General features: G+C 46.3%; 5 protein-coding genes across 8 annotated transcripts; 1 reads left to right on the top strand and 4 right to left on the bottom strand.

Annotated features, from left to right (window-relative positions):
* Positions 1–190069: 190069 nt before the first annotated feature.
* SLC30A10 (solute carrier family 30 member 10) lies at positions 190070–250435 on the bottom strand. 2 transcript variants are annotated; one of them, XM_077282251.1, is made up of 4 exons: positions 249928–250435; positions 201935–202018; positions 198998–199237; positions 190070–194355 (listed from the first exon to the last, which is right to left on the bottom strand). In XM_077282251.1, the coding sequence occupies exons 1-4, from the start codon at positions 250376–250378 to the stop codon at positions 193877–193879; spliced, it is 1254 nt and encodes a 417-aa protein (XP_077138366.1). In that variant the 5' UTR covers positions 250379–250435; the 3' UTR covers positions 190070–193876. The 2 variants fall into 2 exon arrangements, with proteins under 2 accessions (XP_077138366.1, XP_077138365.1); XM_077282250.1 differs by lacking the exon at positions 249928–250435 and adding an exon at positions 203964–205099.
* Positions 250436–301280: 50845 nt separating this feature from the next.
* EPRS1 (glutamyl-prolyl-tRNA synthetase 1) lies at positions 301281–386331 on the bottom strand. 2 transcript variants are annotated; one of them, XM_077282246.1, is made up of 34 exons: positions 386174–386331; positions 367621–367705; positions 363128–363227; positions 361249–361405; positions 360640–360755; positions 359961–360055; positions 359352–359478; positions 359037–359229; positions 358203–358374; positions 357774–358007; positions 356877–356961; positions 356725–356784; positions 351240–351350; positions 350523–350659; positions 350051–350258; positions 349015–349127; positions 348711–348828; positions 346958–347317; positions 345557–345811; positions 344407–344643; positions 343383–343607; positions 342357–342601; positions 341838–341889; positions 340544–340753; positions 334102–334174; positions 329331–329410; positions 329150–329251; positions 327730–327885; positions 312586–312783; positions 312139–312312; positions 310671–310831; positions 310490–310568; positions 302345–302409; positions 301281–301601 (listed from the first exon to the last, which is right to left on the bottom strand). In XM_077282246.1, exons 1-34 carry the CDS (start codon positions 386217–386219, stop codon positions 301451–301453), a joined length of 4980 nt encoding a protein of 1659 aa, XP_077138361.1. In that variant the 5' UTR covers positions 386220–386331; the 3' UTR covers positions 301281–301450. The 2 variants fall into 2 exon arrangements, with proteins under 2 accessions (XP_077138361.1, XP_077138362.1); XM_077282247.1 differs by lacking the exon at positions 345557–345811 and having other exon boundaries at positions 386174–386324.
* A 6736-nt stretch (positions 386332–393067) lies between these two features.
* Positions 393068–409399, bottom strand: BPNT1 (3'(2'), 5'-bisphosphate nucleotidase 1). Its single transcript, XM_077282245.1, has 9 exons — positions 409284–409399; positions 403568–403695; positions 402693–402797; positions 402336–402443; positions 401994–402042; positions 400974–401065; positions 400021–400218; positions 398971–399076; positions 393068–393682 (listed from the first exon to the last, which is right to left on the bottom strand). Exons 1-9 carry the CDS (start codon positions 409342–409344, stop codon positions 393528–393530), a joined length of 1002 nt encoding a protein of 333 aa, XP_077138360.1. The 5' UTR covers positions 409345–409399; the 3' UTR covers positions 393068–393527.
* Positions 409400–410353: 954 nt separating this feature from the next.
* Positions 410354–475841, top strand: IARS2 (isoleucyl-tRNA synthetase 2, mitochondrial). The gene is made up of 23 exons (XM_077282244.1): positions 410354–410690; positions 413685–413807; positions 414336–414495; positions 417313–417461; positions 417875–417924; positions 419105–419214; positions 419730–419820; positions 420341–420456; positions 421110–421279; positions 421763–421853; positions 425763–425914; positions 426910–427070; positions 458965–459067; positions 459313–459409; positions 460397–460505; positions 463755–463857; positions 464091–464216; positions 465794–465925; positions 472149–472255; positions 472711–472856; positions 473670–473860; positions 474551–474695; positions 474768–475841. Exons 1-23 carry the CDS (start codon positions 410493–410495, stop codon positions 474917–474919), a joined length of 2982 nt encoding a protein of 993 aa, XP_077138359.1. The 5' UTR covers positions 410354–410492; the 3' UTR covers positions 474920–475841.
* A 19020-nt stretch (positions 475842–494861) lies between these two features.
* Positions 494862–549762, bottom strand: RAB3GAP2 (RAB3 GTPase activating non-catalytic protein subunit 2). 2 transcript variants are annotated; one of them, XM_077282242.1, is made up of 35 exons: positions 549559–549762; positions 541080–541147; positions 537906–538029; positions 530893–530974; positions 530403–530450; positions 526739–526814; positions 524856–524957; positions 524231–524330; positions 521109–521207; positions 520838–520986; positions 520668–520747; positions 520474–520563; positions 519464–519603; positions 519026–519242; positions 517502–517645; positions 516554–516636; positions 511998–512062; positions 511771–511861; positions 511335–511462; positions 509714–509927; positions 509141–509238; positions 508706–508811; positions 508225–508385; positions 507645–507873; positions 507382–507567; positions 506585–506697; positions 506002–506068; positions 505616–505686; positions 505480–505515; positions 505096–505170; positions 504723–504941; positions 504247–504336; positions 503936–504154; positions 497259–497417; positions 494862–495298 (listed from the first exon to the last, which is right to left on the bottom strand). In XM_077282242.1, the coding sequence occupies exons 1-35, from the start codon at positions 549653–549655 to the stop codon at positions 495149–495151; spliced, it is 4176 nt and encodes a 1391-aa protein (XP_077138357.1). In that variant the 5' UTR covers positions 549656–549762; the 3' UTR covers positions 494862–495148. The 2 variants fall into 2 exon arrangements, with proteins under 2 accessions (XP_077138357.1, XP_077138358.1); XM_077282243.1 differs by having other exon boundaries at positions 507645–507855.
* Positions 549763–576716: the final 26954 nt, after the last annotated feature.

Raw genomic sequence — 576716 nt, 5'->3', positions numbered from 1 at the left:
ATGGGCGGGCTTTTCAGGACATAAGCACGCAAATAGCTGCACAAACGACTTTACCCTCTGGGCAACCGCCACCAGCTAGCCCACCTAAGTTGCCCCCATTCAGATTTAATGGTGATAGCGACAAATTTCGTGGCTTTGTGAATCAATGTATGCTATATTTTGATGTGCATGCTGACCGTTTTCCTACTGATAGATCCAAAGTATTGTGTGTAATAATGCTGCTGACCTCACGAGCGCTCGCCTGGGCGAATCCGATGATTGAGTCTCGTGACCCACGGTTAAATAACTTGGATGATTTCTTGGCCACTATGGCATTAATGTTTGATGATCCTAATCACCGTGCAACTGCTGAATCTGCTTTATTGTCTTTACGCCAGGCTAAACGTTCTGTTATTGAGTATGCTACTGAATTCAGGAGATTAGCGGTAGATACCAATTGGGACAGTTATGCACAATTGCCTATTTTTAAAAGGGGTCTGTCTAGTATTGTAAAAGATGAACTAGCTCGGTCTGAGTCACCACAAGAGCTAGAGACATTTATACAGCATTGTGTGCGCATAGACATTCGCCTTACTGAGCGTAGGCAGGAGAAGTTTGCTGCATATAACCGTATTTCTAACTTTTCCCTTCCTTCCAAAGAGCTTGCAGGTAAAACCTCTCGGGAGGTGGAGGAGGTGCCCATGCAAATTGATTCCGTTCAGAGGCGCGAGATTAATGAGCGCCGGGAGCATGGCCTTCGTGAAAGTCTATGTTTCTACTGCGGTCAGTCTGACAACTTTTTAATTAATTGTCCCAAGTGCCCCAAGCGGCCTAACAAGGTACTAGCAGCGGTAGGAGAATATGACAACTATGATGACGAATCTGACATCTCTGAATGTAGCCTGCCTTTAAACGCTGTATTCCATTCACTTTTTATGACTTCACCATCCAAGGAGCTGAAGGAGAAGAACTCTCACTGTTCTCTCCCTATTAAGATTCTGTGTACAGGACAGTGGATTTCCAGTGCAGCTATGATTGACTCTGGTGCAGGTGGCAATTTCATGGATATGGCATTTGCCAAGGAACATGGTATTGAAATTCAGCAAAGAGCCTCTCCAATTAACATGGAAACAGTGAATGGGTCACCTTTAATCTCTGGGCCTGTGGATCAGGAGACCGTACCCCTTGAAATTTTGTTGGAGCCTAATCATCAGGAGCAACTTTCTTTCTTGCTAATTTCTTCTCCTCATTTTCCTGTGATTTTAGGCATTCCTTGGATGCGTTCTCAGAACCCAATTATCAACTGGGAGACCAAGGAGATTATCTTTCCAACAAGGAGCAACTCAACGTTAACAGAAGCTGTCCCTGAGTCCACGGCTACGGAACCACATGTACAGGTATTTACTTTACCTTCAGCATATAAAGAGTTCTCTGACATCTGTGACAAGAAGAATGCAGATCAGCTTCCTCCACACAGGCATTATGACTGTCCCATTGAGCTGCTTCCTGGGGCAGCTATTCCTTTTGGTAACGTATACCCTTTGGCGGCACCTGAGCTTCAAGCCTTAAAGGAGTATATTGATGAAAATCTGGCCAAAGGCTTCATACGTTCTTCTTCCTCACCAGCAGGGGCACCTATATTTTTTGTAAAGAAGAAGGATGGGACCCTGAGACCCTGTGTTGACTATCGGGAACTCAATAAGGTAACCATGCGAAACCGTTACCCTTTGCCTCTGATTCCCGAATTACTGGAAAGAGTCCGCCATGCTAAGGTGTTCTCTAAACTGGATCTTCGTGGGGCTTATAATTTGGTGCATATTCGTCCAGGGGATGAGTGGAAGACAGCATTCAGATGCCGGTATGGGCACTTTTAATATCTTGTGATGCCCTTCGGGCTTTGTAATGCCCCTGCAACGCTTCAACACCTTGCTAATGACATTTTCAGAGATTTGTTGGACCAGTTTGTGGTGATTTATTTGGACGATATACTAATCTTTTCTGACTCTCTACAGGAACATGAAGAACATGTCAAAACTGTTTTAAGACGTCTGAAAGAGAACCATCTGTATATTAAGCCGGAGAAATGCGAGTTCCATCGTTCTGAGATACAGTTCTTAGGATATATCATCTCTCCCCAGGGGCTGAACATGGAATCTGGTAAGATTCAGGCTATCCTTGACTGGCCGGTACCCAAGAACGTTAAGGAGGTCCAACTTTTTATTGGTTTTGCAAATTTCTACAGATGCTTCATTCGAAATTTTTCGGATATTGTTCGTCCCATTACTTCCTTGACAAAGAAGGAAAAGCCCTTTAAGTGGTCATCACAGGCTCAAGAAGCTTTTGATCGGCTTAAGATCTGTTTCACTTCAGCCCCGCTGTTGATACACCCAGATCCAACACTTTCTATCATTGTGGAAGTGGACGCTTCTGATAATGCTTTGGGGGCTATTCTATCCCAAAGAACTGGAGAGAAGGGTCTGCTACATCCTTGTGCTTTCTTTTCCCATAGACTAACCTCAGCAGAGAAGAATTACGACGTGGGAGACAAGGAATTGCTGGCTATTATTGCGGCTTTCAAAGAATGGAGGCATCATCTGCAAGGAGCTGCACAACAGATCATAGTGCTAACTGACCATCGCAATTTACAGTTCCTTAGATCCGCTAGATGTCTTTCTCCTCGTCAGGCTCATTGGAACTTATTTTTAAATGAATTTAACTTTGTTATCTTGTACCGTCCAGGTTCTCGTAATGGGAAGGCTGATGATTTATCCCGAATCCATGCTGTGGATTCCGTACCTGGAGCCCTGTCCAAGACCATTCTATCTGATGCCAATTTCATCGGAGTTATCCACGATCAGGACTTGTGGAAGGAGTGCAGGGAGGCTTATGACGGTGATGTATTTCTGGCCAATCCACCTGTGGATATTAATCTTATCTTTAAGGGTGGCATGTGGTTCAGAGATCGATGTATCTACGTCCCTGAGGTCGTCCGTCTGCAGATCCTCAAGTTGGTACATGACTCCAAGTTGGCTGGTCACAGTGGGGTACAGAAGACACAAGAGTTCCTGAGCCGATTCTTCTGGTGGCCAACTTGCCTGAAGGATACTAAGGACTATGTTCTCTCTTGCGAGGTATGTGCTCGTTACAAGACTCCTCGTGTGGCACCTACGGGTCTCCTGCAACCATTACCTGTTCCGTCCCGCCCTTGGGGGTCTATATCAATGGACTTTATTGTGGAGCTGCCTACATCGGGGGGCATGAATACGATCATGGTGGTAGTTGATCGCCTGACTAAAGCTGCTCATTTTGTTCCATGCACCGGCCTCCCCTCAGCTAAGGATACAGTGAACTTGGTTATTCAGAACGTCTTCCGGCTGCATGGGGTCCCGGATGAGATCATCTCTGACCGTGGAGTACAGTTCACTTCAAGATTCTGGAAGGGGTTTTGCTCTGCACTCAATATTAATGTCTGTCTCTCTTCCGCTTACCATCCCCAGACAAATGGTCAGACTGAGCATACTAACCAGACGTTGGAACATTATCTAAGATGCTATGTTAGCCATCTCCAAGATGATTGGTTGGAATTACTGCCGTTAGCTGAATAGTCATACAACAATTCTCAGAGCGCCTCCACTAAGTTCACTCCTTTCTTTGCCAATCTGGGTTATCATCCGTGTATCTTACCTAGGTCTCCAATTAATTCTCCGGTTCCAGCAGTGGAGGAAAGGCTGACTACGATGAGGCAAAATCTGAAGGTTCTGAAGGAATCCCTGACCACAGCTCAAGAACGTTATAAGAGATCGGCTGATAGATTCCGTAAACCTGCATCCATGTTCAAGGTAGGAGATTCCATGTGGTTAGCAACTAAGAATCTGAAGTTAAACGTTCCTTCACAAAAACTTGGACAGAAATTCATTGGCCCTTTCAAAATCAACGGTATTGTGAGCTCTGTGGCCTGCCGGCTGAAGCTGCCTAGGACTATGAAGGTACACCCAGTTTTTCATGTATCTTTACTAAAGCCTGTATCTCCTAATACCTTCCAGGGACGTGTTGTGCCACCTCCGCAGTATGTGATTTGTATACTTCTGGCCACATTCCGACTAGACTGCATCTGGCCTACACTTGCATTGAGTGAGTACCTGCCCATCTATTTGGCACTGGGAGTGGTGGGCAGGTGACCGCAAGTATGTGATTTGTACACTTTCGGCCACATTCCGACTAGACTGCATCTGGCCTACACTTGCATTGAACGAGTACGCACCCATCTATTTGGCACTGGGAGTGGTGGGCGGGTGACCGCTAGTATGTGACTTAAATACTTCTGGCCACATTCCGACTAGACTGAATCCGGCCTACACTTGCACTGAGTGAGTACGCACCCATCTATTTGGCACTGGGAGTGGTGGGCGGGTGACAGCTAGTATGTGATTTAAATACTTCTGGCCACATTCCGACTAGACTGCATCCGGCCTACACTTGCACTGAGCGAGTACGCGCCCATCTATTTGACACTGGAAGTGGTGGGTGCTTCTCTGCCAGTATGTGATTTGTATACATGCGTTCACGCAGTTACCTCTCCCAACACTGGAGAATTCTCACAGTGCGCAGTGCACGATGTAATTATTCACAAGTCTGCAGTCACATAGGGAGTAACTTTTAAGCAGTAACTTTTCATTTTATGAAACTTTGCACATCACTTTATTATGGAAATTGTCTTCATTCCCATACAATAATGCCTGTAAGTGGCTTATAAACCCCGGCTTTGTTCCTGGTCTATCTGCCAGCCTTCATCGGCATTGATTTGAGGACATACTCATTTGGAGTACAGATGTTGGCAGTGATGGATCAGCCCCGGTCTCCGCCTCTGAGTGTTCTGATAAGAGAAGAGTCAGACGGCCATATAACTGGGATGAGGATCACATAGCAATGCTCAGACAGTCCGTCGGCTCCCCCGACTTGAGTATGACAGACTGTGTTTCTTTGCAGATCTCACTGACCCTTCCTTTAACAATCTCCTGTAGCAGCTTATACCTTGAGATAGTGAAACACAGGTGCTGAGCTGAGCCTGTCACTGCCATCATCTGTACTCCAAATTAGTATGCTCTGATATCAATGCAGCAAATAGATAGGCGAAAAGGTAATTATGCAATTATTATTTTTTTTAGAAATGAAGACAAATCAACTAATAAAGTGATTTGCAAAGTTTCATAATTTTTCATAGACAAAGTTTAATTAAAAAAAAATAGTTAAGTTACATTAATGATGTTCAAGACTCAATCTCAATGTTAATTTTTCTCTTATTTACGCTCATGAATTTCCGAAACATTCTCAAGCGAGCGATTATGTAGAACAGCAACGTCAACTCTTCACAAAGCATATGTAAGTGGATCGCGGCGGGCAGATACATTACATACATTTTTTAAAATGGTATTAATAGTTCAAATTAGGGGGTTCATCCACCAAAAATGTCCTTTACGATGGCTGGGAAAGCTAAGAACATGGCGGGAATGGGGACATTTTTATTTACCGGCAAAGTCCATTGAGTTTGCCCCACTACGGATCCCACATTTTTCTGAATTTCTGGGAAAACCCTTTTAATTCTTTCTGAATTCTGTAAGTTTGTAAGAATTGCCCTTTGCTAAAGTTCTGAAGTCTTTTCTCCCTTTTTTCACATTTGGGAAAGATTTTCAGTCCGAGATTTATGGAAAGGCGCCATGTTGTGAAAAGTAGGCAATAATGAGAAAATACAGAGCCTAAAAATAAACTTAAAAAAGAAAGTTCCTGCAATTTTAGTTTTAAAATGCTGGCTTCAGAAGTCAAGGAAAGTATTTTTACTGCCCCGTCAATATTTTTTCTGGACCCTTGAGTAAATACAGCGTCTTTAGATCTAAAGTGTGCGTGCTTAATGGTGTTAGGTGTCTTTTACCGCAGAAAAAATATGGATCCTTAAGAAGTTCAGTAAACAGGAACTTTGTGGTTGCGTCGTTTCTTAAGGGAAAAAAACACTCACAGTCATGTCATATAAAAATAATTATTCTGATGTAAGAAGATTTTGTATTTTTATTGCTTTTTAACTTTTCTGAAGTTTTTAGAATTGTTTTTTTTCTTTTCCCATTCAGAAATTAACTAAATGGATTTTATCTTCTGTGTCGTAAGAATATGAATAGAAAGAGTTCCCCACAAGTGGAGCTCTGCCCCTGGCTGTTAACCTGTTAAATGATGCTGTCAATCTGTGATAGCGGCTAGGGATGGGCGAACCTGAACTGTAAAGTCACTGCACGAACACTGCCAGAAAAAGTCGAAGACTGCCGAGTGCAGTGAATACCGCCGGAAGGTAATGAGTGGCAGATGCGGTCGGGAGACAGTGGGATGGGAGGCCGCGTCGCTGGACAGGTAAGTATAATTATAATGTTTATTATTAATTTTATTCTTTCTTTTACAGTCCCCCTGCCCCATCCCATATCTGTAAAGTCCAAGTTCGGGGTTCAGATACAAGTTCGCGTCATCTCCAGCCCCGAACTCGAACTTTACAAAAAAACTCGGGCGAACCCTCCAATTCCGAACATCGGGGGGGGTTGCCCATCACTAATAGCGGCATCTACAGCATATGTCCTGGATGAGGGCTATTCTCACAGGTTGCTCTTGTGTTCATAGTAGATAGTGATTTTTGCTATATACTTTCATATTGTTGTATATTGCCAGAGCTGATTATCGCAGGCTCAAGTCCCCTAAGAGAATTAGGTTAAAATGTAAAAACAAATGAAAAAAAAATAATATATATATATATATATATATATATATATATATATATATATATATATATACTGTGTTCCAAATTATTATGCACAAAGAGTTTAGGAGTGATAAGGTTAGAATTTTTTTGTTTGTCATTTAAACTCATTGATGGTGATGTGTGTCAGGGCTCTTTATATCACTGAAAGCAATTGCAGATACCTGTGCACATTAGTTTGGCAGGTGTGTCCAAATAAAGGCAAGACTACTTAAGAAGGCTGTTCCACATTATTAAGCAGCCTACATTTTTTGCCAAAATGGGAAAGAAAAAGGATGTGTCGGCTGCTGAGAAGCAACAAATTGTGGAGCATTTAGGTCAAGGTATGACTACAATCAACATTGCCAAGACACTTCATCGTAATCATCGCGCAATCAGGAAGTATGTAGCTGATTCCCAGCACACACGTGTGCGTGCTGATAAGGAAAAATTGAGGACTCTTTCCAACAGGCAATTGCGTAAGGTTAAAAGAGCAGCTGCAAAAATGCCTTGTCACAGCAGCAGACAAGTTTTTGAAGCTGCTGGTGCCTCCAACGTCCCCAGAACAACAAGATACACGGTCCTTCAGAGGTTTGCAGCTGTGTGTAATCCATCCTGTCGACCACCTCTATCCACTGTACACAAGCAGAAACGGCTCCAGTGGGCCAAACGATACATGAAGACTGACTTCCAAACTGTTTTGTTCACCGATGAGTACTGTGCAACGCTCGATGGTCCAGATGGATAGAGTGGAGGATGGCTGGTTGATGGACACCCCATGAAAACACGGCTAAGGCGCCAACAAGGAGGAGGTGGAGTAATGTTTTGGGCTGGAATCTTGGGGAGAGGGATTGTCGGCCCCTTTATGATCCCTGAAGGGGTAAATATGAACTCCATAATCTATGTGGAGTTTCTACAACAACACTTCCTGCCATGGTTCAAGAGGAAGAACCGTGCTTTCCGCAGCAAGATCATTGTCATGCATGATAATGCACCGTCTCATGCTGCAAAAAACACATCTGCATCTCTGGCTGCTATGGGCAGGGCCGTGTTTAAAGTTTCTGCTGCCCTAGGCACTTTTAGTGCTGCCTCCCCCTTTAGTGAGTATGACACTATCGGCAGTGACTTTGGCAAGAATCGCTGATGTGAAAGTCGCCTTTTGCAGCAGATCCGGCAGTTTTTCTGCATCTGCCGTGTAATGGATCACTTACGGTAACACTGCGTTCGGCCTCATTCATTCCCTATGGGATTTGCAGCACTTGCCATGATCTGGCAAATGCGGTACCATACCTCCCAACTTTTGAAGAAGGGAAGGAGGTATAAAGTTTAAGTATAATGACCACACATGATGCTCCATACTGTATAATGGCCACACATGATGCTCCATACTGTATAACGGCCACACATGATTCTCCATACTGTATATCGGCCACACATGATGCTCAATACTGTATAATGGCCACAAACAGTTCTCCATACTGTATAATGATCCCACATGATGCTCAATACTGTATAATGACCCCCCCTCCTGTATGCATGGCTCATCTCCCTCCCATCCCATATGCATGGCTCATATCCCCCCTCCTGTATGCTTGGCTCATATTCCCCCTCTGTATGCATGGCTCATATTCCCCCCTGAATGCATGGCTCATATCCCCCCCCCTGTATGCATGGCTCATATTCCCCCCTGAATGCATGGCTCATATTCCCCCCCCTGAATGCATGGCTCATATTCCCCCCTGTATGCATGTTTCATATTCCCCCCCCTGAATGCATGGCTTATCTCTCCACCCCCCACACTCCCGCTCCCGCTCCTGCTCCTGCTCCCATCTTGCATGGCATGCTGGCTTATGTCCTCCTTCATCCCCCCGTCCCTCATACTTACCTGTTCCTTGCCGACATCCCTCTCGCTCTGTCCCGACTCCCAGCGCAGCACCTTCTTCCTGCGTGAGCGGTCAGGTGATACCGCTCATTAAGGTCATGAATATGCGCATATTCATGACCTTAATGAGCGGTACCACGTGACCGCTCATTCTGGACGAGCTGTGTACACCGAGACCAGGCATCGCTGGAGCAAGGTGAGTATCGTCTTCAAGGAGGGTGGGTGGGAGGCGAGCGGCCGGGGGGAGGGCGCGAGGGGGCACGGGGGGGTTGGTCGGTCGGGAGGTGACCCAGGAAAATAAAAACCCAACAAACCTTGCTTACTTGCTCAGGTGCCGCCCCCTGCATTGTCCCCGCCCTAGGCACGTGCCCTCAAGTGCCTAGTGGCAAATACGGCCCTGGCTATGGGCATAAAAGAGGACAAACTTATGGTGTGGCCACCACCTTCCCCTGACCTCAACCCCATTGAGAACCTCTGGAGCATCATCAAAAGGAGTGTCTATGATGGCGGGAGGCAGTTCACATCTAAGCAACAGCTCTGGGAGGGGATTCTGTCCACATGCAAAACAATTGAAGCAGAAACCATCCAAAAACGGACAAATTCAATGGACGAGAGAGTTCAGAAGCTTCTTTCGAACAAGGGGTCCTATGTGCAAATGTAACATCACCTAGAATAAAGTTTTCACTTGAAAACTGTTTGATTTCATTTTGTAATAAGCTGATAATGCTTATAACTTCACAATTGACCATTTTTTTGTTCAAAATAAAAAAAAGGCTGAAAACTCTGCTGTGCATAATAATTTGGAACATGCATTTTGAGTGTTTATTTTTTTAAAAAAGATACTGTTTTCATAGGCAGTTTGTTCCAAAACATTGCAATTATACTAGAATAGTAGATGACTGGAAAATAACAATGACTGCAATTCAGATAGGTAATTTAGAGAAAATATGAGGAAATATTATTTGCATAATAATTTGGAACACGGTGTATATATATATATATATATATATATATATATAGTGGAGAAAATAAGTATTTGATTCCCACCGATTTTAAAAGTGTTCCCACCTACAAAGAACGGCGAGCGGAGTTGATGCCAAAAAGTTCTATTTTGATCTCATCTGATCACATGCCCTTCTCCAATGCCTCCTCTGGATCATCCAGATGGTCATTGGCAAACTTAAAAACGGGGACAGCTAAGGGGACCATGGCCCCGGCTGGAAGAATACAGATCTGCTCCACTGACCATCACTGACCCATGGATATGTTTGTGAAATCCAGGAATGGTACCCTCTGGTCACCTGGCTCCATGGAGATGTTTGGAGAACCCAGGTTGTGACCCTCTGTTCAACTGGCCTTGTACTTCTATGGACTGTCATCTTCCTAAGCTTGTCGCTACCTCCTCTCTGTGTTCGTGTCACAGGTTGCTGGCCCTGGAAGCTCTGAAGTCACAGCTGCTTATATCCCGGCGAGTCAGCGGAAGGATGAAAGTCTATTATTTGCAGGGGTATTTTGATTGGACAGTTCTATGTGGTATTTGACTGTTTTGCGGTTCAATAAAGTATTGCCACACTGTTTTACCCTCACCCTGTGTTGTCTGAATAGCGTTATGCCCACGGTAAAAGGAGAACAGGCGTTTGGTGGGATGAACCCTGGTTGATGTGGTTTCGGCTAGCGGACAAGGGCACCCGCTGACAACTGTGTCTCCACAGGGAGGAAGAAACGAAAACCCAAAAATTGAAAAATTGACCGGAAGGGAAATTAAATAGTGACACTTGAACTAAAATCAAGTCATCAATAGATTATTTTATATTAACATATATAAAATGAAGATAATCTTAAAAGATTGTCTAAAAAAAAAATAATAATAATTGTTTTGTAACACAAATTTGTGACAAAAATGGAATAAAACTTTTCTATTAATCAGTTCATTGTGAAGGAAAGCTGATGAGGAATTCCTACTTATTTTACCATCCAAATAAACAAAAGTATCAGACAGATGTAATGTGCATGTAGCAGCATATATTATCTAGAGAATAGATTACACTTCCTGGCTGAGATGCATCACCATTAAGTCGGAATATACTCAGGCATTACCCCGTCAGGTATGATTAATGTAGGCCTGGTGCTCTAGTGGTGGCTATCAGGAGAAGGCTTAATGTATACTTGCCAGGCTCAGCAGAGCTGATCATGTGTTGTCACTCAGGATCCCATATAGGGATCAATATTGAAGATTCGGAAGTCTCTGTAGCCAATTTTTATTTTATCTACATTATACATATTCTCAAGGGATTGTCCAGCCTTGGGGTTTTATTTCTACAGTCAATTTATGTGACTGCAGATTTATGAACCGGCACAGTGCGCGATGTCAGGATTCTCTGGTGCCAGCGCTCATGTGACTGCAAATATGCGATTTACATACATCTAGCCACATTCCAACTAGACTTTTCTGACCTTGCTCAATTCACTGGTATTGAGTGAGGCTAGTTGGCACGTGACTGCATTGTGTGCAAATCACATACTTATGATCTCGAGCTTGCCCGCTCCTAGCGCTGGCAATGGAGAATCCTGACAGTGCCCACACTGCGTGCTGTGAAGATACACAAGTCCGCAGTCACAGAGTACCTCAAACCTGGACAATCTATTTAATATACAGTAAAAGTAACACTAGGGCTCATGCACATGGCTGTATTATGTATGCATGTTTGACAACTCTATGACACCTACTGAAGTCTATGGCGCCCAGAATGTACCTTTGTATACCACTTGCATACAAGAGTATATGGAAGGGGCAGGCTTCATATTATTCCGTATTCTTATAATTGACAACAATGGCGATGAGACATCAAAGGGATTCAGAAAAGTGATGAAGGATTGTATGTAAAATTGCAAGCTTTAACTATATTTATCTCCCAGTTATAAAGGACACAACCCCACCCTATAGTATTTGATTCATAGATAGATGACTTCCCAAAAAGAACAGAGACCCCAGACAAGACGAAAGTAATACAGACCCCAAACCACCCCCTAAAAAATAATATAGTCTCAAATTCTGACTTTCTAAGTACAAATACTAGACTTGGCGACTTAAAGTACCCATTTGCCATAAATATGTTTGTTTGTTTTTTCATCTGGTGTAAATGCCGCTGTTCTTCTGAATCCGACGCTGTTTTTCATTTGTTCCAGCTCCTCTCGATTCCTGAGATATGGCCTCCTCTTCCCTGTATGCAAATCTAATCTTTTTACCCAACTGCGCATGGACTGAAAGAATAATCCCAGAGAGGAAAGAGGAAGACCGCACCCACTAAGACTAGATTTGCATACAGGGAAGAGAGGGCCAAACCTCAGGAACAGAGAGGGGCAGGAACAAAAGAATAACAACGCCGGATTCAGGAGAACAGTGGCATTTACACAAGATAAAGAAAACACTTATTTATGGCAAATGATAAATCCCCTTTAATTACACAGACCAGATTACAATCAGGATAAGCCAACGTCAAGGTTTTGTCTTCCAATATGCTCATTATTGTAATACAAAAACATAGGGATTTCATATGCTGTGGTTAACTGTACTTATTTGTTTCTGTGTGTTTACCTGTTACTGTCCCCGGGTGGTTGGTGTTGTGCCCTTTATCCATTTTTTAGGCTTGATTTGCTTCATCCTGATTTTGGCAAGTAGTCCTGGTGAATGTTATGTGATGCCAGTACTGGAAGAAAAAGACTGTATCCCCTTCATTAAGATTACAGTTTTCTTGGTTGATCTTGGAAATATAGTAGAATTCCCGTATAGTAGTGGTGGTAAGTCGAGGCTGATTACTGATGGCCAAACGATTGGTATGGTGGCAATTATTTCACGTCTGTATCCAAGTCATAACAGGTACTTGGTTTACATATTGGGGTTGTAGATACTATTGTCAATGGTTACAAACTTTTCTAAACTGTTATCTAGGAGAAATTGGTTTGAGACACATTCTAAAACCTACCCCTTTTCTGTAGACCATGCAAACATTTTTAGTTCACGACCCATCCATGCCTCATTCCTGACCTTTGAATTCGCATTTGGACACTGTGGCTAGGCTTCAAGGCGAAGGACAAGTTGACGAAGAGCTGTCTTACGGAACATCTATCCAGCATTTCAGATAACTTCAGTGTCCAGATAACTCTTCCAGGATTTCGGGGGAAAGGTCTACTCTTTTTCTTGAGGGGATCTCGGATATTCCAGGAGAGTTGACAAGCATGACGGTTTTATAATTCTTTACATAGTTTGAAAAAGTTTAGAAAAAAGGCACCGAACTATGAAGTTGAACCAAGGGTAAAATACTGTGGCGAAAATTCCTTCCCTACTAATATCGCAATTAGAATCAATCCCAAATTGTAATATTGAGACTTAAGAAAGGCACCAAGACTGGCCATTCAGAATGACCGTGTAGAAGACTCTCCTCTGTTGGAGTTTTGGTGAACGTAGTATGACTTGTCGTTGACTTCTCATGACAACAACATTTTTTTTCTGCTACGTTTTTGCACTGCAAAACACATCCATATTCATTATACTGGAATTTGGATCATTTTTTTATGCATTTTATGCTATTTTGGGGGATTTTTCTACTTGTATGATGCAAATCACGTATCTAATGACGAGAACGAGCTGCATCATAAATCCCTTAGATATGTTTACTATTAGCACAACCATTTACATACTAAGAACCAATTCAAATACATTTTAAGGAGTTGTAAAAAAAAAAGGTTACAGAAGCAAGGGATGAGTAAAACATTCTAAAATGTTGTATAAAGAGCAACTATATAGTGGAAAGATCCCAAACAATAAAAACCACTAAGCGTCACTGAATGTTTCTCGATACCGTAAGGTATAGAAATAGTTGGTCGCCGCCTCAATCCAATTGACCAGAGAGTATTAAAACAGCACTCAAATTCAGCTCAAAAATGTTAAAATTTGCTTGGGCCACTAGTTTTCAAAGATCCAGACTTTGTGCAAACTTTCTGAGAATTTCCAGTTTCCCACGTTACAAATCTGTCCGTGTCATGCAAGAATGGGAAAAAACACAATAGTGAAGTCCTGCTATTCATTAGAGCTTTGCATCCAAAAAATATTTATTATACTCGTAAAGGAAAGCAGATAAAAACTGTGTCTTGCACTCTTACCCGACTCGTGTTTCACCTGTTAGGCTTCATCTGGGGTATGTGCCAAGCAGGCGAAACTGGAGTCGGGTGGGAGAGCAAGACGCAGTTTTTATCTCCTGTCCTTTACTTGTATTTTGTGGGTGACATATTTGGAAAGTGGGAGACCAGAACATCTCAGAGACTTTGATACTGCTGTCTTTTTCGCAAAGTCTAGGGTGTTTCTAAACCGGTGACTTCCATCAATTTTAACATTTTTCAGCTATGTTCCTGAATATTATACTAAATAGAGATACATAATAACATTGATATCCAGTAACAGCAACTTGTTGATTGTTTCCAGGTGATAATTTTTTACGCCAAAACTGAGCAAATAATATGCTTGTATAATAAAGGTATTTCTTGAGTGTTTTTCAATGAAAATGCGAGATTGGTTTATCATAATGAATGGGCTTACAAAGTACCAAATAATTGAAATAAATCTGGGGGTTCTTAACATACCTTACAGGATAATATATAATCAGGTAAATTTTTCTTCTCCTTAAACCCCTCAGACACCTTAATGGAGTCATGTATGTGAAGACTGAGAGCGGCTCGCTACTGTTATCTGTACAAAGAGCCGCCATACGCTGGCCATATATCACCTAGGCTTTCCCATCACTTACATCCGTCACTTTGTGGTCTCCCTGGAAAACATGGAGTCTGGTTCTTTTTAAGAGACAAAACTATGTAGAAGTAAAAGTAACAATGCGAATTCCAAATATATATATATACCGTAAATGACCGGGAAGGGATGACAGCACACAATGGTAGCAGGCTACATATCTTCTCTGGATGACGGTGAATGATCTAAAGGTCAGGTTTGCTGACTACAAAAAACACAAAAGGAGGGTTACAAAATGTTTAGACACATAATACCCCGTTGTTTGGAGCCCTCTGAAGAGCCATGAGAGATTACATAATATACAAATGAAAGCCACAATATAAATGCTGAAGCAAGCAAGGAGTGATGATGCTTTGTCAAGAAGGTCCAGGGCCGCCCAAGCAGTGTGATGCTACAAGAGTGTCCCATGGCTTAGAGATGAGGAGCTGCTAATGAGCAACAGCTAATATAGAAAAACTCAAAAAAACACAGCATGAAGAGCAGACTCACCAAAACCTTGTCAGATGACAAATGCCCTCGCAGGGTGCAGCAGGCACCGATAATAAATGCTAAAGCAGCACAGGTGCACACTACTGATGAGAGCAACCACCTACTGGGATGGGCTGATTCCAACATTATACTTCTAACACAAACTCTTCTTCAGACTCATCACATCACACCATGGTTGCCCTGTCTCTACCACCAAGCAGCCTCCCTCTTCCAGACCGTCCTTGGGGTCAACTCACATTTGGCTCTCCCTTTAAGACCACATGGGCATGGCACGTCATTCACTAACTCTTCATTGGACTCTTCTGGCTTATATGTCACCTCTGTGAGGTGGCAACATAATCTTGCATTTAGGCTCTCACACAGGGGCTGGCTGGCATTTTTCAGCCTGGGGGGCAATCACAAGGCAGTGGCCCTTCAGTTGCTTTTCCCTAATAATCTCTGGCCACTGCATAAGGGTATGTGCACACGTCCGGATTTCTTGCAGAAATTTCCTGAAGAAAACCGGAAATTTTCTGCAAGAAATTCGCATTTTTTTTTTGCGTTTTTTTTCCGTTTTTTTCGCGTTTTTTTTTAGCATTCTGCAAGCGTAATTAGCTTGCAGAATGCTAAAGTTTTCCAAGCGATGCTACAGATTAATTCTTTTATTTTTGACCAATTATATGGTGCCCAGTGCGTGGAGGAGAGTCTCCTCTCCTCCACCCTGGGTACCAACCGCACATAATCTGCTTTCTTCCCGCCTGGTGTGCACAGCCCCGTGCGGGAAGTAAGCAGATCAATGGCCTCCTAGGTGTGCGGAATCCCCGCAATTCCGCATTTTTAATGAACATGTTGCTTTTTTTTCCGCGATGCGATTTTTTCGCGGAAAAAATCGCAACATTTGCACAAAAAATGCGGAATACACTGTAAATAATAGGAGGCATATGTTAGCGTTTTTTTCGCGTTTTTATCACGTTTTTATAGTGAAAAAACGTGAAAAAAACCGCTAAAAATCCTGAATGTGTGCACATGGCCTAAAAGTAGCAGAGATAACAGGCTTTAAAACAGGCTGGTTCATAGATATGGGAACAGAACGGAGCTTGCTGCATAGATATGGGAGCAGAACTGAGCTCACTACAGAGATATGGGAGCAGAACCGAGCTTACTCCAGAGATATGGGAGCAGAACCGAGCTTACTGCTGAGATATGGGAGCAGAACCGAGCTTACTACAGAGATATGGGAGCAGAACCGAGCTTACTCCTGAGATATGGGAGCAGAACCGAGCTTACTCCTGAGATATGGGAGCAGAACCGAGCTTACTCCTGAGATATGGGAGCAGAACCGAGCTTACTCCTGAGATATGGGAGCAGAACCGAGCTTACTGCTGAGATATGGGAGCAGAACCGAGCTTACTCCTGAGATATGGGAGCAGAACCGAGCTTACTACAGAGATATAGGAGCAGAACCGAGCTTACTACTGAGATATGGGAGCAGAACCGAGCTTACTCCAGAGATATGGGAGCAGAACCGAGCTTACTACAGAGATATAGGAGCAGAACCGAGCTTACTAATGAGATATGGGAGCAAAACCGAGCTTACTACTGAGATATGGGAGCAGAACCGAGCTTACTACTGAGATATGGGAGCAGAACAGAGCTTACTCCTGAGATATGGGAGCAGAACCGAGCTTACTACTGAGATATGGGAGCAGAACCGAGCTTACTACTGAGATATGGGAGCAGAACAGAGCTTACTCCTGAGATATGGGAGCAGAACGGAGCTTACTACAGAGATATGGGAGCATAACAGAGCTTAATGCAGAGATATAGGAGCAGAACAGAGCTTACTACAGAGATATGGGAGCAAAACAGAGCTTACTACAGATATATGGGAGCAGAACCGAGCTTACTACAGAGATATGGGAGCAGAACCGAGCTTACTCCGGAGATATGGGAGCATAACGGAGCTTACTACAGAGATATGGGAGCAGAACGGAGCTTACTACAGAGATATGGGAGCAGAACCGAGCTGACTACTGAGATATGGGAGCAGAACCGAGCTTACTCCGGAGATATGGGAGCATAACGGAGCTTACTACAGAGATATGGGAGCAGAACGGAGCTTACTACAGAGATATGGGAGCAGAACCGAGCTTACTACAGAGATATGGGAGCATAACAGAGCTTACTACAGATATATGGGAGCAGAACCGAGCTTACTACTGAGATATGGGAGCAGAACCGAGCTTACTACAGAGATATGGGAGCAGAACCGAGCTTACTACAGAGATATGGGAGCAGAACAGAGCTTACTCCTGAGATATGGGAACAGAACCGAGCTTACTACAGAGATATGGGAGCAGAACCGAGCTTACTACAGAGATATGGGAGCAGAACAGAGCTTACTCCTGAGATATGGGAGCAGAACGGAGCTTAAGAGATATGGGAGCATAACAGAGCTTAATGCAGAGATATAGGAGCAGAACAGAGCTTACTACAGAGATATGGGAGCAAAACAGAGCTTACTCCTGAGATATGGGAGCAGAACGGAGCTTACTACAGAGATATGGGAGCATAACAGAGCTTAATGCAGAGATATAGGAGCAGAACAGAGCTTACTACAGAGATATGGGAGCAAAACAGAGCTTACTACAGAGATATGGGAGCAGAACCGAGCTTACTACAGAGATATGGGAGCAGAACCGAGCTTACTCCGGAGATATGGGAGCAGAACAGAGCTTACTCCTGAGATATGGGAACAGAACCGAGCTTACTACAGAGATATGGGAGCAGAACCGAGCTTACTACAGAGATATGGGAGCAGAACAGAGCTTAATGCAGAGATATGGGAGCAGAACAGAGCTCACTACAGAGATATGGGAGCAAAATAGAGCTTACTACAGATATATGGGAGCAGAATGGAGCTCACTCCAGAGATATGGGAGCAGAACCGAGCTTACTCCAGAAATATGGGAGCAGAACCGAGCTTACTCCTGAGATATGGGAGCAGAACCGAGCTTACTACAGAAATATGGGAGCAGAACAGAGCTTAATGCAGAGATATGGGAGCAGAACAGAGCTCACTACAGAGATATGGGAGCAAAATAGAGCTTACTACAGATATATGGGAGCAGAATGGAGCTCACTCCAGAGATATGGGAGCAGAACCGAGCTTACTACAGAGATATGGGAGCAAAACGGAGCTTACTACAGAGATAAGGGAGCAGGACCGAGCTTAATAAGTCTACTACATGAAACGAAGCCTGCTATATAGAAACTGGAGCAGAACCGAGATTACGGCATACATACGGTACCATAATCTAGATTACTACATTGATACAGTACTAGAACCAAGTTTATTGCTTAGATATGGTGCCATAACGGAGCTTACTTACATACATACAATACGGCTACGCAGTGCCTACTACTGTTGAAGTGGACGAGGGCAAGGCCGCCCATGCATATCCATGATCTGGCCCAGCAAAACTTCCACACTCAGATTCCATCTTAACAAACGTATCTTTACTGTTAAACATTTTCTTAACACAGCGGAACACAATTGTAGATAATACAAAAAAAAATGCCTATTCACAGAAATAACGTGTAATATAAACTATCCCTGACTTTCCCTATCCACACGTTACCAGTCTCTTTACTCCAGGAGGTTATCTTCCCACGTCGCAGGCCTGTCTGTCTCTGCAGGGATTAAACAAAGCTCCGTCTCTCAGGTCCAGACTGTAGTCCTTGGGGTACGGCAGGTAGGGGTGGAATATTCGGCCTCTCAACAGAGGACCCGCTTACAGTTCCTGGGAGCTGGATCTGAAAGCTTTCAAGAGAGGGGAATCGTCCAGGCAATCTGTTATATCGCATTCACAGGAGGGCACCAGCATACACAGACTTCTCTCTGCACAGACTGATTTCCCGGGCTCTTCTTCCTCTCTCCCTCCTTCCTGGTCACATGACATAACAGGGGGGAGCTTAGCCAATACAGTTTGTTTCTCTGTAATTACATTTGGTATAGGTATAACTTCTGGCCACACGGGGGCAGTGTCTGTCACAGATTCTATGTCAGCAGATCCTATGTCAATGATAACAGAACAGTCAGAGCCGGCCAGCTCATTACACTGTCACCACTACACAGCGAATACATAATATTATAATATCACCATTACCTCTATATGAAACTACATTCTATACAAAGACAAATGATACCACCATACACCCTTTACTATGACTGAATTACATTTAGCTGCTACTAAATTTTAAAAAAAAGTTACCTAAAAAGAGCAATATTGCAACCTAACAGTAACCCTATATTGTTAGATACCAGTTCCGCAGAACAAGTGATTACCGTACAGTTATATATATAGTAACTTACACACGACGTTCTTTCTGATTCAGATCGTTCACATTTCTATCTGGCCCAGACCGACATGACAACTTCTCCAGCCAGGACTCGTCTGCACAGATTACTATAAAGACACATTTGACTTCTCACATTTCTAGCGCCGTCTCCAACTATTCCCAACCTACAAAAACTCCCCACTCTGTGTGCACCTGCAGTGTGGACCACTGACCCCAATATTTAATCAATTGTGTCATTACTAGGATTACTCCCACCCCCCAAAATTAAAGTATCCCACAGAAAGTAGTAATGCCCCTACTGTGCAACGACATGTATGGGCTTTTGAAGGATATAATATCCCAAGTGCCCCCTTCCAGCAACAAATACCCTTGAGTGCTCACTTAAAGTAACACTGTCCCCCCCCAAAAAAAAGAAAGGATCTGGAGTGCCCCTATCAAAACTAATAATGTGCCCATTCATAACAAATAATGTCCTCTGAGCACCCACACAGCTCTGTATATACAGAATGATGGTCCTTCAGCCCCCAATACCCCTTTATTATACATTGAGGGCCCGAAAACTTCTTATATATAGTAAAATGGCTACATAGCCCCTATATACAATATGATGTCCCAACTGCCTCCTATATATAGTATGAGGCTTTACAGTTTCCTATATATGCACTATAGCTCCCCACAAATAGTATGTCACCAAAACCCCCTATATATAGTATGATGGTCCCCTACAGCTCTCTAATTGCGATATTATGTACCTCACAGCTTCCTATATATAGTATGATGATCCTGCATCCCCTCTATACCGTATTTTTCAGACTATAAGACGCACCGGACCATAAGACGCACCCCAAATTTGGGGTGAAAATTGCAGAAAAAAAAGATTTTTTATAAGATGGGGGTCAGTCTTATTGTCCGAATTTACAGTATCTTACCTGAGGGCTGGCGGTGGCAGAGCAGGGTCACAGGAGGCATGGTGTTGGCAGAGGTGGGGTGATGCGGTACTGCGTGCACCTGAGCAGGGTCCCTTCCTGCTTAGGTGGGCGACTGTTATGACCCCAATGGCGAGGGTCTCAGAGAAACAAGTAAGTCTGCGACGTACAAAAATCCAGCTCATAGGGCAGTGGTAACTGGGTTGACCATATATCTACTCCTAACGCCAACACTAGCAGTAGCCGGGGAACATGCCTACGTTGGTCGCTAGATGTCTCGCGCCAGCCGGACGACTAACTACCCCTAGAAGAGGAAAACAAAGACCTCTCTTGCCTCCAGAGAATAGACCCCAAAAGTAGGATAGTAGCCCCCCACAAATAATAACGGTGAGGTAAGAGGAAAAGACAAACACAGAGATGAACTAGATTTTAGCAAAGAGAGGCCCACTTTACTAATAGCAGAATGTAATAAGATAACTTATATGGTCAACAAAAACCCTATCAAAATCCACGCTGGAGATTCAAGAATCCCCGAACCAACTAACGGCCCGGGGGGAGAACACCAGCCACCCTAGAGCTTCCAGCAAGGTCAGGAAACAGATTATATACAAGCTGGACAAAAATGCAAACAAAAACAAATAGCAAAAAGCAAGAAAGCAGACTTAGCTTAATCAAGCAGGAACCAGGAACAGAAGACCAGAGCACTACAGATTAGTTCTGATATCAACGTTGCCAGGCATTGAACTGAAGGTCCAGGGAGCTTATATAGCAACACCCCTGACCTAACGACCCAGGTGAGCATACAAGGGATGAATGACATACCCAGAGTAAAATCAATAGTAGCCACTAGAGGGAGCCAAAAGGTAAATTCACAACAGGCGACGCCACGGCCTGGTGTCCATGGGAGGGTTGCAGCAGTGGTTACCGTCAGAGGTGCGGAGATGAGGAGGCGCAGTGAGCGGGGTCCCTTTCACCGGTGAGGAGATGCAGCAGCCCGGTAAGCAGCAGAGCCGGGTGAATCATGTTGCTATCGGTGGTGGCGGCCTTCTTCCTGAGGCCGCGCGTGCGCAAATGGAGTGCTCTGCTTCCCGGGGCTTCAGGAAAATATCCGCGGGAGGCCGCGCGTGCGCAGATGGAGATCGCGGCGGCCATTTTCCTGAAGCCAAGATCTAAATCTGCGAACTCGGCTTCAGGAAAATGGCCACCGCGATCTCCATCTGCGCACGTGCGGCCTCCGGCGGCCATTTTCCTGAAGCCCCGGGAAACAGAGCACTCCATCTGCGCGCGCGCGGCCTCAGGAAGATGGCCACCACCACCAATAAAAACATGATTCACCCGGCTCTGCTGCATCATCTCACTGGTGAAAGGGACCCCGCTCACTGCGCCTCCTCATCCCCGCACCTCTGCCGCCGCACCTCTGCCACCGCCACCACACCACTGCGGGTAAGTTTGCATTACGACTATTAGACGCACCCCCTATTTCCCCCCCTTTTTTGGGGGGGAAAAAGTGCGTCTTGTAGTCCGAAAAATACGGTATATAGTATCATGTCCCTAGAGCCCCCTATATGGAATATGGTGGCTCCACAGCCCCATATGATGTATGATGATATATATAGTATGAAGGTATCCCACTGCCCCACATATATAGTATGATGGTCCCACCTTATATAGTATATTTAGTGCCCACCACCACCATAAACAGGACGATGGCACATGACACATATATATACACTCACCGGCCACTTTATTAGGCACACCATGCTAGTAACGGGTTGGACCCCTTTTGCCTTCAGAACTGCCTCAATTCTTCGTGGCATAGATTCAACAAGGTGCCGGAAGCATTCCTCAGAGATTTTGGTCCATATTGACATGATGGCATCACACAGTTGCCGCAGATTTGTCGGCTGCACATCCCAAAGATGCTCCATACAAGGCAGGATGGATCCATGCTTTCATGTTGTTTACGCCAAATTCTGACCCTACCATCCGAATGTCGCAGCAGAAATCGAGACTCATCAGACCAAGCAACGTTTTTCCAATCTTCTACTGTCCAATTTCGATGAGCTTGTGCAAATTGTAGCCTCAGTTTCCTGTTCTTAGCTGAAAGGAGTGGTACCCGGTGTGGTCTTCTGCTGCTGTAGCCCATCTGCCTCAAAGTTCGACGCACTGTGCGTTCAGAGATGCTCTTAGGCCTACCTTGGTTGTAACGGGTGGCGATTTGAGTCACTGTTGCCTTTCTATCAGCTCGAACCAGTCTGCCCATTCTCCTCTGACCTCTGGCATCAACAAGGCATTTCCACCCACAGAACTGCCGCTCACTGGATTTTTTTTCTTTTTCGGACCATTCTCTGTAAACCCTAGAGATGGTTGGAAAATCCCAGTAGATCAGCAGTTTCTGAAATACTCAGACCAGCCCTTCTGGCACCAACAACCATGTCACGTTCAAAGGCACTCAAATCACCTTTCTTCCCCATACTGATGCTCGGTTTGAACTGCAGGAGATTGTCTTGACCATGTCTACATGCCTAAATGCACTGAGTTGCTGCCATGTGAATGGCTGATTAGAAATTAAGTGTTAACAAGAAGTTGGACAGGTGTACCTAATAAAGTGGCCAGTGAGTGTATATATATATATATATATATATATATATATATATATATATATATATAATGATGGCCCCAGTTCTCCCCAAATATCTAGAATGATGACCCCAGTTCTCCCCATATATATAGTAGGATGGCCCCAGTTCTCCCCCATATTTTTCTCTTCCGGTCCGCAGAGCGGCATGAGGCAATAATGTCATGGCCCCGCTTGCGTCAGCACACTGAAGTCTCAGGAAGCTGCGGTCTGCAGCTTATGAGACAGACCAGGGTTTCCACTAGGAATTTCGCGGCCCCATACTGGCAACATTTTCGGGTTCCCTTGAGACTCCGCCGAGGCTCCACCCCAGCACCACCTCCACTGTCCCACTGCTCATTCTTGGAAAAACTCAACTTCTCCACCATGTCCTCACAAATCAGATATTAACAGTTCCCATCAAACACCAGATCACATTAATAACCATCAGCTTTTGTTCTGGCCAAAATAATTTTTAAGTTGACACCACGACACGGTAGACTCTTTCGGCCGGGCCCTCCTCTACTCTAAACTATTAAAAATAAATATATTTTTATGGATTTTTCTTTAAGGGAATGAGTGACATACATTTACATTTTGTTTTAAACAACCATAATTACAGTACAAGGGACAAATATCGTCACACCATGACCAGACCACATATTACCACCACAGTGACCAAATAATACCACATACAAGGAACAAATACCGCCACACCATGACCAGACCACATATTAACACCACATAGTGACTGAATACTACAATACTGATCATTAATTAAAAAAAACCCACAATACTAAGTGCTATTGTATACAGGAACTCTGTATTTACTGTCAGTGTACAGGTAATACAGTGATCACAGGTGACATTATACACAGGAGCTCTGTATATAGTGTCAGTGTACAGGTAATACAGGGATCACCAGTGACATTATACACAGGAGCTCTGTAAAAAGTGCCAGTGTACAGGTAATACAGTGATCACCACTGCCAGTGACATTATACCCAGGAGCTCTGTATATAGTATACAGTGTATAGTGTCAGTGTACAGGTAATACACTGACTCACCAGTGACGTCTGTAGCTGAAGTCCTTCATCTTTGCTTTTCTCATTCATGCAGCACAGACCACCATCACTTCTTCTAGCCAGGCCTCGCCTCTGCATAAAATAACACAGTTACCTAGAGCACCGCTTCCAGAGCACATTCCCCACTTACACATCTGAATACAGAGGTCCACCCACAATCAATATATAATTGGTTATTATGCAACCTCATAGATTGCAAGCTTACGAGTCCCCCATCATGTGCAGTCCCCCTTACCTCCCACTTCATGTGCAGTCCCCGTTACCCCCACTTCATCATGTGCAGCCCAACTCCCCGACTTCATTATGTGCAGCCCAACTCCTCCTTCATCATGTGCAGTCCTCCTTAACCCCCAAACTCCATCATGTGCGGCCCCACTCCCCCTTCATCATGTGCAGCCTCCTTTAACCCTCAAACTCCATCATGTGCGGCCCCACTCCCCTTCATCACGTGCAGCCTCCTTAACCCCCAAATTCCATCATGTGCAGCCCCACTCCCCTTCATCACGTGCATTCTCCTTAACCCCCAAATTCCATCATGTGTGGCCCCACTCCCCTTCATCATGTGCAGTTTTCTTAACCCCCAAATTCCATCATGTGCAGCCTCACTCCCCTTCATCATATGCTGTCTCCATAACCCCCAAATTCCATCATGTGCTGCCTCCTTTAACCTTCCAAATTCCATCATGTGCAGCCTCCTTTAGCCCCCTAAATTCCATCATGTGCAGTCCTCCTTTAACCCCCAAAATTCCATCATGAGCAGCCTCCTTTAACCCCCCAAATTCCATCATGTGCGGCCCCACTCCCCTTCATCATATGCTGTCTCCATAACCCCAAAATTCCATCATGTGCTGCCTCCTTTAACCCCCCAAATTCCATCATGAGCAGCCTCCATTAACCCCCCAAATTCCATTATGTGCAGCCTCCTTTAAACCCCCAAATTCCATCATGTGCAGTCCTCCTTTAACCCCCAAAATTCCATCATGTGCAGTCCTCCTTTAACCCCCCAAATTCCATCATGTGCAGCCTCCTTTAACCCCCTAAATTCCATCATGTGCAGCCTCCTTTAACCCCCCAAATTCCATCATGTGCAGCCTCCTTTAACCCCCCAAATTCCATCATGTGCAGCCTCCTTTAACCCCCCAAATTCCATCATGTGCAGTCCTCTTTTAACCCCCCAAATTCCATCATGTGCAGTCCTCCTTTAACCCCCAAAATTCCATCATGTGCAGCCTCCTTTAACCCCCCAAATTCCATCATGTGCAGTCCTCCTTTCACCCCTCCCCACTTCTTAATTTGCAGTTACCCACCATTTAATAATAAAAATTTAAAAAGGGGTTTTTTTATACTTACATCACCACTCGCTCCCCTGCAGCGCCTCTCTGCTTGTAGCGTCCTGGTCGGGACATGTCGGCGCGTGTGCGATGACGTCTTCGCGCACGCCCGACGCCTGACCCGGAAGCATAGAGAGATCATGGGGGGAGCAGGAGCTGTGCAGCTGTCAAGGTGACAGCTGCGCACAGCTCCCGGACCCGGAGTGGGCATGTGCGCTGACTGTGACTGCTGCCGGCCGCTTCACAGTGCAGCGCACACGGCCGTGCACAATTTGATGTGCAGCTGTACAGCCACCACCATGCGGCCGGCCCTGAGAAGCTGCTGGGGGAGCGGCCCGGGGGCATTTGCATCCTTGCCACCCGGCCCAGCCCGCCCCTGCTCTCACACTCCGCATCAGTGCACTATTTATTTCCCTTGACAGGCACTCTTCCTCTCTTTTGCACTAAGGTCTAGGCCCATTATCCACTGAGGTTCCTTTCCCAGGACAGTCACAGAGAAATCTCCACTCTGTAACATAGCCTGGGGTGATACACCGGCCTTACAAATGTGCTTGTCAATCACTTACAAGCCATGGGCTTACACAGGCAGAGTGGCTCCTTACTACATCACATGCCCTCGCCAACTGATCCTGAGAAACGGAGGCATTATATCCTCTCTGGTGCATGCTAACACCTACTACCTCACAGGGGCGTACGTAGAAATCATAGGGCCACATAGCAGAAGTCCTAGAAGGCTAAGGTTAGGTGGATTCATAACTGGCTCAGAGATGGTACTCAAAGAGTGGTCATAAATGGCTGCACATTCAACTGGAAGAGTGTTTCAAGTGGGGTACCACAAGGCTCTGTCCTGGTCCCAGTGTTCAACATTTACATAAATGATCTAGATAAGGGAACTGAAGGTAAACTAATAAAATTTGCAGATGATGCAAATCTAGGAGGGATAGCTAACACTAGAGAAGACAGAGAAAGGAGTCAGAAGGATCTAGATAAGCTTGCACAATGGGCAGCAAGTCAGCGACAAATAGAATGGTATTTAACAGGGAGAAATGCAAGATTCTGCATCTGGGCAAGAAATATAAAAATGACATCTACAGAATGGGAAGAATAGAACTAAGCAACAGCACATGTGAAAAAGACGGGTATACTAATAGATCACAGACTGCACAACAAACAGGCTCTCCATGCATGTGACAGTGACACAGCCACGACACATGCAGCTGCGGCACCGATCAGCTGATCAGCCGGCCTGATCCAGGAAGCCGGGTTCCCTCTGTAGCTTATTTGGCAAGCGCTATAGCTTGACGAATAAGTGGGGACCCGAAGAAATTTGCTCAACTCTACTTACAACCCATAGCACTATAGCTAATCTCCCTGGACAGCAGAGAAAAATTAATGAAAGGTTGCAACGCAGGATGGTGGATAAGCAGCCCCCATCAAGTTCCAAAGAAATTCAATCTGTTCTGCAGGCTCAGGGTGGATCATTGTCAGAGCAAACTATCCGTCGACATTTGAATGAATTGAAACGCTATGGCAGGAGACTCAGGAGGACCCCACTGCTGACACAGAGATATAAAAAGATAGACTTCAGTTCAGCCATGACTGTAAATGGATAGATAGATAGATAATAGATAGATAGATAGATAGATAGATAATAGATAGATAGATAGATAGATAGATAGATAGATAGATAGATAGATAGATAGATAGATAGATAGATAGATAGATAGATAAAAATCCAGAAAGAGACATTTTGGTCCCAACAGGAACCTTTCTGAAGCTTGTTGGGAACGAAACATCACTTTCTGGGCTGACTAAATAGCTCCTTTTCACTACAAAACGGTGTGCTGCCTCCCATTTTTACTCGATTTTTATAATTGAGGTTTGGTATTTGCCTGGGGGGCTCTGCACCCGGACTCTTTCTTTGTGCTGCTCTAATTCTCTTTCTCTAAATAGATAGATAATAGATAGATAGATAGATAGATAGATAGATAGATAGATAGATAGATAGATAGATATGCAGCGCCCCAGAGTCCTGGTCGTTGCAGTAATGTCACTCTTCCACCAGGGGGGGTGATATTATGTCTGATGGTACTAAAGGAGTTCACCTGACCAGGTATCACAGTCACACACTACACTTCACACTCCAGTCCACCAGGGAGAGCCTTGCTTCTATCTATTAGGGCACTCCTCACACACGGGGAAAACTGGTGGGTTGGATAGGAAGTCAGTGAGAAGCTACCTGGGTAAGACCCAGAGAGGACCTGTCAGGCAGACAGGGAGAGAAGGAGGAACATCTGATCTGCAGACAGAGGGTCCCTGTCAGGGGTGGGATCCTGACAGAGGACAAGCACGAGATAGAACGTTACGGAGCTGCGCCTGCACCCATTGCGGCAGCATCCTAAGAAAGGACACGAAGCGAATTGTATTGTAGAGAGTGAGAAACGAGATCACAGCACAAGGAGATAACACCGGGAGGAGTTCTGCCCCAAGATCGGCAACATCCTTCTGAGGCGTGTACCCGGTGGCCGGAACACCGAGGGAGTAATAGGCTCTACGCATTACTTCAGAGACCGGCAGGACAGTCAATTCCAAGTTGGCTGCCCGACCTTAATACCTATGAAGACATAGTGGCAAATTGTGGGAGAGGGGCGTATCTAGGGTCCCTATAAAATAGCTCCAGGCCTACCCCGTCATATGGGTCGTCCTATCCATACCATCTGGGGGACAGAGAGAGAACATCAGAAACATCCACGAAAGTTGTGAGGACTATCCCGTGGTGCTCAGCAGGGAGGTACTACAACACCCAGGCGCTAGTAGGAAGGCTACTGATTTCCACCTGCCCAAGGGAACTCTGGATGTGCCTTCGGACCGGCCGGACTCTGCCTGCCCTGTGATCTGTGCTCTGGACTGTGGACGCTGAAGTCTTCAGCAAAAGGTAAAGAGACTGCAACCTTTGTGTCCTCGTTATTCTCTGCGCCTTACATCGTCCACCATCCCCACCTACACACCTGGGAAGCCCTGGGGACATACTTCACCTGTGGGAAGGTATACCATCTAGCTGCCATTCCATCACCTCAGCGGACCCCTAGCAGCGTCGGTCACCCTGACCGAATACCACAGGTAGCGTCACGAGCACCGTACAAACTTTCTCCTTTAATTGGACGCCCCTCAGCAGGGCCACGGACCGGGTCGGGCCACCGTGACATCCCCAGAACCAAGAGAGAGAAAGACCCGGTACCGAGTACCCCATTGGCCTTGCACGTGGGGGTGCTCCAGATAGATAGATAGATAGATAGATGATAGATAGATAGATAGATGATAGATAGATAGATAGATAGATAGATAGATAGATAGATAGATAGATAGATAGATAGATAGATAGATGAAAAAAAGAAAGACAGCACAAAAAAAAAAAAAAAAAAAAAATTGAAAAAAAAGGGGCTTTAATGCCTGAACGGCGTGGCGACGTTTCGGATATCTTTATCCTTTTTCAAGGCTTGAAAAAGAATAAAGATATCCGAAACGTCGCCACGCCGTTCAGGCATTAAAGCCCCTTTTTTTTCAATTTTTTTTTTTTTTTTTTTTGTGCTGTCTTTCTTTTTTTCATCTATTACCAAAGACCATTTCAACAGTGGTTGGGAAGACGCTGCACTACAGTTTGGTAATATAAGATGCTGTTCCGATTTTGAACCATAGATAGTTAGATAGATAGATAGATAGATAGATAGATAGATAGATAGATAGATAGATAATAGACAGATGATAGATAGATAGATGATAAATAATAGATAGATAGATAGATAGATAGATAGATAGATAGATAGATAGATAGATAGATAGATAATAGACAGATGATAGATAGATAGATGATAAATAATAGATAGATAGATAGATAGATAGATAGATAGATAGATAGATAGATAGATAGATAGATAGATAGCTAATAGATAGACAGATAGATAAATAATAGATAGATAATAGATAATAGATATATGATAGATAGATAGATAGATAATAAATAGATAGATAGATAGATAGATGATAGATAGATAGATAGATAGATAGATAGATAGATAGATAGATAGATAGCTAATAGATAGACAGATAGATAAATAATAGATAGATAATAGATAATAGATATATGATAGATAGATAGATAGATAATAAATAGATAGATAGATAGATAGATGATAGATAGATAGATAGATAGATAGATAGATAGATAGATAGATAGATAGATAGATAGATAATCAAAGCAGCACTAGAATAAAAATGTGACTGGAAGCCCCAAAACAAACACCCAATTGTCCAAAAATGTGTATTCCAAGAAAAAACAGGGCAGTAAAGTTCCCATGCTTCTCTGTATTGGCACACTATGTAGACTCTTGATGTGTGATGAAAAGGCTGCTGAGCCCCTAATGGCGCCAGGGTTCAGGATCCGCTGTAACCTCTGCTCCCCTATTAGTTACTCCCCTGCCTCCTCTCACTTTTCCCTCCAGTCCATGGTCACTGATTTCAAACAATTCTTGGCCCCCTGATACAGACAGCACATACTGTAAGGTGGCACATTAGTTAAATAGACATTTTAATTAGGCTACTTTCACACTAGCGTTTGTAGCAGCTGCGGAGGACTGCGGACTTCCTCCATGAAGCCCCGCCCTCGTCCGCACCTCCGCCGCTAGCTCCGCCTACTTCTGCATGCGGCCCGCATGCGACCTCCGTACCTATCGTTAACATTAGGTACGCAGGTCCTGCTGCTGTATGCGGATGCTACCGCATGCGTCGTTTTGACGATCCGGAAAAAAAAAATTGCTACAAGCTGCGTCCTACGCTGGTCGCCGCATCGTCAAAACGACGCATGCGGAAGCATCTGCATACAGCGGCACGACCTGCGTACCTAATGTTAAAGATAGGTACGGAGGTCGCATGCCGGCCGCATGCAGAAGTAGGCGGAGCTAGCGGCGGAGGGCGGGGCTTCACGGAGGAAGTCCGCAGCCCTCCGTAGCTGCTGCAAACGCTAATGTGAAACCGGCCTTAGAGATGAGCGAATTTGATCGGGTCAGGGCTAATTGGGCGAGCTATAGCAGTTACCGAATAAGCTACAGTGGGAACCCAGATACATGGAGCGGCCCAACAAACAGGCTCCATACATGTGACAGTGACACAGCCGCGACACATGCAGCTGCAGCGCCGATCAGCCGATCAGCCGGCGCGCTCCATGTGTCCGGACGCCACTGTAGCTTATTCGGTAAGCGCTATAGCTCGCCCAATTAGCCCTGACCCAATCAAATTCGCTCATCTCGAATGTTAATACATTTTAATAAAACATTGCCCTATGATCTTTCTATAAAAAAAATAGTGAAAAATGAAAAAGGAATAAAAAGGGATAATTTACTAAATATGTGTACACAGGTGAGTATATGTGTGTTCTGGATATTATAGCTATAACCAAATTCTTACATCTGTTATTAGTTGTTGCAGCGCCATCTAGTGGTGGAACTAGAATATTTACCAATCAGTTATGCATGTTATTAAGTTTGTAGTAGCAGTGTTGTTGTTATTATTCATTAATTTATTATTAATAATAAATACAACGTATGATATGGAATTGGGTGTATACATGGAGAGAAAGATAGATAGATAGCTAGATAGATAGATATGAGTAGATGGACCGATAGCTAGATAACAGACAGATAGATGATATAGATAGATAGATACAATAGATAGATAATAGACAGATAGATAATAGATATATAAATAGATAGATGGACAGATAGATAATAGACAGATGATAGATAATAGATAGAAAGTTTGGACACACCTTCTCATTTAAAGATTTTTCTGTATTTTCATGACTATGAAAATTGTACATTCACACTGAAGGCATCAAAACTATGAATTAACACATGTGGAATTATATACTTAACAAAAAGGTGTGAAACAACTGAAATTATGTCTTATATTCTAGGTTCTTCAAAGTAGCCACCTTTTGCTTTGATGACTGCTTTGCACACTCTTGGCATTCTCTTGATGAACTTCAAGAGGTAGTCACCGGGAATGGTTTTCACTTCACAGGTGTGCCCTGTCAGGTTTAATAAGTGGGATTTCTTGCCTTATAAATGGGGTTGGGACCATCGGTTGTGTTGTGCAGAAGTCTGGTGGATACACAGCTGATAGTCCTACTGAACAGACTGTTAGAATTTGTATTATGGCAAGAAAAAAGCAGCTAAGTAAAGAAAAACGAGTGGCCATCATTACTTTAAGAAATGAAGGTCAGTCAATCTGAAAAATTGGGAAAACTTTGAAAGTGTCCCCAAGTGCAGTGGCAAAAACCATCAAGCGCTACAAAGAAACTGGCTCACATAAGGACCGCCCCAGGAAAGGAAGACCAAGAGTCACCTCTGCTTCTGAGGATAAGTTTATCCGAGTCACCAGCCTCAGAAATCGCAGGTTAACAGCAGCTCAGATTAGAGACCAGGTCAATGCCACACAGAGTTCTATCAGCAGACACATCTCTACAACAACTGTTAAGAGGAGACTTTGTGCAGCAGGCCTTCATGGTAAAATAGCTGCTAGGAAACCACTGCTAAGGACAGGCAACAAGCAGAAGAGACTTGTTTGGGATAAAGAACACAAGGAATGGACATTAGACCAGTGGAAATCTGTGCTTTGGTCTGAGGAGTCCAAATTTGAGATCTTTGGTTCCAACCACCGTGTCTTTGTGCGACGCAGAAAAGGTGAACGGATGGACTCTACATGCCTGGTTCCCACCGTGAAGCATGGAGGAGGAGGTGTGATGGTGTGGGGGGCTTTGCTGGTGACCCTGTTGGGGATTTATTCAAAATTGAAGGCATACTGAACCAGCATGGCTACCACAGCATCTTGCTATTCCATCCGGTTTGCATTTAGTTGGACCATCGTTTATTTTTCAACAGGACAATGACCCCAAACACCTCCAGGCTGTGTAAGGGCTATTTGACCAAGAAGGAGAGTGATGGGGTGCTACGCCAGATGACCTGGCCTCCACAGTCACCAGACCTGAACCCAATCGAGATGGTTTGGGGTGAGCTGGACCGCAGAGTGAAGGCAAAAGGGACAACAAGTGATAACCATCTCTGGGAACTCCTTCAAGATTGTTGGAAGACCATTCCCGGTGACTACCTCTAGAAGCTCATCAAGAGAATGCCAAGAGTGTGCAAAGCAGTCATCAAAGCAAAAGGTGGCTACTTTGAAGAACTTAGTATATAAGACATAATTTCAGTTGTTTCACACTTTTTTGTTAAGTATATAATTCCACGTGTTAATTCATAGTTTTGATGCCTTCAGTGTGAATGTACAATTTTCATAGTCATGAAAATACGGAAAAATCTTTAAATGAGAAGGTGTGTCCAAACTTTTGGTCTGTACTGTAGCTAATAGATAGATAGATAGAAAATACATACAGTAGATAATAGATAGATAGATAGATAGATAGATAATAGATAGATAGATAATAGATAGATAGATAGATAGATAGATAGATAGATAGATAGATAGATAGATAGATAGATAATAGATAGATAGATAATAGATAGATAGATAGATAGATAGATAGATAGATAGATAGATAGATAGATCGATCAGCACCTTTATTCATGAGTCAGCTCAGAAAGTGGTGAAAGAGAATGTGCAATGCTTTTTTTCCCCTGTGGGGGTGCTGTAGTGAAATTGAAAACTTGTCATCACGGCATAATTCTAACATAAAGCGATTGTCCACGTGGGGTTAGTCATTGTCCCCGTCGTGGACGCTATAATTCTGGAGAATGTTATCACATTTTAATCCTATTCTGAACCTGTCTCAGCAGCAGTTTGTGTTTTTCTGAGTTTTCTATCTTAGTAACTGTGTGCATATGTCTCAACCATCTTCACTATAGGTCACAACCAAGAAAAATACATATAAATCTCTATTTAAAAAAAGACCCCGAGGGTCCCGTTCTTGCAGATCATGGATGTGTCTGGAGTTTGATGTAAAGCCAAAGATAATTTCCTGCCCAAAACGGAGAGATCCCAGCGTAGATAGAAGTAACCCAAACTTCCTAATGCTGGGTAAAGACACAGAAGGGATCACTGATTCATTTCCCCGTCAATTAGGATAATAAATATAACTGCCAACATTTCCGCAGCATTTTGTAGGCATCATGATTTACAGCCAGTGCATTGAGGCCTGTGAAGTGCTGGCACCGAGCTGTGGACCAACATGGAACACAATATGTGACATAATATGGAGACAATCAGAATGTACTTCAAGTATAAATTTCTACAAAAACAACATAAAAACTATCTACCGGTGCAGGAGATGCCAAGGTTTCCATAGAACGCATAAAGAACAATTGAGGTGGAATTGCTCATAAAATGTTATGTACTAATGGAAACTTTGGACTTTGAATCGGAACAAATATTTCATGTTAAACCGCAAAATTTAGGAAAAAGCCAAATATATATATTAGAGATGAGCGAATCGATTTGATGCGAGTAGAGTTTGTGCTGAATTTTTAGAGGTTTGCTGAAGCCGAGAAAAGGTTGCTTCAGCCAAAGAAGGCTCATGTATGTAACATCTGTCCCAGTTATGGCTTTGGACGCTAGGCAGCGCTGCTTGACAGCATCTATCCGATAATATTCCTGGGACTTGTGGCTCTGTCCAGTCCAGGAACTGTAGGGTTAGTCTTGTTAATGTAGCATTCTATCTGGTGTCAGCACTTGGGGCTGTTACTACGTAAAGAGCCAGTTCCCACTGCCAGTCAATAGTTCTGCTATCCTGGTTCAGACCTATGTGCTGCACTCCTGTGTTTTGTCCTGATTATTCCCGTCCTTTGACCTCAGCTTGACATATGACTACCCACTAGCTTTATGATTCTCTTCCTGATGTGTTGTCTTGCGCCACCAAACAGCAGCTGACTCTGTGACCATTGCCCAGGGACCAATATCTCCAGGTCACTGTACAGGGGTAAAAGGGTGAAGGCCAGTGCAAACCATGGGCTCTGGGAAACGGAGCAGCTTGTGCCAAGCCTGTTGTTGATAACCGTTTTGTAGCTGCCAAGTGTCTACGAACAGTGCTCGCGTGACAGATTACATGTCCTCAGGAGCGGCCAGATGAGCTTCCCCTATTTGCCAATCAGGAAACGTTTTTGTAGCCTGAATAAAAGCCGAGACAGGGAATGCAGCATAACCGACATTTATTACAAATCAACAGGATAGGTAATACATGTTTCATTTCTAGGGGTTTGATCAAAGAAAAAGGAATCCCAAAATCCCCTGGGTTAATGGAGCAATGGTGCACATGTATAACCGAAGCTCTATCCAGTTATAGGGGAACGGTAGTGCACATGTGTGATCATTGCTCCTATAGACAATGGAAAAAAGCAGCAAAATCAGGATCTTAAGGTGCACACACATTAAATTAATGTTGTCCAAAGCAACCAATTTTGGCAAGATCAGCCACTTATCTAATATTTATAAGGGCAACTATGCTTTCAACAGATGTCAGGGAAAAGAAGGATCAGGAATATTGTATTTCAACATGCCCTATCCTTTGTTCCTACTAAGAATAATGTGCTGTCAATGGTGTTGAGTCGCTGTTATATTCTTGGTTACCATTGAGAACACATGGGTGTTGGACACGATGAAGAACAGACAACATAAACTATAATAAGTAAGAAACTCAGATCTGGAGGTGGAGGGCAGACAAAGAAAAAGTCAAGAATTAACCTTAGGAACATCTTAGGTAGGGCAGAGATTCAGCATTACAGGGAAAATGGAACTAGACACAGAAACCAGTGGGACCCAAGGTTTGGTGTTGGAGCAAGACCAAGTCCTTAAAGATTGGTAAGCACCCCGGCAAGATTGGTGTGACAGTGATACGGAGGAAACTTAAGTTTTACTGGTATTTCCAGCAGGAGGCACAGGCATGAACATTGCGTTAGCTATTTCTAGGAACATAAGGAAAGTTGTAGAAAGTGACATTGAGCGTTGTGCCTCTCGTGCACACAGTGGTCCTTCAACCTCAAGCTACAAACAACCGGGTCTGAAACTCTCAGAGTCTGTGTCTCTCCCAAAGGGCGACCACCCATTCAGGCCTCCTTCTTGTGGGTCTCTAGGATCGGTCTTACTTTTGCCACTACTTATGCCATTTAAAGGGGTTGACGATAGATAATAACTTGCTGATCGGTGGGTGCCCAACCGCCACGCGATTTGGAACGATTGGCAGATCGGAGAACTTTTATCCCCTACGGGGGACTTTAAATCTTGTTATAAGATGGAACAGCAGGTTGGACACCCCACCGACACTCCATTCATTCCCTATGAGGCTGCCGAAAAAAGAAAAACTGCATCCCCATAAGGAATCAATAGAGTGAATGTCGAGAATGTGCCCTACCGCTCAATTCTAACAGGGATAAAAGTTACCTGTTCAGCCGATCGGTGAGGTTCAGTTGGATCGCCCCCACGTATAAGGGCAATGGGGTACTCGGCACCGGGTCCTTCAGCCCTCTGCGGGGAGGTCACGGTGGCCCGACCCGGTCCGTGGCCCTTTGAGGGGCGTCCAATAATGGAAGAAGTTTTTATGGTTTTGGGAAAGGTCTTTAAAGGGGAAGTGTTCGTGACGCCACCTGTGGTTTTCGGTCAGGGTGACCGACGCTGCTTAGGGGTCTGCTGGGGTGATGTTATGGCAGCAAGATGGTATACCTTCCCACAGGTGAAGTGTATCCCCAGGGCTTCCCAGAAGTGTAGATGGTGATGGTGGATGATGAGAGGCGCAGAGAATAACGAGGACACAAGGTTGCAGTCTCTTTACCTTTTACTGGAGGCTTCAGCGTCCACAGTCCAGGGTACAGACCACAGAGTAGGCAGAGTCCGGCCGGTCCGAAGGCAAATCCAGAGTCCCCTTATCCAGGTGGAAATTAGTAGCCTTCCTACTAGCACCTGTGTGCTGTAGTACCTCCCTGCTGAGCTTCTCGGTAAGGTCCTCACAACTCTTGTAGATGTTCTAGATGTTATTTCTTCCTCTCTGTCGCCCAGATGGTATGGATAGGACAAACCCGTATGACTGATGGCCTGAGGCTTGTTTATAGGGACTCTAGAGACGCCCCGACCCCCACAAGTTGCCGCTGTGTCTTCTTAGGTATTAAGGTCGGGCAGCCAACTTGGAATTGACTGTCCTGCCGGTCTCTGAAGTAAAGCGTAGAGTCAATTACTCCCTCGGTGTTCCGGCCACCGGCTACGCGCCTCAGAAGGAGGCAGCCTATTTCAGGGAAGAACTCCTCCCGGTGTTTTCTCCTTGTGCTATGACTTCGTTTCTCACTCTCTACAATACAATTCTCTTCGTGTCCATTCTTAGGATGCTGCCGCACGTGGGGCAGGCGCAGCTCCGTGACTTTCTGTTCTAGCTAGACCTCTGACAGGATCCCACCCCTGCCAGGGGCCCTCTGTCTGCAGCTCCGATGTTCCTCCTTTCCCCCTGTCTGCCTGAGAGGTGTTGCCTGGACAAAGCCCAGTCAGCTTCTCTCTAACTTTCTATCCAGCCCACCAGTTTTACCCTTCTGTGAGGAGTGCCCTACTAGATAGGAGCATGGCTCCCCCTGGTGGACTGGAGTGTGAAGTGTGGTGTATGGTTTGTGATACCTGGTAGGAAGATCTCCTTTATTACCTTCAGACGTAATATCACTCCCCCTGGTGGAGGAACGACATTACTGCAACGACCAGGACTCTGGGGCGCTTCACTAGCATAAAAGGTAGTGTTTTTTTTACCCTCTACAGTACTTCTATGACCTTGGGCCGGTCCCCCTAACCCAAATATATTCCTCCGAGGAGGAGAGTGTTGCATAAGTTGTGCCGCCCATTAACATGTGGGATCAAGGCTGAGCCACCTCACTTAAAGGACCCCATGGACAGCCCCTCCGTGGTGTCTGCGCACCCCCTTGCTGGCACCAAATATTACAGAGTACATTGCGTTGTAAATGTCGTTGGCTGTACATAAAGAAACCAATAAAGGGGCAGATGTTACGACAATTAAGAAAGAGTCATTTGGATCAAAATGTTGTTTTTGGTTCCTAATGGGTTTCTTGCCTTGAGCCCATAATAACAGAGCTGAGTGCGACCATTTCAGGGCTTTTTGTCTCAGTTTATCACATTTAATGGGAGTCTTGAGTTTAAAAAGACACAAAATATACGATTCTAGAAAAATTTTGCATTTTGGCTATTACAGTAAAGGAAAGTTATTCTCTCTGCCAGAACTACGGCCATAATTTATAGGAGAGGTTTATTCGAAGCCTGAGTGAGGCGATTACTGCATTTTAATGAGGAGCATTTTCATCATGTGAATATCTGTACATTTCAAGTTGTATAAAAAAATAGCAAAAACAACTAACAAAAATCAAAGCAAAAAAAAAAAAAAGAGCATCAGCAAAACATTATAAGAGCTGGCTTGTTTTTGGACAGATTCTTTTCATTTGTCATTCTTCAATAGGGCTGGTGTACTAGAACTGTTATTATAAAAGCAGCTGTCACTGTCCTGGCATTAGTATTAGGGTGGTCTTTAGTGGTGGGGGTCGCATTAACAAAGATAAAATAGGGCATCCTGCTAGGTCTGGCTTACACCACCTCAGTATAAAGACCTGGAACAGCAGGCCTTGATCATTTTTAGTCTAACTTCCACCCATACTATTGTTCGGACCCCTATAGTGAGGATAGTTCTCCTTACACTCCATCTTTTCATTGGCTCCATAAAAACTGTCCACTCTAAATTCGGGGTGTCAAGGCTGTAGAACTATTAAAGGGTTATTTCCATCTTCGGAAATGGATATTTTCAGGTAGAACTTGAAAAATACAAGCACTCTTGCAATTCGTTGCTTATTAGTTTTCAGCCGTTCTTGAGATTTTAACACTTTTGTTTACAGCTTGTTGCTTAGGAAACCGACCACCACTGTTGCTGTCACCACTCTGAATCTGGTTGGGATTAGGCAGTGAAAGCGCACTCTTGCGATCCCAGACAGCTTTAAAGCAGCACTTACAAGCTCTATAGAAAATAACTTGTAAGCACTGCACATGTCAAGGGGGGTGTTGAAAAAAAAAAACTTAATCAAAATGGTGCTGGCTGCCGTGCCTGCGTTGTAGCATCTATCTCGGAAAGTGAGATTGCACTATTTTCTAGAGAAGAAAAAATTGGCTCCATCAAAATGGAGTCGGCGGCGGCGCCTGCGTAGTAGAGTCTTTCAGTGATCTGATAGAAGCCACTGCGCAGGCGCCAACAGGGCCATCTTGATGGAGCCACTTTTTTCTTTAGCAAAATGGCGCCGGTGGAAGCGCCTGCGCAGTAGCATCTATCAGAACGAGAAAGATACTACTGTGCAGGTGCGACCGCCGGCACCATTTTGATTAAGATAGCTTTTTTTACAACAAAATTATATGACTAAATCAAATGAATACGTGCATATTAGCCATTGTATCATGCTACAGCGTAGGTGCGGCCGCCGCCGCCTGCCTGATGAATGTTAATTTTTTTTCCCCCCGACACATATTCTATGCAGTATGTAAAATAGGGGGCAGATCACTGAGGGCTCAGTGACCTCTCAAAAGCCAACAAGGATTTTTCTCCATAAACCACAGACAGTGTCAGGTCAGCGCCGTTATACTGATTACAGTGATACCTTGGTTGATTCAATCCGTCTTGTGGTTGTTGTTTAATCTTTGTTTGTAATTTTCAGTTAATGAGATTCTCGTGCTCCGGGGCGGTCTGTGGGCGGAGCTGTGGGTGGGGCTTTATGTGGTGTTCTGATTAGATATTCATCCTTATGGCTTATGATAGGTCACTGATCCCTCCCTGACCCACCCTCTATTTTACATACTGAATATAATATGGTTTGAAAAAAAAATTCACATTCATCATGCAGGCGCAGGTGGCGGCGCTGTATCATGATACGGTGGATAATATGTATATTTTCGTTTTATTTAGACATATACGGTAGTTTTGTATAAAAAAAATCTTAATTTTAAAGCCCTGCTATGTGTAACACAAGTGATCGGAAGATCACCGCTTCAAGTCTTCTAAGGAGATTATTGAAGCAAGTAAAAAGTAGGAAAAAAATGTTTGTAAAAATATTGAACAAAAAATATAAAAGTTCAAATCCGCCCCCCTTTTTCTACATAAAACCATACAAAAATACACATATTTGATATCACCACATTTAGAAACATCCGATCTATCAAAATATAAAGAAAATTAATCAGATCAGTAAACAGCATAAAGAGAAAAAAAAAATACTTTTTTTGGTCGCAGCAACATTACAATAAAATGCCATAACAAGCGTTCAAAATATTGTATCTACCCCAAAATGGTACAAATAAAAACGTCAACTTGGTGCACACAAAATAAGCCTTCACCCAGCCCCAGATCCCAAAAAATGGAGATGCTACGGGTCTTGGAAAATTGCGCCATTTATTTTTTTTTACAAACTTTGAATTTTTTTTACCACTTAAAAAAAATGTTAGGTATCTACGAACTCGTAACGACCTGGAGAATCATAATGGCAGGTCAGTTTTAGCATTTAGTGAACATGGTAAAAAAAAAAAAACTATTGTGGAATTGCACTTTTTTTGTAATTTCACTGCACTTGGAATTTTTGTCCTATTTTCCAGTACACGATATGGTAAAATCAATGGCGTTGTTCAAAAGTACAACTCGTCCCGCAAAAAATAAGACCTCACATGGCCATATTGACGGAAAAATAAAAAAAGAATGGCTTACTGGATTTCTTGGTGCAATTTTTATGGAATTGCGATGCCCACCAGGGCCGTGGGGAACTCGGAACCGGGTTGGGCAGTTCTTTGGGGAAGTCACGGGGCCGTGACCCGACTCCGTGGCCCTGGGTGTGCAATAAAAATGATGCAAGAAATTATATGGGATTGATTTGTGACGCCACCCGTGGTGTTTGGCAAGGGATGGCCGACGCTGTAGTTCAGGTCCACTGGGGCCAATGGTGACGCAGCAAAGATGGTACAAGACAGACGACCTGACAAGGTACACAAGAAGGGGTCCCGGAAAAGTGCACCCAAATTACCTGAGAGCTGGCTGCACCACCGACCCGGAGGACACAGCACGCGGCTGGTGTTTGTACCCGAAACCGTGAGTAAAGCGTGAAGACTGCACCCTGCTGTGTCCTCAGAATTATTTACTGCGTCACCTGCCCTGCACCACAAGAGATACCATCATCAAAATTACCTCGTATCTGCCCTGTGGCCCAGCTCTATCCCTGGGAAAGTTCATGACGCCACCTGTGGTATTCGGTCAGGGTGACCGACGCTGCTTAAAGGGGTCCTCTGGGTTGATGTTATGGCAGCCGGATGGTATACCTTCCCACAGGTGAAGTAAGTCCCCAGGGCTCCCGTGTGTAGATGGAGATGGTGTAATAAGAAACAGAGGACACAAAGTTGCAGTCTCTTTACCTCTTTACTGAAGCAATTCAGGCAGCCACAGTCCAGGGTAAAGGATGACAGGTGCTGGTGTTGGTCCAGCCGGCTTGGTAGTAAGTTGGGATTTCCCGCTTACTAGGTGGGGTTAGAAGCCTTCTCTCTAGCACTGTGGTGTAGTTCCTTGCTGCCTATAGCTGTCCAACAAGGTCCTCTCAAGCTTTCTGTCCTTTTGTGTGTGGGACACTAACCTGTATGACAGGTGGCTCGAGCCTTTTCACAGGGTCTCTATCACGACCCGGGCTCTATACGCCACTGTGTCTTCAGGTGTTAGGGTGGGAAAGTGACCTGTAGTTCATTTGTCCTGCCGGTTTCTGCTGTGAGTCTTAGAGCCCCTCACAACCTCGGTTTTCCGGCCACCGGTATCTGCGCTCTGTCAAGAGGTAGCTAAATTGCAGCTATTCTCCTCTGGTCTTACCTTCAACTTTGCCTCTTTTCCCTTTCAATCTCTTTATCAGTTCCTCTGCTCTGTCTTTCCTTCCCAGGAGCTGCAGAATCACTCGTCTGCCCGGCTCCAGCTTTCCTTCCTCACACACCGCTCTCCTCTCACCAACTAACTAACTCTTCCTAACTGCCTAGCAATGGCCTAGCAACTAACTCCTCCTCCTAACCAGAAAGAGCAGCCCCCCTGAAGTCGGGTATAGAGCTCCCCCTTCTGGCCTGAAGTCAGAATGGTGTTGTATGCGCTGATTACCTGATAAACGGATCCTTCCCTGCTTCCAATTGTGACGTTACTCTCCCTGTGAGAAAAGCAATGCCACTGTAACAACCAGCTACCTGGGGTGTTACAGACCTGAACTGCAGCATCGGCCATCCCTTGCCGAAGACCTCGGGTGGCGTCATGAATCAATCCCATGTAATTTTTCCCCTTGCATCATTTTTATTGCACGCCCAGGGCCACGGAGTCGGGTCACGGCCCCATGACTGTTGTGAATTCTGCTCTTGGGCTCCCTCCGGTGGTTGTTGGTGGTAGTGAAGTTGTCTTGGGGTTGTAATCCGGGCAGGTGTTTCTGCTGATTGCAGCTCTACTAGGTATTTAGGTTTGCAGGATCCATGAGTCCTTGCCAGTTGTCCATTGTTCTTGGAGGGATTGCATCTCTCTCTGGTTCCTCATGCCCTGCTGCCAATTCAGCTAAGATAAGTGTCTGGTTTTTTGTCTCTGTGCACACATGCAGTGTGCTTTGCAATTCAGTACAATTCATTGTGTTTTTGTCCAGCTTAGACTTTGTTTGGATTTTTCAGTCATGCTGGATTCTCAGGAGATGCAGATATACTTTCTATGTCATTAGTTAGATGTGGAATATTTGTATTATCTGCTGTGGATATTTTTAGGATTTTAATACTGACCGCTTAGAATTCTGTCCTATCCTTTTCTATTTAGCTAGAAGTGCCTCTTTTGCTAAATCCTGCTTTTCTGCCTGCGTGTGTCTTTCCTCTTATACTCACAGTCAATATTTGTGGGGGGCTGCCTATCCTTTGGGGTTCTGCTCTGAGGCAAGATAGAATTCCCATTTCCATCTATAGGGGTATTTAGTCCTCCGGCTGTGTCGAGGTGTCTAGGACGTGTTAGGTACATCCCACGGCTACTTCTAGTTGGGGTGTTAGTTTAGGGTTTGCGATCAGTACAGGTACCACCTACTCCTGAGAAAGTATCTCATGCGGCTCCAAGGTCACCGGATCATAACACATGACTTCCCCAAAGAACTGCCCAACCCGGTTCCGAGTACCCCACGGCCCTGGTAAGCGTCGCAGAATCCCTGTTTTCTCTGCTGTAGATGTAGCAGTGGTCAGAATGTTGAGCTGTGTATAATCCCACCCTTAGCACTGATTGGCCGATTTCTGCGTGAATTGTCAGCAAGTTGGTGGGGTGGGGTTATACAGATTAGTTGGACTGGCTTGCACGCGACGCCTAGTCCTGCAGTGATCATCTCCTGCAAATAAACCACTGATTGTTTTGAAACCACAGCACACAGGCTAATAGGTGACACATTGCTGGACTCATGCTCTCTATGCTACTCTCAGATTAAATAGCAAAAACATTGATAGATTCCCTTTAAAGGCAAAATGATTTGAAACTAGATTTATTACTCATTCAATCTCACTTTTTTTTGTCCCAGTTTTTGATTCAGAATTCCCAAGCTAAAGAAAATTTAAAAAAAAACTTAAAGTGCAATCATTTTTTTTACTGTTAGAACTGAGATGTTATAACACATTCTTTGCGGCACCGACTGATATATTTAAAACACATCAATAAGGGACTTTGTTTCCAGAGATCACCACTAACTATAATAGTGCCTTTTAAAACCTGCTAATGTTACAACCACCTAGTAAAGGGAACCTTTCACCAAGATAAAAGTGTCCAGTTTCTGTTCTTGTTCTATTCAAGTTTCTTACCTGAGTATTCTGCTTCTTGGTTTGTTTTTTTTTGAAACTGCCATCCAGTTCCAAAGATGTGGGACTTTTTATTTATTTATTGCTACTTTTTGTAGTTTTGATTATGCTCAAAGGTTAATTATGCACAGCAGCCTAAAGACACGCCCCAGAGGAGCCTGTGAACCACGCCTCCTTGTAAAGACCATAATAATTAGCACCTAATAAAAGGTCCATATCTCTAGTATAGTATATAACTGTATGGGAGATTAAAAAAAAGAAAAAAATAGGATGCTTTGGGGAGTGGTAGCAATAAATTAAGAATGAAAACTGGACACTTTTGACCTGGTGACAGGTCCTTTTTAAGTTTTAAGTTGTAGTGAAAAAAAGCTGAGACTTTATGGACAGGTGTAAACAGACCATTTATCTGGCCTACTAGAACCGTTCAAATAAGAAGTGACAAGTACCGTATCGTATATGAAATATGGGCAGCTAAGACGTATGCTGAAACCCACTGGCTCTGGTCTTATTTGACCTTGATCAACCTATAATTCTTATCATTTTGTCTTGAGAAATTCACTTGGAAGGAAAGGCAGCATGGAAAATGCAAAACAAAAACCTTTCCATTAAAATTAAGCATACAAAGCTTGATTTGGATCAGGACATTCCGAGGACTACAAAGTTTTCAGTTTCATGTTATATCCAAGAACTTAGATACATACTGCAAATTAGACGACATATGTGACTACGACAGGTCCTTGGATATGGCCAGTTGTTTCGTGTCCAATCAAAATTGTACAAAAAGATGAGCCTGGGCTCAGAATGTGAATAGACACACAAGGACTAAATAGTAGACATCAGCAAATCTGCCAAAATGTGAATTGTAAATTATGGATGGCATATTTTAGTTGAATTAATTCATTTCTGGAAAATACGTGTATTATATTCCAAAATCTCTACAAGCCCCAAAGCATAATAAACGGAGGGGTGAAACGGAGCCCCTTCGACATTGACTAGGACTTACAGGCATCCTGATGCGAGTCACCCCCATGACATCATGACATGTGAGACGTCACACATAGTGATGTCAGGTGAGGCACATTCAGAGCTGAAGAGAAGGTGAAGAGTGAAGACTGGAGGGAAGAACACCAGAGATGGAGGGAAGAAGACCAGAGCCAGAGAGAAAAAGTCCAGAGCCAGAGAGAAAAAGACCAGAGCCAGCGAGAAGACCAGACCCAGTGAAAAGAAGACCAGAGCCGGAGAGAAGAAAACCAGACCCTGTGAAAAGAAGACTAGAGCCGAAGAGAAGAAGGCCAGAGCCAGAGAGAATAAGACCAGACCCGTTGAGAAGAAGATCAGAGCCAGTGAGAAGACCAGACCTGGAGAGAAGGCCAGAGCCAGAGAGAAGACGACCAGACCTGGAGAGAAGAAGACCAGAGCCGGAGAGAAGAAGACCAGACTCTGTGAAAAGAAGACTAGAGCCGAAGAGAAGAAGGCCAGAGCCAGAGAGAAGAAGACCAGACCCGTTGAGAAGAAGATCAGAGCCAGTGAGAAGAAGATCAGACCTGGAGAGAAGAAGACCAGAGCCGGAGAGAAGACCAGACCCGGGGAGAAAAAGACCAGACCCGCAGAGAAGAAGACCAAAGTCAGAGATGGTCCGGGCTGGGAGTTGCGATGGTGGAGCAGGTAAGAAAGTGAGCATATTTTTTTTTTCATTTTGCTCATTTTAAACAAACCAATTTGCAAAGTTTTTTGTGAACCCAATTCCACAAGTGATGCTGCTAAACAGGACTGAGTTTCCTCTCTCCAAGGCCCCCATGGTGGCTGCACAGCACCTATGGTGCATATGCCCCTAAGCTAAAAAGATAAGGGGGTGTTAAGGCAATAAAACTTCACAGCAAAAATATCAGGAAACGAGTTAACGCAAATTAGTCCTTAGTATAAAACTTTTTTTTACCTACTTCTTGGCTCGACTTCTTTTTCAGATTAATGACAGGCACTAAATCACCAAAAACTTGCTTTTCGACCATGTGCTGTTAATATAATGCATCCACAGTGAAACAGTTCTGTGCTCCAGAACGCTTTCTATAATATTTCAATTCGCATTTATAACACAATCGACTTTTTTGGCACCTTCCTCCCTTTTTTTGATTCCATGAAGTCTCCTGGGTCCGTTAAGAGTCCTGTGAGGTAGCTTGGCTTGTTTTATACATTTCGGGTAAAAAAATGATTGGCACCATTTATGTGATAAATATCCAAGCCATTACAAAGTGCCGCTCGATCCCAACGAAGCCGACAGAAAACACATGGAACTGTGTGATGCTTTGTGATCTGAAGCCTTAAAAGACCCTAAAAGTCTGGGCCCACTCACATTCTTCACTGGTTCCAAGAATTTAACCAGAGGTTGGGAGGTCTTGTTCTGGTTCAGAATACAATCTTACTAGATTTTCCATTATTTCTGCATTTCATTTTTCTGTCTAGCAAAAAAGAAAATCCAGCTTATTTAAAAATAATTAAGAAATAGGACAAAGACAAGCTTGGTCAGATGCCATTGATGCAGCAAGGTGGACAGGCTGGAGCAATGGAGGCCAGTTGGATAGTAACAGCCTCTCAGAGTAGGGAGACCAATGACGCAGATTTGGGATAACAGCACAGTAGGATAGTCTCGTTGATGCAGCAGACCAGAGTAGATAAGATAGTGATGTATCTGAGTCCAGCTAAACGGCAAAGTTGGGTAAATGAGGAGACTCAATTGTAGTTATAGAAGACCTTACTGGCACACCAAAGGTGAATACATCTGAAGACCCAGTTGTAGTGATGTAGCAAAGCCCAGCGGCACAGCAGAGCAAGATATACCAGGAGACTCATGTTGATGGGGCAGCGGCACAACATTGGTGGGTACATTGGGAGACTTGTATAAAAGATAGTACACTGGCGCTACACTACTTCAAGGGACAGAGAAAGAGTTAATCTAAAACAACGCTGCTGCTGGTGATCTGACAGAGTCTGTGTAAAACCCTGCTGAATAAAATAACAAAGTGAATATAAAAGCTATCATCTGCGCTAGGAAGGTGCGTTGGTAGATGAAATATGTAAATATATGGACACAGGAAAAATAGACAGGATAGGAAAGGGCCAATTATCAGGCACTATATAAGGATGGGTCCCACAGGGTACTGCAGCCCTGACGAAGAAGGTTGTTAGCCTTCGAAACGCGTTGGTTTGTGTCCCTGCACGCTCCCCGTCCTTACACTGGTGTGACGTCACATTCGAGCCACGCCCCTTTCACACTCCGCCACCGCTTCGGCGTCGCTTCCGGCCAGGGCACGCCAGAGGCAGGCGGTTTGGTCTAACCCCCCCCCTGTGATCAGCAAGGAGATACTTAGCGGGCGAAAGCCCCCACTTTATCCTCTCTCCCCTGCTCCACCTAACTACGGGACCGAACATTGGACACCTCCCGGGATAAGCTCCAACTACGCTCCGGCACCATTACAGATTCACACAGTAAGTGCTTTTGTACTAAGTATTTGTTTGGCTGCATTGCTCCCTGATTATTGGAGCTGGGAGTATCTATTTTTCCTGTGTCCATATATTTACATATTTCATCTACCGACGCACCTTCCTAGCGCAGGTGATAGCTTTTATATTCACATTGGGAGACTTACTTGTGGTGGTGTAGTGGCACAGTTGATTCAGGTATGTCAGGAGACTCCTAAATTGCAAAGTAGCAGAGCCCAGTAGGAAAGCAGAACTGGCTGTTATGAGGCACACTTGCAAGCAGGATAAAAATAATGTGGTAAAAGTTTTTGATAGTGGCTAGGAAGCAAAATACACAAAAAAAAATGCACCACTTATGCTGACCTAAAAGGTCTGCAGGCTGAGAGAGCTGGCGGCAGGAGAAGGAAGAAGGACCCTGAGCTGGATCCAGGAAAGGTAAGTCCCAAGATGTCTTTCCTTCACTCCAAAAAAAAATTACTATATAACAGAAACAAATATACAGAGTAGGTTAGGGTCAAATGGTAGATTACCTAACATAAAGGGGACCCTTAACATGTATCCTAGTGGAACATATGGACAACATACACTGGGGGGTCCTCACTCGTCTATGAACCAGACAGACAGACACAAAGAGTGTCTCCTACTCTAGCGTACATGGCCTGTCCAATTAATACGCATTGGGTCATTTATTTCCATGTCTACCATGGAATACTAAATTTCACCTGCAGCAGCCATGTGTGGCTAGCTGTGGCTTCTCCTGGTGATAAGAGCTGATAAATTTGAGTTAAGAGGTGCCACAACCCAAGCGATCTGCGGGAACCAGGTTTTACTTTAAAAAGGTGATGGAGTTTTTTTTCTTCTCGAAGATTAGCTCTGAATACAGAAACTAATCACAAATACTTATCACAAGAAAATTTAATAAAAGTTAATAGAGAATTGAAAAGCAAACCAAAGTATGCACTGGTGTAGCATGAGTTGTCACCACCCAGGACAGAGTGGATCATTGTATTGTGCCCCCCAATCTAATATAAATTACCCTTAAGGGACCTTTGAAAACAATTAGTATCCTCTCGCTGACCTCCTAAAAAATGAGGTCCCCATAGTGTCGTCTGGAAACAATAATGCCCCCTGTGTGCCTCCTTAAAAATAATAATGTCCCCTTAAAAATAATAATGCTTACTGAGTGCCCTCTTAAAAATAATAATGCCCCCTGAGGACCCCCTTAAACCAAAAAATGCCCTCATTTAATTACCTAATCTAAACAACTGAGTGCTCATCTCCCCTGCACACAGAGAGAGCCTTCTTCCAATTCCACCAAAGATTTCTGCGAGACTCAAGTCAGACAAATCTTCTAGGACTTCCTCTGAAGCAAAGCCTTGGTGACCCATGAGATATGCTTGGGATCATTGTCCTATGAGAAGATCAAATAATGTCCAATCTTCAGCTTCTTCACAAAAAGCATGTCGTTTTTTATTAAGATTTCCTGATACTTGGCTATATAGATCTTGCCCTCAACGCACTGCAGGTTTCCAAGAGAAAGTAACGCAGTCCTAGGTCATCACCGAGCCACTGCCATGTTTCACTATAGGCATTATTGAGCCTCTGTCATGCTTCATTGTAGATATTGCCAAGGCCAGCCAAGCTTAACTGTAGGCATCACCAAGCCACAGTCATGTTTCACTGTTGATATCACCGAATCCCCAGAATACTGCCCCAGAGGCACTTACACACTTCTTGTAGGCATCTCTGAGCTTCTGCCATGCTTCAATATAAGCATCACCAAGTCATGGCCATGCTTCACTAAATACATCACCAAACCACTGCTCTGTTTAACTGCATGCATTACAGAGCCACAGCCATGCTTCACTGTAGATATCACTATGCCTCCGCTAAGTTTCACTGAAGACATCACCAATCCACTGCTCTGCTTCCCTATAGGCATCCTTCAGCGTGTGTCATGTCTCATTGTAGGCATCACCAAGCACTTACTCGTACAATGCTTCACTCCAGGAGTCACAAAGCCACGACCGTGCTCCACTGTAGACATCACCGAACCAACAACATGCTTCACTGAAGACATCTTCAGGCTGCAACCAAGTTTCACTTTAGGCATCACCAAGCCATCACCATGCTTCACTGTAGACATCATCAAGCTACTGCCATGCTTCACTGTAAGCAGGGTGTTTGGGCATTGAGACCTACAACATTTTGGAAAATTTAAAAGCTCAATTTACCAATGTCCCCATGTGAGTATAATGAAAAATTAATACACTCATATATTTTCAATGGAGTAATTGTTCAAAGATTTATTCTGCTTCACATTTCTTAGTCTAGTATATATGTGTTCATTAGAGTTTGATTAGTTCAGGGATGGGGTAAGTAGATAGGGTGGTAACCTTAGATTGCGGAAATTCCACCCTCTATATGGTTAGCCCAAGGCTAAGGTCTGACTTCATTACAAGGCTATTATAATGATTTTAAATGTTACACTCTTAAAAAATAAAGTTGGCCATTAACCCAGTCTGTTTTTTTCTTATATTTGACCACTGGGGGATGTAGAATGACTCACAGGGAGGTGATTCCATCCACAATTACTACATATTGCAAAAGTTCCTATATTTAATGAAATCCATCCAGAGTTGTGGAGAGCAGACCGCACTGCCTCTACACCTCTGTGCACAGAAGAAAGCATTGGATAAAAGTTCGTTTTCCATTGTAAATAGGCTGCGAAATATAAAAAATATATAGTTTTAAGAGAAATGAGAAAATGTTGAATAGGAAACATTGCTCATACAACTCTGCCAGGTGGTGGTTAACTCCACTATACGTGCACACCTTGTAAAGTAATAAGCCTCTTCAGACGGATTCTGTGTGTGTTCCAGGTATTTATGACGACCTTTAAATAGTTCGTGTGAATCGATATACAAACTAGAATGTTATGAGAATCCTATTAGGAGGCACTTAACTGCAAATCTAGAAACTATTAAGACAAGTAGACAATAAAATAACATTTATAATGTAAAAGTGAAAAGAAAAGAAATACAAGGTTATAAAAAATCCTAATTAAGATGTCTATCTTTCTCATACCCTTCTGGTATTGAGCTGAAGTCACCTAAGGGCCTGAAATTAAAGCTCAGACTAGGTCTCATTTTAAAATATAGGCAATTTTAGGCAATATTCCCAGTACTGTTCTGAGTTCCTTCTCAAATATTCCATGTTACTATATGGGTCTTCAGATTGTAACTTTAGGTTATTCCTAAGTTCCTAACTCATGCCTGGTTCCCAATACTCCACCAGACCGTTGTTTTAATCTTTGAGCGTGTCTTAACCATACACCTACTGTATATGTTCAGGTTCTCAGTTCAGCTTTTTCCTTTGCTAACCCATGAACTTCTTCTCCTGCTGTTGCTCCTAGGACAAACCTAAGCGTGCTGACCCAGTAGCACAAGAACCAAAACCAGAAGTTCTCAAACTAGTTACCCAATAAACTCCTTCTTTAAGGGACTTATTTGCTTCCATAATTGGTTTAGAGCAGTGCTTGTGAATAAGGAGGATTCGGATTCACTGGTAAGATGTTCCGGTTGGCTGGGGTCACGTTTCACAGAAGTGATCGCATGCTGTATAGGACTGTCTCTATTTGGTCATGGACTTCAATGAAGTTGAAGACTCAATGGAAAAAGGTTAACATGCCCGGTTTAAAAGGTACACAAATTTTGGACCATTGCCTTTGCTACATAGGTTATGCCAGTTGGAACTTGGTTTCCCATTCATTTCAACGTTGGGAGCAATTTATTTGGTGGCTTCTCACTCACCAGGATGAAAGATGTCTCTGATAGGTATAGTGCTGGTTTTTAACTACCCATCAAATTACACTGTTTGTTGATGACAAACTACACACCCGTTTGTTTTTTTAGGAAATGCCAAAATTTGTCAATTATCTTGTCTTGCTCCACCTGCTATGATTTCTGACTTCTTACTTGGTACTCGGACTTGGTGTCACTTAAGCTCAGCTAACACTCAGCCATTGCCAGCACTAACTACATAGGTAATAACTTGGAAGAGGCAAGACCCTACTGCTGAGGTTAAGGGTGAAGAACTACCAATCCCTTTGGTTCCTGGTTTATTTCTAAGCCATCCTGTGGTTCACCAGTACTGGATATCCTTGGCTCTGTGACACTTGCGCAGGTTTCCATTCTATCTGGGGGTTCTGGTGTTTTGAATACTAGTAAAGTCTGCAGAAACAATTTAAAAAAAAAGACAAAAAAAAATTTGCTAAATTCTAGAGATGCGTATATTAGGCAAAATTCAAATTCAGATGTTCGCGTGAATTTTCCCAGAACATTTAACGGTGAATTTAATGTCCCTTATTATGATCTGGGGTCTTTATAGACCCCAGAGCATAATAAACATAATGTTTCAAAAATAAAAAAAATTACTTATACTCACCTCAGCACTCACCTCTTGGGCCCCTCCGCTCCTCACCATCACTAGACATATCATAACAGTTAGTCTCCACCTACTAGCGCAGAGACAACTTATCGTTACAAATAGGGCCTACAAAGGAGAAAACTGGTGGAAATGCAGGATACAAGTTATATAATGACTAGAAATACTATTATTCCCTATGCACATACTCTAGGGACTCTAGTTATTCTTTGAAGTGAACGTCTTGCTCTGGTTACGTGTCAGTTCTGAAACTTTCACCATACGATTTAACATTAAATTCAATGAAACTGTAATGCCACAGGTCCTTGTGTCGACCCAGGAGCTAACTTCTGACTTTTCTCAGTGGGACATCAGAGGAAAGTTCAAACCAGAACTTCATTTTAAGACATACGACAGGATTCTTGGAAGGAAATAGAAAAACAAACTTCTTCTTCCAACAGAGCGTGTTTGGAATTGAATGGTGTGTTTTCCTAGCTAGTAGGAGATCTAACCCCAATTAATGTATGTGTTTAATTTTGCACTTGGATGTTTAAGTGTGAAATCCCTTGTGCGTGTTTTATTATTCTGGAAAGCTGGATCTAGCTGTAACAGAAAATTCATAAATTATAGTAAGACTTCTTTACTGGGGCATTCATCATGTGCTCCTGTTAACCTTTCCGAGAAAGACTTCACGTCCTATGGGATCTTACTTCTTTTATGATTATACAGATGTCTTCTCTCTTTTGGAGACCCAATCTTACAAAGAAACAGATCCCTGTCCAAACAATAGGATGAACATTAGCAAATAATGATTGCACAGAGCCAGCGTTTCGCCTCTACAGTAATAAAGTTACTATAAATCTTTCCTATATCCGCTCAAACCTAGAAAATTCACATACGAGTGCAACCTACCCCCATGTTAGGGGTTGAAGGCGCTATGGTCATCCTTGCCGTTTATGTAGAACTTGTACGCAATCAACGTAGTTGTCTCTGCGCCACAATAGGGGGCATCACTAGGCTTTCCCTTATCCAGGGGATCGCTTGAGTTTTGCTTCACTTCCCGAAACCTACATGAAATGTGATGGCCCCCGACCATGCGCCCGACCGGTTGACTACTGCATCCACTGTTTTCTTAAATGGACAGAGGATGCTGTATCACTTATTAGTCATTTGTATTTGTGCTAGTAGGATGAATTTAAATATGGAGTAATTAAGTGCTATGTATAAGTCCGCATTCCAAAAATATAAGTAAAACAAAGGAAGAATATTTGGGCAAAGAAGGAACATAGATGGCACAAAGAAGGAATATAGGTGGCACAAAGAAGGAATATTGGTGGCACAAAGAAGGAATATAGGTGGCACTAGTAAGGAACATAGGTGGCATACAGTAGGAACATACAGTTAGTGGCACAAATAAGGAACATAGGTGGTGCAAATGTGTGCAGTTCGTGGGATGCAGTAATGGACAGGAGGCAGAACAAGAGTTCACAGATTTATTAACGGGTATACTCCACTCGGGGAGGTAATGGGTTAAGCAGGGGGTATGGGAGGTGATATTAGCACAGTATAAGTGCGGGGTGAGGTAAAAGATAATAAAACTGTTCATGAAAGGGTTAACTGAACAGTCCGCCGGCTTCCTGGCTGCAGGGCTTTTAGTTCTAAAGGTGGCACCCAGGCAACTGGCGCGTGATGACTCCAGTGTCGTCCTGAAGAAGCTGGAGGTCCGGTTCCCGGCGATGACGGTGAATCCTCGTTGTACCAAGCGGGGTCCTGGATCCAAGGTTCGTCATACGGGGTGCAGCAAAGTCTGTAACACTGCCGGAGCATGACTTAGTTCGGCAGTACCGTAGTATGCGGGTGAGGAATGACACAGTTCTGGATCAGTCACCCGGTCTGTCTTTGGTGGCACTCGCGCAGTAACCACCAGCCTGGAGAATCAGTAACTTTCGGTCACGGGAGAAAACGGGCACCAGGCAGATTTCTGTCTACAGTCAATGTACCTGGACACAGGGAATCTACAGCGCAGGCCTGCGCTATCACGATGCTCAGAGCATGGAGCACCCACTTCTCCCTGCTGCGCGCTCTGTCTTCCCGCCAAGTCTGCCCTCTCTTTCCCACACACAGGACCTTTTATCATAGCCATGCCCCCTGCTGACAAGTGCAAAGGTCGGTCCAGGTTGGAAAGCTTTTCCTTAGACAACAATGGTGACAGCCCCGACAGTTTCGGAACCGGCGCGAGAGGTATCCCCAGCCCGGTCCATCTTCTTACACAAAGAAGGAATATAGGTGCACAGAAGGAATATAAGTGGGACAAAGAAGGAATATAGGTGGCAATAGTAAGGAACATAGGTGGAACACAGTAGGAACATACAGTTGGTGGCACAAATAAGGAACATAGGTGGTGCAAAGAAGGAATATAAGTGGGACAAAGAAGGAATATAGGTGGCAATAGTAAGGAACATGGGTGGCACAAAGCAGGAACATACAGTAGGTAGTACAAATAAGGAACATAGGTGGTGCAAAGAAGGAATAAAGGTGGCACAAGGGAAGAACATAGGTGGGACCAAAAAGGAATATAGGTTGCACAAATAAAGAATATAAGTGGCACGAAGAAGGAACATAGCCTACATAGGTGACACAAAGAAGGAATATAGGTGACACAAAAAAGAATATACAAGGAAGTGAGACAAAGAAGGAATATAAGTGGGACAAAGAAGGAACATAAGTGGAAAAGAGAAGGAACAGAGGCAGGCAAAGAGGCAACGGGGAAGGAAAAGTAGCATCATACCCAGGGCAAAATAGATTATTAGAAGAATTGAAAACATGCAGGGAGCATAATATTTCATGACTGAAGAAGGACTGGAGAAACAAGGATGCAGAGACATTTATGATGACAGTTTTCACATTTTTCATTGTCCTGATAATAAAAAAAAACTTGAGCAGGGTATATATTTACATACAGATAAAGTGTAGTGTAATTATGAGGAGAAATGAATTTAAGGTAAGGTGAGAGGTTCCATAACATTGCAATCCCACCACTCCACTAACAACCTGCAGCAGGATGATTTAGGACTTGATTTCTGCAGCCAATTTTGACTACCCCCTTTAGTCAAGGACCTCAGCAGAGGCATGACCACCCTCTATAGTAAGCTCATTGTCATTACTAGTAATAGGATCTCCAGAGCCGTCTAGCATACATCTTCAGGCAATCGTCTGGAGCCTGGCCCTTGCTGCACTGTTATGTGTATAACCTGAATGTTTTTGAAGTCCTTGCCCTTGTAAAAGTCATACTCCATGCTTTACAGACTATAGAAATTGATTTTGCAGTGGAAAGGCTCCAAACGTCTAGGTAACTCAAATAGGATTGCTTCAGACACAATCATGTTTAATGTGGTCTGCGGGAAAAGTCCCAGAATGTTTTTAATGGGTAGCCTCAGGCAAGAAAAAAACTAAATTACTCCAAACTTTTATCTTTTCTCTGACTGTAAAGCAGAGACATCGCTGGTGATTTTACAAACACACACATAATAGCTCCCGTCAATAATAAATCTATCTTCTAATGGAACTAATGAGTCCATGACGCAGCCATCCCTTTAATTGCTTCAATATGACTTAAGGACAGTTTTGGACCCCCATCTTTGCCTAAGTGGGTATAATAACCCCCAATGGCCTGACCTTTAGTATTTTTAGGTCTAGAACTATATACAGGCGGATACATGGTGGATTCCACAATGACCTTCTCTCCGCCACCATGTGCTCCGACGATTCCTACACAAGGTTTCTGTCCACCCAAATGTCAACATTTTACACAGCGAAACACTAGCCCGTTAGAAGGGGAGTCGTATGTTTTTGGTTAACGATAATTACAGATAAGCTGCGTTTGACAGTCATTTTCTGACCGCAAACTCAACTCAATCAATTAACAAAAATGTACAAACCAGCACCACGTCTAATCATTTCCAGGCAGGCTGAAATTACCCATTAAGTTGTAAGAAATAGTAATGCTTTGAATTTCCAGTCATACTAATTAACCTGAAATCTGTGAGCACTTGGATATGTGTGTACATGTATGATGATTAGCCAACAAAGAACTCAGCGTTTTATTTTGATTTAAAAAAAAAAAAAAAAAATAGAAAATGGTTTGGTATTTTTAGGATAAATGGGTAGGAGAAGGAACTAATAAAATAAGACTTAATTTTTTTAGTAGGCTAGCTAAATAAATAGAAGGGGATTGAGATAGATAGATAGATAGATAGATAGATAGATAGATAGATAGATAGATAGATAGATAGATAGATAGATAGATAGATAGATAGATAGCGAGTGAAATAAGTATTGGACATGCAACCAATTTTCTAATTACATTATTTCTAAAGGTAATATTGACATGAAATTCTCACTAGATGTCGGTAACAACCCTTTCAATCCACACAGGCAAAGAAATCATCCATAGATGTCCATAAATTAAGTTATGTGTAATAATAAGAAATGACACAAGAAAAAAGTACTGAACACACTTACTGAAATTAATTTAATACTTCGTATAAAAGCCTTTGTTGGTGATGAAGTTTCAAGACGTCTCATGTGTGGAGAAACTAGTAGCAGGCATTGCTCAGATGTGATTTTGGCCCATTCTTCCACACAAACATTCTTCAAATCCAGAAGGTCCTGGTTTTTTGCAGTGATATGTAGTGCCTTTTGGCCTCCAAACATGGTGTGTATTATGGCATCCAAAGAGCTCAATTTTGGTCTCATCTGACAAGACTATATTCTCCCAGTATTCCATAGGCTTGTCTAAATGTTGTTGAGCAAACCTTAAACACACTTGAACATGGTTTTTGTTCAGCAATGGGGTCTTGCGCGGTGAGCGAGCATACAGGCCATTTAGGTTGAGTGCATTACTTATAGGCTTCTTTGAAACAATTGTAGCTGCTGATTCCAGATAATTCTGTAGCTATCCACAGGTGGTCCTTGACTCTTGGTAAACTCTTCTGAAAATTCCTTTCACTCCTCTGTCTGAAATCTTGTGGAGAGCACCTGGTTGTGGCCGGTTAATGGTGAAATGATGTTCTTTCCACTTCCGGATTATGGCCCCAACAGTGCTCGCTGGAATGTTCAGTAGTTTAGAAATTCTTCTGTAACCAATGCCGTCAGTATGTTTTGCAACAATAAGGTTGTGAAGGCCTTGAGACAACTCACTGGTTTTACCTATTGTGATGAACCCACACCTTGTCACCCTGCCTGACGTCACTATTATGTCAGAGGGATCATGTGGTACAATCTTTTCACTTGCGTGACATTCCGCACCCCCTGAGGACACGTAAGGTCAGCTTAACATAGTTTTACATAGACACCTCCCTATCCACACGGGCCCAGAGAGGCACGGGCAGTGAGAGGATGTGGCCCACGCAGTCACTGACGTGTCACCTCACGCGCTTACAACCATGACAGCTCCTCTCACAAGCACCAGTGAAACAGAACCTGATCAGCCCAGTAGGACTGCCACCAGTTCCTTGTTAGATATAAGCTTGGTCCATTAACGTATTATATCGGGTCAGAAACCCTCCCCGGTAGCATGGAAAATTAAAACAGAGAACATGGACATGTTGATTCGTGGATGGAAATTAAAGGGCAGCCTAAGGTTAAATTATATATTTAATCACCTTAAGGGCACACTAGACAATACACTATATCTATATACAATGATTATACATATAGAATAGTCAGATAGGCAAATACAGGTGATAGTACAAAAGTTATAAGCAGATGTATCATGTAAATTGCTGTTCGGTCATTGGTCGTTGGATGGTGGGCCACATGAGGGCATGGGCTGCCAGCTGATTCAGTTCCTTCCAGCATGTTCCAAGACATGGCTCCCCCTTTAGAAGTGAACAGGAAGCATGAAAAAAAGAGAGTGACCACATTGACAAGCCTTTAGCCCTCTGGTTGGTCACACCCTTTTCACCCCCAGGAGGGGCCTTATACCCCTCCCCTGAGTGTTTGAAGCTAAAACTCCCAATACCTATGAAGGATCATAACTTCCCAAAGGGTGCCGTTTCTTGCGCCATTGGACCTGGATGGGCCCCTGTTACACTTTTAGACCAACTGGGGCTTTGCTACCTGGCTTCTACTAGCTGTTCTGCATATCTCCCCACCCTGAGGTGCTAGAACTGATTGAGACCCTGGAAGGCATTCAGCCCATTCCAGAGATCTCGAAAATGTAACTGGGGTGTGGCTAAGATGTACAATAACTCCATATTCTCCTTAAATCTCATTATAAAATACTGCTCTGACTGGAGGAAGTTTAAATGAAGCAGTCACCCATCCTGGGTTCAGCAGGTGGTCATCCTGTATGACTTGGATACTAGCTGATGTGGCTAGACCCCATGCTGAGCCAGGTGTCCTGTAACAGCTACACATGCTGAAGGAGGATTGTAAACTACCATTAAATCCCCCCATATTCTTCACATCTATCATGAAATGTTTCTTTTGTGGCACATTGGTAATGAGATACCTTTTTATAAACCATCAGTTGAACCAGCTGATATTATTTTTCACTAACTGGCAGCATTACTTTCTAATTACTGATAGATTTCAGCTGGTGTCATGACTTTCCATGGCTTTTTACACCTCTTTTTCTTCATGTGTTCAATACTTTTTCCTTGTATCATTTCTCTTTATTACACACAACTTAATTTATGGACATCTATGGATGATTTCTTTGCCTGTGTGGATTGGATGGGCAACACCACCTTTAGAAATAGATTTACTTAGAAAGCTAGGAGAAATACAGGCAGACATAGGATGAATGAGTGATAGATAAATAGATAGTTAGATAGCTAGATAGATAGATAGATAATAGATAGATGGATAGAAAAATAATAGATATATAGATAATAGATAGATAATTAATAGAAGGGAGATACATATCACTGCGCATACTACAGTCAGTGATGTAGAACCAGATTGTTTTTACCTCCAGCACGCTAAGTGCTGAGAGAGTTAATGTTAAAGTTACAATGTGCTGGTTTTATGTGAGCACCCATAGAGTGGGAGGGAGGGTGCTCACCATATCCCCTCTTGCAGAGCCGACACCCGCATGTGTATGCGGCACCCCAGGGTCCTGGTCGTCGCAGTGGTATTGCTTTCCTCTCGGGGAGAGTGTTGCTATGTTTGGAGGTAAGAAAGGATAACTGCATCCAGGTATCACAAACATGCAACAGATTTCACACTCCAGACCACCAGGGGGAGCTTCTGCTCCTATTTATTAGGTCACTCCCCATATATATATACTAGCTATTGAACCCGTTCTACGCCCGGGTGGCGAGCATTTATATTGGTATATGGTCTCCATCCTGGTATGTGCTGCTTCCATCTTTCTCTCCCATCCTGTCATGTGCTGCTCCATCCTGCGCCCCCATCCTGTCATGTGCTGCTCCACCGTGTCATGTGCTGCTCCATCCTGCATCCCCATCCTATCATGTGCTGCTCCATCCTGCGCCCCCATCCTGTCATGTGCTGCTCCACCCTGTCATGTGCTGCTCCATCCTGCATCCCCATCCTATCATGTGCTGCTCCATCCTGCGCCCCCATCAGTGCGGGCGGCTGTGCTGAGTGCGGGCGGCTGTGCTGAGTGCGGGCGGCTGTATGTGGCTGTGCTGTGTGTGGGCGGCTGTACGTGGCTGTGGGCGGCTGCGCGTGGCTGTGCTGGGTTTGGGCGGCTGGGCGTGGCTGTGCTGGGTTCGGGCGGCTGTGCTGGGTGCGGGTGGCTGCGTGGCTGTGCTAGGTGCAGGCAGCTGTGCGTGGCGGTACTGAGTGCAGGCGGCTGTGCGTGGCTGCGGGCGGCTGTGCGTGGCTGTGCTGGGTGCGGCGGCTCTGCGTGGCTGTGCTAGGTGCGTGGCTGTGCTGGGTGCGGCGGCTGTGCGTGGCTGTGCTGGGTGCGGTGGCTGTGCTGGGTGCGGTGGCTGTGCTGCTCCATCCTGCGCCCCCATCCTGTCATGTGCTGCTCCACCCTATCATGTGCTGCTCCATCCTGCGCCCCCATCAGTGCGGGCGGCTGTGCTAAGTGCGGGCGGCTGTGCTGAGTGCGGGCGGATGTATGTGGCTGTGCTGTGCGTGGGCGCCTGTGCGTGGCGGTGCTGAGTGCGGGCAGCTGTGCGTGGCGGTGCTGAGTGCAGGCGGCTGTGCGTGGCTGTGGGCGGCTGTGCTGGGTGTGGGCGGCTGTGCTGAGTGCAGGCGGCTGTGCTGGGTGCGGGCGGCTGTGCGTGGCTGTGCTGAGTGCGGGCGGCTGTGCATGGCGGTGCTGAGTGCAGGCGGCTGTGCGTGGCTGTGCTGGGTGCGGCGGCTGTGCTGGGTGCGGCAGCTGTGCGTGGCTGCGGGCGGCTGTGCGTGGCTGTGCTGGGTGCGGCGGCTCTGCGTGGCTGTGCTAGGTGCGTGGCTGTGCTGGGTGCGGCGGCTGTGCGTGGCTGTGCTGGGTACGGTGGCTGTGCTGGGTGCGGTGGCTGTGCTGCTCCACCCTGCGCCCCCATCCTGTCATGTGCTGCTCCACCCTATCATGTGCTGCTCCATCCTGCGCCCCCATCAGTGCGGGCGGCTGTGCTAAGTGCGGGTGGCTGTGCTGAGTGCGGGCGGATGTATGTGGCTGTGCTGTGCGTGGGCGGCTGTGCGTGGCGGTGCTGAGTGCGGGCAGCTGTGCGTGGCGGTGCTGAGTGCAGGCGGCTGTGCGTGGCTGTGGGCGGCTGTGCTGGGTGTGGGCGGCTGTGCGTGGCTGTGCTGAGTGCAGGCGGCTGTGCTGGGTGCGGGCGGCTGTGCGTGGCTGTGCTGAGTGCGGGCGGCTGTGCATGGCGGTGCTGAGTGCAGGCGGCTGTGCTGGGTGCGACAGCTGTGCGTGGCGGTGCTGGGTGCGGTGGCTGTGCGTGGCTATGCTGGGTGCGGCGGCTGTATATGGCTGTGCTGTGCGTGGGCGGCTGTGCATGGCGGTGCTGAGTGCGGGCGGCTGTGCATGGCGGTGCTGAGTGCGGGCGGCTGTGCATGGTGGTGCTGAGTGCGGGCGGCTGTGCGTGGCTTTGGGCGGCTGTGCTGGGTGTGGGCGGCTGTGCGTGGCGGTGCTGAGTGCAGGCGGCTGTGCGTGGCTGTGGGTGGGTGTGCGTGGCTGTGCTGGGTGCGGTGGCTGTGCTGGGTGCGGCGGCTGTGCGTGTCTGTGCTGGGTGCGGTGGCTCAGGCTGTGCTGGGTGCGGGCGGCTGTGCTGGGTGCAGTGGCTGTGCTGGGTGCGGTGGCTGTGCTGGGTGCGGTGGTTGTGCTGCTCCATCCTGCGCCCCCATCCTGTCATGTGCTGCTCCATCCTGCGCCCCCATCAGTGCGGGCGGCTGTGCTAAGTGCGGGCGGCTGTGCTGAGTGCGGGCGGATGTATGTGGCTGTCTGTCCTGGGTGCGGTGGCTCAGGCTGTGCTGGGTGCGGTGGCTCAGGCTGTGCTGGGTGCGGTGGCTCAGGCTGTGCTGGGTGCGGTGGCTCAGGCTGTGCTGGCTGCGGTGGCTCAGGCTGTGCTGGCTGCGGTGGCTCAGGCTGTGCTGGCTGCGGTGGCTCAGGCTGTGCTGGGTGCGGTGGCTCAGGCTGTGCTGGGTGCGGTGGCTCAGGCTGTTCTGGGTGCAGTGGCTCAGGCTGTGCTGGCTGCGGTGGCTCAGGCTGTGCTGGCTGCGGTGGCTCAGGCTGTGCTGGCTGCGGTGGCTCAGGCTGTGCTGGCTGCGGTGGCTCAGGCTGTGCTGGGTGCGGTGGCTCAGGCTGTTCTGGGTGCGGTGGCTCAGGCTCTGCTGGGTGCGGTGGCTCAGGCTGTGCTGGCTGCGGTGGCTCAGGCTGTGCTGGCTGCGGTGGCTCAGGCTGTGCTGGCTGCGGTGGCTCAGGCTGTGCTGGGTGCGGTGGCTCAGGCTGTCCTGGCTGCGGTGGCTCAGGCTGTGCTGGCTGCGGTGGCTCAGGCTGTGCTGGGTGCGGTGGCTGTGCGCGGCGGTGCTGGGGGCCTGAGCAGGCGGGGACACCGGCGCGCTGTGGGGGTCAGGTGCCGGTGTCGCCGCTAGCTCAGGCCCCCGGCACTTGCTATAGTTACCTGGGCCTGATCCAGCGCTCCGCGCCAGTCTGTCTTCCGGGTCCTCTGGCTGTGACTGTTCAGTCAGAGGGCGGCGCGCATTAAGCGCGTCATCGCGCCCTCTGAACTGTGAACGTCACAGGCAGAGGATGTGAACCAGAGGACGGAGGAGCAGCGCGCAACGGAGGAACGGGACAGGTAAATATATCATACTTACCCTCCTGGCGGTCCCTGCTTCTCCGTTGGAGATCGCGGTGTGCGTTCAGTGTTTACGCATACCGCGATCTCCTGGGAGCGTCGCTCTGTGGGGTCTAGACTGCGCCGGCACGTGCGCTTGCGCAGTCTATAGAGGCTTCGGACAGAGTGACGCTCCCAGCGTTATATTATAGATATATATAACTGGTAGTCTGTAGGGAAAGTTACAACGTTCCGGACAGTAGTCTGAGGAGGACAGAGGGTCCAAGGAGCTGTGCATGCCCTCAAAGCTGCAGCTCCCAGAAAGAGACATTCAGAAGGCAGAACTGTATTGCAGCGAGCATGAAGGAAGTCAGAGCAAAGGAGAGGAAACCAGAAGGGGACCAGCCCTACATAGGCTGCCTCCTTCTGAGGCGCAGAAGCCCGGTAGCTGGAACACCGAGGGAGTAAGGACCTTTATACTTTGCTCCAGAGACCGGCAGGACAGCTAATTACAGGTTACCTGTCCGCACCTATACCCAGGAGGCACAGTGGCATCCCTTAGAGGCCGGGGCGTGCTAGAGTCCCTATAAACAGCCTCAAGCAACCAGTCATATGGGTTTGTCCTATCCTATATGGGGGACAGAGAGAGCAAAACATCGCATCTGTGAGACCCTTATGTGAAGCCATAGGCAGTAATGGACTACACCACGGCACAAGGGAAGGCTACTGATTTCCACCTGGACAAGGGAACTCTGGATTTGCCTCCAAACCGGCCGGACTCTGCCTGCCCTGTGATCTGGGGCCCTGGACTGTGGATGCTGAAGTCTTCAGTAAAGGTAAAGAGACTGCAACCTTGTGTCCTCGTTCTTCTCTGCGCCTTACATCATCCACCATCTACACACCGGGAAGCCCTGGGGACATACTTCACCTGTGGGAAGGTATACCATCTAGCTGCCATAACATCACCCCCAGCGGACCCCTTAATGCAGCGTCGGTCACCCTGACCGAATACCACAGGTGGCGTCACGAACATTTCACCTTTAAAGACCTTTCCCTTTTACATGGACGTCCCAGGGCCACGGACTGTGACATCCCCTCTGTGAACCGCAGGACCCGGTACCAAGTACCCCACGGCCCCATGGGGAGCGATCCATGTACTAGCAGGCCCTGCGGTGATGTCACAATCATGTGATCATCACATGGTTCTGGTTAAATACCTGGACATGAGAGACAGTCTGTGTGATGTGTTGGGACAGGAAGCAATCCCACATGGCTCCAGGAGAAGCAGAGAACATTGCCAGGTGTCTGAAGGTGGAACCTGCAGAGGAAGGACTCTGATAAACTTTGTTTGTTTTGTTTTCCATTAAGCCAGGAAGGCTCTGCCTTTGTATATCCTGACTTTAATAAACCAGCAGGTGTTTCACTATCAAAGTGTTCCGGTGTCTACCTGGAGGAGCAGCTAAGCGTGTCGACCCCTCACAATACATAGATAGATATGAGACAGATAGATAGATAGATAGATAATAGATAGATAGATAGTTAGATAGATAGATAGATAGATAGATAGATAGATAGATAGATGATAGATAGATAATAATAGCTAGATAGATGATAGATAGGTAGATTAATATATATATAGATGATAGATAGATAGATAGATAGATAGATAGATAGATGAGAGATAATAGATAGATAATAGATAGATAGATGATAGATAGATAGATAGATAGATAGATAGATAGATAGATAGATAGATAGATAGATAATAGATAGATTAATAGATATATAGATGATAGATAGATAGATAGATAGATAGATAGATAGATAGATAGATAGATAGATGATAGATAATAGATAGATTAATAGATATATAGATGATAGATAGATAGATAGATAGATAGATAGATAGATAGATAGATGAAAGATAATAGATAGATGATAGATAATAGATAAATAGATAATAGATAGATAGATAGATAGATAGATAGATAGATAGATAGATAGATAGATAGATAGATAGATAGATAAAATTCACCAATAAAACATTACACTTTTTGAAGTGCAGCGTTTTCCTCTACTGAATAGACCTCATTTTTAGATTCGTTAATTTTTAAAAAATCTGCTTTTTATTGAAATTTACATAAGAAAAAGAGAACGTTTTAGTGCCTCGTCCATTCACTATTTGGTGTTCCTGACATCCAATGTTTAAGGTAACATATGGCAGACTGGGGTTAGATGTAACAGACTTTTCCAGACGCGAATAGAAATATTTACACACCAGCTTTTCAACACTTTAATCTATGTGTAACATCTATGGCTCTGACCAGATTGAATAAAGATTTTGGTCTGTATCTGGGCTAAATATAGCAGAATTATGAGTGATACTGGATTTCCATGTGTCATATAGAAAGTGATCTTTCTCCTCAAAGTTCCTAGTCATTAGGACATTGTTAACCCCCAATTACTTGCGAGAGAAAACTAAAACAAAAATGGTCCAAAATATTCAATTAAAAAAAAATCATATTTTTTGCATTATAAATCTATGGTCGGTGCTGGATAAAGAAATATATATATTTAGATTATTTTCCTCTGGCTAGACATTCTCTCACTCACTTGCTTATTTGACATAGTTTCCGAGGTTTGTGAGAGAAGAGATTTGCAGCTTGTGATAGACGAGCGCTCCTTGTATTAGCTTTACACAGGTCCCCCATCTTGGGTGATATATTGGGGATGCATTACAACCCCTTAAGGACACAGTCATTATTTTTATTACTGAATTCCAAAATATATGTTGTATCATTTTGCTATACATATAATGTGTTGGAAAACGTTTTTTTTTTATTTTTTTCAGGGGAGAGAAAAACAACAGCAATTCTGCAATTTTTCAGTTTTGTTTTTTGCTTCTTTTCTAACAGTGTCTACAATGCAGAATAAATACAATAATGGAAATACCATATTTATTTATTTATTACCCTCTCCTAGTTTTGTCTAATAAAATTAATTTAAGAATTTTTTTTTTTTATTCCCCGTATTCCAGAGCCATGATTTTTTTATTTTTCCATCTTATGGGTCTGTATTAGGTCTTGATTTTTGCAGGATGAGTTGATTCTTTCATTGGTACCACTATATGTGAATTTTTTTAACACATTATTATTCTTTTTTTAGGAGGTGGATGAATCAAAAACAGCAATTATAACTTTTTTATGGTGTTATTTTTTGTGGCGTTCGCTCTATGGCTTAATTAATGTGACATTTTTATATCTGGGGTTGTTATGATTACTAATACCAATTATGTGCAGGTTTTTTTATTATTTGACCGTCATTAAAAGTCTAAGATGGCAGCCAAGTGTTCATTGATAGAATGCCGTGACAAGTCATCAGTACCCATGTGAATGGGTCAGAAGGGTGTCGATGGGCTGACAGATGGAGTTAGGTGATAAAGGCCCTAAAATTCATTACTGATGCGGCCTACTTCAGCCTTCACGTTGAGACAATTGTTTTGATCCCCTTTACTTTTCAAAAAAATGTAGAGTTCAGATCCCTTAAGCAACGGGGCGTCTTTTAGACGTAATTTGGATGATAAAAAGTGGTCTCATTATCGTTGACTAAATGTGGACTAAAATGATTGCAAACAAGAATTCTCAACTCTCACCAGGTGAGCTGGATCCTCAAAGCCCTTGGACCAGAAAAGCAGTTGTTAAGCTGCATGGACAAATCTTGCCGATGCAGCTGAGAGTAGAAGTTGGAACAATGGTGATAGAAGTGTCAGAGTTGGAATTATCAGAAATGGAATCATTGCAACTTGATTATCAACGTTGCAGTCCATGAAGAAACAGAGTAGGCACTGATGGTTCAGTGTCGCAGAGTTAGCACTGGGATGTGTATCCGATGCATCAGAGCAGGGTTAGTAATGGGGTCTCAGTCGGTCTCAGAGTTAAAATAGGAATGTGGAACTGACGCAGCAGAGCTGAGTTTACAATGATAGCTCAGTGTAGTGGTGGTGTCACAGCAATGTGGAACTAATACAACAAACTGAGAGTGTAATGGTGGCCCAGTGTAACAGAAACGACACTGCAATGTGGAATCAAAGCAGCAGAGCTAAGTTTGCAATAATGTCACAAAGCTGCTGTAGAGTGCAAAAAACAATACCCTAAGAGGGTCTCTCTGATAAGCAGAGAGTATTGATTGTAGACAATAGAGAATGCAGCACTTAGCGCTGGAGCCAGGAGAGATGTCCATCATGAATAGTGATGAGCGAGTATACTCGTTGCTTGGGTTTTCCCGAGCACGTTGGGGTGATCTCCGAGCATTTGTTATTTTTCGGAGATATAGTTTTTATGGCCTCAGTTGCATGATATTCGGCTTCCAGATACGCTGAATACATGTGGGAATTCCCTAACAAACAGGCATTCCTCACATGTATTCAGCGTATCTGGAAGCCGTAAATCATGCAACTGAGGCGATGAAAACTATATCTCCGATCATTAACAAATACTCGAAGGTCACCGGAGCGTGCTCGGGATAACCAGACCAACGAGTATACTCGCTCATCACTAGTCATGAATACAATGTACGTATTCATATTTTACAGAACTGTTTATCACCTGCATTATTCTTGCATGACCTGGTCTCAAATTCTGTAAATGACATAACTGACATCATGTTGATTACACAATGTCCGCCTACTGAGACCCCCACCCTCCCCCCGTGAACAGCGCCTATAATGTGAAAACAGAGTAATTGTTCAGCTTTTGTGCAGCAACCCCGCAGGGGAAAGTACAGTCATGGCCAAAAGTATTCACACCCCTGCAATTCTGTCAGATAATACTCAGTTTCTTCCTGAAAATTATTGCAAACACAAATTCTTTGGTATTATTATCTTCATTTAATTTGTCTTAAATGAAAAGACACAAAAAGAATCGTCCTAAAGCCAAAATGGATATAATTCCACACCAAACATAAAAAAGGGGGTGGACAAAAGTATTGGCACTGTTCAGATAATCATGTGATGCTTCTCTAATTAGTGTAATTAACAGCACCTGTAACTTACCTGTGGCACCTAACAGGTGTTGGCAATAACTAAATCACACTTGCAGCCAGTTGACATGGATTAAAGTTGACTCAACCTCTGTCCTGTGTCCTTGTGTGTACCACATTGAGCATGGAGAAAAGAAAGAAGACCAAAGAACTGTCTGAGGACTTGAGAAACCAAATTGTGAGGAAGCATGAGCAATCTCAAGGCTACAAGTCCATCTCCAAAGACCTGAATGTTCCTGTGTCTACCGTGAGCAGTGTCATCAAGAAGTTGGCACTGTGGCTAACCTCCCTAGATGTGGACGGAAAAGAAAAATTGACAAGAGATTTCAACGCAAGATTGTGCGGATGTTGGATAAAGAACCTCGACTAACATCCAAACAAGTTCAAGCTGCCCTGCAGTCCGAGGGTACAACAGTGTCAACCCGTACTATCCGTCGGCGTCTGAATGAAAAGGGACTGTATGGTAGGAGACCCAGGAAGACCCCACTTCTTACCCCGAGACATAAAAAAGCCAGGCTGGAGTTTGCCAAAACTTACCTGAAAAAGCCTAAAACGTTTTGGAAGAATGTTCTCTGGTCAGATGAGACAAAAGTAGAGCTTTTTTGGGCAAAGGCATCAACATAGAGTTTACAGGAGAAAAAAAGAGGCATTCAAAGAAAAGAACACGGTCCCTACAGTCAAACATGGCGGAGGTTCCCTGATGTTTTGGGGTTGCTTTGCTGGCTCTGGCACTGGACTGCTTGACCGTGTGCATGGCATTATGAAGTCTGAAGACTACAAACACATTTTGCAGCATAATGTAGGGCCCAGTGTGAGAAAGCTGGGTCTCCCTCAGAGGTCATGGGTCATGGGTCAGGACAATGACCCAAAACACACTTCAAAAAGCACTAGAAAATGGTTTGAGAGAAAGCACTGGAGACTTCTAAGGTGGCCAGCAATGAGTCCAGACCTGAATCCCATAGAACATCTGTGGAGAGATCTAAAAATGGCAGTTTGGAGAAGGCACCCTTCAAATATCAGGGACCTGGAGCAGTTTGCCAAAGAAGAATGGTCTAAAATTCCAGCAGAGCATTGTAAGAAACTCATTGAAGGTTACCGGAAGCGGTTGTCGCAGTTATTTTGGCTAAAGGTTGTGCAACCAAGTATTAGGCTGAGGGTGCCAATACTTTTGTCTGGCCCATTTTTGAAGTTTTTTTGTGAAATGATCAATGTTTTGCTGTTTGCTTTATTCTCTTTTGTGTTTTTTCATTTAAGACAAATTAAATAAAGATAATAATACCAAGGAATTTGTGATTGCAATCATTTTCAGGAAGAAACTGAGTATTATCTGACAGAATTTCAGGGGTGTGAATACTTTCGGCCATAACTGTAAGTATTACACAGACTCCATTCAAGAAAATTATTTGCCTGGGTAATGCACACCAGGATAGGACCTCCAGTGATAGAGACTCTCTTTTTATCCATTTTCCATTCTGGCCAAGAGATGTGGATACTAAAAAGAGAATCCCACTATCGGAATTCCCAAGTATTGTATAAAAAAAGGGTGTTCTAAACTAAACAACTCTTTAAGGTGGAGATAGACAAAAATATTTCAATATTTCACTCCCATTAATTTTAGCTGTAACAAAAACAACACAGTGTTTACAGTCAATACAGGAAGTAAGAGAGTGCTCCAAAATGGCTGCCCCCATGAAATATTTTAAACACAAAAAAACACAAAAAAATAAAAAGCAAGAACATGAAACAAAATAAAAGGCATAATATTTCTCGTCTACACACTAAGCGCTAATTAATTATGTAAAAATCAAATGCATGAGAAATCCACTTTAATTCTACTCCGGCCCTGCCTTCCAGTCATGTAATGGACTATGAGGACATTTGGATTATCGTGTGATGAAATGAAAATGGCTTTTACTCTGATGAACATTTCTAGTTTTCTCCCTGCATATTTTTTTTCCTTCTCTCCATATCATGAGTATAAATTTTCATGGCACCAAGACAAGAATTTATTAGCTGCCGCCAGAGCGCACCACATCAGGTTTCAAACAAACACTCAAAATAGTTACACATTCTGGTATATAAAAAAAATAGTGAAGATTGGTACAATACTTTACAGCAAGTGCAAGCCAGTGCTTGGCCGTATAATAAACTGTACAGCGTAACCCCCCAACGGAATGAGGTCTGGACTTGGAAGCCTGAGAAACAAGTGGGTGGGTTTTCCACTTGGACTTGGTCCACAGAACGCAGCTGACAATTTCTCAAATACATTTGGAGATGAACAAAAGAAAAAAAAACCTCAATTTTCTAAAATATAAACAAAGGCAAAAACGCAGAAAATTCACGGCTTGCTATAAAACTTGTTGGTTTGTGCAATCAGTAGAATATATTTTAAATTAAAAACATACTTGTAACATATAAGTTACTTTCCAAAAAATAAAAATTAAAAACCTTCCTGGCATAGCAGAACTGATTGAGAAACATTTATCTATTCAAATCAGAAGTGTGATACTGCTTTATGGCCTGTGGGGGCACTGCATTTTTCTTTTGTGGCAATGGTTGAAAGATATAGTGAGTAAAAGTAGATTCGTCACCAAGTTTCACAATAAAAACTGCATACTTTATTAGACTAATTTCTTACACCTGATGTGACTGGTTTAGTTACTTTAAAAATCCATGTCAGAATAGCTGAATTAATCTTCATTTTATAAGTTCAGTTAAAGGGTGAGAAAGTTTATGTGCACAAGGGTATTCAGTCTTTGCCCACCCAGCTTGATTGACTGCTGCAGCTTGGACTTAGCAGGGTGAAATTTCAGTAGCAGCAGGGAGGAGTGATACTGAGGAGCTGTCAATCAGGATAGTTAGGAAGAGATTCCGCAGCAGTAGGGAGGATGAACACTGCAGAGCTTTCAATCAGGATGGTTGGGTGGAGATACAGCAGCAGTATGGAGGAGGAACACTGAGGAGCTGTCAATCAGGATAGTTGGGTAGAGATTCAGCAGCAGTAGGGAGGAGGAACACTGAGGAGCTGTCAATCAGGATAGTTGGGTAAAGATTCCGCAGCAGTAGGGAGGAGGAACACTGAGGAGCTGTCAATCAGGATAGTTGGGTAGAGATTCAGCAGCAGTAGGGAGGAGGAACACTGAGGAGCTGTCAATCAGGATAGTTGGGTAGAGATTCAGCAGCAGTAGGGAGGAGGAACACTGAGGAGCTGTCAATCAGGATAGTTGGGTAGAGATTCAGCAGCAGTAGGGAGGAGGAACACTGAGGAGCTGTCAATCAGGATAGTTGGGTAGAGATTCAGCAGCAGTAGGGAGGAGGAACACTGAGGAGCTGTCAATCAGGAGAGTTAGGTAGAGATTCGGCAGCAGTAGGGAGGAGGAACACTGAGGAGTTGTCAATCAGGCTAGTTAGGTAGAGATTCAGCAGCAGTAGGGAGGAGGAACACTGAGGAGCTGTCAATCAGGAGAGTTAGGTAGAGATTCGGCAGCAGTAGGGAGGAGGAACACTGAGGAACTGTCAATCAGGATAGTTAGGTAGAGATTCAGCAGCAGTAGGGAGGAGGAACACTGCAGAGCTTTCAATCAGGATGGTTGGGTTTAGATACAGCAGCAGTATGTAGGAGGAACACTGAGGAGCTGTCAATCAGGATAGTTGGGTAGAGATTCAGCAGCAGTAGGGAGGAGGAACACTGAGGAGCTGTCAATCAGGATAGTTGGGTAGAGATTCGGCAGCAGTAGGGAGGAGGAACACTGAGGAGCTGTCAGTCAGGGGAGATAGTTTAAAATTCATCAGCAGGGAAGAGGGTTACATAGAGACGATCAATCAGGCTAGGTGAGGAGAGATTCAGCAACAGGAAAGACGGACACTGATGAATTGTCAATCAGAAGAATGGATGGAGATTTAGCAGCAGCTGTAAAGAGGGGCACTGAGTAGCTGTCAATAAGAATAGGTGGGCAGAGACTCAGCAGCAGCAGGTAAGAGGAACATTGAGGAGCTGTCAATCAGAAGAGGTGGAGATTCAACAGAAGGAAGGAAGGACACTGAATAATCGTCAATAAGAACATGTGGCAGAGATGCAGCAGGGAGGAGGGACACCAAGGAGCTGTCAGTCAGACAAGGTGTAAAAGCATAGAAAAAAAATGTTTGTATGAAAAAAGGAGAGCAGATATAGCACCACAATACAGATCGCCAGTGATGGTAGTAATTTCTTTATTATTCACTTGGTTGAGGACTGGAGAAAAATGTTCTTTTTCTCAACTTTTCCTAAAATAGTTTTCAACCTATGGATGTCCGCACTAATGTCCCTAATTACTGACAACAAGCAGAGATTTTGAACACGAACATAAATTGAAATACAGCTGCTTCATTTTTTTACTAGTAACTACATTTACTGTAGATTTTTTTTTATGTAGACCCCGAAAACCTCCACCGTATCTAATCTGCAGACATTGTGCTGCTGTGCCAAGTCTAGGATGCGTTTATACAAGGTAATGGCCAATGAACGAACGCTGATACATACAGTAGAATCAGATTAGCGACACTTAATATTTTATTTAAAAAGGCCGACTGTACTTCGCATGCTCAAAATACCTGCCGACCTTCCACCCCTGTCCTCCTCTTGTCACCACTTTCAGCACTGAGACCCTCACGCTTACATAGTAGGCAACAGATGTCAATGATTGGTATCACCTCCCACCCCACCTCCAGTGATCGCGTGGACCTCTGTGTTTTTTTTTGTTTCTTTTTTTAACACCTGCCCTCCCATTTCATATGATGCTTTGTGGTCTTTGTGGTCTGGACAAGTATAATAAATGGGTTTTTTTTCATACAATCTTGACACTCTCGATTCAGGTTGATATATTTCCTAACCAAATTGGTCAAATAAAGCCAAATCTGCCGGCAATTCATTTTTGAAGATTTGTTTATATCTAACCTTAATCTTCATTTCCTAAATACCTCTCTAAATCTTGATCACACCGGAGAACATGGATCACTGTGGTTGGCCAAACTTTTTGCCAAATTGGCATCAAGTCGTTAATTTGCGCGAACCAGTGCCGCTGTCTCTGCCTTGTTCCCCGCCTGGGGAATTCTTTGTGAGCATTCATTGTGTTTTCTCTCCCGGCAGTGATGCATTGATGACATATTTTGCTTTTCTTCCCTTCGGACAGGCCGTTTTCTGTATTTGTGCAGGGTGTACATGTATTATGTCAGCTATGTATTTAGATACAAGGAGGCATGAACAAGCAGCCTGGGAATTACAAACCAATGTTTAGAAAGCCGCTTCCTGCGTGCTACCTCGTAGCAGCCTTGGAATGTGTGTCATCGATGCAGTGAAACATTTGCTAAGTGGATGCACGAATTTCATGGTGGGGCGGCTCTGTTTATTCCTGTGATGGGACAAAGGCCCAAGTGGCCAGAACATCCATGGGGGGTCTGGATGGTTTCCATTGGTGGAAGTGTCGGCCCTCACATAACATGTCGACATGGAAAATGACCAGAGCTTAGATAAAACAGGCTGATCCGTTTCATATTACCAGAAGATTCGACCTAAGGCCTGACATCAGATTGTTCTGTTTTGTATTAAAGGCATTTGTATATTTAAGAAATGTCATAGTGAGGATTTACGTGAATTCAACAAAACAAGAGTTCGGAAAGGTTAGCTAAACTGGAATGACAGGGTAATCCAAAAATGTTATACATTGTGCTGGTTTACATGGAGCACATCCATGGGCCACGGATACGGTCAAAGGGTTTAAGGACCAGTTCCATGTCCAAGTGCTTCCTACCACCCAAGACTAAAAATGAGTTGAGAAGTTTGAGATTTAAAGGGCTTTTCCAACTCTTTAAAAATGTCCTCCTATCTGGCATACTTATGGCATATCCGTAAACAGTAGATAGGTACAGCACCAATGGGCCTTATCCCACGCTACCGGGAACACTCTACATTATCTGTGAGGTCATTTCCAGAGCACAACTCCTATATACACCCAGGCTTCAAATGGAGGAATAATAAAATGGAACTATTTTACCATGGCTACTGGACTAATTTTCCTTTATGAAAAAACCAAATTGAGAGGTAAAGGAGTATATAATAAGCTCTTGTATTTTTTTGCAAAGCACTGTCATAAAGTCATGAGGGTGGTATTGTACTTCTGACCCATCATGAAGGTGGTAATGAGGGTGGTACTACTCTTCTTTGACAGGTTGCTATAATAAAACGTGATTGACCTTGCACAGACTAGGGAATGTCATTACAGCCTAGCTCTGGCGGATGAGCAGAGCGCAGATAAAGTTGGGGCCGGTGCACTGAGCTTCACTTTGCATGCACCAGTTGCACAATGACCTGATAAATTTACTTTACTTTAATTCTGAGAGGTGTTAGGTGTACTCCATGGGCTTCCACATCGAGTGGTGAGTTGGACAAGCGACATCACTTCCACTGCTACCTAACAAGATATGTCTGCATTTGGCTGGTATGGTGCACTTATCAAGGTAGTGTTGTGCGTCATATATATATTGTGTCATGTGAAATGGAAAAATGTCCCTGTTTAATGTATAGATTGTGATAAGCATTGAGAGTGTAATATGCATAGTGAATAGTAATGTAGGATGTGATAGACTAAGGTATAGTATAAGTATTGTTAATGCATACTGTGTAATGTAAGGGAGATCTGCCCAGCGACAGACAGCCGGGTAAGAAGTAGCTATGTGTTGAGACTAGCCCACAGGGGGAGGGCTTAGTGATAGGGGAAGGATTGTGTTTACTGGTTTGGGTGAGATAGGAATTAGAGTCTGAAGAAGTAACAAGTGTACAGTACTGCCAAGGGGTGATCCACAGCATAAAAAGATGTGCGGACAGGGACAGTGTGATCCTGAAGAGAATTACAGACGAGACAAAGTGGTCTTCCATCTTAAAGAGATCCTTGGATAGAAAGACGTGCCAAGAGAAACTCGAGAGCTTGCTAGGGCTGAAGGTAACGGACCTAAACAGGACTGAGAGTGTTGGACTAGTGGGGGTCCCAAGCGTTAGATTCAGGGCATCAAAAGTAATAGGACGCGGAACAGCTGAGCAAGTAGAGAGAAACTCGCTAATCTGGACTGTGGACTAAAAGCTTGGTTGTGGTGAAGTAGGGTGTAACAGTGTGCTTCACCTGCCCGGGAGTAGACTACAGTGGAAGGAAACGATTTATGTGAAAATGCTTTTCATGTGAAGGAAACTGTAGCCGCTCTCCCTTGTGCATAAACCTTATCAAGTTCAGTAAAGTCCCCGTGTTTGAACAGAAGTCTCCTTCATTAATCACTGGAATTCGAGGTCCTGGCCAGCAAATACTATTGTCTAAAGGTGGTGTGCATGGATGCAAGGCCCTCACATTGCCAACACCCCGCCAACATCTATCTTTTTCTTTAAAGTGCCAGGGCGTTATGTAGCAGCAGCTCGGCCTTTGCTACTGCCCGTGGGCACTTTACACGTTCACAATATCTACTGATAGCTCATGCTTGTGCATCTTTTATTAAAAGTAAAAAAGGTGTACAACAAAAGCTTGGAAAGAATAGTAAAGAGGATGAAAGTATGGCTTTGCAAGTGCTTGTGCCCAAGCACCCAAAGGCACTGTTGGAAAGAGCATTGATAGATATGACCACCCTCCCTGTATACATGGACAGTCATAGTCCCACCAGATATATTGGGAAGCAAGCGTCTTATTGCATGGTCCTCCAATATTTAGAGCATACTTGTCAACTTTTCGAGTTTGTCATCCTGGAAGCCTTTAGCCATGTCTTCTTTTGGGCCACTCATTTTCACACCCTGTTCCTCACCTGCCTGAATGATCAGATCTCTGAGAATCATTGGTTTCCAGGTGCTTTTTAGGTGATTTTCAGCAGGGCCTTGGAGATTTATTGACTCAACCAAATCTCCAACTGGTTTTGGGTAGATACCTATTTCAACTTGGAGAGCTGACGAGCAGGATTTGTAGTAGTGCTCCTTAAACTGTGAATGTGGTTGGTGAGGTGGGTCATGGTGATTACATGCTGCACTGTGCTTTTGATGCCTTCAGCAATTTTTGTACTTATTGTGATGTTGCATTGGAAGTGAAAATAAGGAAAATTTAGATACAATAAAATGTTAGAATTATAGTATGGACTTCCACTGCTAATAGTGATGCCCAGACGTCATCTTGGCCTGTATGGTGAGGCCTGCGTATTTTCTTTCTCCATTTTATGAGTCTCCAGTAAAAAAAATAAAAACTGAAAAGCCAGTCATCTAGAATAAGCCACAAGCTCCACAGATGTCCCTTACATTGCTCGGTTGTTATCCAACATCTGGAAGGTCAAATTGATGGTGCAATGGATTCCCCACAAGAGTGCAACTCAGGGACTCACTTTTCCAGGTAGAATAAGAATTCCAACTCTATGCACGCAAAAAAAATTCTTAAGACATTAATCATCTCAGGACACATGACTTTGAAAGACAACCAGAATATTACTATCAGCCATTGAAATGTGAGCATAACTTCAAGCAAAGTAGAGGAACCATCAGAACTGGAGTCGCAGGTGTTACCTGACCCCTATTCCTCATCATGACTAGATCCAACAAGAAGACAATCAATTACACGGTTGATTTCTTTACATCAAACACATGTTCCACCCTAAACTCAAGGAGGCAACATGTACATGGAAGACCTACATAAGGGGCCATTTTCCACCAGCGTGCTCATAAAGTCTGGTCGTGTGGACATATATCACTCTATATACACTGACGCCGTGCAGGTGTCCCCCAGATGTTGAACGTGGTAAGACTTCTGTTCTGGATTTTACAACTAGACCTGGTGACGTGTTGGGATTTCTCCTTGCCCCACCATGAGATCTTTATACCCGAGGACTCTCCAAAGCGAAATGGCATCCAGCTTGTAAACAATCAGGATTTAATAGACTGTGAAATTCCAAGTTTCCCCACGATAACAGGCAGGCATCATAAACTATTCTCAAGTTAGGTGCACAACATAAAGGCTACATCCTGCGCTTGTTTTTTACTTGAAGAGGTTGACTACTTTATACATCTTATTTTCCATTGCCCTGATAAAAAAATTTTAGAGCATCAGGTATTTTTAATGATTTTTCAGCTTTTGGTAGAGAATTCCAGGACTAGGCCATTTTTTTTGAGCTTTAGGATCATAGAAAACTATTACATCTTTCACGAAAACAAAATTACTTTACGGTAAACTGTATGTGGTTTTATTTATTTATTTTTTCCTCTCTTTATCTCTTTTTTTCCCCTTTTTTAAAAGACCTTGTTTTATCGTTTATTTATATCTCTTTAAGACATTTTTATTTGACATTAACCTCTTAGTGACCTGTGCCATGATGTATATTTTAATCACAGGTTGCTACAGAGTGTATGGTGCGGGTTCAGGAGCTGAGCCTAGTTCACACACATCAGATGCTGGCTGTGTTACGTAGCTGGCATCTACCTGTAAAAGTAGGTAAGCGACTGCTGCTGTTAACCATTTAGATGCCGCTGTTAATCATTGTCAAAGGCATTTAAATGGTATGATTTAAGTTGCTGGATCATTAGGAGCCGATGAGTTGGCTCCATCTTAGTGCTTCTGTGAAGGTCACCCAGAGGCTGGACTTCATAGGAGAACAACAATTACACTATATATTGAAATACTGTGGTATTGCAGTATACAGCATAGTGTTCCCGAGGAAACTAAACAATAAAGTAAAAGTTAAGAAAAATAATGTTTAAAAAATGTAAAAAAAAAACATAAAACTTTTCATTTCAATAACACATTAAAAAAAACAAAAAAAAAACAGATTTAGCATTGTCTTGCCTGAAACCCACTGACTAATCAAAATATAAAATTATTTAAACCATACGTTAAACTCGGGAAAGAAGAAAAATCAAAATGTCAAAATGGCACTTTTTCGAACATTCCACTTCCCTAAAAAAATACAATAAAAAGTGATCAAGAAGTCAAAAAATTGCTATAGAAAAAACTACAGCTCAGCATGTAAAAAACAAACCCCCACTCAGCTCAATAGTCAGAAAAATTAAAAGAAGTTATGGAACTCAGAAAATGGAGACACAATTTTTTTGCAAGGTTCTGATTTTTTTTTAACTATTAAAATATACATAAAAACCTTATAAGTTTGGTATCATCGTAATTGTAGTGACCTGGAGGATTGTGCTGCCAGATCATTATTACCGCAAAATGTACTCCTTAAAATCAAAATGGTAAAATTAATGGCATCATTCAAAACTAGAACTCGTTTTGTAAAAATAAGAAGCCCTCATAAGCAGAGGTGTCAAACTGCATTCCTCGAGGGCCGCCAACAGGTCATGTTTTCAGGATTTCCTTGTATTGCACAGGTGATAATTTAATCACCTGCACAGAATGATTCCAGCACCATGTGGAATGCTAAGGAAATCCTGAAAACATGACCTGTTTGGCGGCCCTCGAGGAATGCAGTTTGACACCTCTGCTCATAAGTCTATTTCGACAAAAAGTTAACAAAAAAATTATGGAGGAAAAAACAAAAGCACAAATAGGAAAAAATGTCTGGGTCCTTTAATGGTTAAAGAGTTTGTCCCCCCCAGAAAATCTTTCAAATGGCAGGAATGGTTTCAAACCATTAAGGCATGCCCACCCCGCTAACCCCATCATGGATCCAACATCTGAAACTCCAACAGTCTACCCCAGAACAGGAAATAATGGTGTCCAATTCTTTGGTCACCTAACCGCAGAAGACTGTGATTGGCTGCAGTCATCAGATGACTGGGATGGAACATCATACATTTTTTTTCTTAAAAATATAGTTCCATTCTAAAAATTGTTCAAGCGCCTCCTTGGAAGCAACACTTGTATACAGCAACACCCTTCTAAAACTGACCGCCCCGGAGACATTTCTCTGGTTTTCAGATGTCTATGTAAATATGACAACCCTGGTTCTCAGGTTTGATAGTGGTACCCAAAGGGTTAACTGAGAAGATACGGATCCTGATATACTTCCACCATCTGTAACCAGGAGAGATGAATTAATCGATTTACAGTACCATGGTCCAATGGCCACATTCATATTCCATTGCCACCGGATGGAAGTCCTTCGAACAATCTCATATCTGCTAGAGCAATTCATGGAGACCTGAATGGGCCAAGCACAATGTGATCATCTCCTTGAATCCTTGAAGATTTCCACAGAAATCTCCGCTCACCGGAGATGATTTTTCCTCCCCAATCCCAGTAATGGACTAGCTTTTGACCCATATGAGCAAGTATCAGGTTGGAAGATGTTCCTCGTACCCAGTATTGAGCGCTAGATGGGCAAGTGAACAACATAAAGACTCCTTGAAGATCTAACTTCAACCACCTACCCTATTTCCCATTTTGGATTTGTATGTAGTGATCATAGTATTACAAGGGAGTTTCAATTTAAAGGTTTTGCCTCCAGACAGAGATAAGCTGATTTGGCCATTGTGTGGCTAGTGATAGCTTTTTCTCGTGACAGCAGCTAATGACCCAAAAGATTATTGATCCGACACCTGATGAATAACGATTTTTAAACTTATGGCACCATAACATTTATTTTTCCTAAACGTTTTCACTGACGCATTTCAAGTCTCCAACTCTTTCTCATATAAATGAAAAACTGTCAATAATTCTTATAAAACCCATGAGTAAGGTTTCCATTTATGAAGACACCATGACCCAAGTAATGTTAAACTCCATCATTCAACCTTCCTAACAAATACAGGTATACATTCATTTTCCTTAATTAGGACTTGTCGGATACCCCGGGCCCCCTCATTAACGCAACTGAAACATGGCTCTATGTGCTTTTATTGGAGAGGAGATATGCAGAAATGTTCTGACCAGACTTGATTAAGATCCCTGGGGAAGTACCGAAAACACAGCAAGAACCTAAACCAATGATACTGGATGTAGGCCCAAAAACAACTTTTTTTTCGCACATTTTATTAATAAGTTGCAGTAAATAAATTATTCCTTTGGGAATATCATGTGCGGAATGCTGATTACACAATACATTATATTAGCATGTCACCAGTGGATTAACCTCACGCACATTGCCTTTACCCCACATGCCCTCTATATGTCTCAATCACAGGAAGCCATAAAGAAATATTATGGAATTTTTTCATTCACACACCAATAAAATGGTAGCACAGATAAGGCTGGAATTAGGTGCCATGTAGTGCACAACGCTGGATAACAGCCTGGGACACCCATGCATCAGCTCAGATGGGCAATACTTTATAACTATGCCGCACCACCACACTACACGCATGCCCAATTTTGGTGTGACAGCAATGAAAACAGTTGAAACAGTCCTGAAGGTCTACCCTTTTTCTAGGAGCCCCCAAAGATTTAGAAAGGTGTTGGAGTGCTCACCTGTAGAGATGGGCGGACACCTGGATGTTACGGTCCTTTTCTGGGTGGCTGTGGGCTGCTATTTTTAGGCTGGGGGAGCCAATACTTATGGCCCCTTACCAGCCTGAGAATACCTGTCCCCAGCTGTCTGCTTTAGCTTGGCTGGTTGTCAAAAATTGGGGGGGCCCCAAGCCGTTTTTTTTTTTATTATTTATTTAAATAATTAAAAAATACGGTATGGGGACCCCTGTATTCTTGATAACCAGCCTTGCTGAACCTGACAGCTGAGGGTTGCAGCCAACAGCTGTGAGATTTGCCTGGCTGGTTATCAAAAATACAGGGGAACCAACAATTTTTTTTTTTTATTATTATTTTACAGCTCCGGCTCTCACTGTTATTAGCAGCAGCAGGCGTCGGCTGATGGGAGTAGTAGTCGCATCAGCTGACTCCAGTGACTGGAGGTAAACTTTATACCTCCGATCATAGATGCGCGTTCACGCTGTCTTTTGACAGCATGGGAACCGCAGCTGTCTGACTGGTGGTGATGATTTTTTGCCGCCAATCTGAAGCGTTGTTTGTTGCGCTGTCATGCACATGACAGCACGACAAACACCCGGTGTTTGAGGGGCCAAACCCAAATAGTAACACAGAATTCCTGGTGAAGTTCATGTTCAGTGTTCATGTCTGAACAGTAGGTGTTCGGTACAGACCCTGAAGTTTACTGTTTGGGATCGCCCATTTCTACTCACCTGATCTAATAGCATCTAAAAGGTTCAGCAGTAGGGGTGGTTATACCATAGGCCCATGGCCTACTTGACACCATTTCTTTTGAAGGACTACCCTCCTCAGAGGAATAGCATAGTTTTCAAACAGAGTGGGTGGAATGGAGATTGAGTCCAATGGTTTTGGAAAAGGCACAGAAGGGGGAACAAACACCAAGCCTTCTGTCGTAGGTTGCAAAACATATTAGCAACATTATAAGGGACAATCTTAAAATTCCTTATAGGACCCCCACTCTTCTATGTGGGCTGCAGGTTTTGCAAGATTTTTAACGCCAGCTTGTCAGAAGTTGAGGGGGATATGAGAGTGAAGTAAGCCTTTGTTCAATAGCATGATGATGTTTAATCTAACTATCAATTTCCAATGTTAATACAACTGTTGTAGCACTAAGTGAACCTTTAAATGAATGAGACTTTGGGGGTACTCCTGGACAGATCATCCAAAGATGAACAATTTTTCATAAATGAAGATTCCAATGTTGGGAGGTCTTCTTATCGATAGACCCCATCACAAATATACCCCTTTCTCTTTGTGCTCTGCCTGTATGTCCATAATAGTAAACTTCTTTGCTACAAGTGCCATGTATCTTCTTACGAACCATAAAGCTCTTGTCCCAACTTGAGAATGGGTCTCTGAAATGCACCGTTTGGCACGGAGTGGTGGCCACACGTGTCTGGTACTCAGCTATCTCCGGCAGGTCCATTGACATTGAATGGAGCAATGGGGTGTATGCGCAACCACTGCTCCATTCTATTGGGACATTTCAGAGCCTTATTTTGGGGATTAGTAAGAATCCCAGGAGATGGGCCCCCAGTGATCAGCAAGTTATCTATTATCCGGTGGAAAAGTAATACATTCCCAAGATGACACAGGCCCGTTAAATTCTTTTGTGCTCCTACATATTTGCTTACGCCAATGTCAGCCTTCCTCGTAATTCTGGCATTCTAGTTATAAAAAAAATCGGCTTACTCCCCAGATGTATATGTCCATATATCCTTTCTTAGACTCTTTTTGTTACTTTTTGTCAGAATCTCGGGTATAACTTCTCCAAAGCCATCTGGCGCCAACCACTTATCGGCTTACGTTAGAACTGCCTTATTGGAATTTGCCAATACAGGTGCTAATGCATATTTTTAACATCCCCCCGATACTCTCCTGAAGAAAAAGAAATACATTGCAATAAATCATAGGATCTGGAGCCTGACAAGGAACAGAAAGCCCCATGAACTGAGCTCACATATAAAACTGATGGTATAAGGCAACATATTGAATCCCTTAACACCAGCGCACCGGCTGTCGGTCAGGACAGATGGGTTGACATTGGGCCGTACATGCGCTCCCTAAATCAAAGTCATCGCGAGCCGAGTATTTTTACTGCTGCAAATGAGACCTGAAGGATTTGCAAGTGACATGTCGGCTAATAAAACACAAGACAAAGAAATGATTTCCTGATTACCCAGTTTCCTTTAGAACATATTTGATCATTCTCTAGAACCGGAAGAACAGAGAGAAGAGATTAGGGACGGGGATGGTCATAACAAGCAGATTTATGCTTGGTTTTCTAAAGTAAGACGTTTAGTATGCTTTCCAGGACTGAAGGCTGTTTTAATATTTATTGGTATTTTACCTTTAAGGAATATCTGTCCTCTTACACAAAGTATAATTTGCAGATTGTCTATATATCACATCATCTATCAAATGAGATCAATTTATAAGTTGTGTGAAACTACAGGGAACGGTGAAAGTATGGATCTTATTTACAAGTGTTTCATTATAACTGATATGAAAACTTCGATCAAGCTATAATACACTGTAAATTATGGGATCAATTCAGTTGACCCAATCCTCCAATGTACCAACATGCAAATAATAGGGCACTCCAGTTTCTCTGGTTAAGGGGTATTTTGAAGTTATTAAATTGATTAAGTCAGTTGCCATGAAAATAAGCAAGTTTGCAATTGTCTTGCTTTTTCTATCTGCTGTTATTCTCATGCAATGAAACCTTTTTATCTTTCATAGTGTTCCATGGAGCTCAGAAACAAGTGCCTGCCTAGACCCTGTATGCTGTAGTCACACTCAAGGAAAGGGGTTAGCTCCTAAAATACCAATCAGCTCTCTCCAGCCCAGTGTTTTTAATACAGCTTTTGTGTGTTCACTTCACTCCCTTCTCTCTCAGCTCCTGACAAGCTGCTGTTATAAATCTTGCAAAATCACCAGCCCGCAGCAATGACTTCTCCCAGAGCAGTTCTCCTAATTATGGCTCTCACTGTCCAGAGCTGTGTGATTCTTCAAATGCTCTGTTATCTGTATGTGTAAGTACAGAGATAACAGTGTAGACCCAGAACAAACCAATGATAGCTGAATGTGTTACAGTAGAACTTGTGCTGAGCTTTATATTTGTAAGGGTACAGTCACACGACATTATAAATTGGTCCAAGGTCGGACCACAAAGCATGGAGCGACTGGTGGGTCTCCTGCGTGACAGCTTCACACAGTCTGTGTACTGCGGTCTGATCTCGGTCTGATTTATATGGCCGGCAGTCTGCGCCCTTATAATACAGGTCTGTTGCTCTCCAGAACTGTCTCTTAAAGAGGAGTTCTGGCCCCACCAGGAAGGGAGAGAAACTGGAAAGCTGTGTGCTGCTCAAGAGACAACTTGAGAATACCCCATCAATGAATACACGATTGATGGCACTGTTAATGTTAATGAGTTCTTTTAAAAATTCTAAGAATGGGGACACCTTGGTGTTCATTATAAGGTATGAATAAGATTTGTAGGCGTGTCTAAGGTCAAATTAATTTGTGTGTTTCCAGCCTTACCTCTGTCATCTCAGATAGTTTTCTATCTATTTTGCCTAACCTTCCAAAAATATATCCAGTGTGAAACAGTAGACAGGGAGAGAAGGTGCAGCTGCAGCTTGTGTCTGTGAGACGCCATGCTGTGAGAGGGGAGAAAGAGCAGCAGTTGATGAGATATCCGATTTGATTAGAATGCTAAGTAGTAGCATCAACCCAGGAGGAGCCCACTCACAGAGTGAATATAAAAACAAGGGCCAGACACACAATTTCGGGCTACGCTGTCTAATATCTACACCTGCTTAAGAAGTGATGTGTAAGGAGTACGTAGAATCATAGAATGATAGAATGTTAGAGTTGGAAGGGACCTCCAGGGTCATCGTGTCCAACCCCCTGCTCAATGCAGGATTCACTAAACCATCTCATGTATTTAGATAAAAACTGGAATGACAAAACGCCCAATAGGGTCTTATCCGGATTAAAAAAGGAAGGATTATATTGGGATTTGTCCTGATGAAGGGGTATGATCACCTCGAAACGTGTTGACAAATAAAACTGCATTCATAACACATCTGTTTCCCTATCGTATATTGGATCCTCAACAGCGCGGGTTTTATATACATTTTCATCTCCAAGTTTGCTTACTAAATCATCTGAGACAGATGTCTGTCCAGCCTCTGTTTGAAGACTTCCATGGTTGGCAACGTTTCTGCGAGCATTTAAAGAAAACCAGTCGCCAGGTCACAAGTGGCCATTTTTCCACTTCTTTTATTCCCAAGTCTTCCTTGACTAATCTGGTTACAATCTTTATAAATCCACCATACGGTTGCAGAGATACGGACCTTTATATTCAATACTATTTTCATGTTCTTTACCAAGAAGGTGGAGCTCAGAGTGTAATTATGCATAACGGCTCAAAGACACGCCCCAGAGGATCATATAAGCCACACCCCCTTAGAAATAAATAAAAAGGTCCATATCTCTAGAACCGTATGGCGGATCTTAAAAAAAATTTAAAAAATGACTCCGGGGAGCAATGGGAATACAAGAGCAAAAAAAATGGCAACTTTTCACCAAGTGGCATATTTAAGTTTAAGTCTGGTTTAAGTCCTACCCCTAATCTCACCCTATTCTCTCCTTCCCGTCCCACAATGCCCCTGAACCCTTTCAGCCCAGGAGTCCTGGGAAATCCAGGACCATTGGCAACGATGAAAAAAGACTTTACTGTATACCTTTTTGTTATTCTGAGTTTTCACTGCAGCATAGGAATATGCCTGTGTAGGAATAGGGTATATAAATTCTACTTTTTTTTCCCTGGGGCAGAATTCTAATGTGTTTTTGTCGCCCCCTGCTGAGTAGTATAATCCTTTAAGTTTATCAGCAGTGACCACTATGATAATACTGCCCCCTGTGGACAAGAATATGGATCAGAATAACTGAAAGGATCGTCTGTGACACCAACGTGTATTATGTTTTTTTGCGCAAATTTAGAAACCGTGTAAATATTTTGAGTTCATTATTCTAAATATTTGACGTTCAGCAGAACATTTCCCGAAGAATATTCCAAATGAACTTTTTGCAGCTTATTTCAGATGTCGCCTTCTTCAGTGTATCCTTTAATTATATTTTTCTGCTGTTATGAAATAATTTTAGATAATTACAGCCCTTTTTTTTGTAGGTTTTGGAGCTGACTAATGTAACATCAGCCAAAGTTGGCGGCCTGTTTTCTGAAAAACCAAGATCACTGACGCGGGGTCAAAGTAAAAGCATTTAGAGGAACACTCTCCTATGGTAAAATATAGTGTACCCCATATAAAGCTGTGACTGGGGATCCAGCTACCATGTGCAATGCATAGCGCTGGTGTCTTCTCTCGTACGTGGGTCTGACTTCTACTGGCAGGAAACAAGAAACTCTAAAGGTACCTTCACACTAAACGATATCGCTAGCGATCCGTGACGTTGCAGCGTCCTGGCTAGCGATATCGTTGAGTGTGACACGCAGCAGCGATCAGGATCCTGCTGTGATGTCGCTGGTCGTTGAACAAAGTTCAGAACTTTATTTGGTCGTCCGATCGCCGTGTATCGTCGTGTTTGACACCAAAAGCAACGATGCCAGCGATGTTTTACACTGGTAACCAGGGTAAACATCGGGTTACTAAGCGCAGGGCCGTGCTTAGTAACCCGATGTTTACCTTGGTTACCAGCGTAAAAGTTAAAAAAAAACAAACAGTACATACTCACCTTCGCATCCCCCGGCGTCCGCTTCCCACACTGACTGAGCGCCGTAAAGTGAAAGTGAAAGTACAGCACAGCGGTGACGTCACTGCTCTGCTGTTAGGGCCGGCGCACAGTCAGTGCAGGAAGCGGACGCCGGGGGACGCGAATGTAAGTATGTACTGTTTGTTTTTTTTACATTTTACGCTGGTAACCAGGGTAAACATCGGGTTACTAAGCGCGGCCCTGCGCTTAGCAACCCGATGTTTACCCTGGTTACCCGGGGACCTCGGCATCGTTGGTCGCTGGAGAGCGGTCTGTGTGACAGCTCTCCAGCGACCAAACAGCGACGCTGCAGCGATCGGCATTGTTGTCGCTATCGCTGCAGCGTCACTTAATGTGACGGTACATTTATGTTCTCTGCTCCGTGGACACAGACTAATGGTGAATCATGGCTCAGCGGTGTCACCTGCAAGTCAATTAACTCTTGTGTCTTCAGAAAATTACCAAACTAAAATCTTGCAACATTTACACTGGCCACTGAGCCTAATACTGTCCTACTCTTTCTGGAGAGCAACGTAGACAATAGCAGCAATAGTATGAGCTCCCACATAGCCTGATTATGGAAAAAGTCATTGTGAAGGAAGGGGGAGAAGGTGAGCTGTGACATCATCTATTGTGAATGGTGGATCCTGTGTTATCTACTGTATATAGAGGTGTTATCAGACATTGTACAGGAGGAGGAGGTGAGCTGTGACATCACCTATTGTGAATGGTGGATCCTGTGTTATCTACTGTACGTAGGTGTTATCAGTCATTGTACAGGAGGAGGAGGAGGTAAGCTGTGACATCACCTATTGTGAATGGTGGATCCTGTGTTATCTACTGTATATAGAGGTGTTATCAGACATTGTACAGGAGGAGGAGGTGAGCTGTGACATCACCTATAGTGAATGGTGGATCCTGTGTTATCTACTGTATATAGAGGTGTTATCAGTCATTGTACAGGAGGAGGAGGTGAGCTGTGACATCACCTATTGTGAATGGTGGATCCTGTGTTATCTATTGTATATAGAGGTGTTATCAGTCATTGTACAGGAGGAGGAGGTGAGCTGTGACATCACCTATTGTGAATGGTGGATCCTGTGTTATCTACTGTATATAGAGGTGTTATCAGTCATTGTACAGGAGGAGGTGAGCTGTGACATCACCTATTGTGAATTTTGGAATCTGAGGCGTATATAGTATATAATCCTTTCTGTGGTGAGACTATATGAAGAGGAAGAAGTGATTGAAACATTTGGTTATTTTCTGTGTACACATTACCTTTAAGGACTAAGTACATGGCAACTCAGACCTCATGGTGTATTTTCAGGAGAATCTTGCCTGGTTGTTATCAGTCCTGGGGCCTTTCTCCCATATTATGAATTGATTCTGCAATCTCCAATACAGAATAGATTTAGATCTGTCGCACTTTTGTGGCAACGCTCACATTGCACGGCGGCGGCGCGCGCTGCAGAGACATAAGGACTGCATACAGAATTTCCTGCACACATCTCTTGCCATTCATCTATGGGGCCGTATGCTTAGTAATAACCTTCGGGCGGCTTCTAGATCAGGGTTATCATTAACATAGTGGAATTCTGTATAGAAGCGACAGGTAACGGGACAAATTAGGCGGCCGTCCTTCCCCTACTGATTGCCGAGATAATTGCAGTGCTCAGAATGCACATGGCTCCATTTTCAGTAACCCCTTTCAACTGCCAGGGTTGCGTGACTACACATGATGTTGTGCAACTTTCTCACAATGAAAGGAAAAATTACCATGCTCAGCTTTTTCTTTTTTTCCTGTAAAATCCATACAATTCGGCTTTTTCCTTCATGATTGCTGTGTGCCTACTTAGTCTGTGTGCAATTACTGAGACCACAAACGTGGATGAGGCTATACTAAAATACAGGCTACTGCATATATAAAAAAACACATAAATACCAGGTTGGGCATTGACCTTGACTGATTTGACACTTATGTGACCACACAGAAGCCTATATAGAGCAGCGGCTCAGGCTCTGATATGTGTATGGAAGTCTCTTTGAGGTCATTTCGTTCTCTTAATGGAATTTTTTGGAGAACGTTCAAGGTTCGAGCATTGATTGTAAAAATATAAACAAGAATTTCTCAAAAAGAGACTTAGTAAAGTACATATTTTGTGTTGTGGGCCACCAGGGTAGAGTAAGGTTTCTATGGTGCACGCTTCTTAATTGCTATGTATTCCTGTACTCATGCGCCAAGTATACAAACATGGAGATAACTTTATTTTGTAGAAGTAAAAGCACGGTAAAAATAAAAATATCTACCATGGGATGAGAAGAAAAAATGTAAACTTTTCTTTAGGAAAGTTGAAGATTCTTTTTGTGATATCTAAAAGGCCTAAAGTTAAAGATGACACCTTTCCTTTGTATTTTAGGCAACAAAATATATATATACTGTATATATACCGTATTTTCCGGCATATAAGACGACTGGGCGTATAAGACGACCCCCCAAGTTTGCCAGTTAAAATATAAAATCTTCTTAAAAGTCGGGGGTCTTCTTATACGCCGTATGTCGTCTTATAGGGCCGGTGACTATTGTGCCTTTTGGGGGGGAGTGGTCCTGATGACGAAGAGGGGGCATCTCACAGGAAAGTGTGAGTGGAGTATCCCCCATTACCTCATTGTAGTTGCAGTGTGGGGTGCTGGGGAGCGGCGGCGGCCACCGCCCCACAGCACAGCACCTATGCGGCACAAAGAGGAGCAGCAGCTGCCGCCTCTCCCCAGCACAGAGACCCCATGCTGCAGCTACAATGAGGTAATGGGGGATACTCCACTCACACTTTCCTGTGAGACAAATATACACATTGGTGTCTGCACTCGGCATACAAGACGGCACCCGGCGTATAAGACGACCCCCGACTTTTAAGCAGATGTTCAGGGGTTAAAAAGTAGTCTTATACGGCAGAAAATACAGTATATATTTTTATCTTTTACATTTCAAAAATTACAAAAAGGAAAATTGGCCAATGCAAAATTTTGGGCACCCTGCATGGTTAGTACCTAGCAACACCCCCTTTTGCAAGTATCACAGCTTGTAAATGCTTTTTGTAGCCAGGCAAGAGTCTTTCAATTCTTCTTTGAGGGATTTTCATCCATTCTTCCTTGCAGAATTCTTCCAGTTCTGTGAGATTCCTGGGTCGTCTTGCAAGCAATTCTGTTTTGAGGTCTAGACACAGACTTTCAATGATGTTCAGATCAGGGGACTGTGAGGGCCATTGTAAAACCTTCAGCTTGTGCCGTTTGAGGTCGTCTATTGTAGATTTTGACCTGTGTTTAAGATCATTATCCATTTGTAGAAGCAGTCCTCTTTTCAAATTCATTTGTTGACTTTTCATTGAATCCATTCTTCCCTCTACCTGTGAAATGTTCCCCTTGTCATTGGCTGTAACACAACCCCAAAGCATGATTAATCTACTCCCATGTGTAAAGGTACCTTCACACATAACGATTTCGTTAACGATATCGTTGCAACGTCATGCTGTTTTGTGACGTAGCAACGATCCCGCTAACGATCTCGTTATGTGTGACAGCGACCAACGATCAGGGAAGCTGACGGCGGGGGACGTGACAGACATCGGAATGTGAGTATGTAGTGTTTTTTTTTTTTTTAACTTTTACAATGGTAACCAGGGTAAATATCGGGTTACTAAGCGCAGCCCTGCACTTAGTAACCCGATGTTTACCCTGGTTACCCGGGTGCTGCAGGCGGACTTCGGCATCGTTGAAGACAGTTTCAACTATGTCGAAGTCGTTCCCCTGATCGTTGGTAGCTGGAGAGAGCTGTCAGTGTGACAGCTCCCCAGCGACCACACAACGACTTACCAACGATCACGGCCAGGTCGTATCGCTGGTCGTGATCGTTGGTAAGTCGTTTAGTGTAACGGTACCTTAATGATTGGTGAGATATTCTTTTCCTAATATTCTCTGCCCTTTTTTCTCCTCACATACCTTTGATCATTGTGGCCCAAGAGTTTTGTTTTAATCTCTTCTGTCCTCAGGACTTGTTTTCAAAATGCATCAGGCTTGTTTAGTTGTTCTTCTGCATACTTCTAAGGATGCAGGAGAGGTTTTCTTCTGATTACTTTTCTATGAAAGCCATATTTGCGCAGGTGTCTCTGAACAGTAGAACAATGTACCACAACTCCAGAGTCTGCTAAATCTTTCTGAAGGTCTTTTGCAGTCAAGCGGTGGTTCTGATTTGCCTCTCTAGCAATCCTACGAGCAGCTCTCACTGAAATTTTGCTTGGTCGTCCAGATCTTATATTGACCTCCACTGTTCCTCTTAGCTGCTATTTCTTAATTACATTTCTAACTGATGAAAAGGCAACTTGAAAACGCTTTGCTATCTTCTAGTAGATTTCTCTTGCTTTATGGGCCTGCACCATTTCCATTTCAGAGTGCTAGGCAGCTGCTTAGAAAAACCCATGGCTGGTGTTTCTTAATACAAGATTAGAGGAGGCTGGGTTTTTACAAAGCTGGGAAATTTGCATCACTTGGCCTTTCCTAATGATGACAGTGAACAAGCCATAACCCTAACAGGCTAATTAAGGTCTGAAACCATGATCAAAGTTATCTGAGCACAGAAATCTCCAAGGGTGCCCAAACATGTGCATCGGGCCATTTTCCTTTCTGCAATTTTTAAACTGTAAAAAATGATTTATTTTTTTTTATTTGCCTAAAATAGAAAGGAAATGTGTCATCTTTAACTTTAGGTCTTTTAGAGATCATTTCATCTTCAACTTCCTTAACTGTTCACAAATAAAAATTTTGATTTGGGGTGCCCGAACTTTTACATGCCACTGTAGTACTGCTTCTCAGTCTCTCCCTGCAAATGATTTCCGTACAAATAGTACTAACTCTTGGTCTTTCATTGTAAATGCGCGATTAGTTTATATTAGCCTCCCTCTCTCTGTAAATGATATTGGTACAGATAGTACTGCTTCCCCATCTCTATCTGTACATAATGCAAGTACAGATAGTACTGACTGGAAGTCTCTTAATGTAAATTAGTCAGGAACAGATAATTCTGTCTTTGTTAGGGATGAGGGAACGTGCTCGGTGATACTCATCCATACAGTATTACTTGCTTTTGGTCACATTTTGGTGATATATAACAGTAGAAAAAAAGCATTTTTTTTAAATTTTGCTTGTTTCTTCACATTTCTTACCAATATACTTTTCCGTGTTCGAGGGTACATTTTTTATGATATACTGTATAACACTAAAAAAAAAGTTAAACATTTTTGGTGGGTTACATTTCTCAGCCATACAGTATTATTCTTGGGTACATTCAGTTGGTATAGAACCCTAAGAAAACTTTAAAATTTTACTGTTATTATATTGATCACCCATGGACTATTCTGTGGCCTAAATCACATTTCCTTTGTATATAACCCTCAAAAAACTTCTTCATTATGTATTGGTACTATATTGCTCATCCATAGGGTATTACATCTTGTTGGGTAAATTCAATTGCTATATAAGCGTCAAAAAATTGTTAACATTTTTATCGGAATTAGATTGCTCATCCATAGACTATTCCGTGGTCTGGAGCACATTTTGTTGGTATGTAAACCTCCCAAAACTTGTTTACAAAATGTATCGATATTATATTGCTCATCCATAGACTTTTACATATTCTTGGGTATATTTTCATGATATATAATCCTCAAAAAACTTGTTCAAAATGTATCAGTATCCTATTGCTCACCCATAATGTATTACATCTTCTTGGGTACATTTTGTTGCTCTAAAAGCCTCAATAACTGCGTTCAAAATGTATCAGTATTATATTGCTCACTCATAGGGTATTCCAGCTCCTTCTCTGTGCGTTTTTGCCCAGCGTTTTTCACCATTCACTGCACTCACATCAATCAAAAAGGCAAGCAAAAACGCACCAGAAACGCGTGTTTTTGCAGCTGTGTTTTTCCTGCCAAGAGATGCAGAAATTTTACTCAACATATGCACATTCCCTATTCCGTGGTCTGGAGTACATTTCCTTGATATTTAACCCTCAAAAGTGCATAACCTTTATTATTCTAGGAGTACAAGTACATGACAATTTGAACAGAATGTGTATGAGGCCCCTCCTTTATGTTTAATACAGGGTGTATCTGAGGCCCTTATTTTTGGCAGTTCTTAATTCCTTCAAAAATTACACTAAAATTTCCTTTTTTTTAAAAAAAAAAAAAAAAAACTATTTTGGTTTACTTAAATTATATATATTTTTAAATCCTTTTAATCCTCTAGAGCATTAGAACTCTACTGCCACCTATAAGATGTAGCAATCCTAAAAGTCAATATCGATTTTCCAACGAGCCTTGTCACATGACTTAGGTTAAAAGCCAAAACCAGAATCTCAGTTTGCAGACACTGTGTTTCTGGGTACTGCCCCTCATCAGTGCAATGTGTGAGATCTAGTTTGGCTGGGTGAGAGACGTCTGACCTGGATCATAGAGGTAACAGTTCTCCTTCCGGAGATTGACATGTCAAGCCTGACATGCCGAGGTGAGAATTTTAAGCCACAATGATATTCTAGGAAATATGAAAATTGTCTCCTCAGAGAGGAAGTGGACTAGAACTCTAGCGCCACCTATAAGAAGTAGCAATAATAAAAGTCAATATCAACTATCTAACGAGCCTTGTCACGTGACTTAGGATAAAAGACAAAACCTGAATCTCAATTTGCAGACACTGTGTTTCGGGGTACTGCTCCTCAATTCCTCATTAGTAGTGTTGAGCATTCCGATACTGCAAGTATCGGGTATCGGCCGATACTTGCTGTATCGGAATTCCGATACCGAGATCCGATATTTTTGTGATATCGGGTATCGGTATCGAAACAACATTAATGTAAAAATGTGTAAAAGAGAGAATTAAAATAAAAAATATTGCTATACTCACCTCTCCGACGCAGCCTGCACCTTACCGAGGGAAGCGGCAGCGTTCTTTGTTTAAAATTCGCGCTTTTCTTTCCTTTACGTGAGTCCCGGCTTGTGATTGGTTGCGTGCCGCCCATGTGACCGGGACGCAACCAATCACAGCAAGCCGTGACGTAATTTCAGGTCCTTCAGGATTTTAAAATTACGTTCCGGCGTTGTGATTGGTTGCGTCGCAGTCACATGGGAGACGCAACCAATCACAAGCCGTGACGTCACGGGAGGCTGGACACGCGCGCATTTTAAAATGGGCGCGTGTCCAGCCTCCCGTGACGTCCCGGCTTGTGATTGGTTGCGCCGCGATCAACCAATCACAAGCCGGGAGGCTGGACACGCGCGCATTTTAAAATTTTAAAATGCGCGCGTGTCCAGCCCCCCGGCTTGTGATTGGTTGACCGCGGCGCAACCAATCACAAGCCGGGACGTCACGGGAGGCTGGACACGCGCCCATTTTAAAATTTTAAAATGCGCGCGTGTCCAGCCTCCCGGCTTGTGATTGGTTGATCGCGGCGCAACCAATCACAAGCCGAGACGTCACGGGAGGCTGGACACGCGCCCATTTTAAAAAGCGCGCGTGTCCAGCCTCCCGTGACGTCACGGCTTGTGATTGGTTAATGGCGGCCATGTTGCCGGGACGCGGACCAATCACAGCAAGCCGTGACGTAATTTCGTCACGGCTTGCTGTGATTGGTCCGCGTCCCGGCAACATGGCCGCCCTGACCAATCACAAGCCGGGACTTCACGTAACCAAGTAAAAGCGCGAATTTTAAACAAACAACGCTGCCGGTTCCCTCGCTGAGGTCCAGGCTGCGTCGGAGAGGTGAGTATAGCGATATTTTTTATTTTAATTCTTTCTTTTACACATTTATATGGATCCCAGGGCCTGAAGGAGAGTTTCCTCTCCTTCAGACCCTGGGAACCATCAGGAATACCGTCCGATACTTGAGTCCCATTGACTTGTATTGGTATCGGGTATCGGTATCGGATTGGATCCGATACTTTGCCGGTATCGGCCGATACTTTCCGATACCGATACTTTCAAGTATCGGACGGTATCGCTCAACACTACTCATTAGTGCAAAGTGTGAGATCTGGTTTGGCTGGGTGAGAGGGGTCTTACCTGCATCCAAGTGATAATGGTTCTCCTCACGGAGAGTGATGTGTCAAGCCTGACATGCCAAGGTGAGGAGACTTTTAAGCTGCAATACTCCTCTGGGAAATATGCAAATTGTCTCTTCAGAGAGGAAGAGGACTAGAACTCTAGTGCCACCTATTGGAAGTAGCAATCCTAAAAGTCAATATTGGCTCTCCAACGAGCCTTGATTTTATACAATACATAGTAGACCTTGAGACTGATGTATATGCAGCGCCCCAGAGACCTGGTCGTTGCAGTAATGTCGCTCTGCCACTAAGGGGAGTGATGTTATGTCTGATTGCACAAAAGGAGTTCACCTGACCAGGTATCACAGTCACACATTACATTTCACACTCCGGCCGCCAGGGGGAGCAAAGGGTTCTATGTATTAGGCCACTCCTCACACTCTGGTAAAACTGGGGGTTGGATAGAAAGTTAGACAGAAGCTGACTGGGTTCGATCCAGGCAACATCCTGTGGCAGAGGGTGTTGCGGGAGAAGATTCAGGGGGGGTCTCTGTCAGGGGTGGGATCCTGACAGTGGCCTAGCGAACAGGACAGATCGTTAAGGAACCGCGCCTGCACTTGAATGCGGCGGCATCTTAAGAAAGGATACGAAGTGAGATATATTGTGGAGAAGTGAGAAACGAGATCGCAGCAAAAAGGAGATAAAGCCATTAGGAGTCGTGCCCCAAGATCGGCAACATCCTACTGAGGCGCGTAGCCGGTGGCCGGAACGCCGAGGAAGTATTGGGCACCAAGCATTACTTCAAACAGCGGCAGGACAGTTGATTATAGGTTGGCTGTCTCACCTAAAACACCTAAGCAGACATAGGGGGCAATTGTGGGAGAGGGGCGACGCTAGGGTCCCGGAAGAACTCCAGGCCTACCCGTCATACGGGTGCGTCCTATCCATATCATCTGGGGGACGGAGAAGAACATCAGAACAGATAAGAAAGTTGTGAGAAAGAACATCAGACACAGACACAACAGTTGTGAGGACTATCCCGTGGTGCTCAGCAGGGAAGGACTACAACACACAGGCGCTAGTTGGTAGGCACTGATTTCCACCTGCAAGGGGAACTCTGGATGTGCCTTCGGACCGGCCGGTCTCAGCCAGCCCTGTTAGCAGTGCTCTGGATTGCGGATCCCGAAGCCTTCAGTAAAGAGGTAAAGAGACTGCAACCCTGTGTCCTCGTTTTTCATCGCGTCTTGCACCGCACCCCATCACCTTTCATTGGACGCCCCTTAGCAGGGTCACGGACCGGGTCTAGCCACCGTGACAACCCCAGGACCAAGACAGAGAGGCCCGGTACCCAGTACCCCGCGGCCCTGCGTCTGGGAGCGCTCCATATATACATCACATAGGATACACTGAGACTGCAGTATACATCACATAGGAGACACCGAAAGTGTTGTGTATTCATCACACAGGATGCACCGAGACTGCTGTATACACATCATGTAAGAGAGACTAAGACAGCTGTATACATCACATAGGAAACACTGAGACTGCTGTATATAAATCACAGAGGAGACATTGAGACTCTACTGTATGCATCATATCAGAGACACTGAGACTCTGCTGCATACATCACTGAGACTGCTGTATATACATCACATAGAATACATGAGGACGTTGTATACAGTAAGTTCCATTTTATTAACTCATCGAGACCCTGAAGATGGGGAAAATTTGTAGGCTGCAGTCCGCCCACTGATATCAGCCAATTGATTAATGATGTTCTATCACACAGTGGACATCATGTAACTAATGTACATGACATCACAATCACGGCAAAAAAAAAGTGGAAGCATGATCACTGCGGGAAGAAATGTAAGTAGAATAAAAAAAGTCTTGGACTGACCCTTTAATTTACAAGAACTACAAACTTGATTTAAAAATGTATTTCTCCCACGCCACTTTCATTTCTGTTTTATTTTAATAAATCAGTATCTAAATACTAATAAACACAAAATCTTATAATATTTTTTAAAACATAAGGTCAGCTCCATCCCTGAGGTCCCGCACTTGAAACCATTGTCAGATTCTTATTACAAAGATAGATGTGAACCTTCAAGATGCTCAAAAGAAACTCCAAGCAGTGAGAGCATGGAGAAACGGACACATATGTGTAAACATAGATTCTTCAACTACGCGGAGGAGATGAAGCTATGTATGGAAATCATCGGGCCCCTTATGAGAATACTTTAGGCTTGGATGTCATAATATCTCGGCACAGGTGGAGAGGTCACAAGAACTAAAACATATTTTTCCTGTGTTTATCTCACGGTTTCGTCCTTCAGAGAATCGTGTGTACCACCAGTGAAGGAAAGTTTCCGATATTCGATGTCCATGAATATATGGTCCCATTGAGCTCATTGGTCAAATTACATCTGACCTAGGGGATTTCTTTTTCTTTTTAATTTTTTTTTCGGAAAAGTTGAACTCGTGAACTCCATCCACACAATCCAAGTTGTGTCGTAAAGTCATTGAAAAAAAGAAAAAACATTGGCCTTGTTGTTGAGTTAGAAGGATCCATGTAATCCAACCTCATATTTACTGTAGGCCTAATTGTACACAGATGTGACCTCAATTACTTTTCTCATCTTCTTCTGAACTCAAGGCAAGAAAGCCTTCTGGGTAATAGACCTAAATTACTTATTTTTACAGACTCTGATAGGAGTTACATGAAATTCTGCTTATTCCAATTAGCGTATTTGTCTAAGTCCTCTTAGATCTTCACTCCCCGGTGCCCGACAGTTGCGTGTAGATGGAGGTATCGGAGCACGGCCTTGTTGATTTGTTAATCTCACTTCTGGATCGGGATGGAAATATTGCCATTGTGTATTATTGTAAATCACATTTTTCTTGATTTTGTATAGTGTTGTGATTGTAACCGATAACCAGTTTTGACAAGTAGACTGTTATCCAGTTTTTCTCTATTGTGTGCTGTGGGGCAGAAGCCTTTATGGGCAAACAGGATGTCAAACTTCTAAAAAGCAATGTTGAATACCTATAGGGTATTCATAGTTAAAGGGACTGGACATTTTCTTGCCAAAATGTCTCCAATGCCCTAACTTTCCGTAACATAGACATAAGACATCATGAATACCACCATTACTTACTCCAGGGGATGATTTCTATAGGGGCTAATTCCCCTATATGACTGTATAGGTGGGTTAATTTGAGTTTTGGGGGTGAAAGAATCCCTTTAAACCAATATAAGGTCCTATTGATATCTAACTGTTCGCCCCAGAATTTTAGCGTCTTTAGTCGAACAGTCTAATAAAACTTGTGTCTACAATAATATTAGGGTTGAGGATTCACCAAATCTCAATCCAAGCAATGTATTTTCTAGGACAGAGCGGGTAATGCCGGAGATATCCCGTAAACATTTACATTCCATTATTCATTGTTCTGAATCTAATATACTATCTGTGATTCACGACTTCAAGGCTCCGTCCATTTTGTATTTTTTTTCTATCAATTTATACTTTTGCACTTAATTTCCAGACCAATAAATGGTTTTAATTTATTTGACATATTATAGACCTTTCGTTTTAGATCATTGAACGCTTTTTCATTCTCTTTGTAGAATTAGTAGATGGATTGGCTCCAATGAATATTTTGCAATGTGTTATTCAATTTTTTTCATCTAGAGGTTTGTGAAGATTATACATGTCATGTGGATGGAATTTATTATTCTATTATTTTATTATATTAAGCACATGCAGATAGCCTTTTGTTGCTTGCAGGTTTATTACATTTACAGTGGGGCAAAAAAGTATTTAGTCAGTCAGCAATAGTGCAAGTTCCACCACTTAAAAAGATGAGAGGCGTCTGTAATTTACATCATAGGTAGACCTCAACTATGGGAGACAAACTGAGCAAAAAAAATCCAGAAAATCACATTGTCTGTTTTTTGATCATTTTATTTGCATTTTATGGTGGAAAATAAGTATTTGGTCAGAAACAAAATTTCATCTCAATACTTTGTAATATAGCCTTTGTTGGCAATGACAGAGGTCAAACGTTTTCTGTAAGTCTTCACAAGGTTGCCACACACTGTTGTTGGTATGTTGGCCCATTCCTCCATGCAGATCTCCTCTAGAGCAGTGATGTTTTTGGCTTTTCGCTTGGCAACACAGAGTTTCAACTCCCTCCAAAGGTTTTCTATACGGTTGAGATCTGGAGACTGGCTAGGCCACTCCAGGACCTTGAAATGCTTCTTACGAAGCCACTCCTTCGTTGCCCTGGCGGTGTGCTTTGGATCATTGTCATGTTGAAAGACCCAGCCACGTTTCATCTTCAATGCCCTTGCTGATGGAAGGAGGTTTGCACTCAAAATCTCACGATACATGGCCCCATTCATTCTTTCATGTACCCGGATCAGTCGTCCTGGCCCCTTTGCAGAGAAACAGCCCCAAAGCATGATGTTTCCACCACCATGCTTTACAGTAGGTATGGTGTTTGATGGATGCAACTCAGTATTCTTTTTCCTCCAAACACGACAAGTTGTGTTTCTACCAAACAGTTAAAGTTTGGTTTCATCAGACCATAGGACATTCTCCCAAAACTCCTCTGGATCATCCAAATGCTCTCTAGCAAACTTCAGACGGGCCCGGACATGTACTGGCTTAAGCAGTGGGACACGTCTGGCACTGCAGGATCTGAGTCCATGGTGGCGTAGTGTGTTACTTATGGTAGGCCTTGTTACATTGGTCCCAGCTTCCTGCAGTTCATTCACTAGGTCCCCCCGCGTGGTTCTGGGATTTTTGCTCACCGTTCTTGTGATCATTCTGACCCCACGGGGTGGGATTTTGCGTGGAGCCCCAGATCGAGGGAGATTATCAGTGGTCTTGTATGTCTTCCATTTTCTAATTTTTGCTCCCACTGTTGATTTCTTCACTCCAAGCTGATTGGCTATTGCAGATTCAGTCTTCCCAGCCTGGTGCAGGGCTACAATTTTGTTTCTGGTGTCCTTTGACAGCTCTTTGGTCTTCACCATAGTGGAGTTTGGAGTCAGACTGTTTGAGGGTGTGCACAGGTGTCTTTTTATACTGATAACAAGTTTAAACAGGTGCCATTACTACAGGTAATGAGTGGAGGAAAGAGGAGACTCTTAAAGAAGAAGTTACAGGTCTGTGAGAGCCAGAAATCTTGATTGTTTGTTTCTGACCAAATACTTATTTTCCACCATAATATGCAAATAAAATGATAAAAAAACAGACAATGTGATTTTCTGGATTTTTTTTTCTCAGTTTGTCTCCCATAGTTGAGGTCTACCTATGATGTAAATTACAGACGCCTCTCATCTTTTTAAGTGGTGGAACTTTCACTATTGCTGACTGACTAAATACTTTTTTGCCCCACTGTATCATGTAGTGTCAATCAGTTCCAGATTACGAGGGGGTGGACACTTAGCGGGGATGTAGTAGACAATGTTGGCATGATCGAACAATCATGGACTGAGACTGGTCTAGGCCTTTGGAAATTGATGGAGATTTACACAAATAAATACATTTATCACCTTTCCACAATATAAGGTACAAAGGTATCATCACAGGGGACTGATCATTGAGACACCCACAGATCGAGAAAACAAGCAAGTACACCACTGCTCTAGTTTCAGGAATGGTGGGGACCCAATGGTCAGCCCTTAGGGATCATACATTTATTACCTATCCTGTCGTTACGTGGTTGACATATTCAGCAGGAAGACACCTTTAAAGTTATGGTCTCTTTACCCCCTCAACTCTAACCTTACTGACTAAACTTGAACCTCCCAGGCCCAAAAGCCAAATCTGTATCAAGACCCACAGCTATGAAATAAACTAAGGATGGACCTTCAACCAGGACTTCATCTGGTGCCATGTGAGATCGGGAGCCCAAGTTATAGATCCCTAGACCCTCAGGCAGAGGCGTAGCTAGGGTTTCAGCTTGGGGGGGCGAAACATCTGAGTGGGCCCCTAACCAGCTAACCTTGATTACAGCTACGGTTGCGCACTCTAATTGTGAATATAGTGGAACCTCAGAATGTGACTACTGTTATTGAAAATAAATCTATATACAAAAATGAACATTGACTTTACCGCCATATTGGACCATATGCACAATAATAATGTCCCCTAAGTTCCCCCATGTACTGCTCCATTATACACAGTATGATGGGCCCACAGCTCCCTTATACACAGTATGATTGGCCCACAGCTTCCATATACACAGTATGATTGGCCCGCAGCTCCCGTATACACAGTATGATGGACCCACAGCTCCCTTATACATAGTATGATGGGCGCGCAGCTCCCGTATACACAGTATGATGGGTCCGCAGCTCCCTTATACACAGTATGATGTGTGCACAGCTTCCTTATACATAGTATGATTGGCCCGCAGCTCCCGTATACACAGTATGATTGGCCTGCAGCTCCCTTATACATAGTATGATGGACTCACAGCTCCCTCATACATAGTAAGATTGGCCTGCAGCTCCCTTATACATAGTATGATGGACCCGCAGCTCCCTTATACATAGTATGATTGGCCCGCAGCTCCCTTATACACAGTGTGATGGGCCCGCAGCTCCCTTATACATAGTATGATTGGCCCGCAGCTCCCTTATACACAGTATGATGGGCCCGCAGCTCCCGTATACACAGTATGATGGGCCCGCAGCTCCCTTATACACAGTATGATGGGCCCGCAGCTCCCTTATACATAGTATGATAGACCCGCAGCTCCCTTATACATAGTATGATTGGCCCGCAGCTCCCTTATACACAGTGTGATGGGCCCGCAGCTCCCTTATACATAGTATGATGGGCCCACAGCGCCCTTATACACAGTATGATTGGCCCACAGCTCCCGTATACACAGTATGATGGGCCCGCAGCTCCCTTATACACAGTATGATTGGCCCACAGCTCCCTTATACACAGTATGATTGGCCCGCAGCTCCCTTATACACAGTATGATGGGTCCACAGCTCCCGTATACACAGTATGATGGACCCGCAGCTCCCGTATACACAGTATGATGGGCCCACAGCTCCCGTATACACAGTATGATGGACCCGCAGCTCCCTTATACACAGTATGATGGGCCCGCAGCTCCCTTATACACAGTATGATTGGCCCGCAGCTCCCTTATACACAGTATGATTGGCCCGCAGCTCCCTTATACATAGTATGATGGGCCCACAGCTCCCCTATACACAGTATGATTGGCCCGCAGCTCCCTTATACACAGTATGATTGGCCCGCAGCTCCCTTATACACAGTATGATTGGCCCGCAGCTCCCTTATACATAGTATGATGGGCCCACAGCTCCCGTATACACAGTATGATTGGCCCGCAGCTCCCTTATACACAGTATGATTGGCCCACAGCTGCCTTATACACAGTATGATTGGCCCGCAGCTCCCTTATACATAGTATGATCGACCCACAGTTCCCCTATACACAGTATGATTGGCCCACAGCTCCCTTATACACAGTATGATGAGCCCGCAGCTCCCTTATACATAGTATGATGGGCCCACAGCTCCCTTATACACAGTATGATTGGCCCACAGCTCCCGTATACACAGTATGATGTGCCCGCAGCTCCCTTATACATAGTATGATCGACTCACAGTTTCCTTATACACAGTATGATGGACTTACAGCTCCCTGTCATGATTTGGATGCCCCGGTCATTTACTCATCCTCTGGTGTATTCACTATTTTGTGGCACTGCTGCAGTGCCGCTGCTCAAACTTGTGAGCGCAGCTTCTGACAGGCCAGAAGTTAGAAGCTATGTCCCAAGCGCTCAATGTAAGACTATGAGGCTATGTGCACTTGTTGAGGATTCTTCTGCGGATTTACCGCGGATTTCCTGTGTTTCACCACCTGCGGAATCCTATACAGGAGCAGATGTAAAATGCTGCGGAATCCGCAAAAGAATTGACATGCTGCAGAAAATACATCGCAGCGTTTCCGCGCAGTATTTTCCGCACCATGGGCACTGCGGATTTGGTTTACATGGTACTGTACACCGCATGGAAAACTGCTGCGAATCCGCACCGTGTGCACATAGCCTGAGAGTGAGAAAGAGGCCAGAACGAGGCTCCCACAGACTTACCTCGGACAGGTCACAAACTGCAGGAGACGGAGCCGAGCGGAGACTAAAACAGATGAAGACGCCAGAAGGTGATTATCAGCCAGAGGGCAGGGGACGGGGATTTTCAGCACCGCTCCAGCAATTAAATAAAAAAAATAATGCTGGAGTGGTGCTGTAAATGTGATGCAGCTCTTGGTTACTATATGGGGGCTTCGTATACTAATACTCATAAAAGCCCCAGGTGGTACGTATCAAAAGCTCCCGACCCCCCCCCCCCCCATCTCCAGCCTCCCCAGACAGCAAATATTACATGATGGAGCACATATAATATCAGAACAAAACATTATAATATTCAGCCCCCAGTGACCTGTCCCCCTCCCCCATTTCAGCCCCAATACCTCCATCATCTCACATCCACCCCTCAGTGCCCTGTCCTACCTCACCCACCTTCTGCCCTCACAGCCCCCAAATGGTCTCACATTCACCCCCCAGTGTCCTGTCTCCCCTCCCCCACAATACCCCCATAGTCTCACATTCACCCCCCAGTGCCCTGTCCCCCCTCACTCACTTTCAGCCCCCACAATACCCCAGCGGTCTCACGGTGACATACCTGAATTTAATAAACCTAATAAGTCCCATCCCCAGCACTTACTGATGAAGTTTGCACTGCAGGCAGGACCAGGAAGTGTTAAAATGCCAGGTGGGCACTAGGACCTAGCTGCCTGAGCCAATCCCAGCGTGCACAGAGTGAAGAAAACTGCAGCCAGGAAAAGCTTCATGATCGGGTCAGACGGGCGAAACCATTCACTGCAGGGGGGAGACTGCAGCCGGCCACTGTGCTAGCAGCGTGCAGAGTCTCTGTCAGACGGGAGCAGACATTATACTGCTCTGCTCCTATGCGGTGTTCTGCCTCATCACAGAAGTTGCAGTGCTGGCTCCCGGTGGGCCCCTTCATGTGACAGGGCCCGGGGCAACGGCCCCCTCTGCCCCCCCAGTAGCTACGCTACTGCCCTCAGGGTCACTTCAGGCACCAGGGTGTAAGTGCAACTGTATCCTTTTCACTATAGATTATTTATGTCCAATAGGTGGCTCTATAGAAACAGGTAGCCTACTTCTAGAGGGAGCTAATAAGCATACCTTTCTTCCGAGGGAGCACTACCTGGTCTATAAGACTCCTTATGCCAGTTGGCAGCTTCCATAAGGTGAGACAAAATCAATCCATGTACTCAGACCAACATCAAAGACCTAGCTTTGGAGTGAAGACCCCCTAAAGGCCCCGTCTCACATAGCGAGATCGCTAGCGAGATCGCTGCTGAGTCACAAGTTTTGTGACGCAACAGCGACCTCAGTAGCGATCTCGCTATGTGTGACACGTACCAGCGACCCGGCCCCTGCTGTGAGATCGCTGGTCGTGTCGGAATGGCCTGGACCTTTTTTTGGTCGTTGAGGCCCCGCTGACATCGCTGAATCGGTGTGTGTGACACCGATCCAGCGATGTCTTCACTGGTAACCAGGGTAAACATCGGGTTACTAAGCGCAGGGCCGTGCTTAGTAACCCGATGTTTACCCTGGTTACCCGGGTGCTGCAGGGGGACTTCGGCATCGTTGAAGACAGTTTCAACGATGCCGAAGTCATTCCCCTGATCGTTGGTCGCTGGAGAGAGCGGTCTGTGTGACAGCTCCCCAGCGACCACACAACGACTTACCAACGATCACGGCCAGGTCGTATCGCTGGTCGTGATCGTTGGTAAATCGCTATGTGTGCCGGGGCCTTAAGACAGAGTTAATTTGCATTCCTTTAAAACTTCTACTAATATTTTTGTTTATAAGACTTCATAATTGACCATTGTGATCTCAAAGATCATACCTTATAATAGTTCCTTCCAGCCTGAGAAAATGCAATACCCATCATGATGAGAGAAGGCATTTTGCGAAGGCTGGAAAGTCTTTGGTTATCACATATAACAGTTCTTCGGTTATCACATATTTCCATGAAAACTTTTTGCAATTCAAGTTGCTTTCCCCTAGAGAGAGCTAATTTCCATAGCTTTTTCTTATACAGTATTGCTGATAAAACTCTTTATATTCTCATTAAAGAGAGATAGAAAACAGAATGAGTTTTCAGCACACTCATTGGATGTGCTAATATGATCTTGTCACCTAGGCTCTTCCAGTAATCACCATTTTAATAATCAGAACAGACACCACACCAGTTTACATTGAAGAATGCTTAAAGAGAACCTTCACCACATTTTTCATGTACTACACTCAGGATGTAATAATGTCTGCAGAGCAGAATAAAACATTTTTTTTTTATTTTGCTTCCCCGTAGCGGAGATTTATGCAATCAAAATATTGTGCAGCTAATGAGTTAAATTTAGTTAAGGTTAAGTAGATGTCAACAGATATTTTTCATTATGGGCGTGTACTTCTTCTCCCTTTATAATGCTGACCAATGATAAGATGGCAGTCAAACAGAAGAAAAAGAACATCCCCCACAATATCTTAGGCTTCTCAGTGTGTGATATGTAATGATACAGCTTTGATCTCGTCTTCTAACACCTGCATGATTGGAAAACTCTGGGAGATTAGAGTACAGATGACTCACATCTTCAGATAAGATTCAGTGGGGGCGGGGGCAGCACACCTGAGTTTAGCTGTGTCACATTACAAACCCTTCTATTAACTCTCCCCCTCCAACACTGCCTGTTCAAAGCTGTGTCAATAATCACACTTTTGTCTGTTGTGCTCAAAAGTTGATTTGAAAACAAGAGAGGTAAGGGTGGCTCATCTCTACCACAGGGACGTTATTTGAAGGATGTGAGTCAGATGTGCTCTAATCTCCCATGTGCTCTTTCTAATAATGCAGGAGGTTAGACCAGGAGATCAGAGCTGTATCATTACATCTCCCACACTAAGAAGCCTGAGCTATTATGGGGGCATTTTATGTTCTTTTTCTGCTGTATTGCCGTTTGCTTATGATTGGGCAGCTCATACAGGAAGTACAAGCTCCCAGTGAAAAATATCTGATAACATTCAATTGGACTTAAGAAAAGTTAACCCATTGGGTGCCACAAAAACTCAAAACTCATGTCCGTCAACATCCATTGGTATACAGCCTCATAATACATTACTCCACGTAGTTTCTTATGTTTTTCCATTGTAGCTTCATATTATCTATTGTTACATTAGCAACCAAACGTTTCTAAAAAGACGATGAAACTCTGATCTGGAATTGACCTTTTCTTGCTCATCTCTCAGTTCTTCCACCACAGAAGACCACAACTCACTGATAACAGGTCTTTGAAGTGGCTGGAGTTAGAGCCAGAGGTTTTTTTTTCTTTGTGCGTATCTGTTTCAGATTACAGTAAATTTCAATAAGCCACACATGTTAACTTCAGCATTTCTTAAAAGAAGTTCAGAATTTTTGTCTTGTTGATGATTGATCCTAAGCCCTTTCCTTTGGCGGAGTACAATCATATTTAAAAGAAAAGAAAAAGAGTTGAAAAAAACATTTCCAACTCTTCCAAAATTGCTCTCCTCCTGCGGAACTAACTTTAAACTTCATCTTCTGACCTCACAGGGAGTTCTGTGGATTCTTTTATGATTATTAGCGCAGGACCCCCCACTGTAAAAAGTTTCAGTGTTTTTATCCAGTAGAGATTACGTTATACATTTCTGCAATGCGTTATGTCAACTTGGACAAATTCTTGTCATTCTTTCTCATCAGCACTACAAGAACTCTTGATAGAACTGACCAACTAAATCCAAATCTACCAGTGCCTACAACTATATAAAGTATACAGTAGTATTACATTTGGGATTTAAAAGATGGGTTGTCATCCCAATCACCCAAAGTGTCCTTTCCCGTACTCAGCAGATCTCCAGTGGTCTCTGGTTTTTTATCCTCTCCTCGAAACACGCTGGAAATATGCCGAAATGTCCGTTTAAACAATCACTAACTTATGTAGATCACCTGAGCAAACATTTTCTGGCCAATTTTGGTGGGTGTCAAGAACAAGACCAGGAAGCAGAGACCAGAGTTGACAGAAGGATAGAGAGATCTTAACCTCCACTGTTCTTGTTAGCTGCCATTTCTTAATTACATTTCAAACTGACGAAAAGGAAACTTGAAAACATCTTGCTATCTTCTTATAGCCTTCTCCTGCTTTTTGGCCCTCCACCATTTTCAGCGTACTAGGAAGCTTCTTAGAAGAACCCATGGCTGCTGTTTTTTGGCACAAGGTTAGAGGAGGTTGGGTTTTTGTAATGTTAAATTTTCATCACCTGGCCTTTCCCAGCGATGATAGTGAACCGTAACCCTAACAGGATAATTAAGGTCTGAATCCTTGGTCAAAGTTATCTGAGCACAAAAATCTCCAAGAGTGCCCGAACTTTTGCATTGGCCCATTCTCCTTTTTGTAATTTTTAAAATGTAAAAACTGACAATATTTTTTTGGGGAACTCAAATACAAAGGAAATGTGTCATCTTTAACTTTAGGCCATTTCAAGATCATTTCATCTGCAACTTTCCGAACTGTTCACAATAACAGAAATTTTGACTAGGAGTAGATAGATACAGTGGGGGGAATAAGTAATTGCTCCTTTGCTGATTTTGTAAGTTTGCCCACTGACAAAGACATGAACAGTCTATAATTTTAAGGGTAGGTTAATTTTAACATTGAGAGATGGAATATCAAAAATAAAATCCAGAAAATCACAATGTATAAATTTTATAAATTTATTTGCATTTTGCAGTGAGAAATAAGTATTTGATTCCTCTGGCAAACAAGACTTAATGCTTGGTGGCAAAACCCTTGTTGGCAAGCACAGCAGTCAGACGTTTTTTGTAGTTGATGATGAGGTTTGCGCACATGTCAGATCATCTCTAAATTATTAAGATATTGAGGCTGTCGCTTGGCATCACGGAGCATAAAACTCCCTCCATAAATTTTCTATGGGATTAAGGTCTCGAGACTGGCTAGGCCACTCCAAGACCTTAATGTGCTTCTTTTTGAGCCACTCCTTTGTTGTTCATAAACTGTTCATGTCTTTGTCAGTGGGCAAACTTGCAAAATCAGCAAGGGATCAAATACTTATTTACCCTACTGTAGATAGATGAATAGATAGATAGATAGATAGATAGATAGATAGATAGATAGATGCTGACAACCCATCATCATTCATGGATACTCATCTTCTCTGGAGTCCATATGGGAGCCAAAAGCATTTTATTTGCTTGACGCTCATGAGACACGTCCATTATTCTGCACATTTGATATTAATGTCCATTTTATGTCAGATTTATTGTGTGTGATCTCTCCGCATCAAACAGCTGGCAGCAATAGGAAGATGCTCTCTGCTTAGAATTATCTGACAAATCCCAGCCATCTACCGGTATTCTTAGATGGACAGCAGACAGAGCGGTCCTCATGTCCAGCAGGACATTCATACAAGTTACATCCACAATCCATTATCCTTTGGCCATCGTCTTCTATATTCGATCCAGCAGGCACTGAGACACATTTATTTCTTATTATTATGATTTCCGTTCCCACGTGTAATCGGATTACATAAGTATTGGGAGGTTTGTTTTTTTTTTGTTTGATTGAACTTCAAAAAGTTGACTTTGGAAAGCCGACAAGGAGTCTGTTTGGTGTTATCAGCTTGTTGTTTATGGGAAGAACCGTGTTTACAGCCAGTGCTTCATATCAAAGGAAACTGCTGATATGTGAAAGGATAAACGTTCCATTTACAGCAAATTTCCGTCTTCTCGAAATCCCACTCTGTGCCTCTTAATGGTGTATTGTGGGATTAGAAGAACTTCCAAAAATAACACCACACCTGTCCACAGGCTGCAGCTCAAACCCATTTTGTCACTATTTTGTCTGTTTCCGGAAGAAAATACAGCCATGTTTTTAGAATAGTGAACAACATCCTTAAAAGGGTTGTCCAGCCTTGAGGTACAAGTCTGCAGTCATTCTACATAGTGAGGATTTTCCAGTGTCGGGTACGGGTGGTCATTTGACCGCAAGTATGCGATTTGCACACTTCCAGACACATTCCGACTAGACGTGTCCAGCCTCTCTTAATACACTTGCATACTTGCGGTCATGCTCCCACTGCTCCTGGCGCCGTAGAATCCTCACAGCACACAATGTGCGCACAGTGAGAATTCACAAGTCAAGTCTGCAGTCAAATAGAGGGACTGCAGACTTGTAGCCTAGGGCCTTCTATGACAACCTTAGCCAAAAAGTGAGACCATAAACAGTACTAGTGGGTCCACATTATAAACAATGCCACTCCAGATCCCCCATAAACAGTGTCTCCTTTTTTCCCATTAACAGCACTGGATGAAATAATGGAAGCAAAGTGCCCACATACAGTGCGCTAGCCCAGCGTTTCATTATTAACAGTGCTAGTGTAAGGGTATGATAGAGACTGCTGTATACTTTCCCCTGAAGACAACAATTTCAGTGTGAATATTGACCTGCGTTTTAGTGCCTTTTAATGTATAATGTGAACGGTGCAAAATGTAATATAAAATGCATAGAGTGTTATAGGTTCTCCTGCTGCTGTGTGGGTACAGTATAGGTAATGCCTAAAGTAACCTGTTACTCTCAGCTCAAAAGTAGGGAAAGTATAGAACAAGGTATAATGCTTAGTTACTGATAGATAGGAACATTGGGGCAGATAGGCAGCGGTGGGTCTTATTAGTGTACAATATAGGATACAGTTAAATGTGTGGGACCAGCCCAGCATGGGAAGGGACACAGTCAAGGAAAAAGGGAAAGCATTTCCTGGCTTAGTCGGTCTGAGTTATAGAGAGTGTGAGGTTCGTGTGAAGTTCAGGTTCAGGTTGCAGTGGGCTGGAAGCACGAGAAGTACATATCATTCTGGCAGCATGAGGTTGTGCCAGATTTCCTGCGGACCTTCCTGTAAGTCCAGGGCCTATGGTCCGAACTAAGTACTGAGAAGTGTGCCTTAATCTCTTCCATACAGAGGAAGCTGGGCGGAGAAACGCGTTAGGGAAATGTAACAGGTCTTGGGAGTGCTGTGGTGCCAGACAGGAAATCCCAGGGGCTAACAGGAGGAGGAAGCATAGGGATAGTCCGAGCTGAACATAAGGAAGAGCTTGAAATATACCAGGTGTCCCTGATGTGTGTGCGCTGATAGTGGACCTAAAGACGTGGATGAAGCGGAAGCCTCCGACCTGCAAGTGAGTGCAATGCAATGTACACAGCACAACATTAATGGACTGGGACACTGTTTATTTGTGGGGTGCTAGGGTGTGGAGAAGCAGCAGCTCGCTCATGGCTACCGCCCTGCGTACATTACACCAGTAGTGTGCTATGCATTTTCTATAAAGATTGGTCACAGGTATCAGACTGATTCCAGATCAATGCCAGAAAAAGATTTCCATAAACAGTGTCAGCAGAGTGCAAGTTAAAGGGATTATGGCACCCAGATTCCAGCAATATGTCACTTACTGGGCTGCCTGCTGTAGTTTTGATAAAATCACTGTTTACTCAGCTGCAGATCTAGCTGTTCTAGCAGAGCCAACCTACTATACCACTGGTTGGCAGTTTTCTGCCCATGAACAGTGTACACAGAAAGCTGCGTGGGGAAGGGGTTATGGGTTATACAGAACTCATGAATATGGAGGGCTACCTGGCCCCAGGCTGACTAGTTCTCTAGTGATAATCTCCAGCTGATAAAACTGTGATTTTATCAAAGCTATAGCAGGTCAGCCCAGTAAGTGACACATCCCTGAACTCCAGGTCTCTGCCCCTACATTATGCGGCTCTCAGATTAGTTGGTAAAACCTGTTGATCGATTCAATTTAAGTGTCCCGCATACAGTATGCTTGCTCAGTGATTCCTGCTCAACAGTCACAGAAATATTGTTGCAGATTTATGCTCTCAAGAACCATGATGAACGCTACGTCCTCGAGTCTTTGAGGATAAAGAAGTGTCTTATAAGTGTGCAGTATACATAAATTAATTCTTTATTAGTTATTCAAAATAATACAATACATATGAATAAAATAATTGTAAATAGGTGCCTCAAGCCAAGAGGGAAGAAGCAAGGCAAAACGCGCGTCGGGGTGAAGGAATGCAGCTCTAAGCTGTCCTGTGGATTTGGTTAGGACAACTACTATTTAGGTAATTAATACAACTAATACACCTATACCTTTTGTCACTTTATGTCACCTACTTCAGGCACACTTAATAGTAACATTACAAAGAAGATTTAGATGCGCAAGCTATGGATATATTGACTTACTCTGGGCTCTTTGAATGATAGTTATATAGGTTCATGCCAGAAATCATATTTAACATCATTTATAATTGTCAATAGCTTTATGTTGACATATAAAAAACAAACAAACTGACTCTCTGTGTGAAGTCTATATATCAGACTGATGGATGTTTTTTTATAAGGGCACATTGTAGAACCATAGTTCCCCAGGATTCATTTGGTTGTTATAATGATTCTGGAGCTGCAATCGCCCATGGCTTGAGACACCTTATTAATTATTTTATTTACAGTATATGTATTGCATTATTTTGGTTAACTAATAAAGAATTATTGTTTGTATACTGCATACTTGTAAGACACTTCTTGATTCTCAGAGGCTCACGGTCATGGGGGTCATCATGGTTCTAGTTATTGTGGAGCATTGCCCCTTCTTTTAGTAGGGGATTGTTTTGGGGACTGCTATATTTATCAGATTTATGCTTTCAGCAGAATCATCCAGCACTCAGTTATTGTGGGAGAATGAATGATTTCACTTAGGACATACAGCAAACGTTACCAGCACCATCACAACATGGAGGATTACAGAAGAAACTGAGCTCCAAATAGTTCAGCAGCCCCCATTTGATAAATGATGTCAGTCGAGCTCCCCATTTTTATATTCTTTACAAGACCATATACAAATTCTTATTTTAACAACAAAAAAGTGTCATATTAGCCAGATTATCATCAGATTTTTTGCAATACTGCAACACTATATTTTGAGGGTTAAGAGGTATTCTCAGGCTGTACAGACCCAGATTATCAGCATAGGCAGGGGAAAAAAAACCCCTCACTTTTATAATGTTAAAATGGTCTTCAAATTGACCGATCGTACCAAAACCTCCAGACTATGGCCGATGATAGGAGAACCTTTAAAATTGCAGATAAAACTATCTCTTGTAGAGATGGTCAAACCTGAACAGTAAAGTTCAACGTCCGTACCAAACACCTACTGTTCAGTTACAGACTTCACCTGGAAGTCCGTGTTACTGTTCGGGTCCGGCTGCCCTGCACCGTCGGACAGCGTGGCAAACACCGCTTCTGATCGTCGGTGAAATCATCCCCGCCGTCCAGAGAGCCGCAGTTCCCACGGTGTCAAAAGACGGCGTGAGCGCTCACCTGTGATCGGAGGTATAACGTTTACCTCCGGTCACTGGTGTCAGCTGGTGGAACTACTGATCCCATCATACAACACTTGCTGCCACTAATAACAGTGAGAGCAGGAGTGGCGGATGGGAGCATTCATCAGCCCCTCCTGCACTGTAAACAAATAACTAAAAAAAAAAAAAAATCAAGGGTTCCCCTGTATTTTTGCTAACCACAGCTGGGGTTTTAGTAACCAGCCAGGCTGCAACCCTCAGCTGTCAGCTTCAGCAAGGCTGGTTATCAAGAATAGAGGGGTCCCCACCCCATATTTTTTAATTATTTAAATAAATAATTTAAAAAAACGGCGTGAGGTTCCCCCCAATTTTTGACAACCATTCTTGCTAAAGCTCACAGCTGGGGGCTGGTATTCTCAGGCTGGTAAGGGGCCATGGATAATGGCCCCCAGCCTAAAAATAGCAGCTCGCAGCTGCCCAGAAAAGGCGCATCTATTAGATGCGCCAATTCTGGCGCTTTGCTTGGCTCTTCTCAATTGCCCTGTAGCGGTGGCAAGTGGGGTTCACATTTGTCAGGTTAATGATGTCACCTTTGCATTGTCAGGTGGCATCAAGCCCATGGCTTAGTAATGGAGAGGCGTCTATAAGACACACCCATTACTAATCCTATAGTTATATGGTAAATAAAGTCACAGCCTGAATAAAGTCCTTTAATTGAAAGAAAGACACAGACTCCTTTAATAATCTTAATTAAACCATACTTGCCACCTGCAGTCTCCAGTACTTCTGTTACCTGCTTCCTGGTCTCCTGTCTGCCTGCAGCCTCCAGTACCTCTGTTACCTGCTTCTCGGTCTCCTGTCTGCCTGCAGCTTCCAGTACCTCTGTTACCTGCTTCCCGGTCTCCTGTGTGCCTGCAGCCTCCAGTACCTCTGTTACCTGCTTCCCGATCTCCCGTCTGCCTGCAGCTTCCAGTACCTCTGTTAACTGCTTCCTGGTCTCCTGTCTGCCTGCAGCCTCCAGTACCTCTGTTACCTGCTTCCCGATCTCCTGTCTGCCTGCAGCCTCCAGTACCTCTGTTACCTGCTTCCTGGTCTCCTGTCTGCCTGCAGTCTCCAGTACCTCTCCTACCTGCTTCCCAGTCTCTTCTCTGTCTGCTCTCTCCATTGCTTCTACTACCTATTTCCCGCATGCCTCACACAATAGAAAATAACTGGCTGATCACTGGTGGTCAGGTTCGGCCTTTGCTCCATTTGTTGTCATTGAGACTACTGGAAAGAGCTGAGTTCGGCAGCCCCTTAGACAATGAATGGGACCAAGCATTCACACAACCACTCTTTTAAGGAGGAGACTGCAGAGCCCCATTCTAAGAGCCCCAGTTTAAGGGGATTCTCATCTTTTATCCCAAAGATAAGCTCTTTGAAAACAAAAAGACCCCTTAAACTTGTCCCTCTGTGAACACTATATCATTCAGTTCTGTTTCCACAGACTTTAGTAGCAAAGGTAAAAATAGACATCCGAAATAGGCAAGGCCCCACAAACTCAATCATTTCAGCAGAAGGAAGTAATACTGTTAGCGCCCATCTTGACAGTGGCACAATGCCACTACAAAATTGGTAGAACGCCCAGGTGTACCTGAATATTAGGGCATAGCGCCGATACATCAAAGGCGCCGTCGTCTCCTCATTCAGATCTCTCAGAAACTTTTTAAACAGCTGAAAATTAAAATAAGCTGTCATTTCTACTGAAAAAAAAAATTCAGATCAAAATAAATCAAACTAACTATCTACAGATGTTTGGAAAGAAAATATTTGACTTACTTGTTTTCAAAGACAGATCTACCTTTGGTGTTTAATAGCTACTATGGCGAGGAGCCACAAAACGCTGCCTGGTAATAGATGCTCCGACGCACATTGCCAATACTTGTATCCTAGTAGCGAGGCTCCTACTTGCCAAATCAGTCACTGGTGTTGTGCTTAATGATTAATTGCAGGGGTGTCTGCGATCCAAGGGTTAATTTATCTTCCGACAGATTCTATGGACTATAATTACAGCCAGGGTGTTACAAAGTTCAGCTCGGAAAGTTTTCTCGCAATTTCGAAAATCTATGAAAGTAGCAACATACGATACAAAAACATGAAAAATCACAAAAACATGAAAAATTACAAAAACATCTTGTTGGTATGATGGATCCAGGACTGATGGCATAAAGGGTCTTTAGATAAATGGTTATTAAAAGGGGACCAATCGGTATGGATATATAAGTAGAAATGACAAAAATATAGCAAATATAGACAAGGCAGGCGTGTAGCAAGAAACAGAAGAAGAAAGAAAAAAGTATTAAAAGTATTTAGGGGGAATAAAATCAAGAAACTCAGTTTAGATGTTACATAAAGAAGGTAAAGGGGCAACAGGCAGGCCAGAGAGGAGGCAGGGACAGAGCATGAACCGGACGGAAAGGGAGCAGAATAAAGATGGAGGAAAGACAGGTCCTAAGGGAAGGACATAGTGATTGAGAAGTCAACATGAGGAGTAAGCAGATAATAGTAAGGAAAGGAGAACAGCAAGGCAGAAGAAGAACAGAGACAGCAGATTACAAGAAAAGAGCAAAGACAGGATAGGGTTACAAGAGAAGAGACAGGACAGAAGCAGGCAGGTTAGAAGAGCAGGGACAGAACAGAGGTAGGCAGGTTAGAAGAGCAGGGACAGAAGAAAGGCAGGCAGGTTACAAGAGCAGGGGCAGAACAGAGGCAGGCAGGTTAGAAGAGTAGGGACCGAACAGGCAGGCAGGTTACAAGAGCAGGGACAGAACAGGCAGGCAGGTTACAAGAGCAGGGACAGAACAGGGGCAGGCAGGGTAGAAGAGCAGGGACAGAACAGAGGTAGGCAGGTTAGAAGAGCAGAGACAGAACAGAGGCAGGCAGGTTACAAGAGCAGGGACAGAACAGGGGCAGGCAGGGTAGAAGAGCAGGGACAGAACAGAGGTAGGCAGGTTAGAAGAGCAGAGACAGAACAGAGGCAGGCAGGTTACAAGAGCAGGGACAGAACAGGCAGGCAGGTTACAAGAGCAGTTCAATCAGAAGAGAAACCAATCGTATGTACAATTAAATTATGTCTTGCACTCATTTAAAAAAAATCCTCCCAAAAATTTGTGCAACAAAAGACAATATTCTCATAAAAATTAAATATTTTATTGAAAAAATAATAGTAAAATATATTTTAAATAATTAGCAGCTGATAATAGAAGCACATATGATCATGTATGATACAGGTATAGGAAAATGCAATAATTCATAATATAATGTAACTTGCTAAGTAATGCAAAAAATAAATGAATATAAATAAGAAGAACCGTGAAAAACTCCCTAATAAAAATCATACACTGAATTGCATTTTATTGTGACAATATTAAATTACTACCAAACACATGTGCAACGGCACAAATTTTAATATTTTTGCCACAATACCACGTAGTGTGAACGAAAACCACAAAAAGTGCAATAGTGCTAGAAAATATATATCGATGTAAATGAAGTGTATCCTATTAGGAGTCAGGTACTGCCAGAAGCCTAATAAAGTGCCATGAAAAAATTCCTAAAAAAAGTCACACACTAAGGCCGGTTTCACACGTCAGTGATTCCGGTATGTGAGGTGTCAGCTTCTCACGTACCGGAGACACTGACACACGTAGACACATTAAAATCAATGTGTCTCTGCACATGTCAGCGTGTTTTCACGGACCGTGTGTCCGTTTGAAAAACACGGAGACATGTCAGTGTTCGTGGGAGCGCACGGATCACACGGACCCATTAAATTCAATGGGTCCGTGTAAAACACGTACCGTACACGGATGCTGTCCGTGTGCCGTCCGTGTGCCGTGCAGGAGACAGCGCTACAGTAAGCGCTGTCCCCCCAGTGTGGTGCTGAAGCCGCCATTCATTTCTTCTCTCCAGCAGCGTTCGCTGGAGAGAAGAAATGAAAAATCATTGTATTTTGGGTTTTTTTGCGGTAGAAATACATATCTTTGTTTCCACCCCCCTCCCACCCCCTGTGCGCCCGACCGCTGGAAAGAAAATACTCACCCGGCTCCCTCGAAGCGTCCTCTCCGCGCCGCAGCTTCTCCTGTATGAGCGGTCACGTGGTGCCGCCCATTACAGTGATGAATATGCGGCTCCACCCCTATGGGAGTATATTGCTGCACTCCCCCCCCCCCCCCCCGTTAAATCCAGTACCCCCAGACTGGGAAAAGAAGAACAACAATACATGTTAGAAATTTTTGGAATGCTGTAAACAATTAAATATAACAATGCTTCCCTTTATGGGAGGTGAGAACACTTGAACGTTGCAAACAACTTTTCCTTTAAGGGCGTGTACCCACTAAAGGCATGCTACAAAACTCTAAAGTATAAATCAACATTTTCTTCATTTCTCTAAGTGCCAGATCTATCAACCATCTATCTATGGCTCTCTGGAGGACTCACTAACCCCTACGGGTTCACTTTACTGAAATTAGGCTTTCAACTTTCTCTTGTCCTCAATTTCTAAAGTACGTCATTAAACATTTCTTATTACTAGCTAGCTAACCACATACTACTACTATGTAAAACATTATCACTATCTAACTATTTAAGGCAACATTATCATGTTTTAGGCTAAGTACAACAAATGAACATTCCCTTTAAGGGGGAACCAAGTCTCTTCTGAGGTAGTGCAAACTCTCAAGTTGCAAGTCAGTTTAAAGCAAGAACTTCTGCGCTGTAATCAGGAACAGTCTCTTCAAAAAGCTCTTCTTTTTGTAAAACCAGTAGGGAGCACCCTTAAGAAAGTGCAAACTATATACAGCGACAGTTTGTGAACCATTCACCGTCCATGATTCGGCAGTCCATAGGTAATAAAAGTAGAAACTTGTGCAAAACTTAGAAACAATAAGGATCCCGGGTCAACAAAGGGATCCCTTTAAGAATTAACCCTAGACGGGTTTTAAAGCAGCAAGAACAGGAAAACAAACAGTTTTAAGGAACTATGTACAGTTTCAGGTTTCCGAGGTTTATTGGAGTTCAGGGGGTAGCAGTGGCCGAGGGAACCCTCCTGGGTACCAGCGGCTACCAGGTGCCACATAGGGAGCCCCTTCGCTCCAGATTGGGGTCTGAGTACCCACTGTCCTTTGCTCTGGGACAGCTGGAACACCGGCCATCAGTGGGGTCAGTCCTTTGGTCACAACGGTGGTAGAAGTGGTGACCGTGCACGTTGTAGTGCGGCTGATAGTGCACGTTGGGGTAACGGTCGTGGTTTTGGTAACAGCTGTAGTCTGAACACAAGGGGGCACCACTGCCACAGGAGACAGTTTGACTGGCCTCTCCATGGGGGGCGTTATGGTGTTTTCCTTCTTTTGCACGTTCAAGGCAAACCAGCCCTTCTCCCCAAAGTGCCTGGTGTAGGTGACTACGTCTCCCGGGTAGAGATCTCGGTCAGGGTGGCCCTCCCACAGATGGGATTCCACGTCCCTCTGATTGACGAAGACTTCAGCGTACAGGCCCTGCTCTTTAATGAAGCCCCATCCTTCCTGGTGCTTGAAGGCTACAATCGTGCCCTGCCCACGCGGGGCCTGGTGGGTGGTGCGGTCCTTACGGGCCTTGGTTTTTACCGCTAAGTCACGTTGCTCCTGGGCCTCACGTTGGGCCTGATACTTCTCCTCTTCCTCCTTCCACTTTCGAGCAAGCTGGGCCTGATAGTCTCCCCAGCTAAGGGCTTCCACCATCTCCCCTTCTTGTGATTTCGCCCTGGGGAATCCCATGAAGTCTGACCCGGGGTTCACCCAGCGGTACACAGTCCGCTCCGCATAAATCTCACCCGGCAAGGTGGTTGGTGCAATCGGGGCCTTTAGGAACCGCTCCATGCCCGTGGCCTGGTCCCAGGGTTCAAGGCGCTGGAGCCTATGGGCCCCAGGAGAAGGTTGTGCCACGACGGGGCCTATCAGCAGGTCCTCTACCGCTGGGGCAGGGTCGGCGTGCTTACCGGCCAGAGCAGTGTCTTGGAGGTCGGCTGGTTCGGCTGGCGGCGACATCCGCGGTGGTGTTGGCAGCAGCTCTGGTGGCGGTGCAGGAAGCGATGCTGATGGTGAAAGGTCTTCCGTAGGCGCCACCTGGTACGGGGCCTTGGTCTTCACCTGCAGCTGCAGGAGCTGATCTATAAGCTCCTGCATCCCAATCTGCAGGGAGTCAGCATTGGCGGTGAAGGCTTGGCTGCGGTGCCCTTCCGGGTAGCTGAGGGAGTCCTCTGCTCCGACCCCACGCTCTGGTCCTGGGCGGCTGGACATGGCATCCTCCACGTGGCTGACTTCTTCCTCCTGGCCCTTTTCCTGCTCTCTCCTTCGTGGGCGGTTCCGTTTTCGTTGCCTCCGCCCGCCATTGAGGATCAGGAGGCGGATCTCGGCTGCTGACGGACACATCCTCAAAGTACAGAAATATTTAGACTGGGCGGCCATTGTTCTTCGCGCTTCTCAGTTTGTTCATGCCCACAACTCCACGCCCTTCTTCTTTTCCTGCGCTCCTCGTTGGCGCTGTAATGGCGGCGATTTTGGCGGGAATTTTTGGCGGCAAATGGCAATACACAGTCTTTAAGCAAATCACAGTTCAAGCACAATTCTGACACAGTTCCAAGGCACACATGACCCGATTTTCAGGCTTAAGTAGATCCTGTTCATGACGCCAAAGTTGGATCGCCCCCAGGCGCAGGGCAGTGGGGTACTCGGTACTGGGTCCCTCTGTCTCGGTTCTGGGGATGTCATGGTGGCCCGACCCGGTCCATGGCCCTGCTAAGGGGCGCCCAATTAAAGGATATAGTTTGTCAAGTGTTCGTGACGCCACCTGTGGTGTTCGGTCAGGGTGACCGATGCTGCTTAGGGGTCCGCTGGGGTGATGGAATGGCAGCTAAATGGTATACCTTCCCACAGGTGAAGTATGTCCACAGGGCTTCCCTTGATGAGTATATGGTAATGGTGGATGTTGTAAGGTGCGATGAATAACGAGGACACAAAGGTTGCAGTCTCTTTACCTTTTACTGAAGACTTCAGCGTCTACAGTCCAGAGTACCGTTCACAGGGCTGGCTGAGTCCGGCCGGTCCGAAGGCACATCCAGAGTTCCCTTTGCAGGTGGAAATCAGTAGCCTTCCTACTAGCGCCTGTGTGTTGTAGTACCTCCCTGCTGAGCACCGCGGGATAGTCCTCACAACTGTCGTGTATATTTCTGATGTTCTTTCTCTCCGTCCCCCAGATGGTATGGATAGGACGACCCGTATGACGGGGTAGGCCTGGAGCTATTTTATAGGGACCCTAGTGACGCCCCTCTCCCACAATTTGCCTCCGTTGTCTTCATTAGGTTAAAGGTTGGGCAGCCAACTTGGAATTAACTGTCCTGCCGTTGTTTGAAGTAATGCGTAGAGCCTATTACTCCCTCGGTGTTCCGGCCACCGGCTACGCGCCTCAGAAGGATGTTGCCGATCTTAAGGCAGGACTCCTCCTGGTGTTATCTCCTTGTGCTGTGATCTCGTTTCTCACTTCTCCACAATATACTTCGCTTCTTGTCCTTCTTTAGGATGCTGCCGCAATGAGGTGCAGGAGCAGCTCCGTAACGTTCTATCTCTTGCTAAGTCTCTGTCAGGATCCCACCCCTGACAGGGACCTCTGTCTGCAGCTTGGATGTTCCTCCTTCTCTCCCTGTCTGCCTGACAGGTCTTCTCTGGGTCTCACCCAGGCAGCTTTCTGACTAACTTCCTATCCAACCCCCAGTTTTACCCGAGTGTGAGGAGTGGTCTAATAGATAGAACCTTTTGCTCCCCCTGGTGGCCGGAGTGTGAAGTGTAGTGTGTGACTGTGATACCTGGTCAGGTGAACTCTTTTAGTACCATCAGACGTACCATCACCCCCCTTAGCGGCAGAGCGACGTTACTGCAACGACCAGGACTCTGGGGCGCTGCATACATTCATTAAGAAATTCAATGGTTGTCCACCCCTAGGACTAGTTGCCCTGACCACTCATTGCAGTGGAGACCCTGCTTCTCAATGTTTCAAAGAAGCCAATATTAAAGGGAACCTGTCACCCCCCAGGGCGTTTTTAAGTTAAAGAGCTCTTATGCTTAGTATCCCTAGGAATGCTGAAATAATCACTTTCATAAATTGCCCGCCATACCTCTATTGTGTCCCGGAGGTATGTCTTCTTCCCTGGTGTCAACCGCCTCTGAGACGTCAATCATCTCCCTCTTGCGTCTTTGCGCCGCCTCCTATGTTTGTGTTACATGCCCGGCACCTGCGCTCTGCCAACATTTCTTGGACATGCGTCGTGCGCGCTGCCTGTGAACTTACATCAGGCGAGAAATATCAGAGCTCACGCGCCAGGCATGTAACAGAAACACAGGAGGTGGCAAACAGACGCAAGAGGGAGATGATTGACGTCTCAGAGGCGGTTGACACCAGGGGAGAAGACATACCTCCAGGACACAATAGAGGTATGGCGGGCAATTTATGAAAGTGATTATTTCAGCATTCCTAGGGATACTAAGCATAAGAGCCACCTTCACAGAATGCAGCCTTAGTGCTGCTGAAGGTGGCTCTTTTACTTAAAAACGCCGTGGGGGGGTGACAGGTTCCCTTTAATGGCTATCCACGATCTCTTTACTTCCCGCAACCTTTCCTTCCTGGCCCTCACTGAGACCTGGCTGACGCCCCCTGACACGGCCTCCCCTGCTGCACTGAGTTATGGTGGCCTCCACTTTACCCACACTCCTTGCTCTGGCAACAGACATGGCGGGGGAGTGGGTTTCCTTCTTTCCAAAAACTGTTACTTCAACCCTATCCAACCCCCACTCTCCCTTATCCTCCCTTCTTTCGAGGTTCACTCTGTCCTTATCTACTCTCCCTCTAATCTCCAAATGGCTGTCATATACCAACCACCTGGCTCAGCCACTGCCTTCATTGACCAATTCTCCACCTGGCTTCTTCACATTCTCTCTGCTGACATCCCCACCATCATAATGGGTGACTTTAATATCCCTACTGACACCCGCCAGCCAGCAGCCTCCAAGCTCCTGTCCCTTACTTCATCCTTTGGACTTACTCAGTGGTCCTCCACAGCCACCCACACAGAAGGACATACGCTAGACCTCATCTTCACCCGCCTCTGTTCCTTATCTAATTTCACAACCTCTCCCTTCCCCCTATCTGACCACCATCTACTCACCTTCTCATCCTTGTCCTCCTCACCTGCCCCTCATGTCCAGCCACTACCACATCCTCGCAGAAACCTTGCACACCTAGACATTCACAGACTCTCAGACTCTCTCCTACCCCTGTCCTCTATATCTTCACTCCACGACACGGACAGCGCCACCGCTTTCTATAACTCCACCCTCACATCAGCCATAGACTCAGTCGCCCCTCTCATGCATGGCAAAGTGCGACAAATCAATAGGCAACCTTGGCATAACAACCTCACCAAAAAACTCCGACAAGCATCCAGGGTCACGGAGTGGCTTTGGAAAAAAACACGTCTGCCAGACGACTTCACTGCTTTCAAACAAGCTACACTTGCCTTCAAACTAGCCCTCACTTCTGCTAAACATACCTATTTCACTAACCTTGTATCTTCACTATCCTACAACCCAAAACAACTGTTCAGCACATTTAACTCTCTTCTCCGCTCACCACTGCCACCTCCAACTCCCCTCATCTCTTCTGAGGACTGCCACCTTCTTCAAAAACAAGAGCGACCAAACAAGGCAAACCTTTACTGTTCCACCACCCCAACCACCCCATATACCAGACCTCTGCCCTTTCCTAATAACCTCCCTCTCCAACATCACTGAAGGAGAACTTACTCACCTCCATTCCAAATCACACCTCACCACCTGTGCACTTGAACCCATCCATTCCTACCTGCTCCCCAACCTTACTAACATGCTCATTCCAGCCCTAACCCATCTCTTCAACCTATCGCTATCTTCTGGTACCTTCACCTCTACCTTCAAACATGCCACCATCACACCCATCCTCAAAAAAGCTAACCTTGACCCCACTGCTATGCCCAGCTATCGCCCCATATCACTGCTCCCGTTTGCTTCCAAACTCCTTGAGCAGCATGTCCATGCTCAACTTTTCTCCCACCTCTCATCTAACATCTCCTTGACAACCTCCAATCGGGCTTCCGCCCCCACCAATCCACCGAAACTGCTCTGACCAAAATTACTAATGACTTACTCACAGCCATAGCTAACAGACAGTTCTCCATCTTCCTCCTTCTCGACCTGTCCTCTGCTTTCAACACAGTCAACCACTGCCTACTGCTACAGATTCTTTCTTCCCTTGGCATCAAAGGCCTTGCCCTGTCCTGGATTGCCTCATACCTTTCCGACCGCACATTTAGTGTTTCCCACTCCCACACTACCTCTTCACCCCGCCCTCTCTCTCTGTTGGAGTCCCTCAAGGCTCTGTCCTAGGGCCCCTACTTTTTTCCATCTATACCCTTGGCCTAGGACAACTCATAAAGTCCCATGGCTTCCAGTACCACCTATATGCAGATGACACTCAGCTCTACCTCTCTGGCTCAGATGTCTCCTCTCTGCTGTCCAGAATCCCGGAGTGTCTGTCAGACATATCCTCCTTCTTCAACTCTTGCTTCCTAAAACTCAATGTAGACAAAACCAAACTCAACATCTATCCCCCCTACCTGATCTATCTATTATGGTAAACGGCATCACGCTCTCTCCCGCACCTGAAATCCGCTGCCTCAGGTTATTCTCGACTCTGCCCTGTCCTTCAAACCACATGTCCAAACTCTTGCCACCTCCTGTCACCTCCAACTCAAAAATATTGCCTGAATCCATCCCCCTTCCTCAGCCGACAATCTACTAAATCTCTTGTGCATGCCCTCATCATCTCCCGCCTCGATTACTGCAACACCCTCCTCTGTAGCCTCCCCGCTAACTCCCTTGCACCACTCCAGTCTGTCCTCAACTCTGCTGCTCGGCTAATCCACCTCTCTCCTCGCTACTCCCCTGCTTCTCCCCTCTGCAAATCCCTCCACTGGCTCCCAATTCCCCAACTAATCCAGTTCAAACTACTAACACTGATCTACAAAGCCATCCACAACCTGTCCCCTGCCTATATCTCTGAACTAATCTCCCACTATCTTCCCTCGCATAATCTTCGATCCTCCCAAGACCTCCTACTCTCCTCAATACTTATTCGTTCCTCACACAACCGCCTCCAAGATTTCTCCCGAATATCCCCCATCCTCTGGAATTCCATGCCTCAACACGTCTGATTATTCACCACCCTCAGATCCTTTAGACAGAAACTGAAAACCTATCTCTTCAGGAAAGCCTACAGCCTGCAATAACCATTCTGCCGCCTTACCAACCACTCAAGCTGCCACCTCACCAACCACCCGAGCTGCCGCCTCACCAACCACCCGAGCTGCCGCCCCACCAACCACCCGAGCTGCCTCCCCACCGACCACCCGAGCTGTCGTCTCACCAACCACCAGTGCTGAAGCACCCTCGACCTCCTGTCTCTTCCCCATTATCCTGTAGAATGTAAGTCCGCAAGGACACGGTCCTCTCCCCTCTGTACCAGCCTGTCATTGCAAATTTATCTTCTGTTAACAATATCTATAACCCTGTATATAACCCCTTTTCTCATGTATAGCACCATGGAATTAATGGTGCTATATAAATTAATAATAATAATACTGCCTACTTCACTTGTGCTAGAGAGCATTACTCTGGTGGGGTCCGGTGCCCTATTGCCTCAGCTGCGTCTGATATTGTATGGCTATTACATAGAGACTGATGTATTTGCTGAGCATTATCCTCTAAATCCCTGATCCATATACAGTAAAGGCTAATGTGAAATAATACGTACACATTGTGCAGAACACGAGCAAAGCGGATGCTGCAGCGCCAAGATTTCGTAAACCTAATTCGCCATCTAGTGGAACTAAAGACAGATACATGGAGGAAATCACACACATATAGGAATATGGAGCACATGCAGGAGATGAGTTTGTCACCTTCGGGCTGAACAAGCCTTGGCAGAGAAGGAGAGACGTTTTTAAGAGGGGGGGGTGCGTATCTTTTGAAAACAATGCTCTGCTAATGTTCAGACACAGTGTCTGACAACGCTGTATGACATCCACATAAATCAGAATATTACAGGGAGTGTATAATCAGAAAATTACCTATTTTTTAAATCAGGTATTTTTTATATTGGCAATGGCATAGTTAATGACACGTGCGCATGTCATTGAGTGTTAAATGCCACAGTCAGAGATTTGACAGTGGCATTTAATAAGTTAACAATCGGGGGCAGAGCACTGCTCCACCTGCGATGATTAGGGACATGTCCTAGCTGTGCCACCACCTCCCGGGTATGGGGCGTGTTCGCTGCGTGAGCCTGCTCCATACACCAGCTTCTGACATGTTCTGTCCCTATACAGCGGATGTCATGAAGGGGTTGTAGGAAGATGGACCAGAATAGTAGTCTCTCCTGCGCGTCCGGGCTGGAACTATCGGGTCTGTCACCTTTGTTGCCGGGGGAAGCACTTACTGACTGGGATAGACCTTTGCACCTGACTTCTGGGGGCGGGTGTGATATAAAGGGGACTACACGTGCGAAAACAGACCCAGAGTGTGCATCAAGAGAAGGTTGACTCCCTCTTCACAGACCGACGACAGCCTACAGGCCCGCTTACAGCGTTATATCCCCTGTGCATACAGACTGTGCAATTCCAGAGACTAATCCCCTGTTAATACCTGACCCTAACGGCACCAACCGGTTGGTGCAACTTACACCCGCTGACTCTTTTCGCAACGCTGATCCAGCGACACTTGCGGTCCGTAGCTTTGGGACTGTGGCCTTCACCCCGAGACTTTGTACTTCTTTGGCTGTGCAGCAATCCTTCACCCCGTGCTGCACCTCGTTCCAGGATCACCAGACCACGTATAAGAAGATCAGAATACTCCGCCGCCGTACAGAGACAGTGCTTCACCCTTCTCCAGGACCAGCTCCGAGACGTCACGCGTCACCTACGGCGCCATCTTGGGATCTTCCAACCACCATCATCCAGGAACCAGAGACTGATAAGTTAACCCGTTGTTTTACACCTGTTGCAATTCCTTTATTGATATAGTTTGTGGGCCCGTATGCTTACACCCCCTTACTCCCTGCGTGGAGTATTTACTGTTGGGACATATTCTGATATCAAATTTGTTAACTCTTGCTCTGCCTCCTGCTTGTCACTGCATCCCACGTTCCTGCTAGTACCTTACAGGGTCAATGGGATTTTCCGGCTTGGGGTACACATCTGCAGTCACTCTGACTAAAAAAAAAAAGAGAAATGCCAGCTTACCACCTCGATGTGTAACAGCACGAACTCCAAGCGGACCATTTGAATGATAAATGAAAAATCAAAATGAGTCCAGCTGATAAAAGCCTTTTCTTTATTCCAAATTCGTAGCTGCGTACTTGGGTGCCATGCAATAATTTTTTCGAATTTGGAATAAAGAAAAGCCTTTTATCAGCTGGACTCATTTTGCTTTTTTCACTCTATGTGACTGCAGACTTGTGAATCTGCACAGCACATGCATTGCGCGCTGTGAGGATTTTTAGGTGCCAGCACCGGGAGCGGTCCATCATGTGACCACAAGTATGCTACATGCATATTTCCGGCCACACTCCCACTAGACTTGTCCGGCCTCGATCAATTCACTTGCATTAAGCGAGGCCGCGCATGTCTAATCGGCATGCGACCACATGTATGCAAATTTCATACTTGCGGTCACTCATCCACTACTGGAGAATCCTAACAGCGGGCACAGTGCGCGCTGTGAGGATTCAAAACTCTGAAGTCCCATAGAGTGACTGCAGACTTGTACCATAAGGTTGGACAACCCCCGTTTAACAATGACTTTTGATGACCCTCATGAGATGCTTCATTGTAAATGGGTCTGACTTGCTGCTAATGTACCTTGGGGAAAAAAGTATTTAGTCAGCCCCCAATTGTGCAAGTTCTCGCACTTAAAAAGATGAGAGAGGCCTGTAATTGATATTATAGGTAGACCACAGCTATGAGAGTCAAAATGAGAAAACAAATCCAGAAAATCACCTTGTCTGATTTGGCAAGATTTATTTTGCAAAATATGGTGGAAAATAAGTATTTGGTCACCTAAAACATGCAGGATTTCTGGTTCTCACAGACCTGTAATTTCTTCTTTAAGAGGCTCCTCTGTCCTCCACTCATTACCTGTAGTAATTGCACGTGTTTGAACTTGTTATCAGTATAAAAGACTCCTGTCCACAACCTCAAACAGTCATACTCCAAACTCCACTATGGTCAAAGAGCTGTCAAAGGACACCAGAAACAAAATTGTAGCCCTGCACCAGGCTGGGAAGACTGAATCTGCAATGTACAGACTGTATAGCATGTTGAAGAGACAGATTGGTGACAATGTGAATGATATCTGTAATTAAAGGGATACACTGATTGCAGAATGTGCGGATGGAGGGATCATGGGGATATATAAAGCCTATCAGCTTTACAGTGATTGAGCTGGTGCAACTTTCACCAGAAAGGTAAATTGGAACATAGTAAAACATACACAGCTGTAGTACCTCAACCAGTGTGTGACTCTGTCCGTTGACAGTTTAATAAAACTTTTTTATTTTTTTCGAGTTTCAAAAAACTTTTTCATATGAAATAAATATTCTACTAAAGTGATACAACTGTGCAAATTCTTTGTCTGGTGTGGACCGCCATAGTCTTATAGTACGCTCAAAAACGTCATCAATGCATCACCCGCAACAGCAGAGTCCCAACATAAACTATCGCGTCCTAAAGTTAACAATATATGGACTCGTACATTTTTCCCGGATCCACGAAACAACAAAGAACCCTGTGTTTACCGGGAACATGACAGAGGTTTGGTGTGTTTTATTCCTTAATTTACATTAAGTTGCCGTGAATTGACAATGTATTTCTTCTCAGTTCAGAATGGTTCTTTCGAGAACTTTGATGTCAGGGCCAAGTACATTGATGAAATAGACAGCACCGAGAATGAACTGGCTGTGAACCATATTTATTATATGACATGGCAAGGGACCAAGCGCACGTTCAATAGCAGTCTAATTTCTTGTGCATATGTACACGTATATATAATTTTAACTAGGCTCCTAAAAAGTTAATAAAGAACATTTAGTTACATCATAAAGCATTGTAACCAATGTAATTTTGGAAAAATTAAGACATCTGGCACGGGTGAAACACACTTCAATGTAAATACATTAGGAACGTCCTTATGACCTATTACATGTACTCAAAACAATCATTCTTTGGGGTATTTCGCTTTGATTGTTTCACACGTGACGATTTTTATAGACCCTTAGGGTTTCACTTTTACATCAATGGCACCGGTCGTAAGTCATCATTGTAGAGGTTAAGTAAGCGCACTTTTCATCTGGAGACACAAAAAATTCAATTTGACAGTGTTTTGAACTAAAAAGCACATTAGTCATTTATACCTTTTTTTTTTTAGGGTTTGGGACGTTTTGGGTTTTGGAAATATAAAAATAATATATGAGATAGTAATGAATAACATATAAGCAGAAGAAAGCAAATAATAACATGAAATGCGTAATTACATTAAAGAAACCCTCTGGTTCTGAATCAAAATGACATATATAATAGATTTAGCATACATAAATTATCTCCAATCCTTTCTTCATTTTGGTTATTTTTTTTTTCAGAAAATCATGGCTCATACTAGAAGTGCACTGTATCCATATGTGTATTCAGTGTAACGCTGAGTCACTACTCACGGACAAGCTGTAAGACAGGGTAGTCAAGAGGTCTGAGGTCAGATACCTGGAGGGCTCGTACTACAGAGGGGCAATACAAAGGTGTGGTCAAGTAACAGTACAGGATCCAATGCCAGGAGGGTACTTCAAGATAAGGGGATAAGAAAAAAGGACAGTCAGAGGCCAAGTCCGGGGTCAGGTACCTGAGGTCAGAGAGCATCAAGAGCAAAAGGGGTAACACATTTATTATTATTATTATTATTATTATTATACATTTTTATAGCGCCATTTATTCCATGGCGCTTTACATGTGAAGTACGGGGCAAATATAGACAAACACATTAAACATGAGCAAAAACAAGGCACACGGGTACATAAGGAGGGAGGACCCTGCCCGCGAGGGCTCACAGTCTGCAGGGGATTGGTGATGATACACTAGGAGAACACATGAATAGTTACGACAAATCCAAGGTCTGGCAACAAGATCAAGGAATCAGACACAGAGCACAGAACACCCATAAAAGAGCAAAGCTACAGCTGACAATGGTCTTTTCATAGCTAGCCAGTTAAATATCTAGTCAACAATCAAGAACTGGAGGAAACCTGGAGAAACACCAGCAGGCTAGGCCAGATTAAGCAGCACGGTTGTCAATGAAAAATATTGACAGCCCAGCACGCCCCAGCAACAGACTGGATGACTGAGCGGTCACTCAAAATACTGAAAGCCCTGCACACTACAGATCATGTTGGGCCGCTTTGCAATGCTAAAGTCCTAGGTTCAAATCCCACCATGGACAACATCTGCAAGGCGTCTGTATGTTCTCACCATGTTTGCATGGGTTTTCTCCGGTTTCCTCCCACACTCCAAAGACATACCGATAGGGAATATAGATTGTGAGCCCCAATGGGGACAGTGATAATAATGTATGTAAAGCGCTGTGGAATTAGTGGCACTACATAAGTGAATAATATAATTAAATAAAATAAATTTGCTGTGCTATAGGGAGGGGTTAACTCTGAAGCATTATGGGGAATCCTGCCAAGCTGCACCCAAGGTTATGTGCTCTTTCTTTTTTTGAAAATATCCTAAAAGTTAACCAAATGCGATGTCTATTTAGCCTTAAACGAAGCCTATCGAAGTTGAACAATTATCCCGTACTATAATGTTCCATAGAAACTCTCCTGAAACAAAAAGTTCAAGATTCTCAGTGTCTGTGACTTCAGTCTGATGTGTGAACTTACCACCCACCATTCCCCCCTTTTCTTTCTCTCTAGTCCTTTGCCCCTTTTTCAGCTGGGGCAAGTGCTCGATTCCTGTTGACTGGGCAATCCTCTCTTGCAACTACGTTCTCGTTCAGACCGAATCCTGTGTCCAATCACATGGCAAGAATTCCGCTTCACCTGGGCTAGGAGTTGGATGACGCAGGATCGGGATGTGCCATTCTTGAACGATAACTTGGGCATGCGTCGGCACAGGCCACAGAGCTTTATTGAGAGGCCACACATTGGTGCCGATACCTTCCAGTGGCTGGTGGGAGTGTAAAGGGGTTTTCCTGCTGACATGATGCCACCCCCTGACAAAGGTTTGGGCCGAAACGTGGCGTCATTCCAGCAGGAGAAAGACTCTTATGAGTTATTTATTCCTACTCTAGGGCAGCTACTTAATTTGTTATAGTGCATTCATATGTTGGGCTACTGTGACCCCTTGTTCTTAAGTCAACTTTGTTTGCACTTATGATAATTTTCCATTTACCTCTTGTTATTTTTCCCTTAATTGCCCTTACTGTTAGCCCTTTGATACACTATTTATGTAAATTCCACTGGGACGATCAAATTTTGGGTCTCCTGCTATGTCTGTTGCTTTTTTCTTCTATGTGATTTATCTACTTTTTTGCCTGTCATTTATACCTTTATATATAAATGTGATATTTGCACTACGTTTAGTTCTTTACTATTCTTTATGAGCTTTTACATTTGCCTTCAGAGATCCTGTAGCGTCCATGCATCAACAAGTCAGAGCTGTTTTGCCTCGAATTACTTCTAGAAGTTTCCAAAAGGATGAAATGTGAGCAGTCTTACCGTAAGTTATCTGCTGAAAGTCCAGACGTGCCCACCAGAGGTCAGTGTGTACTAGTCTGTCATCAGCCAGAGCCATATTGAAAGCGCCTCGCTTGGATATGTTAGCAGTAATTGATTTATGCCAATCCGAATAATGCTTTTTCGTGGTGCTGATCATAAACAGTGCCTGATTACAAATCCCATTAATCATGCAAACATAGGCCATCAATGACAAATTATAGAAAACGCCTTTAAATTAAGGTGAATTGTCTCTAACAGGTGTCGTTGCTCTACATTGTTTCTCGTTATCTCATTCGTTATCATGTTTATCCATCTCGTGATAAGTTTTACAGCTCGGGGATTTGCGGCAATCACCATTTTGGCTCGAAACTCACTATTTTTTCCAGTGTGAATGGGTTCAGCCATATAAAACCGGGAGGTGACCGTTCATTTTACCTGGCAAAGGTGTAAATTATGTGTAACGGCAAAATCCTAGTGAACTGGATAACCTTAGAGGTGGAAGTAGCAGACAGCGCTGTTATATACCTGAGGATGCCCCTAAATTACCCGCTTTGCGATAGTATTTCACTGAAACCTGCCTGGCTGTGGCCCGGTTTACAGAACTGTTCTGGCAAAATGTTGACTGTTAGCAAGGACGTGCATGGGATTATAAGGCATGTTTGCTTTATAAATAATATATAAATAAAGCTACATATACACTGGGGACCCCTCATAGACATTAAACGTCTGGACGGTCTGTGTTCTACTCTGTAGTGACATTCTAAAACATCATTGCATAGTAGAGCAGCGTCGCATGATCATGTAGCTGCGGGAGTGGACATCCGGCTGTCAGACACAGCCAGACTCCTCATAGAGAAGGCAGAGACAGTTTGTTACTAAGTCTGCCTTCCCGAGAACTGTATACACAGCGCTGATCTAGAGCTGTGAGTAGCAATAGGAAGCACTGTGGGCACTTCCTCCTTTAGATTCAGCGGTTATATGATCGCTGAATGTAGGGAGGGAGCAGGAGCTGTGGTATTCTAAAAATCCCAGCTAAATCCCAGTAGGTTCTATTTCCACTGTAACTGGAGTTAATATACCAGCCTCAGTTACAGAGGTAATCAAGCAAAAGAAAAAAATTGAATATTGAAAAAATGCACCCCAAGCATATTTTATGACTTTTATGGGAGGCACAATATGTGAAAAAAATAAAAAATGTAAAAAAAAGTGGGTAAAAAATACATAATAAAAAAAAACAGTGCCTAGAGGCAGTCGGCGTGGCTCCGAGAGAATATGGGACACATTCCTTCCGAATAGGGGCGGCTACCGAAGCAGCTAGAGCGGGGGTATCGGAAGTCGAGGTGCAGAGAATGGGCCGCTGGAAATCCGCATGCTTTGCAAGATACATAAGACCAGACCTGCTTTAACACTTTTGTCTCTTACAGGCTGCTGTAGGCCCACAGTCTGGGTAGTGGGGCATTCTTTTGTCTACTGGGCGTGCAAAAGGGCCAAACTGAGGCCGGGTGGAACCAATTTTGGCTTCCCGAATCTGGAAGTCAACTGGAGAGGCATCAGAGGGCCCCGGTGGCGTCAGATCTTCCCGGAGATTGTCGACATCGCTAAGAGGGCCAAGGGGCCGGTGGTTCTGGTGCTACATGCCGGAGGCAATGATTTGGGCAAGCAAAAAAAAAAAAAAAAAGGCCGCGCTGTACAGAGTAATGTCAACAGATGTCGAACGGTTTGTTTGTTTATTACCGGATATGGTGGTGGTGTGGTCTGAGATAATACCTCGAGCGGTTTGGCACGGAGCCAAGGACGTGAAAGCCATCGAAAACTCAAGAAAAAGGATTAACACGAAGATGTCGAAGTTTGTGAGAGAGAATTACGGCATTGTGGTTCGGCACCAAGAGCTAGAAGGGAACAATTTATCTTTACTAAGACCGGACGGCATCCACCTCACAGACGTCGGGCTCGACATATTCTTGACGGGTTTGCAGGATGGAGTTGAACAGGCTCTAATGTTGTTGTGTGGGGGTCGGAGTCCTGTGTAGGTCATACATATGATCCTCCGTGGCGGTAGGTAGAGGGGGGCAAAGGTTCGTCACCTCTCATCGGCTTGCTGGCCCAGCGGTCGTCGGTGGGGCCTTCAGCAATGAGTGCGTTGCGAAATGTAATTGCCCTTCTCTACGTTGCAAATAATAAACTGTGACCGACCTGTTCAACCCATCCAGGTTTGTTGGTATCTTTTATTACGTAGTGGTGGGACGGGGGAAGGCACTGGTTACGACATAGGGGTCTCTGCAGTCTGGTAGGCACGGTACTGTATAAGGAACGTGCCTCTGACTGCAGAGCCCTTAAGGGATAGCTAAAAAAAACACTATCAATTTAAATTGCTGTTATGAGCCCTGCCTCCAACGGAAAAAATTGTATTCAATATATAAAAATAATTGTTTCAGAAAGAGGAACACATTTTTAAATACGTTTCAGTTGTCATAAAAATAAATTAAAAAATGTGGAAAAACAGACACTTTTTCCTTTACTTTCCCATACATATTGCAAAAACAGACAAAAATATGATGACAGAAAAATGAAGATTAAAAATCCCCAAAAGGGTGCAAAAATAACACGTTCACACTGCAATTTCCAAAGCAAAACCCAAGAAAAAACTACTCCTGTTGTAAATAAATGAGTATATAGTAATAGTACTAGTAAATAACTTAGGGTACTTAGTTAACACTACTTTGATTAAAAAGCATAACAGCCATCCCACCGCGACAATGTGTGCCAAGTCGGAACTGTCCTATCCTGTCTTCAGTATTAAAACCTCACGTTGGGTCAGTCGATGTGAATAAGGGTAGACCAAGATACTGACCCAACTGTTCAGCCACCTGTCCATGGGAAGCCATAAAGATTACATGCCCAGCTCAGAAATGTGGGCCACTGCCTTGTTTGTACAGAGTACAAGAAACTACCGCAAAACCAAAAAAAATGGGCCGGAGCATAAGTTTGTATCCACCTATGCATGAATGCGGCAACAAAGAGCAAAGGAGACTGCATTGTCCAAATAAAAGGGGGCCCGATACTATTGATTCACTCCATCGCACCCATCATTCCAGGGTTGCTCTTGTTCTCTACCCCTTCCTCCGTTTCAGTAAAGGTGGGCATGACCCAAAGCCAGGATCATAAAATCTTTTGTGTTGCAAGGCATGGGCTTCAAAATGTAACTTTCCCCTTCAACAAAAGTGCAGTTTTGGTGCATTTTTTATATTTTTTCAGAGTTTATTTTTGTTCCTTTTTTTTTTGCCGCCAAGTCTCTGAGTTCCGTAAGGAAAAGCTTCAGTGAAAGAATAGACTTGCCGCATAAAAAACATAGAAAAAAAAACGCACTCTGATGTTAGAAATCTCCTTGATTTTGCTGTTACTGTAAAGCGCTACGCTTTTCTGCCTGACAAAAAAAAGGACGTATCAAAAAAATAACAAGCCCTAAAGTTAATGTGGATTTTCTGCAGCATAATAGCAGCATTTCTTCTTTGTTACAGGGGCGTAGTATGGAAATGCTACCAATTTTAAAATTTGGCAATTTATGCTCAGACAATTTACGAAACGTGTAGATGAGATTTTGACAGTATAATCACTAGTCATGACTCATCACAGCTGCTAGATCGGTTATTCCCTACCAAAAAAAACTAGTTGTCCCCTTCTGCTCCACATATTGTCTATAGTACTGCTTAGCACATCGCTCACCTATGTTTGGCAGTTCCATAGACAATGAGTGGAGCTGAAGTGCGCACGCTCGGCTTGCACCGAATGTTTTAAAAGTTTTCAACTTCCTAAAAGCCGACGTATTTGTGTGGCACTGTCCACATTTGCTTACTGTCAGATTTTCGTCGAAGTATTGGCAGTGGTTTCTGAAAGGATGAAATGTGTGCAGTCTTACCGTAAAAGTTATCTGCTGTAAGTCCAGACGTGACCGCCAGAGGTCAGTGTATACTAGTCTGTCATCAGCCATTGATGGTGCGTCGCTTGGATATGTTTAGTAATAATTGTTTCATTAAAATTTGAATCCAGCTTTTTCATGGTCCTGATCATAGGGGGTTCATGATTAGAACCCCCACTATTCATGCAAATATACACCATGAATTTAAAATGATAGAAAACCCCTTTAAATTAAGGTGATCCGTCACTGACAGGTGTCGTCGCTCTACATCGTTTCTCGTTATCTCATTCGTTATCACATTTATCCATCTCATGATAAGTTTACAGCTCGGGGATTTGTGGCATTCACCATTTTGGCTACAAACTCACTAACCAGTGTGAATGGGTTCAGCCATATAAAACCAGGTGGAGAACGTTTGCTTTACTTGGCAAAGATGTTAATTACGTGTAATGGCAAAATCCTAGTGAACTGGATAACCTTAGGGGTGGAGGTAGCAGGCAGCGCTGTCATAAACCCAAGGATGCCCCTAAATCACCCACTTTGGGGGGTCACTAATCTATGCCTGGATGTGGCCTAATTCACAGAATGGTTCTGGCAAAATGTCAACGGTTGGCAAGGAGGTGCATGGGATTATAAGGCATATTTGCTTTATAAATAACATATAAATAAAGCTACATATATACACATTACCTACTTCAGGACCCCCATTGACCTCAACCCCTTTACCCCCAAGGGTGGTTTGCACGTTAATGACTGGGCCAATTTCTACAATTCTGACCACCGTCCCTTTATGAGGTTATAACTCTGGAACGCTTCAACGGATCCCAGTGATTCTGACATTGTTTTCTCGTGACATATTGTACTTCATGATAGTGGTAAAATTTCTTTGATATTACCTGCGTTTATTTGTGAAAAAAAAACGGAAATTTGGCGAAAATTTTGAAAATTTCACAATTTTCCAACTTTGAATTTTTATGCAATAAAATCACAGAGATATGTCACACAAAATACTTAATAAGTAACATTTCCCACATGTCTACTTTACATCAGCACAATTTTGGAACCAACATTTTTTTTTGTTAGGGAGTTATAAGGGTTAAAAGTTGACCAGCAATTTCTCATTTTTACAACACCATTTTTTTTTAGGGACCACATCTCATTTGAAGTCATTTTGAGGGGTCTATATGATAGAAAATACACAAGTGTGACACCATTCTAAAAACTGCACCCCCCAAGGTGCTCAAAACCACATTCAAGAAGTTTATTAACCCTTCAGGTGTTTCACAGGAATTTTTGGAATGTTTAAATAAAAATGAACATTTAACTTTTTTTCACAAAAAATGTACTTCAGCTCCAATTTGTTTTATTTTACCAAGGGTAACAGGAGAAAATGGACCCCAAAAGTTGTTGTACAATTTGTCCTGAGTACGCCGATACCCCATATGTGGGGGTAAACCACTGTTTGGGCGCATGGTAGAGCTCGGAAGCGAAGGAGCGCCATTTGACTTTTCAATGCAAAATTGACTGGAATTGAGATGGGACGCCATGTTGCGTTTGGAGAGCCCCTGATGTGCCTAACCATTGAAACCCCCCACAAGTGACACCATTTTGGAAAGTAGACCCCCTAAGGAACTTATCTAGATGTGTGGTGAGCACTTTGACCCATTAAGTGATTCACAGAAGTTTATAATGCAGAGCCGTAAAAATAAAAAATCATATTTTTTCACAAAATGATCTTTTTGCCCCAAATTTTTTATTTTCCCAAGGGTAAGAAAATAAATTGGACCCCAAAAGTTGTACAATTTGTCCTTAGTACGGTGATACCCCAAATGTGGGGGTAAACCACTGTTTGGGCGCATGGGAGAGCTCGGAAGGGAAGGAGCGCCGTTTGACTTTTCAATGCAAAATTGACAGGAATTGAGATGGGGCGCCATGTTGCGTTTGGAGAGCCACTGATGTGCCTAAACATTGAAACCCCCCACAAGTGACCCCATGTTGGAAACTAGACCCCCAAGGAACTTATCTAGATGTGTTGTGAGAACTTTGAACCCCCAAGTATTTCACTACAGTTTATAACGCAGAGCCGTGAAAATAAAAAATCCTTTTTTTCCACAAAAATTATTTTTTAGCCCCCACAGTTTTGTATTTTTCCAAGGGTAACAGGAGAAATTGGAACCCAAAAGTTGTTGTCCAATGTGTCCTGAGTACGCTGATACCCCATATGTTGGGGTAAACCCCTGTTTGTGCGCACGGGAGAGCTCGAAAGGAAAGGAGCACTGTTTTACTTTTTCAACGCAGAATTGGCTGGAATTGAGATCGGACGCCATGTCGCGTTTGGAGAGCCCCTGATGTGCCTGAACAGTGGAAACTCCCCAATTATAACTGAAACCCTAATCCAAACACATCCCTAACCCTAATCCCAACGGTAACCCTAACCACACCCCTAACCCTGACACACCCCTAACCCTAATCCCAACCCTATTCCCAACCGTAAATGTAATCCAAACTCTAACCCTAACTTTAGCCCCAACCCTAACCCTAACTTTAGCCCCAACCCTAACTGTGGCCTTAACCCTAGCCCCAACCCTAACCCTAGCCCTAACCCTTGCCCTAACCCTAACCCTAACCCTAGCCCTAACCCTATCCCTAGCCCTAGCCCCAGCCCTAACCCTAGCCCTAACCCTAACCCTAGCCCTAACCCTAGGTGATGAAGGGGGCTTTGATTTACTTTTATAGTGGGTTTTGTAGTGGATTTTTATGATTGGCAGCCGTCACACACTGAAAGACGATTTTTATTGCAAAAAATATTTTTTGCGTTACCACATTTTGAGAGCTATAATTTTTCCATATTTTGGTCCACAGAGTCATGTGAGGTCTTGTTTTTTGCAGGACGAGTTGACGTTTTTATTGATAACATTTTCGGGCACATGACATTTTTTGATCGCTTTTTATTCCGATTTTTGTGAGGCAGAATGACCAAAAACCAGCTATTCATGAATTTCTTTTGGGGGAGGCGTTTATACCGTTCCGCGTTTGGTAAAATGGATAAGCAGTTTTATTCTTCGGGTCAGTACGATTACAGTGATACCTCATTTATATAATTTTTTTATGTTTTGGCGCTTTTATACGATAAAAACTATTTTATAGAAAAAATAATTATTTTTGCATCGCTTTATTCTGAGGACTATAACTTTTTTATTTTTTCTTTGATGATGCTGTATGGTGTCTCGTTTTTTGCGGGACAAGATGACGTTTTCAGCGGTACCATGGTTATTTATATCCGCCTTTTTGATCGCGTGTTATTCCACTTTTTATTTGGCGGTATGATAATAAAGCATTGTTTTTTGCCTCGTTTTTTTTTTTTTACGGTGTTCACTGAAGGGGTTAACTAGTGGGACAGTTTTATAGGTTGGGTCGCTACGGACGCGGCAATACTAAATATGTGTACTTTTATTGTTTTTTTTTTATTTAGATAAAGAAATGTATTTATAGGAACAATATATATTTTTTTTTTACACTATAACATTGCCCCAGGGTGGGGCATGATGTTATAGTGTAAGATCGCCAATCTGACACTTTGGTGTGCACTGTGTCAGATCGGCGATCTGACGTGCCCAGCTCCTGGAGGCTTCCCGGCGCCTGCTCTGAGCAGGCGCTGTGAAGCCACCTCCCTGCAGGACCCGGATGCTGCGGCCATCTTGGATCCGGGCCTTCTGCAGGGAGGAGGTAAGAGACTAAAATATCACTGCATTATAGTAGAGTAGCTGCACGCAATCGTATAGCTGCGGGAGCAGAGATAAAGCTGTCAGTCACAGCCAGACTCCTTATAGAAAAGGCAGAGATGGTTTGTTACCATCTCTGCCTTCTCGAGAGCTCTATACACAGCGCTGGACAAACGCTGTGTATGCAGTAATAGGGCACTCCTTCTTCCAGATCCAGCGGCCACCTGTGGTATTCGGTCAGGGTGACCGACGCTGCTTAGGAGTCCGCTGGGGTGATGTTATGGCAGCCAGATGGTATACCTTCCCACAGGTGAAGTGTGTCCCCAGGGCTTCCCAGTAGTGTAGATGGTGATGGTGGATGATGTAAGGCGCAGTGAATAACGAGGACACAAGGTTGCAGTCTATTTACCTTTTACTGAAGGCTTCAGCATCCACAGTCCAGGGTACAGACCACAGGGCAGGCAGAGTCCGGCTGGTCCGAAGGCAAATCCAGAGTCCCCTTATCCATGTGGAAATCAGTAGCCTTCCTCTAGTGCCTGTGTGTTGTAGTACCTCCCTGCTGAGCTTCTCGGTAAGGTCCTCACAACTGTTGTAGATGTTCTAGATGTTGTTTCTTCCTCTCTGTCCCCCAGATGGTATGGATAGGACAAACCCATATGACTGATGGCCTGAGGCTTGTTTATAGGGACCCTAGAGACGCCCCAGCCCCCACAAGTTGCCACCGTGTCTCCTAGGTATTAAGGTCGGGCAGCCAACTTGGAATTGACTGTCCTGCCGGTCTCTGGAGCAAGGCTTGGAAACGGTTGCTCCCTCGGTGTTTCGGCCACCGGCTTTGCGCCTCAGAAGGAGGCAGCCTATTACATGGCAGAACTCCTTCTGGTGTTATCTCCTTGTGCTGTGACTTCGTTTCTCACCCTCTACAACACAGTTCTCTTCGTGTCCTTTCTTAGGATGCTGCCGCACGTGGGGCAGGCGCAGCTCCGTGTCTTTCTGTCTAGCTAGGCCTCTGACAGGATCCCACCCCTGTCAGGGACCCTCTGTCTGCAGCTCCGATGTTACTCTTTTCCCCGTCTGCCTGACAGGTGTTACCTGGGCAAAGCCTAGTCAGCTTCTCTCTAACTTTCTGTCCAGCCCACCAGTTTTACCCTTGTGTGATGAGTGCCCTAGTAGATAGGAGCAAGGTGGACTGGAGTGTGAAGTGTGGTGTATGGTTTGTGATACCTGGTAGGAAGATCTCCTTTATTGCCATCAGACGTAATATCACTCCCCTGGTGGAAGAACGACATTACTGCAACAACCAGGACTCTGGGGCGCTGCATATCAATAGACAACCTTGGCACATTAACACACCACTAAAAAGCTCCGGCAAGTGTCCAGGGTTGCGGAGTGGCGTTGGAAGAAAACACATTCGCAAGATAACTTCACTGCATTCAAACAGGCAATACTCGCTTTTATATCTGCTCTCACCTCTGCTAAACAGGCCTACTTCACAACATTGAATCTTCCCTATCCTACAACCCCAAACAGTTATTCAAAACCTTTAACTCTCTCCTCCGCCCCCCACTGCCTCTCCAACCTCCCTCATCTCTGCAGAGGACTTTGCCACACACTTTAAAAATAAGATCGACCAAACAAGGCAAGTCTTCATTGTTCAACCACCACAACCCCTTTGTATACCAAACCAATGCCCTGACCCCATAAACTCCCTATCCAACATCACTGAAGGGGGGCTCAATTGTCCCCTCTCCAAATCACACCTCACCATCTGTGCGCTCGGCCCCATCCCATCCCACCTCCTCCCCAACCTCACCACCACTCTTATCCCATCCCTAACCCACCTCTTCAACCTATCACTAACTTCTGGCACCTTCCCTTCTGCTTTCAAACATGCCACAATCACGCCTATCCTTAAAAAGCCAACCCTCGATCCAACTGCTATGTCCAGCTATCGCCCAATATCGCTGCTCCCATTTGCTTCCAAACTCCTGGAGCAGCACGTCCACACTAAACTTTCCCACCTCTCATCTAACTTGCTCTTTGACAATCTACAATCTGGTTTCTGCCCCCATCACTCAACTGAAACGTCCCTGACCAAAATTACTAATGATGACCTACTTACAGGCAAAGCTAACGGACAATACTCTGTACTCCTCCTTCTAGACCTGTCCTCTGCTTTCGACACAGTTGACCACTGCCTCCTACTACAGATCATCCTCCTTTGGCATCAAAGACCTCACCCTATCCTGGATCTCCTCGTACCTTTCCAACCACACATTCAGCGTCTCCCACTCCCACACTACCTCCTCATCCCACCCTCTCTCTTGGAGTCCCCCAAGGTTCTGTTCTAGGACTCCTACTCTTCTCAATCTATACACTTGGCCTGGGACAACTCATAAAGTCCCATGGATTCCAGTACCACCTTTATGCTGATGACACTCAGATCTACCTCTCTGGTCCAGATGTCACCACTCTGCTGTCCAGAATCCCGGAGTGTCTATCAGCCATATCCTCCTTCTTCTTTCGCTTCCTCAAACTCAATGTGGACAAATCTGAACTCATCATCTTTTCTCCATCTCATAGATCCTCCACCTCCTGTCGCCTCCAGCTCAAAAATATCTCCAGAATCCGTCCTTTCCTCAACCGTCAATCTACTAAAATGCTTGTGCATGCCCTCATCATCTCCCGCCTTGACTACTCCAACATCCTTTTCTGCGGCCTCCCTGCTAACACCCTTGCACCTCTCCAGCCTATCCTTAACTCTGCTGCCCGACTAGTTCATCTCTCTCCTCGCTACTCCTCCGCTTCCCCCCTCTGCAAATCTCTTCACTGGCTCTCATTCCCTCAGCGTATCCAGTTCAAATGACTAATATTAACCTACAAAGCCATCCATAACCTGTCTCCTCCATGTATCTCTGAACTAATCTCCCGATATCTTCCCTCACGTAATCTCCGGTCTTCCGAAGACCTCCTTCTCTCCTCCACACTTATTTGCTCCTCACACAACCGCCTCCAAGACTTCTCCCGAATATCCCCCATCCTCTGGAATTCTGTGCCCCAACATGTCCGACTATCAACCACATTTGGATCCTTCAGACGGAACCTGAAAACCCACCTCTTCAGGAAAGCTTACAGCCTGCACTGACCCCGCTGCCTCCTCACCACTACCGGAGATACCGCCTCACCAACACCTGAGCTCCTGCAACCCCCAACCTACTGTCTCCTTCCCCACCATCCTGTAGAATGTAGGCCCACAAGGGCAGGGTCCTCACCCCTCTGTATCAGTCTGTCATTGTTAGTTTGTTTACTGTAAGTGATATCTGTAGTTTGTATGTAACCCCTTCTCATGTACAGCACCATGGAATCAATGGTGCTATATAAATAAATACGGTAATAATAATAGGGGAAATCAGGTGAAAAATAAATAAATAAATAAATATTGAAATGACCCCAAAGAATTTGTATAACCTTATGGGCCGCACGATATGTGAAATAAATGAAAAATATTTTAAAAAAAATAAGTAAATAAAAATCAGGCAAAAAATAAATATGGGGAAAAGGAGGCTATAATACAGCACAACCATTTGGCAAAATGAAAATTTAGATGTGTTAAAACAACTGGATCTATGCAAGAAATAATTTAAAAACTGACGTATTTCTGGCGCAACAAACGCCCTTGACCATAGTATACAAAGGAATAAGGAGAGTCTTGTTTTAAACTCACAAGAACCAATTACAAGAATGAATCAATAAATGACCACACAGGAAGCGCTACCTGAGAATATAAGTATGAATACATGTATTATTACAATATTCGACAGCAACATTATTTAATAAATATACAAAGATCATTTATTGTCTATGGTACTGCCATGTACAGCACTCGGCTATATCTAGCTGTTCCATAGACAATGAATAGAGCTGAAAGACGCATTCTCGGCTTCCTATTCATTTTATTGTCTATTGTATTGCTCAGTATGGTGCTCAGCTATTTCCAGCACTACAATAGACAATGACTGGAGCTGAGGTGCACATGCTCAGCTTCCACTTGATTTATTGTCTATGCTACTGCTGAATACAGCACTCTAATATTTTCAGCAGTTCCATGGGCAATGAATAAAACTGAAGTGCGCATGCTCGGCTGCCTCTCCATTTATTGCCTATGGTAAATCTGAGTATAGTGCTCGGCTATTTCCAGCAGTTCCACAGATAATGAATGGGGTGGAGGTGTGCATGCTCGGTTTCAGCTTGATTTAATGTCTATAGCAAGGGAGAACAAAACCTCTATGTTTTGAAACTTTTTAAGTTTTATCATAGCCATGAAACACATTATGGATTGCTACTTGTGTACAAGATCAGAACCTCTGTCAGTACCTGAGTGCAGCACCATAACCACCATCAGTACATAAATGCAGTATCAGAACCATCATCATTACATGAAGGCAGCACCAGAACTACCATCAATACATGAATACATGAATGCAGCACCAGAAACCCTGTCAGTACATGAAGGCAGCACCAGAACTACCATCAATACATGAATACATGAATGCAGCACCAGAAACCCTGTCAGTACATGAATGCCGCACCAGAACCACCATCATTACATGATTGCAGAACCAGAACTACCATCACTACATGAATGCCGCACCAGAACCACCATCATTACATGATTGCAGAACCAGAACTACCATCACTACATGAATGCAACACCAGAACCACCATCAGAACATGAATGCAGCATCAGAGCCACCATTAGTACATGAATGCAGCTCCAGAAACACCGTCAGTATGTGAATACAGTGCCAGAAACACCATCAGTACAGGAGCTTCTCACAAAATTTAAATATCAAAAAGTTAATTTATTTCAGTTCTTCAATGTAAAAGTGAAACTCATAATATTATATAGAGTCATTACAGACAGAGTGACCTATTTCAAGTGTTTATTTCTGTTAATGTTGATGATTATGGCTTACAGCCAATGAAAACCCAAAAGTCATTATCTCAGTAAATTAGAATACTTTATAACATCAGCTTGAAAAAATGATTTTAAAATCCGAAATGTTGGCCTACTGAAATGTATGTTCAGTAATTGCACTCAATACTTGGTCGGGCTCCTTTTGCTCCAATTACTGCATCAATGCGGCGTGGCATGGAGGCGATCAGCCTGTGGCACTGCTGAGGGGTTATCTCCTTCATGACCTGGGGTATTTTCGTTTTTGTTTTTCGCTCCCCTCCTTCCCAGAGCCATAACTTTTTTATTTTTCCGTCAATATGGCCATGTAGGGGCTTATTTTTTGTGGGATGAGTTGTACTTTTGAACGACACCATTGGTTTTAACATGTCATGTAACAGAAAACGGAAAACAAAATTCGAAGTATGATGAAATTGCAAAAAAAGTGCAGTCCCACACTTGGCTTTTTTGCTAGGTTCACTAAATGCTAAAACTGACCTGCCATTGTGATTATCCAGGTCATTACGAGTTCATAGACACCTAACATGTCTAGGATCTCTTTTATCTAAGTGGTTAAAAAAAAATTCTAAACTTTGCTAAAAAAAAAAAAAAAAACATTGTGCAATTTTCCGATACCCGTAGCGTCTCCAATTTTCGTGATCTGGGGTCGGGTGAAGGCTTATTTTTTGCGTGCCGAGCTGGCGTTTTTAATGATACCATTATGGTGCAGATATGATTTTTTGATCGCCCGTTTATTGCATTTTAATGCAATGTCACGGCGACCCAAAAAATGTAATTTTGGCGTTTTGATTTTTTTTCTCGCTACACCATTTAGCAATCAGGTTAATACTTTTTTTTATTGATAGATCAGGCGATTCTGAACGCGGCGATACCAAATACGTTTAGGCTTTGATTTTTTTTATTGTTTTATTTTGATTGGGGTGAAAGGGGGGTGATTTGAACTTTTATATATTTTTTTATATATATTTTTAAACACTTTTTTTTTTACATTTTGGCATGCACAGATCACCTCTATGCAGCAGAATTACAGGCTTGCTATGAGCGCCATCCACAGGGTGGCGCTCATAGCAATCTGCCATCAACAACCATAGAGGTCTCAAGGACCTCTATGGACCTCTGGTTGTGATGGCAACGCACCGATGACCCCCGATCATGTGACGGGGGTCAGCGGTGCGAGCACCTCCGGCCATGCAGCTGAGAGCGCTAGGTAAATGCCGATGTCAGAGTTTGACAGCGGCATTTAACTAGTTAATGGGCGCGAGCTAATCGCGATTCCGCTCGTGCCCATTGCACGCACATGTCAGCTGTTGAAAACAGCTGACATGTCACGGCTTTGAGGTGGGCTCACCGCCGGAGCCCACCTCAAAGCAGGAGGTCCTGCCAGATGACGTACTATTCCGTCAGCTGGCAAAAAGAGGTTAACAGAAATAAACACTTGAAATAGATCACTCTGTTTGTAATGACTCTATATAATATATGAGTTTCACTTTTTTTATTAAAAAACTGAAGTAAATTTAATTTTGATGATATTTACATTTTTTGAGAAGCGCCTGTACATGAATTCGGCTCCAGAACCACCGTCAATACATGCCCTCCCACACACAAACTGCCCTTCTCCAAAATATCACCCCACTCTACCAATCTTTATAGTATCCCCCCACACTGCCCCTTTATATAATATCTCCCCCACATAACATCCTACACACAACCCCCTTCATGATGTCCCCCCACATACTTTCACTTTCCAAATTTCCTCAAAACTGCCTTTTTCCAAGTCCCCCACTCCACTGACCTTCGCTAAACTGTGCCCCCTTTCACAACCCCCCTAATTGCCCTATAATGTGCCCCATAGTGTCCCAAATTGCCCATGATATGCCAAATTGTCTATAATGTCCTAAATTGTCCCAAACTACCCATAATTTCCCACATTGCCCCATAATGTCACATTATGTGCCCTCATAGTAACACGACCCTTCCCTCCCCCGACCCCTCATCTAAAATAACATGACATTTAATCATCGGCTCCTCCATGGAGTGCTTACTGGGGCCCAACATCTTCCCTGCCTGTGTGTGGCCCTGTGTGGCCCTGGAGCCAGCAGCAGCGTGATGACATCAGTAGCGTCTATTGCTGAGTACAGCGCTGGGCTATTTCCAGCAGTCCAAAGACAATTAATAGAGCTTAGGTGCGAATGCTCGGCTTCTGCTTCATTTATTGTCTATAGTACTGCCGAGTACAGCATACGGCTATTTCTGCCCTTCCATAGACAATGAATTCTCGGCTTCCTCTCCATTCATTCCCTATGGTATTGCGGAGCATAGCGCTCTGCTACTTCCAGCAGACAATGAATGGAGCGGAGATGCGCATGTTTGGCTTCCTCTCCATTTATTGTCTATAGTACTGCCAAATACAGCGCTCGGCAAGTCCAATAGATGTGGATCACTTGTTTTTTTGGGGGGAAAAACCCTTTACCGCCCTCCTTTCAGAATCCTCCCGCCTCACCAGTCACTAGCATTGGTGCGCTAGTCTGTTTCTTCCTAACCTGTCGATTAGTTATGTCCAGTTCTGCCGATTAGCCCCGCTCAAATAATCGTACTGAGCTTCAATTCCACAAACAGCCTGTGGATAGGGGTGGCGTGATTTTTAATTTTTTTATTTTTTAAAAAAGCCACTTTTCTAACCCTGAGTGACCCTTACACCACAGATATTGACTTATCTATTGATAAGTTTTACAGCACCAGAACTTGCGACAATCACCTACAGTCAGAGCCAACATTTATTCATCATCAAAGCTAATGGGTTCATCCATAAAAACCAGGGCGAGATTTAATGTGGAAACTTTCATTTTACTTGGCGTCCTACCAATATGGTATAATTACACGTACTCCTAGAATCCCAATGAACCCGACAACCTCGAAAATGGGTCAATTAATGATGTATACGAACTTGAAACTTAATGGCACTAATGCAAAATCTGTTATACTGGGGTCTTCCAATATGGCAGAGGGGCATTTAGGCCAAAAGAGGCAGCAGAACATGGTGTTAACCCCTTCCCGGGCCAGGATGTATTTTTAAGCGAAGATGTGTTGAGCTTCATAGGGTACTAAGATTCTCACTGTATACTGTATACATAGCACAATACTTAAGTATTGCACTATATAGTAAAAGCACAGGTTAAATTCCCCAATGGTGACTAAAACAATTAAAATGATAAAAATTATATTTAAAAATATATAAAAAATAAATTAAAAAAAAAACATTACAATTACCTCCTTTTCTCATCCAAAAATAAATATATATATATATTTTTTAAAGTTAATTCTGCATCACCTAATTTGTAAAAGTCCAATCTATCAAAATATAAAATTATTTAACCCACCATAAAGAAATAAAAATGAAGACATCAAAATTGCAGTTTTTTAGCCAATGCAGTACCCTCAAAAACTGTTCAAAATTTTAAAAAACACTATAAAAGTTTGGTACCCAAAAATGGAATAAAAAAAGCGATATCGCATTGCAAAAGAAAACAAGCCCTCACACAGAACCATTGCCAGAAAAATAAACACAATTTCATTTTTACTTTGGTAAAATATACATTTTTAAAAAAGCTCTAATCAACCCCTATTTCCCCAGAAAAAAAAAAATAGCAAAACTGCAGTTTTATAGTCACAGTTCCCCCTAAAAAAATGCAATAAAAGTGATTGAAACATTGTACTTATGCCAAAATGTTATAGAGGAAAACATTTTTTCAACAGAAAAATTAATAGACTAAAAAGGTCTTAGAAAATAGTAACACAACTAGTTTTTGTATTCGAAAGTCCAGAATCGAGAATTTTTTTAAATAAAATAAAAAATAAAAAAAAAATTGGGTATCGCAGTAATCGTACTAAACTGAAAGGGAATCTGTCACCACTCTTTTGGGCTACCAGGTAAAAATACCATTCAATTTAGTGTCACCTATGCATTACACAAGTACTTTTGATACCCCCCGACTCCCCACGTATGATCCATAAATACCTTTTTTATTCCTCCCACGCTGTATGTTAATATGGTCGGTCCGATGGGCGTGGCTTAGTGTCCGTCTTTCTCCCCCTCCTCACTTGGTTCTACGCATTCCTTGCGGTGAATTTTGGTGATCGCGTAGAGTTTTCGCACGTGCGCATTCGAAAGGCATCTCGCGCGTGCGCAGTATGCTTTGCCCAACATTGACCAAAGCAGAAAAGCTGTATTGCGCTTTCGCCGGCATACGCGATTGCTTTCTATGTAACGGAAGTATTTCGCTGCCATTTGTGTTTTGGGCCATAAAAAGCAATCGCGTATGACGGCGCATGCGCAATACAGCTTTTCTGCTTTGGTCAATGTTGGGCAAAGCATACTGCGCACGCGTGAGATGCCTTTCGAATGCGCACGCTCGAAAACTCTACGCTATCGCTGAAATTCAGCGAGCGAGGAGGGGGGAGAGACGGACACAGAGCCACGTCCATCGGACCGACCATATTAACATTCAGCGCAGGAGGAATAAAAAAGGTATTTATGGATCATACGTGGGGAGTCAGGGGGTATCAAAAGTACTTGTGTAATGCATAGGTGACACTAAATTGAATGGTATTTTTACCTGGCAGCCCAAAAAAGTGGTGACAGATTCCCTTGAAGAATCATATTGTCAGGTTATTATTACTGTACAATGAATGCTGTAAAAACAAAGCAACGCCAGAATTGCTGGTGAATGGGGAGGGAGAAACCATTTCACCGCACTTAGAATTTTCTTACCATTTTTCATTACACTCTATGGCTTTATTTGGTGCTCTAATCACATATGCATCCCCTATGAGGAATAGGGGAGACACCAAAGGTGGATGGTAACAATTGCTTTCTTTATACGGTCCGGCCATCAATGTAATAAATCGAGTCTTCATGTAAAGCTGCATGAACCGGTAATTAACAGTATGTGTAAAAGTACAGACACAGAGGGCTATTAAATACGTAAAGCGTGTGAGCACAGATGATACGAGGGTCCAGGTTTTGAAGAAAATTTTCTATAGGCAAAATAGGGATAGTTAGATAAATGTGTTGAGGTGGTAGGCCAGTCTGAAGAAATGCGTTTTTAGGGCATGCTTAAAACTGTGGGTATTGGGGATTAATTGAAATAACCTGGGTAGTGCATTCCAGAAAATTGGCGCAGCGCGCAAGAAGTCTTGGAGGCAGGAGTGGGTGATTCGGATTCTTGAGGATGTTAATCTTAGGTCATTTTCAGAATGGAAGGGACGGGCAGGGTGGTAAACTGAGACCAGGGAGGAGATGTAGGGTGGTGCTGAACCGTGGAGTGCTTCGTGGGTGATACATTTGTAGCAGATGGGTAACCAGTGCAATGACTGGCACAGGGTGGAGGTATCGGTGTAACAGTTGGGGAGGAATATGATCCTGGCTGCAGCATTCAGGACAGATAGGAGGGGAGAGTTTAGTAAGAGGGAGGCCGATTAGTAGAGCGTTACTATAGTCCAGACGAGAATGAATAAGAGCAACGGGTAAGAGTTTTTGCAGAGTCGAAACTAAGAAAAGGGCGAATTCTAGAAATGTTTTTGAGATGCAAATGACAAGAGCGAGCCAGTGATCGGATGTGGTGGGTGAATGAAATATCTGAGTCAAGTATGACCCCCAGGCAGTGGGCATGTCACTAGGGAGTAATAGTAGAACCACACACGAAAATGGCAATGTCGGGCATAGGAGGGAGGAAACTGATACAAATACAGATTAAACAAAACCCACAATACGGATTTCATCAACCCAGGGTATCATTTTAATCAGTGTAACGGCGCCATCCTTACTGTTTCTGTAGGTTACTTAGCAGAACCCTGCTGACAGGTTCACTTTAAACATAATCACATTTCTGGCCTCACGCATTTCGCTTACTTCTCCATTTTCTTGTCTCATACACAGCTCATTTCTTTATAAACGCTCATTATAGAGGTTTACAGTCGATTTTATAAAGGAGAAGCCGCTGACACAGCTCTGCTCATTCAGAAATATCAAGTCACCAAGTAAGACTAAGGTCGCAAACTCTGATCTAGACAATAAATGCTGCAACTTATTAACCAGATCAATAAAAGAGGCAAAGTGTTAGCTACTCTCTGGTAGGCAGTGCTGTAAAAATGGGGTGTCTGATTTATAAAAACATCTCTTCAAAATCTATTGGAGTATTCTGACTTATTTGGGACCTCTAACAATGAACCAACTCAAGAGACGAGCCAATCAGAACAACTCTCTCACCGGAGGACCTGGCACGTCAATGCTTTATACAGACAAACTACTGGGTTCACTGAGCACCATGCAATGAGTGCAAGGTCAAGAGTCCCTTCCAGTAATAATGTACGTGTTCTGTGGCTCTTCTCCAACAAATATTACAAAAAATAAAAGATTCTACTCACCTTCTTCCGCTCCCTCGACTTCAGCGTGCAAGCGGTGGGCAGTGCATGACGTCATTGCCATGCGCCGACACGCCAGCGTCAGCTGCTGGCCTCTGATTGCCCGGCAGCATTTATTGCAGGGCAGAGAGCCGGCGGGTCTCTGCGCTGCAATACATATCAGGTGAATGTGCGTCCACGCACAGACATCTAGCTGAAATACCAGCTGCCCCCTTCCCACACAGGCCCGCTCGTAGTCACGCACTCTACGACCGCGATCGTTACGCCCCTGTTTCTGACTAAAGGTTCTACATGGTTAAAAGAGAATACCAACAACAGAAACCACATGGTGTACAAGGTCTGATTCATTTATTAGAAAAATAAAGAAAATATTAAAAAGCAGAGTCATCCAATGGAGGACTACATGTGAATATATAGTACATCAATTATTTGAAAAATGTACACAACAGACTGAATAACAAATATCCAATAAATGTGTATAGAGAGAACGCCTGTCAGTGCCTAAAATATTGCCTAGGAACAAGTGTTCATAGGAAAGAACATTGACCTAAGTAAGATGCTTACATATTTATATGAAGAAAAGATTCTCTAAAATGTGATCCAAGTACCCCAACGCGCGTTTCACCATTGCTTCATCAGGGCATGTTACGGTTAAAAGAGAAACAAAAAAAAACTTGTCGATATATTTTTTATTTATTACACTGGGTTTCCACTTATCAGGGATGAATAATGAATCACTGATTTGCAGTTCATGAGTTTTATCAGTTGTCCATATGTCTGAGTAACGATAAAGTAACCACTCAGTCGTTTCCAGACTTCAAAAATATCTACAACACAAACCAATTATATGGGGGAACTTATCATCTTTTCCCAAACCCATAACTATACTGTGTGTTATACATTCACCTGCACAGGATACATTATTTTCCAGATAAAAGTGCAAAGTAATAAAGTGTTGAGATGAAACTCATAACAGTATATAAGTGAATTATAGATTATAAAGGTCATGTCACACATTTGTTATTCTGAGTATCTAGGACACATTTTGCAAACATGAATTCATGATTTTATCTGGGGTCTAATTTGTAATGTTTCTCCTTGTGGATATTGACAAGCCAAGCCTGGCATGTCAGAGTGAGGAGACTTATAAGCCTCCTCACTTTGACATGCCAGGCTTGGCTTGTCATTGTCCAGAAGGAGAAACGTTATACCTTAGAACCCAGTCCAGAGCCTCACCTAGGAAAATCAGAACTCATACTTTGCACTGATGAGGGGCAACGCCCTGAAACACCATGTCTGCAAATTGACATTCTGGTTTTGATTTTATCATAAGTCAGTATTGACATTTAGGATCGCTGCTTCCAATTTGTGTCGCTAGCGTTCAAGTCCTCTTCCTCTCTGAAGAGTCAATTTTCATGACTTTATATAAAACATTTATTTTAATATCCTCCAGGAGGCTGAAACATGGAGGTCTTTTGGAGAGGTACCAAGGGTTTGAAGTGGTCCCAGATTCTATCGGAGGTGGTCAGTATAAGTGGAATTACGGCTGTCCCCATAATCTTAGTAATCAGCGCTGGCGGTAATGACATTTGCAATTTAAAACTTGATGAACTCTTCACGATGATGTGACCTGACTTAGATAATTTCCCGGGGTTTTTGAATTGCAGAAATAATATCAAAGGTGGTTTGGCAAGGTTCCAGAGAGAACGCAGAGAACAGTCAACACTCGAATGGCGCACTATATCATTACCATTCTGGTGCCGTAGTCAGACAGGCAATTGGAGGGTGACAACAGGCGGCTAATGTTACATGATGGTGTTCGACTTGCGGGAATCGGTCTAGATATTTTTCTGTCTGGAGCAGCCGCTTATTCTATTTGGTGGTGTTGGGAGCCCAATTTAATACTGGCCTCCTCCTTGGCATTTTATTATGGAGAAATTTGGTGAGAGCGCGAGAACCCGTACTGTTTGTTGTTTTTATATTCCTTCTTACCATCTCAAGTTTGGTTTATGACAACTATTTGTTTAACAACATGACCAGGTAAAGCTGTAACCGATATCCACCCAAAAAATGGTGCCTGTGTGTTTTCTTGCAGAATGGGATGGAGCGGTCAAATGTTGTGTTTTTTTGTCTCCATAGTCTGAAAATAAATCTCTGTACAAAGACCAAGACCGATATTACCGCCCCAAGGTGACCATATAGTTGCAGATTCCAGTCCCACAGCACATATTAAGAGATTACAGTACAGGTACAGATGGTGACTTACAGCTGACATTCTCTGATGGAATCGTTCACTTTTCCTGTCTTTTCCATTATGCCCAGACTGAGATGACAACTTCTTCCAACTACTACTTGTCTGCAAAGATTATAAGAAAGTCACATTTGGCTTCTCACATTTCCTGCACAAACCTATTCTCAGTGCTAGAAATGTGCTCGTCTTAGTGCCCAACCTAATAATACCCACCACGTTGCCCCTTAAAAAGTAAAATGCCCTCTGTGTGTCCTCTAGATGGTAAAATTGCCCCCCGAAACCCACCCACATAGTATGATGTCCCTACTGCTCCTCAATATACAGTATGAAGGCCCAACAGCTCCCTATATGCAGCATGATGGCCCCATCATCTTTTTATATACAATATTATGGCCCTTAGAGCTGGCCCTTAGAGCTCCCTTATACACAGTATGAAGCTCCCACATGTACTCTATACACAGTATGATGTCGCTATAGCTCCATTATATAGTATACAGTATGATGTCTCCGCAGCTCACTATGCACAGTATAATGTCTCCAAAGTCCCCCTATAAACAGTATAATTCCCTTACACTCCCCAAATAGTAATCCCAGTAGCGTAGCTACTGGGGGGCAGAGGGTGCGGGCGCCCCGGGCCCGGTGCTCTGAGGGGGCCCACCCGGAGCTACGCTACTGCAACTGATACAGTTACCTCCTGCAGCAGAGCAGGGAGAATCGATCTCCCTGCTCTGCCGCCGGCCGCTATGGGGCCCCTGAGCAGGCGGGGGGGCCCGGTGCCAGCAGTGGGCCCCCCGCCTGTCATCGCAGGGTCAGCTGTACCGGTATTTAGCCGATACAGCTGACCGCAATGATGAGGGAAGGAGCGCTGCGGTGCGCTCCTTCCCCCATCATCCCCCTGTCAGCGTCTGATGTCGGCGACGCTGACAGGGGGCGCAATGAGTCACTGCCTGGTGCTGAGACGAGCGGGAGCTCAGAGCAGCGCAGGCACCAGGGAGAAGAGAGGTGAGTATTTATTTATTTAAGAGGTGCTGTCTTATATTACAGAATCTGCCTATGGGGGGGTCTGCCTAATACTACATGGTCTGCCTATAGGGGGGTCTGCCTAATACTACAGGGTCTGCCTATGGGGGGGTCTGCCTAGTACTACATGGTCTTCCAATGGGGGGTCTGCCTACTACTACAGGGTCTGCCTATGGGGGGGTCTGCCTAATACTACAGGGTCTGCCTATAGGGGGGTCTGCTAATACTACAGGGTCTGCCTATGAGGGGGTCTGCCTAATACTACATGGTCTTCCAATGGGGGGTCTGCCTATTACTACAGGGTTTGCCTATGAGGGGGTCTGGCTAATACTACAGGGTGTGCCTATGGGGGGTCTGCCTAATACTACAGGGTCTGCCTATGGGGGGTTGCCTAATACTACAGGGTCTGCCTATAGGGGGGTCTGCCTAATGCTACAGGGTCTGCCTATGGGGGGTCTGCCTTAAACCACAGGGTCTGCCTATGGGGGGTCTGCCTAATACTACAGGGTCTGCCTATGGGGGTCTGCCTAATGCTACAGGGTCTGCCTATGGGGGGTCTGCCTTAAACTACAGGGTCTGCCTATGGGGGGTCTGACTTATACTACAGGGTCTGCCTTTGGGGGGTCTGCATTATACTACAGGGTCTGCCTATGGGGGTGCTGCCTTATACTACAGGGTCTGCCTAAGGAGGTGCTGCCTTATACTACAGGGTCTGCCTATAGGGGTGCTGCCTTATAGTACAGGGTCTGCCTATGGGGGTGCTGTATTTTACTACAGGGTCTGCCTATAGGGGTGCTGCCTTATAGTACAGGGTCTGCCTTTAGGGGTGCTGTCTTATACTACAGGGTCTGCCTATAGGGGTGCTTCTTTATACTACAGGGCCTGCCTGTGGGTGCTACCTTATACTACAGGGTCTGCCTATGGGGTGCTGCCTTATACTACAGAGTCTGCCTATGGGTGCTGACATGTGCAATAGAGTCTGCCTATGGGGGGTGCATTACACAATATAGAGTAGGCCTATGGTGAGTGCATTCTACTATATTGAGGACTATCTGGTACATTATACTATATTGAGGACTATCTGGTGCATTATACTATATTGAGGATGATCTGGTGCATTATACTATATTGAGGACGATCTGCTGCATTATACTATATGGAGGCTATCTAGAGGGGCATCATACCATGTGGGGATTACAGTGTTGGAGCCATCAGTTTGGAGGCTACTAAGGGGTCAGTATACTGTGTATAAGAGAGCATCATGCTGTGTATAGGGGAGCTGTACAGGGGCAGACTTGGGACATTATTAAATGTAAAGTGGGCACTTATTGTTATAGGGGAACTCAGGTTAATGTGGCTATCAAAGGGGCACACAGGACATTATTCCTTTCTAGGGGGCAAAATATGGGCACTGTTTTCTAGGGCACTTGCACCTGGCATTGCTATATTATAGAGGGGTGCCTTAGAATTTAGAGGGCACACAGAACCACACAGCAGGTGCAGTAATAGGGACACATATGGCAGCAGCGGCTCAGTATTGAGGTATCAGGTGCAGTAATAGGGACACATACGGCAGCAGCGGCTCAGTATTGGGGTATCAGGTGCAGTAATAGGGACACATACGGCAGCAGCGGCTCAGTATTGGGGTATCGGGGCAGTAATAGGGTCACATATGGCAGCAGCGGCTCAGTATTGGGGTATCAGGTGCAGTAATAGGGACACATACGGCAGCAGCGGCTCAGTATTGGGGTATCAGGTGCAGTAATAGGGACACATACGGCAGCATTGGCTCAGTATTGGAGTATCAGGTGTAGTAATAGGGACACATACGGCAGCAGAGGCTCAGTATTGGGGAATCAGGGGCAGTAATAGGGACACATATGACAGCAGGGGCTCAGTATTGGGGTATCAGGGGCAGTAATATGGACACATACGGCAGCACAGGCTCAGTATTGGGGTATCAGGTGCAGTAATAGGGACACATACGGCAGCATTGGCTCAGTATTGGAGTATCAGGTGTAGTAATAGGGACACATACGGCAGCAGCGGCTCAGTATCGGAGTATCAGGGGCAGTAATAGGGACACATATGACAGCAGGGGCTCAGTATTGGGGTATCAGGGGCAGTAATATGGACACATACGGCAGCAGAGGCTCAGTATTGGGGTATCAGGTGCAGTAATAGGGACACATACGGCAGCATTGGCTCAGTATTGGAGTATCAGGTGTAGTAATAGGGACACATACGGCAGCATTGGCTCAGTATTGGGGTATCAGGGGCAGTAATAGGGACACATACGGCAGCAGTGGCTCAGTATTGGGGAATCAGGGGCAGTAATAGGGACACATATGGCAGCAGCGGCTCAGTATTGGGGTATCAGGTGTAGTAATAGGGACACATACGGCAGCAGCGGCTCAGTATTGGGGTATCAGGTGCAGTAATAGGGACACATACGGCAGCATTGGCTCAGTATTGGGGTATCAGGTGCAGTTATAGGGACACATACGGCAGCAGCGGCTCAGTATTGGAGTATCAGGGGAAGTAATAGGGACACATACGGCAGCAGCGGCTCAGTATTGCGGTATCAGGTGCAGTAATAGGGACACATACGGCAGCAGCGGCTCAGTATTGCGGTATCAGGTGCAGTAATAGGGACACATACGGCAGCAGCGGCTCAGTATTGGGGTATCAGGTGCAGTTATAGGGACACATACGGCAGCAGAGGCTCAGTATTGGGGTATCAGGGGCAGTAATGGGGACACATACGGCAGCAGTGGCTCAGTATTGGGGTATCAGGTGCAGTAATAGGGACACATACGGCAGCAGCGGCTCAGTATTGGGGTATCGGGCAGTAATAGGGACACATACGGCAGCAGCGGCTCAGTATTGGGGTATCAGGAGCAGTAATAGGGACACATACGGCAGCAGCGGCTCAGTATTGGGGTATCAGGGGCAGTAATAGGGACACATACGGCAGCAGCGGCTCAGTATTGGGGTATCAGGTGCAGTAATAGGGACACATACGGCAGCAGCGGCTCAGTATTGGGGTATCAGGGGCAGTAATAGGGACACATACGGCAGCAGCGGCTCAGTATTGGGGTATCAGGGGCAGTAATAGGGACACATACGGCAGCAGCGGCTCAGTATTGGGGTATCAGCAGGATGAGGAGTTTGTGCAGGTTGGAATAGATGGTGATGGCTGGAATGTGAGAAGTGAAATGTGTCTTTGTTGTTTTCTCTGCAGCCGAGTCATTGCTGGAAGAGGTTGTCATGTCGGTCTGGGCCAGATGGAAAAGACGGGAAAAGTGACGACTCCATCATAAAGAATGTCAGCAGTAAGTCATTATCTGTAACTGTGCTGTGATCTGTTTCATGTTCTGTAGGGCTGGTATCTACCACTGACCATATGGCGGTAATATCCATGTTGGTCTTTATATAGAGATTATCTTCAGTAACAGCGCGGTCATCTGCTGAGGTTCTCTTCCACTATTAGGGGGCGTCACCGAGTTGTAATCAAGGTTACCTGGTTAGGGGCCCAATGAGAAGCTTCGCCCCCCCGAGCCAAAACCCTAACTACGCCTCTGAGTAGTCCTCATAGAATATAATGCCCCCAAAGTCACCTATCTATATATATAATCGTCTAAGGGGCACTTCCGTCTGTTTGTCTGTCTGTCACGGAAATCCCAAGTCGCTGATTGGTCGCGGCCAGCCAGCCGCGACCAATCAGCGACGGGCACAGTCCGGCTGCGAAATGGTCGCTGCCTACTCACCTGCAGTCAGTGTCCCCTCCATACTCCCCTCCCGGTCAGCGCCCGCCACCCACATAGCGTTTTAGCAGTCCGTTAAACTGACTGCGTTACACCACGGCATAACGCGGTGTAACGCAGTCTGTTAATGCTGCTATTAACACTGTGTGTCGAACTTTTTACTATTGATGCTGCCTATTCAGTATCAATATAAAAAGATATAATGTTAAAAATAATAATAAAAAAAATATGGTGCTATTCTCACCTTCCGCCGTCCACAGATGCGCGCGAGCGGCAAGGCTGCCGCCAGCTTCCATTCCCAGAGATGCATTGCGAAATTGCCCAGATGACTTAGGGGTCTCGCGAGACCGTTAAGTCATCTGGGTAATTTCGCAATGCATCACTGGGAATGGAAGCTGGCGGCAGCCTCGCACGTATCGGGACAACTTCGGTGGACGCCGGAGGGTGAGTATATAACTATTTTTTATTTTAATTCTTTTTTTTAACAGATATGGTGCCCACACTGCTGTCTACTACGTGGGCTGTGTTATATACTGCATGACTGATATATACTACGTGGGCAGTGTTATATACTGCGTGGGCTGTGTTATTTACTGCGTGGGCTGTGTTATATACTACGTGGCTGCTATATACTACGTGGCTGCTATATACCACGTGGCTGTTATATACTATGTGGCTGCTACATACTATGTTGCTGCTATATACATGGCTGTGCTATATACTATGTGGCTCTGCTATATACTACGTGGATGTGCTATATACTACGTGGCTGTGCTATATACTACATACTACGTGGCTGTGCTATATACTACGTGGCTGTGTTATATACTACGTGGCTGTACTATATCCTGCACCCCAAGCCCCCGACATCCAGCGCCCCGAACCCCCGAACATCCTGCGACCAATCAGCGACAGACGCAGTCCAGCCGTGAATTGACGCGAGATTTAAACCACGCTTCGCTGATTGGTCGTGCCAGGCCAGCCGCGACCAATCAGCGATATTGGCACAGGATTTAAACACCGCTTCAGTGATCGGCCGGCCGTGCGCGACCAATCAGCGATATTGGCGCGGTATTTAAACACTGCTTCGGTCATTGGTCGTGCCCGGCCGGCCGCGACCAATCAGCAACAGGCGCAATCCGGCCGTGAATTGGTGCCAGATTTGAACCACGCTTCGCTGATCGGCCAGCCGGGCGCGACTGCAGCGCCCCAGAGTCCTGGTCATTGCAGTAATGTCGCTCTGCCGCTAAGGGGAGTGATGTTACGTCTGATGGCACTGAAGGAGTTCATCTGACCAGGTATCACAGACACCAATACATTTCACAGTCTGGCCTCCAGGGGGAGCTAAGGGTACTATTCATTAGGCCACTCCTAACAGTCTGGTAAAACTGGGGGTTAGGCAGGAAGTTAAGAGAGAAAGCTGACTGGGTTGGAACCAGGCAACACCTTGTGGCAGAGGGTGTTGCAGGGGAAGATTCAGAGGGGTCCCTGTCAGGGGTGGGATCCTGACAGAGGCCTAGCGAACAGAGAGAACGTTACGGGACCGTGCCTGCACGACATTGCGGCGGTGCCCCAAGAAAGGATAAGAAGTGAGATTTATTGTGCTGAGTGAGAAACGAGATCAACGCAACAAGGAGAATACCAGTAGGAGTCGTGCTGTTAGACGAGGCAACATCCTACTGAGGCACATAACCGGTGGCCGGAACGCCGAGGAAGTACTAGGTTCCAAGCCAGACTTCAAACTTACGGAAGGACAGTCAGTTAGAGGTGGGCTGTCTCACGAAGATCACCTAGGAAGACACAGGGGGGTAACAACAGGAGTAAGGCGACGCTAGGGTCCCGGAAGAACCTCCGAGCCTCCCCGTCATACGGGTGCGTCCTTACCATAAGATCTGGGGGGACGTGGAAGAACATCAGAATCGAGTTGTGAGGGAACACGAGAAACAGACACAACAGTTGTGGGGACTATCCCGTAAGCACAGCAGGGGAGGACCACTGTTATGATCCTTAGTGGTTGAGGATCACAAATTACTCCAGCAAGGTGACTAAACATAGGACAAGCTCTAGGGAGGTGCTAAACTGGACTGACCGCAAAACTGAACCTATCCAAACACACTAGAGGTAGCCGGTGAACGTGCCTAAAATTCCTAGATGTCTCGAGCCAGCCTGAGGAACTAACTACCCCTAGAGAGAAAGAAAGACCTCTCTTGCCTCCAGAGAAATAATCCCCAAAGATATAGAAGCCCCGGCCAACAGATAATGACGGTGAGGTAAGAGGAAGGCACATACATAGGGGTGAAAGCAGATTCAGCAAATGAGGCCCACTAATTCTAGATAGCAGAAAATAGAAAAGGGATCTAAGCGGTCAGTAAAAAACCCTTACAAAATATCCACACTGAGATTTCAAGAACCCCCGCACCAACTAACGGTGTGGGGGGAGAAACTCAGTCCCCTAGAGCAACCAGCAAGTAATAATTCACATTTTAGCAAGCTGGACAAAAAACATGATGAACGCTGATAATCAGAAAATAAACAAACAATAACTTAGCTTGTCTTGGAGAGACTGGGAGCATGGTAGTCACAAGGAATCTGAAGAGCACTGAATACATTGATAGCAGGCAAGGAACTGAGTATCCAGGTGAGTTAAATAGGAAACCAACCAAGGATAACGAACCAGCTGATGCAGCCAACCTGCAGAAAGACAACACTACACAGTACCGCTAGTGACCACTAGAGAGAGCCCAAAAATAGAGTTCACAACAGTACCCCCCCTTGAGGAGGGGTCACCGAACCCTCATCAAAACCCCCAGGGCGATCAGTATGAGCTGCGTGGAAGGCACGAACCAAATCGGCCGCATGAACATCAGAGGCGACAACCCAGGAATTATCCTCCTGACCATAGCCCTTCCACTTTACCAAATACTGAAGTCTCCGTCTAGAGATACGAGAATCCAAAATCTTCTCCACCATGTACTCCAATTCGCCCTCGACCAGCACCGGAGCAGGAGGCTCAACAGAAGGAACCACAGGTACCACATACCTCCGCAACAAAGACCTATAGAACACATCATGGATGGCAAACGATGCTGGGAGATCCAAACGAAAAGACACCGGGTTAAGGATTTCCAAGATCTTATAAGGACCGATGAAGCGAGGCTTGAATTTAGGAGAGGAGAACTTCATAGGAACATACCGAGAAGACAGCCACACCAAATCCCCAACACGAAGTCGGGGACCCACACCGCGGCGGCGGTTGGCAAAGCGCTGAGCCTTCTCCTGTGACAACTTCAGATTGTCCACCACATGGTTCCAAATCTGCTGCAACCTATCCACCACAGAATCCACCCCCGGACAGTCAGAAGACTCAACCTGACCTGAGGAAAAACGAGGATGGAAACCAGAATTGCAGAAAAAAGGTGAAACCAAGGTAGCAGAACTAGCCCGATTATTAAGGGCAAACTCGGCCAATGGCAAAAAAGTCACCCAATCATCCTGATCAGCAGAAACAAAACATCTCAAATAAGTTTCCAACGTCTGATTAGTTCGCTCAGTTTGGCCATTAGTCTGAGGATGGAAGGTGTTATGATCCTAATGGCAGAGGATCTCAGGAGTACCAGCTAAGTCTGCAAACACAAAAAGCCAGCTCATAGGGAAGTGGAAACTTGACTGACCGTATACCTGATCCTAACACAAACAACTAGCAGCAGCCGGGGAACGTACCTACGTTGGTTCTAGACGTCTCGCGCCAGCCGGAGAACTAACTAACCCTTTCAGAGAAAATAAGACCTCTCTTGCCTCAAGAGAAAGGACCCCAAAGTTAAAATACAAGCCCCCAACAAATAATAACGGTGAGGTAAGAAGAAATGACAAACGTAAGAATAAACTAGATTTAGCAAAGAGAGGCCCACTGACTAATAGCAGAAAATAGAAAGATAACTTATACGGTCAGCAAAAAACCCTACAAAATATCCACGCTGAGTATCCAAGAACCCCCGCACCGACTAACGGTGTGGGGGGAGGATAACAGCCCCCCTTGAGCTTCCAGCAAAATCAGGAATCACATTTTAAACAAAGCTGGAACAAAATAAGGGAAATTCAAATGCACAAAAATAAGGAAGCAGGACTTAGCTTATCTTGCAAAATCAGGAGACCAGGAGACAGGAGAAAACAGACAAGGTCTGATAACAACGAATGCAGGCACAATACTGAGTATCCAGGAAGTTTATATAGGCACACCCAGACCAAACGAAGCAGGTGAGTGCCAACCTGGGGAAAGACACTCAAAGTGCCATACCGCTAATGACCACAAGAGGGAGCCAAGAACTATAGTTCACAACAGGAAGGCCGACGAAAAAGACAAATCAATGCCCATCTTAGCACAAAAAGTTCGCCAAAACCTGGACACAAACTGGGATCCTCTATCAGACACAATATTCTCAGGAATGCCGTGCAAGCGAACCACATTCTGAAAAAATAGAGGAACCAAATCGGAGGAGGAAGGCAACTTAGGCAAGGGCACCAAATGGACCATCTTGGAAAAACGATCACACACTACCCAGATGACAGACATTTTCTGAGATACTGGAAGAGCCGAAATAAAATCCATGGAAATGTGCGTCCAAGGCCTTTTCGGGACAGGCAAAGGCAAAAGCAAACCGCTGGCACGAGAACAGCAAGGCTTAGCTCGAGCACAAATCCCACAAGACTGCACAAAAGAACGCACATCCCGCGACAAGGAAGGCCACCAAAAGGACCTAGCCACCAAATCTCTGGTACCAAAAATCCCAGGATGACCCGCCAACACCGAAGAATGAACCTCGGAAATAACTCTGCTGGTCCATCTATCCGGGACAAACAGTCTCTCTGGTGGACAACGGTCAGGTCTATCTGCCTGAAATTTCTGCAGCACTCGTCGCAAATCTGGAGAAATGGCAGACAAAATCACTCCCTCTCTGAGAATACCAGCTGGCTCAGAAACTCCCGGAGAGTCAGGCACAAAGCTCCTAGAAAGTGCATCAGCCTTCACGTTCTTCGAACCAGGCAGGTATGAGACCACAAAGTTGAAACGGGAGAAAAACAACGACCAACGAGCCTGTCTAGGATTCAGGCGCTTGGCAGATTCGAGGTAAATCAGATTTTTGTGATCAGTCAGGACCACCACACGATGTTTAGCTCCTTCGAGCCAATGTTGCCACTCCTCAAATGCCCACTTCATAGCCAACAACTCCCGATTACCAACATCATAATTTCGCTCGGCAGGCGAAAATTTTCTAGAAAAGAAAGCACATGGCTTCATCACAGAGCCATCAGAGCTTCTCTGCGACAAAACAGCCCCTGCTCCCTCCAGAGAAATAATCCCCAAAGATATAGAAGCCCCCAACAGATAATGACGGTGAGGTAAGAGGAAGGCACATACATAGGGGTGAAAGCAGATTCAGCAAATGAGGCCCACTAATTCTAGATAGCAGAAAATAGAAAAGGGATCTAAGCGGTCAGTAAAAAACCCTTACAAAATATCCACACTGAGATTTCAAGAACCCCCGCACCAACTAACGGTGTGGGGGGAGAAACTCAGTCCCCTAGAGCAACCAGCAAGTAATAATTCACATTTTAGCAAGCTGGACAAAAAACATGATGAACACTGATAATCAGAAAATAAACAAACAATAACTTAGCTTGTCTTGGAGAGACTGGGAGCAAGGTAGTCACAAGGAATCTGAAGAGCACTGAATACATTGATAGCAGGCAAGGAACTGAGTATCCAGGTGAGTTAAATAGGAAACCAACCAAGGATAACGAACCAGCTGATGCAGCCAACCTGCAGAAAGACAACACTACACAGTACCGCTAGTGACCACTAGAGGGAGCCCAAAAATAGAGTTCACAACAGACCACAACACACAAGTGTTAGAAGGTAGGCACGGATTTCCACCTGCAAAGGGAACTCTGGAGGTGCCATTGGACCGGCCGGACTTGCGCAGCCTGGTTAACCGTATTCCGGACTGCGGACCCAGAAGACTTCAGTAAAGAGGTAAAGAGACTGCAACCTGGTGTCCTCATTATTCACCGCGACCTGCACCACACCACAGCATCATCACCATCTAGCACCACCTTTCACTGGACGCCCCTCAGCAGGGTCACTGACCGGGTCTAGCCACCGTGACAATCCCAGAACAGAGACCCAGAGGCCCGGTACCTGGTACCCCTCGGCCCTGCGGCAGTGGGGGCGCTCCATTTTGGCGTCACGAACAGGATCTACTTAAGCCTGAAGAATCAGGTCATGTGTGCCTTGGAACTGTGATTTATTGTGCTTGGACTGTGCTTTATTGCGAGGACTGTGTATTGCCAAAAGTTCGCGCCAAAAACCGCCACCATTACAGCACCACAGGGAGCGCAGAGGAAGAAGGAGGGCGTGCTATGGGAGGAGACTACCAAAGCGGCGCCAAGAGTAGCGACCGCCCCCTCCGACTCCTGCTGCGAGATGACGACCTGCCCAGCAGTGGAGGAGAACTGCCCCCTGACTTGCAACGACGGGAACGAGGTGAAGAGGGAGCTCGACCTCAGAGAAATGGCGGAGCCAGGTGCATGCGTTGCCACCGAATGCCGGGCAGCGATGATGATCAGCAAGTGCCCGAGTGACGACGAAGTGATGCCGGCTTGCCCTCCCCCCATCAGAGGCGGACCCGTGTCCACCGCAGCGGAAGGATCTGAACTCCTTGGAACCGCCAGCGGAGGAGCTGAGCCTACATATCCCGACCACGGAGCCAGCAGAAGCGGAGCCATGGAGGGCAGAGCCATATCGGGAGGTCGCCTTGGAGGAGTCGCGGTCCGGGCTGTGGCCGATTCCAGCGTCCTCGTCAACGGAACGGATCGACATCGGTGGAACCACATCAGGCGCAGATATGGAAGACGCCTCTGCTCTCCTGACCGCTCCCACGACCGCTCCTCATCCCAACAGTAACCGTCTCTTCTCGGTTGAGCAGGTGATCCTCACCCCCGACATGATGGGGAAGCTGGTACCTCCACTACCGACCAAGATGGGAGAACCCATAGACGTGGGCCCAGACGGGGAGATCCTCCGGTGGGACACCCCCTGGGTCGAGTCGGATGGAGCTCGGGGGGAAGGCCTCACCCTTGCCGTACTCACTTGGGAGCAGTATAAACAATGTTTAATCCAACATTGGAAAAACCGAAACGAGCTAGAAACACCTGATATGCCAAAAATGCAGCGCAGAAAGCCTGCGCACGGCAAGAGAGATGAGGTAAAGCGGGGAACTGTGCTGGCCTTCCACCCGAAGAGGGGCTGGGGCTCCATACAGGAACCGGGACTACCGACTGACGTCTTCGTTACTAGTTACAACGTGAAAACTCCCTGCTGCAACCGAGATGGTGACCCATTGCAAAGGGGGGATCAGGTGACCTACACCCGCCACCGGAATGCACAAGGATGGTGCGCTCGGAACGTCCGACGATGTGAGACTGAGGGAGCGTCACCTGTTGTCCCGATCATGACTGACCCGGATTTGACAGATCTTGTTACTATCACCACCGTACGCCTTGTAGCGGCTACCGAACTTGCAAGCAGGGTTAGCCTTCAAATCCAGACACCAGGTGATCTGACGGCACCAGAGGGACCGATCACCGGTACTAACACTGCATCAGCCGGTGACCAAGGGCCGAAGCCGCCAGATTCAGAGTAAGATTCTACTGCTTCATTACTTGTAAATAGTTCATTTAACTGTTTGTTTCCCGCTTGCTGCTACAACCCGATCAGGATTAACTCTTAAAGGGATCCCTTTGTTGACCCGGGATCCCTATTGCTTTTTGTTTGTTTTCCACTTTTTGCACAAGTTTTCAAAAAAACTGCTGAATCATGAACAATGCATGATTACAAACTCATTGTAAATAGTTTGCACCTTCTTAAAGGTGCTCTCTACTGGTTTTACATCAAGAAAGGACTCTTTGCGAAGAAACTGTTCCTGGAAACAGCACCGGAGTCCTTACTGCGAACGGACTTGCAGCTTGAGAAGTTGCACTACCTCATAGAGACTTGGTCCCCTCTTAAAGGGGATGTTCACATGTTGCGCTTAAGAATGGTATTGCCTTAAGACAGTTAGATGGCAATAATGTCTTAACAGAAAAAGTAATAATGCTGAAATGTAAAAGTTAAATGTAGCCAACTAGTTAATTGTAAGAAATGTTTAATAATGTTGATAGAAGAATGAGGACAGAAAGGGAACCCGTACGGGGTTAGTCAGTGAGTCCTCCTAGGAGCCATACCAAGATGGCTCAGTGATCCTGAAATGAAAGTTGGATGATAAGTTCTATACTGTGTATAGTAGTGGAAAAGGCAGAAGGCCCGGGCGGAAAGGGGCGGTCCTGTACAGAAAGGAGAGGCAGCAGGCCTGGAGCAGTTAGGACAGGCGGTCCTGCAGACTTGAAGTAGGAGAATGCAGAAAAGTTGATTAGTATTATAATGTTTTATAAGAAAGTCTTTAGTGGATTGAGCGTGTACGTCCTTAAAGGCAATGATAAATTCAAAGTTTGCACTAAGTAGAATACCCGGTTGGGTAAGAAGTTATTTATAGCATGTTGCTTATAATATTTAACCAAGTTTGTAACGTTCAAGTGTCCTCACCTCCCATAAAGGGAAGCTCTGTTCAAATTTGCTTATTGTTACTGCATTTCTAAAATTGTATGTCTTTTTGCTGACATGTATTGTTGTTTTCTTCTCAGTCCAGGAGTACTGGATTTAACCGGGGGGGAGTGCAGCGCCCCAGAGTCCTGGTCGTTGCAGTAATGTCGCTCTGCCGCTAAGGGGAGTGATGTTACGTCTGATGGCACTGAAGGAGTTCATCTGACCAGGTATCACAGACACCAATACATTTCACAGTCTGGCCTCCAGGGGGAGCTAAGGGTACTATTCATTAGGCCACTCCTCACAGTCTGGTAAAACTGGGGGTTAGGCAGGAAGTTAAGAGAGAAAGCTGACTGGGTTGGAACCAGGCAACACCTTGTGGCAGAGGGTGTTGCAGGGGAAGATTCAGAGGGGTCCCTGTCAGGGGTGGGATCCTGACAGAGGCCTAGCGAACAGAGAGAACGTTACGGGACCGTGCCTGCACGACATTGCGGCGGTGCCCCAAGAAAGGATAAGAAGCGAGATTTATTGTGCTGAGTGAGAAACGAGATCAACGCAACAAGGAGAATACCAGTAGGAGTCGTGCTGTTAGACGAGGCAACATCCTACTGAGGCACATAACCGGTGGCCGGAACGCCGAGGAAGTATTAGGTTCCAAGCCAGACTTCAAACCTACGGCAGGACAGTCAGTTAGAGGCGGGCTGTCTCACGAAGATCACCTAGGAAGACACAGGGGGGTAACAACAGGAGTAAGGCGACGCTAGGGTCCCGGAAGAACCTCCGAGCCTCCCCTTCATACGGGTGCGTCCTTACCATAAGATCTGGGGGGACATGGAAGAACATCAGAATCGAGTTGTGAGGGAACACGAGAAACAGACACAACAGTTGTGGGGACTATCCCATAATCACAGCAGGGGAGGACCACAACACACAAGTGTTAGAAGGTAGGCACGGATTTCCACCTGCAAAGGGAACTCTGGAGGTGCTATTGGACCAGCCGGACTTGCGCAGCCTGGTTAACCGTATTCCGGACTGCGGACCCAGAAGCCTTCAGTAAAGAGGTAAAGAGACTGCAACCTGGTGTCCTCATTATTCACCGCGACCTGCACCACACCACAGCATCATCACCATCTAGCACCACCTTTCACTGGACGCCCCTCAGCAGGGTCACGGACCGGGTCTAGCCACCGTGACAATCCCAGAACAGAGACCCAGAGGCCCGGTACCGGGTACCCTTCGGCCCTGTGGCAGTGGGGGCGCTCCACGACCAATCAGCGATATTGGATAGCGGAATTTAACCCCCACTCACAGCGCGACGTACATACATACATACATACATATTCTAGAATACCCGATGCGTTAGAATCGGGCCACCATCTAGTATAAAGTATAATACCCCTTAAAAAAAAACTATACAGAGTACAACATGATGGTCCCCACAGTAGTTCTCACACTTTGTAATGTTCTAAAAGCCCCCTCATACACAGTATAATGCTCCCCACACTGCATGATAGTCACTCACACTAGTTCTCACATAACGCCCCCAAAGCCCTCCTATACACTGTATAATGTTATACAGAGTATGATGCCCCCATTGCTCCCATATACATAGTATAGTGCCCCAAACACAGAGTATCATACCCCATACCTCCACTAAACACCGCATACTGTCCCCAACAGTATATGATGCCCCCATACCCCCCCTACAAATACTATAAATAAAAAATAAACACCAGATACTCAGCTAATCTCTAATCCTGGCTAGTCTGCCGTCTAACAGTGGCCAGTGTGAACGCACGCTTACACGCTGCATGCACACCAGTTAAAATCCTAGTTCATACCTGTGAGTAAAGCAGGGAGACAATGTCTTCTCACTCTACAGTAGAGTTATACTGTATCAGCATGCTGTATACACATGGTGTACAACTAAGAGTGGTGGTCACTCCAGATAGGCCTCTCTAAGTGAGTGGCACAGGGCAACAGCCTTTTCTGGCCTCTCCACCCTCCCGAGTAGCTACACTCCTGGTTTGCACTCTGGTACCAGCTTGGGTTATTTTACCCTTTTTTACTTTGCTTTAATACTCTGTCAGACAGAGGTGGACTTTGATCTGGCTATTCCTCAACTTTCTGTTCTGGTTTTGGTCTTGCTTTTTGTTTAATTTCTTCTGATACCTAGGTTATTTAGTTTATTTGCTTTTGCAGTCAGCAACTACTCCAGGGACGCAACCTTGGAGCCCCTGCCGCAAAATCCAAATTCCTATAGAGGGGTTAAAGGGTGAAAACCAGGGAGCACCTTAGACTCTGCAAAAGGGAGTGACCACCACAAATCCTCACTGTAGAAGTCCATCTTCAACTTATGAGACCTTAGTGGGATGACTCCACATGGCATCCTTATCAATGTGACCGGAAAGGACAGTTTTTTGTTTGTTTTTTTTTAACCATTAATTTTATTAAACATGGTATAACAAAACAGGGTCGTACAAGTATTTAGTTTCTGTATAGTGTGCATGAATAATAAACGATATAAACGATGTAAGGCTATAAATGACCTTAATTTTACAAAGACGCAAATGACAAAGACAAGACAAGACAGTAAGGAGTAGAAGGAGGGGAGGGGAAGAAAAAAAAAAAAAAAAAAGGGAAAAAACCTCAGTTAAATCGACTAATCAAATCCGAACTCAGCAGCACTACAGGTCGGATCCCGATGCATAATAATCCCACTGGGACCATATTGCCTGGAAGCGCACCACCGAGTCATTTAGTAAGGCTGTAAGTAGTGTTGAGCGATACCGTCCGATACTTGAAAGTATCGGTATCGGAAAGTATCCGCCGATACCGGCAAAGTATCGGATCTAATCCGATACCGATACCCGATACCAATACAAGTCAATGGGACTCAAGTATCGGACGGTATCCCTGATGGTTCCCAGGGTCTGAAGGAGAGGAAACTCTCCTTCAGGCCCTGGGATCCATATCAATGTGTAAAATAAAGAATTAAAATAAAAAATATTGCTATACTCACCTCTCCGACGCAGCCTGGACCTCACCGAGGGAACCGGCAGCGTTCTTTGCTTAAAATGCACGCGTTTACTTCCTTCCGTGACGTCACGGCTTGTGATTGGTCGCGTGCGGCCCATGTGGCCGCGACGCGACCAATCACAGCAAGCCGTGACGTAATTTTCAGGTCCTCAATGCCTAATTCTAGGCATTCAGGATTTTAAAATTACGTTCCGGCTTGTGATTGGTCGCGTCGCGGTCACATGGGCGACGCGACCAATCACAAGCCGTGACGTCACGGGAGGCAGGAAACGCGCGCATTTTAAAATTACGTCACGGCAAGGTGACATGAGGGCGAATCTCCGTGTGCAGGTATTCCAAATGTCACGGGTGAACTGCATGGGGCCTAAAAGGGGCGGAAAGGACATACATTGTGCTGGCGACCATAAAAGAGAGTTAGGGTGTATTGGGGCAAGCCATAATTTCTCTATTTCATTCCACTTGCTGTAGGCCCATAGGGATGTCCAGCAGGGGATTCTCCTCAGGTGAGTAGCCCAGTAGTAATTAAGAATATTTGGCACAGAAAGCCCTCCCCTGGTCTTATGAGCTGTGAGAACCTCCTTAGCCACTCTATGGCGCTTTTGTTGCCATATGAACCTAATAATAGCCGCCTGAAGGGACTTCAATTCCGAGACCGGAACTCCAACTGGGAGGGTCTCAAAGGCGTACATCAATCTGGGTAAAAGGCTCATTTTTACCGCCGCTATCCGACCCATCCACGAGAGAGGGAGTGATTGCCATTTAGTCAGGCGGGCTTTTGATTCTTTAAAGAGGGAGGGGAAATTTAGTTTGTAGAGGGTCTCATATGAGGACGTAATATTCACCCCCAGATATTTCACAGCATCCTGTTTCCACCTGAATTTAAAATTCAGGCGTAGGTGGTCCCATACCTCAGGGGGGATCGGAAAGGACAGTTTAACTTCATAAGGAGTAACGATAGTAGTTGCTGCCCCAAAACTATTCAACAAAGCTTTACGGTCATACACCAATTGTGCCCCCTACCTCCTACTATCTTGACACCTGCATATTGGCACCTAATCGGATGAGAAAGTGAAGCAGTCGTGAAAAACTTGGGTTGGATAGAGACCAGGCCACCTTCCCTGGAGGATTCTGGAGGCTCCCTACTTATACTGGCAGTTAGGTGAAAGTCACCAAAAATAACCAATAATTTCGAAGACTCGTTTGATGAGGACAGGAAGCGAAATATGGCGGATGGACCCTCAGAATCATCTCTTCTGGCACACCATTCCGACTCTGATGTCATGCCTATGTTCTGTGCCTTGTAAAGCATTTTACGGTGCTTACTTCGCTCATTTACAAAATTCAGAGCATTTACAGAATTGTAAATGCCTCCGAGTTACAGGACACTTGTAGAACATGTTGCTGACACAGGGGATCTAAACATACTAGACTTCATGTCACTGAGCACATACGGTCATACTTTTTTATGGACATCTCGAATGCTTGATGTGACTTTTTTTTTTTTTTTTTTTTTTTAACGGTATGATAAATATTTTAAGAGGTCTGTAAAACAATAAAAAAAACTGAAAACTTCCAGGTAAATTTTCTAATGTAACCAGTATATAGCAGGTTCTGCTGTTCCAGCACAGGCAGCGCGATTAGTGTTGTCTTATATTTTCTTGGATCACAACTTCCTGGAAAAAAAGAGGCCATTGCCTCATGTAATCTGCTTTTTTAGATAGCTTTATCAAATACCTCCGACATATGGGGAAGGAGTGGTGCGTCTAGTTGCTACTGCCCTGTGTCCAGTCCATTTTGGAGAAAATACACCAATGAATTGTCAATGTTGTAGAGGAATCACTGTGAAGACGCCTTTGTGATTCCAAGAAAAAAATGTATTTACATTTTCAGTAAGACCTTTTTGTCACTTTAGTTTAACAAAGGGGAACATAAAATACCCAAAACATACAAATAAAACATGACTGCGGGATCAGACTACAAGCAGCGTTTAATATTGGAGTTTTGTCCCTGTAACCTATGTCCATATTTAGGGTATATCCCTGTGTGAGGTTCTATTCTGATATGCATCAGTGGTATCTGTACAAGCAGCGTTTGTAGTCTGTTACCATGGAGACACATAGTTTTGCAGTGTGGCTGCTTACACAACACAGTAGGACATTTTTAATGAAGACTGTTTTCAAAGTGGATTTGAAAAAAAGATTGCACAAAAAATACCTTTAAGTATTCGATGTGCAAATAAGATTTTACAAAACAAGTAGAACTTGCTCTGTGCAAAGCGGAAAGTTGGATTGCTCAAGTCTTATGAAAGCAAGAGACAAGTCCTTCTCAGTGTTATTACCAGTATTTTCTAGCCATCCTTCCACCCTGCTGGAGCCGCTCCAGGGCATTATGTGTGCGCAGAACATCCTATTATATGGGTAATTTACAAAAGTTATGGAGTTCATTTCAATTGAACGCAAAAACAATTCACACCCTGAAAAGAAGCTGCCACCTTAGCATCATGGAAATTTCCATGCAAAACAGCGCGGTAAAACATTTCTTCATCAAAGGCTACGTGCACATGGAGTTTTCAGAGCAGAAACTGAGCAGGAACTCTCCAAACTGTACTCGTCCAAATCTCTTCAAAAATGTTGATGTCTTGTGCATAGTGTTGAGCATTCCGATACCGCAAGTATCAGGTATCGGCCGATACTTAGCGGTATCGGAATTCCGATACCGAGATCCGATACTTGCCGCGTATCGGATACCGGAATCGGAAGTTCCCAGGATTCAAACTGCACAAATTTGTACGAAATCAGCCAATGAGAATGATTCCAAGTGTGGGCACATCCTGTTTAGCATGGAGGGCATGAAACTACTGGCAAGGCTGTGATTGGCTGCTGAAATGATGTCATGATGCAGTTTAAAAGTCGTTGGCGCCATTTTGCGCTCACTCTGCTGTGAATTCAGTTAGTGACAGGACGCTGTTTGCTGACTGAGGGCCAGTTTAGAGATAGCGATTTGCTTAATTGTTCTTTTCCAAGGCTAATTTAGCAACCGCTGTGTTCACCTGCTAATCACCTTGCTTTTGCCTTGCAGCGCTGTTTTCACAGCGATCTGCAAGGTCTGTGTGTGTGTGTGTGTGTGTGTGTGTGAGTGCAGCCCACTCTCTAGTCTGAGTGCAGCCATAGGCCATCCATAGCTGGTTGTATTCAGTTCAGGGAGGGTGGTTCATTGCCTCATACTGTTCTTTGTTTTTTTTTTGTTTTTTTTTGAAGTAGTGCAGGCTGCTGCACATTTTTTCTAATAATTCCTATTAGTGACTTTCCACCCGTCTCCAGCTAACTTGTGGAAAAACACTACATAGGATAACGTAGAGGAGGGTTTTTGGGCTTTGCAGCGCCGTTTACGGCTGTCTGCACGGTCTCCGTGTGACTGCAGCTCACTCTGTAGTCTGTGAGCAGCCATATCCTGGTTGTCTCCAGCTCAGGGTTCTTCACTGCGTCATACCGTAAAATCAATTTTCCTTTTGTTTTAAGTAGTGCAGGCTGCTGCACATTTTTTCAAATAATTCCTATTAGTGACTTTCCACCCGTCTCCAGCTAACTTGTGGAAAAACACTACATAGGATAACGTAGAGGAGGGTTTTTGGGCTTTGCAGCGCCGTTTACGGCTGTCTGCACGGTCTCCGTGTGACTGCAGCTCGCCCTGTAGTCTGTGAGCAGCCATAGCCTGGTTGTCTCCAGCTCAGGGTTCTTCACTGTGTCATACCGTAAAATCAATTTTCCTTTTGTTTTAAGTAGTGCAGGCTGCTGCACATTTTTTCAAAAAATTCCTATTAGTGTCTTTCCACCCGTCTCCAGCTAACTTGTGGAAAAACACTACATAGGATAACGTAGAGGAGGGTTTTTGGGCCTTGCAGCGCCGTTTACGGCTGTCTGCACGGTCTCCGCGTGACTGCAGCTCTCTCTGTTGTCAGTTCAGCCCCCAAAAAATAAATAAATAATAAAGTTCACCAAACACACCAGTGACACCACTTTACATTTGTGTAGGCCACATTAGCTCATATTAAAGTCTAGTCCACACTTTAGAAAATTAGTGTTTCTTATACCTGTTAGGAGCTCTTCAGGAATAAGCACACAAAGCCGTTAGTACTTTTCTGCTTATCTTTATCAGTCAACCAAGATGAAGAAGGCAGTGAGTAAGGCACGTGGGCATGGGCGCGGAGCAGGTAGAGGACGTGGGGATTCTGTGCCTGCTGCGGGCACCGGTGACTCATCAGCACCCACTTTCACCAGGGAACAGTCGTTCATGCGCAGCTTTGTTGTGACAAAGCACCGTACACCGCTGCTGCGTGAAGAACAAATTGAAGCCGTTGTCGGATGGATGGCAGCTAATGCATCGACTTCAATTAGTGCCACATCCTCTCAGACACAGAGCACTGGAGAGCAGCCATCTGTCTCTTCACCACCTGCCAAATTGCCCAGGCAGACAGAGATCCCAGGACAGGAGCCGTCTCTACTTCTGTTCTCTGAATCATCTCTTGGCTTGGAAACAGGGGGCCAGCCAAGCAGCATTGGAGAAATGGAAGAAGAGGCAGGGTGCAGTGATGCCCAACCGCTTTTTCTCTCTTCCTCTGAAGAGGCGGGTGGGCCAGTGCCTCCGGTCACCACATCGCAGGCCGCATTCGCTGATGACACTCAGGTGCCACTTTCTGGTGCGTGCTCTGCTGCTGAGACTACCCAGGAGGAGCAGTTGGGGGCAGAGGGTAGTGTAGATGATGAGGTCCTTGACCCATCTTGGCGTGAGGGACAGGAAGGTGGTGGGAGCAGCTCTGAGGAAGAGATTCCCCGTACGGCCCAAAGAGGGAGAGGGAGGGGGAAGACTGCGGATCCTGCAGCCTCCGCTTTGGCACCCGTTAGGAGCATGTCTCTTCCAAAAGCCAAAAAGGGCGCTCCCAAGACTTGCAGTGCCTGGTCCTTTTTTGACACAGTTGCAGATGACATTTGCTATGTCAAATGCAAGGTGTGTCATCACAAAGTCAAAAGAGGTCGAAATGTCAGCAACCTCAATACCTCCAACATGTGGAAACATGTGCGCACCAGGCACGCGGCGGAGTTAGAAAAACACACTGAAGAGCTAGGCCAACCAACAGCGGCAGCTACCACCTCTTCAGCTCGTGTTGCCTCTTCCTCCAGCTCACACGCATCTGGTTCGGCTTCCTCCCAGGATCGCCATGGAAGAACCTCTGGCCCTGTTGTTCAGAGACCCGCTGTAATTCCACCCGCAGCACCACTTTCCCAGTCATCCACACACTCCCAGCCCAGTCTACAGCCATCGGTAGTACAGGCATGGGAGAAAAGGCGGCCTTTCTCGTCAAACCACCCACGAGCACAGGCTCTGACTGCAGGCATTGCCAAACTTCTGTCACTGGAAATGCTGTCATTCAGGCTGGTGGAGACTGACAGCTTCCGTGACTTGATGTCATTGGCAGTCCCACAGTACAATGTGCCCAGCCGCTTTTACTTCAGCAGGCAAGCCGTCCCTGCCCTGCACAAGCATGTGGAGGGACACATAAAACACGCGCTACTGAATGCCGTCAGTAGCAAGGTCCACCTCACCACCGATGCGTGGACCAGTCAACATGGACAGGGGCGATACCTTTCCCTCACTGCCCATTGGGTTAATGTCGTTGAGCCGGGTACAGATCGTGCGAGTGGCGCAGGACGTGTCCTGCCCAGTCCAAGGATTGCAGGAATCCATTCTGTACGCATTGACTCCTCCTCTTACACCAGTTCCTCAGAATCATCGCTGCAGGAGCCGTCACAGTCCACCTCCACATGGACCCGTGATGAACGTTTACCTGTTACGACCGACATGAGCACAGCCGTGGCCAAACGTCAACAGGCCGTCTTGAAATTAATTTCTTTGGGGAATCGAAGCCACACAGCGCAGGAGCTCTGGAATGCCATCAAGCAGGAGAGCGATGTGTGGTTTGTGCCAGCGAATCTCCAGCCAGGCATGGTAGTGTGTGATAATGGCCGAAATCTGGTGGCAGCTCTGGGCCTCGGCAACCTCACTCACATCCCATGTCTGGCACATGTGCTCAATTTGGTCGTGCAGAGTTTTTTGAGGGACTATCCGGATCTTGATGCGCTGCTGCACAAGGTCCGCCTAGAGTGTGCTCACTTGCGGCGTTCCAGCACGGCAAAAGCGCGCATTGCGGCTCTGCAGCGCCGACACCACCTGCCGGAACATCGCATCATATGTGACCTACCTACCAGGTGGAATTCCACGTTACATATGTTGGAGCGGTTGTGTGAGCAGCAGCAAGCTGTAATGGAGTACCAGCTGCATCAGGCGCAAAGAAGTCGCACTCCGCGCCGTACAGACTTCACAACCACAGAGTGGGCCACTATGAATGACGTCTGCCAGGTTTTGCGTCCCTTTGATTATTCCACGCGGATGGCGAGTGCAGATGATGCACTAGTCAGCATGACTGTCCCCCTTATCTGCCTGCTTGAAAAATCACTGCAAGCGCTAAGGGATGATGTTGTGGAAGAGGTGGAGGATGAGGATTCACCATTTCCATCATCTTCTGGACAGTCAGCGCCACGTGGTTCCTCACAAACGCGTAGGCAGGGGACAGTTTGTGAGGAGGATGAGGAGGAGTCAATGGAGGAGGAAGACATCCATCCAGAGGAGGGAGTTACACAATTGTCCAGTACTCAGTGTGTACAGTGAGGGTGGGGTGATGACGAGCGGGCAGAGATCACGCCTCCAGCAGGGGACAGCGTTTCTTGGGCAGTTGGCAGTCTGCAGCACATGGTGGATTACATGCTGCAGTGCCTGAGAAACGACCGCCGCATCGCCCACATTCTCAACATGTCTGATTATTGGGTGTTCACCCTCCTCGATCCTCGCTACCGGGATAACGTAGAAAGCCTCATCACACCGTTGAACCAGGAGCGAAAAATGCGGGAGTACCAAGACACACTGGTGAATTCCATCATCTTCTCCATTCCAAGTGAGAGAAGTGATGCTAGTGCATTACAAAGTAGCTCAGTGCGTCCAGGCAGTGGTGGAGGCTCTGCACAAAGAGGGAGCAGAAGCAGTGCCTCTGCCCAAGGCAAGACCAGTATGGCCCAACTGTGGCACAGTTTTCTGTGCCCGCCACAAAAGTCTACACCATCACAGACGGCTCCAGTCAGCAGGAGGCAACGGTTCCGTCAGATGGTGACAGACTACATGTCTTGCCCTCTTGCTGTACTCCCAGACGGCTCTTCCCGTTTCAAGTATTGGGTCTCAAAGCTGGATACATGGCCAGAGCTAAGCCAGTATGCATTGGAGGTGCTGCCTTGCCCTGCGGCTAGTGTATTATCGGAACGCGTCTTTAGTGCTGCAGGTGGTGTACTAACTGACCGTCGCATGCGACTATCCTCCGATAACGTTGACCGGCTTACTTTCCTGAAAATGAACAAGGCCTGGATCTCGCAGGAATTTGCCACTCCTCTTCCTGATTAAATAATTAGGTGACTGTCTACGTTATCCAGGTCTCCTGTTTTGTTCATCTTTCTACCACCTGAACTTAAATTCCTGGGCTCCAACACCGCCAGTTGAGGCTCAGAAGTGCCGTCTGCACAGTCAAAACATACGACCCAGTGTTATTGGGTTTCAGTAACGTCAGCTGATCCCCAGCTGTGTAGCCGGCAATGTGTCCTGCGACCGCCACGCTGACACAACAACTGAAATGTAAGGGAACCTGTCCCCCCCCCAAGGCGTTTGTTACTGAAAGAGCCACCTTGTGCAGCAGTAATGCTGCACAAGGAAAAGGTAGCTATTTTTGTTTAGCTCCTTGCACACGCAGAACTTAACACTTATAAAATGTGTCCACTGATATCGTAAAACCGTCCCGGAGGTGGGACTTTCCTTCGTAATATGACGCAGCACAGCTGTCATTCCTACCCCCTTGGCGCCGTGCCCCGGCTCCTCAGCGTTGTTTAAATCTGTCCCGGAGCCTGCGCTGTTATGTTATCCCTTGGCCAGGCACACTTAGCGCTGCCCATCTTCTGACATCATTTGGTGTCAGGCTGGCTGCGCCTGTGCGGCCGCTCTGGCCGAGAGCCCGCCTCGCATTGTCTTCTGATTTAATCCCACTGGGGGCCTGAGATCCATGGACATGCGCAGTGCATATCTGAACCTCCGCCTCTCACTCATCTCCCTACGCCTTCTTCAGACTGTGCGCCGTCAGCTGATCCCTAATAGCATGCCACGGCCGTGACGCCGCACAGTCTGAAGAAGCCGTAGGGAGGGGAGTGAGAGGCGAGGATATGCACTGCGCATGGCCACGGATCCCAGGCCCGCGGTGGGATTACATTAGACGACACTGCGAGGTGGGCACTCGGCCAGCGCGGCCGCACAGGCGCAGCCAGCCTGACACCAAATGATGTCAGAAGATGGGCAGCGCTAAGTGTGCCTGGCCAAGGGATAACATAACAGCGCAGGCTCCGGGACGGAATCAAACAACGCTGAGGAGCCGGGGCACGGCGCCAAGGGGGTAGGAATGACAGCTGTGCTGCGTCATATTACGAAGGAAAGTCCCACCTCCGGGACGGTTTTACGGTATCAGTGGACACATTTTATAAGTGTTAAGTTCTGCGTGTGCAAGGAGAATAATGAAAAGAGCCACCTTTTCCTTTTGCATCTTTTGTGCTGCACAAGCTGGCGCTTTCAGCTACAAACGCCTTGGGGGGGGGGGTTAAAGGTTCCCTTTCGACTTTCTCCAATCAGGCTTCGGCCTACATTGTGTTCCTCTGCTTCTCCTGCTGTCCCTGGGCTCCAACACCGCTAGTTGTTGCCTGGTAGTGCTGTACGCACAGTCAACAGTCGTTCCTCTGTTATTGGGGTTCAGTAACGTCAGCTGTTCCCCAGCTGTGTGTGTGGCAATCCCTCCTATCTCCTCCACCTCCTCCTCCTCCTGTCCCTGGGCTCCAACACCGCTAGTTGCTGTCAAGAAGTGCTGTACGCACAGTCCCAACACTCGCTCCTCTGTTATTGGGGTTCAGTAACGTCAGCTGTTCCCCAGCTGTGTGTGTGGCAATCCCTCCTATCTCCTCCACCTCCTCCTCCTCCTGTCCCTGGGCTCCAACACCGCTAGTTGCTGTCCAGAAGTGCTGTACGCACAGTCCCAACACTCGCTCCTCTGTTATTGGGGTTCAGTAATGTCAGCTGTTCCCCAGCTGTGTGTGTGGCAATCCCTCCTATCTCCTCCACCTCCTCCTCCTCCTGTCCCTGGGCTCCAACACCGCTAGTTGCTGTCCAGAAGTGCTGTACGCACAGAGCCAAACACCTCGCCAATGTGTTAGTGGGGTTCAGTAACGCCTGCTGCTCCCCTGCTGTGTGTGTGGCAATCCCTCCTATCTCCTCCACCTCCTCCTCCTCCTGTCCCTGGGCTCTAACACCGCTAGTTGCTGTCCAGAAGTGCTGTACGCACAGTCCCAACACTCGCTCCTCTGTTATTGGGGTTCAGTAATGTCAGCTGTTCCCCAGCTGTGTGTGTGGCAATCCCTCCTATCTCCTCCACCTCCTCCTCCTCCTGTCCCTGGGCTCCAACACCGCTAGTTGCTGTCCAGAAGTGCTGTACGCACAGAGCCTAACACCTCGCCAATGTGTTAGTGGGGTTCAGTAACGCCTGCTGCTCCCCTGCTGTGTGTGTGGCAATCCCTCCTATCTCCTCCACCTCCTCCTGTCCCTGGGCTCCAATACCGCTAGTTGCTGTCCAGAAGTGCTGTACGCACAGTCCCAACACTCGCTCCTCTGTTATTGGGGTTCAGTAACGTCAGCTGTTCCCCAGCTGTGTGTGTGGCAATCCCTCCTATCTCCTCCACCTCCTCCTCCTCCTGTCCCTGGGCTCCAACACCACTAGTTGCTGTCCAGAAGTGCTGTACGCACAGTCCCAACACTCGCTCCTCTGTTATTGGGGTTCAGTAACGTCAGCTGTTCCCCAGCTGTGTGTGTGGCAATCCCTCCTATCTCCTCCACCTCCTCCTCCTCCTGTCCCTGGGCTCCAACACCGCTAGTTGCTGTCCAGAAGTGCTGTACGCACAGTACCAACACTCGCTCCTCTGTTATTGGGGTTCAGTAATGTCAGCTGTTCCCCAGCTGTGTGTGTGGCAATCCCTCCTATCTCCTCCACCTCCTCCTCCTCCTGTCCCTGGCTCCAACACCGCTAGTTGCTGTCCAGAAGTGCTGTACGCACAGAGCCAAACACCTCGCCAATGTGTTAGTGGGGTTCAGTAACGCCTGCTGCTCCCCTGCTGTGTGTGTGGCAATCCCTCCTATCTCCTCCACCTCCTCCTCCTCCTGTCCCTGGGCTCCAACACCGCTAGTTGCTGTCCAGAAGTGCTGTACGCACAGTCCCAACACTCGCTCCTCTGTTATTGGGGTTCAGTAACGTCAGCTGTTCCCCAGCTGTGTGTGTGGCAATCCCTCCTATCTCCTCCACCTCCTCCTCCTCCTGTCCCTGGGCTCCAACACCGCTAGTTGCTGTCCAGAAGTGCTGTACGCACAGTCCCAACACTCGCTCCTCTGTTATTGGGGTTCAGTAACGTCAGCTGTTCCCCAGCTGTGTGTGTGGCAATCCCTCCTATCTCCTCCACCTCCTCCTCCTCCTGTCCCTGGGCTCCAACACCGCTAGTTGCTGTCCAGAATTGCTGTACGCACAGTCCCAACACTCGCTCCTCTGTTATTGGGGTTCAGTAACGTCAGCTGTTCCCCAGCTGTGTGTGTGGCAATCCCTCCTATCTCCTCCACCTCCTCCTCCTCCTGTCCCTGGGCTCCAACACCGCTAGTTGCTGTCCAGAAGTGCTGTACGCACAGAGCCAAACACCTCGCCAATGTGTTAGTGGGGTTCAGTAACGCCTGCTGCTCCCCTGCTGTGTGTGTGACAATCCCTCCTATCTCCTCCACCTCCTCCTCCTCCTGTCCCTGGGCTCCAACACCGCTAGTTGCTGTCCAGAAGTGCTGTACGCACAGTCCCAACACTCGCTCCTCTGTTATTGGGGTTCAGTAACGTCAGCTGTTCCCCAGCTGTGTGTGTGGCAATCCCTCCTATCTCCTCCACCTCCTCATCCTCCTGTCCCTGGGCTACAACACCGCTAGTTGCTGTCCAGAAGTGCTGTACGCACAGAGCCAAACACCTCGCCAATGTGTTAGTGGGGTTCAGTAACGCCTGCTGCTCCCCTGCTGTGTGTGTGGCAATCCCTCCTATCTCCTCCACCTCCTCCTCCTCCTGTCCCTGGGCTCCAACACCGCTAGTTGCTGTCCAGAAGTGCTGTACGCACAGAGCCAAACACCTCGCCAATGTGTTAGTGGGGTTCAGTAATGCCTGCTGTTCCCCTGCTGTGTATACGGCAACGTGTACTGCGACCGCCACGCAGGCACAACAAGTTAAATTTAAGGGAACCTGTCCCCCCCCCAGGCGTTTGTTACTGAAGGAGCCACCTTGTGCAGCAGTAATGATGCAAAGGGAAAAAGTGCCTCTTTTCGTGGTGCTCCTTGCACATGCTGAACCTAACACTTATGAAATGTGTCCCCTCACACCGTTAAACCGTCCGGTAGGTGGAACTTTCCTTTGTCATGTGACGCAGCACAGCCGTCATTCTTACCCCCTTGGCGCCGTGCGCCGCCTCCTCAGCGCTGTTTGAATCTGTCCCGGAGCCTGCGCTGTTAGGTTAGCCCTTGGCCATGCACACATTTTGCGCTGCCCGTCTTCTGACATAATTTGGTGTCAGGCTGGCTGCGCCTGTGCGGCCGTGCTGGCCGAGAGCCCGCCTCGCAGTGTCTTCTGATTTAATCCCACTGGGGGCCTGAGATCCATGGACATGCGCAGTGCATATCTGAACCTCCACCTCTCACTCATCTCCCTACGGCTTCTTCAGACTGTGCGGTGTCAGCTGATCCCTAATAGCATGCCACGGCCGTGACACCGCACAGTCTGAAGAAGCCGTAGGGAGGGGAGTGAGAGGCGAGGATATGCACTGCGCATGGCCACGGATCCCAGGCCCGCGGTGGGATTACATTAGACGACACTGCGAGGCGGGCTCTCGGCCAGCGCGGCCGTACAGGCGCAGCCAGCCTGACACCAAATGATGTCAGAAGACGGGCAGCTCAAAATGTGTGCATGGCCAAGGGCTAACCTAACAGCGCAGGCTCCGGGACAGATTCAAACAACGCTGAGGAGGCGGCGCACGGCGCCAAGGGGGTAAGAATGACGGCTGTGCTGCGTCACATGACAAAGGAAAGTTCCACCTACCGGACGGTTTAACGGTGTGAGGGGACACATTTCATAAGTGTTAGGTTCAGCATGTGCAAGGACCATAATTAAAAGAGCTAAGTTTACCTTTTCCAGCATTAGTGCTGTACACGATGGCTCTTTCAGATACAAATGCCTGGGGGGGGGGTTAAAGGTTCCCTTTCAACTTGCTCCAGTGCAGGCTTCGGCCTACACTCCGCTCCCCCTGCTCCTCCTGCTGACCCTGGGCTCTAACACCGCCAGTTGGGGCCCAGATGTGCTAGCTGCACAGAGAAAAACACCTCGCCAATGTGTCAGTGGGGTTCAGCACCGCCAGCTGTTCCCCTGCTGTGTAGCCGGCAACGTGTCCTGCGACAGCCACGCAGACATAACAGACCCAAAGCTGCCGCCAGTGCAGGCTTCGGCCTACACTCCGCTCCCTCTCCTCCTCCTGCTGACCCTGGGCTCTAACACCGCCAGTTGGGGCCCAGATGTGCTAGCTGCACAGAGAAAAACACCTCGCCAATGTGTCAGTGGGGTTCAGCACCGCCAGCTGTTCCCCTGCTGTGTAGCCGGCAACGTGTCCTGCGACAGCCACGCAGACACAAGAACTGAAATTGAAGGGAACCTGTCCCCCCTCCCCCAGGCGTTTGTTTGTTTTCCAGCCACCTTGTACAGCAGTAATGCTGCATGTGTGCAAGGTGGCTCATAAACTTATTCTCCTCGCACATGTGGAACTGAACAACACGTCTAAAATGTGTCCTCTGTGACCATTTAACCGTCCCAGAGGTGTGACTTTCCTTTGTAATGACACGCTGCAACCCCCTTGGTAGCGCTGCCCGTCTTCTGGCATCATTGTTTGGCTGCCTGCGCCTCTGCGGCCGCCCTGACCCACACAACGCCCCTCGGTGTCTTATTTATTTTGACTGCGAGGGTGTGATTGATGGGCATGAGCAGTGCCTATGTTCGCCTGTCCCTCATCTCCTTCCGCCTTCTTCAGACTGTGCGGCTTCATGGCCGTGGCATGCGATAAGGGATCAGCTGACGCCGCACAGTCTGAAGCGGGTGTAAGGACCCGAGTGTGAGAGGCGAACATATGTACTGCGCCAGGCCATGAATCCCAGCCCCGCAGTGTTTTAACTATGTAAAGACACTGCGGGGCTGGGATTCATGGTCATCGCAAAGCGCAACGGCCGACATTAAATGAGGTCAGAAGATGGGCAGAGCTAACAGCGCAAGGCCAAGGGATAAAACGACAGCGCAGACTCCTGTACAGCAAATAACAACGCTCAGGAGGCTGCGCCCAGCACCAAGGTGGGATTCTTGACATCTGTGCTGCGTCTCATTACGAAGGGAACTCTCGCCTCCAACACAGTTTGACTGTATAAAGGGCTACATGTTCTACGTGTTTCATTCAGCGTGTGCAAGGAGAAAAATTAAAAGAGCAACCTTTGACTTGTGCAGCACTACTGCTGCATAAGCTGTGGCTCTTCTAGTTTGTAACACCTGAGGGGGGGTTAAAGGCTACCTTTGAAATTGGTTCAATTAGGCTTCGGCCTACACTCCGCTCCCTCTCCTCCTCCTGCTGACCCTGGGCTCTAACACTGCCAGTTGGGGCTCTAGGAAGACAAGCTTGAATAGGTCCCCATCCTGGTTCCAGTACCGTCAGCTGGTTCCGGGCAGAGCCTTTGGCTTAGGTGCCTCCCTCTGGGTATCCGAGTTCCACCAACGTCAGGTGGTCCTTGGTAGTGCTTTCAGGCACGGGTACCTCCTGCTTAGTAACCGGGTTCCAGTAACGTCAGCTGGTCCTCGGTAGTTCCATTGGCTCTTGGACCTTCGGCTACCCATCCGGGTTCCAGTACCGTCAGCTGGTTCTCGGCAGTGTCTTTTGCTCTTGTACCTTCTGCTCCTCATCCTGGTTCCAGTACCGTCAGCTGGTTCCGGGCAGAGCCTTTGGCTTAGGTGTCTCCCTCTGGGTATCCGAGTTCCACCAACGTCAGGTGGTCCTTGGTAGTGCTTTCAGGCACGGGTACTTCCTGCTTAGTAACCGGGTTCCAGTAACGTCAGCTGGTCCACGGTAGTTCCATTGGCTCTTGGACCTTCGGGTAGCCATCCGAGTTCCAGTTCCATCAGCTGTTTCTCGGCATTTTCTCAGCCTTCTTGTACCTTCTGCTACATTTCCAAGTTCAAGACCCTAAAGACGATGACCCGGAAGACCACCCCTAAGATGATGACGACACCAGAGACGACAACCACCGAGATGACGACGACCCTGGAGACGATGACCCTGAAGACGACCCCGATGACGACGACCCCGATGACGACGAACCCGGAGACGACGACCCTGGAGACAACGACGACAACCTGGAAGACCGAGAAGCAGAAGAACAAGAGGCTGCAGAACAAAGAGCAGAAGAACATTAAGCATAAGACTAAATATCAGAGCAAAAGATATTATCTAAATTATAAGCAGAAGAAGACTAAGCAGTGTATGGGGGTGAGTCCGTTCCTCCTCGTGGTGCCCCTGGATAAAGCCTGATGCTGCAGGCCAAACTGAACGCGGACAAATGTAACTCTTTTGTGACAGGCAGAACGGAAGGTGTAATCTTCAAACTTTTATAGATAACAACTACGGGAATGCCTGTCACAAATAAGAATATGATGAAGAAGTTGAATATGAAGAAGATAATAGTTAAATAAAAAGAATATGAACAATGTAACAAAAAAAAAAAAATAGGTAGAAGATGAAGAAGAAGATGAATAAGGTGAAGAAGTTGATGTCAAATAAGCTGATGATGAGGATAATGAAGAAGAAAGTGTTGGAGAAGTAAAAAAGAAGGTGAAGGGCGTGGAAGTAGTGAAACATCAATATCTGACAAAATAAGTAAAAAATTAACATAGTCAAAATCTTTCTAATGCCGAACGTCATAAAAAAAAATAAAAATCCTGCTATTCTATTTGATTGGGCTAAACCTCTGTGCCTTTAATGTCTCCGCCATGTCCCCCAATACATCCTACATTATTCTTAGTTGTTTTCCTTCATGTAGAATTAACCTACAAGGAAAGAAAGGGTTTATTTTAATTCCGATATTTTCGTCCCATTGACTTGCATTGGGATCGGGTATCGGTATCGGATTAGATCCGATACTTTGACGGTATCGGCCGATACTTTCCGATACCGATACTTTCCGATATCGGAAGGTATCGCTCAACACTACTTGTGCATATTCTGTCAAATGGATGAAATAATTTCATAAACCAAATAAGACATTCATTTGGTCCCTCGTTAATATAAATAATTCTGCGATCTTGAGAGCTACACCTCAAGACCAGGAAAAGTAGCACTAAATAAAAAGGCTTATATCTCTGGAACCATATGGCGAATTTATATATATAAAAACAAAAAATAATAAAAATAATAATCAGGAGAGCAGCTAGAATAAGGTAAGAGCAAAAAGTGACAACTTCTGACCTGGTAACAGGATCTCTTTAATACTGCACCCACACACACAAATGATCCACCATTTGAAAGGTAAACTTGCCCCTTTCAGCAAGAAAATAGCCAAACAAACCACACATCCACGGTGTGATCACAAAATACAGTTTAAACATTAATTTTCATAAACCTGCAGTAAGGAAAAATTACCTGCAGGTGGCACCACACTACCCCAAAGCACAATACCACAAAGCTGCTTACAGACATCACAAACAAATCCTAACATTTGCCTTGGGGGTTTTCCAGCTTGCCGAACTCCTTGCCCAGCCGATTTCAGTCACATTGGAGGATTGCACACTTCACTACAGGTGAGTCACATATGCAAACACATTTGTAAACATGCACTGCCTATTCAATTGTACACTTGCTTGGTTTATACTCCACCGACACACACAAGTGATACACCATTTCAAAGGTCAAATTACTTGCAGTTGTCATTGGCCTTGGGGTCTTTCCAGCTTGCCAAAGTGCTTACCCAGCCGATTTCAGGCAAATTCGAGGATTGCACACATCACTGCAGGTGAGTCACATAAGCAAGCACATTTGTAAACATGCACTGCTTTTTCGGTGATTACTTCGTCCCACACACACACAAATAATACACCATTTGAAAGGTAAACTTGCCCCTTCAGCAAGAAAAGACACAAACCACATATTCACGATTTGATCAATGAATACAGTTTAAACATTCTTTTTCAGAAACCTACAGAAAAAAAAACAATAACCTGAAGGTGGCACCACAACCTCTAGACATTTTTTTAGCCTCTACTCATCAAATCGATTTATTATATTGCCAATCTACATATATAAATACCTCTCTGTGTTCATCATCACATTAAATACATTAACATTTGACCAGCTTGATTTTCCTGAAATTGCCTGCGCCCCCGACAACTAATGTGCGAACATTTCGCACGGGCCAACTAGGATATATATAAAAAATAATAAAAATACCGTATACACTCGAGTATAAGCCGAGATTTTCAGACCACTTTTTTGGGCTGAAAGTAACCCTCTCGGCTAATACTCGAGTCATACCCAGGGGTCAGCAGGGGAGCGGGAGCGGAGCTGTGTAATAATACTCACCTGCTCCTGGCTTGGTCCCTGCATGTCTGTTCCCCAGCGCCGGCAGCTTGTTCACGGGTTCGTGGTTCACATGGTACTGCTCATTACAGTAATGAATATGGACCCGACTCTCAAAGGGGTGGAGCCGCATATTCATTACTGTAATGAGCAGTACCATGTGACCGCTCACTACAGGAAGAAGCTGCCGGTGCCGGGGAGCAGATGTGCAGGGACCGCGCCAGGAGCAGGTGAGTATAACGAAGTGCTCGATATTCACCTCTGCATTCCACCGTCGGCGCCGCTGCGTCTTCCGCGTACTGCAGTGACGCTCAGGTCAGAGGGCGCGATGATGCAATTAGTGTGCGCGCTGCCCTCTGCCTGAGTGTCAGTGCACAGGACGATAAAGACACAGCGGCGGTAGAAAAAGCGGAGAATAGCGCAGATCGCACTCTTTTTCTTCAGCTGCGCAGTGCATTCCCCTGTTGGGCATGCGCAAACCACTACGCCACAAACAGAAAGATGAGCAAGATCTGGGGGAGAAGAAGCGATTTCACCACGCCCATTTGACCTGACCACCTTGATTGACAGGCGAAAACGGCGACTTTGGTAAGGTATTTCGGCAGCATAGGTGGGGAATCAGGGTACATAAAATACACTATTGTCCAGCACAGCTCAGACCCTATTTAATGGTATTTTTATCTCATACTGAAAAAACGGAGTGACAGGTTCCCTTTAAGTTTTTCCAGTTTTTTGTGGCAAAATTAGGGGTCTCGGCTTATAGTCGAGTATATACGGTAATAATCAGGAGAGCAGCTAGAATAAGGTAAGAGCGAAAAGTGACAACTTCTGACCTGGTGACAGGACCTCTTTGAATATAATAAACTTTTTTTTTTTTTTTTTTTAACAGGGGATGTGTCAATGTGTATATTATGCAGGCACTGAGCTTGAAGGGGTTGGCCAAGATTGGCCTTAGGCAGTTTTTTAATTTGGACATAGGCGGCCTTACATATGTCTGGCAGCCACTTGTCTTCCCTTTCAGTATACTCATGCTCAACTAGACCACAGGGAGCAGCATAAATCTACCGAAGCCGCTCTAGACCACCAGGGAAATAACTATCTTACTCCCATAGATCTTCAGGGATTTTGACATTCCGGGAAAAAATGGCCCTAGCTTACATTTTGCCCCGGGCCGATTTGATATGAAGCCCACCCTGTAATCTTCTTCTGTACATGTTAGGTGGGTCCATGATGTAGTCAGAGCCGGACAAATTTAGCATCTTAGACTATCATACTTGCACGATATTTCCTCGCCCAGCGACGATGATGGTTGATAGGAAGCTGTTGCCTGTGAATGTCTATCCCAGGAGATGATCAACCATCTAAGCTCATCCTAACAGACATATGCAGAGCAACGTCTACAGGACCCGTGGGAATAAATGCAGCCTACGTGAGGCACAGGGAAAGGTACACATGAGAAGACAGTGATAGAAAAGCAATCATTAATGCTCTCAAGGTCTCAGCGGAATAATACTTGGAAAGTGACGATGAGAAATATGCTGGAAAAAAACACGTGTGTCAAGTCTCAGACACACGTTTTTTCCCAAAATAGTAAGCTATCCCCTAATCATAGGGGAAAAAACCTCACTATGATCTGTGAGCAGAGCAACAACCCTGGAAGGTTTAACGAGGATCTGTCACCAGAGCATAAGTGGACAGTTTTTGCTCTTATTTATTGATTTTACTCCCGGGGGCATTGTTTTGCTTTTTTTTTTTTTTAAACCGCCATACGATTATAGAGATATGGGCCTTTTTATTTAGCACCAGTACTCATAGGGTAATTATGGAGAGCAGCCTAAAGACACGCCCCTGAGGAGCCTGTGAGCTACACCTCTTTGTGAAGGCCATGAAAGGTAGCACCAAATAAAAAAGGCTTATCTCTGGAACCATATGGCAAATCTATATATATAAAAAATAATAAAAATAATAATAATAATCAGGAGAGCTGTGGGAATAAAGCAAGAGCAAAACGTGACAATTTCTCACCTGGTGACAGGACCTCTTTAAATATAATACACTTTTTTTTTTTTTCTTTTTTTTTTTACAGGGGATGTGTAAATATATTAAGCAGGCACTGAGCTTGAAGGGGTTGGCTAGGATTGACCTTAGGCAGTGTTTGAATTTGGAGACAAGCGGCCTTACATATGTCTGGCAGCCATTTGCCTTCCCTTTCACTATACTAAAGCTCAACTAGACAAAGATGGATATTAATATTGGACGTTCTGGTGTAAAATACTGAAATACTATAGATATGTAACTGACAGAAGCAGAGACGAGCCACATGCCCAGTGTATTGCAGGAGGGACCCATTGTGCCCGGAGATAAGAGCTGCTGTCTATGGATAAGGTGGAGTATGCGGATCTTGCACATCTGAAGCCACCAGCGTCGTGACAAGGACACCAGCAGATATTTCTCCTTTGTATGCTCATTATATTGGAACTCATATAGTACAGAAATGTCACCAACGCTCCCCTGACCCCATAACTGCAGAGTCCAGACCTCCTCTGGTAGAACATCAGCACAAACAATGACATTTGGGGGTTCACAGAGCAGTGATATACCCTCGTTGTAGTTTTTGTGGTCTAGGGACTCGATACACTGACACTTTTTTTCTGTAACAATCGCACTGGTGCTTTGGGTCCAGAAACTGATACATTGACATTTTGGGGGCCTGGACAGGGAACTATCTACATAAGGTGCAGCAGCAGATGTTACATTCACGTTCTGTTGCCCAATTGCCAAGTGACCAGTATTAGATACAGGTGGGGGCCCTGAGACATATTTTGTATTGGGGCCCTGGATCTTCAAGTTTTTTGTCTTCTTGTGAGCAGACAAACCTTCCATCTCTTGGTCCGTCCACCCATATATGTAATAACCTGTTTGCGCCTGTTAATAAACGAAGGAGCACTCGATTAGAGATGAACGGTGTTCGAGTCAAACTGTTCGCCAATTTCAAATTCGAGCTGTTTTGGGTGGTGTTCGAGTCGTTCGACGAACCCGAACAATTTGCTTAAAATTCGGCTGTTCGAGTTTCTGTTCGATAACTGTTCGTTCACCAAAAGCCCAGCTTGATATGCGCATTAAAACTGTTTATTATTGTTAATGGACTGTTTCAGTGTATAGTGGGCAGGGGGGGGTCGGGGGATAGATCTGTGCTGAAATAACGCCGATCTCCATTTTTTTTTTCCCAGCATTTACAGAGGGGCGGTGCAGTCTCTCAGCCTATCAGGAGTGCACACACACACACAGCAATGTGCATGTGATGCACACAAGCAAGGGCATGTGTCATTGGCTGTGTATGTCACATGTCCTTGCCCTATAAGAACCAGCCATTTGCCCCATCGCCATCATTTCCTCACTGCTGTAGCTTAGTGTTAGACGGCACCGCTGCTGCTGTGGGCGCTATACAGCCTAAGAGTGTTTTTTGGAGCGAGTTGTCAGAGAGATAGGTTTAGGGAGTCAGGAGGAGTCGGGACTAGTTGTAATATCAGCCCTTTTCAGGGTAGGTTACAGCAGTTCATAGCACTGTTTGCCAGGCAGGTCTGAGCCAGTGCTGTGCAAGTGTTAGTCACAGCATTTGGTGTAATCTGGCTCAGCCAATCCTTTTGGGCTAGTAGCATTGTCTGATAGTCATCTGAGTAGCCCGCCTGTGAAACAAACTATGCCGCCTGTGTATCTCAATTTTTACTGCATCTAACCCAGTAAATTGTTTTGGGGTTTTGGGCTTAGTAGCATTGTCTGCACATCAGCAGAGTAGCCCGCCTGTAACACTAATTATACCGCCTGTGTATCTCAATTTTTACTGCATCTAATCCAGTTAATAGTTTTGGGCCTAGTACCACAGTTTGGCCACTCAATTCTGCTTGGTTTTCATCCATCGGTTGTTGTGCCAACGACTACAGATACAGAGTTGCCAATTAGTTAAGCACTAAAATGAGTGGCAAAAGGTCTGCTGCTGGTGGAAAGGGGAATAGGCGTGTCCGTGGGGTAGGTGGTAAAGCAACAGTAACATCTGCAGAAGAAAGACCATCTTCCAGCCAAAGTAAGATGTCTACTTCTTTTCGTGGACAATCTGATATGATCCCTTTCTTACGACCATCGCTACAAGCATCGCCAAAAATTCCAGATGAGGCACAAAATCAGCAGGTGCTTGAACGGATATCAAGTGCTCGTTCAAGTGGGCTCTCCTCCATGTCAACTTCAACATCACGACTACTCCAGTCCTCAGAGGTGTCACCCCAATCACACTTGCTTCCTCACAGCTCCCATGTCTCCAGCTACCCGTCTGAGCATGGGGTAACACACATGGTTGAGTCTGTAGAGCTGTTTACGCATACTATAGCCTGGGAATCAGAGGTCTGCTCCAGAGCTCCTGTGAATCCAGATGAGGAAATGATCAGCACTGATGCCCAGAATCTTTGTGAGTCGGATCCAGGCCCAGATGAAGAAGGTTCTGAGCATAATGTAGACCCTCGTTCCCAAACTGTAACTCCTGTTGGTGGAGACAATGAGGAAGATGATGATGAGACTGAGATACCTGATTGGAATGAAAACTTGACTTTTCGGTTGGGGCAGGAAGAGGTTGGCTCTGAGGACGACGGGTGTGAGAACACACAGGATGATGATGACGAGGTTGTAGACCCCACTTACTGTCAACCCCCAGTCCGCCAGTCCATGAGGTCAGCAGAGGAGGTGGAGGAGGATGCTAGTGACGAGTCTGACGATGAGGTAACGGTTCGCCTTCCTGGACAGAGACTGAGTACTGGAAGCACGTCAACAACTGCATCCTCAACCTCAACTGTGCCTCAGACCAGAAGTCGTGGTGGCTCTTCAGGTCGCACGGGCTCTAAGCCTTGCATAGCCTGGGCTTTTTTGACATCGCAAAGGATGACCCAACTCATGTTGTCTGTAAGATTTGTCAACAAAATCTCAGTAGAGGCCAAAAAATCACTAGCTTGAGTACTTCATGCATGAACCGTCACATGGATATGAGGCATAAGTTGCAGTGGGAAGCTCACTGTGCTACAATGCGGCCTAGTGGGCCGGGTCAACCACCATCTGTTTACCTAAGTACTATTTTTAACGGCATCTAGCCCAGGAAATCCTTTTGGGCCTAGTAGAATTTAGTGCTACTCAGCAGCGTACCCCACCCATGAAGCAAGCTACACCGCCTGTTTACCTAACTACTATTTTGTAACGGCATCTAGCCCACGAAATCCTTTTGGGCCTAGTAGAATTTAGTGCTACTCAGCAGCGTACCCCACCCATGAAGCAAGCTACACCGCCTGTTTACCTAACTACTATTTTGTAACGGCATCTGGCCCAGGAAATCCTTTTGGGCCTACTAGCAATTTCTGCTACTCAGCAGAGCACCCCACCCATGAAGCAAGCTACACCGCCTTCTTTCTTTCTCAATCTAACCCCTCGGCTCTGGGGTGTCCACTCTCCCTCCAGCTCTCTCCTTCTCACAGGTGGACTACGCGTGTTTTCACACTGTGGCGAATCTTTTGGGCCCAGGCATAAGAAGTCGTCGAGGTAATGGATAATATGTGCTGCCTTATAAACGTCCATGACGACACATGACATGCCTATATCTGGGTCTCCCCCTCCTTTTACTCCTCCACCTCTTTTCTTTTCGCATGACTATATGTAGTTGTGACTTTTCCATGTGTTTGTTGTGTCTTCTGAGCAGTCTGTCAGCTTTTGGACACCTTTTAAGGTGTTTTCTATGTGTTTTCCATGTGTTTGTATGTGTTTGTGTTTGCCTGCCATTAGTTTCAATGGGGTTCGACGGTGTTCATCGAACAGTTCGTCGAACATGTCCCTGTTCGACGAACCGAAGAAAACCCGAACACTAGGGAGGTGGCTCATCTCTACACTCGATGATTAGAACTTTCCATTCTTCCATTGACATTGATCGTGGGGTTGTCTTGATGGATTATTGCCCTCTACCCTCATTATAACAAGTTAATGACTTCATGACTTGGCTATTGCTTCTCTTTGCACTCGTATAAGATCTCATTAGAGAGATAGGGTCAGTGAGGAAAATCGATTTTTAATGGAAACTTACAATGTGATTTTATAGAACGTAAGATTCAAATCTGTGCAGATCTGGTCGGGTATTTATGGCCGCTTATCAGTTTCTTCTCTCTACATTGCCACCAGCGCTTTGGGTGTACAGCAGAGAGACGACTACTAATTACTTTTCCTATTGCTTACGGTCACACTTTCTCGATCTGAATGTAATGGGGCAGATTTAAAGGTACAGTGTAAGGTCTAATACACAAAGCAAATAAGGACTCCTTATATCATGCACTGCCCCCGCAGGCCAGACTAGGCATAGCACAATATATCAGAGAAGCCCACAACTCTACAGGATAGGTGACTAGAGTGGTAGCGGGCGTCCACAGACATTGCACCCCTGAAATAAAGCACAATTCTCAGAATTGATGGGGGATAGCTGATGAATAAATGATAACTTGCTAAAATGGGGCAATGCCTTTTCGCAAAAACTTAACCTATCACATAAGACATCATGACATGGGAGGACATTAAAGTGAGCCTGCACCCTGGATCTGAGAAGTGACTGTACATCTGCCATGTGTAGTCACCCTCCTTGGTGCTGGTTTCCGCCTGCTGAGCTTTACACTGACACTGGAGCTCCATTCGTCCTGCATCCATGATGGTTGCTGCAGTGGGATAGGAGGCAGTGGTCATTTTGAACTTCGATTCCCCTCCCTTTACTGTGCTGTTGAAGAAGGGGTCAAAAAATCATCCGCCTTTGGGGACACAATTTTTTTTTTTTTTTTTACTTAAATGCATGTATTTGGGGCTAAATCTCATTTTTGCAATTTGGTTTCATTAACAATTGTGCACAGTTTGGCTTTTATGGGTTCTTTGTTTCCTGGCTTATATAATTTTGATGTGGTCTGTGGCCATGAGTGAGCTGAGAGGAGCTCAGAAAAAAAAACAGATAAGAGTTAGAAAGTTTTTCACGTCAAAATGAGCGTACTGACTGATTCTCAGTTAACTCGTTCTGCAGCCAGCAATAGACTGAGGTTATAGAGGTTAAACAGTGAAACACTTAATAAAATGCAAATACAAAAAAAGATTTTTAGCTAAAATACATGCATATAAATAAAAAAAAATGTTCTCGATGGTGTATAAATCTCTTAATACTACAGTCCCCTATGCTTCTGTGGTGGCCATCGTGGTCAAAAGAACATAATGTCGGTCTCAGCAGGTGGGTGAATATAGTCACTGCGCAAAACACTGGCTAAAACTTTTGTCCAAAGTGCCCCCTTTAGAAGAGAAAATCGTCTAACATCCAACATCAACCTTTCCATCAAAGATACAGAAACACAAAGTTATAAAAATAAACACTTTATTTTATTTGTTCACTTTTTTCATATAAATGTCCAAAAAGTACAGTCAGAACCAGAACACACAAAATAAAGAACACAGTGTCGCACATGTACAACAGAAATTACATTATAACAGGTATAGTATTTTTTTATTATTATTATTTCTTGGGGGGGGGGGGGTCTTTTGCCTTTATAAAATATTTTTTTTTTCGTGTCATATAGTCAGTATTTTTTTTTTTGTTTTACTGGATTCGCTTAACTTTTTTTTTTTTTTTTTTAAATATTATAAACATTTTGCTAGTTGGAAACCATCAACAAGTACCGTAGGTTGTATTCTCAGATCGTATTACGGTCTTATTTTATTCCAGTTTTGTCGTTTGCTCTTGTTTTAATAATGTGGGGACATTGTAATTAAAAAAAAAAATCAAGATCCAAAATGTCTCAGGGTAGGTGACATGAAGTGCTTATCCTTAGGTTTGGCCACCGATATCAGATCGGTGGGCATGTGACTTCCGATACCGCGCCTCCTGTTTGTTTATTAGGCAGAGCTCCATATATTTCGTAGCTACCATCCCCGGCACTACAGCTTCTCTTTAGCACCGACTTCAAGTGAATGGGATTGAGCTGCAATACCAAGTATAGCCACTAGAAAATGCATAACACTACGCTGAACGGTGGGGATGATGGGGGTTAGATACCTACTGATTTGATATCAAAGCCTTGAAAGCTCCTTTAAGAAGACATCGGGGGACAGAAGTTATTCACTACACGACACTTTTGATTAAGTGTTATAAAGAGATATAGCATTTAATAAGAACCAGAGTCAGCATCTGGTTGACGGTTTCCAACAATCCGGTCAAATTGGTTACTTTTTGTCTATTTCATTTTTATTATCGCAGGCTAGTATATCAGTGTAGACCTTAAAGGGGTTGTCCATGTCTCTGGATTCTCCAGTAACTGCGGCAAGATGGGGCGATATGCATACTTCCGGTCACATTCCGACTAGACGCATGCGGCCTCTTTCAATACACTTGAAATGAGCACGTCTAGTCGGAATGTATCCAGGTGTATGCATATCACATACTTGCAGTCACATAAACCTCCGGAGAATCCTGACAGCACGCATTATGAAGATTCGCAAGTCTGCAGTCACAAGAAGTGACTGCAGACTTTTGTGCTAAACGTGGACAACCCCTTTAACATCTCAATATAAAAGTCTGCCTGCTCATGACGTGGACTCTCTACCATCCAAGATATGGTGTGGTTCCATGCATAAGGGGGTCTTCTAATAAAGGAGCAGTCACTGCGTTATGCTTATTGCTGGACTTAAAGGGGTGATCCATGATTTACAAAAGGCAGAGCTGAAATATCAGACACAAGTCTTGGACAGGAATGGCACCATTTCTAATTTTCCAAGATCACACATCCCCTTTAACTATAGTAGACACCCCCCCCCCCAAAAAAAAAAAAAAAAAATATGTGGCTCACTTCACTGTTTGTTGCCCATAGCAACCAATTAGAACTCAGAATTCAAATTTCTAACACAGTTTACATTTTGAATTCTGAGCTTTGATTTGGTTGCTATGGGCAACAAAAACAGTTTTATCATCAGAGAGATGAGGTCTGTAATCTATAGCTTAGTACTTATTTCAGATATTTATGGAATTTAGGGCACACCTTCCTGGTATGGTGGAGAAACCCTTTAAATAATAATAAAATGAATCTGGGTTTTAATATTATGTTTTATACATTTTAGGTTTACTGGGGGGAAAAACGGTTAATTTATTACATTTTACATAAATCTGATGGAAATATTAATAACTTTCTATCTGTAGACAAATACAGTGATAATATAAAACACAAGTAAATACAGATTGTAGACCATTTATGATAGTGGTGTAAATATATACAATATAATCCAGTGTATATTTCAGAAAATTTAAAAGGGTTAGACATTTTGGACAATCCCTTTTATTGGATAGGTCACATGATAGGTACAGTAGATCACCAGATACCTATTGGTGGTAACCTCAGTGATCAGAAATAATTGGTAGAGAAACCTTACAGCAAGAGTTTAATTTCTCTGCAGCGCCACCACAGGAGAAATGAAGCATTACACAGCTACTATTTAAAGTGTAAATTGCTGCAGGAGAACTTGCAGCAGGAGAACTTGCAGCAGAATGTCTGTATCTGCCCCTCCCCTCTCCATAGAAAGTTATGAATAGCAACTGTAATCTTCTAGTAAAAGTGAAAAATAAAACCAAAAGAAGATTTTCCCAGATAAAATATATTACAAAATTGCCTATTTTCATGTGTTCTATTGATTTACAAAAAATATTTAAAGTGACGGTTACACTTTAAATCGATAAGCTGTCCACGTAATTCACGATGGTCCTCCAAACCAAGAGATGCAGTTTGTAGCAGTAGACAGGGGATCGTCTCAATGGACTAACAATTCAATATTAAGATATTTATAAACCTTTTTTAAAAGCGTAATCTATAATTTTCAATGTTCATTATCATTATTTATTCGAAACAATAATAAATGAGAAATATATAGTGTAGATACATAATATAGGAACGTCAATCACTAATATACACAGCAACAGAGTTTACACCCCAAAAGTGATTGTAAAAGTAAAAAATTGTGCTTTATAGCAGCCCTGACAAATTTAAGTGAAAATGAATTAAAAAAAATCAGATAAAACCTTCACTTCATCTTTCAGGTCCATTTAGAAAGTCAATTTCAATAAAATGTGAACATTTTCCTACAGCCAAACCCATATTTTCATTTATAGGGGGCAGTATTAGATTATATATAATTATTTTCTTATATTTATATTTTTGTTCAAAGGAAATAGTATTGTAATACCTATATTCTTGTCCATAGGGGGCAGTACTATAGTGGTTATATTCTTGTCCATAGGGGGCAGTATTATAGTAGTTATATTCTTGTCCATAGGGGGCAGTACTATAGTGGTTATATTCTTGTCCATAGGGGGCAGCACTCATAAAGACCGTTGTGTTCCTTTACTTTCTGGTGCTTATTATCTGTTCTCTGCCATGAGGCATGATGGGAGTATTATTTAGAATTAAAATAAACATCTTTAAAGTAGCATATTTCATAAAACCGCTTTACCATCCACTTTAGGAAAGCTTTCTATTCTACAGATACTATTATCGATGGTAATTGGACGTGCTCTTTAAAGATGTTATCAGCTATGGACAAACCTTTCTTTCGTGAGAATAGTCCCTCAATTATAAGCTTAGATAGCAAGTGATCAATTTCCTGCAGCTCCTCCACAGGTCAAAAGAAGAACTGACATGCTAGGACCTCCAGCACAAGAATCGGTCTGTACAGATGCTCCTAATGTGGCTTATAAATTAGGGTCTTGAAAAGCAGAACCCCACTATAGTAAGTTATAGGGTATATGAATATGGGTTTCTTAACCCCCTTATGGGAAATTTATAAAATCTGCCCCTAAAATTAGAGTTGATTAGATTAGAGTTGATGACAATATGGCTCTTACGATTTGCCCACTTTAGGGCTTATCCTCCATCATTTACCCAAAGAGCCATTGTGTTGCTGTACTAAAACATATATTTGTGTGTTACCAATATTAGTACGGTACATTCAGTGGACTCTACAATCCAAAGACATTCATGCTGTCGGCCCTGATGTCTATCTGTTAAAACGGAAAAGTAGACCGAGATACCCAGCACAGCCCACGTCAAAACATGGACTATAGATCTGAAAAGTCACTTTGGTCCTCAGGGGTTCATATTGGCCTCCAAGTCCATGCCAATAGTCTAAAAACGGGTGGCCTTGTTGTTCAGAGCCTCATTTTCTGAACTTATGCCATTAGCAATCACCTTGACTTCTGGAGTCTCTTCAAATGAGGGATCAATTGGATTCTCAACATCAGTAATTATGTCATTGCTCTTGTACCACACTTGAGATGTCTTGCCCTTCTTCAGGGCTTTGCCAGTCGTTTCACCAAATGGTGCCAGCTCCTGGCTGCAGCAGAGGCTCGCATCGCATTTCTTGGATATGCATGGAGCATTGCATGCCAAGGAGAAGTCTTTGGCTTCCGTGAACTCCGCCTGAAGCGTGACGGCATGGACGCCTTCTGTGTGGAAGATTTTACGAATGATGTGATTGGCCAAGGTGTAGCTTTCAAGGCTCTGAAACTTCACGTGAAGCGTTGCGATGTTCTTCCCGCTGGCTAACTCCCAAACGTGAATTTCATGGATACTTTTTACCCCTGGTACCACGGAAATTTTTTCACCTGCATAATGTGAAATGAAATTTTTTTTTTAATAAATTAAAATTTGTAAAAAATGTATAGGCAAGATAAGAATTAGCTGCTATAATAATAAAAATAAGATATAAATACACATTATTTTAGGACAATTAAATTAATCAAAGCTATTTTATACCTAAATGTGTACTGGGTCAACACACTCACCACACTAAACAAGAGTTTCATGATGAGTTGTCAATTGAAACATTTATTAATTTCAGATTTTGGAGGTGTTCCCCCTTAAATTATGCTCAGGATCACTGAACTACCTAAAAGTTTATTTTTTACTTCCAATTGTGATGAGAAACTTCTGTATGAACCTTTTGTTATACTTTTAATGGAAATTTTAAAAAAATAGGAAATAAAATCCCAGCTTCCTTTCCTATAAATTATTTTAGGACAATAAAATGAATCCTAAGGCTTTGTTACACATCTATCTATATAATCGTCTAAGGGTCACTTCCGTCTGTTTGTCTGTCACGGAAATCCCGCGTCGCTGATTGGTTGCGGCCGGCCGGCCGCGACCAGTCAGAGACAGGCACAGTCCGGCCGCAAATTTGCCCTTCCCTACTCCCCTCCAGTCAGTGCCCCCTCCCGACTGCCCTCCAGTCAGTGCCCCCATAGCGGTTTAGCAGTCCGTTAAACGGACTGCGTTACACCGCGGCATAACGCGGTGTAACGAAGTCCGTTAACGCTGCAATTAACCCTGTGTGACCAACTTTTTACTATTGATGCTGCCTATGCAGCATCAATAGTAAAAAGATCTAATGTTAAAAATAATGATAAAAAAAATCATTATATTCTCACCTTCCGGCGCCTTTCCCGCTCCGGTCCCAAGAATCCATTGCGGCAATGACCGGACATGATGTAGCGGTCTCGCGAGACCGCTATATCATCACGTGTTATTGCCGCAATGCATTCTTGGGACCGGAGCGTCGCGAGGAGCATCGCTAAATGCCTCGGCTGGATCCGGGGGCCGCCGGAAGGTGAGTATATAACTATTTTTTATTTTAATTATTTTTTTTTAACAGGGATATAGTGCCCACATTGCTATATACTACGTGGGCTGTGTTATATACTGCATGGCCAGTGTTATATACTACGTCTCTGTGCTATATACTATGTGGCTGGGCAATATACTACGTGGCTGTGCTATATACTACGTGGCTGGGCAATATACTACGGGGCTGTGCTATATACTACGTGGCTGGGCAATATACTACGTGGCTGTGCTATATACTACGTGGCTGGGCAATATGCTACCTGGGCTGTGTTATATACTGCGTGGGCTGTGCTATATACTACTATGCATATTCTAGAATACCCGATGCGTTAGAATCGGGCCACCATCTACTAATGAATAAATGTGTATCTTGGTCATCCCATGAAACAAGAGTTCCCAGATACACAATCATCATTGAAAGCGAGGTCAAAAGCAGATTTTGAAAGTATTCCCCTTTAAATTGTGCTCAGGATCATTGAACTAACCGAAGCTGAGTATTGTGATGTTTTGTTTATTCTTTTTAATTCCTTTTACTGTGATGGGAAACTCACCCATATTAGATCATGATATCCTGATGAATTATTAATTGTTGTTACTTATTTCTATGCAATCAGTAAAGTCGTCTTGTTGGACCCTTGTGTCTCTTGAGTTGATTATGTGCTTGGAGATTATATCTATTTTCCGGAATGATATTCTTCTTTCGCTCTCTGTTTGTTCGTGCCTAACCTATGTTTACCCGCAGCTGGCAGCGCTCTATGGGCCTTTGTGTTCTTACACGGAAAAGCTTGTATAACTGACATTAGATGTCTTATATTTTTGATCTGACGCCAAAAGATCCAGTTTTAATCTCATTTCATATGTATCAACTTGTCTATGTTTTTTGTGTGTTAAGGCCCCGTCTCACTTAGCGATTTACCAACGATCACGACCAGCGATATGACCTGGCCGTGATCGTTGGTAAGTCGTTGTGTGGTCGCTGGGGAGCTGTCACACAGACCGCTCTCTCCAGCGACCAACGATCAGGGGAACGACTTCGGCATCGTTGAAACTGTCTTCAACGATGCCGAAGTCCCCCTGCAGCACCCGGGTAACCAGGGTAAACATCGGGTTACTAAGCACAGGGCCGCGCTTAGTAACCCGATGTTTACCCTGGTTACCAAAAAAAACAAACAGTACATACTCGCCTTTCGGTGTCCAGGTCCCTTGCCGTCTGCTTCCTGCTCTGACTGACTGAGCCGCCGTACACTGAGAGCAGAGCGCAGCGGTGACGTCACTGCTGTGCTCTCACTTCTCACTGTACGGCCGGGAGTCAGTGAGAGCAGGAAGCAGACGGCGAGGGACCTGACGGACATCAGAAGGCGAGTATGTATTGTTTGTTTTTTTTTACATTTACGCTGGTAACCAGGGTAAACATCGGGTTACTAAGCGCGGCCCTGCGCTTAGTAACCCGATGTTTACCCTGGTTACCAGTGAAGACATCGCTGGATCGGTGTCACACACACCGATTCAGCAATGTCAGCGGGGCCTCAACGACCAAAAAAAGGTCCAGGCCATTCCGACACGACCAGCGATCTCGCAGCAGGGGCCTGATCGCTGGTACGTGTCACACATAGCGAGATCGCTATGGAGGTCGCTGTTGCGTCACAAAACTTGTGACTCAGCAGCGATCTCGCTAGCGATCTCGCTATGTGAGACGGGGCCTTAACTGTCTATTATCTGTTTGTAAATAATAAATGCAATGTTGATTGAGTGATAAGTAGAATATATAGAGACAACCAGGATGGGGTCATGTTCTGGGGTGGTCCGGTGGGGTTGGATGCAGGCAGCTATGACCATAGGGTAATTTCTCAATGTCTCTACAGACATGAACGCCATGTCCACATTTTAGTAAGCAGCGATGACAAAGGACGTTCTCCAGTCCCAGGGATCACCAGGTCCTAACAGATCAGCTCTGCAGGATATCTCAGGAGGTTGCACTTCCCAGAAAAAAAGCAATAAAATAATAAAAAATGCAATGCCCTTCTCGAAGATCTTGTATGAACTGATGATCCTAGATAAAACTCATAGACAAAACACACTCTTCCCATCAAAGTTTTTATCTTCTTAATATATGGCTATCATCATATTAAACAGTGTTGTGTATTTATAATTGCTCATTTTGCCTTTCAACTTAGTTAATTTTTCTGCTTTTTTTCCATTTAAGTCCATGACATCTCGTGATTAAAACAGACTAGGTGAATGCTTCTAAGCTCTATGTAGAAGCAGGAGGTCAATTTTCCATGCATGAGTCATCATCAGAACTATAATTCCCCTAGTAGGGGGGAGGAGGGAGCAGCTGGGTCAGGAATTGAATAGGAGGTAGAGCTGGGCTGGCAGGGACATAGCAGCGATGTAGAATTGTTGTTCTAATGATGACTCATGCAGGGAAAAGAGACTTCCTGTATCTTTATAGAGCTTAGAAGGATCAGCTAGTCTGTTAATAATCATGTGATATCATATATCTAATGGAAAAGAGAATTAACTGGATAGAAGGGCAAAATGAGCAATTGTAGGTACACGGTACTATATAATATGATGATTGCAATATAAAAAGAGGATAAAAACTTTCATAGGAGTGTTTCTTTAAAGAAAAAAGAGAAAAATTAATGTCAGTTGATAAATGAAAGAGCATTCATGGCCCAATCCACAACTGTTAGTTCCACTCCTCATGATCGTAAACTGTGTGTCCTCCATATAAATACCAACAGCAAAAATAAAGAAAACTATTCAAAATGTATTTAAGTGGTACACTGCGTTGAAAAAATTGTGAAAAACACAACAAAAATATACATATACTGTATGTATATATATATATATATATATATATATATATATATATATATATATATATTTACTAGCTATTGAACCCATTCTACCCCCAGGTGGCGAGCATTTATATCGGTACATGGTCTCCATCCTGGTATGTGCTGCTTCCATCCTGGACCCCCATTCTGTCATGTGCTGCTGCCATCCTGTGCCCCCATTCTGTCATGTGCTGCTCCCATCCTGCGCCCCCATTCTGTCATGTGCAGTAAAAAGTCACTGGCTTGCTGCTGTGACGTATTATCTATATATATTCAGTAGAAAGTGACTGGATTGCTCCGCTGACGTATTTTATATATAGATTCAGTATAAAAATGGCGCGGGAAAGCGCGGACTGCGCAGGCGCCAATTCCAGCGCCACAACCCACCTGAGCCACAATCCTCATCCCTAGATGCTTAACTCTGTGGGTTCCAGACTGCGCAGGAGTGTCACACTTGCGCAGTCTATAAAGGCTTCGGACAGAGTGACGCTCCTAATGTTATATTATAGATATTAGCAAAAAGTAATAAATGTATCACAGAAAGTAGACCCAAAATTATTTGAATAAACTTTATAGCCTTTTTTGTTAAGGATTGGTCCCCACGTGCCCAGTCAACCATTCATCAGGCAATTAATACAATGATCTGGCTAGCGACATACCAGACTCAATTAGTAGATCATGGATGTGCTTGAACAAAGTAGCAATCCTTGGCTGGTTTGTAAAATCCTAAATTCTTTCAATAGTACAGCGTGAAGGGAATGAAGGAATGTATTATTCTTACCAATTTCTCCAACGTTGATGCCTTTGGGGACCATCTGAAGCAGGATGGTGGCTGTCTCTTTAATGAGTGGGAAGGCAGAAAATAAAATGATGGCCACCATCACTACTGTCAGGCTGGGATCGATGTAGCACTGCCAGTTGCATGTCGCTTCAGCCGACAGTGGTCGTACATAAAATATGACGGCTGCCACCACAACAACCACAGACCCCAGTGCGTCACCCATTACATGAAGCAGAACGCCTGTAGAGACAGGAAAATCCGTGTAAATTAAAATTATATATATACTAGCTGAAGAGCCCGGCATTGCCCAGGCATAGTAACTAGCTGTGGTTAGTTATAACACATTATAATGATTATATTGCACATAAAAACATTTCACATCATATATTCAACACTACGGATTTGCAACACAAACTTCTTTCATTTTCCCCACACATCTGTCATTTTCCCCTCACATGTCATTTTCCACTCCTCTTCATTTTCCCCTCACTCCTCTCGTTTTCCCCCACTCCTCTCATTTTCTTTTCACGCTTCACATTTTCCTCTCACGCCTCACATTTTCCTCTCACGCCTCACATTTTCCTCTCACGCCTCACATTTTCCTCTCACGCCTCACATTTTCCTCTCACGCCTCACATTTTCCTCTCACTCCTCACATTTTCCTCTCACTCCTCACATTTTCCCCTCACTCCTCCTTTTCCCCTCACTCCTCTCCTTTTCCCCTCACTCCTCTCCTTTTCCCCTCACTCCTCTCCTTTTCCCCTCACTCCTCTCCTTTTCCCCTCACTCCTCTCCTTTTCCCCTCACTCCTCATTTTCACGTCACGCCTCTCATTTTCCTCTCACTCTCATTTTCACGTCACTCCTCACATTTTCCTCTCACTCCTCTCATTTTCCCCTCACACGTACACAGCAACTTCCTTTAATGAGCACAGCGGTGTAAATCATGAGGCTCCTCCTTTTCCCTTGAAATCATGTCTCACAGAAACAACTCCATTTTAGTCATGACGGAGCTTCATGTGGCCTGTGCCTGCCGCACACTGATACTCTGAAGGCGGAGGCCCTGATTGTAGCTCGCAGTGGCTGGGACGTTGCAGCCAGTGAGTTTTGCAGGGTGGCTTTCGAGGTGAATGTGTCTCCGCCCGTGTGCGCTAACAACATGGACCATGTGGGCAGGGCTTTGCATGTGGAGGGAGTGTGGCTATGTGGAGTTGGCGAGGCTACATGGAGTGGGCGTGGCTTGATACATACAAACATACACTCAGCTTTATATATATAGATTGTCATGGTGCCATTGCTGGGTTAAGATTAACATTAAATGACTTGCTGGAGGTGGCCAACGATTCAATCCCCACCACAAAAACCAAATAGGGTGTATGCACACAGAGTTTTTGAGGAGGTTTTGGAACAGAATCTGGCTATATACACACATCATCATCTTCAGGCCTGGAATCCGCCAGAAAAATGCCGTAAAAATGCAGCAAAAAATGAACAAAATGCACAGCATTACCAAAACGACATGGCTGTACACATTTAGTATTTAGTTACTTCTTTCAACCACTTCAAGATTCGGGAACCCTGGAGTAGTTAAAAGAAGTAACAAGTTCATTCTTTGGGCACCACCCGCTCTCTAAAGACACCAACGGCGAAGCCAATGCGAAAATGACAGTAAATCCCTCAGTGGAACAGATTCAGGAAAAAAAGATACCGGCTTCACTTGGGAAAACTTAGCATCTTTGCACCATCTAAAAGATGTCATGACTCATGAGCACTGAGCGGTTTCTGCTCCAAAAGCTCAGCAAAAAGACTCAGTGTGCACCTACCCTTACACATGAAAACTGTGTTTGGTCCCTGCTACCAGTTCTCCATCCGTTGGTACAATGACCAGGCCGCAGTGACATGTGGTCAACAGTAATGTCCCATGGAAACTGCATCTACAGAGGTCCTGGGAACACATTCTTCCAGTATGTGACACCTCACCGGTGACATTTCAGCTGGAAACCTGCTCGACCACATTGCATTTATTAAGTGCCTGTAATTATGTAAGCTTGATAGAAGAACGGAGTCAGGGCTGCTGCGGAGAAATCCAAGGCCCCGAGCAGGATATTGTATTATACAGAGGGTGCAGGTAGAGCCATAAGTCCTAGCAACTGATATATTAGATTGATGATTACCTTCTTTTATGCTATAGGACTTTCCAACTCTTACAAAACTTCCAGGAGGCTCCAGATAAAAAATGGTGCCTCTCAGACTCCTCGAAGAGTTGGCCAATCTCCATGGAAGCCTACCGGAATTTCTGGAATGCAACGCTCCACCGGTGTTTTCTTAGCCATGATACTTATCTCCAGCATTCTTAGGCACATTGGGGATGGATGAAGAGTAGCCTGTTCTAGGGTGTATGGTTATGCAAATGAAAACTCCACAATTATTGTGGTTGGCTAGTATGGCTAATGGGACAATAGGGTCAAACAGTACATCTTGAAGACACTGAAGACACCATTCAGAGGTACACGTAGAAGATACTAGTGCTTAATGAAATATCAAAAATTGTATTTTTACTCTGGCTAGCTGTAAATCTAGAAAGGATATTGAAAGTATGATTTGGGCTCTGATGAATCTTATTTTTAGAAAAATCTGATTATAAAAGCAAGATGAGGTGGAGAGTAGCTGAAAAAAAACTAGGTAGAGCTAAGGTCATTCTTTGGACATTCGTTGGGCATATGGGAGCCAATGGACATATATAGGTGAAATAAATTGAGGTAGACTCCAGATGTGCAGTATACCTCCAATGTAGCCAAAAATATAAATATAAACAGAGCTTGTGCCTATGTTACCCATCATTTTTGGACAATACCATCATGGTGTAGGAGCATTTGACCTTATTGTCCTAGTGAAGATGTAAACGGGACTGCTGTCTACAAAGCCACATTTGTATTACCTCTAATGTTGAGGGCGGCCGCGTCCTTTTCATTCTTGCCCTTTACTTCTCCTAGGTCAGATTCTTGGTCATCTATATTGTCACCTATGGCCAAAGAAGAAACGCTGTGTTGTGTATAAATTCTACAAACAGAAGAAACACCAGTTTTTTCAAAAAATCAGTTTCACGATTGACAACATAATAATACATTCCCCAGAATTATCGGACGGAGGTCGTGTGAGACGAATCAGAGGAACCTTCAGGATATTCTTCATTTACGACCTAACCGGTGAACTCTACCAAAACGAAAAGATGATGTAACGCCTAATGACCATGAGGGCTTCAGAGAAGAACCGAGCATTACGCTTGGACCAGATGGTGACTTTTCATGGAACTGGATTTTCACATTTTTGACCTAATGCCACTAAACTCTATTGTAAATTTTTGGCAATGATTACTTGACCTGAATTTCTGTTTTATGGAAATGACAAAGTAATTTTGTCTACACAGAAGACCCTCCATGCCATCAAACATAAATTCACAATTTGACCCAGTTCTTAAAGGAAACCTACATTGTACATGGTGTCTTATCTATGTTTAGCAAGTTCTAGATCAGGAGGAACAGAGCAGATGTGTATGTTGGTTTATGAGAAATTATTCTTTATAGCTTGCAGTTTATTTATTTAAATCCTTACCCATTATGACCTTTGGAGTCCAGTGGGCGGTACTATCCAGTGATCTATGTGAAAAAGTAAGACACGCCCACTGGACTCCTAAGGATAAAATAAGATAGGAGCCATATTAATAAAACATAGGTTATGCCAAACTTTTCTCAACTAAACTACATACAAATCTGCTCAGCTCCTCCTACTTGTTGTCCATATTAATGTCTACAGATAAAGAACATCCTCTAAAATATTATCTACCCTGACCTCCTCTGAACTGTTGATTATTTTTAAGGTCACAGGTGACATTTCAGCTGGTAACCTGCTGGACTGCATTGCATTTATTAACTGTCTGTAATTATGTGAGAACAGTACTAAATATGTTCATTATTAGCATTTAAAGGGAAAGTTGCCTTTAACCAAGACCTGCAAGATTGAGATCCTGAACTGTTAATAAAAAAGGTCCTTAGTAATTATAACAATTTGGTCTCCAAAAGTGATTTTGGAACGGCAAGTATGTACACAGTTGTGTTTTGATCTGAAGGCAGATGCCCAGCATTTCATCTCATAATTGTTGGTGAACTTCTCCTTTAAGTAATAAACTTCTCCTTTAAATTCATAGACATTTACAAACTTAGGTCTTTTTTCAAAACTAAATAAAATACATGGGCTAACCATATATGAAACTTCCTATAATATATTTTTTGCTTACAAGGACTGGAAAATATCTTAAGGCGCAGGTTAGACAGTGATGCATTGTGGCAACCACAAAAAATGGATTGCTGACTGTCAGCATTACCGCCACTGTCAGAGTGAACAGTAGTGGTGCCTGTTGTGTAATATTTGCCCTTTACTCCTGGAAGAAGCAAGAATCGAGTCATTAATTTGCTTCGAGTCATCTGTAACTGTTGTTGCCTATTCAAAAAAAAAATTGTCAAAATTTTCCAAAGTGTCTACATTTTTTTGCATTTTACAAATGGGTGTCCTTATCTGCAGACAGCGCTATCAGGGAGCCCATGACTGCACTTTGTAAGTTTATGTGAGATAAGGACAACTAGGAATTTATGAAGCCATTAACCCTTGGTGACCCAGGGTGCTAACATGTAAAAGTACAAAGATTCAATGCACTGTAAGATTTTTAATTATTGCACTAATTACAAAATGGCCGTCCAAAAAAGAGGACTTCAGAAGGTTCTACAACAGCCAAAAGTGAGCTTACCTAATACCTTAAGAGATGGACCCTCTTGTATAAATTTTAAGATAATGGAAAAGCAATATCTACTTAACATTTTTTAGGAAATTTCAGGAAAAAGATTGAAATATCATAATGTACCCAACGCTTATAGTTCTATCCCAAATTCCCTTGTAAAATAATCGAAAGGCACCTGCTAAATTGTTGTCCGGGCTCTCAGATCCTTGGCTCCTTCCGCTTTGGTAAGGGGTGACGTTGATGCGATCATTGGAGGTTTCTGTGGGCACCTCTGATCCCTGTTGGTCTTTAGGCCCAAATAAGCAGCGCATGCACGATCTATAGTCTTGGAAAACCAATAGACCCACGATGTTTACTCCCAACCCAAGTGTGCCAACGATCAACACCAACTCAGGATCATCAATTTTTTCAGGTTTGGCCAGTCTTAGTATAGAGTCCACCAAGATGGTAAAGCAGAGAGCGGTGAGGAAGACGGCATTGCACAGTGCCCCCACCACTTCCGCTCGAGTGTACCCGTAGGTAGCTTGGGGTCCCCTGCTCTGTCGCCTAGATATACGGGAGGCTGTGATGCCAACACACAGAGAGATCAAATCTGACAGCATGTTAAAGGAGTCAGAGATTAGGGCGATGGAGTTGCCCAAGTAGCCCGAAACTAACTCTGCCACAAAAAAGATGACTGTGATGACCAACATGAAGATGAGTCTGCAGGTCTTCCCGGTGTAGCGACCCATTGTGGGCACTGGTGGTCCTTACAGTGGGTTCTTGGAATTCAGAGGTCTTGCAGTGGGGTCAGGTGTAGAGCCACTGTCAGCTAATAATGTGGCTCAGATACCTACTCTTTTTGCTCTCCCTTTGGGCAGAGAGCATATGGTAGCAGGCAACTGGCGGTGTATTAGCCAGGGTGAGTAGTCTTAGGCAGAGGGATCCGTACAAATTTAATGCAGCAGAGTCTAGAAGGAAGGTGGGACTGAAACGCTGTAGAGCCAGAGGTTGGCGTTCAAGAAAGCACCTGTGCAGGATGGTGGAGCACTTGGAAAGTTGTTTTGCTTCTTGCGCAGTGGGGGGCGCTAAAGTTGTGTACTTGGTGTAGAAGAGCACAAAAAAGTATTGATGTCCTCTGTGGTGCAGGTGGTACAGAAGGGATAGTGCTGCTGTTCCCCAGTGCAGAGGGGCTGGTGGTCCTCTTCTGGTTGGTGCAAAAGGGCTACAAGTGTTCTGTGGCAGGTGGTCCTATCCTGGGTCCTGTTGCTCTCAGGGAAATGGATCAGGGCTTTTGGAGCTCCAGTTTATATATGAGGCTGAGATAAGAACAGTTGCTGTGTCAGGATTAGCTCACTAACCAGCCCTGGCCGCTCCTATTTTCCAGCACGTACACAGGGTAATGTGACAGCCTGGACCTCCTCCTGTTACCTCTTATTATTTCTTCTGCATAATTAGCACTTGGCACGTATGGCAGCGATTCCCTATAGTACTGTATGAGCTGGTGTCCTCAGAGCCTCCGCTGGCTGAGTGATCCTACATATCAAATCTGATTCTGGAAAAGCTGGGACTCATCCTGCTTTCCCAATAGCAAGAAAGGCAGATAATACCATTCAGCAAGACCTGGGTTACTACCCCTCTAGGAACAATACTGAGGTGCAATAAATGGAATCAATCATGATATGTATATAACATTTTATGCAGGGGCGTACATAGAAATCATGGGGCCCCATAGCAGAAGTCCTAATTGGCCCCCCTACCCTAAAACAAAATAATATCCGATGGGGTCACAGAAGAGCATATGTCACAACTTTTAAGACCTTACAAAGTAATTTTGCCATTATTGAAGCCCCTTAGTGATCCCATGCATTAAGATACCCCTCTCATGGCCCCCATAAAGTATGATGCAAACTAAAGTGCTCCCTAAACACAATAAGATACCACCAGAGTGAATTCCTCCGCAGTACCCTCCACACGCAAAGTATGATGTCACTACAGTAGTCCGCCAAGCAAAGTATAATACCCCCCATTGTGACCCCAGCACAGTATGATGGTCCGACACAGCCCTCCACACAGTATGATGGCCCCCATAGAGCCCTCCACACAATATGATGGCCCCCACACAGCCCTCCACACAGTATGATGGCCCCCACACAGCCCTCCACACAATATGATGGCCCCCACACAGCCCTCCACACAGTATGATGGCCCCCACACAGCCCTCCACACAATATGATGGCCCCCACACAGCCCTCCACACAGTATGATGGCCCCCACACAGCCCTCCACACAATATGATGGACCCCACACAGCCCTCCACACAATATGATGGTCCCCACACAGCCCTCCACAGAATATGATGGCCCCCACACAGCCCTCCACACAATATGATACCCCCCACACAGCCCTCCACAGAATATGATGGCCCCCACACAGCCCTCCACACAATATGATGCCCCCACACAGCCCTCCACACAATATGATGGCTTCTACACAGCCCTCCACACAGTATGATAGCCCCCATAGAGCCCTCCACACAATATGATGGCCCCCACACAGCCCTCCACACAGTATGATGGCCCCCACACAGCCCTCCACACAATATGATGGCCCCCACACAGCCCTCCACACAGTATGATGGCCCCCACACAGCCCTCCACACAATATGATGGACCCCACACAGCCCTCCACACAATATGATGGTCCCCACACAGCCCTCCACACAATATGATAGCCCCCATAGAGCCCTCCACACAATATGATGGCCCCCACACAGCCCTCCACAGAATATGATGGCCCCCACACAGCCCTCCACACAATATGATGCCCCCCACACAGCCCTCCACACAATATGATGGCTTCTACACAGCCCTCCACACAGTATGATGGCCCCCACACAGTCCTCCACACAATATGATGGCCCCCACACAGCCCTCCACACAGTATGATGGCCCCCACACAGCCCTCCACACAATATGATGGCCCCCACTCAGTCCTCCACACAATATGATGGCTTCTACACAGCCCTCCAAACAATATGATGGCCCCCACACAGCCCTCCACAGAATATGATGGCCCCCACAAAGCCCTCCACACAATATGATGGCCCCCACACAGCCCTCCACACAATATGATGGCCCCACGCAGCCCTTCACACAATATGATGGCCCCACACAGCCCTCCACACAATATGATGGCTTCTACACAGCCCTCCACACAGTATGATGGCCCTTCATACAGTATAGCGGCCCCCATAACCATCCACACAGTATGATGGTCTCCACACAACCCTCCACACAATATCATATGCCCAACACAATCCTCCTCACAGTATACTGCCCCCCACATAGCCCTGCATGTAGACAGCGCTGCAGCCAATCAATGAGCTCAGCAGCTCTAAGCTGTTTGTGCCGTCAACATGGCAAAAGTAGCTGAGCTCACTGATTAGCTGCAGTGCTGCCAAAATAACGTCAGGGCTGCATCCAATATCAAACAACGGGAGCAGCAGCAGATGACCAGCGCTGGTTTCGACAAGGGTAGTAAAATACTGATTGTTTGTTTTTTAAGCAAACTGCAGTCTGTGGACAGGGAATTTCCTAAACCGAAAAAAAACCCATTAAGAATATGCCATCAAATGGGTCTCACTTCAGGCACGCTCACTCAGCAATTTTCAGAACTCTGAAGTGAATGGCGAGCCGTGCATATAAATAAGAACTGTACAAAACAGGTACCCGTCCTCAAGAGCTGCATGTAGCAGGCATATATGGCATATCCTCGAGATATGCATAAATGGCTGATATGATAATACCCCTTTAAAGAGAATCTGTCAGCAGGTGTCATATTAGGTATAATATTAATCAGCATCACAGCACCTTTATGGCCATACCTTTAGTTTGTAGGGCTAAATCCTGCTGACAGGTTCTCTTTAAGGAGGTGTTTGGGCAAAGGTTTCTTGGTGGTTGATGGAGTTTTTGATTTTTCTAAAAAAAAAAAAAAAAAAAAGTGCTGTATACGGGTGTTGCAGTCCTGAAACTTAGGCTTCATCGGAAGTCCATTTTTCACCGATAGAACACGTTCCCATTACAGTCTATGGGGCTATTTACATGTCCGTGGTTTTTTTGTGGACCGAGGCATGTTCATTTTTATGAGTCACAGACTCGAACCCATTCAAATCAATGGATCTGTGAGAAAATTAACAGCAGACGCCGTATGTGTGATATCTGAATGCTGCCTGTGTTTTACTGTCAAATGGATAGGAAATGCTTGGAAATTTTACAAGCCTGAATGTGTGGCACCCCAGGAGTCCGGTTGCCACAGTGGCATTGCCTCCCTCACAGGGGGTGATGTCATGCCTGGAAGCAAGGAGGGGTCCCCTTACCAGGTAACATTAGCATCCCACACTTTTCCTCACTCCAAACCAGTAGGGGGAGCTCTAACACCCGGTTTCAGAGAAGCTTCCCTATAAGTTCTAGCCTGGAGGCGGAGTTAGTTAGTCTGAGTCAGAGAGAGAGTGAGAGGAGAGGGGAAAAGTCGAGGAGACCCTGGGGGAGTGGAGCTGAACCAAGTTCACCCCAGAGCGGAGCGCTAGAAACTGGACACCGGAGTCCGTGGTTGCTGGGTACTGAAGTCCCGGCAGCTAAATCCGGAGGACAGGAGACTGCAGGTCTCCTGGCCCACCTAACAGCCAGCAGTACAGCAGCATACCAGAGCCGCCACAAAGGACCAACACGTGTAATATGCTCAAGTGGCCTGCCATGCGGGTAATGTTTGATTCTAACTGTCAGACAGTGAGAGGAACTTGAGCAGAGCTTAAAGCAGCAAGGACCTAACAGAACAGTGCAGTAGGAAGACCTCCGAACCCTCCTGGTTAGGTGGATCCTAAATTGCTTCCAGGCTGCCCGGATCTCCATTACCAACTGTTACCCGTGCCCGGACTGCACCTTCAGCCATCTAGTAAAGGTAAAGAAAACTACAGCCCTTGTGTCTTTCAGTTATTTCTCGCACCCTCAGTCCTGCACCTCAACGTCCACGATCCCTTATAACAGTACTAACAGTACCGGTAGCCCTGGGGCCCCACTCCACCTGTGGGGAGCAGAACCATCCCAGTTGCGTCACCATCGGCCCCAGCGGTCCCCTTAAGCAGCGTCGGCCATCCATTGCTAAACACCACAGGTGGCGCCATGAACTAATCCCCCTATAAACTTTCCCTCATCATTTTATTGCGCGCCCAGGGCCATGGACCGGGTCACTGCTGTCGTGACAACCCCCTGAAGAACTGCCCAACCCAGACTTTGTACCCCGTGGCCCTTGCGGGAGTCGCAAACAGACACACAGATGAAAAATGGATGATAATTGGATCCAGCACACTAATAAAAAACCTACAAGAGCAAAACCGATGTCTGACTGAGGCCTTAAACTGAATAATGCTGATATGCAATACCAGACACAGCCAGAGAGAAGAGTGGTGCTGTTCTGTAAAAATTAGAGCTTGAATGAATGAATATTACATGCACCAGAAGGGTACGCCGTTCTGTTTCCATAGCTCCACACGTCCGAGCCGCTGAGCTCAATAACTGGCTGCAGTGATGTTAACGTTATGTCACCGCTGCAACCAATCAACAAAAAACCAGGGCAGTGGCGGAGACTCAGGAGGTTGAGTAAAGCGCAGTTTTATGTTTTTACATGCGACTGCATACGAGCCAAAAATTGTTGAAAGGGGACAGCCCCTTTAAGTGAAGAAAGCTTCCCCTTTAAGGGAACGTAGACAGGGCAAGCAGCATAGAATAAAAGAAATGCGGTCAATTTTTATTTAATAGTTGCAAGATGGTTGTAACTGTTTTTTATATATGTTTTTATTCATATATTTCTGTCACTTTACAAGAAAATGGACTGTTTGGGGTTTATTTTAATTCGTGTAATGCATCGTTTTTTCATCTGTTTGCGTCACCTGTGTCCGTGTTTACCCCCCATATGTCATGGGATGGAGCTTCTTAGCATAATAAAAAGGACAACGTTCTACTTTGTTTTCTGACCCATCTACTTATATGTCCACAAAACCGATGAGAATAGGACACGTCTCCATGTTTTTTTTAATGAAAAAGCTGTCTGTTGTCCATAGCAACCAATCACAGAGCAGCATTCATTTGGCCAGTGTGGTTTCAAAAATGAAAGCTGCACTGTAATTGGTTGCTATTAGGCAACAAAGACTAGTTGGTTTTCATAAACGTGGCCCCAGGGTGTCCGTGGAAAATCTGTCAGAATACGGTCAGAAAAACATTGATGGTGGCTCTCTGTGGAACTTTGGCCTAATACGCAAATTTTTGCACTGTCGTAGGTGGTGGCGCGCTCTCCCCTTCCCTCTTTTCCTTCGCCCGGTTAAAAGCTAAATATTTCTAATATTGTTGATGTCATTTACCTTTTGTTAAGTTTAATAAAAACGATTATAAAATGAGATAAAGAAAAGAAACATCACTCAAAGAAGCAATTCCTCATATCGCTCCGTCAATGTAAAAGCTAAAACGTAACGGGCCTCATAAAAAATGGAGACAAATTTTTCCTTTTTTCATTACGAATTTCCCAAAAAATTTTTCAACACTAAATTAAAACAAAACCTCTACAAGTTTGGTATTGTCGTAATTGTATTAACCCCTGCACAACCTTGGGGTTTTTCGGGGTTTTTTGCATTTCCGTTTGTTGCTCCATATTCCCAGAGATAATTTTTTTTTATTTTTGGTCAATGTGGCCGTGTGAGGGCTTGTTTTTTTTGCAGCACGAGTTGTACTTTTGAACTGCACCTTTGGTTTTACCATGTCGTGTACTGGAAAACGAGGAAAAAAATTCAAAGTGCAGTAAAATTGCAAAAAAAAAAGTGTAATTCCACAATTTTGTTTTTTTTACCATGTTCACCAAATACTAAAACTGACCTGCCATTATGATTCTCCAGGTCATTACGAGTTCATAGATACCAAACATGTATAGGTTCTGTTTTATTTAAGCAGTGAAAAAAATCCAAAGTTTGCAAAAAAAAAATAAAAAAAATATGGCAACATTTTTTGAGACCCGAAGCGTCTTCATTTTTCGGGATCTCGGGCTTTGTGAGGGATTATTTTTGGTGCGCCGACCTGACTTTTTATTGATACCATTTTGGTGTAGATTCAATGTTTTAGGCTATGTTCACACAGTGCAGATTATTTGCGGTTTTTTAGCGTTTTTGCGCTATAAAAACGCTATAAAACCGCAAATAATCTGCATACATTAAGCATCCTATCATTTTTAATGAAATCCGCAATTTCTGTGCACATGATGTGCGTTTTTCCGCATGAAAAACGCATTGCGGTAAAAATCCGGACATGCTCATTAATTTTGCGTTTTTTTCGCGGTTTTCCCACTGTCTAATGCATTGGGAAATGTTTGGGAAAAACCGCGTCAAAAACGCGTCAAGAACGCGCTAAAAAACGCATGCGGTTTTCATGCGGAAATCCGGCAGAAATGTCAGGATTTTCACAGGAATTTTCTGCATCAATTCCTGAACGTGTGTATGGGGCCTAAATCTCCTGTTATTGCATTTTATTACAGCCAAAAAAAAAACAATTCTGGTGGTATCATTTTTTTCCTCATTACTCCGTTTAACCAATGGGATTAATTCTTTTTATACTTTGATAGAGAGGGCATTACTGAACACGGCAATTCCAAATATGTTTTTTTTTATTGTTTTATTTTGAATGGGGTGAATGGGGGTGATTTGAACTTTTATGTTTTTTTAATTTTTTAATATTTTAAGAACATTTTTATTTTACTTTTCACTTGCTTCAATAGTCTCCATGGGAGACTAGAAGCTGCGATCATCTGATTGCCTGTGCTACACAGAGCAGGGCGGCGCTCATAGCAATTCAGCAATGACAACCACAGGGGTCTGCTGCAGACCCCAGGTTCTCAGGTCAACCCATTGGTGACCTGTGGTCGTGTGACACGGGCGCTGATTTGTGGGGTTGGTGTCAGAGATTGACAGATGCATTTAACATGTTAACAGCCACGGGTGGAACGCAATTCCACCCGCGGCTGTTAGGCCGGCGTCACACTAGGCGTATTAAAATACGGTCTGTTTTTTATGGCCGTAATACGCAGTAATTGTCCCAAAACACTGTTCCGTATTCAATGCGAGGATGCGATTTTTACGCACAAATTTATCCGTGTGTCATCCGTATGGCTTCCGTACGGCGTATTTTTTGCGCAGGCTTGCAAAATGGACATATGATGGATCCATCAACTCAAATATTCTTAAAAACATATACACTCACTGGCCACTTTATTAGGTACACCTGTCCAACTTCTTGTTAACACTTAATTTCTAATCAGCCAATCACATGGCGGCAACTCAGTGCATTTAGGCATGTAGACATGGTCAAGACAATCTCCTGCAGTTCAAACCGAGCATCAGTATGGGGAAGAAAGGTGATTTGAGTGCCTTTGAACGTGGCATGGTTGTTGGTGCCAGAAGGGCTGGTCTGAGTATTTCAGAAACTGCTGATCTACTGGGATTTTCACGCACAACCATCTCTAGGGTTTACTGAGAATGGTCCGAAAAAGAAAAAAAATCCAGTGAGCGGCAGTTCTGTGGGCGGAAATGCCTTGTTGATGCCAGAGGTCAGAGGAGAATGGGCAGACTGGTTCGAGCTGATAGAAAGGCAACAGTGACTCAAATCGCCACCCGTTACAACCAAGGTAGGCCTAAGAGCATCTCTGAACGCACAGTGCGTCGAACTTTGAGGCAGATGGGCTACAGCAGCAGAAGACCACACCGGGTACCACTCCTTTCAGCTAAGAACAGGAAACTGAGGCTACAATTTGTACAAGCTCATCGAAATTGGACAGTAGAAGATTGGAAAAACGTTGCTTGGTCTGATGAGTCTCGATTTCTGCTGCGACATTCGGATGGTAGGGTCAGAATTTGGCGTAAACAACATGAAAGCATGGATCCATCCTGCGTTGTATGGAGCATCTTTGGGATGTGCAGCCGACAAATCTGCGGCAACTGTGTGATGCCATCATGTCAATATGGACCAAAATCTCTGAGGAATGCTTCCAGCACCTTGTTGAATCTATGCCACGAAGAATTGAGGCAGTTCTGAAGGCAAAAGGGGGTCCAACCCGTTACTAGCATGGTGTACCTAATAAAGTGGCCAGTGAGTGTATATATATATATATATATATATATATATATATATATATATACATATATACTGTATATATGTCAGTGAGACACACATATATATATATATTTATGTTTAACATAAAATATTCTGAAAAGTTCCCAGGCTCAAATTCATATGAGTTCATCCAGCAGGGGGCGCATCGCCGCGACTCGAGGTAACTACAGTACATTCCCCTGCATTCCATTCATTCACCAAGTTTTACAGGCAGGAGCACAGCTGCATTAGCAGAGCTCCTGGGTGTAAAATCATTTAACCCCTTCAGATGGATTTACAGCGTGGGACAAGACTGAACGACGGAAGGTATGGAATATTGTTGTTTGTTTTTTTTAACTTTATTTCAGGTGACAAGGGTCTTCAGGTAGATTGAGAGTATAATAAAATATTAAAACACCATGTGTCTTTATTTCATTAAAATACTTTCCAGTTCACCACCTGACAGCACCATTGGAGGACGTCCTTCTTACCCTCAGTGGGACAGGAACAACAAGCGGTTAAAAGGACCCTCCCCACTCCACCCACCAGTGTTTTTCCTGTCCCACTGCGGATAGGAACGACAAGCGTATCCTCCGACGGTGCTGTGCAGATGGGGGGATCCAGCCTTTCCCTTCCCTACCGCAAGAAATCTGCGGCTGATACCTGCGATGGGGGGTCCCTCAGCCTCCCCAGTGTAGCGCTGCTCCTGGGGTCGGGTCCGCTTCCTCCGTATAGGGGGCTCTCGGTCCGGGCGCCTGTCTGCCGGGGAGTCAGGGCGATGGCTGCTCAGCGCGCGACCAGCTCCAGCGTGTGGCCACAGCTTCTCCAGAGACCGCTTCCAAGCGGCCACTTCCAGGTCCAGCCGCCGCGTCACTTACGGCCGCGTCACTTCCGGTCGCGGCCAGCGTGGGAGAATGGCGCCGGCAGCAGTGCCGGCCTCGGTGAGGGGTACAGCGCGGTCACCGCAGCGGCGGTAAGGAGGGCAGGATCAACCAGGTAAATCCTATATAAACTCACTAAGGGGGTCTGTATGCCGCCGGCCATCCTGACAAAGGAGCACTCGGCTATACGGCTAAGATTGTCCTCACTATGGAGGAGACTGCCAGACCTGAGGGGACTGACCAGCTTCAAGGGCACGTGAGTGGGCTATGTTAAGCCATGCCACAAAGCTCACCCCTCCCCCTGCTTCCCTACCTATGTATTCCATATGTATCTCTATCTATCCTAGGCAGAGCCTCCCATTCCCACATCCGAAAGGAAAAAATTGGGGAAAAATAAATGCCCAATATGTGCTACTAAGTTTCTGGAAAATTGGCGGAAACCATTGTGCAAATCTTGTACGTCCAAGATTGTGGGTGATGAACAGACTGCGTTACTATCCAGTATGAGGACAATGATTCGGCAGGAGGTTCAGGCATCCATCTCAAGCTTGAATCTTCCCCAAGCAACTCAGCCAGAACCGCAAGCCTCACGGAAGAGACCGAGGGAGTCTAGCCCCTCTTCCGAGGGAGAGGTTTCAGAAGATTCTGACCAGGAAGAAAGAGACGGATCATTGGGCAGGGGGAAAAGATATCTCTTCTCTGCGGCAGACACAGATGAGCTTCTTTATGCTGTACGTAACACTATGCAGTTACAGGACACGCCAGAGGAGACCTCGATCCAGGACAAGATGTTTGGCGGATTACATGCCCAAGTCACAAAGGTTTTTCCCGTCAACAACCACATCCGTTCTATGATCCTGGAAGAATGCCAAGAAGCGGAGAAGAGGCTAGTGGTACCCAGGGATTTTAGACTCCGTTTGCCCTATAATCCAGAGGACATTAAAGCTTGGGATGAAGTCCCCAAGATTGATGTTCCGCTAGCAAAAGTGGCGAAGAAGACCTCAATCCCATTTGAGGACTCCTCCGCATTGAAGGATCCAATGGATCGCAGAGCAGATGGTCTGCCCAGGAAAACTTGGGAGTCCTCCGCAGCAATATTACGGGCCAATATAGCTGCAACATCAGTAGCCCGGTCAATGCATCTATGGATTGACGATTTGGAGGAACATCTCAAAGCTAAGACTTCCAGAGATGTTATTCTCAAATCCCTGCCGTAGCTTAAACTTGCAACAGGCTTTATGGCAGACGCTTCTGCTGAATCTGTACTACGCTTCGCTGCCAGAAGCGAATCTTTGTCCAACGCGGCCAGAAGAGCCATCTGGCTAAAGACCTGGTCTGGGAATATCCAGTCAAAAAATAAATTGTGCGGAATCCCATTCTCAGGGAATAAAGTATTTGGGCCTATTCCAGATGACATCTTAGAAAAAGCCTCAGATAAAAAGAAGGGGTTCCCTGAGGAAAATACAAAAAAGTACCAGCCCTTTCGTAGATCCCAACCTAGTCAGAGGACAGACTACAGGGGGAAAGGGAAGACTGGGAGGTGGTCTTATCCCAAGGGTGGAAAGGGTAGAGACTCCATCTTCCCAAGTGCAGGTACAGCAAAGCCAAGTAAATGACATCAGGGTGGGTGGTCGGTTACAAAAATTTCTAGGGGGTTGGCAGAAAGTATCCCAAAATCCATGGATTCTGCAGGTGATTGCTCAGGGATACAAACTAGAGTTCTCCAGCAGTCCCCCAGAAAGATTTGTGGTAACCCGACCCTGTCCGCTCTCAGACTCCTCTATGTGGACAAACATCCAGGAGTTGATAGAGTTAGGGTACTGTCACACAGTGACACTTTGGACGCTACGACGGCACGATCCGTGACGTCGCAGCGTCATATGATTATCGCTCCAGCGTCGTAGACTGCGGTCACACTTTGCAATCACGGCGCTGGAGCGATGCCGAAGTCCCCAGGTAACCAGGGTAAACATCGGGTTACTAAGCGCAGGGCCGCGCTTAGTAACCCGATGTTTACCCTGGTTACCAGCGTAAACGTAAAAAAAAAAAAAACAGTACATACTCACCTTCCGGTGTCTGTCCCCCGGCGTCTCAGCTTCTCTGCACTGTGTAAGCACCAGAGCCGGAAAGCAGAGCGGTGACGTCACCGCTGCGCCTGCTTTCCGGCCGGCAGGCGCTCACAGTGCAGAGAAGCTGAGACGCCGGGGACAGACACCGGAATGTAAGTATGTACTGTTTGTTTTTTTTACGTTTACGCTGGTAACCAGGGTAAACATCGGGTTACTAAGCGCGGCCCTGCGCTTAGTTACCCGATGTTTACCCTGGTTACAAGCGAACACATCGCTGGATCGGTGTCACACACAACGATCCAGCAATGTCAGCGAGTGATCAAGCGACGAAAGAAAGTTCCAAACGATCTGCTACGACATACGATTCTCAGCGTGATGTCTGATCGCAGTAGCGTGTCAGACACAGCGATATCGTATGGATATCGCTGCAACGTCACGGATCGTACCGTCGTAGCGATCAAAGTGCCACTGTGTGACAGTACCCTTAGATGCGATAATTCCAGTTCCCATCTCAGAAAGAGGCGAAGGCCATTACTCCCATTTGTTTTCAATAAAAAAACCGTCAGGGGACTCCCGGACGATCATAAATTTAAAACCACTAAACAAATGGGTCCGCTACAAAAGATTCAGGATGGAATCTATAAAGTCCACAACGCCTCTTATAGACAAGGACAAGGTGATGTGCACCTTAGACCTAAGCAATGCATACTATCATGTCCCGATACACGCTTCCTCGAAAAAATTCCTGAGATTTGCCCTAATGAACAAGGGGATATTACATCACTTCCAGTTCAAATGTCTCCCCTTCGGGCTTGCTTCGGCGCCCAGGATATTTACCAAACTGATGTCAGAAGTTGTGGCCTATCTAAGAAACCAAAATGTGACTGCTGCGCCCCAGAGTCCTGGTCGTTGCAGTACTGTGGCTCCGCCACTATGGGGAGCTATGGTACGTCTGATTGCACTAAGGAGTTTCTCTGACCAGGTAACACTCACACTACACTTCACACTCCGGCCACCAGGGGGGGTGGTTCTATCTAGTAGGCCACTCCTCACACTCTGGTAAAACTGGGGGTTGGACAGGAAGACAGGGAGAGAAGTAGCTGGGAAGAGCTAGTGAGAGGACCTGTCAGGGATGGGATCCTGGCAGACTCCTCAGAGCAGAACAAACCAGTGAACAACGGGAATACAATAAAGAGGAATTAGGACCAGAAGGAGTCGTGCTGTTAGATCGAGGCAACATCCTTCTGAGGCACAAACAGTCGGTGGCCGGAACGCCGAGCAAGTAAGAGACTTTAAGTACTACTGCAAACCACGGCCGGACAGCCAATTATAGGTTGGCTGTCCCACTTAACACCTAAGCAGACAACGGAGGCAGCTGTGGGAGAGGGGCGACTCTAGGGTCCCGGAAGAACTCCAGGCCTACCCCGTCATACGGGTGCGTCCTACCATATCACCTGGGGGACGGAGAGAACGAACATCAGAGACAGACAGAATCAGTTGTGAGGACTATCCCGGGAGCTCAGCAGGGAAGGACTACAACACACAGCGCTAGAAGGTAGACACTGATTCCCACCTGTAAAGAGAACTCCTGATGTGCCTTTGGACCGGCCGGTCTCTGACAGCCCTGTTGACAGCGCTCTGGACTGAGGACTCTAAAACCTTCAGTAAAGAGGTAAAGAGACTACAACCTGGTGTCCTCATTATTTACTACGACCTACACTGCACCGCAACATCATCCCATACCTCCAGCTTTATTGTACGCCCCACAGCAGGGTCACGGACCGGGTCTAGCCACCGTGACAACCCCAGAGCAGAGACTCAGAGGCCCGGTACCGGCTACCCCTCGGCCCTGCGGCAGTGGGGGCGCTACAACTTGGCGTCACGAACAGGATCTACTTAAGCCTGAAGAATCGGGTCATGTGTGCCTTGGAACTGTGATTTATTGTGCTTGGACTGTAACTTTTTGCAAAGACTGTGCGTTGCCAATTGCCGCCAAGAGTTCCCGCCACGATTCGCCATTGACGTGCGCGGAGGGAGGAGCCTCAGTTTCATGGGCGGAACCAGCCAAAAGGAGCGCGGAACGAGAAAGCGCGGTACAGTGCCAATCCCGGAAGAGGAACTCCGACCTCCAGCAGGTTAGTGGGAGGAAGGGACAGCCATGTCCGAGTCGGGAGGAGAGGAGGTGGCGGCCGCAGCCGCGGACGCAGGGGCAGCTGTTGTGAATTAGACTTTTTTGGCTCCCTCTAGTGGTTACTAGTGATATGACTCTGGGATTTCCTTCCCTCTGTCTGCACCCAGCTGGGTCGTTACTTCAGGGGTGTTGCTATATAAACCTCCTGGAACCTTAGTCCAGTGCCTGGCATCGGTGTTATCAGACACATTCTGTTTGCTCCTGTTTGCTGGTCCTGGTTCGTGCTAAATTAAGCTAAGTCTTGCTTCTTTGTTTTTTGGGTTATTTGTTTGCTATCATTTTTGTCCAGCTTGTACTAAATGTGATTCCTGACCTTGCTGGAAGCTCTAGGGGGCTGGTGTTCTCCCCCCGGGCCGTTAGACGGTTCGGGGGTTCTTGAATTTCCAGTGTGGATATTTTTGATAGGATTTTTTTGCTGACCATATAAGTTATCTTTCTATATTCTGCTATTAGCTAGTGGGCCTCTCTTTGCTAAATTCCTAGCTCATTCTTATGTTTGTCTTTTCCTCTTACCTCACCGTTATTATTTGTGGGGGGCTTCTATCCAACTTTTTGGGGTATTTCCTCTGGAGGCAAGAAAGGTCTTTCTTTTCCCTTCTAGGGGTAGTTAGCTCTCCGGCTGGCGCGAGACGTCTAGGATCAACGTAGGAACGTTCCCCGGCTGCTGGTATTTGTGGTGCTAGGATTAGTTATATGGTCAGCCCAGTTACCACTGCCCTATGAGCTGGTTTTCTGTATTTACTGACTTAGCATTATTCCTGAGACCCTCTGCCATTGGGGTCATAACAGTATGCCAGGCCAATATTGAATGTTTAAAGCATTGCAGAAGTGGGATAATAAGAAAGGAAATTCTGAGTTTTGTTTTTTTTGCTGCAGACATGAATGTGCAGACCTTGATTACAAGTGTTGACCAGCTGGCAGCTCGTGTGCAGGGTATACAAGATTTTGTTACCAGTAGTCCTATGTCTGAACCTAAAATACCTATTCCGGAATTGTTTTCTGGAGATCGATTTAGGTTTAGGAATTTCAAGAATAATTGTAAATTGTTTCTTTCTCTGAGACCCCGTTCATCTGGAGATTCTGCTCAGCAAGTTAAAATTGTTATTTCTTTTTTACGGGGCGACCCTCAGGATTAGGCTTTCTCGCTAGCGCCAGGAGATCCGGCATTGGCGAATATTGATGCGTTTTTTCTGGCGCTCGGATTGCTTTACGAGGAACCCAATCTTGAAATTCAGGCAGAAAAAGCCTTGCTGGCTATTTCTCAGGGTCAGGATGAAGCTGAAGTGTATTGCCAAAAATTTTGGAAATGGTCCGTGCTTACTCAGTGGAATGAGTGTGCTCTGGCCGCAAATTTCAGAAATGGCCTTTCTGAAGCCATTAAGAATGTGATGGTGGGTTTCCCCATTCCTACAAGTCTGAATGATTCTATGGCGCTTGCTATTCAAATTGACCGGCGTTTGCGGGAGCGCAAAACCGCTAATCCTCTGGTGGTGTTGTCTGAACAAACACCTGATTTAATGCAATGTGATAGAATTCAGACTAGAAATGAACGGAAAAATCATAGACGTCAGAATGGGTTGTGTTTTTACTGTGGTGATTCTACACATGTTATATCAGCATGCTCTAAACGCCTAACAAGGGTTGTTAGTCCTGTCGCCATTGGTAATTTGCAACCTAAATTTATTTTGTCTGTGACTTTAATTTGCTCTTTGTCTTCTTACCCTGTTATGGCGTTTGAGTCTTATGGATCTGTCATTTGCCAAGCGCTGTGGTTTTGTTCTTGAACCGTTAGTAAATCCTATTCCTCTTAGAGGTATTGATGCTACGCCATTGGCGGAAAATAAACCGCAGTTTTGGACGCAGGTGACCATGTGCATGACTCCTGAACATCGGGAGGTGATTCGTTTTCTTGTTCTGCATAAAATGCATGATTTGGTCGTTTTGGGTCTGCCATGGTTACAGACCCACAATCCAGTCCTGGATTGGAAGGCAATGTCTGTGTCAAGTTGGGGCTGTCAGGGAATTCATGCTGATTCCCCGCCGGTGTCTATTGCTTCCTCTTCCTTCCTTCGGAAGTTCCTGAGTATTTGTCTGATTATCAGGATGTATTCAGTGAGTCCAGATCCAGTGCTCTGCCTCCTCATAGGGACTGTGACTGCGCCATAGATTTGATTCCAGGTAGTAAATCTCCTAAGGGAAGATTATTTAATCTGTCAGTACCTGAGCATGCCGCAATGCGTTCATATATCAAGGAGTCTCTGGAGAAGGGGCATATCCGTCCATCCTCTTCCCCTCTTGGTGCGGGATTCTTTTTTGTGGCTAAGAAGGACGGATCTTTGAGACCTTGTATTGACTATCGGCTACTGAATAAAATCACTGTAAAATTTCAGTATCCTTTGCCTCTCTTGTCGGACTTGTTTGCCCGGATTAAGGGTGCCAAGTGGTTCACCAAGATAGATCTTCGTGGTGCATACAACCTTGTGCGCATTAAGCAAGGTGATGAATGGAAGACTGCATTTAATACGCCCCAAGGTCATTTTGAGTACTTGGTGATGCCTTTTGGGCTTTCTAATGCTCCCTCAGTATTTCAGTCATTTATGCATGATATTTTCCGGAAGTATCTGGATAAATTTATGATTGTTTATCTGGACGATATTCTGGTTTTCTCTGAAGATTGGGACTCACATGTGGAGCAGGTCAGGATGGTGTTTCAGGTTTTGCGTGAGAATGCCTTGTTTGTTAAAGGCTCAAAGTGTCTCTTTGGAGTACAGAAAGTTCCCTTTTTGGGGTTTATTTTTTCCCCTTCTGCTGTGGAGATGGACCCAGTCAAGGTCCGAGCTATTCATGAGTGGACTCAACCCACGTCAGTTAAGAGTCTTCAGAAGTTCTTGGGTTTTGCTAACTTCTACCGTCGTTTTATCGCTAATTTTTCTAGCGTTGTTAAACCTTTGACGGATATGACCAAGAAAGGTTCTGATGTTGCTAACTGGGCTCCTGCAGCCGTGGAGTCGTTCCAGGAGTTGAAGCGCCGGTTTACTTCGGCGCCTGTTTTGTGCCAGCCTGATGTCTCACTTCCCTTTCAGGTCGAGGTGGATGCTTCTGAGATTGGGGCAGGGGCCGTTTTGTCACAGAGAGGCCCTGGTTGCTCGGTAATGAGACCATGTGCTTTCTTCTCTAGGAAGTTTTCGCCTGCTGAGCGGAATTATGATGTGGGCAATCGGGAATTACTGGCCATGAAGTGGGCATTTGAGGAGTGGCGTCATTGGCTCGAGGGTGCTAAGCATCGTGTGGTGGTCTTGACTGATCACAAAAATTTGATGTATCTCGAGTCTGCTAAACGCTTGAATCCTAGACAGGCCCGCTGGTCATTGTTTTTCTCCCGTTTTGACTTTGTGGTCTCGTATTTACCAGGTTCAAAGAATGTGAAAGCTGATGCTCTTTCAAGGAGCTTTGTGCCTGACTCTCCTGGAGTCACAGAACCTGTTGGTATTCTTAAAGAAGGAGTTATTTTGTCAGCCATTTCTCCTGATTTGCGACGTGTGTTGCAGAGATTTCAAGCTGGTAGACCTGACTCTTGTCCACCTGACAGACTGTTTGTTCCTGATAAGTGGACCAGCAGAGTCATTTCCGAGGTTCATTCCTTGGTGTTGGCAGGTCATCCGGGAATTTTTGGCACCAGAGATCTGGTGGCTAGGTCATTTTGGTGGCCTTCCTTGTCACGGGATGTACGGTCATTTGTGCAGTCCTGTGGGACTTGTGCTCGAGCTAAGCCTTGCTGTTCCCGTGCCAGCGGGTTGCTCTTGCCCTTGCCTGTCCCGAAGAGGCCTTGGACACATATTTCCATGGATTTCATTTCTGATCTCCCGGTGTCTCGGGGTATGTCTGTCATCTGGGTGGTATGTGATCGCTTTTCAAAAATGGTCCATTTGGTGCCTTTGCCTAAGCTGCCTTCCTCTTCCGATCTGGTTCCTGTGTTCCTTCAGAATGTGGTTCGTTTACACGGCATTCCTGAGAATATTGTGTCTGACAGAGGATCCCAGTTTGTTTCCAGGTTCTGGCGATCCTTTTGTGCTAGGATGGGCATTGATTTATCGTTCTCGTCTGCCTTTCATCCTCAGACTAATGGACAAACTGAGCGAACTAATCAGACTCTGGAAGCTTACTTGAGGTGTTTTGTTTCGGCAGATCAGGATGATTGGGTGACCTTCTTGCCATTGGCTGAGTTTGCCCTAAATAATCGGGCTAGTTCCGCTACTTTGGTTTCGCCATTTTTCTGCAACTCTGGTTTCCATCCTCGTTTTTCCTCGGGACATGTGGAGCCTTCTGACTGTCCTGGAGTAGATTCTGTGGTGGATACGTTGCAGCAGATCTGGAATCATGTGGTGGACAACTTAAAATTGTCACAGGAGAAGGCTCAGCGTTTTGCCAACCGCCGCCGCGGTGTGGGTCCCCGACTTCGTGTTGGGGATTTGGTGTGGCTGTCTTCTCGATTTGTTCCTATGAAGGTCTCCTCTCCTAAATTTAAGCCTCGCTTCATCGGTCCTTACAAGATATTGGAAATCCTTAATCCTGTGTCCTTTCGCTTGGATCTTCCGGTTTCGTTTGCCATTCACAACGTGTTCCATAGGTCTTTGTTACGACGCTACGTTGTGCCTGTGGTTCCTTCTGCTGAGCCTCCTGCTCCGGTGTTGGTTGAGGGCGAGTTGGAGTACGTGGTGGAGAAGATCTTGGATTCTCGTCTCTCCAGGCGGAGGCTTCAGTATTTGGTCAAGTGGAAGGGTTATGGTCAGGAGGATAATTCCTGGGTGGTTGCCTCTGATGTGCATGCGGCCGATTTGGTTCGTGCCTTTCACGCTGCTCATCCTGATCGCCCTGGTGGTCTTGGTGAGGGTTCGGTGACCCCTCCTTAAGGGGGGGGTACTGTTGTGAATTAGACTTTTTTGGCTCCCTCTAGTGGTTACTAGTGATATGACTCTGGGATTTCCTTCCCTCTGTCTGCACCCAGCTGGGTCGTTACTTCAGGGGTGTTGCTATATAAACCTCCTGGAACCTTAGTCCAGTGCCTGGCATCGGTGTTATCAGACACATTCTGTTTGCTCCTGTTTGCTGGTCCTGGTTCGTGCTAAATTAAGCTAAGTCTTGCTTCTTTGTTTTTTGGGTTATTTGTTTGCTATCATTTTTGTCCAGCTTGTACTAAATGTGATTCCTGACCTTGCTGGAAGCTCTAGGGGGCTGGTGTTCTCCCCCCGGGCCGTTAGACGGTTCGGGGGTTCTTGAATTTCCAGTGTGGATATTTTTGATAGGATTTTTTGCTGACCATATAAGTTATCTTTCTATATTCTGCTATTAGCTAGTGGGCCTCTCTTTGCTAAATTCCTAGCTCATTCTTATGTTTGTCTTTTCCTCTTACCTCACCGTTATTATTTGTGGGGGGCTTCTATCCAACTTTTTGGGGTATTTCCTCTGGAGGCAAGAAAGGTCTTTCTTTTCCCTTCTAGGGGTAGTTAGCTCTCCGGCTGGCGCGAGACGTCTAGGATCAACGTAGGAACGTTCCCCGGCTGCTGGTATTTGTGGTGCTAGGATTAGTTATATGGTCAGCCCAGTTACCACTGCCCTATGAGCTGGTTTTCTGTATTTACTGACTTAGCATTATTCCTGAGACCCTCTGCCATTGGGGTCATAACAGGCAGCTCCGGTCCCCGCAGCGAGCGAAGCCGCGGCCCTAATACCACCACCGGTTGCCGCAGAACCCGCTGTTCCCCTCAGCCAGTCGGACACTGCCACTAACACAAAAGCCATAATGCCCTTCTCTATGCCGTACCTGCCCGGAGCGGCCTGGCTCCCACGATACTCTGGGGAGTCGCATACATTCACTGACTTTAAGGAAGGGCTCTGCAGCCTGCTCGAGTTCTATCCCCTGACAGAGCCTCAGAAGGTTCATATGATAACCGGCCAACTCCTTGGGGCGGCTCTGAGAGAATTGAAGTCCTGGCCCGCCGAGGATAAGGGAACTGCACAACAGATTTTTGCAAAGCTTAAAGCCACCTTCGATACTCGCACTGCTACAGAAATTAAACTGACTTTCTATGGATGCAAACAGAGACCGCAGGATAGCTTACGGGACTATGCCCTTAATCTCCAGGAGGCGATGTGGGCCATTAAGCAGAGTGACCCCGGCAGCATGCAGGATGAGGATAAACTTCTGAAGGAGCGGTTCATTGAGGGGCTCCTGTGCAGTCACCAGCGGGGCCAATTGCACTTCCTGGCCATGCAAAATCCAGACTTGACTTTTGCGCAATTCAAAGATAAAGCTATCCAGGCATTGCAGGAGCGACAGCCCAGCCGCGCAATACCACCCAGGCGCCCCGCTCTCACATACCACCAGGAGGTGGCATCGGATACCCCAGTTGCCGCGGGGGCCGACGCCCAGAGCTTCGAGGACGACTCCCCTTCAGGACTCCGTCTTCAGATGCAGGAGCTGACCAAGAGCGTAGCTGCCCTAGCCCGGACGGTGCAGTCCCTACAGGAGGCCCCCAAAGAAAAGATCCAGCTAGCCTCCAGACCAGAAGATGTCCCCTGGACGCGACAGAAGAGGACCCCACCGACCAGAGGCCGGGACAGCGATCGCTTCCATCAGGACGGACGACCCATCTGCCGCCGCTGTCACCAGGTGGGCCACATTGCAAGGTACTGTCCTTTAAACGAGCAACCCCTGGGGCAAAGGGCCAACCCCCAGGAGTAGGACGGTCAGGCCCGCAGCATTGGAGAACCAAGTATATTGGAGGACGACCAGTTCTCCCTGTAGTGGTTGATGGAATCCCCTTGAACGCTTTGCTGGACACCGGTTCTCAGGTGACGACTATACCTTACGTGCTTTATAAACGGTATTGGGAGGACACTGATATTACTCGTGGCCCTGACGATGATTTCACCATAATAGCCAGTAATGGTCAGCCGTTGCCACAAGTGGGGTATAAGGAGGTCACCATCAAGGTGGGGCGGGTGGAATTGAAAGCCCAAGGGATTGTGATTGTTGATATTGATCGTCGAGAATGTAATCCCATGATGACTCTTGGTACTAATGTTATAGAAAATTGTCTTGCAGAAGTTATTGTTTTGTTGCAACAGGTGGCAGAAACCGCTGGCCACAGTGAGCAACGTGCCCTGCAGAAGGAAATCAGAGCTCTGATGCAGAGACAGCAGGTAGAGCTGACTGGTGGTGAGATTGGTCGTGTCACTGAGTGATTCAAACCCCATCGCGATACCCCCCAGGAGTGAGATGTTAATATGGTGTCGGGCAGCCATAAGCCTCAGGGGTAAGGACTACCAGGCCTTGGTAGAACCCGTATATTCAGACAATAGGCCCACTGTTCTGACAGCCCGGGGGGTGGTCGACGTCCGCCAGGGGAGAGTGCCCGTACGTGTCCTCAATTGTGGGGAGGAAGAGGTTCACCTCACCAAGTATACCACGCTCGCCAAACTGTTCACTGTCAATAATAGTGTGATACAGACACCTGAACCCTTGGTCCCGTCAAACGTGGCGGAGAACAAAGGTTCTGCAGAGCACTCAAAAGACTGGTGTCGGGAATTGCATGTGGGCACTGACTCTACCCCATCCCATCAAAAGCAGGGGGCCTAAAGGGTGGTACACGAGTACGAGCAGGTATTCAGCAAACACCCCTTAGATTTTGGGCAGGTGAAAGGGATCCAACATCATATCCCCACGGGAGATCACCGACCCATAAAAGAGAGATATCGCCCTGTACCCCAGCTCATTACCAGTGTGCCAAGGACATGTTGCGGGAAATGAAGGAGGATAGGTGGTGAGAGACAGCTGTAGCCCCTGGGCAGCTCCGTTAGTCCTTGTTAAAAAGAAAGATGGTACAATGAGGATGTGTGTTGATTATAGGCAGTTGAATCGCATTACACATAAAGACGCATACCCACTGCCCAGGATAGAGGAGTCTCTGGCTGCCTTAAAATCTGCTAACTACTTCTCTACCTTAGATCTCACCAGTGGGTACTGGCAGGTTCCTGTGGCAGAGGCGGACAAAGAGAAGACAGCCTTCACGACCCCAATGGGTATCTGCGAATTCAACTACATGCCCTTCGGATTGTGCAATGCTCCCGGGACGTTCCAGAGGATGATGGAGTGCTGCCTGGGACACATGAACTTTGAAACCGTGCTGCTGTATTTGGATGATGTCATTGTCTTCTCTAAGACCTACAAAGACAATTTGAAGCACCTGGCCGAGGTGTTTGAAGCCCTGTCCAACTTTGGCTTAAAGGTGAAACCGTCCAAGTGTCATCTGCTGAAACCTAAAGTGCAGTACCTGGGCCATGTAGTGAGCGCTGAAGGAGTGGCCCCAGACCCCGACAAGGTCACGGTGATCAAGGACTGGCCAAAGCCCAGTGACCTCCACGAAGTCCGGCAGTTCCTCGGGCTGGTAGGCTATTACCGGAGGTTCATTAAAGACTTCACCAAGAAGGCCGCACCCTTGCAAAACCTGTTGGTGGGCCAACCAAAGAAGACCAAGGGGAGGAACACCCCCTTTGATTGGAACGAGGAGCTGGAGGAATCCTTCACTTGTTTGAAGTCGGCACTGACGGGAGAAGAGGTACTGGCTTACCCTGAATACGACCAACCGTTTGTGCTGTACACAGATGCCAGAAATGTGGGATTAGGAGCCGTGCTGTCCCAGGTCCAGAAAGGCAAAGAAAGGGTGATCGCTTACGCCAGCAGGAAACTCCGCCCCACGGAAAGGAACCCTGACAACTACAGTTCCTTTAAGCTGGAATTCCTTGCCATCATCTGGGCAGTGACAGAGAGGTTCAAACACTACCTGGCCTCCGCGAAATTCACCGTCTTCACGGATAACAATCCGCTAACGCATCTGGATACTGCCAAACTCGGGGCCTTGGAACAGCGGTGGATGGCCCGGCTGTCCAACTACGATTTCACCATCAAGTACCGGGCAGGACACAAGAATGCCAATGCCGATGCCTTGTCCCGAATGCCCAATTTGCCAGAGACGGGAGAAGACCCGGATGCACTTGAAGAGGTGGAGCTGCCTGCATTCCATCGCCCCAAAGCCACTCAGAACTCTCATCATGTGAAGAACAGGCACGGGAACCAACCGGATGCCACACTGAATCCCCTGCCCCATCACGGGTGGGCGGAAACCCAGGATGGTGACCCCGCTGTCCGTCGGGTGAAAGAGCTCTTGACGCAGGCAGGGTTGCATCCCGGCCCAGATGATCCACAGGAAACCCAACAGCTGTGGAAGGGGAGAAGCAAACGGTTTATCCACGATGGCAAGCTGTGCAGGAGGAGCATCGACCCACGTACTCATGAATTGGTGTGGCAGATAGTGGTGCCAAGGCGAGATGCGCCCATGGTTCTGGGAGCCTACCACGATGGAGCCGGACACTTCGGATGGAGGAAGCTAGAGAGGCTACTCCGAGGGAGGTTCTATTGGATTGGCATGAAGGGAGCCATTGAGAAGTGGTGTCGGGAGTGCGGTCCATGTAGCCTACGCAGGAAGGACCGTGGCAGCCAATGGGGTCCCCTGCAGCCTATCATCACCAAACGACCTCTCGAACTGGTCGCGCTGGATCATGTGAAGTTGACACCTAGCCGGTCAGGCTATATCTACGCTCTTACCATCGTAGATCACTACTCCAGATTTTTGGTGGTCGTACCTGTCAAGGATCTAACGGCCAGGACTGCCGCCAAGGCCTTCCAGCAGTACTTTTGTAGGCCCCATGGCTACCCGGAGAAGGTACTGACCGATCAGGGACCAGCATTCGAAGCAGAAGTGTTCCAAGAGTTCTGCCAACTGTACGGGTGTAAGAAGATCAGAACCACACCGTACCATCCTCAAACCAATGGGATGTGCGAAAAGATGAACCAAGTGGTGATCGACTTATTGAAGTCCTTGCCCGTGGAGGAACGGAACCTGTGGCCGACAAAGTTGCCTGACTTGGTGGATATATACAATCACATTCCAGTAAATTCCACCAACTGCACTCCAGCGTACCTGATGCGAGGAAGGTCTAGCCAGTTACCCGTTGATCTGGACATGGGGGTCCTCATCCCTGAAGATACCTCGCCGGATGCAGATTGGGATGCAGAAAGGCAGCGAAGGTACCGAAAAGTACAGGAGTGCATAGAAAGAAGTCTCGCCCAGGCTAGGCAAAAACAAGAAAGGGACTACAACCAGCACGCTCCTGCGATTCCCCTGTCACCTGGTGAGCAAGTACTTAAGCGAAAGAGGAGACTACACAAGCTCGATGACCAATGGGAAGCGGAGCCGTACACCATCCTGCCATCCGATTTCGACAACATGAAGGTCTGTCTCATCAGCAAAGACAGAGGGGAGACCTCGACAGCGGTATCCAGGGATCACCTTAAGGTCTGCCCCGATAAGTTGAGAGAGAGGGACACGGCCCCAGGAGTCTCCCCGCCGGTGGAAAAGGAGAAGATGATCCATACCGTTCTTGGTGACTTTCCCCAGTCCTGGACTCAGATAAATCAGGCCATCGTGGTACCTGTTCTAACATTTCCACAGCCGGACCCACCAGAAGCAATGGTGGTACCAGATCATCCGGTCCCGCAACCTCAACAAGCCCTACCTGAAGATGTCATGCCAACCGTTGAACCGGCAAATCCTCCCTCTGCTATCGGTGAATCTGCTGTACCCACTGTTGGTAGCAGCAGCTCTGAGAGCCCCAACCTGCCAGTGCTACCCAGACTCACTAGAAGTGTAGCTAGAAGACCGTGCACTACACCAGCGGTAGCAAGAATAGCGGGCCCTGTTAGGCCAATAGCAACCCCTGCGCTGCGACGGTCCACACGCAGCACTCAGAACCAAACTCCCCTCCGCTACAAAACTTGGAGGTATTAATGAGGGCTGCTATTTAGTTGAAAATGTTTGTATGCATATCTTTTGTTACAGGTTTTAAAATGGACAATAGGGTAATGGACGGTGAATTGCTCAAAAACTTTCAAAAGGGGGACCCCTTTGTTTACCCGGGGTCCCCGCTGTTTCAACCACTGAACTGAGAGTCATAAACTGTGCATGACCTAACTTTCGCAACGTTCAAGAGTCCTCACCTCCCATAAAGGGAAGCACTGTTATGTTTAATTGTTATGCTATTTCAAAATTTTGTGTGTTTTCTGTTAACATGTGTTGTTGTTCTTGTTTTCCCAGTCCAGGAGTACTGGATTTAACCGGGGGGGAGTGCAGCGCCCCAGAGTCCTGGTCGTTGCAGTACTGTGGCTCCGCCACTATGGGGAGCTATGGTACGTCTGATTGCACTAAGGAGTTTCTCTGACCAGGTAACACTCACACTACACTTCACACTCCGGCCACCAGGGGGGGTGGTTCTATCTAGTAGGCCACTCCTCACACTCTGGTAAAACTGGGGGTTGGACAGGAAGACAGGGAGAGAAGTAGCTGGGAAGAGCTAGTGAGAGGACCTGTCAGGGATGGGATCCTGGCAGACTCCTCAGAGCAGAACAAACCAGTGAACAACGGGAATACAGTAAAGAGGAATTAGGACCAGAAGGAGTCGTGCTGTTAGACCGAGGCAACATCCTTCTGAGGCACAAACAGTCGGTGGCCGGAACGCCGAGCAAGTAAGAGACTTTAAGTACTACTGCAAACCACGGCCGGACAGCCAATTATAGGTTGGCTGTCCCACTTAACACCTAAGCAGACAACGGAGGCAGCTGTGGGAGAGGGGCGACTCTAGGGTCCCGGAAGAACTCCAGGCCTACCCCGTCATACGGGTGCGTCCTACCATATCATCTGGGGGACGGAGAGAACGAATATCAGAGACAGACAGAAACAGTTGTGAGGACTATCCCGGGAGCTCAGCAGGGAAGGACTACAACACACAGCGCTAGAAGGTAGACACTGATTCCCACCTGTAAAGAGATGTGATGTGCCTTTGGACCGGCCGGTCTCTGACAGCCCTGTTGACAGCGCTCTGGACTGAGGACTCTAAAACCTTCAGTAAAGAGGTAAAGAGACTACAACCTGGTGTCCTCATTATTTACTACGACCTACACTGCACCGCAACATCATCCCATACCTCCACCTTTATTGTACGCCCCACAGCAGGGTCACGGACCGGGTCTAGCCACCGTGACAACCCCAGAGCAGAGACTCAGAGGCCCGGTACCGGGTACCCCTCGGCCCTGCGGCAGTGGGGGCGCTACATGACCATAGTACCGTATCTGGACGACTTTCTGATAATGGCGAGATCGGAGAAGCTCCTCAAAATAGACTGCAGCCTCACTCTTTCCATCCTGCAGGATCTGGGGTGGATTGTGAATTGGAAAAAATCCTGCCTGGTCCCAGATTCCAGGATAAAATTTTTGGGGGTAATATTAGACTCCAAACTAAGAACATCTTTCTTTAAAATGCGCGCGTGTCCTGCCTCCCATGACGTCACGGCTTGTGATTGGTCGCGTCGCCCATGTAGCCGCGACGCGACCAATCACAAGCCAGAACGTAATTTTAAAATCCTGAAGGACCTGAAATTACGTCACGGCTTGCTGTGATTGGTCGCGTCGCGGCCACATGGGCGGCACGCGACCAATCACAAGCCGGGACATCACGGAAGGAAGTAAACGCGCGAATTTTAAGCAAAGAACGCTGCCGGTTCCCTCCATGAGGTCCAGGCTGCGTCGGAGAGGTGAGTATAGCAATATTTTTTATTTTAATTCTTTCTTTTACACATTAATATGGATCCCAGGGCCTGAAGGAGAGTTTCCTCTCCTTCAGACCCTGGGAACCATCAGGGATACCGTCCGATACTTGAGTCCCATTGACTTGTATTGGTATCGGGATCGGATTGGATCCGATACTTTGCCGGTATCGGCCGATACTTTCCGATACCGATACTTTCAAGTATCGGACGGTATCGTTCAACACTAGCCAAGAATCAAGTAGCAGATTTCTTGAGCACAACGTGTGTACACCCCGGAGAATGGGAACTGAACCCAGAAGTATTCAGCGGTCTGTGCCAGAAATGGGGAACACCTCAGGTGGACCTTTTTGCCACCAGGTCAAACACAAAGACCAGAGCATTTTTCTCGCTCAATCCTTTAGACGGAGCCACTGCAGTAGACGCCTTGTCTCAGTATTGGGGGGAAGGTCTCCTGTACGCATTCCCGCCTCTTCCTCTGATACCGAAGACACTCAGGAAGATACGAGACGAGGGAGCAACTGTAATCCTGGTGGTTCCCTTTTGGCCAAAAAGGAGCTGGTTTTGTCTGCTATCCAGAATGTCAACAGAGAGACCAGTATTATTACCGAACAGGGAGGACCTTCTTCTACAAGGGCCGGTGTTCCACAAGAACCCAGACTCTCTTCACCTATCTGCTTGGATCCTGAATGGCAAACCTTAAGATCCAGAGGCCTGTCAGAAGATGTCATTACCACACTCCAGGCAAGCAGAAAGCCGGTGACTTCAGCGATTTACAACAAAATCTGGAAGCGGTATTGTTCCTTTCTGGGAGGAGTTTCTGTGGATACTTCGAAACCAGACATTACCAGAATCCTCGACTTCCTGCAACTCGGATTTAACAAGGGCCTTCGGCCTAGTACTCTAAAAGTACAGATTGCAGCGCTTAGTGTCTTTTTTGATACATCACTAGCCTCCCATCCCTGGATAGCAAGATTTTCCAGGGCCACACAGAAAATGAGGCCACTTGTGAGGAAATCAATTCCTCCTTGGGACCTAGGGTACTGTCACACAGTGCAATTTTGATCGCTACGACGGCACGATTCGTGACGTTGCAGCGTTGTATGATTATCGCTCCAGCGTCGTAGACTGCGGTCACACTTTGCAATCACGGCGCTGGAGCGATGCCGAAGTCCCCGGGTAACCAGGGTAAACATCGGGTTACTAAGCGCAGGGCCGCGCTTAGTAACCCGATGTTTACCGTGGTTACCAGCGTAAAAGTAAAAAAAAAAAAACGTACATACTCACCATCTGATGTCCGTCAGGTCCCTTGCCGTCTGCTTCCTGCTCTGACTGAGTGCCGCCGTACAGTGAGAGCACAGCACAGCAGTGACGTCACCGCTGTGCTCTGCTCTCACTTTCCGGCCGGCAGACAGTCAGAGTGGGAAGCGGACGGCAAGGGACCTGACGGACATCAGATGGTGAGTATGTACGGTTTGTTTTTTTTTACATTTACAATGGTAACCAGGGTAAATATCGGGTTACTAAGCGCGGCCCTGCGCTTAGTAACCCGATGTTTACCCTGGTTACCAGCGAACGCATCGCTGGATCGCTGTCACACACAACGATCCAGCGATGACAGCGGGAGATCCAGCGACGAAAGAAAGTTTCAAACGATCTGCTACGACGTACGATTCTCAGCAGGGTCCCTGATCGCAGTAGCGTGTCAGACACTGCGAGATCGTAACGATATCGCTAGAACGTCACGAATCGTACCGTCGTAGCGATCAAAATTGCACTGTGTGACGGTACCCTTAAACCTGGTCCTTAACACGTTGTGTAAAACCCCGTACTTGTTATCAGAAGATATGGACATAGCCAATCTCTCCTTTAAAACTGGCTTCCTGATTGCCATCACGTCAGCTAAAAGGCTGGGGGAGATGCAGGCTCTTTCCACCCAGAACCCATATCTTCAGATCTTTGATGACAGGAAAGTCTTAAAATTTAACCCAGCCTTCCTTCCCAAAGTAGTGTCCTCAACCAATATAAATCAGGAGATAATCCTTCCCTCATTCTGCCAACACCCTAGAAACACTAAGGAAGGGGTCTACCATAACCCTTGACGTTAGGGAGACTGTTCTAAAATATCTGGGGGCGACGGAAAGTTGGAGACAGGACACTAACTTGTTCGTACAGTAAGGTGGTCCAAATAGGGGTTGTAAAGCAGCAAAATCAACCATTGCTAGATGGATTAAAACCATGATAAGCCTAGCATATACAGACCAAGGGAAAGATCCCCCCGATACTCTTAGGGCCCATTCAACACGAGCTATCTCTACATCATGGGCAGAAAAGGGGGGGGCCTCAGCTGAGCAAATCTGTAGGGCGGCGACTTGGACCAGTCTTTCTACCTTTGCTAGACACTATAAATTAGATGTCGTATCAGATCAGCTAGCTTTTGGTAGAAAAGTATTACATGCAGTAGTCCCACCCTAGTTAAACATCCTTTGGTATTTCTCCAATGGTGCTGTCAGGTGGTGAACTGGAAAACGGTAATTAGTTCTTACCGGTAATTGTATTTCCAGGAATCCACCTGACAGCACTACTAGTTCCCTCCCACCAGGGGTGGATTATCAGAGGGTCAATATGGGTGGTAGCCCAGGGCCCAGTGGTGTGGGGGGCCCTGAGCTACCGCACAGGTTGACCCTCTGATAATCCGCCCGAGTGTGACTGTGAATGCCCGCCGGCATTTATGTGCCCCCGGACCCGGTGGGCAGAGAGAGGGGGCCCGCATCGGGCCCCTTCTCATCTGCTCACTGGGCCCCTTCCGGCGCTGCGGCGGTTTCCTATTGACGTGCGGGCGTGCGCCCGCACATCAATAGTTAACAACAGCCGCCAGCCAATTGAAGGCTGGCAGCTGAAGTCGGCCGCAGCGCACACGTCGCCGGCATCTGACGTCATTGTCAGTCGCCGGCGAGTGTGCGCTGCTGGAGGGAGGGAGCTGCCTGGAGCGCTGGTAAGGTGAGGAGATGTTTGGTTTTTTTTCTTTTGTTTTGTTTTTTTGATAAGCTAACGGTGGACACACTGGGGCAATGCTGGAAACACTGGGGCAATGCTGGAGACACTGGGGCAGATTGCCGGACACACTGGGGGCAATGCTGGAGACACTGGGGCAATGCTGGAGACACTGGGGTAGATTGCTGGAGACACTGGGGCAATGCTGGAGGACACACTGGGGCAGATTGCTGGACACACTGGGGCAATGCTGGAGACACTGGGGCAATGCTGGAGACACTGGGGCAGATTGCTGGACACACTGGGGCAATGCTGGAGGACACACTGGGGCAGATTGCTGGAGACACTGGGGCAGATTGCTGGACACACTGGGGGCAATGCTGGAGGACACACTGGGGCAATGCTGGACACACTGGGGGCAATGCTGGAGACACTGGGGCAGATTGCTGGAGACACTGGGGCAATGCTGGAGACACTGGGGCAATGCTGGAGACACTGGGGCAGATTGTTGGAGACACTGGGGCAATGCTGGAGACACTGGGGCAGATTGCTGGACACACTGGGGCAATGCTGGAGGACACACTGGGGCAGATTGATGGAGACACTGGGGCAATGCTGGAGACACTGGGGCAGATTGCTGGACACACTGGGGGCAATGCTGGAGGACACACTGGGGCAATGCTGGAGGACACACTGGGGCAATGCTGGAGGAGACACTGGGGCAGATTGCTGGAGACACTGGGGCAGATCGCTGGAGACACTGGGGGCAATGCTGGAGGACACACTGGGGCAATGCTGGACACACTGGGGGCAATGCTGGAGACACTGGGGCAGATTGCTGGAGACACTGGGGCAATGCTGGAGACACTGGGGCAATGCTGGAGACACTGGGGCAGATTGTTGGAGACACTGGGGCAATGCTGGAGACACTGGGGCAGATTGCTGGACACACTGGGGCAATGCTGGAGGACACACTGGGGCAGATTGATGGAGACACTGGGGCAATGCTGGAGACACTGGGGCAGATTGCTGGACACACTGGGGGCAATGCTGGAGGACACACTGGGGCAATGCTGGAGGACACACTGGGGCAATGCTGGAGGAGACACTGGGGCAGATTGCTGGAGACACTGGGGCAGATCGCTGGAGACACTGGGGCAATGCTGGAGACACTGGGGCAGACTGCTGGACACACTGGGGCAATGCTGGAGGACACACTGGGGCAGACTGCTGGACACACTGGGGCAGATGATTGCTGGAGACACTGGGGCAATGCTGGAGACACTGGGGCAGATTGCTGGACACACTGACGGCAATGCTGGACATACTGGGGCAGATTGCTGGACACACTGGGGGTAATATGCTGGAGACACTGGGGCAGATTGCTGGACACACTGGGGGCAATGCTGGATACTCTGGGGCAATATGCTGGACATACTGGGACAGATTGTTGAACACACTTTCTGGGGGCAATGCTGGAGACACTGGGGCAATGCTGGATACAATGTGGGCAATGCTTGACAATTGGACATACTGGGGCAGATTGCTGGACACACTGGTGGTAATATGCTGGACACACTGGGGCAGATTGCTGGACACACTGTCTGGGGGCAATGCTGGACACACTGGGGGCAATATGCTGGAGTCAGACACTGGGGCAGATTGCTGGAGACACTGTCTGGGGGCAATGCTGGAGACACTGGGGCAGATTGCTGGACACTGGGGCAATATGCTGGACATACTGGGGCAGATTGCTGGACACACTGGGGGTAATATACTGGACACACTGGGGCAGATTGCTGGACACACTGGGGGCAGGACTGGAGGCATGGGCAGAATGTAGACACGGGGCATGATTGGAGACACGGGGCAGAATGAAAGACATGGGGCAGGATTGAATCATGGGGCAGGATGGATACGATGGAGACAGATGGGGCAGGATGGGGAGATCATATGGGGTAGAATGGATACTCATGAGGGCAGGATGGGAGAACATATGGCTGGAGCCAGGAATGAGACACACGGGGCCAGGGTGGGGAATATTATTACCATAGGGGCTAATTAAGGGATATTATTACTGCAGTGATGTATTTATTTTATTTTTTGAGTATACTGTTTTAATTGGGGGGGGGGGGGCGGTCCTGTTACTGTGCAGAGTGACACTATATCGCCTTTTTGTCTCCATGTGGTGTAATGTAGAAGTTGTAAAAAATTAAGTAATGTGTTCTGCAAGCAGAGCTCGAGATAACTGTGTTATTTCCTGCAGAAACGAGTCCTGGCTGGAAGAAATGATGGCAGTCTGTGCTGGATGAAAGATGAAGGACTTCACCTAGAGACGTCACTGGTGAGTCAGTGTTACCTATACACTGACACTATACACTGTATACAATATACAGAGGTCCTGTGTACAATGTCACGAGTGATCACTGTATTACCTATACATTATATACAGAGCTCCTGTGTATAATACCACCAGTGATCTCTGTATTACCTCTACACAGACACTGCACACACAGTACAGATCTCCTGTGAATACTGGCACTTATGGTGATAGTATTGTGTTTGTTTGTTTTTTAATTACTGATCAGTATTGTAGTATTTAGTAACTATGTGGTGGTAATATGTGGTCTGGAAATGGTGTTGTGGTATTTGTCCCTTGCATGTGCTATTTGGTCACCAAGTGGTGGTAATATGTGGTCTTGACATGGTGAAGTGGTATTTGTTCCTTGTATGTGATATTATTCGATCACTGTGGTTGTAATTTGTGGTCTGGTCATGGCGCGGTGGTATTTGTTCCTTGTATGTGATATTATTGGTCAAAATATACCTAAATTGTATTGCAGATTTGAACAAATATTTAATAGGTTACAGTAGAGTAGGGCCCGGCCATTTTTCTGGTTAATCTGGTTCGGGTGTCACATGACCCCCATCACATGACCCCCATCACATGACCCCCGTCAAATGACCGGGGGGGGGGGGGGGGGCACAGTGTCTGAACAGCCCAGGGCCCTGGCTACCCTTAATCCACCCCTGCCTCCCACTGCAAGTTTATACTATTAACTAATGTGATGTAACATTGGTGTATAACTGTTAATAAACTCTCTTTTTGCATCCATCCAGATGTGGTACTTAGAAAATCACTGGTGGGTGGAGTGGGGAGGGTCCTTTTAACCGCTTGTTGTTCCTGTCCCACTGAGGGCAAGAAGGACGTCCTCCAATGGTGCCGTCAGGTGGATTCCTGGAAAATACAATTACCGGCAAGAACTAATTACCGTTTTTTAATAATGTGTGTGTGTTTTATTAACTATTTCGTACTATTGGATTAATAATGGATAGGTGTCATAATTGACGCCTCTCCATTATTAACCTGGCTTAATGTCACCTTACAATAGCAAGGTGACATTAACCCTTCATTACCCCATATCCCACTGCTACACGGGATGGGGAAGAGAGAGGCCAAGTGCCAGAATAGGCGCATCTTCCAGATGTGCCTTTTCTGGGGTGGCTGGGGGCAGATGTTTTTAGCCGGGGGGGGCCAATAACCATGGACCCTCTCTAGGCTATTAATATCTGCCCTCAAGAAGGGATATGAGATGGTTTACTGTATGTAAACCATGTGTCATATCCTGACGGGTTTGTGAAGGAGAGAGGAAAAGCCGGCAATTGAATTACCGGCTTTTATGCTATCTAGCGCTGAATTACATATAAATATATACTGTATATATATATATGTGTCTCACGGACATATATGTATGTACATATATATATATATATATATATATATATATATATATATATATATATATATATATATATATATATATATATATACACACAGTATATATATATTTATACACATTCTATGTGCACATATTTATTCTACCTATTCTATTCTAACCTGTCAGTGTGATTTTACTGTACACTGCACTGAATTGCCGGCTTTTCTATAGAACACCACTACGTATTTCTCGCAAGTCACACGCATGGTCCGTGTGTAATCCGTAATTTTCTCACCCCCATAGACTTTCATTAGCGGATTTTTTACTGATGCGTAATATACGGCAGATAGTAGCCGCCCCATAGAGAATCATTGGACCGTGTGTTATGCGTATTTTCTGGACGTATTTTCTGCGCTCATACGTCCGTAAAACTCGCTAGTGTGACGCCGGCCTTAAGGGCACATGAAAGCAGCTGAGATTTGCAGGAAAACGCACAGTCTCAGCACCGGAGCCTGCATGGAGTGCGGGGATACCACCTATAACTTACCTATACATCATAGGTCACGAAGGGGTTACTCAGGAAAAATCAGATTTCCAGGTCATTTTCACAACACAATCAATGCCATAAAAACAAAATCCAAAAATACAACTTGAATTTTTTTTTCCTATTTTCTAACCATTCTTTTTATCATTCAATGTATTGGGAGCCTCTAACTCTTTGGCATAAAAGAATAACCCATAATGCAGCATTATTCTTCCCCTCAGATATGATGTGTAGTGATTGGGACATTTAAAACATTTACAACAACAAGTACATATGTTTGCTCAATTGTTCAAAATAGTGGAAATTGTGAAATTATTTTCGCATTTCCTCCCATCTTGAATAATTCTGGAATTAGTCGTGATTGAACTTGGTTGTTTTAAGTTTATCAATTTTTTCCAATACAATACAATTGTGTAACCCACAATGCATATTTAAATCCTTTACTGCCTCCTAGAGGTAAGAGCTCGTATTGCAGTCTGCTAAAGGTCACAAGCACTTTTCATGCTGTTGCAAAACTACAATTTCCAGCATGTCTGGATTTGACATTTTCTGCTTTTTACTTTAAAAAAAAAAAAAAATTAAAAACTTTCAAAAATAAATTTGGTTATCTAATATATAAAGCTGAATGTGTGTATGTATGTGTGTATGTTTGTCCGGGATTGGCATCTGAACCGTCGCAGCTACAGGCACAAAATTTTGCACAGTCACACGTCTGGACCCCGAGAGCGTCAAAGCTATGTTGTGAGGTGAAATTTTAACCCCGCGCTTTCCAATTCACCAAACAATTTTGCCCCTATCTACATAATGGGGAAAAAATGAAAGGAAAAGTGTTGGAGGCAAATTAACATCTGCCAGATGTGAACAAGGGGGACTTAAAGAATGAGAGCGATGGCGCCAAAGAGTATATACTGTACAGTTGCTAAGGTGGGGCCCCGACATGGGATAATCACCACACCACCACGGGGATATGAACACACACACAAAATGCGCCACACACTACCACGTACTCGAACACATATACCACCCTCAGCGCACATTTCACCACACATACACCAACCTCGCCACATAAAAGTTGAAACACAAAAGTCGCCGCTCAAAACTCGCCATGCGCAAAACTATCCACATGCAAAACTCGCCACACGTGCAAACCTCACCTCATGGAAAACTCGCCACACGCAAAACTTGCACACGCGGAAAAATTGCCACATGCACAAAAGTTGCAACACATGCAAAAGTTGCCTCACACAAAACTTGCACATACTCAAAAGGCACCACACATAAAACTCGCCACGCGCAAAACTCGCCATGCGCAAAACTTGCTGCACACAACTTGCTACACTAACCTGTCACATGCAACTCGACACACAAAAAGTTGCTACACGCATGTCGCCACACAAAACTCATCTCACAAAAGTCGCTACATGCATGTCGCCACACGCAACTCAACACACACAACTTGACACACGAAACTCGCCCTAAAACAAACACAAGTCTGGTATTATCCTTCAAAAATAAAAATCTGATTAATAAGCTGACAAACTACAAGAGCAACAAATGTACCATATAGGAATCCGTCAGCTGTCAGTCACATGACCAGTCTATTATGTGTATGTGTGAGCTAATATATACTGCCAGGGGGTGGGCTTACTGTTGGCTGGGGATTTATCAGGCTGCCAATTTAGCTTACAAATACTGAGGTAAAAATACTGACCAAATAACGTGTGAACGAGGTCTAATACAGGAGGAGATGACATACAGATATATACTATATACAGGAGGAGATGACACACAGGTATATACTATTTACAGGGGAGATGACACGCAGCAGGTATATACAGGGGAGATGACATACAGGTATATACTATATACAGGAGATGACATACAGGTGTATACTATATATAAGGGAGATGACAAACATGTATATACTGAGGTGAAAATGAGAGGTGTGAGGTGAAAATGAAAAGGTGTGAGTGCAAAATGAGAGGAGTGAGGGAAAATAGTGTAGTGATCGGAAAATGACAGATGTGAGGTCGAAATGACAAGTGTTAGGGGGGAATGAGAGGAGTGAGGGGGAAAATAAGAGGAGTGAGGGGGAAAATAAGAGGAGTGAGGGGGAAAATGAGAGGTGTGAGGGGGAAAATAAGAGGTGTGAGGGGGAAAATAAGAGGTGTGAGGGAGAAAATGAGAGATGTGAGGGGGAAAATGAAAGATGTGATGGGGAAAATGAGAGGCGTGATGGGAAAATAAGAGAAGTGAGTTGCTATAACTAACCACAGATATTTACTATGCCCAGGCAACGCCGGGCTCTTCAGCTAGTTATATATAAATAACAAATGCACTTATTTTCTGAGAAAAGGGTGGTGGTGTCTACCTCCGAGTGTTCCCGTGTCTACTCGGAGGTAGACACGGTAACACTGCGGCTTAAAAGATGCACTTGGCTTATTTAGTACAGCATAAACCAAGGGTTAAGCACAAAATAAACACGGCCCTCTGGGCAAAAACAGCAAAGTAAAACAAAACGGTAGCACAAGGTACAGTCCTTCCTCCTCAGGACACAAACCATGGGAAAATCCTCTCTCCAGACACACAACACCTCTGCTTCCCTTGAAAGCCAGCAACTAGACTATGTAACTCCTCCATCATGTGACTGATCACATGATTGTGACATCACACAGGTCCTGTCAGGCTCTGCAGGTTGAGATAAGATGAACATTCTCCTACCCACTCTATGGATGTCAATGCAGCGCCCCAGAGTCCTGGTCGTTGCAGTACTGATGCTCCGCCGCTAAGGGGAGTGATGGTACGTCTGATGGCACTTAAGGAGTTCACCTGACCAGGTATCACAGTCACACATTACACTTCACAGTCTGGCCTCCAGGGGGAGCAAAGGGTGCTATGTATTAGGCCACTCCTCACACTCTGGTAAAACTGGGGGTTGGATAGGAAGTTAGTCAGAAGCTGACTGGGTTGGAACCAGGCAACATCCTGTGGCAGAGGGTGTTGCAGGGGAAGATTCAGGGGGGTCCCTGTCAGGGGTGGGATCCTGACAGAGGCCTAGCGAACAGGAAAGAACGTTAAAGGGAACCTGTCACCCCGTTTTTTCCGTATGAGATAAAAATACTGTTAAATAGGGCCTGAGCTGTGCATTACAATAGTGTAGTTTGTGTACCCCGATTCCCCACCTATGCTGCCGAAATACGTTACCAAAGTAGTCGTTTTCGCCTGTCAATCAGGCTGGTCTGGTCAGATGGGCGTGGTGTCTTCCCCCAGATCTTGCTTAGTTTTCCGTTGGTGGCGAACTCTGCTTCAAGAAAATGGCCGCCGTGATCTCCATCTGCGCACGCGCGGCATCCCGCTGCCATTTTCCTGAAGCCGCGGCCAGCAGAGCGCCGCTTCTGCGCACGCGCGGCCAAAGGAAGATGGCCGCCCCCACCGATCACCAATGAAATAGCGCAAATCGCGCTCTTTTCACTCCCCTGTGCAGTGGATTCGGGACCTTGGATATGCGCACACCACTACGCCACCAACGGAAAACTAAGCAAGATCTGGGGGAAGACACCATGCCCATCTGACCAGACCAGCCTGATTGACAGGCGAAAACGACTACTTTGGTAACGTATTTCGGCAGCATAGGTGGGGAATCGGGGTCCACAAAATACACTATTGTAATGCACAGCTCAGGCCCTATTTAACAGTATTTTTATCTCATACGGAAAAAACGGGGTGACAGGTTCCCTTTAAGGAACCGCACCTGCACTACATTGCGGCGGTATCTCAAGATAGGACAAGAAGCGAGGTTTATTGTGGAGAAGTGAGAAACGAGATCAAAGCAAAAAGGAGAAAACACCAGTAGGAGTCGTGCTGTAAGATCGAGGCAACATCATATTGAGGCGCGTAGCCAGTGGCCGGAACGCCGAGGAAGTATTAGGCTCCAAGCAATACTTCAAACCAACGGCAGGACAGTTAGTTATAGGTTGGCTGTCTCACCTAAATCACCTAAGCAGACATAGGGGGCAACTGTGGGAGAGGGGCGACTCTAGTGTCCCGGAAGAACTCCAGGCCTACCCGTCATACGGGTGCGTCCTATCCATATCGTCTGGGGGACGGAGAAGAACATCAGAACAGACATAAGTTGTGAGAAAGAACATCAGAAACAGACACAACAGTTGTGAGGACTATCCCATGGTGCTCAGCAGGGAAGGACTACAACACACAGGCGCTAGAAGGTAGGCACTGATTTCCACCTGCAAAGGGAACTCTGGATGTGCCTTCGGACCGGCCGGTCTCAGACAGCCCTGTTAGCAGTGCTCTGGATTGAGGATCCTGAAGCCTTCAGTAAAGAGATAAAGAGACTGCAACCCCGTGTCCTCGTTATTCTTCGCGCCTCACACCACGCACCACCATCACATCTTTCATTGGACGCCCCTTAGCAGGGTCACGGACCGGGTCTAGCCACTGTGACAACCCCAGGACTGAGACAGAGAGGCCCGGTACCAAGTACCCCGCGGCCCTGCATCTGGGGGCGCTCCATCAACATAAAACCAGCCCATTTATGCAACTTTTAGTTTAAGCCTCACAACACTTTAGGGTGCTGCAGGAAAATACTCTGCTTTATATCACTGACTCCATTAAGCGTAGTGACTGATATCATCACCCTTTTCTCAGAAAATAAGTAAATATATTAAATATATTTATAAATAATTATTGCTAAACAAATAAAAAAAATTTAAAAAATCTAATAGAAAAATACAGTCAGTATTACTGCCTACATTAATTAGCCTACTTTCACACATCTGGTTTTTGTCGTCAGGCTCAATCCGGCTAATTTTTTTAAAAAAAGGATCCGGCGAATATTTTTTTTTTCCCATAGACTTTTATTAGTGCCGGATTGCAAATGACCTTGCATTTCATCTGGTTTTTGCCGGATAGGGCAAATCTGCCGTTTCCAGTTTCTGGAAAAAACGTCCATAGCAACGTTTTTTTTGTCTCCAGCGAAAAAGCCAGAAGCACCGGATCCGGCGCTTCCAGCTGTTTGCTAGAATGGACGCTTATGGGAGCCGGAAGGTACCGGATCTGGAAAATGACGGATTCCAGCGCCGGATTCCTTTTTTAAAACTGAGCATGCTCCAAATTTTTTTTTTATCCAATTATCTGGATATGCTAGTCAGATCTGTAAAAAAAAAACAGGTCCGTCGCATCAGTTTTTCACAATCTGCGCCGGATCAGTTTTTTCCAACATTCGCTGGATTGTGCCTGATGCAAAAAACCTGATGTGTGAAAGTAGCCTTATCCGAACTACTAAAATATCAGAATATTTATCCCACATAGTGAACGCCGTAAGGGAAGAAAAAATGTAAATGGCCGCGTCGCCTTCCCACAAAATCAACCAAAAGAGGTCAGAAATTTCTATGGACCCCAAAATTGGTAATATAAAAGTACAGCTTTTACTGTAAATTAAAAAAAAAGTGATAGCTCTTTGTAGACGAAGAGGAAAACTCAAAACCATAGAGGGGCCTGCTGGGACTCTGTCTCCCAAGGGCCCACATAAACCGGGAATCGTTACCACTCTCTGCAGTGTCATTTCAATCATTGATTGGTCACGTCCGCCCGCTCGTCCTACCATCCAGACCTCACACCTAGCGTCTTAATCACAGGTCCTGATCTGATTACTCACCGTGTTCTGATCAATAATTTATTTCCCTTGTATATCAGTAACACAGAGCGGAGGATTTCATTAAAGTAACAGGTCGTCACGTTTATAATGGATGTGAAATAGAACAGTCCATATACAGTGCTAATTACTGCCGTATATTATTGCATCACTATAATGAGCTCTTTATATTGGGTTATATTATATTTTTAAAGGCGGTATTATCAAACAATGTCTAAAAGAATGAACCATCCACATCACACGTGGCTACAACATTTGTGCAGTTTGTAAAATCACGTAGCAAATTTAGAAACGGTCTTGATTAAAAATCGTTTCGTGTACACAGCTCCTATGCATACTATGTGTCTCTATAGAAACAGACTACAAACAAACCCTGCATAGCCCGATCCTGAGATCATACTGCCTTCATCTCTCCCCCACGTCTTACTGATATATATATGGTAAGTGTTAGCAAGAAATAGGGTATAGATGACGAGATTAAACGGGTCTGTATCTATGTAGCGTCTGTATCTATGTAGCGTCTGTATCTATGTAGCGTCTGTATCTATGTAGCGTCTATCTATGTAGCGTCTGTATCTATGTAGCGTCTGTATCTATGTAGTCTGTATCTTTGTAGTGTCTGTATCTATGTAGTGTCTGTATCTATGTAGTGTCTGTATCTATGTAGTCTTTATCTATGTAGTGTCTGTATCTATGTAGTGTCTGTATCTATGTAGTGTCTGTATCTATGTAGTGTCTGTATCTATGTAGTGTCTGTATCTATGTAGTGTCTGTATCTATGTAGTGTCTGTATCTATGTAGTGTCTGTATCTATGTAGTGTCTGTATCTATGTAGTGTCTGTATCTATGTAGTCTTTATCTATGTAGTGTCTGTATCTATGTAGTGTCTGTATCTATGTAGTCTTTATCTATGTAGTGTCTGTATCTATGTAGTGTCTGTATCTATGTAGTGTCTGTATCTATGTAGTGTCTGTATCTATGTAGTGTCTGTATCTATGTAGTGTCTGTATCTATGTAGTGTCTGTATCTATGTAGTGTCTGTATCTATGTAGTGTCTGTATCTATGTAGTGTCTGTATCTATGTAGTGTCTGTATCTATGTAGTGTCTTTATCTATGAAAACAAGAACATAGGAGATGTATGCACAAAACGGTAGGAAAAATGTATTCACTCATTTCAAAGGAGATATTTTTTTTATATATAGTAGAAGCACTGGAGCAATAAGGAGATTAATTGCAAAGGTGGATATAACCTTTAAAGGGATCCAACAACGGATTGCATTAGTGCTCCCACCTGCGAAATATTACTGCATTAATCTGCAACTTTTAAATTTTTTAAGAAACTGTTCAAGCTTCTTCTGTGGAAAACTAACTTTAAGTAACTTTCAAGAAAAATTTGCAGGTGCCAAATTGTTGTAGAAAAAAATATGTAGAACCAATTGTGACCACCAGGTGGGGATAGTGACATTATGGACAAATGGTGCGTATTTTATTGCAGATTTCTTTATGGAAAACCTGTCGATTTCACGTGTGCAAATTCAGTCTATTTCCACTTCGAATTTTGGAAAATCTCCAAAATTCGGCATAATTAAAAAGCAGCTTTGATTCAACGTCGAAAAAAAACTAATGCTGGATATCCACACAGTGTATGCACACCATTAAAGGGGTTATCTAAACCCTTAATATTAATATTGATGACCTATCCCCATCAGTGGGGGAACGACACTGAGCACCCCCACCAATCAAGTTCAAGAGAATCAGCCACTACAAAGTGAACGGAGTCGCTATGGTCCGGCTGAGTTTGCTATTTACATCTGACCACCGCAGCGATTAACAGCTGATCAGTGAGGGCGCCGGGTATCGGATCCCATCTATTTCCAATGAACATTAGCCCAAACTGCCTCTTTAAAGTCCTTGCACCCTGAAAATGATGTCATAGCCCCGCACTCCCACTACAATTAGCTCTTTTTAAATGTTGGCGTCAACTTATATGGCACACAGGCTTTTGGGTCCCCTTTAGGCAGCCCTACGGTTACACCCAGGGGCCATTTCTACCTCCAAGACAGGTGGAATTGGGCATTATATTGAGATCTTGGTCTGCAAAGGGCCCATATATTCTTCACAGGTACCCTTTTCTGTCGGTGTGCTCCGGTTTCCTACCTCCTGCACTTTATAGAAAGACCTAAGTGCTCTCTGCTTCCCTATTTTTGCATAGACTGCAGTACATATAGTAAGGCCATGTCTCTTTTTTCGGAGGAAAATTTCCTTTTTTTTCAAACAGAAAACTCAACTCTCCTTTGTGATTGGATTTTGTAAACCTGAAGCGTCTTTAGATTAGAAGGTAATGTCCTACCCGTGATAGCTCACAATCTATAAGGTCATTACACAACTGATAGGAATACCTGGAAACATCGTAAAAACCGTCCACATCGGGTAATATCAGAGCAAAAGTGTATAGTAATGTAAAACACAATAGACGTAGTATAGAGTGACGGAATATTACTGCAGAACCTCAGCTCTAGGTCACAGCATCTTCAAAGGCGCTGTCCAGTCAGACGACATCGGTGTCCAGAGAGACACGAGATCGGTGTCCAGAGACACGACATCAGTGTCCAGAGAGACACGACATCGGTGTCCAGAGAGACACGACATCGATGTCCAGAGAGACACGACATCGGTGTCCAGAGAGACACGACATCGGTGTCCAGAGAGACACGACATCGGTGTCCAGAGAGACACGACATCGGTGTCCAGAGACACGACATCGGTGTCCAGAGAGACATGACATCGGTGTCCAGAGAGACATGACATCGTGTCCAGAGAGACACGACATCGGTGTCCAGAGAGACACGACATCGGTGTCCAGAGACACAACATCGGTGTCCAGAGACATGACATCGGTGTCCAGAGAGACACGACATCGGTGTCCAGAGAGAGACGACATCGGTGTCCAGAGAGAGACGACATCGGTGTCCAGAGAGATGACATCGGTGTCCAGAGAGACACGACATCGGTGTCCAGAGACACGACATCGGTGTCCAGAGAGACACGACATCGGTGTCCAGAGAGACACGACATCGGTGTCCAGAGAGACACGACATCGGTGTCCAGAGACACAACATCGGTGTCCAGAGAGACATGACATCGGTGTCCAGAGAGACACGACATCGGTGTCCAGAGAGAGACGACATTGGTGTCCAGAGAGAGACGACATCGGTGTCCAGAGAGATGACATCGGTGTCCAGAGAGACACGACATCGGTGTCCAGAGACACGATCGATGTCTGGTCAGACAACATTGTAACTGGTGAGATAACACATCGGTCTCCAGAGAGACAACGTCGGTGACCAGAGAGACAACATCGGTGACCAGAGAGACAACATCGGTGACCAGAGAGACAACATCGGTGTCCAGAGACACGACATCGGTGTCTGGTCAGACGACGTTGTGACCGGTCAGATAACATCGATGTTGGGTCAGATTACATTGATGTCCGGTCAGATGACATCGGTGTCCGGTCAGATGACATCGGTGTCCAGAGACACGACATCGGTGTCCGGTCAGATGACATCGGTGTCCAGAGAGACAACATCGGTGTCCAGAGAGACAACATCGGTGTCCAGAGACACAACATCAGTGTCCAGAGACACGAAATCAGTGTCCAGAGACACGATCCATGTCTGGTCAGATGACATTGTGACCGGTCAGATAACATCGATGTTGGGTCAGATTACATTGATGTCTGGTCAGATGACATCGATGTCCGATCGGTGTCCAGAGAGAACATTGGTGTCCAGAGAGACAACATCGGTGTCCAGAGACACGACATCGGTGTCCAGAGACACGATCGAAGTCTGGTCAGACGAGGTTGTGACCGGTCAGATAACATCGATGTTGGGTCAGATTGCATTGATGTCCGGTCAGATGACATCGATGTCCGGTCAGATGACATCGATGTCCGGTCAGACGACATCGGTGTCCAGAGACACGACATCGATGTCCGATCAGACAATACCGATGTCTGGTCAGGTGATATCTTTAGGATAGGTCATGGATATCAGATCGTGTCCGAACGGGGTGCAAAACTCATTGAATTTTTGTTACATTTCTGAAGCTGCGGATTTTCGCGCAATAAAAAAGCATTTCCACCAAAGTAGATGGGATTTATAGAAAGCTGATGTCCATTGGGCTTCTTTTTGACTTAGCCTAAACTGACTCGTGGTACGCGATTCAAATCCGCAACATGTCAATTTTTCTTGCGGGTCCCCTACGTTTTATGGGCGGATTTTGCTAATAGACTTGCATTAGATGTGAAAACTCTGCAGATAAAAAAATGCATATGCGTTTCCACTGCGGAAACATATCCAAAATATATGTACTCAGTACACGACTGCATCAATAAAGCAGCATCAAAAACCCGATAAAAAGGCATGCAAAAAAAAAAAAAGCACTCAAAAACGTAAGTTTACATAATAGGTGCAGAAATGGTACAAAAATCTGCAACATGAAAAACTCACCAAAAGCTCATCGTGGGAACGCAGCCTTACCATGATGTCTTCATACTCACTTTATTTCTTTGGGTATTACTTTAATTATTCCACATGTATTTGCCCCAATCGATCACTGGCGTGCTTTATTTAACCCTTTCCTGACCTCACACCCTTTGGGATCTATTTCCCATCACACAGTCGGCGTTTAGGTAACAAATATAGGACATAGATATCAGCGATTAACCGGTCATTTTCTCCTAATTGCCGAGCCACTTGTTTTATTATAATTTATCCCTGCCTTATGCTTTAGACAATTGAGCCTTAATATGTTATAGCAATTTTCCATGCTAGTTTGATATCTTGTACACAACAAACATTTATACATTAAATAATATTTTGTTAAAGGAATTTGCTATTGTCTGCCGTCCAACTTAACTTTTTTTTTTTTCTATCTTATCTATCTACAAACCAAATTATGATGCAGTAACACACTGTGCTAAAATATTGATTATGTGAAATGTAAATCACATTATATCCATAGAGAATATGATCTAATAAAATGTAGATTATTAGCTCCCAAATTGGCCAATGCCTGTTCATGCTTCATTTTATAAGAATATTCCATATGGAAGTAATGCAGTTTACATTTCACATATTCAATGTTTGCTTATATCTTGGCATATATGGGCTGCTATACACCTTTTTTTTAATATCTATTATATCTATCTTATGTCTGTCTATTTTATGTCCTCAGTGGTTAGCGAATCTAGACTGTGAGCCCCAATGGGGACAATGCCGATAATGTCTGTGGAATTAATGGCGCTGTAAAAGTGAGTAAAATAAATACGGTAAATCTACCTAATCATATCTAGTAGGGTGTAAAAATAATCTAAGGCTCCTTTATTGACCCCCACAAGCTACATTTTGGCTTTCTATGGAGAATTTTCTAAACCCAATTTTGATAAATGAAGGCACCTTATACTTTATTTTCTTGATGGATTGTGCTGCCTGGGATAAGTTTTTCATCCAATTAGGTTGCACAATGTTTATAGATAGATAGATAGATAGATAGATAGATAGATAGATAGATAGATAGATAGATAGATAGATAGATAGATAGAAAGAAAGAAAAAAGGAACAGCAGAGTATAATACTTATCTTCGGGTGCAAGGCCCCTAGACAATCTGTCCAATGATTATCCAAACTTTATAGAATTCCAAGAAAGAGGCAGCACTCCATTGTTTCAGTGGGAAGAAGTGCAAGATTTTAATTCAAATCTTGCACATTTAATCCTGCACATTTTCCCACTGAAACAATGGAGTACTGCCGCTTTCTTGGAATTCTAGATCGATAGATGAATAGATCGATCGACAGACAGACAGACAGACAGACAGACAGACAGATCTCCAGCAATGAAGCGCCTGTCATAGCTGACATAGGGAAAGTGAAGGGGGCTGGCTTAGCTTCTGAAATGAGTGAGACAGGCAGCCTTCTGCAACACGAACAGGGACTAGAAAATGCTTTCCTGCAGCAAAGATAAACCAAATGTGGAGATTTTGGGACACATGATCATATCCTCGGGCGTGCCATCAATAGATCATCATATATGATCAATTCAATTGATAGAGCGATATAAGATCTGCTATTTAGAAGTCTATGAAAATTGGTGATATATCATTCATTCAACAATTGTACATTTACCTTTTTCATGATCAAGATTATCTCCCGACTTTTTCAGAAAGCAGCAGTCCATAAAGAGGACGTAGTTCAATGCATTAATGGCCAGGCCGACCACCCCGGCGATCAGCACCAGCACAGCGTTTTCTGTCTTCTCCGGCTCGATAAACCTCTTGATGGCTTCCACAAGGATGCTGAACATAAGAGCGGTGGCAAAGATAGCGTTACCAAAAGCGCCAACTGCGTCCGCTCTTAGGAAGCCGTAGGTGTTCCTCTTGTGCCATTGAACACGACTATACCGGACGCCCAATAGACCAATTATCATAGAGATGAAGTGGGAAAGAACGGCAAAGCCATCGGAGGAGAGGGACAGGGAGTTCCCTATGTATCCTATCGCCAACTCTGCTATGAACAAGAAGAAATGGATCACGCACATGAGGATCAGGCGCCCGGTTCTGCCCGTGTAACGACCCATTACTGGACTCTTTCTGGTGCGCTGACTGAGCTGGGAAGGAGTATCTCTCAGTATGGATAACAGCTATCTTATATCTTACGCCAATCACAGTTTACAATGTGGTTTTATGACACTGTAAAATAATAACTTTGTTTTTTAACAAGCCATTAAAGTAAGGAGTATTATTACCTGAGGAAATGGGCAATGTGAGGGCTACTAGACTCAGGAACCAGGTCCATGTTATAACCCAGCAACAAATCCATTGATGTCACAACATTGTGTTCATAAAAATGTGAAGTTACATAAAACGTTAAAATAGTAGCAATATACAGTAATTGCCAGAATAAAGTGCTCGCCTTTCTCCGGAGGTCTCATCTCTGCTTCATTCAAATGTGGCTCTATGGGACCAAATCTAAGAAAATCGCAGAGATTCAGTGGTAGGAACCCCAGCAATCGCTAAATTATACTTCATCCTATTAATAGGGAATCACTTACACATTCGTACAATCCCTTTAACTTTTTATTTCCTGTTTTTCTGTGTGGAGAAGTTCTGAATATAGAGAATGTGTCCCGCGTGGTGTAGTATATAGAGGATGTGTCCCGTGTGGTGTAGTATATAGAGGATGTGTCCCTTGTGGTGTAGTATATAGAGGATGTGTCCCGTGTGGTGTAGTATATAGAGGATGTGTCCCGTGTGGTGTAGTATATAGAGGATGTGTCCCGTGTGGTGTAGTATATAGAGGATGTGTGGTGCAGTATATAGAGGATGTGTCCCGTGTGGTGCAGTATATAGAGGATGTGTCCCGTGTGGTGCAGTATATAGAGGATGTGTCCCGTGTGGTGTAGTATATAGAGGATGTGTCCCGTGTGGTGTAGTATATAGAGGATGTGTCCCGTGTGGTGCAGTATATAGAGGATGTGTCCCGTGTGGTGTAGTATATAGAGGATGTGTCCCGTGTGGTGTAGTATATAGAGGATGTGTCCCGTGTGGTGTAGTATATAGAGGATGTGTCCAGTGTGGTGTAGTATATAGAGGATGTGTCCCGTGTGGTGTAGTATATAGAGGATGTGTCCCGTGTGGTATATAGAGGATGTGTCCCGTGTGGTGTAGTATATAGAGGATGTGTCCCGTGTGGTGTAGTATATAGAGGATGTGTCCCGTGTGGTGTAGTATATAGAGGATGTGTCCCGTGTGGTGCAGTATATAGAGGATGTGTCCCGTGTGGTGTAGTATATAGAGGATGTGTCCCGTGTGGTGTAGTATATAGAGGATGTGTCCCGTGTGGTGCAGTATATAGAGGATGTGTCCCGTGTGGTGCAGTATATAGAGGATGTGTCCCGTGTGGTGCAGTATATAGAGGATGTGTCCCGTGTGGTGTAGTATATAGAGGATGTGTCCCGTGTGGTGTAGTATATAGAGGATGTGTCCCGTGTGGTGTAGTATATAGAGGATGTGTCCCGTGTGGTGTAGTATATAGAGGATGTGTCCCGTGTGGTGTAGTATATAGAGGATGTGTCCCGTGTGGTGCAGTATATAGAGGATGTGTCCCGTGTGGTGCAGTATATAGAGGATGTGTCCCGTGTGGTGTAGTATATAGAGGATGTGTCCCGTGTGGTGTAGTATATAGAGGATGTGTCCCGTGTGGTGTAGTATATAGAGGATGTGTCCCGTGTGGTGTAGTATATAGAGGATGTGTCCTGTGTGGTGCAGTATATAGAGGATGTGTCCCGTGTGGTGCAGTATATAGAGGATGTGTCCCGTGTGGTGTAGTATATAGAGGATGTGTCCCGTGTAGTGTAGTATATAGAGGATGTGTCCTGTGTGGTGTAGTATATAGAGGATGTGTCCCGTGTGGTGTAGTATATAGAGGATGTGTCCCGTGTGGTGTAGTATATAGAGGATGTGTCCCGTGTGGTGTAGTATATAGAGGATGTGTCCCGTGTGGTGTAGTATATAGAGGATGTGTCCTGTGTGGTGTAGTATATAGAGGATGTGTCCCGTGTGGTGTAGTATATAGAGGATGTGTGGTGTAGTATATAGAGGATGTGTCCCGTGTGGTGTAGTATATAGAGGATGTGTCCCGTGTGGTGTAGTATATAGAGGATGTGTCCCGTGTGGTGTAGTATATAGAGGATGTGTCTCGTGGGGTGTAGTATATAGAGAATGTGTCCTGTGTGGTGTAGTATATAGAGGATGTGTCCCGTGTGGTGTAGTATATAGAGGATGTGTGGTGTAGTATATAGAGGATGTGTCCCGTGTGGTGCAGTATATAGAGGATGTGTCCCGTGTGGTGTAGTATATAGAGGATGTGTCCCGTGTGGTGTAGTATATAGAGGATGTGTGCCGTGTGGTGTAGTATATAGAGGATGTGTCCCGTGTGGTGTAGTATATAGAGGATGTGTCCCGTGTGGTGTAGTATATAAAGGATGTGTCCCGTGTGGTGTAGTATATAGAGGATGTGTCCCGTGTGGTGTAGTATATAGAGGATGTGTCCCGTGTGGTGTAGTATATAGAGGATGTGTCCTGTGCAGTATATAGAGGATGTGTCCCGTGTGGTGTAGTATATAGAGGATGTGTCCCGTGTGGTGTAGTATATAGAGGATGTGTCCCGTGTGGTGCAGTATATAGAGGATGTGTCCTGTGTGGTGTAGTATATAGAGGATGTGCCCCGTGTGGTGTAGTATATAAAGGATGTGTCCCGTGTGGTGTAGTATATAGAGGATGTGTCCTGTGTGGTGTAGTATATAGAGGATGTGTCCTCTGTGGTGTAGTATATAGAGGATGTGTCCCGTGTGGTGCAGTATATAGAGGATGTGTCCCGTGTGGTGTAGTATATAGAGGATGTGTCCCGTGTGGTGTAGTATATAGAGGATGTGTCCCGTGTGATGTAGTATATAGAGGATGTGTCCCGTGTGGTGTAGTATATAGAGGATGTGTCCCGTGTGATGTAGTATATAGAGGATGTGTCCCGTGTGGTGTAGTATATAGAGGATGTGTCCCGTGTGGTGTAGTATATAGAGGATGTGTCCCGTGTGGTGTAGTATATAGAGGATGTGTCCCGTGTGGTGTAGTATATAGAGGATGTGTCCCGTGTGGTGTAGTATATAGAGGATGTGTCCCGTGTGGTGCAGTATATAGAGGATGTGTCCCGTGTGGTGTAGTATATAGAGGATGTGTCCCGTGTGGTGTAGTATATAGAGGATGTGTCCCGTGTGGTGTAGTATATAGAGGATGTGTCCCGTGTGGTGTAGTATATAGAGGATGTGTCTCGTGTGGTGCAGTATATAGAGGATGTGTCCCGTGTGGTGTAGTATATAGAGGATGTGTCCCGTGTGGTGTAGTATATAGAGGATGTGTCCCGTGTGGTGTAGTATATAGAGGATGTGTCCCGTGTGGTGTAGTATATAGAGGATGTGTCTCGTGTGGTGCAGTATATAGAGGATGTGTCTCGTGTGGTGCAGTATATAGAGGATGTGTCCCGTGTGGTGTAGTATATAGAGGATGTGTCCCGTGTGGTGTAGTATATAGAGGATGTGTCCCGTGTGGTGTAGTATATAGAGGATGTGTCCCATGTGGTGCAGTATATAGAGGATGTGTCCCGTGTGGTGTAGTATATAGAGGATGTGTCCCGTGTGGTGTAGTATATAGAGGATGTGTCCCGTGTGGTGTAGTATATAGAGGATGTGTCCCGTGTGGTGTAGTATATAGAGGATGTGTCCCGTGTGGTGTAGTATATAGAGGACGTGTCCTGTGTGGTGTAGTATATAGAGGATGTGCCCCGTGTGGTGCAGTATATAGAGGATGTGTCCCGTGTGGTGTAGTATATAGAGGATGTGTCTCGTGTGGTGTAGTATATAGAGAATGTGTCCTGTGTGGTGCAGTATATAGAGGATGTGTCCCGTGTGGTGTAGTATATAGAGGATGTGTGGTGTAGTATATAGAGGATGTGTCCCGTGTGGTGTAGTATATAGAGGATGTGTCCCGTGTGGTGTAGTATATAGAGGATGTGTCCCGTGTGGTGTAGTATATAGAGGATGTGTCCCGTGTGGTGTAGTATATAGAGGATGTGTCCCGTGTGGTGTAGTATATAGAGGATGTGTCCCGTGTGGTGTAGTATATAGAGGATGTGTCCCGTGTGGTGTAGTATATAGAGGATGTGTGCCGTGTGGTGTAGTATATAGAGGATGTGTCCCGTGTGGTGCAGTATATAGAGGATGTGTCCCGTGTGGTGTAGTATATAGAGGATGTGTCCCGTGTGGTGCAGTATATAGAGGACGTGTCCCGTGTGGTGTAGTATATAGAGGATGTGTCCTGTGTGGTGCAGTATATAGAGAATGTGTCCCGTGTGGTGTAGTATATAGAGGATGTGTGGTGTAGTATATAGAGGATGTGTCCCGTGTGGTGTAGTATATAGAGGATGTGTCCCGTGTGGTGTAGTATATAGAGGATGTGTCTCGTGGGGTGTAGTATATAGAGAATGTGTCCTGTGTGGTGCAGTATATAGAGGATGTGTCCCGTGTGGTGTAGTATATAGAGGATGTGTCCCCTGTGGTGTAGTATATAGAGGATGTGTCCCGTGTGGTACAGTATATAGAGGATGTGTCCCGTGTGGTGTAGTATATAGAGGATGTGTCCCGCGTGGTGCAGTATATAGAGGATGTGTCCCATGTGGTGTAGTATATAGAGGATGTGTCCCGTGTGGTGTAGTATATAGAGGATGTGTCCCGTGTGGTGTAGTATATAGAGGATGTGTCCCGTGTGGTGTAGTATATAGAGGATGTGCCCCGTGTGGTGTAGTATATAAAGGATGTGTCCCGTGTGGTGTAGTATATAGAGGATGTGTCCTGTGTGATGTAGTATATAGAGGATGTGTCCTCTGTGGTGTAGTATATAGAGGATGTGTCCCGTGTGGTGCAGTATATAGAGGATGTGTCCCGTGTGGTGTAGTATATAGAGGATGTGTCCCGTGTGGTGTAGTATATAGAGGATGTGTCCCGTGTGATGTAGTATATAGAGGATGTGTCCCGTGTGGTGTAGTATATAGAGGATGTGTCCCGTGTGATGTAGTATATAGAGGATGTGTCCCGTGTGGTGTAGTATATAGAGGATGTGTCCCGTGTGGTGTAGTATATAGAGGATGTGTCCCGTGTGGTGTAGTATATAGAGGATGTGTCCCGTGTGGTGTAGTATATAGAGGATGTGTCCCGTGTGGTGTAGTATATAGAGGATGTGTCCCGTGTGGTGCAGTATATAGAGGATGTGTCCCGTGTGGTGTAGTATATAGAGGATGTGTCCCGTGTGGTGTAGTATATAGAGGATGTGTCCCGTGTGGTGTAGTATATAGAGGATGTGTCCCGTGTGGTGTAGTATATAGAGGATGTGTCTCGTGTGGTGCAGTATATAGAGGATGTGTCCCGTGTGGTGTAGTATATAGAGGATGTGTCCCGTGTGGTGTAGTATATAGAGGATGTGTCCCGTGTGGTGTAGTATATAGAGGATGTGTCCCGTGTGGTGTAGTATATAGAGGATGTGTCTCGTGTGGTGCAGTATATAGAGGATGTGTCTCGTGTGGTGCAGTATATAGAGGATGTGTCCCGTGTGGTGTAGTATATAGAGGATGTGTCCCGTGTGGTGTAGTATATAGAGGATGTGTCCCATGTGGTGCAGTATATAGAGGATGTGTCCCGTGTGGTGTAGTATATAGAGGATGTGTCCCGTGTGGTGTAGTATATAGAGGATGTGTCCCGTGTGGTGTATATAGAGGATGTGTCCTGTGTGGTGCAGTATATAGAGGATGTGTCCCGTGTGGTGTAGTATATAGAGGATGTGTGGTGTAGTATATAGAGGATGTGTCCCGTGTGGTGTAGTATATAGAGGATGTGTCCCGTGTGGTGTAGTATATAGAGGATGTGTGGTGTAGTATATAGAGGATGTGTCCCGTGTGGTGTAGTATATAGAGGATGTGTCCCGTGTGGTGTAGTATATAGAGGATGTGTGGTGTAGTATATAGAGGATGTGTCCCGTGTGGTGTAGTATATAGAGGATGTGTCCCGTGTGGTGTAGTATATAGAGGATGTGTCCCGTGTGGTGTAGTATATAGAGGATGTGTGGTGTAGTATATAGAGGATGTGTGGTGTAGTATATAGAGGAGGTGTCCCGTGTGGTGTAGTATATAGAGGATGTGTCCCGTGTGGTGTAGTATGTAGAGGATGTGTCCTGTGTGGTGCAGTATATAGAGGATGTGTACCGTGTGGTGTAGTATAAAGAGGATGTGTCCCGTGTGGTGTAGTATATAGAGGATGTGTCCCGTGTGGTGCAGTATATAGAGGATGTGTCAGGTGTGGTGCAGTATATAGAGGATGTGTCCTGTGTGGTGTAGTATATAGAGGATGTGTCCCGTGTGGTGTAGTATATAGAGGATGTGGCCCGTGTGGTGTAGTATATAGAGGATGTGTCCCGTGTAGTGTAGTATATAGAGGATGTGTCCCGTGTGGTACAGTATATAGAGGATGTGTCCCGTGTGGTGTAGTATATAGAGGATGTGTCCCGTGTGGTGTAGTATATAGAGGATGTGTCCCGTGTGGTGTAGTATATAGAGGACGTGTCCCAAGTGGTGTAGTATATGGAGGATGTGTGCCGTGTGGTGCAGTTGCAGCGCCCCAGGGTCCTGGTCATTGCAGTAATATCATTCTCCTCTAGGGGGAGTGATGTTACAGTACGTTTGGGGGCAAAAGAAGGACAACTGAATCCAGGTATCACAAACATGCAACACATTTTATACGCCAGTCCACCAGGGGGAGCTATGCTCTTATTTATTAGGGCACTCTTCACACTTAGGTTAAAACTGGTGGCCTGGATAGGAAGATAGGCAGTTGCTGGCTGAGCTTCGGCTTAGTTAGTTGGTCCCTGACAGGGGTGGGATCCTATCAGAGGCTGAGACCGCAGGACACGGAGCTGCACCTGCCCGACGTGCGGCAGCTTCCAGAAAGAGACACGGAAAGCAAACTGTATTGTAGAGAGGGTGAGAAGAAGTCATAGCAAAGGAGTGGAAACCAGAAGGGGACCAGCCCTGCTCAGACTGCCTCCTTCTGAGGCGCAGGATCCGATAACCGGAACACCGAGGGAGCAACGGTCCTTTATGCCTTGCTCCAAAGACGGGCAGGACAGCTAATTTCACGTTACTGATCCGCCCTATACCCAGGAGGCAAGGTGGCACCCACGAGAGGTCGGGGCATGGTAGGGTTTTGTCGTAACCTATATGGGGGACAGAGAGATAGACACTCACAGCATCTGTGAGTATCTTATGAGACGCTTAGCAATAAGATACTACAGCACCAAGGCGCTAGAGGAATGCTACTGATTTCCACCTGGATAAGGGGACTCTGGATTTGCCTCCAAACTGGCCGGACTCTGCCTGTCCTGTGATCTGGTGCCCTGGACTGTGGATGCTGAAGCCTTCAGTAAAAAGGTAAAGAGACTGCAACCTGGTGTCCTTGTTCTTCACTGCGCCTTTCACCATCCACCATCTACACACTGGGAAGCCCTGGGGACATACTTCACCTGTGGGAAGGTATACCATCTAGCTGCATTAACACCACCCCAGCGGACCCCTTAAAGCAGCGTCGGTCACCCTGACCAAATACCACAGGTGGCATCACGAACACTTTCCCTTTAAAGACCTTTCCCTTTTACACGGACGTCCCTAGGGCCACGGACCGGGTCAGCCACCGTGACATCCCCCTTGAGAACCAAAGGGCCCGGTACCGAGTAACTCCTAGCCCTTGGGGGTGCTCCAATCTTTTGGTGTCACGAACAGGATCTACTTAAGCCTGAAAATCGGGTAATGTGCGCCTAAGAACTGTGCCAGAATTGTGCTTGAACTGTTTTGTGCTGAAAGACTGTGTATTGCCATTTGCCGCCAAAACTGCCGCCATTACAGCGCCACGAGGAGCGCAGGAGAAGAAGAAGGGATGTGCCATCATGGGAGGAGACTACTAAAGCAGCGCCAAAAGTGACAACCGCCCCCTCCGACTGCTGCTACGTGATGAGGATGTGCCCATCAACCAAAGGGGTCTACCCCCTGATTTGCAATGGCGGGAACCAGAAGGAGAAGAAGCCCCGCCTCCAGAAAATGGAGGAGCAGCGTGCATGTGCGGCCACAGATCCAGGAGCAGGGATTGGACCCAGCGGGTACCTGATTGACAAGGAAGTGACCCAGGACCATCCCAGGCAACCGAAGGCGAACCCGAACTCGCCGCTGCAGGAGGATCTGGATGTCTTAGTGTCTCCAGCGGAGGAGTCGAGCCACCAACTCCCGGACGCAGAGCTGACAGCAGTGAAGAAATGGAAGTTGGCCCTGTGCAGGAAGATCGCACTGGAAGAGTCGCGGTCCAGACAGCAGCAGACTCCAGCGTCCTTATTAGCGGAGCCGACCGGCATTGATGGAACTACATCAGACGCAGGTACCGAAAGCGACTCTGTCCCACCGACCGAACCTGCTCTAGCGCTCGATCGCTCTTCCGGGGCCGGGGCGTGCTAGAGTCCCTGTAAAAAAGCCTCAAGTCACCGGTCATAAGGGTTTGTCCTTTCCTATATGGGGGACTGTTATGATCCGGTGACTTTGGAGCCGCATGGAACTTTCTCTGGAGTAGGTGGAAACTGTACTGACCGCAAACCCTGAACTAACACCGCAACTAGAAGTAGCCGTGGGGTGTACCTAACAAACCCTAGACACCTCGACACAGCCGGAGGACTAAATACCCCTATAGATGGAAATAGGAATACTATCTTGCCTCAGAGCAGAACCCCAAAGGATAGGCAGCCCCCCCACGAATATTGACTGTGAGTAGGAGAAGAAAGACACGCAGGCAGAAAAACAGAATTCAGCAAAAGAGGCCACTCTAGCTAAATAGGGAAAGATAGGACAGAATACTAAGCGGTCAGTATTAAAACCCTTCAAAAATATCCAGAGCAGATAATACAAAAAGTTCCACAATCTAACTAAAGACATGGAATGTATATCTGCAACTCCTGAGAATCCAACAAGACTGAGAAAATACTGACACAATCAAGCTGGACAAAAAAACAATGAATAGCACGGAATTATTAAGCACACAGCATGTATGCCACAAAAACCAAACCAAACACTTATCTTTGCTGATTTGGCAACAAGTCAGAAGGAACCAAACAATGACCAACACCTCCAAAACCATGGACAACTGGCAAGGACTAATGAATCCTGCAAGCCTAAAGGTACCTTCACACTAAACGATATCGCTAGCGATCCGTGACGTTGCAGCGTCCTGGCTAGTGATATCGTTGAGTGTGACAGGCAGCAGCGATCTAGATCCTGCTGTGATATCGCTGGTCGTTGGTTAAAGTTCAGAACTTTATTTGGACGTCCGATCGCCGTGTATCGTTGTGTTTGACAGCAAATGCAACGATACCAGCGATGTTTTACAATGGTAACCAGGGTAAATATCGGGTTACTAAGCGCAGGGCCGCACTTAGTAACCCCATGTTTACCCTGGTTACCAGTGTAAAATGTAAAAAATCAAACAGTACATACTCACCTTCGCGTCCCCCAGCGTCCGCTTCCTGCACTGACTGAGCGCCGGCCGTAAAGTGAAAGCAAAGCACAGCGGTGACGTCACCGCTCTGCTGTTAGGGCCGGCACTCAGTCAGTGCAGGAAGCGGACGCCGGGGGACACGAAGGTGAGTATGTAGTGTTTGTTTTTTTACATTTTACACTGGTAACCAGGGTAAACATCGGGTTACTAAGCGCGGCCCTGCGCTTAGCAACCCGATGTTTACCCTGGTTACCCGGGGACCTCGGCATCGTTGGTCGCTGGAGAGCGGTCTGTGTGACAGCTCTCCAGCGACCAAACAGCGACGCTGCAGTGATCGTCATCGTTGTCTGTATCGCTGCAGCGTCGCTAAGTGTGAAGGTACCTTTAATACCCCAGTCAGAACTGCAATCAGCAGATACACCTGACCAGGACTGCAACTCAGGGACAACTGCATTACCACCTACAACCACCGGAGGGAGCCCAAAAGCAGAATTCACAACAGTAACCCCCCCTTGAGGAGGGGTCACCGAACCCTCACCAGAGCCCCCAGGCCGATCAGGACGAGCCAGATGAAAAGCATGAACCAAATCAGCAGCATGGACATCAGAGGCAAAAACCCAAGAATTATCCTCCTGGCCATAACCCTTCCATTTGACAAGATACTGAAACTTCCGCCTCGAAAAACGAGAATCCAAAATCTTCTCAACCACATACTCCAACTCCCCATCAACCAACACAGGGGCAGGAGGATCAACAGAGGGAACAACGGGTACCACATATTTCCGCAATAAAGATCTATGGAAGACATTATGGATAGCAAAAGAGGCCGGAAGCGCCAATCGAAAAGACACAGGATGAATAATCCCAGAAATCCTATAAGGACCAATAAACCGAGGCTTAAACTTAGGAGAAGAAACCTTCATAGGAACATGACGGGAAGACAACCAGACCAGATCCCCAACCCGAAGCCGGGAACCAACACACCGACGACGGTTAGCAAAACGTTGAGCCTCCTCCTGAGACAACACCAAATTGTCCACCACCTGAGCCCAAATCTGCTGCAACCTGTCAACCACAGAATCCACAACAGGACAGTCAGAAGGCTCAACCTGCCCAGAAGAAAAACGAGGATGAAAACCAAAATTACAAAAAAAAAGGCGAAACCAAAGTAGCCGAACTAGCCCGATTATTAAGGGCAAACTCGGCCAACGGCAAAAAGGCCACCCAATCATCCTGATCAGCAGACACAAAGCATCTCAAATAAGTCTCCAAGGTCTGATTAGTTCGCTCGGTTTGGCCATTTGTCTGAGGATGAAATGCACAGGAAAATGATAAATCAATGCCCAGCCTAGCACAAAAGGCCCGCCGAAACCTAGAAACAAACTGGGAACCTCTGTCAGACACAATATTCTCCGGAATACCATGCAAACGAACCACATGCTGAAAAAACAACGAAACCAAATCTGAAGAGGAAGGCAATTTAGGCAAAGGCACCAAATGAACCATCTTAGAGAACCGGTCACAGACAACCCAGATAACCGACATCCTCTGGGAAACCGGAAGATCAGAAATAAAATCCATAGAAATATGCGTCCAGGGCCTCTCAGGGACCGGCAATGGCAAAAGCAACCCACTAGCACGGGAACAACAAGGCTTAGCCCCCGCACAAGTCCCACAGGACTGTACAAAGGAACGCATATCACGTGATAAAGAAGGCCACCAAAAGGACCTACCAACCAAGTCTCTGGTACCAAAAATACCAGGATGACCAGCCAACACAGAACAGTGAACCTTGGAAATCACTCTACTAGTCCATCTGTCAGGAACAAACAGTTTCCCCACAGGACAGTGGTCAGGTCTGTCAGCCTGAAATTCCTGAAGAACCCGTCGTAAATCAGGGGAAATGGCAGAAAGGACCACCCCTTCTTTCAGAATGCCGACCGGTTCAAGAACCTCAGGAGAATCAGGCGAAAAACTCCTAAAAAGGGCATCAGCCTTAATATTCTTAGATCCCGGGAGATACGAGACCACAAAATCAAAACGGGAAAAAAACAAGGACCATCGAGCTTGTCTAGGGTACCACAATACGGTGCTTAGCTCCCTCAAGCCAATGTTGCCACTCCTCAAACGCCCACTTCATAGCCAGCAACTCCCGATTGCCGACATCATAATTGCGTTCAGCAAGCAATAATTTACGGGAAAAGAAGGCACACGGTTCCATCAAGGAACCAACAGGATCCCTCTGAGACAAAACGGCCCCTGCCCCAATCTCAGAAGCGTCAATCTCAACCTGAAACGGAAGAGAAACATCCGGTTGGCGCAACACCGGAGCAGAAGTAAATCGACGTTTAAGCTCCTGAAAGGCAGAAACAGCCACAGAGGGCCAATTCGCCACATCAGCGCCTTTCTTCGTCAAATCGGTCAAGGGTTTAACCACGCTGGAAAAGTAAGCAATGAAACGGCGATAAAAATTTGGAAAACCCCAAAATTTCTGAAGGCTCTTTACGGACGTGGGTTGAATCCAATCATGAATGGCCTGAACCTTAACCGGATCCATCTCGATAGATGAAGGAGAAAAAATAAAACCCAAAAAAGAAACCTTCTGCACCCCAAAGAGACACTTAGACCCCTTCACAAACAAAGCATTGTCACGAAGAATCTGAAATACCATCCTGACCTGTTCCACATGAGACTCCCAATCATCAGAAAAAATCAAAATATCGTCCAGATATACAGTTCAGAATTTATCAATATAAGTCCGGAAGATATCATGCATGAAAGATTGAAAAACAGATGGAGCATTAGTGAGCCCGAACGGCATCACCAGGTATTCAAAATGGCCTTCGGGCGTATTGAACGCAGTTTTCCATTCATCACCCTGCTTAATACGAACAAGATTATACGCCCCCCGAAGGTCAATCTTCGTAAACCAACTAGCCCCCTTAATCCTAGCAAACAAATCGGAAAGCAAAGGTAAAGGGTATTGAAACTTGACCGTGATGTTATTCAAGAGGCGATAATCAATACAGGGTCTCAAGGAGCCATCCTTCTTAGCCACAAAAAAAAATCCCACTCCCATCGGTGAAGAAGATGGCCGAATATGCCCTTTCTCCAAAGACTCCTTAATATAACTCCGCATAGCGGTATGTTCAGGCACAGACAGGTTGAAGAGTCGGCCCTTAGGAAACTTACAGCCTGGAATCAAATCAATCGCACAATCACAGTCCCTGTGCGGTGGAAGAGAACTGGACTTGGGCTCATCGAATACATCCTGAAAATCAGACAAAAACTCTGGAATTTCGGAAGAGGAAGAAGAGGAGATGGACATTAAAGGAACATCATTATGAACCCCCTGACAACCCCAACTAGTCACAGACTGTTGTGAACTGTGTTTCTGGGCTCCCTCTTGTGGTCACTAATGGTATTGTATGAGTCATGTCTTTCTGCAGGCCTGGGCTTCAGCTGTTTCATTAAGCTGTGGGTGTTCCCTATTTAGTCCTCCTTAGGACTCAGTCTCTTGCCTGGTATCGATGTATTCAGTCCAATTTGGTCTCCTCCTGATTCCTTGCCATCTGTCTCATGCAAGAAAAGCTAAGTTCTGTTTGCATACTTTGGATCATTTGCATTATCAGTGCTTTTTGTCCAGCTTGCTCAAAATGTGATTTTCCAGCTCGCTGGAAGCTCTAGGGTGCTGATATTCTCCCCTCACACCGTCAGTCGGTGCGGGGGTTCTTGAATATTCAGCGTGGATGTTTTTGCAGGGTTTTCTGCTGACCCCATAGTTCACTTTCTATTTTCTGCCTATCTAGATTAGTGGGCCTCACTTTGCTGAATCTAGTTCTTCTCTATGTTTGTGTTTTCCTCTTGCCTCACCGTTATTATTTGTTGGGGGCTTTTCTATATCTTTGGGGTTAATTTCTCTGGAGGCAAGTGAGGTCTTATTTTCCCTCTAGGGGTAGTCAGTTCTCCGGCTGGCTCGAGACGTCTAGAAACAACGTAGGCACGTTCACCGGCTACTTCTAGTTGTGTGTTAGGATCAGGTATGCGGTTAGCCCAGTTTCCACCTCCCTAGAGCAGTTCCTATGTTTTCGCAGACTTAGCCGGAATACCAGAGATCCTCTACCACTAGGATCATAACAGTATACCAGGCCAAAAGAAAATGTTTAATGCATCGCAGAAGCGGGAGTAAAAAGAAGTTCTGAGTATTTTTTTTTTTTTGTGTTGTTTTTCCTTGCTGCAGTCTGTCTAGCTTCTTTCATCCCCTTATACTCTGAGTGGCTTTGAGCTCTGCTGCAGACATGAATTTTCAGACTCTGACTTCTAGTGTGGATCAGCTTGCTGCAAGGGTGCAAAGCATTCAGGATTTTGTCACCCATAGTCCTATGTCTGAACCAAAAATACCTATCCCTGAGCTGTTTTTTGGAGATAGATCTAAGTTCCTGAATTTTAGGAATAATTGTAAATTGTTTCTGTCTCTGAGACCTCGTTCCTCTGGTGATTCCGCTCAGCAAGTTAAAATTGTTATCTCCTTCTTGCGTGGCGACCCTCAAGATTGGGCTTTCTCTCTGGCGCCAGGAGATCCTGCATTGGTGAATGTTGATGCGTTTTATCTTGCGCTTGGTTTGCTTTATGAGGAGCCTAATCTTGAAAATCAGGCTGAAAAGGCGTTGCTAGCTATCTCTCAAGGTCAGGACGAAGCTGAGGTGTATTGTCAAAAATTTCGGAAATGGTCCGTGCTTACTCAATGGAATGAGTGTGCCCTGGCCGCAAATTTCAGAAATGGTCTTTCTGAAGCCATTAAGAATGTGATGGTGGGGTTTCCTATCCCTACAAGTCTGAATGATTCAATGGCTCTGGCCATTCAAATTGATTGGCGCTTGCGGGAGCGCAAATCTGCTAATCCTTTGGCAGTGCTGTCTGAACGGACACCTGACCCTATGCAATGTGACAGAATTCTGACGAGAGCCGAACGGCAAAATCATAGACGTCAAAATGGGTTGTGTTTTTACTGTGGTGATTCAACGCATGTTATCTCAGCATGCTCTAAGCGCTTAAAAAGAGTTGTTAATCCTGTCGCCATTAGTACTTTACAGCCTAAATTTATTTTGTCTGTGACCTTAATTTGTTCATTATCTTCTTACTCAGTCATGGCTTTTGTGGATTCTGGTGCTGCTCTGAGTCTGATGGATTTGTCGTTTGCCAGGCGCTGTGGTTTTGTCCTGGAGCCTTTGGAATTTCCTATTCCTCTTAGAGGAATTGATGCTACGCCATTGGCGGAGAATAAACCTCAGTATTGGACGCAGGTGTCCATGTGCATGACTCCTGTACATCAGGAGGTGATACGCTTCCTTGTTCTGCATAACTTGCATGATGTTGTCGTTTTGGGTCTGCCATGGCTACAGACCCATAATCCAGTTTTGGATTGGAAAGCTATGACTGTGTCAAGTTGGGGTTGTCGGGGGATTCATGGCGATACTCCGTTGGTGTCTATTGCTTCTTCTACTCCTTCTGAGACCCCTGAGTTTTTGTCAGATTACCAGGATGTATTTAGTGAGCCCAGGTCCAGTGCCCTTCCTCCTCATAGGGACTGTGATTGTGCTATAAATTTGATTCCTGGTAGTAAATTTCCTAAGGGTCGACTCTTTAATTTATCTGTACCAGAGCATGCCGCGATGCGGAGTTATATAAAGGAGTCTTTGGAGAAGGGACATATTCGCCCATCCTCTTCCCCTCTTGGTGCAGGATTCTTTTTTGTGGCCAAGAAGGACGGGTCTTTGAGACCTTGTATAGATTATCGTCTTCTGAATAAGATCACGGTCAAATTTCAGTATCCTTTGCCATTGTTGTCTGATTTGTCTGCTCGGATTAAGGGTGCCAGTTGGTTCACCAAGATAGATCTTCGTGGTGCGTATAACCTTGTGCGCATTAACCCCTTCCTGACATCTGACGTACTATCCCGTCGAGGTGGGGTGGGCCCGTATGACCACCGACGGGATAGTACGTCATACGCGATCGGCCGCGCTCACGGGGGGAGCGCGGCCGATCGCGGCCGGATGTCAGCTGCATATCGCAGCTGACATCCGGCACTATGTGCCAGGAGCGGTCACGGACCGCCCCCGGCACATTAACCCCCGGCACACCGCGATCAAACATGATTGCGATGTGCCGGCGGTGCAGGGAAGGATCGCGCAGGGAGGGGGCTCCCTGCGGGCTTCCCTGAGCCCCCCACAGCAACGCGATGTGATCGCGTTGCTGCGAGGGTCTTACCTCCCTCCCTGCCTGCTCCAGACCCGGATACAAGATGGCCGCGGATCCGGGTCCTGCAGGGAGGGAGGTGGCTTCACAGAAGCCTGCTCAGAGCAGGCACTGTGAAGCAGCGTGCACTTCTCTCAGATCGGTGATCTGTCAGAGTGCTATGCAAACTGGCAGATCACCGATCTGTATTGTCCCCCCCTGGGGCAAAGTAAAAAAGTAAAAAAAAAAATTTCCAAATGTGTAAAAAAAAAAAAAAATATTCCAAAATAATGAAAAAAAAATAAAAATATTATTCCCATAAATACATTTCTTTATCTAAATAATAAAAAAAAAACCAATAAAAGTACACATATTTAGTATCGCCGCGTCCGTAACGACCCGACCTATAAAACTGGCCCACTAGTTAACCCCTTCAGTAAACACCGTAAGAAAAAAAAAAAAAAAAAACGAGGCAAAAAACAACGCTTTATTATCATACTGCCGAACAAAAAGTGGAATAACACGCGATCAAAAAGACTGATATAAATAACCATGGTACCGCTGAAAACGTCATCTTGTCCCGCAAAAAACGAGCCGCCATACAGTATCATCAGCAAAAAAATAAAAAAGTTATAGTCCTGAGAATAAAGCGATACCAAAATAATTTTTTTTTCTATAAAATAGTTTTTATCGTATAAAAGCGCCAAAACATAAAAAAAATGATATAAATGAAGTATCACTGTAATCGTACTGACCCGACGAATAAAACTGCTTTATCAATTTTACCAAACGCGGAACGGTATAAACGCCTCCCCAAAAAGAAATTCATGAATAGCTGGTTTTTGATCACTCTGCCTCACAAAAATCGGAATAAAAAGCGATCAAAAAATGTCACGTGTCCGAAAATGTTACCAATAAAAACGTCAACGCGTCCCGCAAAAAACAAGATCTCACATGACTCTGTGGACTCAAATATGGAAAAATTACAGCTCTCAAAACGTGGTAACGCAAAAAATATTTTTTGCAATGAAAAGTGTCTTTCAGTGTGTGACGGCTGCCAATCATAAAAATCTGCTAAAAATCCCGCTATAAAAGTAAATCAAACCCCCCTTCATCACCCCCTTAGTTAGGGAAAAATAAAAAAATAAAAAAATGTATTTATTTCCATTTTCCCATTAGGGTTAGGGTTAGGGCTAGAGTTAGGACTAGAGTTAGGGCTAGGGTTAGGGTTAGGGCAAGGGTTAGGGTTGGGGCTAGGGTTGGGGCTAGGTTTGGGGCTAGGGTTACGGCTAGTGTTACGGCTAGTGTTACGGCTAGTGTTACGGCTAGTGTTACGGCTAGTGATAGGGCTAGTGATAGGGCTAGGGCTAGGGTTGGGGCTACAGTTAGGGTTGGGGCTAAAGATAGGGTTAGGGTTTGGATTACATTTACGGTTGGGAATAGGGTTGGGTGTGTCTGGGTTAGAGGAGTGGTTAGGGTTACTGTTGGGATTAGGGTAAGGGGTGTGTTTGGATTAGGGTTTCAGTTATAATTGGGGGGTTTCCACTGTTCAGGCACATCAGGGGCTTTCCAAACGGGATATGGCATCCGATCTGAATTCCAGCCAATTCTGCGTTGAAAAACGAAAACAGTGCTCCTTCCCTTCCGAGCTCTCCCGTGTGCCCAAACAGGGGTTTACCCCAACATATGGGGTATCAGCGTACTCAGGACAAATTGGACATCATCTTTTGGGGTCCAATTTCTCCTGCTACCCTTGGGAAAATATAAAACTGGGGGCCAAAAAATAAGTTTTGTGGGAAAAAAAAGATTTTTTATTTTCACGGCTCTGCGTTGTAAACTGTAGTGAAACACTTGGGGGTTCAAAGTTCTCACAACACATCTAGATAAGTTCCTTGGGGGGTCTAGTTTCCAATATGGGGTCACTTGTGGGGGGTTTGTACTGTTTGGGTACATCAGGGGCTCTGCAAATGCAACGTGACGCCTGCAGACCAATCCATTTAAGTCTGCATTCCAAATGGCGCTCCTTCCCTTCCGAGCTCTGTCATGCGCCCAAACAGTGGTTCCCCCCCACATATGGGGTATCAGCATACTCAGGACAAATTGGACAACAACTTTTGGGGTCCAATTTATCCTGATACCCTTGTGAAAATACAAAACTGGGGGCTAAAAAATCATTTTTGTGAAAAAAAAAAAGAATTTTTATTTTCACGGCTCTGCGTTATAAACTGTAGTGAAACACTTGGGGGTTCAAAGTTCTCACAACACATCTAGATAAGTTCCTTAGGGGGTCTACTTTCCAAAATGGTGTCACTTGTGGGGGTTTTTAATGTTTAGGCACATCAGGGGCTCTGCAAACGCAACATGGCATCCCATCTCAATTCCAGTCAATTTTGCATTGAAAAGTCAAATGGCGCTCCTTCCCTTCCGAGCTCTGCCCTGTGCCAAAACAATGATTTACACCCACATATGGGGTATCAGCGTACTCAGGACAAATTGCACAACAATTTTTGGGGTCCAATTTCTTCTCTTACCCTTGGGAAAATAAAAAATTGGGGGCGAAAAGATCATTTTTGTGAAAAAATATGATTTTTTATTTTTACAGCTCTGCATTATAAACTTCTGTGAAGCACTTGTTGGGTCAAAGTGCTCACCACACATCTAGATAAGTTCCTTAGTGGGTCTACTTTCCAAAATGGTGTCACTTGTGGGGGGTTTCAATGTTTAGGCACATCAGGGGCTCTCCAAATGCAACATGGCGTCCCATCTCAATTCCAGTCAATTTTGCATTGAAAAGTCAAATGGCGCTCCTTTCCTTCCGAGCTCTGCCATGCGCCCAAACAGTGGACTACCCCCACATATGGGGTATCAGCGTACTCAGGACAAATTGTACAACAAATTTTGGGGTCTATTTTCTCCTGTTACCCTTGGTAAAATAAAACAAATTGGATCTGAAATAAATTTTGTGTGAAAAAAAGTTAAATGTTCATTTTTATTTAAACATTCCAAAAATTCCTGTGAAACACCTGAAGGGTTAATAAACTTCTTGAAAGTGGTTTTGAGTACCTTGAGGGGTGCAGTTTTTAGAATGGTGTCACACTTGGGTATTTTCTATCATATAGACCCCTCAAAATGACTTCAAATGAGATGTGGTCCCTAAAAAAAAATGGTGTTGTAAAAATGAGAAATTGCTGGTCAACTTTTAACCCTTATAACTCCGTCACAAAAAAAAATTTTGGTTCCAAAATTGTGCTGATGTAAAGTAGACATGTGGGAAATGTTACTTATTAAGTATTTTGCGTGACATATGTCTGTGATTTAAGGGCATAAAAATTAAAAGTTGGAAAATTGCGAAATTTTCAAAATTTTCGCCAAATATTCTTTTTTTCACAAATAAACGCAAGTTATATCGAAGAAATTTTACCACTATCATGAAGTACAATATGTCATGAGAAAACAGTGTCAGAATCGCCAAGATCCGTTGAAGCGTTCCAGAGTTATAACCTCATAAAGGGACAGTGGTCAGAATTGTAAAAATTGGCCCGGTCATTAACGTGCAAACCACCCTTGGGGGTGAAGGGGTTAAGCAGGGAGATGAATGGAAAACAGCATTTAATATGCCCGAGGGTCATTTTGAGTACTTGGTGATGCCTTTTGGACTCTCTAATGCTCCTTATGTGTTTCAGTCCTTCATGCATGATATCTTCCGGAAATATCTGGATAAATTTATGATTATTTATCTGGATGATATTTTGTTTTTTTCTGATGATTGGGAGTCCCATGTGAACCAGGTCAGGATGGTGTTTCAGGTTCTGCGTGATAATGCTTTGTTTGTGAAGGGCTCAAAATGTCTCTTTGGAGTACAGAAGGTTTCTTTTTTGGGTTTTATTTTTTCCCCTTCTACGGTGGAGATGGACCCAGTCAAGGTCTGAGCAAATCATGACTGGACTCAGCCCACGTCTGTTAAGAGCCTTCAGAAGTTCTTGGGCTTTGCTAATTTTTACCGTCGTTTTATCGCTAATTTTTCTAGCGTAGTTAAACCTTTGACGGATATGACCAAGAAAGGTTCTGATGTTGCTAATTGGTCTCCTGCGGCCGTGGAGGCCTTTCGGGAGCTGAAGCGCCGGTTTACTTCAGCGCCAGTCTTGTGCCAGCTGGATGTCTCTCTTCCCTTCCAGGTTGAAGTTGATGCTTCTGAGATTGGTGCGGGGGCCGTTTTGTCGCAGAGAAGCTCTGATGGCTCTGTGATGAAGCCATGTGCTTTCTTTTCCAGAAAATTTTCGCCTGCTGAGCGGAACTATGATGTTGGTAATCGGGAGTTGTTGGCTATGAAGTGGGCATTTGAGGAGTGGCGACATTGGCTCGAGGGAGCTAAGCATCGTGTGGTGGTCTTGACTGATCATAAAAATCTGATTTATCTCGAGTCTGCCAAGCGTCTGAATCCTAGACAGGCTCGTTGGTCGTTGTTTTTCTCCCGTTTTGACTTTGTGGTCTCATACCTGCCTGGTTTGAAGAACGTGAAGGCTGATGCGCTTTCTAGGAGTTTTGTGCCTGACTCTCCGGGAGTCTCAGAACCGGCTGGTATTCTCAGAGAGGGAGTGATTTTGTCTGCCATTTCCCCAGATTTGCGACGAGTGCTGCAGAAATTTCAGGCTGATAGACCTGATCGTTGTCCCTGATAGATGGACCAGCAGTTATTTCCGAGGTTCATTCTTCGGTGTTGGCGGGGCATCCTGGGATTTTTGGTACCAGAGATTTGGTGGCTAGGTCCTTTTGGTGGCCTTCCTTGTCACGGGATGTGCGTTCCTTTGTGCAGTCCTGTGGGATTTGTGCTCGGGCTAAGCCTTGCTGTTCTCGTGCTAGCGGGTTGCTTTTGCCCTTGCCTATCCCGAAGAGGCCTTGGACACACATTTCCATGGATTTCATTTCGGATCTTCCAGTATCTCAGAAGATGTCTGTCATCTGGGTGGTGTGTGATCGTTTTTCTAAAATGGTCCATTTGGTGCCCTTACCTAAGTTGCCTTCCTTCTCCGATTTGGTTCCTTTGTTCTTTCAGAATGTGGTTCGTTTGCACGGCATCCCTGAGAATATTGTGTCTGACAGAGGATCCCAGTTTGTGTCCAGATTCTGGCGATCCTTTTGTGCTAAGATGGGTATTGACTTGTCGTTCTCATCGGCTTTTCATCCTCAGATTAATGGCCAAACCGAGCGAACTAATCAGACGTTGGAAACTTATTTAAGATGTTTTGTTTCTGCTGATCAGGATGATTGGGTGACCTTTTTGCCACTGGCCGAGTTTGCCCTTAATAATAGGGCTAGTTCTGCCACTTTGGTTTCGCCCTTTTTCTGCAATTCTGGTTTTCATCCTCGTTTTTCCTCGGGCCAGGTTGAACCTTCTGACTGTCCTGGGGTTGATTCTGTGGTGGATAGGTTGCAGCGGATTTGGAACCATGTGGTGGACAATTTGAAATTGTCACAGGAGAAGGCTCAGCGTTTTGCCAACCGCCGCGGCGGTGTGGGTCCCCGACTTCGTGTTGGGGATTTGGTTTGGTTGTCTTCTCGGCATGTTCCTTTGAAGGTCTCCTCTCCTAAGTTCAAGCCTCGCTTTATCGGTCCTTATAAGATTTTGGAAATCCTTAACCCGGTGTCTTTTCGTTTGGACCTTCCAGCGTCATTTGCCATTCATAATGTGTTCCATAGGTCCTTGTTGCGGCGTTACGTGGTGCCTGTGGTTCCTGCTGTTGAGCCTCCTGCCCCGGTTTTGGTTGAGGGTGAGTTGGAGTACGTAGTAGAGAAGATCTTGGATTCTCGTATCTCTAGACGTAGACTTCAGTATTTGGTTAAGTGGAAGGGCTATGGTCAAGAGTAGGGTTGAGCGAAACGGGTCGATCATTTTCAAAAGTCGCCGACTTTTGGCTAAGTCGGCGTCTCATGAAACCCGATCCGACCCCTGTGCTTGTCGGCCATGCGGTACGCGACTTTCGCGCCAAAGTCGCGTTTCAATGACGCGAAAAGCGCCATTTCTCAGCCAATGAAGGTGAACGCAGAGTGTGGGCAGCGTGATGACATAGATCCTGGTCCCCACCATCTTAGAGAAGGGCATTGCAGTGATTGGCTTGCTGTCTGCGGCGTCACAGGGGCTATAAAGGGGCGTTCCCGCCGACCGCCATCTTACTGCTGCTGATCTGAGCTTAGGGAGAGGTTGCTGCCGCTTCGTCAGAAGCAGGGAGAGCGTTAGGCAGGGTCCACTAACCACCAAACCGCTTGTGCTGTAGCGATTTCCACTGTCCAACACCACCTTCGGTGTGCAGGAACAGTGGAAGCTATTTTTTTTTTTTTTCCTCAGCGCTGTAGCTCATTGGGCTGCCCTAGAAGGCTCCGTGATAGCTGTATTGCTGTGTGTACGCCACTGTGCAAACCAACTGCTTTTTTCAAAGCACATATCCTCTTGTTCCTTTCTGCACAGCTATCTTTTTTGTTTGTCCACACTTTTTATTTAATTTGTGCATCAGTCCACTCCTATTGCTGCCTGCCATACCTGGCTTAGATTACTGCAGGGAGATAGTAATTGTAGGACAGTCCCTGTTTTTTTTTTTTTTTGTTTTTTTTTTGTGGGAGATTAACCCCTTCACCCCCGGAGCTTTTTCCGTTTTTCCGTTTTCGTTTTTCGCTCCCCTCCTTCCCAGAGCCATAACTTTTTTATTTTTCTGTCAATTTGGCCATGTGAGGGCTTATTTTTTGCGGGACGAGTTGTACTTTTGAACGACATCATTGGTTTTACCATGTCGTGTACTAGAAAACGGGAAAAAAATTCCAAGTGCAGTGAAATTGCAAAAAAAGTGCAATCCCACACTTGTTTTTTGCTTGCCTATTTTGCTAGGTTCACTAAATGCTAAAACTGACCTGCCATTATGATTCTCCAGGTCAGTACGAGTTCATAGACACCTAACATGACTAGGTTCTTTTTTACCTAAGTGGTGAAAAAAAATTCCAAACTTTGCAAAAAAATAAATAAATAAAATTGCGCCATTTTCCGATACCCGTAGCGTCTCCATTTTTCGTGATCTGGGGTCGGGTGAGGGCTTATTTTTTGCGTGCCGAGCTGGCATTTTTAATGATAGCATTTTGGTGCAGATACGTTCTTTTGATCGCCCGTTATTGCATTTTAATGCAATGTCGTGGCGACCAAAAAAACGTAAATCTGGCGTTTCGATTTTTTTTTTCATTACGCCGTTTAGCGATCAGGTTAATGCTTTTTTTTTATTGATAGATCGGGCGATTCTGAACGCGGCGATACCAAATATGTGTAGGTTGGGTTTTTTTTTTATTGATTTATTTTGATTGGGGCGAAAGGGGGGTGATTTAAACTTTTATATTTTTTTTATTTTTTTCACATTTTTTTTTACTTTTTTTTTTTACTTTTACCATGCTTCTATAGCCTCCATGGGAGGCTAGAAGCAGGCACAGCCCGATCGGCTCTGCTACATAACAGCGATCATCAGATCGCTGTTATGTAGCTAAAATGCAGGTGTGCTGTGAGCGCCGACCACAGGGGGGCGCTCACAGCCACCGGCGATCAGTAACCATAGAGGTCTCCAGGACCTCTATGGTTACCTTCCTGACTCATCGCCGACCCCCGATCATGTGACGGGGGTCGGCGATGCGCTCATATCCGGCCGCACGGCCGGATGCGGTAGTTAAATGCCGCTGTCTGAGTTTGACAGCGGCATTTAACTAGTTAATAGCGGCGGGTGATCGCGATTTCACCCGCCGCTATTGCGCGCACATGTCAGCTGTAAAAAACAGCTGACATGTCGCGACTTTGATGTGCGCTCACCGCCGGAGCGCACATCAAAGCGGGGGTCCCGACATGTGACGTACTATTCCGTCACATGTCGGGAAGGGGTTAAGATTGGCATTTCTGCTACAGTGCCATCCCTGTGTGTGCCATCTCTCACTGAGTGGGCCATAGAAAGCCTATTTATTTTTTCCGTGATTTGTGTTCTAAATTCTACCTCAACACAAAAACACTACATCAATCAGTGGTAGAAAAATATTGGCCTCAGTCAGGGCTTGTGTGCCACTGCTGTGTGTGCTATCTCTTATTCAGTGGGCTATAGAAAGCCTATTTATTTATTTATTTTTTTTCTTATTATTTGGTTTCTAAAGTCTCCCTGAAAAAAAAAAAAAATAAATAAAAAAACAGTGGGAGAGTAATATTGCCCTTTCAGCTTGTGTGCCAGTCTTGACTCCTGGGTGTGCCACCTCTCTCTCTAATTGTGGGCCATAGAAAGCCTTTTTTTTTTTTTTTTTTTTTTTTAATATTATTGGGTTTCTAAAGTCTCCCTTAAAAAACAAAAAATACATAAAAAAACAGTGGGAGAGTAATATTGCCCTTTCAGCTTGTGTGCCAGTCTTGACTCCTGGGTGTGCCACCTCTCTCTCTCATTCAGTGGGCCATAGAAAGGCTATTTATTTTTTTGGTTTTTTTAATATTATTTGGTTTCTAAAGTCTCCCTTAAAAAACAAAAAATACATAAAAAAACAGTGGGAGAGTAATATTGCCCTTTCAGCTTGTGTGCCAGTCTTGACTCCTGGGTGTGCCACCTCTCTCTCATTCAGTGGGCCATAGAAAGGCTATTTATTTTTTTGGTTTTTTTAATATTATTTGGTTTCTAAAGTCTCCCTGAAAAAAAAAAAAAACATAAAAAAACAGTGGGAGAGTAATATTGCCCTTTCAGCTTGTGTGCCAGTCTTGACTCCTGGGTGTGCCACCTCTCTCTCTCATTCAGTGGGCCATAGAAAGGCTATTTATTTTTTTGTTTTTTTTAATATTATTTGGTTTCTAAAGTCTCCCTTAAAAAACAAAAAATACATAAAAAAACAGTGGGAGAGTAATATTGCCCTTTCAGCTTGTGTGCCAGTCTTGACTCCTGGGTGTGCCACCTCTCTCTCTCATTCAGTGGGCCATAGAAAGGCTATTTATTTTTTTTTTTTTTTTAATATTATTTGGTTTCTAAAGTCTCCCTGAGAAAAAAAAATAAATAAATTAGGTGGGAGATTAATATTGACATTAGTGCTTGAGTGACAGTCCTGCGTGTGTGTCATCTCTGTGATTTTGTGCCACAGAAAACAGAGTGTGTAACATTGTGCCTGATTTTCCTTGTGGTCTCACCAACCTGTTAAGGGATATTGAAATCATACTGAAGTTATAGTTCACCGTGTAAGTTGTTTGACAGCAACAAATAAAGTTACTTTGGTTAAGATTTTAAAACAATGAGGAAGTCTGGTGCAAGAGGTCGTCGTGGGCGTTCATTGTCAGCTGGTAATGATGGTAGTGGTAGTGGAGCATCAGGTGGTCGTGGGGATAAAAATATTCCACCTAAGTCTGGAGCTGTGGAGCCAGTTTCGTCGTCAGGCTACACAAGGCCTCGAACGCTCTCTTTTCTGGGAGTAGGAAAACCGCTTTTAAAGGCGGAGCAGCAACAGCAAGTTTTGGCTTACATTGCAGACTCAGCCTCTAGCTCTTTTGCCTCCTCTTCCGAAACTGGTAAATGTAAAAGCAGCGCGTCGCTTGTGGATGTTCACGGTCAGGGACAAGTCGTTTCCTTGTCCTCCTCAGCAAAAACTACAACAAGAGAGAAGGATGCAGCAGGCGACACAACGGGTCACTCCATGGAGCTTTTTACACATACCGTCCCTGGCTTAGAAAGTGAAACATTTAACAGGCCATGCCCATTACAAGTAGATTCTGACATGGAGTGCACTGATGCACAGCCACAGCCAGAGTACTATGCTGCTCCTTTGACTCAGACCACCACATTGCCCTCTCAGGGTACAGATCCACAATCAGACCCTGATGAGACTATGTTGCCCCGCCACGAACGCTATACCACCGACCAACACAGTGACACAGACGAAGTTGCACACGAGCTCGAAGAGGAGGTAATAGATGACCCAGTTATTGACCCCGATTGGCAGCCATTGGGGGAACAGGGTGCAGGCGGCAGTAGTTCAGAAGCGGAGGTGGAGGAGGGGCCGCAGCAGGCATCAACATCGCAACAGGTTCCATCTGCCGGGCCCGTATCTGGCCCAAAACGCGTGTCAAAGCCAAAACCTGTTGGAGGACAGCGTGGCCATCCGGTTAAAGCTCAGTCTGCAATCCCTGAAAAGGGATCCGAGTCTAGGAAGAGTGCAGTCTGGCATTTTTTTAAACAACATCCAACTGATCAGCGCAAAGTCATCTGTCAAAAATGTTCAACTAGCTTAAGCAGAGGTCAGAATCTGAAAAGTCTAAATACTAGTTGCATGCATAGACACTTAACCACCATGCATTTGCAAACCTGGACTAACTACCAAACGTCCCTTAAGGTTGTAGCACCCTCGGCCAATGAAGCTAGTCAGCAACGCAACATCCCTTCCGTCACTGTAAGGCCACCATTTTCCGCACCACCGGCAGTATCTGTGCAGGTTTCTTTGCCAGCCAAAAGCAGTCAGGGTCAGGGAACCACCAGTTTTGTAGGAGGAAATATTGCATCTAGGGCACCGGCGGAAACAATACCGTCTCCAACCGTCTCTCAGTCTGCCATGTACACCGGCACACCCGAAAGTTCCACGATCTCCAGCTCTCCAGTCCAGCTCACCCTACATGAGACTCTGGTTAGAAAAAGGAAGTACTTATCCTCGCATCCGCGTACACAGGGTTTTAACGCCCACATAGCTAGACTAATCTCTGTTGTGAATTCTGTTTGTGGGCTCCCCCGGTGGTGTTTTATGGTATTGCCACTTATTTGCCTTCTTCTATCCTTGATCACCTGTTGACACCCATTAGGGGAGTTTCCTATTTAAGGCTGCTTGGCTGCTGGTCCGATGCCGGCCAACAATGTATCAGTAGCATTCTGTTGCATTCTCCTGCCTCAAGATCCTGTTCAGCTAAGTTGAATTTTGTTTCTAGTTAATGCTATTTTTGTCCAGCTATTTGCAATGTGACTCTCTGTAGCTGGAAGCTCTCGTGGACTGAAATTGCCACTCCAGTGGCATGAGTTGTCACTGGAGTTTTAAAGTAATTTCAGGATGGTGTTTTTGAGTAGTGTTTTGAAGTTGACCGTGAAGTGACTCTTTCCTGTACTTCTGCTATCTAGTAAGCGGACCTCACTGTGCTAAATCTGCTGTTCATCCTACGTATGTCATTTCCTCTTAGCTCACCGTCAATATCTGTGGGGGGCCTGCTATCTCCTTTTGGGGTTCATCTCTGGAGGTAAGGCAGGCCTGTATATTCCGCTGATAGGGGTAGTTAGATCTCCGGCTGGCGCGTGGTGTCTAGGGCATCGTAGGAAACACTCCCCGGCTACTTCCAGTGTCGTGTCAGGTTCAGGTCACGGTCACTTTAGTTCCCATCACCCAAGAGCTAGTCCGTTGTTATTTTGATTTCCCTGCCATTGGGAAAATCATAACAGTTTGGCCGGCCCACATGTGTTAAAACTATGCACTAAAGCAGGAAAGGATATAAAAGGTTTTTTTTTTCCTTCTGTGTTTGGAAAGTGCACCTTAGTGCTTATTTGTACTCCTTGCTTAAACTGCAGTCTTCAGCCTTTTTTTTTTTTTCCTCTCCTCTTAATCTCTGAATGGCTTTGGTTACACCTGTTTGAATCATGGATCCACAGAGTTTGGTTGCAGGTCTGAATAACCTGGCTTCAAAGGTCCAGAACTTACAAGATTTTGTTATACGTGCTCCAATGTCTGAACCTAAGATCCCTATGCCTGAATTTTTTACCGGAGACAGATCCCGTTTTTTGAATTTCAGAGAGAATTGTAAATTGTTTTTGTCTCTGAAATCTCACTCTGCTGGTGATCCTGCGCAACAGGTTAAAATTGTTATTTCTCTATTGCGGGGTGACCCACAAAGTTGGGCATTTGCATTGTCGCCAGGGGATCCTGCGTTATTAAATGTAGATGCGTTTTTTCTGGCTTTGGGGTTGCTTTATGAAGAACCTAATTTAGAGATTTTGGCTGAGAAAGCCTTGATAGCTCTTTCCCAAGGGCAAAATGAAGCTGAGATATACTGCCAGAAATTTCGTAAATGGTCGGTGCTTACTAAATGGAATGAGTGCACTCTAGCAGCTAATTTCAGAGAAGGTCTCTCTGATGCCGTGAAGGATGTCATGGTGGGGTTCCCTGTGCCTACAGGTCTGAATGATGCCATGAAATTGGCTATCCAGATTGATCGGCGTTTACGGGAGCGCAAATCTGTGCACCATATGGCGGTATCTTCTGAGCAAAAATCTGTGCACCATATGGCGGTATCTTTTGAGCAAAAACCTGTGCACCATATGGCGGTATCTTCTGAGCAAAAACTTGTGCACCATATGGCGGTATCTTCTGAGCAAAAACCTGTGCACCATATGGCGGTATCTTCTGAGCAAAAACCTGTGCATCATTTGGCGGTGACCTCTGAAAAGGCACCAGAGCATATGCAATGCGATAGTGTATTGTCTAGAGGCGAACGACAGAATTACAGGCGCAAAAATGGGTTGTGCTTCTATTGTGGAGATCCAGCTCATGTTATATCAGCATGCTCTAAACGCATAAAGAAGGTTGATAAAAAGGTTGATAAATCTTTTTCTATGGGTACCTTGCAGTCTAAATTTCTTTTGTCCGTGACATTGATTTGTACTTTATCATCTGTTACTGTGGATGCTTATGTGGATTCTGGCGCCGCTCTGAGTCTCATGGATTGGTCCTTTGCCAAGCGTTGTGGGTTTGATTTAGAGCCTCTGGAGGTTTCTATTCCCTTAAAGGGTATTGATTCTACACCTTTGGCTAGCAATAAACCACAATATTGGACACAAGTGACTATGCATCTTTCCCCAGGCCATCAGGAGATTATTCGTTTCCTTGTGTTATATAATCTACATGACGTATTAGTACTTGGATTACCATGGTTACAGATTCATAATCCAGTCTTGGACTGGAGATCAATGTCTGTGCTGAGCTGGGGATGTCGGGGGATTCATGGGGATGCACCTTTGGTTCCCATTTCTTCATCTACTCCCTCTGAGATCCCAGCATTTCTGTCAGATTTTTATGATGTCTTTCAGGAGCCTAAAACTGATTCTCTCCCCCCTCACAGAGAGTGTGACTGCGCTATTGAGTTGATTCCCGGTAGTAAATTTCCTAAGGGTCGCTTGTTTAATTTGTCTGTACCTGAACATACTGCTATGCGGGAGTATATCAGAGAATCTTTGGAAAAGGGTCATATTCGCCCCTCTTTGTCTCCATTGGGGGCAGGGTTTTTCTTTGTGGGTAAAAAGGATGGTTCATTGAGACCTTGTATCGACTATCGACTTCTGAATAAGATTACAGTTAAATACCAGTACCCGTTACCTTTACTGACTGATCTTTTTGCTCGCATAAAGGGGGCAAAGTGGTTCACTAAGATCGATCTACGTGGTGCGTATAATTTGGTGCGGATTAAGCAGGGGGATGAGTGGAAGACCGCATTTAATACGCCTGAAGGCCATTTTGAGTATTTGGTAATGCCTTTCGGTCTCGCGAATGCCCCTTCCGTTTTTCAGTCCTTTATGCACGATATTTTCCGTGAATATCTGGATAAATTTATGATTGTGTATTTGGATGATATTTTGATTTTTTCGGAGGACTGGGAATCTCATGTTCAACAGGTCAGGAGAGTTTTTCAGGTTTTACGAGCTAATTCTCTATTTGTGAAGGGCTCAAAGTGTATTTTTGGGGTTCAGAGAATTTCCTTTCTGGGATATATTTTTTCCCCTTCATCTATGGAGATGGACCCTGTTAAGGTTCAGGCTATTTGTGATTGGATACAACCTACTTCTCTAAAGAGTCTTCAGAAATTCTTGGGATTTGCTAATTTCTATCGCCGATTCATAGCGGGTTTTTCTGCCATTGCTAAACCTTTGACTGATTTGACCAAGAAGGGTGCTGATGTTGCTAATTGGTCCTCTGCGGCTGTGGAGGCCTTTCGGGAGCTTAAGCGCCGCTTTTCTTCCGCTCCTGTGTTGCGCCAGCCTGATGTTTCGCTCCCGTTCCAGGTTGAAGTAGATGCTTCCGAGATCGGAGCAGGTGCAGTTTTGTCGCAGAAAGGTCCTGACTGCTCAGTGATGAGACCATGTGCGTTTTTCTCTCGAAAGTTTTCGCCCGCTGAGCGGAATTATGATGTTGGAAATCGGGAGCTCTTGGCCATGAAGTGGGCATTTGAGGAGTGGCGTCATTGGCTTGAGGGTGCTAGACACCAGGTGGTGGTCTTGACTGACCACAAAAATCTAATTTATCTTGAGTCAGCCAGGCGTCTGAATCCTAGACAGGCGCGCTGGTCGTTGTTTTTCTCTCGATTTAACTTTGTGGTCTCATATCTGCCTGGGTCTAAGAATGTGAGGGCGGATGCCCTCTCTAGGAGTTTTGAGCCTGATTCGCCTGGTGATTCCGAACCTACTGGCATCCTGAAGGATGGGGTGATATTGTCAGCTGTCTCCCCAGACCTGCGGCGCTCATTGCAGGAGTTTCAGGTGGATAGGCCTGATCGCTGTCCGCCTGGTCGACTGTTTGTCCCTGATGACTGGACCAGTAGAGTTATTTCGGAGGTTCACTCTTCCACGTTGGCAGGTCATCCTGGAATTTTTGGCACCAGGGATCTGGTGTCTAGGTCCTTCTGGTGGCCTTCCTTGTCTCGAGATGTACGTATTTTTGTGCAGTCTTGTGATGTTTGTGCTCGGGCTAAGCCCTGCTGTTCCCGGGCCAGCGGGTTGTTGTTGCCCTTGCCTATTCCTAAGAGGCCTTGGACGCACATCTCTATGGACTTTATTTCTGACCTTCCTGTTTCTCGTAGGATGTCCGTCATCTGGGTGGTGTGTGACCGTTTTTCCAAGATGGTTCACTTGGTACCTTTGCCCAAATTGCCCTCCTCCTCTGAGCTGGTCCCTCTTTTTTTTCAGAATGTTGTGCGTTTGCATGGTATTCCTGAGAATATAGTGTCTGACAGGGGTACTCAGTTTGTGTCTAGATTTTGGCGGGCGTTCTGTGCCAGGATGGGCATCGACTTGTCTTTTTCGTCTGCATTCCATCCTCAGACTAATGGCCAGACTGAGCGTACTAATCAGACCTTGGAGACTTACTTGAGGTGTTTTGTGTCCGCTGATCAGGACGATTGGCTTGATTTTTTGCCATTGGCAGAGTTTGCCCTTAACAATCGGGCCAGTTCTGCCACTTTGGTTTCTCCATTTTTTTGTAATTCAGGGTTTCACCCTCGCTTTTCGTCCGGTCAATTGGAGTCTTCGGATTGTCCTGGAGTAGATGCTGTGGTTGATAGAATGCATCAGATTTGGGGACAGGTTGTGGACAATCTGAAGTTGTCCCAGGAGAAGACTCAACAGTTCACTAATCGTCATCGGCGTGTCGGTCCTCGTCTTTGTGTTGGGGACCTGGTTTGGTTGTCTTCTCGATTTGTTCCTATGAAGGTCTCGTCTCCTAAGTTTAAGCCTCGGTTTATCGGCCCTTATAGGATTCTGGAGGTTCTCAATCCTGTGTCCTTTCGTTTGGACCTCCCAGCATCTTTTACTATTCATAATGTTTTTCATCGGTCATTATTGCGGAGGTATGAGGTGCCGGTTGTTCCATCTGCTGATCCTCCTGCTCCTGTGCTGGTTGAGGGTGAGTTGGAGTATGTGGTGGAAAAGATCTTGGACTCCCGTGTTTCCAGACGGAAACTTCAGTATCTGGTTAAGTGGAAAGGCTATGGTCAGGAGGATAATTCTTGGGTGACAGCATCTGATGTTCATGCTCCTGATTTGGTTCGTGCATTCCATAGTGCTCATCCAGATCGCCCTGGTGGTTCTGGTGAGGGTTCGGTGCCCCCTCCTTAAGGGGGGGGTACTGTTGTGAATTCTGTTTGTGGGCTCCCCCGGTGGTGTTTTATGGTATTGCCACTTATTTGCCTTCTTCTATCCTTGATCACCTGTTGACACCCATTAGGGGAGTTTCCTATTTAAGGCTGCTTGGCTGCTGGTCCGATGCCGGCCAACAATGTATCAGTAGCATTCTGTTGCATTCTCCTGCCTCAAGATCCTGTTCAGCTAAGTTGAATTTTGTTTCTAGTTAATGCTATTTTTGTCCAGCTATTTGCAATGTGACTCTCTGTAGCTGGAAGCTCTCGTGGACTGAAATTGCCACTCCAGTGGCATGAGTTGTCACTGGAGTTTTAAAGTAATTTCAGGATGGTGTTTTTGAGTAGTGTTTTGAAGTTGACCGTGAAGTGACTCTTTCCTGTACTTCTGCTATCTAGTAAGCGGACCTCACTGTGCTAAATCTGCTGTTCATCCTACGTATGTCATTTCCTCTTAGCTCACCGTCAATATCTGTGGGGGGCCTGCTATCTCCTTTTGGGGTTCATCTCTGGAGGTAAGGCAGGCCTGTATATTCCGCTGATAGGGGTAGTTAGATCTCCGGCTGGCGCGTGGTGTCTAGGGCATCGTAGGAAACACTCCCCGGCTACTTCCAGTGTCGTGTCAGGTTCAGGTCACGGTCACTTTAGTTCCCATCACCCGAGAGCTAGTCCGTTGTTATTTTGATTTCCCTGCCATTGGGAAAATCATAACAAATCTCGTTAGAGATGATGCCCTACCGGTTAGTTGAAAGCGAAGCTTTCAAAGCCCTGATGGAGTACGCTGAACCACGATACGAGCTACCCAGTCGACACTTTTTTTCCAGAAAAGCCATCCCAGCCCTGCACCAGCATGTTAAACAGCGCATCGTCCATGCACTCAGGCAATCTGTGAGTACAAAGGTGCACCTGACTACAGATGCATGGACCAGTAGGCATGGCCAGGGACGTTATGTGTCCATCACGGCACACTGGGTGAATGTGGTGGATGCAGGGTCCACAGGCGACATCAATTTAGGGACAGTTGTGCCTAGCCCACGGTCTAGGAAACAGTTGGCTGTAGGCGTTCGCACCCCCTCCTCCTCCTCCTCCTCGTCCTCCTGCAGAAGCTACAGCTCTTCCACAGAACGCAGTCTGCCAACCACTCCATCGGCAGATGACACTGTTGCACACCAGTTGTCCCATTATGGGCCAGCTACTGCCAAGCGTCAGCAGGCTGTATTGGCTATGAAGTGTTTGGGCGACAACAGACACACCGCGGAAGTTCTGTCCGAGTTCTTGCAACAAGAAACGCAGTCGTGGCTGGGCACAGTAGATCTTGAGGCAGGCAAGGTAGTGAGTGATAACGGAAGGAATTTCATGGCTGCCATCTCCCTTTCCCAACTGAAACACATTCCTTGCCTGGCTCACACCTTAAACCTGGTGGTGCAGTGCTTATTGAAAACTTATCCTGGGTTCTCCGACCTGCTCCTCAAAGTGCGTGCACTTTGCTCACATATCCGACGTTCGCCTGTACACGCCAGCCGTATGCAGACCTATCAGCGGTCTTTGAACCTTCCCCAGCATCGCCTAATCATAGACGTTGCAACAAGGTGGAACTCAACACTGCACATGCTTCAGAGACTGTGCGAACAGAGGCGTGCTGTTATTTATTTGTGGGAGGATACACGGGCAGGCAGTAGGATGGCAGACATGGAGTTGTCAGGTGTGCAGTGGTCTAAGATACAAGACATGTGTCAAGTCCTTCAGTGTTTTGAGGAATGCACACGGCTGGTTAGTGCAGACAACGCCGTAATAAGCATGAGCATCCCCCTAATGCGTCTGCTGATGCAAAGTTTGACGCACATAAAGGAGCAGGCGTCTGCACCAGAGGAAGAGGAAAGCCTTGATGACAGTCAGCCATTGTCTGGTCAGGGCAGTGTACAGGACGAGGTAGCGGGTGAAGAGGAGGTGGAGGACGAGGAGGATGATGGGGATGAGTATATTTTTAATGCCGAACCTTTCCCGGGGGCACAGGAAATTGGTTGCGTGTCACGGCCGGGTTCTGGTTTTTTGAGGGACACAAGTGACGTAGATTTGCCTGCAACTGCCCCTCAACCAATCACAACCGGAGATTTGACAACTGGAACTTTGGCCCACATGGCGGATTATGCCTTACGTATCCTAAAAAGGGACACACGCATAACGAAAATGATGAACGATGACGATTACTGGTTGGCCTGCCTCCTTGATCCACGCTATAAAGGCAAATTGCAAAATATTATGCCACATGAGAACTTGGAACTAACATTAGCAACCAAACAATCAACTCTTGTTGACCGTTTGCTTCAGGCATTCCCAGCACACAGCGCACGTGATCGTTCTCACACGAGCTCCAGGGGGCAGCAGACTAGGAGTGTTAGGGGTGCACACATCAGAAGTGGCGTTGGACAGAGGGGTTTTCTGACCAGGTTGTGGAGTGATTTTGCTATGACCGCAGACAGGACAGGTACTGCTGCATCAATTGAAAGTGACAGGAGACAACATTTGTCCAGTATGGTTACTAACTATTTTTCATCCCTTATCGATGTTCTCCCTCAACCGTCATTCCCATTTGATTACTGGGCCTCCAAATTAGACACCTGGCCAGAATTGGCAGAATATGCATTGCAGGAGCTTGCTTGCCCGGCAGCAAGTGTCCTATCAGAAAGAGTATTCAGTGCTGCAGGTTCAATATTACATGAAAAAAGGACTCGTCTGGCTACCCAAAATGTTGACGATCTAACATTCATTAAAATGAACCACAACTGGATTTCGAAATCTTTTGCCCCACCTTGCCCGGCCGACACCTAGCTTTCCTATGAAAAGCTCTTGCCTGTGAATTACTTTTCTAATGTCTAATTTGCTGCAGCTGATTGTACAGCATACGACATGTTTACACCTCCCTAAATGGCAAAACTCCCCACACGGGGCCGTGGTATCGCGACTTGGCGCAAGCACCCGTGAGACTGCTGTTTGTCTGAAGAGGTGGGTGTGCTCGCTTTTGGTTGACGGCATTGCTACTGGGTCCCTCATAGTACAATGTAGTGTCTCTGGCGGTGGTGGTGCGCACCCAACGTCAGACACACCGTTGTAACATGAGGGGCCCTGGGGCGGTCCCGCCGGCCTCTAGAGAGTTCCCCCCTACCCCAGCTCAAAATGTGCTCTACCACATGCAAAATTACGTCGCACAGCTCCACCAATCTTTAGTCTATTCGCTGACATCATTCAATGTCTGGCACTGACAATACAAATTTGTAGACATCTATGATGCAACTTAAAGTAGTCTGTGTCTGTGTCCTATATTGGCACCATTAAATAGTTACTGCCAAATTACTATGTCAGAAACTCAGTAGATGAGCCCACCCCTGTACCTAAGTATGCCACCTTTTTTTTTGTTTTGGTTGTTTTGCGAGACATTAACATCTATTTATATTTTGGGAGTACTGGGACAGACACTCCTTGCACTACTCCTCCACTCACCACCAAGCTGCCCGTGTATCCATGTAACCGCTGTAAAACTGCCATGAGCCTATTGTTTGTTATTTTAGGCCTTTGATAGCCTGTCTGCGGTCCCTACTTTAAATACTCCTCCACTCACCACCAAGCTGCCTGCCCGTGTATCCATGTCCCCGCTGTAAAACTGCCATGAGCCTATTGTTTGTTATTTTAGGCCTTTGATAGCCTGTCTGCGGTCCCTACTTTAAATACTCCTCCACTCACCACCAAGCTGCCTGCCCGTGTATCCATGTAACCGCTGTAAAACTGCCATGAGCCTATTGTTTGTTATTTTAGGCCTTTGATAGCCTGTCTGCGGTCCCTACTTTAAATACTCCTCCACTCACCACCAAGCTGCCTGCCCGTGTATCCATGTAACCGCTGTAAAACTGCCATGAGCCTATTGTTTGTTATTTTAGGCCTTCGAAGCCTGTCTGCGGTCCCTCCTTACACTAGGCCTCCACTGACCAGACCACTGCTGCCTGTGTACCCCTGGAACCAATTTTAAAGTGCCTACAGCCAGCCCATTTTATTGTGTTAGGCCTTCGAAGCCTGTCTGCGGTCCCTCCTTCCACTAGGCCTCCACTGACCAGACCACTGCTGCCCGTGTACCCCTGGAACCAATTTTAAAGTGCCTACAGCCAGCCCATTTTATTGTGTTAGGCCTTCGAAGCCTGTCTGCGGTCCCTCCTTCCACTAGGCCTCCACTGACCAGACCACTGCTGCCCGTGTACCCCTGGAACCAATTTTAAAGTGCCTACAGCCAGCCCATTTTATTGTGTTAGGCCTTTGAAGCCTGTCTGCGGTCCCTCCTTCCAATAGGCCTACACTGACAAAGGTACACCTGACAACAGACACATGGACCTGTAGGCATGGCCACGGAAGGTTACGTGTCCTTTGTGGCTCAATGGGTTAATGTATTGGATGCATGGTCCACACAGGGGACAGCCTGCTAAGTCTGTATGCAGTCCCTAATTCAAGTTGTCCTCAACTGAATAAAGCTGAGCTTTACCTTCTGGCTCTCATTAAGTGTTTTTTAAAAAACAAAATGGTGGTTAGGGCCTACTAACGGCTTATGCCCCTCCCTGGTGTTGCCCTCAACTGAATAAAGCTGAGCTTCTACCTTCCGGCTCTGATTAACTGCTGTTTTTAAACACATTGCTGGTTCCGGCCTACTAACGGTGTCTGCCCCTGCCTGGTGTTGCCCTCAACTGAATAAAGCTGAGCTTCAACCTTCTGGCTCTCATTAAGTGTTTTTTAAAAAACAAAATGGTGGTTCCGGCCTACTAACGGTGTCTGCCCCTGCCTGGTGTTGCCCTCAACTGAATAAAGCTGAGCTTCAACCTTCTGGCTCTCATTAAGTGTTTTTTAAAAAACAAAATGGTGGTTAGGGCCTACTAACGGCTTCTGCCCCTCCCTGGTGTTGCCCTCAACTGAATAAAGCTGAGCTTCTACCTTCCGGCTCTGATTAACTGCTGTTTTTAAACACATTGCTGGTTCCGGCCTACTAACGGTGTCTGCCCCTGCCTGGTGTTGCCCTCAACTGAATAAAGCTGAGCTTCAACCTTCTGGCTCTCATTAAGTGTTTTTTTAAAAAACAAAATGGTGGTTCCGGCCTACTAACGGTGTCTGCCCCTGCCTGGTGTTGCCCTCAACTGAATAAAGCTGAGCTTCAACCTTCTGGCTCTCATTAAGTGTTTTTTAAAAAACAAAATGGTGGTTAGGGCCTACTAACGGCTTCTGCCCCTCCCTGGTGTTGCCCTCAACTGAATAAAGCTGAGCTTCTACCTTCCGGCTCTGATTAACTGCTGTTTTTAAACACATTGCTGGTTCCGGCCTACTAACGGTGTCTGCCCCTGCCTGGTGTTGCCCTCAACTGAATAAAGCTGAGCTTCAACCTTCTGGCTCTCATTAAGTGTTTTTTAAAAAACAAAATGGTGGTTAGGGCCTACTAACGGCTTCTGCCCCTCCCTGGTGTTGCCCTCAACTGAATAAAGCTGAGCTTCTACCTTCCGGCTCTGATTAACTGCTGTTTTTAAACACATTGCTGGTTCCGGCCTACTAACGGTGTCTGCCCCTGCCTGGTGTTGCCCTCAACTGAATAAAGCTGAGCTTCAACCTTCTGGCTCTCATTAAGTGTTTTTTAAAAAACAAAATGGTGGTTCCGGCCTACTAACGGTGTCTGCCCCTGCCTGGTGTTGCCCTCAACTGAATAAAGCTGAGCTTCAACCTTCTGGCTCTCATTAAGTGTTTTTTAAAAAACAAAATGGTGGTTAGGGCCTACTAACGGTGTCTGCCCCTCCCTGGTGTTGCCCTCAACTGAATAAAGCTGAGCTTCAACCTTCTGGCTCTCATTAAGTGTTTTTTAAAAAACAAAATGGTGGTTAGGGCCTACTAACGGTGTCTGCCCCTCCCTGGTGTTGTCCTCAACTGAACAAAGCTGAGCTTCCACATTCTGGCTTTCGGCCTATACTATCAGATATTAAACTGCATTTGGCCTACTAGTGTGGTTAGGCCCTTGAAACAGTGTCTGCTGCTCTTGGGTTTGCTACTCCACTGAACAAAGCAATGCCGCCTGTTTAGTCCTGTTAACAATTTTGATCTGCATTTAGCCTACTTTATTCTTTGGCCCTATATCTGTTTCCTCATCATCCTGCCCATTGCCCAGCCACTGCTAGATGAGTCTGCTGGTACATTGACCTAGACCACTACATTCCCCTTGTACTCTACACAGCCAAAATCTGACCCTGCTGAAAGTAAGGTTCCCCTTCCCGCATATTATACCACCTTACACAGGGACAAAGAGGAAGGTGCAGATGAAAGTGCAGGTTCCTTCATCAGGTGGGGGGGCATACTCGTTGGCGACGTCACTGGCACAGGGCCACTCAGAGTACGCAAAAGTGTCGCTGCTGGTGGGAGGCGCCCCCGCCATGCAAACACACCGCCGTACTTTGAGGGGCCCTGTGCCAGTGCCAATGCGAACGAGTGGGCCCCCCCTGCTTGCTCAGGATCACAGCACTTGCAACGTTGAAATACTTACCTCTCCCTGCTCCACCGCCATGACGTAGTCCATGTTTCCTGGGCCCACTAAAACCTTGAACCAGCCCTACCCCCACAACTTTTGCCAAATGACCACCAATTTCCAGTGCCCAACTATTATTATAAAGTTAATTAAGATTGACAAGCTTCAGAAAACAAGAATGGATGTTTTTGGCAGTAAAATGTGCACTGTAGGTGTTTTCCTGGCCTCCACTCACTGCCGGCTATGCTTCCCCATTGACTTGCATTGGGTTTCGTGTTTCGGTCGATCCCCGACTTTTAGCGATAATCGGCCGACTTCACTCGACTCGACTCTGGACTAAATCGGGTTTCACAAAACCAGACTCGATCTTAAAAAAATGAAAGTCGCTCAACCCTAGTCAAGAGGATAATTCCTGGGTTGTCGCCTCTGATGTTCATGCGGCTGATTTGGTTCATGCCTTTCACGCTGCTCATCCTGATCGCCCTGGGGGTCTTGGTGAGGGTTCGGTGACCCCTCCTCAAGGGGGGGTACTGTTGTGAACTGTGTTTCTGGGCTCCCTCTTGTGGTCACTAATGGTATTGTATGAGTCATGTCTTTCTGCAGGCCTGGGCTTCAGCTGTTTCATTAAGCTGTGGGTGTTCCCTATTTAGTCCTCCTTAGGACTCAGTCTCTTGCCTGGTATCGATGTATTCAGTCCAATTTGGTCTCCTCTTGATTCCTTGCCATCTGTCTCATGCAAGAAAAGCTAAGTTCTGTTTGCATACTTTGGATCATTTGCATTATCAGTGTTTTTTGTCCAGCTTGCTCAAAATGTGATTTTCCAGCTCGCTGGAAGCTCTAGGGTGCTGATATTCTCCCCTCACACCGTCAGTCGGTGCGGGGGTTCTTGAATATTCAGCGTGGATGTTTTTGCAGGGTTTTCTGCTGACCGCATAGTTCACTTTCTATTTTCTGCCTATCTAGATTAGTGGGCCTCACTTTGCTGAATCTAGTTCATCTCTATGTTTGTGTTTTCCTCTTGCCTCACAGTTATTATTTGTTGGGGGCTTTTCTATATCTTTGGGGTTAATTTCTCTGGAGGCAAGTGAGGTCTTATTTTCCCTCTAGGGGTAGTCAGTTCTCCGGCTGGCTCGAGACGTCTAGAAACAACGTAGGCACGTTCACCGGCTACTTCTAGTTGTGTGTTAGGATCAGGTATGCGGTTAGCCCAGTTTCCACCTCCCTAGAGCAGTTCCTATGTTTTCGCAGACTTAGCCGGAATACCAAAGATCCTCTACCACTAGGATCATAACAACAGACATAGACTTCCAATCCAACACAGGATTATGTACCTGCAACCACGGAAAACCCAGCACGATAGCATCATGTAAATTATGCAACACCAGAACTCGACAATTTTCCTGATGGGCCGGCGCCATACGCATGGTCACCTGTGTCCAAAACTGGGGTTTATTTTTTGCCAAAGGTGTAGCATCAATGCCCCTTAGAGGAATAAGGTTCTGCAAAGGCTGCAAGAGAAAACCACAACGCCTAGCAAACTCAAAGTCCATTAAGTTCAAAGCGGCGCCTGAATCCACAAACGCCATGACAGAAAATGATGACAATGAGCAGATCAAGGACACAGATAACAGAAATTTAGGTTGTACAGTACTGATGGTAAATGAACTATCGATCCTCTTTGTCCGCTTAGGGCAGGCTGAAATGACATGAGAAGCTTCGCCACAATAATAACACAACCTATTCTGACATCTGAATCCTTGTCGTTCTGTTCTAGACAGAATCCTATCACACTGCATTGGCTCAGGACTCTGCTCTGAGGACAACGCCACAGCGCGCACAGTTCTGCGCTCCCGCAAGCGCCGATCAATCTGAACGGCCAGAGACATAGAATCACTCAGACCGACAGGCGTGGGAAACCCCACCATAACATCTTTAACGGATTCAGAAAGACCCTTTCTGAAAATTGCCGCCAAAGCATCATCATTCCATTTAGTCAACAGACCATTTTCTAAATTTGTGACAATATAATTCTGCCGCCTCTTGACCCTGAGACAGGGCCAACAAGGTCTTCTCCGCTTGATCCACAGAATTAGGTTCATCATATAATAGTCCTAAAGCCTGAAAAAAGGAATCTACATTAAGCAAAGCCAGATTCCCAGATTCCAGGGAAAATGCCCAATCCTGTGGATCGCCACGCAGCAGGGAAATAACGATTTTAACCTGCTGAATGGAATCACCAGAGGATCGAGGTCTCAAATCAAAAAACTGTTTACAGTTGTTTTTAAAACTCAAAAATTTGGACCTGTCACCAAAAAACAAATCAGGAGTAGGAATCTTCGGCTCTAAAACAGGAGTCTGAACAATATAATCAGAAATTCCCTGTACCCTAGCAATAAGCTGGTCTACAAGAGAAGCTAATTCCTGAACATCCATGCTAACACAAGACTCCTCAGCCACCCAGAGAAAAAGAGGGAAGATAAGGCTAAACAAACTGCAGAAAAAAAAAATGACTCGACACCCTTCTTCCCTTCTTCTGAGATGCATTTAACTCATTACTGGCCAGTTGTACTGTTATGATCCGGTGACTTTGGAGCCGCATAGAACTTTCTCTGGAGTAGGTGGAAACTGTACTGACCGCAAACCCTGAACTAACACCGCAACTAGAAGTAGCCGTGGGGTGTGCCTAACACATCCTAGACACCTCGACACAGCCGGAGGACTAAATACCCCTATAGATGGAAATAGGAATACTATCTTGCCTCAGAGCAGAACCCCAAAGGATAGGCAGCCCCCCACGAATATTGACTGTGAGTAGGAGAAGAAAGACACACGCAGGCAGAAATCAGGATTTAGCAAAAGAGGCCACTCTAGCTAAATAGGGAAAGATAGGACAGAATACTAAGCGGTCAGTATTAAAACCCTTCAAAAATATCCACAGCAGATAATACAAAAAGTTCCACAATCTAACTAAAGACATGGAATGTATATCTGCAACTCCTGAGAATCCAACAAGACTGAGAAAATACTGACACAATCAAGCTGGACAAAAAACAATGAATAGCACGGAATTATTAAGCACACAGCATGTGTGCCACAGAAACAAAACCAGACACTTATCTTTGCTGATTTGGTAGCAAGGCAGAAGGAATAAAACAAGGACCAACACCTCCAAAACCATGGACAACTGGCAAGGACTAATGAATCCTGCAAGCCTAAATACCCCAGTCAGAACTGCAATCAGCAGATACACCTGACCAGGACTGCAATTCAGGGACAACTGCATTACCACCTACAACCACCGGAGGGAGTTCAAAAGCAGAATTCACAACAGGGTACAGAGAGATAGACACTGCATTTACAGCATCTGTGAGGATCTTATGAGACGCTTAGCAACAAGATACTACAGCACCCAGGCGCTAAAGGAAGGCTACTGATTTCCACCTGGATAAGGAGACTCTGGATTTGATTCTAAACCAGCCGGACTCTGTCTGCCCTGTGATCTGGTGCTCTGGGCTGTGGATGCTGAAGCCTTCAGTAAAAAGGTAAAGAGACTGCAAACTGGTGTCCTCGTTCTTCACTGCGCCTTTCACCTTACATAATCTACACACTGGGAAGCCCTGGGGATACACTTCACCTGTGGGAAGGTATATCATCTAGCTGCATTAACATCACCCCAACGGACCCCTTAAAGCAGCGTCGGTCACCCTGACAGTATACCACAGGTGGCGTCACAAACACTTTCCCTTTAAAGACCTTTCCCTTTTACACGGAGGTCCCTAGGGCCACGAACCAGCAACACAACATCCCTCTTGAGAACCGAAGGGCCCGAAACAGAGTAACCCCTAGCCCTTGGGGGCGCTCCACAGTATATAGAGGATGTGTACCGTGTGGTGTAGTATATACAGGATGCGTCCCGTGTGGTGTAGTGTATACAGGATGCGTCCCGTGTGGTGTAGTATATAGAGGATGCGTCCCGTGTGGTGCAGTATATAGAGGATGCGTCCCGTGTGGTGTAGTATATAGAGGATGCGTCCCGTGTGGTGTAGTATATAGAGGATGTGTCCCGTGTGGTGCAGTATATAGAGGATGTGTCCCGTGTGGTGCAGTATATAGAGGATGTGTCCCGTGTGGTGCAGTATATAGAGGATGTGTCCCGTGTGGTGTAGTATATAGAGGATGTGTCCCATGTGGTGTAGTATATAGAGGATGTGTCCCGTGTGGTGTATAAAGAGGATGTGTCCCGTGTGGTGCAGTATATAGAGGATGTGTCCCGTGTGGTGTAGTATATAGAGGATGTGTCCCGTGTGGTGTAGTATATAGAGGATGTGTCCCGTGTGGTGTAGTATATAGAGGATGTGTCCCGTGTGGTGTAGTATATAGAGGATGTGTCCCGTGTGGTGTAGTATATAGAGGATGTGTGGTGTAGTATATAGAGGATGTGTCCCGTGTGGTATATAGAGGATGTGTCCCGTGTGGTGTAGTATATAGAGGATGTGTCCTCTGTGGTGTAGTATATAGAGGATGTGTCCCGTGTGGTGTAGTATATAGAGGATGTGTCCCGTGTGGTGTAGTATATAGAGGATGTGTCCCGTGTGGTGTAGTATATAGAGGATGTGTCCCGTGTGGTGTAGTATATAGAGGATGTGTCCCCTGTGTAGTATATAGAGGATGTGTGGTGTAGTATATAGAGGATGTGTCCCGTGTGGTGCAGTATATAGAGGATGTGTCCCCTGTGGTGTAGTATATAGAGGACGTGTGGTGTAGTATATAGAGGATGTGTCCCGTGTGGTGTATAAAGAGGATGTGTCCCGTGTGGTGTAGTATATAGAGGATGTGTCCCGTGTGGTGTAGTATATAGAGGATGTGTCCCGTGTGGTGTAGTATATAAAGGATGTGTCCCGTGTGGTGTAGTATATAGAGGATGTGTCCCGTGTGGTGCAGTATATAGAGGATGTGTCAGGTGTGGTGTAGTATATAGAGGATGTGTCCCGTGTGGTGTAGTATATAGAGGATGTGTCCTGTGTGGTGTAGTATATAGAGGAGGTGTCCCGTGTGGTGTAGTATATAGAGGATGTGCCCCGTGTGGTGTAGTATATAGAGGATGTGCCCCGTGTGGTGTAGTATATAGAGGATGTGTCCCGTGTGGTGTAGTATATAGAGGATGTGCCCCGTGTGGTGTAGTATATAGAGGATATGTATAATTTATGCAATGTGATTTTTTTTATATTCTATTTCTCAATGTTAAAATTAACCTACCCTTAAAATTCTAGACTGTTCATGTCTTTGTCAGTGGTCAAACTTACAAAATTAGCAAGGGATCCAATACTTATTTCCCCTTCTGTATACAGAGGATGTGTCCGATGCGGTGTAGTATATAGAGCAGGGATGATGAACCACAGTACAAAACGGGGCCTCCGACCCTTAGTAACTTCGAGCACAAGTGTCTCCAATGTGATGCATAGACAGAAGTCTGTGTCTCCCATGTGATGTATATATTGCAGACCTCCCACTGCTCGAGTTCTATACCTTAGGCCATGTGCACACGTTCAGTATTTTTTGCGTTTTTTTGCTATAAAAACGTGATAAAAACGCGAAAAAACGCTAACATATGCCTCCCATTATTTTCAGTGTATTCCGCATTTTTTGTGCAAATGTAGCCTTTTTTCCGCGAAAAAATCGCATCGCGGAAAAAAAAGCAACATGTTCATTAAAATGCGGAATTGCAGGGGATTCCGCACACCTAGGAATGCATTGATCTGCTTACTTCCCGCACGGGGCTGTGCCCACCATGCGGGAAGTAAGCAGATTATGTGCGGTTGGTACCCAGGGTGGAGGAGAGGACACGCTCCTCCACGGACTGGGCACCATATAATTGATATATAGAATTAAAATAAAAAAATAGTCCTATACTCACCTTCGATGTCTTCCCGCCTCTCCACTGCATGCTGTCGCTTCGGTTCCTGTAGCTGGTGTGCGGTGAAGGACCTGCGATGACGTCGCCGTCTTGTGATTGGTCGAGACCGGTCATGTGACCGCTCACGTGACCGCGACGTCATGGAAGGTCCTGCGCGCACACACCATCTATACGGAACGGACGCCGGTGAGGAGATCAGCTGTCTGCGGGTGAGTATAAGCATTTTTTTTATTATTTTTAAACATTCTATCTTTTACTATTGATGATGCATAGGCAGCATCTATAGTAAAAAGTTGGTCACACTTGTCAAACGCTATGTTTGACAAGTGTGACCAACCTGTCAGTTAGTTTTAGCATTCTGCAAGCTAATTCTAGCATTCTGCAAGAAATCCGGACGTGTGCACATACCCTAACAGGGTGAGTAGGTGGGAGATAATTGATCAAATTTAGCTGGGTAATTCTCAAGTTGTTAATTTTGTAGAGAATAACGTGTGATTCGTTTAGAAGGACTGATTAAATCACAACTTTTATGGAATGCCTCTCCGTCTATGAATCCATGAGGACTGGATCGTGAAACTGTAATCACTTAAGCTGGTGATAAGAACTTCGGAAGCAGATTCCTCTGATAAGATATATTACAAAGTTGCTTATTTTCACTTGTACTATTGAGCCATGAAGCAACAATTAATAAGACTTGTACTCTTTAAGCCAAGCATCCTAACTATATAAACGATTCCCAAGTTCCCACAAAGGCTATGGACAGTATGTGAATGATGATACACTGCAGTTTACATTAAAAAAATAAATAAAAAAATCATCAGCACAGGTTCACATACAAGGTGGGAACTTAGGGGCTAAAGGACCTGATGTTTGATATAACTTTAGTAGGATGCAATGTGATATATTACAAACAAAATGTAAACATTTTTACTTTCTGTACCAAATTTTCTATTGTGGGTGAGGTTCTTATTTCATTGCAAATAGCAAAACAAGACAAATTTAATTATCACCAGGTTCAGTGAACTTTATTATTATGGGAGAAAGTGACTGTAAAGGTCTATTCTAGTTGTGTTTTAGTGCTGTTATATAGCAATTTAACCAGGAAATATAAATATTCTACAACATATACTATTGTAATACTGCTCCTATGTACAAGAATATAACTACTATAATACTGCTCATATGTACAATAATATAACTACTATAATACTGCCCCTATGTACAAGAATATAACTACTATAATACTGCCCCTATGTACAAGAATATAACTACTATAATACTGCTCCTATGTGCAAGAATATAACTACTATAATACTGCTCCCTATGTACAAGAATATAACTACTATAATACTGCCCCTATGTACAAGAATATAACTACTATAATACTGCTCCCTATGTACAAGAATATAACTACTATAATACTGTCCCTATGTATAAGAATATAACTACTATAATACTGCCCCTATGTACAAGAATATAACTTCTATAATACTGCTCCTATGTACAAGAAACGGAAAAACTATCCTGCCTCAGAGAAAATCCCCAAAGGATAGACAGCCCCCCACAAATATTGACTGTGAGAGGAGAGGGAATTAACATACACAGACTGAAATCAGGATTTAGCAAAGGAGGCCATTCTAGCTAGATAGAAAGGATAGGACAGAGTACTATGCGGTCAGTATTAAAACACTAGAAAATATCCACCACAGAAAATACAAAACCTCCACATCTAACTAAAGGCATGGAGGGTATATCTGCATCTCCAGAGATACCAGCTTGGATGAGGAAGTCCTTATAAAGACCCAGCTGGACAAGACAAAAACATAGAAATGCACTGAACTATAAGGCCCACAGCATGTGGACTGCAAAAACAAAGCCAGAACTTATCTTTGTTGAAATGACCAGCAAAGCAGGGGAGACCAGAAGAGATGTGAATCCTCCAGGAACAATGAACAACTGGCACTGACTAAAGGGTGCAGCAAAACTAAATAGCCCAGAGGATAGCATTAAGTGGACGCACCTGATGAAATGCTGTGATTGAAGACAGCAGCGCTACCACTTATAACCACCGGAGGGAGCCCAAGAGCAGAATTCACAACACAACCCCTTCAGTTTAGATCTTACTCAGTATTTGTTCACACCCACTGGACCCACACATCCCCCATATGAGCCCCCCAACCACTGGGGCTAGTGTCTGTAGTAATAATCCGGGAGATACTATTTACCCAGAGAACCCCTTTACAAAGGTTTGAGTAGTGTAACCACAAATGAAGGGACCGTACAGTAGAAGGGGACAAAGAAAATTTCCTTTCTAGACATCCTCCCAACTGACGATCATTATGTAACACATCCCACTTCAGGGCCTTAGTATGGAATTGGGTCTAGCGAACATCCGGAATGCACGATCTGAGTGAGCCCAGAAGAGACATTGCCCCCCTAAGGGACATAACTGGGTTATTCACAGCCTTAAGAACATGATGTCGAATACCTTCTACCTTAGACCCTGGTAGTCGACATTCCTAATCCCAGAGTCCAGGACAAGACCCAGGCACTCCTGAACTTTCAAGGGCTGCAGACGTGACTTCTTGATATTAATAAGCCACCCCAATTTCTCTAGAACAGATATCACCCCCTACAGATGAATAGAGCAGCACTAGACTGAACGGCCCACAATCAAAAAATCATCTAGATAGGGGACCACTAGGACATTTTGCTCATGAAGATGTGCCATGACCTCTGCGATCACTTTAGCAAATACCCGAGGGGCAATGGCAAGGCCAAACGGAAGGGCTCTAAACTGATAATGCTTTATCACCCCCCCCAGAGATACTGCTACCCTAAAGGTACCTTCACATTAAGCGACGCTGCAGCGATAGCGACAACGATGCTGATCGCTGCAGCGTCGCTGTTTGGTTGCTGGAGAGCTGTCACACAGACCGCTCTCCAGCGACCAACGATGCCGAGGTCCCCGGGTAACCAGGGTAAACATCGGGTTGCTAAGCGCAGGGCCGTGCTTAGTAACCCGATGTTTACCCTGGTTACCAGCGTAAAAGTAAAAAAAACAAACAGTACATACTCACCTGCGAGTCCCCCGCCGTCCGCTTCCCGCACTGACTGAGCGCCGGCCCTAACAGCAGAGCGGTAACGTCACCGCTGTGCTTTCACTTTCACTTTACAGCGCTCAGTCAGAGCAGGAAGCAGACGCCGGGGGACGCGCAGGTGAGTATGTACTGTTTGTTTTTTTTACTTTTACGCTGGTAACCAGGGTAAACATCGGGTTACTAAGCGCGGCCCTGCGCTTAGTAACCCGATGTTTACCCTGGTTACCAGCGTAAAACATAGCTGGTATCGTTGCTTTTGGTGTCAAACCTGACGATAAACGCCGGTCTGACGACCAAATAAAGTTCTGAACTTTCTTCAACGACCAACGATATCACAGCAGGATCCTGATCGCTGCTGCGTGTCAAACTAAACGATATCGCTAGCCAGGACGCTGCAACGTCACGGATCGCTAGCGATATCGTTTAGTGTGACGGTACCTTAAGATACTGCTGGTGATCCGCATGTATTGGGATATGATAGTATGAGTCTTTAAGATCTAATACTACCATGAAGCAATCTTTAAAGAGCAGCTTTATTGGCGACTTCACAGACTGTATTTTAAAGTAACGGACCACCAAGAATCTATTCAGACCCCTCAGATTATTAATAGTCTGAAAGGAACCATCTGGTTTCTTAATCAGGAAGAAGGGGGAACAGAACCCCTTACCTCCCTCTATCAAGACTGCCTTCTGCCGTAGTTCCCGGACCTCCGACTCCAACGCCTGTGGTTCTGCTGGTGAAGAACGAGTGAGGGGTTAACATAAACCTGTTGTGAGGTACTCTCTGGAACTCTAATTTAAGTCCTGTGCTGATGACGTTATGTATCCAAGCACTATCTGAAATTTTTGTCCAGGCTGGGTACAAGGCCAAGAGCCTCCCCCCCACCTGGGCTGGCAGTCACTGGGGCGGTTTCCTGTGATCCTGAGAAGAACCAAACATGTATCCTCTACCTTTCTTTTTGCCGTCATCCCATCTACTCTTATCCCTAGATGACCCTCTATGGTTGGACCATCTCCTGATGAAGTTGTGTCTATATGAAGGACCTGCTAAGCTAGGGAACTTCTTTTTGCTGTCCCCAGCCTTCACCAAGAGCTCGTCCAACACTGGCCCAAACAAATGTACTCCTTCAAAAAGTATATTGCACAACTTGGATCTGGCCTGAATGTCTCCCGGTCAACATTTCAGCCATAAGGCCCTACGGGCCGCATTAGAGAGGGCCACAGCCCTAGCTGCCAGCCTGATTCCGCTGATGTGTCTGACAAAAAAAGCTGCAGCCCCCTGGATCATGGGAAGGAAAGACAAGATACTGCCTCTGGAAGCCTTATCTTTAAGTTGCTCCTCCAGCCGGTCCAACCAGAGCATTAATGATCTGGCGATGCAGGTGGCTGCCACCGCTGGCCTAAGGGACCCTGCTGACATCTCCTAGGCACCCTTTAAGAAGATATCTGCCTTTCTGTCCAATGGGTCCTTTAAATTCCCCATATCCTCAAACAGCAGTGAGGCCTTCCTGGACACCTTAGCAACTGCTGCATCCAGCTTTGGGGCCTTATCCCATGAGGACAACTGCAATCAAACAGAGTGAAAAATTTAAAGGGCTATGAATACTTTCCGTACCCACTGTAACTACTATAATACTGCCATTTATATTTAAGATTATTAAAATACTTCCTCCTAGGTACAATGCATCGGATTTTCTCTGGCTTTCGAGCAGCTTTATCATCAGAAATCTTTAGGTTGTGATAAAGATCAGATTGCACTGTTAAAAGATCTTGTGATACCGCAGCACTGTAATAACACTGCAATAAAGAAAAATGATCATCTCACCTATCGTCGAGTGCACAGGATCCCACAATCCAGGGGGAAGCAGTCCATGTGGAAAAAAAAGAAACGGATCCAGCACCTCTGTTAAAATCCCAGGCTTTACTTCATGCTTTAAAACTTAGTATCAGGGTAAAGTTCACACTTGACATGGATTGTATATCATATCCGAGGACACAGCCCCACGGGAAATTCGGTAACAAGGTTGACGCGTTTCGAAGCGATGCTTCTTAATCATAACCGGATTTCAAAAGTGCAACCCAAACCAACTATAGAAAACTCTCTCCAGGTAACGACAACTCTACACGTTTCATTAATCTAATTATTAAGGTGCAGGACCTGCGATGTAGATAGAGAAAAAAAACCAAATCATGTTGAAATCATATATCTAATAAAAACAGAGAGAAATGACAACGATGATTTTATTATACCCATATTAATAGTGTAGGTAGGATCAAATCTGATCTTTTATTTAAACCTGTGGGGTAAGAAGTGTTCAACATTAGAATCCAAAAAGCTTCAAGGTTCAGTAAAGTTCTCCTGCGATCTCCCCCTCTAGTAGAGAGCTTAATTCTTTTAAAACCAAAGAATTCAAAGTTTTTTGTACTTCCACTATGTTCCTTCAGAAAGTGTTTTGACACATTAGAGGGGTAAATTGCCTCATGGTTCGTGGAGTCACGTATATGTTTCATTAATTCTCTGTCTCAGTTTCCGAGTAGCACAGCCGACATACCCAACATTACAGTCTATGCATTAAATTCAGTATATTATTAGTCTACTACCACAATTCATAAATAGTAGATTTATAGTATACCTCATTCAATGTATTTACTTTACACTTGTCTGTTCATATCACATTAACTACTCCTGGACAGCTCGTAGACTTTACATTTTCAGTCGGTCCACACTTTACTCTGAAGTGACATTTTAAAATGTCGATGCAGAGTAAGCAGCTTGCAAAAGATCGTGCAGCTGTGGTAGGGGGTGGGAGCCCGCTGTCAGATACAGCCTAACTTCCCAGGAAATATGAACATGATATATTAACATCTTTACCTTCTGCAACACGTTATACACAAGCTGAACCAGTACTAGTGTATACAGATTAGAAGGCACTGACAGTGCTTCCTCCTCAGGACCCAGTGATAGTGTGATCACTGGCTGTAGAGAGGGAACAGGATTTGCTGGGTCCTAAGAGACTCATTCAGTTCAGTCATGCCGCCAAGTGGCTGAATTTGCTCAATATCTGAAGCGAATATACCAGCTCCAGTTAAAGGAGAAATCAGCAGGGGAAAGGGGAAAATAACAGAAATGTATAATGTTAAAATGTCACCAAAATGTTTTTTTTTAAAGAACTTACGGGGAAGAGGAGCAATTTGTAAAAAGAAAAAAATAATAAAATAAAAAAAAGCATAAATAAAAAAAAAGCTGTTCAAAGTGTATGTACGATAAAACCCCAAAATGTGCCTAGTCAGGAATGGGGGACAGCTGCCATGGAGGATCAGGTTGGTAAGGGGTAGAGTGAAACGTACACCCACGGTCTCCTGTGTCCCCAAAGCACCCAAAAAACGTAATTACCTCCTCTCTCCCATCAGTTTTTGCCCCTGGATGAATATCCCCAACATACAAATGCCACGGCTGCAGATAGGCAAAAATGTTCCTCCTGCGGACAGTAAACTATAACAGATTGGATTAGTGTCTGCAGGCAGCGCCAAGACTTTTGGCATAATGACTCCTCCAATTTGGCAGTAGTAGGCAATGTCGGATCTCTGTTCACAGCGGTATATCAGCGGTATCGGGGGTCGTGGATATATTTTTACTTGAGGAATGAAGACACAACACAGTTTGTTCAGAGCTTTTATTATTAGGGATGTATTCAGAAAATACATGTGTAGAGCTGGAGAGCGCTGCCCCCTCCTCCCACACAGGATGGGTCCTAAAATCTGTTCTGAGGTTTGCATTAGGTAATAAAAATAAAGAGCTTAATAAAGGGGTCCGGGAGTGAGTCACTGTCTAGTAGCTGCGGCCGAACAGAGTGTAGTACTTGGCAGAGGCCTTGTCACACACGCACTTGGCTCCAGACTGCAGCTCCTTAAGTGGCTTGAAGGGGATACAGAGGCTCTTGGCTCCCATTGATGGTGCTCCGGGCTCCAAATCCTGGTCCCTATACACATAGAAAAGGACGTATGAGTGACAACCTACACCTTCCTAATACACTCATATATATACACTGTATACTCATCTACTACTGAAAGTGCCATTACACTGATGCTGGAGTATGCTGCGTCACAGATTTCGCAGCGGTAACTGAGTCATTAGTGAGCGCCAGCATCACTTGATAAGTCACAGACATTTGTAGGCGTCTTTCTATGTGACAGATCAATTAATATGATAAGGACTCGCAACTTGAAGATGCAACCTAATCTTATTTATAGGAGTTGTGAATGTCACAGTCAAAGCTTGGCCCATCCCCTGATGAAGCTGAGGATGTGGCGAAACGCATTGCTGGAGATGCTTTTATAGTTACAGTTTTACTCAAATGCTGTTGGTTAGACGGTCAATAATAATCACAGGACAGCAAACCAGGATACTGTGCTGTAGCAATTCAAGGGCTGAATATACTATATTGTACCTTAATAGGGAAATCTACCACATCTTTGTTGTAAATTGTCACATGATCCCAAGATTTACACAATTTTCACTAATTATGTATAAATAAAATTTAAAAAACTTAAAGTGATCTATTAGAGAGAGGATGGCCTAACTATGAGATTTTTCCTACATTTATTAATTCAATTACTCTCCCAGATCAGTTTTTTTTCTTTCCCGGTCACTATTTTTTTTCCCATACACATAAAATTATAGGATAGCCCCAATAGAGGCTGTAGTTAAATATCATGCACTTACTTGGCTGTTATCTTCTTAATCCAGTCTTCACAGTCAATTTCACCACAGAACGGGATCTGTACAATCTGGAGACAATGAGAATATTCATGAAAACGGCGCATTCACGTAGCAAACATATCCAAAATAAAAGGCAAAAAGATTTGTCCTCTCTGCCATCTGACTTACTAATCGGGTGACCACTACTTGATCACGTGGTAATACATAAACACACAGCTTCAAATAATTACATCTGCTGTACAATTAACTGACTCCCAATGCTACAAAGACTTGAGACGAGTATTCTGAATGGTCATAGGGGAGTGGTGGCAGCTTGTCTCCCTTGTATGAAAAAAAAAAAAAAAAAAAAAAAAAAAGGATTGCACATGTTGAAATCCAACATGCCCAATCCTTCTTCCACCAACTTGACGGCAGATGTTGGTAACTATCATACAAATTACACAGTCTTGCTAAAATCAACAGCTGTGCTCCTCGTCCGTCCATTTTGTGCATGGCCCTCGTAAAAAGAATATCTTGGTAAGTACAATAGCACTCAATCAGAAGAAAAACACAAAAGTTAGCTCACCCATGAGAAGATCCAAGGCACGGAGATGGAGGAAAAAAATCCACCTTCAGCATCTTTAGTTAAAAAAACATGTATTTGGAAATATAAAAAAAAGTCTCCACACGAGTTTCAGACAACCATCTTACCATACAATGACTAAAGATGGTTGTCTGAAACCCGTTTGCTAAATTTTCTTACATTTTTCAATTTCTGGGGGGGAACTTTTTATATTTCTGAAGATCCTGAGGCTGAACATAGGGAATGAATAATCATCTTCATATAAGCAAGATCCTTACATGGACATTTCTAGTAAGTCCAAGGCTCGTGAGATGTATAGTCGCTATAGAGTACAGTACAGTCTAAGGATGCAGAAAAGTTACCTAGCAATTATATATCATAAAGATTAGGCGCTGTCACATACCGCAGTAATCACGATGGCTTCCTGTTGATGTTTCAGTGTCAATTTTATCTAATCTCTGATCAACCTTGACATCATTTGGTCTTTTTTACATGATAATGATCTCGCATGGACATTTTATTATAGGCTTATCTCTGTACAAATCTCAAAAATTCTGCCATTTTAGGAAGGGCTTATGGTAAGTGAAGGAGAGAAGAGATTAACCTTAAACAAACGTGCGGTAAACAACCCGGTGCCCCTTGGGCTGCCATAAGGAAGAAACGACGCTGCAGGTGACAGAGTCCACAGCGCTATATAGTAAAATATGGGGAGTACAACACTATATAAAATAAAGATGTACCAGACCGGAATATATTCTCAGAAGACCAAGTCAGAAAATGTAATTCAATAGTGTCCTTTTTTTCTGCTGCAGCTTGCATGTATTTTGATACGCTGCATGCTTTTGGTGCGTCTCCCATCCAGACAGCTGGGATCCTTTACTTGAATGCTCACCTACGCGCCAAACTAATTCAAGCAAAGATAATTAGCTAAAATATAATCAAATTTCAGTTAATGTAAATGCTCAAGAGTGGAGAGGAAGGCTGGAAACTGATCCCTGAAAAGAAGACAGCTTTCAGAATCGAGTAGCTTGGATTTGCAAACAGAATATTAGCCGCCTTCATGACATGGCGATTATCCGTTTTTTTTCATCCCTTCCTTCTAAGAGCAATAAGCTTTTTATTTTTCCATCAATATGGCTGTCTGAGTGCTTTTTTTTTTGCGGGACGAGTTTTTTCCTTTCATTTCGGAAATTTGTAAGAAAAAAATAATAATTTGCTTTTGTCGCCATTTTCCAAAACCCGTATCGTTTTCAGTTTTGGGACATGGGGCTGTGTGAGGGCTTAATTTTTGTGTCCTGAGCTGATACAAATTTGGGGTACATACAATGTTTTGATTGCCAATTATTGCGGAGTTGCGGTAACCCGAAAGACGTAATTCTGGACTTTTGATTTTTTTTTCTACGCCATTATAAATTTATTTTATATTTTGAAAGATCGGACTTTTATGAACGCAGCGATAACAAATTTGTATTTTTTTTGCTTTATTTTTTACGGGGCATGAAGGGGGAATCATTTGAACTTTGTTTTTTGTTGTTGTTTTTACTATATTTGTTGATCCTCTTAGGGGACTTGAAGCTGCGATCATCTGATCACTTGTGTGATACATAGAACACTGATGAAAATACCTAAAATCACAATCTCCTAAGAACATTAGCCACGGGTTCTCTTTCCAGGAGTATTGTAATGACAGGCACAGGGGTCATCAGCAGACCCCCAGCTGTCATTACAACCCATCAGTGTCACGCGATCACTTCACGGGTACGCCGATAGGAGCGTGGAGTGACGCGCCCCTGTACCGACTCGTGGTAAATGCCGTCAGATCAACAGCGGGATTTAACAGGTTAATAGCCACTGGCAGAGTGGATTAAATCAGCTGTCATGTGCGGGGAAAGATGCGGGCTCAGCATCAACAGCAGGGACACCACATACGAAGTAAATGTATGTCATATGTCACGATGGGCTAAGTGTCCCTGAACATTGTCTCCATCTATAAAATATATACACTACTCCAAAAAATAAAGGAAAGTAGAATGTGTTGAGAACAATACAACATAAAAATGATTAATGTAAATCAAAATTAATATCCCACAGAGGTCTGGAGTTGGAATGATACTCAACATCAAAGTGGAAAATCAAATTACAGGTTGATCCAACTTCTGTGGAAATGCCTGAAGACAAGGAAATGATGCTCAGTAGTGCATGTGGCCTCCACGTGCCTGTATGATCTCCCTACAACGCCTGGGCATGCTCCTGATGAGGCGGCGGATGGTCTCCTGAGGGATCTCCTCCCAGACCTAGATTAAAGCGTCATCCAACTCCAATGTAATGTGGTGTTGGTGGATGGAATGAGACATGATGTCCCAGATATGCTCGATTAGATTCAGGTCTGGGAAATGGGTGGGCTAGTCCATAGCTTCAATGCCTTCATCATGCAGGGACTGCTGACAAACTTCAGCCACATGAGACTTAACATTGTCCTGCATCAGAAGGAACCCAGGGCACCTGTATATGGTCTCAACAGGTCTGAGGATCTCATGCCGGTACCTAATAGCAGTCAGGTTAACTTTGGTGAGCACATGGAGTGCAGTGTGGCCCTCCAACCCCCACACCATTACTGACCCACTGCCACACCGGTCATGCTGAAGGATGTTGCAGGCAGCAGAACGTTCTCCACGGTGTCTCCAGACTCCGTCACGTCTGTCACATGTGCTCAGTGGGAACCTGCTCTCATCCCTGAAGAGCACAGGGTGCCAGTGGCGAATCTGCCAATCTTGGTATTCTCTGGAAAATGTCAATCACCCTGCATGGTGTTGGGTTGTAAGCACAACACCCACTTGTGGACCTCGGGCCCTCATATCCTCATGGTGTCTGTTTTTGACAGTTTGAGCAGACAAATGAGTGGCCTGCTGGAGGTTATTTTGCAGGGCTCTGGCACTGCTCCTCTTTGCACAAAGGAGGAGGCAGCGGTCCTGCTGCAGGGTTGCTGCCTTCCTATAACCTCCTCCACGTCTCCTGGTATACTGGCCTGTCTCCTGGTATCTGCTCCATCCTCTGAACACTGTTCTGATAGGCACCGCTACCCCCTTCTTGCCACAGCTTGCATTGATGCACCATCCTGGATGAGCTGCATTACCTGAGCAACTTCTGTGGGTTGCATACACCGCCTCATACTACTGTACACTACCTCTAGGGTGAGAGCAATGTCATAATGCAAAAGTGACCAAAACAACAGCTAGAAAGGATGAGAACAGAGAAATGGTCTGTGGTCACCCCCTGCTGAACCACTCCTTTGTCTTATTAATTGCCGATCATTTCTGTTGTCCATTCCATTTGCAAAACAGCAGAAGAAATTCATTCACAATCAGTGTTGTTTCATAAGTGGATAGGCTGATTTCACAGAAGTGTGACTGAGTTGGAGTTACATTGTGTTTAAGTGTTGTTTAAGTGTCCCTTATATACATACAGCTCTGGAAAAAATTAAGAGACCACTGCCAAATGTTCAGTCTGTCTGATTTTTCTCTTTTTTTTTTTTTTCTATAAACTACTGACAACATGTCTCCGAATTTCCAAACAACAAATTTTATATTTTTTTCCGACAAAGAAAAATGGTCAATTTTTTTTTTTTTTTTAAAGTGCTCTCAGACCTCAAATAATGCAAAGAAAAAAAGTTCATAATTATTTAGAAACAACAATACTAATGTTTTACCTCAGGAAGAGTTCAGAAATCAATATTTTGTGGAATAACCATGATTTTTAATCGCAGCATTCCTGCGTCTTGACATGCTTTCCACCAGGCTTTCACACTGCTTCTGGCGCAAAAATGTCAGCAGTTCTTCTTTGTTTGATGGCTTGTGTCTATCCACCATCCTCCTGATTACATTCCAGAGGTTTACAATGGGGTTCAGGTCTGGAGATTGGGCTGCCCATGACAGGGATTTGATGTGGTGGTCTCCTAATTTTTGACAGATCTATATTCAGATGTTGTTCCTGGGAGCTGTTGTAGCCATTTTCCCAACTTAGGGGTCACTGCTCCAAGTACTAGGAATCACTGTTGCCTTCACCACTGTGATAGACAATTATATAGTAGATATATATATCTAAGGGTCACTTCCGTCTTACTGTCTGTCACGGAAATCCCAAGTCGCTGATTGGTCACAGTCAGCGCCCGCCACCCACATAGCAATGTAGCAGTCCGTTAAACCGACTGCGTTACACCGCGGCATAACGCGGTGTAACGCAGTCTGTTAACGCTGCTATTAACCCTTTGTGACAAACTGTTTACTATTGATGCTGCCTATGCAGCATCAATAGTAAAAAGATCTAATGTTAAAAATAATAAAAAAAATAAAAAATCGTGATATACTCAACTTCCGGGGCCTTTTCCGCTCCTCGCGACGCTCTGGGCCATGCATTGCGGTCTCGCGAGATGATGATGTAGCGCTCTCGTGAGATCGCTACGTCATCATCTCGCGAGACTGCAATGCATTCTTGGGACCGGAACGTCGCGAGGAGCATCGCTGAACGCATCGCCTGGATTCGAGGGCCGCCGGAGGGTGAGTATATGGCTATGTGCACACGATGCGGATTTGTTGCAGATCTGCAGCGGATTTTTCCGCGCAGAAACGCTGCAGATCTGCACTGTGATGTACAGTATAATGTTATTCAATGGGGGGGAAAAAAAAAAGATGTGCAGATGGTGCAGAAAAATCAGTGCGGAATTGCTGCGGATTTCATTTAATTTTTTTTTTTTTTTACGGGGATATGGTGCCCACACTGCTACATAGTACGTGGGCAGTGTTCTATACCGCGTGGGCAGATCTATACCGCGTGGGCAGTGTTATATACTAAGTGGCTGCTATATACTAAGTGGCTTTGCTATATACTACGTGGCTGTCTGTTACATGGCCTGTGTTAAATACTGCGTGGGCTGTGTTATATACTACGTGGCTGCTATATATTACGTGGGCTGTGTTATATACTACGTAGCTGTGTTATATACTATGTAGCTGTGTTATATACTACGTGGCTGTGCTATATACTACGTGGCTGTGCTATATACTACGTGGCTGTGCTATATACTACGTGGCTGTGCTATATACTAAGTGGCTGCTATATACTAGGTAGCTATGCTATATACTACGTGGCTGTCTGTGTTACATGGGCTGTGCTATATACTATGTGGCTGCTATATACATACAAACAAACATATTCTAGAATACCCGATGCTTTAGAATCGGGCCACCATCTAGTATATATACATATATATATATATAGATAGATATATATACACACACACACACACAATATGTGTGTATGCATGTGGTGTCCCCTCCAGCAAAGCATCCCTGTAGCTAAGTATCCAGAAGCTGAAGTTAATTCAATTGCAGTAGTCGGGTAACCCATACTTTGTACTCCTTTTTACCATGTGCGTTATCTCTATTTCCTTTTGTCATCCACATTCACCGCCCCATACCCCCAGTTCCATCATTCTCATTTCCTTCTTTTGAGGTCCACACCATGAGGCTCTTCCATCCCCTCTCCCTCAAAGTAGCTGTCATATACCGGCCCCCAGGCTCACCCACCCAGTTCCTGGACCATTTCTCTTCCTGGCTGCTGCACTTCATGTCCTCAGAACTCCCAACCCTTATCCTGGGAGACTTCAATATCCCCCATAAACAGCTCCACTTCCCCATCTGCATCCCAGCTTCTATCACTAACCACTTCTCTCAGCCTCTCACAGCTTTCAACCTCTGAGACACACAAAGACGGTAACACCCCTGATCTGGTCTTTGTCCGGCTCTGTTCAATCTCCTACATAGATAACTCACCGCTTCCCCTCTGACCACAATATCTTCTCCTTCACACTCACAATCCCTCGCCCACCCCAGCACTCTCCTAACTAACGTACAGTCAGAAATCAACAAGCCATTAACCCTCATACACTTTCAGACTCCTTACACTCATCACTGTCCCCAAATCGCCTCTTTTTCCTGTCCTGATCTGACTGTACATCACTACAAGGACACTCACCCTCAGAACCTCAAAACACCAAATAAAACAGCCCTGGCTCACATCGCAAACCCGAATTCTCCAGCGATGATCTAGGAGTGCTGAATGCTTATGAAGGAAAACTCACACACCAGAAGACTTCATACACTTCAAATTTATGCTAATGACCTATAAGTCTGCCCTTCACCTCGCCAAAGAGACCTACTACACCACCCTGGTCTCCTCACTATCCAACAACCCCAACAAACTCTTTGCGACACCTTTCACTCCCTCCTCAATCCGAAAACACTGGCCCTTATCACAGGCATTTGTACTGATCACCTGCCCTCACACTTTACAGAGAAAATAGAGGATATCCGTCAGAAAAACCACTCCCAGTCGCCAGGTGCGGTGACTTTTCCCTTCCCACATCTCCTCTGGCTCACTCTCCACATTTTACCTCATCACAGAAGAAGAAGTCTCCAGACTCCTCCTCTTCTCATCCTACGACATGCACTACTGACCCCATTCCCTCACATCTCCTCTAGTCGTCACTCCCCACCTAACTACAATCTTTAATCTCTCCCTCTCCTCTGGCATTTTCCTCTCCTCCTTCAAACTCTCTATGATTACTTCATTATTAAAGAAACCCTTTCTAGACCCACACTGAACAAATTACAGACCAGTGACTGTCTGTCCGTTGTCTCCAACATCATGTCCGCTCTCTAGCTGAAACTCAACCTTTCCAAAACTGCACTTGTTCTGCTCCCACCGTCTACTGACCTCCCTAAATCTGACATCTCCCTCTCCGTGGGTGGCACCATAATAACGCCCCAGCAGCAGGCGCGCTGTCTGGGTGTTGTGTGGGACACGAATCTTTCCTTCACCTCCCATATACAATCTCTAACATCTCTTCTTCAGAAGAAGCGACAAACGCGAAACGTACGTTGGGGAACGGGACCAACGCCAAGACAGGATGCTAATTATGGGTAAATACCTCTAAAAATTATCGTTCGCTTTATCATAAGGCTCATGCACTTTTTTTTGCTTATCTGTAGAGTTTTCTGATGAACTAGTAGTAACCCTTTGAAATAAATGTAACTACGGTAGTTGTTTCACAGCATTTTATACAAAACACACATTACTCTGCCACGGGGCGGCGCTCGTAGCAATCTGGCAATGACAACCATAGAGGTCTGCTGCAGACCTCAGGTTGTCATGCCGACCCATCGGTGACCCGCGATCATGTGATGGGTCACTGATGGCTGGGATTTACGACGTAATTCCAGTGCGTGTTAAATTCTGCTGTCAGAGATTGACAATGGCATTTAACTAGTTAACAGCCGCGGGTGGATCGCAATTCCACCTGCAGCTGTTGCGGGCACGTCAGCTGTATAGATCAGTTGTCGTGTGCTCGGAGGGGTGCAGGCTCAGCACCGGAGCCTGCACCAAACAGGGGGAGTCCGTCATGGGCGTACCATTAGGCCCAACGTCGGAAAGGAGTTAATCTCTTGTAAGGAGAAAGAATGAAGGGTATTTTTGGTTCTTTCAGGCCTGGTCGTTCAGGGGCTAATCTGTGAATTGTAAAAGCTACTTACTTTCCCCGTATCGAGCTGCTTCTGAAACTCTTCCATTGTGTTGGCGACCACCATGTGACTTGTCAGATCGCTGAGGGCCCTGAGGAAGGAGAAGGTAATGAGTGACCTCATAGTCCAGCTAAAATCTCCAGAATTCAGTCACTATGGCCCCTAGTGCCATTATAATGTGTAGACGCGTTACCTGTTATAGAGGTTCTTGTGAATTTCCTCTAGAAGATCCTGTAGTTTTGTTTCGACCTGGTCCTCAGGTATGGTCAGCTTCTCTCCGGTGTCCCGTCTGACAGCTACAAACTGCTTACTCTTCATGTCTCTGGGCCCCACTTCAAGTCTGATGGGGACCCCCTGTGTAAAGCAAGGCAAGAAATTAAAAAATAAATAAATTTAAGGGCGCTATCCTCTTTTTTTTTTTTTTTTTTAAGTGCCACATCTGTGTACCATTTGTGTCTGGTATTAGAGCTCATGTCACTAAATACTGCTGAAGTTTTATTCCCCTTCTTCCATCAGCCATAACTTTTTTTTGTCTACATGGCCTTACGATGGCTGGTGTTCAATAACAAGTTGTAGTTTTGGATGATACCGTACAATGTACCGAGAAATGAGAAAAAAAAAATTTCAAGTGCGGTGAAATGTTAAATTTTAATTTAGTATTTATTTTTGCTCAGAATAAAGAAAGATTTAAACTTTTATGTTTTACTTTTTATTAATACTTTTTATCCCTTTTTTATAGTCCCAATTACTTGCACTGTATGCTGCAATATATCAATATTGCAGTAATTAGTGATTATTAATCTCCTATTAAGCACGTCTGGGCTTCATAGCAGTACAAAGATAGTGGCAAAATTGATCTATCTGCCATATCAAACAATTGTGGGAGAAGGGTAAGGTCATATGAACATTAGAATGAACCCAAACGCTGTCTGAGATTGATTGCGGCATTTAAACGGTTAATAAAGCAGCAGCAGGCGCTGTCTGTATGAAATAGCTGGCACCAGTCATGAATGAAGCAGGGACCCAAAACCTGCCGTACATGTGCAGCAAATGTCTGGAAGGGGTTAAAAATAGGATGCTTGAGACGTTAATACATTTAGATATTTTGAGCCTTATCAGACATTTTTTCTTGTTTTTTTTCATCACTGCATTTTAATAATCCTAAACTTTTCATTTTTCTATGCATGGATAGCATCATCTATCGGAGTGTTATTAAGTTAGAGTTGATCTGCTGGCTTTACGGTGATGCGAGTGAATGAGTTATGTTATGAATATCACCTAAAACGTAACGTTTACATGTAGGATATTTTGCATTAAATGGTTAAAAAGCCATAATGAAATCCGTACAAGCAGTGAGCGAGAGACAGAGTAATATTTTTCAGTACAGACAGGAAGGTTCATAAAACCTAAGCTCAATGTCTAACCAGCGAGCGTTCACCGTGTAATCAGTCACACATAAAGTGCAAGCAGAGGATATTTTCGATGTTTTATAATTGACCATTTTTACAGCGGATTACAACCGGATGAGGAAACCGCAATAAAGGCCAATAATAAACCTCTGCCTAATAAACCCCCCTCTCCCAAGCTCAAAATTTTGCTTTTGTACCGGGCGATGTGTGATCGTGGCACGAAAGCAAGTGGGTTAAGGTCAGGTAACTAACCTTCAGCTCCCAGTGGTTGAATTTCCACCCAGGGGAGTAGTTGTCACGTAGGTCGGTTCGTGCCCGGACGTTCACGTTGAGAAGGCGCTTGAAATACTGATTGCATTTCTGGAGGAGAGCTTCCCTGTCTTCTTCAGATAACGAGTTTGTGATGCCACACGGAATCACAATAATCTGCAAAAGAAAAAAAAAAAATCATCAGTATTCAGCTTTTTTTTTTCTTTTTTTTAATTTGGTGACAGAAGACTTCTCCATCTGCATAACTACTGAGAAGCTGCAGTCAGCATTGGCCGTGGCAGCTTAAGCGGTTAAACAACAAGGATCACAGTCCGATCAAAATCCAGAGAAGGGTGTCAGGGGTATAATATAGCAGGCACAATGCGGACACCCCAACCTGTGCAATACTTTCCCAGTCATAGTATCATCAATCAGAGATTCAGGACTCACCTGGACACAGGCGACTCGCGGAGGCAGCACCAGCCCCATATTGTCTCCATGCACCATGGTCATTACGCCAATCGTCCTGGTGGTGAGACCCCACGAGTTCTGGAAGGCATACTGCTTCTCACCTGGTTTTTTGGGATCTTCAAATATGATCTCAAACATTTTTGAGAAGTTTTGGCCGAGGTGATGTGATGTGGCACCCTGTAAGCAAGAAAAGAAGTGGGCAGTCGTTTCTCTGCTTGACAATTTGCTGAAAGCACCAAAACTACTAAAAAGTATAAATACAGCCTGGTGAAGAGTGAAGGTCACAAATTATAAAAGGTTAAAAGAATGAACCCTTTTTATACAGCAACTAATAATCAGGGAGCCATTGTGACATCTGTACACCCCTTAAAGTTTTTGGACATGTAACAAATATTTTTACATGTTAGTGGTAACACGTAGTTAATAAAAATTGTCTGCAATCTTCCTTCCTTCAATATTTTTCAGATCCTTTAATAAGCAGTTTGCAGTCTGATCCAAATTTTAGATTTTGCTACTATGAGTGTTTTTCTCAGTAACATAGGCTGGATGTGAGCGCCTGTCCCAGTAATATAGGCTGGATGTGAGGTCTGTGTGTCTATCCCTGTAATATAGGCTGGATATGAGGTTTGAGTGTCTATCCCCATAATATAGGCTGGATGTGAGGTCTGTGTGTCTATACCAGTAATATAGGCTGGATGTGAGCGTCTGTCCCAGTAATATAGGCTTGATGTGAGGTTTGTGTGTCTGTCCCAGTAATATAGGCTGGATGTGAGGTTTGAGTGTCTGTCCCAGTAACATGGGCTGGATGTGAGGTTTGTGTGTCTGTCCCAGTAACATAGGCTGAATGTTAGGTTTGAGTGTCTGTCCCAGTAATATAGGCTGGATGTGAGGTTTGAGTGTCTGTCCCAGTAATATAGGCTGGATGTGAGGTTTGAGTGTCTATCCCAGTAATATAGGCTGGATGTGAGGTTTGAGTGTCTATCCCAGTAATATAGGCTGGATGTGAGGTCTGAGTATCCAAGGTTCTGTAGTCTTCATTAGCTCATGTATCTTCACAGCTTCTATCTTGCATCTATTTCCCCTTCATATGCTTTCCACTTTAAATTCTGTTTTCTCTGCCTTCCCCAAGATACTTTTCTCCCCTCTCTATGTTGTAGAAATCCATATTTGTTTGCAAATCACAAGTTGCAAGGGTCTCACTTGCTACAGACTATAATGCAAGTGGCATGCGACTGCAGCTTGGTCCAGCATCCTGTGATGGCCACTTCAGTGAGCACATAGGAGGAGACAATATTACAGAATTATAAAAGGGACCCTGGTGATATTTTTATTTTGCATTATCCATGTTGTATCAAATCAAACCAACCACATAGTGAGAAAAACTCACCTAAATTAATGGGTACTATACACTATAAATACAATCTGATAACCTACTCAAAAGTGAATATAGAGAATCCGAATGTCAGAAACGTTAAAATATTTTTATTAAATATACTTATATTATATTAAAAACAAGGAGAAGCTGACCGCAAATATCACAGTAAATATCATAGTCCAAAAAATGAATACATCATAAGAGGCACAGATCCCATAGCATATACATATATAACTGACTAACGCCCAAAGATATCCATATAAAGTGCAAATCTTATAAACAGTCTATTAAGACTAAGTAAAAGGAGATTTTTGTGTACTCACCGTAAAATCTTTTTCTCCGAGCCAATCATTGTGGGACACAGGACCATGGGTGTTATGCTGCTGCCACTAGGAGGACACTAAGTTAACAGAAAGATTAACTCCTCCTCTGCAGTATACACCCCTTCACTGGCTACAATTCAACCAGTTCGGTAGTAAAGCAGTAGGAGCATTAAACAAAAGACAAACTATGTCAAAACCGAAGAAGTAACAACAAGCCAAACAGGCTAACAGGGTGGGTGCTGTGTCCCCCAATGATTGGCTCGGAGAAAAAGATTTTACGGTGAGTACACAAAAATCTCCTTTTCTCCTACGCCTCATTGGGGGACACAGGACCATGGGATGTCCCAAAGCAGTCCCTGGGTGGGGAGCAATCATAGCTGCTAATACCCCATGTACCACTGGCTTACGGCTAAGGTACCGCTGATTGCAGAATACGCCTGCCAAGGGCGGCGTCTGCAGAAGAGAGAGAATGAATGTGGTAATGTTTCGTAAAAGTGTGCAAGCTGGACCATGTCGCAGCCTTGCAGACCTGTTGTGCTGACGCCTGGTGCCGAATGGCCCACGAGGCGCCCACCGACCGAGTAGAATGGGCCTTGATCCCAGCTGGGATAGGAACACCTTTGACATGATAGGATTCCTGAATAGCCGACCGAATCCATTTGGCTAGAGTAGCTTTGGAAGCGGGAGAACCCCTCCTTGGTCCCTCTGGAAGTACGAATAGGACATCCGACGTGCGGAAGGGAGCCGTCCGAGAGACGTACCGTCGAAGGGCCCTCACCACATCAAGAGTGTGCAGAGCCTTTTCAATGCGACGGACTGGTACCGGACAGAACGAAGGCAGAATAATCTCCTCGTTGAGGTGGAAAGAAGAAACGACCTTGGGCAGAAAAGCAGGAGAAGTCCTCAAGACTGCCTTGTCCGAGTGAGAAATTAGAAACGAGGTCGGCAGGAGAGTGCCGCCAGCTCCGAAACACGTCTGATGGTTGTAATGACCACTAGGAAAACTACCTTCCAGGAGAGGAAGGTCAGGGAAATGTCCTGTAGCGGTTCGAAGGGGGTCTCCTGAAGAGCTCTGAGGACTAAATTAAGATCCCACGGATCCAAAGGCATTTTGTAGGGAGGCGCCACATGGGAAACTCCCTGAAAAAAAGTCTTCACCGGCAATCTATTGGCAATCTTTCGTTGGAACAGGACTGACAATGCCGAAACCTGACGCTTGAGAGAGCTAAGTGCAAGACCCGACTCTAGTCCAGATTGGAGAAAGTCCAATATGGCAGGAATGGAAAATACCAGAGGAGATCGCCCTTGTGCGTCACACCATGTGATGAAGATTCGCCAGGTACGGTGGTAACTGCGCATGGACACAGGTTTCCTAGCCTTGATCATGGTGGAAGACATCTTGGGAGTGAAACCCACTTGGCCTAGAATCCAGGACTCAACGGCCAGGCCGTCAAAGACAGGGCGCCTGAGTTCTGGTGGTAAATAGGGCCCTGTGAGAGAAGATCCACGCGATCTGGAAGACGCCAGGGGACGTCGGCGACCAGCTGAACCAGTTCCGCGTACCATGCTCGGTGCGGCCAGTCCGGCGCCACGAGAATCACTGGTACCCCCTCTGCCCTGATCTTCTTGATGACCCTTGGTAGCAGGGGAAGAGGGGGGAAAAATGTACGGGAGGCGGTATTGACGCCACGGCAGGACCACGGCGTCTACTCCGATGGCCCGTGCAATGAACTGTGGAACTTTGTTGTTCAACCTGGAGGCCTTGAGGTCCACATCCGGGGTCCCCCAGCGATGACAAATCTGCTGGAAAACCTCCGGGTGAAGGGACCACTCGCCCGAGGCGAGGCCCTGGCGGCTGAGGAAGTCCGCAGCCCAATTCTCCACACCTGGTATGTGGATCGCCGAGATGGGCGAATGGTTGGACTCAGCCCAACGAAGGATGTGGGACACCTCGAGCATAGCCATCTTGCTGCGGGTTCCTCCTTGACGGTTGATGTACGCCACAGCTGTGGCGTTGTCGGACTGGATTCTGACGGGGTGACCCACCAGAAGATGGTGAAACCTGGACAACGCTAGCCTGATAGCTTGTATTTCCAGGAGATTGATGGAAAGGCGAGACTCTGGAGTGGACCACCGCCCTTGTGCTGTGTGATGGTTGAAAACCGCCCCCCAGCCCATGAGGCTGGCATCGGTGGTTACCACCAACCACCGCGAGAAAAGACCTTCCCTGGTTTAGGGAGGACTTCAGCGTCCACCACCTGAGGGTCCTTCTGACCTGTGGGGACAGAGTGAAACGGCGGTCGAGGGAGGACGGGTTCCCGTTCCACGCCGACAGCAGCGCATGTTGAAGGGGACAGAGGTGAAATTGCGCAAATGGAACCGCTTCCATGGCTGCTACCATCTGCCCGAGAATGTGCATGCAGAAACGAATGGAGTGGGAGACTGTACGGGAAAGACTCTGAGCTCCCTGCTGCAAGGCCAAGGCCTTGTCTTGAGGGAGAATGACCAGACCGCGAGAAGTGTCCAGTGTCATTCCAATAAAGGAGATCCGTTGAGCCGGTATCGGAGAGGATTTTTCGAAGTTTATCTTCCAGCCCAGGCGAGAAAGTATCCACCGTGAGAGCGACGGACTCTTCGCAGGCTGGATAAGATGGACCTTTTATCAGTAGGTCGTCCAGGTACGGGAGTACCACCACTCCCCTGGAATGAACAATGACCATGGCAGCCGCCATGACCTTCGTGAACACTCTGGGAGCGGTGGCGAGGCCGAAAGGTAAGGCCACAAACTGGAAGTGTTCCCCGCGAAATGTGAAGCGAAGGAACTGCTGATGAGGAGGAAAGATTGGGATGTGGAGGTAAGCATCCTTGATGTCTATCGATGCCAGGAACTCTCCTTTTTCCATGGATGCGATGACAGAGCGGAGGGATTCCATTCTGAAGTGCCGAATTTTGACAAATTTGTTTAGAAGTTTTAGGTCTAGAATCGGACGCAGCGATCCGTCCTTTTTTGGGACCACGAATAGGTTCGAGTAGAACCCTTTGAATCTTCGGTCTTCGGGAACCGGAATGATGACTCCGTCCCTTTGTAGTGCCCGTATGGCCTGGAGAAAAGCTGTTGTCTTCGATTTGGGAGGACAAGACTGGAAGAAACGTGTAGGGGGGGGGGGGGGAGACACCAGTTCCCTGACCCACTCGTCGGAGACGACCGAGAGCCAGACTTGACGGAACGAAAGTAGACGACCTCCTACTTTGTTGGTGCCCCCCGGATGTTGCAAGGAGTCATTGAGTAGAGGATCTAAGGGATCGGGATCCCTTAGACCCAGATGGTCTTGGTCTGGGCTTCCAGTTACGGTTAGGTCTGTAAGAGACCTGGGAACCTCGGTCACCACGCGAACCTCGCCCTGATGCGGAGGAGAAGGATGTAGATGACCAGTTGGTATTGTTACGAAAAGGCCGGAATCGAGATTGTTGTTGATACCGAAACGGCCGGGTAGGCTTTTGTTGGGGGAGAAATTTACTTTTTCCCCCGGTGGCATCTGAGATTATTTGGTCTAATTTTTCTCCAAATAAACGACCAGCCTGGTAGGGCAGAGATGTCAAACAGCGCTTGGAAGCCGAATCTGCACGCCAATCCCTGAGCCTCAGGGCTCTTCTAATGGAGATTGCATTTGCTGCTGCCTGTGCAGCGCAATTGGCTGCGTCTATTGATGCGTTGACTACGAAGTCCTCAGCCTGGGCTATCTGTTTAGCCAGGTTGATAGCCTCTGGAGGAAGGCTGCTGTCTTGGATGGTCGTGGTAAGCACCTCAGCCCAAGCGACCATAGCCTTAGCCACCCAAGAGGCAGCGAAAGTTGGGAAGAGAGAGGCTCCTGTGGCCTCGAAGACTGAGCGAGCCAGGTAATCAATCTGACGGTCAGAGGGGTTCTTAACTGAGGAACCGACTGACAGGGATAGGATAGTTTTGGAAGCGAGATGTGATACAGCAAGGTCCACTGAGGGGGACTGCAGCCAGTCCTTGATCAGTTCCTGAGCAAAAGGGTATTTGGCCTCGATGGGCTTTTGACCCGTAAAGCGTTTGTCGGGACGGTCCCTGTGTTTTTGTACAATCTCCTTAAACTCAGGATCAGTGACAAAAACATTTTGGACAAGTTTAGTCTTTTTGAACGACACCACGTGTTCAGGCGTAGATACGGATTCCTCGTCCACCTTCAGGGTCTTGTTGACCGCTTCAATGAGAGAATCGAGTGTCTCTTGGGAGGTGGAGGAATCCTGAGCGTAGGAATCGTCGGACTCATATTCAGAGTCGTTTAGGTTCTCTGGAGAAGGGGACCGGGAAACTGAACTCGCCGACGCTGAAAAACCAACTCGTCCGTGGTCAGGGGATGGAACATGGGTACGTTTTCTGGAGCCTCGAGTAGTTAGTGACAGAGTACGCCCCCTGCTGGTGGACGGATCCGTACCGTCACCCGAGTCTTCCGCGGTCTAACTTGAAGGGGGGCCACGGAGGGAGTCAATTGCCCTGACTAGGGAAGCCATAGATCGTGACAGAGAAGCTGCCCACTCAGGGGGGTTAGGCTCTACAGGGTCGGCGGCGGCTGCACAGAGGCCCGGACACAATCCGCACATAACAGGGTACTGTGAGCCGGGGGCAGGGCCGTATTGCAAGTGGCACATGCAGTGAAAAACACTGTGTGCTTCTTGTTACCCTTTAGATCGGGACCAAGGAGGAACCATCGCCCAGGTAAAATATGGCGTGCTCCAGACGTCGCAGGAGAGGGACGGGGAGGTGCTCGCCTGTTGTTGGTTCGGGGGAGAGCGGACCCTATAAAAAAGGAATCCGTCGCCCCCTTCACTCCGTTGGATAAAAAATAAAAATTTACAGAAAATAAAAATTAAAATAAGAAAGTTGGGGTCTGAAACCAGACCCAAGTGCCTCCTACAGACACTAAGCAAGAACTGGTTGAATTGTAGCCAGTGAAGGGGTGTATACTGCAGAGGAGGAGTTAATCTTTCTGTTTACTTAGTGTCCTCCTAGTGGCAGCAGCATAACACCCATAACACCCATGGTCCTGTGTCCTCCAATGAGGCGATAGGAGAAAATGCATAAGTGGTATATAGAGGATATAAGTACCAGTATAATAGTGGTCTGTGACCCCCAAGGACTCCAGCTCCAACGTACGTTTCGCCACTGTGGCTTTTACACTTCCCCTTCACTCCTTTTTTTGTACTATGATATTTACTGTGATATTTGCTGTCAGCTTCTCCTTGTTTAAAGTCGCTTATTGATTCCAGAATAAAATCGAACATTACACACATTTGCATTCGTTATTATCAACTGTAACATGGAATACAAACAATTGCAGTGTATCATCATATCCAAAGTTTTGCAGGAATAGCAAACTGTGCACGTTAAATTACTAGTACCTTATAAATCACCTATTGTATAACATTAACTACTTTAACTACCAATAGTAAGTCGCCAAAAGGAAAATTATACATAAGTCCCACCCTGTAGGTGATGCCCCCAAAACCATAAACCCAGCTTCTTGCATAATTGTCCAGTCAGTGTAGACTATAGAGTATGATAAGAGGAGTTCCATCTACCCCAAATCTTCTCAAATTTACCTGGGCATCCTCTATTTTGGTACAGTGTTCTTTCATACGGGATAATCGAGTTCACCAAATCAATCCAAGCTCTGAGAGACGGGTGAGAACCACCCATCCACCTTAACACTAACCCCTTCAGTGCCATAAAGAGCGCCTGTCGAAGAAAGATCCCAGTGTAATGATCCCTCCCAGGCTTCCGCATCCCACACCCCGAATAAGCAGGTCAATGGCTCAGGTGGGACAGGGATCGACAATAAAGATGTTAGTAATGTCGTCACCTCCTTCCAGTAATGAAGAACTACCGGGCACCTCCAAATGATATGAATAAAATCTGCATCACGTGTATGACACCGCAAGCAATCTGACGAGTGGAGGCGACCCATTTTAAAGAGTCGTGTCGGGGTCAGATAAGACTGATATATAATATATAACTGGGTCATCCTATTGTTAATTGATGGGGAGACTTTAGTTGGAGATTCCAGAATATCTTCCCATTCCTCTCCCAATACATCAGGAAGAAGACCCTCCCACTTCCATTTGATGGAGTTTATGGTAGACCCGACTCCCAAGGACAGCAAATATGTATATAAAGAGGAAATGAGTCCTTGAGGACCCTGTGAGTTAAGGATGCCTATCAAAGGTAAAGATGAGATCGCTCGACCTGTACCCACATTTCAGCTTCTCCTTGTTTTTAATAAGTATATTTAATAAAATTAATTTTAAAGTTTCTGACATTCGGATTCTGTATATTCACTTTTGAGTAGATTATCCATGTTGTAGTAAAGCCAGGTAGGACAGGGTTAAGTCCTAGCTCTGCAGCATTTCATTAGATGCACTAGCCATGGCTTTTACTAGAACCATGGCCTTGGGTCGGTCTGCTGGATGGAGCAGAGTTGCATATGCTGATGGTGAATGACCAGCCAAAATGTGAGCTATAGCTGTGTGATGAGGGAGCAGCCGCCATCTTGGATACGGGCATACTAACAGATTGGCGTGACTCCATTTTGTCTCCTGGTCACAGGTCTGCAGAGATGAGCACTCCTGGCCCCCACCTTTTCTCATGAATAAAGTTCCTTTTAGTATGGTAATGAACTGAGCGCAGTGTAGCAGGCAGATGGCACTTCAGAGCTTGAGTGAGGAAGCCACACCAGCAGGGGGCTTGGAAGTGCTTGGGGGCTCAATTAAAGCATGCATGTCAGGTGGCTCCAGGAGCCCAAGTCTATTATCTGCCCAGCCGGACTGTCTCCGCCATGAAATTATGAATTATAGACGCGTCGTCCGAGGTACAGGCTCATAAAAAATATCCTCATGGCCCTGAAGAAATTGCGCATCTGACAATGCAACTCCTGGGTCCATGGGAGTTCTGGAACCTGAGATATAGAGATCAGCCTCCCACAGCGACCGAATGGGTCCAGGTTTGATCCCTATACAACTGGCAGAACAAACCTCATGCGCTGGTACAGCCCGTGTATTGATCCGATCACCCTGAGAGCAGTTATCCCATTTATTAGATATTGGAATAAATCTTGCAGGGAAGCTGAGGGGTGGAGATGGCTAGCCCACCCAGTTACAGGGGGGAGGGACACGGAAGGTTTAAGAGCTGAAGACACTTGGAGAGTGGCACACACTGAACAGAGGAAGATGACTAACTAAGGAACTAAGGGAGAGGGTATGCCAGCCAGAGGGGAGCAAGCACATGCTTTCTGGGGGCTGCCCGGCAACTAAGTCTTGGACCTGCGGAACACTGAGCCCCCCAGCTTCCACAAGCGACCTTCAACCTGGTAAATTGACCTCCAGCTTTATACCTCTAAGCCTCGCCTTATGATTGTTATATTTTACTCTGACTGTAACTCTTGATATAGTTTTATTGTATATTTCTTGTAATTACCTAGTGCGCCCTTAAGGCAATTAAATCATAAATTAATTTTGGGCTGATCCTTTTACTCTGATTGCGAATCTTAGAATACCCAGCGTGGGTAACAGGGCAGTCTCCCCGGCGGCCATTTGCTCTAGGTGCAGTTCCCTTATTGACCTGAGAGACCAAGGGGTGCCGGAGAGCTGTGCCTGTGTAGTTACATCACGGATTGGTGATGTGGGAGGAACTGGGTTTCCTTCACATTGGTGGCAGCGGTGGGATCAGAGTAATAGTGTGCGTGGGACGCCTACTCCCAGACACTAATGACTACCAGCGGTAACTTTCACTGCTGGGGTCTTAACGTCAGCCCAGCACTAGACGGTCAGAGTGTAGATATAACAAGTTGTGTGCAAGGTCAGGGTTACAGCTGTGTCAGTAACCAGAGGTTCCAAAGATGGCGGATGGCACCAGGAGTGCGGTGAGGACGCAGGCCAGTGCTATGGTCTATGAGGAGGAGGTGGTGGTAGACGGTACCGTTCAAGGCGAGGGGGAGCTCAGCCCGGACTCCCCAAGGAGCCAGCCACCCGTGCTTAGTCCGTAAAGGGACTACCCACCACCTACCCGCCCCAGCCTGTCCACATCAGAGGCCCTTGTTGCAGCGGCAGTGGCACGTCTCGAGGCGGGTAATGAACACACCTATATGAGACTCATGGCAGCTGCAGAGAAAGCAGCGGAGGCCGAGCGTGCAGAACGCCGTGAAGCAGCGGAGGCCGAGCGTGCAGGACGCCGTGAAGCGGCGGAGCGAGAGCGTGCAGAACGCCGTGAAGCAGAGGAGCGGACAGCGGCAGAGAGAGCAGCGGAGCGCCAGCACTGACTGGAGATGGCTCAACACGGGCTCCTGCTGGACGCCCCAGCACCACCAGAGTCAAGGGCTTCCAAAGTCCAGGCTGAGGACTTCCCTCTGCTTGAGAAGGATGGAGACCTGGATTCCTTCTTGCTGGCCTTTGAAAGGACCTGCCTTCAGCACCATCTGGCCCCGGATCAGTGGACAAGATATCTGACCCCCCCATTTGAGGGGTAAGTCCCTGGAAGTTTTGGGGGACTTACCTGCCGGGGCGGAGCAGGACTACAGCAGCATCAAGCGGGCCCTGATCCAGCACTACAACCTCACCCCAGAGTCCTACCGCAAGATGTTCCGGAGCCTGCAGCGGGGCCCAAAGGACACCTGGACCGACCACATGCGGGCGTTGCTGAGAGCTGCAGAGCACTGGACCTCGGGTCTAGCGCTCACCACCCGCCAGGAGGTCCAGGAACTGTTCGTCACGGAGCAGTTCTTGTGGAACTGCCCAGAGGACCTCCAGCAGTTTCACCGTGACCGGAAACCGAAGGGGGCTTCTGCTACAGCCGCCCTGGCAGACGAGTATGCCAATAACAGGGCGCCTGAGCCGAAGAAGCCTGCAGCAGCACTTGGAGAGGGGGTAAGCCCAATCCTGCCCATGTTTTCCCCAGCTCCCAGAGTGCAAGGGGTGTACCCCCCTGCTGCCCTCTTCAGGCCACGCGCAGAACTTAGACGTGGTCATCACTACAACCAGCTGGGACACTTCAAGGCTGTATGTCCCCAGCGTCTTAAGGCCCCATCCCTGTCCCCAAAACAGTCCACTGTTTTATGTGTGGGAGGGGGTGGTGAGAGGTCACTGGACAATTACCAACCCGTCACCATCGGCCGCTCAGCAGTCATGGGACTGTGGGACACAGGCGCTGAACGAACCCTGGTACGTCCTGAGGTGGTGTCCCCTCAAGACTTGGTGCCGGGGAAAACCCTTTCCGTCTCTGGTATTGGAGGCGTGGAACTGGCACTGGCTGTCGCCAAGGTGGGACTGGGGCGCCGGGAGGGGAATGCGGGAGGTGGGAGTAACGTCAAATATTCCTGCCAATGTATTACTTGGGACCGATTTGGGGCGGCTAGTGTCTCAGTATGTGGCCACTGAACCCCCAAGTTTGGCTCTCCAAGAATGTCATGACTCTGCTGTGAATGTTGATGTATTGAATGTGCCTCCAACAGTGGAGGAGGGAGTGAAACCTGATGGTAATCCACGCACTGACACCACACACACAGGGCTCACAGGGAGGACAGGTGAGGAGACTGTAGGGGAGAGCTCAGAGGTGGAGGGAGGGGCTGCTATGGGCAGTGTAGGGCCCCTAAGTGAATCCAGCCTGCTGAGCCTAGGGCCCCTGCAGGAAGAGGAACAGGCCATGGGGGGAGGGGGCGTTCCGGGAGAGGAGCCACCAGGTAAGACCCCAGGGCAGGAGTTCCCCACACCTGGGATGTCAGGAGGGCAGGGAAGTCTGCCTGACCCAGCGACTTGGTCAGGAGCCGGGGGGAAGCAGGCGTACCCGTGGGCACAGCGGTCGTGGCCGCTGTCACCAGGAGTGGGAGCGCCGGAGCCCAAGATGCCTCGCAGAGGTCCGACGGCTTCCCCCTCTCTGACCAAGTGGCTGCCGAGTCAGACAGCGGCCAGGAGACAGATCCCGGGGAGCTGACAGCGCATGTGGCAGTGTCGTCCATTGTCGCCACATCGAGTCAGGGATTTCAGGCAGCGTTGGAAGCTGACGCTAGCCTGAAAGCTCTCAAGGAGCAGGCGGCACAGCCTCCTGGGGAGTCAGACCGTGAGTGGGTGGTCTGGGACCAGGGACGGCTGTACCGGGTAACGGTCCAGCAGGGTTCACCGGAGGCGTGGCCCAGGGACCGACAGTTAGTGGTACCCTATCCGTTCAGGGCGCAATTGTTGCGGATAGCACACGAGATTCCCTTGGCCGGACACCTAGGGATCGCTAAAACCAGGGCCAGGCTAGCGCAGCATTTCTACTGGCCTGGAATGAGGACCGAGGTAATTGCCTACTGCCGTTCGTGTGACACCTGTCAGAGGGTGGGGAAGGCAGGGCGGCGCCCCAAAGCCCCACTGGTAACTCTGCCCATCATTGAAGAGCCTTTCTCGAGGGTGGCTGTGGATCTCATTGGACCTCTGTCCACTCCCAGCCGCTCCGGAAAATGCTTCATATTAACGGTAGTGGACTATGCCACTCGGTACCTGGAGGCGGTAGCTTTGTCATCCATTCGGGCTGACAAAGTGGCCACTGCCTTACTGGAGATCTTCTCCAGAGTGGGTTTTCTCCAGGAAATGCTCACCGACCGAGGGACCCAGTTCATGTCACAGCTGATGGAGTCCCTCTGTAAGCAGATACACGTGCAACATCTGGTAGCCAGCCCGTATCACCCACAGACCAATGGCCTGTGTGAGCGGTTCAATGGCACCTTAAAGCAGATGCTTAAGATGTTGGTTGACTCCCACTGGAGAGACTGGGAGCGGTATCCCCCACACCTTCTATTTGCCTACCGGGAGGTTCCACAGGCCTCAACGGGGTTCTCCCCCTTTGAGCTCCTGTATGGGCGACGGGTTAGGGTGCCCCTTGCCCTTGGGTAGGAAGCGTGGGAAGGAGATTTGACCAACCCTGGAGTGTCGGCCATTGAGTATGTCATGCGCTTCCGGGACAGAATGACGGCCTTGACGCGGCTGATGCATGACAATATGGCCCAGGCTCAAGCTGGCCAGAAGCGGTGGTACGACCAGAATGCTTGTGAGAGGACCTACCAGGTGGGTCAAAAGGTATGGGTACTGGTCCCTGTCCCACAAAACAAGCTTCAGGCGGCATGGGAGGGTCCATACCTCGTGCACCAGCAGCTCAACGCAGTCACCTATCTGGTCACCCTGGACCACGCCCGTGGAAGGAGGAAGGCCTTCCACGTGAACATGATGAAGGCACATCATGAGCGGGAGGCTTGTGCTCACCCAGTGTGCAACCTCCCCGAGGAAGGTGAGGTAGAAACCCTCCTGGATCTGCTCACCCAAGCCAAGGCGGGTGGATCCATCGAGGATGTGGGGGTTGGCCACCAGCTCTCGGAGGACCAACATTCCCAGCTGGGGGTCACCCTACACCCCTTTCGAGGGCTGTTCAGCAGCCTGCCCGGAAAGACTGAGGCAGCCGTCCATGAGGTGGACACCGGCAATCACCCCCCGATCCGGCGTTCAGCATATCGGGTCTCTCTCGAGGTGCAGCAGCATATGCGCCAAGAGATAAAACGAGATGCTGAAACTGGGGGTGATCCAAACATTCAACAGTGCGTGGGCTTCGCCTGTAGTCCTCGTCCCTAAAAAGGACCGAACTACGCGGTTATGCGTGGACTACCAGGGGCTCAACGCTGTGACGGTCACCGATGCGTACACAATGCCGCGCATCGATGACCTGCTCGATCAGTTGGCCGGGGCCAAGTACCTGACCATCATGGATCTGAGCAGGGGATATTGGCAGATTCCCCTGATCCCTAAGGCACGGGAACGCTCTGCCTTTATCACCCCATTTGGACTGTACGAGTCCACGGTGATGCCCTTCGACATGAAGAATGCCCCTGCCACTTTTCAGCGGATGTTCAACGCGCTGCTCAAGGGACTGGAAGGGTATGCGACCGCGTACCTAAATGACATTGCCATCTTCAGTGCCACCTGGGAGGATCACCTACAGCACCTGGCGCAGGTGTTAGGGCGGATCCAGAGAGCAGGGTTGACCATTAAGCCGGAAAAGTGCCAGCTGGGTATGAGTGAGGTCAACTACCTGGGACACCTGGTAGGTGGGGGAGCTCTGAAGCCAGAGCCCGGGAAGGTGGATGCCATCACCTCCTGGCCCTCCCCCAGGACCAAGAAGCAGGTGATGTCCTTCTTGGGGACTGCTGGGTACTATAGGAGGTTTGTTCCACACTATAGCACCCTGGCCAATCCCCTGACGGACCTCACCAAGAAGAAGCTGCCTGATGCAGGCGCCTTCCAGGCGCTCAAAACCGCCCTTTATAGCTCTCCCGTACTACAGGCAGCCGACTTCACGCAGCCGTTCGTAGACTTTGGCCTCGGTGCTGTGCTCAGCCAGGTTGAGACTACGGGACATGAACACCACTGAACAGAGGAAGATGACTAACTAAGGAACTAAGGGAGAGGGTATGCCAGCCAGAGGGGAGCAAGCACACGCTTTCTGGGGGCTGCCCGGCAACTAAGTCTTGGACCTGCGGAACGCTGAGCCCCCCGGCTTCCACAAACGACCTTCAACCTGGTAAATTGACCTCCAGCTTTATAACTCTAAGCCTCGCCTTATGATTGTTAGATTTTACTCTGACTGTAACTCGATATATTTTTATTGTATATTTCTTGTAATTACCTAGTGCGCCCTTAAGGCATTTAAATCATAAATTAATTTTGGGCTGATCCTTTTACTCTGATTGCGAATCTTAGAATACCCAGAGTGGGTAACAGGGCAGTCTCCCCGGCCGCCATTTGCTCTAGGTGCAGTTCCCTTATTGACCTGAGAGACAAAGGGGGCGCTGGAGAGCTGTGCCTGTGTAGTTATTGGATTGGTGACTTGGGAGGAACTGGGTTTCCTTCACAAGCTGGAAGTGGGACAGACCAGGGTTTCTCTCTGACTGGAGACTGCAAGGGTCAGCTAGGAAAGCTGAGCAGTGTGTGTGTAAGCTGCAGCCTTTTCAGTGTGAACTGTGCCCAGAGTTAAACACTTGTTTGGTGCTGGAAGCTTCTACAGCTTGGGCTGAAGGAGATTCCGAGACTGGTGGGATTGTGCCTGTTCTATGTATGACGTTTGCTCTGGGATAACGGACTGTAATCAGTTCGGGTGAGCACGTGGTGACATATGTGCCCTGCTAAATGAACTGTTATTTTCTGTGAAGAGGCTGGTTTTTGGGTTTTGATAACATTTGAGTTTAATGAAAGCAAAAAAACTGCACCTGTCTGGAACAAACCGCATTGCCTGTGTGAACGCTTCCTAATGCCTACCCGAGAGGGTAGATCCCTACAATACTTAGTACCACCATAAGAACTTGTGCGGACCCTCCCCATACTACTAACCTGGATGGCTCGGCCGCTGGCAGAAATGAATGCTTCTACAGTGGTGGTGTAATCGCCTCCTGCAAACTTTTCCTTCTCGGTCTTCCTTCCTTTTACTACAGGAATTGCCAAGAGCTCCTCATAGACCCGGGCATAGAAATCCAGAATCTGCAGGACCTGCAGGCATCATCAGATACAGTTAATACTTCAAAGCTATACTTTCATTGCTCCTGGAAACCGTCAACAAGCTGGTCGACAGATACACCCCCTCATAACGAGTCTCTACATCAGGATAGTCGAAAATGAAACCGCCTGTGACTGAACGTTATCTCATTTACATGTAAGAAATGCCAACCGCAGACCTGAAAATTAAGGCTTTGGGAGGTCCCCCCAGCTCTTACAGTATCGAAAAGTGGCGCTGTCCCTTTAAAAAACGTGCTTGCTGTGCATGGAAAGAGTGTCAGACACTTCTAATCTAAGGAACCTGGGAATATTTTATTAAATTAACGTAATTCATTTCACAAAGTGACTTTAGGTTAAAAAAAAAAAAAAAAAAAAAGGAAAGAAAAGAAAAGAATCTGTATTTATTTAGAGCCCGGCTTAAGTGATGTAACCGAAAAAGAAGAAAAAAAAAATGCCGCAATGTGACATCCGAAGCAAATAACGAGGCCCCTTGTATTACAGAACGTGGGCACGACTCCATTTATATGACCCTATAGGAATAAGCCGAGAAGGGTGAAGTAAGGACACTTGGCGGACGGAGCCGGGATCAAGACGACAGGTAAGCGGCAGCGAGACGGGGCAACGCTGCCATCTGGTGGGCCGCTGGAAACATTACACCCACCTGTGCCAAATGGACACAGACTTTATCCCGTAGGACTATTTTCTGGCCATTTGCTAAAGGTATTTAATTTTGGACTAGTTATATTTTTATTTCTTTTTCCATTATGGCAGTCAGAACTGTTTTTTTAATCTTTTTGTCAGATGTGTCATGGTTTGATTATTGCTGTACTAGTTACACAATATATAGGTGTTATTTTTTGGTAAATATAATGTATTTTTAATTACATTAACTTTTGTTTGTTTTGTGCAAAACTGCAGGAAAAACCATTTTTGATAAAGTGTTGTGACATACTTTTATCATCAAAAAATATTTCATATTGGGACTTACGGATAATAAAGTTTATTGGTTGTGAAATACAAGAAAAAAAAAATAAAAATAATAATTATATATTTATAATTTTTTTATAATATATTTTTTACTTATTATTTGTTTGGTTTTCTCTCACTATAATCCACATCTCTCTATGCTGGTGCATTATCTTAAGTACTAATGGTACATAGCTAGGTGCTAGGGCAGAGCAAAACTATAGTCAGCAGGATATATGGAGAAAAGTTCATTAAGAAAAACCGTCCCAATACATTTACCCAACAGATGTACCTCCTCTGCAGCCTCCTCTTGTGTAGCAAAAGCTGTGTGTCCCTCCTGCCACAGGAACTCGCGGGTGCGGAGGAACGGCTGAGGATGCTTGAACTCCCATCTCTGGGAGAGGTAGGGGAAAAAATCAGTCAATTGTGAGGGCTAAAGAGACCAATAAAGGGCCACAGATGATAGTACATACCACAACGTTGCACCACTGGTTGAGCTTTATAGGGAGGTCACGATGTGACTGCACCCATTTTGCGTACGCAGGATACATAACTGGAAAATATAAAATTAGAAAAATATAGAATCAGAAAAAAAAAAAAATATATATAATATCCATATATCTAAAATAATAATAATAACAATAAGAATAATAATAAAAAAAATGCATGCAGACCAGGATGGGGATGAGGAGCCATGCAGACCAGGATGGGGATGAGGAGGCCATGCATACCAGGATGGGGATGAGGAGCCATACATACCAGGATGGGGATGAGGAGGCCATTCATACCATGATGGGGATGAGGAGCCATGCAGACCAGGATGGGGATGAGGAGGCCATTCATACTAGGTTAAGGATGAGGAGACCATGCATACCATGACGGGGTTGAGGAGGCCATGCATACCAGGATGGGGATGAGGAGGCCATGCCTACGAGGTTGGGGATGAGGAGGCCATGCCTACGAGGTTGGGGATGAGGAGGCCATGCAGACCAGGCTAGGGATGAGGAGCCATGCAGACCAGGATGGGGATGAGGAGGCCATTCATACTAGGTTAAGGATGAGGAGGCCATGCATACCATGATGGGGATGAGGAGCCATGCAGACCAGGATGGGGATGAGGAGCCATGCAGACCAGGATGGGGATGAGGAGCCATACATACCAGGATGGGGATGAGGAGACCATGCATACCCAGGATGGGGATGAGGAGACCATGCATACCAGGATGGGGATGAGGAGGCCATGCAGACCGGGATATAGATGAGGAGCCATGCATACCAGGATGGGGATGAGGAGGCCATGCATACCATGATGGGGATGAGGAGCCATGCAGACCAGGATGGGAATGAGGAGCCATGCAGACCAGGATGGGAATGAGGAGCCATGCAGACCAGGATGGGAATGAGGAGGCCATGCATACCAGGATGGGGATGAGGAGCCATACATACCAGGATGGGGATGAGGAGCCATACATACCAGGATGGGGATGAGGAGGCCATTCATACTAGGTTAAGGATGAGGATGCCATGCATACCATGATGGGGTTGAGGAGGCCATGCCTACGAGGTTGGGGATGAGGAGGCCATGCATACCAGGATGGGGATGAGGAGGCCATGCATACCAGGATGGGGATGAGGAGGCCATGCATACCAGGATGGGGATGAGGAGGCCATGCCTACGAGGTTGGGGATGAGGAGGCCATGCATACCAGGATGGGGATGAGGAGGCCATTCATACTAGGTTAAGGATGAGGAGGCCATGCATACCATGATGGGGTTGAGGAGGCCATGCCTACGAGGTTGGGGATGAGGAGGCCATGCATACCAGGATGGGGATGAGGAGGCCATGCATAACAGGATGGGGATGAGGAGGCCATGCATACCAGGATGGGGATGAGGAGGCCATGCATACCAGGATGGGGATGAGGAGGCCATGCATACCAGGATGAGGATAAGGAGGCCATACCTACGAGGTTGGGGATGAGGAGGCCATGCATACCAGGATGGGGATGAGGAGGCCATGCATACCAGGATGGGGATGAGGAGGCCATGCATACCAGGATGGGGATGAGGAGACCATGCATACCAGGATGGGGATGAGGAGGCCATGCATACCAGGATGGGGATGAGGAGGCCATGCATACCAGGATGGGGATGAGGAGGCCATGCATACCAGGATGGGGATGAGGAGGCCATGCATACCAGGATGGGGATGAGGAGGCCATGCATACCAGGATGGGGATGAGGAGGCCATGCATACCAGGATGGGGATGAGGAGGCCATGCATACCAGGATGAGGATAAGGAGGCCATACCTACGAGGTTGGGGATGAGGAGGCCATGCATACCAGGATGGGGATGAGGAGACCATGCATACCAGGATGGGGATGAGGAGGCCATGCATACCAGGATGGGGATGAGGAGACCATGCATACCAGGATGGGGATGAGGAGGCCATGCATACCAGGATGGGGATGAGGAGGCCATGCATACCAGGATGGGGATGAGGAGACCATGCATACCAGGATGGGGATGAGGAGGCCATGCCTACGAGGTTGGGGATGAGGAGGCCATGCATACCAGGATGGGGATGAGGAGGCCATGCATACCAGGATGGGGATGAGGAGGTCATGCATACCAGGATGGGGATAAGGAGGCCATACCTACGAGGTTGGGGATGAGGAGGCCATGCATACCAGGATGGGGATGAGGAGACCATGCATACCAGGATGGGGATGAGGAGGCCATGCATACCAGGATAGGGATGAGGAGACCATGCATACCAGGATAGGGATGAGGAGGCCATGCATACCAGGATGGGGATGAGGAGGCCATGCATACCAGGATGGGGATGAGGAGGCCATGCATAACAGGATGGGGATGAGGAGGCCATGCATACCAGGATGGGGATGAGGAGGCCATGCATACCAGGATGGGGATGAGGAGGCCATGCATACCAGGATGGGGATGAGGAGGCCATGCATACCAGGATGGGGATGAGGAGGCCATGCATACCAGGATGGGGATGAGGAGCCATGCATACCAGGATGAGGATAAGGAGGCCATACCTACGAGGTTGGGGATGAGGAGGCCATGCATACCAGGATGGGGATGAGGAGGCCATGCATACCAGGATGGGGATGAGGAGACCATGCATACCAGGATGGGGATGAGGAGGCCATGCAGACCGGGATATAGATGAGGAGGCCATGCAGACCGGGATATAGATGAGGAGCCATGCATACCAGGATGGGGATGAGGAGGCCATGCCTACGAGGTTGGGGATGAGGAGGTCATGCATACCAGGATAGGGATGAGGAGGCCATGCCTACGAGGTTGGGGATGAGGAGGCCATGCATACCAGGATGGGGATGAGGAGGCCATGCCTACGAGGTTGGGGATGAGGAGCCATGCAGACCGGGATATAGATGAGGAGCCATGCAGACCATGATGGGGATGAGGAGGCCATGCATACCAGGATGGGGAGGCCATGCATACCAGGATGGGGATAAGGAGGCCATGCATACCAGGATGAGGATGAGGAGGCCATGCATACCAGGATGGGGATAAGGAGGCCATACCTACGAGGTTGGGGATGAGGAGGCCATGTATACCAGGATGGGGATGAGGAGGCCATGCATAACAGTATGGGGATGAGGAGGCCATGCAGACCAGGATGGGGATGAGGAGGCCATGCATACCAGGATGGGGATGAGGAGGCCATGCATACCAGGATGGGGATGAGGAGGCCATGCATACCAGGATGGGGATGAGGAGGCCATGCATACCAGGATGGGGATGAGGAGGCCATGCATACCAGGATGGGGATGAGGAGGCCATGCATACCAGGATGGGGATAAGGAGGCCATACCTACGAGGTTGGGGATGAGGAGGCCATGCATACCAGGATGGGGATGAGGAGGCCATGCATACCAGGATGGGGATGAGGAGGCCATGCATACCAGGATGGGGATGAGGAGGCCATGCATACCAGGATGGGGATGAGGAGGCCATGCATACCAGGATGGGGATGAGGAGGCCATGCATACCAGGATGGGGATGAGGAGGCCATGCATACCAGGATGGGGATGAGGAGGCCATGCATACCAGGATGGGGATGGGGATGAGGAGGCCATGCATACCAGGATGGGGATAAGGAGGCCATGCCTACGAGGTTGGGGATGAGGAGGCCATGCCTACGAGGTTGGGGATGAGGAGGCCATGCATACCAGGATGGGGATGAGGAGACCATGCATACCAGGATGGGGATGAGGAGACCATGCATACCAGGTTGGGTATGAGGAGACCATGCATACCAGGATGGGGATGAGGAGACCATGCATACCAGGTTGGGGATGAGGAGACCATGCATACCAGGATGGGGATGAGGAGGCCATGCATACCAGGATGGGGATGAGGAGACCATGCATACCAGGATGGGGATGAGGAGGCCATGCATACCAGGATGGGGATGAGGAGACCATGCATACCAGGATGGGGATGAGGAGGCCATGCATACCAGGTTGGGTATGAGGAGACCATGCATACCAGGATGGGGATGAGGAGACCATGCATACCAGGTTGGGGATGAGGCGACCATGCATACCAGGATGGGGATGAGGAGGCCATGCATACCAGGATGGGGATGAGGAGCCATGCATACCAGGATGGGGATGAGGAGGCCATGTATACCAGGATGGGGATGAGGAGGCCATGTATACCAGGATGGGGATGAGGAGGCCATGTATACCAGGATGGGGATGAGGAGGCCATGCATACCAGGATGGGGATGAGGAGACCATGCATACCAGGATGGGGATGAGGAGCCATGCATACCAGGATGGGGATGAGGAGGCCATTCATACCAGGATGGGGATGAGGAGCCATGCATTCCAGGATGGAGATGAGGAGCCATGCATACCAGGATGGGGATAATGGAGCCATGCAGACCAGGATGGGGAGGTCATGCAGGCCAGAACGGGGATGAGGAGCCATGAAGACCAGGACGTTTTGGAGCTTGTTTTTTAGGGCGAATATCCATTTGCGAAGCGAGTTTTTCTAACGGGACAGAAAGCGATGCCATTCTTGTCTCTAAAATATGTGACCGCTGTGAGGAGCCATAATGGGGACACATCCCATATCAAGATGGCGGTGTAATGGCAGACTGAATGTCCTCGCTATGAATGTGCAGGTTATGGCGCTGCCGGTCGTTGCTGACCGCAGGAGATTTAATCCTATGGTTATTTACCCGTTTCGCTCGTTGGCCGCACGGCGATTGGCTCAGCCAGTTCGGTCTTCCCTGATCGGGTCACCCAGGCCACCTAAATAAATAAAATCGCAAACATATTTAATACAGATAATAAACCTGGGTCAGATTAAACATAACACTAAAGCTCTAATGTACGCCCTGTAAAATAGTCTCCTGCACCGCACGGCCCCCCTGCATTAACTCCTTAATGACGCAGTCAGTTTTAGCTTACATTTACTCTCCTATCTTCCAAAAGCCATCATTATTTTTTTTATATTTTCACAGCCATGGATGTTCTTTTCACAAGAAACAAAAGAAAATTCCTTCTTGGGCTCACATCAGCCGAGGTCCAGGTATGCACCCTGTAGAATTTGGAGAAAGTATGAAGGGAAGACCAGGTAGCGGCTGTACAGAGCTGGGTCACAGAGGCCTGGTGATGGCAGCCCCCACTGTGCAGGTGGAGAGGGTCCTCACTCCCGGAGGGGGTGGTCTTTCCTTCCCCTGGTATGCCTCCATTATGGCAGAGCGGAACCAGGGGGGATAGTGGACCTTGGAAGGAAAAGTATCCTGCTCAGGAATCACCAATAAGGCGTTGGAGTCTGAATGATGCTGTTCTTGAGAGGTACAGGGGTAGGGCCCTAACGAGTTACGACTTGTGAAGGGATGTTCCAAAGGGTGAGATGGGCAGAAGGATGGATGATGTCCTCGTTGAGGTGGAATGGTGAAACCACCTTGGGAAGGAAGGCACCGGTTGGAGAACCACCTTGTCCTGGTGGAGGACGAGAAAGGGGAAGCAGCACGAGAGAGCTGCTAGTTCTGATACCTGCCTGACTGCAGTGATCAAAGCAATGAACAGAACTTTCTAGGAAAGATGAGAGGGTGATGTCTCGAATGGGTCTCTGGAGGACGCTCAAGACTAGGTGACGGTCCCACGGGATGACGATATGGAGGAACAGAGTGTGAGACTCCCTGCAGGACGGTCTTGACATGGGAGCGGGAAACCAGAGGATAGAGAGTGTGGAGACCCAACACTTGAGGAAACAGAGACAACCCAGACTCTAGGCTAAAATGTAGGAACCCCAGGAGTGAAAGGAAAGAAAAGGACATGTAGTCCATGAGCCAAGAACCAAATTTGACGATATCGGTACCAAGCGGAGTGACTAATTCTCTTTGGTATTTTTAGGTAGATGCATGTCTGTAGTTTATTTTTTGATATGATAGCCCTTACATATACGTAGCTTATTAACCCCTTCAGCCCTAGGCCTATTTGTACCCAAGTGCCTAAGCCAATCTGACCTGTGCCACTTCATGGGCTAATAACTTTGGAACGCTTTCACCTATCCAAGCCATTCTGAGATTGTTTTCTCGTGACATATTGTACTTCACGTCAGTGCTAAATGGGAGTCAATATATTTTACCTTTCTATATAAAAAAATGCTAAATATTCGGAAATTTTGGAAAAATCGGCAATTTTTTAACTTTGAAATTCTCTGCTTTTTACAAAAATACTGATACCCCCCATAATAGTTATTAATTTACACTCCCCACATGTTTACTTCATATTGGCATCATTTTGAAAATGAAACCTTATTGTTTTACGACGTAATAGGGCTTATAGTTTTATGCGCAATTTTTCACATTTACAGCAAAACCCACTTTTCAAAGGACCAAGTCACTTCTGAAGTCACTTTAAGGGGCTTACATAACAGAAACCACCCATAAATTACCCCATTTTGCAAACTACACCCCTCAAGCTGTTCAAAACTCATTTTTAAAAACTGTTAACCCTTTAGGTGTTCCACAGGAATTTTAGCATGAGCCAAGAACCAAATATGACGATATCGGTACCACCCGGAGTGACTAGATGTAGTATTTGTAACAAAATTTAATCCAAGTTATGTAAATACACACTGAACATGTCATGTGCATATATATATATATATATATATATATATATATATATATATATATATATATATATATATATATATATATATATATATATATACATATATATATATATATATGTTACTCCATAATATCTTCAACATCGGACTCTGAATCTGACTGTTGTTCTACTGGCTCGTCTTCAGTACCCTTGTTCTGGCATGTCTGTAATCTGCACATGTCTGTGCACTTCAGGCCATTGCTGAGGCAAGTACACTGAGGAAGTTCACATGACCGCACACACTTGCAGGACAGTAGCTGTATAATAGCTTCTGGTGCTGGTGCCCCTTGCATCCACTTGACAACAAGCTTTCCGTCGTTATCTATCATCCAACCGCAGTCTGTTGGGTTTGCAACCCATGGCTGGCTCTGCAGACTTCTCCTCCAGATCGCAGCCTGGTAGTTTGCACGCAGTGCATGCATGAAAAGGCAGTCCTGGCAAGGAGGGAGTTGACTTGACTCTACCACTCCACGTCTGGCACAGAACAGCTGATAACGGAGCCTGTTTACCTCAGTTGTTTGGGTAGTTGGCAGGTACATGTGGCAGGTGATTTCCTGTAACTTCTCAAAAAGTTCGGTAGACACTTCCCATGAACGACCAACTTCCTGAAAGGCATCCTGGTATGTCTTGTTCATCTTCAACTGCTTGAGTGTCGTCATCTTCCCACGGCCAGCGAATGCACTGACGGTGTCACAGCCTGTAAATGCATGCATACCAATCAATGAATCACATACGCTGCCTCCCAATGTTCGGCTCAGAGTGGTGATATCCAGGAATCTTGTCCGGTTCTGTGTACCGCATTTCTGGAACAGGTGGGATGGGATTTTGTGGCACATGCCCAGACACAGGACCATGACATCAGTATCCTCCGAAGTGATGATGACCGACTTGTAACCAGATTCTGCTGCATGAAGAGCATGGAGAAGGAGGCGTGTGTCTGCTTCTTCTTGATTTGACTTAAGGTCAGCAGCCTCTTCCCACTGTTCTTTGGTGATCTTAAAGCAGAGCTGCTCACATGTGACATACAGCTCCTTCTCCTCAAGCTTCTCCCTGTGGTGTTTCGCCTTCCATTCTTCTACCAGAAACTTTATGAGACTTGCCTTGTTGGAGGAACTACTTAGAAGCTTTTTCCACTGCTGGATGTTGTGCCCATGTTGAATGTTCTTGAAATGGATCCCTGTGCCTTCATATCTGTTGACTCTTTCTGTATCTTTGATGGATGTCTCCTTGTAGACGTCAAAGACAATATCAATGCGCTTGCTCTTAGCACCCTCATGGATAGCGCGACTCATTGCTGTGCCTGCTAGCTGGCCAAATGTTGCATTGTTTCCCTTCAGTTTCTGAACCAGGCTCATCCCATCAATGATGGTTGCAGAGGGCTCGGGGATCACTTCTGCAGGACGAGCATTCCTCTCCAACTCCCTTGCGAGGGCAGCCTTGTTGGTCTTGCGGATAGACCCATCACCATTGGCAAGTGCCCATGGCAATGGACCCAGGGGATGAGTCAAGACATCACTCATTTGTAGCTTTCTGTTCTCAGCTACAAGTATCATCTGGCCAAATAGGTTTCTGTCAGCCTTCAAAATTACCTCCTTGCCAAGACCTTGTCTGCGTGTCTTCATTTGGATGTTAGAGAACGTTTTAAGTTTGTTCTTCGTCATCTTGTCATGAAACAATGTAGTTGGCTTATCGGTACCCAAACGCTCATCCTTGAATGTTTGATATGCATCCTCTCCTATACTGTATGCCCCTTGAAGGTCTTTGGCTACATCTGGTGGTGCTACAGTCGCTGTTGACAAACTGATAAGTTCACCATTATGCTCTTTGTTGAAGGGGTTCACCCAACCTGTCTCCAGCAGTTGAACGAAAGATTGGACATCGGCTTCATCTCTTCTAATCCTAGACACCTGTAGGTCTGAATGGCTGAAGTCAGTATATTGTTGGCCTACCAGGGCCCTCAGCTGCCTCAAGTACATACTGCGGTACTCTGATGTCAGGTAGAACCTGGAAACAGCTCCAACTTTGAGGCTGAAGCCTTTTGTGCCCCCTGGTGTCTGGGTGTCTTTGTTGATTGTCTCTTCAATGGTCTGGTCCACAGGAATTCGTCCAAAAGGATTCTTGCTACCGATCTGGACCGAAAAGCCACCTTGCATGAAGTATTCATGGACCTCTGGGTGTTCTATGGGCAGCCGAGACATTGTGGCATAGTAATAGGTTAGGGTGTTGGGGCACCTCAGGGTGTCTTCAAATGTGACATAGCCCCCTAGATTTCTTCCAGTAAAATTTGCACTCCAAAAGTCATTTGGCGCTCCTTCCCTTCCGAGGCCTGCCGTTCCCCAATACTGCAGTGTACGACAACATATCGGGTGTTGTTGTGTTCGGGAGAGATTGGTGAACAAATAGTGGGGTGCATTTTTTGCTGGTACACCTCTTAAAAATAAAAAAATGAGCCTAAAATGACACCTTCATGTAAAAAATGCACTTTTTCCATTTTCTCAACCAAGTGTTTCCAACTACTGTGAAACACTGGTTGGGTCAAAGTGGTCACTATACCCCCTAAAAGATTCCTTGGGGGTGTAGTTTCCAAAATAGGGTCACTTTTTGGGGTTTCCACTGTGGGGGTACCTCAGGCAGCCTTCAAATGTGACATGGCCCCCTAGATTTCTTCCAGTGAATCCGCCACCCAAAAACCACATAGCGCTCCTTCCGTGTTGAGCTGTGCTGTGTGCCCATACTTTAGTTTACGAGTACATGTGGGGTGTTTCTATAAACTGCAGAATTAGGGTAACCAAGTTTGGGTTTGCCGTTAACCCTTGCTAGGTTGCAGGTAAAATTGGATTACAATGTAATATCTGGAAAAAAAATGAAATTTTGAAATTTCGCCTTCATTCTGCTAAAATTCCTGTGGAACACCTAAAGGGTTAACAGTTTTTAAAAATGAGTTTTGAACAGCTTGAGGGGTGTAGTTTGCAAAATGGGGTAATTTATGGGTGGTTTCTGTTATGTAAGCCCCTTAAAGTGACTTCAGAAGTGACTTGGTCCTTTGAAAAGTGGGTTTTGCTGTAAATGTGAAAAATTGCGCATAAAACTATAAGCCCTATTACGTCGTAAAACAATAAGGTTTCATTTTCAAAATGATGCCAATATGAAGTAAACATGTGGGGAGTGTAAATTAATAACTATTATGGGGGGTATCAGTATTTTTGTAAAAAGCAGAGAATTTCAAAGTTAAAAAATTGCCGATTTTTCCAAAATTTCCGAATATTTAGCATTTTTTTATATAGAAAGGTAAAATATATTGACTCCCATTTAGCACTGACGTGAAGTACAATATGTCACGAGAAAACAATCTCAGAATGGCTTGGATAGGTGAAAGCGTTCCAAAGTTATTAGCCCATGAAGTGGCACAGGTCAGATTGGCTTAGGCACTTGGGTACAAATAGGCCTAGGGCTGAAGGGGTTAATAAGCTACGTATATGTAAGGGCTATCATATCAAAAAATAAACTACAGACATGCATCTACCTAAAAATACCAAAGAAAATTAGTCACTCCGGGTGGTACCGATATCTGGCCCGGCTCATGGACTAATGTGAGTTGTCGGATTGTCCTCGCACCAGCAAAAAAAAAAATGCTTTCCATGTGCCATGATAAATGCGAGAGGACAAGGGCTTTCTCGCCTTGACCATGGTCTGGATGAACTGACATGAGAAACCTGCCTGTCTCAAGACACTGGCTTCAACACCCATGCCATTAGCTTGAGAGACTGAACTCTGGTGGAAAAGGGGACAATGAGCAAGAAGGTTGACCGACTGTGCACCAAGCTCTTCTGGGCCAGTCTGGAGCCACGAGGATTACTGGTACTTCATCTGCATTGATCTTCTTGACGACTCTGGGAATAAGAGGGACCAGGGAAGGACCAAAGAATCGGATCCGATCGCCAGGGGTCGCGGGACCTAGACATGAAATGAGGGACCTTGTCATTCATCCAGGACACCATGAGGTCGATGTCGGGTGTGCTCCACCTTCAACAGATTTGGGTGAACAGATCTACAATATCTGGTTGTGTTGAGAGACCACTCACTTGAGGAGAGGCCTTCGAACCTTAGGAAGTCGGCGTCCCAGTTGTCCACACCAAGGATATGAAGTGATGAGATTGGCAGGACACACTATTTGGCCCACAATAGAATTCGAGAGACTTTTGACATGACGGGCCGGCTCCGTGTTACGCCCTGATGGTTCATGCATGCCACGGCTGATGCATTGTCAGACTGGATGTGTACCGGGTAACCCCCCAGCAGGTCCTGCCAGTGAAGTAGGGAGGTAGATGGCTCTTTGTTCCAGGATGTTGATGGGTAGAGAGGCCTCCCGGGATTTCCAGCAGCCTTGAACTGTGCGTCGGTGGAATACTGCCCACACCCATGTCTGCCTGAACCTATGACCATTTGATCAGACAGTGAGCATTACCTTGTGGCCGACACTTTGCTATAACTCACCTCTGGGGCAAAGTCGGCAATGTGGGTCTTCTCTTTCTCAAGTGCCGCCTGAGACACGAACATGGGGAAGTAGCAGTTCTCCACGCCCAACTTTCTTATTTCGCCATCAAAGAAATTTTGAATGGATTCCCAGATGGCAAAGGCCCATGGCCGCAGCACGTAGCACCCGCTGACGTCGTAATACTCGATCATCTCTGCCTTTGTGATCACCTGGAAGACACAGAAGATATGTAGGATGTGACACTTTCTGACATGGGCCACGTGCACATCTCGTCCCTGATGTGCGCCCGTCGTACATATCCGTACCGCTTCTACGTGAAAAGCAGCCATCAGCAAACCCGTATGTACACAGAGCATACAAGTGATGAGCAAGCGTGCTCAAATTAGGTGTTATCTTAGGATGCTCGTGTCTTAATCGAGTATTTTCAGATTGTTCAAAAAATATGCTCGAGTCCCCGCGGCTGTTCGACAATGGCAACACAGAAGGATTGCCAGTTTGGGTGTCTCTGTACAGCCGAGGGTAAAACCTGGTGGACAGGGCTGAATGTCCGGCAATAGGCCTGGCTGCAGAAGAGGATACTGAAGGTAAAACTCCAGTGCTCGTCTGATAAGGGAGGGGGGAGATCGGTGCCCTTGAAGGGGCCCGTCGCCCCAAGAATCAGCTCAGGCAGTGGCTTCCCACGTCGCAGGAGAGGATACGGAGAGGTAAAACTCCCGTGCTCGCCTGTTGATGGTTCGAGGAGATCGGAACATGAAAGAATCCGTCGCCCCATTCGACCGTAGTAAAAAGTAAAAAACGGAAAAAAAGTTCTTTGGGTCTGAATAGCAGACCAGTCCGTGTGCCTCCTACGGACACTAAGCAAGAACTGGTTAGCTGGGAGCCAGCAGAGGGGTGTATACTGCAGGGGAGGAGCTAACTTTCTTTGTAATACTTAGTGTCAGCCTCCTGGTGGCAGCAGCATACACCCCATGGTCTGTGTCCCCCAATGAGGCGAAGGAGAAATGCTCGATTAGCACCTGAGCATGCTCAGATAACACCTTATCCGAGTACGCTCACTCATCACTTGAGCATACGTCTTTTTTAAAGAAGTATTCCCATCTTATAAAACAATGGCTATCGCTAGGCTATGATATTACTAAACCATCTTTGGGGGGGGGGAGCACCGACATTACAGAGAATAAGGGGGCAGCGATGATTTAGCCTGGCGTCCTCTGTGCAAGGGCACAAGTATTCAGACTAAACACAATGTGCACAGAGGCTTACACACATCGACACTGCCAGCCGGTAACGTACCTGGGAGTACCAGTCTGCAAGATTTTCCTCCTTCTTGGCTTCCAGTCCCAGCCTAAAATAATAAGAGAAAAAAAAAAAAAAATCACACTTGGGGAACAAGCCCTTATTACACGTACATCATTTTACAATGTTCTGCAGCCAAGCATCTATTGTTCACTGTTAGCAACCAAATAGGAATATTGCTCCTTAAAACGTTTTTTCCTTAAGTGCATTTATGTTTAGCACCCTCCAAAAAAAAAAAAAAAAATCATTAGCCTTCTATAACCTCTGTATTACTGGCTGCAGAATGAGTGAACTGAGAATCTGCCAGTGAGATCCTTTTAAATGTCCAATGGCAAACTTTTTAACTCTTGTCTGTCTTTTTCTGAGCTCCTCTCAGCTGATTGATGACCATAGACCAGATCAAAAATTAAATATGCAGGGAAATAAGGAGCCAAGAACTTCTCCACCTGGGTGGAGATCCCTTTTAAGTAAACGAACTGAGATATAAGGCAGGAGATCAGAGGCGTCGAGTCGTACCTGGTCTGTTTCTTAGGGCCTTGCCCCTCAGCGACCTCCTTGCCCGCGTCCTTCTTTTTCTGGCTGTCTCCTTGTTTCGGCTGCTTGTTCTGCTTTTCGGACTTATTTTCTTTCTCCTTCTGGTTCTTGTCTTCTTTAGTTGCAGTTGTGGCCGCCGCTGTCTTCTCTGCTCCTGTCTGAGCCTTGTACTGAGCCAGGGCAAGCACCGAATCAAGAAGCTGCTTCACTGCAGCATCGACCACATCCTAAAAATAATCAGTCGTGTCAAATCGCCATAAAAAGGATTGTAAAAAAAAAAAAGAAAAAAAAAAAGAAATTTTTTTTAATTTTCCCTAGAAAAAGAGGTCTCTATTCCCTGCACGTCTATTCTGGCGGCCACTAGGGGGAGCGTACATCTTAGTGCAATGTATAAATATATACAGTAAGGTCCAAAGCTCCCCCTAGTGGAGGCCAGAATTGGATCACTTAAAGGGGGTTTGTACCATCTTCATAATTTGGTATTGCCAGATAGAGCTTGTAAATAGAAGCAATTTTGCAATTTACTACTTGTTAATATTTTCAACCGTTCTTGAGATATTAACACTTTTCTTTTGTTCACAGCTCATTGTCTTGGAGACCGACCACTGCTGTGAGACAGCAGAACACACGCAGTGCTTACATGCTCTTTATAATGAGCTTGTAAGCACAATTCAGGAGATATCCAGGATCAATGGAGTGTACTGTAAGCTCTAAACCCCGACTAGCTTCAGCGCACTGCTTACAAGCCAAACTGCAGCGGTGGTCGGTCTCCTAAGCAACGAGCTATACGCAAAAACTGAAATGTTAATATCTCAGGAACGGGTGCAAATTTTAAAAAGCAGTAAATTGCAAAATTGCTTGTTTTTACCAGGACTATCCAACAATATCCACCTATGAAGATGAAAATAACCCCTTTTTTGTCTATTATATACCCATATTCGTCAATTCAGAAGCAACGTAGTGCACACCATCCGATAAAGACGTTGATGGATACAGTAGTCTTCTTACCTTGGAAGCGTTCTCGCTCGTCAGTTTTCGGACCTGTTCCCCTTGCTTGGTGAGCATGTTAAGCAGTTGCTCAGACTCACAAGACGGCAGCTTATTTTCCTGAACAGGTTGCGCCGCCGCTGCGCTGCTTAGAGGAGGTTGTCCCGGCTTGTACTCCTGCCCGGTCATTTCTTTATATTCAGCCTTGAGAGACAGCAGGGCTTTTACCGCTTCATCCACTTTGTCCTTAAAAAAATGGAAAAGATGATGACCAACATTTGTCAGTAAAATCAGCTTTGTTGTCAATAACAGCCAATCACAGAAAAGCTTTCATTTCATTAACTGTTTTTGAAAAATTAAAGCTGTACTGTGATTGGCTGTTGTAGGCAACAAGGCCGGTTTTACTCGGGGACAGGTTTGATAAATGTCCCCATGATTCACAGTCCTGGAAGACATCACATCTGTGGTTATTTCCAAAAAAAATCATCTTAAATGAGCTCTCTCATAAAGACAACTGACATCTTTATATCATGAGGTGTCGTAAGGGCGCCACAGAGAGCCGCTAACAAGTACATCTCTCTGTGCATGCCTCACAGTCAATATTTCTTTAAAAGTTTATTTCCATCTTCCTAAACGGGTATTCCAAGATAGTTCTTGTAAATACGAGAAAATTTGCAATTTACTCCTAATTAAAATTTTCAGCCGTTTGTGAGATATTAATACTTTTATTTTGCTTACAGCGCGTTGCCTTGGAGACCGACCACCGCTGATAGTACCGGCTGTAAACAAAAGTGTCTATATCTCAAGAACGGCTGCAAATTTTAATAAGGAGTAAATTGCTTAAGTGTTTGTTTTAACAAGCACTATCCGATAATAGGCATCTATGCGGACGGGAATAGACCCTTTAATGGCCAGTATGACATATTGACATATTACATTACATCAGGTGGCACAGCTAGTGGCATCTCCCCTCAGCAAAATGATATGGGAACACTGCACAGAAAAGATGTAGAATCTTATTGCAAATGGCCCAAAACTGTTTTACCTTTGGCGCCTTTTCGGATTTGAGCTTGCGGACGAGCTCCCCCTGCTGCGACACCTTGTTGTACAGAGCGATGTTGTCGCTGGGGGATGCATGACTGGAGGTTGTTGGGGGGGTGGAAGTACTAGAAGGAGACTGAGAGGAAGAAGGAGGACCCCCGGGCTTGTATTCCTGACCGCTCTGCTGCTTGTATTCAGCTTTAAGGTTCAAGAGGCTTTTCACTGCGGCATCTATCTCCTCCTAAATGTGGAAGCGAGAAAGAGGGGAGAGCGAGAAAGAGGGGAGAGCGAGAAAGAGGGGAGAGCGAGAAAGAGGGGAGAGCGAGAAAGAGGGGAGAGCGAGAAAGAGGGGAGAGCGAGAAAGAGGGGAGAGCGAGAAAGAGGGGAGAGCGAGAAAGAGGGGAGAGCGAGAAAGAGGGGAGAGCGAGAAAGAGGGGAGAGCGAGAAAGAGGGGAGAGCGAGAAAGAGGGGAGAGCGAGAAAGAGGGGAGAGCGAGAAAGAGGGGAGAGCGAGAAAGAGGGGAGAGCGAGAAAGAGGGGAGAGCGAGAAAGAGGGGAGAGCGAGAAAGAGGGGAGAGCGAGAAAGAGGGGAGAGCGAGAAAGAGGGGAGAGCGAGAAAGAGGGAAGCAGCAAACATTAAACCAAGATCATCATGAAAACAAACATTGGCACAAAAATCTCCAGTGTATCCTATAGTGGAATAATATCGCAATACCGGGTCCTGTGCTGACTATTAATGTCCAATAGTTAAAACTACTCAGAAAGATCATAATTATCCATATTGTAGATAATACTACGATATGGAGAAAAGGATTGGAGCACAAGTCTTAATTCAGATTTTACAACCGGCCCAGTCACCCTCACAGTATACAGCATCCCCATCCATCACCGCTTGGAGGGGAAGGGGGGGACGGCATCCTACATAAAGACTTGGTTGGGGGAGTTTGGGGAAGGTACCCAGTGGTCAGATATTTATGTCCGTGCTGTAGGAGATTGATCAGTAACTAGTACATGAATTATCTGAACGTTCCAGTCGGCCTCAGACATGGAGAGTTTGTTGCACGTGGTCATGGCTGCCGTTATGTATAGACCCAGTACACAAAGGCAAAGCATTGCATCTACACACACAACACAAGTGTGGCCGCAGGGTCCTACCTTGGAAGCCTTCTTGCTTTTCAGCTGTCGGACCACCTCTCCTTGCTCAGAGACCCTGCTGTATAACAGGGTGATGTCGGAGCTTGGAGGACTGGAGGAAGCAGTAGGCGGGGGGCCGCTGGCTGGGGCTACAGGAGGCGAGGGGCCGCTGGCTGGGGCTACAGAAGGGGCGCCTGCCTTGTACTCCTGTCCAGTTATTTGCTTATATTGTGTTTTCAGCTCTAATAAACTTTTCACAGCCGCTTCTACCTGAGGCTTTAGAGCGAAAGAGAAGGAGCAGCAGAGCAGACACCAAACAGAAAGAAAAACAGAAAAAGTTTAAGAAAGTTGTGAAAGAAGCTGGAGAAAATCCCTGCAATCAGCACAGCTTAAAGGGGTCCTGGTGCCGCTGCCTTCCACATCAGTAGCCTGGCAGGTATCGTGAACGCATCCTACATGACGTCACCATCACTAACGATGCAAAAAGCGAGCAGCACCAGAGAACCCCTTTAAGACATTAAGTAAAAGGGGCTTTTCTGGAGACTTTTCAAAACTAGTCATAGGATAGAGAATGTTATAAAACAAGGAAATAAGCATTACTGACCCCTTATATCGTCTCGACCATCCTTCACATGACCATTGCAGTGATATATATATCTACAACACAAGGCCAGTGATTGGCTGCAGTGGTCACATGAGTGATAGATGGCCTGTTATTACTTTTGTTATTAGAAGGGCTGGGGGAGAGGAGTAAAGTATTAAGTAATGGTCATTTCTGCATTTTACACCATTCTTTACCCTTAGCCCACCATTGGAAAATCCCTTTTAGAGAACCTTAAAGGCATCCCGATAACTCTAAAGGGTTCGTCCGCTACTGTAAACCACTTTCTAAAGGATCCTTTTTCTCCCATGAAATGGCCGATGTCGACCAGAATAAACAATCGTCAGCGTAAGGATCGATCGTGCGTGTCCACAATCGTCCAATACACAGGGTCAGGCATGTTGGGATTTTCTCGGCTGACGATCAGGTTCCACTTTCACTTTCTGTCTGAGCAAGAAGAGAGATTGTGCCTAGCTCAGACGAAATGTGAAGGTGGCGGACGATGATTGGCTGCAGCGGTCATATGATGCTGCCTGCTAAAAAAAATTTAAAAAAAAGCCAGGAGACTGGCAGTGCATACAGTGCGGAGTGAAAAAGTGACAGTGGTCTGTGAGGCATCAATAATTTTTCTTTTCCCTTACCCCCATGACCCATTTAGAATGTGTTTTAAAGTCATGGACAATCCCTTTAACATCCCCTATAAGCAAGAGTGGGGGTAGAAGGGGCTAAAAAGCACCAAAACAGGGTTTGCCTTTCTGGACGCTAGGAAAGATGGAGGACAAACCTCGACAAGCAGGGTGAACGGCTCATTGTCGCCTTACCTTTGGCGCCTTCTCTGTCTTTAGTCTACGCACCACCTCCCCTTGTTCGGACACCCTGTCATAAGCGGCTGTGGCATCGTCACCATCAGAGGCTGCCGCTGGGGAGGAGGTGACTCCCGGTGCTGGAGCGTTTCCGGGTTTATAGTCCTGACCCGTTGCCTGCTTATATTCAGCTTTCATTGACAGGAGAGCTTTTACAGCTGCGTCGATTTCAGCTTTTTCGGCTTTCTTGGTTTTGAGATCGCGGACGAGGTCTCCCTGAGCTGTAACCTTGTTGTAGAGAACCGAGGGGTCGGCTGCTGAAACGGGGGAAGGAACGGGGGCATCGTTCACCGCGGCTTCGGTGGGTTTTACCTTTGTCTGTGAAGCAAATAAGTGACACATTAAGAGATGTCATATTTATAGGGGGTCCAGGAACTAAATATGTAGGATAGGACATCAGTATCAGACTGATCGGGGGTACAGCCGTAGGACCTCCATCAGACATCGATGGCCCACTAGGTCGTGTCTGTAAATGTCCTGGGACAATCCCGTTTAAAATGTAATGTTCGGGCTCATGATCGCACGTTGCTCTGGGTATGACATTTTGCCGTGTGGTCATTTCTATAGGGCTTAACAGGGCCTGCGCATGTTAAAATAAATATGCTTAGACGTGTTCCTAATAAAAAAATTATATATATATATATATATATATATATATATATATATATATATATATATATATATATATATATATATATATATATATATATATATATATACACACACGCAACGTATTAATGTACTTCTATTATCACTGGACCCCCAATTTTCAGATATCAACCTCCATCCCGGGTACCGGCCAAAAGTGGATCTGCCAAACCCACTACCAGAGGAAGTATCTGATGTTCAGGGCACCTTGGAAACCAGAAGCAAATTAGAAAGTTGTAGAAGTGACTATATTAAAGCAAATTTGCGTCATTTTGTTTAAATTGGACAAATCCTTTAACCACATATTCCAAACTCTGTTTTAAAGAGACATCTAAAAAGTATTTTATTTTCTTCTCACTATAAAATCATCTGATGTCGCAGCCACTAGGGGGAAAAAACAACAACTTTACTACGTACCGACTATCTAAATTCCCCCTTTGCCATTATTGGGGTAGATTGATGAAGTGTAGAGGACATTAAACCATAGGTACGATTGCAGGGTTAAGTCCGCTAAGGGGGCTAATTAAAAATGTAAAAAAATAAATGTTTTTTAAAAAAGGAATATTTAGATCACCCCGTATTTCTCATAATATAAATTCAGAAATCTAAAAAAAAAAACATAGAAAATAACTTATTTGGTATCGTCAAGTGCGTAACTGTCCAAACTAATAAAACATGAAAAATATTTTCAGGAAAAAAAAATAAAAATCTATATAAATTTGGTCATTTTATCGAAAAGTGAACATCGTAAAAATATAGCTCATAAAAATCAATGGTAGAAACATTTTTTTTTTCATTTTTTCTGCCACACTTGAAATTTTATTCCTATTTCCCAGTGCTTAGTATTGTGTTGAGGAAAACTACAATGGGTCCCGCAAATAGAAGAAAAAAAAATGTAAACGTATGCAGATGGAAAAATAAATATGTCTCTTGGGAGAAGGTGAGGGAAAAAAATTAAACCGCAAATACTAAAAAGAAAAAAAAAAAAAAGATGGAGGTTTCTCCAAGAGATTAAAAATGGGTTTCCAAAATGGAGCATTTTCTGTCTAGTCTTAACACTCACTTCTTTCTTGACGCCGGCGGATTTCGTTTTCTCCTTGGAGCCAGAAGTTGGCATCTCCTTGGTGTGCCCATCTGGGATGTAGATCAGGACACACGGAGCCTCCATGCAGCTGTTGGGGCTGAGAAAAGTAAAAGACGAGTCAATAGGAGAAAGTTCTTGGATTTGTTAACAGAAATGTGGAAAATTAATTTAAAGCATGTATTACAATGACCAATTTCTGCACATCCAAGATTAGGATGTCGGTAAAAAAACAAAACAAAAAAAAACAATTATGTCTGCTCCCAATAAATGTATTATTTCATACCTGAAGGGCTCATACGTCTCATCACAAATATAAAAGCCCCTCCGCTGTAGCTGGATGATGTCTCCTTTCTTTAGGGTCTTCAGACAGGGGTCTCCGAGCATCACTTCTTCTTGCTGAAAAGAATCGCAATGTAATCAGTGATAAGTAGACCTTTACCAAAAAGAAAAAAAAAAAAAAAAAAAGGATTTTGGGTACTCGCCATAAAATCTCTCTCGGAGCCTTCACTGGGGGACGTCCCCCAATAAAGCAATACAGAAAAAAGGTTTTGCTTTTAATATGTATTACTGGCACCCAATGTTTACAATGCTAAGCAGCTCAGTGCGGGGGTGTCATGATCCAGACTGGGTTTTGAGTCCTGTCTTCCCTTTTCCTGGTCTGATCATGTCAGGGGTTAACTATTCTCAGTCTCAGTCTGGTCTGGTGTTTGCTATTTATCTCCGCTGCATCCTGCAGGCGGTGTCAGTTATAGCTTCTGCCTATGGCGTGAGCAGCTGACTCCCAATTCCGACTCCGTGTTTTCCCTTCGTGTTTGGACTCTCTGGTACTTGACTCGGCTTTGACTCTGACCTGTCTTTTGCTCCTGGTACTTCTGCTTCTGTCTGGTATTGACCCTCTGGCACATCGACGTGACAATCAGTGAGATCAGCGGTTCACGCCATCTATGTGGGCAAAGATGCTGAGCTCAGAGATTGGGTGCAGCATTGTCAACGTGGCACAAACGCTGCAGCCAAATAATGGAGACGGGAGCAGTTGAAAATTGACGAACGCCGTACCCTGCAGTCTCATGGACAATGGATGGAGCGGAGGGCGAGAATGTGCGCCTCCGCTACGCTCACGCCCAGGCTCAAAGGCGAGTTAGTCAGTAAGTTATTCTTTATCCTATGGATAAGGCATAACTTTAGATTCTGGGGATACCACTTTAATCTCATAGATGTCCAATATGGAGACCCGCCGCTAACATTTACATAAATTTGATTTATTTTTTTTAATGCTCGGAAATAAGTGTTTATCCCCAGGATGGGACGGTCGCTGTCACCTTGCTGCTCCGGTTAATGTACTGTTTGAAGTCTTCTTCTTTCCCCAGGACAGGTTTTGTGATCAGATGGTCGTAGTTGACACAGACTGTTGGGGTTAATGGAGCTTCAGGAGTGTCGGCCAGCCACGTTATCTTGGTGGTTTTCTTGTAGTCTTTGTTTTCCAAGTTGAGTTGGGCATCGAGAGACGTTATCTTCCCACTGGAGTCTCTGCAGATGAGAAACCGGAAGTCTAAATTAACGGTAACCAAAGCAAAAACACATTAGGGTCTCAGACGTATGTATGCATGTTTTGTATTAGCGTAAATCTATGAGGTCAAATCTTCACAATCGGCAGGTACCTACTGTATATAGGGTTGGCGCCTGATACTTTCCGATCATGGAGGTTTGCCCAACCCAATGTCACCTGTGCTGATCACCTCCCATTGTGGAAGTGAGCAGCGCCCCTTTAAATTCTTTTTAACAGTGTCTTACCGGTGGATTTTGGTGATGATGAGATTCCCCCAGTTGATAAAGGTGACCGTCTCTCCCTCAGACAGCGTCTCAGCATCAGCTCCTTCTATAAGGACTCGGGGGCCGTACCATACAGATTTCACACCGACCTCCGCATTCTAGAGACGTGGAAAAAAAAAAGTAAATCATTTTACAATTTTACCTGCGCTGATACATTGTAGCAAACCATCACGGCAGGAGAGAGCGCCCATTGCCAAGGCACAGCTGACACAAACCCACAGCAAATCAGATGTTGCTTTGGAGTAAAATTTGCCCAAAAAGGAGCAAATACACTGATAAATGTGGGGGGAAAGTTTATGAGAAAAGTTGCTGAAACTTTCTGAAAAGGAGGACTAAACTTTCATCCTCCGAAATCTAACAGCAAATGAATATTAGTGAGGAACATAATAGACGGATTTACATTGTTCTTTCCGTGAAATGCGAGCTCTGTCCAGTCCTATCCTACACAGACAACTCACTGATGTGGATGAGCACTGTGTAATACCTAGTCCTCCCTGCGGGAGTGCTGTAGAGAAATTAAACACTTACTGCCAGATTTCCCTATAGATTACACATGATTTCAGGAGGAACCGGAAGAGGGACAATGTTTGATCTTGTGAATTTGTGTACCCTTCCTAACAAATAGGGATTTTCTAAAGCCCAAATCCCGCGTTAAAAAGAATGATAGAGCGTGGAAACCTTTGGGTGCTTGGCCACTTCTGTCACTCCTTCCTGAGCCCCGGGGATGTTGACTGGGACGACTTGGCTCTTCAGTAAAGCGTTGTACCGCGGAGCAATAGGGTCAATCACCTGGCGGAGGCAAACACAGGAGGAGGTGAGATGCCGTCATGTACTTTTCTTACCATATAAAAGGCGGGATATTTACTGGTCTTGAGTGCTCAGGACAGAAGTGTCGGCAGATGATTGCAGACGCTCAATGGGGTCTCCAGAAAAATCACCAAAAGAGATCTCCCTGGACTAGGTCTTCAGGTTTTCTGCACTGTACGCATCAGTAAAGAGAATTATTCCAACCATTCATTAAACTAAGGGAACTTAAAGCGGATCTGTCAACAGTGTACCAGTACAAACTGCATACAGTATACAGATCTACTAGACCTGATGGGGCTGGTACTCTTACTGTGAAAATCCATGACAAAATGGCTGTATAATCAATACTAGAAGTTTAAAGTAAATCACCACCAACCTAGACTGACAGCTCTTCAGTGTCCCTCGTCCGGAATCTACATCCATGTTTTCTGACTGCTCCTCAGTGTCCCTCCTCCCTACTGCGGAATCTACATCCATGTTTTCTGACAGCTCCTCAGTGTCCTTCCTCCCTACTGCGGAATCTACATCCATGTTTTCTGACTGCTCCTCAGTGTCCCTCCTCCCTACTGCGGAATCTACATCCATGTTTTCTGACAGCTCCTCAGTGTCCATCCTCCCTACTGCGGAATCTACATCCATGTTTTCTGACAGCTCCTCAGTGTCCTTCCTCCCTACTGGGGAATCTACATCCATGTTTTCTGACTGCTCCTCAGTGTCCCTCCTCCCTGCTGCAGAATCTACATCCATGTTTTCTGACAGCTCCTCAGTGTCCTTCCTCCCTACTGCGGAATCTACATCCATGTTTTCTGACTGCTCCTCAGTGTCCCTCCTCCCTACTGCGGAATCTACATCCATGTTTTCTGACTGCTCCTCAGTGTCCCTCCTCCCTACTGCGGAATCTACATCCATGTTTTCTGACTGCTCCTCAGTGTCCCTCCTCCCTACTGCGGAATCTACATCCATGTTTTCTGACAGCTCCTCAGTGTCCTTCCTCTCTACTGGGGAATCTACATCCATGTTTTCTGACAGCTCCTCAGTGTCCTTCCTCCCTACTGCGGAATCTACATCCATGTTTTCTGACTGCTCCTCAGTGTCCCTCCTCCCTACTGCGGAATCTACATCCATGTTTTCTGACAGCTCCTCAGTGTCCTTCCTCCCTACTGGGGAATCTACATCCATGTTTTCTGACAGCTCCTTAGTGTCCCTCCTCCCTGCTGCGGAATCTACATCCATGTTTTCTGACAGCTCCTCAGTGTCCCTCCTCCCTGCTGCGGATTCTACATCCATGTTTTCTGACAGCTCCTCAGTGTCCCATCTCCCGAATGCGGAATCTACATCCATGTTTTCTGACAGCTCCTCAGTGTCCCTCCTCCCTACTGCGGAATTTACATCCATGTTTTCCGACTGCTCCTGTGTCCCTTCTCCCTGATGCGGAATCTACATCCATGTTTTCTGACAGCTCCTCAGTGTCCCTCCTCCCTGCTGTGGAATCTACATCCATGTTTTCTGACAGCTCCTCAGTGTCCCTCCTCCCTACTGCGGAATTTACATCCATGTTTTCCGACTGCTCCTGTGTCCCTTCTCCCTGATGCGGAATCTACATCCATGTTTTCTGACAGCTCCTCAGTGTCCCTCCTCCCTACTGCGGATTCTACATCCATGTTTTCTGACAGCTCCTCAGTGTCCCTCCTCCCTGCTGCGGAATCTACATCCATGTTTTCTGACAACTCCTCAGTGTCCCTCCTCCCTGCTGCTGAATCTAAACCCATCTTGTCTTATTTACAGCTCCTCATTGTCTCTCCTCCCTGCTGCTGAATCTCCACCACTTATCTTGAGAGCTCCTCAATGTCCCTACTCCCTGCTGCTGATGAATTAATGTACATGTAGTCTTACAGCTCCTCAGTGCCCCTCTTCATTTCTTATACTGAATCTCCACCACTTAGCTTGACAGCTCCTCAATGTTCCTCCTCACTGCTGCTGCTGAATCTATAATTAATACTATAGTCATGAAGTACCACTATATTTTGTAAGGATGAGCGGTAAAAACCGACTCTCTCTTGGCACCCCACAGGTGCCCTTCTGGGACTACTCCAAACCAATAAATCCACAACAACACGGAGAATAAACGTCCACTTAAACATGATTAGAAAGCAGTATCCAAAAGATTTATTAAATTGTAACAATCACATATATACATAAAAAATACAAAACATGGGTGTATTGTTAATACAGCCATATGGCAGAAGACACAAAAAGGAGAAAAATGTGGCAATAGACCAAGCAAGGGGAGAGTACACAAATATACCTTTGGGGAGGCAGTGTTTAGTTCAAACATAGAACAACATATATGACCATGTGTAGTCCCTAGATCCAACTCATATGACAAGATTACCCTGAATATATAGTCATATATACACTCATCTGTATAGTTGCTGCTTACCCATTGTTGGTCAGGTCTGGTCTCCCCACCTTGCTAGGTTCCCCCGGACGCGCGTTTCGCGTGGCTTTTTCAACAGGGTACATCCATAAAGTGTCTCATTGTGCTTATATATCATAAAACCGGAACTGGAATCGGTGACGCCGGCGCATGCGCAGCGGCGTCCAGAATGCATCGTCCAATAGAGCCATCACAATGGGGAGTGCGTAAAGGCGGAGCTCCACCGTCCCAACACTAGGGGTAACCCTGTTGAAAAAGCCACGCGAAACGCGCGTCCGGGGGGACCTAGCAAGGTGGGGAGACCAGACCTGACCAACAATGGGTAAGCAGCAACTATACAGATGAGTGTATATATGACTATATATTCAGGGTAATCTTGTCATATGAGTTGGATCTAGGGACTACACATGGTCATATATGTTTTTCTATGTTTGAACTAAACACTGCCTCCCCAAAGGTATATTTGTGTACTCTCCCCTTGCTTGGTCTATTGCCACATTTTTCTCCTTTTTGTGTCTTCTGCCATATGGCTGTATTAACAATACACCCATGTTTTGTATTTTTTATGTATATATGTGATTGTTACAATTTAATAAATCTTTTGGATACTGCTTTCTAATCATGTTTAAGTGGACGTTTATTCTCCGTGTTGTTGTGGATTTGCTGCTGAATCTAGCAGGACTGGAGGTGAATTTGGGACATCCGGTATAGCACCAAATCCCTTGTAAAGCCATAGATATAAAATGATAGTATTCTGTCTGTAGTCTCCACTAGAGGGCGCTCAGGAGCACAACGCGTACAATTAACCCAATATGCCTGAAGCTCCCCCTAGTGGTGGCTGCTGGAATTTTATCATTTAAATCAATGGTTTTGTAGGGGACAACAAGCTCTATAACCCCCCCCCCAAAAAAAATAAAAATAATATATATATATATATATATATATATATATATATATATATATATATATATATATATATATATATATATATATATATTATTCTTTTCTTGTTTGCTGCTAACCCCCCTGCCTAGACTCAAGACCAGTTAATGGGATACATAAAAATTAATACTAAGAACGACCACTAGACGGAGAGTGCATGCTGAACAGGCAAAGGCAAGTTGAGATCATTTCAGTATGGAGTCAAGCAGAAATTAAAAATAAGATTGCAAGACCAAGGAGGAGGTGGTGCAGGGCCTGGCTGGACCGGGAGTCTGTTAAGATGGATGAGCTGATAATGATCCAGCCAGCCCCCGAGCAGAACACAATCACAAACCCCTGGACTAAGCAACGCTCACAATATCGGAGGTCATTGGAGAATGTGCTACAATATTAGGGATAATGGGATCGGCACCGGACCAACCAAATTCTCGTAGCTTTAATATTGTGGGAGAGGCGTAGAAACCGCTGCGAGTTTGCTGTAGATGAGGTGCATTCACTGCATGGACGGCTGCCGGCCTCAGGGGGCACTCTTAGGATTGGTGTAGTGGGGTGATAATAGGGGGGTGATGTAGGGGGGCGGCAGAGCCTCATTCAGGGCAGCTCTCAGAACATCGCTGGTTTTATAGCCAAGGTATGTTTTTCCTTTCTGCAGTCCACAAGCTGCTGTTGATGGATCTTATAATGAGCAGCTGCACACGTCTAGTCGGAATGTGACCAGGCGCATGCATGTAGTAAACCTGCGGTCATTTGACCACTTGCTCCAGGGTGCTGGCACCGGGATTCTGGCTGACTGCAGACTTTCTGGCCAAACCTGGACAACCCACTGGAGCCTTCTTTGAATCTAATTTTTAGCGTTTTTCACTTGTTTTTCCATTTTTGTCTTTGAAAGTCTATTTTGTATACTTCTTTAATTAATTTAATTTTGCACGAATGTACTCCAAATATCGTAAAACTGATACTCAGCTATGTCCACATAGATTTTAAAGGGGGTTAATCGCATCTCCGTAGATGAATATTGTCACATAGAGCTTGTAAATACAAGCACTTTCGCAATTTACTGCTCACTAAAATTTTCAGCTGTTCTTGAGTTAGTAACACTTTTCTATTGTTTACTTGTTGCCTAGGAGACCGACCACCGCTGATGTTTAAGCTTGTAAAAATTCTAGCCAGGACTGGGAGTTAACAGTGCTCCTTAGCAATACTGGCCGGCATCAAAACAGTGCTTACAAAAGTTCAAAGGAAAAAAAAAAAGCTTGTAAGTACTGAGCATGTCCTATTGTATAGCAGCAGTGGTCGGTCTCCAAGGCAACGATATGTAAACAAACATGCTAATATCTCAAGAACTGCTTAAAATTTTAACAAGCAGTAAATTGCAGAAGTGCTTGTTTATAAAAGTACTATTCGATGGTAACCAACAGGGTAATGTTAACGGTCACATAATGTCTCCTTCCAGCGATTCTGTCCCTATAGCAATGAAGGCACCTCGTGTTGACCACACTTACTTTAAGCCAGAGCTGCGAGACGCTTCAGCATGACAGCGATGTGATTGTGTTATTCTTTTTTTTCTTTTTGCAAAAAAAGATGGAGTAAGCAATGTACGCTTACACGGCTGTAAGCTATATGCCAAAAGCCAAATAAAATTAAAAATAAAAAAAAATGAAAAAAAAAATACATCTATATATATAAGCGTTCAGTAATACCTTCTTACAGATAGCTCGCAGCTTGGAAGCAGAAAAATGAAATGCAGAATTTACTGATAAAATTCACGCCAAGATCCGTTCCCACAAGTCAATGTTTGGTTGGGGGCAAGTCGATAGAGGCATTAATAGGTGTATGTACTAATATTAATGATTAGGGCTAACGAGCCTGCAGGACATGTTATTAGGATGCACTGCAGACTACCGGGGCGGTAGTCAAGAGGTCAGTAGGGGGCGCTCTGATCGGTCAGGCTACAGTGCAAGGAGCCCCCCCCTTTACCTTCTTGTTAAACGCCCAGATTTTGTCCCATTCCATGTTCACAACGGATCGGGAAGAGCCCTGCAAGAAAAAAAATAATAATTAGAAGTGGGATTTAAAGAAAAGCGAGGCAAAAGTTGTGTTCTGAAGCAGATGTCATCCTCCGTACAGACCTGTGCAGCTATGAATTGCTTGAGCCCCTCCACAGTCATTCCTCTTCTAAGTACACCCCGCACAGTCGGGAACCTGGGGTCATCCCTATGGCAGAGATACAGTTAGTTAAAGAGGTTATCCAGAACTTTGTGACAGGTCATTAACCAGATGGGTGACTGTCGACACCTCGCGCCAGCAGAAATCAGCTTTTTGGAGCCGCCATGGAAGCCTGAAAACAACTGATCGGCGCCGGATGTCACTCGCACCAATCAGACCTTCTCCTCCAAAATCAAAGTAAAGCACAACTCATCATTAACACCCATGGGTATCGATGGGAACAGAGCTTGTAGGTCGGGGGCGGCTCAGCCACTTGCCCGCGGGGGGCGGCTCAGCCACTTGCCCGCGGGGGGCGGCTCAGCCACTTGCCCGCGGGGGGCGGCTCAGCCACTTGCCCGCGGGGGGCGGCTCAGCCACTTGCCCGCGGGGGGCGGCTCAGCCACTTGCCCGCGGGGGGCGGCTCAGCCACTTGCCCGCGGGGGGCGGCTCAGCCACTTGCCCGCGGGGGGCGGCTCAGCCACTTGCCCGCGGGGGGCGGCTCAGCCACTTGCCCGCGGGGGGCGGCTCAGCCACTTGCCCGCGGGGGGCGGCTCAGCCACTTGCCCGCGGGGGGCGGCTCAGCCACTTGCCCGCGGGGGGGCGGCTCAGCCACTTGCCCGCGGGGGGGCGGCTCAGCCACTTGCCCGCGGGGGGGCGGCTCAGCCACTTGCCCGCGGGGGGGCGGCTCAGCCACTTGCCCGCGGGGGGCGGCTCAGCCACTTGCCCGCGGGGGGCGGCTCAGCCACTTGCCCGCGGGGGGCGGCTCAGTTGTCCACATATGTTTGGCCATACATTACATCTATAGACACTATGACACTTACCAACCATCCACGAGGCCCTCGTTCACAAACCAGGTGAGTTTTCTCTTGGACAGCACAGTGTTGTTGAGGTTCAGGCGGCTATACTCCCAAATGTAAGGTTTCCGGATTCCCAAGGCGTCGATGATCCAATAAAACTGCTCATCGCGATCATGATATTCTGTCGTTCTTAGGGCGTGCGTGACTCCTTCCACACTGTCCACGATTGGGCAGGCAAAATCATACGTGGGGTAGATGCTGCAGACAACACAGGGCAGACATGCAAATAATAAGCCATAAAAGAAGACATCCAGCACTCACCGCACCCTGAATGGAAATGACGTCACTAGATGATCCCTTTAAGATACAGCGACACAATCCTCACTTTACTAGAAAATTACTGGAGAGCATTGAAAAAGTATTGCAGCCACCATCTGTGGCATCAGAACCTACTTGTACTTGCTTCCCGTCCGTGGATGTGGCTGGGTCTTGCACCGGAATAAGGTGGGGTCCCGCATACATCCATTGTTGGAGTTCATATCGATCTTCGCTCGGAGGCAGCAGGTCTGGCCGAACTCGGAGCCCTTCTTCATTTCCTCCCACATTTGCTGGTTCTTCTCCACACCTGCAATAGAAAAAAAAAAGTGTTGTACAAAATGTGCAAAGAAACCTCAGATACATGTATAAAACAAAAAGATAAAAATGTCTCCAAAAGTTGGAAAACTCATTTAAGAAGATTTTTCGATTTCAATTTATTGTAATTCTGAAAAATAAAGAAAAATAAAAAAAGCTGTCCTATATTCACCCTCCCTGGGTCCACTGCTTATTCTCCATCGTTGCTCACGGCGACTGCGGCACTGACATCAGCGCTGCAGCCAATCAGTGATTTCAGCAGCTGGTACAGTCTACATAGGCAGAGCTCTGGCAGCAGTGCTGTTGACATGATGCAGACAATAAAAGACACAGCGCAGCAGCAGAGACTCGGCGCTGAACCCGGGGAGGGTAAGTAAAGCACGGTTTGGATTGTCTGCAGCAAGTACAGCAGGGCGGTCACTTTAAGGATACAGATTCTGCCAAACCAGGAAATTTCCCGAGTGTTCCTAATTTTTATGCTTTCATGTTTTCCTCCCCATTTTCCATGACCCATATCTTTTTTTTTTTTTTAGATTTCAATCAGTATAGCCATACGACAGCTTTGTTTTTTGAAGGACGAGTTGTAGTTTTAAGTGACACTTTTCACTTGGAGTTTTGTGGCGATCCTGAATATGCTTATTTTTTATTTCTTACTGTTGCTCCGGTGTTTGGACTCGATCCTCTGTTCCCGCTCCGCCTTCATCTGCTCTGCCGGGGTGTCGTCCACATAAGCCTTTCCCTCTCTAATCAGTTTCTCGGCGTATTCGGTAATCCTCTCGAAGTGATCGGATGTGTATGTGAACTGATTGGGCTTGATCTGAAGCATCGAGACGTCTTCCAGGATAACCTGAGAATCGGAGAATGGGCGACGTCACGCGTCTATATAGTCAGATCCACAATGATCGTTGTGATGTGTAATAAACCCGCACATCTCTACACCCGTCGGGTAATACTGAATCCTGCATTTACCTTTTCGAAATCTTCCTTCTCTTTCTCGGGGTTGGTGTCGTCGAACCTCATGATGAGTTTTCCTTTGAAGTTCACCTGGTAATGCTGATTGAGAAGTGCGGCCTTTGCGTGTCCAATATGCAGGTATCTGAGGACATAATTCTACGTTATCATCGTGTACCGGATTGCATTTTACATAAAGGGTTAAATCATCTATCTATAATGGATCAATTGCAATCTGCTTGGAAAAACACAAACTCTGCAATTTACTTTTTCACAGTTTTCTTCACTCTCACGAAACGGAGGGATATCTTAATTCTATAGTTTACAGCTCTTTGCTAGGCTACCGGCCACTTCTGCAGTCTATCAGTGGTGGCCAGTCTTCTAGGCAAGAAGTGCAGCACTTACAAGCTCTTTGCTAACCCCACTCTGTACACAGTGTACATCCGACCACACCGGAACCTGAAAACAGCTGATCGGCGGGGTCCGGCTGATCTGATCTATATTGATAGTTCATCAATATAAAAGTCCTGGAAACCCCCTTTAATAAACAAACAAGGTTCCCCCCTCCGATGCCAATATGGGGCCGATAATAAGTGAACCCCGATCCTACTATTGAGTATAACTTACCCGCTGGCCTCTGGAGGGAACCTGACAATCACTTTTCCCATCTCGGCCCCTGGAAGCTCAACAAACTTTCCAACATCTTGTTTCTTCTCTGCAGGCTTTAAAAAAAATTAAAAAAAATTTGAATCAAATAATAAAAACTGATAAATGTCAGACCGACCGGGACCCTCAGGGATCAACAGAACGGGGGTCCAGTACCTCTGGTAAGTCGATTAGGTGCCCTGCCGCTCTATGTGTACTTGTCTGTCACTGTGCTGGTGATCGGCGGGGCCGCTAGCAATCCGCAACAAGTCATAACTTATTGATCAAGGATGTCGGTGTTGGGACTCGCACCAATGGGCAGCATGAGGAACTTTTATCCCTGTTGGAATGGAGCAGCAGTGGACATGTCGGACCGCCGTGCCATGGGACTGCCGGAAATATCTATGCTCGACAGCCCTGTAAGGAATGAATACAGCTGCGGTTGAGCATGTGCAATGCCGCTCCATCTACCTGGGATAAAAGTCTCTCGTTTGGCAGATCGGTGCCGGTCCCAGCGGTCAGACCGTCACAGATCAATAACTTATCACCTGTCCAAACTGCTTTTCACCGGACAACCCCTTTAATTGACCTTAAATTTATTATGGAGAGATAACAAGGATGTAATGCGGCAGCTAAGCAGTGACAATCTTCACATACTCACCGCCGCTACGCTAAGCTTTCCCTGGAACGGGACCGTGGGCTCCAGGAAGGCGTACCAGCGTCTGACATTGACGGCAGCTTTATTCTTTCGTATCTGTTCCTGCCATGGAGCACTGACTGCAGGAGGAAAGAAAACATCTGGTCACTTCCAAGCCTGGCAACCAAGGAAAATGTAAGGATAGGTGGGAAAAAAATGACAATTTTGTATTTGTGACTGTGTTGGTCATCTCCCAGCTTATCCACCCCCCCCCCACACGGCGCGCCACAGTCGCCCACTTGCACCGCGCAAATGAAAAGTGTGAGAAAGGGCCGCAGTGCGGAACTAATGCTTCACACTTAGGTGGTGCGTGGGTCTCAGATATTGGACCCCACCCATTATAAATTGAAGGCATATTTGAGGCCAGTCTCAGCAGAGGAATTAACAGAAGGTAAATCCCGATCACCAGGTAAGACGACTGTACATGGCAGATGTATAGTTACTTTTCAGTGTCAGGGTGGAGGGGCTACTCAATAAAAATCCCTTTAAATGGCAAAAGTGGCACTAGCTTAAAAATGGAAAGCAGCAGGGATAGAGGAATTATTTCCCACCATTAGAACAGCCGTAAATTACCTGCCAAAGCAGAGAAGACGCTGATGTCTGCGAGGGTCAAAGCATCGCCCACCAAGTACGTCCGCAGCGACAGGGAATGGTTCAGCTCCTGGAGGGCGGCGGCGAACATGGACTTATCCTGCAGCCGGGTCTGACTGAACTCCACCCAATGGCTGATCTACAGGAGGACAAGAAATCTGGTCATTATCGAAAACAATGGATTAAAAGTCAGCAAAAAGATCAATCCAAGTACTAATGTCAAGGGATGGGGATGCCGAGTGTCACTTCTGCTTTAAAGGCCATTAAAGGGATACTCTACAACTGCTTAGGATCCGCACTGGTAGAAGCCATTACCTACCCAGACTGGAAACCAGCATTGGCTTAGGATTGGCCATCAATATAGGACTGGTAGAGGCCTCGCCATTACGGGTGCCAATGGTCAGAGCCTCACCCGTCTGTTACTGAGTGCCAATACTACGGAGGTACTCCAGCCGTAGCAAGGGGCATCCCGTACACTACTGGGACCCCTACTATGGAAATGAAGGGTCTTAAGCCGCACCTGTCTGGATGGATGGAGGCCAATAAGAAAATAATATATAATTTATCATTTCTGTAGTAGCCATAATTATGCCCCAATTACAATCGCTCCTGGAGAACCCCTTTAGGAAAACCAAAAAGATTTTATTTTTTTTAACTATTTATACAATTCTCATTTGCGTCAATGCTGGCGGAGGATCCAGATTATCTACTGGAGTGATGTACAATTTCCCCTCCTGCCTCCCCCATGCTTTACACTGCAGCTGACTGGCCTGATAATATAGCCAATGTGTAATGTGATAGATCGGGGTCAGCTCAGGAGAACAGCTGGAGGTTGGACTCCTGCATTCGGCTGCAGCCGTATTGTTTTCCTATATACTATATATAAGGTGGCAGCGGATGCCAGATTGCAGGGGATATGTGGGGGGGGCTGCATGGAACAGCTGAGAAGACGTGGCAGAAACCGCCGCTGGTGTAAAAATACCCTCCACATAGCCAGGAAGATCCGGACACAGAGGTGGCTCGCTGAAATCTCCCTCATCTAACAATAAATAATGGTGTAAAGCATTAACGACGTCGTATAATTAAGAACACTTTATTTTCCTCCAATAGATAATTGAAAACACCCTAATATCTGTACTGCATAAACCAGAGGAACATGTGGAATTAATCAACGTGAAACCCGAACCTCCGCTGAAAAAATAAAATAAAATACAAATAAAAATAATAATCCAAATAATGATAAAAATAATAATAAATAATAATAATAAATAATAATGCAAGGAAAAAAAAAAAAAGAAATGCAAGACATTTCATCATGAATATCTGTACTGCCTAAACCAGAGCAACATGTGGATTTAATCAACGTGAAACCCAAACCTTTGCTGAAATGATTTACCCTAGTAATGGAGCAAAAAAAAAAATAAAAATTATAATAAAAAAATATATATACTAGTAGTAATAATGGCTGATTTTCATCAAAAATCGCCTGTGTGGTCTGCAGATTTAAATAAAAAAAAAAAAAGTGTAACTAGGGTCAAACTTGTCCATGGCTCCGCACAAGATCCTGTGACTACTCCCTGAGGAGTATGTGATTATTACTTTTTACAATTTTTTTTAATTTTTTTTTTAAACTTTATGTATTTATCAATAAAAACATTATTAAAAGCAAAAGCACCAATAACTTTCAATTGACAGGTCCATTTCGTAATAAGGATATTGGGTGGAAAAAAAATCCCATTCTGCTGATCAGTGCAGATCCCAGTGATCAAACTCCCTGCTGACCACCAAGATCCCACCTAACGTGAATAGGTGATGACTTGTTATTACCAGACAGCCCCCACCACTGGACGGCCATACCTACCTCTGTCTGCTCCAGCAGGTTGGATCCCAGCAGTCCGGAGCTTGGAGCGAGTCTGGCCAAGTACCGGATAATGGAGTTCACATCATTAAAGGAGACGTCACTGAGAGGAGAGAAGGAAATACATGATATTATCAGACGGAGGCAGGACAGACATGGTGGTGGGAAGGAGGGGATCCTGCACAGATAATGATCATAAAGACAGAAAGCAGTAGTCAGGTCAGCGGGCAGCCATCAATATATAGGGAGACAATCAGCAAGGTGGAAATCTGACCCATTTTTGTATTTCAATGTAAAAATCTGTTAAAATGTTGCTTAGACACATAGAAAGCAATCCGGTGAGTCCTGCTATCCCAAACTAAGTCTGAGTGGAAAAAGTAAGACTCACTGGCTCCCTCTATGAGTGGGAGGGTGGGTGGAGCACGACTCACAGGCTCTCTCTGAGTTGGGGAGCACGACTCACAGGCTCTCTCGGAGTTGGGGAGCACGACTCACAGGCTCTCTCGGAGTTGGGGAGCACGACTCACAGGCTCTCTCGGAGTTGGGGAGCACGACTCACAGGCTCTCTCGGAGTTGGGGAGCACGACTCACAGGCTCTCTCGGAGTTGGGGAGCACGACTCACAGGCTCTCTCGGAGTTGGGGAGCACGACTCACAGGCTCTCTCGGAGTTGGGGAGCACGACTCACAGGCTCTCTCGGAGTTGGGGAGCACGACTCACAGGCTCTCTCGGAGTTGGGGAGCACGACTCACAGGCTCTCTCGGAGTTGGGGAGCACGACTCACAGGCTCTCTCGGAGTTGGGGAGCACGACTCACAGGCTCTCTCGGAGTTGGGGAGCACGACTCACAGGCTCTCTCGGAGTTGGGGAGCACGACTCACAGGCTCTCTCGGAGTTGGGGAGCACGACTCACAGGCTCTCTCGGAGTTGGGGAGCACGACTCACAGGCTCTCTCGGAGTTGGGGAGCACGACTCACAGGCTCTCTCGGAGTTGGGGAGCACGACTCACAGGCTCTCTCGGAGTTGGGGAGCACGACTCACAGGCTCTCTCGGAGTTGGGGAGCACGACTCACAGGCTCTCTCGGAGTTGGGGAGCACGACTCACAGGCTCTCTCGGAGTTGGGGAGCACGACTCACAGGCTCTCTCGGAGTTGGGGAGCACGACTCACAGGCTCTCTCGGAGTTGGGGAGCACGACTCACAGGCTCTCTCGGAGTTGGGGAGCACGACTCACAGGCTCTCTCGGAGTTGGGGAGCACGACTCACAGGCTCTCTCGGAGTTGGGGAGCACGACTCACAGGCTCTCTCGGAGTTGGGGAGCACGACTCACAGGCTCTCTCGGAGTTGGGGAGCACGACTCACAGGCTCTCTCGGAGTTGGGGAGCACGACTCACAGGCTCTCTCGGAGTTGGGGAGCACGACTCACAGGCTCTCTCGGAGTTGGGGAGCACGACTCACAGGCTCTCTCGGAGTTGGGGAGCACGACTCACAGGCTCTCTCGGAGTTGGGGAGCACGACTCACAGGCTCTCTCGGAGTTGGGGAGCACGACTCACAGGCTCTCTCGGAGTTGGGGAGCACGACTCACAGGCTCTCTCGGAGTTGGGGAGCACGACTCACAGGCTCTCTCGGAGTTGGGGAGCACGACTCACAGGCTCTCTCTGAGTTGGGGAGCACGACTCACAGGCTCTCGGAGTTGGGGAGCACGACTCACAGGCTCTCTCGGAGTTGGGGAGCACGACTCACAGGCTCTCTCGGAGTTGGGGAGCACGACTCACAGGCTCTCTCTGAGTTGGGGAGCACGACTCACAGGCTCTCTCTGAGTTGGGGAGCACGACTCACAGGCTCTCTCTGAGTTGGGGAGCACGACTCACAGGCTCTCTCTGAGTTGGGGAGCACGACTCACAGGCTCTCTCTGAGTTGGGGAGCACGACTCACAGGCTCTCTCTGAGTTGGGGAGCACGACTCACAGGCTCTCTCTGAGTTGGGGAGCACGACTCACAGGCTCTCTCTGAGTTGGGGAGCACGACTCACAGGCTCTCTCTGAGTTGGGGAGCACGACTCACAGGCTCTCTCTGAGTTGGGGAGCACGACTCACAGGCTCTCTCTGAGTTGGGGAGCACGACTCACAGGCTCTCTCTGAGTTGGGGAGCACGACTCACAGGCTCTCTCTGAGTTGGGGAGCACGACTCACAGGCTCTCTCTGAGTTGGGGAGCACGACTCACAGGCTCTCTCTGAGTTGGGGAGCACGACTCACAGGCTCTCTCTGAGTTGGGGAGCACGACTCACAGGCTCTCTCTGAGTTGGGGAGCACGACTCACAGGCTCTCTCTGAGTTGGGGAGCACGACTCACAGGCTCTCTCTGAGTTGGGGAGCACGACTCACAGGCTCTCTCTGAGTTGGGGAGCACGACTCACAGGCTCTCTCTGAGTTGGGGAGCACGACTCACAGGCTCTCTCTGAGTTGGGGAGCACGACTCACAGGCTCTCTCTGAGTTGGGGAGCACGACTCACAGGCTCTCTCTGAGTTGGGGAGCACGACTCACAGGCTCTCTCTGAGTTGGGGAGCACGACTCACAGGCTCTCTCTGAGTTGGGGAGCACGACTCACAGGCTCTCTCTGAGTTGGGGAGCACGACTCACAGGCTCTCTCTGAGTTGGGGAGCACGACTCACAGGCTCTCTCTGAGTTGGGGAGCACGACTCACAGGCTCTCTCTGAGTTGGGGAGCACGACTCACAGGCTCTCTCTGAGTTGGGGAGCACGACTCACAGGCTCTCTCTGAGTTGGGGAGCACGACTCACAGGCTCTCTCTGAGTTGGGGAGCACGACTCACAGGCTCTCTCTGAGTTGGGGAGCACGACTCACAGGCTCTCTCTGAGTTGGGGAGCACGACTCACAGGCTCTCTCTGAGTTGGGGAGCACGACTCACAGGCTCTCTCTGAGTTGGGGAGCACGACTCACAGGCTCTCTCTGAGTTGGGGAGCACGACTCACAGGCTCTCTCTGAGTTGGGGAGCACGACTCACAGGCTCTCTCTGAGTTGGGGAGCACGACTCACAGGCTCTCTCTGAGTTGGGGAGCACGACTCACAGGCTCTCTCTGAGTTGGGGAGCACGACTCACAGGCTCTCTCTGAGTTGGGGAGCACGACTCACAGGCTCTCTCTGAGTTGGGGAGCACGACTCACAGGCTCTCTCTGAGTTGGGGAGCACGACTCACAGGCTCTCTCTGAGTTGGGGAGCACGACTCACAGGCTCTCTATGAGTTGGGGAGCACGACTCACAGGCTCTCTATGAGTTGGGGAGCACGACTCACAGGCTCTCTATGAGTTGGGGAGCACGACTCACAGGCTCTCTATGAGTTGGGGAGCACGACTCACAGGCTCTCTATGAGTTGGGGAGCACGACTCACAGGCTCTCTATGAGTTGGGGAGCACGACTCACATGCTCGCTCTATGAGTGGGGGGAGCAGGACTCACAGGCTCTCTATGAGTGGGGGGAGCAGGACTCTCAGGCTCTCTATGAGTTGGGGAGCAGGACTCACAGGCTCTCTATGAGTTGGGGAGCACGACTCACAGGCTCTCTATGAGTTGGGGAGCACGACTCACAGGCTCTCTATGAGTTGGGGAGCACGACTCACAGGCTCTCTATGAGTTGGGGAGCACGACTCACAGGCTCTCTATGAGTTGGGGAGCACGACTCACAGGCTCTCTATGAGTTGGGGAGCACGACTCACAGGCTCTCTATGAGTTGGGGAGCACGACTCACAGGCTCTCTATGAGTTGGGGAGCACGACTCACAGGCTCTCTATGAGTTGGGGAGCACGACTCACAGGCTCTCTATGAGTTGGGGAGCACGACTCACAGGCTCTCTATGAGTTGGGGAGCACGACTCACAGGCTCTCTATGAGTTGGGGAGCACGACTCACAGGCTCTCTATGAGTTGGGGAGCACTACTCACAGGCTCTCTATGAGTTGGGGAGCACGACTCACAGGCTCTCTAAGAGTTGGGGGAGCAGGGCTCACAGGCTCTCTCTGAGTTGGGGAGCAGGACTCACAGGCTCTCTCTATATGAGTTGGGGGAGCAGGACTCACAGACTCGCTCTATGAGTGGGGGGAGCAGGACTCACAGGCTCTCTATGAGTGGGGGGAGCAGGACTCACAGGCTCTCTATGAGTGGGGGGAGCAGGACTCTCAGGCTCGCTCTATGAGTGGGGGGAGCAGGACTCTCAGGCTCGCTCTATGAGTGGGGGGAGCAGGACTCACAGGCTCTCTATGAGTGGGGGGAGCAGAGCTCTCGGCCTCTCTGGGTCCTGTCAGCAGTAAGCTGCTTTTTCCAGGAAAATTTGGAATCAAACCATAGGATACTATTAAATCGCGAACTACGTGTTCCCACCATTACTCCAGACTACCCTTACATAGGAGACACGACAGACAATTCATGTAAAGTATGAGTATAAAACAAAAAAAAAAAATTAACTATAGGAAGAAAAAGTGCGCTCACTTAGACACGCGCAGGGCAGTTTCTTTCCCGTCCTCCACATTGATCTCTACTTTGCCTTTTAGATGTTCCACAGTCCACAATACGGCTGAAATAAAAGAAATAACACAGATAAAAATTAATCAACAAGAACAAAAGCAAGAGAATTCCGGCCATCGCTGATGTGAGTGGTGTAACGAGCAGAGTCAGAAGAACGCTGCGGTATAGACTGTCTCTGAGGAAGATCTTATGTGTATGGGCCCCACCAACTCCAATCCAATCACACTTCAAAGGGTGATAGATTTCGACATGTGCTCGCTAACAATATCCTAACCTTTGGCGTATACAGCCTGTATGCAGACATATCAGTCTCCATGGTTACAGACAGCAAACATAACCAAAGTAGTCTGACCTTAGTCTTGCAAAACTTCTATCGCATCTATCTGCGCACAACAGAGGTTTCAACAAACTTTTCATAAACCAACATTACAAATGATAAGAAACTCTGCAACATATCTTATCAAGGAAATCTGCTTCTTTCTCCATTTAAGAGCCTCTTCTCTGTCACCTAAACTCGTAGCTAAAGTCTATAGGGGACAATGCAAGACAGTATCAGATTACAGCCGCCGATAGAAATTTATGGAGATGAGAAGAGCACAATGTGATAACTGGCCCATGGAGAGACAAACAGATCATGCTGCTATTTTCTAGTAAGTGTTTATCTCACTGTAAGAGACGGATTCACAGATACACTGCTCAGTTGCATGATCTGGTCGTCAGTATTTGTCTAAGTTCAGTTATCGTTAGTAATTGGATGCATGGAGGATGAATAGGCAGGAGCAGATTATGATTAACATTTAGAAGGAAGGAGCAGAGGAGAGTTATGTTAGTGAGTTGCGATAATAGCCTTGTCTAAAGAGACCTGCTTTTAAAGCACTCTTAAACATGGGGGTTAGGAATTAAGTCAGCTCGTTTGGGGTAGTGAATTCCAGAAAAGTGGTGCAGCACGAGAGAAGTCTTGGAGATGGAGGTTAAAGGTTCGGATTATGGAGGATGTTAGTCTTAGATCAGTTGCAGAATGAAGAGCATGGGTAAGGCGACAGACGAGAGATGTAGGGAAGAGCAGAACTGTGGAGAGATTGTTGGCGAGAGAGAATTTGTATTCTATTTTGTAGCGAATGAGTAACCAGTGCAATGGCTGGCACAGGGTGGAGGCGACGGTGTAGCATCTGGACAGAAATACAACCCTGGCTGCCGCATTCAGGATGGATTGGAGAGAAGTTTAGTTAGAGGGAGACCGATCAGAAGAGAGCTGCAGTAGTCCTGACGAGAGAATAATAGTGACAGTAAGGGTTTTTGCAGCTTCAAAGGTGAGAAAAGGTCGGAATCTGTAGATATTTTAAAAAATTCAGGTAACATGAGTGAGTAAATGATCGGATGGGGAATAAAGGAAAGTGAATGGTTGAACCCTCCAAGGTAATTGCAATATCAGGTATAGTTCGATTAGTAGAGGGAGGAGACAAGGAGTTAAGTTTTAGAGAGATTCAGTGACAGAGGAAGGACATGATGTTAGAGACAGCGGACAGACAACCCCTGGTATTTTGCATTAGAGTGGGGGTGATGTCAGGAGGCCATGTCTATAGTTGGGTGTCGTCAGCCTAGAGATTATACTGGAAACCAAATGTATAAGGAGAGGAGAGGGCCTAGCACGGAGCACTGAGTTACCCCGATGGCAGATGTGTGTGCACAATACTCTCTGAAACATCCCCAGAAATGACAGATACGTTTTAACATGCCTAATCCTCATCTTTCAGGGGAGGAAAGGTGGGCTGGTTGTATTACAATGTCGCTCTCTCTCTCTGCCTATGCAGCATCAATAGTAACAAGATATAATGTTAAAAATAATAATAAAAAATGGAAAAAAAAAAAAAAAAAATATCGCAATATTCTCACCTTCCGGCGTCCCGCTCAGCGTTACCGATGCTCGTGATGCTCCCGGCAGCTGCCGTTCCCAGTAATGCATTGCAAAATGACCCGATGACGTCGCGGTCTCGTGAGACGGCTACGTCATCAGAGGTCATTGCACGAAAAGCATTACTGGGAACGGCAGCTGCCAGGAGTATCGGGAGCATCGCTAACGCTGAGCGGGACGCCGGAAGGTGAGAATATTGCGATTTTTTATTTTTTAACCTGGGTTGTGTTGTGTATGCGTTTTCGCAGCAGAAAACCGTTGCGAAGACGCATACACAACAGGTGCACATAGCTTCGACGGGTCCGTCAGAAAAACCGGCCCAGTGCACCCGTTTTTTACAATCTGCACGGGATCCGTCATTTCAACATTTTGACGGACCCTGTGCAGATTGTAAAACCGGAAGTGTGATAGAAGCCTTACTGTCATGAGATCACATTGCTGATTCCTTCACTGGTGACCTGAATTACAACTAATGGGCCCCGTGTAATGCTTCATTTCTCCTGTGATGGCGCTTGCTGCCAGCCCAGCAAGAACAGACTGTAATCATCTTATTAAAAGGAATTGTCCATACCGCCACGTTATCACTGAGAAGTGTCTGTTATGCTTGTTATTTGACTATACGCAGGTAAAATGTGGCAGCCTACAGCTTTATATTATCTGCATTATTTATTCATATCACCTTCTTTAAATAAAAATAAAACGGTCTTAAATCTTACAGTTTTCATATTGGTCACTCAGTCCAATACTAGATTAATAATTGCTGTTCTGTACAGGTGACATTTCAGAAGTCTCATTTCATCACAGAAAGGATTACAATAACAGATAACTCCACTATAACACAGGATCCACCATTCACAATAGGTGATATCACAGCTCACCTCCTCCTCCTGTACAATGACTGATAACATCTCTATATACAGCAGATGACACAGGACCCACCATTCACAATAGGTGATGTCACAGCTCACCTCCTCCTCCTGCACAATGACTGATAACATCTCTATATACAGCAGATGACACAGGACCCACCATTCACAATAGGTGATATCACAGCTCACCTCCTCCTCCTGTACAATGACTGATAACACCTCTATATACAGTAGATAACAGGATCCACCATACACAATAGGTGATGTCACAGCTCACCTCCTCCTCCTGTATAATGACTGATAACACCTCTATATACAGCAGATAACACAGGATCCATCATTCACAATAGGTGATATCACAGCTCACCTCCTCCTCCTGTATAATGACTGATAACACCTCTATATACAGTAGATAACACAGGATCCACCATACACAAATATTATTATTATTTATTTATATAGCACCATTGATTCCATGGTGCTGTACATGAGAAGGGGTTACATACAAATAACAGATATCACTTACAGTAAACTAACAATGACAGACTGATACAGAGGGGCGAGGACCCTGCCCTTGCGGGGTTACATTCTACAGAACGGTGGGGAAGGTGAGGCGGTATCTCCGGTGGTGATGAGGAGGTAGCGGGGTCAGTGCAGGCTGTAGGCTTTCCTGAAGAGGTGGGATTTAAGGTTCCTTCTGAAGGATCCGAATGTGGTTGATAGTCGGACGTGTTGGGGTAAAGAATTCCAGAGGATGGGGGACATTCAGGAGAAGTCTTGGAGGCGGTTGTTTGAGGAGCGAATAAGTGTGGAGGAGAGAAGGAGGCCTTGGGAGGACCGGAGATTGCGTGAGGGAAGATATTGGGAGATTAGATCAGAGATATATGGAGGAGACAGGTTATGGATGGCCTTGTAGGTCAGTATTAGTAATTTGAACTGGATACGCTGAGGGAATGGGAGCCAGTGAAGAGATTTGCAGAGGGGGGAAGCGGAGGAGCGAGGGGAGAGATGGATTAGTCGGGCAGCAGAGTTAAGGATGGACTGGAGAGGTGCAAGGGTGTTAGCAGGGAGGCCACAGAGGAGGGTGTTGCAGTAGTCAAGGCGGGAGATGATGAGGGCATGCACAAGCATTTTAGTAGATTGACGGTTGAGGAAAGGACGGATTCTGGAGATATTTTTGAGCTGGAGGCGACAGGAGGTGGAAAGAGCTCGGATGTGCGGTTTGAAGGACAGGGCAGAGTCAAAGGTTACTCCAAGGCAGCGGACTTTGGGTACAGGGGAAAGCATGATGTCGTTAATTGCAATAGATAGGTCAGGTAAGGAAGATCTATGGGATGGAGGAAAGATGATGAGTTCAGATTTGTCCACATTGGGTTTGAGGAAGCGAGAGGAGAAGGAGGAGGATATGGCTGATAGACACTCTGGGATTCTGGACAGCAGTGCGGTGACGTCAGGGCCAGAAAGGGAGATCTGAGTGTCATCAGCATACAGGTGGATACTGGAATCCATGTGACTTAATGAGTTGTCCCAGGCCAAGTGTATAGACTGAGAAGAGTAGGGGTCCTATAACAGAGCCTTGGGGGACTCCAACAGAGAGAGGGTGGGATGAGGAGGTAGTGTGGGAGTGGGAGACGCTGAATGTGCGGTTGGAAAGGTACGAGGAGATCCAGGATAGGGCGAGGTCTTTGATGCCAAAGGAGGAGAGGATCTGTAGTAGGTGGAAGTGGTCAACTGTGTCGAAAGCAGAGGACAGGTCTAGAAGGAGGAGTACAGAGTATTGTCTGTTAGCTTTGGCTGTAAGTAGGTCGTTAGTGATTTTGGTCAGGGCTGTCTCAGTTGAGTGATGGGGGCGGAAACCAGATTGTAGATTGTCAAAGAGCAAGTTAGATGACACAATAGGTGATGTCACAGCTCACCTCCTCCTCCTGTACAATGACTGATAACACCTCTATATACAGTAGATAACAGGATCCATCATACACAATAGGTGATGTCACAGCTCACCTCCTCCTCCTGTACAATGACTGATAACACCTCTATATACAGTAGATAACACAGGATCCACCATTCACAATAGGTGATGTCACAGCTCACCTCCTCCTCCTCCTGTACAATGGCTGATAACACCTCTATCCAAGTACCTAACAAAAAGTGACTATAAATAAATCTAGTGGCCAGTGTAAAAAAAATTGCAAGATTTTCCTTTTTTTCATACACACAGTAATATAAAAAAATAAAAATAACCCTTAGAAACAACAGCCCTTTTCTGAGAACACATTCTGATGTCAATGAGCTTCTGAGTGATCAGAATATTACATCAGGAGCATTCCAGTCGTGTACATGCAGAACAGGTTTTTCCAGGGCAAACCCTGCATTCTCCTACTTAACAAGCAACACTGAAGGTTTTGTTGTTGTTTTATTTGCCCCACTATAAGGGTATGTTCCCACGGTCAGTAAACGCTGTGGGCTGGACGCTGCATACATCCGCAGCATCCAGAAGTTACGGCATAGTGGATGGTATTTCAAGAAATCCCATGTCCACTATGCGTGCACCGATGGCCGCGGCTTACCAGCGGAGACGGACATGCGGCGCGTCCTTCCAGACCGCAGCATGTCTATTTATCTTGCGGAGACGCTCAGTCTCCATAAGATAAATCTCACCGTACAATGTATTGGATGCGGTGACTCCGCACGGTTAAATGATTACATGTGGAATCACCTGCGTTCAAAAGCCAGCAGAGCTTTGGAAACAGCGGACATGTGCTGTCCAAAGCGCTGCCGATTTCTGACTGTGTGCACCCGGCCTAAGAACAGTCTCGCAAAGGAAACAACCGAGAAAGTCAGCCGACAGTAACAACTTTTCAAAGTTATTCCTGAGTTCCGTACTCCGGAGCTTGGAGCAGCTTTATGAAAAGACGACGAATCCCTCAACCCCACACACACAGGTTTACAAAGTCTCGTCTGAAAACAAGGAGAGTGATAAAGAAAGGACTTTATGGACAAATCCTTTTATTTCTTGTGCCATTGTGGAAAATGAAAAACTGTTCATACAAGTTCTCCATACAAAAAAAAAAACCAAACAGGTTGAACACTGATTTATAAGACTGCCACCTTAACACGGACCCATGGACTGTTTACAACCAGTGATGTCAACTCCTCTGGCTCTTGGCAGATAACTGTGGGCCCGAGTGCTTTGGCGGCTAATCCAATTTTCAAGGTCTCTAGCCCTTTGATTCTTCCTTACTCTACGCTCTATTCATTATTGAACAATGCGGCGCACGCAACGCTGAATTAAATGCAGACGCCAAACACTGCCAGTTTCAGGACATTCTTTGTGCTCTGTGCTCCCACGATGTACATACAACAGTCTCTGCGTCTCCCTCGCGATGTACAACAGCAGTCTCGGCGTCTCCCACGCGATGTACATACAGCAGTCTCGGCATCTCCCACGCGATGTACGTACAACAGTCTCGGCGTCTCCCACGCGATGCACGTACAACAGTCTCGGCATCTCCCACGCGATGTACGTACAACAGTCTCGGCGTGTCCCACGCGATGTACATACAACAGTCTCGGCGTCTCCCACGCGATACACATACAGAAGCCTCGGCGTCTCCCATGCGATGCACGTACAACAGTCTCGGCGTCTCCCACACGATGTACGTACAACAGTCTCGGCGTCTCCCACGCGATGTACGTACAACAGTCTCGGCGTCTCCCACGCGATGTACGTACAACAGTCTCGGCGTCTCCCACGCGATGTACGTACAACAGTCTCGGCGTCTCCCACGCGATACACATACAGCAGCCTCGGCGTCTCCCACGCGATGTACGTACAACAGTCTCGGCGTCTCCCACGCGATGTATATACAGCAATCTCCTCATCTATGTTATGTATACTGCAGACCTTCCACTGCTTGAGTTGTATAAATATTACACGAGCAGTGATTAATTTCCACTTTGAGTAGAAATGCATTGAAATATGTATCAGAGTTCGGAACAACGTATGTCTGCGAGTTGCTTACAAAACTTATCATCGCATAGTGTTGAGTGCGCTCCAGACTGACGCAATCCTGTGAGCGCAACATCCTCCGTACCGCCTAACATCACAGCTGCACCAAAAAGAATGGTCCTTAGCAGAAAAAAAGGTTCCCCACCCCTGTGTTATAAGGACTCTATACACAGATACATTACTGGACAACTTTTAGTTAAAACTTTTTGCAAAGTGGCTTCATTTTATAATTTTAAAGCGCTGGAATAATTGGCCACTTCTTGATTCTGCTGCAGACCCTTCTTGCAGGACTGATTGAGGCAAGTGAATCCCCATCGTACGATAAAGCCGAGTCATTTACCGGAATCCATTAGTGTCCTCCCAAACTGCAGTCTGGCTTTAGAGTAAGATTGCGAGCAGAAATCCATTATGTATAAGCTCCGGCCATTAATCAACTCCTGATCAATGTTTGTAGGAGAAAAAGTCAAGAGGACTCCATGTAAAATTACATTACTGGGCAAAAGGGTCAAAGACGGACACAAGATTTAAAAGGGTAGATCCGTGGTAAGGAAAATTGATGGGCTGGGGAGGGTCAAATGTAAATAGCCCCTAAAACTAAACTTACTTAGGTGGTCTTCCCATATAATACACTAGATGGTGGCCCGATTCTAACGCATCGGGTATTCTAGAATATATATGTATGTATGTATGTATGTATGTATGTATGTATGTATGTATGTATGTATGTATGTATGTATGTATGTATGTATGTATATAGCAGCCACACAGTATATAGCACAGGCCACGTAGTACATAGGAGCCATGTAGTATATAGCAGATAAATACTACGTGGCCTGTACTATATACTATGTGGCCGCTATATACATACATACATATTGCAGAATACCCGATGCGTTAGTACAGCCCACGCAGCATATAACACAGCCCAAACAGTATATAACACAGGGCACGCAGTATATAACACAGGGCACGCAGTATATAACACAGGGCACGCAGTATATAACACAGGGCACGCAGTATATAACACAGGGCACGCAGTATATAACACAGGGCACGCAGTATATAACACAGGGCACGCAGTATATAACACAGGGCACGCAGTATATAACACAGGGCACGCAGTATATAACACAGGGCACGCAGTATATAACACAGGGCACGCAGTATATAACACAGGGCACGCAGTATATAACACAGGGCACGCAGTATATAACACAGGGCACGCAGTATATAACACAGGGCACGCAGTATATAACACAGGGCACGCAGTATATAACACAGGGCACGCAGTATATAACACAGGGCACGCAGTATATAACACAGGGCACGCAGTATATAACACAGGGCACGCAGTATATAACACAGGGCACGCAGTATATAACACAGGGCACGCAGTATATAACACAGGGCACGCAGTATATAACACAGGGCACGCAGTATATAACACAGGGCACGCAGTATATAACACAGGGCACGCAGTATATAACACAGGGCACGCAGTATATAACACAGGGCACGCAGTATATAACACAGGGCACGCAGTATATAACACAGGGCACGCAGTATATAACACAGGGCACGCAGTATATAACACAGGGCACGCAGTATATAACACAGGGCACGCAGTATATAACACAGGGCACGCAGTATATAACACAGGGCACGCAGTATATAACACAGGGCACGCAGTATATAACACAGGGCACGCAGTATATAACACAGGGCACGCAGTATATAACACAGGGCACGCAGTATATAACACAGGGCACGCAGTATATAACACAGGGCACGCAGTATATAACACAGGGCACGCAGTATATAACACAGGGCACGCAGTATATAACACAGGGCACGCAGTATATAACACAGGGCACGCAGTATATAACACAGGGCACGCAGTATATAACACAGGGCACGCAGTATATAACACAGGGCACGCAGTATATAACACAGGGCACGCAGTATATAACACAGGGCACGCAGTATATAACACAGGGCACGCAGTATATAACACAGGGCACGCAGTATATAACACAGGGCACGCAGTATATAACACAGGGCACGCAGTATATAACACAGGGCACGCAGTATATAACACAGGGCACGCAGTATATAACACAGGGCACGCAGTATATAACACAGGGCACGCAGTATATAACACAGGGCACGCAGTATATAACACAGGGCACGCAGTATATAACACAGGGCACGCAGTATATAACACAGGGCACGCAGTATATAACACAGGGCACGCAGTATATAACACAGGGCACGCAGTATATAACAGGGCACGCAGTATATAACAGGGCACGCAGTATATAACAGGGCACGCAGTATATAACAGGGCACGCAGTATATAACAGGGCACGCAGTATATAACAGGGCACGCAGTATATAACAGGGCACGCAGTATATAACAGGGCACGCAGTATATAACAGGGCACGCAGTATATAACAGGGCACGCAGTATATAACAGGGCACGCAGTATATAACAGGGCACGCAGTATATAACAGGGCACGCAGTATATAACACAGGGCACGCAGTATATAACACAGGGCACGCAGTATATAACACAGGGCACGCAGTATATAACACAGGGCACGCAGTATATAACACAGGGCACGCAGTATATAACACAGGGCACGCAGTATATAACACAGGGCACGCAGTATATAACACAGGGCACGCAGTATATAACACAGGGCACGCAGTATATAACAGGGCACGCAGTATATAACAGGGCACGCAGTATATAACAGGGCACGCAGTATATAACAGGGCACGCAGTATATAACAGGGCACGCAGTATATAACAGGGCACGCAGTATATAACAGGGCACGCAGTATATAACAGGGCACGCAGTATATAACAGGGCACGCAGTATATAACAGGGCACGCAGTATATAACACAGGGCACATAGTATATAACACAGGCCACGCAGTATATAACACAGGGCACGTAGTATATTGCACAGCCCACGCTGTATATAACACAGCCCAAGCAGTATATAACATTGCCCACATAGTATATAGCACAGCCCACATAGTATATAGCACAGCACACGCAGTATACGTATAGCAGCCATGTAGTATATAACGCAGCCCACACAGTATATAACACAGCCCTCATAGTATTTAGCAGTGTGGGCACCATATCCCTGTTAAAAAAATAATTAAAATAAAAAAATAGTTATATACTCACCCGCCGGGATCCAGCGAAGCTCTGGCGATGCGCGCGCGCGGCTGCCGCCATCTTCCATTCCCAGGATGCATTGCGAAACTACCCAGAAGACTTAGCGGCAATGCATCTCTGGGAACAAAAGATGGCGGCAGGCGCGAGCGCATTGTCGGACGACGGAAGGTGAGAATAGCAGGTTTTTTGTTTTTTTATTATTTTTAACATTACATCTTTTTACTATTGATGCTGCATAGGCAGCATCAATAGTAAAGAGTTGGGGACACACAGGGTTAATAGCAGCGGTAACGGAGTGCGTTACCCGCGCCATAACGCGGTCCGTTACCGCTGGCATTAACCCTGTGTGAGGTGACCGGAGGGGTGTATGGAGAGGACGCCGGCACTGACTGCAGGGGAGTAGGGAGGGACTAATCGGACTGTGCCCGTCGCTGATTGGTCGCGGCAGCCATGACAGGCAGCTGGCGAGACCAATCAGCGACGCGGGATTTCCGTGACGGAAGTTGCAGACAGAAAGACGGAAATACCCCTTAGACAATTATATATATATATATATATAGACTAGATGGTGGCCCGATTCTAACGCATCGGGTATTCTAGAATATGTATGTCCACGTAGTATATTGCCCAGTCACGTAGTATATTGCCCAGCCACGTAGTATATTGCCCAGTCACGTAGTATATTGCCCAGTCACGTAGTATATTGCCCAGTCACGTAGTATATTGCCCAGCCACGTAGTATATTGCCCAGCCACGTAGTACATTGTCCAGGCACGTAGTATATTGCCCAGCGATGTAGTATATTGCCCATTTACGTAGTATATTGCCCAGCGACGTAGTATACAGCACAGAGCCACGTAGTATATTGCCCAGCGATGTAGTATATTGCCCATTTACGTAGTATATTGCCCAGCCACGTAGTATATTGCCCAGCCACGTAGTACATTGTCCAGGCACGTAGTATATTGCCCAGCGATGTAGTATATTGCCCATTTACGTAGTATATTGCACAGCGACGTAGTATACAGCACAGAGCCACGTAGTATATTGCCCAGCCACGTTTGTCACAGGTTAAAAAATAAACATATACTCACCTTTCCGAGGGCCCCTTGTAGTCCACGGCAGCTTCCGGTCCCAGGGTTGGTATGAGCGCAGGACCTGTGATGACGTCGCGGTCACATGACCGTGATGTCACGTCAGGTCCTTCTGCCATACCATCTTTGCCACCGCAACCTGCAACGGAAGATGGCGGGCGGCGCAGCGGACTACAGAGGGTGAGTATAGCAGGTTTTGTTTTTGTATTTATTATTTTTAACATTACATTTTGTACTATTGATGCCGCATAGGCAGCGTCAATAGTACAAAGTTGGGGACACACAGGGTTAATAGCGGCGGTAACGGAGTGCGTTACCTGCGGCATAACGCGGTCCGTTACCGCTGGCATTAACCCTGTGTGAGCGGTGACCGGAGGGGTGTATGCGGGCGCCGGGCAGTGAGTGCGGGGACTAAGGAGCGGCCATTTTTTTCCAGACTGTGCGCGTCGCTGATTGGTAGCGGCAGCCATGACAGGCAGCTGGCGAGACCAATCAGCGAACGAATAACCGCGACAGACAGACGGAAGTACCCTCAGACAATTATATAGTAGATGGCATAGGATAAAGGGTTTATTCTAGTCACAGAATAGGAGAAAACATGCTAGATGTGAGGTCCTCACAGACCCCTGAACACAGGACTCTGAATGAAGGGGGGGTCTACAATGCGAGTTACAGCTCCCCTCATGGTCCTTTAAGGGACAGTATCATTATCAATTGGATAGGAGATAACTTGCTGATTGTTAGGGGTCCGGGACCCCAACTGAAAGCTGCAGAAGTCGAGCATGCACACCTCCACCTCTGCTCCACACATTCCGGACTGCCAGAATCAGCTCAAGACGCAGATCACTACGATGGGAGAGTCACCGCCGACGCTCGGGACGCAGATCACTACGATGGGAGAGTCACCGTAGATGCTCGGGACGCAGATCACTATGATGGGAGAGTCACCGCTGATGCTCGGGACGCAGATCACTACGATGGGAGAGTCACCGCTGATGCTCGGGACGCAGATCACTACGATGGGAGAGTCACCGCTGATGCTCGGGACGCAGATCACTACGATGGGAGAGTCACCGCTGATGCTTGGGATGCAGATCACTACGATGGGAGAGTCACCGCTGATGCTCAGGATGCAGATCACTACGATGGGAGAGTCACCGCTGACACTCGGGACGCAGATCACTATGAGAGTCACCACCGACACTTGGGACGCAGATCACTACGATGGGAGAGTCACCGCTGACACATAGGATGCAGATCACGACAATGGGAGAGTCACCGCTGACGCTCAGGATGCAGATCACTACGATGGAAGAGCCACCGCTGACACTCGGGACCCAGATCACTACGATGGGAGAGTCACCGCTGACGCTCAAAACGCAGATCACGATGATGGGAGTCCCCACGGACGCTCGGGACAAAGATCATGACGATGGGACAGTCACCGCTGACTCTCGGGATGCAGATCACTACGATGGGAGAGTCACCACTGACGCTCGGGACACAGATCACTAAGATGGGAGAGTCACCGCTGACGCTCAGGATGCAGATCACTACGATGGAAGAGTCACCGCTGACGCTCGGGACCCAGATCACTATGATGGGAGAGTCACCGCTGACGCTCAAGACGCAGATCACTATAATGGGAGTCACCACGGACGCTCGGGACGCAGATCATGACGATGGGACAGTCACCGCTGACTCTCGGGACGCAGATCACTACGATGGGAGAGTCACCGCTGACACTTAGGATGCAGATTACTATGATGGGAGAGTCACCGCTGACGCTCGGGACACAGATCACTACGATGGGGGAGTCACCGCTGACACTCAGGACGCAGATCACTATGATAGGAGAGTCACCGCTGATGCTGCAGCTGCATTTAAGGGGTTAACAGCAGCAATCACAGCCTATCAGGAAGGGTTACAGGGGTTGTGCAGACTGACACTGCGGACCTCCCTGCACAGCCGTGTTCACACTCAGGCGCTGCATCTTCGCCCCTATCGGAGAAAATGTGCTCCTGAATCCGACACGGGTCTTCACAGTGCTCGGAGCGCTGGTGACCCGGCGATGTTCTCCTTTCTGAGGACGACATTTACATTTTGACATTCTGTAATAACATATATGGGTCAGATAAAGGCATAAAGTCACGCTTGTTCACGCTGCAGTGTGTATGTCCGGCGCTGACTTCAGGGCTGACCTCGGGGGGAGGCTGCACCGGACCCTGCACTGGATGGATAATGTAATGTGTGCAGAAATACAGGACACCAGCAGAGCAAGGAGGAGGATAATGGGACGGGAGGATCAGCGAGGACACCGCATGATGCAACCTCATGTAAGGAGACAAAACCGCACGACCGGCTCATCACAACCCTCTGTGTACATCACAGGCAACCTGCTCAGGAAGGGCCGGGAAAGAGCAGCTCTGGCACTGACTGTGTGCAGCCAGACACTACACCGTCATATAATACTACACCGTCATATAATACTACACCGCACGCTGCACCGCCAAATAATACTACACCGCACCACCAGATACTACTACACCGCACGCTACTCCGCCATAACACTACATCACACGCTACTCCGCCATACAATACTACACCACCAGATACTACTACATCGCACGATACACCGCCATATACATCACACGCTACTCCGCCATACAACACTACATCGCACGATACACCGCCATATACTACATCACACGCTACTCCGCCATACAACACTACACCGCAAGCTACTCCGCCATATACTACACCACACGCTACTCCGCCATATACTACACCACACGCTACTCCGCCATATACTACACCACACGCTACTCCGCCATATACTACACCACACGCTACTCCGCCATATACTACACCACACGCTACTCCGCCATATACTACACCACACGCTACTCCGCCATATACTACACCACACGCTACTCCGCCATATACTACACCACACGCTACTCTGCCATATAATACTACATTGCACGCTACTGCGCACCACCAGATACTACTACACCACACGCTACTCAGCTAAATAATACATCGCACGCTACTCCGCCCTATAATACTACAACACACGTTACACCGCCATATAATACTACATCACACACTATACCACCATATAATACATCAAACGTTACACTGCCATGTACCACACCGCACGCTACGCTGCCAAATAATACATCAAACCTACACCGCCATAATACTACATCACCATGTAATACTACATCACAAGTTACACCGCCATATAATACCACACCACCATGTAAGGCTGCCGTCACACTAGCAGTATTTGGTCAGTATTTTACATCAGTATAAGCCAAAACCAGGAGTGGGTGATAAATAACGAAGTGGTGACGTGTTTCTATTATACTTTTCCTCTGATTGTTCCACTCCTGGTTTTGGCTACAAATACTGATGTAAAATACTGACCAAATACTGATAGTGTGATGGCAGCCTAAGACTACATCACACGTTACACCGCCATACTACATTACACACACCACCATGTAATAACACACCACCTGTTACACCGCTATATAATGCATCAAATGTTTCATGGTCATATAATACCAAATCACTTGTTACACCGCCATATAATACTATCTTGAACATTAGATTGTCACACAATAGTACATCACTAGTTACACGGCCAAATACTAAACTGCCATATACTACACCACCCATTACATCGCATTATAGCACATTGCCCGTTTCTCTGCCATATAACAGCACCCACTACACTGCCACATAATACTGCCATATACCACACCACAAATTGAAACACTATATTATCTATCTAGAATTTATGATGTGTGTGGAAAACACAACACCCACAGTGCGAAGACGATAATGGGACGTCAGGAGAAGAGAGGACACCGCATGATGCAACATACTTTGGGCAACCAAATGTTGAACCGCCATATAATATCACCCGTTACCCCGCCATGTAATTTTATAGCACATAAGCAGCATGATTATGGAGAATAGTAACAAATCACAGTTGCTACACCCTATGGATCTGAACAAGACCCCAAGGACGACCACAGACATGAGCGGAAGGGACCGGACCCCGGAGACGACCACAGACATGAGCGGAAGGGACCGGACCCCGGAGACGACCACAGACATGAGCGGAAGGGACGGGACCCCGCGGACGACCACAGACATGAGCGGAAGGGACCGGAGACGACCACAGACATGAGCGGAAGGGACCGGGGAGGACCACAGACATGTGCGGAAGGGACCGGACCCCGGGGACGACCACAGACATGCGTGGAAGGGACCGGACCCCAGGGACGACCACAGACATGAGCGGAAGGGACCGGGGAGGACCACAGACATGTGCGGAAGGGACCGGACCCCGGGGACGACCACAGACATGCGTGGAAGGGACCGGACCCCAGGGACGACCACAGACATGAGCGGAAGGGACCGGGGAGGACCACAGACATGTGCGGAAGGGACCAGACCCCGGGGACGACCACAGACATGAGCGGAAGGGACCGGACCCCGGAGACGACCACAGACATGAGCGGAAGGGACCGGACCCCGGAGACGACCACAGACATGAGCGGAAGGGACCGGACCCCGGAGACGACCACAGACATGAGCGGAAGGGACCGGGGAGGACCACAGACATGTGCGGAAGGGACCGGACCCCGGGGACAACCACAGACATGAGCGGAAGGGACCGGACCCCGGAGACGACCACAGACATGAGCGGAAGGGACGGGACCCCGCGGACGACCACAGACATGAGCGGAAGGGACCGGACCCCAGAGACGACCACAGACATGAGCGGAAGGGACCGGACCCCGGGGACGACCACAGACATGAGCGGAAGGGACGGGACCCCGCGGACGACCACAGACATGAGCGGAAGGGACCGGGGAGGACCACAGACATGTGCGGAAGGGACCGGACCCCGGGGACGACCACAGACATGCGTGGAAGGGACCGGACCCCGGAGACGACCACAGACATGAGCGGAAGGGACGGGACCCCGCGGACGACCACAGACATGAGCGGAAGGGACCGGACCCCGGAGACGACCACAGACATGAGCGGAAGGGACCGGGGAGGACCACAGACATGTGCGGAAGGGACCGGACCCCGGGGACGACCACAGACATGCGCGGAAGGGACCGGACCCAGGGGACGACCACAGACATGCGTGGAAGGGACCGGACCCCGGAGACGACCACAGACATGAGCGGAAGGGACGGGACCCCGCGGACGACCACAGACATGAGCGGAAGGGACCGGACCCTGGAGACGACCACAGACATGAGCGGAAGGGACCGGGGAGGACCACAGACATGTGCGGAAGGGACCGGGGAGGACCACAGACATGTGCGGAAGGGACCGGACCCCGGGGACGACCACAGACATGAGCGGAAGGGACCGGACCCCGGAGACGACCACAGACATGAGCGGAAGGGACGGGACCCCGCGGACGACCACAGACATGAGCGGAAGGGACCGGACCCCGGAGACGACCACAGACATGAGCGGAAGGGACCGGACCCCGGGGACGACCACAGACATGAGCGGAAGGGACGGGACCCCGCGGACGACCACAGACATGAGCGGAAGGGACCGGGGAGGACCACAGACATGTGCGGAAGGGACCGGACCCCGGGGACGACCACAGACATGCGTGGAAGGGACCGGACGCCGGAGACGACCACAGACATGAGCGGAAGGGACGGGACCCCGCGGACGACCACAGACATGAGCGGAAGGGACCGGACCCCGGAGACGACCACAGACATGAGCGGAAGGGACCGGGGAGGACCACAGACATGTGCGGAAGGGACCGGACCCCGGGGACGACCACAGACATGCGTGGAAGGGACCGGACCCCGGAGACGACCACAGACATGAGCGGAAGGGACGGGACCCCGCGGACGACCACAGACATGTGCGGAAGGGACCAGACCCCGGGGACGACCACAGACATGAGCGGAAGGGACCGGACCCCGGGGACGACCACAGACATGAGCGGAAGGGACCGGACCCCGCGGACGACCACAGACATGTGCGGAAGGGACCGGACCCCGGGGACGACCACAGACATGTGCGGAAGGGACCGGACCCCGCGGACGACCACAGACATGAGCGGAAGGGACGGGACCCCGCGGACGACCACAGACATGAGCGGAAGGGACCGGACCCCGGGGACGACCACAGACATGAGCGGAAGGGACCGGACCCCGGGGACGACCACAGACATGAGCGGAAGGGACCGGACCCCGGGGACGACCACAGACATGAGCGGAAGGGACCGGACCCCGGGGACGACCACAGACATGAGCGGAAGGGACCGGACCCCGGGGACGACCACAGACATGAGCGGAAGGGACCGGACCCCGGGGACGACCACAGACATGAGCGGAAGGGACCGGACCCCGGGGACGACCACAGACATGAGCGGAAGGGACCGGACCCCGGGGACGACCACAGACATGAGCGGAAGGGACCGGACCCCGGGAACGATCACAGACATGCGCATAAGGGACCGGACCCCGGGGACGACCACAGACATGAGCGGAAGGGACCGGACCCCGGGGACGACCACAGACATGCGTGGAAGGGACCGGACCCCAGGGACGACCACAGACATGCGTGGAAGGGACCGGACCCCAGGGACGACCACAGACATGTACGGAAGGGACCGGACCCCGCGGACGACCACAGACATGAGCGGAAGGGACCGGACCCCGTGGACGACCACAGACATGAGCGGAAGGGACGGGACCCCGCGGACGACCACAGACATGAGCGGAAGGGACCGGACCCCGGGAACGATCACAGACATGCGCATAAGGGACCGGACCCCAGGGACGACCACAGACATGAGCGGAAGGGACCGGACCCCGTGGACGACCACAGACATGTGCGGAAGGGACCGGACCCCGTGGACGACCACAGACATGAGCGGAAGGGACCGGACCCCGGGGACGATCACAGACATGCGCATAAGGGACCGGACCCCGGGGACGACCACAGACGTGCACTCCGCACCAGGCTTCAGAAGATGCTGGGACTTGTTGTTCCACATCAGCTGTAGAGGTGTATAGTGGCAGACTACATTGTGTCAAAGAATGATGGAAGCATGATGGGATTTGTAGTTCCCCACCAACCATGCATCTCTCCTAGCAAAGGAACTACAAGTCCCATCAATCTCACGAAGTGAGGAGACAGCCTGCTACCAGGGAGCAGGACCACAAGTCCCAGCACTCCATACTATGACAGGTGACGGCTGTGGAGACTGGCTGTCACAATACGCCCCGCCCACTGACGTCGAACTACAAGTCACAGCATGAAATGTCAAAGAGACAATGACAGCGCACGCTGGGACTTGTAGTTCCATACGGCATAGAGTAGAATAATGGTGATACAAGACCGGGAGGTGACTGCTGTCCTCACCCAGCGGAGGGCTCGGGCCGCTGCACACGGTCAGGCTGAGCGCCATGCTTTTCTTCCCCACTCCTGATCTTGAGCCCAGGAGCTGCCACGCAGCTGCCGACTGAATGAGAAAGAGACAAGGCGCTTCCGCCGCTCACATGCTCAGCGCAGCCCCCAGCCGGCCCACAGCAGCGCCACACTTCCGGCGCCGCCATGTTTCCTGTGGGCAACACTATCAGCCGCCATCTTTGATTCGGGATAACGCACATAGCTGGATGATGCGCAGCCTGCAACTAAGCGCAACCAATCAGATTTCAGCTTCTATTTTTCAAAGTCCCTTTTGAAAATGAAAGCTGCATTTTCATTGGTTTTTAAGGTCCTAGACCTCTGTATTTTCTTTCCCACTATTTCACACTATATTTGAACTTTCATGCAGCCGCACTCACAACTTTGTAATGGGAAAAAAATAATGTTAAAACTGTAATTTTTCTATTTTTCCACTGTTGACACTCTGTGGGTCTCTTATTATTTTAGCATAGCGAGCTTTAGCTATTATTGGTCCCATTTTGTGTCACAAATGACATTTTTATCACTTTTTATCGTATTTTGGGTAGGGGTGAGGATGACAAAGACTCCTTAACATTTTTCTTTTTTTAACGTTTATCTTATGAGTTAAAAAAATAATATTTTCATAGATCGAAGTTTTACGGGCACGGCAATACCAAATTTTCTTTTCTTTTTTTAATTTGTTGGATGGGGAAAAATTGGGGGAGGGGAATTTACATTTTTACGTTTTCTCACAAAACGAAAGCTGCTCGCTGATTGGTTGCTACGGGCAACAGTGACAGATTTTTTTTTTAAGATAAAAAAAATGGAAAAACCTTACAAGAAATTATTTTTTTAAACTACTGTCCCCCCACTGTCATCCTAGCATGTTACCGAGACCCCAGTGATGTAGCCTCCATAGCGACAGAAGGCCACATGACAACATAATACGGTCTCTAAGGACGCAATGTCACAGGGGCTGAGGCAACGGGGCGCACCGCTAATAGCACCGCCACCCGGGACCTCAACTGCAATGGTATCTACATCCTCAAGATGCCGTTACCATGGATACAATGGTGGAACAGGGAGCCGGTGCGTCCGATTCTCAGCGCAGCAGGCGCAGTGACATCACCAGATTGCGCCTGCTGCGCGGAGACTCAACACAGGCCGGGGAATGACCGCTGCACAGGCCGGGGAATGACCGCTGCACAGGCCGGGGAATGACTGCTGCACAGGCCGGGGAATGACCGCTGCACAGGCCGGGGAATGACCGCTGCACAGGCCGGGGAATGACCGCTGCACAGGCCGGGGAATGACAGCTGCACAGGCCGGGGAATGACAGCTGCACAGGCCGGGGAATGACAGCTGCACAGGCCGGGGAATGACAGCTGCACAGGCCGGGGAATGACAGCTGCACAGGCCGGGGAATGACAGCTGCACAGGCCGGGGAATGACAGCTGCACAGGCCGGGGAATGACCGCTGCACAGGCCGGGGAATGACCGCTGCACAGGCCGGGGAATGACCGCTGCACAGACCGGGGAATGACCGCTGCACAGGCCGGGGAATGACCGCTGCACAGGCCGGGGAATGACCGCTGCACAGGCCGGGGAATGAGGCTACTTTTTTTTTTTTTTTTTTAAGTTTTATCAGTCACTTCTTAAAGGTGACTGCAAAAACTTGTGTTGTGGGGGTCTGGGTGCCCTCTAAATATAAGGGCAGCGGTGGGGCCTTTTAATGTATTGGGGGGCTATGGGGCCTTATGTGATGTGAGGGCCTCATAATGTGGTTGGGGGCTTGTGTTTGTGCGAGAGGCATTTTGGGGGGCTTCATACTCTATGTGGGACCATGAAAGAGGTATCGTAATGGGCAAGAACAATAAGGGGGGCTTTGAAAAAGAAGCTTACCAGATCCAGTCACATTTTCTGGGGGATTTTTGTACATGCAGTTTACAGAGCTAAACAGTTTTTTCTTGTTCAGATATCCAAATCATTTTTGCTTTTGTTTTTAGTTCGTGATGCGCGGTTTCACGTTTACATCTCTGCCATATTTTTTTTATTATTATTAGTCATATTGGACAATACTGATTGAAAAATAAAATAATTTTAACTACAAAGAATTGCTAAAATACATTTAAAAAGTTGTTCTCCATTCTGTAGCAAATACTTTTATATATCGACAGATTTTTTTATTTTATTTTCCTGGCGTGGGGCCCATGGCAGTGATTTGGGTTGACAGCGGCTTTGTTTTTACTTTATTTTTATCTATTTTACACATTGTGCCTCCCATAAAAGACTTTTGAAACATCATTTCAATAAATATTTTTATTTTAAATATATATAATTATTTTTTTCTGTTCTATTAAACACAAGTTTGGTGCAGCCAAAGTTGCACTGACCTAGAGAGTCATACTACTGTGTAATTTTCACTACACAATAAATGCCATAAAAATGTAAAAAAAAAACAAAAAAAACAAGACAATGGCACAATTGCGTTTTTTCTTCACGAATTGGATGTTTTTTGAATGGTGTCGTTCAAAACTAACTTTTTTTTTTCTTTTTTTTTTTAAGTATGAGATGAGCTAAGGAACTGCGCCTGCTCCACACAAGATGCCTCTATAATCTGGCATTGTTTTTTGGGTGAGGGGATGGAAATGTAATGTTTAGGAGTAGCAGTAATAACACAAGGCAGATTTTGGATAACAAGGAGTCCAAATAACTAGAAGACGTTTTTGAAGTTTGTATAGAGGAGAGAGCGCTGTCCTTGGTAATGTTGTGCATTACTGAACTACTGGAGAAGAAATAAAAATAAAATAAATAAATAAAAAAAGACCTTGCGCCCCCTCGAGAGTCATCAGTGGAAAGGGTTGACTGCTTTTGATATTTTGCCTGATTTCTGCTACTCTTCTGGTTTTAGCTAGACTCCTACTCCTGCATTTTTTACCACCTGTAATGGTAACCCATGATTGGAATACAAGGCTAGAAGGATACAACTTGTTTGCAAGAAAAAGACTTAATAAAACGGGGAGGAGGAGTCGTATTGTATGTTAGAAAAGCGTATATATCCCTAGATTGAAGCTTCAGAGACTCGGAGTTCTGTTTGGGTAAGAATACAAGGAGAGGACACCATTGTAGAGGTTTACTACAGGCCGCCTGTGCAAGCTGAAGATATGGATGAACTCTTCATCAGATGACCAAGTTCTCAAAAATATATGAAGTCGTGATCATAGGAGATTTCATCCATCAAGACATTTGTTGGGAATCTCTCTCAGGCAAAACTAACAGGTCCAGCAAATTCTTATCTTCCTACGATTCTTATTGAAAAAAAATGTCCAAGTATGGAATGGACAAGAATACGGTTAGGTGGATTCATAACTGGCTCAGTGATCGGACCCAAAGAGTGGTCATAAATGGCTGCACATCCAGCTGGAAGAGTGCTTCTAGTGGGGTACCACAAGGCTCTGTCCTGGGCCCTGTATTGTTCAACATTTTTTATTAATGATTTAGATGAAGGAATTGAGGGTAAACTGATTATGTTTGCTGATGACACAAAGCTAGGAGGGATTGCTAATACTAGAGAAGAGAGGATTCAAAAAGATCTAAACAAATGAACTGTGGGCTGCAAGTAATAGAATGTTTTTTAACAGGGAGAAATGCAAAGTTCTACGTCCAGGAAAGAAAAATGAAAAAAGCATACACAGAATGGGAGGAATAGGGCTAAGCAACAGCACATGTGAAAAAGACTTGGGTATACTAATAGATCACAGACCGCACATGAATCAACAGTGATGCAGCAGCAAAAAAAGACAAAAACACAATTCTTGGATGTATTAAGAGAAGCATAGAGTATAGATCACGCGAAGTAATTATCCTCCTATACTCCTCATCTGGAATACTGTGTCCAGTTCTGGGCACCAGATTTTAAAAAAGACATTGAAAAACTGGAGCAAGGTCAGAGAAGAGCTACCAGGATGGTGATCGGACTGCAAACTATGTCGAATGAGGAACGGTTAGATGATTTGTGAATGTTTAGCTTGCAAAAGATAAGACTAAGAGGAGACTTAATAGGATTTTAATATGGAGGCCCAACTTTTAACCAAAAAATTTGTGGAGAAAGGATATGATGAAAAAATGTTGGAATGTTCTAAAATAACTGCTCTCAAAAAGTCTAGAGAAGAACTTATTAACAATAATTTGAAACTTAAAGATACAGAAGATTCCAACCCCATCATTGTACAATACAACGCCAGTACTAACATTCTTCGTAAAATAGTCAACAGACACTGGCACACACTCAAGAATGATAAAATTTGGGGGGATAGAATAGCCAGCCATCCACGATTCGTATATAAAAAATCCTGCAATCTGGGCAATAGTATTGCACCTACTGTCCAGGATAAACCGGCCTATAAACCATCTACCTTTTTCCATAGGATATTGAAAGGGTTTTTTCCATGTAATAGATGCAATATGTGCAAGCAAACTAGAATGCACAAACAAATGGACATTGAAAAGGGTAATCAAAAATTTACAATCAAAGACTTTATTACATGCTCCACTACAGGGGTGATATACACGATCAGATGCCCCTGCGGGAAAAGGTATGTAGGTCGAACAAAACGCTCAATGAAAATTAGGATTAATGAACATATCCGAAATATTAAAAATAAATTTATGGGCCACCCACTTTCGAAACACTTTGTTGACCACCATGGGGGATTAGTTAAAGATATGGAAGTCACAGGTATTGCGGTGGTACAGAAACACTGGAGAGGTGGCAACTTTATTTAAGCGATGTCCAGAGCTGAGACTAAGTGGATATTCCTACTGGACACTATTGCACCGAGAGGTCTTAATGCTGGAGCTGAATTGTTTGGGTTCCAGTAAGGAACCGATCATGGGAGGCGGTATAAATAGACTGTTAGTGGGGTAAAGGACCATCCCTGAAGAAGGAGACAGGCGTCTCCGAAACGCGTAGGATAGTGGTCCTTACCGCACTCTGTACATACGTCACCGGGTAGCAGCGGCGGTCACGTGAGAGCTACGTCACGCAGGTCCTGCAACCTAGCCGTTCGCACCGCTCGACTCACACGCGGCGCCGGCACAGCTGGACCCCGCTTCCTCCTGCCATTAGGTGAACAGTGGCTGCTACCGGCCGGGGTAGCCACTACTTTCTCTGCATCAACGGACTTCGTCCTACCGGATTTACCTCTACGAAAGGATCTTCCGGACGGACATCCATCATCACCTGCTGGGATTACCAGGCGCTCTTTACCATCCACACAAAACGGGTGAGCGTATAGCATTTTTCCTTCACGCTGGAAACAGCTCTGTGTCTGGAATAATTTAACACTTTCTCCTATATTTTAAACTAATATCAGTCCCCACACCTTTTTTCCTCTTTTCTACGGTTACTTTTCCAGCGCGAACATATACACGTTTTCTATGTGTATTTATTATCTGTAATTTTATTTTTTACAATTCAACTTTGTGGGGAATTGTTGGTTTCGCTGCAGGATACTTCCGTATGATACTTGGCGCCACTTTTTACATAAATTTTGAGACTTAATAGATGTCTACCAATATCTGAAGGGCTGTCACAGTGTAGAAGGATCATCCTTAGTCTCATTTGCACATGGAAACACGAGAAGCAATGGAATGAAACTGAAAGTGAGAAGATACAGATTAGATATTAGAAAAGTCTTTTTGACAGTGACTGTGATAAATGAGTGGAACAGGCTACCACGAGAGGTGGTGAGTTCTCTTTCAATGGAAGTCTTCATACAGATGCTAGACGGACATCTGTCCGAGATAGTTTAGTGAATCCTGCATTGAGCAGGGGGTTGGAATGCGACGACCCTGGAGGTCCCTGCCAACTCTAATATTCTAGGATTCATTTTTTTATTTTTTTTTTATCATTATTCCTCTCCTCAGACATGGACATGCTCAAAGTTGCTCTGATTATTTCTGAAAATTCAGAGCTACTGGCAATATTACGGATACATGTGTCGTGATCTCTAGTGGAGTACATGTTGTGCCTTGATAGGAAGTTACTGTGAACTATAGGATGGCATAATTACTTATCAAATCCCTTCTCACGCAGGTCTGTTCTCCTTGTTACTCTTCATGTCTACCATGCAGTTGAGCATATCTTTTCAGCTCGATGAGTTGATAACAATGACTAGCTGTAAGTACAATCCTCCCCTGAATCTTGGTGACTGCAGAATCTACTGTATAATTCTATGAGATGTGGAATCGCACACATGATTGGGAGAAACCCATCACCAGCAGGAGGCAGAGGAGAGACTGAAGCTTCATCACGTAAGGATACACTGAGACTTCACAATATACATCATCGTACAGCAGCTCTATGTCCATGATCTATGAATGGTTGCTAACTGATATGGCTATTGCTTCTAAAATGAGCCTCTGCCCCATGTCCATAGCCGAAGGCATCTTAGGAAATTTAGGAAACCATAACGGGGGTGGGCGGGTTGGTTCAAGATGTCAAACAACCCAATGGGACATCAGCTAGAGTAGATATACACAAGGACTAGCACAGAAGCAGGGAGTGGAGTAGATGTCAACTGTGAAATGTAGCCTTCAAAAGGGGGGGACCCACTTAAAAAGGGGCACTCCTGGTGCCATACAGGATGACAATGACACCCCATGGTTAGCTGTGGCGCTGTTCCTACTGTCAGTCATCATGGCATTTGGGCTCTTAGGCCACCAGGGTTCAGGTGCAATCACAGCCACATGCAAGAAGCAAACGCCCATTATATATCACAGTCAGACCTAACCTGTCTGTGCTGTTACTCTCTGTTATCATCCAGTCTGTTACATTTAATACAAATCTGTAAACCACAGAAGAAGTTAAGTAACAAATTTAATTTTTATTGATTGGTCCCTTGAGGAAAAAACAAAAAGTCCACATAAAAACGGTGTACAAAAGTGTAATCCCGGATCTCTGTGATGGGTTTGGGTAAAAACAATTATTAAGTGATTGGTTCTTGGCATCAGAGTCTTTGACTGTACCTGGGAGCGTTCTTCAGCGACCTGAGGCTTTTTAACAGGTGTGCAACTACAACTCCCAGCATCTGCAGACAGCCGACGTCTCCCATTGCATGTTGGGAGATGTAGTTTATCAATAAAATGAACAGCTGCAACTTGCAGAATACTGTCTACCTAGATCTCTGGTGCCCAAACTGTCAGGGCATGCTGGGAGTTGTAGTTTTACAAGTGGAAAGCCACAGGTGAAGCCTAGTATCCTAGGATATATCCTTTGACCTGATCAGCAGTGATGCCTCTACGTCTAGCGAGGACACAACGCGCTTCACATTTTTGGCACCAGCGCTTGTTTTACAGATTCCGGTACCCGGGAGGAGTAGTAGTTGTAATTGCGCAGAGTTGCCAGAACCCCGGCTGAGTTCATGTGTTTCACGTCCTTGTGGTATTCATAGGCGTTGCCGCTGATATCAGTGAGTTTACCTAGAAAAGACAAGGGTATGATATAGGTGAGTAAGCCCAATCGTCAGAGGACAGAGCCTTTACAGAACCAACCCATCGGTGGCAATAAAGAGGTAATTTCCAAAATAAAAATATATAAAAAAAAAAATGTTCAGCCTCTACATGTAAACATTCACTGACAGCAAACAGAGATCTTGAGCATTAAACAAAAAAAGTGACCATTGATATTTGCTTTAGCACTTTTTTTTGGAGTAAAAATAATTTAATTAATAATGATTTCATTATTTTTTTGCATCTTTTATCAAGCTACTTTTACGTCTTTACTAGGTTTCATTTTTTTTTTTTGCTTTGTTTTGGGATTTGTTTTTAATGCCATTATGTGCATCATTTTATTACCTATTTTTTAGCTCAATTTATTATTTAGGTCTTTTCAAAATAATGCAATTTTTTTTTTTGCTCAATTATATTCCCGTTTACTAGTAACATACAAAATAATTTAAAATATATATTTTTTTTTTTGCTCAGTTGAAGACAGATGTGTGACACTTAAAAGGGTAAACCGTCTCAGGATCCTTTACATAGCTGCACAAAAGGTGAAAGACAAAAAAAATATATTAGAGGTCTTCAGCTGTGTTTTGAAGAATTTGTCACAAATTCAATTCTGCCTGAAGAAATTAGAGAACAAAAACACAAACTAAATATATATACATATACATATACACACACATACACACACAGTATATACTCTAGTATAAGCCGACCCCCCTAATTTTGCCACAAAAAACTGGGAAAACTTATTGACTCGAGTATAAGCCTAGGGTGGAAAATGCAGCAGCTACCGGTGAATTTCAAAATTAAAAATAGATGCTCCATACCGTTCATTATGGCCCCATAGATGATCCACATAAAGCTGTGCCATATATAATGCTCTGCACCGTTCATTATGGCCCCATAGATGCTCCATATAAAGCTGTGCCATATATAATGCTCTGCACCGTTCATTATGGCCCCATAGATGCTCCATATAATGCTGTGCCCCATATATAATGCTCTGCACCGTTCATTATGGCCCCATAGATGCTCCACATAAATCTGTGCTATATACAATGCTGCTGCTGCTGCTGCAATAAAAAAATAAATAAATACATACCTCTCTTGCTGCCCGCAGCTCCTCAGCGTCCCGTCTCGGCGTCTCTCCGCACTGACTGTTCAGGCAGAGGGCGGCGCGCAGATTAGTGCGTCATTGCGCCCTCTGACCTGAACAGTCAGAGCAAGAGGACGGGAAGACGGAGCGGCGCCCGGCGTGTGTAATGCAGACAGGTAACTATGACATACTTACCTGCTCCCGGCGTCCCTGGCTCCTTATCCCGGACAGCTGGTCTCCGGGTGCTGCAGCCTCTTCCTCTGTCAGCGGTCACCGTTACCGCTGATTAGAGGAATGAATATGCGGCTCCACCCCTATGGGAGTGGAGTCCATACTCATAACTTTAATGAGCGGTCCTACGTGACCGCTGAACAGGGGACGAGCTGCGGCACCGAAGACCGTGGGACGGGCAGGGGGAGCGCCAGGACTAGGTGAGTATGCGACAGTCCTCTCTCCCCCTCACCCGCCGACCCCACCGCCGATCATGACTCGAGTATAAGCCGAGAGGGGCACTTTCAGCCCAAAAATTTGGGCTGAAAATCTCGGCTTAGGCTAGGTTCAGATTGCGTTAGTGCAATCCGTTTAGCGCGAGCGCTAGTGGATTGCGCTAACACAATGTCTTTTTCGGGGCCGCGTTCAGGGGTCGCGTTAACGTCCCCGCTCTCGCAGATCCCCGATCTGCGAGAGCGGGGAACGGACCTCTGGCGCGCCACGGACGCTGCAAAAGACCGGCACATCGCTAGCGCGTGCCGAAAATGACACGCGCTAGCAATGCGCTCTAACATTGCCGGCAATGGGAGCGCTAACGGACGCGGTGCACGGCGTTAATTTCGCCGTGCAACGCTGTCCGTTAGCGCTATCCCATTAACGCAATGGGAACCTAGCCTTATACTCGAGTATATACGATAGAGATTATATAAATATATATATATATATATATATATATATATATATATATATATATATATATATATAATCAAAAAATTAAGAGACCACTGCAAGATGTTCAGTTTGTCTGATTTTTCTCTTTATAGGTATATTTGAGTAAAATGTTAATTATTCTTTTATTCTATAAACTACTGACAATATGTCTATGAAGTTCCAAGCAATAAATTTTGTATTTATTTTCTGAAAATGAGAAATGGTCAAAATAACAAAAAAATGCATTGCTTGGAGACCTCAAAAAATGCAAAAAAAACAAACAAGTTCATAATCATTTAGAAACAACAATACTAATGTTTTAAGTCAGGAAGAGTTCAGAAATCAATATTTTGTGGAATAACCATGATTTTTAATCACAGCTTTCATGCGTCTTGGCATGCTTCCCACCAGTCTTTCACGCTGCTTCAGGGTGACCTTATGCCACTCCTGGTACAATAATGTAAGCAGTTCTTCTTTGTTTGATGGCTTGTGACTATCCATCATCCTCTTGATTACATTCCATAGGTTTTCAATGGGGTTCAAGTCTGGAGATTGGGCTGCCCATGACAGGGATATGATGTGGTGGTCCTTCATCCACACCTTGATTGACCTAGCTGTGTGGCATGGGGCATCGTCCTGCTGGAGAAACCAGTCCTCAGAGTCGGGGAACATTGTCTGAGCAGAAGGAATCAACTGTTTTTCCAGGATAACCTTGTATGCGGCTTGATTCATACCTCCATCGCAAAGAACAACCTGCCCAATTCCAACGTTGAAGCATCCCCACATCACCGATCCTCCACCAAATTTCACAGTGGGTGCAAGACACTGGCTTGTACACCTCTCCAGGTCTCCATCTAACCATTAGATGACCAGGTGTTGATCTGGGGATGCTTCAGGAAGGCTGGAATTGGGCAGGTTAATCTTTGCGACGGACGTATGAATCAAGCTTGTACATGCACGCTGTTAGCCAGAGAAGAAGGGCAACTTGGGCACCAACATCTCAAATGTACACCAGGCCAAGCAGGAACTCCTGGTAGTAGAAATGAGAGGGGGAAATGCTGAAAGTGCGGCCAAGAAAGACATCTTGTCAGGAACTAACTGACACTTTGGTCCTTAATACTTCTCCCCAACTATGGACCAGCCCTACAGTTAAAACTGTCACCCCTGCAGCCTCCAGGGGGATACAAATATTTAATACGATAAAGTTTGCACACATTAAAACAGGGGTCTACAGAGGGCTGTCATACCATCTTCTCCACCTTTACAATTCCAGGTCTTCCTGTAGCTCTCTGTTATGATCCGGTGACCTTGAAGCCACATGAGAGACTTTCTCAGGAGTAAGTGGTACCTGTACAGACCGCAAACCTAAACTAACACCGCAACTAGAAGTAGCCGTGGGATGTACCTAACACGTCCTAGACACCTCGACACAGCCGGAGGACTAAATACCCCTAGAGATGGAAATGGGAATTCTATCTTGCCTCAGAGCAGAACCCCAAAGGATAGGCAGCCCCCCACAAATATTGACTGTGAATATAAGAGGAAAGACAAACACAGGCAGATAATACAGGATTTAGCAGAAGAGGCACTTCTAGCTAAATAGAAAAGGATAGGACAGAATTCTAAGTGGTCAGTATTAAAATCCTAAAAATATTCACAGCAGATTATACAAATATTCTACATCTAACTAAAGACATAGAAAGTATATCTGCATCTCCTGAGAATCCAGCATGACTGAAAAATCCAAACAAAGTCTAAGCTGGACAAAAACACAATGAATTGCACTGAATTGCAAAGCACACTGCATGTGTGCACAGAGACAAAAAACCAGACACTTATCTTAGCTGAATTGGCAGCAGGGCATGAAGATCCAGAGAGAGATGCAATCCCTCCAAGAACAATGGACAACTGGCCAGGAGTAATGGATCCTGCACACCTAAATACCTAATAGAACTGCAATAAGCAGAAACACCTGCCTGGATTACAACCCCAAGACAACTGCACTACCACCAACAACCACCGGAGGGAGCCCAAGAGCAGAATTCACAACAGCTCTCCACAGGTGATCCTCGGTTCTTAGACAACTCTACTAATTCTTTCCACTCCTCTGCCTGCAATCTACCTGGTCGTGGCAAGCTTATGGTGAAATGACATTCTTTCCACTTCTGGAATCCGGATTATGGCCCCAACAGTGCTCACTGGAACCTTCAGTAGTTTAGAAATTCTTCTGTAGCCAATGTCATCAGTATGTTTTGCAACAATAAGGTTGTGAAGGTCTTGAGACAGCTCCCTGGTTTTACCCATCATGAGAGGTTTGTGTGACACCTTGGTAATGAGACATCTTTTTATAGACCATCAGCTGAAGCAGCTAATATTTTTCACCAAGTGGCAGGATTGCCTTCTAATTACTGATAGATTTCAGCTCGCGTCATAACTTCATGGCTTTTTACACCTCCATTTCTTCATGCGTTCAAAACTTTTTACTCTGAGTCATTTATCATTACACATAATTTATGGACATCTATGGGAGGACTTCTTTGCCTGTGTGGATTGGGTTGTTAACAACATCTGGAGATTATTTCATGCCAATAGCACCATTAGAAATAGATTTACTTACAAAATTGGTGAAGTATTAAATATTTTTTTCACTGGCTTTAAACACACACACTTAAATTTCTTTATTTGTAAAAAAAAACAAACTATTTTTTTCTTCAACATGTTTGATATTAGTTTTAAGTCTCTGAACACCCTCAAGAAAAAAGGTATTAAAAAAAAAAATCTAAAAACCAAAAAGTATAAAAAAATGTAAATCTAAAATTTGATTTTAACAACCGGTCATTTTCTGATAAGAAAAAATTCCTTTAAGTCTACGTTCACATTAGCGTTCGGCGCCGCAGCGTCGCCGCATGCGTCATGCGCCCCTATATTTAACATGGGGGCGCATGGACATGCGTTGTGCTGCGTTTTGCGACGCATGGCCGCAAGCGTTGGGCGCAGAGAACGCAACAAGTTGCATTTTTTTTGCGTCCAACTTTCGGCCAAAAAGGACGCATGCGTCGCAAAACGCAGCGTTTTAGCGTGCGTTTTGTTGCGGTTTTGTTTGCGTTGTGCGTTGCGTCGCCGACGCTGCGGCGCACAACGCAAATGTGAACGTAGCCTAAAAGAAGTAAATATACAGTGCATGGGAAGAGGTAAAGAAGATGATAAAAAGGTCCTACACCAGGTGAGGGTCACTGCTTCTTACCTCCCACTGCATGCAGAATCGCCTCGGGGGCGCACGTGTCCCACTTTTTGCACCCAGGACTGGCGAACACATAGGCGGAAGCCTGACCTTCAATCAGCTGAATGATCTGAAAGAGAAATGACGCGCCCTGTAAGCGGATACAGCCTCCTGTCCTTGTCAGGGAAAGCTGGGTGACACCATTGACTTCTATTACAACTCTGGCAGGATTTGATATTTTCCTTGAAAAGTATACTTCGTGAGATATCTAATGTCAGCAACAGCTTTACTGGACACAGACATAATAAATTGGCTGTAGAGATGAAAGTGAGATAAATTCACGTAAAAGGATTGTGACATGAAGATAATAAGAATTTAATAATTAATTATAATTTCTGTAAATAAGCTTATCGGCCAGTGATACGTGTAGTATTACAAGACAGCCAAGGCTGGCATTTTGCAGACATTGCTTAAAAAAAAAAAAAAAAAGGGATGGACAGCCCCTTTAAAAGTAACAGTCATTTTTTTTCATAGATTAATAGTACACATGAAAATAAAATAAATATTTCTTATCAGACAAGTGCGCTTTTCTCTCCCCCGGACTGAACTTTCATTCTCAATTATCAGGTAGAATGGGTCTTCAGTGAGTTCAGATTTTCACATTACTGATATAGGAGATGACAGTTGGTGCTCATAAAGTTCTATGTAGGTATTCTGATCATACAGACATGTGACCGCTGCAGTCAGTCATTGGCTGCAGCAGTCACATGCAGTTCTCTGTCTTAGCTGGACTCTTAAGAAACTGGACGGGACATTGCTAGAAGACAGACGGAGGACCGAAAGGTGAAAATGGAGCATTTATGAATCTGTACTCCATGATTGTCCCAAAAAAAAAAAAAAAGGATGAAAAACCCCCTTTAAAAAGGCAATTTCCCATTTGGACAATTCCTACTTCTTAGAATTAAGCTCTCAGGTTAGGTCACAAACTGAGGATGCGAAACAGAAGAATAGCCTAGTGGCTTATAGAGAGGGGTCCCCAACACATAGAAAAGGAATGAAACCTGCGCGTGTCACCTTGTTCCCGGCACCTCCCACGCGCACCACTTTATCGGGGTTGATGGCGGTGATGCAGTCGTTCACCAGCTTGCTGCTGTGCGATCTGGTGGTGGTGACGATGTGTTGACCTTCGGGCACCTCCTTCAGCTCAAAACCAAACGCTCCGACGCCCAGGACGCCCCAAAGAGTCCTCCCCAGGACAGCGCCGTCACCCGCCTGCAATTATACAGCAAGACGGAAACTAAATCCATTAGTATACGATCCTCTGATATAAAGGGTTAAAGACGCAGAGATGGCAGCGCTCATCGTAGACAGGTGAGGACGAATGGTGATATTGTACTATTGTGGCCTTGGAAAAGGTGGCTATGAGGCTCGGAGGGGGAGCATGTGCGAGCAGCGGCATAGTGATCCTCCCATCACGGCTGAGCAGCCAATAGAAATAGCTCTCCGCCTGCCTGCTGTCTCCATTGGCTGCTCGACAGTGAACTGAGCATGTGCGACCACCACACTCTGCTTATTAGGTGGACGTGCTATACGCTTTGAACACCAGGTGGCGCAATGCTATGTTAGAAAATGTCATAAATCTCCACTTTATATCGATTTTCTATTTATCAGCATATCAATGGAAAATATTGATCTTTTTTTATTTATGATCTATTAAGTGGCCAAACCTTTTTTTTATGGTCACGATTAATCCCTTCATGACATCCACTGTGCACGTATACGGGGACAAGGTCAGACACACCATTGGTGCAACCTGTTCTGCTGCACAGGGGGCCTGAGAGGTAACGGGGCCACTGCCTCCAAAGCATGGGATGATGAAGGATCGGACCTGCTCTCCGCTGACAAGTCCTTACATCTGAGAACCCAACACCACCAAACCAGCTGGTTACACTCGTAAGTAGGGGTCCCTGTAATCCTATGGCCTGGATATCGGACCACCCAAGCAGAAAAATAAACAGCCACGTTACCTGGTAGTTATAATACGGCTGGTTTATCACTCCCGCTATGGCTTTTCCTTCGTAGGCAATGCCAATCAGAACAGTTACATGATCCAGGAGCCCTGCAGACAGAACAGTCATCAGTTCATTGTCCATATATGAATGTATTTGTGGTTAAAAATAATCATTTTTTGCTAGAGGGTTTAGATCAAAATCTTACACCATTCGGCTTTTCCTGGGCTGTTTTATTTCTCAGCACAGCAAGTTATAAATCAGCCAAGAGGAGCTTAGAGAAAGACAGATAAAAGTGTGACAAACTCTCCATCACGCCGAGCTCACTGACGGATTCTCAGTTAGCTCATTCCGCAACTAACAAGGCTCTGGCCCTGATTTATCTAGAGGCAATATTCTCAGCGATGTCGATGAGGGGCGTATTGGAATCGGACGCTCATGATTCATTAAGAGGTGCACTCCTCTTAGTGTATCTGGAGGGTCTGGATGAGTGGCGTGGGTCTCCACACGCCTCGCAGCAAAATCCTACTCCAGTCATGGACCATAATAAGATATCTGGTTTAAGAAATGCCCCAGCTAGTCATGAACTGGAAGGGGAGGGAACACCGCAGTCCCATCCATTTTGGCGGAGGACGGGCGAAACTGACACAAAAATGGCAAAAGGCACAAAACGTTGGTGAAACATTGTTGCACCTTATCAGAAGTGATTTACAGTAGAATTTTGGAGTAATCGCTTCCATGAATCGAGACCAAAGCCGTTCTCATCTTTTCAAACACAGGCATGAAGAAGTGACGTCATCACACCCGATGCGCTGAGAATGATGACGGAGGGGGAATGGACGGCGGAGGGGGAATGACGGCGGAGGGAGTGGATGGCTTCGCACCTCCATCACTGCCTTCAACTGTATCAACATCCATACATTTCTGTACTATTAACAGTAAATGGATCAAAATTGCCGCACAATGTTTTATTTACCATCGTTATACATCTTGAAGAAATCTAAAGTTATTATAGAGAGCAGTGAGGAGGACACCAACCTTCCGTATATTCCTTAGTACCATCCAGAGGGTCCACCCAGACCACCAACTGGGGGGAAAAAAACAAAAAATGGATATTAGCAAAAAAATTCATAAGATACATTCACGTAGTGTAAGGAAGTTTCATGATACGGCATGAACAGAATTGCAACAGCCGGGAGGTACAAAAATTGGAGAATCCACTGGTGGAAACGTCACTGCCTTACAATTAATATAGATTAGCCAAATGACTAGGAAAGCTAGGAACATGTGGGAGATGTAGCGGATGACATATTGTCTGGCTCCAAGCTTCCCCACAAATAACTAGCACATATAGAACTATAGGCAATCATTAGAGCTCACCTCTTCTTCTTTGATGCTGCAGTACTGTGATGGAAAAGTCACTTTGAGTATTTCTTCTGATTGTCCGGTTTCGATCAGTTCCTCGGATATTTCTTCAGAGGGCAGATCCTGGGCAGCGAGATGAAAGCAATGAGAACACAGCTACAGTATAAAGATACATAGAGGATATCTGTTCAGTCTCCCTGTTGATCTCGACATTCTACACAAGTCTGACATCAGGATTTATCGTTTCATCTATCAATGTTACCAACTTCATAGTGAAGCGTTGGCTTTTCTGAATGGAGTATTGAAATCTAGAGGGAATCAGCCTGATGTGTGTGTGATCGCAGAGTAATAACAATCAGCGGGGGTCCTCACCTCCTCTCCAATGATGGTGAGCAGGGGAAACTTTCTTGCCAAAGAGGCGCAGATACTTTGCTGTACCAACCGATCAGCCGCTGTCTGCAGGTCATTAGCACCAGTCTGTAACACAGAGAATAGAGTACATTTAAGTACATACATTACTGATCCTGAGTTACATCCTGTATTATACTCCAGAGCTGCACTCACTATTCTGCTGGTGCGGTCACTGTATACATACATTACTGATCCCGAGTTACATCCTGTATTATACTGCAGAGCTGCACTCACTATTCTGCTGGTGCAGTCACTGTGTACATACATTACATTACTGATCCTGAGTTACATCCTGTATTATACTCCAGAGCTGCACTCACTATTCTGCTGGTGCGGTCACTGTATACATACATTACATTACTGATCCTGAGTTACATCCTGTATTATACTGCAGAGCTGCACTCACTATTCTGCTGGTGCAGTCACTGTGCACATACATTACATTACTGAAGAAATAAAAAAAAAATGTGACAAAACCAGCTCACCTACTAGGCATTTGTTGTGGGGAAGCCCGGATAACGTGCAGTCTTCACGTAAGGCAGTGGAACAAATAGAGGAGAAAATCCAGCTTCCAAAAATATCAAAATTTATTGAAGATAAAATCCAAGATCCAAAAACATGGTTCACAGGAGAAGAAATGGCAGCATGCCATTGGCATGGCAGAGCTGCACTCACTATTCTGCTGGTGCAGTCACTGTATACATACATTACTGATCTAGAGTTACATCCTGTATTACACCCCAGAGCTGCACTCACTATTCTTCCACATTATTCCGTCAGTACATCCATTTATGATTACAGGGAAATAATCATACTCTATGAGTTTTTACATTTACCTTTTCAACTATGCCGAGATCTCCGCCACTCATGACATTTCTGACAATTATTCCGGCTTTTTCGGCCACAGAGTGCGCCGCGGCCACCAACCTCGCTAACAATAATGGTGCTGAAGACATTGTGAATGCTGGCCGAGGATAGGTAAAGAAAGATATTAATAAGGACCATAATAGTAATAAAATCAAATATTTCTACAGTATCTACAGGCCATGTCAGAAGCAAGAAAGCCCCCTAAGGCCACGTTCACACTTTGCGGCGTCCCTCTGCGGGTTCTCCCGCAGCGGAATTGATAAATCTGGAGGGCAAAACGGCTGCGGTTATCCCTGCAGATTTATCGCGGTTTGTTCCGCGGTTTCCGCTGCGGGATTACTCCTATACTATTGATGCTGCATATGCAGCATCAATAGTAATGTTAAAAATAATAAAAATTGGTTATACTCACCCTCCGATGTCCGGATCTCCTCGGCGCTGCATGCAGCGCTCCGGTTCCAAAGATGCTGTGCCGAGAAGGACCTTCGTGACGTCACAGTAATGTGACCCGGGCGTCATCACGGTCATGTGACCGCGACGTCACCCCAGGTCCTGTTCGCACAGCAACTCTGACCAGCCGGCCGCGTGCAGCGCTGAGAGGTGAGTATAACATGATTTTTTATTTTTATTCTTTTTTTTACCCCAAATATGGTTCCCAGGGCCTGGAGGAGAGTCTCCTCTCCTCCACCCCGGGTACCACCCGCACATTAACCGCTTACTTCCCGCAACGTGGGCACAGCCCCATGCGGGAAGTAAGCGGAACAATGCATTCCTATGGGTGCAGAATCGCAGCGATTCTGCACAAAGAAGTGACATGCTGCGTTTCTGCGCGGTTTTTCCCGCAGCATGTGCACAGCGGTTTGCAGTTTCCATAGGGTTTACATGTGAATGGAAATGCTATGGAAACTGCTGCGGACCCGCAGCATCAAAATCGCAGCGGTTCCGCGGTAAAAACCGCAAAGTGTGAACATGGCCTAACATGCAAGGAAACGTCAGAAGTTTAATAATGGCGAAGACACAAACAAATTAAAGGGGTCGTTCCATAAACAACTTCTTATCACAAGAAAGATGATAAATGTATGACCATTGAGGGTCTGACTGATGTGACCCCCACCGTTTCCAAGAACAGGGGGCTCAAATTCCTTTGTGTGAATGAAGCTCTAGTGAGCATGTGCGACCACCGTTCCTACATTTACAGGCTGAAAAATGATGAAATTGTAAGGAAGGATGTTGATAAGGCCGAACTTTTAAATTCCTATTTTTCATCTGTTTTCTCTCAGAAAGGAAATGTAACATCAACTGATCTTCACTGTCCTATTTAAGGAATAGAAGAATCCAGGATATCTATAAACAGAAAGACAGTGAGGAAACACTTAGCTAACATAAATGAATTCAAGTCTCCAGGCCCTGATGAATTACACCCCAGAGTATTGAAGGAGATAGCAGAAGAAATTTTTGAACCACTCTCCATAATCTTTGAAAATTCAAGGAGAACAGAAGTCCCAGAAGACTGGAGAAGAGCAAATGTTGTTCCTATCTTAAAAAAAGGGGAAGAAGGTGGACCCAGGGAACTATAGGCTGGTGAGTCTGACGTCTATACCAGGAAAGATCTTTGAACAAATTATTAAACAACATTTAAGTACCTGGATAAGAATGAAGTGATTAACCAGAGTCAGCATGGGTTTGTAACCAATAGGTCATGTCAAACTAACTTAATTTCCTTCTATGACAGAATCACTGACTGGGTGGATCAGGGAAATGCTGTAGATATAGTATATCTTGACTTCAGCAAAGCATTTGACAAAGTATATCACACCATCCTTATTGAAAAAAAAAAATGACTTAGTATGGAATGGATAAGGCAACTGTTAGGTGGATTTATAACTGGCTTAGTGATCGGACCCAAAGAATGGTCGTAATTGGCTGCACATCCAGTTGGAAGAATGTCTCAAGTGGGGTACCACAGGGTTATGTCCTGGGTCCTGTACTGTTCAACATCTTTATCAATGATTTACATGAAGGAATTGAGGGTACACTGATTAAATTTGCTGATGACACAAAGCTAGGAGGGATAGCTGATACTAGAGAAGAGAGGATTCTAAAAGATATAAATAAACTGGAGCAGTGGGCAGCAACTAACAATGTTTTTTTAACAGGGAAAAATGCAAAGTCCTACATCTGGGCAATAAAAATGAAAAATAGCATATACAGAATGGGAGGAATAGGGCTAAGCAACAGCACATGTGAAAAAGACTTAGGAATACTAATAGATCACAGACTGCACATGAGTCAACAGTGTGATGCAGCAGCAAGAAAGGCAAATGCAATTCTGGGATGTATTAACAGAAGCATACAGTCTAGATCACGTGAAGTCATTATTGCTCTCCACTCCTCTTTGGTCAGACCTCATCTGGAATACTGGGTCCAGTTTTGGGCACCACATTTTAAAAGAGACATCAACAAATTGGAGCAAGTTCAGAGAAGAGCGACCACAATGGTGACCGGTCTGCAAACCATGTCCTATGAGGAACGGTTACAGGATCTGGGAAACTTTAGCTTGAAAAAAAAAAAAAGAAGACTGAGAGGAGACTTAATAGCGGTCTACAAATGTCTCAAGGGCTGTCACATTGTAGAAGGATCATCTTTATTCTTATTTGCACAAGGAAAGACTAGAAGGAATGGGATGAAACTGAATGGGAGGAGACACAGATTAGATATTAGAAAAAACTTTTTGACAGTGAGGGTGATCAATGAGTGGAACAGGCTTCCACGAGAGGTGGCGAGTTCTCCTTCAATGGAAGTCTTCAAACAGAGGTTGGACAGACATCTGTCTGGGATGGTTTAGTGAATCCTGCTTTGAGCAGATGACCCAGGAGGTCCCTTCCAACTCTAACATTATATAGACAGTGAATGGGGCAGTGGTCGCACATGCTCACTAAAGCTTCATTCACACAAGGGAATTTGAGCCCTATGTTCATGAGAACAGTGGCGGGGGTCAGTGAGGAGACCCTATCCTGTGAATAGATGGTATAAGTGGTTTATGGGATACTGGTAATAGGGAGTCATTGCCTGGCACTGGTAGTGAGTCATAAGGGAAAGCTATGGACCAACGCTCTTCCATGGTGGCTAATCAGAAGAACTTTTCTGTTTTGTGTGGGGGACACCTAAAATGGAGATTTCAATAGTTCCAACATTGGCATGGAGTTTTTTTTTTTTTTTTTTTTATAGGGAAATAAGAAACATCGGGAACATTTCCAGCCCAAGCTCCAATTCTTCCTTTGATCCCCATAATACGATCTCGCCAACTCACCCAGTGTGAACCCAGCCCTAAACTACAGCGACCTGTGGGTTATTGACCCCCGGATTGTAATCTTCATTGTTTGCCGTCACCTTTACTCCCATTTATAAGAGAACCTGAGTCATTGTGCAACAGAAGCTCCGAGAACAAGGAAAGGTCTTAAGAAATGGGATGTGTCCCTCAAATGCTGGGGAAGACTATAGAACAGTCCGTGCGGGACGCAGGAGGTTTATTTTTATAGACCCCATGGATACCACCGGTGCGCTGTCCGCGATTTTCTTGGACCCACAGAACTCACATAGGCGATTTTGACTCATGACTTGGATGAAAAATGGACAGGTCTCAGATTTTTTTCTTGCTGACACACAAACGGATTAATTAAGACTGGTGTTGTACATGCCAGGAGGATACAATACAATGGAAGTAACAGGTGTCTAATTAAGGGCCACGTAATGAATAATGGACACCTCACAAGTGGTGTGCACCTTGTCAAAAGGCTTACTCCGGTCAAGGACTGGAGTAAGAAACTCCATGGCTCATCATGAATTAGACAGACATTTCCATGCGCTGCTCACTTTGCCACATGTGAACAGCCCCATAAAGTTTAATAAACCAGTGAATGATGCGCGTCTGAACGAGGCCTTAGAGACGCGTTCCCATCATAAACATTTCTGGATCTACAGGGTCAGGGCAGACCCCAGAATAGGGACCCAAGTAAAATAAGGGAGCCCCACCTGTGTGACCTCTACACTTGTCTCAGACTTGGGTACAGTGGCCGCATCAGGTAAGATTGGGGTCAGGCGCATCCATTTTGTAAAAACGTGGGGATCTCAGAAGTTGGACCCATTCCTGCAGATGTTTCATAAATGTCTAGGAATAAAATTTTATCACCTATCCACAAGAAGATCAGTTGGGGGTCCGAGCACTGACACCCCACCAATTGAGAGAGCGGAGGTCCCAAAGTGCTGTGTAAATGAAGACGTAGCGCACAATGGTGACCCTCGCTATCTACCGCCTATAGGAGCTGTAGTGCACACGCCAAGCGGACCACCACTACCCCACTAATGATGGACCAATATGTCTGATCCGAGACCACCGGCAATGTACCTGCAGCACATATCACACAGGCACGGCGCAGCACCCACTGATGTCTGTGCCCGAGACCCCGAGCTCCAGAAATCTCCAGAGGGGCATTAGGGAGAACGGCAGACCCCATTATCCAGCTCCTGCTGGAACTCACTTTTTGTTATTGAACATTTTTAAAGCTGCAACCACCCTTTACTTTTCATACTCTATGGAAAAAAAAAAAAAAGTATGTGCCCCCCTCCACATTCACCTCCCAGAGCTTTTCTCACCTCCCATCCTACATCCATGGACATCAATATGGAGTCGCCCCTCCGCAGATAGAACGGCCCCCGCTGTGCTGGGAAGGATTTCTACAAGATTTTGGAGGAGTCTGTGGGAATTTTTGCCCCTTCATGCAGAAGATCATTTGTGAGGTCCGACCCTGATGTTGGGGGAGGGGGGCGGGATCATAATTTCTATTGGGGTCCGGGCTCTGTGCGGCTCATGTTTCCCCCATGTCTGTATGGCGCTTGTGCACTGGGCACAGAAAAGGGCGAACCCCAAACTGTCCCTACAAAGCTGAAGATACTACTGTCCGCAATGTCTTGGGAAATCCTAATCTTCAGCACATCACTGGAGATGAAGGTCCGAGGACGACCCCTGATAACATCCCCCATAGCATTATCCTCCTCCACCATCTGTACAGGGGGCACAGTGCAGTAAAGGGGTAACGTCTTTCTGGAATCACCAAACCCAGACTCCTCCAAGTGCGATCCGTCACTGCACAGAACACGTCTCCTCCAAAGTCCAGTGGTGGCGGCTTTACACCACTCCATCCTACACTCGGCATTGTGCTTGGTGATGTACGGCTGCATGCAGCTGCTCGGCCATGAATCTCCTGGGGTGAGGGTGCAGCGTCTGTGCTGATACAATGGAGGTCTGGACTGTGCAGTTATGGGGTCAGCAAAGCGTTGGTGACTTTTCTGCCCTCTGCTCCTCAGCCCCCTGCTGTGTAACATTACGGGATCTGCACTTTGTGGCCAAGTTGCTGCGCTTCCTTCCATTTCTCAATAATATCACTCACAGGAGATGGAGGAAGAAATGTCATGGACGGACTTGTTACCCCGGGGGCTCCAATTACAGGACCGCGCTGGTATCAGTGAGCGCTATAGATGTTCTACACCGGGGAACCTGATAACCCTGCACTGAGACGTGCCCTCATACCTTATCTCCTCCATGTTGTGTATCTGTCTGTATTCTGCCCAGACCCCGTAACATTATAACCCGCTGACATCGTGTACCCCCTGTAAGACGCCACTCACCTGCACGGCGGCCGCTGCAGAGCACAGTGACTGTCAGTGAGTGCAGAGCTCTGCAGAACATCGCACCACCTCTATATACTTCCTATGTCAGCAGAGCCGCTCCTGGGTCCTAGAGATACCAGATCTGCTGACTCACACTCATCCGCGCTGTATCCCACACAGCGGTATATTCATAGGTCACACTAGCAGTATTTGGTCAGTATTTTACCTCAGTATTTTACCTCAGTATACGGTCAGTATTTTACCTCAGTATTTTACCTCAGTATACGGTCAGTATTTCACCTCAGTATTTGGAGCCAGAACCAGGAGTGGGTGATAAATGCAGAAGTGGTGACGAGTTTCTATTATACTTTTCCTCTGATTGTTCCTCTCCTGGATACTGACCGAATACTGACCGAATACTGACCGTGTGACTGCGGCCCATAGATGATAAATCATTGCAGAATTAACCCTTTCAGGATCAGGACAATTTTACATTTTCACCCTTTTTTTTTCCTCCTCTTCTTCCGAGAGCCACAATCTTTTTTTTTATATTTTATTTTTTCCATCCATGATTTTTTATCGTTGTAGTTTTCAGAGACGTCATTCATTTTTACCACATAATGTATCGAGAAATAGGAAAAATAGTTCCAAGGTAAAAAAACAAAAAGATAAAATAAATTCCACCATTGTTTTCTCGAGGTTTTTTTTTTAAATTTTATTACATTCATTGTGCGATAAATATGACCTGAGCCCAGCAACGGGATTCTCCAGAGCGATACAATTACGGCTAAATCAAACTTGTAGTTTTTTAGTTTTTTTATAATTATTATTTTAGCTGTTTTTCTTGGCGTTATTTTGCAGTCCAGATGACAGGGTGATGACTTTCTATTCCATTAGTTAGGAGACGTGTGGCAAATCAGAACATCGTCAGTTTTACAGTTTTTATTTATTTTTTTTTATGTATTTTTTATGACGTTTATTTAATGTTATATCATTGTAGCTTGGATTTTTCTATTTCATGTTTGTTTTGACTTTCTGACTGAAGATGTCTGTTTGTACACATGACTATACCCCCTATGTGCACTATCATCCATCCCACGGCTCACGCACGCTCTCCCCCGCACACGGACGCTCCCTGAGTGACAGAAGAACGCGCTGTGGGAGGTTTGGTCCTCGGCGGCCGCCGTCCCCGTCCCCTCTGCGCTCTCCGTAGCGTCTGTCAGGAACATGTTGACCGCTCTCCGCCGCCGGCTGCCCTGTGCTCGGGCTCTGTGGAGGGGGAGAGCCGCCTCCGGGCTCAGCAGCAGCAATGACAGCCCCGGGCAGAAGAGCAAGTACCGGGACACCGTGCTGCTGCCTCACACCGACTTCCCCATACGCCGGAGCCCGGAGGACACAGTCAGCACCGAGCGGCGCCTGCAGGAGGTGAGGAGACGGGGAGCAATGGCGGGAGAGGGGGCACAGTGCCAGGAGAGGGGTAATGGGGGTGCAGTGACCGCAGGCTGAGACTGGTGAGGACAGGGGGCGCTGCACCAAGGGGTCATCCCATAAGGATAGGGGCAAAGGCAAGAGGGCACGGGGCTGACAGGGGTCATGGAACACGGGGCTGACTTTAGGGGGCGTGTAGTACGGGGGTGGCGGGCACGGGGCTGACTTTAGGGGGTATGTAGTACATGGCTGACGGTGGAGGGCAAGGGGCTGGCTTTAGGGGGCGTGTAATACGGGGCTGATAGTGGTGGTGGGCACGGGGCTGACTTTAGGGGACGTGTAGTACGGGGATGGCGGGCACGATGCTGACTTTAGGGGGTATGTAGTACAGGACTGACGGTGGTGGGGACAGGGCTGACTTTAGGGGGTGTCTAGTACGGTGCTGATGGTGGTGGGCACAGGGCTGACTTTAGGGGGTGTCTAGTACGGTGCTGTCCGTGGTGGGCACAGGGCTGACTTTAGGGGGTGTCTAGTACGGTGCTGACGGTGGTGGGCACAGGGCTGACTTTATGGGGTGTCTAGTACGGTGCTGACGGTGGTGGGCACAGGGCTGACTTTAGGGGGTTTCTAGTACGGTGCTGATGGTGGTGGGCACAGGGCTGACTTTAGGGGGTGTCTAGTACGGTGCTGTCCGTGGTGGGCACAGGGCTGACTTTAGGGGGTGTCTAGTACGGTGCTGACGGTGGTGGGCACAGGGCTGACTTTATGGGGTGTCTAGTACGGTGCTGACGGTGGTGGGCACAGGGCTGACTTTAGGGGGTTTCTAGTACGGTGCTGATGGTGGTGGGCACAGGGCTGACTTTAGGGGGTGTCTAGTACGGTGCTGTCCGTGGTGGGCACAGGGCTGACTTTATGGGGTGTCTAGTACGGTGCTGACGGTGGTGGGCACAGGGCTAACTTTAGGGGGTGTCTAGTACGGTGCTGACGGTGGTGGGCACAGGGCTGACTTTAGGGGGTGTCTAGTACGGTGCTGACGGTGGTGGGCACAGGGCTGACTTTATGGGGTGTCTAGTACGGTGCTGACGGTGGTGGGCACAGGGCTGACTTTAGGGGGTTTCTAGTACGGTGCTGATGGTGGTGGGCACAGGGCTGACTTTAGGGGGTGTCTAGTACGGTGCTGTCCGTGGTGGGCACAGGGCTGACTTTATGGGGTGTCTAGTACGGTGCTGACGGTGGTGGGCACAGGGCTAACTTTAGGGGGTGTCTAGTACGGTGCTGACGGTGGTGGGCACAGGGCTGACTTTAGGGGGTGTCTAGTACGGTGCTGACGGTGGTGGGCACAGGGCTGACATTAGGAGGGTTGTAGTATGGGGCTGATGGTGGTGGGCACAGGGCTGACATTAGGAGGGTTGTAGTATGGGGCTGATGGTGGGCACAGGGCTGACATTAGGAGGGTTGTAGTACGGGGCTGATGGTGGTGGACACAGGGCTGACATTAGGAGGGTTGTAGTACGGGGCTGATGGTGGTGGACACAGGGCTGACATTAGGAGGGTTGTAGTACGGGGCTGACAGTGTGGGGCACAGGGCTGACATTAGGAGGGTTGTAGTATGGGGCTGATGGTGGTGGGCACAGGGCTGACTTTAGGAGGGTTGTAGTATGGGGCTGATGGTGGTGGGCACAGGGCTGACATTAGGAGGGTTGTAGTACGGGGCTGATGGTGGTGGGCACAGGGCTGACATTAGGAGGGTTGTAGTATGGAGCTGATGGTGGTGGGCACAGGGCTGACTTTAGGAGGGTTGTAGTATGGGGCTGACGGTTGTGGGCACGGGGCTGACTTTAGGGGGTGTGTAGTACGGGGATGGCGGGCACGATGCTGACTTTAGGGGGTATGTAGTACAGGACTGACGGTGGTGGGGACAGGGCTGACTTTAGGGGGCGTGAAATACGGGGCTGATGGTGGTGGGCACAGGGCTGACTTTAAGGGGTGTCTAGTACGGTGCTGTCTGTGGTGGGCACAGGGCTGACTTTAGGGGGTGTCTAGAACGGTGCTGACGGTGGTGGGCACAGGGCTGACATTAGGAGGGTTGTAGTATGGGGCTGATGGTGGTGGGCACAGGGCTGACATTAGGAGGGTTGTAGTACGGGGCTGACGGTGGTGGGCACAGGGCTGACATTAGGAGGGTTGTAGTACGGGGCTGATGGTGGTGGGCACAGGGCTGACTTTAGGAGGGTTGTAGTACGGGGCTGATGGTGGTGGGCACAGGGCTGACTTTAGGAGGGTTGTAGTATGGAGCTGACGGTGGTGGGTACAGGGCTGACTTTAGGAGGGTTGTAGTATGGGGCTGACGGTTGTGGGCACGGGCTGACTTTAGGGGGTGTGTAGTACAGGGCTGATGGTAGGAGCATGGACCACAGAGCTAACTGTTGTGGGCTCGGGGCTGACGTAGGGGGCAGGGACCACTGAGTTTTCGGAGATGGGTACATGGCTGACTAGTAGGAGTGAATGTCGGATAAGACAGGACTCTTGGGCAATGGGACAGAGGAATTTTGGGGCACAGTGATGGATGAAGATTTCAGAGGTTTTGGAACAGAATTGACTCATAAGAGGTATTGGGGTAAAGTAGATCTGTGGAGGCAGAGGGATTACGGGAAGGTATTGGGGCACTGCGAATGTGGAGTTATCGAAGGGAACTGGAAATCCCAGGGGAACTGGGACAGAGAAGATAATGGGATGTTCAGGGGTCTGAGGTGGGAGGGGCTCAGGGGGTACTGGGATTGGCAGGGAACATAGTGGGCACTGGGAAGAAATAAGATGTTGGAGAAGGGATTGATTTTCAGGGATCACAGGAAGCATTTGGTTGAAGTGATCTCGGGCACTGAGGATGGGTGCTATCGCAGGAGCACAGGTACGGGCGATGCCAGCTGGCTCCATATGTTGTGTGCCAGCTTTGTACCATTATTATCATACATGTATGTATTTTTCTCATAGGAGACAAACTTCTTGCAGCTTTATAATTGGCAAAAAGCGAGAAAAACTAAAAAAGAATTCAGTCTCCACGATGGCCCCCCCTATGCCAACGGAGACCCCCATGTTGGCCATGCACTTAATAAAGTAAGTGGATCAGTGCCGGTGTCGATCAGACTCATCCTGACTCTTCTGATTACAAGCTGCATTGTATAAGAATTTACAAATGTCAGAACCTCTGCTGGCTGTCGGTGAATGCGATCCTTTCATGTTCACATCCAGAGGCTGACCGTAATTTATTAAGGGGATTTCTGGGGTTACAGTAATTGTTACAGAGCAAATGAATTTAATTTATAAATCCAAACAATTACGTATCTTCCCCATGACCCACCAGATCATATAGCCCAGCTCAACCTGAAATTAATATATTGAAGTCTTTATTCTGTTTAGTGGTGCAGTGTCTTGATAATCCATGTTGTGAATGTTGAATCTATGTGAATTAAGACGTTTGTGTGAGGGTTGCGTAGTTCTCCCTATATATCATTTATCGCATGCACATATGATGACATAAATGACAAACTTCGTTGAACATGTTATTCTGCTTAATATGGGGATGTTACCCCCCCCCCGACGGTGTATATGTGAATGCTCTTAAGTTGCTCCCATGTTTTTCAGATACTTAAGGACATAACAAATCGTTTCCAAATGATGAGGGGCTACAAAGTGAGCTACGTACCCGGGTGGGATTGCCACGGACTGCCAATAGAGCTCCGAGCCCTGGCGGAGATTGGAAACCAATCTGAGAGTCTCTCCCCTATGGAGATAAGAAGCCGAGGTAAGGAGTATGGTGGAGGGGAGGTGGGCACATGGGATCAGATTTGTTTCTCTGCCCTAAAGGAGATCATTACACTGTGTTCCAAATTGTTATGCAAATTGGATTTAAGTGTCATGAAGATTTAATTGTTTTGTTTTTCAAATAAACTCGTGGATGTTATTGTGTCTCAGGGCTCAATGGATCACTGAAATCAATCTTAAACACATGTGATAATTAGTTTTCCAGGTGATTCTAATTAAAGGAAAACTACTTAAGGGTATGTGCACAGGTCAGGATTTTGTCAGGATTTTTCATCAGGTTTTGTAGCCAAAACCAGGAGTGGGTGATAAATGCAGAAGTGGTGCATATGTTTCTATTATACTTTTCCTCTAATTGTTCCACTCCTGGTTTTGGCTACAAATCCTGATGAAAAATCCTGACAAAATCCTGACAAAATCCTGACGTGTGCACATACCCTAAAAATGATGTTCCACATTATTAAGCAGGCCACAGGTTTCAAGCAATATGGGAAATAAAAAGGATCTCTCTGCTGCTGAAAAGCGTTAAATAGTGCAATACCTTGGACAAGGTATGAAAACATTAGATATTTCACGAAAACTTAAAGAGTGATCATCATACTATGAAGAGATTTGTGACTGAAACAGAGCACAGACAGAGTTCATGCAGATAAAGGCATAATGAGGAAGGTTTCTGCCAGACAAATTCATTGGATTAAGAGAGCAACTGCCAAAATACCATTACAAAGCAGCAAACAGTTATTTGAAGCTGCTGGTGCCTCTGGAGTCCCTGGAACCTCAAGGTGTAGGATCCTTCAAAGGCTTGCTGTGGTACATAAATCTATTATTTGGCTACCTCTAAACAGTGTTCACAAGCAGAAACGGTTGCAGTGGGCCCAGACATACATGAAGACTAATTTTCAAACAGTGTTATTTACTGATGAGTGTCGAGGTGGATGGCCACCATGTCCCAACAAGGCTGCAGCGTCATCAAGGAGGTGAAGGAGTCATGCTTTGGGCCGGAATCATGAGGAAAGAGCTGGTAGGGCCCTTTAAGGTTCCTAAAGGTGTGAAAATGACCTCTGCAAAGTATATAGAGTTTCTGGCTGACAACTTTCTTCCATGGTGTAAAAAGCAGAAACATGCCTTCTGGAGCAAAATCTTCTTCATGCTGACAATGCACCATGTCATGCTGCAAAGAAAACCTCTGAGTCATTGGCTGCTATGGGCATAAAGGGAGATAAACTCATGGTGTGGCCACAATCTTCCCCTGACCTCAACCCTATAGAGAACCTTTGGAGTATCATCAAGCAAAAGATCTATGAGGGTGGGAGGCAGTTCACATCAAAACAGCAGCTCTGGGAGGCGATTCTGACTTCATGCAAACAAATGCAAGCAGAAATTCTCCAAAAACTCACAAGTTCAATGGATGCAAGAATTGTGAAGGTGACATCAAAGAAGGGTCCTATGTTAACATGTAACTTGGCCCGTTAGGAGGTTTTGGAGTTAAGTAGCTTTTTTGCTCAGTGAATGTGACCTCCTAATGCTGCAAATTCCACAAATGAGCATTTTCAGTTCTTTAAAACATATCAAATGTTTAGAAATTCTACTGTACCTAATAATTTGGAGCAGTGCATTTTGAGTTTTTGTTCATTTTGGAGATTATACTGTTATCATTGGGAGGTTTCTTCAGTAACATTTGATGCTAATGGGTGATGACTTTTATTAGACCGATTGTCATTTGTCATTTGCACCGACCATTTAAAAAAATCCTAGAAAAATATCATTTGCATAATAATTTGGAACAGTGTAATTATATATGTATTGGTGTGTTGATGTGTTAAGATACTTGCTGATCGCCATCTTCTCTGGTCTCCAGCACCGCTCTGTTCCTCTTCTATCTCAAGTGGCCTAAAATCAGACTTGCTTGTTCCTACCGGGGTTTATGTGTGGACCGGAAGTAATTTTCCTCAATGTAATTCTATGGATCCTCGTCCTGAGTCTCATAGACTTATACAGAGAAAGCCGCACAGAAAACATGGAGTGAACCAACAAAAGTGTAGAGCGGTCACATGGGATCGGGGCAGCGCTGGCAACCGGGCAAGACCGCGCTCCTTAGAATTACTTTGGCAAAAGCAACTTCCGATCCTTACGTAAGCCTCTGTATGAGCCGGCTAGTCTTTCAGGTTGTGGAGTGGAGCTGGAAATTGGAAACAACGGCGATCAGTAAGTATTCTAAGACCCTTACACACTATTACATAGATAAGGAGGGATCACGGAACACAAATTTTGTTGAGACCTCTATAAAGTGTAACTGCACCCGTTTTTATAAGTGGTGTGTTCTTCAGTCATGGAGGAGTGAGGTGCTCACCCTTCATTTTAGTAATCGGCGGCCATCTGCAGCACCCCAGATCCTCATTGTTCAAGGCTTCTGATATGTGTGTGTAACATCTCTCTGTAAGTGCAGTTATATAGCCTTAGGATATGCCATCACAAGGTGGGGTCTAACCTCCGAGACCCCCATCAGCCTTCAGAATGAATGGGCCATTATGCTTCTGTTTCTACAAACGCCACATCAGCTTGTTCTTGTAGGTGCTGTGCTTGGTACTGTAGCTCAGTCACATTCATGTGAATAGGAGTTGAGCTACAGTATCCTGGAACAACCATTACTCAGTTTACAGAGTCAGTGCAAGAGCTGACAACAGCTGATCAGCGGTTCGTGCTGGGTGTCAGGCCGCCATAAATTATTGATGACTTATCCTAAAGACTAAAGGAATTAGAATAATAAAACATTGAATTAATCTTCTCTGCTTCTCTCCAGCTAGGGCATTTGCAGAAAAGGCCATTGAGAAGCAGAAGTCCTCCTTCATCCGCTGGGGAGTAATGGCCGACTGGGATAACTGTTATTACACTTATGATAAGAAGTACGAGGCAAAGCAGCTCGATGTTTTCTTTAAGATGCACGAAAAGGTGAACACCAGCATACCGCCATCTTTACTCTGCAAAAAAGATTATACAACACTAAATGATTGCTTTTTTTAATTAAAAGAAAAAAAAATTTTGCTTTTTTTTTTTTAATTGTTTATTCTATGTTGGCAATCTTCTGGGAAACTACTTTGCTCAGGGTGCAGTCACTCTGTGACAATCGAATGGTTAAACGGTGACCTTTAAGTCCTTGCCTTTAAAGCAAGAGCTGGGCTGTCACATGACAGCTCAGCTTGCACTCCATGGGCAGTCTGATATGAGACAGCGCCGAGCAAAACTTGTTTTATGGTGCCGATAAAAACATTGCAATGTAAGAAGCAAGGCCCACACTAAAATGGCACATGTGTGGTAATTAAGGGGTTCTTAAATATTTCATTTTTACGTTGTTCTCTGTACAGGGTCACATATACCGGGATTACAGACCCGTATTTTGGTCCCCATCAACAAGGTAAGGAATATAATGCCTGCCATGTGTGTTTGACATAAAACAAGTGAGGCGCTAATATTATTATTATTATTTATTTTTTTATCATTTCTTACTTTTATTTGGTAGAAATTAGCAAAAAGATTCGTAGGACCCCGGTCAGGCGTCAACATCGGTTCTGGGTCCTACTAACTAATAGGCTACTTTCACACTAGCGTCGTACGATGCACGACGAATTGCGTCGTTGCGACGTACCGACGCTAGCAGTGAAAGCGCCGCACAACGGGGGCAGCGGATGCTGTTTTTCAACGCATCCACTGCCCCATTGTGAGGTGCGGGGAGGCGGGGGCGGAGTTCCGGCCGCGCATGCGCGGTCGGAAAGGACGGTCTTGACGCACCAAAAAACATTACATGCAACGTTTTTTGGTGGCGACGGACCAACGCAACCGTCGCACGACGGTTGCGACGTGTGGCAATGCGTCGCACTGCGTCGCTAATGGAAGTCTATGGAGAAAAAACGCATCCTGCAAGCACTTTTGCAGGATGCGTTTTTTCTATGAAAACGACGCATAGTGACGTGCAGTGCACGACGCTAGTGTGAAAGTAGCCTCGCTAGTGTGAAAGTAGCCTAACTCTCGCTTTTGACATCCTCTACGTCTGGAGGAAAGAAGGTTTAAGCATAATAACAGACGCGGGTTCTTTACTGTAAGAGCAGTGAGACTATGGAACTCTCTGCCGTATGATGTTGTAATGAGTGATTCATTACTTAAATTTAAGAGGGGACTGGATACCTTTGTGGAAAAGTATAATGTTACAGGGTATATACACTATATTCCTTGATAAGGCGTTGATCCAGGGAATTAGTCTGATTGCCGTATGTGGAGTCGGGAAGGAATTTTTTTTCCCCAATGTGGAGCTTACTCTTTGCCACATGGGTTTTTTTTGCCTTCCCCTGGATCAACATGTTAGGGCATGTTAGGTTAGGCTATGGGGTGAACTAGATGGACTTAAAGTCTTCCTTCAACCTTAATAACTATGTAACTTGAATGCTGGCATCCTGGTCAGCCTTGGCTTTCACAAGGCCCCCATGATGTATGCCTTGACCCAGGGTGCTGCAAATCTTTTTTGCTCATCTGTAATATTTTATGATGTATTTTTATTTGATCACATTTTTCTTTTTCTTTTTTTTCCCACAACTTTCTAGAACAGCCCTGGCTGAGGCCGAGTTAGAATACAACCAGCAACACGTCAGCCGATCCATCTTTGTAAAGTTTCCACTGCAGAAACCTCCCCCCAAACTCGCTTCTGTCATAGGTAACATCCCCTGGAACAAAACAATTTCTCTTTAATGTGTGCTATTTAATACATGCAACTTGGAAAAAAAATTCAGACATGAAGAAAATTCTAAAAAAAATATTCTTTATTGGCATAAAGTTCCATACTGCTGTCAATAGGGGCAGTGTCAGAGAGCTGGTTCAGACAGTGGGGTCAGTTCTGGGATGGATGTAAAGTGTAGATGGACTTTTTAAACAATTTTTGACGTGTGAAAGAGACATGCTACATGTTTTCATACGAGGTCCAGGGGCTGAGACGTCCAATTATTGCTGAAGGAGCGGAGATGCCCAGCTCTCCCCTGATGTACAAGACTGACTACTTAGACTTTCTCTCGAGTTTTTCTTCAGTCTTGGAGAAGAGGAGCGCTTAGCTGAACGCTTCTTCTCCGTTTTAGTGACCTCTACAGGCTTCGGCACTCTGCGGCATTTCTTGGCATGTTTAGTAGGCACGATCTGCAGCAATACTGCGATTATTATACTTTGTTTGATTCACAGATGGATCCGCTACGGTCAGCGCCCTGATTTGGACGACGCAGCCGTGGACCATTCCAGCTAACCAGGCGGTCTGCTACATGCCGGAAACTATGTACGTCTTTTTTTTTATAGTCACATTGATATTATATAGGACAGGAAAGCCGACGAGACTCGTACATCCAAGATTTTGCTATGCGGATGAGATGGTAAATTTATAGAATGTCTGTAGGAAATGCCATCCAATGGAGGACCCAGTGAAAGAGGCATTCTTTGTAAGCTGTAAGGGTGACAACGCCTTTTCAATCATGACTGTATATTCTTCGCTCCACTTTGTATTTTCGTTTATGATGGCTTAGGATAGGTAATTGACATGAGATTGGTTGGGGTGCCATGAGTCAGACCCCAACCGCTCACCTGATTGAAGGGTGTGATGTCGTACCAGAAGTGGCCCAGCTCCCTACACTGTGTAGTGGGTGTAAATAGTACCGCAATCGCACTGTTTTGCTCATTGGTGGAGTCATCCACAGCCTGCGTACATTGCCTGATTATCGGGGAAACCGGCGAGCACAGGCACTCTCATTCTCGATGATCGTCCCTAACAGATCCTGCCTAATCCTCTGTATTACTTGCAGGTACTCCATTGTGAAGTGCGGATCTTCAGGGGAGATGTATATCCTGGCTGCTGATTGTGTGGAGTCCACGGCACTGTCCCTGGGGACTAAATTTGAGGTCATTTCAACATTTAAAGGTGAATTTTAATAATTCTCTCTGCAGAGTGCAACTATCGTTCACTACATCTTGCAAGAGATTTGTAAGGGCAGATGTCCCAATACAAACTGCATACATCATCTATTAGATCTCTAAGATCTAAAGTATGCTGACCTCCCCTGCGTGGGAAGGTTTTTCTTGATCTGTTCAATTTTAAAAAATCTAATAAAATTTATTGAAACAAAAAAAAAAGATCTCTAAGACCTGATGGGGCTGGTGACTTAATGTATAATCCTCAAACAGACAGGAAAACGTCCGCAAAGGGTTATGCAGCCATACTTATGTTGAATGTTGAAGCAAGCACACCAGTATCATCAGATCTAACAGTTTTTTTTTTTAATAACGTATGCAGATTATATTGTGAAATCTGGTGACAGAGCCTCAATAGGGATCAGTTACACCTGTCAATGGGTTGTGTATGGAATTGCCGCTCGGGTCCTATTCACTTCAATGGAGCTGAGATTCTTAGTGACACTGTTTGTCAGAAAGCAGCCATGATTTTCTACTAATAAACATAAAAATATATGTAGCCAAATTGTTATGTAAAGACCCCAGGGGGGGGACATTTGTTAACTTTTCACTATAGTTGTGTTTGGCAAATTTTCATTATATCTTCCTTCTTTGACAACCCAGGAGCTGATCTGGAGAACGGCGTCTGCGATCACCCTGCCGTACCTGGACGCACGTCTCCCCTCCTAGCTGCAAACCACGTGACTATGGGAAAGGGCACCGGCCTTGTGCACACTGCGCCTGCTCACGGCATCGAAGACTACGGAGTGGCCTCCAATCACAAGTTACCTGTGGTCAGTGACTATTGATGCTTGTAATAAATGGTCATTTGGTTCATTACAAGCATTGTCATTCAGGATTAGAAAAAAACATGGCTGCCTTCATACAAAAGAAACGCCACCCGTGTGTGACATTGCAGCTTTGCACCATTCAAGTTGTAATACCAGACACAAACCGTAGACAAGGGCGGCGCTGTATTTAGAACTCAGCAGCCATGTTTTCTAACACTAGACAACCCATGTAACTTATCGGGTGCTGTAGGTAAAAAATACTGTTTTTGAGAAGCCTCGTCCTGTGTCCCTTAGTGCTGCTTCCTTTAAATTTCTGCTATTTGTGCAGAGCAATCAGCACAACGCTAAACTATCTTACAAAGCAATCAAAGACAATTGATCATCATGATCATCTCACGTTTTCGCTTTTTTTGTCATAAATTAAGTAAATGAACTTTGAATAAGTTTTTGGTTTGTTCTCCCCCCCTTCCCCCTCATTTTCTGAAGGACTGTCTGGTGGATGAAGCCGGACGCTTTACTGCTGAAGCTGGAGCTGATTTGGAAAGTAAAGTTGTGCTTGGAGATGGAAATGAAGCCGGTATGTAATCTGTAAAAGGGAAGTAAAATCTCAAATTACCAGAACTGCACTGTAGAGGGCGCTCTGGGCTGCAATTAGACATGAAGATTTCGTGGCAGTTTTGTGAGCCAAAGTCACGAATGGATCAAAGGCTGCCACGAAAATACCCACCTGTTTGTCTCAGTCTATCCATTTGTCTGTCTCTTATATTTTTAGCTGCTTGAGCAAAAATAAGCAGGTACGGTGAGAGGAGGTCTAATTGACTACTAAGCCTTAGTAATTTTCCCTCCTTAGAAGAATAAAAAAGACTCACATTTATCAAGTAGCATGTGTCAATTTTTCTTGGAAATTGAGTCTCAAAAATTATCAAGTAGGGGGAAAAAAAGAGGGTTTGGGCTGCTTACCGTAAAATCTATCTCTGAGCCTTCATTGGGGGACGCAGGAAACCATCGGACGAGTTAAAGCAGTCCGAAGGGTGGGAAGTAAAAAGAAACGGAAGAGCGTCCAGAGCAGGGCTGTGCACAGGAGACTTCCGCTAGCAGAACCTTCCTACCTCCGCTCCCATCGGCCGAGGCATGGTTATATAAGCACTCTGTAAAACTTTAAGGGTATGTGCACACGCTGCGGATTCCATTGCGGAATTTTCCGCAGCGGATGTGATAAATCCGCAGCGCAAAACCGCTGCGGTTTTTCCTGCGGATTTATCGTGGTTTCTATTGCGGTTTCCGCTGCGGGTTTACACCTGCAGATTTCTATTGGAGCAGGTGTAAACCCACAGCGGAATCCGCACAAAGAATTCACATGCTGCGGAATATAAACCGCTGCATTTCCGCACGTTTTTTTCCGCAGCATGTGCACTGCGGATTTCGTTTCCCATAGGTTTACATTGTACTGTAAACTCATGGGAAACCGCTGCGGACCCGCAGCTGCTGAAACGCTGCGGTTCCGCAGCAAAATCCGCAGCGTGTGCACATACCTTAAGAAGGTATGTACTGAACACCATGTAGCAGCCTTGTTGAGCCTGATGGTGAACGGCCCAGGAGACCCCAACTGCTCGAGTGGAGTGAGCTTTGATCCGGGCGGGGGCAGTCTATCCTGTGTGCGATACACTTCCAAAATGGCAGAAAGGATCCAGCGGTATAGGAGCAGTGTGTGGGCCTCATATGCTGGACATCGGGGGGCTGTGTGGGCCTCATATGCTGGACATCGGGGGGCTGTGTGGGCTTCATATGCTGGACATTGGGGGGCTGTGTGGGCCTCATATGCTGGGCATCGGGGGGCTGTGTGAGCCTCATATGCTGGACATCGGGGGGCTGTGTGGGCCTCATATGCTGGGCATCGGGGGGCTGTGTGAGCCTCATATGCTGGACATCGGGGTGCTGTGTGGGCCTCATGCTGGACATCAGGGGGCTGTGTGGGCTTCATATGCTGGACATCATGGGGCTGTGTGGGCTTTATATGCTGGACATCGGGGGGGCTGGGGGGGCTGTGTGGGCTTCATATGCTGGACATCGGGGGGCTGTATGGGCCTCATATGCTGGACTTGGGGAGGCTATGGGCCTCATATGCTGGACATGGGGAGGCTGTGTGGGCCTCATGCTGTCCATGGGGAGGCTGTGTGGGCCTCATGCGGACAGGGGGCTGTGTGGGCTTCATATGCTGGACATCATGGGGCTGTGTGGGCTTTATATGCTGGACATCGGGGGGGCTGGGGGGGCTGTGTGGGCTTCATATGCTGGACATCGGGGGGCTGTATGGGCCTCATATGCTGGACTTGGGGAGGCTATGGGCCTCATATGCTGGACATGGGGAGGCTGTGTGGGCCTCATGCTGTCCATGGGGAGGCTGTGTGGGCCTCATGCGGACAGGGGGCTGTGTGGGCTTCATATGCTGGACATCATGGGGCTGTGTGGGCTTTATATGCTGGACATCGGGGGGGCTGGGGGGGCTGTGTGGGCTTCATATGCTGGACATCGGGGGGCTGTATGGGCCTCATATGCTGGACTTGGGGAGGCTATGGGCCTCATATGCTGGACATGGGGAGGCTGTGTGGGCCTCATGCTGTCCATGGGGAGGCTGTGTGGGCCTCATGCGGACATGGGGAGGCTGTGTGGGCCTCATATACTGGACATGGGGAGGCTGTGTGGGCCTCATATACTGGACATGGAGAGGCTGTGTGGGCCTCATATGCTGGACATCGGGGGGCTCTGTGTCGCCTTCATATGCTGAATATGGTGAGGCTGTATGGGCCTCATATGCTGGACATAGGGGCGCTGTGTGGGCCTCATATGCTGGACATCGGGGGGCTGTGTGGGCCTCATATGCTGGACATTGGGGGCTGTGTGGGCTTCATATGCTGGACATGGGGAGGCTGTGTGGGCCTCATAAGCTGGACATGGGGAGGCTGTGTGGGCCTCATAAGCTGGACATGGGGAGGCTGTGTGGGCCTCATAAGCTGGACATGGGGAGGCTGTGTGGGCCTCATAAGCTGGACATGGGGAGGCTGTGTGGGCCTCATATGCTGGACATGGGGAGGCTGTGTGGGCCTCATATGCTGGACATGGGGAGGCTGTGTGGGCCTCATATACGGACATGGGGGGGCAGTGTGGGCCTCATATGCTGGACATCGGGGGGCTGTGTGGGCCTCATATGCTGGACATAGGGAGGCTGTGTGGGCCTCATATAATGGACATAGGGAGGCTGTGTGGCCCTCATATGCTGTCCATGGGGAGGCTGTTTGGGCCTCATATGCTGGACTTCGGGGGGCTGTGTGGCCCTCATATGCTGGACATCGGGGGGCTGTGTGGCCCTCATATGCTGGACATCGGGGGGCCGTGTGGGCCTCACATGCTGGACATCGGGGGGCTGTGTGGGCCTCATATGCTGGACATCGGGGGGCTGTGTGGGCCTCATATGCTGGACATCAGGGGGCTGTGTGGGCTTCATTTGCTGGACATCGGGTCTGTGTGGGCTTTTATATGCTGGACATCGGGGGGCTGTGTGGGCCTCATATGCTGGACATCGGGTGGCTGTGTGGGCTTCATATGCTGGACATCGGGGGGCTGTGTGGGCCTTTTATGCTGGACATCGGGGGGCTGTGTGGGTCTCATATACTGGACATGGGGAGGCTGTGTGGGCCTCATGCTGTCCATGGGGAGGCTGTGTGGGTCTCATATGCTGGACATCGGGGGTCTGTGTGGGCCTCATGCTGGACATCGGGGGGCTCTGTGTGGCCCTTATATGCTGAACATGGGGAGGCTGTATGGGCCTCATATGCTGGACATCGGGGGCTGTGTGGGCTTCATATGCTGGACATCGGGGGGCTGTGTGGGCCTCATGCTGGACATCGGGGGGCTCTGTGTGGCCCTCATATGCTGAACATGGGGAGGCTGTATGGGCCTCATATGCTGGACATCGGGGTGCTGTGTGGGCCTCATATGCTGGACATCGGGGACTGTGCGGGCTTCATATGCTGGACATCGGGGGGCTTTGTGGGTTTCATATGCTGGACTTTGGGAGGCTGTGTGGAGCTTATTCCATATATAGAAGAGGCTGTATTCCGGTTCAAATGGTATATAGAGTAATGTCGGCATACTTAATTCTGCTCAATATTGAGTGATAATATTAATTATAGTTATTATATTAATAATTATATGTTGATATTAATATTGAGCTTAATTCATTTCAGCCTATTGGTTCTGCCCCACACAACAGTCACAATCTCTCATGTGGCCCCTCGGGAAAATTAATTGCCCACCCCTGGTATAACGAATTTAAAGAAAACAGAATAATAGGGAACATCGGGAATAAAATAAGCACAAAAAATTAGCCATTTTCGCTTGCTGACACATAGATGGTATAAAATGACACATTGGGGAGTATAAATTCTCGTCTCCTGGTCTCCTAGTTACATTGGTTTTTCCCTTCTAGTCATACAGATGCTGCTCGGTGCAAAGAATCTGGTTAAGGAGGAGAGTTTCATTCATAGTTACCCCTATGACTGGAGGACCAAGAAGCCCATCATCATCCGGGCCAGCCAGCAGTGGTTTGTCAACACGGCTAATGTAAAGGACAAGGCTCAGGTAACGGCAGACACTGATTATACCGTACATGTGTTATTCTACATCCTCTCCTTCACTGGTTACTGCCATTGTTAATGCTACCACATTTTCATGGCCGATATCTGTGACCCTTTTTACATTAATGTGTTATTCTCGTGATCATGGGGGTCCTGTGGATACATGTCTTTTGTGGAGAAATCTCCTTTAACCTATTCCCGACATTAACGATCACAGTGCGGCGATGGGATGCGATGGCTGAAGACCCCCCATGTCTGCCCTGACGATACCCCTGTGAAGACCACCTCATCATTGGCCATGCCTCATAGGAGGCTGTGATTTTTACTATATACTGCAATACTGTGGTATATACGGTATATTTGGTATCTCCGCCTCCATAAAAGTCCTAGCTATCCAAAAATAAGATTAATTAAACCTGATCAGTTAACCCTATAAACAGAAAAAATAAAATACATTCTGCTTTATAATAGTGGCAGTGTAGCATGTAGTATGTACATATTTGATTTCGCCATAATCACAATGGTAAAAAAAAAAAAAATTATGCTAACATAAATTAATTACTAATAACATATGTATATCCAAATTATGGCTCCAAAAGAAAGCTAACTTAGTATATAGTTGAGCAAATCAATTTGCAGGACCGGCAGCCACTTTAATAGTTTGTGGCCACTGGATGGGGGGGCCGTGCGAATCGCCTCCTTAGTTTCCACCGTTCTCCAGTCTTCTGTTGATTAGCCGACCCGGTGTGACCTCATGCGTGTACCCTCGCACAGCGATGTGCTGACTCGGTGGATGTCCCAGAGGTTGGATCCCATCCGTCATTAAATGATGGCATAGTATAATGACTTATCGATTATGTTTTCTCACCTGGTAAGCCCCCTGCCTCTCCAGCACGCTCACTCTGGTGGTCCTCGTTGAAACCATGGAGTGTTGTTGGGATTTTGGGGGTTAGCACATCACCATTGTCTTTGCATTAAATTGTGTTCATTTATTTACAGGAAGTTCTGAAAAAAGTGAAGTTTACCCCGGCGTCAGCTGCCAACAGGATGATTGAGATGCTGGGACGCCGCACATACTGGTGCATATCCAGGCAGCGGAGCTGGGGTGTCCCTATCCCTGTGTTCTACCATAAGGAGACACGAAACCCCCTCATCAACAGGTACACAGATCACCATTCAGTGTGAATCCACATTAGCGATTGTCCTGCCATGTTATCTAATGGTTGCAGAATTTTGCATGTTGAAGTCTTTCATGAGGAATAGGAAAACCTGATGGGGTCGTCTGGCTATAACTACATTCATATGTCGTATTAATTTAGGTCCATCACCAGATTTTGAAAGGTTTTCCCAGCCTGACTGGCAGCTGCAGCTTGTACTGAGCAGTGTGAGATCTCAACAGCAGCAGGGAGGAGGGACACTGAGGAGCTGTTAATTAAGCTAGGTGGGTGTAGGTTCACCAGCAGAGAGGAGGGGCACTGAGTAACTGTCAATAAGTCTAGGTGGATGGAGAGTCAGCAGCAGGGAGGAGGGACACTGAGAAGCTATGAGTCACGCTAAGTGGGTGATAATTCAGCAGCAGGAATCTGGGATGCCCAAATACCTGTCAATCAGGCTAGGTGGATGGAGATTAATTAGCAGGGAGGAGGGTCTATGAGGAGCTTTCAGGTTTTGTAGTCATAAATAGTTATAAAGGACTTTCAAATGCATACATATACCGTATTTTTCGGACTATAGGACGCACCGGACTATAAGGTGCACCCAGGTTTTAGAGGTGGAAAATAGGGAAAAAAATATTTGAAGCAAAAAAAATGTGGTAAAATATTTAATAACATAAATAACATACTATTATATGTGGTGTTATTATATATAATAGTACGTTATTATGTTGGAAGCTGCGGGACCAGTGTGGTGTCTGTGAAGTACTATATGAAGATGCTGGAGGGTGAGTATAAGAATGGGGGCACAGGGCTTATAGTGAAAGCACCACTCCAGCACTGCAAAATAACACTGGAGTGCTGCTTTAAAATCCCATGGGAGAACTATAACTCCCAGCATGTCCTGCAGATCCTATGACATGCTGGGAGTTATAGTTCACCAAAGGAGTGGCAAAGTGCTTTATTGTGTTTTGGAAAGACTAACCTCTTAATTGTGGGAGCCAGCCTGTGGTGAGGTAAAAGCTGGAGCATCCCATGGCTGCACACACAGAGCCCTCTCTCTTGTTGCCTTTCCACAGCGCACGCGCAGGACATAAGAGGAAGCTGCAGATTCTAGGTGGGAGTCTGAAGGACCTGTGATGATGTCAGAAGAGGGAGGGCTCTGAGCTGCCATGTGATGCTCCAGCCCGCCCACTTCTGACATCACACAGGTCCTCCTTGTGCACCACAGACAGCTCAGCGTCCAGCACAGGCAGGTATGCAGCGATCTCCTGGCCCCTGCTGCTGCTGCCTCCTCCCCCGGACACACAGATTCTCCCCAGGATCAGTGCTGGGGAAACTGTGTGTCGCTGCTTAAGTGCAGCATTCATTTGCTGCTCCCGGCTCACCGCTCAGCTGATCGGTGGGCGGGGAGCCGCTAATGAATATTCACTGCACTTAATCAGCGGGGCCATGTGGTTTCCCCAGCAGCGGGGACATCCTGAAGTGGGATATCATTGCGATCCCACTCGCTGCTGCCCCCCTCCCCACATGCTATATCCGTACTATAAGACGCACCCACACTTTCCTCCCAAATTTGGAGGAAAAAAGTGCATCTTATAGTCGGAAAAATACGGTAACCGTTAAAATATAATGTTTTTTGTATATATTAAAAAACACCAAGAAAAAAACCCGAAGTGCACAACAATAATACAAAACATCCACAGGAGATCTGGGATAACCAGACTAGTGGCCTATGAAGCCCTGAGATATGCGCTATGTTCTCCCTGCCTGGCAGAGGCATAGACGCAATCTCTATTGACAAGTATAAAAATGCTTCATAGGATAAATTTATGCTTTATATGATACCATGTGCTTTCCTGCTTTGACAAAATCCCCTCAGAAGATAGTAGATGAATGTCTAGTTTAGGTCCCCTCGGTTTCATTTGTCTAAAGAGGGACATACAGGAAAAGTGAGGGAGAGCCGTCGTGGGGCGGGGGTGCCAAAACCTCGTTATCTAGGGTGCCAACCTCCTCTGCTAGGCAGGGAGAATATGGTGGATAGCTCAGGGCTTCATAGGCCACATGTGGTAGGACCTGGGATCTTATATTGTTCCATAACCCGTCCTCCTTGGCATTGGGATTAATTGACTGTTATAATTCTGACATGTCATGAAACATGCAAAAAGAGGAGACTTATTAAATGCCGGTGTACTGGATTTATAGATCAGTATGGTTTGATTCTCTCAGACCTCTGATAGTTTGGTGGATGGAGATTGTGTTTTAACTAATTAAAAATTAATAAAAATGAATAAAATGCCAGGCTGACATTTTCACAGTAAGTACACCAGCCTCATCAGGTACCACTGTTTAATATCATATTCTATAAAGATAAAATATTCAGTGGCGCTCAGACCCCAGCTGGGTTTGATGCTGCAGATTTATACCACCACCACACTGTGGTTATAAGGATATAGTCCTATAAATAATATAATAAATAATTAAATTTGCGCAAAAAACCCAAAATACCTATGTAAATATTCAAAATTTAATATTAGAAATAGAAGCTAATAGTTTACATCATAATAATGAAAAATAAGCACATATAGAAAAACAATATACTGAAGACCCAAATAAAACAAAACAATTTATCCAATTTCTCTATTATAAATATAATGAAAAATAGGGGATCCTTGATAAGCACTTTGTATACCTCCTACTGCATATATGTCAGATGTTCATCTGTAGCACAAAGAGATCTCTCAGAGAAATGCGGTAGCGGAATAATAATTAGCTAAAACTTAAGATAATGAACCGTTCTGATGTTTACTAAGAACAATAAAATAGAGGGTTAATGAACCCAAGTCACTTTGAGAAGATGCCCCGGCCGGTGGCAGAGCTTCAATAAATCCGAAAAGGCAGCGCGTAGCAGCCGAATTAGCCGGGTCGGAAACCAGCTGCACGCGCCGCCTATTACCTTAGGTGGAGCTCGTCCTTACGTAGTGGTCCTGTCTTTCTTTAGAGGATATCCCAACTGCTGGGCAATTCTTCAGTTAAGTCCTTCACTACGTTCTCCGCCTCCTGGCGGTATCGTTCTCTGGAGCAAGACCTGCCGTGACGTATTGAGTCACGTGAGCAGGAAAGTAATTGACAGGCTGAACGTTCAGAGAGTACGGGTCGCCGTAGGGGCCACAATCCTACGCGTTTCGGAAAGAACGCTTTCCTTCTTCAGGGATCTACGGCGACCCGTACTCTCTGAACGTTCAGCCTGTCAATTACTTTCCTGCTCACGTGACTCAATACGTCACGGCAGGTCTTGCTCCAGAGAACGATACCGCCAGGAGGCGGAGAACGTAGTGAAGGACTTAACTGAAGAATTGCCCAGCAGTTGGGATATCCTCTAAAGAAAGACAGGACCACTACGTAAGGACGAGCTCCACCTAAGGTAATAGGCGGCGCGTGCAGCTGGTTTCCGACCCGGCTAATTCGGCTGCTACGCGCTGCCTTTTCGGATTTATTGAAGCTCTGCCACCGGCCGGGGCATCTTCTCAAAGTGACTTGGGTTCATTAACCCTCTATTTTATTGTTCTTAGTAAACATCAGAACGGTTCATTATCTTAAGTTTTAGCTAATTATTATTCCGCTACCGCATTTCTCTGAGAGATCTCTTTGTGCTACAGATGAACATCTGACATATATGCAGTAGGAGGTATACAAAGTGCTTATCAAGGATCCCCTATTTTTCATTATATTTATAATAGAGAAATTGGATAAATTGTTTTGTTTTATTTGGGTCTTCAGTATATTGTTTTTCTATATGTGCTTATTTTTCATTATTATGATGTAAACTATTAGCTTCTATTTCTAATATTAAATTTTGAATATTTACATAGGTATTTTGGGTTTTTTGCGCAAATTTAATTATTTATTATAATATCATATTCTGCCTGTATTGTGAAATGTGGTGGCAGATTCCCGTTAATGAAATGTAAGCTGATTCATATTTACATCTAATGTAGTTTATATTTATAACATATAACAGGATGAAGTTTTGTTTTCCTTTTTATGAAATTTTTTTTTTTTTTTTTTTTTTTAAAAAGGATAAAGTTGATGATGTATGAAAATGTATAATGTGAGCGCGGCTGTTTGGCAGTTTCCATGCGGCTCCTGGTTCCTCAGCCCCGTTAGCTTTGTGCTGAATTAGGGGGGGTCTCTTCCTATCGCTGTTCCTACGTAGCACGTGTGTAATCCCCCCGGGAGTCTCACGGCTCAGTCCCACCCGATTCCTGTAATAGAGCGGTGCGGCAGTGCATGTGCTCGGCCTCCGCTCCGTTCATCCCCTCTTTATACCTTATGGCTTCACACTACTGTGCGGCTCTCAGTGGGAAGTTGATGGCGCTCCCAATTAATGGATTATCTCACAAAATAACTTATCACCTATCCTTAGGATAGGAGACAAATGTTGGGGTCCGGGTTTACATCAATATCGAGAACAAGGGGTCCTCAACTCTTGAGTAGTTTTGCTGGAGCATGACCAGCTTCTCCATTCACTTCTATGGGAGCGGTAGTGTGCGTGCATGACGGGGTATGGAGCGGTGATCACGCCTGTCACTAGGGAATGTACAGGTAGCTAGTTATGATCGGTCGGAGGGGCGACAACATGAAAAAAGGCCATATTTCGTATTAAGGGTATTTCCTGATGGAGTAGCCCTTTAAAAGTAGAGGTCAACCAGGAGTATACAATAATCGCTTGATAAGCTGCTATCATGTCTAAGGTCTCTGCAGAAGCAAAACTGTGCACCTTGAATAAACCTCTCTCAGACCGGAGCGCTAATGCTAATGCAAAGGTGTTGGCGACTAGGTTGACGAGTGTCATCTCCGGCCTGGTGCACCCAGACCAATCTGGCTTTATGCCTGATAGATCCACGGCGGTCAACCTACGGAGATTGTTTATGAATCTGCAGCTTAGGTGCGACAAACTGTGGCCAGAGAGTCATTGCATCTTTAGATGCATCTTTAGATGCCCATAAGGCATTCGACAGTGTGGAGTGGGGATATCTATGGCAGGTATTGCAGTGCATGGGGTTTGGCTCGCAGTTTGTGTCCTGGATTCGGCTGCTATACTCGCGGCCGGTGACTAGAGTCAGGGTGAATGGGGAGTTATCACGGACTGTACAATTAGCTAGAGGGACAAGGCAGGGGTGTCCACTCTCCCCTCTTTTGTTTGCCCTGGCTGTGGAACCGCTGGCTGCTAGGCTTCGACAGTCGGACGAGGTGTCAGGGTTTAAATATGGGATGATTGAAGAAAAGGTGGCGCTGTACGCGGACGACATCCTACTGTTTCTGGCTGACCCGGTCGTTTCCTTGGGGGGAGCCATTGGGCTTATTGAAAGATTTGGGGCATTGTCGGGGCTGATGATAAATTGGAGTAAGTCTATATTGTTCAAGGTAGACGATGTGGGGGACGAGGGGAGTGAGCCGCTGGAGGAGGGGCGATTGAGGGTGGTAGATCAATTTAAATATCTTGGGATATGGATCTCGATGCCTGTTGTGGACTACATGCATAAGAATCTGACTCCAATCTTAAGTATTCTTAAGGCAAAAGTGGATGCTTGGATTAAGTTGCATTTATCTGTGGTAGGCAGGGTGAATCTCATCAAAATGATTCTGATGCCGAAAATCCTATATGTTCTTCATAATGTGCCAGTTTGGATACCACGGGGGAAATTTAGGCAAATTAACTCCCTGTTTAGAAAGTTGTTATGGGGGAGACGTCACCCACGGATCAGGCTGGAGACGCTTCAGCGGCCCAAGGATGAGGGGGGCTTGGCGTTGCCTAACCCTGAAGTATATTTTCTTGCAGCCCAGAGTCAACACTTGAAGGGCTGGGCGTATGAGGGTTCGTCCAGTGTGGTGCAGCAACTGATGGAAAAAGTGACAAACAGAAGACCGGTAGTGCAGTGTCTAGAGGATGGATTCCTGGGGCCTTAGGGAAATCGTATCCCACTATACTATTGATATGTAAGTTGTGGGGTAGACTCAGACACATACGTGGGATTAAACGTCTGACCAGGTTCTCCCCGATATGGCATAATAATAACTTACCGGAATTTGTTGCACTGAGAGTATTACCAGAATGGCAGACCATGGGAATTCAATATATGTATCAGATAATTGAGCGGGGGGAGTTGAAATCCTTTTCCCGATTGCATTCAGAGTTTGGTCTTGGGCCTAAGGGGGAATATCAATATTTGCGGTTGAGGCACGCATTTGGAGCTCAGAATAGAGACCGAAATGTCTGTATTCAAAGGGATATAGTGTTGGAATATATCTGTGGTGAGGGGTCTACCAGGGGGGTTATTTCTACTCTTTATAAAGACTTGCTGCATACTTACCTTCTGGGATATCCGATCACGGCAAGAGCTAGGTGGAAGAGAGATGTGGGCCCAATGGAGAACGAAACTTGGGAATCGGTGCTGGAGTGGGTCCCAAGGCTGTCACTGAGTGAGCCGTATAGGCTTTCACAGCTCTATGTGATACACAGAGTCTATAAATCTCCGGAGGTGTTGTTTAACCCCTTTCTGACATCGGACGTACTATCCCGTCGAGGTGGGGTGGGCCCCCATGACCACGGACGGGATAGTACGTCCAGCACGATCGGCGGCGCTCACGGGGGGAGCGCGGCCGATCGCGGCCGGGTGTCAGCTGCCTATCGCAGCTGACATCCGGCACTATGTGCCAGGAGCGGTCACGGACCGCTCCCGGCACATTAACCCCCGGCACACCGCGATCAAACATGATCGCGATGTGCCGGCGGTGCAGGGAAGCATCGCGCAGGAAGGGGGCTCCCTGCGGGCTTCCCTGAGCCCCCCGCAGCAACGCGATGTGATCGCGTTGCTGCGAGGGTCTTACCTCCCTCCCTGCCTGCTCCAGACCCGGATCCAAGATGGCCGCGGATCCGGGTCCTGCAGGGAGGGAGGTGGCTTCACAGAAGCCTGCTCAGAGCAGGCACTGTGAAGCAGCCTGCACTTCTCTCAGATCGGTGATCTGTCAGAGTGCTATGCAAACTGGCAGATCACCGATCTGTATTGTCCCCCCCCTGGGGCAAAGTAAAACAGTAAAAAAAAAAATTTCCAAATGTGTAAAAAAAAATAAAAAAAAATATTCCAAAATAATGAAAAAAAATATATATATATTATTCCCATAAATACATTTCTTTATCTAAATAAAAAAAAAAACAATAAAAGTACACATATTTAGTATCGCCGCGTCCGTAACGACCTGACCTATAAAACTGGCCCACTACTTAACCCCTTCAGTAAACACCGTAAGAAAAAAAAAAAAAAAACGAGACAAAAAACAACGCTTTATTATCATACCGCCGAACAAAAAGTGGAATAACACGCGATCAAAAAGACAGATATAAATAACCATGGTACCGGTGAAAGCGTCATCTTGTCCCGCAAATAACGAGCCACCATACAGCATGATCAGCAAAAAAATAAAAAAGTTAAAATAGTCCTGAGAATAAAGCGATGCAAAAATAATTATTTTTTCCATAAAATAGTTTTTATCGTATAAAAGCGCCAAAACATAAAAAAATAATATAAATGAGGTATCGCTGTAATCGTACTGACCCGAAGAATAAAACTGCTTTATCAATTTTACCAAACGCGGAACAGTATAAACGCCTCTCCCAAAAGAAATTCATGAATAGCTGGTTTTTGGTCATTCTGCCTCACAAAAATCGGAATAAAAAGCGATCAAAAAATGTGACGTGCCCAAAAAGTTACCAATAAAAACGTCAACTCGTCCCGCAAAAAACAAGACCTCACATGACTCTGTGGACCAAAATATGGAAAATTTATAGCTCTCAAAATGTGGTAACGCAAAAAATATTTTTTGTAATAAAAAGCGTCTTTCAGTGTGTGACGGCTGCCAATCATAAAAATCCGCTAAATAACTCGCTATAAAAGTAAATCAAACCCCCCTTCATCACCCCCTTAGTTAGGGAAAAATAAAAAAAATGTATTTATTTCCATTTTCCCATTAGGGTTAGGGTTAGGGCTAGCGTTGGGGCTAGGGTTAAGGCTACAGTTAGGGTTGGGGCTAAAGTTAGGGTTGGGGCTAAAGTTACGGTTAGGGTTTAGATTACATTTACGGTTGGGAATAGGGTTGGGATTAGGGTTAGGGGTGTGTCAGGGTTAGAGGTGTGGTTAGGGTTACTGTTGGGATTAGGGTAAGGGGTGTGTTTGGATTAGGGTTTCAGTTATAATTGGGGGGTTTCCACTGTTTAGGCACATCAGGGGCTCTCCAAACGCGACATGGCGTCCGATCTCAATTCCAGCCAATTCTGCGTTGAAAAAGTAAAACAGTGCTCCTTCCCTTCCGAGCTCTCCCGTGTGCCCAAACAGGGGTTTACCCCAACATATGGGGTATCAGCGTACTCAGGACAAATTGGACAACAAATTTTGGGGTCCAATTTCTCCTGCTACCCTCGGGAAAATACAAAACTGGGGGCTAAAAAAATAATTTTTGTGGGGAAAAAAAAAGATTTTTTATTTTCACGGCTCTGCGTTATAAACTGTAGTGAAACACTTGGGGGTTCAAAGTTCTTACAACACATCTAGATAAGTTCCTTGGGGGGTCTAGTTTTCAAAATGGGGTCACTTGTGCGGGGCTTCTACTGTTTAGGTACATTAGGGGCTCTGCAAACGCAATGTGACGCCTGCAGACCATTCCATCTAAGTCTGCATTCCAAATGGCGCTCCTTCCCTTCCGAGCCCTCCCATGCATCCAAACGGTGGTTCCCCCCACATATGGGGTATCAGCGCACTCAGGACAAATTGGACAACAACTTTTGGGGTCCAATTTCTCCTGTTACCCTTGGGAAAATACAAAACTGGGGGCTGAAAAATAATTTTTGTGGGAAAAAAATTTTGTTTTATTTTTACGGCTCTGCATTATTAACTTCTGTGAAGCCCTTGGTGGGTCAAAGCGCTCAAAACACATCTAGATAAGTTCCTTAGGGGGTCTACTTTCCAAAATAGTGTCACTTGTGGGGGGTTTCAATGTTTAGGCACATCAGTGGCTCTCCAAACGCAACATGGCGTCCCATCTCAATTCCTGTCAATTTTGCATTGAAAAGTCAAATGGTGCTACTTCCCTTCCGAGCTCTCCCATGCGCCCAAACAGTGGTTTACCCCCACATATGGGGTATCGGCGGACTCAGGACAAATTGTACAACAACTTTTGGCGTCCAATTTCTTCTCTTACCCTTGGGAAAATATAAAATTGGGGGTGAAAAAATATGATTTTTTATTTTTACGGTTCTGCATTATAAACTTCTGTGAAGCACTTGGTGGGTCAAAGTGCTCACCACACCTCTAGATAAGTTCCTTAGGGGGTCTACTTTCCAAAATGGTGTCACTTGTGGGGGGTTTCAATGTTTAGGCACATCAGGGGCTCCCCAAACGCAACATGGCGTCCCATCTCAATTCCAGTCAATTTTGCATTGAAAAGTCAAATGGCGCTCCTTCGCTTCCGAGCTCTGTCATGCGCCCAAACAGTGGTTTACCCCCACATATGGGGTATCGGCGTACTCAGGACAAATTGTACAACAACTTTTGGGGTCCATTTTCTCCTGTTACCCTTGGTAAAATAAAACAAATTGGAGCTGAAGTAAATTTTTTGTGAAAAAAAGTTAAATGTTCATTTTTATTTAACCCCTTAACGACCTTTGACGCATACGCTGCGTCATGAAAGTCGGTGCCAAAACGACCTATGACGCAGCGTATGCGTCATGGAATGATCGCGTCCCTGCAGATCGGGTGAAGGGGTTAACTCCTATTTTACCCGATCTGCAGGGAGAGGGGGAGTGGTGCTTCAGCCCAGGGGGGGTGGCTTCACCCCCCCGTGGCTACGATCGCTCTGATTGGCTGTTGAAAGTGAAACTGCCAATCAGAGCGATTTGTAATATTTCACCTAAAAAACTGGTGAAATATTACAATCCAGCCATGGCCGATGCTGCAATAACATCGGCCATGGCTGGAAATACTAAAGTGCCCCCCCCCCCACACCCACCGATCGCCCCCCCAGTGCTCCGTTAGTCCTCCGGTCCCCTCCGTCCGCCTGCCGGCTCCCCCGTCCTGCTGTCCGCTCCCTCCTTGCTCAGATCCCCCCCCCCTGTGCTCCGATCACCCCCCCTGTGCTCCGATCCACCCCCCCACCACCCCTTCATACTTACCGATCCTCCCGGTGTCCAGCCGTCTCCTCCCTGGGCGCCGCCATCTTGGAAAATGGCGGGCGCATGCTCAGTGCGCCCGCCGAATCTGCCAGTCGGCAGATTCCTTACAGGTACATTTTGATCGCTGTGGTAGGTTCTATCACAGCGATCAAAATAAAAAAAATAATAAATAACCCCCCCCCTTTATCACCCCCATAGGGACAATAATAAAATAAAGAATTTTTTTTTTTTTTTTTCCCACTAGGGTTAGGGTTAGAACTAGGGTTAGAACTAGGGGTAGGGTTAGGGGTAGGGTTAGGGTTACGGGTAGGGTTAGGGGTAGGGTTATGGCATGTGCACACAGAGCGGATCGGCCGCGGATCCGCAGCGGATCGGCCGCGGATCCGCAGCGGATCGGCAGCGGATTGGCAGCGGATTGGCCGCGGATCCGCAGCGGATTGGCAGCGGATTGGCCGCGGATCCGCAGCGGATTGGCAGCGGACCCGCAGCGGATTGGCCGCGGATCCGCCGCGGATCCGCCGCGGATCGGCAGCGGATCCGCAGCGGATCAGCAGCGGATTGGCCGCGGATCCGCAGCGGATTGGCAGCGGATCCGCAGCGGATTGGCCGCGGATCCGCAGCGGATTGGCAGCGGATCCGCAGCGGATTGGCCGCGGATCCGCAGCGGATTGGCAGCGGATTGGCCGCAGATCCGCAGCGGATTGGCCGCTGCGAATTTGAAGCAGTTTTCCATCAGGTTTACAGTACCATGTACACCTAAGGAAAACCAAATCCGCTGTGCCCATGGTGCGGAAAATTCCGTGCAGAAACGCTGCGTTGTATTTTCCGCAGCATGTCAATTCTTTGTGCGGATTCCGCAGCGTTTTACACCTGTTCCTCAATAGGAATCCGCAGGTGAAATCCGCACAAAAAAACACTGGAAATCTGCTGTAAATCCGCAGGTAAAACGCAGTGCCTTTTACCTGCAGATTTTTCAAAAATCGTGCGGAAAAATCTCACACGAATCCGCAACGTGGGCACATAGCCTTAGGGTTAGGGTTGGAATTAGAGTTAGGGTTGGAATTAGGGCTAGGGTTTGAAATAGGGTTAAGATTAGGCTTGTGGTTAGGGTTACGGATAGGGTTAGGGGTGTGTTGGGGTTACAGTTGTGGTTAGGGTTGGGATTAGGGTTACGGTTGGGATTAGGGTTAGGATTAGGGTTGGAATTAGGGTTACGGGTCTGTTGCGGTTAGGGTTGTGGTTAGGGGTGTGTTGGGGTTAGGGTTGTGATTAGGGTTATGGCTACAGTTGGGATTAGGATTAGGGGTGTGTTGGGGTTAGTGTTGAAGTTAGAATTGAGGGGTTTCCACTGTTTAGGCACATCAGGGGTCTCCAAACGCAACATGGCGCCACCATTGATTCCAGCCAATCTTGCGTTCAAAAAGTCAAATGGTGCTCCCGCCCTTCCAAGCCCCGACGTGCGCCCAAACAGTGGTTTACCCCCACATTTGGGGTACCAGCGTACTCAGGACAAACTGGGCAACAACTGTTGGGGTCCAATTTCTCCTGTTACCCTTGCAAAAATAAAAAATTACTTGCTAAAACATAATTTTTGAGGAAAGAACAATTATTTTTTATTTTCACGGCTCTGCGTTATAAACTTCTGTGAAGCACTTGGGGGTTGAAAGTGCTCACCACACATCTAGATAAGTTCCTTCGGGGGTCTAGTTTCCAAAATGGGGTCACTTGTGGGGTGTTTCTACTGTTTAGGCACATCAGGGGCTCTGCAAATGCAATGTGACGCCCGCAGACCATTCCATCAAAGTCTGCATTTCAAATGTCACTACTTCCCTTCCGAGCCCTGACGTGCGCCCAAACAGTGGTTTACCCCCACATATGGGGTATCAGCGTACTCACAACAAACTGGGCAACAAATATTGGGGTCCAAATTCTCCTGTTACCCTTGTGAAAATAAAAAATTGCTTGCTAAAACATCTTTTTTGAGGAAAGAAAAATGATTTTTTATTTTCACGGCTCTGCGTTGTAAACTTCTGTGAAGCACTTGGGGGTTGAACGTGCTCACCACACATCTAGATAAGTTCCTTGGGGGGTCTAGTTTCCAAAATGGGGTCACTTGTGGGGGGTTTCTACTGTTTAGGCATATCAGGGGCTCTGCAAACGTAACATGATGCCCGCAGACCATTCCATCAAAGTCTGCATTCCAAAACGTCACTACTTCCCTTCCGAGCCCCGGCATGTGCCCAAACAGTGGTTTACCCCCACATATGGGGTATCAGCGTACTCAGGAGAAACTGGACAACAACTTTTGGGGTCCAATTTCTCCTGTTACTCTTGCAAAAATAAAACATTCTGGGCTAAAAAAATATTTTTGAGGAAAGGAAACACATTTATTATTTTCACGGCTCTGCATTATAAACTTCTGTGAAGCACTTGGGGGTTCAAAGTGCTCACCACACATCTAGATAAGTTCCCTTGGGGGTCTAGTTTCCAAAATGGAGTCACTTGTGGGGAGTTCCTACTGTTTAGGCACATCAGGGGCTCTGCAAACGCAACATGATGCCCGCAGAGCATTCCATCAAAGTCTGCATTTCAAAACGTCACTACTTCCCTTCCGAACCCCGACGTGTGCCAAAACAGTGGTTTACCCCCACATATGGGGTATCAGCGTACTAAGGAGAAACTGGACAACAACTTTTGGGGTCCAATTTCTCCTGTTACTCTTGCAAAAATAAAAAATTCTGGGCTAAAAAAATATTTTTGAGGAAAGGAAACACATTTATTATTTTCACGGCTCTGCATTATAAACTTCTGTGAAGCACTTGGGGGTTCAAAGTGCTCACCACACATCTAGATAAGTTCCCTTGGGGGTCTAGTTTCCAAAATGGAGTCACTTGTGGGGAGTTCCTACTGTTTAGGCACATCAGGGGCTCTGCAAACGCAACGTGATGCCCGCAGAGCATTCCATCAAAGTCTGCATTTCAAAACGTCACTACTTCCCTTCCGAACCCCGACGTGTGCCAAAACAGTGGTTTACCCCCACATATGGGGTATCAGCGTACTCAGGAGAAACTGGACAACAACTTTTGGGGTCCAATTTCTCCTGTTACTCTTGCAAAAATAAAAAAATTCTGGGCTAAAAAAATATTTTTGAGGAAAGGAAACACATTTTTTATTTTCACGGCTCTGCGTTATAAACTTCTGTGAAGCACTTGGGGGTTCAAAGTGCTCACCACACATCTAGATTAGTTCCTTGGGAGGTCTAGTTTCCAAAATGGGGTCACTTGTGCGGGAGCTCCAATGTTTAGGCACACAGGGGCTCTCCAAACGCGACATGGTGTCCGCTAATGATTGGAGCTAATTTTCCATTCAAAAAGCCAAATGGCGTGCCTTCCCTTCCGAGCCCTGCCGTGCGCCCAAACAGTGGTTTACCCCCACATATGGGGTATCATCGTACTCAGGACAAACTGGACAACAACATTTGGGATCCAATTTCTCCTATTACCCTTGGGAAAATAAAAAATTCTGGGCTAAAAATCATTTTTGAGGAAAGAAAAATTATTTTTTTATTTTCACGGCTCTGCGTTATAAACTTCTGTGAAGCACCTGGAGGTTATAAGTGCTCACTATGCATCTAGATAAGTTCCTTGGGGGGTCTAGTTTCCAAAATGGGGTCACTTGTAGGGGAGCTCCAATGTTTAGGCACACAGGGGCTCTCCAAACGCGACATGGTGTCCGCTAACGATTGGAGCTAATTTTCCATTCAAAAAGTCAAATGGCACGCCTCCCTTTCCGAGCCTTGCCGTGCACCCAAACAGTGGTTTACCCCCACATATGAGGTATCGGCATACTCAGGAGAAATTGCCCAACAAATTTTAGGATCCATTTTATCCTGTTGCCCATGTGAAAATGAAAGAATTGAGGCTAAAAGAAATTTTGTGTGAAAAAAAAGTACTTTTTCATTTTTGCGGATCAATTTGTGAAGCACCTGGGGGTTTAAAGTGCTCACTATGCCTCTAGATGAGTTCCTTGGGGGGTCTAGTTTCCAAAATGGGGTCACTTGTGGAGGAGCTCCAATGTTTAGGCACACAGGGGCTTTCCAAACGCGACATGGTGTCCGCTAACGATGGAGATAATTTTTCATTCAAAAAGTCAAATGGCGCTCCTTCCCTTCCGAGCCTTACCATGTGCCCAAACAGTGGTTTACCCCCACATGTGAGGTATTGGTGTACTCAGGAGAAATTGCCCAACAAAATTTAGGATCCATTTTATCCTGTTGCCCATGTGAAAATGAAAAAATTGAGGCTAAAATAATTTTTTTGTGAAAAAAAAGTACTTTTTCATTTTTACGGATCAATTTGTGAAGCACCTGGGGGTTTAAAGTGCTCACTATGCTTCTAGATAAGTTCCTTGGGGGGTCTAGTTTCCAAAATGGGGTCACTTGTGGGGGAGCTCCAATGTTTAGGCACACGGGGGCTCTCCAAACGTGACATGGTGTGGGCTAAAGATTGGAGCCAATTTTTCATTCAAAAAGTCAAATGGCGCTCCTTCCCTTCCGAGCCCTGCCGTGCGCCCAAACAGTGGTTTACCCCCACATATGAGGTATCAGCGTACTCAGGACAAATTGGACAACAACGTCCGTGGTCCAGTTTCTCCTTTTACCGCTGGGAAAATAAAAAAAATTGTTGCTAAAAGATCATTTTTGTGACTAAAAAGTTAAATGTTCATTTTTTACTTCCATGTTGCTTCTGCTGCTGTGAAACACCTGAAGGGTTAATAAACTTCTTGAATGTGGTTTTGAGCACCTTGAGGGGTGCAGTTTTTAGAATGGTGTCACTTTTGGGTATTTTCAGCCATATAGAACCCTCAAAATGACTTCAAATGTGAGGTGGTCCCTAAAAAAAATGGTTTTGTAAATTTTGTTGTAAAAATAAGAAATCACTGGTCAAATTTTAACCCTTATAACTTCCTAGCAAAAAAAAAAAATGTTTCCAAAATTGTGCTGATGTAAAGTAGACATGTGGGAAACGTTATTTATTAACTATTTTGTGTCACATAACTCTCTGGTTTAACAGAATAAAAATTCAAAATGTGAAAATTGCGAAATTTTCAAATTTTTTGCCAAATTTCCGTTTTTTTCACAAATAAACTCAGAAATTATCGACCTAAATTTACCACTAACATGAAGCCCAATATGTCACGAAAAAACAATCTCAGAATCGCTAGGATCCGTTGAAGCGTTCCTGAGTTATTACCTCATAAAGGGACACTGGTCAGAATTTCAAAAAATGGCAAGGTCATTAAGGCCAAAATAGGCTGGGTCATGAAGGGGTTAAACATTCCAAAAATTCCTGTGAAGCACCAGAAGGGTTAATAAACTTCTTGAATATGGTTTTGAGCACCTTGAGGGGTGCAGTTTTTAGAATGGTGTCACACTTGGGTATTTTCTATCATATAGACCCCTCAAAATGACTTCAAATGAGATGTGGTTCCCTAAAAAAAAATGCTGTTGTAAAAATGAGAAATTGCTGGTCAACTTTTAACCCTTATAACTCCCTAACAAAAAAAAATTTGGTTCCAAAATTGTGCTGATGTAAAGTAGACATGTGGGAAATGTTACTTATTAAGTATTTTGTGTGACATATCTCTGTGATTTAAGGGCATAAAAATTCAAAGTTGGAAAATTGCAAAATTTTCAAAATTTTTGCCAAATTTCCATTTTTTTTGCAAATAAACGCAGGTAATATCAAAGAAATTTTACCACTATCATGAAGTACAATATGTCACGAGAAAACAATGTCAGAATCGCCAAGATCCGTTGAAGCGTTCCAGAGTTATAACCTCATAAAGGGACAGTGGTCAGAATTGTAAAAATTGGCCCGGTCATTAACGTGCAAACCACCCTTGGGGGTGAAGGGGTTAAAGCAGGTTTGCGTGATGACTCTGAGTGCCCAAGGTGTAGGTCCGCAGATGCTGACATATTTCATATGATGTGGACGTGTCCGAGACTGGCTGCTTTTTGGTTGGTGGTTTTGAGTCGAGTGGAAGGTGCGTACAAATGCACTGTGCCAAGAGACCCGATGGTGTGCTTGTTGGGGTGCGTGGATGAGATTGAAGTGGATAACAACCTGAAGATTGCCATTGCCAGATTATTGTATATGGCCCGAAAGGTAATAGTGAGAAATTGGATTAAGGATGAGCCGCCTACAAGAAGGGAATTTCTTCAGTATGTAAAACAGGGCCTGATATTAGAAAAAGGGATTTATAAGAAAAGAGGGAAATTAGGAACCTTTGATAAATTGTGGTCTCTGTGGCTTGTCATGGGATAGGTTTAAAGAAGGATGCATAATATGAGGCATGCAGATCTACATGTGATGATAGTAACTTTATAGTCCTGATGGTTAAGTTAATAAAGGAGGTGGGCTGTCTGTTTGGGAGGGGGTGGTTTAACCCCTTCCCGACCCATGACGCCTATGCGGCGTCATGGAATGATCGCATCCCTGCAGATCGGGTGAAAGGGTTAATTCCTATTTTACCCGATCTGCAGGGAGAGGGGGAGTTGTACTTCAGCCTAGGGGGGGTGGCTTTGCCCCCACGTGGCTACGATCGCTCTGATTGGCTGTTGAAAGTGCAACAGCCAATCAGAGCAATTTGCAATATTTCACCTATGAAAATGGTGAAATATTGCAATCCAGCCATGGCCGATGCTGCAATAGCATCTGCCATGGCTGGAAATCATGTACTGGCCCCCCCCCACCGCCCCCGATCTCCTCCCCAGTCGTCCGTTCTGTCAGGTACCCCCCTCCGTCCCCCTGTTCGCTCCCCCGTGCTCCTGTCCGCTCCCCCGTGCTCCTGTCCGCTCCCCCCGTCCTCCGATGCCCCCCCCTGTGCTCCGATCCACCCCCTCACCACCCCCTCATACTTACCGATCCTCCCGGTGTCCGGCCGTCTCCTCGCTGGGCGCCGCCATCTTGGAAAATGGCGGGCGCATGCTCAGTACGCCCGCCGAATCTGCAGGCTGGCAGATTCGTTACAGGTACATTTTGATCGCTGTGGTAGGTTCTACCACAGCGATCAAAATAAAAAAATAATAAATAAACCCCCCCCTTTATCACCCCCATAGGTAGGGACAATAATAAAATAAAGAAAATATTTTTTTTTCTTTTACCACTAGGGTTAGGGTTAGAACTAGGGGTAGGGTTAGGGTTACGGGTAGGGTTAGGGTTAGGGGTAGGGTTATGGCATGTGCACACAGAGCGGATCGGCCGCGGATCCGCAGCGGATCGGCCGCGGATCCGCAGCGGATCGGCCGCGGATCCGCAGGGGATCCGCAGCGGATCGGCCGCGGATCTGCAGCGGATTGGCAGCGGATCGGCCGCGGATCCGCAGCGGATCGGCAGCGGATCGGCCGCGGATCCGCAGCGGATCGGCAGCGGATCCGCAGCAGATTGGCCGCGGATCTGCAGCGGATCGGCCGCGGATCCGCAGTGGATCCGCAGCGGATCGGCCGCGGATCCGCAGCGGATCGGCCGCGGATCCGCAGCGGATCGGCCGCGGATCCGCAGCGGATCGGCCGCGGATCCGCAGTGGATCCGCAGCGGATTGGCCGCGGATCTGCAGCGGATTGGCAGCGGATTGGCCGCGGATCCGCAGCGGATCGGCAGCGGATCCGCAGCAGATCGGCCGCGGATCTGCAGCGGATCGGCCGCGGATCCGCAGCGGATCGGCAGCGGATCCGCAGCGGATTGGCCGCGGATCTGCAGCGGATTGGCAGCGGATCCGCAGCGGATCCGCAGCGGATTGGCCGCGGATCTGCAGCGGATTGGCAGCGGATTGGCCGCGGATCCGCAGCGGATTGGCCGCGGATCCGCAGCGGATTGGCCGCGGATCCGCAGCGGATTGGCCGCTGCGAATTCGAAGCAGTTTTCCATCAGGTTTACAGTACCATGTACACCTAAGGAAAACCAAATCTGCTGTGCCCATGGTGCGGAAAATTCCGTGCAGAAACGCTGCATTGTATTTTCCGCAGCATGTCAATTCTTTGTGCGGATTCCGCAGCGGTTTACACCTGTTCCTCAATAGGAATCCGCAGGTGAAATCCGCACAAAAAAAACACTGGAAATCTGCTGTAAATCCGCAGGCAAAACGCAGTGCCTTTTACCTGCAGATTTTTCAAAAATCGTGCGGAAAAATCTCACACGAATCCGCAACGTGGGCACATACCCTTAGGGTTAGGGTTGGAATTAGGGCTAGGGTTGGAAATAGGGTTAAGAATAGGCTTGTGGTTAGGGTTACGGATAGGGTTAGGGGTGTGTTGGGGTTACAGTTGTGGTTAGGGTTGGGATTAGGGTTACGGTTGGGATTAGGGTTAGGATTAGGGTTGGAATTAGGGTTACGGTTGTGTTGCGGTTAGGGTTGTGGTTAGGGGTGTGTTGGGGTTAGGGTTGTGATTAGGGTTATGGCTACAGTTGGGATTAGGATTAGGGGTGTGTTGGGGTTAGTGTTGAAGTTAGAATTGAGGGGTTTCCACTGTTTTAGGCACATCAGGGGTCTCCAAACGCAACATGGCGCCACCATTGATTCCAGCCAATCTTGCGTTCAAAAAGTCAAATGGTGCTCCCGCCCTTCCAAGCCCCGACGTGCGCCCAAACAGTGGTTTACCCCCACATTTGGGGTACCAGCGTACTCAGGACAAACTGGGCAACAACTGTTGGGGTCCAATTTCTCCTGTTACCCTTGTAAAAATAAAAAATTACTTGCTAAAACATAATTTTTGAGGAAAGAACAATTATTTTTTATTTTCACGGCTCTGCGTTATAAACTTCTGTGAAGCACTTGGGGGTTGAAAGTGCTCACCACACATCTAGATAAGTTCCTTCGGGGGTCTAGTTTCCAAAATGGGGTCACTTGTGGGGTGTTTCTACTGTTTAGGCACATCAGGGGCTCTGCAAATGCAATGTGACGCCCGCAGACCATTCCATCATAGTCTGCATTTCAAATGTCACTACTTCCCTTCCGAGCCCTGACGTGTGCCCAAACAGTGGTTTACCCCCACATATGGGGTATCAGCGTACTCACAACAAACTGGGCAACAAATATTGGGGTCCAAATTCTCCTGTTACCCTTGTGAAAATAAAAAATTGCTTGCTAAAACATCTTTTTTGAGGAAAGAAAAATGATTTTTTATTTTCACGGCTCTGCGTTGTAAACTTCTGTGAAGCACTTGGGGGTTGAACGTGCTCACCACACATCTAGATAAGTTCCTTGGGGGGTCTAGTTTCCAAAATGGGGTCACTTGTGGGGGGTTTCTACTGTTTAGGCATATCAGGGGCTCTGCAAACGTAACATGATGCCCGCAGACCATTCCATCAAAGTCTGTATTCCAAAACGTCACTACTTCCCTTCCGAGCCCCGGCATGTACCCAAACAGTGGTTTACCCCCACATATGGGGTATCAGCGTACTCAGGAGAAACTGGACAACTTTTGGGGTCCAATTTCTCCTGTTACTCTTGCAAAAATAAAAAATTCTGGGCTAAAAAAATATTTTTGAGGAAAGGAAACACATTTATTATTTTCACGGCTCTGCGTTATAAACTTCTGTGAAGCACTTGGGGGTTCAAAGTGCTCACCACACATCTAGATAAGTTCCCTTGGGGGTCTAGTTTCCAAAATGGAGTCACTTGTGGGGAGTTCCTACTGTTTAGGCACATCAGGGGCTCTGCAAACGCAACCTGATGCCCGCAGAGCATTCCATCAAAGTCTGCATTTCAAAACGTCACTACTTCCCTTCCGAACCCCGACGTGTGCCAAAACAGTGGTTTACCCCCACATATGGGGTATCAGCGTACTCAGGAGAAACTGGACAACAACTTTTGGGGTCCAATTTCTCCTATTACCCTTGGGAAAATAAAAAATTGTGGGCTAAAAAATCATTTTTGAGAAAAGAAAAATTATTTTTTATTTTCATGGCTCTGCGTTATAAACTTCTGTGAAGCACTTGGGGGTTCAAAGTGCTCACCACACATCTAGATTAGTTCCTTGGGAGGTCTAGTTTCCAAAATGGGGCCACTTGTGCGGGAGCTCCAATGTTTAGGCACACAGGGGCTCTCCAAACGCGACATGGTGTCCGCTAATGATTGGAGCTAATTTTCCATTCAAAAAGCCAAATGGCGTGCCTTCCCTTACGAGCCCTGCCGTGCGCCCAAACAGTGGTTTACCCCCACATATGGGGTATCATCGTACTCAGGACAAACTGGACAACAACATTTGGGGTCCAATTTCTCCTATTACCCTTGGGAAAATAAAAAATTCTGGGCTAAAAATCATTTTTGAGGAAAGAAAAATTATTTTTTTTTTTTCACGGCTCTGCGTTATAAACTTCTGTGAAGCACCTGGGGGTTATAAGTGTTTACTATGCATCTAGATAAGTTCCTTGGGGGGTCTAGTTTCCAAAATGGGGTCACTTGTAGGGGAGCTCCAATGTTTAGGCACACAGGGGCTCTCCAAACGCGACATGGTGTCCGCTAACGATTGGAGCTAATTTTCCATTCAAAAAGTCAAATGGCACGCCTCCCCTTCCGAGCCTTGCCGTGCACCCAAACAGTGGTTTACCCCCACATATGAGGTATCGGCATACTCAGGAGAAATTGCCCAACAAATTTTAGGATCCATTTTATCCTGTTGCCCATGTGAAAATGAAAGAATTGAGGCTAAAAGAAATTTTGTGTGAAAAAAAAGTACTTTTTCATTTTTGCGGATCAATTTGTGAAGCACCTGGGGGTTTAAAGTGCTCACTATGCCTCTAGATGAGTTCCTTGGGGGGTCTACTTTCCAAAATGGGGTCACTTGTGGAGGAGCTCCAATGTTTAGGCACACAGGGGCTTTCCAAACGCGACATGGTGTCCGCTAACGATGGAGATAATTTTTCATTCAAAAAGTCAAATGGCGCTCCTTCCCTTCCGAGCCTTACCATGTGCCCAAACAGTGGTTTACCCCCACATGTGAGGTATTGGTGTACTCAGGAGAAATTGCCCAACAAAATTTAGGATCCATTTTATCCTGTTGCCCATGTGAAAATGAAAGAATTGAGGCTAAAAGAAATTTTGTGTGAAAAAAAAGTACTTTTTCATTTTTACGGATCAATTTGTGAAGCACCTGGGGGTTTAAAGTGCTCACTATGCTTCTAGATAAGTTCCTTGGGGGGTCTAGTTTCCAAAATGGGGTCACTTGTGGGGGAGCTCCAATGTTTAGGCACACGGGGGCTCTCCAAACGCGACATGGTGTCCGCTAAAGATTGGAGCCAATTTTTCATTGAAAAAGTCAAATGGCGCTCCTTCCCTTCCGAGCCCTGCCGTGCGCCCAAACAGTGGTTTACCCCCACATATGAGGTATCAGCGTACTCAGGACAAATTGGATAACAACGTCCGTGGTCCAGTTTCTCCTTTTACCCTTGGGAAAATAAAAAAAATTTCGCTAAAATATCATTTTTGTGACTAAAAAGTTAAATGTTCATTTTTTACTTCCATGTTGCTTCTGCTGCTGTGAAACACCTGAAGGGTTAATAAACTTCTTGAATGTGGTTTTGAGCACCTTGAGGGGTGCAGTTTTTAGAATGGTGTCACTTTTGGGTATTTTCAGCCATATAGAACCCTCAAACTGACTTCAAATGTGAGGTGATCCCTAAAAAAAATGGTTTTGTAAATTTTGTTGTAAAAATGAGAAATCACTGGTCAAATTTTAACCCTTATAACTTCCTAGCAAAAAAAAAATTTGTTTCCAAAATTGTGCTGATGTAAAGTAGACATGTGGGAAATGTTATTTATTAACTATTTTGTGTCACATAACTCTCTGGTTTAACAGAATAAAAATTCAAAATGTGAAAATTGTGAAATTTTCAAAATTTTTGCCAAATTTCCGTTTTTTTCACAAATAAACTCAGAAATTATCGACCTAAATTTACCACTAACATGAAGCCCAATATGTCACGAAAAAACAATCTCAGAATCGCTAGGATCCGTTGAAGCGTTCCTGAGTTATTACCTCATAAAGGGACACTGGTCAGAATTGCAAAAAACGGCAAGGTCATGAAGGGGTTAAGTTGGGAATGGGGGGGTTTGGTTTGGGGTGAAAACTTAGTATTGAAATATAAGAATGTAACAAGTAAATTGTCATGTGATCCTAAATAAAAATGTATTTGAGTTAAAAAGACTATCAACACGGGGGGAAAATGGCAGATTTCAGTTCAGTTCCACCTACAGCGCCACCACAGGAGAAATGAAATATTACACTGTTGAAATCAAAACACATATGTGCCAGGTCCCCGCATACCTTTGGCAGATCTACAGCCCCCATTCATATCTGCTCAGTATATAATGCGGTGATATATTGTAAAGAAATGTACACTTAAGCATATGCTTCCATGTTTTCATTCGAACATCCCCCAGACGGAAACATTGCAATGAAGAACGCAGCATGACATGAGCCTAACCAGCACTGGAGCCTACAGTAGTCTGAAATCCACCTTCTGTTTCATTAGGAGGCTCTGGATGCTGATTTTGTCTTTCCCCCTTGCTTTACACTGCAGCTCAGCTTACTTTGCGTATTGATATTGGTTCAAATAAGGACCTGAGCTTTGATCATATGATGCCGGGCAATTATTGTAGGTGCAACATCTGGGGGGACAATATTCATTCACATTTGGAGTGGGGGGGGGGGGATAAGAAAAGTTTTATTCTAGGTAAGGAGGGAGGGACATCAGAAATAAAGGTCACACACTTTTATGGTGAATTCTCCTCTTATAGTAGTGAGCATTACAGGAACCTTTCTTCATGGCATCACCCCCTCACAGCAGACACAGCCTGGTACTATTTGTTCTGATGTAAAGGTGAGACAGGAACTTTTCCTCATGTTATCACCCCCTTTTGTCAAATTTAGTTGGCAAGGAGCGAGACGGTGAAGAGTTTTATATCTAATCACCCCCTGCCCTTAATTAGGACATTTATACGCTCCATGACGCAAACATTACCATGATCCGCATTGCAGGGATTTTTTTTTAGTGCGAACTCTGCACAGTGGAAACTTTTAATTCTTAGTAGTCGCTTTTTGTGTTGGGTTTTTGCATGTAACAGACTTTTTAGGCACAAAAGTAAATTTTAAGACATTTATTTTTTTGTACAAAAAAAAAAAAATCAAAACTTTAATATCATGCAACTTTATTACAAAATGTAAAGAGCTAGTTTGCACTTTTATAATGTACTCAATTTTCTTTTTAGTAAGGAGAAGACTGTCGCAGCGACTGTAGCATTTGCATTGCACTAGATGAACACTTTATTTATGCCAGAATATGTAGCTCATAAATGTAAAAAAATATTAATACATAATTCCTGGCATACTATACACTGTCGCCCGCACATTTATTAATATTTCTACTATGAAGAAATGCAATATACTACAGTGTAGTGCAAGTAGTAAATATTCATAGATGCAATAACTTATTAAATACTGATTATTAGTGGGGGTCCGGCCCTCTTGTGCTTTGTACTGCCATAAACTATATGCAAAAAGTAATAATTAACAAATATTAATGTAAATATGCCATATAAACACAGTAGATAATTGCATTTATTATGGCTAGGCCCCCAGGGTGTAGAGCGGAGGAGAGTAATCAGAATTTTGGCCTACAGAAATGACAGACACATACGTAACCCAAGTGGCTGTCAATTCATAGGTCATCTTTCTGGTTACCCCGTCATCCCAGGCACTGATAACGAGTTTCCTCTCTTGTAATCGAGTCCTAATTTGAGGATTGCTGCACGCCGCGGACCTCTGTCTGTTGTGAAAACTACAACCCCCAGCATGCTTCGTCCTTTAATGGGGTGTACTCTCCCAGTCCAGAAGCCGGTAGGACGCCCCTTTTGTAGTCCCGGTGCCTCCAGGAGATCCCCAAGACGATGACGACCAGCAAGTGCCCATCAAAAGTAACAGCATCTCCACTGGAAACCAGAGCAGTCCACATGGAGTTGCTGTTACACCTGATACACACTACAGTCCGCTCCCACTGCGTCGCCGGCCGGTTCCCATCGCCTTTTGTCCTACTTGTTGACACACCTGTAAAACGAGATCAATAGAGAAAAACTTCAGAACTGGCAGCCGGTAAGTCACACCTTATGCACCAAAGGGTTAATAACTGCAAACACCGCGCCAACACCCCTGTCTCGTCGGGTTGGAAGGGTTAAGCGTCCGCCGCTCGCCAAGTTTACTGTTCAGCCCCGGGGACGCCAATGTCTTATGCATCTGGCAAATCTTAAGTGTTAACCCCCACATTGCCGTTCTTGGAGGTATTGATCACCGGTGGGGGTCCGACACACGTCTGAACTCCCTATTAATGATCCAATTGGAGAACGTCGCACTCGACCTCTCCCAGAAGAGAAATGGCCGATAACAGGAAATAATAGCTTGTATTCGACAGTCCCGGGAATTAAGGTAAGACAGTGTTCCTTTAAGTTCGTAGCATTATAATATTACTTGTCGGACTGGAAGGAAACATTTGCTTTCACCGTGGCTCATAACAGAGAACAATCTGAGCAGTTTTGATAGATTGGGAAGCATCTGTTGTGCAGTGGCTGATAACAGGGAACAATATACTGCATTTAAGGTCGGATCGAGCTTACGACCCGAGACATGCATGTAATATAATAGCCGTCCGTCTCCTACCTGAGATGCCAGAGGAGAGCGGAGCGCTGCAGTCCTCCTCGACACCACGACGCTGAACACCAGGAACTGTCTCTTCCCTCGTGATTGCCTAGCAATCGCTCTAACTCTGCCTCCAGCCCGATAACCCTCGTCTTCATCAATATCCCAGCGATTGGCTGCTGTCACGGAAGCGTCTATCCACACAGTGCAGGGAGACGGCAGATTGACACGTAAACCCTGGCTGATAGGTTTTATATGCTCAGGGCAAAGTTTTACAAGGGCTCTTATCACCGTCGCCTTCATGGACTCTGATACTGAACAGAGGAGCTGGCAGATTCCAGCCTGATAAGTTCCAAGGAAGGATTTTATATATTATATTTCTAAATATATATATATTTATATTACACGTCTCTTTTTTTTTTTTTTTACCTGTCAGTCTTTTTTGTGTTGTTTTTTTTTTTTTTATCTTAATGGAAGGCTGGCGAGAGAGAGGAGTATTAAATAATTCAGGGCACTAAGTATATCGGCTGCATTAGATGGGGAGGCAGAGCTCAGACACAATCTGGATTATGATCAGGTCATGACGAACAAGTTCTCCAAGTCAGCCGCCATATTTATTTGTACACGATCAGTCATATAATTAAAACCAACAGATAAAAAAATAAAAAAAAACTTGACCCGTCAAGGAAGAAACTCCATAGAATTCTGAAAGTGTCCTATGTTACGTGGCAGCAGGTCCCATAACTAACGTAGATGTATGATTTGTGGGGGTCCGACTTCTGGGACTGTCATAGATTGCAAGAACGGCGGTGCGCACAAGGTTTCCCGGTGTGACTAAGGCATTAGCGTGTGCCGTTAAAGTGGTCGCACATGCTCAATAGCATTTCATTCCTTGGGGGACTTTTAAAACCTTCGTCAGGATCCTCAACCTCCAGCAATAATATATTTACCCACTATATTAAGGATAGGTGATCAATGTTGTTCATGGGATAACCCCCTATAAATGGGGAATTGGGAGGTCTCCACGGATCAGATGTGGATCAATAAGCCACATTGATCGTTTATTTACAGCTAAAAGGATAGCGGGTCTATAAGGTGGCACCCTAAATTTACGACAACATTGAATTACTAAAAGCACATAAAGAAGAAACCAGTATGGCTGCCTCTGCTTGTAGTGACTAGCTGCCCGGGAATTGGCAGATCCATCTGCTCGTCTGAATGAGACCTTACAAGAATGATGGGATCCAGTCTGCAGAGCCTATTAATGATGCTGGAGTCTCATAATGCCGGAACATCTGCTGAATATCCTCCGTATTGCCGTCTCCTCCTATACAGCCAGTGGTCTATAGCCTGCAGTGTGTGTATATATACAGACGCATGTGCATAGAGCCAGCTGCCTTGCGCATTACATCTGACTTCTTGCTTTGATGAATATACATATAATGACACATTTACTTCATATTTAAAAATAGGGATTATTTTCCAGCTGGAAAAAAAAAATCCATGAAAGCGAAAGATGCTACGTGGAAACCATCAAAAAGCTGCTGGCGGAGGATATGCTATGCGTGTCAGGTGTCTGCACCTAGTAACCCGAGTGCCCAAGGGTGGATTCATGCACAACATTTTTCACATTTTTTTTCAATAAGTGTTTTTCTTTTACTTTATTTTTAAGATGAATATATTGTGTACATAGTCAACGTTTGTTTTTTTTTTACTTTTTTTTTCTCGCGTTAGGTCGCAGCACAGTATCATGTGTAATGTATTTTCATGTGCTTGGACGTAAAAGCATATACGTCGCATGCAACGATGATATACTCATTGTGACTAATGGGTGTCCACATTTTTGACAGTGATTACAAATTGTGTAGTTTTGTTTTTTTTTGTGTATCCCCTACCTTTCGCAAACTGAGATTGTAGGTGCTACCCTCAAAAAGTTAGCTCCTCTGCCAAATCTCATGTAAGATAGCATTGCAAGATCTTGGTGTAAGGCCCAGCGTAAGGCTTCTTTAAAATGTGGCTTTTTATTAAATTTTTTGGCACTACAGTTCTTTATATGTACGGTATTTATTTGTTTTTATTCAGATACGAGATCATATATAATGCAGGATCCCAGGAAGGCAAACTCACTGTTGGGCTGCCATAACGTTGGGTAAACGTGCAGGGACGTCCGACAACCTAATGTGTACGAGGACCCCTGATATACAGATATTGGCACAACCTATAGGTCTTTTTTATCAGCCATTTTGCTGACTGTTAGGATCTTTATTCAGTGACTGACAGTGAAGTCCAGGAAAATCCCTGCCCCTCCCGGTCAGTACCTTGTCACGTATCTCAAGTGCTGAGACGTTTACATCCATTTATATCTAGATATGCGGACACTAGCCAAAAACCAGTGACTGATCGCTCATAGGAGCACTCATTCCCAATTGTCGGCCGAATATAGTCGATTGGTACGCCTTACTGGCCTGAAATTGGACCATGTAGTGGTCATCTTGTAAAATCCCTTTAAAGATGACCTTTTACTGGATTTGTTTTTAAGCCGAGCACCTCCTCCAATTGATGCTGGTCTGCCGATTCTGAAGCAGTTTTTCTTTTTCTTCTGTGCCCCTCCGTTCCAGAGTTATGCCCCCCTGGAAATATAGGTGCAAATTTCACCCTTCAACCAACTGGGCGTGTATTAGAAAACTTCCCTGGTTATTTACTCTGTCTCTTCTGACACTGGCCAATCAAAAACACGGCGAGACCCACAGAGAAGGTCTGTGGTATACGCCCAGTTGGCTGAATGGGGAAATACGCAGTAATATTTCTAGGGGGCATAACTTTGGAACGAAGGGGCACAGAAGAAAAAGAAAAACCGTTTCAGAATCAGTGGAGCAGCGGTAATTGGAGGAGGTACTCGGTCTAAATGTAAAAAAATCCAGTGAAAGGACTTGTTGAAGCCACTATGGAGAAAGGAGAGTCTCCCAGTTCAACTCTAATAAGAGGCTGAACCAGTTTGTGTACTTTAGTGGTGTAAAAGTGCAAGAATGTGCTGCGCACCACCAGAACTGTTGTGTTTGGGTGCGGTGGGTCAGAAAATAACTAATGTATATATAATATAGATATATAATTTATTTTTTTTAACTTTATACTGGTCAGACGGGCTAACAAGGACAAGCATTTGGCCTCCTTTGGGCCCATGTCACCCTATGGGCACGTACAGCACAAAGATAATGGGAATATTGCCTTATATACGGTTAATGATTACACGTTTGCAAACATTTCTCAGAGTATGAGACACAGTGGATGAATTACAAGACATTGCGTGGGACAGTCCGGCGTGATAAGGTTGAGGATGGTCCCGTTAATGGTTAATAAGGGGCTGGATAGGAGAGTGTTACTAAAAGTCACAAGACTGTGATTTTCTGTCATGAGTTACTTCTTCTAGTACAGTTAGTTCCCTCACATTAGTCTCCCCCATGGGGCACACAATCTGATGTCATTATCACTGGGAACGATTTTATGTGAAGGTGAAAAGCCTTTCACTAGGCCTCAAGGAGAACAGGCAGTTGTCCATAGCAACCAATCAGATCCCCTCTTTCATTGTAAAATAGCCACTGGGAAGATGAAAGATGGAATGTGATTGGTTGCTAGTTTCTCTAGCTTTTGTTTACATAAGGCCTAGCGTGTTTCTGGTGTGTGCTATGGGCAGCAATAGATTTGCTTCAAAATGGGCATCATTTTCAGTCTTTATCATCGTTTGTGTCTTTTTTTTTTTTTTTTTTGCACAAACTGGTTTGCAATAATTCAGATCTTGGACCAGTCACAGTCAGTATTAGCAGGGGCATTTGAGGTTACTCCCTCCATCAACCTCCTTACCTCGCCTGTCACCGTATTGCAGTATATTATGTGAGCGAATGGCGTGTTAGGCTGAAAAACAAAAATGTAAAAAAAAATAAGTTGTTTATATGAAGGTAACGGCCCAGACAATGTCAGAAGTGCTGGTTCATTTGGTTATCAGCATAAAAAAATCCTGTCCTATTTTTATGTTTTTATGTTATGTTTCCTTCCCAATAAAAGTTTTTCAGTGCATTAGAAGTTCTCTAAAGAGGAGTCCCAATAACTACAGCTCCTACGACAGAGGGATAACACTGCTTAGTAAATGTAGGCCTCAGGGTGTGTGCACAACATCTTTCTACAATGGATTCTGGGCTGAAACTCACCCAAAAAACTCTACAAAAGCTTAAAAGAATGAACATATGTGTATAGCAACGTAACACCTACTCGCTGTTCACATGATCAGCCTTTTAAGAAGAAGCGATGACCGTCTCTTAGGCATTTTCCGCTCTGAAGCCGCTCTATATGCAAATCAATAGGAAAGCTCAAAAGATGCACAGGGATAGATATATATATATATATATATATATATATATATATATATATATATATATATATATATATATATATATATATATATATATATAATTAATCTTTTACTTCAAAAACTCTTTTGGCTAAAAAAAAAAATTCATATAAACACCAGTAAAAAAATGACACCACAAGGCACTATATAAATAAAAAATTTCCCTCTGACTTTTTGAAAAAGTGCTCAGGAAACATCCCCCCCCCAAAAAAAAAAAAAATGTTTCCTGAGGTATTTTCCTCTTGAAAAACAACGTTGTCTGCACATTCGCTTGGTGCTTTAGATTCTTCGTTTTGTATATGTTCTTTTATTATTTATAAAAAAAAAAAAAAAGGTGTCCCCGTTCTCTTTTCGCTTCTAGAACATTTCTGGTGGTCTACGGGGTAAAGTTTCTCCTCGTGGAGAGAGCCAAAGGACACTTAAAGCCCTCATACACAATAGACTAATGTCGTCCGAACCCCATAATATGGGTGGGCATGGCTGACAGTCTAAGGTGTATGGAGGTCTCCCAACTCTCCTCGACCAATGATGTTGGAGGAAGATGAGGGTTAGGCCTGTCTAATTTGTTGATTCTATTGTTCTCTGCTAAATAAGCCGCCGCCAGAGAAGTCTATTAACCACTTTCTACTAGTGGGCACAGCAGCGCTCTACTAGAGGGCACAGCAGCGCTCTACTAGAGGGCACAGGAGCGCTCTACTAGTGGGCACAGCAGCGCTCTACTAGAGGGCACAGCAGCGCTCTACTAGAGGGCACAGGAGCGCTCTGCTAGAGGGCACAGGAGCGCTCTGCTAGAGGGCACAGGAGCGCTCTGCTAGAGGGCACAGGAGCGCTCTGCTCGAGGGCACAGGCGCGCTCTGCTAAAGGGCACAGGCGCACTTTTGGAGTGCACGGGAGCGCACTGCTGGAGGGCACAGGCGCTCTGCTAGAGGGCACAGGAGCACTATGGGAGGGCACAGCAGCGCTCTACTAGAGGGCACAGGAGCACTATGGGAGGGCACAGCAGCGCTCTACTAGAGGGCACAGGAGCACTATGGGAGGGCACAGCAGCTCTACTAGAGGGCACAGGAGCACTATGGGAGGGCACAGCAGCGCTCTACTAGAGGGCACAGGAGCACTATGGGAGGGCACAGCAGCTCTCTACTAGAGGGCACAGGAGCACTATGGGAGGGCACAGCAGCGCTCTAATAGAGGACACAGGAGAGCAATGCTAAATTACAATATCGACCCTTCAGAGAGCTCATACCAGAAATGGAGCTCTCTGACCTCTAAAGGACGCTGCGTTCTACTAGTTGAGTTCTACTTTTCAATGCCGCTCCAGGAAATATTCACTTTATGGCCGGGTTAGTTTCTGTTTGTCATTTTCACTAGAAAAGAACCTTTGACAGATCAAGGAGCATAGAAATATCTCCAGATAGCACAAAGCAAACAGCGGCGTAATACACCCCTGCAAATGACTGCCTGATGATCTGGTAACAGGGCGAAGGGTCAATCACCCGGCAGTGAGGAGGAGCCGGAGTAACCACACCAAGCACCGAGTACCATGGAGGACCCAACCCGCCTGTGTAGTTTTGACCATGTTGTATTTTAATGGTAATTTTTTTTTATTTTGGAACCTAAAGGCCTGAAATGGTGCCTGAAAATAATTCTAAATAAGGGAGATCCAGAAATCCACAAGGTGCTCCTTCATTTCGGAGAACCATGTTGGATTCTGGTAGTTAAACGTGGGATATTTCTTAAATTAAGAAAACAAAGCAACAAAATAGGGTAATATTTAGATGTTTTTTGTTATAAACAGGAAAAAAATGGGTAATTTTATACGAATTCCGCTTTTATTTTTTTTCCAATTGTTATTAGGCCTATAATGTCTTAAAAATTAATGACAGATAAATATTGGCCAGCTAAACCTATAGTACATTATGGTATACTTCTATGGTAGATTATCCGTCCTCGATGTAGAGGATTTCAATTATGAAAAGTGCAAGTTTTTCCAAACTTTCTGTAAATTTAATATTTTTTCTTTTATACTTTATACAAAAGTCTTGACTGAAACATAAAGTACAATGTGTCACTAAAACCAGTTTCAGAATCGCTGTAAAAATAAATAAAGTGACACGTGTCATATTTAAAAAGAAAAAATGGGCTTGTGTGCTGAAGTCTTGCTCTTGGGATAACATCTGCCATGATAGAAGCCTATAGGCACATTACAGTATAGAAACATGGTGTCTGTGTGTTTCATAGTCCCAGGATTGTCTTAAAGGAACTGTCCCAAATGGCACTGCTGCAAAACGCAGACATCCTGGTGGGCCGCTGAGGTCTGCAGCTATCTCGACTCAGTGAATGAATTCTTTATCAGTGCTCTTTAAAGTTAAAATGTAGAATTACATGGCACTATTCATGGAACATACATGGGTGGCGCTACTAGGAGGACCATCGTGGTATTACAACCTCAAGGTGCAGTAAGTAGGTCACTTAGCTAACGTTACACAATCCCTCTCTGCAGTTTATCTTGTACCTATGCTTTATATTTGCTGCATAAATTGGGGTCTGACGTCCATCCCCGTTGTTCCTCTGCTCTCTCCTCCAGGCACACTGTTGGACACATCATTAAACTGGTGGAGCAGCATGGCAGCGACGTGTGGTGGACGCATCCGCTAGAAGAACTGCTTCCTAAATCCGTGCTTCAGCAGGTACCGGCATACACCCCATACGTCACGGTTTACACAGGACACAACTCTGCCCTTCTTCGTAAATGGTATTGAGCCGCGGCATGAGGAACCCATGTGGCATGAGCCGTGGGCACCATTGTTGTACTAGGTCCCATGGGTCAGACAACGACCGCTCCTGGAAATAATAATGGAGCGTGGATCTCAACTATATAAAAATTACTCATAGGAAGTATAACATTTAATGAAAGTTTTTTTTGCTTTGCCAGGCTGCCAGCGGTGCCAACGCACTCGATTTTGAGCCAGGACGGGATGTTTTGGACATCTGGTTTGACAGTGGAACATCATGGGCGCACGTTCTGGAAGGTACGAGCTCTCCACCTTGGGACATGTTTGGCGTGTCCACCTTTCCCAGCGTTTACACCAAACGTAAAGTTAAACTACATGTGACCGGACCCTTACAAATTGCCAAAACTAAAAGCCCCAGTACCTTTACATCGGGGTCTCCAACTCCCATCATTCCGATGTAGATCAATGGCATTTACTTGTGTGACAGTGGTCTCTCCTGTTCTCAGGACATGATGGGAGTTGCTGTTGACCACAGCCATACATGATCTACGTTACATTGCCTACGAACTCGCTGCCCAATCTATTTCTACACCATAGAAGTGAAATACTGGCGCACGTATCCTGGTCTTCAAGGGGTTCTCCCACCTTACAGAGAACAGGACAGTTTACTCCTGCCCTATATGAAATAAATAGGATTTATGGAAACCGGCAGTCTCCATCCTGCGTCTCTGCACTTATACCGCTGGCAGATTGGATCGTCGGCAAACATTGTTACATAGTTTGCTTAATTTTTAACAGGGCAATCGCTGCTTTACGACGCCCGCATCTGCCGGCATGTTACTGCCGAGCCGCTGATTTAAAGTAAACAGCGACTGTAGATATCACACGAGATCTGCGATCCCGTCCGGTGTGCTCTGCGTCCAACTGCAGGGCTCGGCCGAGACACGCAGCACCACCACACTGATGGAGCTTATGAAGGGGTGAAAAGTGTCGCATTTTCCTGATACGCTTTATGCAAATCTCTGCTTGCTGTCAGTGAATAGGACGGTTCATTACTCTGTCCTTGTCATGTAGAGAGCACGACCGCACGGTGTGGGAGAGCCGCTTTACTGCAAATCCTAATCGGTCTGGTTCTGCCACGGCGGGTTGGGTATTACGGGAATGATGAGCTGTGATGGCGGGGGGCACGGGCATCCACTTATGGCCATACACCTCGGTCAGTCCAGATGTTACGAGGGGATCGCGCACATTACAATCTTCCATTTGTCATCCGGTCGTATGTAGATGCGGAGCAGCGAGCCGACGTGTACTTGGAGGGGAAGGATCAGCTTGGGGGATGGTTCCAGTCCTCGCTTCTCACCAGTGTGGCCTCCAGGAATAAAGGGCCTTACAAGTAAGTTCTAGGAATCCGGTGCCTAACATCCGTCCATTTTTTATAAACTGGCACCGCCCTCGTGACTAATGCTAAAATAAACCAACCATCGTCTTCTTTACTTGGCTCCTTCCTAATAAAGCAATATGGGTGGTCCGTGCACGTCACGTCATATGACCATTGGTGCTATCTGGGAACCAGTTCCTAGAAGCATCATTCATGTGTACACCCCGAATGCAAGCATCATTCATGGGTACACCCCGAATACAAGCATCATTCATCTGTACACTCCGAATACAAGCATCATTCATGGGTACACCCCGAATACAAGCATCATTCATGTGTACACCCCGAATACAAGCATCGTTCATGGGTACACCCCGAATACAAGCATCATTCATGTGTACACCCCGAATACAAGCATCATTCATGGGTACACCCCGAATACAAGCATCGTTCATCTGTACACCCCGAATACAAGCATCGTTCATCTGTACACCCCGAATACAAGCATCATTCATCTGTACACTCCGAATACAAGCATCATTCATGGGTACACCCCGAATACAAGAATCATTCATCTGTACACCCCGAATACAAGCATCATTCGTGTGTACACCCCGAATACAAGCATCGTTCATCTGTACACCCCGAATACAAGCATCGTTCATCTGTACACCCCGAATACAAGCATCATTCATGTGTACACCCCGAATACAAGCATCGTTCATGGGTACACCCCGAATACAAGCATCATTCATGTGTACACCCCGAATACAAGCATCATTCATGGGTACACCCCGAATACAAGAATCATTCATCTGTACACCCCGAATACAAGCATCGTTCATCTGTACACCCCAAATACAAGCATCGTTCATCTGTACACCCCGAATACAAGCATCGTTCATGTGTACTCCCCGAATACAAGCATCGTTCATCTGTACACCCCGAATACAAGCATTGTTCATCTGTACACCCCGAATACAAGCATCGTTCATGTGTACACCCCGAATACAAGCATCGTTCATGTGTACACCCCGAATACAAGCATCGTTCATCTGTACACCCCGAATTCAAGCATCGTTCATCTGTACTCCCCGAATACAAGCATCGTTCATGTGTACACCTCGAATACAAGCATCGTTCATGTGTACACCCCGAATTCAAGCATCGTTCATCTGTACACCCCGAATACAAGCATCATTCATGTGTACACCCCGAATACAAGCATCGTTCATGGGTACACCCCGAATACAAGCATCATTCATGTGTACACCCCGAATACAAGCATCATTCATGGGTACACCCCGAATACAAGAATCATTCATCTGTACACCCCGAATACAAGCATCGTTCATCTGTACACCCCAAATACAAGCATCGTTCATCTGTACACCCCGAATACAAGCATCGTTCATGTGTACTCCCCGAATACAAGCATCGTTCATCTGTACACCCCGAATACAAGCATTGTTCATCTGTACACCCCGAATACAAGCATCGTTCATGTGTACACCCCGAATACAAGCATCGTTCATGTGTACACCCCGAATACAAGCATCGTTCATCTGTACACCCCGAATTCAAGCATCGTTCATCTGTACTCCCCGAATACAAGCATCGTTCATGTGTACACCTCGAATACAAGCATCGTTCATCTGTACACCCCGAATTCAAGCATCGTTCATCTGTACTCCCCGAATACAAGCATCGTTCATGTGTACACCCCGAATACAAGCATCGTTCATCTGTACTCCCCGAATACAAGCATCGTTCATGTGTACACCCCGAATACAAGCATCGTTCATCTGTACACCCCGAATACAAGCATCGTTCATCTGTACTCCCCGAATACAAGCATCGTTCATGTGTACACCTCGAATACAAGCATCGTTCATGTGTACACCCCGAATACAAGCATCGTTCATGTGTACACCCCGAATACAAGCATCGTTCATGTGTACACCTCGAATACAAGCATCGTTCATGTGTACACCCCGAATACAAGCATCGTTCAGGTGTACACCCCGAATACAAGCATCGTTCATCTGTACTCCCCGAATACAAGCATCGTTCATGTGTACACCCCGAATACAAGCATCGTTCATGTGTACACCCTGAATACAAGCATCGTTCATCTGTACACCCCGAATACAAGCATCGTTCATCTGTACACCCCGAATACAAGCATCGTTCATCTGTACACCCCGAATACAAGCATTGTTCATCTGTACTCCCCGAATACAAGCATCGTTCATCTGTACACCCCGAATACAAGCAATACGGCCATAATTTCTTACACATGGACGCTTGGGAGAGGGCTAGAGAGGATGGAGTGCTGATCACGAGAGGCACATTACACTGCGCCTATAAAAAATGGATGTGGCTGACTTTTATCTAAAGTGCGTGGCCAGTTTTAGGATCACTCCATCTTAAATCTGGGAAGGGCCAATGTATCCATTGAAAGCCAAAGAAAGGTTCCTCCATCAGGCTGGTATAACATTCAGGTAATCGGGGGGTGTCCCAAAAAACAACCTATATTTGCCCGTACAGTGGTATATGTCACCGCTGTATATAATCTATAGCTTCTCTTCCATTTCATCCTCACTAAGCAACTATCAGCACTAAGGCCATTACTAATCTGTATCCCGGCCTTTGCTCTTTGGCCCGTCATTAAGTTGTTTATATTGGGGCGCAGTAATTGCGCTGATTACTTAAGGGTCCAAATTGGTCCGGCAATAAAAGTCTCTCATCTGGAAATGTTTCGAACAGATAAGGATGTGACCAGGATATTATATACTAACCTTTTAAGAATCAAACTTTAAAAGATATGGACACCATTTTGGTTATTATTTTTCATCTAAATGTATGTTTTTTGAGGGGCTAAAAATCTTTCTTTTATGTAGATTTTGAATTGTTTGGTTTCTACAGCCTCTATGGTCATAATACATAGTAGACCACAGGGCCTGCACCCCTTATTGCTTATAAACTTTCTCCTTCTCTTATTTTTTATTTGATTTATTTGGTTTGATTTATTGATTGCTTCATCCTTGTTGAGGAGTAGGGAGAGATTGGAGTTTAGACCCTGCCGTCTGTTATGTACCATGGTACCTAGAGGCTGTAGAAGCTGAAAGGTTCAAACCCTATAACAAAAGTGATTTTTAACCAAAAATACATGAAATTAATTTAGAATAAATCCTCAGGTGTCCATAACATTCATGGTCAGTGCTTTACCCTCCTCACCTGTTTTTTGTTAATATTTTTCAGAAACGTGGTTGTCCATGACTTCATCTTATCCGAGAAAGGAGAGAAGATGTCGAAATCCGTAGGGAACGTGGTTGACCCCGATATTGTTATTTGCGGCGGAAAGGTAAGAACCAGGAACTTTAACCATCAATACACATAACGAGCCTCATTCTAGAGCTTTTATTTGCATGACGCTCTAGAAAATGGGGAGATCCGTGTGTCGGTCCGAGATGTGGGACATGAATGTCTGAGAGGTGCCGGTCTCACCTCTGGGACCCGCACCTCTGTCAAGGGTGAAGGCCTTTCTGAAGGTACTGGGATTATTAGGGTAAAAGGTGACTTTTGTTAATTATCTAGGACAAAGCAAAGGAGCCAGCCTACGGAGCAGACGTCCTTCGTTGGTGGGTTGCCGAATCAAATGTCTTTACAGAAGTAGTGATTGGTCCAACAGTCCTAAACTCGGCCCAGGCAGACATCAATAAGGTAACGCTCCAATATAAAGGTGACGTCTACCATAACCTTTACTGGAGCTATTAAATAGGTATTTGTGATGTATTTGATATCAATGGGGGCCATATACAGCTCCATAGACTGCCCCCTGGTGGCAGCATCAGGCAGTACATGTGTAGGAGAACAGAGGAAAGACATAAACGCAGGGCTTGATTGAGCTTGAGATTTGTTTGGAAATGGGTGAGAGGTGTCGCACAACCTGATGTGTGCCGGTAAGGAAGATTCGCTGGAGAAGATGCAGGTAGGATAGCGAGCACAGGGTTCAGAAGGGCAGCAATCACCACAATTAAGTTTACAAGTAGATAAAGCATTGGATGATAAAACTTATCTGTTCTATCACAAGAGCCCGGAACTGCACCTGTTAATAACTCCCTTCTGTAATTGTACAAATCAGCATGTCGGCTGGATGTCCCCTGTGAAACATGGGGACCCTGCCGACCCCCAAAATTACACGGGGACCCCTGCCGATCTGCACAATTACACGGGGACCCCTGCCAATCTGCACGATTGCACGGGGACCCTTGCAGATCTGTACAATTACACGGTGACCCCTGCCGATCCACATGATTACACTGGGGCCCCTGCCGATCCACATGATTACACAGGGAACCCTGCCGATCTGTACAATTACACAGGGACCCCTGCCGATCTTTACAATTACATAGGGACCCCTGCCGATTTGCACGATTACACGGGGACCTCTGCAGATCTGTACAATTACACGGTGATCCCTGCTTATCTACATGATTACACTGGGACCCCTGCCGATCCGCACAATTACATGGGGACCCCTGCCGATCTGCACGATTACACGGGGACCCCTGCAGATCTGTACAATTACACGGTAACCCCTGCCGATCCACATGATTACACTGGGACCCCTGCTGATCCGCACGATTATGTGGGGACCCCTGCAGATCTGTACAATTACACGGTGACCCCTGCCGATCCACATGATTACACTGGGACCCCTGCCGATCCACACAATTACACAGGGACCCCTTCCGATCTGTACAATTACATGGGGAGTCCTGCTTGTCCTGGTCTTCATGGAAGTTAACAGGACTGAGCTGCAGATCCAGCCACCCTCGTATATAGAGCGCTGTGGCGGCACTAACATGTCTGTATACATCATTGTGTCCGCCGGGTGCTGCAGCATTCTGTGCACAGACAGTGACGCTCTGCAGAATTCAATGTGCTGTTATTGTGGATGCCTGAGGCCATCAATGTATATTACTGGAATTACCCCCTTGTAAAAAAAAGTGACAATAGTGTATCTGGTCCACCAGATGATGAGGAGATACTTCTTTTGGGGAGGGGGTAACGTACATGTAAATTGTGCACATAAAATAGGTGACTTCCTATAAGACCAGGACTCCACTAAATGTAAAGTTACTAAGATCAGGAGGCTGTGATGTCCACCATGGCACACAGGGAATATTCTGCTATGGCCGGAGTATGTGTGATACAGGGGATGTAGCTAAATGTACTGACGTTTGGCTTCTCATAGCGCCGCGCTTGTTTCCTAACCCGACTGTCTCCTCCTGTAGTTACGGAACACTGTGCGGTTCATGCTGGGAAACCTGTCCGGATACAACCCCGAGACTGACGCCATCCCTGGACCCCAGATGTATATAATAGACCAGTATATGCTCCATCTGCTTCAGGACTATGCCAGCAAGGTAACCCAGAGCCTGGTGGCAGATACCACTGACTGGTCACAGACACGAGGCGCCCATACTGGTGGGGTCCCTGTGGGCAGACCTCTTCTCACAAGTGACCATGTACAGGTCACACATCTCTGTACTTCCATCCAGACATGCCTGCTTGCTTTCAGAACCAGCGCCATGTTCCTGTACGGGTTGAGTGTGGTATTGCAGGTTGATTCGTGCTTAACAAAGAGGGATTTTTGGTACTTACCGTAAAATCTCTTTCTTGGAGCCTTCATTGGGGGACACAGGACAACCATGGGTGTATGCTGCTGCTGCTCGGAGGCTGACACTACGCAAAAAAGGAAAAGGCGTAGCTCCTCCCCGGCAGTATACACCCACCGACAGGCACCAAGCACCTCAGTTAGTGCAAAAAGCAGTAGGAGAAGCGACAGAACTCATAACAGTAAAAGTACCAACTCAACTAGGGTCTCCAGGCCCCAAACACGGTACCAGAACAAACCAGTAGGGAGGGTGCTGTGTCCCCCAATGAAGGCTCCAAGAAAGAGATTTTACGGTAAGTACCAAAAATCCCTCTTTCTTTATCGCTTCATTGGGGGACACAGGACAACCATGGGACGTCCAAAAGCAGTCCCGGAAAAGGGTGGGTAGAAAGGAAATGAGAAAAGGTCTCAGGTCGGCCGGCGTGTGACCGCCGCCTGCAGTACCTTCCTACCAAGACCTGCATCGGACGAGGCTTGGGTATGAACCCGATAGAACCTCGTAAACGTGTGCAAAGACGACCAGGTTACGGCCTTGCAAACTTGTAAGGCGGAGGCCTGGTGGCGAACAGCCCAAGAAGCTCCGACAGCTCTGGTGGAGTGAGCTCGCACCCCCGGAGGAGGACGTGCCTCATGAACACGGTACGATTCTGAAATTGCCGAGCGAATCAAGCGCGAAATGGTGGATTTAGACGCTTCAAAGCCCTTCCGACGACCCTCAGAAACGACAAGGAGAGAATCGGATTGACGGAAAGGAGCGGTTCTAGAAAGATAGACCCGAATGGCCCTGACCACGTCAAGCTTGTGAAGGGACTTCTCCAAAGGATGAGCCGGAGAAGGGCAAAATGATGGAAGGACAATGTCTTCGTTGATGTGGAAAGCCGAGACCACCTTGGGAAGGAATTCGGGAACCAGTCGAAGAACGACCTTATCCTGATGAAGAATCAGGAAAGGGGAACGACATGACAGGGCTGCCAACTCGGAGACCCTCCTGATGGATGTAATGGCAATGAGGAAGGCGACCTTCCAAGAGAGAAGGGAAAAGGGCACGTCATGAAGAGGCTCAAAGGGAGCAGACTGAAGAGCGCCAAGGACCAGGTTAAGGTCCCAAGGTTCCAAGGGAGGATGGAAAGGAGGGGCGATATGCGCAACTCCCTGTAGAAAAGTCCGAACCTGGTGAATGGAGGAAAGGTCACTCTGGAAGAGAATCGACAGAGCGGACACTTGTCCCTTGAGTGTGCTGAGGGATAAGCCCGAATCGAGACCAGACTGGAGGAAACCGAGAAGATCCGGAAGAGAAAAGGACATTGGAAAAACTTCATTGGTTTTGCACCACCGAAAGAACACTTTCCAGTACCTGTGGTAGATACGGGAAGAAGCCGGTTTTCTGGCTCTGATTATGGTCTGTATGACCTGGGAAGAGAGACCAGAGTTTTTCAAGACTGTGGCCTCAACGGCCATTCCATTAAACTCAGCGACTGAGACCTCTGATGGTAGAGAGGTCCCTGCGAGAGGAGGTCTGGCCGATCCGGGAGTCTCCAAGGAGTGTCCGCGAGCATGTTTACGAGCTCGGCGTACCACAGCCACCTTGGCCAGTCCGGCGCTATCAGTATGACTGGAATCCCTTCCAACTTGATCTTCTTTACCACCCTTGGAATCAAGGGGAGGGGTGGGAACAGGTAGGGAAACTGAAACTGGGACCATGGAATTACCAGGGCGTCGTGGCCGACGGCAAGAGGATCGCGGGACCTGGCGACAAACTGAGGGACCTTGTGGTTCATCCGGGACGCCATAAGATCGACGTCTGGCGTACCCCAGCGGAGGCAAATTTGATTGAAGACTGCGGGGTGGAGAGACCACTCGCCCGCTGCTAGGCCCTGGGGACTGAGAAAGTCGGCTGCCCAGTTTTCAACCCCGGGGATATGAATGGCTGATACGGCCGGAACGTGGCGTTCCTCCCACCGAAGAATCTTTGCCACTTCTGCCATTACTTGGCCGCTGCGAGTCCCGCACTGGTGGTTTAAGTACGCCACGGCCGTGGCGTTGTCCGACTGGATGCGGACGGGAAGATTCGACTGAAGAGACTGCCAGCGCATTAACGCAAGGAAGATTGCCCTGATCTCCAGAAGGTTGATGGGAAGGAGAGCTTCCTGGGTGGTCCAACGGCCCAGAGCCTTGTGATGTCGGAAGACTGCTCCCCACCCGAGAAGGCTAGCATCGGTGGTGATGACCTGCCACTGAAGGGGAAGAAATGATCTTCCTCTCAGGAGAGAGGAGGACAGCGTCCACCAGGTTAGGGACTGACGGACCTGGAGAGGAAGGTGGACGGGACGGTCCAGGGAGTCCAAGGACCTGTTCCAGGTGGATAGGAGGAATAGTTGGAGGGGGCGGGTGTGGAACTGGGCGAAAGGAACAGCCTCCATGGAGGCCACCATCTTTCCCAGGACTCCCATGCAGAAACGAAGTGACTGAGGGACTGGGCATTTGAGAAGGCGGACCGCCTTGAGGAGTACTGAGAACTTGTCCTCTGGGAGGAAGACCCGAGCTAAGTTCTTGTCGAACACCATGCCCAGGAAGGACAGTCGTTGGGACGGAATCAGAGAGGGCTTGGTCCGGTTGATAATGCAGCCGAGATGGGTCAGGGTGTCCAGGGAGACCTGGAGACTGTGGGCACAGTCTAGACGAGAGGACCCCTTGATCAACAGATCGTCCAGGTAGGGGATAACGAGGATCCCCCTGGAACGAAGGAGGGCCATGACCGCCGCCATGATTTTGGTGAAGACCCTGGAGGCAGACGCTAAACCGAAGGGGAGAGCCGTGAACTGGTAGTGATTGTCCCCGACAGCAAACCGAAGGAATCTCTGATGCCGTACGCAGATGGGGACATGAAGGTACGCATCTTGGATGTCGACCGAGCAGAGGAACTCCCCGGGTTCCATGGCGGCAATCACTGACCGCAGGGATTCCATTCTGAAGTGGCGAGGTCGGACGTGGCGGTTTAGAAGCTTCAAATCCATGATAGGGCGAAGAGACCCGTCCTTCTTTGGGACTGCAAAAAGGTTCGAGTAGAACCCAGAAAAACGTTCTTCGGAAGGAACGGAAACTATGACTCCGGCGGCGACCAGAGACGTTACGGCTTGAAGCAAGCCGGGTAAATGGGACGGTTGCTTTGGGGGGCGAGAGAGAAAGAAGCGATTTTCCGGGAGGGTAGAAAATTCGATCTTGTACCCGGAGGTGATAATCTCTCTGACTCAGGCATCGCTGATCACTGACAGCCAGGTGTCTTTGAAGAGAAGAAGCCTGCCTCCCACCCTGGAAAGACTCCCAGGTGGGGGTGACCCGTCACTTGGAACGGTATCTGTTGGAACGAGGTCCGGAAGACCTGGGAGGTGGAGCCCTGGATCTCCACATGGGAGCTGGCTTGTAAGAGGGTTTTCTACGTTCACCCGTGGTAGCGGGTCGCTCTTGTTGCGAAGAGGAATCTGAGGCTGCAAACGGACGAAAGGGGCGAAATGTTCGAGGACCCTTTGGGTTAAAGAAGCGTTTTGGCTTGGACTGGGGGAAAGAGGTACTCTTGCCCCCAGTCGCGTCTGAGATAATTTGATCCACACGAGCGCCAAAAAGCCTGGAACCTTGAAACGCCAAGTTGGTGAGAGACTTTTTGGAAGTAGCATCTGCATTCCATGCTTTGAGCCAAAGAATGCGGCGAATAGCGACAATGTTGCTGCTTGCCCTGGCTGAACAGGCTGCTGCATCTAAGGAGGCAGTGAGAAGGTATTTCCCTGCGTGGTTAATCTGGTCTGCGAGGTCAGCCAGCTCGGTAGGGGAGGCCGAAGCCAAAATGCCCCGGCGGAGAATCTTGGCCCAGGCAGATATGGCGTTAGCCACCCAGGGGGAAGCAAAGCTGGGGCAGAGGGAAGCACCCGTTGCCTCAAAAGCTGATTTGGCCAGAGCCTCAATTTGTCTGTCCGATGCGTCCTTAAGCGACGCGCCGTCCGGTAAGGAGAGAACAGTCTTGGAGGAAAGACGGGAGATCGGTGGATCGACCTTGGGAGATTCAGCCCACTTGGAGAGAAGATGGGCACTAAAGGGATAGAGCACGTCCAGATGTTTTCTACCCGAAAAACGTTTTTCAGGATGTTCCCAGTGTTTAGACAGGGTAGACAAACTCTTCATGGGTAGGAAAGGAGCGAGAGGGACGCTTCACCCGCTTAAAGGAGACAGAGGAATCCTGGGGGGAAACCTCGTCTTGTTTTAGTTTGAGGGTTAGCGATATAGCCGAAATAAGACTATCTACGACAGCCTGCATGCTAGAAGCCTGGTCTGAATCGGAGTCAGAACCAGACTGGGAATCCACATCAGACCCAATGTCCTCCTCCGAAGAGGGGAATTGGGAGGAGGAGAGCAGCTTGAGCGCTGCGGAGGGACCTGGAGAACCAGACGAAGAGCCAGACAGAGTCCTCTTTCTAGAGCGGCTGGCAGATTTGTCTCCCTGTGGTTCAGGGTCAGGTGCGGCCGACTCGCCATGGAAGACGGTCGGAGCGCTGGTGGCTGAAGGAGGCTGTGGAAGACGTTCAAGTGCCTGGACCAGGGACTGAGACACCTTAGTCAAATCAGAGACCGACTGCGAGATAGCAACGGCCCACTCAGGGGGAGGGGGAGCACCCCCATCCCGAGAGCCGGAAGCTTCCTGCGGGACAGACATGGCAGGAGGACTGGCAGAGAGGCGACGATTGGCCTACTGACCACTTTATCTTACAACGAGCACAGGCGTAGTGAGTTATGGTAGGTTTGGTAAGGAAGGCTCCAGAAGAGTTGGACATAAGGATATTCTGCAGCACTATACTACAGAAAAGGCTAAAGGGCCTACAGTGGTATGGATAATACCAGGGAGGGGCCAATATAGCGTCGCAATCCTACTGCACCGCAGAGCAGAGTTGTCCATGTCCCCCAACACACGATGTCTCCTGTGCACGGAGCTGCTGAAGCAGGAAGTGCCAGCGGAGAAGAAGGGGCGGTGCTGTACTGAGAGGAATAAGCCAAGGCTCCTGATAGGGCTGCAAATAAATGCAAATCCACCAACTATCACAATAGTAGCAAGCACAGTACCTGTCCCACAGCCCCAGGAACAGGTTAGCGTAGGATGGAGCAAAAGCCGGATCACGTGGGCCCGCGTGTTTCCGGTTCCGGATGGCAGCGGCGCTTTGGCTGGCAGAAGGTGTTGCAGTGCGCAACGTATTAGCGGTGAGTTTCCGGTACTTGTATATAAATAGATGCCCTTTTTGCACCTTTATTTCACACCCCCTGAGGAAGGAGCATTTTTGGCGCTCCGGAACACGCGTCGGGGTGGGCTCGTGGCCCCTCACCGTCCTCACATACCAGGTACTGTGCTTGCTACTATTGTGATAATTGGTGGATTTGCATTTATTTGATTGGCAAAGGCACTTTATCATGTTCCCCACCTATCATTCTGACACACCACTATTTGGTGTGTCTTCAGTGAGTTTATTTGCATACGTACTATACTAATTTGGTCATATACATAGTATCATGTGGTATGTTTGTATAGTGGGTGGCACCTTGTAGCCCTATGTGTTATACTGGTACTGCCATATAGTGTTTTGTCGCCCTTATATATATAATCTTCCATTGTACCTGTTCCTTATGTATAAGGTTTTAATGTATATTTAATAAAGATAACTTTTTATGGGACTTATTGACTGTAGTGTTTTTGTGAAGATTAGGATTTGTTTGGCAGTTGTCCCTAATTTGTCCTATCATGCACACATGGGATGTTGATTGGTGTATTTATTTCTACATATTGTAAATTCTATCCTCCATGTGTGTAATATGTATGTCACAACTTTATCATTTAGTTCTACCCAGGCGGCATGGTGGAAGAGCCGCACAGCGCCAGGAAAACCTACTGCAGATGTGACCCGTCTTGACTTGTGCGTTGTGTGTCCTTTCTCCAGGTGACCGAGGCTTATAAGAATTACGAGTTTGGAAAGGTGATTCGTTTGCTGGAATCCCTGATCTCCAGAGACCTGTCCAGCTTCTACTTCAGCATCATCAAAGACAGGTATTAATAATGGTTTTCCACTACTCGGACTCCCCTTCTTAAATACCATATGCCTCAGTGTAAAAATACCTCTCGCATCGGCGCCATTCCAGTGATGTCAGGTGAGGGCTGGCATTATGCCATGTGAGCACTACCACTAATTAACGTCCGCTAATGCTTCCCTTAGATGTCTCAAAAAAGTGTGATAATTGCGGCCAATTAGTGGCCGTTGATTGGCTGCAGCGCTCACATGACATAACAATGTCACAAGAGCAACATTGGCACCGTCATCACTGGCACCGCGCGGAAGGGGAATATCTGTTGTTGTTTTTTTGTTTGTTTTTTTTACACCGGGAGCATAGTATTTAAGAAGGGGTTGTGGAGAAATCCGTCATTGTGTCTGATAAACACTAGATGGCGCTATTCTCTATGTAAGTGTACACAGTGTGTATATATAAATATATACGTGGTTACAGGCTTTACTGTGAAGAAGAGCGAGATCCCAAGCGTCGCTCGTGTCAGACGGTGCTGGCCGAGGCGTTGGATATCGTGGTTCGCTCGTTCGCACCGATTCTTCCACACTTGGCAGAAGAAGTATTCCAGCATTTGCCGTATAGAAAAGGTATAGTAAATGGAAATGGAGTAAAGCAAAGAACGGGGTAGAAAAATATGTGGCTGAATTATTTCTGAAAAAAACAGCACGGCTTGCATTTGGTTTTGCATCTCAGATTTATAGACGTACAAGGTGTCAAAGCTGCAATACCAAACACAACCTGTGAGCAGGAATGGCGCTGATTTCTTGAGAAAGGCAGCCATGTTTGTCTAATCTTGGACATCCCGTGCTCTAATCTGCGTGGCGAGGGCAGCCATAGAGATGTACAGGAGACTTGTGCCCAGTCCTGGATCCTGAGAGGTGGAGGGGAGATCAGATGCCTGTAGTCAGCGACCCATGATATAGACATTCAGGGCCTGGCCCCCAATGCAAAATCAGGACCCCCACCCTCCACGTGTAATCTATAACACTGGTGTCTGGAGACAGGCGTGGCACTGGTTTTAGAACATAACCTCTATGTTTTTCTATAGTCTCTTTTCGGTGAGTGGCCTCGCTGTGTCATTAAATGCCAACGTTTCTGCTGATTTAATGCTTTATTAATCTTTCATAGCTCCAGTTCTGTGATACATAGCAGCGGCCACTAGAGGGAGCGCACTTCACACTTAGTTCTTGGCATAAATAGCATACAGAAGGCTCCCCCTAGTGGCGGCTACAGGTAGCTAATATTATATATTTATAATCTGTGTATTAGGTGCACAGTATCAGGAAACCGGAGCTGCTGATGGAAAGATTATTATAAAATTCACCTTTAGATTAAAAAAATGGTCTTCGTTATATGAGATCCTAGTAGGAGCATTGCATTGATTTTCTGCGCCTACTTAGATGGTGACAGTGTTTTCCGAACGGGGTGGTTTGTGCCAAATTCGGTGTGGAAGAAGCCGGGATTGGTGGAAGCTGTGGAGGCCGCGTGTTCCATGAGGGATCTCTTCTTTGGGGCAATAGCCGGGAAGAACACAGCGGAGTATGAGCTGAGCGTCGTCATCGAGCCCGGCCTGCTATTCGAGTTAATGGAGGTGAGAGGCGTCTACTGTGTGAAGGTCTCATTCAAGTGCACGGGTACAGAAGAAAACAGTGGTACTACAACTCCCAGCATGCAGTCACGTCATACGCTATTTGGACACTTTGTGCTTTTAGCGCTTGTTCGTCTACAGTTGGTCTATTTTACGAGAGCCACTGACAACCTGCCGTCTGATGGATCCTCTGACAACTGCCAGCAGGGAATTAGCGATTGTGTGTAGTGGTGTCTGGTTCCCACCGTATTACCATGAGCATTAACGAGGTTGGCCATCTTCGGGGACAATTGTTTCTTACTTTATTGAATGTAATTGGGATTAAAAATAATTTTTGTAATTGGGTGTCATTAGGAATTTTGCACCGCTTGCCTTCTCTAGTCTCTGTGTGTCTATTGCTGGATGCAGAATGAGTTAACTGAGAATCTGTCAGTGAGCATCTGCTGACTGATGGGGAATCTGTCACTTTTTCCTTTAATTTCCTGAGTTCCTGTCCGCTAATTTATGACCGCAGACCACATCAATATTAAATGTGCAGCGAAAGAAAGAGCCTGTAATAGCACAACTGTGCAACATCCAATGACAAAAATGATTTTTAGTCCAAAATACATACATTTGAAAAACAAAAAATTGGCAGCAAAAGTTGGCAACCCAGAACTGTCCCATAATTGTCCTGTCCCTTGTGTATTTCAGACGCTGCAGGTGGAGGAGACGTCCAGCACGTCACAGCTGAATGAATTACTGTCGGTGTCTCAGACCAGTCTGCTGACCGAGGTGCCCGTGGACCTTCCAGCAGACGCCACAGTCCTTAAAGGGTCATTCCTCATCAACCTGGAAGGTAGGCACACCCTCCCCCTGCATTCATCATGCTGGGGCAGTCAGATTATCAGTTTAACCTGTTATTTTCCAGGTGGCGACATCTGTGAGGAGGAGACTTATAAAGTTATTATTCAACCAAGTACCAAAGAACGCTGCCTGCGCTGCAGAAAGTACACCACTGCCTCTGCGCTCACACCCTGTCCCCGCTGCCTGGAAGCGATTGCTGGAAAATGGAGCCAGTAGTGTGAATGCTGCCATGTAGCAGGTGCCTTGTGTCTCCTCTTGGGGATTTACAGATGCCATCATCTGCCGGACCGAAGGAAAAAGCATATACTAAGTATATGCTGATTATGTACCAGAGAATCCGTATCTTCCTCTGTCTGTACGGACGCCTGCAGCTCTGGACTATTTTTTTTTTTTTTGGACATTACCCACATTAACCATCACTGCAATCTCCAGATTTATATATTTTAATAACGGGATGGAAAATGTGATGTTTCCACAGCAACCCACAAAATGTTGACTTGACGATACAAATAATAAGATTGTTCAAGAGTAACAAAACTTTATTTTAATAATACTCCAGCTTTGCAAAGTTACTTTTGCGTCTATGCTGCAGTGATGTTATAATGTCCACTTCTTGCTCCTTTAGAAGCTGCTTTGATCTGCTGCTTGGCCAGAGCCATACTTCAGCCCCCTACACATGGGGCAAAGGAGCAGAGAGGTTGCAGAAAATTAAAGTCCCATCCAGACTGTTGAAAGGCCGTACATGGATCTTGCTGAGCAGCAGCTAAATGCAGCCTATAAAGGAGCATCGAGCATTAAAACAGCACTGCAACCTGGTGTTTGAGATAAGGAGGCAAAATAAGGTAATGATGACAAATGACAAAAAAGTCCTTACTTTGCAATGCCTGTAGGACAACAAAAAGAAATTATAAATCTCCAGTGTTCTGCCTAAGATTTTTCCCTATAGTGAGCAGCTATGGACAAGAACATGTGACACTCCATGAGTCCCTGGCCACTGACTGATCCTGTTTACCAAATCAGTAGATCTGAGAAGTATCGGGGGAGGGAATGTACTTTATTTTCCAAAAGCTTTTCCTCTTTCTGGGGTTGTTTACCCTATGCAATACTAATATAACTCATAAAAGTTCACATAATCAGACTCTTTTTTTTCTTAGTGTGTCATCAGAAAATGATCTTTCTCCTATGCCTCATTGGGGGACACAGGACCATGGGTGTTATGCTGCTGCCACGAGGAGGACACTCAAACACATAAAGAATTATATAGCAGAAAAAAGAAAAAAATATATACCAGCTCACCTGTCGGCATGTGTTGTGGGGAAGCACGGATATCGTGTAGTCATCATGTGAGCAAGTAATCCAAAAAAGAGAAAAAAATCCAGCTTCCAAAAACGTACAAATTTATTAAGGATAAAACGCAAAGTCCAGTCCAATCCAATAAATTACATAGTGAAGAGTAGCAAGCAACGCGTTTCGAACAATGGTATGTTCTAAAGAACCATCAACAGGCGAGTATACCTTCCCGTACCTCTCCTGCGACGACTGGGGCACACCTAATCTACGCTAGGGCGACGGTTCCTATACGGTCCCGATCTCCCCCCTGTAAGAGGGCGAGCACATAGAGTATATAGCTCTTATGTGCATCTCCCGGGCTCCACCACAATCAAGTCCTCACCTCGGCGTTATGCAGTCCCCACAATAGCCGTAAGGCCCCTGCGGCAGGCACATATGAAGACGCACAGACGCTCTCCATCCCCCGGCAAAGGGAGGATCGATTGAGCTGGAGGCTGCATCTCTGCGGGGTGAGTAGTATCCTTCCTCATGCTGCCTGCGTGGGAAGGTGCGGTCCGGGTCCCTGGGGAGAGGTGCCGCTGGCTCGACGCCAGCGGCGATCATTCGACGCTGGCGTCGCGGCCCCCTGGCGCGCTCCGCCGGCAGGCTCCATAAATTTAGTCCCCGGCTTTTTCAGCTGGACTAGACGGCAGTTGAAATCCCCGCCCACCACTCAGGCGCTTCTCGCTCTGAACGAGAAGAGCCCTGCAACTCTCGGCCGCCATCTTGGCACTCCACTTCTGCAGGGAAATCAGCCAAAAACCCTGCATTTTCTCTCTTCCTCCCTGGGGACACGAGCACAGGACCGTGGGTAAGCTGCTTCACACTATAGGGAAAAGCTTAACCCCTTCTCTGCACCCATAGCCCTGCTATTAGCAGTTTACTGGAGAATAAACATACACTATGTCTTAATCTAAGGAGGCAAAAAGGAGCAATAAAAAGCACACTGTGTTTTTTTACTTCATGTGCCACTTGCAATTCTGCTTGTGCCAGAACTGTGACCCGGCCTGGGCGCAGCCGCCTTCTGCCTCCACCTCCAATGTCTCCACCGACCTTAACCCTCCTGAGTGGGCCGCTTCCTTGTCACGATCTATGGATTCTTTGGCCAAGGCATTGGACTCTTTCCGGGGATCCTCCCTAAGCCAGAACTCCTCTCCGTTGACCGCGACAGAATCTGGCACCAGTACGGGGCCATCCGACCACAGGGGGCGTACTCTACTACGGGAATCTCGGGGTTCCAGGAAAAGAACCCATGCCTCGTCCCCCCCGTACACGCTCGCGCTTCAGCATCTGCGAGCTCAACTTCTCGCTCCCCCGAGGGTCGCAGCGTACATGACTCGGAATACGAGTCGGAGGAATCTTTAACCCAAGGCTCCTCGATCGGTCAGGAGACACTTGACTCCCTTATTGAGGCAGTCAGCAAAACGCTAATGGTGGACGAGGAATCTGTATCCACTCAGGAACACGTGTCTTTTAAGAAAACTAAATGCGTCTAAAAGATATTTGCAAATCACCCTGACAATCAGGACATTGTCCAAACACACAGGGAACACCCGGATAAGCGATTTACGGCTCAAAAGGCCACGGAAGCTAAATACCCTTTCTCCAAGGACCTAATGAAGGAGTTGCTTCTCTCTCCTTCTGTGGATCCTGCCCTATCGCTACTCGCATCTAAAACAATCCTATCTCTGTCCAACGGTTCATCCGTCAAAAACCCTTCTGACCGTCAAATCGACTACCTGACTCGCTCAGTCTTTGAGGCCTCAGGAGCAGCACTCCTTCCATCTTTCGCTGCTACCTGGGTGGCTAAGGCAATGGTTGCCTGGGCAGAGGTGTTAACCTCTACCGTCCACGACTGTAATCTTCCCCCAGAAGCAGCCAGACTCGCTAACCAGATAGCTCATGCCGGAGACTTCGTAGTTAATGCTTCCATAGATGCGGCTAATTGCGCAGCGCAAGCGGCTGCAAACGCAATCTCCTTCAGGAGGGCTTTGTTGCTCCGGGATTGGCGAGCAGATTCTGCTTCTAAAAAGTCACTGACTTCTTTATCTTACCAAGCTGGTCGTTTATTTGGGGAGAAACTAGACCAAATCATTTCTGACGCTACCGGAGGGAAGAGTAAATTTCTTCCTCAGCAAAAACCTACCCGGCCCTTTCAGAATCAACAACAGTTTCGGTTCCGGTCCTTTCGTAACAACTCCAGTTGGTCATCCACTTCCCCTGGTTCGGGACGGCGAGGAGACAGAAATCCCCAGGTCTCATACAGACCTAACCGTTCCTGGAAACCCAGACTGAGACCTTCTGGCCCTAAGCCATCCGCCTCCCTTAAACCTTCACAATGACGCGTCGACGTGTCCGGCGGACACTGACAAAGTAGGCTACTTTCACACTAGCGTCGGGAACAACCCGTCGCCGTGCGTCGGGCCGACGTTCCCGACGCTAGCGTGGTCTCCGCCGCACAACGGGGGCAGCGGATGCATTTTTCCCATGCATCCGCTGCCCCATTGTGAGGTGCGGGGAAGTGCGGGGAGGTGGGGGCGGAGTTCCGGCCGCGCATGCGCGGTCGGAAAAAGCGGACCGTCGGGAGCAAAAAACGTTACATGTAACGTTTTTTTCTCCCGACGGTCCGCTACCACACGCCCAAGCGTCGCAAAACGGACGCACCGTTTGGCAATGCGTCGCAAATGCGTCGCTAATGTTAGTCTATGACGAAAAAACGTATCCAGCAAGAACTTTTGCTGGATGCGTAGTTTCGGCAAAACGACGCATTTGCGACGTATTGCAGTTAACGCTAGTGTGAAAGTAGCCGTAGGCGGACGCCTTCTTTCATTCCGTCAAAATTGGCTCTCGGTCGTTCACGACGAGTGGGTCAGAGGGCTCGTGTCCTCCGGATACAAAATCAAGTTTTCTTTCATTCCCCCCCCCCCCCTTCCACGCTTCTTCCAGTCCTCGCCCCCCAAATCAAGTGCGTCACATCTTCAGGCCATACAGGCGCTTCGAAGGGACGGTGTCATCGTTCCGGTCCCTCGAGACTAAAGGTTCAGGGGGTTTTACTCGAACCTATTCGTGGTCCCAAAGAACGACGGGACTCTACGGCCCATACTGGACCTCAAGCTGTTAAACAAGTTCGTGCGGGTTCGACACTTCAGGATGGACTCGCTCCGTTCCGTTGTCGCGTCCATAGAAAAAGGAGAGTTCCTTGCATCCATAGACATCAAGGATGCTTATCTCCACATCCCGATTTTTCCCTCTCATCAGCAGTTCCTGCGCTTCGCAGTCCAGGACGAACACTTCCAGTTTGTGGCCTTGCCCTTCGGACTCGCCACTGCCCCCAGAGTTTTCACGAAGGTCATGGCAGCTGTCATGGCCATTCTTCACGTCTGAGGAGTGGTAGTTCTTCCGTATCTGGATGACCTATTAATCAAGGGTCTGTCCCATTCTGCCTGCGAGGAGTCTGTAAGTATCACCGTGGATTCTCTTTCTTGCCTGGGTTGGAAAATCAACTTTGAGAAATCATCTCCAGTGCCGGCTCAGCAAATCTGCTTCCTGGGCATGATTCTGGACTCTTCTCGCGGGTTAGTCATTCTCCCCCCAGAGAAGGTCTTGTCCTTACAACAGGGAGCGTGCAAGCTCTCCCGCCCAGTCCCCTCACTCTATTCGCTTCACGATGCGCATCCTCGGGAAAATGGTTGCGGCGATGAAAGCCGTTCCGTTTGCGCAGTTCCATCTCCATCCCCTGCAACAGGCGCTGCTGTTAGCCTGGGACAGGAGTCCGTTTTCCCTCGACCGTCGTTTTCGCCTATCCCCACAGGTCAGGAAAACTCAGGTGGTGGATGCTACAGTCCTCCCTGAACCAAGGGAAGTCCTTTCTCCCGGTGCGCTGGTTAGTGGTGACCACCGATGCCAGCCTTTTGGGCTGGGGCGCAGTTTTCAAGCATGGTACGCGGAACTCGTCCAAATAGTCGTCGACGTCCCCTGGAGGCTTCCAGATCGCATGGATCTTCTATCACAGGGCCCGTTTTGCCACCAGAACTCCGGGGCCCTGTCTTTCACGGCATGGCTGTTGAATCCTGGATTTTAGCCCAAGCCGGATTCTCTCCAGGGGTTTCTTCTACCATGATTCGTGCTAGGAAACCCGCATCCATGCGCATTTATCATCGCACCTGGCGCACCTTCTTTTCATGGTGCAATGCGCATGGACGTTCTCCTCTGGTGTTTTCTATTCCGTCCATTCTGGAGTTTCTCCAATCAGGTTTAGAGTCAGGCCTTGCCCTTAGCTCACTCAAGGGACAAGTGACCGCATTGTCAGTTCTATTCCAACGAAAGATTGCTTCCAGACTGCCGGTTAAGACGTTCATCCAAGGAGTCTCCCGGGTGGTCTCTCCCTATAGAATGCCATTGGCTTCATGGGATCTCAACTTGGTTCTCGGAGTTCTTCAGGAGGTACCTTTCAAACCATTGCAGGCCATCTCTCTCACCCTTCTTTCATGGAAGGTGGTCTTTCTAGTGGCGATTACGTCAATCAGGCGAATCTGAGTTGGCGGTTCTCTCTTGCCGACCCCCTTTTCTGATTTTTTCACCCAGATAAGGGCAGTTTTGAGGACTTCTCCCTCTTTCCTACCTAAAGTCGTCTCCTCTTTTCACCTAAATGAGGACATTGTCTTGCCGTCATTCTGTCCGGCACCAACCCATCGTATCGAGAAAGCTCTCCATACTCTATGTAGTTAGGGCTCTTCGGCGGTACATATCTCGGACGGCTCCTTTCCATAAGTCGGACGTCCTCTTCGTGCTTCCGGAGGGACACAGGAAAGGTCTGGCCGCCTCAAAGGCCACTCTAGCCAGGTGGATTCGCTCAACTATCCAGGAATCCTACCGTGTCAGGAACACCCCTGTCCCAGCAGGGATTAAGGCGCATTCGACTCGGTCGGTCGGTGCCTCTTGGGCCATTCGGCACCAGGCGTCAGCACAACAGCTTTGCAAAGCTGCGACTTGGTCCAGTCTGCCTACCTTTACGGAGCACTATCACGTTCATACTCGGGCTTCGGCAGACGCTGCCCTTGGCAGGCGCATTCTGCAGACAGCGGTACCTCAGTAAGCCAGTGGTACATGAGGTTTTTAGCAGTGCAATTGCTCCCTACCCAGGGACTGCTTTAGGACGTCCCATGGTCCTGTGTCCCCCAATGAGGCGTAGGAGAAAAGGGAGATTTTTGTGTACTCACCGTAAAATCTTTTTCTCCGAGCCAATCATTGGGGGACACAGCACCCATCCTGTTAGGCTATTGGCTTGTGGTTGTTGTTGTTTGTTCCTCGGTTTTGACATAGTTTACTTGTCTTTTTTTTCTTATGCTCCTACTGCTTTACTACCGAAATGGGTCATTACTGGCCAGTCAAGAGGTGTATACTGCAGAGGAGGAGTTAATTCTTTGTGTTTACTTAGTGTCCTCCTAGTGGCAAGCAGCATAACACCCATGGTCCTGTGTCCCCTAATGATTGGCTCGGAGAAAAAGATTTTACGGTGAGTACACAAAAATCTCCTTATTGTTTACATAAGGTTTTTGTTATTTCTTGCAAAAAAAAAACAAAACAGGTTTTTTGGTTACTCATCATAAAATCTGTTTCTCAGAGCCATCATTGGGGGACACAAAAAACCATGGGTGTATGCTGCTGCCACTATGCTCAAAAAAATTAGCTCCTCCTCTGCAGTATATACCCCACCGACTGGCACTAGGTTAACCAGTTAGTGAGAAAGTAGTAATAGAAGCAACATGTAAGAGAAACAAAACACACAAACTGTAACAAGATTACACAGTAACCAGAGCTGATAAACTTGGGCAGGTGCTGTCCCCCCAATGAAGGCTCCGAGAAATAGCTTTTATGACGAGTAACCAAAAATCCTGTTTTTTCTATCGCTTCATTGGGGGACACGGGAAACCATGGGACATCCCACAGCAGTCCCTGGGGAGGGAACAGCACAAACTCCGGTTAGGTCGGAGAACTAATCACTACCATCTGCAAGATCCTTCTACCTCGGCCTGGCATCTGCCGAAGTGTAGGTATGGACCCAGTAAAATTTGGTGAACCAGTGGATGGAGGACGGGGTTGCCGCTTTGCAGAGTTGTAGGGCAGATGCCCTATGGTGTACCGCCCAGGAGCTGCCTACTGCCTGGTATGTATGTGCCTTAATCCCAGGGGGAGGCGCTCTGTTCTTGACCCAGAATGCTTCCAAGATTGCCGTCCGGATCCAGAGCAATCGCAGCCTGGGAGGCCTCTACGCACACCTCAAGGAAAGAGAAAGAGTCCATCTTTCAGAAGGGGGCTGTACTAGCAAGAAAGATGTGCATTGCCCAGAGCAAGTCTAACCTATTCAGTGAATGCTTAAGAGGATGAAGCTGAGCCGGGCAAATAGGAAGAGTGGACAATATCCTCATTTAGATGAAAGGCGGACACCACCTGGGGAAGTAAAGAAGGTATTTACCACAAAACCACCTTGTCCTGTGGAGAACTAGGAAGGGGGGACAGGCAACAGGAAAGAGCCGCCAATTCCGATACGTGCCTAATGGAAATGATTGCCACAAGAAACACTACCTTCCAAGACAGAACAGACAGACTTCTCAAATGGAGAACTCCTGAGGGCCTCCAAGACTAAATTGAGGTCCCAAGGATCAACAGGTGTCCGGTACGGGGATGCTGCGTGGTCTGGAGAAAAGTTCTGACCTGAGAACTGGAGGATAAGTTCTTCTGACATCTGGCCCTTTAGCGAACTGAGAGCAAGGCCTGCGTCAAGGCCTGCCTGAAGAAAAGCCAGAATAGAAGGGAGAGGAAAAAAAGACATAAGCGCGATGTGATTAGAGGCACGCCAACTGAAATAGGCTTTCCAAGTCCGATAATAAACCTGAGACGCTTGCTTCCTAGCCCGGATCATGGTCTGAATCACCCGACCTGAAAACCCAGATGCTCTTAGAACCGTGGTTGCAGCAGCAATGCCGTTAAATCAAGCAACCGAGAATTCTGGTGGAAGATCGGCCCCTGGGAAAGAAGATCCGGTCTGTCTGGGGGCCTCCAGGGGGTTTCTGAGAGAAGTTTGACAACCTCTACGAACCAAGAACTCCTGGGCTCATCTGGTGTAATTAGGATGACTGGAACTCCTTCTGCCATGATCTTTTTCAACAGCCTGGGAAGGAGGGGGAGAGGAGGGCAAATTGACCAGGGTATCGCTAGAGCGTTGGCACCCACCGTGAAAGGATCGCGTGTCCTGGAAACGAACTGTGGGACTTTCCTGTTCAACTGGGACGCCATGAGGTCTACATCCAGAGTGCCCCATCGAAGGCAAATCTGATGGAAGATATCCTGATGTTGAGACCACTCTCCCAGGGCAAGACCCTCACAACTGAGAAAGTCGGCGGCCCAGTTGTCCATGCTGGGAATATGCACCGCGGATATCGCCAGATCCTTCTCTGTCCAGAGGAGGATCTTGGAGACCTCTGACATTACAAAGGGACTCAAGAGTTCCTCCCTTGTGGTTGACATATGCCACCCCCTTGGCATAGGTATCGGTGAGGTGTCATGCAGAGGAAAATCTGCCAGGTCTCTTCCTGGCGGATCTACCCTGTGCAGTGCAGGGGTAGGTTAAGAGCCAAATCAGTATCTCAATTCGCAGTCACGGTGTTTCGGGCTGTTGGCCCTCATCAGTGCGAAGCATGAGAACTGATTTAGCTAGGTGAGAGGCTATGGACTGAAGTCTAAGGGGTAACGTTTCTCCTTGTGGAGAGTGACATACCTGTTTGTTGGGCTCTCCATGCATGTGTCTTGACCGTCACACAGCCGCGACACATGCAGCTGCGGCACTGATCGGCCGGTGCGATCCAGGAAGCCAGGTTCCCTCTGCAGCTTATTCGGGAAGCGCTGTAGCTTGCCGAATATGAGGGAAGCCGAGCAAATTCGCTCATCTCTAGTCATTTCTGCATTTATCACCCACTCCTGATTTTGGCGTACAAACACTGATGTAAAATACTGACCAAATACTGAACGTGTGAACGTGGCCTTAATCAGGATCATGGATGTGGTTGATATGATGGTAGAATAAGAAACTTCCAGTAGATGTACAGATGATAAAGCACTTCCAGGTGTTGCACACACTGTATAAATTGTGTGGGGGAAGTTTACCATATTAACTAAATAAAGGTTTTTGTTTTTTTAATGTCTTTGTGATAGTTTGTATTTTCTTGTGCACTTACATCCAGGATCCATCATTTAAGTTTTTACTAGATGCTTGCATCAATGGGTGGGTTCAGATGAACATATTACAAATCTGCCATTTCTCTTATCGCTTCATTGGGGGACACAGGAAACTATGGGTGTATGCTGCTTTCACTATGCAAAAAAATTTAGTTCCTCCTCAGCAGTATATACAAACCATCTGGAACGAACCTAATCAGTTTTGGCTTAGTGCCAGTAGGAGGTGGACATACGGCTGCACTGAGCCCCATTTCTACCTTAGATTTTGTTGTGTTTTATTAATGATGTCTATTACTCTGTCGCCTCATTGGGGGACACAGGACCATGGGTGTTATGCTGCTGTCCACTAGGAGGCGACACTATGCATAATCTGAAAAAGATTAACTGTGGCTCCTCCTGTGCAGTATACACCCCTGGACGGCATCAGCCTTCTCCAGTTTTTGCTTAGTGTCGCAAAGGAGGCACACCTAAAGATTTTTACTCCGTTTCCCGTTTTCCGACGGGATTACAGATGAAGAAAAGAGGGTCTCCTGTGAGACCCCCGGCATGGCTCCTTCCTCGGCCCCCTATTATGGGGTGCCCAGTTGAAGTTGAGATGGCTATTCCCCATGCTGCTCCTTCCCCAACCCCTCGGGTGTTGGTTCGAAGTCGAGACCCCCCTCCTTCCCCAATTCCTTTTGGTTTCTGGGTTGAGGTTGAGGCGAGGATAAAGGCCCCTGAAGGTGTGACAAAAGCACCCTCCCTATCCCCCTCTGGGGGTATTAGGTTGAGACACCTCAGGTAGGGCCTGTACAGGCAGCATCCTACAGCTCCCAGCAATGGGCCAGCATACTGCGCCTGCATCCAGGGACCCCAGCCCAGCTGCGGGCTCCTGTTGGGGCCGGGGGGAGTGCAGGCAGGCATGGCACATACAGACACAGGGCTCCCTGCATCCCTGTCTCTGCGGCAGCACCAGCTCTATACTGCCTCAGGGGGACCCCAGCCGGGCTCCCCCTTCCGCTTATAGCCCCACCGCCATCCTGCCTTCAAATCCGGAGGGGTCCGGTTCAGATCCGACCCCCTCCCGGACTTTCGCGCCGGCCTGGAGCCCTTCTGGGCCTCAGGCATCTAATTTAGGCCCCGGCTTCGGCCTAGCTGAAGCAGCAGCCTCCTCTCTGCCCCCCGGCCCGCCCCCCGGATGACAAATATGACACTCTACAGTGTCATACAAGGGGCGGATCGAGACAGAAAGGGCGGGTTTTTTATAGCCTTGCCGCCTTTTTCCAGCTCTCCGCCCCCTTCTCCTCCTCTCTTCTCTGTCTCTGCAGCCATTTTCGGCTGCAGATTAACCCTGCATCTCCCGGTCTGCTGGACCAGGACCAGGCAGCCAGTCTCCGGGGGGCACAGGACTGTGGATTTTCGGCGCTGGACCTAGGGGTACACTGGTGGGGTAAGATCACAGCTGGGTTATCTTTACTCAGCTGTGAATCCATATTACCTATAAGGCTCCCCTGTAGGTTCTCTACCCCTGTAAGGTCCATCTGCTGGCAGCACTTCTGCACTCTGTGCACTATGCCGGGCTCAAGGTCTAAGAGAACCAGGCAGAACTGCTATTATGCATTCTGCACAGCCTGCGGGACCGCTCTCCCCAGTAGTAGCACGTACCCGCATTGTCAGAACTGTATACAAACTACTGTGTCACAGCCTCAAGAAGCCCCTGCCAATGCCTCGGTGTCTAATGCCACACCGGAATGGGCTACTCAGATATCGCAATCTATGATGCAGTCTATAGATAACCTAACTTCCACATTGCTTCAGGCTCTGCAGGGTCATGCCCCGGCTATGACCGTTACCCAGCAAAGGGAGAGCTTGACTCAGGAACAAGATGACCCTGGCACATCCACGTCTAGGTCACGACGCAAGCGGATCCATAGATCAAGTCCATCTGCGTCATCCCATAGCACACGGTCATCCCCCTCTAGGGAGAGACACCGTTGCTCCAGGTCATCTAGACCGTCCCATTCCAGGGACAGACAATGCAGATCTCCGCAATCCCCAACCAGAGAAGGCCTCCTCCCCAGCTCACCCAGCAGGGGACGCCTCAGTGATACACAGGATTCGGAAGGCATCTGCGACTCTGACTCAGACAGAGAAACGGAGGGGTCCCTGATCCCAATCCCTCCTAGCAATACAGCGCTAGTTGAGGACATAATATCGTCCATCCATCGGGTGCTGGACATTTCTGATCCGCCACCAGAGGCCCCAGAACATCAGATTTCCTTTGAAGGACCTCTGAAGCCGCCTAAGGTTTTCTGTAACCACCCAGAGTTTAAGGCAATCCTTAAAAAACAGCTCACAGCCTGAGAAAAAATTCGCTAATCGCAAATATCTGGAGGCGAGGTACCCCTTCCCACAGAAGGACACCAAGGAATGGACAGATCCACCTGAAGTGGATCCCCCAGTCTCCAGGCTAGCAGCACAGACCCTCCTTTCACTGCCAGATAGCTCAACCCTAAGGGACGCAGCAGACCGGCAGGTAGAACGCATGGCTCGTTCAATTTTCGAGGCAGCAGGGGCATCCCTGGCTCCCGCGTTTGCCTCAGTTTGGGCTGCCAAGGCCATCCTGGCCTGGGCAAACAATTTACAAGCCCTCCAAGCATCCGCTCCTGAACTGTCGGACCAAGCGGTTCAAATTGCTGTTGTAGCAGATTACATGCTCCATGCAGCTCTGGATTCAGCAAGGGGAGTCGCGGGGATAGCATCAAACGCCATCACGATTCGGCGTATCCTCTGGCTGCGGGAATGGAAAGCAGACGCAGCCTCAAAGAAGTCCCTCACGCACCTCCCCTACCTCAGTGGGAGACTTTTCGGTGAACAGTTGGACACTATGATATCCAACGCCACAGGGGGTAAGAGTACTTCTCTTCCCCAACTGAAACCTAAACGCACTTACAAGAAGCGTAACCAAACTTGATTCCGATCCTTTCGGAATTCCTCCGGCTGGTCCGTCTCACGTCCAGTACAAAATCGTAACCGTTCCCCACGCAGGGACAACTCACGATCGACGCAAAGGTCGGACAAGACCTGGCAGTCAAAAGCAGGCCAGTCTAAGCCCAGAGGAGGAAAATCTCAGACTTTCTCCTCCTCATGACTCACGGACTCCGGAAGACACCACACCAGTAGGCGGCCGACTTTTGCTCTTTCATCAAGTCTGGCTGCCTATTACAGAAGACAGGTGGGTCACGGAACTAGTGTCTTCCGGATACAAAATAGACTTCACCTCCAACCCACCGGACCGGGTCTTCCTCTCTGTCCCCCCAAAACCGCCAGCCAAGGCTCGAGCCTACCACCAAGCGGTCTCCTCGCTTTGTCAATCAGGAGTCATAGTACCGGTACCCACGACCGACCGCTTCCGAGGGTTCTACTCCAATCTGTTCGTAGTTCCCAAGAAAGGAGGCAGCGTACGGCCCATACTAGACCTAAAACAGCTCAACAAATATGTACGGGTCCGTCGTTTCCGCATGGAGTCCCTTCGGTCCATCATTGCGTCCATGGAGAAGGGAGAATATCTCGCCTCCATAGACATACAAGACGCATACCTGCATATACCCATTGCACCTGCCCATCAGAGGTTTCTCAGGTTCGCAATAGGCCAGGACCACTACCAATTCGTGGCTCTCCCCTTTGGACTCGCCACGGCTCCCAGAGTGTTCACCAAGGTCATGGCAGCCACCATGGACGTCCTGCACTCCAGAGGCATAGTAGTCGTTCCATACCTGGACGATCTACTCATCAAGGCTCCCACCTTCAAGGACTGCGAGCTCAGCGTCTCAATCACAACTGATACGCTCAGTCGCATGGGCTGGTTAATCAACCTACAAAAGTCATCGCCAACCCCGAGTCAGTCCCTGACCTTCCTGGGAATGTTATTCAACACCTCCAGGGGTCTAGTGCTCCTTCCCAAGGACAAGGCACTGGCTCTCCCGACTAGCAGTTCGCACCCTCCTCCGCAAACCCCCTCGATCTCTCCGGTTTGCCATGAGAGTCCTCGGCAAGATGGCAGCGGCAATAGAAGCTGTCCCATTTGCCCAGTTTCACCTCAGACCTCTCCAACTAGCCATTCTCAAATCCTGGGACAGGAATCCCTTTTCTCTCAGGGAGTTCCAGCTAACATCGTCAACCAGGAGGTCCCTGCACTGGTGGCTCAAGCCAACCTCGCTAGCAAAGGGGAAATCCTTTCTCTCAGGTCAATGGAAGGTCCTGACCACCGACGCGAGCCTGACGGGTTGGGGTGCGGTGCACCTACACCACAGGGCAAGTGGTCCCCAGCGGAAGCGACCATGCCCATCAACATCCTGGAAATTCGTGCCATCCTACTGGCATTGAGGGCCTTCCATCACTTACTGGCAGCCTCTCACATCAGGATACAGTCGGACAATGCCACGGCTGTGGCATATGTGAATCATCAAGGGGGGACCCGCAGTACCCAGGCGATGCGGGAAGTGTCACATATCCTCCGCTGGGCGGAGGACACAGGGTCGGTTCTTTCGGCGGTCCACATTCCGGGTGTGGACAACTGGGAAGCAGACTTCCTCAGCCGACAAGGAATAGACTCGGGAGAGTGGTCTCTCCATCCCGAAATTTTTCAACAGATCTGTCTCCGCTGGGGGACCCCGGATGTGGACCTAATGGCATCCCATTTCAATGCCAAGGTCTCCAACTTCATTGCCAGAACACACGATCCGTGGTCGCTCGGAGCAGACGCTCTGGTTCAGGACTGGACCCAGTTCCAGCTTCTGTACATTTTTCCACCTCTCCCCCTGATATCCAGAGTGGTGAGGAAGATCAAACAAGAGGGAGTTCCAACCATCCTCATTGCACCGGACTGGCCCAGACGCACATGGTACGCCGACATCGTACAACTCACAGCAGACGCCCCTTGGCGTCTCCCCGACCGCCACAATCTTCTATCACAAGGGCCGTTCTACCACCAGAACTCAGGGGCTCTCAATTTGACGGCGTGGCCCTTGAGACCTGGGTTCTAACCCAGGCAGGGCTCTCGGCAGATGTCATTGGAACCATGATCAGAGCACGGAAACCAGCCTCTGCCAAGATTTATTACCGTACCTGGAAAGCTTTCTTTACCTGGTGCGAATCTCATGGCCAGATCCCACTCCCTTATTCCATACCCAAAGTACTTGGTTTTCTCCAATCGGGTCTGGAGGCCAGGCTGTCATTGGGCTCGCTTAAGAGCCAGGTGTCAGCCCTCTCAGTGCTTTTCCAAAAGCGCATTGCTACCAAGCCGCAAGTAAGGACTTTCCTTCAGGGGGTTTCCCGATTGGTTCCCCCCTACAGATGACCACTAGAAACGTGGGACCTCAACCTGGTCCTGACAGCATTGCAGGAACCACCCTTCGAACCTCTTAAGGAGGTCCCACTCCGCCTTCTTTCCCAGAAGGTGGTTTTCCTGGTGGCAATCACCTCGCTACGCAGGGTGTCTGAACTGACAGCACTCTCCTGCAGACAGCCTTTCCTGGCATTTCACCAGGACAAGGTAGTTCTTCGTACGGTCCCATCCTTCCTCCCGAAGGTTGTGTCCGACTTCCACCTCAATGAGGAAATTTCACTACCATCCCTTTGTCCGGTTCCGATTCATAGAGTGGAGAAGGCTCTGCATACGCTTGACCTTGTCAGGGCTTTGCGTATATACGTGTCTAGGACTGCGTCCTTCCGGAGGTCTGATTCCCTTTTCCTCCTTCCGGAAGGCGGCCACAAGGGTATGCCAGCTTCCAAAGCTACTCTTGCCAGGTGGATCAAATCCACCATACAAGAGGCGTACCGCCTTAAGAATTCTCCTCTTCCAGCCGGTATTACGGCACACTCTACACGGGCGGTAGGGGCCTCCTGGGCCATTCGGCACCAGGCTTCGGCACAAGTGTGTAAGGCGGCCACTTGGACTAGCTTGCACACGTTTACTAAACACTACAGGGTTCATACCCAGTCCTCAGCGGACGCGAGCCTGGGTAGACGTGTCCTACAGGCGGCGGTGCCCTAAGTGTACGGGCCTGTCTGCACAATATTCGTCCATTGCTTCCCACCCAGGGACTGCTTTAGGACGTCCCATGGTCCTGTGTCCCCCAATGAGGCGACAGAGTAAAGGAGATTTTTGTGTACTCACCGTAAAATCTCTTTCTCTTAGCCTCTAATTGGGGGACACAGCTCCCACCCTGTTGCCCTTTCCGGGCTGTTGTAACTGTTGAGTTCTCATATTGTTTCTTGAGCTCATACATAGTTGCCTTCTTACAGGCATAATTATGTTATTCATGTTACGTTCCTCCTACTGCTTTTGCACAAAACTGGAGAAGGCTGATGCCGTCCAGGGGTGTATACTGCACAGGAGGAGCCACAGTTAATCTTTTTCAGATTATGCATAGTGTCGCCTCCTAGTGGACAGCAGCATAACACCCATGGTCCTGTGTCCCCCAATTAGAGGCTAAGAGAAAGAGATTTTACGGTGAGTACACAAAAATATCCTTTTTTCACATAGAGTTTGTGATTTTGGGAGACAGAATTGTTACTCTGATCTTCCCCCTAGAGACCGGGAACACAGTTTGCGACACTACCCTCTTGTGTCTACAAGGTAGGACCCTATGCACCCTAACACAAAGAGTTTAGTTTTTTGGGGGAGTATCCGCACAGAGGTACAAGGGGACTGGTCCACCACTACATCCTAGCCCGCTTTCCCACAGAGCCAGATGTGTTGGGTGGGAAGACGGATCCATTATGTACCAGCCACCTGATGGTCTGCATCCAGACCCCTTGATGCCAGTCGTCCGGTCTGTGAAGAAGGACTCTGTGCTCTCCAGGACAGGTATGTTCATGTCAGGGAGGGGTATCCATAAAAAAAATTGTGGTTTTTTTTGGAAGGGAGACTTGATATTAGTCCCAGTTTAAAACAGCAAATTCCCGGTACAAGAATTCTCCTTTTTTAATGTCCTGTAGCGGCCTCCGCAACACCTCCCCCCGAAACACCCTTCTTGAAGTTTTGACAATCACGAGGCATTCAATGGAATCTTTACGAAAGAATGGGAACACCCGTACAAGCATTAGAGAATAAAACACATGGACATTCTGTATCCTTTTGTAGCTGACCTGCTTCAGAAATGTACAGAATCTCACTCAGTGGAACCCCCAGCTCTCCACGAACACCATTCTGCCGCTTTCTGATGGATCCTCCTTAAAGGAGCCCTCCAACAGACACACCGAAACCCTTGCCAAATCAGTCTAAGGGCATGGGCTCAGCCCTCTGCCCATCTTTAGCTGCTATGTGGCTGGCCAAGGCGGTTTTGGCCTTGACGAAACACCCCTGCTAGGGTATCATTTCAGACACTCTTACATCCAAACTGGAAGACTAAATTGGTCACGCAGGGAAGTACCTTCTGATGGCTTCCATTGATGCAGCCAGCAACATTATCACTATCTGCAGGGTCCAATGGCTAAAGGCATGGAAAGCGGACTCAGCATCCAAAAAGTCTCTCACCGGCCTCCCGTTCCAAGGTCTTCGTCTAGATAAATTAATTCGGAACACCAAGGGAGTAAAAGCACTTCACTCCCTCAAGAGAGGACTAAGCACCCACCCTTCAGACGTCACACAGTTCAATTTTGTTCCTTTCGGAGGTTTTTGACCCAGAACAGTAACAGGGCAAGTCTCCAGATCGCCAGTAGAAGAAAAGACCCTTTTTCAGACCAGTCCCCACCTGGTGCCCAAGAACTCGCCAACATCAGCCCTCCAGAAACAGATTCTCCCCGGAATGACGGGTCGCTCCCACCTGGGAAGCCTCTCAAGAGTGGACGGCAGTATACATTTACAGAACAAATGGCTCTCAGTAGTTGATGACGCCAGGGTCTGGGACATCAGCTCCTACGGTTGCAAGATATAAAATTTTCTATTGTCCCTCATTCTCGTATTTTCGAGTCCTGCCCACCAAAGAACCCTTCCCTCATTTTCAAGTTTTTCAAGGCTACTAACTTGCTTTTCCAGGCGAGTCATCGTTCCCATTCCTCACTAGAACGCTTTTTGGGTTTCTATTCAAACCTGTTTGTGGTTCCAAAGAAGGATTACGCCGTTTGCTCCATCCTAGACCTCAAAATATTGAACAGATATGTACAAATGCGTCACTTCAGACTGGAGTCCCTTCAGTCGGTGATAGCCTTCATGGAGTCTGAGGAATTCCTATGCTCACAGAAATTTAGGATGCCTGTCTGCATATATCCAGTTTCCCTCAACACCAGAGATTCCTTCATTTCGCAATCTAGGAATTGCACTTCCAGTTCACACTGTTTGTCCTATCCCTTGCACCCAAAGTTTTCACAAAAATCATGGTGACTTATGGCCATTCTTTGCAGCAGAAGCATGCTCATCAAGCTCTACTTAGACGGCATTCCCCCTCGGCATGTCACGAGTCTACAGATCACTCTGGACATACTTTCTCATCTGATCTGTATCATCAACAACGCAAAGTCGTCGTCCCTCCGCATCTGCATGAGCGTACTAGACAGGATAGTTGCTTCAATGGAAGCAGTCCCGTATGCTCACTTTCACACATGCCCTCTTCAACTCTCTTAGTAAGATGGGACAGGTCGATCTGCTCCCTTGATCTTGTCACGCTTCCCTCTTAGATAAGTCCCTGGAATGGTGGAAGTGTTCTCCCTTGGTTCATCTTTATTTCTACCTCTTCATTGGAACCTAGTGCCAGCGGACCTCAGTCTACTTGGTTGGGGAGCAGTTTTTCAAGACAACAGTCCAGGGCTGATGGACCACTGAGAAATAGTCTCTTCCTGTCAACATTCTGGAACTCAGGGCAATCTTCCTTGCTCTGCTCCATTGGCAGAACGTCCCTTACGCATGTCTAATTCGAGTCCAGTGTGACAGCGTTATGGAGGTGGCATACAATCACCAAGGGGGAACTCAGTCGAGCAGAGATGTCAGAGGTCGCTCAGATCCTATTGTGGGCTGAGCGGAATGTTCAGGCAATCTCCGCAGTACCCATTCCAGGAGTGGACAATGACACTGCCGACAAACGGTCACTTAAGTCAGTCTTTCCCAGGATGTGTCTTAGATGGGGGACTCCAAACCTCAACCTAATGGTGTCCCGACTGAACCACAAGGTTCCTTGGTTCGTATCCAGATCCCGTGACCCACTTGCAATTGCCCCAGACGCACTAGCAATTCCTTGGACAGTTCTCCATCCCATACCTTTTTCGGCCTCTACCGCTAATTCCCAAGGTGGTCAAGAAGATTAAGACTGAGGAAGTACCAGTCCTATTCATCCTTCCGGACTGGCCCTGAAGACCTTGGTACACAGAAATAATTAACCTCGTAGACACTCCGTGGAAACTCCCGGATCTTCCATGTCTTCTGTCGCAGGGTCCCCTCTTCTACCAGAATTCTCAGTTGCTCAATTTAACAGTATAGAACCTTGGCCCCAAGAGCCAAAGTCTGCTGGGTTCTCTGATCAAATCGTTCAGACCATGCCAAAGCCATGCCATAGGGGTGGAGCCGCATATTCATTACTTTAATGAGCGGTACGACGTGACCCCGGAACATAGGAAGAAACTGCCGGAGACCATCTGTCAGTGAGAAGCTGCCAGGGACCGCGCCGGGAGCATGACGGGGGAGGGTGAGCATTCCAATATTCACCTGTTCCCGTTCCACCGCTGCGCACCGCTCCATCTTCCGCATCCTCTGATTGTGACTGTTCAGGTCCAAGGGCACGATGACGTGTTTAGTGTGCGCATCGCCCTCTGCCTGAAGTCACTGCGGAGGACACGGAAGACGGAGTGGCGGTGGAACGGGGACAGGTGAATATCACAAGTGCCGGTGTCCCCACCTGCTCAGCACAAGAGGTGAGTAAGTTTTTTTTTTTATCGCAGCAGCATTGTATGGGGAAAATGTTTCTATGGAGCATCTTATGGGGCCATAATCAACCTTAATGCAGCATCATATGGGGCAAATGTTTCTATGGAGCATCTTATGGGGCCATAATCAAACGTTATGCAGGATTGTATGGGGCATATTTTTTGTATGAAGCATCTTATGAGGCCCATCATGAACTTTATGGAGCATTAGATGGGGCTCCTGATTCAATATGGATATTCAAAAACACTTAAACTACTGATGTCTCAATTAATTTTACTTTTATTGGTATCTATTTTTATTTTTGAAATTTACGGTATCAGTAGCTGCTGCATTTCCCACCCTAGGCTTATACTCGAGTCATTAAGTTTTCCCATTTTTTTCTGGCAAAATTAGTGGTCTCGGATTATACTCGGGTCAGCTTATACTCAAGTATATACGGTAATTAAAATGGACTCTGGTTCTGGTCACGTTCGATATGTAACAGCTGATACGATGATTAGTAAAGCGTGTCACCGGCCTCGCCAAGATCTCACATCCTGTTAAAATTATGGCCAATTATTTATTACTTTTTCTCGGCAGTGATGGAAGTTCATGCTTTGAAGACAGTTGTCCCGTTGTAGCAAATCGCAGGGGGTCCTGATAAGAAGCCGCACTACATGCAGGACCCTACAATATCTATGGCTGCTGATAAGAGTACTCTGATCAGCGCTGGCAATGTGTTCGGTTGGTCGTAGTGTCTGATGACTTATATACAGAGATGTGAGGAGCGAGGGATTCTTGGTAAAGTCATCCTGAGGTATAAATAACGAGGGATCTTAATGTAACAGTTCTTAGTTTATCTCACACTTATTTGCATATTATCAGGGGGAAAGGACAGAATATTAACAGTGATCGCGTTAATTACACAGACATAATGGCTGGTATAGACCTATATACTGTACAAGAGCCCTGAATGCCTCGGGGGGGAGGGCATGAGAGAAGGGTCACAAGGCAGACATGGCTTCCACCGCTTCTATGAGGTTCACAGCTAGGCCGTACTGGCCGTGATTTTCTGGTAGCAGTTCCACCACTTTGTCCACCAGTTTGGCTGTGGTCGGGATGGGTACGTCGGTGTTCTGGAGATCTTGGGGATCCTGGAACAGATCAAATCACAATTTAGGTTGTCGTTTGCATCATCTATGGTTAGATTTACATGTACAGGAACTCTAGCGCCACCTATTGGGTGTAACAATTCTAAAAGTCAACACTGACTCGTTAATGAGCCTTACCAGACACATTATGTGCAGACATAAGCCATCACCCACCCGCCGGCTGGATGAGAGGTAAAGTTCTTCCATTTGGAGAGTGCAAAGTCAGCAAAAGATCACTATTCTAGGCCGTGCAATGCTCCTCTGGGAATTTAAAAAATTGCTACCTCCAATAGGGGGCATTGATGTTCCTGTCTTACCTCTCTCTCTTGCAAAAAAAACAAACAAAAAAAAAAACAACTTAACACTAAGGGCCCAGAGTCATCATTTGCTTTTTTGTCTTGTGGTAGTAGTTGCCTTTTTTTTTTTGCAGTAAAATCTTCAAAATTGGGAACATGGCTCATGAATTTTGTGCAGTAAAGAAATATGTTTGCCTTTAAACTTTTTAACGTCGCACATTTCACAAAAATGGTTCCCAAAAAATATCAGGCGTACATAAAATTCCTCCAGTGGCGGAATGGAGTACATTTGTTACATGGGCAGCACACCATCACCCAGTGGTTAGCATTGTACAGCGGCTCAGAAATAAACTTTACAAAAACAAAACAGGCGAACACATTAAATAGTCGTTAAAAAAAAGGAGCAAATTAAAAGGATGAGACGCAAATGAAAAACATTGGGGGAAAAAAAAAAAATGAACCGGGCTCCAAGTTCCAAAAGTGTGTGTGTGTGTGTGTGTGTGTGTGTGTGTGTGTGTGTGTGTGTGTGTGTGTGTGTGTGTGTGTGTGTGTGTGTGTGTATGTATGTATACACTCACTGGCCACTTTATTAGGTACACCTGTCCAACTTCTTGTTAACACTTAATTTCTAATCAGCCAATCACATGGCGGCAACTCAGTGCATTTACGCATGTAGACATGGTCAAGACAATCTCCTGCAGTTCAAACCGAGCATCAGTATGGGGAAGAAAGGTGATTTGAGTGCCTTTGAACGTGGCATGGTTGTTGGTGCCAGAAGGGCTGGTCTGAGTATTTCAGAAACTGCTGATCTACTGGGATTTTCACGCACAACCATCTCTAGGGTTTACAGAGAATGGTCCGAAAAAGAAAAAAAATCCAGTGAGCGGCAGTTCTGTGGGCGGAAATGCCTTGTTGATGCCAGAGGTCAGAGGAGAATGGGCAGACTGGTTCGAGCTGATAGAAAGGCAACAGTGACTCAAATCGCCACCCGTTACAACCAAGGTAGGCCTAAGAGCATCTCTGAACGCACAGTGCGTCGAACTTTGAGGCAGATGGGCTACAGCAGCAGAAGACCACACCGGGTACCACTCCTTTCAGCTAAGAACAGGAAACTGAGGCTACAATTTGTACAAGCTCATCGAAATTGGACAGTAGAAGATTGGAAAAACGTTGCTTGGTCTGATGAGTCTCGATTTCTGCTGCGACATTCGGATGGTAGGGTCAGAATTTGGCGTAAACAACATGAAAGCATGGATCCATCCTGCCTTGTATGGAGCATCTTTGGGATGTGCAGCTGACAAATCTGCGGCAACTGTGTGATGCCATCATGTCAATATGGACCAAAATCTCTGAGGAATGCTTCCAGCACCTTGTTGAATCTATGCCACGAAGAATTGAGGCAGTTCTGAAGGCAAAAGGGGGTCCAACCCGTTACTAGCATGGTGTACCTAATAAAGTGGCCGGTGAGTGTATATATGTGTGTGTGTGTATATATATATATATATATATATATATACACACATTTTTGCAGAGTTTCTGGCAATCTGTGCTCAGCTAAGGCTTTGCACATATGTAGCAGTACAGAGACTCCACTCTCCAGTAATCACTGTGTATTAGGTGGCGATTCTGCATGGTGTGATCCCGGCTGAAGTCTCGCTGCTGCTCACCATTGCTTTGATCCACGTGCAGAGCGTCGGCGGCAGTCTCGCCAGCAGCTCCATCCCCTCTTTTGTCTGTGTGTGTAGTAATGCATGTGCCAGCCGCTGCCCAGTGAGGACCAAGAGTTGAGAAGCTAAAACTTCTTTGTCCGCAACTTGGAGGATGGCCTGTGGGAAATAGAAGACTGTATCCAGCGCTCACACTGATATATTAAACAATGGAAAAATTTCATTAAAATCAATGCAAAAAAAAAATATTCCAATTTCAATCAGAGCTTCAAACATAATAGGAATTCTGCTGGTTGCTGTGTGTAACGGCTTCACTTTTCGATCGACAGAAATAATTGTTCCTAAGGCTATGTGCACATGTCAGGATCTCTTGCAGAAATTTCCTGACAAAAACCGGACATTTCTGCCAGAAATCCGAGTGCGTTTTTTTTGCAGTTTCTGTACGCTTTTTTCGCGGTTTTTCCCAATGCATTAAATAGCGGGAAAAACGCGAAACATACGCAAAATTAATGAACATGCTGCGTTTTTTACCGCGATGCGTTTTTTTTTTTCGCGGAAAAAAAAACGCATCATGTGCACAAAAATTGCGGAATGCATTCTAAATGATAGGATGCATATGTATGCGTTTTTATAGCTTTTTTATCGCGAAAAAAAAAGCGAAAATTCCTGAACGTGTGCACATACCCTTAAAGTCTTTAAACTCAAATTGTGAAAAGTGTTCAAACACTTGCATTAAGTTTTAGGTTGAAATCTTCATTTTGAGACTTCCTGACATACAGTGTGTAACCTGCTCTTAGTATGTGGCCGCGGCGCTCCCGGTAATAAGTATAAGATGTGAGGTCTGTGCACACAGTAAGCCGCTGCCTTCACTAGCTCTCTAGTATCAGAACAGCGAACTCTCAGAAGCAGCAGCACAACCAGCCGTGTAAAGTAGTTGCACAGACTCTACATTAACAAAAATCGTAGTTACTTACCGATAACGGTATTTCTCTGATCCCATGATGGCACCACGGAGAGAGGGGTCCGCCCCCAGGGACAGGAAACCTACAGGTGAAAAAGGGCGTACCTCTCCCCCACATCAGTTGGTTTACAGAGCCTTATACAGAACTTCAGCTGCAACTTAATGTTTACACAAATTAAATTTAACAATTTTTACTTAACAGAGGCACCGTGACTAAGGGTAACTAACTATACATTATAATGTGCACACCTGTGTGTGAAAAGGGAGGGAATATACGGGTGCCATCATGGGATCAGAGAAATACCGTTATCGGTAAGTAACTACGATTTTCTCTATCCCCATGATGGCACCACGGAGAGATTTACATAGATTGTAACTTTTTAGGGAGGGACCACTGCCTCTAGAACCCTTCGACCAAAGGTGAGATCAGAGGAGGTCAAGTCTAAGCGGTAGTGTTTGAAAAATGTAGACTGGGAAGACCAAGTGGCCGCTCTACATATCTGTTGTATTGAAGCGCCCGCTCTTTCCGCCCAGGATGATGCCACTGCTCTGGTCGAGTGCGCTTTTATATTCTCCGGGATGGCCGCCCCGCTGGAAGAGTAGGATAGGGCGATGGCATCTCTTATCCACCTCGCTAGCGTAGCTTTTGACGCTTTCTGTCCCTTCCGTGGACCCTGGAAGCAGACAAACAGAGCCCTATCCTTCCTGCACTCCCTAGTGGCTGACAAGTATTGGAGTAGACACCTTCTAACATCAAGGGTATGTAGTGTCTTTTCTCCCTCATTTTTGGGGTTGGGACAAAATGAGGGCAGGGAGACCTCTTGTGTCCTGTGAAATTGTGACGCGACTTTTGGGAGGTAAGCCGGGTCTGTTTTTAGAACGATCCTGTCCTCAAAGATTTGAGTGAAGGGAGGACCTGCGGATAGTGCTTGTATGTCACTAACGCGACGGGCTGAGGTTAGGGCCACTAAGAGTGTTGTTTTTAAAGATAGTATCTTTAGGGGTGCGTCTGCCAAGGGCTCAAAAGGAGATTTGGTTAGTGCATTTAGAACAAGGTTTAGATCCCATGGAGGGGCATTATGCAAAGGAACAGGTCTTAATCTACCCGAGGCTTTGATGAATCTCACGATCCATCGGTTTCTGGCTAGATCACAATTATACAGCGCTCCCAAGGCTGCTACCTGAACCTTTAGGGTACTTGTAGCTAGCCCTTTCTCCAACCCCTTTTGCAGGAATTCAAGGATTTTATCTATTGGGATCTCCCCCCTTGGGTCAGCCCCCGATACGGACATGAATTTTTTCCACACTTTGCCATATATTTTGGTGGTTACGGGTTTTCTACTCTGTAGTAATGTGGACACCAGATTGGACGAAAACCCTTTGCTGCTTAATAGCTTCCTTTCAAAAGCCAAGCTGTCATGTGTAGGCTTTTTACATTGGGGTGACACACTGGGCCCTGGGATAACAGATTTTGCGTGTCTGGTAGAACCCACGGGCTGTCTACGGACATCTTCCTCAGCCAAGAAAACCATATTCTGCGAGGCCAGAATGGAGCTATGATTATTACTGTTGCCCCCTCCTCCCGAATTTTCCTCAAAACTAGGGGAATAAGGGATATTGGAGGGAACGCGTAGGAGAGGCGATAGTTCCAGGGGACTGTGAGAGCGTCCAGAGCTACTGGCCCTCCCCGGGGGTCGATTGAGCAGAACTTCCTCACTTTCCGGTTCTGATAGTCCGCGAATAGGTCTATTTCTGGCTCTCCCCAACGCTTCACTATTTGGTTGAACACCGACTGTTTCAGCTCCCACTCCCCCTGTTTCAAGCGTGTTCTGCTGAGGAAGTCTGCGGTCTGGTTTTCTGAACCCTTTATGTAAAGGGCCGTTAGGGACTTCAGATTGTGTTCTGCAATGTAGAAGATGGATCGGGTTTCTTCCATCAGTGTTTGTGACCTGGTGCCCCCTTGGTGGTTTAGGTATGCTACCACTACCTGATTGTCCGAGAAGACTTTTACGTGGTGGGAGCGGATGATTTTTAGGAAGTGCATTAAGGCGAGTTTTACCGCTAGCAGTTCTTTCATATTTGACGAGGTCAGCTGTTGATTTTTGTCCCAGTTCCCTTGTGTCACCTGACCGTCTATATGAGCACCTCACCCCCAGGGGCTTGCATCCGTCGTTAGGATTTTTTCTGTTGGTAGTGACCAGGGGACCCCCTTGGTAAGATTTATCGGGTCCGCCCACCACTGTAGGGAGTGTATCGTAGTTGGAGATATGCTTAACTGCCCGTCTAAATTTCCTCCCAGACACAGGCTTGAACTTAAAGTCTCCCATTGTAAGTCCCGGGAATGGCACTGTGCCCACTGCACTGCCGGGATACAGGATGTCATGGAGCCCAGCAGGGACATGGCTTTCCTGAGTGTGGTGACCGGGGATGTTGACAGCTGTACCGCTGCCTGTGTCATTTTCTGAATCTTCCCCTGAGGAAGATAACACGTTTGTGTGGTTGAGTCGAGGACTATCCCCAAGTACTCCTGTACCTGTGATGGGACTACTTTGGATTTGGTAAGGTTCAATAGCCAACCCAGGCTTGACAGAGAAGTCATAACCAAATCCAACTGCTGTTTGCAGTGATGGAATGATGTCCCTGCTACAAGGAGGTCGTCCAGGTAGGGGACTATCAGGATATTCTGTTCTCGTATATGCGCCATCACTTCCGACATTAGTTTCGTGAAAACCCGGGGTGCGATAGCTAACCCAAAAGGGAGGGCCCGAAACTGATAATGTTTCACCTCCCCCTGGATATTCACTGCTAGCCGGAGGTACTTTTGATGATCCTTGTGGATCGGTACATGATAGTATGCATCCCGTAGGTCTAGAACAGTCATGAAACATCTGGGAAAGAGTATTTTTACGCAAGATTTTATTGTTTCCATTTTGAAGTGTGGGATCTCGAGAAAACTGTTTAACTTTTTGAGATTTATTATTGTCCTGTATGACCCATCTGGCTTCTTTCGGAGGAAGAGGGGAGAATAGAAGCCCATGCCTCTTTCCTGGTGAGGGACTTCCTGTAGGACCTCCTTCTGGACTAGGCCTAGAATTTCTTCCTGAAGAGCCGACTGTTCTTGAGACTGTCTCTGTGGTGTCACCATGAAGAGGTTGTTGGGGGGAATGCGGAACTTTAGCTTGAGTCCTTCTCGTACTATGCCTAGTATCCAGGGACTGCTTGAAATTTTTTCCCAGGCTGGGAGAAACTTTGTCAGTCTCCCGCCAACCTGGGGGACACCTTCATTGAGTTTTTTTGTTGTCGGGAGTGGGTTTGTTGAATAGGAACCCTCTGGTTTTATTTCTTTTTTCCTCCCATGTTTCTTTGTTCCCTTTCGGAGGTTTTCTCCGCATAAATTTTTTATTCCGAAAGGAACGTCTGTATGATTGGTTGGGGAAACCAGGGAAAGACTTTTTCTTGTCCTCGGCTTTCTCGAGGATGTCATCTAGCGTTGCGCCGAACAAGAATTCACCCTCACAGGGTATTGAGCAGAGTTTTGTCTTTGTCTGAAGGTCCCCTGGCCAACATTTTAGCCACAGGGCACGTCTTGCGGCGTTTGAGAAGGCGGCAGCCCTGGCTGCTAGTCTGGCCGAGTCTACTGATGCATCCGCCAAAAAGGCTGCTGCACCTTTCATTATAGACACTGATTTTTGAATTGTGTCTCTTGAGACTCTTCCCTTTAATTGGGAATCCAAGTGCTCAAGCCACACCATTAGCGCGCGAGCTGTGCAGGTGGCCGCGACAGCTGGTTTAAGCCCGCCTCCTGCCGCTTCCCAAGAGTTTTTTAGGAAAACCTCGGCTTTTTTGTCCATCGGATCTTTTAAGGTACCCATGTCCTCAAAAGGTAGGGCAAACTTTTTTGAGGCCTTTGCTATGGCCACGTCTAATTTTGGTGCTTTACTCCAGGACGAGCATGCTGGGTCATCAAATGGGTATTTTCTTTTGGGGGTGAGGAGAGCTTTTTTGTCTGGCTTTTTCCACTCTCTTTTAATTAGAGAGTGAATTTTCTCATTTACTGGGAATGCTCTTTTCCTTTTTTGTTCCAGACCGCTGAACATTATGTCCTGCGCTGTTCTTTTAGGTCTCTCCTCCACTATCCCCATTGTTGCTCTGACTGCTTTCACTAAAGCGTCTGTTTCCTCGATAGGGAAGCAACTGCGCCCCCCCTCAGAGGATACTGAAGAAGTGTCAGAGGCTGACGAATTATTTGAGTCAGATAATTCACTCTCTGACTCGTCCGCACTAGATACGGGGGACTCGGGTGTTTTCTTATGTTTTTTCTTTGTGGCTTTAATGCCTTTAATGGCACTTTCCACCTGGATTTTTATTAACGACTTTAATTCGGATGCAAATGATGGAGTTTCCTCCTGAATCGTCTTTTTTATACAGACGCTGCATAGTCTCTTTTCCCAGGAGGAAGGCAGCTCGTCTGAACATATGGCACATTCTTTGTGCTTAGTTTTGGCTGTACTTTTTCTCCCCTAGAACAAAAAGAGCCCTATATTAAACTCAGCACTTTCACGTAGATCACTCACCCCCTGTGGATCAGAGATACCGTCTCGGGCCTGGGGACTGTATCCGCTGGAATCGTCGCCGGCCGTGTGGTTTTTGCAGACCCCCGACTGCGTTGAGACTCTGATCGTCCGCTGCTGCTGCGCTGTACAGAGGACGAGTTTCCTTTGCGCTGCTGCTGTGGGTGCAGACGCCGCTGCACTTGTGCCTGCTCAGGAGATCGCTGGACAGCTTCCTGCATAACCTGCTGCTCGCTTTCGCTCATGGTGGCCTCCGCACTGTCTGGTGCACTTTGGAGTTTGAATTTGCCACCCTTTTCCCTATGCTGGCGTTCTTTTATGCATTTGCCGGCGAAACCGGAAGTGACGGTTTGCGCATGCGCCCGCACAACTTCCGGTCTCTGTCAGCTTCACATGAGGGAATGAATGTGGTGGGACGCCGGCGCGCGCGCACTAGCGCTGCGTTTTTGCGGTGATGGCGCCGGTGAGCGCACCAATTTACCGGTAATGACGCCGGTCCGGCCCGTTTTTACTTGGGCTTTTATGGTAGGATAGCCGCCGCTACCCCCATATTACCATCCAGAGTCCTCCGGTGACCGCCGTCACCCGCTCCTTATCCCCCTCTTTTTTTTTTTTTTTTTTTTCTCTGTGGAAGGCAGACTGGATCCTTTCACTGCCTTCCTCCACTCACCCATGAGGCCCGCCGACCCCTGTGGTGGTGCTTCAGGAAAGGGAGAAAAAAAGAGGGAAAAAACCGCTTGATCCAGCCGTAACAGGGCGCCCCCTGTTAGAAAGTCGACTGCATCAGCCCCTGGAACTCCACGAAGAATCCTTCAGGTACGTGCTGTAGGTTCCCCGTCAGGGACAGGAAACCAACTGATGTGGGAGAGAGGTACGCCCTTTTTCACCTGTAGGTTTCCTGTCCCTGGGGGCGGACCCCTCTCTCCGTGGTGCCATCATGGGGATAGAGAAATAGGACGTTTTTAATTATAGAGTATTAGGAAAGTTGCCTAATTTTACATTGATGAAGCAAATCTTAAAAAAATAAATGACCTTTAACACATCCATGTCTGAAATCATGTCTGGTCACAAGAAAATGAAGTCGGCAAAGTGCCACTACCCAAACTCACCACCAGGCGGTGTCAACATCACCTGCTTATTCTTACCTCTTCTGCAAGATGGTCAAAGCCGTAGTTGTAGAGCTCACACACGTAGTGTCGCTGCAGCGTGTCCTCATTTACTTGGAGTTGTGGCGCCAGCTCCACGGCGAGGGTCGGCCAGTCCAGCAACTTCTGCTCCACATCCGATTTGGCTTCTTCCGTCTTCACTGTAATCTGTGACTGGAACTGCGCCTGGACGGCTGCACCGATCAGCTTCATTAGAAACTGAGAGAAGACAGAAGATACGTACAGATTCAACGCTCTTCACCATTATTGTCCATAAGACAGACGTCAGGGGCGGCATTGTGGGCGCGTACCTGCTGTCGTAGGCTGACTAGACTAGGATCCATGTCTCCACTGGGTAACAGCTGAATAGACGTCAGATCTTTGAAAAAGGCATTCTTCCCCTGTAGTAACATAACAAAGTTACTGGTCTACTGGTACAAAACGGCAGGGAAGGGCTAGAAGAAGTGGCTCATAAGTGAAGAAGCAGATTTCTCTGCTAAGATACAAGTTTCACTTGACTTTTGATTTATGTAACCCTTGACGATCGTACAATTCTATCTTTCCCAATGTTCAGTCTAATAGACTAAGATAGAAAGAAACTGCAGCTGCATCTCCCTCCTCCCTGGCTTATGCTTAAGGTAAAAAATAGATAAGAAAAAAAGTAAAGTTTCATATATTCAATAAGTTTACTGATTAATACAAAAAGGGCTTACAGCCATCACTAGGAAGATGAAAAGAGACTTCTCACCATGACACACCCGGCCTGAACCAGAGACGGACATCTCACCTTGCTGTCGAAGAGAGCGAGAGGTTTAGCGGACTTGAGGGAGAAGTGCATGATGGCGTACATGATGACACACAGCACAAACTGGTGTTCTACTAAAGGATAGTGAATGTGCTTCTGCTCCAGAGCGAGCTCCACGATAGAGCTGGGACCTTCCACCGACATCCACGCGTCTTCTACCTCCAGCAACGGGGGAGACATCTCCTCGCTGCTGACATCGGCCTGAAGACGAGACTGTTACAAGAGCGGATACACAGAACCCATCTACCACCCGCCGTCCATCTACTGTATCATCCCCCTCTCTGTGGTTTCCCAATATTTTATCCAGAAGAACTAGCAGAAGGCTCTTCCTAATGTACAAGAAGGTGATAGTTACCTCCATCATGGTCTGCAAGAGGTCGTAACAACTTCCCAGGAAGGTGGTCATAGAAGTATCGCTCATGCCCACATCCTACACAGTGAGAGGAAATGAGTCAATCACATGTATGGGAATATAATCACACATCCATAATCCTGATAATGGGAGATTGGAAATACACTGGGGGTCCGGGGGTCACAAGTACAAACTTTAATGGAGCCGCAACTTTTGCCAGATCGTAGACTTTAAATGGGGGACAAGGGACCTTTATTATTGTGATCGGTGGTGATGGGACCCCCAACAATCTCCTAGTTATTAACTATTCAAGGGCTAGAGGATCATTTTCCATTACCAGAATTACCCCTCTAAGCTCCATACACCAGCAGTGTCGGCTGTACCTACCCGTCTACACAACCGATCTTTTGGCGATTTCCCAACCTAAAAAGAAAAAAAAAAAAATCAGCAGCAAACGTGCGAGACGCTAACAGCGCGGGATCGAGCCGCTCTTCTGATAATCGCCTATAATGCATGTGCTCACCTTATCCATGAGATAAGCGGCGGCTGAGAAGCGTTTAATAATAAATGTATTCCACATCATCAGGGACAGCCCTAAAATACAAGAACGTGACATTAGTACATTCCATCACAAAGGCAAATGGATACAGAACAGCGGATAAACGTAAGATCGGGGGAAATTCACACTGTCCCCGAGAATGGGGTCCTCCGTCTATCCTGTGAACAGTACCTAGCACGCACGACCACCGCTCCATTCACAATATCGGAGGTGGTCACACGTGCACTACAGCTCCTATAGGTGGTCATGCCTGCATTCATACAGGGGACCCAGGATCGGTGGGCGTCCTAGCAGTCATACCCCGACAAATCATACAACTTTAACGATTGGTGACTTTCTATGCCACTTACCAAACTGCACGTGAGCATTACTAATGTTCTTTAGATGATCCACGGACCGGACTAGAAAATGAGCTTCCTGTAAGGACAGAGCAGAGACCTGGTGACCGCACGTTTCACTATATATATATATATATATATATATATATATACACACACACACACATATATATGCACATACACACAGTATACACTCGGCATTTTCTAGCAGCAAATTAACAAATTAAAGGGGTGGTCGTCCAGGCACACAGTATTGATGACCTATCTGCAGGACAGGTCATCAGTAGACCAGTGGTGGTCTGACATCCGGCGGCCGATCATATGTTTTTATTCTTTTTTTTTTTTAAACACTTTGAATAGAGCTGCACTCATAGGTTGGAAAAAAAACCTAGGTCCATCAGCCGCTCCGTTCAAAGTGATTACATCCAACCGGAATAAAAAAAACAAACAGCTGATTGCTGGCGATATCGGGCGGGTGTCACACCGTCACTAATCTGCCATTGATAACCTATCCTGCAGATAAGTGATTAATAGCGTATGCCCGGACACTCCCTTTAACTATGGACTCATCAGTGCAGATGAGAAGACCGTTCACCTCGGGGTCTTTGTTCCACTGAACCATATACTCCCAGCAGCAGTGAGCGAGTAACACGTCCAGATCCAGACTACACGGGAAATGCTGGTACACCGAATACAGCAGATCTACGACTGACAGGAAACAAACAAATCAATATATGCATCAATGAAGAAGTTTAGACAAGTTATCGCTTACTGCCCAGCTGTCATTCTCTTGCATTGAGAGCCTTTGTCTTTTATAGTGCAGAGCTTGTTTCCATGGAGCCCGGCCTCTAGAGCTAAGCCCAGTGTGCCCAGAACTCATATTCCAGGAGAGAAGTTAACTCTTAACATACCAGCCACTTCTCTCCAGCCCATTAATGCTCACCCCATTACCCCTCTGTTTCCCTGTACCCACTCCCTTTCCCTACCACCCCATACATCCTTTCACCCTTCCTCAGTAGATCAAGGACTAGCACAATCCCCCTGAAACAGACGTCACTGATGATACTTGTTTCAGGGTGGCATCAGAGACTTGTTTCAGTATCCCTGCACGCCCTGGGGGTTCTCAAATGAAGAGTCAAACAAAATAGGTAAAAAAAAAATAAAGTAGTTAGATAGCGAAGTGAGGGAACGATACAGAATTTGTAATTAAAGTATATTAGAAAATATTTTTTAAAATCCTAATTATCGATCTATTTAATGTCATAATCTGTTAGTTTCGGACCACCCCTTTAAGTCTCTCTTAATCCCTTGTATGTGCAAGGATTTGGAATGTATTCATATAAATATCATTCTGGATTTGCTCGTACAAATTAATGGCATTTATCTTGTTACCTTGACTTTCCTCCTTGGCATCTTCTGACTTTGGCGTCTCCACAATAGCCACCGCCATGTTGCTGGTCTCCCCGGGCTCCTGTGCTCGGTGCTCCTCAGAGTTGCTCTTCTCCCGGGCAAGCTTTAACATCTCAGGGCAAATGTCTTGTTTAAACACCCACTTGGCCACGGTGTCGGCAACGCCGCCTGGAAACAAGACATAGTGAGGAACATAATACACTGCATATAGGAGAGTCGTGTGATAAATTGCCGCCTCCGTTCACCTTTCCCGCTTTCCAGAAGCTTCTTAATGGAGAGCTTCCCGAGCGGCTCCACCTGCAGCGAGGACACTTTACTCGTCTTCTTCAGGCCCTTGCAGTGCAGCAGTGTCTGGAGGATAAGACAGTCTTCCAGCTGCTTCAATAAGAGCTTCCAGTACTCCGTGTCCAGGGACAGCGCTTCCCAGGAGTCCGTCATGGACTCGCCATCATCCTCCTGCAATGATTTCGGAAACTAGGAGAAGATCTATTGTCAGGTCGGTGGGAACGAGTGGACACAACTTATGTATAAATGGTATCATTATTTGCAGTAAAGAGGCGCAGAGCCTGAGAGCTAACAGGAAGGCAGCAGCACGGAGAAGTCAGACATAAGAGAGCAGGAGATGTGGAGGACAGAATACCAGCAGCTCTAAAGACAAGAACATAATGAGAATGATAGGAGTAGCCTTCACCAACGTAATAAATTATAAGGGCACCCAGCAGACCCTCCTCATAATGGGACCAGTAAAACAGTACACCTGCGCACCGACTTTCTACAGAACACAAGCTATTGGCAATTACTTAGCACTAGAAACTGTGCACTTACCTTCTTCCCTGCCAGGGTGTTGGTGATGTTGGCAGCCACGGAGTGCCCAACGTGGGCGCACAATAATGCAGCTCCATTGCTGGTTGACTGGACACAAGCAGTTCGCATCTGCTGCCACCAGGGGGAGACAGACTGCAAATCCCAAGTCTCATCTATGGCCACTAGCGGGGGATAAAAATAGCGGTTGATCCAATGTGTCCCCCAATACAGAGCCACGTCTGGGGGGTCTAGAACTCAGCAGCCTCCACAAACTTCATAGTCCTGACCATACAGAATCACCACCCTTATATTTGTAGCACTACATTACCCATCTGGGTTTTTTTTTACTATTATTAGAATTATTGATTCTCATCTACCAGGTTTCTCAAAAGTAAATTTCCCCCAAACTTTCCTCCTGAAAAGCAAAAATGAGTGAACCCCGCCTATGAATCTTCCCGGCGCAGCCCCTTCTCCCTGCGCAGCCCCTTCTCCCAGCACGCACCTTTCATGCTGCTTAGTCGGGACAACATGTTATGGAGGCAGCACAAGGACTGCGTGTTCTCCAGGATCTCCTTCTCCTTCCAGAGCCAGACTTTGACAAGTAGAGACTGTGACAAGACACAAACAGTGAGGACCCAAAGTAAAATACCGAGACTCGACCTTGTCTGTGACGTATTTACCCGCCGTGCAGGCCAACTGCAGCCAGATCTACTCAGATGAGTGGTGTTGGCTGCAGTCGTCTGCACGGCGGTGTGGTCGGGGTGAACCGTTCAGGAAAAAAAAAAAAGTATAAAAGATGAAGGGCGTAATAGGCACTGCAGACGCTTTGTTGTGTGAATCTTCTGACCATAGTGATGTGAACAAACATTTAATGAGTTTCCGCTGCGCTTATATCGCACCGTGCTGCAATCAGGTGATAATAAAGCACATGTCGTACCAGTAATAGCTGCGGGCCGAGTCCTGCCTTCTCCAAGGTCTCGCACATCTCCTGCGTGGAGCATTCGCCGTGGAGACACTTCCAAAAAAAGAAGCTTCCTGTGCAAAATACAATGAGTCATAGTCACAGCCGCCATTCACGCTGCATAACAATCGTGTACAAGGAGAAGAACAGAATGACATGGGAGGATGGGTAACTATATACACCCGCAGATGCTCCGAAGATGAGATTTAAAGGGGTATAATCCCAGACACAGCGGCAGGACTGACCGTCCACTGTGTATGGAGGTGCCACGACTCAAAGAAGAGATGGGCATATTATATTTCAACATGCCCGCTTCTTTATTCTCACAGGAGACAAGTCACGGCCAGAGATGTCAGGCAGCTGCTTACTACCGTCGCCATATGTAGAGCCCCTGCACGCTGGGACAAGCATTGAGTGCATGGCCACCATATGGCCTACAAACTTTAATATGCAGGGAGTCTGTACATTTGCATTTGTGGCAAATAATAACGGCAGATAATACATCAATTCTGATAAAAGCATGCCTAGTGCGGCCGGGGATGTGCTCACCTAATGCAATGTATTCCTCCTCACTTATCTTCTTCACACTAATAACCTCCGGCTCACACTCCAGGTACTCCAGGAACGCCCTCACTGGTAACACTCCATGTTCATCGTCTGCAAAGCGGACGCCGGTTCTCGTGTGCTCCTGCCTGTAGTTCCGGATTAAAGTCTGAAGCTTTGTCAGCTCGTCCTCCTCCAGCCTCAGCAGCAGGGCCAGATCCTGGGGAAAACAAAGAGGTAAAGACTGACCAGTGACACTCACACATAGGCCATACAGTCACCGTACACACTGTGGCTGATCATGCTGCCTTTATTTTTTTTGACACCTCGATAGGTATTCCAGCTGAAAACGTGAGTACGTCAACAAAAGTGATGAGGAGATTGGATGAATTGCTTGTATTAGACCAAATTCACACAAGTCAGATTTGCATATTTCAACTCAAATACCTTTTATTACAAGATCCATGGAAGAAATCAGAGTTTCTGCTTTGAAATCTGTAGGAGGATTAACTCCATTCAGTGTGACTAATTAACATGGTGCTAATACCTCGGTTTTTCCTTGCAGATTCCTCAGACATTAGTAACCTGCTTAGGCTTCTTTCACACTTCAGTTTTTTGGCGTCAGTCACTTCCGACATAATGACGGATCGACGGATCCGTCACAATAGTTGAAAAAACGGATGTAACGGATCCGTTTTTTTGACGGATCCGTTACTCGGGGGTTGTATATACTATTTGGAGCATGCGCAATTGAAAAAAATTGAAAAAACGGATTGGGGCGACGGATCCGCCGAAATGACGGTCGTGACGGATCCGTCGCCCATAGGTGGCCATTCTATGAAATGACGGACGCGACGGATCCGTCGCGATCTGCCATTTCAATGCAGACAAAAAACGTTGCAATGACCGTCAATGTCTAGATGACGTCCGCCAAATTTTGACGGATCCGTCGCATGACGGATGGAACGGACGACCATCCGTCACAATCCGTCGCTAATGCAAGTCTATGGGGAAAAAAACGGATCCGTCGAAAAAAAAAAACGGATCCGTTTTTTGAGGAAAATGGCGGATTTAGACTGACGCCAAACAACTGAAGTGTGAAAGAGGCCTTATTGGTTTTGCACGAATTTTCGCTCTGAGTGCAGGATTTTTTTTTTCCTAGCATGTGAGTAGTCTTTGTGGAAACTTCATGTGCAGGATTTAGATCATCACCAGATCTAATGTGTGAGAACAGCCGTAGTCATGTGGTTGGGGGGGGACTGGGATCTCATTTTATTGGCTTGCCCTCCCCTATTGCTAAAATACCCCTTTAAAAGCAAAATCGCTTTATTTCAGGGTATTCTTGACAATGCAAATTGGGTCTTCAGAGAGGGAGAGGACTAGAACTCTTGAGCCACTGCGCCACTTCTGAAGTTCTAGTCCCGATCCTCTCTGAAGAGACCCAGAGCAGCATTACATAGCGTATAAGTCTCCTCACTCTGACATGCCAGGCTTGTCACTCTCCACAAGAGGAAAAAATTACTCCTTAGACCCCAGGATATTCTTGACAAATCCTTGATTTAAAATAAAAATAAACTATTAAAACTGATCCTGTACATTATTTTGTTGTCTATTGCCAGGTGCTTACTTTGGTAGACGGTGCGGCATCGGTTCCCAGTGAGTCGGAGCTGATATTTTGCACGGATGAGTAAAGATGTAGAAGTTTTAATTTGTTCTCGCAAAACGCAAGCAGACCCTCGTCCACGTACTCCACCTCTGCGGGCAAATACACATTGTGTCAGGGCGGATTTCTTGTGTACGGGGGCATCTCCATCACCAACAGGTAACCCGGACCTATGGACACAGTGATGAGGCAGAGCCAGTGCAGCCGCAGATGACTGATGCCAATATCACCAAGGTTCCAGGTTGATGCGCAGCCATGCCGGACTAGATCTACTCATTGGCGTACGCATAGAGACCAGAATAAACGTTTTCGCACACTTCTCCAGGACATCAACAACTTGGCTAAGAAACATAGAAGACCCTGAGTATAAAGACACGAGTTGTCAATGTCAGTCTGGTACCTTGACTCCGGAGAGAGTCCAGCAAGGTCTGTGTGACGCTGGTCAGGCAGGGGAGGGGGACGCGCTCACTGGCCAGGAGGCTTTCCAAGGCCTGAAGATGGATCAGAAAAATCAACATTATAACAACATTCCCTCTGTAATAAAGCAGAGGCACAAACTCCTTGGATCTTCCAAAAAAATCACAACAAAAAATAAATATATACTGTATATGAGACCAAGGACGATACCTGTTTCTTAGTGGCGGGATATTTAATATCCAGGAGAATCTCCTTTGCTTCGGCTTCTAAGCGTTCTACAATATAAGGGAAGATAATTAGCAAAAATAAGACATTATTAATTATACACTGACAGTGACAGTAGCTCCCCCTACTGGTGACTGTAGGCAAACAGAATTTTACAGCTTATAGGGGTAGTTCTACCTTTAGACATAAATACAAAGAATATGTCATAAATGTCTGACATAGGTGTATCCAAGCAATGGGGTCTGCAGCTATCCCCAGAAATGGAGTTTCACAAACCAATCCTGTCAGATAAGGTGGTTGACACATCATGCTGAAAGGATAAATAAATATCTGACAGAAAGGATCACACTTTTGGGACCAACAACTATCAAGAGAGTGGAGGATGCCGGCGGAGGTGTGTGCCGCCCTTAAATGGTCCCGCGAGTGGAGGTGTGCCACCCTTTAATGGTCCCATGACTGGAGGCGGCTGGTGGAGGTGTGTGCCACCCTTTAATGGTCTCATGACTGGAGGCGGCTGGTGGAGGTGTGTGCTGCTCTTTAATGGTCCCATGAGCGGAGGCGGCTGGTGGAGGTGTGCCACCCTTTAATGGTCCCATGACTAAAGGCGGCTGGTGGAGGTGTGTGCTGCCCTTTAATGGTGCCATGAGCGGAGGCGGCTGGTGGAGGTGTGTGCTGCCCTTTAATGGTGCCATGAGCGGAGGCGGCTGGTGGAGGTGTGTGCTGCCCTTTAATGGTGCCATGAGCGGAGGCGGCTGGTGGAGGTGTGTGCTGCCCTTTAATGGTCTCATGAGCGGAGGCGGCTGGTGGAGGTGTGTGCTGCCCTTTAATGGTGCCATGAGCGGAGGCGGCTGGTGGAGGTGTGTGCTGCCCTTTAATGGTCTCATGAGCGGAGGCGGCTGGTGGAGGTGTGTGCTGCCCTTTAATGGTCTCATGAGCGGAGGCGGCTGGTGGAGGTGTGTGCTGCCCTTTAATGGTGCCATGAGTGGAGGCGGCTGGTGGAGGTGTGCCACCCTTTAATGGTCCCATGACTAGAGGCGGCTGGTAGAGGTGTGCCGTCCTTTAATGGTCTCGTGAGCGGAGGCGGCTGGTGGAGGTGTGTGCCGCCTTTTAATAGTCCCCTGATCGGAGGTGGCTGGTGGAGGTGTGCCACCCTTTAATGGTCCCGAGTGGAGGCGGCTTGTGGAGGTGTGTGCCGCCCTTTAATGGTCCCATGACTGGAGGCGGCTGGTGGAGGTGTGTGCTGCTCTTTAATGGTCCCATGAGTGGAGGCGGCTGGTGGAGGTGTGCCACCCTTTAATGGTCCCATGACTAGAGGCGGCTGGTAGAGGTGTGCCGCCCTTTAATGGTCTCGTGAGCGGAGGCGGCTGGTGGAGGTGTGTGCCGCCTTTTAATAGTCCCCTGATCGGAGGTGGCTGGTGGAGGTGTGCCACCCTTTAATGGTCCCGAGTGGAGGCGGCTTGTGGAGGTGTGTGCCGCCCTTTAATGGTCTCATGAGCGGAGGCGGCTGGTGGAGGTGTGTGCGGCCCTTTTATGCTCCCCTGATCAGAGGCAGGGGGTGGAGGTGTGTGCCGCCCTTTTATGGTCCCCGGAGGTGGCTGATGGACGTGTGGGCGGCCCTTTTATGCTCCCCTGATCGGAGGTGGCAGGTGGAGGTGTGTGCCGCCCTTTTATGGTTCCCGGAGGTGGCTGGTGGAGGTGTGAGCTGCCCTTTTATGCTCCCCTGATCGGAGGTGGCGTGTGGAGGTGTGTGCCACCCTTTTATGGTCCCCGGAGGTGGCGGATGGAGGTGTGTGACGCAGTTTTATGCTCCTCTGATCAGAGGTGACAGGTGGAGGTGTGTGCGGCCGTTTTACGGTCCCCAGAGGTGGCTGGTGGAGGTGTGTGCTGCCCTTTTATGGTCCCTGGAGGTAGCTGGTGGAGTTGTGTGCCGCCCTTTTATGCTCCCCAGATCGGAGGCGGCGGGTGGAGATGTGTGCTGCTCTTTAATGGTCCCATGAACGGAGGCAGCTGGTGGAGGTGTGTGCTGCTCTTTAATGGTGCCATGAGCGGAGGCGGCTGGTGGAGGTGTGCCGCCCTTTAATGGTCCCATGAGCGGAGGCGGCTGGTGGAGGTGTGCCACCCTTTAATGGTCCCATGACTAAAGGCGGCTGGTGGAGGTGTGCTGCCCTTTAATGGTCTCATGAGCGGAGGCGGCTGGTGGAGGTGTGTGCTGCTCTTTAATGGTCTCATGAGCGGAGGCGGCTGGTGGAGGTGTGTGCTGCTCTTTAATGGTCCCATGAGTGGAGGCGACTGGTGGAGGTGTGTGCTGCTCTTTAATGGTCCCATGAGTGGAGGCGGCTGGTGGAGGTGTGCCACCCCTTAATGGTCCCATGACTAGAGGCGGCTGGTAGAGGTGTGCCGCACTTTAATGGTCTCATGAGCGGAGGCGGCTGGTGGAGGTGTGTGCCGCCTTTTAATAGTCCCCTGATCGGAGGTGGCTGGTGGAGGTGTGCCACCCTTTAATGGTCCCGAGTGGAGGCGGCTGGTGGAGGTGTGTGCTGCCCTTTAATGGTCTCATGAGCGGAGGCGGCTGGTGGAGGTGTGTGCCGCCTTTTAATAGTCCCCTGATCGGAGGTGGCTGGTGGAGGTGTGCCACCCTTTAATGGTCCCGAGTGGAGGCGGCTTGTGGAGGTGTGTGCCGCCCTTTAATGGTCCCATGACTGGAGGAGGTGTGTGCTGCCCTTTAATGGTCTCATGAGCGGAGGCGGCTGGTTGAGGTGTGAGCCGCTCTTATGTTCCCCTGATCGGAGGCGGCGGGTGGAGGTGTATGCGGCCCTTTTATGCTCCCCTGATCAGAGGCAGGGGGTGGAGGTGTGTGCGGCCCTTTTAGGCTCCCCTGATCGGAGGTGGCAGGTGGAGGTGTGTGCCGCCCTTTTATGGTTCCCGGAGGTGGCTGGTGGAGGTGTGAGCTGCCCTTTTATGCTCCCCTGATCGGAGGTGGCGTGTGGAGGTGTGTGCCACCCTTTTATGGTCCCCGGAGGTGGCGGATGGAGGTGTGTGACGCAGTTTTATGCTCCTCTGATCAGAGGTGACAGGTGGAGGTGTGTGCGGCCGTTTTACGGTCCCCAGAGGTGGCTGGTGGAGGTGTGTGCTGCCCTTTTATGGTCCCTGGAGGTAGCTGGTGGAGTTGTGTGCCGCCCTTTTATGCTCCCCAGATCGGAGGCGGCGGGTGGAGATGTGTGCTGCTCTTTAATGGTCCCATGAACGGAGGCAGCTGGTGGAGGTGTGTGCTGCTCTTTAATGGTGCCATGAGCGGAGGCGGCTGGTGGAGGTGTGCCGCCCTTTAATGGTCCCATGAGCGGAGGCGGCTGGTGGAGGTGTGCCACCCTTTAATGGTCCCATGACTAAAGGCGGCTGGTGGAGGTGTGCTGCCCTTTAATGGTCTCATGAGCGGAGGCGGCTGGTGGAGGTGTGTGCTGCTCTTTAATGGTCTCATGAGCGGAGGCGGCTGGTGGAGGTGTGTGCTGCTCTTTAATGGTCCCATGAGTGGAGGCGACTGGTGGAGGTGTGTGCTGCTCTTTAATGGTCCCATGAGTGGAGGCGGCTGGTGGAGGTGTGCCACCCCTTAATGGTCCCATGACTAGAGGCGGCTGGTAGAGGTGTGCCGCACTTTAATGGTCTCATGAGCGGAGGCGGCTGGTGGAGGTGTGTGCCGCCTTTTAATAGTCCCCTGATCGGAGGTGGCTGGTGGAGGTGTGCCACCCTTTAATGGTCCCGAGTGGAGGCGGCTGGTGGAGGTGTGTGCTGCCCTTTAATGGTCTCATGAGCGGAGGCGGCTGGTGGAGGTGTGTGCCGCCTTTTAATAGTCCCCTGATCGGAGGTGGCTGGTGGAGGTGTGCCACCCTTTAATGGTCCCGAGTGGAGGCGGCTTGTGGAGGTGTGTGCCGCCCTTTAATGGTCCCATGACTGGAGGAGGTGTGTGCTGCCCTTTAATGGTCTCATGAGCGGAGGCGGCTGGTTGAGGTGTGAGCCGCTCTTATGTTCCCCTGATCGGAGGCGGCGGGTGGAGGTGTATGCGGCCCTTTTATGCTCCCCTGATCAGAGGCAGGGGGTGGAGGTGTGTGCGGCCCTTTTAGGCTCCCCTGATCGGAGGTGGCAGGTGGAGGTGTGTGCCGCCCTTTTATGGTTCCCGGAGGTGGCTGGTGGAGGTGTGAGCTGCCCTTTTATGCTCCCCTGATCGGAGGTGGCGTGTGGAGGTGTGTGCCACCCTTTTATGGTCCCCGGAGGTGGCGGATGGAGGTTTGTGACGCCGTTTTATGCTCCTCTGATCAGAGGTGACAGGTGGAGGTGTGTGCGGCCGTTTTACGGTCCCCGGAGGTGGCTGGTGGAGGTGTGTGCTGCCCTTTTATGGTCCCTGGAGGTAGCTGGTGGAGTTGTGTGCCGCCCTTTTATGCTCCCCAGATCGGAGGCGGCGGGTGGAGGTGTGTGCCGCCCTTTGATTCCATTTCTCATGTTTGCACTTAGATTTCTAGTTCTATAAAATAAAAGAATAGAATATTTACCGTGATTTGGGGCTTTGGCCTTTAACAATGTGGACAGCTTCTTCACTAGATGCAGATCTTTTGCCCTTTCACATTTTTTATCACTGGAATACAAATGACATATTCCGGTACAATGTGACCACCATGTACAGTATTCTGTAGTCCCACATCCGGGTGTACCGTGATGGACAGCCACACTTTGACAGAGAAGCAGTGAAGATTATGTTTTATTTTTGGGAGTAAATGTAGAAACCTTTTGAGTCTAAGGTCTAAGCCCGACTGTTATCCCTGCTTTCTACCGGTTCTGATGCACACGGACACATTACAAGCTCAGCTGCGTTATCATCACCTACCGACTGCAAATGCAGCTCAGGAGTTTTATTCTATGATGCCTTATTTTTACCGCTCTGCACCTCTTTCGGGGTTGTTCTCTGCAGCTTCAGCGCCGATGCACTATTTGACCCTTTGATTGCCAAGTCCAAGTGTGACCATAGTTTGCTCCCCTTTTAATTTGGAACACTGGCTTTTCCTAGTGACACATTATGGGACTGAATGAGCCCCGCACACTTAGGGGAGTACTAGAAAAAGAAAGTCATGGTGCCACAGGGAGTAACGGATTAGAAAGCAAAAGTAAGCGGCTACATTATAAAAAGGCACATAAAAATGTAAAAAATAAAATGTGATCATTTGGTATAAAAAGAATGCAATTTCTCCGAATGCTGAGTAATGTGGTCTCTATGAGTTTCCCAGAGATAGGGGTGGAGGGGACGACGACTAATCTAAGGCGGAATCAGATTATAAATATTTATGGCCTATAATACAAGGCAACACTAGTCCTGAAAAACTGCTCAATGTTACCGAACCCAACACTGAACACGCTGCACCCTGCGATCTAGAACATACAGCAAAACAGATGTGCAGCTCTGTATGGAGGATTGCAACAGTACTGACGCCCTCCTCACCACTTACCTGAGCGCCAGATGGAACGGGATGTTGACGGTCCTGACATTTCCGGACACTGGGTCGATCAGACAGATCTGATAGGTCTGCGGCTGCCAGCCTTGGCTTGTCACATTATTTAAACCCATGATCTTATACCCGGGGTACAGCAATCTACAAGAGAGAATCCCGTCAGACTCGTTTGCACACTTTCCTCCCATGGAGCAGGGACGGTGCTGTATGGTGGTGTGTGTATTCGGATGTCCGTGTCCTGTAGGGCTCATTACGTACCATGATGACCATACTCTGAATCAGGGCTGTAAACCTTTTCCTTTAAGGATCAGTCGAGATCCCAGAGGTCAGACCGCTGCAAATCATAAAGTGATGACATATCCTAGCGCTACGCCATCACGTTATGAGATGGGCACACCTTAAAGGGGGCCGAGTCCCCTAATTCACCCTCAAAGAGGAGTAAACGGCAGTAAATGCCGCCATTCAAGTGCATATTAACCATTTCCCGCAGTAGGATGCACCACCTTGTTACTTAGCGCCAATAAACATGGTGATTTGTACTAAATACTGCAATACTGAAGTACTGCACTATATACTACAAGTAATCAAATCATCACTGGTGCAAGACTCCAAAAGGAAAAAAAAATTAGTGAAAAATAATAAAAAACTTTATAAACAAAATTATTAATTGGGTTGTATCTGTTTTTCAACGATATACTCATTAAAGTCCCGGGGTCACCATCAAAAATATTTTTTTTTAATATTATTTATTAGTATTTCATTTATTGTTTTGCTAAGTTTTAGTTAAGCATTTTTCTTCCATTAAAACACACAAAAAAAAAACAAGTTTGTTATGGCAGTAATCACACTGACCTTAAGGATGATGACACCTGGTCATTTTTACAGCACGATAAACGCTGTAGATTAAAGAATTCCACAAACAGTGATGGCATTACATTTTTCTTTCACCACTTCACTCCACTTAAATTTTTATTTCTTGTTTTTCAGTACCTTAACTGGCAAAGTGAATGATGTAATTCCAAACTACAGCTTATACAGCTATGTAAATGCAAAAAAAAAAAAATTATGGCTCATGGAAGGAGAGAAAAGTCAGCTTTTCTCCTGCAGACTACGCCAGTGTAGTTTAGTGTCACGTAGGAGGTATACACCAGATTAAACCATTGTAGGCTAGTGTCATGTTGGAGGCGAACACAGCCTGAAGCCCTGTCTCTGCTTATGGTATTTTGTAGCTAAGCTTTTCTTCCTTTGTCCTTTAGGAAGTGAAACAGAGGGGAATGGCTTATCCGTGGTACCGATACAGAAGACGTAGTCTGCCAGGGGTCAGGCCGCGTCCTCTCATCTGTATGGCAGGACCATTTTTTGACACCGTTGGCGTTCATGAACCGGTGCGAACGGTCCTTGATCCTCCCTTGTCTCCTGTTGCTGTCCTCTTTAATATCATACTTTGTTGGCTTATAAACACGCACATCAACCCTTCAGCCCAAATGTGGTGTGACCATAGACGCCACAAGTAGACCTCACCTGCAGTGTTTCCCCACATTGAAAGCCCCTACGCGGGGTCCTTGCTGAGTGCTCCACACCTCCAAGATTCCCCGTCTGGGGGCGTAAATGACCAAGAACTGGGCGACTCTGCAGGGACCCTGTGTACTCCCAAATGGAGAGAAGTGTCCTCTCTCGGCCACTCTCTCATGCAGATCCTCCACTATCTGCATCCAACCGATCTGAGCGTCACGATAACCTGAACCAAACAAAATTTAGAAAATGTTATTTGTGGCGTCATTAAAACAATGACAAATACTGCTAAATGTGCTTCATATCTATGTGTAAGAATATCAGATCGTAAGCTCTGTTGTCACAGAACCCGGCCGAAATAAAGCTGCCAATACGGGACACGGACAGACAGTGTGCTCTCATCCAGACCTAGCACCATTTTACTGAGCGAGACGCCGGCAGCATTACCCTTCCACATGCGTACTGCAATTCCTCTTCCTACATCCAGCAGGATCACTCTCCCAAAGTCGTCGGTCACCGCGGCCAGGGTGTTACAGGGCGACAGACTGATGCCCTCTCCGTGACGTCGGGAATCTGGGAGGCCAAATCTACAAGTGAAGTTCGGAGACATTTGGTTTAAGCAGCTCGGCTTTACAAACCACAAGAGAAATTTCCAACTACACATTATATGACAACTATAGGAATGGGTTAACCAAACCATGTCAATGGCTAAAACAAGGAACCCTACAGGGCAATATGTGAGTGAGGGGCAAATGTGGACCTTGCACGATCATCATCATCTAGTGTCTCTGTTGCCAGAAAGTGCTGGGCAGCCAGAAAAGTTAGGATTTAAGAAATAAAGTTCGGCAAAACCTTTATATGGACTTGAGCTGATAAGAGCAGCGCATGCTGGGAAGATGGTCGCATGTGCATACTATTGACCCAGTAAGAACAAAATGAAAAGGTCAGACCTATAATGAAATGCAGACCCCCTACCTCTACTCAGACCCCTAAATAATTCTGATTCCAGACTTGATCCCTAAATTTTAATGATTTAAAATTTCCAAACAAGCATAACTTACTTGTTGAAGACCTTCTCTGTCCAGTGTCGCCTTCTTTACTGCTCCCTGACAAGTTTTTTGCTTGTTTTTTACAAAGAGCACTATAAAAGGTCCTACAACACATCACCGCTGCAGCCAATCTCTGGCCTCAGTGGTCTCCGAATCAACGCTGAGCCTGGTGATTGGCCCAGTTAAGTAACTTTTGTCCAATCTTGAATATCCCCTTTAATTAAGATCCTAGATGAGATCTCCAAAAACGTCAGAGCCTTAAATTAATTTAGCCCCTTAAATCAGTTAATAACAAACTCCTAAATTATTTCAGAGCCAAGATCAGACCCCTAACTTGCTTGAGATGGTGATTTAATGACACAGACCAGACACAGAAAGAACAGCGCCATCTTTACAAGTTATTGTTACCGGACAGCCAGGGGGGTGGCCGGCTCGACCTTCGGTTTTTGCTTTTGCTGTGGTTCCTCCTCGTGTTTGCTCCTCCAGCCCAGCCAACCACTACAATGTAGAGGGATGGACATTATTCACAGATATTACAGCTGTGGTCACCTATAGTAACCGCCGCATCCCGACAAATAATACGGAAAATGTACAAGAAATACCTGGCGGCACTAAAGAGGGCTGAGGTCAGTTTACTGGCCACGGCGAGAGCCACGTGGGATAATAATGGCTGCGTACTGCCCTGTAACGACAGATGTGTGACACAATGAGAAAGTAAAAAAAAATCATCTAAAAAGTACAACAAAAATGTCTGAACCGTTGCGATACTGACCTCCAGGGCAAAAAAGAAGCCAGTGAATGGGTTAGAGCCCACAGTAATATACTGAGACATGGTGGGGGGGCTGCTCTTTATGGAGGCGTTAAAGCCTCCCAAAACGGAGGCAGTCTTCATCTGATCAAAGGGAGAGAGCGCCATGACACCTGGAGACATAGAAGTAAGTCTAGAATGAACAAATCATGGAGGAGGATGATCTCCCCAATAGTGGTGCCCCCTGCGATACAAGCCAGCACACAGCCCTTGTATTCATGGCTGATTTACTCACCAACGCTGACATGATCCACAATGGAGTCAATATCCTGAAGACCCCATTTCTTGTAAGCCAGAGGAGGGGGCTGGACATTTTCATTGCCAGATGCAGCAGCTGGGAAAAAATAAAGGAAAAAAATATAATAATAATTTACCATCACGTGTTTCTCAACACAGTGATCCAGAACACTGCCCCCATCCCTTATGGGAGATATGCAAATGCATGTAGAAAAGCTGCGGAGACACCATCACGTGTTTCTCAACATAAGCAATGAATAGCCAGGTCTTTCACCGGGAAGGAACAACCACGGGAAGGGCAGCATCCAATAAAGGAAAACCACTTATGCCAAAACATGGTATCCATCCACAGACAGCTGTTTCGGGGTTGTTCCTTCCCCGAGGTCATTCATCCTTATTTTTATAGCCTTTTCACTAGGCACTGCTCCTAATAGCCAGTTTCCTACTCCACACTGATGAGGGGCAAATACCCCGAAACAGCTGTCTGTGGATGGATACCATGTTTTGGCATAGGTGGTTTTCCTTGCTATTCATTGCTTGCGTTGAGAAACACGTGATAGTGTCTCCGCAGCTTTTCTACATGCATAATAATAATTTACCATCAGATTTAGGATTATCCAACTGTATCCTAAATAGAACTACAAGTCCTACAGACGCTGGACCACTGGCATTAGAGGCTGCTGCATCGCTGAAGCTATAGGGGGGTCCTTCAATTCCCCCACAGTTTATCCTCCATTTCCTTACAGCTAATCTCCACTGAGACGGGTACTCGCCGGCTGCGCCACATCCTGCATGGTATAAGACCCAGTAAAGCAGCGCCAGTACTGAACAGCACACGTCTCAGGAGCGAGGGGCGGCAAGTGAATGGAGGACAGTGAAACCCTGCAGAACATTACAACCAAGGAATGCCGGTGCTGCTAGCAGACGACATATTTCTTGCAGCCTTAGCTCAGTACGAAACGTATTTCTTAATCACGCAAATGGTGCAGATAAGTAAAGCTCCTAATTATCCTGAAGACGTGAGAATAGTGGGGATATGGCACAAGCCTCTCGGCGTCTTTCTGCCCCTGGCAATGCAAAGAAGGAATAAAACATATTACACCTAAATAGTGAGATGTTGTCAAATAACTTGTGATGAGCAAACGTGCTGGGATAAAGTGTTATCTCAGCATGCTCGGGGCTAACAGTGTGATTTCGGCGTGCTCTACTAACATGTTCGAGTCCTCGCTCCTGCATTTCTCGTGGCTGTTCGACAGCCAAAATACAAGTAGGGATTGCCTGTTTGTTAGACAATCCCTGCATGTGTTGTGGCTGTCGAACAGCTGCGAGAAATGCAGGAGCGAGGACTCGAACATGTTATTAGAGCACGCCGAAGTCACTCGGTTAGCCTCAAGCATGCTGAGATAACGCCTCACCTACCCAGCACGCTCGTTCATCACTACAAATAACTTCTGCCCACGCGGATACACAGACACCATGGAAACGCTCCTACAAATGGACGGACGCCGCACTATGGGCATGTAAGGGAAAAATACAAGAGCAGACTTATCCATCCTCGAGTAAGTAGGTATCAGATGTGAGACATAGGGGCGATAGGTGCAGCATTTGTATTCGAACAATTTCATTATTTCTTTTTGCGCGGTGATCACTAGAATAAATCTCAGTCAAATATGGTATTTTAATTTTCCTGTGTAGCCGCCATCGTTAAATGGGTCCACTGCGCCCTGTTAGTGCATTTGTTTTGAGGCCTAGGCAGGTAAGCATTTCTGCCTTTTTCTTGGCGTTTTTTATAGATTTTTGGAGGATTTTCACGTCCTCTTTCTGTGGTTCTGATATTTTAATTTTCCATCATTTTCAAGAATTCTTCTTATTGTCAGTGAATGAGAACATTCTTCCTTATACCTAGACCTAAATCATCCTCTGAGTTAAAGTCTGGACTTCATGGTGATACAAGTCTGAACAACAGCAAAGATTTGCACTTGTTAATCACCTGTCCCAGCTCCAGAGCCGAGCTCCCTTCTCCTATGGCCGGCTCCCTCTGTACTTTTCTGAACGGTTTAACTCTGGTAACCTGGCAAGTATCTCTTGTCACCACCCAAGGCATTTTAAGGCCGGCTCAGGCAGCCATATTTGCCTTTAAGACTCTGCTAATTCTGTGGTTAACCATCTCTCTACAGCAAGTTCCTGACTGCATGTGTATCTCTTATTATCCTGTGGTTAACCATTTTCCTGCTGCATGGTCCTTACTGCATAAGTCTCTGCTTATCCTATAGTTGAGGGGATTGTCCGATGAAAACAAGCTATCACCTATCTAACAGATAACTTTCTGATCAATGTGTGTTTGGTGGCTGGAATACACATCAATAGGCAGAACAGGGAATTTTTATCGCATTTAAAAAATAAAAAATAAATAAAATAAAAAAAAATCGGCACATCGAATGTCCAGCCATCACTATATTACTTCTCTATGGAGCTGCAGAAAAATGAGCAAAGCACTCGGTAGACCCATAGGCATTGTACGAAGCAGCGGTAGAGTATTGGCTCTGTCACTACATTATAACGAGGATATAACTTCCCCCATTCTGCCGATTTGTGCAGGTCCCAGTGATCGGGCCCCCACTAATTAACAAGTAATCACCCATCCTGTGGCTAGGAGATACCTTGTCTTTACCAGACAACCTCTGCAAAACTTGAGGTTAACAGTCTGCTTGCTGCAAGTTCTTAATTTATTATATGGCTCTACTAAACCTGTGGTTAACTGTATCCATTCTGCTAGTTCCTGCATATTACTACCATTCAGCTGCATCTGCTGCTTACATCTTTGCTTTCATATCTGCCGTTCTGCCAAACCCTGCTGTCCTGGTCACCGCTGATCTACGTGCTGTCCTTTCCCACTGCTCCATTTTCAACGATCTGTGCCTCTCACCATACGGCTTTTAGAATCCACCTCAATAAGTGAGCCCTTAACAGCACTATGACAAACATAACCGCATCCCTATAACAGGCTTACCTGCAGTCCTATGTAAAACTATTAACATATCACAATCATTGAACTGTGCCAAACCCCACATCTACATGACAAAGACGATTTAAGAAGCACAGGTTATAGAAGCAACCTACCTCGTGCTACCTGATTGCGACAGGCCCTGAGTGACTGGAAAAGGCTGAAGCCATCGATTGTCACAAAAGCCGACGGGTACAAGATGCTCATCTCTTCATGCTTCAGGAGGAAAAACAGTGAAGCGTGAAAATAAAAAGAAAATATATATTACAAACGGGTTCACTGGGAATTTGTATACAAGATGCAAATAGCTTCGGAAGATCTTGAGCGGTGCATTTATAACACTGCAAATCAACTGCAAAAAAATAAAGACTGTCAACTTCTTAGGATCCTCTAAAAAGAAGGTCTATGAGGACTGCAGGTGCTTAGATTTCATGTACTGTGATTATACAAGTGTCGTCCCGTCGGTGACTGTGTAGATCACTGGTTGGCACCCAGGACTGAGGTCACAAGATACATAATCAGTCATGTTATTATCTTGGGAGTCATTTTACAGTGTTCTGCTTTTAATTTCTGTTTGTTTTCCTTTTTTACAGCTGATCTACCAACACGAGCAGCGGGACTGTGCCCGGAGGTCTCCACTCTCAAAGGAGATCACCAGCAAATTATTCTTGCAAGTAGATACACCAGGAGTGTGATGGGACATTCACAGAGCAGCTACGAATGTGCAGACAGAGGCGTTACCTGCTCAGTGACCCCCGGGTGTCGGGGAATCTCATAGGTCCTGCACTTCAGCTGAAGAATGGGGTCTTCGTTTAATAGTTGGGAAAGAAGCAGCACTCCGCTCTGGAAAGAAAGAAAGGAAGAAAGTAGAGTTCATTAAGGGGGTTTGTCAGTACGGATGATACAGTGAGAGGCAGGCTATCTTTTCTAATGAACGGATTCAGGCAGACAGCCCCCTTTATCTGATGCTTCCTGCCTGTGTTGAGCCCCCTGGACCAGCAGAAGGGGCTGAAATTGGAAAATCGATGCAGATTTAATAAAGTACATTAGACATTTTTTAAATTAATTTCCACTTTCAAAACCCCTGAATGACTTCTTAAAAGGGCCATTCAACAGTGAAATAATAATAAAAAAATAATAATTAATACAGGGATGGTCTTCAAATAATAAACAAAGGCATACTCCCCTTCCAATGCCCACGAGGATCCAGCACAGGCCACGCTTCTGAAGCAGCATTTGCTCAGTCCGAACTCACAGGATCGCCGCAGTAGTCAGGCGACTAGAAGAGAGCGTCATTGAATGTTTCTCTGATGGTGCGCTCTGCTAGACACCTGACTGCTGCAGCCAATCACCGGCTGCAGTGGTCCTGTGACTTCTGAGCTGAGCACGCACCACTTCTGGAGTATGTGCAGAACGGCCTGCGCTGGATCCATAGAAGAGCTGGAAGATGAGCACAACTCCATATATTATAAAACATTGAACCACATAAGGTCATATAATGTCCCCAAAAAGGTCTTGTTATGACCTTATGGGGGGGGGGGGGCACAGTATCTGAAATAAGTGAAAAATAAATATGGAAAAAAGTTAGTACTGATCTAAATTGCTATTGCTAGACCCACTCTGTAGGAAAAAATGTGTCAGATATATAAAAATAAGTGAAAGAAAAATCATAATTAGTGATGAGCGAATATACTTGTTACTCGAGATTTCTCGAGCACGCTCGGGGGTCCTCCGAGTATTTTTTAGTACTCGGAGATTTAGTTTTTCTTGCTGCAGCTGAATGATTTACATCTGTTAGCCAGCATAAGTACATGTGGGGGTTGCCTGGTTGCTAGGGAATCCCCACATGTACTTATGCTGGCTAACAGATGTAAATCATTCAGCTGCGGCAAGAAAACGAAAACTCCAAGCACTAAAAAATACTCGGAGGACCCCCGAGCATGCTCGAGAAATCTCGAGTAACGAGTATATTCGCTCATCACTAATAATAATATCTAATAATAATACCGTAATAATAATAATAATAATAATAATAATAAAAAAAAGAGTGAAATATACAGAACACAATAGTGAGCAACCCACACAACACAGAATCATTTCATGCAAATGTTAACAATTTACTAAACAAAGATTTATTCCAATTGGAGCAAATACAAGGAAGTTTTTCTGTAGAACGTAAAGTTAAAACAAGTTTCTCACATACTTTCTGTATCAATTGCTCGAAGTTTACGAGATCTCTGCTTGCTGTCATTCCACAAGAAACATATTGTTCAAATGGGCAATACTGCCCCCGGATCATGCGCTGGACACACGGGGGCCCGGCCGGCTTCACCACAGTTATCAGAATGGTGTCGAGTGACGAGACGCACACCTTAGGTCCATCGCATGATCAGGAATGAGTTTTATCCTCTGTAGGTAACTGAAAAGTTTCTACTAAAATATTGTAGGAAATTTACATAAGTGAGAGGTACACGCGAAAATTGTACATACATATATATATATATATATATACACATATATATATATATATACATATATATATATATATATACACACATATACACACATATACACACACACACACACACACACACACACACACATAAAAGATGTTGAGAACTAACCTCGGTGTAGAAGCGCACGTATCCAGAGGTGAAGCCAATGACGATGCAAGTCCAGTCCGGCCTCCCGGTGGAACTCCTGTACGGTGGAGATATGGGAGGCTCAGTATGCACGTGCACACATGTACATGGATGCACAGTAAAGCTGGCCATACACTACAGATACCCGTCATCCGAACGCTCATCCAAGCGGACCACTAACCCTCCCTTGTCTCTAATCACATGCATGCTCACTACATCGAGTGTGCATGTGTTCTGATTGCGGAGAAGGAACACTTTGGGTTTCTCCTCTGAAGTCCTACATCCCAATCCTTGTCTCAATCAACATTTAGGGGAGAAATGGGAATCCACTATGAATACTACATGGTAAGCCGATCCACTCAAGTAGGAGAGTTTGGCCAATGCTAGTCTAAAGCGTACAGCCTCATTCTCAAAGCAATATTGTAATCGTTTCATGAAAATGAAAAACTTTGTACTGTTTGGCTTCTACATCCTGTATGTATCACAGTACCTGGCAGGCTGTAAAATGAGGGACCAGTGAATGTATTAGTGAGCTTCTTCTGATCCTTATCTTTCCTCTTCTCTCTTGTATGATCTTATAACCTGTGATACATAGAGGCTGTAGAAGCCAAACAATCCAAATTTTTTTCAATGAAACCATTACAAAAAATGTTTTCTACTCACTCCCCGTAAAAATGCCAATTCCTTTTTTGCTTATATTAAATATACCATTTTGTTGCTATTTTAGCTAGAAAAAAAAACAAAACATTTTTTGTAATGGGTTTCATTAAACATTTTGGAAGGTTTGGCTTCTTCATACTCTATATATCACGGTACATAGACTGCAGAATGAGTTACCAGTGAAATCATCAGTGATCTTTCACTCATGTCCCGTGTAATCTTCTTTTGAAAAAACTGACCGTCACATCCAAACATAGATCAAGTGTGAACAGGTGCTGAACCTTAGAGTCACCAACTCCTATACAGTCAAGCAAATAAGGCAGCACACTGCAGCGCTAACACATGCAAACATGAAACATGGAAATTCAACTGCATTACTGCACTAGAAATATGAAAAATAAGAGCGTTTAGCGCATAAAAAAGGCCAATTTTATGTGTACCTGGTAGCCACTTTACGGCATCTCTTATACCAGGTCCTACGCTTTCCTTTCCTCTCCTCGCTGAGAATAAACATCTCCATGTGAATGGGTACAGTACCCCTCCACAGAGAGAGAGAATGTAGTCTAAGAAGAGGTTTTCATAGGTACCCATTCACATGGGTGAGACAGTTGAATTTCCGTGTTTCATGTTTGCATGTGTTAGCGCTGCAGTGTGCTGCCTTTTTTCTTGACCGTGTAATCTTCTAACCTCTGATACACAGAGGCTGCAGAAGCCAAACAGTCCAAAACCCTAATTGCAATTCTATTACAAAAATGTTTTGTTTTAGTCAAAAGTACATCCCCTTTTATTTTCTTTTACTTTAATGTATATTAACACCTTTGGGGGGAAATTTTGTTACTTAAAAGCATGTATTTTGGCTAAAAAGCCTTTTTTGTAATGGGTGTTATTTAAAATATTCTAGAGCCTCTATGCATCACAGGTTAGGAGAAAGATAAGTGTTACGGAGTCTGAAGAGAAAGAGGAGAGTTACGGAGTCTGATGTCAGAACAATTCATTGACAGAGTCAATAGTATCTCATTCTGCAGTCTGCTATGTACTGTAATAGATAGAGGATGTAGAAACCAAAACGGTCATACATTTTTCATGAAACCCCATTACAAAAATGTTCACATGCATTTACAGTGGGGAAAAAAAGTATTTAGTCAGCCACCAATTGTGCAAGTTCTCCCACTTAAAAAGATGAGAGAGGCCTGTAATTGACATCATAGGTAGACCACAACTATGAGAGTCAAAATGAGAAAACAAATCCAGAAAATCACCTTGTCTGATTTGGTAAGCTTTATTTTGTAAAATATGGTGGAAAATAAGTATTTGGTCACCTAAAACATGCAAGATTTCTGGCTCTCACAGACCTGTAAGTTCTTCTTTGAGAGGCTCCTCTGTCCTCCACTCATTACCTGTAGTAATGGCTCCTGTTTGAACTTGTTATCAGTAGAAAAGACACATGACCACAACCTCAAACAGTCATACTCCAAACTCCACTATGGTGAAGACCAAAGAGCTGTCGAAGGACAACAGAAACAAAATTGTAGCCCTGCACCAGGCTGGGAAGACTGAATCTGCAATAGGCAAGCAGCATGGTGTGATGAAATCAACTGTGGGAGCAATATTAAGAAAATGGCAGACATACAAGACCACTGATAATCTCCCTCGATCTGGGGCTGCATGCAAGATCTCACCCCGTGGGGTCAAAAGGATCACAAGAATGGTGAGCAAAAATCCCAGAACCACATGGGGGACCAAGTGAATGACCTGCATAGAGCTGGGACTACCGGAACAAAGGCTACCATCAGTAACACACTGCGCCGCCAGGGACTCAGATCCTGCAGTGCCAGACGTGTCCCCCTGCTTAAGCCAGTACATGTCCGGGCCCGTCTGAAGTTTTCTAGAGAGCATTTGGTTATTAAACCAAAGTAGAACTGTTTGGTAGAAACAAAACACATCATGTTTGGAGAAGACAGAATGCTGAGTTGCATCCAAAGAACACCATACCTACTGTGAAGCATAGGGGTGGAAACATCATGCTTTGGGGCTGTTTCTCTGCAAAGGAATCAGGACGACTGATCCGTGTACATGAAATAATTAATTGGGCCATGTATGGTGAGATTTTGAGTGCAAACCTCCTTCAATCAGTAAGGGCATTGAAGATGAAACGTGGATGGGTCTTTCAGCATGATAATGATCCCAAGCACACCGCCAGGGCAACGAAGGTGTGGCTTCGTAAGAAGCATATGAAGGTCCTGGAGTGGCCTAGCCAGTCTCCAGATCTCAACCCCATAGAAAACCTTTGGAGGGAGTTGAAAGTCCGTGTTGCCCAGTGATAGGCCCAAAACATCACTGCTCTAGAGGAGATCTGCATGGAAGAATGGGCCAACATACCAACAACCGTGTGTGCCAACCTTGTGAAGACTTACAGAAAACTTTGACCTTTGTCATTGCCAACAAAGGATATATAACAAAACATTGAAATGAACTTTTGTTAGTTAATGACCAAATACTTATTTTTCACCATAATTTGCAAAATAAATCTTGCCAAATCAGACAAGGTGATTTTCTGGATTTGTTTTCTCATATTGACTCTCATAGTTGTGATCTACCTATGATGTCAATTACAGGCCTCTCTCATCTTTTAAGTGGGAGAACTTGCACAATTGGTGGCTGACTAAATGCTTTTTTTTCCCCCACTGTACGTAAAATAAAGCCCACAAAGGGTGTCCAAATTCGTTAAAATAGGTGAAAAGCTAACTTTGCTGTTAAGATAGCTCCATGAAGTGGTGTAAACTTGAAGTTTGTAAACCCCAATCCAAAATCCTCAACAAGGCCCCAAACTGTCATGGGTCTTAAATAGCATTAGTCTTCTAATATGTGGAAGAGGGACCCATTGGGCCCCCTAGGCACCAACGACTGGGCTCAACTGTAACTACTGCACCCACCATAATTTGCGCCTCTGAGTGGAGACAGACACCCGCCATACCGTCTGTATTACCTTTTCTGGCTCGCCAACGGGATGCACAGTGCGCTACTGATAAATTCGCTGCAAAGAAAAAGGGCATCACAGCTTTAGATGGATGCTACAAGTCCAAAAAGTGATACCTTACTCCATGACCAGTCCTTGCTGATCTACGATCGCATCGAAGCACAAACAACACAAATATGAATAAGTCTACTCTAAACAATACAGGGAAAATAGAGGTATATAATGACTTTATATATTATTACTGCTTTACACTTCATCAAGTCTATTGTATTATTACCACGAGTTTATGGATTGTTTTCAATAATGACAATTATTATAATTGCTCCGTGCATCAATATCTAGAATGACTGGACACAATAATAGAAAACACAGGAATAATCCTAGATCAGTCAATGGCAGCTTGTTGATAATTTCAAGGTAACAATAAAGTGAGACTTGTAAAATGTCACGTAAGGCCGTTAAGTCCTATAAGTCATCAAACATTTTGGGGGAAACTTACTTCTCTTCAACATTTAGAGAGCCGCTCCAGACCACTTCATACTGCATCTCCTCCCGGCCTTTCCCATCAGCTTTCCACTTAGCTGTGAAATCAAAGCAATGCACAATGGAAAGAAATTGACAGTCAGAAAACTCAGAGCGAGCGACCCCAGAGAGAGTCAGCAGGCGAGAGCAAGCGAGCAACCACAGAGAGAGTGAGCTGGCGAGAGCGAGCAACCACAGAGAGAGAGAGAGAGAGCAGGCGAGAGCGAGCAACCACAGAGAGAGAGAGAGCGGGCGAGAGCGAGCAACCACAGAGAGAGAGTGAGCAACGAGAGAGAGAGAGAGAGAGAGAGTGTGAGCGGGCGAGAGCGAGCAACGAGAGAGAGAGAGAGAGAGAGAGAGAGAGAGAGAGAGAGAGAGAGAGAGAGAGAGAGAGAGAGAGAGAGAGAGAGAGAGAGAGAGAGAGAGAGAGAGAGAGAGAGAGCAACCACAGAGAGAAAGAGTGAGCCTAAATATATGCCTAAATATTGAGAGCAAAACAGAAAATAACCAAGAACCACAGGATGGGCCAGACCCAAGCACCAAACAAACCCCAAGTCTAAAAAAACAGCAGACCACAACAACAGGACAGAGCAACAAGAACGCAAACAGAAGCTCCCATAGGAGCAGCCAACCAACATGTCCTGATATGGTCCTGATTATACACTCCAACGGAAAATACCTCAATAGAAGGCGACTCTTCCCAGGAAAAAGGGTCTCCAAAATCCGCTGCTCAACTATAGAACAAGCAAAGGCCATAATTGACAATCCATATTTCACCAACCCAAACCACATCATCATACATACAGGCACCAACAATCTCCAGGACCAACACCAGCAGGAAGCAGGACAATTGTGTCAGCTAGCAGAGACCACACAACAGAAGTTCCCCGGCAGCAAGATCATCCTGTCATTTCTGCTGCCCAGAAAAGATTCCTTCCAATACATCACCCAAGACGTCAACAGAGAACTAGTAGCCAAGATCACTACGATGCTAGACATCACCCTGGCACAACATCCTGTCATAAACCTCCACCACCTGTATGATGACAAACATCTCAACAACCAAGGAGTCAGCCTTCTTGCCAAAGAACTTAAAGACATTGTACTCAACAGAGTCCCCGGACCAAGAACCCATACAAACCGAAAACCTATAGAAAGAGCACCAACTAACAGTCCTAAAACGGAATATGCTCAACGAACTGGAAACTGCAACCTGTATGCAAAACCAGTCTATGAGAGACACAAACCATGGAACACACCACCCTCCCCACACAGCGTGAAACAGGGCAGTGAGCTGGCAGAAATAAAGACCATGATCAGCTCCATATGCAAGAAACTCACGCGACTGGACCAATTGCCTACAACAAGGTCACCAGTCAGCAACCCAAGATGTCCTATGCAGGACAGCCCATTACAAGGTATGCAGCTACACAATGTCAACCCTAATTATCAGTAGCTGGAACATCCAGGGCCTGAACACCTCAGCCTTTGGATACAAGACAAACGACCCAGACTTTAACCAAAGACTGAAAGACATTGATATACAGATCCTCCTTGAAACATGGACTAAGGCCAATAGTGAATCCTATGTCCCCACCGGATACAGGGAATTCTCTGTCTCCGCCCTGAAAAACAAAAACATCAAACAGGGCCGGAGCTCAGGAGGAATATTAGTATGGTACAAAGAAGAGCTCCATGAACATATCAGAGCAGTGAAGAAAGGAGACAGCCACATCTGGATAAGAATAAGCCGCTCCATCCTCACATCAGGGGCCGACATCTACCTCTGTGCAGTGTACGTAGCTCCTCCAGAGTCTCCATACTTCAACCCAGACAGCTTTGAGACCCTAAAGACTAAAGCTGCCCATTTCCAGACTCTTGGCAACGTTCTCATCTACGGAGACCTCAACGCATGAATGGGAAGAGAAAGAGACTACCTGACCACTGATGGAAACATCTATATACTTGGAACAGATACCGACTGTGACAACCCAGTGCACACCGACAGGAACAGCTACGACTGCACAGTTAATAAAAGCAGCAGAACGCTGTTGAACCTATGCCGAAGCCTTGGAGTTCGTATCCTCAATGGCCGCACCAAGGGAGACTCACTGGGAAGACATACCGTAAACTCTTGTGCGGGCAGCAGTGTGATAGACTATGCCATCACAGATATGGACCCTACAAATATTGGCACGCTTATAGTCACCCCACAAACACATCTGTCAGACCATAACCAACTGCTCCTATACATCAAATCCACAAAGAAATCACCCTCACAAACCCCGCAAAAGACTGGCCTCTTTAGCCTGCCGCCATCCTTCAAATGGTCCAAGATGTCGGCCCCAAAATACAAAGATGCCATCAACAGACCAGAGGTCAAGGAGAAGCTCGAACGCTTTCATAATAACGTGTATGAACTTAACCCAGAAGGAGTACACCTAGCGGTAAGAGACCTTAACGACATTCTATATGCCATGGCAGAAATGTCTGACCTGAAAAGAAGCATCAACAAGAGACCGAGTAAACAAAATCCCAACAACTGGTTTGACAAAGAATGCAAGACCATACGGAAGGCCCTAAGAATGGCCTCAAATAAAAAACACAGAGACCCCCAACAACCCCAGTCTGAGAGAAGCCTACCACTCCGTACAACAAAATTACAAAGCCATCCTCAGAAAGAAAAAGCAAAACGACATCTCTACCAAACTCCTCCAACTCCAAGATGCCCTTGAAGACAACAAATTTTGGGAACTGTGGAATCACCTTGGATCCAACCAGAAAAGCAACAGCCTCCACATCCAGAGCGGCAACATCTGGCTCCAGTACTTCAAGGACCTTTACAATGACATCCCAAGTGAAGACCTGAACCTGGCACAAAAAGAGCTTGTGAAAAAAACTGAACGATATGGAGGAAAAGTTCAAAGATTTCCAAAATCCTCTGGATACACCAATCACACTGACAGAAATAACAAAGGATCACACAGATAAAAGGTAAAAAAGCCAGCGGTCCAGATGGGATCCTCCCAGAAATGCTGAAATACAGCCCTCCAGACCATCCAGGCTGGGATAACAAAACTATTTAATATTGTACTGCAGGCCGGCTGCTTCCCCAAAAACTGGAACCAAGGCCTCATAACCCTTACACACAAAAATGGGGACAAGTACGACCCAGCAAACTACCGAGGGATATGTGTCAGCAGCAACCTGGGTAAACTCTTCAACTGCATCCTGAACAAGAGGATCCACACCTTCCTCACCGAGCACAACGTCCTCAGCAAGAGCCAAGCAGGGTTCATGCCGAACCACCGCACCACTGACCACATCTACACTCTGCACAGCCTCATCAAGTGTCACGTCCACAATACAAAGAACGGGAAGATATACGCTTGTTTTGTGGACTTCAAGAAGGCCTTCGACTCAGTGTGGCACCCAGGACTATTCCTAAAACTGCTGGTGAGCGGAATAGGAGGCAAAACATATGACGTCATCCGAGGCTCCTACACTGAGAACAGTTGCAGTGTGAAGGTCAACGGAAGGAGGACGGCCTATTTCCAACAGAGTCGAGGAGTGAGACAGGGCTGCAGCCTCAGTCCAACGCTCTTTAACATCTACATCAATGAGCTGGCAGTGGCCCTAGAGTCCTCCTCAGCACCAGGACTCACCCTCCATGACACCCAGGTGAAATTTCTGCTGTATGAAGATGACCTCGTTCTGTTATCACCAACTGAGAAAGGCCTCCAAGATCATCTGAAAATCCTAGAGACCTTCAGCAGCACATGGGCACTGCCAATCAACGAGAAAAAAAGTAATATCATGGTGTTCCAGAAACGAAAGCAGAAACCCACTGGCCATCCTACTTTTATGATAGACAGCCGTCCACTTACAGAAACCAACAGGTACACCTACCTGGGCCTAGAACTCAGCCAGTGGGGGAGCTTCAAGCAAGCCATAGAGTTACTAAAAGACAAGGCATCCAAAGCCTTCTATGCCATCAGAAGGCATCTATACCATCTCAAGGCACCAGAAACCGTCTGGCTAAAAATCTTTGACTCCATCATTGCCCCAATCCTTCTGTACGGTAGTGAGGTCTGGGGCCCAGTCTCATACCCAAACTGGTCAAAGTGGGACGCTGGGCCGACAGAAATATTCCACCTAGAGTTCTGCAAGCATCTTCTCCAAGTCCATCGGAGCACAACAAATAGCGCGTGCCGAGCAGAGCTGGGCAGATTCCCACTACACATCGCAATAAAGAAGATGGCACTGTCATTCAAGGCTCATCTACAACGTAGCAGTCCCAGCTCCTACTATCACAAAGCCTCCCTACACCAGGAAGCCCCCCAAGAAAAAGTACCCAAAGCCAGTCTGACCAAGCCATCAACCTACATGGCCTGACAAAAGGTGAAATCCAGAAGATGGTACACAAAGTCAAAGAGGAATATCTCAGCATCTGGAGGAACGACAAACAAATCCAAGAAACTGACAATATACCAGAATCTACAGAGGGAGTACAAACTGGCCCCATATCTAGAGAAACTAGAAAACCGAGCGAGCGAGAGCGAGCGGGCGAGAGCGAGCAACCACAGAGAGAGTGAGCGGGCGAGAGCAAGCAACGCAACGAGAGAGAGTGAGCGGGCGAGAGCAAGCAACGAGAGAGAGAGAGAGAGAGAGAGAGAGAGAGAGAGAGAGAGAGAGAGAGAGAGAGAGAGAGAGAGAGAGAGAGAGAGAGAGAGAGAGAGAGAGAGAGAGAGAGAGAGAGTGTGTGTGTGTGTGTGTGTGTGTGTAAGCGGGCGAGAGCAAGCAACCACTAAGAGAGATCGGGCGGGGGGGATCGACAACAGAGAGAGAGAGTGAGCGGGCGCGAGCGAGCAACCACAGAGAGAGAGAGTGAGCGGGCGAGAGAGAGAAACCACAGAGAGAGCGGGCGCGAGCGAGCAACCACAGAGAGAGAGAGTGAGCGGGCGAGAGAGAGAAACCACAGAGAGAGCGGGCGAGAGCGAGCAACCACAGAGAGAGAGAGTGAGCGGGCGAGAGAGAGAAACCACAGAGAGAGCGGGCGCGAGCGAGCAACCACAGAGAGAGAGAGTGAGCGGGCGAGAGAGAGAAACCACAGAGAGAGCGGGCGAGAGCGAGCAACCACAGAGAGAGTGAGCGGGCAACCACAGAGAGAGTGAGCGGGCGAGAGAGAGAAACCACAGAGAGAGCGGGCGAGAGCGAGCAACCACAGAGAGAGTGAGCGGGCAACCACAGAGAGAGTGAGCGGGCGAGAGCGAGCAACCACAGAGAGAGAGTGAGCGGGCGAGAGAGAGCAATCACAGAAAGTGAGCGGGCAAGAGAGAGCAACCACAGAGAGAGAGAGCGGGCGAGATCGAGCAACCACGGAGAGCGAGAGCGGGCGAGATCGAGCAACCACAGAGAGAGAGCGGGCGAGAGCGAGCAACCACAGAGAGAATGAGCGGGCGAGAGCGAGCAACCACAGAGAGAGTGAGCGGGCGAGAGCGAGCAACCACAGAGAGAGTGAGCGGGCGAGAGCGAGCAACCACAGAGAAAGCGAGCAGGCGAGAGCGAGCAACTACTAAGAGAGAGATCGACCGAGAGAGATCGACCGAGAGAGATCGACCGAGAGAGATCGACCGAGAGAGATCGACCACAGAGAGAGTGAGCGGGCGAGAGAGAGCAACCACAGAGAGAGTGAGCGGGCGAGAGAGAGCAACCACAGAGAGAGTGAGCGGGCGAGAGAGAGCAACCACAGAGAGAGTGAGCGGGCGAGAGAGAGCAACCACAGAGAGAGTGAGCGGGCGAGAGAGAGCAACCACAGAGAGAGTGAGCGGGCGAGAGAGAGCAACCACAGAGAGAGTGAGCGGGCGAGAGAGAGCAACCACAGAGAGAGTGAGCGGGCGAGAGAGAGCAACCACAGAGAGAGTGAGCGGGCGAGAGAGAGCAACCACAGAGAGAGTGAGCGGGCGAGAGAGAGCAACCACAGAGAGAGTGAGCGGGCGAGAGAGAGCAACCACAGAGAGAGTGAGCGGGCGAGAGAGAGCAACCACAGAGAGAGTGAGCGGGCGAGAGAGAGCAACCACAGAGAGAGTGAGCGGGCGAGAGAGAGCAACCACAGAGAGAGTGAGCGGGCGAGAGAGAGCAACCACAGAGAGAGTGAGCGGGCGAGAGAGAGCAACCACAGAGAGAGTGAGCGGGCGAGAGAGAGCAACCACAGAGAGAGTGAGCGGGCGAGAGAGAGCAACCACAGAGAGAGTGAGCGGGCGAGAGAGAGCAACCACAGAGAGAGTGAGCGGGCGAGAGAGAGAGAGCAACCACAGAGAGAGTGAGCGGGCGAGAGAGAGAGAGCAACCACAGAGAGAGTGAGCGGGCGAGAGAGAGAGAGCAACCACAGAGAGAGTGAGCGGGCGAGAGAGAGAGAGCAACCACAGAGAGAGTGAGCGGGCGAGAGAGAGAGAGCAACCACAGAGAGAGTGAGCGGGCGAGAGAGAGAGAGCAACCACAGAGAGAGTGAGCGGGCGAGAGAGAGAGAGCAACCACAGAGAGAGTGAGCGGGCGAGAGAGAGAGAGCAACCACAGAGAGAGTGAGCGGGCGAGAGAGAGCAACCACAGAGAGAGTGAGCGAGAGAGAGAGAGAGAGAGAGAGAGAGAGAGAGAGAGAGAGAGAGAGAGAGAGTGTGAGTGTGTGTGGGTGAGAGGAATCAACCCCAGAGAGAGAGCAATCACAGAGAGAGCAAGCGGGCGAGAGGGAGCGACCACAGAGAGCGAGCAACCACAGAGAGAGATCGGGCAAGAGGGAGCAACCACAGAGAGAGAAAGAGCAATCATAGAGAGCGAGCGAGTGGGAGCGACCACAGAGAGATAGAGGTCGAGAGGGAGCGACCAAAGAAAGGACAAGTGACTGTCTCTGAAGCAATTGAAAAAAGCCAGACATCTTCCCTTTTACCTCCGCCCCAATCACTCATTTTTAAGAAGAAGGGGAGATGTTCTTACGTGCTAGAAATACGGCTTTCTGATCGTGGGCGATCACCATCAGATCGTTGGTGGGTGACAGGGACAATACGCAGTCCTGTAGCCAGTAGACAGACGGAGCTTTACCTGAGATCTCTTCTTCAGCCTGTGCACAATGCAATAACCGAAGAAGAAGAATTTTATTTACACAAAATAATAAGGTGCAGCAATTGTGGGGTCTGCGGACAAGCGTCATTGTGGGGTCTGCGGATGAGCGTCATCGTGTAACGAGGACTGTATGAAGGGCAGTGAGGGATCTGTGTAACAGAAAAACAGAAACCCCTATACAGGTAAATTAGAAGTTACCTAGCACAGACTTGCACTTATACACATGGCATCCACTGCAGATGGGGATGGATTGTAGAAGCCCAGACCCACACATATATACAGTAACACAACCTACTGAATGTGTTATGTCAGCAAGTAGCAGAGATTAGATCAAAAATAATTTTGCCTGCAGGATCAGACTACACAGCGATTGTTTGCAGTCTGTCGCCATAGAGACGCGTAGCTCTGCATAAGCGCTGTATACACAAATTAGTATATGATCAAACCTATTCATACAGCTGCTTCATTTCTCTTTTTTTCAGCTTCAACACATCTAAAACCAGTTTATAATTATGACTATACATTTTACAATTTCCCTGAATCTCTGCAGGGACAAATTATGACCCTAATGAGCCAATCCTGCCATTATTTCAGCTATTGACAATTTTTTTTCCCCCCATCTTTCTGTAAAAACTGTGCGACTTATTGCTTATTAATAGTAGGTAGCAGTGGATAATTAATAAATGGAAAAGAAGCTGTCAAAAATAATAGCTGTGGGGGGTGGGAGTTCATACAGATCCCACCGCTACCAACAATTGTCCCACCACTGCTATCACTTCATCACAGAGAACACCAGGGAGATCATGACAGAGACCTTAACTTTCATTTTTATTAGCTCAATGCTATGCCCCCAGATTGCGGGATGCGCTAGGTCTTTCAGAATTCCATGAGATCCCCAACTTACAGGATATCTTTGCCCCTGGAGATCACAAACATTAGATATTGCCGTCATGTTTCTTATCGCGATTTTAACTGTCCATAGAAATGAACCATGGCCTGGATAGCAATATCCATCAGACCGTTATTAAGTTGGAGGGCTTAGAATGGTATTACGGTCCCTTCACTATGACGCCGAAAATATATCTCCCGTAAATATTGCATTGATGCAAAACCCCAATATTAATCACTGACTACAGGTGCCAAAAGGTTTGTGATCCTGGCTTTGATCAGGGGAACCTTATTACAGAGAAGCGTACTTTCCCCGCCTCTGATTAAGCAAATCTCAGACTTGGTGTATTTTTATAAAAGCATTTGTCTGCTGGAATTACCTGATCACTGCAGAAGGTCTCTACTTCAATGGTGGTTGAAGTGTTATCCTTTTTTTTTTTTCTCCTCACTACTGTAGGTATAATTCGTTTCTTTTTTTCTCCAGCCACAATTAATCCCATATCTTCAATGTGAGAGTGATCTGACCCCTCTCTGGAGAGGTCATTTGAATTTTATTTTTTCTCTATGACAGAGGCATATTGCAGGTCTAATTAGAGAAAGCATTTAAAAGTCGAAATCCATGTCAAATGTTCCTTGTGTCTCTCAAGTGCTAGGGAGAACCAGGGTGGATAAAAATCAATGTTTTTTTTAAAAAATCAAAAAAATCGGATTTTTTTGATTTAAATCGGATTTTTTTGATTTAAATCGGATTTTTTTCAATAAACTGCTTTTTGAGGAAAATATTTTACCATCCAAAGGTTCTTCCATCATGAGATAAAGCTGAGTTGTTTAACTCAGTAGAATAAAGGCTGTATATGTGTAACATTCACAATGCCATGCTCTTCCAGAGGTTTCTGTAGGATGCTGACTATCCAACAAGTTTGGGCATGTCAACTGAATGGAAAAAGAAACTAAACCAAAAATGAAACCAAGCTAGAAGTGTGGAATTAAAGGGGCAGTATGAACAAAATGTGGAGGCTATTAATAGTTTATACAATTAAGACATGCTGCTTTTAAACACCTACCTATTGCCATATAGTAAAACAAAAAAGATTTTTACTTACTTTGGGGTCCCCCCCTCACCCTGGCGTTAGATCGTTGCCCCTAGTTTTGTCCGTGTAACTATGGGCGCACATGCGCACTGCTCTCACTTCTCATTTTAATCGTGATTTATATTAAAAAAAACCTTTTGATTTAAATCAGTGATTTAAATCATGATTAAAATCATGATTTAAATCGATCCGATTTAAATAGAAAAAAATCTTTTGATTTAAATCGTGATTTAAATCATGATTTAAATCGGCGTGATTTAAATCAATCCACCCTGGGGAGAACCTGAGCATAAGTTCCCCAAAAGGGCTGTCCTATCTGGGCCACGTATGGCATTTGCACAGGGTATTCCATAAATGTCCAACAGATGGGGGTCTCATCTATCTTGGGAATGACGCCCTGTTGTGCATTTACAGGTATTTTCTCCCCAAGCGCGTTCACTCTGCGATTTTCAAAACTCCCGTATGCACGTGCACCCACCTCCGCATTACAGGTGGTGGGTGATGGGGTCCCATTCCCAAGATGAACGTAGCCCCCCCCCCCCCCCCCCCCCAAGAGTGATTCTCACATGTTTAGGTCACACAAAGTTTTATTTAACAAATGCATGAACGAAAAATAATGACCATGTCCTGTAAGATTAGCTTCAGTCCCCTTTTGTAGACAGGATAATGAGGTATTGAAACTTACCAACACTTCCTTACTTTCACGCTCTTCCCATGATCCCCAAAAACTTACCGACACTTCCTTACTTTCATGCTCTTCCCATGATCCCCAAAAACTTACGGATACTTCCTTACTTTCATGCTCTTCCCATGATCCCCAAAAACTTACGGATACTTCCTTACTTTCATGCTCTTCCCATGATCCCCAAAAACGTACCGATACTTCCTTACTTTCATGCTCTTCCCATGATCCCCAAAAACTTACCGATACTTCCTTACTTTCATGCTCTTCCCATGATCCCCAAAAACTTACGGATACTTCCTTACTTTCATGCTCTTCCCATGATCCCCAAAAACTTACCGATACTTCCTTGCTTTCAGGCTCTTCCCATGATCCCTAAAAACTTACCGACACTTCCTTGCTTTCATGCTCTTCCCATGATCCCCAGTCTTCATTTTCCCAGCTGGATAAATTATCTGTGCAAAAGGGGAAAAAAAATAAAGTACAATAAATTTCTGGATCCCTATAGGGTATGAGAGACGGCCGGCACAGTAACACAATATATGGCAAACATTAAAGAATAACACATGGAAATGTAAAAAAGTGAAATCCGCAACCGCAGAGTCTGTGCAGGAAACACTTCTCCTATGCGATAACTTCTAGAAGGTGTAATGAAGACTATAAAGGCCTCTCTGGTGTGAATGGTGGCAGGCAGGAAAATTGGAATATACACATTGTAGCTTCAGACTGAAGGTAGCAAAACCACAAAGACATGCTTCACATTACTCCATCAAGTGTCTGACATTGTGCTTGGTGATGTAAGTCAATGGAAACCCATGCCATGAGTCTGACGCACAGATCTTGCACTTATGTCACTTTCAGTGGCAGGACTTCTCTAGTGAGCGATGCCACAAAGGATCGGAGATTTTTACTCTCCACACTCATCGGCACTCGGGGGCTTCCTTATGCGACCTTTGATAGGTTGTAAATCATCCATGCTCCCCTTCACCGGTGACCGGAGCAGATCAGAAAACTTATGAAGTGCTTTTTGGGTAATGCCTCATCCTATAACGACACCACATAGAAGGTGACTAAGATGTAGAGTACAATGCACACAGTCTATGGAGATGGCATGGCTGTGTGCATGATTTTATGCACCTCTTTCCAGTAAGTGTAGCTGAAAGGTCCTTGCTTCCATATCTGTAACACAGGTTGCAAGGAAAAAAAAAAAAAGCTTGCAAAAGCTCCCACGCAGATCTGTGTGTCGCCATGGTGACAGACTACAAACAAACCTGTGTAGTCAGATTTGGAAGTCGCTTGAATATGTCCAATACGTCTCACTAATGTACATTCGATAAAAAAATTGGAAAACAGATCAAAACGGGACTGATCGCAGGTCCAGACAGCGGCTTACAAACTTACACACCCGGGCCTTCAGCTGGCATGAGAACACCATCGGCGATGGAAGGGAAACCCCTTTCCTCATTTCCAAATGCTTAAATGCTGCCGTCAACACTTGATAGTGGCATCTAAGGGTTTAAACTGCTGCATATGGAGCTGCCTCCGATTGTTGCACTTCATGGGGTATTCCCATCTCAATATGTAGTAGGTGTAATAATAATAATAATAATTAGCAAATACCTCAAATTAGAAATGTAGTATAGTTCTCATGATTAGCTATGTCGCTTACCCCATGTGCAGGGCATTCTAGAAGCTAAGGTATCCATGGTTATCACCACTAGCAACTAACTAACTGTCACTATATGAGTGGTTGTAGCCATGGATACTTAAGCTACTGCAGTGCCCTGCACATAGGGTAAGCCACATAGCTTATCAGGAGAACTATACTACGCTTCTAATTGGAGGGATTTGCTAATAATATTATTATTACTACTACATATTAGGATAGCATCTTGGAAATGGGAATATCCCTTTAAATCCGCTCAAAAACAATGTAGGATCACTTCATCATTTATATTGGGTTTTTTTTTGTCTTCTGGCATGTTTTGCCATTTTTTGCACCCACTTCTTTAAGATGGTGCATGGGGTTTATAAATATTATGCAACATCAAAGATAGTTTTTTGTCTGTTTCTTTTACAGCTTTTGAAACATTTCAGTGCAAAAAGTTGTGTGAAAATTTGTACCACACACATAGACACTTCAGGAGTGGACTAGCGTGCATCTGAACCCCAAAAAATGTGCAACTCTAAATATACAAAGTGCGAGCCCAAAAAGTCAAACTAACCAAACAGGCGAACACATAAAAAAGGCGCAAATGAATAGAGGCACAAAACAGACAAAACTATACAAAAAGAAGAGCCCTGTAGTACAAACATCCAAAGGGTTGGAGGCCTATTGATTCAATCTATACAGAGACAAACGATCAGAGATCGTTCGGTCCCACTACAGTTTGCATAGTGTCGGCAGCACATCCAGAGATCGGAGGTCTGTAACGCCCCGGTGGAGTAGCGTAGTGGCCGTTCGGGCATTCATTGTCTATAGGATGGATGGAGATTAGAACGCGCTCTTTACTGCCATCTCCGGCAGTTCTATAGACAATGAATGAAGCAGAGGTCCATATGGGCGGCCACCACTCGATACTAACACCATTAGGGTCCCAGCACTCGACTCACCCCCCCACCAACAGACGATAGTGCTAAATGTTGGGAATAACCCTTTAATGTACTCCATTGAACAATATTAGATCAATTCTATTAATCTTCTGGTCAAACAATAGACTGCTGTCTAGATGTAGGGAACAGCTATGGGCGACACAGTCACCCCTGAGGAGGTGAAGAGGATGAATGGAGCTGTATCATTTGATAAATTAAAGCTCTGGGTGCCTACGCCAAACATAGGCTCTGCGCAGACTGCAGTAAAGCCCTACATTTTGGAAAAATAGAGATTTTTCAAGTGTAATCTCATTAGCAAACGATCTGCGGGAGTGAGCGATAAAGCACAGTCCACCGCACCGCGGCTCGGAGAGCGCACAATTCATGTGCGGCGGAGAGTCTGACATTTCCATTAGGAATGAGTCACCGCTATGCCAGCGTGCATCCTCCTCATCCCACAGCCGTGCGTGCCCACTGATCAGATGAGAGCGAAATCTGCGTCCCCACAGCAAGCCATCTGCTGAGCGGAGAGGGGACGCCGCGCCACAAACCACGGCCAGAAATCTGCCCCTTCCCTGGAGGTCAAAATGACTCCGTGCATTCTGCACAATAAATATATACGTGGACCCCTTCATCTTAGAGAAACCTTCATGCAGACGTTCCAGGTTCTGCACATACCTGTAAAACCAGTCATTTGCCAGATTCTCCCACATGGGCCATAAACTGCAGAGAGAACAATCTGTTACAGATCGGCTGCAAAATCCACAAGTTTCTGCGCATTTTACCACCAAACACTGGAAAGGGTGAAATCTGCAACATCACCTGACATGATGCCACAATGTCCGCAAACTGCAAGTATCCAGATTATCCTCTGTGGATTTGCATTTAAAAAAATCTCTCCCCCGAGTATTACAGTAATGGCAGCTTCACCTATGTAATCCGCAGATTTTTCCATAAGGCTCGATGGAAGGTAACATTTACGGGAATCTGTGGCCAGGTTTTTGCCCATCCTCCATATTCATGAGCTTTGTATGACCCTACTCCCAGCGCTAATTGGAAGCTTTCTGCCTATGCACAGTGTTTTTATACAGAGCTCAGCCCGCTAAGTGACATTGCTGGAATCAGGGTCTCTGCCCCTACATTATGCTGCTCTTAGACGAGGTAGCAAAAACCATTAAAATAATTAAACATTTTTAATGATAACTTGTGGATTAGTTTTTGGTGCGACCACTGGGACCCCAACTGATTCCAATTCAACCTTTGACCTCCACTCCATTCACCCTCTATGGCAGACCTGTGCAATCTGGGGCCCGCAGGTCACACCCAACCCTCTGGTTGTTCCAGTCTGGCCCACGGACCAAGCTGAAACAGTAGCCCATGGGCTGCACCATGTCCTCCCCCGCCCACTGTCCATCCTCAGGATGCAGACCACGGGGATTACATTGGTGGAGGAGGGGCAGCCAGCTCCATCTTCCACCAATCACAGTGAGGGATAGCTGACATGATGATGTCATTTCAATGCGCTGCTGAGACTCAGTGCAAAGGAGACAGGAGCAGAGCACCGGGGGGAACGGGAGGAAGGCGAGTGTGAGGTGGTTATTTTTCATGTGTATGGGATATTTGTATGTATATATGGAGGTTATGTGTGTGTGGGGGGGCTGAAACATTATATACACGGCCCATCCTATTAGGCTTAGGGGTCAATCACTTTTTTTTTTTTTTTTTTTTTTTTTTTTTTTTTACACAGGGCCCTGTAGGTTTGAATTTCTTTTTCCCTTAATAATAAAGACCTTCCTTGAAAAACTGCATTTTGTGATTACTTGTGTTATCTTTGTCTAATATTTTTATTTTTTTTGGTGATCTGAAGCATTTAAGTGACAAGTACATAAAAGAACAGGAAATCAGGGCAAACATTTCACACCACTGACTATGGAGGACATGCGGGGGGGATCATCCTGTATATAGAAGGCTATGTGGGGGGATCATCCTGTATATACGGAGATTATGTGGGGGGGGCTCATCCTGTATGTATGGAGGTTATGTGGGGGGCTCGCCCTGTATATGCAGAGATCATGTGGGGGCTCATCCTGTATATATGGAGTCTATGTGGGGGGCTCATCCTGTATATAAGGAGGTTATGTGAGGGGGGCTCATCCTGTACATAGGGGGCTTCCCAAATATATTAGGAAACTTCTCCAACCTTTATACGCTGCTAGCGCTTTAGAAGTCTTTATTCTGGCCAATAATCCAGAATTTCTGATTATCCAGTACAACCCTGTCCCCAAAGTTTAGCAGATTAAAGAGTACTTTAATATTTACATCAAATGGGCCCAAGTCTTTGATGAAACACTGATATCTTGTGCCCGCATAATTCCAGACTAACATTCCAGTTGTGATGCTAAACACGGGCATCCGTCTCCATGTGATGGGGACGCAGGCAGTTTCAATGTCACTTTATCTTCAGCCCCGATGGCGTCACTGTCACCACGCGTGCTGCCATCAAGGTGTTATCCGTCAGTCGCTCGCCATCATATACACCAACTATCTGCCTAATTACAGGACGGGCGGTGAGTCACCAGCTCTATGCAATGTGAACCCAGACATAGGATGACGGATGTAGCAGTGCTGGCAGAGCGAGGATGATAGATGTAGCAGTGCTGGCAGAGCGAGGGGCACGGAGGATCAGGTCAGCCCTGAGCATCCTACAATCCTGCTTATATAGGGCCTTTCACTACTCCATAACAAGGAATAGCGGCTGCAGAGCCGAGGGAAATGTAGATGGTCACAGTGCAGTGTCCACAGGCCACACTATCCCATCCTGAGGCCAATAGTCTACAAGCACTCTGAGAATGAAAATGGTGGAGGCCCACAAAGCAGGAGAAGGCTATAGGAAAATAGCAAACTGTTTTCAAGTTTCCTTTTTCTCAGTTCAAAATATAAAATAGGAAATGACAGTTACCAGGAACAGTGGAGGTCAAGATAACGTCTGGAAGACCAAGCAGAATCTCAGCGAGAGCTGCTCGTAGGATTGCTAGAGAGGCAAATCAGAACTCCCGCTTAACTGCGAAAGACCTTCAGAAAGATTTAGCAGACTGTGGAATTGTGTTACATTGTTCTACTGTTCAGAGACACCTGCACAAATATGGCCTTCATGGAAGAGTCATCAGAAGAAAACCTCTCCTGCATCCTCGCCATAAAATTCAGCTTCAGAAATATGCAAAAGAACATCTAGACAAGTCCTGTGGGCCGATGAGATTGAAATAAAAATCTTTCGCCACAAGGATCAAAAGGTATGTGTGAAGGAAAAAGGAAAGAGAACTTTAAGAAAAGAACATCTTGCCAACCATTAACCATGGGGGTGGATCAATCATGCTTTGGGGTTGTGTTGCAGCCAATGGCACAGGGAACATTTCACAGGTACAAGGAAGAATGGATTCAATGAAATTTCAATAAATTACATAGGAACATAGCTAGCAAGGCCGAAAAAAGACATTTGGCCATCCAGTTCGGCCTATATTCCGTCAGAATAAATCCCCAGATCTAAGTCCTTCTAAAGAACCTAATAACTATAAGATACAATATTGTTACGCTCCAGGAAGACATCCAGGCCTCTCTTGAACCCCTCAATTGAGTTCGCTATCGCCACCTCCTCAGGCAATTCTTGATACAAACATAACACCATCTGTAAAAAAGCTCAGAAGAGGATGTCTTCTACAAATGGATAATGATCCTAAACACGTCACAATCCACAACAGACCACCTCGAAAGGCACAAGCTGAAGGTTTTACAATGGCCCTCACAGTCCCCTGATCTGAACATTATTGAAAATCCGTGGATAGACCTCAAATTAGCAGTGCATGCAAGACGACCCAGGAATCTCACAGAACTGCAAGAATTTTCCAAGGAAGAATGGGTGAAAATCCCTCAAAAAATAACTGAAAGACTCTTGTCTCGGATCAAACGTGTTTACAAGCTGTGCAAAAGGGGCTATTGCTAGGTACTAACCATACTTTTGCATCAGCCCATTTTCCTTTTTGTCATTTCATCTTCAACTTGCTTAACTGTTCACAAAGCAGTAATTGTGACCAGGGGTGCCCAAACTTTTACATGCCAATGGTTGCTGTGTCATCAGCCCTTCTTGTCTGCCCTCAGTTAGTGCCCATACAGTAGGTCCCACCCCAGCTGTGGCACCAGAAGCTCCCTCTGCCAGTATCGCCTTCACAGCACATTTTCTATTCAATGACAGCAAGCAGGGAATTTACAGACCGGAAAGACCTGACAAATATATTAGAAAATTGCAGATTTTACATCACACAGTAAATAATATTTATTGTCTCCCACCGGTGAATGGAAGCCGTGTAATGGCAGGAGACAAGCGGCGCCAGCAACACCCACACGCTCCGAGCTGACAGCTGCCGTCAGTGCAGCAGACAGTTTAATGTTTTTCTGTAGAATGCTTATATAGAAATCCTCACTTACAACACTGCGTACTGGTGTGTACAGCAGCCTGTACTCTGCCATCAGGGGAACAGCAGGTAATGTGTAACGATCTGCAGCTCAGCACGTTCCTACCAGAGGAATCCTAGGAATCACGCAATGTCCCAACAACTACTACTCACATCATTAATGACTTCACTACGTGGATACATCACATCGGCAGATGATTTCTCCAATCTCTATGGAAACGCTCGATCTGTCCACAATGTATAGTAACGTATGGCTCCGTGCTATGACGGGGGACGTCATCATCATCATCATCCTCTCCTGACCCCATAACATTACTAGATACTCAAAATAGCCAACTGGGCTAGAACTGGAATTGTTCAGCCTTTTATTTCTTTTACGTGTATTTATTTTACGCTTCCAGACCACAGAAATCATAACTTTACACAATGCATTTTTTTCTTTATCAGTAGGGCTTGCGCGCACGTTGCAGACTTGGTGAGTTTTCGGCGTGCAGATTTGTTAGCAAGAACTGAAGCAATCCTGATGCCAGCACTGAAGGGTCATGCACACGTTGAGTATTTTTGACTTGCAGATAATAATCTGCCGCGTGTCAATTCTCTGTGTGTTTTTCAGCATCGACCTCACTCAAATCAGTCAAAAAATGCAGGCAAAAACGCACCAAAAACGCGCATTTTTTGCAGCTGCATTTTTCCTGCCAAGAGATGGAGAAATGGTGCACAGGTGTGACACACACACACACAGCACAGGTGTGACACACACACACACAGCGCAGGTGTGACACACACACACACAGCGCAGGTGTGACACACACACACACACAGCGCAGGTGTGACACACACACACACAGCGCAGGTGTGACACACACACACACAGCGCAGGTGTGACACACACACACACAGCGCAGGTGTGACACACACACACACAGCGCAGGTGTGACACACACACACACAGCGCAGGTGTGACACACACACACACAGCGCAGGTGTGACACACACACACACAGCGCAGGTGTGACACACACACACACAGCGCAGGTGTGACACACACACACACAGCGCAGGTGTGACACACACACACACAGCGCAGGTGTGACACACACACACACAGCGCAGGTGTGACACACACACACACAGCGCAGGTGTGACACACACACACACAGCGCAGGTGTGACACACACACACACAGCGCAGGTGTGACACACACACACAGCGCAGGTGTGACACACACACAGCGCAGGTGTGACACACACACAGCGCAGGTGTGACACACACAGCGCAGGTGTGACACACACACACACAGCGCAGGTGTGACACACACACACACAGCGCAGGTGTGACACACACACACACAGCGCAGGTGTGACACACACACACACACAGCACAGGTGTGACACACACACACACAGCACAGGTGTGACACACACACACACACAGCACAGGTGTGACACACACACACAGCACAGGTGTGACACACACACACAGCACAGGTGTGACACACACACACAGCACAGGTGTGACACACACACACACAGCACAGGTGTGACACACACACACACAGCACAGGTGTGACACACACACACACACAGCACAGGTGTGACACACACACACACAGCACAGGTGTGACACACACACACACACACACAGCACAGGTGTGACACACACACACACACACACAGCACAGGTGTGACACACACACACAGCACAGGTGTGACACACACACACACACACACACACACACACACACACACACACACACGTGACACACACTGCATAGGCTGCACAAACACACACACTATACCGCCACTGACCCGGGTTCTTCTTCTCCTCTCGCAGCTGAGGGAACAGGAAGTCCCGGACCTGCCTGATGTCCTGGAAGCGGCAGAACTCCAGCAGGGTGCACGCCATTCTGCCTCCGCCGAGTCTCGCCGCCTGTCAGCCTCCCGGCAGCGGCTCCCGTCACCTCTCCCAGCTGCGGAGCTGCTCCACCGGAACTGCGTCATTCTGGTGAGTTGTCAGACTGAATTCAAGATACTTCTACGCATGCTCAAACTTCCTCCCTGCTTCCCTGGTACCGAAAGCCACAGTCTTCTGCAGCTTTTCTGTTTCCATAGCGATTGGAAAAAGTCACATGATCGAAGACTGCTGTCTTTTCCGCCATCTTTCTTTGTGGCAGATTTGTCACAACCTTCATGCGTGGGCATCTGTCTTTTGTTGCCCATAGCGACCAATCAGGGCTCAGCTTTCATTTCTAAAAACTGCTCTGGAAAAATGAAAGCTGATATCTGATTGGTTGTTATGGATTAATAGGAATCTGTGTATTTATCACCTATAGCAACCAATCACAACAGAGCTTTAATTTTTGCAGAGCAGTTTAAAAAATGAAAGCTGAATTCTGATTGGTTGTTATAGAAAACAAAGACAGTGGCCTACAATGTACTTTATCTGCTTGTTGTCAGTGAATGGAACTGACAGCAAGCAGTCATTTTAACCCCTTCCCTCTGCAGCCAATTTTCCTTTTGTTTTTCCTCTCCTTCCCAGAGCCGTAACTTCTTTTACTTTTTCCGTCGTCGCTCCCATATGACGACTTGTTTGTTTTTTTTGCGGGATGAGTTGTGGTTTTGAATGGCGCCATTTTTCCATATGATTTATTGAAAAAAATGAGGGGAAAGAAATCCAACTGCGATGAAACGGTGGAAAAAAAATGCAATTCCGCCGTCGTTTTTAGAGTTTTGTTATCACAGCTTTCAGTGCGCGGTCACAATCACCCAGTAAGGCTAGTTTCACATTTGCATTTAAAAACGCAGCGTTTTTATCGCAAACGCATGTGGTGAAAAAACGCATGTAAATGCGTGCAAACGCTGCATTTTTTAGACGCATGCGTTTTTGCATGCAGAAAAAAAATGCGGCGTTTTACCGCGTTTACATGCGTTTTTCCTGTGCTTGCGTTTTTGAAACGCATGCTGAGAAGTGTGTGACAGCTGCCAATCATCAAAATCAACAAGAAAACCCACTATAAATAGAAATAGCTAGGGTTAGGGGTAGGGGTAGGGTTAGGATACCTAGGGTTAGGGGTAGGGTTAGGATACCTAGGGTTAGGGTTAGGATCCCTAGGGTTAGGGTAGGGTTAGGGGTAGGGTTAGGGGTAGGGTTAGGGGTAGGGTTAGGATCCCTAGGGTTAGGGGTAGGGTTAGGGGTAGGGTTAGGATACCTAGGGTTAGGGTTAGGATCCTTAGGGTTAGGGGTAGGGTTAGGATCCCTAGGGTTAGGGGTAGGGTTAGGATCCCTAGGGGTAGGGGTAGGGTTAGGATACCTAGGGTTAGGGGTAGGGTTAGGATCCCTAGGGTTAGGGTTAGGATCCCTAGGGTTAGGGTAGGGTTAGGGGTAGGGTTAGGGGTAGGGTTAGGATCCCTAGGGTTAGGGGTAGGGTTAGGGGTAGGGTTAGGATCCCTAGGGTTAGGGTTAGGATCCCTAGGGTTAGGGTAGGGTTAGGGGTAGGGTTAGGGGTAGGGTTAGGATCCCTAGGGTTAGGGGTAGGGTTAGGGGTAGGGTTAGGATACCTAGGGTTAGGGTTAGGATCCTTAGGGTTAGGGGTAGGGTTAGGATCCCTAGGGTTAGGGGTAGGGTTAGGATCCCTAGGGGTAGGGGTAGGGTTAGGATACCTAGGGTTAGGGGTAGGGTTAGGATTTGGATCCCTTTATCACCTTGATGGTGGGGGGTGGCTTATCAGGGTGTATTCTTGTTTTTTTCTATAAAAACGCATGGGTTTGTAAAGCAAACAAACGCATGTGCTTAAAAACGCATGCGTTTATATAGACAGCAATACTTTTTTTGCGGCAAAAAAACGCCTCTAGAAATTACTACATGTTGCATTTCTGCAACAAAACGCAAGCATGTAAAAAACGCATGCATTGTCAAACGCGGCAAAACGCATGCGTTTTTAATGTTAAACATAGGAAAAAACGCATGCGTTTTTTTGCAGAAAAACGCAGCGGCAAAAAACGCAAATGTGAAACCAGCCTAACCTGATCCTCCTGGGGGGTACGATGATGACGGCCATAACAAACGTGTATTTTTTAAAAAAATGTGATTGTTTTAATGGGAAGAAAAATCCTAAACTTTGCAAAAAAAATAAATAAACTGTGGCGCCATTTTCTGAGACCCGGAACTTTTTTATTTCTATGTTTACAAGGTTTTTTTTCCAAGTGCTGAACTCTAGTTTTAATTGGTGCTATATTGGGGCACATATGACGCTTTTAACGCCTTTTAATGCATTTTTCTGGGTGAAGCGGTGACCGAAAATCGTCAATTTTGGTGTTTTAATAAGTTTTCTTAACGACATTTACCGTACAGTTAAATAATTTTCGATTTTGATGGGATTTTTACAGATGCGGCGATACTGAATATGCTTATTTTTATTTATTTTTAAAGGAAAGTGATTCAATTTTTTTTCACGTTTCATAAAATTTTTCATTTTTTTATTAATTTTTATCCCCTTTAGAGGACTTGAACCTGAAATTGATCGCTTTTCTATATATCACAGTATGGCAGTATATAGTGAAATTACGGACCCCCGTGAAGCCCGGCTGCCGGCAGATACAGAGTTGTCTTCCTGTGCTGTATGCAAGTGTTCTGTAATTTGCTGTAGGTGGTGTGTGTTTATCTCCTGGTCCCTGTTCCCATTTAGTTTATTCCTCCCTGTCCCTATCTTCCTACCTATTGATGGTTGGTGCTTTTGTGTAATAGAGGTTCTCTGTTATCCCTGCCTTGTCTTTTGTCTCTTGTTTACCTTACATTTCTGTCCCAGGCCTCATGGGGTGGAGGAGGGGGCAACCAGTGATTATCAGGAGCATCGTAAGGTCGGAGACTCAGGCTTCCCTACAATCAAGAGTGCTCCCACGAAAGGGATAGGTAGGGTCCCCGTTCCAGGGACAGTTCGAGGCCCCACTTACCAAAGACCGTCACTGACACAGAGGCAGCAAAACAACCCCAAAATATCTTTGAACCATCACCATATTTAACTGTAGGTACTGTGGTCTTTCCTTTGTAGGCCCCATTCTTTTTTTGGTACATTCTGACAAGGTGGCTCTTTTAGTTCGGGTCCCTGGCACTGCTGCAATAATCATTTTTGAAATTTGTCCCTCATACCTCGAAATCGCCACGGGGGCAGGTCTTCCCCCCCTAATCCAGACGCACCACAGCCCTCACTTATGACCTCTGCGCGCCGGATGCCGCCTCCTCTTACTTCATTAGCATCTCCGGCGCCTGCGCTGTAAGTTCGAAGGGCAGCGCAAATGCGGGAACGCTAATGAAGGAAGATGAGGCGGCGCCCGGCGCGCAGAGGCCATGAGTGGTGCGTCTGGATTAGGGGGGAAAGACCTGCCCCCGTGGCGATTTCACGGTATGAGGGACAAATTTCAAAAACGATTATTTCAGCAGTGCCAGGAACAAGAACTAAAAGAGCCACCTTGTCAGAATGCAGCATTAGTACAGCACAAGGTGGCTCTTTTAGTTACAAAAGCCTGGGGGGGGGTGACAGGTTCCCTTCAACAGCAGCCAGCCAATCCCAGGTCTGCAGCTGATGTCAGCGGGCATGTCGCCCGAGTATGACGTTATTTCCATACGCCCGCAAGTCCGTGCCTCAGATGAATTGGGGAGAAGACACCGCTGGACCGCAGTCAGGTAAGGGAAAACTTTTTTTTTTGCAAAGCTGCATTATGGTGGCAGGGTGGAGACACATGAAGGCAGGGTGGGAGAACGTAAGGAGCCAGGAATGAGAAACGTGAGGTCCAGAATGGAGTACATACGGGATGTGGGGCATTATTACTTTAGGGGCCAATGAAGGGATATTATTAGTGATGAGCGAGTGTACTCGTTGCTCGGGTTTTCCCGAGCACGCTTGGGTGATCTCCAAGTATTTGTGACTGCTTGGAGATTTAGTTTTCCTTGCCACAGCTGGATGATTTGCAGCTACTAGCCTGCTTGATTACATGTGGGGATTCCCTAGCAACCAGGCAACCCCCACATGTACTCAGGCTGGCTAGTAGCTGTAAAGCATTCAGCTGCGGCAAGGAAAACTAAATCTCCGAGCAGTCATAAATACTCAAAGACCACCCAAGCGTGCTCTGGAAATCCCGAGCAACCAGTATATTTGCTCATCACTAGATATTATTACTGTTGTGATGTACGGTATTTCATTTTTCAGGATACTATTTTAAGTGAACGGGGAGGTCCTGTTATTGTGCAGGGTGACATAGTTGCTTTTTTTTTCTTAATCTGGAATAGTAAAAGTTGGAGAATGTGCTCTAGATAACTGTTATTTTCTGCAGAGATGAGTCCTGGTTGGAAGAAGTTATGACGGTTTGTGCTAGATGAAAATGAAGGGCTTAAACTAGAGACATCACTGGTGGATCAGTGTGTTACCTGTACACTGACACTATATGCTGTATACTGTGTACAGAGCTCCTGTGCATAAAATCACTGGTAATCTTTGTATTATCTGTACACTCACAATATACTCTCTATATTATATAAAGAAGTCCTGTGTATAATGTCACTGGTGATTACTATATTACCTGTACACTGATACTATATACAGAGCTCCTGTGTATAATGTCACTGGTGATCCCTGTATTACCTGTACACTGATACTATATACAGAGCTCCTGTGTATAATGTCACTGGTGATCCCTGTATTACCTGTACCCTGACACTATATACAGAGCTACTGTGTATAATGTCACTGGTGATCCCTGTATTACTTGTACACTGACACTATATACAGAGCTTCTGTGTATAATGTCACTGGTGATCACTGTATTACCTGTACACTATACACTATAAACAGAGCTACTGTGTATAATGTCACTGGTGATCACTGTATTACCTGTACACTATACACTATATACAGAACTCCTGTGTATAATGTCACTGATGATCACTGTATTACCAGTACACTGACACTATATACAGAGCTACTGTATATAATGTCACTGGTGATCACTGTATTACCTGTACACTGACACTATATATAGAGCTCTTCTGTATAATGTCACTGGTGATCACTGTATTACCTGTACACTGACATTATATACAGAGCTCCTGTGTATAATGTCACTGGTGATCACTGTGTTACCTGTACACTGACACTACATACAGAGCTCCTGTGTATAATGTCACCGGTGATCACTGTATTACCTGTACACTGACACTATATACAGATTTTCTGTGTGTAATGTCACTGGTTGTCATGTCGGACGCTATTCACACTAGGGCGTCCGACAGACAGCGGTAATTCCACATTCGTCCACTATACGCTCAGTGGCACCGGCTAGACTTTATCCAGGTTGTCCGGGGTTAATCTACCTGGTAATCGGGTTGGAGGCTGGGTCACGCTCATGGCCTTTAAATAGTCATTCTGGACTTTGGGCGTCGCCAATTATAGCTTGTGTCACGGCTGGGTTCACGGTCGAAAAACTGCCTTATCCTATCCGGGTGGTCACCATCAATGCTGCTTCTCTCCCACAGGGGGAGATTACTGAGTTTGTGGCTGAGGTTAAACTCCACATTGGGGTCCTACATTCTGAGCAAGTTACATGTAGCGTGCTCAGTAATCTTCCTGCACAAATGGTTCTGGGTTTTCCATGGTTGTCTATGCACAACCCGGTGATTGACTGGAAAACTCAGGACGTAATTCAGTGGAGCGGATTCTGCCAGGAGAATTGTCTGGCCACATGTGTGTCCGCTGTGACTCCTAGCATTCCTGAGTCTCTGCTGGATTTCGCGGATGTGTTCTCTGAGAAGGGTTGCTCAGAATTGCTACCACATCGACCCTATGACTGTACTATTAGGTTTAAACCAGGGGTCAAATTGCCGAAAGCTAGGATGTTTAACATTTCTGGTCCTGAGAGGCAAGCTTTAAAGGATTACATTGCTGAGAGTTTGAGCAAAGGGCACATCAGGCCTTCGTCCTCGCCGGTGGCAGCGGGGTTCTTCTTCGTTAAGAAGAAAGATGGCGGACTACGCCCGTGTTTGGATTTCAGGGAGTTAAACCAGATTACGGTTCGTGATCCATACCCTATGCCACTGATACCTGATTTGTTCAACCAGGTGGCTGGTGCTAGGTGGTTCTCCAAGCTTGACCTCAGGGGGGCGTACAACCTCATAAGAGTCCGTCAAGGTGATGAGTGGAAGACGGCTTTTAATACTCCTGAGGGTCATTTTGAAAATTTGGTGATGCCATTTGGGTTGACAAACGCGCCTGCTGTATTTCAACGTTTCATAAATAATGTGTTCTCTCATGTCCTGGGGAAATTCGTTATTGTGTACCTAGATGACATTCTCATTTATTCATGCGACCGTGATACTCATTTAGAGCATGTTAGGCAGGTGTTACAGCTACTCAGAGAGAATAAGCTGTATGCAAAACTGGAGAAATGTGTATTTTCGGTTCAGGAGTTGCCTTTCTTGGGTTATATTGTGTCTGCTTCAGGGTTTAAAATGGACGCCGCTAAGGTGCAAGCGGTGCTGCATTGGGAACGGCCTGATAACCTAAAAGCACTTCAGCGATTCCTTGGATTTTCTAATTATTATAGAAAGTTTATCAAAGATTTTTCTACCGTTGCTAAACCGCTTACTGATATGACGAAGAAGGGTACCAATTTCTCCGCCTGGCCTGAGGCTGCTGTGCGCGCATTTGAATTTCTGAAGAACAGTTTTGCTTCAGCTCCCATTCTGGTGCAACCGGACGTATCAAAACCGTTTACCGTGGAAGTCGATGCGTCTGAGGTTGGAGTGGGGGCGGTGCTGTCACAAGGCTCATCCTTGGGCGAGTTGCGTCCATGCGCCTACTTTTCCAAGAAGCTGTCGCCCGCCGAACGTAACTATGATATCGGCAACAGGGAGTTGTTGGCTATCAAGTTGGCTTTTGAGGAATGGCGACACTTCTTGGAGGGGTCGGTACATCAGGTTACTGTTGTTACCAACCATAAGAATCTGCTTTATTTGGAGTCAGCCAAGCGTCTGTCCCCCAGGCAGGCTCGCTGGGCATTGTTTTTCACGCGATTCAACTTTTTTGTTACGTACCGACCGGGGTCTAAGAACACTAAGGCGGACGCTTTGTCCAGGTGTTTTCCGGGGGGAGAACCTCGGGAAGATCCAGTACCCATCCTCCAAAAGGGTGTAGTGGTCTCGGCTCTCACGACAGAGGTTGAGGCTGAGATTGCCGAGGCTCAGGAGGAGGTACCACCAGAGCTTCCCATTAACAAATCGTTTGTACTGCTCCATCTTCGCCTAAAGGTGTTGGGTGAGCATCATGATACTGTTCTGGCTGGCCATCCAGGGGTTAGGAGTACCTTGGAGTTGGTAAGGCGTCGGTTTTGGTGGCCCAAAATCCGACAGGACGTGGTCTCGTACGTATCAGCATGTACCACGTGTGCTAGGGCTAAGACGCCTCGCTCCCGTCCTGCTGGCTGATTACATCCTCTAGGGATGGTGGTCAGACTTCACGGGGTCCCATATGACATAGTGTCGGATAGGGGTGCTCAGTTTGTGGCAAAGTTTTGGAAAGCATTTTGCTCACGGATGGGGATCAAGTTGTCGCATTCTTCGGCGTTTCATCCTCAGTCAAATGGTCAGACCGAGCGTATTAACCAGAATTTGGAGCAGTACTTACGCTGCTTTGTTTCTGACAACCAGGAGGAGTGGTCGACGTTCCTTCCTTTGGCTGAGTTTGCCATTAATAATCACCACCAGGAATCGTCTGGGGAGTCACCGTTCTTTTGTGTTTACGGGTACCATCCTCAATTTTGTACTCTGCGTCAGGGTGGCTCTGCTGGCGTTCCGGAGGAGGACCAGCTAGGAGCACAACTGTCATCCGTTTGGAGGAGAATGAAACAGCGCTTGCTGAGCGTGGGTGCTAGGTACAAACGAGTGGCTGACAGTAGACGTGTGCCAGGTCCGGACCTGAGTGTGGGTGATTGGGTGTGGTTGTCCACAAAAAACATAAAACTCAAAGTACCATCCCTGAAATTGGGTCCAAGGTTTATTGGTCCATTTAGGGTCGCCGCCATCATTAACCCGGTAGCCTACCGATTGGAGCTTCCTACGGTATATAAAATACACAACGTGTTTCACAGATCTCTTTTAAAGAAGGTGGTGGGTTCCGTGGACGCGGCGCCGATGCCACCTCCAGTCTTGGTGGATGGCAATTTGGAGTTTGAAGTCTCCAAGGTGGTTGACTCTCGTGTAGTGCGCCGCACATTATAGTACCTGGTACACTGGCGTGGTTATGGGCCAGAGGAGAGGTCTTGGGTACCAGCTTCAGACATACATGCGGACCGGCTGGTCAGTATGTTTCACCACCGCCATCCGGACAAGCCGGGTCCTATAACTCGTGAGGGCCCTGGGGTCCCTCGTAGAAGGCAGGGTACTGTCATGTCGGACGCTATTCACACTAGGGCGTCCGACAGACAGCGGTAATTCCACATTCGTCCACTATACGCTCAGTGGCGCCGGCTAGACTTTATCCAGGTTGTCCGGGGTTAATCTAGCTGGTAATCGGGTTGGAGGCTGGGTCACGCCCATGGCCTTTAAATAGTAATTCTGGACTTTGGGCGTCGCCGATTATAGCTTGTGTCTTGTGCCTGGTGATCTCGGTCTGGAGTGGTGGTCTAGGAGAAGTAATATCGTATCTGGTGGTGTATTATCCTTTGTCATATTTCTCCTTCCTATATTTGTATTTGTTTTGCCCTGTGCACATTATAGTGTTTTCCTGTGTGTCTGCGGCGTGGTGCGTTTTTAGTTTTCCCTGTCTGTGCTTTCTGTAGGGGTTGGTGTGTGGTCTTATCACTGGGTGGTGGGTGGAGGTTTCAGCTTAGTACTGAAACAGGAGTCAGGGTCAGGCCTGGCGACCCAGACAAGCACACCATCAGTGTAAATTCTGGGAGAGGGACAGACAGGGTTTTCCCTAGTCTTAGGGATATCACAGGGGCCTGGGTAATCAGCTGTAGTCTACCCAGTACCCGCGTGACACCGGTGATCACTGTATTATCTGTACACTATATACAGAGCTCCTGTGTATAATGTCACCAGTGATCACTGTATTACCTGTTCACTATATACAGAGTTCCTGTGTATGTCACAGGTGATCACTGTATTACCTGTACACTGACACTATATACTGAGCACCTGTGAATAATGTCACTGGCGATCACTGTATTACCAGTACACTGACACTATATACAGAGCTCCTGTGTATAATGTCATCATTGATCACTGTATTTCCTGTACACTGTATACAGAGCTCCTTTTTATAATGTCATCAGTGATCACTGTATTACCAGCACATTATACACTATATATAGAGCTCCTGTGTATAATGTCACCAGTGATCACTGTATTACCTGTACGCTAAACCCTATATACAGAACTCCTGTGTATAATGCCACGAGCGATTACTGTATTACCTGTATGTTATACATTATATACAGAGCTCCTGTGTATAATATCACAGGTGATCACTATATTACCTGTACACTGACACTATATACAGAGCTCCTGTGTATAATATCACAGATGATCACTGTATTACCTGTATACTGACACTATATACAGAGCTCCTGTGTATAATATCACAGGTGAATGCTGTATTACCTGTATATTATACACTATATACAGAGCTCCTGTGTATAATGTCACCAGTGATCACTGTATTACCGGTATATTATAAGCTATACGCAGAGCTCCTGTGTATAATGTCACCAGTGATCACTGTATTACCTGTACACTGACACTATATACAAGGCTCCTGTGTATAAAGTCACTAGTGATCCCTGTATTATGTGTACACTGACACTATACACTGTATACTATGTGCAGAGCTCCTGGGTATAATGGCACTTATGGTAATATTAGTATTGTGTTTTGTTGTTTTTTTATTAATTACCAATATTGTAGTATTCGGTCATTGTTTGACGCCATTTGTTCCCCGGTATGTGGTATTATTCTGTCACTATGTGGTGGTGATACGTGGTCTGGTCATGTTGTGGCAGTATTTGTTCCTTGTATGTGGCATTATTGTTCATTTTAAAAAATGTATGTGACTCATTTACTTAAAGAAAAATAAAGAAAAACATACCTAAAAAGACTATTGGATACTTAAAGAAATGTTTAATAGGTTAGAGTGGAGTAGGGCCCGGAAAAAAGAGTCAACCTTGTCATGGTGGCGGCTTAAAAAATCTTTTGGCCAAAACAAAAGCTGCTGGCTATGTATGTGATCTGGTGATCGATGGAAACTGTTAATGTGTGATTGGTGAGGACGTGGTGCAGAAGTGGAGTTTTTTCAAGAGTGGGTGCGATGGGACTCTGGAAAGTTCGAGGGATGAAGGCTGAGCCGGGGTGGAGTCTCAAGGGAGCCCGAAAATTTTGCCAGTATGGGGCCCTGAAATTCATAATAGCAGCCCTGTACACACGTCATCCACTTTTTTTTTTTTCAAAATTCCCATTTAAAGTGTGAACCTGTCATGTAAAATGACGCTATTAACTTATAGATATGGGGTTAATTGACAGATTGACAGGTTAACAGCAGTCTGACACCGTGCGGCTGCAGCAATAAGAGCCCCACTGCCGGGAGGAAATTCATTTTATTGTCTAGCCTTTATTTACATGTGATGTTATCGCTTTTTTGATGCTGCCGTCCTTCTCTCTTTTTTTGTGTCATGCTGCAAATAAATCTGCTTTGATTTTGATACTTGCTGATATTTGTCTCTGACATCATGTTACTGATTTAGTCTTGTGCGGATTACATGCACGTTTTACCTGCAGGACTAGGGGGAAAATCCGCATATAAATGTCAGCGTTCCTGCAAGAGAAGTTGACGTGGTGAAGATTTCAAACATGTGTCGTCTTGGAGAATTATGTTACCCGGTCGTAAAGAGTGGAATTTTTTTTTTACCACTTTCACATTTGAATTTTTTTTTTCTTTACAAATTGAGTACATTATATTGGAAAGTGAATTGTATCATTATAAACTGCAAAAAAAAGGAGCCCTCAAAGGTACATGGAGGGAGGAATACAAGGATTATGGATCTTGACAGAGGCGAGGAAGAATTAAAAGAGGAAAAATGAAAAATAGCCTGGTCATGTGGGGGTTAAGCCATAGTAGCTTTGTTTTCTACAGTTCCCTGTAATGACTTCTTAATCTGCAGCAAGCTATTGTCTCCTTTATCACCTCGAAAGTTCCCATAAGTCTGGTAGAAAATGCCTTATACTGATGCCACCTTATGGTCAGCTTTTCAAACTACAGCTCTACAGCTATTTTTTTGCCTCTTTTTTTTCAGCATCTTTTTTTTTCACACACAAGGCTTTGTTTTCTGTGGGTCACATTATAATATTTCTAGCTCTGTTTGAGGTAGATATAAACTACTTTGTCTTTTACATATTTTTTTTATCACGCAATTATAGAAAAATAAGCAATTTTTAACTTTAGTACTTGTTTATATTTTTTTATTTTTACATTTTTTATAACTTTTTTTTTTTATTTTTTTGCAGATGTTTAATACGTGTATGTATATTTTACGTCTTCCAAAAGATGATAAAATATATTTTTTATTTAGTCCACCTCAGTCAATTCATTGCTGCATGCAGGCTCAGGTCATCCCTATAGTACCATCAAGGCCAACCCAGTTGGTCAGTACCTCAGGATGGGGCGGATCTGTTCCTGAGTCCAAATTCGAGTCCCAGTCATCTGACCTTCAACAAAGATTCAGGGCAAAGGGATATAGTAATAGGTGTATTAAAGCAGGGTATCTCAGAGCTAAACATCAACCACGAGATACACTATTACATCCTCAAAATAAAAATTATACTAAGGATGAGATGATCCGTTTTATTTCAACCTATAATGAGGAGTGGAACACCATGAGGAATTATATATATAACCAACATTCAAAAGTGACCAAAACATCAGCCAGAAAGCATTGGTACTGAGATGTGATCTGTGGTCCCCACCTGCAGAACCACTCCTTTATTGAGTGTGTCTTGATAATTGCCAAGGTTTCTCCTTGTGGAGAGTGATATACCATCTCTGGCTTGGCAAGGTAAGGAGGCTTATTCACCGTGCAATGCTTTGGGAAATTTAATATGCAAATTGCCTCTTCAGAGAAAAAGAGGACTTGAACTCTATAGCGCCACCTATCTCCTTCCAATAGGTGGTGCTATAGAGTTCAAGTCCTCTTTTTCTCTGAAGTCAATTTGCATATTGATAATTGCCAATAATTTCCATCTGTTGTCTATTCCATTTGCACAACAGCATGTGAAATTGATTGTCAATCAGTGTTGCTTCCTAAGTGGACAGTTTGATTTCACAGAAGTTTTAGTTACTTGGAGTTATATTCTGTTGTTTAAGTGTTCCCTTTATTTATTTTTTTTGAGCAGTGTATTTATGATTGGATTCTGAACTCGATTTACTGTATAATACTTAAGGACAGTTTTATTCATCAGTGCTCACACATTATTCATTATTATCATTAGTGCATTAGATGCCGGCTGCATTAGGTGTCGGCCGCATTAGGTCCCGGCCGCTTTAGGCTGTATTAGGTGCTGGCCACATTAAGTGTCAGCCTCATTAGGTGCTGGTTGCATTAGGTGCCGGCTGCATTAGGTGTCGGCTGCATTAGGTGTCGGCTGCATTAGGTGTCGGCTGCATTAGGTGTCGGCTGCATTAGGTGTCGGCTGCATTAGGTGTCGGCTGCATTAGGTGTCGGCTGCATTAGGTGTCGGCTGCATTAGGTGTCGGCTGCATTAGGTGTCGGCTGCATTAGGTGTCGGCTGCATTAGCTGTCGGCTGCATTAGCTGTCGGCTGCATTAGGTGTCGGCCGCATTAGGTGTCGGCCGCATTAGGTGCCGGCCGCATTAGGTGTCGGCCGCATTAGGTGCCGGCCGCATTAGGTGTCGGCCGCATTAGATGTCGGCCGCATTAGGTGTCGGCCGCATTAGGTGTCGGCCGCATTAGGTGTCGGCCGCATTAGGTGTCGGCCGCATTAGGTGTCGGCCGCATTAGGTGTCGGCCGCATTAGGTGTCGGCCGCATTAGGTGCCGGCCGCATTAGGTGTCGGCCGCATTAGGTGCCGGCCGCATTAGGTGTCGGCTGCATTCATGTTCAGCTGCATTAAGTGTCGGCTGCATTACGTGTCGGCTGCATTAGGTGTCGGCCGCATTAGGTGTCGGCCGCATTAGGTGCCGGCCGCATTAGGTGCCGGCCGCATTAGGTGCCGGCCGCATTAGGTGCCGGCCGCATTAGGTGTCGGCCGCATTAGGTGTCGGCCGCATTAGGTGTCGGCCGCATTAAGTGTCGGCCGCATTAGGTGTCGGCCGCATTAGGTGTCGTTCGCATTAGGTGTCGGCCGCATTAGGTGTCGGCTGCATTAGGTGTCGGCTGCATTAGGTGTCGGCTGCATTAGATGTCGGCTGCATTAGGTGTCGGCTGCATTAGGTGTCGGCTGCATTAGATGTCGGCTGCATTAGGTGTCGGCTGCATTAGGTGTCGGCTGCATTAGGTGCCGGCCGCATTAGGTGTCGGCTGCATTAGGTGCCGGCTGCATTAGGTGTCGGCTGCATTCATGTTCAGCTGCATTAAGTGTCGGCTGCATTACGTGTCGGCTGCATTAGGTGTCGGCCGCATTAGGTGTCGGCCGCATTAAGTGTCGGCCGCATTAGGTGTCGGCCGCATTAGGTGTCGGCCGCATTAGGTGTCGGCCGCATTAGGTGTCGGCCGCATTAGGTGTCGGCCGCATTAGGTGCCGGCCGCATTAGGTGCCGGCCGCATTAGGTGCCGGCCGCATTAGGTGCCGGCCGCATTAGGTGTCGGCCGCATTAGGTGTCGGCCGCATTAGGTGTCGGCCGCATTAGGTGTCGGCCGCATTAGGTGTCGGCCGCATTAAGTGTCGGCCGCATTAGGTGTCGGCCGCATTAGGTGTCGTTCGCATTAGGTGTCGGCCGCATTAGGTGTCGGCCGCATTAGGTGTCGGCCGCATTAGGTGTCGGCCGCATTAGGTGTCGGCCGCATTAGGTGCCGGCCGCATTAGGTGTCGTCCGCATTAGGTGCCGGCCGCATTAGGTGTCGTCCGCATTAGGTGTCGGCCGCATTAGGTGTCGGCCGCATTAGGTGTCGGCCGCATTAGGTGTCGGCCGCATTAGGTGTCGGCCGCATTAGGTGTCGTCCGCATTAGGTGTCGTTCGCATTAGGTGTCGGCCGCATTAGGTGTCGTTCGCATTAGGTGTCGGCCGCATTAGGTGTCGTCCGCATTAGGTGTCGTCCGCATTAGGTGTCGGCTGCATTAGGTGTCGGCTGCATTAGGTGTCGTCCGCATTAGGTGTCGGCCGCATTAGGTGTCGGCCGCATTAGGTGTCGGCCGCATTAAGTGTCGGCCGCATTAGGTGTCGTTCGCATTAGGTGTCGGCCGCATTAGGTGTCGGCCGCATTAGGTGTCGGCCGCATTAGGTGTCGGCCGCATTAGGTGTCGGCCGCATTAGGTGTCGGCCGCATTAGGTGTCGGCTGCATTAGGTGTCGGCCGCATTAGGTGTCGGCCGCATTAGGTGTCGGCCGCATTAAGTGTCGGCCGCATTAGGTGTCGGCCGCATTAGGTGTCGTCCGCATTAGGTGTCGTTCGCATTAGGTGTCGTCCGCATTAGGTGTCGGCCGCATTAGGTGTCGGCCGCATTAGGTGTCGTCTGTTATGACCCCAATGGCGAGGGTCTCAGAGATATCAGCAAGTCTGCGAAGTACAAAAATCCAGCTCATAGGGCAGTGGTAACTGGGTTGACCATATATCTACTCCTAACGCCAACACTAGAAGTAGCCGGGGAACATGCCTACGTTGGTCGCTAGATGTCTCGCGCCAGCCGGAGGACTAACTACCCCTAGAAGAGGAAAACAAAGACCTCTCTTGCCTCCAGAGAATAGACCCCAAAAGTAGGATACAAGCCCCCCACAAATAATAACGGTGAGGTAAGAGGAAATGACAAACACAGAGATGAACTAGGTTTAGCAAAGAGAGGCCCGCTTACTAATAGCAGAATGTAGTAAGATAACTTATATGGTCAACAAAAACCCTAACAAAATTCCACACTGGAGATTCAAGAACCCCCGAACCGTCTAACGGCCCGGGGGGGAGAACTCCAGCCTCCCTAGAGCTTCCAGCAAGGAAAGGATACAGATAATGAACAAGCTGGACAAAAAATGCAAACAAAAACAAATAGCAAAAAGCAAGAAAGCGGACTTAGCTTAATCACGCAGGAACCAGGATCAGTAGACAAGAGCACTACAGATTAGCTCTGATATCAACGTTGCCAGGCATTGAACTGAAGGTCCAGGGAGCTTATATAGCAACACCCCTGACCTAACGACCCAGGTGAGCATACAAGGAATGATAGACATACCCAGAGTAAAATCACTAGTAGCCACTAGAGGGAGCCAAAAGGTAAATTCACAACAGTACCCCCCCCTTAGTGAGGGGTCACCGAACCCTCACCAAGACCACCAGGGCGATCAGGATGAGCGGCGTGAAAGGCACGAACTAAATCGGCCGCATGCACATCAGAGGCGACCACCCAGGAATTATCCTCCTGACCATAGCCCTTCCACTTGACCAGGTACTGAAGCCTCCGCCTGGAGAGACGAGAATCTAAGATCTTCTCCACCACGTACTCCAACTCGCCCTCAACCAACACCGGAGCAGGAGGCTCAGCAGAAGGAACCACAGGCACAACGTACCGCCGCAACAAGGACCTATGAAATACGTTGTGAATGGCAAACGACACCGGAAGATCCAGGCGAAAGGACACAGGATTAAGGATCTCCAATATCCTGTAAGGACCAATGAATCGAGGCTTAAATTTGGGAGAGGAGACCTTCATAGGAACAAATCGAGAAGACAGCCATACCAAATCCCCAACACGAAGTCGGGGACCCACACCGCTGCGGCGGTTGGCAAAACGCTGAGCCTTCTCCTGTGACAACTTCAAGTTGTCCACCACATGATTCCAGATCCGCTGCAACCTATCCACCACAGAATCCACTCCAGGACAGTCAGAAGGCTCCACATGTCCCGAGGAAAAACGAGGATGGAAACCGGAGTTGCAGAAAAATGGCGAAACCAAGGTGGCAGAACTAGCCCGATTATTAAGGGCAAATTCAGCCAACGGCAAGAAGGTCACCCAATCATCCTGATCAGAAGAGACAAAACACCTCAAATACGCCTCCAGAGTCTGATTAGTTCGTTCCGTTTGTCCGTTAGTCTGTGGATGAAAAGCGGAGGAAAACGACAAATCAATGCCCATCCTACCACAAAAGGATCGCCAGAACCTGGAAACAAACTGGGATCCTCTGTCCGACACAATATTCTCAGGAATGCCGTGCAAACGAACCACGTTCTGGAAGAACACAGGAACCAGATCAGAAGAGGAAGGCAGCTTAGGCAAAGGAACCAGATGGACCATCTTGGAGAAACGATCACATATCACCCAGATGACAGACATGCCCTTAGACACCGGAAGATCCAAAATGAAATCCATAGAGATGTGTGTCCAAGGTCTCTTCGGGACAGGCAAGGGCAAGAGCAACCCGCTGGCACGAGAACAGCAAGGCTTAGCTCGAGCACAAGTACCACAGGACTGAACAAATGACCGCACATCCCTTGACAAGGAAGGCCACCAAAAGGACCTGGCCACCAGATCTCTGGTGCCAAAAATTCCCGGGTGCCCTGCCAACACTGAGGAATGAACCTCGGAAATGACTCTGCTGGTCCATTTAGCAGGCACAAACAATCTGTCAGGTGGACAAGAGTCAGGCCTACCAGCCTGAAATCTCTGCAACACACGTCGCAGATCTGGAGAAATAGCTGACAAGATAACTCCTTCCTTAAGAATACCCTCAGGTTCAGCGACTCCAGGAGCATCAGGCACAAAGCTCCTAGACAGAGCATTGGCCTTCACATTCTTAGAACCTGGTAAATACGAGACCACAAAGTCAAAACGGGAGAAAAACAATGACCAGCGGGCCTGTCTAGGATTCAGGCGTTTAGCAGACTCGAGATACATCAAATTTTTGTGATCAGTCAAGACCACCACACGATGCTTAGCACCCTCGAGCCAATGACGCCACTCCTCAAATGCCCACTTCATGGCCAACAACTCCCGATTGCCCACATCATAATTTCGCTCTGCCGGCGAAAATTTCCTAGAGAAAAAGGCACAAGGTCTCATAGTAGAGCAACCAGGGCCTCTCTGCGACAAAACGGCCCCTGCCCCAATCTCCGAAGCATCCACCTCAACCTGAAAGGGAAGTGAGACGTCAGGCTGGCACAAAACAGGCGCCGAAGTAAACCGGCGTTTCAACTCCTGGAAAGCCTCCATGGCAGCAGGAGCCCAGTTAGCTACATCAGAGCCTTTCTTGGTCATATCCGTCAGCGGTTTAACAACGCTAGAGAAATTTGCGATAAAACGATGGTAGAAGTTAGCAAAACCCAAGAACTTCTGAAGACTCTTAACTGACGAGGGTTGAGTCCAATCATGAATAGCTCGGACCTTGACTGGATCCATCTCCACAGCAGAAGGGGAAAAAATGAACCCCAAAAAGGGAACCTTCTGTACACCAAAGAGACACTTTGAGCCTTTTACAAACAAAGAATTTTCACACAGAATCTCAAAAACCATCCTGACCTGCTCCACATGCGAGTCCCAATCATCAGAAAAAAACAGAATATCATCCAGATAAACGATCAAAAATTTATCCAGATACTTCCGGAAAATGTCATGCATGAAGGACTGAAAAACTGAAGGTGCATTAGAGAGCCCAAATGGCATCACCAAGTACTCAAAATGACCTTCGGGCGTATTGAATGCGGTTTTCCATTCATCGCCCTGCCTAATGCGCACAAGGTTGTACACACCACGAAGGTCTATCTTGGTGAACCACTTGGCACCTTTAATCCGGGCAAACAAATCTGACAACAGCGGCAAAGGATACTGAAATTTGACAGTGATCTTATTTAAAAGCCGATAGTCAATACAAGGCCTCAAAGATCCGTCCTTTTTGGCCACAAAAAAGAATCCCGCACCAAGAGGGGAAGAAGAAGGACGGATATGCCCCTTCTCAAGAGACTCCTTGATATATGAACGCATCGCGGTATGTTCAGGTACCGACAGATTAAACAGTCTCCCCTTAGGAAACTTACTGCCAGGAATCAAATCTATTGCACAGTCACATTCCCTATGAGGAGGCAGTGCACTGGACTTAGACTCGCTGAAGACATCCTGATAATCAGACAAATACGCCGGAACTTCCGAAGGCGTAGAAGATGCAATAGACAAAGGCAGGGAATCTCCGTGAATTCCATGGCAGCCCCAGCTTGACACTGACATAGCCTTCCAGTCCAAGACTGGATTATGGGTCTGTAACCATGGCAAACCCAAAACAACCAAATCATGCATTTTATGTAGAACAAGAAAACGTATTACCTCCCGATGTTCGGGAGTCATGCACATGGTAACCTGTGTCCAAAACTGCGGTTTATTTTTTGCCAATGGCGTAGAGTCAATGCCCCTAAGAGGGATAGGATTTTCCAATAGCTCAAGCACAAATCCGCAGCGCTTGGCAAATGACAGATCCATAAGGCTCAGGGCAGCACCTGAGTCCACAAACGCCATGACAGGATACGATGACAGTGAGCAAATCAAAGTTACAGAAAGAATAAATTTAGGTTGCAAATTACCAATGGCGACCGGACTAACAACCTTAGTAAGACGTTTAGAGCATGCTGAGATAACATGTGTAGAATCACCACAGTAGTAACACAAGCCATTCTGGCGTCTATGAATTTTCCGCTCATTTCTAGTCAGGATTCTATCACATTGCATTAAATCAGGTGTCTGTTCAGACAACACCATAAGAGGATTTGCGGTTTTGCGCTCCCGCAACCGCCGGTCGATTTGAATAGCCAGGGCCATAGAATCATTCAGACCTGTGGGAATGGGAAAACCCACCATCACATTCTTAATGGCTTCAGAAAGGCCATTTCTAAAATTTGCAGCCAATGCACACTCGTTCCACTGGGTCAGCACGGACCATTTCCGAAATTTTTGGCAATACACTTCGGCCTCGTCCTGGCCCTGAGACATCGCCAGCAAGGCTTTTTCTGCCTGAATCTCAAGATTGGGTTCCTCATAGAGAAAACAGCAAAACAAGGCAGAGATGCTTACCTGCCTAGGCCTCCAAACAAATGCACTATCAGGATGCAGTGGACCCATGTGGTCAAGATGAAAAAAACACAGGTGCAGCATAACCGATGAGGCAGCCACTCACAGCCTACCAAACTAATGGAGGGGGTGGCTGCTTGGCACATTGCTGCACATAAAAAACTTGTATGTGGCGCTGTTCACACAATGGAGATGCACAGCATCCAGGCAGGCCTAGTAGTGACACCCTTCTATTAGATCAGGCGGGCCTGCCCAGCGCTATCCAAATGCACCCCATGTGAACAGACACCACAGTTTAAGCTGCAGTTTAAAATGGGCCCAACTGCACCCTGCCTCATCGGTTATGCTGCACCTGTGTTTTTTTCATCTTGACCACATGGGTCCACTGCATCCTGATAGTGCATTTGTTTGGAGGCCTAGGCAGGTAAGCATCTCTGCCTTGTTTTGCTGTTTTTTTCTCATTTTTGGAGGATCTCTGAATCCTCTTTTTGTGCTTTTAGCTATTTTAGAGTTAGGACTCATGAGCGTGGGGACCCTTGACGTGGGTCATGAGCTTCTTTATTTTGGCCAAAATATCAACTAATACCTCACATAAAAATATATTTTTTTATGTGTTTTTTGCACTTTTTTTCGGGGTGCAGTTGGGCCCATTTTTCTCTTGTAAACTGTGGTGTCTGTTCACATGGGGTGCATTTGGATAGCGCTGGGCAGGCCCGCCTGATCTAATAGAAGGGTGTCACTACTAGGCCTGCCTGGATGCTGTGCATCTCCATTGTGTGAACAGCGCCACATACAAGTTTTTTATGTGCAGCAATGTGCCAAGCAGCCACCCCCTCCATTAGTTTGGTAGGCTGTAAGTGGCTGCCTCATCGGTTATGCTGCACCTGTGTTTTTTTTCATCTTGACCACATGGGTCCACTGCATCCTGATAGTGCATTTGTTTGGAGGCCTAGGCAGGTAAGCATCCCTGCCTTGTTTTGCTTTTTTTTCTCATTTTTGGAGGATCTCTGAATCCTCTTTTTGTGCTTTTAGCTGGTTCCTCATAGAGCAAACCGAGCGCCAGAAAAAACGCATCAATATCAGCCAATGCCGGATCTCCTGGCGCCAGCGAGAAGGCCCAATCCTGAGGGTCGCCCCGTAAAAAAGAAATAACAATTTTTACTTGCTGAGCGGAGTCTCCAGATGAACAGGGTCTCAGGGACAAAAACAATTTACAATTATTCCTGAAATTTCTAAATTTAAATCGGTCTCCGGAAAATGGTTCAGGAATCGGTATCTTAGGTTCTGACATAGGATTTCTGATAACATAATCTTGTATGCCCTGCACACGAGCAGCAAGCTGGTCCACACTTGTAATCAAGGTCTGGACATTCATGTCTGCAGCAAACACAAGCCAATCAGAGTTAAAGGGGAAAAGAAAAAAAAAATGAGAGAGAGAAAAAAAAACTCAGAACTTTCTTTCTTATAATCCCACTTCTGCAATGCATTTAACATTTAATACTGGCCTGGCAAACTGTTATGACCCCAATGGCGAGGGTCTCAGAGATATCAGCAAGTCTGCGAAGTACAAAAATCCAGCTCATAGGGCAGTGGTAACTGGGTTGACCATATATCTACTCCTAACGCCAACACTAGAAGTAGCCGGGGAACATGCCTACGTTGGTCGCTAGATGTCTCGCGCCAGCCGGAGGACTAACTACCCCTAGAAGAGGAAAACAAAGACCTCTCTTGCCTCCAGAGAATAGACCCCAAAAGTAGGATACAAGCCCCCCACAAATAATAACGGTGAGGTAAGAGGAAATGACAAACACAGAGATGAACTAGGTTTAGCAAAGAGAGGCCCACTTACTAATAGCAGAATGTAGTAAGATAACTTATATGGTCAACAAAAACCCTAACAAAATTCCACACTGGAGATTCAAGAACCCCCGAACCGTCTAACGGCCCGGGGGGGAGAACTCCAGCCTCCCTAGAGCTTCCAGCAAGGAAAGGATACAGATAATGAACAAGCTGGACAAAAAATGCAAACAAAAACAAATAGCAAAAAGCAAGAAAGCGGACTTAGCTTAATCACGCAGGAACCAGGATCAGTAGACAAGAGCACTACAGATTAGCTCTGATATCAACGTTGCCAGGCATTGAACTGAAGGTCCAGGGAGCTTATATAGCAACACCCCTGACCTAACGACCCAGGTGAGCATACAAGGAATGATAGACATACCCAGAGTAAAATCACTAGTAGCCACTAGAGGGAGCCAAAAGGTAAATTCACAACAGTCGTCCGCATTAGGTGTCGGCCGCATTAGGTGTCGGCTGCATTAGGTGTCGTCCGCATTAGGTGTCGGCCGCATTAGGTGTCGGCCGCATTAGGTGTCGGCCGCATTAAGTGTCGGCCGCATTAGGTGTCGGCCGCATTAGGTGTCGTCCGCATTAGGTGTCGTCCGCATTAGGTGTCGTCCGCATTAGGTGTCGGCCGCATTAGGTGTCGTCCGCATTAGGTGTCGTCCGCATTAGGTGTCGGCAGCATTAGGTGTCGGCTGCATTCATTTTCAGCTGCATTAGGTGTCGTCTGCATTAGGTGTCGGCTGCATTAGGTGTCGGCCGCATTAGGTGTCGGCCGCATTAGGTGTCGGCCGCATTAGGTGTCGGCTGCATTAGGTGTCGGCCGCATTAGGTGTCGGCTGCATTCATTTTCAGCTGCATTAGGTGTCGTCTGCATTAGGTGTCGGCTGCATTAGGTGCCAGCTGCATTAAGTGTCGGCTGCATTCATTTTCATCTGCATTCATTTTCAGCTGCATCAGGTGTAGGCTGCAGTAGGTGTCGGCTCCATTTCGGTTCACTTTAACTTTATTATACACATTTTCTATCTACTATTTTTCCGCCACATGAGGAAACATGTCCTGTACATAAAAAGTGACTGACCATTGGGGCCCCTTGCTTCAGGCCCAAAAGGCAGATGCAACTGAAAAGGTAATAATAATAATAATGTTTTTTTTTCTAAAGTGCCAACATATTCTGCAGCACTTTACAATTTAGTCTGGACACGTACAGTCAGACAATACTTTACACAGTAACACAGAGTTCACCAGTGGAGATGAGCGAACCAGAACTTAATGCCGAACACAGACTTCTCCCTTAAGTCCGTTGCAATGTTCGGAGTTCCAGGAGAAGAGAGAGAATAAAGTCCGGGTCAGGTAACAAAACCCGAACCTCCACAGGTCCACTCATCCCTATTCACCAGTTACAGGAGGAGTGAGGGCCCTGCGGCTCGCAGGCTTCCTATATATAAGGATATAGGGGGGCACAAAAGGTAGAATGTGCTTGTCTGGCTATCATAATAATAAATAGGGGTTTTAAGTAAAGCCGCATGATCCGGTCATCAGCCAGTATATGTCTGAGTGCAGTTATCAAGTGCTATTGGGGGCATGGAGGATATGGAGTCAGATGAATAGAAGGGGCCAGATTCTGGGGAAGATTTAGAAAGAGGGAACAGGAGAGAGTTAGGTCAGTGAAGTGAGGTGATAGACCTGTCTAAAGAGATGTGTTTTTACAGCATGCTTCAAAATGTGGGGGCTGGGTTTTAGGGCTCATAATCACATGCGAGAAACTCGGACGAGTCTTGCACGTCAATACCCGGCACTGCCGCCGGCACTCGGAACGGAGAGCTCAGCTGCATGTATTTCTGTGCAGCTGAACGCTGCGACCCAAGTGTTGGCGGCAGTGCCAGGTATTGACGTGCAAGACTCGTCCGAGTTTATCGCATGTGATTATGAGCCCTTAGTCGGATTGTCTTGGGTAGTGTCTTCCAGAAAACTAGAGCAGCACGAGAGAAGTCTTGCAGACAAAAATGGGAGGTTCGGATTATGGAGGATGTTAGTGTTAGGCTGGGGTCAAACTTGTGTGTGCAATGCGAGAAACTCGCGCCTCAATACCCGGTTCGGACTGGAGTGTTCAGCTGCATATAAATACATGCAGCCGCACGCTCCGGTACTGAGTGCTGGCGGCAGTGTCGGGTATTGATGCGAGAGATTCGTGCGAGTTTCTCGCATTGCACACGCAAGTGTGACCCCGGCCTTAGATCAATTGTGAAGCAGAGAGCATGGTCAGAGTGATAGAAAAGGTAAGGCCAGACTCCTCAAGGACTTTCCAAAAAGTAACCAGACAGGTGGTCATGTAATATGTGGTTGCAGCATTTTGCAGCCAATAAGGTGATGGCCAAAATAAGAATTAAGGAACGACAAAAACCACTCTAAACATGAGGACAAAGTGCAAGGTGTGAGGTCGGACTACTGTGACAAAGCCAAGGTCAGAGTTCGGCTTCAATCGGACATCTGATTTTCACATGTACAAGTCTGATTAGAGTGTGGTACGAAGGTCATTAATTTTTCTTGTAAATGGAGGAGAAAAAGTTTCTCATTCTTCTGTGAAAATGAATGAGATCCGAGTGTGGTCTGATTTTTGCACAGAGCCATAAACTTGCCCATTTTGATACGACCCTCTAATCAAAATCGTATATGTAGGGTTCATAGGTTTTTACGATTTGTGTTCTCTCTTTACGTTTGTAATATATTCCTAAATTGTAAATGCTTACGACTAAGGAATACATTATAATATTAAATGGAGACATATATATATATATATATATATATATATATCTAATATATAAAGCTGAATGTGTGTGTGTGTGTATGTATGTATGTATGTATGTATGTCCGGGATTGGCATCTGAACCGTAGCAGCTACAGCCACAAAATTTTGCACAGTCACACGTCTGGACCCCGAGAGCGTCATAGGCTATGTTGTGAGGTGAAATTTTAACCCCGCGCTTTCCAATTCACCAAACAATTTTGCCCCTATCTACATAATGGGGAAAAAGTGAAAGGAAAAGTGTTGGAGGCGTCGCAGCTACAGGCACAAAATTTTGCACAGTCACACGTCTGGACCCTGAGAGCGTCAAAGCTATATTGTGAGGTGAAATTTTAACCCCGCGCTTTCCAAGTCACCAAACAATTTTGCCCCTATCTACATAATGGGGAAAAAATGAAAGGAAAAGTGTTGGAGGCAAATTAACAGCTGCCAGATGTGAACAAGGGGGACTTAAAGAATGACAGCGATGGCACCAAAGAGTATATACTGTACAGTTGCTAAGGTGGGGCCCCAACATGGGATAATCACACCACCACGGGGATATGAACACACACACAAAATGCGCCACACACTACCACGTGCTCGAACACATATACCACCCTCAGTGCACATTTCACCACACATACACCAACCTCGCCACATAAAAGTAGAAACACAAAAGTCGCCGCTCAAAACTCGCCACGCGCAAAACTCTCCACATGCAAAACTCGCCACACGTGCAAAACTCGCCACACGCAAAACTTGCACACGCAGAAAAATTGCCACACGCAGAAAAATTGCCACATGCACAAAAGTTGCAACACATGCAAAAGTTGCCTCACACAAAACTTGCACATACTCAAAAGGCACCACACATAAAACTCGCCACGCGCAAAACTCGCCATGCGCAAAACTTGCTGCACACAACTTGCTACACTAACCTGTCACATGCAACTCGACACACAAAAAGTTGCTACACGCATGTCGCCACACAAAACTCATCTCACAAAAGTCCCTACATGCATGTCGCCACACGCAACTCAACACACACAACTTGACACACGAAACTCGCCCTAAAACACACACAAGTCTGGTATCCTTCAAAAATAAAAATCTGATTAATAAGCAGACAAACTACAAGAGCAACAAATGTACCATATAGGAATCCGGCAGCTGTCAGTCACATGACCAGTCTATTATGTGTATGTGTGAGCTAATATATACTGCCAGGGGGTGGGCTTACTGTTGGCTGGGGATTTATCAGGCTGCCATTTTAGCTTACAAATACTGAGGTAAAAATACTGACCAAATAACGTGTGAACGAGGGCTAATACAGGAGGAGATGGCATACAGCTATATACTATATACAGGAGATGACACACAGGTATATACTATTTACAGGGGAGATGACACACAGGTATATACTATATACAGGAGGAGATGACACACAGATATATACTATATACAGGAGAGATGACACACAGGTATATACTATATAGAGGAGGAGATGACATACAGGTACATACTACATACAGGAGGAGATGACATACAGGTATATACTATATACAGGAGGAGATGACACACAGGTATATACTATATACAGGAGCAGATTACCTACAGGTATATAGTATATACAGGAGGAGATGACACAGGTATATGCTATGTATAGGAGGAGATGACATACAGGTATATACTATATACAGGAGATGACACACAGATATATACTATATATAGGTGAGATGACACACAGGTATATACTATATACAGGAGATTACATACAGGTATATCTAATATATAAAGCTGAATGTGTGTATGTATGTATGTGTGTATGTCCGGGATTGGCATCTGTACCGTCGCAGCTACAGCCACAAAATTTTGCACAGTCACACGTCTGGACCCCGAGAGCGTCATAGGCTATGTTGTGAGGTGAAATTTTAACCCCGCGCGTTCCAATTCACCAAACAATTTTGCTCCTATCTACATAATGGGGAAAAAGTGAAGGGAAAAGTGTTGGAGGAAAATTGACAGCTGCCAGATGTGAACAATGAGGACTTAAAGAATGAGAGCGATGGCGACAAAGAGTATATACCGTACAGTTGCTAAGGTGGGGCCCCGACATGGGATACTCACCACACACGGGGATATGAACACAAACACAAAATGCGCCACACACTACCACGTGCTTGAACACATATACCACCCTCAGCACACATTTCACCACACACACACACCAACCTCGCCACATAAAAGTCGAAACACAAAAGTCACCACTCAAAACTCGCTACATGCAAAACTCGCCATATGCAAAACTAGGCTCACGCAAAACTCGCCACACGTGCAAAACTCACCTCATGGAAAACTCACCTCATGCAAAACTTGCACACACAGAAAAATTGCCACATGTACAAAAGTTGCACCACATGCAAAAGTTGCCTCACACAAAACTTGCACATACTCAAAATGCACCACACATAAAACTCGCCACGCGCAAAACTCGCCATGCACAAATCTTGCTGCACACAACTTGCTACACTAACCTGTCACATGCAACTCAACACACAAAATGTTGCTACACGCATGTCGCCACACAAAACTCATCTCACAAAAGTCGCTACATGCATGTCGCCACACGCAACTCAACACACACAACTTGACACATAAAACTCGCCCTAAAACACACACAAGTCTGGTATTGTCCTTCAAAAATAAAAATCTGATTAATAAGCAAACTACAAGAGCAACAAATGTACCATATAGGAAATACGGCAGCTGTCAGTCACATGACCTGTCTATTATGTGTATGTGTGAGCTAATATATACTGCCAGGGGGGAGGGCTTCCTGTTGGCTGGGGATTTATCAGGCTGCCAATAGCAACCAATCACAGCTCAGCTTCTATTTTGCTACAGTTAATTAACCTGAGCTCTGATTGGTTAATATAGGCAACAAAGACATTCTCAGTATAACAAAGCTAATATATGTTGTGAAATGCTTCTATTTGCTTAGTTTTTGCCTTTTAATAATTACATTTCTATCTATTTGTTTTGTGGTTTTTGTGTGCAGAATAAATTTTTGTTAACACATTCTATT

This window comes from Ranitomeya variabilis, chromosome 2 (genome assembly GCF_051348905.1).
Source record: "Ranitomeya variabilis isolate aRanVar5 chromosome 2, aRanVar5.hap1, whole genome shotgun sequence".
Classification (NCBI taxonomy): Eukaryota; Metazoa; Chordata; class Amphibia; order Anura; family Dendrobatidae; genus Ranitomeya; species Ranitomeya variabilis.
This window is presented reverse-complemented; position numbering and strand designations above follow the sequence as displayed.

Bases quoted from the DNA above. Each gene is read 5' to 3' on its own strand.
- SLC30A10 (XM_077282250.1), bottom strand. From the start codon at position 204,519: ATGGGTCGCTACACCGGGAAGACCTGCAGACTCATCTTCATGTTGGTC. The intron at 199,238-201,934 runs GTAATACAAATG...CTGTCTCTACAG, and splicing joins GGCCGCCCTCAACATTAGAG to GCGTTCTGCTTCATGTAATG. The intron at 194,356-198,997 runs GTAAGAATAATA...CACATTATGCAG, and splicing joins CATCAACGTTGGAGAAATTG to GTGAAAAAATTTCCGTGGTA.
- BPNT1 (XM_077282245.1), bottom strand. From the start codon at position 409,344: ATGTTCTGCAGAGCTCTGCACTCACTGACAGTCACTGTGCTCTGCAGC. The intron at 403,696-409,283 runs GTGAGTGGCGTC...ATCCTCGGCCAG, and splicing joins CTGCAGCGGCCGCCGTGCAG to CATTCACAATGTCTTCAGCA. The intron at 402,798-403,567 runs GTAAATGTAAAA...TCTGTGTTACAG, and splicing joins ATCTCGGCATAGTTGAAAAG to ACTGGTGCTAATGACCTGCA.
- IARS2 (XM_077282244.1), top strand. From the start codon at position 410,493: ATGTTGACCGCTCTCCGCCGCCGGCTGCCCTGTGCTCGGGCTCTGTGG. The intron at 414,496-417,312 runs GTAAGGAGTATG...GCTTCTCTCCAG, and splicing joins TATGGAGATAAGAAGCCGAG to CTAGGGCATTTGCAGAAAAG. The intron at 420,457-421,109 runs GTGAATTTTAAT...TTGACAACCCAG, and splicing joins GGTCATTTCAACATTTAAAG to GAGCTGATCTGGAGAACGGC.
- EPRS1 (XM_077282246.1), bottom strand. From the start codon at position 386,219: ATGGCGCTCAGCCTGACCGTGTGCAGCGGCCCGAGCCCTCCGCTGG. The intron at 360,056-360,639 runs GTGAGTATGTGA...TTTTTTTTAAAG, and splicing joins GAAAGCTTAGCGTAGCGGCG to CCTGCAGAGAAGAAACAAGA. The intron at 356,785-356,876 runs GTCTGTACGGAG...TTTTTCTTGCAG, and splicing joins AGCAATTCATAGCTGCACAG to GGCTCTTCCCGATCCGTTGT.
- RAB3GAP2 (XM_077282242.1), bottom strand. From the start codon at position 549,655: ATGGCGTGCACCCTGCTGGAGTTCTGCCGCTTCCAGGACATCAGGCAG. The intron at 524,331-524,855 runs GTAACGCCTCTG...TTCCTCCTGAAG, and splicing joins ACCCGGGGGTCACTGAGCAG to CATGAAGAGATGAGCATCTT. The intron at 506,069-506,584 runs GTGAACGGTCTT...CTGTCCTTACAG, and splicing joins AGTGGAACAAAGACCCCGAG to GAAGCTCATTTTCTAGTCCG.